The sequence below is a fragment of the Alligator mississippiensis genome, chromosome 5 (genome assembly GCF_030867095.1).
Source record: "Alligator mississippiensis isolate rAllMis1 chromosome 5, rAllMis1, whole genome shotgun sequence".
Classification (NCBI taxonomy): Eukaryota; Metazoa; Chordata; order Crocodylia; family Alligatoridae; genus Alligator; species Alligator mississippiensis.
Genome location: NC_081828.1, coordinates 187,952,482 through 188,529,197, shown reverse-complemented (window position 1 = coordinate 188,529,197; position 576,716 = coordinate 187,952,482). Strand labels below are relative to the sequence as shown.

The 576,716-nt window shown below is 44.3% G+C and overlaps 1 protein-coding gene across 1 annotated transcript; it reads right to left on the bottom strand.

Annotated features, from left to right (window-relative positions):
* Positions 1-115,945: 115,945 nt before the first annotated feature.
* On the bottom strand, positions 115,946-501,511 carry GPR158 (G protein-coupled receptor 158). Its single transcript, XM_014608949.3, has 11 exons — positions 500,573-501,511; positions 481,008-481,113; positions 336,926-337,028; positions 311,786-312,003; positions 273,539-273,607; positions 234,680-234,789; positions 173,555-173,793; positions 132,257-132,395; positions 128,151-128,256; positions 122,207-122,353; positions 115,946-121,459 (listed from the first exon to the last, which is right to left on the bottom strand). Exons 1-11 carry the CDS (start codon positions 501,406-501,408, stop codon positions 119,993-119,995), a joined length of 3,540 nt encoding a protein of 1,179 aa, XP_014464435.2. The 5' UTR covers positions 501,409-501,511; the 3' UTR covers positions 115,946-119,992.
* Between the last annotated feature and the right edge of the window lie 75,205 nt (positions 501,512-576,716).

Here is a 576,716-nt window from a genome sequence, read left to right as displayed (position 1 = left end):
TTCCTTCCTCCCTTTTTTGAAAATGGGAACCACATTGGCCCTTTTCCAGTCCTCTGGCACCACACCAGAGCACTACGAGTGCTTGTAAAGCTGTGCCAGGGGTCCTGCAATGACCTCTTCTAATTCCCTCAGCACTCTGGGGTGGAGGCCATCAGGACCAGCTGATTTAAATATGTCCAATCCCTCCAGAAGTTCCCTGACTAGATCCTCACTGACCCTAGACCTGGGTATGTCTCCCCTGGGGCCTACGGTGGTCCTGGGGGGGGGGGGGGTGACTCGGTCCCTGCTCAGAAAAATGGAGGCAATGAAATTGTTAAATAGGTTAGCTTTGTCATCTGGAGTGACGACCAGATTTCCTAGTGTGCTTTGCAGAGGCCCCACATTACCCGGTACCTTCTTTTTACCCCCTATGTATTTAAAGAAGGACTTCTTGTTGTCCTTGATCTGGGTAGCTAGTCCCAGTTCCATCTCCGCCTTGGCCGTCCTGACCGCCCCCCTACAGCCCCGAGCAGCCGAAGTATAGTCCTTCCTGGTGATGGCCACAGTGAATGACTCTCCACACTGAAAAATGTGGAGGGTGCTTTAACTAAAATGAGTTGAATGAGCTTTAGCCAAGGTGCCCCCACTGCCATTTTTCAGCGTGGGGATGCTGACACATGTGATGCTGGAGTCTGCTGGAATGCAGTAATTACCATGCTCCATGCTGTGTGTCAGAGCAGCCCCACTACAAACGTATAGGTGCCCTAAAGTTTTAGCTGGGTCCAAAGGCCCCCTCATATGATTTATAAAACTCTCATGAATGAAACCAAAACAAGATTGGCCAGTTTCTCCAAGAGACGATCATGGGACACCAGATCGAAGGCTTTTTTGAAGTCAAGATATATGACATCAATCTCTTCTCCCTTGTCCAGGTGATAGGTCACCTGGTCGTAGAAGGAAATGAGATTGGTCAAGCAAGACCTACCCACAACAAACCCATGCTGGCTATCCCTTAAGATGTTGGCGTCGGCCAGTCCATTAAGGATGGCCTCCTTAATAAACTTTTCTAAGATCTTCCCCGGGATAGAAGTCAGGCTGATGGGCCTATAGTTAGCCGGATCCACTTTCCTCCCTTTCTTGAAGATAGGCACCACGTTGGCCTTCTTCCAGTCTTCGGGCACTACACTAGAGCGCCAAGAGTTTTCAAAGATCTGCGCTAGAAGCTGGGCTATGATGCTCGCCAGCTCCTTGAGTACCCTGGGGTGAAGATTGTCAGGGCCGGCTGACTTGAAGGTATCCAGCTTCTCAAGATGTTCCTTCACAAAGTCAGCATTAATGGAGGACAGGGGATCACCCTCACCCGGACTTCCCGGCCCTGTAGCAGGCACGGGCGTCCCATGGGGCTGATGAAAGACCGACGCAAAGTACCTATTTAATAGGTTGGCTTTTTCCTGGGCGTCAATTGTCAGTTGCCCCATCTGGTTCAGCAGGGGTCCAACGTTGCCCCTGCTTTTCCTCTGGCTCCCCACATATCTGAAAAAGGACTTTTTATTGTCCTTGATGCTCAAAGCTAGCTGGAGTTCAGTTGCAGCCTTGGTTTTCCTGGTCTGCTCCCTACAGGACCGGACCAGTGCAGAATAATCCTCCTTGGAGGTGACTCCCATCCTCCATCCTTTGTAGGCCTTTCTTTTTAGCCTCAGGAGTTCTGCTAGGTCCCTGGAGAGCCAGGGGGGCTGCTGTGCCCTCTTGCTGCCTTTCCTCCGAGATGGAATAGACTTAGTTTGTGCATTGAGGATAGCTCCCTTGAGGAGCAACCACTCTTCTTGAACTCCCCTCTCCCTGTGGTCACAGTCCCTTAGGGCCTCACTGACAAGCCTCCTGAGCTTGTCAAAGTCGGCTTTCCTGAAGTCAAGGACTTGCGTGTTGCTGACTGACTTGCCAGCTTTTCGGCGGATGGTGAAGGTGATCAGCTCGTGGTCGCTGTCACCCAGCTTCCCATCGATCACTAGGTCGCCGACTGGGTCCTCCCCAGTAGCCAGCACTAGGTCGAGCAGCGCTTTGCCTCTCGTTGGCCCATAGACTTCTTGAGTCAGGTAGAGGTCATCCACGCACGAGAGGAAGCTCTGCGGCCGCTCAGATTTTGCTGAGCGATCCTCCCACGAGATGTCTGGGTAATTGAAGTCACCCATGACAACCATCTTAAGGGATAGCCAGCACGGGTTTGTTGCGGGTAGGTCTTGCTTGACCAATCTCATTTCCTTCTACGACCAGGTGACCTATCACCTGGACAAGGGAGATGAGATTGATGTCATATATCTTGACTTCAAAAAAGCCTTCGATCTGGTGTCCCATGATTGTCTCTTGGAGAAACTGGCCAATTGTCGCCTTGGGTCCCCCATGATCCACTGGCTGGAAAATTGGCTCCGGGGTCGGACCCAGAGGGTAGTAATTGATGGAAGTCACTCATCGTGGTGTCCTGTGACCAGTGGGGTCCCCCAGGGCTCTGTCCTTGGACCCATACTGTTCAACATCTTCATTAACGATGCGGACAATGGAGTCAGAAGCGGACTGGCCAAGTTCGCCGATGACACCAAACTTTGGGGCAAAGCATCCACACCAGAAGACAGGCGGATGATCCAGGCTGACCTGGACAGGCTCAGCAAGTGGGCGGATGAGAATCTGATGGTGTTCAACGCCGATAAATGCAAGGTTCTCCACCTTGGGAAAAAAAACCCGCAGCATCCTTATAGGCTCGGCAGTGCTATGTTGGTTAGCACTATGGAAGAAAGAGACTTGGGGGTCATCATTGACCACAAGATGAACATGAGCCTGCAGTGCGATGCTGCGGCTAGCAAAGCGACCAAAACGCTGGCTTGCATCCATAGATGCTTCTCAAGCAAATCCCGGGACGTCATTCTCCCCCTGTACTCGGCCTTAGTGAGGCCGCAGCTGGAGTACTGCGTCCAGTTTTGGGCTCCACATTTCAAAAAGGATGTGGAGAAGGTTGAGAGAGTCCAGAGAAGAGCCACGCGCATGATCAGAGGTCAGGGAAGCAGACCCTACGATGACAGGCTGAGAGCCCTGGGGCTCTTTAGCCTGGAAAAGCGCAGGCTCAGGGGTGATCTGATGGCCACCTACAAGTTTATCAGGGGTGACCACCAGTATCTGGGGGAACGTTTGTTCACCAGAGCGCCCCAAGGGATGACGAGGATGAATGGTCACAAACTGCTACAAGATCGTTTCAGGCTGGACATAAGGAAGAATTTCTTTACTGTCCGAGCCCCCAAGGTCTGGAACAGCCTGCCACCGGAGGTTGTTCAAGCGCCTTCATTGAACACCTTCAAGATGAAATTGGATGCTTATCTTGCTGGGATCCTATGACCCCAGCTGACGTCCTGCCCTTTGGGCGGGGGGCTGGACTCGATGATCTTCCGAGGTCCCTTCCAGCCCTAATGTCTATGAAATCTATGAAAGATTAACAGCATGCATATGTGTTTTCCCTGGAGCGAGTTTTAGCAAGGATAAGCCACCCTCATTATCATTCCATAAACAATTTCAGTATAGACACATTTAAAGAGATATCTATCTTCCCTCTTAGACAAAAGAGTAATGAGGTGACAGAAGGAGCTTTTTTTATTATATTGACCCATTCTCACACATGCTAAGTGTTATGCTGCATTATACTGCAATTACTGATAGTGGAATAGGACCTCTTTGTCTTGGGAAAACTCCCCCACTAAAGGCCAAGAATTTTGACATCATTTCTTTTTGTGAATTGGTTTCAGCTAAGATAAGAAATTCTCCCCCTGCCTTTAAGTTTATGCTTTCTAAAAATCCACTTCCACTAAACAAGACCAATGACTCGTGATAGTTGTATCTTCTGAATGGATTCATCCAGCGCTTGCCACAATAAGTTTTGTACCTAAAGCATTATCCAAAATTACAGCAGGTGCTTAGATCAAAACTTATTCCATGAAAAAAGTAAATGCAGAAAGGGGATAAGTAGTTCTGTTAAAAAGCTGTGAACAGGCAAATAAAAAGGCCTGTGTGCTAACATTCCATTTCAGGCAGCAACTATAAGGGCCAAATTCTGATTGCCTGTATACTTGGCTAACTTCACTGATGCAAATTAAGTTATACAAGTATCAGACCAATATAAGAAAGATCTGAATCAGACACCACAAGATAAAGTACAGACATTTGGAGTCCTTAGGTGGAGGCTTGATCTGGTTCAAAATGGCAACCCAATTTAAGGTAAGTTGGTTGAGGGAGGCAAACAGGCTGGGGGTGGGGGGAATTGGGGTCTGTCAGGGGATGGGGGACAGGTGCAACCTGCAGGGGGACATGGGGTAGTGGGGCGGGGGGAATGCATGACCCATTGGGAAGTAGGCATAACTGGTGGGGCAGAGAACGGTGATTGGGGGGGCAGGTGCGATCTGTAGGGGGTTGCTGGGGTCTGGGAGGGTCTGATGGGATCAGAGGGACTTTCTGCAGGAGGCTGCCAGCTGGGCTTTCCCAGCCCTGGGACTGTGCAGGGAACTGTATAGAAATTCCATGCACCAATTTAACTTACATTGAGTAAGTCTGATAAGTACATGAATCCATGTCTCTCAAACAGTTTTGCTGTTTTTAGGCTGGTCTGAGTGCATGGAACTTCAGTACAATTATGGGTTCAGGTTGATTTCCAATCACTGAGATCAAGTCTGAGTGTAAAGTCTGCACCCAGGGCAAACTGAGTTACGTCAGGTGGCATTTTGAACCCAATCTAAGCTCCTGCTAAAGTCCCTGAGTGTTAGTTCTTAGCCCAATTGTTTATCTTTAGCTTCCATGCCTTACAGCTGAGTTTTTAGTCACAAGATAGCTTCTGTCAAAGTGAAGAATGAAATAAAAGAGGGGGAAAACTTACCCTGAATAGCAAATAATGAAGAACAGTCTATAGTTAATCACAGCTTTCAACTCAGACTTTATAATTTAAACTTCACTAATTGTCTTCGTGATTCTGGCATTCATTTTTTCCTGCCCTACATGCTATCTTTGAACTAACAGTGTGACTTATCTTTGCAATTAAGCATTCTGTGTAGCAAATAATCTTCAGTTTGGTGCAAGTCGCTCAGCTGCTAAATCAAATAATATGTCACTAAACAAATTGGTTTCCTCCTGACTTCAAATGATAATGGTGACTTATGCAACTATACCTAAATTTATTTGGTACAATTTTCTAGTGCCTTTTGATACTAATTTCATAACTATAATAAGGTGCATTGGTTAAAAGGAAAAACAAATATAAAAAATAATGCCATCATCATGAAAAAATGAGTACCTTAACTTGAAAATATTCAATAAAGAGACAAGGTGAGTTCCTAGAATTCATGGAACGTGGATGCCTGCAGCAACGTGAATGTCTGCCATGGGATGTGGATGTCTGTGCATGTTCAGTGACCACTATAGCACTTGATCCTTGATTTTGAGCACACAGTCAAGGAGACAGCTTGTGCTCAAACACTATCATGTTACTTCTATTTATTTTGAAAAAAAAAATCTAATGATTCTCTTCCTGACACCACAACTTGCCTTCATATAACCAAAGGATGATCTGACAAAAAAGGAAATCTTACCACTTATAATATATAGTCCTTGTTTGAAATGAGACAACACAACAAACATTCAGTTCATCTCAACTGAAAAAAGAGAAAGATTAATAGAACTATATTTTGGACCTTACCAGTTACAGACAATTTGTACACTTACAAAACTGCCTCATTAATATTTGACACTATTCAGTATATTTCAACGCTGACCATCTTAAACCACAATGGGCATATCTACATGTTGCCCTATGGTTACACAGAAGCATACTATGTCACCATATGGCACACTACAATGGGTCTACATGTGATCGGCAGCTGTGTCACCGTAGTGGTGCACTCCCCTGGTATAGTGTGCCGCTACAGCAATGTCATGGCAAAATCTACCTGTACACCGTGTGCACAGCACAGTAACTGTCCATACTGTGCCATACTGTGCCGTGCTTTAGTACTTCCTTTTGGAAGTACTAAAGCAAAGCACCATAGCAATGTCGCCATACAGCAACATGTAGACACACCCAATGTAAAGCAAATTAAACAATGTGATAGGACAATAATTGAATGACACTTATAATAAAAAGGCCAATAATCAAGTGAAAGCAAAGAAACCCAGAGCAATGTCTCACTTTCAGTGGATAACAGGCCAGGTTGATGTCTGAGGCAAACCCTGCAGAAGAGCTGAGGTGGGGGGCACTTAGATTTTTAGAGTTGGGGGTGTGAGGGGCAGGGGCTGTGCGAGCAGGGTCGTGGGGCCTCAGGGCAGCAGTCTTACTGACATATCAACACCAGGAACTTCTAAACAGTCCCTGCTGCGCTGCTGGCACATTGCTGCTCTGTCCTCTCTGGCTCTGTTCTTCTAAAAGGAACAGCAGCCAGTCACTGTTTTGGAGTTCTCAGCATGGCAATGCTGCTGGAGCATGGACTCTGCAGGAGTGGGGAGGCAATTCTGCCCCCCCTCCTGTCTTGTTGCCCAGGGCAGATGCCTCTCTTGCTACCACTAACTCTGGATCAGCCTCTCTGCCCTGACACAAGAAAAGGATGATGATGTCCTTACATTTTCAGGTGTCACCAGATGTCCTTAAATCACCAGATGTAAGGATATCTGCTGATGTCCTTACATTTTCTATCCATTTGAGTTTCCACCAGGCATAATGGAGCTGAACTTTATACTGTCCCATCCATCCCCAACCTCCTCGTCTGAATCATGCCCTCTTTTCCCCTTACATCACAGGTGGCAGGATACCTGGTACAGAAATGAGCTCTCCCTCATTCAAACTTCTCTTTACTTCTCAGTGGTTGTGTCTACACAAGATGCTTTACTGTGCAGCAGGCTAATTTGCACAGTAAAGCATTACCATCTATATGTGTGTGGCAATTAGGGCACAGCAGACTATTTACCGTGCTGCTAGATAGTTCTATCAGATACAAGTGGTATCCAGCAACATAGTAAATTATTGCACTTAAATGCATGTGTAGACAGTGGCATCAGGATTAGTTTACTCTGGCTCAGTCAGTATATTCAGTCACATTAACTTAGTCACATGTGGACATGCACAGTTTGTGCCACTTAGGACCCTGTTACATATTACACAGTGAGCTGCTCAAATGGTGATCTGTGTTAGTACTTGGGGATTAATACTAGCTCAAGTTTGGAGCAGTCACACGTTTAGGCCAGCAAGGGCTAAAATCCCCTACCCCCAATTCTGGGTTTCCTCCTTACCCCCTGTCCCCTGGGGCTCCTCCAGTTATTTGTGGCTATCCTCACTGTCTCTCCTGGGGAAGTAGGCAAGGAAGGGTTAACGTATCTGTCTGGCCCCCACTGCTGTGGCTACCAGGCTGCTGCTGAGCCTGGCCCAGAGAGCAGCAGTGGTGATGAGGAGGTTGGTTAACCCTTCCTTGCCTGTTCCCCTTGGACAGACAGCCTGGGCAGGCACAAGTAAGCAGGGGGACAGTGATCAGGGACCTGGGGTGCTGGGGAGTGGGGGGAATAGTGGGCCTGATCCAGGTCAGCAGGGAGTCAACTTAGAGTGGCTAAATGTTAGTGTAACGTGAGGTAGGTAACACAGATCAAAGAAACCTAGGTTGGTGTGGTGTAACTTTAAGCCACCTACAGAGTGCTTAAAACTAGTTTCAGCTGTTAATGTGTGGACAATCCAGGAGTGTTTATGCACATGCCCTGGGAGTTGGTTGGGGGGGGGGGGTGCTTTAATTAGAGTGGCTCTGAGAGCTGTTGTAATTAAAGCACCAGGAGCATCATGTGTATCAACATTCCCATGCTGAAAAATAGCGCACTTTCACTAAAGTTCATTAAATGCTGATACACATGATGTTGGAGTCTGCTGGAGCACAGTAATTACCATGTATTTGGTTTACCATGTAATTACCATGAATAATGGAGTCTGCTCCGATGAGTAGCTTCACTGCACATGTATAGGCACCCTAGGTTAAGAGCTCCAGGAGCATACAGTGCAAAGTGAATTAGGAGAGACAAAGAACGTAGCATGGAAAACAGAAGTAGTCAGATGCCACAAGCAAATGGGTCACTGTAGTTAGATCTAACACTGGTAGATCAGGTCCAATGTTCTGACCGGCCACAGCTGGCCTGCTGTGGCTTTTACCACATGACTCTTTGAATGGTCAATGGCAGTACCATGTGTAATAGGATCCACAGGCTGGGAAAATTTAACAGTCTAGAGGCAAATGATTTAACTGGTTGGGACAACTCATGAAACAGATCTTAATTCTAGCCCTCTTACTTCTTCAAAGACCCAAGTGGCAAAACAGCATATAACGGCAGCCACTCTATATTTCTAAATGACATGAATTTGGCACAAGGATTCTAATAATATTTTTCACTTATATAACAATTCCTATCTGTACCTGTCAGGTTCGGTCCACCTGGTAAAGCAAACATGCCACACATGGAGGCTGCCTTCTAACCCGGAAACCATGTAGCTATCTCCACCTGGTGCCTTTAGTCAGCTAATTAGCACTGCTGAGCAACAGTACCAATCAGTTTCCACCCCAACATGAATTAGCCTGCCCATGATTCCTCATGAATACAGTTTTACTGTTTCTAGCTTAGGAGGCAGTCTGTACAGACCAGGGCAACTTGCTTAAGGGTACAGATGCTGGATATGGCAAGCTTACCATGTAGACATGGCCTCAAAGTGTTTTTCCAGAGAAAAATATTAAATTCCTCATGTTATTAGTGGGGAAAATTTTCAATCCAATAGCAAGTTCAGTTGTAGACTTGGTGCACTGCCTGCCCTCCTGACCAAACCAACTCAAATATAAACCACTTACAAACTGCAAGGAGCCACTTACTAACACAATTTCACGTTTCAATCAACCTAATGTTGAGTGTAACAAATAAGTCACTCAATCTGGCAACAACGCTCAAGGGAATAGCTTCTATGCTCCATATGCTCTTTAATCATTGTCATCATTCGGCTCATTTACTGTCTATGCCATAGTGTATGTTATTACCTGCAGCAGGCTTGCTGACCTGTAAATGAGAAGTCTGATGAGATGTCATACACTGGATTCTACAACAGGAAAATGATGACAATCAGACAGCAGTGGTCCTACACAGGAGGTGGAAATGGATTTTAAGACATATATTGAATGCACTACAGTAAACAAGGTGTGGTTTATTGAGAGCCTGCAGGGATTGCAGAGAGTATCAAGGCTTTTTTTTTAATATGTATTTTTTAAGACATCAACTTTATAGAATGATGTACATAGCTCATCCAAATAACCTCATATCCCATCACTGTTGCACTCATTGTCCTCTCCAGTTGTTTAAACAACTTGTCTTGATTTAGGCTGTAAGCTCTCTGGCCAGAAGCCAAACGCAGTCACTTGCTGTGCCAGTGTTGCCAAACCTAATCACTCAAAAGTTATGATCCAGGCTTCCCAAAAAGCAAGAGAATTCAAAGGAACCTTGGGACTTAAACCAAGTTCATTTTGGGTTCTTTTAATTTATTCCTTGAGTTTTAAGCCTTTAGGCTGAACTTAGACCACACTTTGAAGCACTTCTTTACAACTGCAATGGTTAGAAATAATTTTACTCTCAATAAAGGTGGACATTTTCACATATTCCCATGACTCCAGGAGCTGGGGTTTTATGAAACATACTGAACATCTTGTGACTTATAATAAGAATCATACGACAGGGCAACAGTGATGTGTGTTAGATTATATTGGGTGCATCTCCATGAGATGCTAACTGCCTAATAACACTGTGCAGTAGCATGCTGGGCAAAACCTGTGCTAATACACAACTGCGCAGTCGTATTAGGTTAGTGTCTGTAAAAACCTGTGTGCTGGCACTACTGTGCAGTGGCACTAGTTACTTTGTATTTATTTAGTATTTGGTTATGCAAGTACTGAACGTAATGTGCTGTAACTATGGTGCATTAATGAGCGTGTAGCTGTGCCCACTGTTATGCATATTTCAAAGAAAGGGATGTGTAAACTGCAGCCCACAAGAGGCTTGCAACCTCAGAAATTTACCTCTAATCCACAGTTGCCTCCCACCTTGTACGTAGAGTGTGCTAGCTAACAACAGGAACAAATTATGATACCTGCCCATGGAACCACAGCTACAACATCATGCACATGAGCCAAGTTGTGCTTGTTCACACATTTTGGGTAGGGAAAGGAATAAAGCTTCATCCTCGCCCCTGCTAACCTCCCTTGTTGAGGACAGAAGGAAGCAAGCCAGTTTGCAGCCCGGAAGGAGCTTCCACTGACTAAGGGGCAAAAGCTATTCCACCTGGTGTGTGCATGCTTTCTCCCTCCCTCCCTCCCTCTGAGACTAAGTCAACTGGAATTCCTCTCAGCACTCCCACTGCACCTTGGTGTCTCCTTACCCCAAATCCAGCTGCCCAGGGGTTCAAAGCTATGATCTGGCTTTTGCTAATAAGTTGAAAGATTCAGCTGTACCATCATCTCCTGCTGGGTACCTGCCCTAAAAGTGGAACTTGCTCAACCAGTGAGGAGACTCTAAATGCCTGAGTTTCAAATCCCAGAATAAGTATTTGGGGAGCATCTATTGCAAATGTTCAAATTTCAACTATGTCCTAATTCCAGTAAGAAAAGCTTAAGACTATGAACCCCAAACTTGAAGAAAAAGAGAGAAAAAAACCCCTATTTAATTCTTAAAATGTCATGATTTTAAAAGCAGTTTCAGTTTTGGGAGTTCTGACTCTTTGGTTTTAAAGGCAAGTGTTCAAACATAATGCATACATACTGCAAAAGGGACTCAAATGGTATTAAAATACTTTATTTTGAATGCCAATTTTGAGGTTGCTCATAATTAGTGAAGGTACCAGTCTACATACATCAACTCCATTATAAATATTTGTAATACGTTTTGCAACTTTAGGATATTAGAAAAAATATAAACTGACTGAAATTCCATTAAGTTTCAAGAAATTAATGAGCTATATTTAACACACAAATGAGACATCTGCTAGTGCTCAAATTTAGTGCAAAGTATACCAAAATTTGTCTATTCAGCAGACCTAAAAGTTGTGTACAGAGGAAGAGAAGAGTACCATATTTTGAATTGCTGAGTTTATTTTTAGCATCCCATCTTTACTTTTACTTTATTATGATCATCTGCTGCACTTCAGATAGATTTCTACAGATTGACAGTCTGTTAACCAGTAATGGACACAGTATTTGACATACTGTATGGACACAGTTTTTGAACCAAAGGTCCATAGCAGAATTCTAATGCTATCAATGCATTTTAACACCATATATTAAGAAAATAAGAAAAATAATTATGTTTCCACCATTATTGCAGTACCTACGTGCTTTTCAAGTGATCATTCTCACAGGCCCTGGCACCAAGGAAGGTAACATTACACTTTTTTTGAAGATGGATAATTCAGGTATAGACAGAAATGAAGTGACTTGCCTCAAGACAGCTTTTAGCAGAGTCATAACTAGAATGCACATCATGTGACTTGCCACCTGGTGCTGGAGCTAATAAAACTTTTGCTTTATATAAAGATACAGAAAATTCAATACTATTTTTACCCTGCCTATGAAACATTTGGAAGTAGATTTTAGCTGAGCCATTCTTAAGCCTCCATTTGGACAGATAAGTTATTAAATCTGTGTGGTCCTACCCTGTGAATAGTTCAGCACTAGAGCTGGTCAGAAGGTTTTCAGTAAAGATTCTTTTCTCTGGAATATATTGTTCTGAAGCTGCTGTGTTTCACGATGTCTGTATCTGCTTGGACAGTTTCCATCCAGATTTCTGAGGTCCAGGATTGTATAGTTCTGCAGGCAAGGCTATCAGAACAAAAGCACCTGATCTCGTCAAGTAGAAGACTGATATTTCAATGTACTATACTATATTTATTGGGGGAACCTCGGCTTGGATTTGAGTAAATACAGTAATTTAAACTTTCACAAAACCATTTGAAATGGTTTGTTTCTGGTATGAAAAACAAATTTTAAAACCTCTAAAGTTGTTGTGAAATGGAACGACTGTCCTGTGGTCAGCTCTATCCAGCAACTTATTGATGCACTCTTTTTTTATAGTCACTAACCAGGCAAAAAAGTTATGTAGCACAAAAAGCACCAGGTTGAAAACAGATGGAATCATTATACTGGATTATGGCCAACTGTTTTCTTCAAATGATTTTTGCTATATTCTCCAACAAGGACAAAAGAAAAATCAGCATAGCCCCATTTTGTCTTTGTTTATTTATACCACTTAACAACTTGGCTTTGTGTGCCCAAATTCTTATGGACTGGAACAGAAAAAGTAACCCAAACCCAAACCCAAACCAACAAATACCACCCCCATTTGCACTCATACCAGAATGTAGATTTCAAAAATATATACCAGTTTACAGAGAGGAAGTTTAGGACTAGCTAACTTTATACTGATCTAAAAGGCCTTTGATTTAGTTTATTAAGTCACAACACACACTTTAGGTTCAATTGAAAGACAGGTGACAGGCTGAAGAAGGAAGCTTCTGAATGCATTTTGCACTAAGAGACCTGGACCTACATCTCCAGCTGGTGTAAAACTGGTGTAAACCTAAGTAGTTCTCTCTCAAAAATGTTATATTGAGGATCAGATCTTAACCAGCTAATAATTTAGTTATACTGTGGAAAGCAAAGAGTAACTTGAATCAGTAATTAGAAATAACACTTGGAAATGACTTGCATTCCTACCTGTGGAATCATTTGTACGTAGAAAGTTTAGTGTAAAATACAATGGATAAGCAGGGCTGTGTCAGTGGCTGACTGATAGAAGAACACCAGATTTATGATCAAATAAAATTGCGGATAAATGTGCAAGAGCCCAGAATAAGTGCATAAACACACACACACACACACACACACACACACACACAGAGTCTCAGTGGGGACCAGTTTTTTTAGCTCCTCATATTAACACTTCATTCTTCAAGTGTCCCTCCAATCCCCTTCCTCTGCCTCATCTGTTGCTCTTCTTTCTGCTCCCTGCCCAATCTACTGCTCTGCTTACTGCCCTGTCCATTGCTATGCTGTCTGCCTGCTCCCTGAACTGCCATGTGCCACACACACAGGCTGCCTGTGCCACCTGTGGCAGCCATGTCACATTTTGGCCACCCCTGAGCTACATACTTTCATAAATCTCTAAAAGGTTTGTTATGCTGATCTATAGTCCCTTCAAAAAGAGAATGAAATTGAGAAAAACATTAAAAATACCACAAGATCTGTCATATATGGTTTCTCTACAGCTGTTTGATATAAGCCAAGAAGGAAATGCATAACACATTTGTACTATAAACTCTGAAAGAGATTCGTGCTTATAGCTGACACATTTTAAGATCTGGAATCAATTACAATGGATGTCCATGAGGATAAGCCGGGTGTTTAGAGCATCGGATTTATGATGGCATATCTCCACATGTCCTAGAATACATTTATTTGCACATTTTGAAGTTATATGAGAAAAAAACATTCTCAGGAGAAAAAGGGGAATGGGGCAAGGGAAGGGGAAAAAGAGAGTTGGTCTTCTAAATGCAAGCTACCTTATGCCATAGTCCCTTTGGATCCTCTGAGATGTAATGAAACTAGCCTTTTCCAAAACAGAGAAACTATTTAGTTTATAGCTAACAAAGAAAACACTTGGATGCCGGAGGAATGTATCACTAAATATTAGGAAAAAGTGGGTGTATTTGCAGATGTTGCTGCAAAATAAAAGGATTGTGCATCCCTTCATTTATCATGAAAGCGAGCATGTCAGTTTTGAGGACTCCTTCCCTACCTCATTAGCTCTGCACATCGCAGTACACAGCTTTCTAATGTGCAGTTTGCCAAGTTAAAGGACGTGGATCTTAAAGAGGAGAGTTCGCCTGTTATCTTGCAGTTGAGTTAGGTATAACATGCTAATCCTATTGCCTTTGCATTAAATGGCATCCCACCTTTGTCTTCTTTTTTGAAACAACTCCTCAGTAGACACATGAATTGCAGTTGTACCACATGAGTGCTAGTGCATTCCTGAGACCAGCCAAGGAGAAGACCTAGGCACATTATTTTATGATTGTCAGGCACCATCTGGAAATGGGTTAATATATATTGTACAGCATTAATGTTGCATAAAATGATATCCAAGCATTCAACGAAGCTATTAGAGATGTGACCTAGTTCATTCAACCTAATGAAGAAAACCTATGTCAGTCTTCCAGGGTTACTTTCCATATAAAAGGCAATCACTCTTTGGTTACTATTTTACAGTTCCAAACAAACAAAAAGTCTCAAGATACGCCTCCTCATCTATTGCCCTGGCTTTATGTAAAGACGTTACTCAATGTCCAGGAAATAAATCTGCAGCCATGTATTCATGCTGAACAGTAGTGTGCTTTGGAAAGTGATAGCGCGTTTTCTATTGTCACAACCCAAAGTTGTGGTTTTTTGTTTGTGTGCGCGCTTCGGCACTGCTAAATTATTTCCCGCCAATTTGTCGCTTTCTTTGCACGGTAGAGTTCTCTGCTGCTAGAGAGAACTCTGGTGTAACGGGGGATTTCCCGCCGGATTACAGCTTCTTTGCAGTGTGCATCTCTTTCTTGCATCGTAGTGATACACGCTGTAAAGAAGTTCCCGCCATTTGTATTAGGATTCGCGCCACGTTATTGGCCGATTGCTAATTTAGGCCCATGTGGCGGCTAGCGATTGGCTTGCTAGACGTACAAAAGGCTTGGGTAGTTTCCGCCCAAGTTGGAGGAGGGAGGACGAGAGAGATTCTGTGTGAAGATCTCTAAGCGCTGCGGACCCTTGTGGACCCGACACGCTTCCCCTAAGCAGGCAATAGAACCGAGCCTACGGAGCTTTAGCTTCTTGCCTCTCCCCGTTGCTGAGCGCAATCCTAGACATATCCCTTTCCTGTAACTTCGGACCCGCGGAGCCTAAGTAACTCCGGGGAAACTTTTCGAACCCAACTTAACTGGACCCGCGGAGCCTAGCAAACTCCGTGGGAGCAATCGATTTGTCAGAGTCCTCCAACGAGGGTTCAAGCGGGAGCTGTGCCTGGAAACCTGTCCAGCCTACACCAATACCATCTTTGGGTGTAAGTAAACAATCTTTTCAATCAACCATTATGCCTCCGTAACTAATTCTAACTCGCGTGCACTAAACCGCCCCGCGGTTCTCTCCAACCCCGCGTGCCTGGGCTGCTGGCCACAGCCCGTGTGCACCGAAGATGGGTCCGGTACAACCCCGGTTCACTCCCGACTCGCCCATGGCGGCCAGAATGGGATCAGAATCATCACCGCACATGGCGACGAGGGCGGGATCGGGGCCCGACCCACACATCTATCAGCTTAAAAGCTTGGGTCTAGACAGTCTCTGATACTATTTTTCATAGAATCAATTATTACAGATATCTCACACTTCTAGTGATCAGGTAAGGTTTGATTTTCTGAATAATTAGTAATCTAGTTGATATGAAAACACTACTAGATTTTTTCCAGTTCTTTTCAGTTTATGTCCTGCTTGAAATCAACCAAGGGATTTGCCATTGAATTCAATTAAAAAAGCTTTGGTCCCTCCTTATTTCCAGCAGCCTAGATTTGAAACCTATAATATAATGAGTTTTATATTGTGCCTCCATTGACAATGAAAAGTATAGTTTTCATATCTACCAAACTAATCTACTGGCTGAAAAAGAACATATAGTTAAGTGTAATGATGTAGAGAGCAAGAACACAGAATGCTGCTTAGGCAGAGAGGAAACTATATTCCTTGACTGAACTGTAAGAAAGGCAGTTATATTCACACAGCCACAGCTTCATGAAGTGGCATCTTTATAATCTTATGCACCGTACACTGGATTAGGCATCTCTGAAAACTGTCATTAATATATTTTTTCATGTTTCACCGATACTTGGAATTTTTGAATTATTATTACTAGAAAGCAGCTAGAATCCCCAAGCACCTTTCAATATATCATCTTGATTTTGGGGAAAATAAGTCACATGACGAATACATCACACAAGAATTGCAGCCAGATAGACCAGAGAATGTACAAGGACCATGGCTTTAGTAAAAGAAAAATACATATTGAAAGATCCTCAGATCCTTGAATCCATTCTTTAGTGTAGTTTATTGACACACCTAGCAACTGCTTTAGAAAATACTACGAGCACATCTACATACAGATTAAAACATAGCTGTGGTTTGTAGGGGTCAACCGGATGTTGATGCCCTGTAAGCAAATAAACCTTCCAAAAATTCCTCAAATCACTTTAGGATAAGGTGACCACTTATGGCCACTTTATATGTTAATGCCAAAGCCACTATGTTATCAAGACAAAGAAACAATCTCTCAGTTTGCTTTCATTCCTTTCAAAATTAACACTTTCAGGTCGAAAGCTGAGATGGCAGCTGGAAGTGCCATAAGAGCAATGGATATACAAGACTATTAGAAGAATAATACTTTCACCAGCAATCATCAGCTTTAAAATGTTTAATGGGATAGTTCACAATTATCATGTAATTGCATGGTGGATCCTTTGTTCCCATAAAATAGATGAACTATTCAGCACTTTTTTTTCTCCTGTAGATTTTTACTTGAGAGGCTAAACTATATAATCCGTTATATATCAGATAAACTGATGCACAGAGAGGCAACTTAACTCCCAGGACAAATCAGCAGCTAGGCTGGGAGTAGATCATAGATGTCCTGTCTGTTATTTTACACTCCTGTCAGTGACTCCTGTAGGCTAACCCAGATAAATGGGAGGCCAGACAAAGACCCTCAAATCTCTAGCCTCTTTATTATCTTTTCTTACCAGTGTAATAATCCCAATTACCTGTACAAATCCAAACTTTAACCCCTTTTGGTCTAAGGGCTCACATACACTTTCATCAAATGAACAACTTACCTCTTTCAGGTCTGTTTACCTCCATCCTGGTTCTCTCACTGTCTGCTTTCCAATAGCCTAGTGCAACCACACTCACCTCCAGGACATTACTTGTAAATACTACAGTGCTACATAGTTAATTAGTTTCATATGACTTAATAGGGGTGCATGTGTAGACACAAGAAGTTTATTGTGCAGCTAATTAGTCTACTCCGCAGTAAATGTCTTTTGTAGACACTGACTGAGAAGCAAGTTAAGGCAGGTAATATCCCACTTCTGTATAAGGCATTTAGTTATTAAGCATGATTCAGGCCATTGCACAAGGCAAAGTAGAAAGTTGTTGAATGACTTAGAGATGTAAAAGTGTATAACTTGCTTACCTTAACAGTAAAATATAATTCTGTCCTAAGTAATAAACATTGCATGGGTTAGGCTTAGCTGAGGGTTAAAGTGGTTAGGGAGAAGAAAGACAGAAAGAGAGAAAGGAGGCAAGTTGGATAAAATTTAAGCTTTGTGTAAAAAGGGAAAAAATACAAAAAAAACCCCAACAAAAAACAAAGAACAGAGGGAGGAGGGATTGTAGGAGTTGCATTCTTGATAATAGCTCACAATAATGCCAAAGGGTTTTGATTAGTGATAAGAAGAATCACTGGTAATTATCAGTAGTGGTAGGTTTTCAATATCCTTTATTAACAAAGGGACAATATTAGGCAAGATCATCAATAAAGTTAGATTACTTCAATAAATGTTGTGCTGTGATGTTTTTGAATAGAAACAGAAAGCTCCTTACCCTACCAAAGCTTCACCATAGAACACACAAATGCTTGAATGGGTCTGATTTAGAGGTGCATTGATACATCAGTCCAATATTGGATCGGTACCGATATAAAGAAAATTGTCTATATCAGATATCAGCCCAATAGGACCGATAATTTTGCTGATAAATGCTTGTGCAGCCACAGCACAACATGGAGCAGAGCTGGCAACATGGAGAGCTGCCTCCAGCTGGTAAGTCAGAAGGGGAGGGGGAGGGAAGGGGCGTGAGAGGGCAGATCAATACTCCCTGAGGTGAGGATGGGGCAGAGGATGGAGCAGCTGCATCCACCCCAAATTTTGCTGCATCTCCGCTCCCAGTCCCATACTGCCACCTGATGCAGGCCCGGACTGAACACCCTGCCTGCACCCAAGTGCCGGGAAAAGCCGAGCTGCACTGGGTAGCAGTGTGGGGCTGGGAGCAGAGCTGCAGTGAAATTTGGGATGGCTGCAGCCTCCTCCCAGTGCCGCTGGAGCCTGCTCTGAGCCCAGCGCCCAGTGAAAAAAGCCTAGCAGCTGCAGCCAGCTGTACAGTGTACAGAGCTGGGTGCACATGCCCCAGCCTGCCTTGGCAGGCCAAACTGTGCCCAGATTTGGTTTACCAAATGATGTTACTTGCCCAGGAAAGGGCAATTATTTGGGCTGGAGGGCCACTTAGGGAGCTTTTAGTGAGCTGTTGCGGGGGGAGGTGGGGTCTAGGGTGCTGACCTGGCATGCAACAGCTCACCCAAGCCCCCTAAGTGACCCTCTGGCTCAAATAATTACTCACACCTGGTCTATACCCATTAGCTATCTACATTGTATGCCCCTAAGCATGATCTCTCCACAGGCTATCCTGTCCACTTGTGGGTAGAAGGCTAACTCTGTCTCTGCTTACCTTCTGGGCCTTTTCTTTTTTCAGTGAATTTGCAACTTACCCCTGTACTACAGGCCTGCAGTAAGAAGGGCCACCAACAACTATCTCCAGTTCTCTATTCTTGATTTCTGGGCATTGTGTAACCCATTTCCTGTCTTTACAGTCTGTAACTAGAGATAAGCCTAGAAGGAGAAATAAGTGTTTCACAGACCATGCCCTAGGTAGGTTTGTCATACTCAAGAAATAAGAAACCCAAGGTAGATGACATAGGTCAACCCTAAGTATCAATGTGGACACACCTTCAGAAATGTTCTTTGTGGTTGGCTCTCTCTTCAAGAAACTCTGTCCTTAATTCTTTTCTTTTTCTATGGTATTGTACACGACACACCTTTTAATTTTTCTACCCTCTGCATGTCTCAGTAGCAAGTATTGTCTCTAGTTATGTGTAGCACTGCCCTCAATAGCAGGATGGTCAAATGAATTCAGAAGAAATGGCTGGGTTCCACAGAACTTCACAAGAGATCCACAATGGATGTCTCGTTAAAAACACAGTGAGATGTGAATGTGTTAAATCTGCATGTGTGAATGTTACTTTCTGTTGAATCTGCTGATGCCAATGTATGTAGACTTTTTCATTATGTTTACAATATATTCTGTCCCTGCCTGTTGCCAGTACTCTTTCCCACACTTGTAACTAGTGTAGCAGAAAGCCCCCTTTTCCTCTTGCCTGCATTTGCTCTCCCCTCTTTGGATATGTTTCTCTATTTCTACCTTTTCTTCCTTCCTCTCTCTTTCACTTTAAGATAAGGAATTGTGTTTTAAAATTTGTGTGTGTGCATTTTGTATCTCCCCTTGTATTTTGGTATTTTTATCAATTTGTGTGCCATGGCATTTGTAGCTTATATTTTATACTCCTCACCTTTCAACTAAATGTGTTTTAGTAAGTTATACATTCTAACAATGTTAACAAGGGCAGGAATCAAACTGTCCTTCTCTGTATCAGGCTGGCCCCTGAATGAGAGAGTGAATCGGTGATTGAATGTGTAATAAGGTAGCACACAGCAATTAACACCTGGGAAGCTGATGATCAACCAAGGAAAGAACTCAATAGAAGACAATGTAACAACCAAGAAATCTCTAAACGTCACTGATCAAGGGCTAGAAGCCCTGGCCTGAGTTAATCAACACCGGGGACCAGCTTTTGGGCTGAATATCTCCAGATCGGCCGCTCCCAGAGCCCTATTCTAAATTCATCAACGGACTCCCAAACCTGCACGTACATGCGGACAACCCCTGGGGCTGACAGATGCCGTCCAGTAGCCACTGAGGGGGAAGTCCCATGAGAGTAAATGACCCCTGGATTGGGCAAGCCTGAAAACTGGGGAGTCACCAAAGTGTGCTAAGGACAGATAAAAGGCAGTGAAAAGTGACCCTCAGTGGCGCCCCCTTGATCTCCAACTCGACCAGACCTGTCCAGCCAGAAGGACCAGCCGGCTACCCGCTTCTGGAAGATAACACCACGCTGAAAGAAGCCTCAACGACAGACTCCAGCACTTGTAGGATAGGTATACCTGACTCTGTAGCCTGCTTATGTGTGTGTGTGTGTGTGTGTGCATGTGTGCATGTGCATGTGTGTGGGGACCAGCCCCAAGGTTTATGATTACAGTGTTTCAATCCGCCTAATAAACTAGAATTTTAAGGATCCTGAGTTGGACATTTGTAGCCAACACTAGAGTCATTTATTTGTGAATCCCTTGGACGAACATAATACCCACCACTATAACTTCCCTTTGTTTTACTTTTTTTCATCATCATTCTTTCTCTGATTCTCCCTCTCTTCTCTAGATTTTTATCTTTTCTATTCTTCTTCTCTGCACTTCCTTCCCTGCAGGTATTTCTAATTCTCACCTTTTAAGGGCTTCATTCTGCTCATCATTTTATCTGGTGGTAGGATCCGCACTGAATTCGATCATACCAACCCATCAAAATTCCATCACAATATAACCCATGCCATGGTTATAAGGTTAATACCCATGTCACATGATTGGTTCAGTATCCACTGAGTACAGTGATAATTGTTACAAATTACAGTTGGGAGCTTTTGCTTGACTTCATCAAATATGAAATCCTTTGGGAAGAAATGGGAGTTACAAAAACTAGAACTGTTTTTTTCTCTAAGTAGCAAAGATATTTCAAAACAGATAATGAGAATTTCTGCCTTTCCTAACTTATCATCAGCCATTACTGCTTCCTCTTCACATCTCTGACATACAAAGTCAAATCACGCCAATCCACCATATCCAATTTTCCTCAAGTATAGCACTATCCATCTTCTCAGAGCTTTTGAGAAGTGGTTAGTCTTACCATATCTACCTACATGATAGAGGAAAGCTTTGGTGAAGAAAATGAGACTAAATTAATTGTTTCCCTGATATTGCAGTTCAGCTTGTTAGACATACAAGCCTTCAGTAGACATCACCCAGATTCTGGTCTTATTTACACCCAATGCAAATCTGGAATAGTTTCATTGTCTCTCCTGAAGATTTACCACAGTGAAACCAAAAACAGAATTTGGCTCAAAAATCTGTCTCAGCTGCCAGGAAGAGACATAGATTTTTGAGTCTCTATTCCTGTCTAGTTAATCTACTGGATTAACTAGACAGGAAAAGAGAACCATCCAATAACACTCAGACACTGGCATCTAAGGCCACATCCAGACACGTCTGCGGCACCACATACCACATGTTCAGTTGTTCTCAGTGCTGCAAGGGAGCAACACAGACAGGTTTTTTGACTCCTCAATATCCCGGGGTCAAAAAAAAACCTGCAGGAAAAAAAAAAGCAGAGCAGTGCACGTAGCGGCAGCGTGCACTGCCCAAAGGCAGAGCTACGTTTCACTGCTAGCGGGGTTCTGCACAGCAGGAGGGATGTGGCTGCAGCCCTGGGAGGCCCCAGAGCCCTAGGTAAGGCTGCTGGCCCCAGCCTCCCCTACCCCACCCGGGATAACTTGCTGCATGCCAGAGTGCACGTGGCATAGACGTTCCCCAAGGACAAGGTGTGCCACTACTAGTTCTCCCCAGGGAACCAAACATCCACACCACATGTGAACATGAACTCAAAGGCCAGCACTTGTAACAAATACCTTCTTTACTGTTGTTACCTCCAGTCTGGCATTTGTAGCCTAATGAATATACTTAGTAAGAAAACTGTAAGAGATGGATAAATAATGGAATGAAGCATTGTACCCACTGATGGGAGGAGGGTGGCTTTCCTGTGCTGGAACAACCAAGAAACTGAAAAAGCAACAATCAAATAGCAGCTGCGGTACAGCTCACTGCCTGGTAATGAGCTTGCTTTGGTAGGTTTTTTTTTTAACCTTCCGATTTTGTTTCTCTTAAGGCTTGTGTTGCCATCCACTGTTCAAATTCTGTCATTAAACCTGATGCTTGGACTGAAACTAGCTTGGTTTTTGTCTTTTTGGTTTTTTGCTTAGCCAGATTAGCAAATAAAACACATTGTGCTTTACTTGCACTCTGTTGTGTGCTTCGTGAGTATAATGATTTGTAAAAGACATAGGAACCCACAGTTCCCTTTGACTTCAGCGGGATGCACGGATGCTTAGCATCTCTGCAAATCCTGAGATTCCGGCACTAGCTGAAAAGTGGCACAATGTCTGAAACCACAGTTTTAGCTTCCCTGCCAATGAGGATGCAAAAAGATGCAAACAGGGCCCCTCCACCAATCAGCAACTGGGAGGCGCACAGGAGAACCTGCCAAATTAAAGGAGCTGTCGTACGGCACACACTGGCTGTGAATCGGGTAGGGCCTTAGTTAAGAGTTACAGCAGAGAGCTGCTCTTCTGTCTGTGCCCTTAGGGAAAACCTTTTTATCAGGTAATTCTTGGAAAAAGGGAAACAACTGTGCATATTTTTTAATGGAAACTAATCGACTTTGCACCCAGATGAGTCTGAGTCTCTCCTACCTTCTTTTCAGTTTTTGCTTTTTTATCTTGTTTTAGGGTTTACTCAATGAGAGTAAGGATTATGCCTTTATTTCATCTGTTAAGTACAGAAAAGCTATGATCTGCTTTTAGAGAAATATACCACTGAGAGACTGTAGAAAATTGGACAAGAAATATTCTTGTTGAAAACACCTATCTATTGATACACTTTAGGTGTTCCTAAAATGTCTGTCACTGTGGTTTTCTAACTGCAAGGAATCATCAACCCAGGTGACTTCCACATCAGAGACCTTTGCTTGTAGCTATTATTGTGGCCAACTAGGTACCAATGAATCAGTAGTGAACAACATGTTTCTGAAGAAAGGAAATGAGATTATAGGATTATAGTTGCGGCAGGGTTTAAGGTTGGTCACAAGAATGAAAAGAGCATAACATTAGCAGTCTCCTGATTTCCAGAGGCTGTGAATGTGTTGGGTGGGAAACTTATTATCACATGCCACCTTGTGGTTGCAGTCTAGAAGAACAGAACTATTTGAACTCTTTCAAGCATAGGGAAAACCTATCATGTGCCAGCCACTAAACAGAAGGAGCAGAAATACCAGAAGACAGCAGAAGCCAGTGAAGCACTGGAGGATGGGGATCCATTACTAGAAATAAGCTATTGAGTCCCCTAGACAGAGAATAAATGGAAAAAATAGGCTAAAAGTTCAGTCATGCTCAAAAGGGTCATTCATGTATTTGTGTGGCCAGGTATGATGCCCTAAGTAAGCACTGTTAATGTGTCCAGCCAAAGTTGTGTACAAACAAGAGGCTTGATGGATATTTTCCGTATGACAGGCAAAGCATATAAAAAAAAAAAAGAAATTCCACTATAATTTTCAAACTTCTCTAGATTCATCTCCATATCCACTGAGTCGTATGCAAGGGACAGGAAGCTGAAAAATCTCGTTTCCAGGACACTTTTTAAAATTTGAGTTGTATGAGAAATAAGACAGACACACTTCAGGGATAGTATGACAAAGATTTACCAGGTTTTAACTTTTCTAGGTGAGGTTCTGATTTGGCTTCAATTTTGTGTGATCCAGTGCTGTAAGTAGATTGATGCTTTGTGTGTCTATATTTGGGGCAATTGGGTGCATTCCAGAAGAAAAATAAAAAGTAGGTCTCAGTGTTAATTTTGAATAATCCATGGAAAAAAATTCAGGCATGAAAAGGAGATTTTATTAATATCTAGAGATGATTCCACCCTGTCTACTAATCAGCTTAAATACCACCATTCTAGGGCTAGTTTCTGTTCTGAATGCTGCATTAACTAGAAGAGGAAAGCACAGGATGCATTGAACTGATGCAGCTTCCTGGGGGCAACCCTCAGCGTACAGTAAAGATGCGTAGTGTACTTTCCCCAAGAGATCTTAGCCACCAAAGGATAGCCAGAGCCTGAGGGCAGCAGGCTGTGTGACTTAGGTGCCAGCTATACTATCACTGTATCTACTGGGAAATTCCTTCCACAAAGGAATCCTTAGCAAGAAATACAGTTTAGTCCCTTTGTGTCCTCAGAGCAAAAAAGGCCCAGATTGCAGAAGAGAATTTGCCACCTTGGCTGGTGTTACTTTCCCTCTGGAATGATGTACAATTCACGCTCAGAGCTGGGCAAGGGAAAAATATCCATTTCAAATCCTTCAGCTAGCATCTGATTCCTGCCATATGCTTCCAAAGTACAGGCCGTCTAGCTTAGTTTTCACCAACACTAGATTGATGAGGTAAGCTTAACAGAAGTACCTCACGCATCTCAGATATTATCATATGTATTTCAAGGGCTCAACACACTGAAGAACTAATTGCTTCCAGAAATATTATCAACTACCTTTATGGCAATCTTTTAACTGGTTGACAGCCATGTGCCTGTTAAAATCCAGAATTTTAAGACAGTTATTATATTTTAAGCTCATTCTTTTGCCATTTTCACCCAATCCTTCTGTGTATAGAAGTTAAAGTCACAGTGTGTGCATCCCTCTATGTGTCTCTGTGTGCAGGTTTTTATTTATTTGTGAAACATCTATTGGATATTTCCATTTTTCCCCATTAAAAACTCTGATGCAATCTTAACTATATCATTTGTACCACTCCTTTATAACAGTGTCCTCAGCAGTGAACTAAGGATTAAATCCAAAAGTTCCCAACTCCATTTTCATTCATTCTATTGAAGGCAGCATACATTAGTCTGATTAAGAACTGAAAAAATTCTGACTGCCAAATCATTCACTGCCTTCCATAGCAACACCCACGGAAGTGGCTGATAGGTTGGAGAACAGAGCTGGTTGGGAATTTCATGCCAAAATCAGTTTCCAAGTTACAGTTTCTAAAATTTTCTAATTTGCAGGATTAGTACATTTCATTTGGATTATTTCAGCCTGAATTGGAGTGTTTTTCCAAGTTAGTTTAATATTAAACCATGCTTCTGTGTTGTGGTGCATTGCCTCATGGGGGCTGTAGTTTAGACCCTTATTCTCTTGTGTGTAAGGCTCACTAGCAGAGTGCAATCTCCCATGATGCAATCTCCGGGATCCCATTTAGCTAGAACAGCAGGGAGCCATGCTCCTGAGTCGCGTGCAAAGAGAGTGGGCAGACAGGTGGCTTCGGGGTGCAGGCAGGGTGCAGGCAGGCTGGGGGGGGGAACTTCCCCTTGGAGGAAGGGGGGATGGCCATCGGGGGATCCCCTACAAACCCAGTAGCAGCAGCTGCTACTGGGGGATTGAGGCTTCCCCTGTGGGAGGGGAAGGACACTTCATGCTACAATAACGGTGAGTACACGGCAGTCTGCCAGGTCCCTGTCCCCATTGGTGCTGCCTGCCTGGGGCTCCTCTGAGGCCTCCATCCAGATGGAGCCCATGGGGGGGGTTAGGGCCACCCCCCCCATCTGTGGGGGCTGCCTGGCAGGGCCTCTGCAGCCTGGGGGGGGAGTGGGGAGCCAGAGCTCCCTTGCCTGTCCCACGTGTACCCACCTTTGGGCCTTTGAGGAGCAAATGAGGGAGCTCCAGGCCAAGGTCAGCAGGCTGTGGGGGATCAGGGATGCTGAGGATGAAATTGATGGGTACTTTTGTACTCTGCAGGGTCAGAAACCTAGTGGAGAAGCCCCCTGGGAGAGACCTGCCGCAGCGGTATGGCAGATGGTCACCTCCAGAGCCAGGGCTACTCGTGCTATAGTGTCAGCTCCCCAGGTATAGCTGGGGAACAGGTATGAGGCCCTGGCAGCCGTGGAGGAGGAGGTAGGAAAGGATGCCTCCAGAAGAGCTGATGACACTCCATGCACAGCTCCGACTGAGTGATGCCGGAACACCAAGAGGAAGAGACGCTGTGTCCTCATCATCGGCATTTCCATCCTGAGGGGAACGGAGGGCCCCATCTGTCACCCTGACCCCATGGCACGTGAGTTTGTTGCCTGCCTGGAGCTTGGTTTCCGGACATCATGGAGATGATTCCGGACCTCATTTGACCATCTGATCAATACTCCATGGTCTTCATCCATGTAGGAATGAATGACGTGGCCAGGGGCAAACTTGGACTGCATCATGAGAGACTACAAGGCTCTAGGGGCCAAGCTCAAGGAGATGGGGGCACAGGTGGTTTTCCTTTCTTTTCTTCCAGTAAGCAGATATGGACGGTGCCATGAGGCATGCATTGGTGAGGTCAACGAGCAGCTTTGGAGCTGGTGTTACCAGGTGGGCCTTGGATTTTTGGACCATGACCCACATTTCCGCACAGAGGGCATGCTCAGGTGGGATGGGCTTCATTTCTCCCCAAAAGGTAAGTGTGTTTTTTATTCCAGGCTGGCTGATCTCGTACAGCCGACTTTAAACTAGATTCGCCAGGGGACAAAGATGCAGAGGAACATGAGGACACTTCACCATCAAGCCAGAAGAATGCACACAGGTAGTACCCAGGTAAGTGACAGGGGCCAGGGCAGGCTTAAGAACAAGGGGGTGGCATGTGCACCTACAGGAGGCCTCAAATGCCTCTACACAAATGCTCGAAGCATGCAGAATAAGCAGGAGGAACTTGCCCTCCTGCTAGCTAGCAAAAACCCAGACCTAGTGGGGCTCATGGAAACCTGGTGGGATTCTACCCATGACTGGGCAGTGGACATTGAGTGCTACAGTCTGTACAGGTGACAGAGCAGGGAAAAAAAGGGGGTGGTGTAGCACTCTACATCAAAAAGCAATACAAATCCTTGATGATCAGGATGGGGTCAGAGGCAAACTGAGGCGCTCTGGGTAAGAATGCAAGAGGGTTGTGGGGAAAGGGACTTGATAGTGGGTGTCTACTACAGACCACCTCACCAGGGAGATGAGGTGGACCTGGAATTCTCAGGTCAGCTCACGGAGGCTGTAAAGTCAAGGGATGCAGTCATCATGGGTGACCTAAGCTACCCAGACATCTGCTGGGAGGAGCAGTCATGTAGGTTCCTAGCCAGGATCCAGGACCTCCACCTAACCCAGGAGGTGCATAGCCCCACCCGGGGAAATGCCTTGCTGGACTTGGTCCTTGCCCCAGGTGATGATCTGGTAAGGGGTCTGCCGGTACTCGACCACCTGGGTGACAGTGATCATCACCTACTGGAATTTACTATCCAACACAGGGTGGTGAAAGCAAGCAGTAAGGCAAAAGTCCTCAACTTCAGGAGGGCCGACTTCAATGAACTACGAAGATTAGTAGGAGAGGCACTGGGGCCTTTGAGCCTCAATGAGATTGGAGTCCAAGACAGGTGTTTGTTCCTCAAGGAGATGATCCTCTGAGCTCAAAGGGAATCAGTCCCAGTGTGCACCAAGGGGGGCAGGAGTGCTAACAAACCCCCATGGCTCAGCAAAGGCATCCAGGATGGCCTGAGTGCAAAAAAGGAAGCATACAAACAGTGGAAGCAAGGAGGATTACACCTCTGTTGCTCATGACTACAGGGAGGCTGTTAGGAAAGCCAAGGCAGAGATAGAGATAGGGCTAGCAACCAGAATTAGAGATAATAAAAAGTCCTTTTCAAATACATAGGGAGTAAGAAGAAAGCACCGGGTAATATGGGGCCCCTACAGGACAGGCTTGGCAATCTAGTGATTGTAGCAAATGAAAAAGCTGACCTCTTTAAGGAATTCTTTGCCTTCATATTCCTGAACAGGGACCGGGACATTTCCCCAACTAGGATTATGGAAGGACCCAGGGGAGGCACCGCCATGCCTAGGGTCAGGGATAACCTAGTTAAGAAACTTTTGGAGGGGCTGGACGTGTTTAAATCAGTAGGTCCAGATGCTCTTCACCTGAGGGTGCTGAGGGAATTGACAGGGATCATAGCAGGGCACGGCTGTATGAGCCCCCTGGCACGGCTGTATGAGCACTTGTGGGGCTATGGCCAGGTACCAGAGGATTGGAAAAGGGCCAATGTGGTCCCCATTTACAAGAAGGGGAGAAAGGAGGACCCCAGCAACTATAGGTCAGTCAGCCTTACCTCAGTCCTTGGGAAGACCTTTGACAAAATCATCAAAGACCACATCTGCAAGGGTCCAGCAGGGGAGCTAATGCTCAGGGGCAACCAACATGGGTTCATTGAGGACAGATCCTGCTTGACCAACTTGGTTTCCTTTCATGATCAGGTCACAAAGTCCCTGGACAAGGGCATTGAGGTGGATGTCATCTCTCTGGACTCACCGGGGGGGGGGGGGAGAGGCTCTGTTCCCCCATGCACCACCCAGGGTTACTAGGAATAACGGCCACAAATTGTTAGAGAGAAGGTTCAGTATGGACATCAGGAGACTTTACTTTACAGTTAGGGCTGCCAACCTCTGGAATGGACTCCCAAGGGAGGTGGTATTCTCTCCTACCTTGGGGGTCTTCAAGAGGAGGCAGATATTTGGCTTGGGTGTTATGACCCTGGCACTCATTCCTCCGGGGCAGGGGGTCAGACCTGATAATCTGTTTAGGCCTTCTGACCCTAAGCTCTATGAAACTATGTTGTATCACAGGCTGCCCTCTAGCCAGGTTTTATGGCACATCATGGGATTAATGACTGGATACCATGACAGCCTATCACTTGCTCCCTAGGAGACTGGACCATGGGAAAAATGGGGGCATCTGTTACCTATAGTGAGGCAACATGCCACAAAGGGAAAATGCAATTTAATGTTGAACTCAAAGCAAAGAGTTAAACAAAATGATTCATAGATGTTAGGGCTGGAAGGGACCTCGAAGATCATCAAGTCCAGCCCCCTGCCCCAGTGGCAGGAAGTCAGCTAGGGTCAAAGTATCCCAGCAAGATAAGTATCCAAACATTTCTTAAAAGAATCCAGAGTAGGTGTTTGCATCACTTCTGGAGGGAGTCTGTTCCAGGTCTTTGGGGCTTGGAAAGTAAAGAAATGTTTTCTTATGTCCAGCCTGAAATGGTCTTGGAGGAGTTTATAACTGTTGGTCCTTGTTTTACCTTGGGGTGCTCTGGTGAACAGATGTTCTCCCAGATCCTGATATACACCCCTCATGTACTTTTAGGCAGCTACCAGGTCCCCCCTGAGCTTGCACTTTTCCAGGCTGAAGAGTCCCATTGTTCTCAGCCTTTCTTCGTAAGGCCTATTCTCTTGTCCTCTGATCACGTGCATGGCTCTCCTCTGAACTCTCTCAAGATTCTTGATATCCTTCTTGAATTGAGGAGCCCAGAATTGGATGCAGTACTCCAACTGTGGCCTCACCAACGCCAAGTACAGCGGGAGGATGACATCCTGACATTTACTTGAGAAGTAGCTATGGATGCAAGCCAAAGTTTGGTTAGCTTTACCAGCTGCGACATCGCATTGGTGGCTCATGTTCATCTTGTGGTCAATCATGACCCCCAAGTCTCTTTCAGCAGTGGTGCTAGCAAGCATAGCACTACTGAGCCTATAAGCATGCTGCGGGTTTTTTTCCCCCAAGGTGGAGTACCTTACATTTATCGGTATTGAACATCATCATGTTTGCCCACTTACTAAGTTTATCCAAGTCAGCCTGGATCACTAGCCTGTCCTCAGGTGTGGACGCTATGCCCCAAAGTTTAGTGTCATCGGCGAACTTAGCCAGTATGCTTCTGACCCCAATGTCCATATCGTTGATAAAGATGTTAAAGAGAACCAGTCCAAGGACAGAGCCCTTTGGGGATGCCACTAGTCATGGAGCACCATATTGATTAGCTACCATTGACCACTACTCTCTGAGTCTGACCTTGGAGCCAATTTCCCAGTCATCAGACTGTGGTATAGTCGAGGCCACAGTTGGCCAATTTTTCCATAAGGATGTCATAGGACCCCAGATCAAAGGCTTTTTTAAAGTCCAGATATATGACATCAATCTCTTCTCCCTTGTCCAGGTGGTATGTCACCTGGTCATAGAAGGAGGCGAGATTGGTCAGGCAAGACCTTCCCGTGACAAACCCGTGCTGGTGATCCCTCAGGATGTCGCCCTCAGCCAGCTTATCCAGAAGGGTCTCTTTGATAATTTTCTCCAGAATCTTACTGGGGATTGAGGTCAAGCTAATTGGCCTGTAATTCCTGGGATCTACTTTCTGCCCTTTCTTGAAGATGAGTACCACATTGGCCTTCTTCCAGTCTTCAGGTACTTCACCTGAGCGCCATGAGTTTTCAAATATTTTTGCCAATGTTTGGGCCATGACACCTGCTAGTTCCCTGAGTACTCTAGGGTGTAATCTGTCAGGATCAGCTGACTCGAAGGTGTCCAGTTTCTCAAGGTGATCCTTTACTAGATCAACACCGATGCTGGGTATCAATACACCCTCACCTTGGCCGTCCCACATCTTGCTAGGCAGGGCGGTCCCATTGGACTGATGAAAGACCAATGCAAAGTACCCATTAAGTAGATTGGCCTTTTCCTGGGTGTCGGTTATCAGCTGTCCCGTTTGGTTCAGCAGGGGTCCAATGCTACCCTTGCTTTTTTTCCAACTCCCTACATATCTGAAAAAGGACCTTTTGTTGCCCTTGATATGTGAAGCCAAGCGGAGCTTGGATACAGCCTTGGATTTCCTGATCCTCTCCCTGCACGTACAGACCAGTGCTGAGACTAAGCATTTTGATTTCGGAATGCATAAATCTTTTATTTAGAACAGAAGATGTTGGATTTCCAATAGGACACATTTAGAATCTTTCATCCTGCAAAAAAAAAAAAAGCTTGCTATTTTACCTTTTCAACCTGATTTGGATGAAAGGATCAATTTAAGTATTGGATTCCATGTGGGACAAAGTCCACATTTCAGTAAACTCTACTAGTAAGTGTTGTAGGTGCAAGTTTCCCCTTGTGGACTTTCCGCACATCAGTCAGTTCTTTGTCCCAGTATCACCGATGTAAAAAAAAAAAAAAAAAATACTCACCTGCATGTTGGCTCTGGATTTCCAGCACTCTTCCCTGGCAGTGCGTGGTCATGGTGTGGCAAGTTGTTACTCCTGCAGCCAGGCCCAGGAGTCAGCCTTCCTCCATTCCTACCTCAGTCTAAACACAGCAAAACTTCCCCTGCCTCTCCTATCCAGGGCAAGGGCTTCACCAGTGTTTCAGTGTTGCCTTTTTTTTTCAGCTTCCCTCCCTCCTCAGCAGCATCTCTGGGGGAGCTTTTTAACTTCCTCCAGGGCCAGCCAATCATCCCCATCAGCAGAACATCCAGCCAGGTAGGCTATTACTCTAACTCTCTGCAGCTGGATTTCAACCTCTGAGCCATGCCCATTGTTACATGTGGGTATTACAAGAAACCCCAGAAGATGTAGGTTCCCTTCCTAAAAGGGGTTCTGCGGAAGAGATCCTATACCCAGTCATTGCATAATCTTTACTTTCCTGTTCTCTGTTTCAGGCTGCAGGGGGAATGAAAATGTCTATCCTGCATGTCCAAATTATGTCATACATCTTTTTACAGTAGCAGTGCATCAAGAGTAAACTATAGCTTCAGTGAGTTACATTACTGAAAATCAAGCCTTCACTTCACAGTACAATATGACACATTGTGAGATTAATTATTTAACATTCTAATTACAAAATGGAAACACACCTTTCATAATTCCACTCTCAGAAAGGAATGAGTGCACAATTAATTACAAGCAATGATAATTCAGATACTTAAAGATAATCTACCAATCAATCTGTACTGCAAAATTAATTTAATAATCCACAGATATGTAATTGAATCAAACATAAAGAAACTGTTCAAGAAGAATTAGTACAAGTAGTTAAACACTGAGATACCATAGCAGACCAATCATTTTTTGAGATCCCTGTCAAGACATAACATAACTTTAGCTGCACAAATGATATATCTTCTGTAGGTCCAATAGTAAATATCATGCTTTCTTCACTGATCCAAGATCTCCCAGCTCACCAAGAAAGGGCTATGCAGCCAGAAGAGAATATTGTGCTTTGTGAAGGACCAGCTAATCCAAGGTTGTGAGTAGAAATAACAGGTGATACTATACGAGTATTCCATGTAGATTTTCTGTGGAGACCTAATTTAAAGGATCTCCCTATTATAGCCTTCTTAGAAAGCTTTTTAAAATAATTTCTTAACACCCAAATCTGTTACATCTCATTTTCTTCTGCCCTGAAATCTCAATGCCTTCTAGACAAAGCCCCCATGTGATCTGATTCACACTCCTGACAGCTTACCCTAGCCCTCCTACAAGTTCCCTGCACTGCAAAATCCCCCAGTTGACAGAGCTCTTCCTTTTCTCTTGGACAGCAACCAAACTTGCTTTGCATCTTAGGTACTAGAATCCTCCCTTTCTTCCCAGATGGCCCTACCTCTTAGTTTCTAGTTCTTTTCTAGTCATCAAGATGCAAGAGACTTGAACTAGCCCTCTCCTAAGCACCTGCTCTGTCATAAAAATCACCTGGATATTGGGTCTATGGGAAAGTATAGGAAGATACTGGATTTGAAACAAAATGGCAAATCGGCCTGACGTTGATACCTGAAAATATCATGGAGCAGGTCTTCACAGAACCTATTTGGAAACACCTAGAGGATAACAAGTGATCATGAAGCGCCAGCATGAATTCATCAAGAGCAAGTCAAACCTAGTCAACTTGATTTCCTTCTGTAAGGTTACAGACTCTTTGGATAGGGGAGAACAATGTGGGTAATAAATCTCGACTTTAGCAAGGCTTTTTGATGGTGTCTCCCACATCATTCTCAGTAGCAAACTCAGGAATTAGACAAAACTACTATAAGGTGGATATAAAACTGGTATAATCAATGGCTCAATGTCTAGCTGGCTGGAGCTAGCAAGTAGAGTTCCCCAAGGGGCTATCCTGGATAAGTTAATAACTTGGATGGTGGAATTAAGTGCAAATTTAGCAAATTTGAAGATAACACCAAGTTTGGTGGAGTTGCAGACACTCTGAAGGGTAGGGCTAGGATCCAGAATGACCTGGACAGGCTGGAGAAATGGTCCAAAATTAGAGGAGCTTACACTTATTCACGTTGAATGTCTTGCTCTTGGGTAGGAATGTTTGCATACATAAATACAGACAGGGTAATGATTGCTTAGACTGTAGTACTGCAGAAAAGGGTTTATAGTGGATCATAAACTGAATGTGAGCCAACAAAGTCCACATTTATTTAGCTTTTGTTGCATAAAAAAAAAAGCCAACAGTGTAATGGGTTGTATAAACAGAAGTGTTTCTTGCAAATCAAGGGAAATGATTCTTCTGTTCAGAACTGTTGAGGTCTTACTTGGAGGACTGCATCCAGTTTTGTGCCCACACTTCAAAAAGGACACGGATAATTTTGAAAGAGTCCGGGGAGAGTCACAAAAATGATTAGGGGCCTGGGAAGCATGACTGTTGAGGAAAGGCTGAAAGAACTAGGATTATTTAGCCTGGAGAAGAGAAAACTGAGCAGGGAACTTGATCAGTCTTCAAATACCTGAAGGGCAATGTATCAGACCTGAGCCAGAGCGGCAGCCATGGTTCCCCCCAGGTGGCTGTGCTGCCCCTGCCTGGCTCTTTCTCCAAGATAGACCACCCCCCACCCTTGATTACTCGTCTGCCACACCTTGTTCTTATTAAGAATTAGATAAAGGAGGTTGCCCCCAGGACTTAGAGTGAGCCTCTGTCTATACAATCATCACTGGGTCCTTCCTGGACCCCTCTAGTCTCAGTTTAGCCCTCAAGCTCAATAGACCCTCCGAGCCTGTATGTGCCTCTGCTGGGGCATCTGTAGCTTTAAGGGCTCACTGTGTAGCTCTGTCCCTCCCTATACCATGCCCTATGCCTTGCAGGTATTCTCTCTCATTGGTATTTATGACTCTGGTCCCTTCTGGAGTCTTGGCTCCTCCTGGACAGTGACAATGTGTAGGGGGTGCACATGCACCCCCCCCGAGAGCACTGGTGCACCCCCTGCCAGGCCACACTCCCTACTTAGGCAATGGGTGGGGTGGGGGTAGGTGAGAGCACTGGTGCCCCTGATGCAAGCCCCGGCCCGAGTGTGGGAGCATCAGATGTAGTGCTGCAGCCACTTCTCAGTTGGCGAGTAGTTTTGCTGCGGGGAAACCCCCACCCCCCTGGGTCAGCTAGATTGGCCACAGGGGACCGCCCCCCATGGTTGCTGATTGGTTTCTGGGTGGCACTAAGGTGGCACCAGTCACCCATGCTCCTGGACCTGGCCCCACCTTGAGCCAGTTAATTTGGCTGTGGTCCCTCCTTGGCCTTTGACACCTCCTAAGCCCTGGCCCAACCCCCAGACCAGCTGTCAGACTCCTTTAATCTCTCACTCGGTCCCACTGTGGACTGTCAGACCCCTTTGGTTTCTCACCCAGCCATGCTCTGGGCCCCTGGATCTTTTTGGGCTCCAGCGCTCCCTGTTGAGTCCCACTGTCATCCCCTCTTGGACTACCAGTTTCTTAAACAGGGCTTGAGTCTGCCCTCTGCAGTGCTCAAGGCTAAACCCCAGTGCAACTTAATTAAGAGCACCTGTACCCTCTGGCAGGCACTCAAATCTTCTCCAGGCTTAACATACAACTAAGGCTACCTGCCTGTATAAAAAAAATACCCTTCTTTGCCCCAGGTACATTTCCCTTGTTCCCAGGTCTGCAGAGTTGGTTCCTCCTAGCTAGATCAAGAACCCTGCTGCCAAGAGCTCCTCATTTCTTGGCTTTCAGGGCTGGGATGTATGGTCAGGGCTGGGCTTATATAGCTCCAGCCCAGCCCTCTGATAGTCAGGTGACTCTCCGATCACTTCTCCCCCCGCCATGACCTGCAAGCTGCCTCTCAACCTGCTTGCCCTGTTAAAGGAGCAGGAGCACCCCAGTGCCCTGCTACAAAGCAATAATAAAGAGAACGGAGGTGGCCTATTATCTCTGGCTGTAGGCGACAGGACTAGGGGCCATGGCCTCAAATTGCAGCAGAGAAAGTTTAGGCTGGAGATTAGAAAAAACTTTCTGACTATGAAGATGGCCAAGCATTCAAACAGATTACCTAAAGAAATTGTGAAATCTTCATCCCTAGAATCTACAAAACAGGTTAGAAAGACATTTGCCTGGGATGGTTTATTCAGGGATGATCCTGCATTTAGTTCAGACGGCTGGACTAAATGACCTCAGGAGGTCCCTTCCAGCCCTGCTTCCCAATGGCAGCTCATTCCCTGGCTGCAGGCAGGCTCCACTGGAAAAAAAAAAAAGAAGGATTGGGCCCCTTGCCAGGACAGTGACAGAGCCCCTAAATTGAAACAGTGGATTTTTAATCATCACAATTAAAAACCCAGCAATTAAAAATCCACCATTTCAATTTAGGTAGAACTAAATCCCCATCACATGTGCATGTGGCCCTTATGGCTAGTGATAGAAGTTTGAATTAATAGATTTCATCAACATTAGGCTATAAGGGACCTTGTGAGATCAGGAAGTCAGCTGGGGTCAAATGATCCCAGCAAAATAAGCATCCAAGTGTTTCTTGAAAGTGTCCAGAGTAGGTGCTTTCACCACTATTACAGGCCCTGGGCACTCAGACAGTAAAGAAGTTTTTCCTTATGTCCAGCCTAAAACAGTCTTTGAGGAGTTTGTGACCATTGGGCCTTGTATTCCCTTGGGGTGCCCTGGTGAACAAACATTCTCCCAGTTCCTGATGCACACCCCTTATGTACTTATAGGCTACCACCAAGTCACCCCTGACCCTATGCTTTTCCAGGCTGAAGAGTCGCATGGCTCTCAGCCTCTCCTCATAAGGCCTGCTCTCTTGTCCTCTAATCATGTGCATGGCTCTTTTCTGGACTCTTTCAAGCTTCTCTGCATCCTTTCTGAATTGCGGAGCCCAGAATTGAATACTGTATTCCAGCTGCGGTGTCACCAAGGCTGAGTAAAGCGGGAGGATGACTTCCTGGGTCTTGCTTGAAATGCAGCATCTGGCAATGCCCCCACTCCTGTCACTGGAGTGGCAAGAGGTGGTGTTGGGGGAGGGGGTGCTGACAGGGGCAGGAGCCCCTGTCATGGTGTCCCAGGGAGCACAAGCCCCTTCCTGGTGGGGGGTGGGGTGGGCTGTGCTGTGGGCAGGAGCAGGACAGGCAGAACTGCCAAAACCTATGCGGGTTGAGCAGCATTGATGGGGCGGGGAGGGGTGGCTATGGGGCCCTAAATGGTGGCAGTCTTAGGGGTGGCAGTATTAGGGAGGGGTGGCTATAGGGGCCAAAACTCACCTCATCCCCTATAGCCACCCCTCCCAGTAGTGCCATTGCTGCCACTTGCCCATAGCAGACTGCGGCAGCCCTGCCTGCTCCACTCCCACCCACAGCACAGCCCCACCCCACCAGGAAGATGCTTGTGCTCCCTGGGACACCATGACAGGTTCCCCCCTTGTCTATCCAGTGGCAGGGATTGTGGCATGGCCAGATGCTGGCTGGCATGGCCCCGCCATCTGCCCACATCATCCAGGGCTGAGGCTAGGGCTGGGTGGTGGGACTGAGCCAGACTGGCCTGCAGGTGCTGCTAAGGGTGGGCATGGAGGGGCCGGGCCAGGGGGTTGGGCAAGGCCCTTCCCAGCCAGCTGCAGCTCAGGCTGGGGCCACAGGAGCTGTGCCCCTGGTTTGCTTCTGTCTCCCTATGCCCAGGCCAGGTTGGGCTGTCAGAGTCGCTGTGGTGGTCAGGGCTCTCCCCCTCCTCTTCCTCTGCAGCTGCAGGGTGGGGAGGGGGAGCCCTCAACCCTTTAGTGCCAGCCATGGTCTGGTGTCTGGCCATGCTTCTTCCACCACACCAAAAGCCTGGAAGTGGCTGCTTCTCCCCTCCACCTCCAGGCCCTCCCCAGCTGGGGTCTGTGCAGGCCAGGATGGGGGTTTAAATCTCACCCCAATCATACTCAGGCCTCCTGGGGCCTGACACCCCACACCAGTCAGATTCCCTCCAGCCTTCCAGCCACTGCAGAAGGGAAGAGAGGACTCGCTCTAGCACCCCCTAGCTTCTGGCCTGAGCCACTGCAGGCATGTGGCTGCATTTCTGGAATCAAAAGTAGATGTCTATTTACTTGCTTGCTGGTTTAATCTATAGAGGTTAGACTAACCTGCAAAGATTGAATCAATTCAGGCTTGGGTTTTATGAATGTCTGTACTTAGGTTACAGGCAGACAAGGTTCCTTGGGTGTGTATTCTGAGTATATTTCGTACACATTTTAACAATGCTACCAACATCCACATCAAGTGATAGGGATAACATGGACTACACTTATATAATAATTTTATACTTATGTGTGTATCAAGAAAGCAACAATGAGAATAACCCAGAGGAATTATACAAATGAACAGAAAGAAGCCCACACATCAGAACTGACTCTCAAAAGCCTGAAGGCACTTCCAGGAGACTAGTGCAATTGGCCAAAATGATGTGTCTAGGTGTATGGGAAGGTAAAGATAAAGAAACAGAAAAAGAAAGATTTTACCTATCATTGCTACACACTCTCTACTTCCTTTAAAGAAAGCCCCCCCCCCAGGACAAACCATTTTACATTTGCCAAAATCCTTCATTTAAACCCAGACAATCCCTGCAGGATTACCCTATTATTCCCATTGTTTTATGAAAATAACTCTTAAGAGGAAAAAATTGTTTGTTCTTTTTCTTTATGATGTAATTAAGGTAGCCTCAAAATAACTCCTTGGGTTTTTTCAAGTTTTTTTTTTCTGTTTTAAACAAAACGAATAAAACATTTTTCTCATTCCCAACTAGTTTAGTTTCACTAAACCTCTGGTTCTTCAGTTGACCATAGAAACTCCCAGGGCAGATAAGCCCTCTATTTTAACATGAAACAAGAAAAAAAAATTGGAATATCTCTTCAAATGACATAAAGAAACAAAAAAGGACAGAAGACAATTTCTCTCTTCCATAGATTTCCTATTTTTCTCTTCTGTAGATTTCCTTAAAATCTATCCCAACTTTGCAGCTAGTCCAATAAGATATCACCCACAAAAATCCTTGTGTCTCATATATTTCCTGGACCATCACAGCAACATAACTCCAGCACTACTTAAAAATCACTGACTTTTAAGAAATAATGAGAAAACAGACATATAAAACATACTGTACCTACTATTGTGAGAGACATTGTGTGACATAAATGGTTTGATTTTCAAGTATTAAGTATTTGTGGCTTCTGATGACGTAAAAAAAAGGAACAGCTTTCTCTGCTGTGTCAAAGTGGCACATGGTGACCAGTGATGTTCCCCAGAGCTCAGTACTTAGACCAGTACTCTTTAATATATTCATAAATTATCTGGATTTGGGTGTCAGAAGTGGACTGGCTAAATTCACAGATGACACCAAATTATAGAGAAGTGCAGTCACTCTAGAAGATAGGCTGGCAATTCAGACCAACCAGGACAGGCTCACAAGGTAGGCAGATCAAAGCCTGATGAGGCTGAACATGGATAAATACAAGGTGCTCCATCTCAAGAGAAAAAACCCACTTCATACTTATAGGCTTGGCCGTGCTACACTCACTAGCACCATGACCGAAAGAGACTTGGGGGTCATGACTGACCACAAGATGAACATGAGCCACCAATGCGATGCCACAGCCAGGAAAGCAAATAAAACACTGGTTTGCATCTACTGATGCATTTCAAGCAAGACCCAAGAAGTCATCCTTCTGCTTGACTCAGCCTTGGTGAGGCCACAGCTGGAGTACTGCATCTAGTTCTGGTCTCCACACTTTAGAAAGGATGTGGAGAAGCTTGAGAGAGTCCAGAGGAGAGCCATACACACAATTAGAGGTCAAGAGAGCAGACCTTAAGATGAGAAGCTAAGAGGCGTGGGACACTTCAGCCTAGAGAAGCAAAGGCTCAGGGGTGACTTGGTGGCAGCCTATAAGTATATAAGGGGTGTGCATCAGGAACTGGGAAATGCCTTTTCACCAAGGCATCCCACGGGAAAACAAGGTCTAACGGTCACAAACTGCTAGAAGACCATTTTAAAGTGGACATGAGGAAAAACTTCTTTATCGTCTGAGTCTCCAGAGTCTGGAATAGACTCCCCACAGAAGTGGAGCAAGCACCTACTCTGGATACCTTTAAGAAATGCTTGGATGCTTATCTTTCTGGGGTGATGTGACCCCCAGCTGACTTTTTGCCCCTGGGCAGGGGGCTGGACCCAATGATCTTGTGAGGTCCCTTCCAGCCCTAATGCCTATGAAGTCTATTACATTTTTGAAAGACAGGCTGCCCATGGGCCCTAGAGTGAGTCCGAGTCCATCTTCCTGCCAGCAGATCCCTCTCAGACTCTGCTACTTCCAAATCTAGATTTCACATCAAGTGGTCCCTCCTGGCCTGTACGTGCCCCCTCCAGGACATTTTTTTCTTATTCATAGATTGTAGAGTTGGAAGGGACCACAATGGATCATCGTGTCCGACCCCCTGCCCCTGGCAGGAAAGAGGACCGAGGTCAGACGACCCCAGCCAGGTGACTATCTAGCCTCCTCTTGAAGACCTCCAAGCTAGGTGATAGCACCACCTCTCTTGGAAGCCCATTCCAGATCCTGGCCACCCTTACTGTGAAAAATTTCTTCCTAATAGCTAACCTAAATCCACTCTTAACTAGTTTACACCTGTTATTCCTTGTCACTCTCTGGGGCGCCTTAGTAAACAGCGCTTCCCCTATTCCCCGTTGACCTCCCCTAATAAATTTATAGGCGGCCACAAGATCTCCCCTCAGCTGTCTCTTGTGAAGGCTGAAGAGATTCAGCTCTCTCAACCTCCCCCTGTAGGGTCTATCACGAAGGCCACTAATCATGCGAGTGGCCCTCCGCTGGACCCTCTTGAGATTCCCTGCGTCCCTCTTGAACTGTGCCCAGTTTTGGGCGCCACACTACTCCAACTGTGGCCTGACCAGTGCTGCATAGAGGGGGAGCATCACCTCCTTTGTTCTATTAGGCATGCACCTGCTAATGCACGGCAAGGTGCGATTGGCCTTGTTGATGGCCTCGTTACGCTGCTGGCTCATGTTCATCTTGGAGTCAATTATGACTCCAAGATCCCACTCTGCCTCCGAGCTGCTGAGAAGGACACTCCCTAACTTATAGGTGTGCTGGGGGTTCCTCCTTTCCAGGTGGAGTACCTTACATTTATCTTTATTAAATTGCATCTTATTTCTCTCTGCCCATTGATCCAACCTGTCCAGGTCAACCTGAATCTGCTCCCTGCCCTCCGGTGTACTAACTTTGCCCCATAACTTGGTATCATCAGTGAACTTGGAGAGGGTGCTCTCCATGCCCTCATCCAAATCGCTGATGAAGATATTGAATAATATCTTCTTATGGGCTACATGTGGTTTCCAACCTCCCCTGTAGCTACTTCATGCCTCACTGGTGTTACCAGTTACTCAGTTTAGCAGGTCCTTGGCCCCAGTCCAATATTATACCTATTCAGGCTTCTATGTACTCTGCCCTTCCAGGGCTGCTTGGCCCATCTCTCATCTCTGCCCCACCTGGGTGGCTGGACCCCTGGTCCTATGTCTGTTTCCCTCTCCCTCACTTTCTCTCACTAGACACCTGGCCCTGGTTCTCACCCTCTCGAGCTACCTTGTAGCTTATACCCTACCTCCAGAAGGCTCAAGCCTTATGTGCCTCTCTGGCACTCCTGGGACTTCCACCACCCCTAGTTAGTCCTAATCTGATCCACTGGTTTAACTATAACATAAGAATAAGACCTCTGACCACAAAAATTCTCAGTGGGTCTTAACCACCAACCAGCAGGTCCTCTGCTGAGTCACAGTACTTTTCCATACCCTGAGTCCTGCACCACTGCCAACTAGTTAGCAGCATTGTACCTGCCTGCCCAGGCTAGACCTGTTTGTCCACCTTTAAAAAAAAAAAAAAAAAAAGCGTGAGCCTAGCCCACCAAGTCACCCTTGGATAGGGAGGCCACAGGAAAAGGGGACAACAGAATTCATGGGACAAAGAATGAAAAAACAGGGATGGGAGTGCAAGTCAGAGATTCAAAACAAGCATGCCATGTGGGGGCATCGAGCAGAGCACACCAGACTGTGATTACTGGCTCCCAAATGAGTCCAAGGAAGCAGCAGACACTGCCCAGTGATGCTCTGCTCAGACACAGGAGTGAATCAAGGAGAGGAAAGTGGGCCTGCAGTCCCTGGGGACCCTCCCAACCAGAGCCTTCTTCCTGGTCAAGTACATGGTCAGCTTGGCCAGGGTCAGAAGGAGGTTGACCAGGAGATCCCAGGACTTGGTGGAGCCATGGATGGGAAGTGCATAAATAAAAAAGTGCAGGGAAAGTGCAGGGGCTGCGGGGGCTGCAGCCTGGTGCACTCTAGGTAGGCATGCTCCAGGGTCTCCCTCTTCCCACAAAAGGGGCAGCTGTTGGGGGCATCTGTAAAGCACACCAGATACATGCCCGTGGCAATGGCTCCGTGGAGGAGCCACCAGCTGCTCAGGGTAGAAGCAGTCTCTCTTAGAAACTCCTCTGCATCCCTCCTGCTCCGAAGTTCTTTCCTAGGCCATCTCCAGGCCATCTCTCTGCCTTCTTCCTGCCCTAGGTTTATATGCTTCCCCAAACCCTGCCCCTTTGTTCAGGTGACTTCCCTAACCACCTGCAAGTGTTTCTCAGGAGGGCTTGATGGCTGGTCTCCATGGCAGCTTGCAATTGCTGTTCTAGCAGGATTCTTGTTGCCCAAGCTGGGCTTTGTCCTGTTGTGCTATTTGCAGATTGGCTTGCTCTGCAACAAGCACTTCTAGCCTCTGGCTTCTACCTACCAGTTGTCTGGCTGACAGCTTGTGCTGTGTAGTGTTGCCTACATTGCTTGCAAGTGTTCCCTCTTTCCTTAATGTGCAGCTCTGTGCTCAGGCAGCAGTGTTTCTTTGCTGCTTTCCCTGTTGCAGGTACCTTCTCTCTCTCTGCTGCATGAGCTCTATCTGCAAGAGTTTTTCCCCTTAAAGTAACAGGAGCCCTAGGCTCCTTGTTATACCAATCTTATATATCAGTCCTTGAACAGAGATGGTCACAAACAGCACAAGGTAAATCTTAATCTTTTCTTTCAGGGAACACATCCCAAACTCAAAATCTCACATCCTGAGCAGTAAATATCCCTCTCCTCCCAAAATGACTCTTGTCAGAAGTATTAAAAGATAGGGCAAATTCCTTTGCTATTTGCTACAATGTTGTCAAATAGATTACATCAGAAAAATCAACAACACCAGACTATTTCCTTCCAAATCCAAAAGCTTTCATGTTTAATTACATGCCATAAGAAAAATAGTTTCAATACAGAAAATGTACCAATTTAACAAAATCAAATTTTAAGTTGATTTAGTAACATATATGCAAATCATATGTAGGGACTATCCTAAAATTCATCAGGAAACCAGTAATTTGTTCTGGCTGAAAAAGGTAAATTAAATCAGTACAATTACTATATATAAACTGGTTGCTTGAAATAGGAATAGATAGGTCTCTTAGGTCAGGTAGCCCATCCTTTTAACACAAACTGTATGTTGCTATGGTCATAGGGGCTTTACATACAGGACATTCTGGAATCTGTCCGGTTTAGTTTGAAATTAAGTTTTCTTCTTATACAGTCTCAAAGGATTTACTCTTGTAATACTTCCCCTGTCCTTCTTCAGCATCTACTATATTTAGCTCTGAAAACAGAGACGGAGGGAGGGAATGCCAAGGGGGAGGGAGAGGGGGCGGGGTTTCTTATCTGTTACAAGGACTTAAAAATGTCCCCAGCTGTTGCTCCCACAGTGTAGTGTAAAAATGATGTGTGCCCATGCCACCACACCCCCTCTGCATCCACCCCTGCTCCCCACACATTTACAGATTTAGGATAAGAGTTTTAAAAAATGCTTAAGCAAATGAGGCTCCTAAGTCCCATCTTCAAAATCATTTAGGTCTATGCTGCAGCCATGCCAGATCCAACTGTTGATCTTGGAAGGACTATAAAGTGCTTCCCCCTCACTCCTGCTCTGTGTGTGCCACTCCCAAAAATGAGGCAACTTATCCTCCTTAGAGCAGATCTGAACTTGCATCTGGAGCCATTCATAGGCCTCTCTCTTGGGTATATTGACTGGCACATGCCCATGGTGCCTCACTGCAAGGAGCTGGTGTGCTTAAAGAGGAAGCAAAACAGAGAAGTGTATTTCAAGACAGCACTTCTGAACACAGCATGGAGGTGATGTAGATATCCTTACAGAAGTCTACATTTCATTGAGTTTCCATGAGACTGGCTCCTAAGAGCATATCTGTACCCTTCCCTGCTGAGCCCAGAATCATCACTGAGGTTCAAGTCTTGCCTGCTTGCTCCCATTTGGCACACACCCGAATGCAGCAGTTGGGTAGTATAGACGGCTTAGAATAGTCCTGTGTACATGTTTCAGGGCTCCTCTGCCTCAGAAAGCCTGAGAGCAGTGCTAGGGCATGCCCACAGGACAGCTACTCTGTCTAATGGCTGGGTTTGGGTTGGCAAAGAGAAGGAACAAGTGGGCAGGGGTCAATTCCAGGTGCTGCTCTTCAGCCCAGAGGGAAGGCAGTATTGATATGCCTGTCATTTTAGACCATGGGACTTAGGTCTCTGAATTAGACAGATACTTTTGATATAACATGTTGTGATCTCTCTGTCTCATGACCATTGAAGGAGGTGAAGTGTCACAGACACATGAGAATACAACCGACTCTTCCCTTCCTCCCCACTTGTTACACTAGATATGTCCTTAATCATTGGTATGTAGGATCACTGTTACCAAGATGTTTTGCTAAGAACATAAGTAAGTGCCATACTAGGTCAGACCAATGGTCCCATCTAGTCCAGTATCCGGTCTCTGACAGTGGTAGGAACGGATGCTTTAGAGGGTGAGCATTGAACTAGTTATATCTTGAGTGATCTATTCATTACTGTCCCTGGCATCCACCAGTATTGGTTTGGAGATGTCAAAGGAAACATCTCCAGCTCTTCTGTTCAACAGCAATTGATAGATCTATCATCCATGAATTTGTCTAGTCCCTTTTTTGAACTGGCTATGTGGTCTGCCTCTACCAACTCCCGTGGCAATGAATTCCACAAGTTAATTATCTGTTCCATGAAACTGTTCTCTTATTAGTTTTAAACCTGTGTCCTACTATTTTCAATGGGTGCCCCCTAGTCCTAATATTCTGGTACTTGGTGAACAACCATTCCTTGCTTACTTTGTCCATACCCAGACCTCCATGATATTCCCCCTCAGCCATCTACTTTCCAAACTAAGAGTCTTATTCTTTTTAGTCTTTCCTGGTACAGCAACTGCTCATACCTGTGATCATTTTGGTTGCCCTTCTTTGTACTGTTTCTAATTCTACTACATCCTATTGGAGATGCCAATGTGGCATAAGTGTTACCAAATTTGCCCATTACGTTGGGGTGTGCTCATTTATTAGGGATAGTTTCTAGGGTCTTAGTGATTCTGTCAATGTGCTGCTTGTGTTACTATACGGAGCTGTATTTCTCCCTTCTGCAAGCCCTCACCCCCAGTGGAGCTATCTTGCAGGACTCAGTCTCAATGGGATTGGGTTCCTCCAGTCACCAAATAAGTCATACACACAAACACACACAAATTAACGTGACACGCCTGATCTGGCCGGGCTGATCAGCATGGACAGGCTGACACCCAGTTTGACTCAGACGTGCCCTTATGAACTGAATGCTGGCCCATGAGGGTGTCAGCTGGACACCCAGCCAGATTCAGAGGGATTCTGTTTACCTGTGTGCTTGTGTCTGACTGCATTTTATTGTTGCTCTTATGAACTGATTCTTGGCATATGAGGGTGTCAGCCTGTCCATGCTGATCAGCCCGGCCAGGTCAGGCGTGTCACGTTAACTTGTGTGTGTTTGTGTGTATGACTGATTTGGTGACTGGAGGAACCCAGTCCCATTGAGATTGAGTCCTGCAAGATAGCTCCACTGGGGGTGAGGGCTTGCAGAAGGGAGAAATACAGCTCCGTATAGTAACACAAGCAGCACATTGACAGAATCACCAAGACCCTAGAAACTATCCCTAATAAATGACCACACCCCAAAGTAATGGGCAAATTTGGTAACAAAATTGGTGGAGAAGGCTGGCAGCACGTGACCCTAATCACGTGGTAATTGTTGAGTAGTTGCTGCAGAGTGGTAAACTGAGGCACCGATCTGAAAGCTTTACTTTCCTTTTTCTTTTCCTTTTTTTTCTTTCTTATCAGACCCAGCTCCTTCAGCTAGGTCCCTCTCTCATAGAACCTCTTGTAACTTTTAAGTTAAGAACTGTGCTGGAATAACTTGAAGACCGTGCTGTAGAGTTAAGAGTTCATAGACATTAGGGCTGGAAGGGACCTCGGAAGATCATCGAGTCCAGCCCCCCGCCCAAAGGGCAGGACGTCAGCTGGGGTCATAGGATCCCAGCAAGATAAGCATCCAGTTTCATCTTGAAGGTGTTCAATGAAGGCGCTTGAACAACCTCCGGCGGCAGGCTGTTCCAGACCTTGGGGGCTCGGACAGTAAAGAAATTCTTCCTTATGTCCAGCCTGAAACGATCTTGTAGTAGTTTGTGACCATTTGTCCTCGTCATCCCTTGGGGCGCTCTGGTGAACAAACGTTCCCCTAGATACTGATGATCACCCCTGATAAACTTGTAGGTGGCCATCAGATCACCCCTGAGCCTGCGCTTTTCCAGGCTAAAGAGCCCCAGGGCTCTCGGCCTGTCATCGTAGGGTCTGCTTCCCTGACCTCTGATCATGCGCGTGGCTCTTCTCTGGACTCTCTCAAGCTTCTCCACATCCTTTTTGAATTGTGGAGCCCAAAACTGGACGCAGTACTCCAGCTGCGGCCTCACTAAGGCCGAGTACAGGGGGAGAATGACGTCCCGGGATTTGCTTGAGAAGCATCTATGGATGCAAGCCAGCGTTTTGGTCGCTTTACTAGCCGCAGCATCGCATTGCAGGCTCATGTTCATCTTGTGGTCAATGATGACCCCCAAGTCTCTTTCTTCCATAGTGCTAACCAACATAGCACTGCCGAGCCTATAAGGATGCTGCGGGTTTTTCTTCCCAAGGTGGAGAACCTTGCATTTATCGGCGTTGAACACCATCAGATTCTCATCCGCCCACTTGCTGAGCCTGTCCAGGTCAGCCTGGATCACCCGCCTGTCTTCTGGCGTGGATGCTTTGCCCCAAAGTTTGGTGTCATCGGCGAACTTGGCCAGTCCGCTTCTGACTCCAGTGTCCACATCGTTAATGAAGATGTTGAACAGTATGGGTCCAAGGACAGAGCCCTGGGGGACCCCACTGGTCACAGGACACCACGATGAGTGACTTCCATCAATTACTACCCTCTGGGTCCGACCCCGGAGCCAATTTTCCAGCCAGTGGATCATGGGGGACCCAAGGCAACAATTGGCCAGTTTCTCCAAGAGACGATCATGGGACACCAGATCGAAGGCTTTTTTGAAGTCAAGATATATGACATCAATCTCATCTCCCTTGTCCAGGTGATAGGTCACCTGGTCGTAGAAGGAAATGAGATTGGTCAAGCAAGACCTACCCGCAACAAACCCGTGCTGGCTATCCCTTAAGATGTTGGTGTCGGCCAGTCCATTAAGGATGGCCTCCTTAATAAACTTTTCTAAGATCTTCCCCGGGATAGAAGTCAGGCTGATGGGCCTATAGTTAGCCGGATCCACTTTCCTCCCTTTCTTGAAGATAGGCACCACATTGGCCTTCTTCCAGTCTTCGGGCACTACACCAGAGCGCCAAGAGTTTTCAAAGATCCGTGCTAGAGGCTGGGCTATGATGCTCACCAGCTCCTTCAGTACCCTGGGGTGAAGATTGTCAGGGCCGGCTGACTTGAAGGTATCCAGCTTCTCAAGATGTTCCTTCACAAAGTCAGCATTAATGGAGGGCAGGGGATCACCCTCACCTGGACTTCCCGGCCCTGTAGCAGGCACAGGCGTCCCATGGGGCTGATGAAAGACCGACGCAAAGTACCTATTTATAGGTTGGCTTTTTCCTGGGCGTCAGTTGTCAGTTGCCCCATCTGGTTCAGCAGGGGTCCAACGTTGCCCCTGCTTTTCCTCCGGCTCCCCACATATCTGAAAAAGGACTTTTTATTATCCTTGATGCTCAAAGCTAGCTGGAGTTCAGTTGCAGCCTTGGCTTTCCTGGTCTGCTCCCTACAGGACCGGACCAGTGCAGAATAATCCTCCTTGGAGGTGACTCCCATCCTCCATCCTTTGTAGGCCCTTCTTTTTAGCCTCAGGAGGTCTGCTAGGTCCCTGGAGAGCCAGGGGGGCTGCTGTGCCCTCTTGCTGCCTTTCCTCCGAGATGGAATAGACTTAGTTTGTGCATTGAGGATCGTTCCCTTGAGGAGCAACCACTCTTCTTGAACTCCCCTCTCCCTGCGGTCACAGTCCCTTAGGGCCTCACTGACAAGCCTCCTGAGCTTGTCAAAGTCGGCTTTCCTGAAGTCAAGGACTTGCGTGTTGCTGACCGACTTGCCAGCTTTTCGGCGGATGGTGAAGGTGATCAGCTCGTGGTCGCTGTCACCCAGCTTCTCATCGATCACTAGGTCGCCGACTAGGTCCTCCCCAGTAGCCAGCACCAGGTCGAGCAGCGCTTTGCCTCTCGTTGGCCCATAGACTTCTTGAGTCAGGTAGAGGTCATCCACGCACGAGAGGAAGCTCTGCGACCGCTCAGATTTTGCTGAGCGATCCTCCCACGAGATGTCTGGGTAATTGAAGTCACCCATGACAACCATGGTCCTGGAGCAAGCTGCCTCAGCCAGTTCCTGGGCAAACTCCTGGTCTAGCTCAGGGCTTTGGGTGGGAGGTCTGTAATAGACTCCCACCATTGTGTCCCCTGTGCCGTGTTCCCCACGGATTTTAACCCAGAGGGTCTCCAGCCGTCCACCCTGGTCGCCAATATCGGCTTGCAGGGACGCGTAGCTTTCCTTAACATAGAGAGCTACACCCCCGCCCCTTTTCTCTACACAATCCCTCCTGTACAGGGTATAGCCATCTATCCCCGTGGTCCAGTCATGGGTGGAGTCCCACCAGGTCTCCGTGATCCCTATGACATCGTAATTGTTTGCACTGAGCAGGAGGATGAGCTCCTCCTGCTTATTCCCCAAGCCCCTGGCATTTGTGTACAAAGTTGTACTTTAGAACTAGGATTGTGGAGTAATACTGTGGCAGTGTGGAATCTAAGTGACTGTGTAAAAGAGGCTTTTTGATAGTGATCATTAGTGTGATAAGGGAAATGGAGATGTCTGGTAAAACCCCTTTAGCTGCTCGTTTGAGGCAGGAGAAACCCTGCAGGTTAGAGAGATGGGTAATGAAGAAGGGAAAATGTCCCTGGGAAAAAGGGTGCTTCAAGGGTGAGAATCCTCTGAGGCAGGTTTGAGTTTTGAACAGTATTGCACCACTCTTAAGCCACGTAGTAGTGCAAAAGATGCAGCTGCTGCCTGGGCATTGTTTTATGCATGTTTGGAAATGATTGAGATGTTAAAGGAGAAGCAGGAATTGGAGCTTAAAAAAGAACAGTTACAGCAGCGTTTGAAAGATTGTGAATTAAACAGGTGTGATTTTGTAGCAGAAAAGCTTAAACTGGTAACTTTACTTAGAGATATGCAGGAAGACAGAGACAATGTAAGCAAGACTTTAGAGCTGTATAAGAAAGAATTGGCATACACAAAAGTGTTGTTAGAAGAAGCGAGAGCAGCATCCCGTTTCTTGGTAGAGGAGAATAAGGCAGCAAAGATAGCAGCAAGCCATCAGAAGTGTGAGGCAGAGATCAGTAAATTGCATGCCCAACTTAGTGTCCATAAGGGAGTGGTAGCAGCTGTAAGGTTGAGAGAGGATTGTGATTTTGAGTCCCCTGGGAAAATAAAGGTACTCCCTGATGCAGTCCTCAAAAGCCCATTCAATCCCAATTGGCCCTATGTGCATAATGTTGCCCCTGTTTCCACAAAGGAGGTTAAACGCCTAGTTGCAGGAGCTGATCATCCCACAACGGAGATAGTCACTGACATAGTCAGATGGTCTCCCAGTCAAGCCAAGGCTATTGCTGAGAGACTGGGGCCACTGAACAGAGACACTGCTATTGCATGGCGGGCTCGTGTTTGGCAAATGTACCCCTCTGCTGATGGCACAGACTTAACTCAAGTAGCTCAGTTATGTGCCTCTCCTTGTGATGCAGATGCTTTAGACATGGGCATAGGTTCTTGGGAGCGAACTGCTCCTGGACCCCGGGAATGGATGATAAGTGCTCTTAGAATATTACTGCCTACCTCTTCCCTTAAGAAATTGTATATAATGGAAAAGCAGAAGCCAGGAGAAGCCCCAGAATCTTACCTGATCCGAAAGAAAATGCTAGCAGCTCTCTCTGATTCACTGCCCCAGACAGAAGAGAATGGAGTTATCACTTTCCATTATCAGGGACTTGAATTGATACAAAGCACCTATGCAGGGTTAAATTCCCAGACGAAAATGACCATAGGGGTTGTGGATTTAGAACACATGACCTAGAATGAACTAGTAGCAAAAATCAAACAGGCAGGAGATTTGCTGCGAGAGACTGGTGTTTTAAAGAGACAAGCAGGCAAAAAGATTACATCAGAGCCTGTGCAGGCTATCACCTTTGCAAATAATGGTCCTCACTCTGCCAGTCGCCCTCCCAATTCTAATCCCCCTTTGCCTCACAACCTTGGGCAACGACAGCACAAAGAGACCCTTAGGAGAGTGATTTGGAAAGAGCTAGTGAATTTAGGGGAAGATATGGGAAAATATGATCACCAGCCCATTAGCGTCCTGATTAATGCTTTGTCTCAAGCCATGAGGAGAGCAGAGTTAATGCAGCGAGCACCTCCTCAGCCCACTGCCCCAGTACAGAGTGCATCCCATGTGCCTGCTCCCTGTCAGCGCCAGACCCCTGCCTCCTCTCCTGAGTGGAGGCTCCAGAGGGAGTCTGCTGATCAATAGGGGTGCCCGGTTCTCCTCGGGCCTCCCCAGCTGGTCGCAAGACTTCAGTGTGATGCATGGGGGAGACCCACTGTGAGGGCTACAGTGCGGAACCCAGGGATGTTAGCCCAATTGCTAGTGGATACTGGATCCTCGGTAAATATTCTAAGTCCCCAGTGGATCTCTAGAGGGAGACCCACCACGAAACAGGTTCAGCTCAGTGGATATGGGGGAGAAATTCAGGAAGCTCCTGTCTGGCAGGATGTTCCCTTGCAAATTGACAGATTGCAAGGAAAAGTAGAGAGCTGTGCTCATGAGGGAAATGAGAAGGGAATCCTAGGAGTTCCTTTCCTCCAGGCATTTCAGCTAACTGTAGATCTAGCTAATGGGGTGTTATGGAAGTTAAAAGGAGGACCTGCAGAAGTCTCTGCTGTGCATCGTTGTGCTGCCATAAAGGCACCTACTGCCACCCTAACCTGCACTAGTGATCCATGGGTACAGGAATTTCCCAGTGTGTGGACTAAACATAAGGCGGAGTGTGAAAAAAATAAATGCTGAAGTTTTGATTGAAGGAAAAGATCCCCCTCCTCAAAGACAGTATAAATACCCAGCTGCAGCAGAGGAAGGCATTAAAATGACTATTGATAGTCTCTTAGAACAAGGAGTGCTTGTGCCTATGCAAAGTATTTGCAATGCACCAGTATGGCCAGTCCTTAAAGCGGACAGGGTCACTTATAGAATGACAATAGACTTTCGTGCCTTAAATGCAGCCACCCCTGCCACTGCTCCTGTGGTAGCTAAATATAATGAGATCTTAGCAGCAGTAGCAGCTGGCTCCAAATGGTTCTCTGTAATCGATTTGGCTAATGCTTTCATGGCTATACCCCTCCACCCTTCAGTTGGTATAAGTTTGCTTTCACCTACAGGGGACAACAATATGCCTTCAGCCGAACTCCCCAAGGTTTCCATTCTTCTCCTAGTATTTGCCATGCCCATGTCACTAAAATGTGGAACCCTTTGAGCCCTAAGCACCACTCACATGTAATTTCATATGTGGATGACATTTTGATACACACCCCCACTGCAGAAATGAATGGAGAAATCACTAAGAAGGTGCTCCAAGGCCCAGCTCGCCCTCATTCTGCCCAAGCAGCTGAAGTAGAGGCAGTTAAAGCTGTCCTACCTTATGAATCTCGGGACACTTCTGTTGCTATTTATACTGACTCTGACTGGACAGCCAGAGCTATCACTGTGTGGCTCCCACTTTGGTTAGATAGAGAAATGGTAACTGCAGATGGGCGTCTCATTTCTCATTCAGACAAATGGAGACAAATTGCTAACCTGATCAAAGAAAGAACTGGGGACACCTGGGTGACTCACACAAAGGGGCACCAGAAAAATTACTCAGAAGAAGCACATTGGAACAATAAAGCTGATGCCTTAGCTAAAAATGCTGCTACTAGTAACCACACTGAAAATCAGGTTGAAATCCTGAATGAAAAAGGTAGAAAACATTGGAGGAAATGGTTTCATTCTTCACAGCTCAAAGAATGGAAGGGTAAACCACCTGACTGTCAAGGAATAGGGTAAACAGTCTTCTCTATCCTGCCGGCCACCCTTCTTGGCTAGCAGGAAGGAATGGCTTCGAGCCATTGGAAAATACGCATCGGATAGGCTTGTCAGTGCCTACCCCTATGTTGAGGCAGGAAAAGGCCAGAGAAGTGCTCAACTTGTTATGGCCACCCTCTTGTAGATTAATGTTCCACTTTTCCCCTGCAATGTTGATCGCAGCTTCTCCCAGTATATACGGGGGGAGTGTGAGAGTTTGTTTTTCTCTTTTCTGTCCCCTCACAGGTCTCCATACATGAATTATGACATTCCATAGCTGCACCAAAGCACTGCTGTGCATAGGTATCTGGAGTCTGATGTCCAGACTCTATTCTGAACCTGCGATGCCTCTGAAACTCTGGAAGTGTTTGCCAGTTGGAGCCCAGGAAATAAAATGCCTGTGTCATATGCATGGATTCTATGAAAGTGGAAGCAACCCCCTGGCCCTACAGCGTCGCTACCGGTTCTGTAAGCCATCATGGACTCAAGTGGAACCTGTACCATAAGTTATTAAATTGCACTGGTAGGAGCAGGAGTCTCCTTAATTGATGCTGCAAATATAGAAGTTCTTGCTAATAAACTGTCATATGCCACTGAAAATATGGGGAAAATGGGAAGTCCATTAACTGCATCTTTAAAAATGTTAAGCGAAGAACAGCAGTTAATAAGTAAGGTATTTCCTAGGTGGGTAAAACTCATAGAAGGGGATGAAAAGTTAATGATGTCTGGTGTACAGTCCCTCCAAAATAATGTATCATTGGCTTTAGCGTGTGAGCAAGCTCAGGCTCTCACCCAAAATGTCATCATGGGAATGATTCGGCAAGCCATGATGGGACAAATTCCCATGGAAGCAATCAACCTAATTCGGCCCCATGTAACGGAGGAAGAATTAGCCCTCCAGCCCTGGTGGAGATTAGTTAATGCTTCATACAATCACCACCAGCAAAGCTTGCAGTTATTCCTTATAACTGTGGCAGGCAAGGAAATTAGAACAATCCACCCAGTAGTCCCACTGGGATTACAAATTGATGATAGCTCAATAATGTACTCCAGGGATCATAACACTTGGGCCTGGCAGAAAGATAGTGCATGGAAAACAGTAAATGTAAAAGGGTGTAGGAGAAAAGAAGGTTTAGGTTACATCTGTGAAGACCAAGCATTGGAGGAGCATGATGAATGTTTTTTTCCACAACCTGGGAACAAGTCTCACTTTTCCTTCGATGTTATCCAAGAAAGGGAATCTGTTATTGTTTATGTGGGTAAAGCATGTGTGTGCATGAGAACAAGATGTGATATTGTATTAATTAATGGATATTGGATTCAACCTATGGTGCCTTATATTAATCGCTGTTTCTGTAATGTAACCACTATTGTTACTTGTGATCTTAAATTTACTGTACCTATATGGACCATACAACATTTGAATGCCTACCCTGAGCTCTACAAAGAGGTGTCCCCCATTTTACTAGGAATGGGTCTCATCACCATTAAGGAACTGTTAACTCATCCCTCCTTACAAGCTGAACTGCAAAGACTCAAAGCTTTGGGAGAGAATGGCAAACTCGAGATTCAACACCACAATCAGGAGATCTCTCAGCTAGCAGCTACAGTTAAAAATGCAGGCCATCACTCCTGGTGGGAGGTTTTGTTTGGGTGGAGCCCCAATGCAACAGGTCTTTTAAATGTCGTGCTTCACCCCATTGTAGTGATCATTAGTTTTCAAATTATACTAGTAATTAGTCTGATGCTACTAGTTTGCTGGATCCAGAGACTGATGCGACGATTGCAACGGATAGAAGGCCAGAACCAGTACCATGGAGCAAGAATGTGATGGGGATACTCACTCAACGCAAGCACCCCATCAACGGGGGGAATTGTTACGCCTCAGCTCTGTATTCTTGGGCAACCCTGGCACAGGATGCAGTCTGACTCACAAAGGACTCCCCCCCCTCCCTCCCCTCCTCTACCTAAACGAAACTGATTAAGATGCAGTGAGAGACGCACCTAAAACTCTCCAGATAAGGGTGATAAGAGTGAACAACTGCCCTCGGTCTCATTTGCATCTGAGATGGAACCAGATGACCATTCATTTACATGAGAGATGGGAAACAGAAAGCCTGAAGCAGAGACTGCAGTGAATTCTGGGACCAGAGAAGCAGGAGAGCACTGCATGATGGGGAATCTGTGCTTCCAATGTTAATCAACCCATGTTCACACACACCCAGCTCAGCATTTATCAGACCAGTTCTAATCTGGATTTGCTAAGGACTTTTCTCCCCCCAGACACACACACACAGCTCTAAGTTTAATAGGTATCTCGGGCCGTACATTCCCCGGTCCCACTATGGGAGGCCTATTTAAACTTGATTGACTAAAACTCGGTTGCCGGGTTAGGGAATGCTGAGGCAAGAGACTGAGTCCGAGGGGGTACGGGCAACATTTGAACAATGGTTAAGGGTTTATCACAGCATCCAGCCTGCTGGAGCCCTAATCCCAGGTGTTGTCATATCTTTCCCGAGACGACTGGTGGGAGTCCTCTCCACAAAAGGTTATGAGCACCCCAATAATTGCTTTAAGTCTGTTAAAAGACTATAGTAAAATCTGAAAAGTCATGCTAAGCTGAGGCTTGTGCACAACAAGTAAAAATCCAAAATCCTGATGCTGCAAGCTATCTATTGTTCCTGAAGAAACCAAGAGATATCCCATCAGGATATCTGCCATCCATAGGAATCTCAAGCTGGCTCCCAAGTATTTGGGTTACTCCCTTAAGTGTTTCCTGATTATCAATCAGTTTCCTGAGATGGTCCAAACCAGATAACCCCTTGTCAATAGAAAAGACAATGATTTTACACTACTGAGGGTGCTTCGAAGCAGCTGAACTGAGGGTATAAAAATCTGTAAGTGTGTGTGCTTAAAAAAGAAAAAAAGAAGAAAAAGAAAAAAAGAAGAAGAAGAAAACTCCTGTGCTGACACCATCCCCTGTCGTTCTTGGGACGCTGGAAGAACAGATCGTCTCTCTCTTCAAGGATTGTGCTACGGACTGTGCCTGTCAGCTTTGCAGCCTGGGTACCGTGGACTTGGTGAGATTCCCAGCGTTCTCTCTTCTTTCTAGGCATAAACTTCTGAACCTGAACTGTATCAGTTAAGCTTGAGCTAAGTTTCCCCAAATACTTAGTGAAACCAGGGTAGTATTGTCATTGTTTGTGTTTGTTTTTCTTTTGCATGTCTATTACTACTAGTACTATTATATATTTCATATGCTTAGCAATAAATAACTTTTATAGGCAAACTGGTAGTAATTGGGTATATTTTTCCTTCTCTGCTTCTTTTTCCTCCTGTGCTCTGCAGCAACGCTTCTTTTACCTATGCTAAAGATCCCTGTGAAGCCCAAATTATTGTGGGGTCTGCTCATCAAGAGGCCAAAGATTGGGATGTGCTGAGTTTGAAACACATAAGGGGATCAGCTTGTACAGGCTGATTGACCCAGTTTGACTCAGACGTGCCCTTATGAACTGAATGCTGGCCCATGAGGGTGTCAGCTGGACACCCAGCCGGATTCAGAGGGATTCTGTTTACCTGTGTGCTTGTGTCTGACTGCATTTTATTGTTGCTCTTATGAACTGATTCTTGGCATATGAGGGTGTCAGCCTGTCCATGCTGATCAGCCCGGCCAGGTCAGGCGTGTCACGTTAACTTGTGTGTGTATGACTGATTTGGTGACTGGAGGAACCCAGTCCCATTGAGACTGAGTCCTGCAAGATAGCTCCACTGGGGGTGAGGGCTTGCAGAAGGGAGAAATACAGCTCCGTATAGTAACACAAGCAGCACATTGACAGAATCACCAAGACCCTAGAAACTATCCCTAATAAATGACCACACCCCAAAGTAATGGGCAAATTTGGTAACATAAGACACTTAGAGACAAACGATATAATTATTTGTTTATACAGCAGAGCTCTACACACACATTTAAAGACAAATTCTGCTTACCATAGGGTGTAGTACATGTTATAATTAGCACATGCTAACTCTAAGGAGTATTAGGCTGTGTTGAAGTAGGATCTTCTATAAGCAGTTGTACATTAAGAGTTAATATTCTCTGCAGAGCTCAGGCCTGCTGCTAGAGGGCTGGTGAGCAGGGGCATGGCTAGGAGCTGCCAAGTCTGCCCTGTGCTTGCCAGTTCTCTAGCAGCAGTATAGGCTCCAGAACTGAGCTCCCACAGGCCCAAATCACCCCCTGCCAGCCCTGCTGCCCTCCACCAGTGAAGACAGAGCCCTTCTGCCTCCCACCAGCCCAAATCATGCCCTTGATCACTCTAGATCCCCACTCTGATGACCTCTTTCTCCATTCTCCCCTTGCTTCTGGCTTCCCACTCATCTGCAGGGAAGCTCCAGTACTGCTCCTGGGGCTGTGTGGGGTCTGGAGAAGCAGCAGTGGCCAAGTGGGTTCCCTCTCCCTGCCTGCTCCATGGCTCCCTGCAGCCTATGCAGCCCCCATGCACAAGGATCTAGCTTGTGCGCCCCTGCTTGATGCCACAGCTGCCCAAACTACCACCAGAACCTCCCCCCATGACTACCTGGCAGATCCCCATGGGGGAAGAGAGAAGGGATTGCAGGGGCAAGGAGCTGCTGGGCTGTTGTAGGGTCCAGCGGGGGTGGTGTGTATGTTATTCTGGCTTTTAGGAAGAAGCAGGAAGACTGTGTTCTCATTAAGCTTTTATTGTAACAACTAACCCCTTACCCAGAATGGTCAACTGACCCCTTCCTGTGGATGACATCACTGTTTAATAAGGGAGTTAACCCTTACTACTACATCCCCCTTTCTCAGGGGAAAATGACACACAGTTACAAAAGGCATCTAAACAAAGCAGAAACATTGGTAAGTTTATGCGTTTAGACCCGACTAATTCACAGATCTAATCTCTTTGGTGGAACTGATGCGCGTACAGATGTAGCATGGTAAACAGGTGGAATTTGGTAAAGATGTTCTTGATTCCTAAGGAGAAGACCACTAGGTGTCTCCACCCGGTATGAACAAGGGGTGTCTGCCCTAGCCTGGACGGTGCTTTGGACCCCTGGATCTGGGATCCAAACTTCATGCTGAGGGGAAAGAGCAGGTACATACCTTGAAGCATGCCTGGTGTCATAGGTCCGTCTCCGATGGTCCTTTATCTGTTCGTCTTTCTCACGAAATTCCTGTGGATTGACAAGTTTTGGAACCAAGTCATTGATCATACTTGGGAGGGTTGTATAGCATTGATGACTCATAAGCAACTCGGCTGGACTCCACCCATGCTCCAATGGTGTTGAACGGTAGATCAAGCATGCCTTATAGAGATCTTCATTCTTCTGGAGCAAATTCTTCACAGTTCGTACCACATGTTCTGCTTCTCCATTACTATGGGGGAAAATGTGGACTGCTGGTGACATGCTGAAAGTTTCAGCAGTTTGCACCACAGTATGACATGACTCCAGAAAATTTTGGCCCATTATCAGTTATTAAAACTGAAGGTATGCCATGGTGTGCAAATATACTCTTCAATGCCATTATAACTCTCTCTGTTGCAGTGCTCTGTAATTGCACCATCTCCAAGTAACAGGAATAATAATCAAACAGAATCCTTCCAGGTAAATAAATCAGCTCTCAACATCTGCCATGAATGATCTGCTAAATCAGTCGTGAGGTATGGCTCCACAGGACTGGTCAGTGTTGAACACAAACCTTACAACTGGCCACCCAGTTGTGTATGTCATCACAGATGGAGGGCCACCAAACAGTCTGCTGAGCCCTGGCTTTGTAATGCCTTGGTGAGCATCGTGAATCTTCTCTGGGATTTCCTGGCGTAGTGCTGAAGGTACCAGCACTCTGTTGTGGAACATGACTAAGTCTCTGACAACATGGAGATTGAGTCTATCGTGTTGGTACTTTGCTAGTTCACAGTCCTTAAATCTTACTTGAGGCCATACTTCCAAGCAGTATTCATTTATATATTGGCAAGAGGAATCAGCTTCTTGAGGTTCCTGAATTCTTGTTTGTAGTGAAGCAGATATGAGTATCCCATCCACAATAATGTCCATGTAAACCACAATATCTCACTCCTGGCAGAGTTCCTTTGGAGACAGTGGAGTCTGTAATGGTGCCCTAGAAAGAGTATCAGCTATTTGTAACTGTTTTCCTGGGATATGTACTGTAGAAATTGCTGGATTCTCAGTGGAAGTTCATCAAGAGGCTTGCCTCCTAAGAGATACACAAGTGGCTTGTGATCAGTTTGTAAAGTAAAAGTCAGGCCCATAAGGAAAGTTCTGAATCGTTCATCTGTCCATGGAACTGCTAGTGCTTCTTTTTCTATTTGTGCATATCGAGTTTCAGGTGGAGAAAGTGCTCCTGACACAAAAGCCATAGGGGCCCAGTGGCCCACTTCCTGACTTTGTTGTAACACTCCTCCAGTCCCATATGATGAAGCACCTACTGAAATACAAGTTTCTCATGTTGGATCATATTGGGCCAGTATCAGGGATGAACTGAGTATAGACTGATCTTATTGAAAGGTGACTGCTGTAGCAGTCCCCAGAGCCATATGTTCTTGTCACCTAAGAGGTGTCTTAAAGGCATTGTTATTGCTGCCAAGTTTGGCACAAAACAAGCCAAGTATGTGGCCATGCCTAAAAATCTGCTTAATTTGGGGACATCATTGGGTTCTGGGAACCCCTTGATGGCTACAACTTTTGATGGATCTGGCTGGATTCCATGTGGTGTAATCCAATGTCCCACAAACATGAGCTGTTAAGTAGCAAAGGTGCATTTTCCATTAAGTGTAACTCCAGCTTCTTGGATTTTTTCTGAGCACTGCATCATCCACTCTTGCATTATGTTATGCCTTGATAGTCCCAAAAAATCAAAATATCATCTGCATGGCAAAGAACACCGAGGCCATCCAATATCTGTGACATCTGAAACTGCAAGAATTCAGGAGCTGATGAGATTCCAAAAGGTAGCTGTTTAAACAGGTAGGGCCCAAATGGAGTAATAAAAGTTGTTAGTTTGGACGATTCAGTGGTTAGAGGAATGTGTCAGAACCCTACCTGAGCATGCAATTTTGTGAAAACTTTGGCTCCTGCAAGTTGAGTCACCGTGTGTTCCATGGAAGGAAGACTGTGTCTTTCTCTGCACACGTAATTGTTCAGCTGTGTGAGAGAGACACATATCCTGACCTTACTATTGGGTTTTGGCACAACCACCATCCCAGAACACCAAGGAGTAGGTTCTTCACTCTTTGTAATTACTCCCATTTCCTCCATGCATGTTAGCTCTTCTTTCACTTTGTCCATTAGTGGCAATGGTACCTGTCTTGGCGTAGTTAATGCATATGAAATGGCATCAGCTTTTAGGCGTATCTGTTATTCACCTGGCATTTTTCCCAGACCAAAAATGACCAATGGGTATTTGGTTCTGTAGTACTACTCGAAGGATTTCTGGCCCACCATTTCATCTAGTTCATGGACAAATTGCAGTGCCTTTGTATCTGGTAAGCCAAGAAAAGGCATAGCAAAATTACCAATCACGTAGGCTTCCTGGCCTATACATCTATTCAGTTGTTCACTGAGCCCTAGATGTAGCGCTAAGCTGCTACCAAGTCCCCTCTCAGCCTTATCTTTTTCAGGCTGAAGAGTCCCAGGTCCCTCAGCCTTTCCTCATATGGCTTGCTGTGCAGGTCTCTGATCATATGGGTAGCCCTTCTCTGGACTCTCTCAAGCTTTACCACTTCCTGGTTAAGGTGCAGAGCCCAGAAATGGATGCAGTACTCCAGCTGCGGTCTTACCAGTGCTGAATAGAGCCGAGTAGAGCAGGAAAATCACTTCTTTGCATATTGTTGGCCCTGCTGGCAACAGCATTGCACTGCCAGCTCATGTTCATACTGTGGTCAATTATTATCCCCAGGTCTGTGGTGGCAAGTGATGGGGGATCGTTAGTCCTGCTGCCTGATGTGACATGGGTGCTTGTGCAACTGCTGCCTCTCAAGTTTTGCCTGTCAGCAGCTAGGGGTGCAGGGCCCCAGAACCCTCCTGCACCGATCTCCTTAACAGCTGGCAGACATCTTGGCTGCAGCAGGGCCTAGCAGCCAGGCCTGCAGTGGTTTCCTTTCCCCCACTGCACCCCCCCACCCCAAGACAGACACAGTTGCACAAGCACCCATATCACGAGTTTTGCCTGTCAGCAGCTAGAGGTGCAGGCCCCCAGAACCCAGACTCCCCGTGCACCAATCTCCTTGACAGCTGGCAGGCTTTGTGGCCACAGCAGGGGCTAGAAGGCCTACAGCTGTCACCCTGCTGCGCCTTAACACACACAGGGTCACCCATGTCACGAGTTTTGCTCATCTGCAGCTTGAGGTGCAGTTTCCCCCAAACCCCTGCACCTCTCTCCTTGAAACTTGGCAGGCTTTGTGGCCTCAGCAAGAGCTACCACCCCTGCAGTTTTCACCCCACTGTTGCTCAACACATATATGTGACATAAGTTTTGCATTCAAGATTTGGGGTGCAGTTTCTCTGAACCCCCTGCACCCATCTTCTTGAATCTTGTTCAGCTTTATGCCCCCAGAAGGGGCTACCATTTCTGCAAGTTTAATTCAAATCAGGCCAGAAATGATAAAGTTATAGCCTGTTTTGTCCTTCCCCATTATATCCTATGGGTGAAACATCAAAACAGGGTCAAAACGGCAAAACGTTTTGACAGAACGGAACGCAACAGCCATTTCGACTTGAAACAAAAGTCAAAATAGAACACTGTTCCATTGAAATGTCGAAACGCTGGTTAAAACGGAATGCTTCCATTTCGCACAGCCCTATCCCATCCCTGTTTGGGCTGTAGTACAAATTGGGGATAGCTGAGACTGCTGCTCCTGTGTCTATTTTAAATGGTATTGGCTGTCCATTGAGCTCAAATTCTGTCTGTAACAGAAGGGCAGTCAGGGTCGCCGTGCTCTCCCCTGCCGCCTCCTTTACCGTGTCCAGCTGCCGACTAGCACCCTCCAATTCTCTTCTGCCACGCCTTTATCTTATATATATTTTATAGGGAGGCTGCCTTTTGTCTTCTGGTCCACAGTTCTCCTGTTATCTCTAAGGCTTCTATGGTAGTGAGTGTCCCTGTACCCTCTAGCCTTATGGCTATGCATGGGTCCAACCACCCCTGTACCACACCCCAAGCCTCGCAGATGTGATTGACGTTGTTCGGTCTCTCTCTCTCCATGGCCTCTCTGGCACTCGGGCTCTCCGCAGCCCAGTGTCTCTCTCTCTCTCCACGCCCTCTCTGGTGCTTGGGCTCTCTGCCCGCTCTCTGGGGCCTTCTCAGTAATGCTGCCCTCTCTCAGGGCCTTCTCATGCGCTGTCCCCCTTTTCTGGGGCTCGCCACACTGCTGCCCCCTTCTCTGGGGCTCTCCACGCCCACACTGGGGCTTCTCAACAACGCCCCCTTCTCTGGGGCTTCTCAACTGTCCCTCTCTGGGGCTGGGGTCTGTGCACCCCAAATGCTGTGCCCTCACTGGTGCTGGGGTCCCCACACTGCTGTGAGTCTGCTGTGAGGCCTCCTCCAGCCCCTCTTAGCCTCACCCAGACCACCGGTAACAAACAGTAACACAAACACAAGCCCCTGGGCTATAACACAAACACAAGCTGCCTGGCTATAATCACATTCAAGCCTACCAGGGGTTCTTCATCCCGCAGCAGTGTCAGACGTTGCTCCTGCCTCCAGCTTCTCCTCTCTTCCATGACCAAGAGCTCCTTCCTCCTTGGCTGCTGGTAAGGACTGGCCTCCTGCCTGTGATTTATATAGGAGCCAGGCCCTGCCCCTTCTTTCAGCTGGCTAGGCAGGTGTGGGTCATTAGTTCCCTCTAGTTGCCTCAGCAACCGGCACCTGAGGGGTTATCCCAGCTCTCCGAGTAGCAGGCACCTTAGTGCCCTGCTACACTGTCATCCAGACTCCTGAATCTGATGAAGACTCCATAACTTCATCTAAAAATACTGTGCAATCCTCTGCATCCTGTTCTGTGACTTCACAGACGCCGGTGGTGGAGCGACAAACTGACACACGATGACCTTTCTTTTTGCATCGCTGACATCTCTTCCATAGCAGAAGACTGAGCATGACTATGTCCTGGAGTTTGTCCACATCTGTGGCACTGGCCTCCTTTCCCACATGTTAGCTGCTGTGGGTGCTAGTGGGCCCACTGCCTGTGTTCATTGTGCCTGTCAGTTCTGTTTGTATTTGTTTCTAGTTTCTTTACACTGTGCATTGCATCCATATTAACTAAAGCCTGACAGGGCTGAGAATCACTCCTGATTTCTCTTTGCTGCTATTTAACTAGCTCTGATTGGTGAGCCTGTGTGATAGCCTTCTGGTGCATTAAATCAGGGTCCCACTATAATCTTTGTGAGAGGTCTGTATCCCGAAGCCCCACAACTAAGCTGTCCCTAATTAGGTCCTCCTTAAGCTCCCCATATTGGCAGGATTCAGCCATTGTATACAAAGGTGAGATGAATCTGTCTACAGGTTCTGAAGGCTCCTGTTTACAGATGTTGAATTTAGGTCGTTCATAAAACACATTTTTTTTTGCCCGGAAAATGATCAGTTAATGCTTCTATCACTGCAGCATATTGCTTTTTCTCTACCTCTGTAAGAGGCAGTGAAAGTAGAATTTCATCTGCCTGATCTCCCATAGAGTAGATAAGAGTACTCACTTAGTAAGCCTCCAACTGTTTGTCCAGGCCTAACACTTCCCTGAAGCAATTAAAACGACTGATCCATTGAGGCCACATTCCAGGGTATTGGAAATCAAACTGTTCTGGTGGTGCAACACTGAGTGTCTGCGTGGTTTCCGTAGCCAGCCTCAGCACTGTACTGGGCTCTGCTGCAGGTAGAGGCACCTGGCTCTGCTCTTTGCTGGATTCAGCTGCTGCTAAAGTCAGATCCATCAGTTGGGAATCACCTATTTGATTTCCTCTGGTGGCAGGATTCACCAACTCTTTCACCATGTGTTATTCTGGATTTTAGGAAGAAGCAGGAAGATTCTGTGTTCTCATTAAGCCTTTATTGTAACAACTAAACCCTCACCAAAAATGGTTGACTGACCCCTTCCTGTAGATGACATCACTCATTAGTAAGGGTGGCCCCTTTAGTAAGTAACCCTTATTACTATAGTGTGGGCTTGATTTGGGCATGCAGGATGCTGCTGGTCTCACCCACAGCTGCTGAGCAGCTCCCAATCTCCATTTCAATGACTTCCAGACAGCTCCCCGCCTACTTGCTTCCCCCCTTCCCTCTGTCCCCACTTCTCTCCTTCATGCTTTGCTACTCACCCCCTCCCCACTCACCTCCTGCCCAGATGGCCCCAACTTTCAGTTCAGGGCCTCTATGCTGAACACAGTACCTCCTTGGATGCTGGAAGACTGAAAAGTAGTCATTTTATCCCAGTGGAGCACCCAAAATTTAAGGTTACTCAAATTAGGTAGCAGCGTTCAAAGATAATCCTTGACCAAAATGACCTCACTTTAATGTGCCCAGAGGGCACTTAGCACTTGCTAACAAGCCTTAATGTGTGGATGCTTCCATTTTAAGTGCCCGTAATATGGCCTAACTATAATGTGTAACCTCATCTGTGCACTACTAGTCTCGCTGAACTCAAAAAGACTGCTTATGTGAGTAACTTGAGCAGGAGTTGGGGCTTGAACTGGAGTTTTGCCATTGACTTCTATGGACTTAATTGAGATCTTTGTTCCTGAGTATTTTATTTTTTACTTATCATTAGTCTTTGTGCTGTCAGGTTACATTTTTAGTCAGAAAACACAAACAGGACTATATAAGGTTTGATCGTCTTTGCCTTATAGGGCCTACTGGATAAGAACCTGCAATAGAAGCTCTACTGAGGTTTTTCCCCATTGAGTCACAAGGGATATTAGCTTTCATTACATTCTTATTGCTGCTGGGTGCTTTCTATTCTGTGCAATGTCGTAGTACCAGTAAATTGTTTTTTGTCCATGCAGTGTTTTGTGCTGTGCACTAGGGGATGCTAATGCACTGGATTTGAGTCAGCTTTTGCAGTTCAACTGATATTCCAAAATTAGTTATGATGCAATCATTTTCATTGCATATATTTCCATTCTACTGTTGTCTCCTTAAAACACATGCATATATCTATTTATAAACATCTTGTTCTAAGCAATGGCAGTTCTTATTGTGATTAGCCAACTTCAACTGAAAAGAGATGTGGTACATTAAAGTGGGAGGAAATACATACCACTTAGCATTCTCTAGTATGAATTGATTTGCCTTTTACCTCTTTTACATAGCACTTTTTGCTATTATGATATAAACTAGTATCATATAAGCCCCCTCCCAGGCTGTCCACATATTTTACCTAATGCTGCAGTGAGATTAAAACCCACAATACTGAAATTTTGACATCAGGGTTAATTACAAAAAAAGCAACGCATTTTGTTGCCACAGACCATAGCATTTGGATCTGACTCAGTTTCTTCCAAGAAGACCACATACCAGAAAAGTCCAGCTGGTATCATTCAGAGAGATGGATGCTCAATATCTCAGGGAGAGGGAAATCAATCTACTCTTAAGGGACCAGATGCAAAAAAGGACTTGGCATATACATTGCACTTTCAAAGAATGTAGGTACTTCAATGCACGTAAACAATTCACAAGCCCTCTTCCTCTCTGCCATGGCCTAAAGTTTTCTGGCAAAAATTGTCAGGGGCAGTGACAACCCATATTGGAAGTATTTTGTTCAGCCCCCACATGAATGGCTATTGAAGAACATGGTACCTATCATTTGCACCATAGCCTAATAGTTAAAGCACCTACCCCAGAAGTGGGATACCTAGGTTCTAGGCTCTCTTCAGTTTGAGGAAGGGTTTAAACCCACATCTTCCAGCTCTTATTAGCCCACACCCTAATCAACAGGCTATAGGCATAGCTAGGTTGAGGGTACTCTCCACCTTATCTGGTGAAGCTGGGTCATGAAGAAGAAAAGAACACAAAAGTCATGGACCCAGAACAAGAGCAAGTCTGTGGGAACCCAAATCTCTCAGACCAGGGCTGAGTGCATTCCCCTGGGAGTGTGAAGTTCTGGGATTTGTTTCCCTGGTTTCTGAGGTACAATTCCTTGGTGAACTGCAGTGTCTACAGTGAGCGCAGGGATGTTTGTAGTTAGTACTTCCTGTCCTTCCCAGTGCAAAGGAGAGTCTAGAACTCACTTCTTACTGGTGTGAGGCAGATGGTCCTTATGGTGATAAAAAGGAGATGCCAGGCCATATCCTCATCCATCCATAATGGCCGATTTGCCCTGCTCAGGTGACACACAGTGGCAGTCACTAACTAATCCAACTGGTGCACAAAACCTAGTTTTGGCAGTGTTGGATATTCCAAAGACTGACGATTGGGAAGAGTGAGGGAGGGTAAGATCAAGATAAGGGATGACATCTGCTGTTGCTTACAACCCTCAATATTAGTGAAGTGAGTGCTGTAACTGGAGGGAAAATCTTATTTTCTCAGCTCACCAGCACTGTTGGCTGACATTGTATGCTCCATTAGTATTTATTACATTTAGCACTTCAGTCTCAACCTTGCCTTTCTCATGTTCTCTTTTGGTAGCATATCTACATCTTTTCTTCCTTCCACGGACCTACACCCTTTCTCAGATGGTCTATTCTGTATAGTTCACATACTAGAATTGCAATATTTCCTTGACAAGTCTCATTTTGCTATTTTTCAGAAATGTCAACCCAAAGATGACTCCAAGGACAATAACATAGAAAACTAGCAACAGACTGAAATAGGATTTAGGGTTGCCACTCCTACTCAGATTACATCTTTCTCTAGGAATAACCCTCTTTTAAAACTATTGGGCTAATCTGAGGCCCTGAGTTATACATTTAAGTGCATTCTGGAGTTTACCTGTCTTTGCAGAAGACAACTTTGAATTGGAGCCAAAAAAGAGACCACCGAAGGGGCCAAGTTGAATGAAAGTGAGGGGTAAGGATTTTTGTGGGGTGATATCTTTTATTGGACTAATTGCATAGTGGGGAGGGAGCTAGACTTTTGCGTACAAAGTAACCCTTTTGGATTAAAGTTATATGCTGTTTCTGCCCTACACTGCTGAAAGGGTGCTGCTTCCAGAAGTAAGCCCTTATGTCAACCACTAACACTGCAAAAGTGCTATTGCAAAAGGAGCTGACTTAGCAGAGGAGCCCAGAGCACTAGCTTGCGCTGAAGTTGTTCTGAGAAAAAAAAAAAATCACAGAACGTTCAAGAAAGTTTCACGCTGAAAGAGACCTGAGAGCTGCTGGATAAGAGGAGTGAGAAAGGAAGGTTTGAACTGGCAGGTGCAAAAGATCCTTTTAAAAAGTCTATGAAACAGAGCAGGTCCCATGAAGAACTGAGAACTTCCTGGAACATCCAAGTACGAGATGGGAGGGCCTGGCTCCCTATAGGAAGTACAAAGTTTTTGTTTGCTCCCTCAAGAGTACTGTCCCTGTTAGGGATTTCAGGGAAATATGCAGAGGAGAGTGCCATCATTGGTAGTACTTGCCAGATGATCCCAGCTAACACACTCCAAAGATAGAAAGAAAACTAAACCAAAAACCTGTTTTTCATAGTGGGCACCTACACAAATGTCTGACACTTGCTCCAATGCACTCTAATTAGCACACATTGTAACAGACTTGATTGAATTTGCTGGTACATGCTAATTAGCATGCTCCTGCATCATTGGTGTCACATGTATTCAGTGTCCCCACTCCTCAGAATGGCAGCAAGGACACTTTAACTAAAGCTCGTTCAATGAAGCACAGGACACTGAATACACAAGATGAGCCTGAGAGTCACTCTAATTAAAGTGCCTCTTCTCTCCCTACTCCAGAGCACATGTAAAAGATACCCAGTGTCTTTACAAAACTTGGAGGAGTGGAACGGAGGAAAGTTTTATTCCAGCACCAATCTATGCTTCCTATTATCTTTCCATGACTTTAGTTACCCTAGTTATTTGTTCCACCTTATGGCTCGATAGATGATTCATGCCATAATACAAAAAAATCTGGCAGGTCAGCCAGAAGCACATAAGATGTTACCTGGAGTGGAAAAGCCACCTACTGATTCATTTGGTGAGTTGTGATGTCTGCAGTGAAGGAAAGCATGTTACTTGTTAATCCTCCCGTTCTTTTGAAATGCAAAGAAGCATTTCTAAAAGTCACTTCAAGTCTCTTAAAATTACTTTTTAAAATCAGCTATTGGTTTTAAGGCATGTTTGCTCTGAAATGCTTATGTTCTGAATAAATAGTACTGTTCTACTGGCTAACTGCCCAAGGAACAGAACTTCAGGTATTGAAATCAGTTTAGGTCACCAAAGGGCAGCCCAAGAGCCTGGTTTGTAGAGAAAGAGGTTCCTGAAACACCACCCAAGGAGGAAGAGGGCAGGAGGCCTGAAACGTAAGCCAAATAACTTTAAGGAGATCATGGAAGCAGCAGAGGTGCAATTAAGGTGTGCATGGTGCCGTGCCATGCAGCAACTCAGAGACATACAGGAGGTCCATCTTGTTTACTTGAGTGACCAATTCCAGGAGAATCTGAAGGAAAATTCATGAGGATTTGTACTCCTTTAAAATCTTGTCAGGTTTAGCTAACATTATCTCTATTAAGCTCTAATCACATATTTTTGGACACTGTTTGATGGAGCCATTTTTCTTGCTTCTGTAGGAGTGTGTGTTTTTTCTTTTTCTCTTAGTCTAGGTGTCTTAAGGTTGCCTGGTTACTCTGACTCAGAGTCTCTGTGAGATGTCTCTTGAAGGAGCAGTTACAACTTGGTAATTAGAGCAGCTTGATTTGCCATCTAAACGTAGCAATCCTAAGGAACAAATAACCATTTGAAGAGCAGAGGTGTTGAGCCCACAGTGAGAAAATTCTTCCAGTATGCGTTGTATTTCATCTTGATTTTTTGTTTGTTTTTAATAAGCATAGGTTGCTAAGAGTTTCTGAGGTGATAAGCAATAACAAAAGTCTTAGATATGTTCAATTTGTACCTTAGTATAATTTTGTTCATACAGTTGATGGATTGCTAATGTGATCAGAAAATGTTTTTTGTTGAAGAGTTTCCTCCCAGATTAGCACTGTAAAAAGCTTTCCATTCAACTGGCAATCTATTCATTTTAATAGTGATTTTTACCATCATTTACCAGTTTAGGCCTAATATTTAGGTATTAAAGCAAACTCACATAAATGTCAGTGTCCCCTCTGGGGTTCTCAAGTAGGTACTGTGTTTATGTGGACCTGGAAAATGTAGGAATGATTTTACTACAAAATATTATATTTCAAAGTAAAAGTGACTATTTTAACATTTGGTTCATAGGTGTTTTTATTGTTTGTATTTTGCTTAAAAGGAACAGACCCTTTAAGAACTAACAAGGGCTCTTGATTACAGAATGCTGGGCATGGGTAAAGCTATTTTGCCTGTATGTCCAGGGGGTAGAAGACTAGGTCTACATCAACTCCAAAAGGTCAAAATTCAATTTATACACTTACTTTTCAAAAATCATCCACAGCCTTGAAAGTGTAGCATATTTCTCTGCCTGACTTCCTTCAGCTGATAATAGATACCAAGTAAAGAGAAATAAGAAATAAGAAAGACTATTTTTTAAAATATACTTGAATTCTAAATTGAGCATATCCAACAAATTTTGTGGAGTTTGTTTAGGTACCAGGGCCAAGTTTTAGCTCTCTGGTATCATATATAGCAGGAATTAGGTAAAATCATGATATTACGAAATCTTCTTCATGCCCTTTGCCATCTTTGTGGCTTATTGGCATGCCATTGGTGTGGCACTGGTAAATTAGATAAATGTCAGTTTTTTTAAATGTTAGCCCTCAAAAGGATTAGACGAGTGGAAAGTTGCATAATATATTTTTATATGTTGTATTTATTTTGACCACAAATAGATGGACATAGATATTAGGGGTTTTTTTCACAATTAATGATCAAAGCCTTTCAGATCTTTCATGGGAAATAAATTGGGGTCAATCCTGTTCCCTCGTTTATGCTCACATAATGGAGTCCAGTGCAAACTGCATCAGTCCTGGAGCAAAAGGATTGCTATTCAGTATGCAGCATTTGGGTGAAATCTGAACATAAATACATAGCTTCAAGGGTTTATGTGTTTGGTTCTGAACTCCTTTGTGTAAGACAATCCATGTAATAGACCCATCTATTCAGTGGTATAGAGATTAGGGCTGAGTGAAACAGCACGATTTAGTTTTGACTTCTGTTTTGCCATTTCAAAGGGACATTGTTTTATTGTCATTTCATTTTGTTTTGAAGCACTGTTCCATTTCATTTTGTCGAAACTGTTTTGCTGTTTCAATGCATTTCAACGTTTTGTCCATAGGCTATCACGGGGAATCATGAAAATGCTTATAACTTTATCATTTCTTTCCTGATTTGGATGAAATTTGCAGGGATGGTAGCCCCTTCTGAGGTCATTAAGCCTAATATGTTTCAAGGAGATAGGTGCAGGGGTTCCTGGGAAACTGCACCTCAAACTGCTAAAAGCAAAACTTGTGTCAGTTTCCGGCAGCGGCATCCCACACCCAGATCTGGGGGCCCACACAGCCCATGCCCAGTGCAAGGAATACTGCTGCTGCCACTGGCCCCAGGTAGCGGTGGCAGCCTCCTGTTATCCTGCATGCTGATCTGAGGGCCCACACCCCTGGGAGGAGTCTGGCAGCCCTGGGAGGGCAGGTTGAGCTTCGTGGGACTGGCGGAGCCGCTTGGAGCACAGCCCTGGCTCTCCCCACCTCCTGACACTAGGCTGCACTCTGAGTGGCTCTGCCAGCCCCATGGAGCTCAGCCCAGTGGCGGGAGACTCCGCAGCCCCATGGACCTGATCCTGGTGGTGTGAAGTTGGGGGAGAGCCACTGGCCAGGGCTGCACTCCACATGTCTCTGCCACTGGCTCTCTGCTGGCCCCCACCACCAGGCTTAGCTCCATGGGGCTGCAGAGCCTCCAGCCCCTGGGCTGTGCTTACCAGGACTGTGGTCTGAGTGACTCCACCACTGACTGTCCCACCATGGGCTGAGCTCCATGGGGCTGGCAGAGCCGCTTGTAGCGCAGCCATGGCTCTGAGTGGAGCCCTGGAGAATACATCCCGGTGGCTGGGGGCTCCGCAGCCCCATGGAGCTGAGGCTGGTGGCTGGAGGTGATGGAGAGCCAGTGGCAGAGCCGCTCAGAACGCAGCCCTGGCTCTGAGTGCAGCCCTGGCCAGTGGTTCTCCCCACCTCCCACTGCCAGGCTCAGCTCCGTGGGGCTGGCAGAGCCACCCAGAGTGCAGCCTGGTGGTGGGAGGCGGCTCTTCCACTGGCTCTTCCTCTACCTCCTGCCACCAGGTTGAGCTCCATGGGGCTGGGAAGCCACTTGTAGCTCAGGCCTGGCTTTCCCCTGCCTCTTACCACTGGACTGCTTTGAAACTTGAGATGTTTTGAAATTTTCAAAATATTTTGAGTGCCTTCATATTGTTACAAAGCTGTTTTGAAGCCTTTTCTTTCCTTTCAATCTCACTGTTTCGAGCTCGAAATACGTCAAAACAGCTTTGAAATGGAACACCTGTCAAAATTTTGCACAGCCCTAATAGAGATGGGAAGAGGCATTAAGAGGTATACCACAGGGATCTAAGTTCAGTGTAGTCATATTTAGTAGCATCGTTAGTGATCTGGAGCAGCATGTTAATGAAATTCACAGCAAATGAGGGAGTTACAAACACCACTGATGGCAGAGAAATCACCTAGAGAGGCAAGAAATTGTCAGAAAATAAGATTCCACTGGGAAAAAATGCAAATTCCTACAGAAATTTCTTTCAAAATGTAACACATTAACAGTTACCGACCAGTGGTGTTGAAGATGCTGCTATTTTTACCTACTTTAAATATAGGCAATTAAATGATGATACTTAGCTCTTCTGTATCCCTTTCAATTGTGCTTGCTGCAGTATCTCTGAGGCCACGGTGTAATAAACTATTTTGCAGAGGTTGGCTATTCACTGGCCCAGGTCAGAAATTTCTCAGCTGAGTGGGAAAAAGCTGGGATAGCACAGCTGCATGCTAGCTGTAACCTAGATCTGCAGTTTAATCACTGCACATGTCTATCTGACTCCACGGGAAAGAGAAATGTGATGACTGCATAGAACTTTCTTCCCCAAAGGCCAGTGTGAAATTATAAGAGATGGAGGGAAAGGGAGGAAACCTTCCACAGGCATAATGAAAGCAAACAGAATTTCTTTGGAAAACTAGCTGCAATGGGATTTCTAGTTTAGTACAAATGATTATGAAATGAAGAATATGACTGGCCCTGGGCCACTGGGTTTTGCATACTGTTCTGAATCATGGAACATACCTTGTAATGACTTCCACAGTGCTATAAACAGTGAATGTGCTATGACATTATTACAACGGGTATATGACAGACCCTTAAATAAATTCCTGATGAAAACAGGCTGTGTGAATGTGTGACTATATGCAGGGCGTCGCTGTTCTTCAGTACTTCTAGTATCTGCCTCAGAGTTATTTTTGTAGAATAAGTCATTCTTTCTGTCAGCCCAAATAATGCTGCCTACACATAGTTTGAGGGCTTTATTTGTCTTGTACAGTTTGAGCCTTTAGGATCATGTTCTCAAAATTGTATCTGCAACCACGAGAGCTAGAAACTGTTCTTTATAATGAAAGCTAAGTTTTTCACACAATAACAAACTTGCTTCTGGAGTCAAGTTAAGAAATTTGAGAAATTGCTGGAAAAATCATAAGAACTGGCAACACTGAGCTTCTAGGAGGAGTCTCTGAAGAGGCTGGTAGGGAATAAAGTCTTCTTCCATCTATTGGACAGAGGTGTACACACAGAGGTGCTGTGAATGTATTACAGATCATAAATGGTAGTAGAAACTGTGCCTTGCCCATGAGCAAATACACTGGCTGTACTTCCATCCTATCCAACCTGTCCAGCCACAACTTTAGCTCCCATCTGTACTGCCAGATAGAGAAGTAACAAATTGTAGACCTTTGGCTTACCAACGTAGAGATGATACTTGAATGCCCTTCCATAGCCAGGTACTTTTGTTCCATTTATTAGCAGATCTTCATAATAGTAATCTTGACACTCTGTGGCAATTATTAAGGGAAGGTAAAAACATTCCATTCATTTTTTAAAAAATCTGCCTGAAAAGAGCATGTCAGGAGAAAAAATAGGATCTAGTGATGCATTTCTAGGCCAATGGCTATTCCAGATTTAAGGTGTCTGGACTACAGCTGTCTGTGAATTTATTCAGTTAATTTTATTATGGTTTGAAAACGTCAGTTCATTAAAACCAGTGCTTTCCGTGGAAATTTACCAATGCCAATGAGACTTTCATTTGAAAGGTTTCTGAGGTATAGGATGAAATTTGGCTAATATGAGAGAGAGAGAGACAGAAAGAGAGAGAGAGAGAATATGCCAGATGTTAAAAGTGTTCACCCAGCACATGAGAAATCTAAATTCAAGTGTGCATGATTTAGAAATTTGAACCCAAATCCCCCATAGTGCTCTAAACACCAAGTTATATGGCAAATTGATCTGTTTTTTGTTTACTTGTGTGTTTTTGTGAAAATTTTCTAAAGCTCTTGGTTTCATTTCAATGCCGTACAAGCTGTAAGGACAAGGACTTGAGCAGTCTTGATGAGCGCAGGCTTAACCAAGTACCTGAGCCTGTGGGGAATCCCAATCAGGGGCCAAGCCTGAGCCAAAGGGGTCTTGACCAGAGAGTCAGTCACAGTCCCAATCTGAAGCAATATCTGTGTCCATTGTCCAAGTCCAGATGCACAAGCAGGGATGATGTATTGGGGGCAGAAGCTCCTGCCAACTGTGAGGCGTTGAGCAGCTGGAGTCCAAATGAAGGGCCTGAGCTCATATGAGAGAGTTACTGCAGCCAATCAGCTCAGTGCTTGTAGCTGGTGCTGCTGAGAGGGCAATCACCTTCTAACATAAAGCCAAATGGTGAAGCCATGACATTTTTTGATGAAATGGAATTCTTGTTTTCCATCTAGCCAATTTGCACCCATTGACTGAATTTTTCTTTAAAATGTCAGAAATACACCTGATCCAAAAACATCACCTCGGTGTGACCTTCTTCCTGTCAGAACTTCTGACAGGAAGAAAAAAGGAATAGGCAAGTTTGGAAGGCTATTGCTAGAAAGGCAGAATCAAGGTTGCACAGATATTTTAACTGTACATTGCCTTATTTCAAATGTTTATATACCTTTTATTTTTCAAATTGAAGCTGAATATCCTGAGCTGATACTGACTTTTTGATAACTATTTTTCTGCTGGCAGGGTAGTGACTACTATAACAGTAAAAATATGCTCAGCTATACAGCGCACATACGAACCATAAAACAACTAAACCTTAGGGACCTCCTCTATTACTAGTGGGAATTTTGGAAAACTGTCTGATATAATTGTCTGGTATTAAATGCCACCAAGATGGATAGAAAAGGTTTGAATTGCATCTCATGTTAAAATGGATTACAAGTTGATGCAGTAGCTCACCTGAAAAGTTCTACATAATACATTGTTCTCATTGCTTCTTTTTTATCTGAGAGTGCTCCTAGTTGCTTTTTCACTTCTAGTTGCTTTGTCTGAAGGTCTACTTACAAAAAGAAGCAGTTTTTGCTTTAATGAGTCATTCTAGTAGATGTAGCAGAAAAACCTCCCAATGGCACAATATTCTGAGTCATACTTTTCCTGAGTTGCACTTCTTGAATATACATGGACTGATTGTCACTTTCCATGGTCAGTTAAAAGCTGGACCATGATCCAGCTAATATTCCATAACATGCATGTCTTGGTGAATTTGCACCTTAAAATGAAGATATAATATTTTCTTTATACCAGTAAATAAATGTGTGGCATAATTTTTGCTCTTATTTTGCTCTTAATTAACTGAATCTGTCAAGTTTTTTAATTGTAACAAGGGGGCTCTCTCGGGCCCAGTCTGTCATTGGCCCACTCACCTGTTTCTGGGCCAACTGCCTGACTCCTCTCCTGCCACACCTTGATGATACATAATTATGGTGTTAGTTAGGCAGGAGGCTGCCTATTCTTGCCCTGATGCCAGGGGGCACTATCTGCAGCTCTTCTCCTCCCCTACACCACAGCCCAAGCCTTGCAGATGGCATCCAGGTTAATATTACTCCCAGCCTGAGACTGGAGCAAACGGAGTCCAAACTTGGGCTCCATGCACACACACATCCATATCACCTCCCCTCTCACAGGAGGCCTCTTCCACTCCACCTCTCTCTCACTGGGGCCTCTGGCTTACCGCCCATTACTGGGCCACTCTCCACTGCCCTGCTCCTCCTTGAGCAACCCCTCTGGGCCATCAGGCTTCGCTACTCACATACCGGCCTCGCCGCACAATCCCTTCAGTTCCTGTGAGTTCCCCTACTCTGCAGGGTCTGGCATTGTGCCAAACCCTAGGCTAATTCCACCCCTCACTCCTCACCAGGCACAACTATATATACACTCCCACACACATACTGGGCTCCCAGCCCTCTGGTTTCCCCCGCCTCACTGGAGCTCCTCATCTCTGCCCCCTCACTGGGGCCACAGGGCTTCCCTCTTGGGTTGGGCTCAGGTGGCCATAGCCATGCCTGGCCCCATCTGAGTCTTCCACCCTCTTTGGGCTTAGGTGGCCATAGCTGCGCTTGGCCCCCCTTGTACCCACAGTGTTGTTGGGGCTAGGGGTTAAGGCAGCCGACCCACCTTTCACTGGGGTGGTAACTGGCCTGTTATTTCCTGGGGGCTCCCGCACCACTGGGAGCCCCATCAGGCCACCCACTCCTGGCAGGGTGCAGTTTTAGGTCATGCCCAGGACCAGGAGCCTCCAAACCATCCCCTATAGTTCCTGCCCTTACCTCCAGGATGTTGCATGCAGCCTTGCAGCCAGGTGATGTTTCTGCCTGGCCTGCCAGCAGTGAACTGCTTTCTTTTTATAGGCGGCCAGAGATCTAAAATGGCCACTGCAATCAAGCTGTTTGGCTCAGCCCTTAAAGTGGCAGGCACCAACAGTGCACTGCCGCATTACTCATTGTAGGGAAGATAGGTCAGAGATAAGCAGCTAAATAAGTGAGTTTTGAAAGTGAATAGAAACAGTGTGAGTTTCTATGGTGCATATGAACTGGGAAGTTACTTCATATATATTTGTAGCAAAACCCACAGTTTTTCTTTTCTTTTTTTAACTTAGAAATACATCCCCTCTCCTTCCCCAACCATTTCTGACTTTCTCTTTGCCCTCTCTATTCTTTATAAGTAATTGTGATGTCATAGTTAAGCTAAAACATAGGATAAGATCTTGTATTCCATTACTGTAACAAGCCCCTTTATATTGTCCATGTATCATTGTAAATAGTGCCCTGTTATTTTGGTATTGATTTTTATTGGTTTATATTGTATTCCTATTATGTTTGTATTGATTTTTACTGTTTTATATTGATATCGTATGATTTAGGCCTGTTTCTGTAAGTTAGTCAAAGTAATGCCAAGTCTCCATCTTGTCTTGTCAAGTCTCCATTTTGTGTCCTCTGTCCAGGTATACCCTATTGTAACTGTGTTGTAACTGTGACTCATACCTACCCCTCCTATATAAATTGGTTCCTGGATGAATGACAGTGTTTGAGACATAATGGTAGCAGGCCTAAAAATAGCTCTTACTGAATGACCAGACCATCACCCTAATGAAACCTACCACTGCCTTGCATTGACTCTCCCTGAAACAACAGACCTACTCCCACAACCAGAGACAAAACCCAACATTTCAAAGATAAAGACCCTCCAAGAAACCAGCAACATGGAAACAAAGGACAGAACAGATTCCAGCAACTACACCACTGTACTATACTGAACAATGAGGACACCTGGAACTGCATGTCCTCATCTAAGCAGGACTGGCCCTTGTCTGGGCGTGGCCTCCCCATTGGAGTCACATGTAGCCCATCCCTATAAAAGGGGTGGCAGAGTGTGACCTCCTTGGGATGCCCTCTCCATCCAAACCAGCACTACACCACACCACCTATCCACCCTGAGGGCCTGCCAGTGACCCCCCTCTGGACAACACCTTGCTGGAGAAGATCCCGACTGGCCATCGATGATCAACTCACAGCCTGGATAGGTAGCTATCCCCCGCATCTTCCCTCCAAACAAGGGATCTGAGCTCTGTTTCTATACCCCTTGACTTGAATCTCTTCACTAAGCCATTTCTCCCCTGCTACCATTGTGTGAGTGTGTGAGTGGAAGTGTGTGTGCAGGAACCAATAATTTGTAATCTGAATATTGTGTTACCCCTTTATCTGTCTAATAAAACTGTTATTTGGAACCCTGAGTTGGGTTTTGTCTTACTGTGGCCCTGAATCTGCTCTTAACTCTGATCCCTGCTCGTTTCTTGATCTTGGCTCTGCCCTCTCAGCTCTGCTCTTTGATCTTGCCATTGTCTCTCAGCTCTTGGCTTCTCTCAGCTCCAACCCCTGCTCCCAACCTGCTCCCTGCTCACCCTGCTCCCAGCTCCGCTCCCGGAATCTCTTTCTCTCTCTCTCCTAGACACCAAGCACCCCAAGCACCCCAAACATTAACACTCTGTAACCTGAATGGGTGATCACCTCCCTCTGTGTGTGTGTGTGTGTGTGTGTGTGTGTGTGTGAGAATTGGTAATTTTTGTATGTACATCATGTGTATGCACATTGCATATAATTTTGTGTCATGCCCTCCTGCCTAACAGCGTGGTATTGAGATCCCAAGCATTGATCTTGCTTGTCAAGTCAACATATTCAGTGACAAACTCTGTATATCTCTTCCATGTTGCCCTTGTATGAATATAAATAGAGGGCAGCATGAGACAAAGCACAGATCTATTTGTAGGAAAACAGAACAAAGGACTATCATAGTGTCCTCCTACTGGCAAAGTGGCATGTATGGGGAGCAGTAGCAGTCAAAATAGATACAGAAACAGAACTGTAAACAGCAGCCTGAGGAGTACGAGTGAAAAACAGGGAGAGACTGGATGGCAATGTAGTGTGGGAACAATATCATAGTGATGGGGTTAGGAATCAATACTTCATATATTCCTTAGTACCTCAACATTAAATTCACTGAATTGGTGTGTGCCTTGGTGTAAAAACTCAGCAAGCCATTTCTGAATATATCTGCCTTATTCACTAGAAGAACATGAAAAATAAAGACATTATAACTAACAAAAGAAAAATAAACCAAGATCACATCAAAGCCATCTCTGGGTGCAGTGGTAGAACATTTACAGTGTCATGCCATGGCTCTCAAGTTATTAGTTTGACTCCTGGTCCAGACTAATTTTCAGTGAATTTAATGTTGAGGTACTAAGGAATTGACTGGCAGGCGGCAGCAGCAGTAATTTTCTCTGGTGCTAGGTGCAGGCTGTGCCCAGTGTCAGTTCCAGGTGGTAGCAGCAGCGGCAACGGCAGCCTCCTCTCATCTGGCATGCAGATCCAGAGACCCGCACCCCCGGGAGGAGTCTGGCACAGCTCCACAGCCCTCCCTGGGGTGCAGGCCCCTCAATGTGTGTGTCAGATGAGAGGAGGCTGCTGCTGCTGGCATGGGTCAGGAGTTGTGTTTTGAACAGTTTGAGGTGCAGTTTCCCAGAAAGCTGTACATGTATCTCCTTGAAACTTGGCATGCTCCATGCCCTCAGAAGGGGCTACCATCCCTGCAATTGTAATCTAAATCTGGCAACAAATGACAACGTTTTAGACATTTTCATGATTCCCCATTATAGCCTATAGGCAAAACATCAAAACACATCGAAACAGCTAAACAGTTTTGACAAAACAGCAAAACAGTTTCGATGAAACAAAATGGGGCAGTGCTTTGAAACGAAACAAAACACTGTCCCTTCAAAATGGTGAAGCAGACATCAAAATGAAAGTGTTTTGCACAGCCTTACTAGATGGCCCGTACGTCTGACCCAGTATGATACTTCCTATGTTTTTATGACTCCACTCTAACTGTAATACAGCACAATATTCCAATTATTTGCAACTGTTGCAAGTGAACATGTGGCAAAGCCCTAAGGGAGTGAGGAGGAAGGGGTGGCAAATAACAGGCCTTTCTGTGACAAAGTCAGGGCAAGAGGTGCCACTGGCTTCCAGCTCCTAAACAGCATGTCCCATCACCAAATGTATAGAATAAGTCTGGGATCAGCACGTGCTGGGATCAGCATAGGCTGACTTCTCAGTCATCTTTGGTTCTTGACATTTGCCTTAGAGCAGGGCTGTCCAACTTCTAAGTGCCCAAGGCCTTGTGCCACTTGGGCTGCACCTGCAGGGTGCTGGAGACCCCAACAGTGGCTACATGGGAGCCTAGGAGCCACAAATGAATCTCTTGGGGGCCTCATGCAGCCCAGAGTCCTACCATAGAGTCCACCCTAGCACCTTAGCAAAGAGTTCCGCAGGTTGGAAATCATTGGGAGAAAGATGATAGGGAGAGAGTGAGGATCTGGCCAGGCTGTGATTTCAAGGAAGTAACAGATAGAGCAATAGAGAGGCCAGTGACTCACTGAAGGGGCTAAAAAGAAAAACCATTAAGTCATCAGGGATGGGAAACTAAGACGCAGAACAGAAAGACACTACCAAATCTATAGATACATAGCCAGCCATGTAAACTCTTTCACATGCAAACATGCACGCACACAGATATATCCTGATCTTTCAAATTCAGTGGAATAGCATTGAATAGTTCCACAGGTTGCGATACTCCTGCACTATTATATATAATCACAGATAATTCAATGACCTTAATATTCAAATCACTGTGCACATATATTTTATCATCTGATGCTGCTACAACATTACCACCATTCATTTTAGTAATTTAAGGTTTTTTTTCAATATTTAAAAACTATATTAGTTTCAGGTGATATTGCAAGCCACATATTATTGAAGTCATTTCAAGCTCCAAGCCACTTTATTTGACATCTTTTCAATTATATCCTTGTGCAATTTATAGAAAAGTTACTCATAAAACAGAATGAGTTATTCAGATGTACAGAGTTTTCAAGGTCACTATATTGTTAGAAATTTTTTTTTAACTGACACAGGCATTAGTCATAAAGCTGAGTAAGTCTAATGAATCAACCACTCAAATTTTATGTACAATCCTGTTTCATGCTTTCTGAAAAGTGGTCAATTATGTTAGAGTATGATTCAAGACCTATTGAAATCAATGGAAAGACTCCCAGTGGGCTTTGAATAAAGCCTTTAATATAGAAAAAAAAATTACCATAACCAAAGCATACAACAGAATGATAACTCAGGCAATGAAACACACATATTTATCATATAAGCATTCTTGAGAGCAGGACTTGAACCTCAGCCTCTCACACCGTAAATGAGTGCCATAGCAGCTATAGTCTAGTTTATACAAACTGGAACTGCTTCAACAAAAAGAGACAATCCTCCCAGAATGATTAGATGGCTAGAGAAGTCATCTGGTATGTAGGACTAAGGTTTGAGTCTTTAGCAATTTGAGACTCAAAGCTGGTCTCACTCATCCAAGTTCTAACCACAGGGCTCTCAGCTATTCTGATTTTTCTCTCTCTGTCTCATATTAATCAGGATTTCCATCCTGGTGCTGAGAACCCTTTGAGTATGAAAAGTGCACCAAAACAGGCACACTCCCTTGAAAAGTTTTGGTTTTAATGAATTCAAGGGAGGAAGAGAAAACACCAAGGAAGATGCAACCCATGACCATGATACTCAGTTCAAACAACTCATAAACAGGTGCTGAGACTTGAATACTTATCTGAGTGCAAACTGAAAGAGAAGAGAACTGATTTCCCCTATATCAGCCATATCTTGACTTCTTAGACAGGGACAGTCATTAAAGAAATGCTGAGACCAAGGTGTAAAGTCCAACAATTTGTAGGAATGGCTAGCTCTCTTTTTATATTCTCTACATACCTAGCTAAAAGCTTGTGAACCCTTTAAATATTAATATACAATGATAAAGCCTGGACTTGGTCAAAGAGTCAAGAATGTTTACTTAAACGAGTAAAGAAAATCCAAAAAGCACCAGTCTGAAAACATTACAATAGTGCTACAGTCCTAGAGAGCAGCTAGTACCAAATTCACAGGCAGGAAAAAACTTTTCCCTTAGGTCAGATTGATAAGGACTGAGGGGGTTTATGTCTTACCCTGTAGTATGCGGTCCTCTTTGCAGGAACCTCTGAGCCAATATTAATAATTTAGTCCTCTCTCATTAAAGTGTCTGGGCATTGGCGGTACCCTCATTTCCCCAGCTTTTACCCATGGCCTGCTGCAACTTGTTCTTGAAATTTCTGGTTTTGTGCCATATAATAGGACTCTGCAAAGCTTCCATCACTGATTCTATTTGGCGGAGATTCGGCCTGATTTGGTGGCCGAATCTCTGAATCTGAATCCAAAAAAGAGACCCTTATAATTTCTCCGAATCGAATCAGAACCCTCTGAATCGATTTGGAAAGATTCAGTGATTCAGACATAGACACAGCTTGAAATGTTTTTTCTACATACCTCGAGGTACCAGGTGGCTTGTGAATGCTGCGATGCTGGGGCAGATGGAGTGTCCCACAGGAGCACAGGGGGAGTGGGGTCCCCAGCGCGCTCAGCAGCAGGCCCAGAAGTGTACCAGAAGCACCTCCGGGTCCGCTGGAGAGCATGCTGGGGTTCCCTCCCCGCACCCCACTCTGGCTTGGCGACTGGTGAATCCCGGGTCTGGGGTGAGCACCTGGGGTCACCCTCCGGCTGATCGCCAAGCCAGGGGGGTATGGGGGTGCCCCCCCCCGCATGCTCCCCGGCAGACCCAAAAGTGGACCAGAAGTACTTTCGGGTTTGCCGCCAAGCATGCAGGGCCCCCACCCCGCTCCTGTGGGATTCTCCATCCATCCCACCATCGCAGCACTCTCGAGCTGCACCTGGTACCTTGAGGTATGTAAAAAAACATTTAAAGCTGTGTCTATAGATGAATCACTGATTCTCCAAAGCAGCATTAAATCTTCAGATTCGGATTCAGCCAGATTGAATCAGCACAGTGATCTGAATCAATTCATCGAATCACTGTCCCGGATTCAGGTGGAATCTGAATCTGAATCAAATATGGCCTGTTTCATACACCTACCATATAATTGTGTTTCAGGTTTGAAGTGCAAATTCTGGGAAACCATTTGGTTATCTGCCAACAGAGTGGACTGGATTTAGTGGCCCCTTCTAGTCCTGTATTCCTTCCATGCCTGGTAATGCTGGACCAGTCCCAAGAACAATGAGTCAGAACTGAGACTGCTCCCCATCAGGGGTAATTTGCTACAGTCCAGTAGAGGACCAGTGGATAGAATTTCAAGCTATGCAGGTATCTTGCAACAAGAAGTCATTGATCTGGCCCCACTATGTACAGCTGAGGAGGTCAGAGGCCAAGCATTAAATAAATACACGCTACAGTAGCAAAATGCTGTCAGATACTGGACATATGAGGTACCTACAGACTCAGTGCAGCAGTAGAGACAGAACCAAAGGTAACAGTGGAAAAGTGGGCACACTTGGATAGACAGGACTGAGGTTGACATAAGGAGGAAAATCATCTGGCTGAATGTGGGAGACTCAAAAGAAAGAATATCTACAGACTATGAAGAGAACTAACAGGATGCTACCTAATGGAATAAAGGGATGGAAAATGAATGGAAACAGATCCCTCATTAAGAAAAAAAATGAACAAGAATTGGGAAGATTAAAAAAACCCCCAGAATATTTGAAGGATTCTGAGGATTAACAGACTGTGAAAGCCATATCCTGAGGATGGGATATATGTTACAAACCAGTAGCCCCAGCCAGTCATTTTTCCATGACAAAATTATTTTCTGCAATGACAAGGTGACAGGATCTGTGGATAGGGGAAAGCAGTGGATGTGATGTACCTTGATTTTAGCAAGGCTTTTGTCACCATCTCCCATGGCATTCTCATTAGTAACCTAAGCAAATCAACTAGATGAAAGTACTGTAAGGTGGATACCTAACTTGGTGGCTAATCATGCCTAATGAGTAGTCATCAATAGCTGGATGTCTAGTTGGAGGTACAGAATGGGGTTTCCCAGGGGTCTGTCCTGGGGAAAATATTGTTTAATATCTTCATTAATGATTTTGAGGATAGGACTGACTGAAAGCTTAGCAAATTTGAAGATGACACTGAGTTGTGTGGAATTGCAAACATTCTGGATTCTGGAGGGCTGGGATACAGAATGACCTTGATAAGATGGAGAAACAGTCCAAACTCAAATGAAAATGAATAAGGACAAATGAAAAGTCCTGCATATAGGCCAACACAATCATATGTGCAATATAGATTGGGGACTGACTGGCTAGGCTGCAGTACTGCAGATAAGAACCTGGGGGCTACAATGAATATGCTGAATATGAACCAAGAGTGTGCTCTTGTTGCAAAAAAAAGCCGATAGCATACCAGGCGGTATTAATAGGAACGTCTCTTGTAAATCAAGGAAAGTGATTCTCCCTTGCTATTCATCACTGGTGAGGCCTCACCTGGACTACTGTGTTCAGTTTTGGACCCCTCACTTCAAGAAAGATGTGGAAAAGTTAGAAAAATCCCAATGGAGAGTGAGGAAATTTTTTTAGATGTCTGGGAAACATGACTAACATGGAAAGGCTGAAAGAAGTAGGATTATTTAGTCTGGAGAAAAGACTCGGGAGGCAGGGATGGGGGGGTGGGGATTTGATAAAGAATTCAAATACCTGAAGAGTTTTTACGAAGAAGAGAGAGAGACTATTCTCTGTGGTCACTGGGTACAGGACAAGGAACAACGGTTTTAAATTGCAGCAAGGGAATTTTAATTTGGATATGGAAGAACTTCATGATTACAGTGGTTAAGCACTGGAACAGGCTATCTTGAGAGGCTGTGGCACCTCCGTCTCTGGAAGTTTTTAAGAGCAGTTTAGGCAAACACTTGACTAGGATGGTTTTGTCAGTGAAGGCATAACTTGAAATTCTGGCACCCTGGGTGGGGTGGGGAGTGCTTACGTCCTAGCACAGGGGTCTCTACAGTTGTTGGGGTGGTGCGGGCTGCTCTGACTCAAGCTGTGCAAACTCCCTGAACACAGGCTGCTGAGGCAGCAGCATGGGCTCCATGGGGGCTGCCCTGTTGGTGCCCCTTCTGGGTTGGCACCCAGGGTTGGTACCCTGCTTGCTCACTCCATATTACTCTACTGAGTCAGAGGTGATCCTGCCTTCAGTAGGGTGTTGGACCAGAGGACTTCCTGAGGTCCATTCCAGACCTATTTCTCTATAACTCTGTGATCAAAAGCTTGTATAGAAGATACAGCAACAATAGCAACAATTTAAGAACTGTGAAAAAGAAAGATGTAGCAGTTTTCCTAAAATGTACAGGAAGAAACAGGTTGTGGGAGGGAAGAGTTGGCAAGAGATGCCAAAAAATACATCTGGGTACACATGGCTAGAATGTAAAATGCAGCAGAATACCTTAGTTTTTCAAACTTTTCATGTTGTTACCTAAGCTCTAACCTTGGATTCAAATGGAGCTTCCTTCATTTACTTAATGGAGTCAGCAACATATTTTGAGTTCCTAAGAAAAAAAATTCTACAGAAGATTTCACATATGTCTGATTATATCCAAACTTTTAAAAATATCTTAATAAGAAAGCTTAGCTACGAAGGTGAACAGAAAATGTTACTAGGCATGTTTTCATTTTACTATTAGTGTATCTTCCACACACTTTCTCTTGTTTGTTTCTTCCACCTATCATAACCCTAGAGGATAATCTCTAAAATGTGGGCATGGTAGTATATATTTGTTTGTATAGCATCTGGCACAATAATGTCCCAAACCTCAAATGGGCCTTTAGATTCTAAATGTAATGCAAATAAGCCATTATGCAATTACTCCTTAATCATAATTTTCAGAATCTCTTATCAAAATGGCTTGCCATACTTTCAGATATACTGTCTTCCCTAGCTACTGTGGGGGTGCAGCAAAGAGTTCAACATCTTCATCAGCGACTTGGACGAGGGGGTGAAAAGTACCTTGTTCAAATTCATGGATGACACCAAGATGTAGGGAGAAGTGGGCATGCTAGAAGAGAGGGACAGGCTACAACTAGATCTGGACAGGTTACAGAGGAGGGCAGATGAGAATAGGATGGGTTTCAATACTGACAAGTGCAAGGTACTGCACCTGAAGAGGAAGAACCAGCAGCATACCTACAGGCTGGGGAACTCCCTTCTTGTCAGCACAGAGGCAGAAAAAGATCTTGGAGTCACTATTGATTCCAAGATAAACATGGGCCGCCAATGTGAAGACACAGTCAGGAAGGCTAACCGCACTTTGTCATGCATCTACAGATGCATCATGAGCAGGTCCAAGGAGGTGATCCTCCCCCTCTATGTGACCTTGGTCAGGCCGCAGCTGGAGTACTGTGTCCAGTTCTGGGCGCCGCACTTCAGGAGGCATGTGGACAGCATTGAGATGGTCCAGAGGAGGGTCACTCATATGGTAAGGGGGCAGCAGGGCAGCCCTACGAGGAGAGGCTAAGGGACCTGAACCTGTTCAGCCTCCACAAGAGAAGGCTGGGAGGGGATCTGGTGGCCATCTATAAGCTTGCCAAAGGGGACCAACAGGCAATGGGAGAGTCCCTGTTCCCCTGAACACTACTGGGAGTAACAAGAAATAACAGCCATAAGTTGACGGAGAGTAGATTCAGGCTAGACAGCAGTAGGCACTACTTCACAGTCAGGGCGGCTAGGATCTGGAACCAACTTCCAAGCAAAGTGGCGCTTGCTCCTACCTTGGGGGGTCTTCAAAAGGAGGCTAGATAATCACCTAGCCGGGGTCGTTTGACCCCAGCATTGTTTCCTGCCCATGGCAGGGGGTTGGACTTGATGATCTGCTCAGGTCCCTTCCAACCCTATGAACTATAAAACTAAGACTTGAGAGTACTCTGTAATTCCTTGGGTTGTTGTGCTAGAATGCTCAGCCAATGGAGCAGTGCCTAGGAAAGAAAAGCTCTCAATCCGCTTGGGCTCTCTGCCTGGGTGCAGAACTTTTGGTACTAGCAAGTTAGGCAAAAGAATAGTCATTTACACTCTGGCCTTCACCTCCAATGCCCTCTAACCACCTCTAAGGTTCTCCTTAGCCTCTCCCATTTATGATGTTTCACTCATGATATAGACTCTAGCTAGGAGTGACAGGATGCATCTACGTGAGACACTTTACTGAGTAGTAGCACAGCTTACTGCACAGTAAGTTTCATAGTACCTTGGGTCAGGAGGGACCTGAACAGATCATCTAGCCTGACCCCTGCCACAGGCAGGAATGAATGCTGGGTTCACAAGTGTATGCATCTACATGTGCACAAGCTCACTGTGCAGTAAGTGACACTAATCGCGATCACTTACTGTGCAGTAATGCATGTGTAGACACCAATCAGGAGCAAGTTTGCTCCTGGTCAGTCCTGCCACTAGGGGGCTGGCCTGAGGATAGCCCCAGGGCACCAAGCTGGGAACTTCTTCTGCCCCACAGCTGGGTTGCCCCTATGGCAGCCCTTGCCTCAGACGCTTTAAAAGCCTTCAGGCATTTTGAGCCCTGGGGCACATATGCAGGGAGCCTGAGGGCACTCCAGGCCTATGTGTCTCCCTGGGCAGGCAGCAGCCTGTGCCAGCCTGCCTGCACCCGGGTACTGTGCAGCTGCCCAGGCCCACGCCATCCTGCTGCAGGGTGCCTAGAGCTCCCCCTGGTGGTAGCAGAGGCTCATTGCAGGGCCCCAGGAAGCAGGAGCAGCTTGTCATCATTAGCAGCAAATCTGCTTCCACTTCCCTACATGTCTCGATGCCCACCTGGCAGCATTTACTCACCAATAGTTTACTCATGAGTAAACTGCTCCCAGATCTAATGCACGCGTAGAAACACCCAGTGGGTAGCAATAGAAAGTGGCAGAGAAATTGATAAGGAGACTGTTAGAGATGCATTTAGGAGTCAGCTTCAAACACTGAGTTTGTTTTGGAAGGAGACCATGATGGTGACATTAAGCACACACAGATTTAATTCCAGTGATAGATTTTTTTATAACCATTTTGTTCCATTACTTGTAGTTTCTCTGAGCACACAGAGCTCGCTGTTTACCTAGCACAGACTTTCAGTTAGAGATTTAAAAGGAGCAGACTTTGATATATTTTGTTTGTATTCAGTCACCTCTGTGGAATCAAACAGAAATGAAAATTGCTAAAATTAAACAGATTTATGAAACTACACCTGACATAGCCACAGATGCAAATATCCAAGAGAATCCCAATGACATTTGGATGGTATTTGGAGTATATCAGTATATCTAAAGATTTTTTCCTTACTCATTATAGCTAAGTATAGACAATCAAAAAGTCCGAGATGGAATCAGTCAAATCTTCTCAGGTTTCTCTAAGCTGTGAAGAATAGTTTGGGAAGGAACAGAATACATGTTCTCCTATCAGTGGTGGCGGAGGAGACACAGGGATGTCTGCACTGGCAGGCTGGGGGCACTCCTGTATGCCTCCTGGTATGCTGGACACTGCCAAAGGCACCCAAACCCAGCCAATTGACAGCACACCTGAGTGGCTGCTGGGCACCTGCTGCTGTCAGCCTCAAGATGGGGAAGAGCCAGCAGAGAATCTCTCCCCAGCCCCATTCCCCAATCACTGTGGAGTGCACTGCGTGGGGCCTACTTCCCTTCTCTGATCTGTCCTGGATGGGATGAGGGACACAGCTGGGGGAAGGGAGAAGGCCCCTGTGGTACACCCCCCCCCCAATCAGTTCTGGCTGGGTGGGGTGCACAGCTGGGGTGGAGGCCTCTGCTCCCTCCAACCTCTTCCTCTGCACTGTCTGGCTGATAGATGGAGGCAGGGCACAGGGATGGGAAGCAGAGGCTTTGCTGCCTTGGCTCTGTGACAGCCGGAGGGCTAAAGGGCAGAGGCTAGCCTGCCTGCCCGCCCGGCAAGGCAGGGTTAGCGGGGAAGCTGTAATGCATCCTGGGATGCCAGGCGACTGCGACCTAACTTGAATCAGGAGGGGACCTGGCACAGAAGTTTGATAGACCAGTGTAACCTAAAGTGATTAAATATGATACTACATCCATCCAGGTCTATCTTAAACTGGGTTCAGATATTTTGAAACTGATCTATGTGCACTGAACTTCTGTTTTGTTACAGGTTTAGACTCGTTTCCAATCACTTACACTGGTTTATGTGTAATTTCTGTCCCTAGCCTATGTGTACAATGAAATGGCATTATGCAACGAACATATTGCAAAAACACTAAGGAAACATATTGTAAAAACACAAAAGGAAACCCCAGAGTCCCTTCTGAGGAAACCCAATTTAAAAATTAAAAGGGTATTTATTGCACGTATTTAAACTATATGGCAAGAGGTCAGGTTAACTTATGATTTGCATGGCTTTTATTTCCTTTGTTGAAAAACTTGAAAGCATAGTAGAGAATCAAGTGACACAAAAGAATCTATAGTAACCCAGCTTCAGCGCACTTCCAAATACCTTGTCACATATATACAATTCTCTTTGATTCAATGGGTGTGTCTAGACATGCTTTTACTTGCACCTAAACTTAATGCACATGTAACAAGCAGTAAGGTTATGATTACCTAAAGGGGGACTGTCTCATGAGGGGCACAGCTGGGCAGAAGCATGGGAAGGCTGCCCCTTTACAGACAACATGCTACAAAGTTGGGATGTTTGTCCCAAGGAAGGCACCACAGTGGGGCAGCTGGAGAAAGGGGGGAGAGGACCAATGGGGGGGGAGGGGTGCCCAGCCCCAGCCCCTCATTCTTTCCCCCTGCCCCACCGTTTGTTCCCCCCACACGTTCTCCCAATTCCCCGTGCACTCCCTCACCCCCCATGGAGATGAGGCCCTGGAGAGGAGCTGGAAACATCCCCCTGCTTGTCTCCAGCCTCCTGAGGCTGGAGATGAGCCAAGGAACATCTCCAGGTCCTCTCCAGGGACTTGTCTCCAGCCCCCTGCTTGTTCCCCTGCTCTTCCCTCATTTTCCCTGCTCTCCCTTGCTCTCCCCTCATTTTCTCTGCTTTCCTCAGCTCCCCAATTGCTTCCCCACCCAGCTCTGCCCCACTCTTGCACTGCCTGAGCTTACCAGCAGTGGCAGCAGCCATCGGGGCAGCTTGAAGCCTCATGGCAGGGCTCAGTCCTGGCTGCCTGGCACCCATACTGCCGCTGCCCCATTGTGTGGGTGCAGCCTGGCTCAGCAGAGTCCATGCAGTGCCACACACTATCTGGCAACTCCAGCTGTCACCCGGGCCAGTGCTGCTCAGCCCCTGTGGCCCCCAGGTGCCAGACAGTGCATGGCACTCTGCTGAGCTGGGCTGTGACCATGTAATATTCAGCATCAGCAGCGTGTGCCAGGCAGCCAGGGCCAATTCTGCTACCCTCCCACTACTGCCTGCTCTGTGTGGGGGGGGGGGGTCTGCCATGAGGCCCCAGTAGCCCCAATGCCCGCTGCTGCAGCAGCTGGTGAATGCTGGGACACTGGGGCTGGGTAGGGCAGTGATCAGGGGCTACGACTGAGTTGGGAAATGATGGAGGGGCTGGGGGAGTGAGTGGTGGCTGCATGGTGGGCAAGTAGTTCATGAAGGGAGGGGGCGATAGCCCAGTGGGGGGCATGTAGTCCCTTTTGAGGGGCTGTGGGTCCTGTTAGGGGTCTGTGACCCTGTGGGGGGAGCAGTCCATGAGCTGTGCAGGGGGGCTGTGCCCTGCAGGGGGGCAGGGACCCACCTCTCCTGAGCAGTACCCCCATATGCCATCCCCACACCCACAGTCCCCCCATACCCCACCTACAAACCCCACACCCCCAAGCCACCCCCACAAACCCCTGGCCCTGTGGGTGAGGAGTGAGGGGACTGGGATGAGGGGCAGGCTGTGGGTTGAGAGTGAGGGGCAAGGGCACGGGGAGGGCACTGGCATATCAGTGCTCCTCAGTGCTCTTAATCCTGGTGAGCAAAGCGGGTAGGGGTGGCTCTGATTTTTCTATGACAAAAAAGCCAAAAGTCAATGCCAAACTAAATAGATATTTAGAATTTATTTTATTATGATGAGGGAGGCACCAGTAGGCTTCCAAACTGCTTTAAAATTGTAAATATATTAATAAAACATTGCCCAACTGATTTGATCTCAGTATGCATAGTGGTCTTTGTTTTACTTGTGGAAGAACATGGATTTTGGGGTATTTTAAAGAGTGACTTTTGGATTTAATTATCAGGGATTTTGTAGTTTTTAAATAGGCAACACCAGAATTTCTGCTAGTTAGGTAAGTGGCAGGACCCAGGCAGAGAAACCTGTTCAGAACTGACACCCCGGACCCAGTTGGAGGTGGCTGGCCTCCTGGCCACTTGGGGCCAGGAGGACATGCTTTGACCATTCAAAACAGGCCACCACCCTGAGAACATCTTCTGGGCGATAGCGGCCCAGATGGCCAGGTGGTGGCACACATGGCAATAATGCCACACAAAGGCCAACTGGGCTGCCACAGCCCACTGGCAGCTGGCCTGGAGGTAAAGATGCCTCTAATGTCCATGCAGTCCTCATCCAGGTCTGGCAGGCATTCAGCCTTGGGGCCATATGCTGTCACAGATGGCAGCAAGTCACAGCCAGGCAGCAGCCCCCACTGCCAGACGGCTGCAGTGGGTAGAGGGTACAAAGAACACTCAGGACTGCTTCAGCAGCCCAACTGCCAGAAGGGTACCAACTGTCCAGCTGTCCTCAGGTACCAACTGCCTGGACCCCAGAAGCTTCTGTCTATTTGTGTTATCCAAATGCCGTGGGCCCAAGGCCCACCCAACTAAATAATGGACCCTACGGTGTGGGGCCAATGAATGAATAACACAACTAATTCCTTGGGAAAACTAAAGCAAACAGGATTGGAGTCATGCTGGGGTCAAAGGTTCAAAATATGAAAATAAGTGCTCCAGAGAGGGACATCGAGCAGAGCCTCCCAGGCCACACCCACCAATCCTCAAAGGCATCCAAGGAACCATTGGACACCGCCCACTGGTTCTCTGCCCAGAAACATGCATAGACAAGCGAGAGGAAAATGGCCCTGTAGTCTCTGGGCACCTTCCTGGCCAGACCCTCCTTCCTGGTCAAGTACAGGGCCCACTTAGCCAGGGCCAGAAGGAGGTTGACCAGGAGGTCCCAGGACTTGGTGGGGCTGTGGATGGAGTGACCAAAACCAAAAGGTGGGGGATGAATGAATGATTATTGTGAGTTGTGTTACTCATTCACTGCGTCGGTCTTTCATCAGTCCCATGGGACGCCCATGCCTGCTATGGGACAGGAAAGTCCAGGTGAGGGTGATCCCCTGCCCTCCATTAATGCTGACTTCATGAAGGAACATCTTGAGAAGCTGGATACCTTCAAGTCAGTCGGCCCTGACAATCTTCACCCCAGGGTACTCAAGGAGCTGGCGAGCCTCATAGCCCAGCCTCTAGCACGGATCTTTGAAAACTCATGGCGCTCTGGTGTAGTGCCTGAAGACTGGAAGAAGGCCAATGTGGTGCCTATCTTCAAGAAAGGGAGGAAAGTGGATCCGGCTAACTATAGGCCCATTAGTCTGACTTCTATCCTGGGGAAGATCTTAGAAAAGTTTATTAAAGAGGCCATCCTTAATGGACTGGCCGACGCCAACATCTTAAGGGATAGCCAGCACGGGTTTGTTGCGAGTAGGTCTTGCTTGACCAATCTCATTTCCTTCTACGACCAGGTGACCTATCACCTGGACAAGGGAGAAGAGATTGATGTCATATATCTTGACTTCAAAAAAGCCTTCGATCTGGTTTCCCATGATCGTCTCTTGGAGAAACTGGCCAATTGTCGCCTTGGGTCCTCCACGATCCACTGGCTGGAAAATTGGCTCCGTTGTCGGACCCAGAGGGTAGTAATTGTTGGAAGTCACTCATCATGGTGTCCTGTGACCAGTGGGGTCCCCCAAGGCTCTGTCCTTGGACCCATACTGTTCAACATCTTCATTAATGATGTAGACACTGGAGTCAGAAGAGGACTGGCCAAGTTTGCCGATGACACCAAACTTTGGGGCAAAGCATCCACACCAGAAGACAGGCGGGTGATCCAGGCTGACCTGGACAAGCTCAGCAAGTGGGTGGACGAGAATCTGATGGTGTTCAACGCCAATAAATGCAAGGTTCTCCACCTTGGGAAGAAAAACCCGCAGCATCCTTACAGGCTCGGCAGTGCTATGTTGGTTAGCACTATGGAAGAAAGAGACTTGGGGGTCATCATTGACCACAAGATGAACATGAGCCTGCAATGCGATGCTGCAGCTAGTAAAGTGACCAAAATGCTGGCTTGCATCCATAGATGCTTCTCAAGCAAATCCCAGGACGTCGTTCTCCCCTTGTACTCGGCCTTAGTGAGGCCGCAGCTGGAGTACTGCTTCCAGTTTTGGGCTCCACAATTCAAAAAGGATGTGGAGAAGCTTGAGAGAGTCCAGAGAAGAGCCACGCGCATGATCAGAGGTCAGGGAAGCAGACCCTACGATGACAGGCTGAGAGCCCTGGGGCTCTTTAGCCTGGAAAAGCGCAGGCTCAGGGGTGATCTGATGGCCATCTATAAGTTTATCAGGGATGACCACCAGTATCTGGGGGAATGTTTGTTCACCAGAGCGCCCCAAGGGATGACGACTAGGTCGAATGGTCATAAACTACTACAAGACCGTTTCAGGCTGGACATAAGGAAGAATTTCTTTAATGTCCGAGCCCCCAAGGCCTGGAACAGCCTGCCACCGGAGGTGGTTCAAGCGCCTTCATTAAACACCTTCAAGAGCAAACTGGATGCTTATCTTGCTGGGATCCTATGACCCCAGTTGACTTCCTGCCCTTTGGGCAGGGGGCTGGACTCGATGATCTTCTGAGGTCCCTTCCAGCCCTAATGTCTATGAAATCTATGAAATCTATGAAATTCAACATGAACCTCAGGAAGTTCTGGCAGCCTGGCACACTCGAGGGTCATGTGCGCCAGGGTCTCCCTCTGCCTGCAGAAGGGGCAGGAGACCGGGGTGTCCATGAAGCTCACCACATAGACGCCCATGGCAATGGCTCCATGGAGGAGCTGCCAGCTGAGATCTCCAGTGGCTCATGGGATGAAGGCCCAATAAGCTCCTGAGGGTGAGTAGCCCTGACTTGCTTGCCAAGGCAGCTTTTTATACTGCTGCAGCCAGCACAGGTGCTCACCCCAGGCTTTAGCTCCCCTTGGCTGCAGATCCAGGAGGAACCAGGCAGGGTTATTTTGCCCCAAGTGGCACAATTTTCTCCACACCAAAATGCATGTCTGGGCACATGTACTGAGGCAAAAAGGCCCATATTGAATTTGCACCACTTCTATTTGAGCTGCTGCAAGCGTACGTATCTGCATGTGTGGGCGCGCCCTATGAGTTAAACTGGTTTGATTATTTGTAATTGATATTGTATATAATTAAATCCTGTATATAGTTAACCCTGTTTGGAAGGCTTATCCTCTGTACAGGTAGACCCTCTTCTTGAGAAACCTGCTGCAGTCACTAGAAGGGTTGGGCAAGGTCACTGGCTACCGGGCACCCAACGATCCCACTATTCAGTGATGGCCATGGGCAGCTCCATGTGCCTGAGTTACACACATTTGTCTAATGCACATTAAGGCAATTTAGGAGTGTGTCTACACATGCACCCAGTAAGGTGCATTAACGTAGTGTGCAGACTGACTTGGAACTAAAGTTAGTTCCGAGTCAGTTGACATATACAGCATTAACGCACCTTAGTGTGTCTACATGTGCATTAAGGCACTTTAGCTATTCGTGCCTAAATTCGCTTTTGCAGGTATCAAATTTAGACATGGATAACCTAAAATTGCCATTTTTAAGGTGCATTAATGGTGCAAACATGTAGACCCACACCCTTAATGTACCTTACCGGTACGTGTAGATGCGACCAATATGTATTTAATTTCTGCCAGTTAGGATATTAGAGGCATTAAACCCAATTTAGTACAAACATTGAGGGGCAGCATTAATCTGTTGTAAGTACCATAGTCAGAATATGTGAGCACCTCTTTAATGGATTTATTCTTACAACTCCCTTACAAAGCAATATTGCCACCTCCACCCCACAAATGGGGAACTGAAGTTCAGCTTATGGGGCAGATTTTTAATAGGCAGTTAGGTCCCTAATGCTCCAATCAAAGGGAATGATGTGCCTACCTCCTAGAAGTTTATTTTAAATGTATTTAGATACCATATGCATTTTTAGTCAGTTAAATATGGTGAAAAAATCAGGCCCTCCCTGAGTGACCTGCTGGAAGTTACATTGGATACATATAGCCAGGTAAGGAATTGAACCTATGGACATGGACAGAATAGTTAAACTATTTACAGAATTATGGCACTTCATAGCTGATCCTTCTTAACTGTTTCATCTGTTCACTATACTCTGCTCTAAGTAGAAGGTAAAGGGTTGTCATGTTAAACCTGTTTTATTCAGGTTTAAAAATTATTTGGTAGTTTACCTCCAGTGTACTGGATCTGTGAAACTTGTGACAAGCTCTTGAATTGGGCTTGTCATCCATCCACAAGTGGATTCAGGCACCTGACTAGACCTCTTATGTGTACGCCATGGTCCAGAGAATTGATGGTTGCCTATCTACTGCTATAGGAGTGGACAGATGAAACCGTTACATTATTTAATGGTATGTTTGTCCACAGTTTCTGTTTCCTAAAACTAGGCTATTGTTTACTCACTGGACCATCTTTCAGTATTAAGGCATCAATTTCTATGGCTTGGGAACACCTGATCAGACTGCAGAGACATCCCTTACACTGTATCAAACCAAAAAAGAGTATCTGAGTAAATGCAAGTAAGAGCTTTACAACAAAGGTCAGCAACCTAGATAGGCTAGATAGTCACCTGGCTGGAGGCTAGATAGTCACCTGGCTGGGGTCATCTGACCTTGGTCCTCTTTCCTGCCAGGGGCAGGGGGTCAGACACGATGATCCATTGTGGTCCCTTCCGACTCTACAATCTATGAATCTATGAATCTATGAACCTTTAGGAGCGGCAGGCCAAAATAATGCTGCTCAGTCCATGGTGGTCAATACTTCTGACCCTGCTGCTGCTGCCATCACTCTTCCCCATTGCCCTGCTGCCTCCTCTGCAAATTCTCTATTTCTGTAGAAGCTCCCTGCTACCAAATTGCCACCAATATCTGGGCTTTGTGGATATTATAGGTTGCTAACCCCTGCTCTACAGTTTGGCCCTTTGAAATCACTAGAATTCCTCATCGAAAAAGGCACCAATTCAAATGAGCAAGGGATCCAAATTTCGCTCTACATGTTTAATTTATTTTTCAGCATAGGAGGAGGTTTCTTACTGGGAAGTGCTGTATTGTGATGGTAAGTGAATTTTTAAAAGGTAAAGCTGAGCAATGGGAGCAGATAAGGAATGCAGTGCCACTGTGTGCCCTCTGCTCGGTTTCAGAAAAGTAACTCCAGGGGAGCACAGAAAGAGAGCAGCAAGGAGGAAGATTTCCTGAGAGCTTTAGATTTCTGCATAATGCTGCCAGCCTCAGACTAAAGAAAAAGTGGAACCAAGCTTGAACAAGAGAGAAGAGAGCCACTACAACATTTTTATTGAAATGCCGAGCCTTTTGTAGTATTTGAATGTTAGCTAAGAGCAGTTGGTACCTGATGGGAATCGGCTGTAAGGCAGAGACAAAGGGATGAATGATATATCCTTGGATTCTGAAATACATACATTTCTTAAGAAGTTTTGGCTAAATGTATTACTGATAGTGAAGCTCTAGGTCCTGGTATGAATGTGAATTCATAGAGTCATTCCTAGAGTGACCAAAAGTCATTAACACAAGAACAGCTGTTCAGAAAGTGAATTTGTGATCTCTGTTAATATCCTGGGGAAATGGTACCAACACTACAGAAAACAGTGCTCACATTTTGGACAATATTAATGCTCTTCTTGTTGATCTTCATGGTGATTATTTCAAATCCAATGGATTATCAAATGTTGATTTACCAAGGCATAGATTCCCTCTCTTTTTTTCCTTAAATTTTTTTGGTATACACTCTGCAGATAAACAATGCAGTTGTGTTAATTTAAAAGCACGAAGATTCTGTTCTTTGTAATGCATTTAAATTGTACAGGTCTAAGTTTTTTGTAGCACAGTAAACAATTAACATAAGAGACCAGTGATCTAGTCTCTTTCTTGAAATTCAACAGATTGGGCACCAAACTTTGAAAATTCTAAATGCCTATTGTTTGTAATTTTCACAGTATTAATAATACACCCCGTACCTTAAGATATGATTGGTTGGTTCCTTGTATCAATGAGAGAAGAGAGACAAATTAGAGCTGGGAGACAAATAAAGGGAAGTGTGAACTCTAAGGCAAACAGTCTTTTAAAAAAGTCATTTTTGGTTGACAGTTGCTGTCGTGGTTAACCAGAATTCTACATTTCCTTTTACCTACTGATGTGAGATCTTAAACATAAATACACATATATGATAAGTCTGTGTGTGTGTGCATTCACACATGCAGTGACCTCATTGTCCACTGAAATGCTGTTCTGTCTAGGGCGGAATGCAGTTGTTTAACACTATAAATTAACACTGGAGATTAGGGTAAGAACTAAAGAATATATGATATCTAATAGAAATGTCAAGGGATTTAAGTAGGCAGAATTGGCAGTAATTGCCCAAAAAGCAATTTAAAGGACTTGAAATAGAACAAAATTCTACTGAAAGCATGTGTGCTTTGGAATGGCAAAAGAAATAAATGAAGTATTCATTGGTTATCCAGGTATGTCAGCATTTTTTATATTGTCATGTCGTGTTTATGGCTGGAAAAGATCAATAGTATCTGTTTCCATGATGTATGCTGAATTACACTGGACTCTCCCTGAAAATTGTTCCTGAGAATTCAACACTGAAAATTATAACAGATAAAGCATCTATCTGACTAAATCACCAAGGCAAATAACAACTGAACTTGTAGGTAAAATGTTTCACAGGAACATCATCACCCACATAGATAAAATGTTGGATATAGATTTAAAAAAAATCTCTTTTGCCATATATTTTGTCATAATCTATTTTTTAAATGTCTGTTTTAATGCAGATAATGGGTGATGAAATAGAAAGGTCAAGCATTGCACATTGACAATCTATAATTAATCATATACACTGAAAGTGAATGTAAGCTTAGATATTACTTAGAAAGTCATGAACATAGCATTTCACTAGCAGTTCATATTTATTTTATTTTGAAGGTCATTACAGCTGAATACACAAGTGTTAATTAAAGAGAGCAGAATACAAATTCGGCTGAGCTCATACGCAAATTTTCAAAATTGTATTTTTAAACAATACAATTTTTAACTCATTTTGAGCACTAACCCATAAACTACCCAATTCTTGCCTTTTCACTTGCTACTCATTTATACATATTTTGAATTCCATAAATGCTTACAATAAAGATGCTGAGTTACATACCAAAATATGATAGATAGGTACGTTACCACTACCTTAAAAGTATTATGGTAATAACATTACGATTAACAAAAAACACATACCAGTAAAGAGAAAAGCAAAAGTAAAAACTCATACCAGTAAGAAGAAAAGCAACCCACATTCATTGTTTATTTAAACATATTATTTGTATTTTCTATATTCTTTGTATGGAGGTGCCATACAATTTTGGCATAAATCTACTAATCTAGCAGAATCATCTAACAGGAATAGATCAGAAAGAATCACAGAATCATATAAAATTAGGGTTGGAAGGGACCTCAGGAGATCATCTAGTCCAAACTTCTGCTCAAAGCAGGACCATTCCCAACTGTATCAAACCAGCCAAAGCTTTGTCTAGCCAGGTCTTAAAAACCTCGAAGGATGGAGATTCCGCAACCTCTTTGTGTAGCCTGTTACAGTGCTTTAGTAGCCTCCTAGTGAGAAAGTTTTTCCTAATATCTAACCTAAACTTCCCTTGCTGCAACTTGAGACCATTGCTCCTTGTTCTGTCATCTGCCATCACTGAGAACAGTCCAGCTCCATCCTCTTTCAAACCTCCCTTCAGGTAATTGAAGGCTGCAATTAAATCCCCCCCACTCAGTCTTCTCTTCTGCAAACTAACTAAGCCCAGTTTCCTCAGCCTCTCCTCATAGATAGGGATGTACCCTACATGCAATCTCACATTTTTTGTGGAAACTGTGAAATAAGCGGTTTCTGCAAACCCCACAAAAATGGCAATCCCCCCAATATTGTCACAAAACCACCAAGAAAAAGAAAACTTGGAGCCAGGAGTCCTCAGGCCCAGCCTGACAACCCACCAGAGAAAGGGAAGGGAGCTGCTGGCTTGAAGGGGAGCAGCAAAGGTGGAGGCTAAAGAGGTGTAAAAGTCATAAACTGTTTATATATGTAGCCCACAAACACTTAGAAGAGATTGGGGATGCTGGGCAGCAATGGAGCGGGCCAACTGCTGGGAAAGATCAGACAGCATTTTATACCAAAACCAAATAAGTTCCCCATTGGGCATGACCTTGACAGGGAAGCATGCATGGGTCAAGCCAAACAGACTGAGACCCAGATATGGAGATGAACTGGTTTGACTTTCAGTAGAAGACATCAACTGATCTAGATTTATAATGATGGGCTTCATCCCATACTAATTTAGCTGGCTTTGCTTTAACTTTTAATTTGTTTCTAAAGATCATTGCCTATACTTTACTGAATCTAGTGATTCACAGCAGAAAAGCCTTAATCATAACATATGCTTTAGGATGGGGCTGGCCAACTTGCCTGGAGGCCAGATTCCGCCCACGAGGTTTTTTGCAGGTCAGACAACTCACCTTTGATGCTATAGCATCTCGCCGACCGGGGGGAGAGATCCCCCATGGCTGATCGTGAGACGGCTGATCATTGCAGCCAATCACTGCAGCCACTTCCAGAAGTGGATGTGGCTGCTTCTGGGAGAGGCTGCAGTCACTTCTGGGAGTGCAACGGTGCTCCATTTCCTGGCCAGCACTTGCAGTGGGGACACTGGCACTCCTGCCTGCCCCCCTGCCCATCACCTAGAGGAGTGAGCGTGGCTGGTCAGGGGGTGCACCAGCACTCTCAGGTGGTGTACATGCACCCCGTGCGCCCTCTACACTTCGCTGCTGGTGCTATGGGTCTGTCTGGAGTGTACACTACCAGCTGTGCTGAGGGTCAGCTCAGAGCCACTCATTTAACCCACAGGGCCTGATGAATTCTACAACCCTTGTATAGTAAAGGAATTTACAATGTTCAATTTTATGTGTAGCAAAGAAACATAAAACTGAGCATTGTAGCATGCTGCAGGATTGTCAGATAAACTAAGCTAAGAAATAAACTATATGTAACTCGAGTGTACTAGAGCGTGTACTCCCCTCTCCAATAGAAGGGGATGGTCAGCAGGGTGTACGTGCTGGAGATGGAAACTGCAGTTTGCTCACAGTTTCCCCTTCTCTGGTGTCTCTATAGAGGAAGACCAGGACACAGTAGCTTAAGTATATACATGGATTATTCAGGTGCAGAATAAAATGGGAAGGGATAAAGTAACTGAATAGATGATAAAGATAAATATTTACATATAATATATTCAAGTCAGCAAATAACAGAACTGGTAAATATGGCAGTCCCCAAGACCCATGAGAGAAACCTAGTCCATGGATCCCTAGAGGGTAAGTATGTCCCAGCAGTCGATGTGTAAGCACCCCAAAGTATAAAGCACAACAAACAGTCAAAAAACACTCAAAAATATGAGATGCAGCAAGCAATTAATAAACACTCCAAAATATATGGCAATCCTGAATACTCCCCTCTTCTAGAGGAGTCTCTTTCTCTAGCATAAACCCCCTGTGATGGGGCTATCCACCATGTCCCTCCCTGGTGGGAAACCTCTAGCCTAAGATCTCATGCTTCCCAGTGAGTAGGGGTCCAGCAAAGGTTCCTGATGTTTCATCCCCAGCTAGGCAAATGGGTCTTGTAGTGGGTGCTCTGTCTCAGTCCCATCATGGGGTGTGTGGCTCATTCACATGGCCGGATGGTTCAGCCTTCTCAGCAGGTTGTGGGCCTGGGCTGCCTTGTGTGTGCCCAGGGTTGGGGCTCCAGTACAGGCCCGCCACACAGCAGAGCCTGCACTGCCCACAGGCCCTTGCGCCCAGCAGTTGGGAATGGGGCCCAAACCTGCCCCTGTCCCCCTCAAGGGCCCTTGGCCCATCAATGACTTACCATGCAGCGGTATCTGCACCAGTGCCAGCCTCATGCTGGGGCTGGAGACCCAAGCTACCTTGAGTGGCTCCCAAGGTCCCGGTCCCAGTCCCTCTTGGACCCTCTGTGCAGCAACAACTGCAACGGCTCACCATGCTCGCTTGCAGCAAGGGGTTGGGAATGTGGCCATCTGCTGCTGCTGTCTGACGGCAGAGTCTTTGAGATCTTCAGGGCAACTGGAAATGCCCCCTGGGTAGCTCTTCCCTAGCTCTTCCTCAACCCCAGTTTCTTCTTTCTTCTCTGTTCCTTGTCATCTCCTCCGCATGCTATGCACGCAGCTCCTTATATACCCTTTTGGGGCTCTGCCCCAAGATTGAAGACTGGCCAATTGTGGGAAGGTGGAGCACAGTCTTCATATAGTTCCATCCTTTGCCTCACCCTGACATAGGGGTGGGGAGGACTCCTCCCGAGGCTCCTCCCCTGCTGATCTCTGGTTGGTGGGTTTGCCCCATCAATCACTTGGCAATTCTCTAAGCCCAAGGAACTGAGTGAAGATAGGCAAGCCCACCACATATAAATACTTCCTATTGTAGCCTTAGCACTGCACTAACTAATTTTATATTAAACTATCTCCTTTAGAAATTGGAGAAGCTAGCTAACTCCAGAGAACTTCAGCAGTATTTTCACAGTAAAAAGAAAAATGTTTGACAAATAGTGACATCCTTATAGGGCAGGGAATTGTACTTCATTGTAATACTGAACCAAATCAAATGCCAGCTTGAAATATATAGAGCTGGTCAAATGTTTTAATATTTTAAATTTTCAATAATTCTCATATTAGAATTTCAATTTTGGATTAAAATTACCATATATATTACATCAGTTTTCATTTGGTGTCAGATTCTACCAGTTATAAAACACATTAAAATGTCTGATCATCAAAAAAATTGTCTTGGTTTCAAAAAACTAAACTAAAATTGAAAAATTGTCATGATTTTTTTCATTTTTCCAAGCAATTCTAGAAGTGATCCTATCTTTCTTTATGTTGTCAGCATGCCAAATTCTGCTGTAGTAATCTGAAAAGATATAGTTACTTACCAGTATCTACAGTCATTTCAATTCTTCAAAAGGCAATGATCATATGTATTTTTCCCATTAGGTCTAGGTGTTCCCCATACTTGCAGATTGGATTTGGCCAGTAATGTTCATTGACGGTGCACACACATACATGTATACTGTGACTGCCATCGTATTCCCATACTAAAGACATAAAAAATGGTGCTGTCGCAAGCACTATTCACCTCTTTCTCTACAGAATCTGACATGTGAAGGACCCCCAAAGCAGAGGGGAGTGATGACAGGTCACATCTCAATGAACTTCTGTTACTATAGAAGTAAATAATACACTTCTAAAATCTTTGAATGATTGATTGCATGTGTGTGTGTAGGTATGTATGTGCACATATATATGTATATATAGATCTCTACCTGCCATTCTGAATGAGTCCCAAAAATGACCTGACTAAAAGGCATTAAAGACTTGGAGTTTCATTTAAGGACAGATTATGTAATATCTCTGGACTTAAAAAAAACTCCATTGGCTCTGTAAGGTGTCATTAGGGCATAGTGTTCAGTAAAGTTATGTCCGTACTGCTTATAGCTGCCACAGAGAGGTCTACAAAGTGAATACCCTAGAGAAATGGGCATTAATATCATTTAGAGAGGGGGTGACATGGGCAGCAGACCTGGGTGCTGCAAAAATTGTTGCGGTGGCAGCTGACCACGCTATCACCATCAGCACACTACCCCTTGTGTCATGACCAGGGATCCTGGTTTTCTGTTTCCCACAGAAAAAGAGAAAACCACAGGTTTCCCCTTTTTTCAGAGAAAATGCAGATTTCTCCTTTTAGCAGAGAAACCCATGGATTCTCTGCTTTTGCAAACAGCTCTGCAGGTTGGTTGAGCTCCAGCTTGCAAGAGCTGTTTGCAAACAGAGTGGGAAACCCCAGCCCTGCCCAGAGGGGGAAGAGCAGGGCCTGAAGCTCTCAGTCAGCCACAGCTCCACTCAGCTCAGCTCAGCTTCACTCTTCACTCCTGGAGCCTGAGGTAAGTGGGGCTTGCAGGGGGCCCCTCTAGCAGGGCTGGGGGGTTGCGGGTCATGGCTGGGGGGCCAGGAGCTATCCCTGCCCCCACCTGAGCAGGCAGAGCAGTGGGGAAGCCGGCTCCATGGTGCTTCTGCTGCAGCTGCCTGCTGTTGTGGGGCAGAGAGCTGCAGACTTGAGTCCCTGGCCCTATAGTTCTGGCATCTGGGGGCCGCCTCCAGAAGAGCCAGAGGTTAGGGGCTGTGGGTGGGAGCAAGAGGCATGAGTAGGGTGGGGGGCTGTTGTCGGGGCAGTGAGGGGCACCAGCAGGGTTGAGATGGCTTTGGGGGTGAGTGAGGGGCACCAGCAGGGCTAGGGGGGGCTGCAGGGGGCTTTTAATTTTAATAACAGATTTTGAGGGTTTTATCAGAGAATTTGTGATATTTTGTCAGAGAATTTGTGATATTTTTTATCAAAGAAAACCAATCCCTGGTCATGACTGCCCTGCTGTGCCTGTAAGAAATGGGATGGCTTTTCACTGTCTTAGTCGAAGACAAAAATAGTCTCAGATAGACTCAGAAAGGTTTTATTGACTGAAGATAAAAAGCTTAGGCCCCATACATATTGTAGGTGTATATCCAACATTTACTATGATTACAATGAGGTTTGGGGGAAAATGTTGGTATATGGGTAGTCTGATTAAAATGGAAATCTGGCTTTTTACTTATTAGGAACTTAAGAGTATGGCCTAAGACACCTGATCAGAATGGAAAATATTATATCTTAATGATTAAACTATTCAGACCTTCCAAAAAAGAAAACCCAAAAGCCCACCCATCTCTAACCACGAGTTCATTCACTATAGAGAGTACATGGTCTAAAACCACAGGAACGTCTCTTTTACCAGTCTGTAAGTGATGAGCCAAAAATCTTCTCGGATTAGCAGCATAATTTTGTTTAGTGGAATCTTTGTTAAAATATTCAATACATCACATGAATATGACCTTTCTATATTTGATATCTATCCAGAAATCTTGCTTTAAGTGTATAAACTCTGCTGTATAGATCAGGATGGAAGATGAATTCCATCCCTTCTCCCTCTCCCCCCCTGCAATAGTACCTCTAAAACTGGAGGAGTTAGTTTAGAAGCTTATCATTAAACTCTTTGAAAGTACTGTACTTAAAAAATCATATCAGGCAAACATGCTCAATTGCAGGTTGCCAATGAATATTACCCATGTGACCTTGATGCTTTTTGAGGTGAAACCATTTTAGATTGCAAATGAAAAAAAATGTCAGCAGCCCTCATTGATATTTCTTGTACAGAATGTAAGCAAGTTATTCTGTTCCCAATAAGAATAATCATAGAATCATAGAAAATGAGGGTTGAAAGGGACCTCAGGAGGTCATCTAGTCCTACCACCTACTCAAAGCAGGACCATCTCCAAACAGATCATCCCAGACAAGAATTTGTCTAGCCAGATCTTAAGAAATTCTAAGTGGGAGATTCTATAACCTCTCTAGGTAGCCTGTTCCTTTACTACTCTCCTAGGGAGAAAGGTTTGCCTAATATCTAACCTAAAATTTCCTTGCTGCAACATGAGGCCATTGCTTCTTGTTCTGGCATCTGCCACCACTGAGAACAGTCTAGCTCCATCCTCTTTGGAACCACCCTTCAGGTAGTTGTAGGATGCTATTAAATCCCCTCTCAGTCTTCTCTTCTCCAGACTAAATAAGCCCAGTTCCCACAGCCTCTCCTCATACGTCATGTGCCCCAGCCCTCCAACCATTTTTGTTGCCCTCTGCTAGATTTTCTCTAGTTTGTCCACATCCCTTCTGTAGTGGGTGGCCCAAAACTTGACATGGGACTCCAGATGTGGCCTCACCAGTGCCAAATAGAGGGAAATACACTTGGGTCTCTCTTTATGCGAGGGCTGTATTCCAAAAAAACCCTCAGATAAAGTGAATTCACATAAAGCAAATCCATTATTACATGGAATTAATAGGGATATGTACCAGCCTCACTCTACTGTCCCCCCCCCCCCCCCCAAACCATGACAAATTCAAATAGGAATCACAATAACTGCTGTGCAGAGAGGTTGGGAGCTCGGTGCTGCAAGCAGCGGCATGCATAGGGAGGTGTCGCCAGGGCAGTGCAGGTCAGGCTGGAGAGGCACCCAGGGGAGGGAAGCAGAGCAGCAGGGAACGCTGGCTGCTTGCCGTTCCTGGCTTTACCCTGCTTCTCTTCCTCAGTACCTATGCATCCCAGCAAGTGCAACCCAGCACAGTTGGGAACAGTGGGGCTGCACGGAGAGACTACAAACTCCCTGCGGCTGCACTGGGTCATGCCCGCTGGGCTGAGGAGGCACCCAGGGCAGGGAAGCAGGGAACAGTGGGGCCATGTTGAGAAGGTGCTCACCCCATGCTGTAAGCAGCAGCATGGCCAGCAGGCATGTCACCAAGGCAGTGAGGGTGGTGGTGTAGCTGCAGCCCCCTTTGGTTCCATTCCAACCCAAAGTTTAAAACCAAGTGCGTGGCAGTAGCAGCAGTATTTCTAGTCAGGCAGTGCTATGGGAGTCAATTGACTTCATGGATCATTATAATCTACTTGATCCCTTCCAAACGCTTCACTCTGGGTGTTAATGCCCCTCTCTTATTTTTAATGGTCTTGATGCTATCAAACTAGTCTTTGTTTTGTAATTCTGCTGTATGTTAGCAGCTCCTGAAGCTCCTATTTCACAGATTGTTTTTAACTCATTCCAATGAAGTTATATTTGTTTTTGCTTCAATTTTAAACTGAATAATGCAGTCCTAAGCCCCTGGAGTATTAGTACAGTTTCTAGTTTCTTCTCCACTTTTTAGCTGGATAAAAATGTGTTATTTTATATTTGATGATGCACCACACTATCTGCACCCCCACTTTTCAAAATTTTAGTACTTCCCATGCCGGAAGGCCTTCTCTCCCTGGCACAGAAGCATAAAGACATCCAACAATTTGAAGTGATTTATCTACCCACCTCATCAAATTCTGTAAGCTTTTCTGGTCATCCAGAGGAGAGATTATGGAAAAGATTACCTGGAAACAGAAGATGTGAATACTGCTGCTTAAATAGCATTATCTTCAGCTTGCTTCTCCTTCTCAGAAAATTTTAGGGTCTGCCTTAAGCATCATAGGGTCTGCCTTAGGTTGTAACATTCTCTATAGCTAAATAGCTTTCTCTCCAAGTTAATGAAGTTGAAGTTTGCCCACTGGGCACATCTACACATGCAGTTAATCACAGAAAGCATACTGAGCAGTAAACTTCTGTGAAGTTAGCTTTCAGTGAGAGCATGTCTACATGTGCACCTGTTGGGAGCAAATTTGCTCCCAATGGGAGCAGTTCAAAGCAGAGAAAGGCCTATCCATCTCTCCTGCCATATGGCAGCCAGGGGGAGCTATAAGCTTTCCCAGGTGCCAGGGAACACTGGGGTCAGGCCTGGGCTCCAGGGGGGCAAGGAGACAGCTGTTTCCCATCCTGGAGCCCCAGGGCTGGGTTGCGAAAGTGTTCATTTTCCTCTGCAGCTCTTTCCTAGCTTCCTGCCCCACCAGCTAATTGGGGCAGGGGCCTGGGGATATGTTCCCACCTCTGCAGCTCTTTCCTAGCCCCCTGCCTCAGGTGGCCAACTGGGGTAGGGGGCTGGGAAAGAGCTGCAGAGGCTGGGACTCTTTCCCAGCCCCCTGCCCCAGTTGACTGGTGGGGAAGCTGGCAGTGAGCTCCCAGCTAGGCAGGGATTCCCCACTCAGCCATGGGTGGCTGGGAGCTATCCCACCCAGGTGGGGGCTTGGTGCCAGCTGCCCCCCCCCCAAGGACAATTCCTGCCCAACCCCTGGCTGAGTGAGGAAAGACGAGCTCCCCTGTCCTGGCACTGCCCAACTCCCTGCTCCTGTGGGGAGCCAGGATCCTTGCAGTGCCAGGACAGGGTGGGGCAGAGATGGACCTGACCCTCACACTGATGGGCTCTTGTGGGGAGCCAGGAGCTGAGAAGCACCAGGACCGGGCTCCCTGCTGGTGTGGCTGACCAAGAGCAAATTTGTTCCTGGTCTGCATCTACATGAGCCCTACTGTGCAGTATCTACTGCTCAGTTAGTTTAGTACCTGTATTTACAGGTACAAACTAACTGCATAGTAGACTAATTTACTGTGCAGTAGTTTAAGCGCATAGTTACACAGTGATGCTTTACTGTGCAATAATTTACTGCGCAGTAAAGTATGTCATAGAAATAGCCACTGAGCTAGTAGAGATGGTGCCTTTAAATATCTTTATTTCAAAGACATGAGGTCTGGGAGGGCTGCAGAAACTTTTGTTCAGGTACACAAAGCTCACTGAATAAACTGCATCTAGACTTACATTCAGCTGAGAGTGATTACTGAGCACAATATGATACCAGGAGTTAATAGAGAGAAAGAAAAAAAAGATCTAATGAGGAGGAGCAGCAAATGGCTTCACTATAACTGAAACTGCTCTCTAGATAGGTAGAAAGTCACTAGAAGAGTTTAAACAGCACATCACTCTATATTTGCAAGTCATGAGTGCCAGCAAAAAGGTAAGCAACCATAAGGTGATTTGGTTACTGACAATAGCCAGTTGTGATGAACTCGATGTGTTTGAGAAAGTTTTTAGTAAACTCAGGAAGACAAAACTAACTCTAAGACTGTATTACAGGAATTTGAGAAGTATGGCACTCTGTGAGAAATGGAACATAAAGTAAATGTAGTTTTAAGTAGATGGAGCAAAAACAAGCCTAAACTATAGAAGAATGTCTACCTGGCCTATGCTTAAAAAAATCTCTCTCTTATTTTTGGTTGGAGAAACCAAATCCCAAAGAGGGACCAGATTGGAAAACTCAGAAAGAAGGGATGAAGACCCAGAATCAACCCTGGACAAAACCATTAGAAATTCCTAAGGCACAGAATTCACCCAGTGAAGAACAAAGCTTGTAGAAGGTGGATGTGTTTTGTCCCTTTAGACATGATGTAATATTCTGGATTTTTGTAAGAAAAGAGATCTGAGGCAGAAAGGCAGAGCACAAAGTCAGTGTCAAGCAGGAACAGCACAAGAAGCTGCTGCACACGCTGTGCCAATCAGCAAAACCAAGCAAATGCCCAGCATAAGGAGAAAGAAACCTGCAAGGAATGCAATGAATTACATCACTTCGCACAAGTGTGCACACACTGGCAGGGTATGCAGAGCACAGGACAGATGACAACAGCAGCTCCATTAGCTCAGAAGAATTCCTTCATATGAGCAATGGATAAGGTTGTAGCAGAGGACTGACCTGACAGCAACCGGGTCATTTATGAATTTTAATTAAGCCAATGTAGTACCAGAAAGAGAGTTTTCAGCACTCAAGAAAAGCTACAGATAGAGGATGTTAACAATCAAGCATAGAGAGCGTATCCCGCTAAAACAGAAGTGGCCAACCCCTGGCATGGGCATTACAAGTGACATGAGCTGCCACTCTGTCTGGCATGTGACAAATTGGGGATAAAGCAGGGAGCAAGTGATAGGGATGGGATGTGGAGCAGAGCGGGGTGGGAACAGAGTAGAAAATTTGACAGAGAGAAGGTTAGGGAGCAGATCATCACTTGGGGTTGGGGTGAGGCTTAACTTTTGGTGCTTCTGGACACAGCTTGTGGCAGGCCTGATAAAAAGGTTGGCTACCATGGAACTAAATGAACATGAGATATAGGGGTAAATAACAACCTAGAAAAGATATAATTTTCACCAAATAGGTCCACCTAGGTTGAGAAAGCCCTCAGCTTCATACGGTTAGGTGTGCCAACTTTTACAGCCAACAGCATACCAGGCTCACATTCAGGTCTAGTCAGTTCAGACTTCAGCCTAGATGACCAGCTACCCACTGTTTTGCATGTGGGTTGACTGGATGTGGCCTTCATCACAAGTCATGGTGAGAGTACATATTTCAATTAGCAGGTGCTAAATCTAACAAATGTCAGACTGTTAATGCTAGCATGTGCTGGACGTGTCTACATGTGATATTAATGCACCTGAATAAACGCTGGTGCAGTTTGCGCTGGAGTCAGCTGCTGCCAGCGGCAGTATCTTCACATGTTCCTGGAATGGTCCTGGGTGCACGTGAAGAAGCTGTGCCTGGGAGCAGTTGATCCAGAGCAAGAAGCCTGGTGGGGGGTCAGCCCCAGGCTCCAGGTCATGGTGTCGGCCAGCAGAGGAGCTAGCTGGGGCATGAGGGTGCTCCAGTCCAGGCTAGCCTCCAGGCAGCCCCTATACTGTAGTACCCACGTGACCCAGCCAGCCCTGGTCACAGTCTACACATACATTTGAGTGCACCTAAGTACTCCACTGTAGGTTAGTACTTGTCTAGGGCAGTACTATCCTACAGTGGAGTAAATTAGTTTCCTGCACCTTAATATAGGCACACATGTAGACTGTAACACTTGGAGACGTGTAGACTGTAACACTGTAACACTGTGGAGCTAATTAGTCTACAGTAAAGCACACATGTAGATGCTTCTGCTGTGGGCAGTCGCACATAAAGGGTTAATACCCTCTCTAACATGCATAGCTCAGACCCTCTGCTTAAGGGCTGATGAGCAGGGGCATGGCTAGGAGCTGCCAAGTCTGCTCCATGCCTGCCTCCCTCTCTGAGTCTCTAGCCACAGTATAGGCTGGAGGGAAGAGAGAAGGGGCTCCCTCCACACTGCTTAGATCTCTCCCCCATTCCCTGGTCATCCCTTCTGTCCCCTTAATCACATGTGCCTGGCCCCTGATAGGCTCCCTCCATCCTTGGATCATCCCCCTACCACCCTGATTATCCTCCAAATTCCCACTCCCGCCCCCCACCGATTCTCCCTCCACACTCCATCAGTCTCTTTCTCCACCACCAGATCACCCTCTGCCACCCCAGTCCCCCACACTGCCCAGATCACTGCCCTGTCACCCCTATCACCCCACAGCCCCACCAAATCACACCCTCCCATTGGACCCTCTACTCCCAGATCACTGCTTTGCTACACCAATTGGCCCAAGAGTGGCAGTGGCAGCAGCAGGGGAGGTTCCCCCTCTCTGCCTTCTCTCAGTTGCCCTACAGCCTGTGCCACATCTATATGCCTAGATCCAGCCCCAACCAGTGCTCATGGCTGCCAAGAAACTTCCTGTGGGGGGAAGGAGGATGGGGCGGAGAGGAGATGAGGACCTGCTGAGCAGCTCAGGACTCGGAGGGGATGACATGGACTTGATCTGGGTGTACAGGGAGCTGCTAGGAACACCTGTTGCCCACCCCAGCTCCCCACCTCATCCACAGGGAGCTGCTGGGCAGCTGCAGGGCCTGGTGGGGACAGTGTGGGTTTGATCTGGGGTGTGTGGAACTGACAAGGGCCACCCACCCTCATCCCATGATAGGCCTGCAGCTCCCTGCACACTCCCTCTCCTCTCCCCCTTCCTTTTTCTCCCTTCCACTCCTGGTCTCCTGCCCCACTTCACCCACCCCCTCCCCATTCAAATGCTGCCCAGCTGTCAGTCCAGGTATGTAAAGTCCTGGATTATAGTTAGTTCACCTGGGAGTGGTGCATCCTAGGATACTGGAGAACTGCAAGTTGCTGATTTTATCTTAGGTGAACTGTTACAAATTAACCTAACTTGAGCTGGGCAGAACAACTCAAACATAACCCTTGCCAGAAGTGGAGTAACTATAAGACATTTAGGCCACATCCACACAAGCGTGGATGTTTGCTTCCCCAGGGACAAAAACTGCTGCTACTTGTCCCCAGGGAATGACTGTGCCACATGTCCTCTGGTGCATGACTGGTCACCCCAGGTGGGTAGGGGAGACTGGGACCAACACTGTGCTGGCCCCAGAAGCCTTACCTGAGGTCCTGCTGCTTGGCGTGTGGCTCTGGCTAGCCAAGCTCTGGTAAAACCACTGCATGCACTGTTCTGCTTTTTTTTTTTTTGCATGGGTTTTTTGACCCCCACACCACTACCTTGCAGGGTGAAGAACACCTGAATGTACAGTGTGTGGCACTGCAGACGTGTCTGTAGTGCTACATAATGCATGGCTGCACTTGTCTGGTCCTGGCCCTAGAGAGCAGTTAGCACTTATTAGTGAGTCTTCATGTGGGATCATTCACATTTTAAATGCTTTTAAGGTAGTTTAATGGTAACTTGAAATCTTACCCTCAGACGTCACTCCCAAACTTGTGTCTGTAATACTATAATAAGATGCCCTAAGCACTCTGCCACTGCTCCTTGCAGGGACAAGAAAATATGCATGAGTGAGTTAAAAGTACAACAAGCCCTTGGTTTCATCAAGAGATTGCATGCAAAATAAATAAGGCAGCAAATTATTTGCGAATATCTTCTAGGAGATAGGGAAGCTCTTAAAGTACATGAAAGCATAAAAATACCCAACTGCCTCACAGTTCATGCCCCAAAGAAAGCTTCCCTCCCTCTAAAGCAAAGACTGGAAGTCAAGCTGAAGAGAACTGTAGAATAAGAAGAGCCAGTAGAGTGGGTCATTGGTCACTGTAGAGAAAAAAAATGGAACCCTTCATTTATGTATAAAACCAAAATAATTAAATAGATATGTAAAGGGGAACCTTTTCCATTACTTACAAATGGTGAGATATTGTGCGATATTTCAACTCATGCCAAATCCTTTTCTGAGCTGAATGTATTACCAGGCTTCTGGCAGTTGGCCTTATAAAAGCAGCACAAATTTGTGCACATTCAATACATGCTCTGGAAGATGCTGTTTCCACAAAATACTATTTGGGTTGTGTTTGGCACCTGGTGTGTTTCACTGGAAAATACAATATGTTTCTGATGGTATAAAGGGATTTAAAGTTTGCAAAGATGATGTTTGGATCTGTGGCAGAACAGCGCAAGGTGCTCCAGGCAGCTCTGGAAAGAGAAAGACCAGCTAGGAGAAGAGTAAGCAAACAAAAAAATACATCCCATGCTTCAGTTCTTTACTTATGGGGGACCAGTGAGAACTCAAACTGACTGTGACAATTTACTGGCATTGCCCACAAAGGTCTGGCAAATGACTCCTGGAAAGCAGAGATTATTTCCGTTATAGATATATAATACACAAAGCTATCATGACATACACACAAGACGTAGTATGATGGTTGCAGAGCATTTGATCCTTGCATGGTGAAACAAACTTCAGACCTAGACACCGAACAGGGCAATTAAGTAGAATTATCATGGGATGAGGTCCCCAGGGATGGCTGTGACACCCCTAGGTCTCTGTGACCATGCCAATCTTGCCCAACGGGCACCTTTTTCCTCTCCTGCCACGTCATATTATAGGGACTGCCCTTGAGTTTTTTTTTTTGTCTGGACACAGTCCTGCTGGACCCCGCTGAACCCCGTGGGTTCTTGGACCCCTGTTTGGGTCCCACTCAAAATGGATGCCTCATGGGACACCCTCAGCCTTATGGGCTAAATGCATGGCTCCAAAACCACCCCTTTACCATGCCCCAAGCCTAGCAGATGGAATTCAAACATTGTCTGTCCTGAGGCCTTGTTGCAGTTCAGCCTCTTGTCCTCACTGAGCTCTCCACAGCCCTGTTTCTGCACCCACACTGGTGCTGGGCTCTCCACAGCCCCTTGTCGCTGTGCCCTTCTCTGGCGCTGGGGTCCCCACACCATAGTGGGCCCCCAATGAGGCCTCCTTCCTCAATAGCCTCAGCCCAATCCACCGGTATAAACAGCAACTCAAATATGAGCCCCTGGGCTATAACATAATACAAGGGGTTCAGGGTGCACCCTGTCCCTTTAAAACAATCAAACTTCCCCCCAGCACTAAGTGCCTTCTAGGCCAGCATATTTGATGAGCTCTTGGAGCCTCTTAATCCCACCAGGAGTAGAACAGGCAATCAAGCCTCTCTGGGAGCTCCTTCCCCCTTGGCTGCTGATAGAGAACTAACCCCTAGTCCCAGCCCTGGGGTTTATTTATGCCCCAGGGTCCTGCCTCTTCTGGTCAGCTGGCCGGGTGCAGGTGCAGACTAATTTACTGGTTATCCTGTTGCCATAGTAACCTGCACCTTTGGGCTTCTGTCTGGCTCTTAGGTCCTTCTCTCTAGGCAGCTTCTGCTCTGAAAGGAGCAGGCACCTTAGTGCCCTGCAACAAGGATAAAAAGCCCTATTTGGCCTAAGAAGACATAATTTCAAAAGAGGTAATTAAGGTTATTAACTCAGGGTGAGCATATTATTAATTCCCATTGTCAGTTTAAAAGGAGAATAACTGAATTCTAGACGTGATTTTTTTCAAGAGAAGATGATGATCCTTAAGGTGTTACAGAAAACCATTACAAGAAAGAAATCTGAGGACCCCCCCCCTACATCCTTTGGTACATTTGTGCCATGATTCATATGTTAATCACAGTGTAAATAGGAAGGGCACTCCATGTGCACCCTTTTAAAGTATCACAAAATGGGAAACAAGCCATAAAAATATTCCATATGAAAGTGCACCAGGGGGGTTGAAAGCAATTTAGGGATTGAAATATCTGAGAGATGTGCTGTAGATATTCTTATAACTTTAAATAAACAGCAGCATTGAGAAATATATCAAGAGTTGTTGCAAATGTAAAATATAGAGGAAAATGTCAAGCCAGTTAGTGGCCCAGGAAAAAAGTGCTCCTTAAACAAAATAATCATAGCTAGGTTTCTGTTGACTAGAAAACAAAAATATGATGTCCTCATTCTTTAATACCATTCTCTCTCTTCCAGAATAAACTATAGTTAAATGGAGATTGTTCATGTCAAATTATTTTTGCTAGGCATGGTATATCTGACATAGCTATGTCTGACAACAGGCCAGAATTTAGTGGGTATGAATACACGCAGTTTGCATTGTCTGAGTTTCAGAAAAGGAACTGAGTGTCATGTTAACAAGCAGCTGTGAAATTAAAGGCTGATCCTGAATCAGTATTCTACAATTAGGAGACAGGCCCAAAAGCATATGGGTCATCACCTGGAGTTATTTTTTTACTAAAAAACCGAGAACTAGAATGCTGTGATACTAAGAACTGATGCCAGCAGAACTGGGGAGTAGAGGAGGGACAGACAGAAAAAGCTAACAACAAAAGCAATAGGATTTGGAACCCTGGACCTGTCACCACTTTATGAACATTGTGCAGATGCACATCTCTGAGGGAAGACCATGGTCACATAAAGCAGTAGTGTCACATCCGGTTATGCTGCAGGGTTGTGAAGTCCTTCATAGTTTCATAGTAGTTAGGGGTCAGAAGGGACCTAAATAGATCATCTAGTCTGACCCCCCGCCACTGGCAGGAGCACACGCTGGGATCACATGACCTCAGATAGGTGTTCATCTAACCATCTGGGTGTCTATCTAGGTCCTCATCCTAGACAGACACATATCGAGGCAAAATTGTTGATTCTTTCTCCAACTTCCAGAAGGGATAGTGAGACAGGGGCACTGAATTTGGCCTTTTGCCTGAGAAGGGCTTGGGTAACAGTCATGATGGATTAAGATAACTGAGCTCCAGGATACAGCCTGAGCTTTGTGACTTCTGTCAACAGTTGTACTTTAACTGGGGGATCAGCAAGCAGTGTTAATCAGACATGGTTAGTAAGTGAAGTTGGCAGTTTGGTTAAATTTTTGCAGCTGTGTGTTATATAAATGTTGCTTCTTAAGTGTTTTTGTTAAGTTCTGCCAGGAAAGAAGGAAGGAAGGTGTGGTAGTGGGAATTGTACTCTGATCACATTCTTGGTACCAGTCATGGAGAGTGAGCAGTACTGATTGTCTGGTGCCATGCTCTTTTGGATTGGGCTGTGTAGTATCTGCATACAGATCAGCATTGCAAAAAGAATTTTGAGCTCTTATGAAGAGCTCAATCTCAAATGCTTTCTCTCCAGGGAGCCCTCCCAGAATTCCTACAACTACCTGGCTTACTTGTTGGAATCTTGGACCTAACTGTACCTGAGTTCACAGCAGCAGTGCTGGACATTGGAGGGATTAGACAGACCCATGTCTGAAGTAGGCTGTGTGGAGAGATTGAGAGAGACATTTTAAGCTATTTTAAGTTTTACTTCTTTAAATTGTTTTTTTTATTTTTTGTTTTTGGGGTTTTTTTTTACAAAGGACTTACATGCAGAGCATTCACTGAGAGTAAAGAAACAAAAAAGACACCATGGAGGTATCTACATGAGATGCTTACTGTGGAGTTGCCTAATTAACTCGGTACTAAAGCATCACCATCTATACATGCGGAACTATTAGTTTTATGACACAATGCACGTGTAGACAGTGATAGGGCTGGCTAGGGCATGAACGCACTACAGTGAAGAGCCTGCCTGCTAGCTAGGCCCACACTGTAGCACCCTTGTGCCTCAGATCATCTGCATCATATTAAGCAGTGGGGAGAGCAACTCTGGGCTTGCAGGCTGATGCCCTGGGCTCCCAGCCAGCTGGGGCTATGCAGCCGCAGCTCAGTGTACTGCAGTCCTGAGCACACGTGTAAACACTGAACCTGGGAGCAATAAATTCCATCATGAATGATTGGTGCCTCCCGAATTCGGGGGCTCAGAAGCTGCCGACAGTGGTGGCCTTGTCAGGGGTGGTACTTGCCCCATCAGGGGTGGCACATGCACCCCCATACACCCCCTACCAGTCGCCTATGAATTCCATCATGAACTATACCAGAGTTTATTGCATCATGCTAATTGCACATATAGATGGGCTGCTTGTGTCCAACATTAATCAGGGACTGTTGCCTCATAAGACAGAAGTATTTTCAGCCAGGGGACTTTGGATGTGACCTCCTAAAGAACTGTTATTGGGGGAAAAAAAGCCAGTTGAGAATATATACAAAAGGAAGAAAGTATGAAAAACCTCCCAAAATTAGTTGACAGCTATTAGAAAGGGAGTGCCACTGGCCAATAAATTAACTAAACCTAATTAATTATACTAATGTGAACTCAAAGGACATGTCTATGATACCCAGGAAAAATGGGAAATGTCTCACCCCCTCCCATGCAAATTGTGCAGAAGCCAAGAATTTACAGAGTAGCCAATTTATAGATACACTGAGGCTCTCTGTCTTGGGCATACTTTTTGGCATGTTCCAAGCCACGTGCCTAATTTTTTTGGATTTTACACAACTGAGTGTTGTAAGATATGTAATACTGGACAAAATGTTAGAGGCTTTTAATTAAAAATGAACACTCATAACCTAGCATCATACAAATATATGCATAGCTGGCTTTGCTTAGATGGCTTTACTTTAGCCCCCGTGTGTCTGTCCTTATCTATTGTCTTCTCCTTCCTTTGTACAACACACTCTGGATAAGTTTGGTCTCTATTCCAAAGTTCCCATCATTATTACAAACACTAACCAATTACCTGTCAAGAATGATGTGGGGGGAGTGGGCAAAATAGAGCCCTGTGCCCCCCACATCTAGGCCCACTCGCCCCTTCCCTCCTGCGGTGCTTGGGGTCTGGGCCTGCTCCCCCACTCCCCACCGCAGCAGTCGGGGAAGGGGAGGACTGGGCCCAAGAGTGGGGAGAAGTTGGCCCACTGCAGCAGGGGTGGGTGGGAGCAGCAGGCCCGGGCCAGCCCAGCAGGGGGATGGGAGGAGCGGGCTTGGGGATGATGCGGGGGAGGTTGGGTGGGGGAGGAGCTGGCCTGGGCCCGAGAGGAGGAGGAGATCTGCTCCTTGCCTTCTCTCACTGCTGCTGCTTTGGGCCCACTGCTCCCCCCACCACCACTGCAGTGGGCCTGCTTCTTCCCCACTCGGGCTCGCTTATCCACAGTCCCCTGCATAGGCCCCGAGCCCACTTCTCCACTCCCTCCACCACCATCACCACTGCTGCCTCTGTAGCGTGCCTACTCCTCCCCCTCACTGCTGCTGCACTGGCCTGCATTGGCTCTGCAGGAGGCAATGACAGAAGGGGGAGGGGCAGGCTGAGGTCAGCTCCGGTAGCCTCACCCCCCGCGGTGTCCCGGCCCCGTTTCCCCCCACACTGCCACCACCACCACCACCTTAAAGGAGCAAGGGATGGGGGCGCAAAGCCAACTCTGGTGGCCTCACCCCCCATCATTGCCACCTGCAGGGAGCAGGGCAGGGGAGGCAGTGCTGCACCCCCCGTTCTGTCCGCTCTGTTGCCACTGCCTCCAGGGAGCAGGGCAGGGGGGGAAAGCCAGCTCTGTCCTCTGTGTTCCCACCATCATGGTGACGCTCCACCTCCTGTCTGAATGCTTAGTCGCACTCTGATTGGCTATTTCAGTCAGCCAATCAGAGTGTGAATAAAGCGTTGTGGACAGATAGGCAGACAGAGAGATAGATTAAGGTTTTTACAGTATTAGAATGAGGAAGGAGGTGGGATGTACTTAATGATAACATTTCCAGGTCCACCATGCTGGCAGTGAAGATAATCAATATCTAAATTTAGGGAGAAGAAAGTATAGAAACTAGACATATCAAGGCCACAGGTAGTAGGAAGAAAGTGGTGGCCTTTGGTCCCACATCAGCCTTTGCACCATGGTCATCAGCCTCAGGGCAAAGCCAAAGATACTGCTGGCTAAAATGCTGTTATTTAAGTCCATGGGGTGTGTGTGTACCAACAGCAGAATATAGATATGAATAAATGCTCAAGACAAATTAATATTCTATACAAAATCTGAGAATATTTGTGAACTTTAGTAAATTGGAAGACTCATTTATCATGTCATTTTACAAACTGGATAAAAAAGAAAACAATTTAGCTTGAAGCACTAACTGCTTCACAATATTACAGCATAAAAGGACCACAAACAGATTTCATATAAATGTGCTTTATTGCAGAGAAGGTACATTATTTACATGCTGTGACACATTACAACATAAATCTAGCAAGTATTTCATGGTGGATGCTGTAGGTTGCCAGATAATATTCTTATAAGAACCACATAATAAAGTGAATATACTTACAGCTTTATTTACTCTACAACTCTGAGTAGCTAAAATGTTAAAAGGCAGTGTTTTCTCAGGCCTGCCCGTCATCATATACATGCAAAAGCCTCAGGAGAGCAAATATAAAAGTATTGTTTGTTTTCAGACCTATAATGCCACCAAAGCTGATGATGGGTGATTAATTATTTATATTTTAAAGCATATAATTCTTGCATAAAATATACAAGTCTATTAGTATTGGTATAAATCTAATTATTTATAAAACATGGCTTAGAAACAAAGGAGAAATGCAACTTGCACATGCATTTGAAAAGGACAACCTAGCAAATGTTTGTGACCTTGGTGATTATCGTTCTTAACAGTTCTGCTAGAAAACACCTTAAATCTAGAGTTGCATTTCTTGTGGCTGAATAATGACAATGGAACTCCAGAAAAAGACTACTAAGCAATCTAGCTAATATATGCTGGTGGAGAAAAATCTATAGAACATAGAACATCATTTAGGAATAACTTAGTATGTCTTCCTTAAGCAATGTTTCTAGCAGTGTCATAGTGAAATATAACAGTTGAGTGAAGTTTGGCCCCTCTGTTTGCTAAAATACCAGTTAAACTCCAAACCCAATTTCAGTGGCTGAATGAACAAGGAAAATCATCCCTTAAGAAGTACACTGATTTTAAAATAGGTCTAAATTTCACCAGCTTTTTGGTATATGACAAGAACAATGCGGAAAACCATAGAACAACCCTGAAAATAGTGGACAATTTTTAAGTAGTGAGAGCAGCCTTCAGGATGAAAGAAAACAAACCAAAACTATAAATTATGCAGCAGATCCTGGGTTGGTATAAATCACTCCATAATTACGGTACAGTTATGTTGATTTACATTAGTTAAGGATCTGGCCTTATTTCTTTGTTTCTAATGATCTTCCTTCTCAAGTTATGTTCAAAGCAAAATAAAAGAAAAACAATCAGCAGATGGGGCAGTAGTGGCACAAATAGGGTCATGCACAAGGGACTTCATCCTACCCCTAACACAAAAGAAAGCACTGCTGTATGCATGGGGTATGGCTTGGTATGGAGGCCTACCTGCACATGGCTACCATGTAACAGAGGCAATCCACTCACTCCATTGTACAGGAATGCACAAAGGACAGCATGATGTTGGGATGGGTAAAGTCATGGCAGGGCACCACGCCTCCCCTGGGCATTTGATCTAAAAGGCACAGTGGGTGTGTACAGAGTATGTCCTCCACCAGTTCCCTGACACATCCCAGCTGCAAGCATGAGTATTGTCCATGGCAATGGGGCCACAGAGCCCTCTGGAGAAGGAACATGTCTAAGACTGGCCAGCCCATGATGTCCCCTTAATAAACTAGAGAAGGAACCTTAGCTGGAGTCCTCTCTTTACTATGCTGCAGAGTACAGCTATATCAGTGGATTAAATTGAAAAGACTGTGCACTACTCCACGGGGGCTCGGTATGTTCCTGCAGGGCTCCACATGCTTGGTGACATACAGAGTTCTATGCATTCTCAGAATGAAGCCCACATGCCTCCAAGGGAATCAGGGCTTGCACATGAGACCTCATACAAATCCCATTGAAGTCAATGGGAAAAGCCTTGCTGACTTCAGTGAGGTTTGCGTCAGGCCCTGGATAAAGTCTGTGGTCAGGGAAAAAGAACTATGTGCATACTCAGATTATTTTTTTCCTTCAAAAACAGGCACAGTCCTGGAGGCAGAGTCATGTATTTTCCTCTCCCCTTCCATATCTTGACCCAAGTGGACTCTCTGCCTGCCTCTCAGTCTGGAAAAAGGCAAGGAAATACTCTCCACATCCCAATTTGCCCAAGTCCTTCTTGTCATTAGAGTTTCTCTTAAAAACCCCCATCTTCTATGAGGCCCCAAGTCAGTTTATCAATATATATGTATGCGCATGTGTGCATTAAATAGGATATATTAAATAGGATATTTTATATCTATATATAAATATAGATATATATATATATAAATCTATGGATATATAATATCTATATTATATATAGATATATAAAGTATATATATAAATATTTAGATATAGATATATATCTATATAGATATTTGTTGTTTTATACATATCTATAGATAGATAGATATAGATAAAACAACAAGCCATTAAATTAGTCTTATGATTGTTTTTCCCAGTGAATTTCATCATCTCTTTTAAAAAAAACCCTTATGACTGGGTGTTCCTTTATTTTTGCATATTGCACAGCACCAATAAGAGTCAGCAATAAATGAAGTACCAATGGTACCTTAGTAGTGCTACACTTAGATGGACCTGGCCTACTGTCATTATTATTAGCCTTTGTCACCCTCTTCCGCCCTGATCCTGCCAAGGCCTCTTTTTCACATGTTTAACTTGGAATTAGCTGAAAGTCTCTTTGTCTTGAACAGGGTACAGACTAGTGTATAAAATTAAGCTCATGTGCAGGATAAAAACCTTAGTTATTACTGGGTATTAATTTTGTATAAAATATTAAATTTTATCTAACATTTACATATATACATCAGACAAACATTTCTAAGTGCTTTTGGGGTGGGATTAGATGCCCTTTTCCTTTTCTATCTTTTGATTGCATTTTGGGGGAAAAATATTCTTTTGGGGCTCCTTTTTTCTCTTTCTGATTTTGCACAGCTGGTTCATGGAAGTTTACCAGCAGGATAAACAACATACTGCAGCTCTAAACCAGCTAACCTGCAATATCTCCTAGAATTGTACAGTCGTGGTTCATACTCTTAAGTGTAGTCTTTATCATTCTTGTTTTTATGCTTTAGGAGAAAATTCTCAGTGTAAATTGCTGAGAAAGATGATGTGATGGATGATAAAAGCAGGAGCTCTGAAGCAATAATATGAAATTAGCTAGGTTTGTAACAAACAACAGATAAGTTGTCCTTGGACTTACCAGAATATGCAGCTAAGACGACGTGATCTCCACTAATAACAAAGTTTATGAGCATTAACAAAAAAGGACAAGATGAGTAACTTATCTGGTATAAAAACCCTGAATAATACAGTATCAAACGATAATTTTAAATAATAGAGAATAGAACAAAAATTCACAATATAAAATCACAGAAAAAGAAAACCAGGGTATTTTCTCATACAAGGTATGGCGGCTTTCATAGCCAGTGAAAGCTTACTGTAATTCTATAAATAAACAAGATCTACAGCAGGTATTTTAAGTTGCAATAACAATAGAGTATTTGCAGATTGCATAAATATGTTGTGTCACATAATATCAAAGTTATTTGCAAAAATTATACAATCTGGAATGCTTTAATATGAGACACAACAATGTACTTATACATTAATAAGAAAATGAGAGCAATCATTATATAAAATGTATTTTTTGGGATGCATTAAATTAGCAGTGCTATCAAGGTTAAATAAGTAAAGTGAAAAGTCGTCTTTTCGGTAAGCTGCTCATTGATCCCAAATTTTGCCATCAAGACTTTCTTCATGCCATACTCCTGTTGGATCTTTAGAGTCCCAAGGGCAAGTTGCAGGCAGTTGGGAGCCTTTAGGGATAATTCTGTTAACATCTGTGGTTTTTGCCTGTCATAGCCATTTTTTTTTCCTGTTTGTGAACGAGAAATGAATTGGTAAAGGCAGATTTCATTCATTTAGATTGTAAACTTCTTAGAGCAGGGTCCATGTTCTGGACACCACTCATCACATTGTTGGCACTCAGTAAATAAACAACAACAATATGAATAATTCACTTTGCCTATTCCCTACTATTTGTTGTGCTGCCCCCTTGGTTCAGTAATCTCCTTAGGAATTTTCAGATCCTTTTGGCCTACTTGCCCTCTCTCTTTCCTCCTTTCTGTAATCTTTCTTTCTGAAGTTGCTACTCTTGTCAGTCCAAAACCTCTTACTTTCGAGGTGTTGCTGTTTTATTTGCACTTAAAGCAGATGTGTTCGATAAAGCTACACTTCTTTCTGCATTTGGTAAATCTGGTGTGTCATACTCCCATGGACAGACTTCGGCTCGAGACGTTAAAGGCTGCTGTAAGTTACTGCTTGGTTTATAAGAGTCAGATGAAAGCATATTTCCCTCAGAGGAAGATGCATTTTTTTTCTGTTCTCCCAATTGACTGAGCTTTTCCTTTTCTACTGCTTGCACCATTGCTTTAGGGGGAAGTTCCTCAGATTCCCCTGCACAAGTATTTGCTGTGTATTTAACACTCTCACATTTAAAGCCAGGGACAACCTGAGACTTGGAATTCAAATGTTTTTTCTCATCTTCCAAAAACTGCTGCTCTTGTGTCTCCTGAGCACATGCTTCAGATTTCTCTGTGCTCTTCTGATTTGACTGCTGATATCCTTCAGCTGTCTTAAGCTTGTGATGAGATTTCCCCTTTGGCTGGGAAGGGTGACTTTTCTCTGGTTCAGAGGAAGCAATAGACACGTGTTTTTGAACTTTAGATTCAGAAGGCACAGGACCAGGCATTTGGTCATAGAGCTCCCAAGGACAAACCTCTGCAATGTCAAAATTGTCCTTATGCAGTGACTTAGCCAGGCCTGTATCAGAATTCGCAGACATCTGACTAACCTTTTGCTGTTTCATGATTCCAGATTTATGGGGTTTTTTTGCCTCCTCAGAGTGGGTAGAATTTTTCCGATGGGAATCTTTTTGCTCCCCTTTATCTGAGGCTGAGTGCTTTTTGCTGGCCTCCTTACCCTTCTGTTGAGATTTATGGGATTTGCTGTTTTCTTCCAGGCTTTGCATTTTACCAGTTAATCCCAAAGTCTTTTCCTTGGCACTAGCAATAACACTAAGAGATTTCTGTAACACAGACGTTCTTGGATGCAGAGGCTTCTTATCTGCACTTAAATTATGTGCACTTACAGATTTGCACACCAAAGGGACAGATTCAGTGGACACAGCTTCAACTTTTTCTGTTGCTTTTTTTGTTAATTTGTTTCCACTCAAAGAATCCAGCAGTGAGTTCTCTGTACTTATAACTTCTGCACTTTCTGTAGTTAAGCTATTAGGCTGTTCCATTTGATCTCTAACATGATCATAAGTGCTGTGGGACTTTTTTAATGAAAAGACTCTGTTTTTCAAAGACTCCTCTTTTGGCTTTACATAACTGGTGGAATCCTGGGGGTTTTTTCTCACTAAAGCAGCATTTTTTGCAGAACTGTGCTCCATAAGGTCTTTATCCTCCCTAGAGCACTGCCTGGTGACTGTCTCAGGGATTTCAGTAATTCGTCTCATTATTGAACGGCCCAAGCCCTTTTTTGAGCACCGCTTTTTCTGGAGATGTGGGTTATTAGCAATCATCTTTTTCCTTTTGTAGATTTCAAGTTGTGCATACAGTTTCTTCAACTCATCCTGCAAAACAAAAGCAAAACTAATACGTGCAACACAAATCAAGGCCAGTAACCAGGCTAGGTGACCTGCATTTAGATTAGAATGAACTGAACATTATATTGAATTATTTACTATGACTTTTCTAGCGTTCGCCATTTTTCCATGTACTTAATTACAATTTTGTTATTATAAAGGTAAATTCAGACCTACACCCACTGCATAGAATAGTTATCATTTAATATGGTCTCCTGGCATATAACATGCTAGGATTAATATGTAGTCATGATGTATTTTCACTATTCACCTGGCATGCAGTGGACAATTAGGCTGTATTTTGGATAGCATACACTCAAACCAATTCAATCAGAAGTACTCCTTTTATCCAATAAAGCAGGGATCTCATTTGAGCAGATTATTAGGTTTCATAAAGTTATATATTATATGATGGCAACAAATGACATATCACTGTGTCAGTGGTCATACTTCAAAACTGGCTAGAAGAGCCTCTGTTCCCAAAATGGGTCATGCCAGGGATATTTCAACCCATTCAATCTTGAGTGATTCTCTTAATAGCACACAACAAAACCCTGCCCATATTTGTGTATTTCCCTAAATGTATGTCACATGACTTGACACTACAGTCCTTGCTAGACACAAAACGGCTCATTTTGCTGTGTGTCTGCAGTAAAAAGAAATCAAACTGGTGTAGCTCAGAGTTTAGAAAAACACTTCTTAAGAACAAATTACTCTTAAAAGCATAGTAGTTACCCTGATGTCTTCAGGATCCAAACTATGTTCACTCCATGCTGAATTGATACTGCTGTTTAGGTAGGACCCAGATCGACCCATATCAAGTTCATCTTCATATGCCTCAGTAGCTATATCATCTCGAGGATTATTGCTTGCATGGGAAAACTGCAATACATATTCATAAAAGGGTGCTGCAGTTAACATATTGTTAAGTTTAATGTTAATGTTCTAAAGTATACAACTATTCTTCACACTCCATTTTACCCATCTGGCCTCAAATGGTCACAATCACCACATAAATGTTGTTAGAACAGAGAATATAGTATAGAATATTATTTTTATAGATTGGGTACTATTTTTAGTGGTTGGTTAGCCTGAAAAGGTTTAGAGGTTCATTTTAAAAAATCATTCCTAGCTTTCTATGCTTATCCAAATCTCTAGGATTAAACTAGGTGCAGGATTTCTAGTTCTTTCAGGGAGGCTGTGAATACCACAAAAATAACCTTTGCACAGAGTTTAATAATCTTGCATATTGTATCTCTCCCATTTTATGTCTTGACCAATAAAAGGAAGAGACAAGGGTGCAAACATGACTTATGAGGAAAGACTGAGGGAACTGGGCTTATTTAATCTAGAGAAGAGAAGACTGAGAGGGGATTTAATAGTAGGCTTCAACTACCTGAATGGGAGTCTGAAAGAGGATCGAGCTACACTGTTCTCAGTGGTGGCAGATGACAGAACAAGGAGCAACGGTTTCAAGTTGGAGCAAGTTTAGGTTAGATATTAGGAAAAAATTTCTCACTGGGTGGTAGTAAAACACTGGGACAGGTTACTCAGAGATGTGGTGGAATCTCCATCCTTGGAAGTTTTTAATACCCAACTAGACAAAGCCTTGGCTGGGATGATCTATTTGGGTATGGTCCTGCTTTGAGCAGGGGGTTGGACTTGATGATCTCCTGAGGTCCCTTCCAACCCCAGTTTTCGATGATTCTATGATTCTAAGCATTTGCGTGACCTGGCTCAGGTCTAGTGTAAGCCATCTAAACATGAGTTGGAATCCCATGTGTGCAAGTGTTGCCATTTGCTGGGAGGAGGTTCTTGCAGCCAAAGACAAGTAACTTGTGGGGAGCTGCTTGGCTTGGGGCTAGCCTGGTCAGGATCGGGGGAGTTAAAACAGCTCAGGCCCAGAACTGTGGTGAGTGGCTGGGCTTTCCCAGCCCCAGGGCTGTGCTGTGAACACATATAGGCATTCACATATAGGCCAAATTAACCCTTCCTAGACTGGATAAACCATTTGCTGTTCTATGGTTAGTTCACCTCTAAAAGCCATGGTGTGCAAGTGCTCACAGGGCTTAAGTCACCCTACAAATAGTGCCGAGGTGAACTGACTTTAGCTCAGGCATGCTATTGTTAGGGCAGCCTAAACCTATGAGGCACTTGCACACTGTGGCAGTTAGATCATCTTCACTTTGGTTACAACAATCTAAACATAATGCTTAACTCTGCACCACATTCAGGACCATTAGATATGAACTTCGCATGTGATAAGTGTGGAAGGGACTGTCATTCAAGAATTGGGCTCTACAGCCGCATTTGCAGATATGCAATGAGCTGATGCCTCATTTGACACAAATCTCAGATGCCTATGTTTATGTACCCAAGGTGTGCTCAATATGAAAAACAAGGAGAAAAATAGTTAGCCAATTCTACCTTAATCTTAACAAAGGTTCACTCCAAAGGGAGGAAAAAAGGTTTGAATCTGTTCCTTTTTTTATTCATACTGGTTCACTTGCCCCTATTAATATGAGCCAGAGAGTAGCTGTTATAAACTGGTACAGCCTCACTGACTCCATGTCTTTACATCACAGCATACGGGATTTGATCTGTATAATTATAGTCACATTTAATCTCTTGTTTGCTACAATTTGTCAAGATGCAAGGTGAAACCTCAGTGAAGAGGCACTCAGAAAATATACAGGAAAGGGAATTTTAATCTATGTATCTGAGATCTAGCTTGAGAAAGATTAATTTAAAAAAAACTTGGTGGAAAATGATGCTTTTAACATGCTTTAAAAAGCAAGTGGATAAGAAACAGAAAATATAAACTATTACTAAAAAAACCCAAATAAATCAGTAAAAATGACTGCAGGATATTCAAAGTTTGCATCACAATCTTGCATTGGTATGACTCATTATTTTAGGCATATTTGATAGATAAGAGCATGCACTGCTTTGAGACATCAGCAATAGTTATAAATAGCAGCAGGGTGAGCTGAGAATTATGTCAAACTAAAGTGTGAAGGTTTTTGTTTGATTTTTACTCTTAATATCCTCTTTGGTCCTTGTCCTTTGGACTATTATATAAGTAAAATTTTATGGGTCTTTACAACACCACCATTATGAAGTCAATGTTTTGATGGAATTTTCTGCACAAAGAATGCTATATTCTAATCACATCATCCAGAAATTCATTGTCACAAGAACACATCACACTGAAATGGTATTTATTTGATCCTTTGAAAATCCAGTGCTAATGGAACAAAATGCTATATAAATAAATTTGCTTTAAAGTCCACGTGCTTGTAAAAAATCCTTTCCAATATTAAGTCACTTTTCTCTACTGCTGAACACAGCAGGAAGAAAGACACGATTGGCAGAACCCTAAACAATGAGAAAAAATAATATACAGCAGAGGGCCCTGTATTACACCAATACGTATTTCAATTGTATTTAACAAAATATGAGAATGTGTGGTGGATGGAACTGCACACTACCCCTTTTTACAGAACAATTACAGTGTAATAGCAACTGACAGACTAAAGCAGCGGTGCTCAGCCTTTTCATCCAGCAGGCCGCATGGGCAGAGTCTGGTCCCTACAGAGGCCAGATCTGGCCAGTGGACCCAAACTGGCAAACAGGGCAGATGCAGTGGGGCCCTAACCGCCTTTGCAGAGGAGGGCCAAGAGGAAACCCAGCCCCAATCCAGCTGTGTGGGGTAAGGGGGCATAGTCTAGCCCCAACTTGGCCCCACGGGTTGATCTAGCCCCAAGGGGGTAGAAGGCATGACACGACCCTGCAGGAGGAAGTGGACATGGCCTGGCCCCAGCTGGGCTGGGTGGGAGGAAAGGGGGCATAGCACAGCCCTGTGGGTGGAGGAAGGAGGCATGGTCCAGCTCCAAACCAGCTGCATATGAGGGGGGTCCAACTCTGCAGGAGGAAAGTGGTGGTGCCCAGTCTCAACTTGGCCAGGGGGAAGGGAAGGAGGTGTTGTCTGGCCCCAACTTGGGTGGGTGGAGGGAAGCGGGTATGGTCCAGACCCATGATGGTGAATGGAGAAAGGTACATGAGCTGGCCCCGAACCAGCTGGACAGAGCAATGGGGGCATGGCCTGGCCCTGATCTGGCCGTGCTAGTGGAGAGTCATCTCCTGGCTGTAACCCACTCTGTAGGGCTTGGGAATTTGGCAGTAGGGAGGGGTGGGCAGGGGGTAGCTCCTACTGCTTCCCCACTGCCAAATTTCCTGACCTGTGGGGACCCCTGTGAACTGGATGCCAAGGCTTTGCAGGCTGGAGGTTGAGCACCCTGGACATGTTTTACCAGTGGGTTTCACAAAAATGGCAGGACTGAGAAATCTTGGGTACATTTCCAGGATCTGAAGGGGAGCATGCTTCTGCTCTGTTGCTGCCATCTTGTTTTTTTCCAAGTCCTGTCTCTTTCCTCCTGCACCCATTTTTTTATACTGTTGTCCCCCACTGACTCCTTGTCTCGGTCCAAGTCACCTTATCTAGCCTGTCCTCGTTGCTTCTTTTTGAGTTTTTTATACCAAACCTAGTCTCATTTCCTAGGCAGTCTTCCCATCACCCCATTTGCCCGTTCAAGCCTTCCTACACTCTTCATACCAATCTTCTGAACCAGTCAGTCCCAGCTATCCCTAGGTCCCCATTAACTCCTCACTTGGTCTCAACCTTCCCCCATCTTCCACATCTCCCATTTCTTGCCTTTTCTCTCCTCCAACCTGCATCTTGATTTTGTCCTTTCTCTGTTCAAGTCAAAGGGACCTGAACACTAGTAATGAGAATGCAAGGAAATCTTCCTGATCTCATTTCCTGTGTCTGATATCACAGCAGTCCTGAGACACTGGCCAGAAAAAGCCTTCCACAGTCCTGCAGCCCTGTGATACAGCACGTTCTGCCCAGACAGAATCTTTGATACATTTTGTTGCCAAACTCTAACTTGGCTTCCACTGACCAGGTATGAGCTCAGATTTTTCAAGTTCACATGTGGGAAATTTATAAGAAACTAAATATAGGGTCTGATAATGCTGAACAGCATTAAACTATATGTGTTTTTAAGAGATCAGTTTAAGCAACTCCATTCCTCACCACTATCTCACTTCTCACTATCTGGAGAAGACTGAAGTGGGCTTTGAAAATAAGCTTCAAATACCTGGAGGGCAATTATAGAGAGGATGGAGATTTTTTTTTTCATAATAGTTGAGGACAGGACTAGGAGCAATGGCTACAAGCTTAAGAAAGGGAAATTTATTTTGGAGATTGGGGAGAATTTTCTGACTGGTGGTCAAGCATTAAAACAGGTTATATAGAGAAACTGTAGAATCTCCATTTTGGGAAGTTTTAAAGAACGGGTTGGACAGACACTTTGCTGGGATACTTTAGTCAGGGATGATCCTGCCTTCAGGAGCTGCGCTAGATGACCTTGTGAGGTCCTTTCAACCCTACTTTCCTATGATCTTCCATTCTCCATTCTAAAAATCTAAGGCACTTTCTCCCCCCACCAACATAGTTACGCTAACTAGAAACAGCTAAACAAAGAATTTCTTTTGGATTGAGACAATACCAACCCGATTTCCATATGACATCACGGAACCGCAATATCTTTTATTTCAGTTTCACACATTCTGACTGTAGATACTACGCCTTCTTCCCAAACAGCATCTTACTATAAGCTATAGAGACTGCCATACCTTATACAGGCTGGATATCACAATATTCACCCTCCCAACATAGACCAAAATAAACAGATTTTATATAGGGCTCCCATATTATATTTACCATATTAAGTCTATGTAAACTAAATACTGTTTTGTGAATTGTCTTACTGTTATTCATCAAGCAAGTCCACTCTAAAATTAAACATTTCTAGAAGCAAAATAAATGAACAAACTAAGACCAAAAGACAACAATAAAGTTAAACCCTGAAGAATAATTCATTGGATATTTTCTAAGCCTCTTCTTAATTCAGACACATCTCATAGCAATACTTTTAAAACAGCTTATATCCTAAATCTTTAAAGTCAGCAAGAGTCTTCTGATTTACTAATATGAACACTGGCTTATGATTTTTACACTTAACATAAAAATATTGATTTCTCGAAGGCCAGAAATAGTTTAATGGTAGAATTACAGGAATTAAATTCAATTAAATTTATTAAGGATTTTGGCTAAAAGCCTTGTTCCTGAAAACAACATGACAAACATACAGCCATAATATAAATAAATATAAGCAAAAATACAGAAATACAAATATAATAATAAAATTAAGCCAATCATTATAAAAACATTATTCCTACTCCTAGAATTAACACAATCAAGTATAAATATAGTCTAAATGGTTAAAGTATAAATATAATGATAAATCAGATCATAAATCTATAAAAATATTGTACATAGGTCCATAATTGACACAGTAAAATCAAATATAGTGATACAATTTATCAATCATATCAACAGTAAAGGATGTTTAACTCTGATTGCTTCAATAGAAATTTGTTAGTTTCCCCAAATATTTTAACAAAAGAGGACTGAAAACAAATCTTTGTTACTGGACCAAAAACCTAATCCTCCTCCTCCAATAACCAATAACTTGGTAATTTAAGAAAGAACATGTGTGCACAATTATATATTTCTGTTGATTGGTAAGAAAAAATAACAACAACGGCATACCTTTGGAATCAGAAGCAGCCCAATGGTAACTGTTACAGTCAAGTGTGTATGTGCAAAAAACAGCATCAACATCCAATCAGACTGAAGTTTCGAGGCAAGAATAAATCTGAAAGTAGAATTTGGACAGCTGGCATTTCATCTGTCTTTTTCAATGCATTAAATTTAAGAATCTTAATATTCCTGGAGATCATTTTTATATAAAGATCAAATATGAATAAGTTTGGCTTGCATAACTTTGGTACAGACTAAAGGTTACACATGTATGATAACTCCAAAGGACCTGAGAAAAAAAATGCAAATCTTAAACGATGTAGCCCACCATTTAATCTGACTCTACTAAGCCACATCTCCAGCTGGTATAAACTGTCACAGCTTCTTTGACTTTAGTTAATCTGTAGCAGTTTACATAAAGTGAGGATTGGACCTCCAGTTTTAAGTTATTTAATTATCATATTTATTTATACCACTTACAGTGCATTTCATAAATATTGGATGTTCCTAAATTGCAGTTACAGGAAAGGTCTGACCAGTTATAACATAGGCTATAGTAAAAACAAAGAACTAAACTGAAACACATTTTAATGTGGAACAGAAATGACCTTGATTGCAGGAGCTCCCAGCTGAATACTACAGGGCTTAACACTGGTACAAACTTCAGTAATTTAATAATAATTTAATATTTTTCTTTGTTTCTTTAAGAGTGGTTTAATAAGCACTGAAGTTAAAGCTGGCTGAAGCATGGTTTATCTGCATTTGTGAGTTACCAAAGATTTTAATGGTAAGCAATGAAATGGATGAATAGATATGCCACTGGCTTGTAATTTGAAGGTTTAAAAAAAGTAGTACAAACAGAAATGGTATTGGCAAGCTCTTTAAAGTTAACTAGTATACACTGTCCGGGAACCATGTCCTTTTGTTAATGGTATTAGCCTGGCATGAAACCCTGTCTTACTTGTCATAATGATTTCAATGTAATTTGTTGTTTATTATACTGTAAGCATGCTGGTACAAGCACATGATACATTATTATAAATTCTTCTTACCTAAACAGATGTTTCCACACTTAAATTTTAGAAGGTTTTTTTTTCTAACACTTCAGTTGTCTTTTGGGCTGTCAAGAGGCATTAAGAATCACTACCTGTAGTCATCCTTTAGTTATATGCTAGTGCTGGTCCAAAAATCAGGAAAGTAAAAAACAACTGTTTATAGAATAAATATGTAGATCATGAGATATGGGGAACTATTTTTACACTGGCAGGAGTTGAAGCTAGATAAATTCTAGGCTTCTTTCAACTCATTTCTCTGATTTACACCACTTCCTTTCTCTCTCTGTGCTATATATATATACTCTATCAGAGCTAGCTCATCTAGTTAATAAAAGACAGGAGATCTCAATGGAATTGAATGTTCATTTAATGCCAGCTGCTCTGACCATTGTAAGGACTATTAAAAAGAAAAAATATTAAAAAGAAAAAAGCCTGGAAATCTACCAGACTTGAAAAGCAGAGCTGATCAGAAAGGAAATTAAATCAAATCTATTGAACAGAGAAGAATTCTATCCCCCCCAAACCGTTGTATTCGTTTTTCCAGAGAAGTTCTTGGGAATGGAGAGGAGGACATTCTGTACACAGTCCCCTGTCCCATGCAATTCTTCAACCCCCAGTTCCAGGATATCCTGCAATCCTGGGCTATATCTATACTACAAGGGCAGCGCTAATGTGGCTGAGCCCCCCCTGTGGATGCAATTCTGCTGGTGACAGTTGTTCCCATGCTACACCAGCTTTCCCAAAAGACACAAATTCTGTGGTAGATACTGCCTTCTGCCATCAGAGTTAAGTCCACCTGGGAGTTTTCCTGGTATGGCTGTGTTGGTTGTGGGGTGGGAACTTTTCACACTCTAACCCCACACAGCTATGCTATAAGAACATTGTAATGCAGAGGGGCCTTTCAAATCCCCACCCACACAATAACTAGCACCCTGATAGGTGGAGTCATGTCCTCCCTATGACACCAGACATGCTTCCAATTGTTAAAAAATAGACCATAAGAAAAATAACCATGGTGGCTAAGATTCACTGTGATTCTTGTAGGAAGAGAGAATACCATTCCATAGCCACAGAAATGTTAGAAATATATATCACAAATAAAACTTTGATATCTATTTTGGCAGCCAGGAGCTAAAAGAAGATTCCACATCTACGTGTTTGCAAAATATGGTCTTTTTTTTCTTTTTGCATGTATTTGTATTTTGGCAAGTGTGCCACAAATTAGGCTCACACTCTCCAGTCCCATCCTTTCTCCCTGCTCAGTTTGCTGCTCTGCTTCTTGCTCCCTGCTCTGTGCCCTTTCTGCTTCCATGCTGCTTTGCTGCCTGTCTCCTCCCTCATTTGCCATGTGCCACACACAGGCTGCCCATGACACTTGTGGTACACATTATATGTAAACCACCCCTGTATTAGGGAGACAAAAAAGAAGATTTAGTATGTGGACAGATTATGAGAGTAAAGGAGAAAGAGATGTTGAAGAAAACACTGAGGCTAGGTACAGGCATTCAAAAAGCCTGAGACAGAATCAATCTAAGTTACGCAGTTTTCTATAAGCAGCGTAGTTTAGATGGGTTGTAAACAGAACACGCATTCCACCCTTTGGTATGGGGGGGAACAAATCTTAGTCTGGGTTCTGCTATTTTTAAACCAGTCTGTGTGTGCCAAACTTCTGTTCTATTATGGGCACACCAGTTTCCAATGATTTATACTGGTAAAAGTGTAATGTCCGTACCTGGGCTCAGGCTGCAAGTTGGAATGGCAGAGCAGAATTCTCAGCAGAGACAGAGAAAATAAAAAGAGAGTTTAGAAGAGTGATCTTCAACCTTGACAGACTTGAGGCACTGTTTAATAGGCTTGAGGCAGCCCTCAGAAAACACCACCACTTAGTTTTGTCTCTTTTCTGACTACAGAAAAATAATAGATCAATTCTTCTGTTGCAAAAAACTCAAAGATCACAGCTGGTCAGAATGTTTTTGACACTATGGATTCCTGTTTGAAATCTTTGGTTTATTTTGCCAGTCATGTTTGCACATCTAACAGTGCTAACATTGTATGGCACCCCATGGCACCTGTGAAAAGAGTTCAAGGCACCCCAGAATTTTATGGCACTCTGGTTGAGAATCACTTGTTTAGAAGAAGGAAAGATGACAAGGTTTGTTTTTACTGTGTTTGGTTGGAGGAACCGGTAAATCATAAAGGAAAGTATCAGAAAGGCAGAGAGAGGGATGAGCTTGAGGCAGAAAGAAGGAGCCAGGGCACTGAGTGTAGATGTGAACATTGTCAGCAGAGATCTGGTGAGGAAAATTTGAGAGGAGTGGAGGTTGCCCAAAAGATACTGAATCTCGAGCATCATGTTAGGTTTACCTGGAGATTTTATTTTATTTTTTTGCAGTGAAAGTTTTGGAAACAAATCAAATGGATCATTTTCATGTAACTCTAGCAGAAACCCTTTGTTTGTTATTCTTATAATAAATTTACCACTATGGAATTCAAGGCTCAATATACTTCATAATGAATGTCTTTTCCATAAATATTGCTACAGTATCCTATAAATATTCACTATATTAGTAATAGTAGTAGTAGTGTTGATTTTTTATTTGCAACATATAAATCATTATGCTTCATGCACAAACTAATACAATTTTCTTAAACCCAGGATTTTAACTTGCCAGTCTTTTACACACCATGGTGAATTCACATAAATCAATATGCTTATCCGCATTTCTTAGCGATACAAACCAGTGTGCAGTGTGCAAATGAATCAAGACAGGCAGTTGTTCTAAGAAATCTACTGTATCACAGAGACTGATTTTTTAAATCTAATTGGCCAGTAACAAATCAATTACTATTCTGAAAAAATTAATTACATGACAAATAAGTTGACTGTACATATTTTCCAATGCTATGGGAACATTTTGATGTTTAATAACTGCTTATTTTGCAGATTCAAATATTTACGTGACCTTCTATTATGCATCCTATCCAATTTACCATTTTTAAATTGCATCATAAGAAACCTGAAAGATAAACAGTTAATTACTAGATCTACAGATCACTTGCCTAATTGTATGGAATATAGCAGAGATAATGAGCTCATTGTGAACTGCAACAGCCATATAACGTGGCTCATGAAATGCTGATGGGACTGTCCGCACTGCATAGCAGAGATAAACACCCCACAAGAGGAATAAAAATTCAGCTGTGAGAAGAACAAAAAGAAATAATTTGCCATTAGTTTATAAATGAAAAAGAAAGGAAATTTGAAGTTATATAGCATGTTCTGTATATGTGTGTATATACAAATATATACACTTACAGACAGCATGTATTCATAAATATATACATACACACATGTCTTAATATACTTTTAGGTGTGGAAACTGTACATATTTCAGACATTCTGTTTAAATTTTTACACAGTGTACAACTAGATCTATAATCTTTGTCTTCAAGGATGTCTATTTTTTTCAATATACAAATTCAAAGACAAGCCTCTAACAAATCCATATTCATTTCTCAAATGGTATCTTAGCAACTTGGAAATATTCGGAATATATTTTTATAGTTCTAGAAGCAGCTATAATTGCTACTACCATTTTAGGTATTTAATTTCAAAGGTTTATAACTGCGATATCAGTTCATTTTGGATTAAAACACATCCTCCACTCAGTTTAGCTAATTCTGTTTTGCCTCTGAATTAGAATATTATGAGTCTCTGTTGAGAGGCCTAATGATCTGGTAATTAGAACAAGTGACACATTTCTTCCTAATATGAAAGAAGTAGGTAATGAAAGAAACAAATTAAGGATGAGTAAAGACTCAGGGCCAGCTCATATCATTCCTGCTATAGCTGACTGAACTGAATCTTACCTTTAGAGCTTGGATTCCAGTGGACAGTTGTATTAGATTAATTTTGTTCTTAACACAATTACTTCACATTAGCCAAATATACCCCATATTTCAGGAACCCACCTCAGGAATGTAACCTGCCTTTTTCAGCCTCTTATCTACTATTCTTGGAGGCTTTTGAGAGAACAGACCTGGAAGTGGCCAACCCTATCTGGGCCATGCTCTTCAGTCATGTCCCAGGGCTTTCTCTGAGTTGTCAGTCAGTGTCAAGATATGACAATGCCTACACTGGATTGGGTTTGCTGAATGTTGTGATGAGTACCATGATACCCCTATATTTACCATTGCCCATTTCCTGTATATATGAAATTACTTTGCAAACCTCAGGTTAGAGATATATTAGAAATGTACTTTTATCACATTTCATCCTATCAAAAGCACCAGTTACAGGCTCTTTTATTTCCTCAGAAAACAGTGAGCACAATGACCTCAATAATTTTATTTTCAGTATTTCATGACATTTCACTGAAGGGTCATCTGATATTTTATCAGAGATTAAAAGTGCCAAGAGGTCCATAAACGTCTTGCTTCACCTTATAAATCTTGTTTTTCTCAAGACTCTCTCAGCATCAATACAACAGTATTACAAACAGCTCTGACTGAGCAGCTCCATGGGGAGAATGATAAAGGCAAATGGTTAATTTCTAGTCTTGTTAAGATTCTAAATGTTTGATCTGAAATAACTGAGTCTTACTGGTCAAACTGGTACAGCTGAGGTATTTGGATGAGACCTATTGGGGCAGTGTAATACAGTCCCATCTCCATTCGGGGAGCTCCAGTGCTTCTGAAGAGAAGGAAGGTCTTGGGACAGAAGTGCATGAAGCTGGAGAGGGTGAAAAAAACACACCCTAGCTGGGATCTCCTTTCCAGTGGAAGTCCCTGTATCTTCTTGCACTGAGGATATTTCTATGGGGGAAGGGGTGGCAGGGAACTCCAGTCAAAAGAAGGAAAAATGCTTTAGTAGTGGAAAATTATATTATTAGGAATACAGACAGTTTAGTATCTGCTGGGCAAGAGGACTGCATGATAGCAGATCTCATGAGACATACTGACCCATTTGTTAGGAGTGCTGGGAAGGAGCCAGAGGTGGTGATCCATGTTGGCACCAATGACAAAGTGCAGGAGAACATCTTGGAAGCTACATTTAGGCTGATAGGGAAGAGACTTAAGCCCTGGCCCCACTGGGAACATTTTCAGAAATATTTCTAGTACTGCACTCTAGTCCAGGGAGGCAGGCAGAGCTGCAGGGTTTCCAATGTGTGGATGAGGAGATGGTGTGGAGAGCAGGGGACTAGGTTTATTGGGAACTGGGAATCCTTTTGAGACAGGAAGAGCCTGTTAAGGTGGAGCTTGCCCCTCCTGTACAAAAATGATACCAAACTGCTGACGTAACATTAAAAAAAGGTGCAGACCAGCCTTTAAACTAAAAACTGAGGAAAAGTTGACAGGTGCAAAACAGCACATGGTCCAGACGGATGCTTCCATTAAGGGTGAAACAATAAACAGTCCAGATCCCCCCACAGAGGATGAGGAATAGGATGGAATGGCTCAAATTAAACAGGGAGGAGTAGCTAAAAAAAAGGGTACCCAGCTTAACAGGATGCCCCGAAGTAGAAACCTAGGCACAAATAAAAAATGCATTTAGGCAAATGCCAGAACTCTAAGAACCAAGATGGGGAAGCTAAAATACTTGGCATTAAATTAAAATCTTGATACAACAGGTATCTCAGAGACATGGTGGGAAAGAAAAAAAAATATCACTGTTCACCATAATACCAGGGTACAAACTATTAGGGGTATGAGAAATGGGCCATACTCAATTCAGATTCAGATTCAGCCCGAATTGGGGAAAGTGATACGATTTGTTGATTCAGATCACTGTCTCTGATTAGATTTGGCCAAATCTGAATCTGAAGATTCAATGATGATTTGGAGAATCAGTGATTTAGCCATAGACACAGCTTTAAATGTTTTTTCTACATACCTCGAGGTACCAGGCAGCTCGTGAACGCTGCAATGCTGGGGCGGATGGAGCATCCCACAGGAGCGTGAGGTGGGGGAGCCCTGTGTGCTCGGCGGTGAACCCAGAAGTGGACTGGACATGCTTCTAGTCCACTTGGGAGCCTGCTGCCGAGCACGCTGGGGAGCCCCCCATGCTCCACCGGATTCGAACGATCTTCCGCTGGCAGTGTTGATGGTACTTCTTCAGTGATTTGGGGTGTCTCCTGTATGTTGTCCATATCTCAGCTCCATACAGTAAGGTGGGGATCACAACTACTTGACAAACCATGAACTTGGTTTCAGATATGATATCATGATTTTTTAGCACCCATCTCCTCAGAGATCCAAAAGCTACACGTTGCACATTTGAGGTGATATTGGATTTCTTCATTGATGTTGGATGTCTTCTGAGAGAGATGGCTTCCCAGGTATGGGAAATACTCAGTGTTCTTCAGAATCTCACTGTGAATCTGAATTACCAGAGCTGGGGACTGCTCATTAAGAGCTTGTTGATAGAGAACCTTAGTGTGTTATTTAATATCTTCATCAGCGATTTGGATGAGGATGTGGAGAGCACCCTCTCCAAGTTTGCAGATGATACCAAGTTATGGGGCAAAGTTAATACACCGGAGGGCAGGGAGCAGATACAGGCCAATCTGGACAGGTTGGATCAATGGGCAGAACAAAATAGGATGAAATTCAACAAAGATAAATGTAAGGTATTCCACCTAGGAAGGAGGAATCCCCAGCACACCTAAAGGTTGGGGGATGACTTCCTCAGCAGCTCAGTGGCTGAGAGGGATCTTGGAGTCATAGTTGACTCCAAGATCAACATAAGCCAGCAGTGTAACGAAGCCATCAACAAGGCCAATTGCACCTTGTCATGCATTAACAGATGCATGACCAACAGATTGAGTGAGGTGATGCTCCCCCTCTATGCGGCATTGGTCAGGCCGCAGTTGGAATACTGCGTCCAGTTTTGGGTGCCGCACTTCAAGAGGGACACAGAGAATCTGGAGAGGGTTCAGAGGAGGTCCACTCGCATGACTAGTGGCCTCCGTGAAAGACCCTATGAGGGGAGGTTGTGGGATCTGGATCTTTTCAGCCTTCTCAAGAGATGTCTGAGAGGAGACCTTGTAGCCGCCTATAAGTTTATCAAGGGAGAACAACAGGGAATAGGTGATGCGCTATTTACCAGAGCACCCCTAGGAGTAATTAGGAATAATGGGTGCAACCTAGTGGAGAGTAGATTCAGGTTGGACATTAGGAAAACATTTTTTACAGTAAGGGTGGCCAGAATCTGAAATGGGCTTCCAAGAGAGCTGGTGCTATCACCTAACTTGGAAGTCTTCAAGAGGAGGCTTGACAGACACCTGGCTGGGGTCATCTGACTTCGGTCCTCTTTCCTGCCAGGGGCAGGGGGTAGGACACAATGATCCTTTGTGGTCCTTTCTGACTCTACAATCTATGAATCACTCTAAATGTTAAGGGTCAGTCCCATTCTAATGTACGCCTCAGTAAAGACAACTATGAATGCCTGAAGGTCTGCTTCCAAGTGATCACACACTACAGCATCATCAGCGTACCAGCTGAATGATTGAGGTTGGGGTAGTCTTGGTTTTGGCTTGGAATTAGCTGAGTTTAAACAGCTTATATCCATTTAGTAGTTTAGCTGCACTCTGGCTGCAAGTTTGTTGGTGGCCAAATGTAGCATCACAGTAAAGAATATAGAGAAGAGAGACAGAGCAATGATGCAACCTTGCTTAACTCCATCTTAACTTCAAAGGGATCTGTTATAGATCAATTACTGAGAACCACTGCTCACATACTGTCATGGAGCAGGAAAAGGATGGTGATGAATTTTGGTGGGCGACATCCGTACCTCAGAAGGATCCTCAACAGTGTTTCTCATTTGACAGCATCAAAGGTTTTTGTGAGGTCAAAGGCGGCAATGTAGAAAGGTTTATGTTGTTCCCGGCATTTTTCCTGCAGCGGCCTAGCTGTGACGATCACATCAGTTGTGCCTCTTGATGTCCTAAATCTACACTGAAATTCCATACTGAAGAGCATTTCAGCAAGTGGAAGGAGGTGGTTCAGGAGGGTTCTCACAAAGATGTTTCTTTTGGTGGACAGCAAGGTGATCCCTCTGTAATTTCCACAGTTGGGCTTGCCTCCTTTCTTGAAGACTGTCATGTTCATAGTGCTTTTGAGGTCATCTGGGATTTCCTCATCATTCCAAATTGTTCAGATGAGAACATGAAGCTGTGAAGTGAGCTTCTCTCTCCCCTGATTGAAGATTTTGGTGGGGATTGAATCAGCTCCACATGTCTTGTTGTTCTTCTGTTTGATGGCTTTTCTCACCTCTTTAAGGATTGGAGAAATTCCATGATCACTTCTGACAGGGTGCTGCAGGATGGAGTTGAGAACAATCTCATCAACAACAGAGTCTTGATTGAGAAGGTCTACAAAATGCTCTTCCCGACAGGCATTGATGGTTCCCCTTTCTTCAGTGCTTAGGCTTTGGTGGCATTGAAAAAACCATGCATATTGTGGATGTCAGAGAGGTGCTGAATGTCCCTTACCTTATCTTCCCATCATCTGTTCTTTATATTGTGGGTCCTCCTTTGGACCTCTGCCTTGGCTTGTTGGAGATTCAATTTCTTTTGCTTGAAGTTGATATCTTTCTGACTAGCACAAAAGGCCTTGATCTTGAAATTGATCATCTCTTGGATCTCCTGGTCGTTGTCATCAAACCAGTCTTGATGTTTCCTGGTAGGGACTCCAAGTATCTCTTTGCAGGTGCTGAGGGTAGTGGACTTGAAAGGCACCCTAAACATTGCTGACATTCTCCCACTTTTGTTGATTGAAAATTGCCAGTTTTTCATTGTGCCATCAAGGGTCCTTGAGTCCGTTGATGATGATCTTCTGGTGGCATAGCTGTACTGCTACCAAGCACATCCATAGGTAGTTCATAGAGGAATGACCTTCAGGGAAGATTAGCTGTGAATAAGTAGGGGTAGCTGATGAATAACCAGTTGTGGAACAAGCAGTAGCAGAACCACCAGTAGATAACTGATAAAAAGGTGATAGGACTCAAGGGCTAGTGACTTTAACTTCTGTGCCTGGCAAACTAGTAGAAATCATAATTTAAAAAAAATGATTATTCACCACATGGATGAACAGGACTTGGTGGGGAAAATCAGCATGACTTTTCTAACGGGAGGTCATGCCTCACCAAACTATTAGAGTTCTTTGAGGGTATCAACAAGTATGTGGATCAGGGTGAACCAGATTACATAGTTTATGAAAGAAATATCATAAAGTCAATAAGGACAAGTGCAAAGTCCTGCAGTTAAGATGGAACAATCCCATGCACTGGTACAGACTGTGAACCAACTGGCTAAGCAGCAGCCCTGCAGAAAAGGACCTGGTTACAGTGGACAATAAACAGAAGATGAGCCAACATTGTGCCCTTGTTGTGAAGAAGGGTAATGGCATAATATGCTGCATTAGTAGGAGTGTTGCCAGCAGATCAAGGGAAGTTTCCCTTTATTCAGCACTAGTGAGGCCACATCTGGAGTACTGTGTCCAGTTCTGAGCCTCCCACTACAGAAAGGATGTAGACAAATAGGAGAGAATCCAGCAGGAGATAATGAAACTAGTTAAAGGGCTGGGGAACGTGACTTATTAGGCAAGGCTGAGGGACCTCAGTTTATTTAGCAAGGAGAAGAGAAGACTAAGATGGGGATTTGGTAGCAGCTTTCAACTGCCTGAAGGGTGGTTCCAAAGAGGATGGAGCTAGACTGTTCTCAGTGGTAGTAGATTATAGAACAAAGAGCAATGGTCTCAAGTTGCAGCAAGGGAAGTTTAGGTTAGATATTAGGAAAAACCTAGGAGGGTAGTAAAGCACTGGAACAGGTTACCCAGAGAAGTTGTGAAATCTCCATCGTGGAGATTTTTAAGACCAGGCTTGACAAAGCTTTGGCTGGGATGATCTAGTTGGGGATGGTCCTGCTTTGAGCAGGGGGTTGGTTGGACTAGATGACCCCCTGAGGTCCCTTCCAACCCGAATTTTCTATGATTTTATGATTTCCAAAAAAGCCTTTGACAAATTCCCACATCAAAAGTTCTTAATGATATTGGGTTCTAATGGGATTAGAGGGTAATTCCACCTGTAGATCTGAAATCGGTTTAAGGATAGAAAACAAAGAGTGGATGTAAATGGTTTTCAGAATGGAAAGATGTAAACAGTGGGGTCCTCCATGGATCTGGGTTGGTAACACTCCTGTTTAATATATTAATGGAAAAGGGGACTCAGTAGTGATGTGGCCAAGTTTGCAGATGCCAAAAAATTATTCAGAGTGATAATGACCAAGGCTGACTGGGAAGAACTAAAGAAAGATCTCATAATATTGAGCAAATGGACAATAACATGGGAAATTAAATTTACTGGTGATAAGTATAAAGTGATGCACATGGGAGAAAATAACCCAAAATGTGTACATACACACAATGATGGTCTTTACAATAGCTGTTACCATATGGAAAAGAGATCTTGGAGTCATTTTTGACACTTCACTGAAAACATCAGATGTCATACAGGCAAGGGAGGCAGTAGTCATGGGGGACCTAAATCTCCCTGTCATTTGCTGGAAGGAACAGGCGGCCAAAACAAGCCGCTCATGGAGGTTCTTACACTGTGTGCAGGACCTCCACTTAACTCAGATGGTGTCCAGTCCCACCAGGGGTAGCGCCTTGCTAGACCTGGTCTTAGCAACAGGGGATGATCTCATGGGGGACCTGCAAGTACACAGTAACCTGGGTGATAGTGACCACCACTTGGTAGAGTTCACTATCCAGCGAAGGGTGAGAAAAATATCCAGTGATGCTAAAGTTTTAGACTTCAGAAGGGCCAACTTTAGTAAACTTAAAAACCTAGTTACTGAGGTGGCTGAACTCAAGAGCATCGAGCTAATGGGGGTCCAAGAGGGTTGGAAGTTTCTCAAGGAAGTGATCCTTGGGGCACAAAAAGAGTCTATCCTCTTATGCAAGAAAGGGGCTAAGGGGATAAAAAAGCCCCTTTGGCTGAACAGGGAGCTCTAGGAAAGACTGGGGGCAATGAAAGAGATCTAAAGGCAGTGGAAGCAGGGGGCAGCCACCAAGGAGGCATACACCACCCTGGTGCGCAATTGCAGGGAGTCAGGCAGGCCAAGGCTGGACTGGAGCTTAGGCTGGCTACAACAATTAAGGACAATAAAAAGTCTTTCAACAGATACATAGCGAGCAAAAGGAAAGTGCAGAGTAGTATAGGGCCCTTGAAGGACAAATCAGGTCAGTTGGTAGTTGACACTGAGCTCTTCAATGAGTTCTTGGCTTCACTATTCTTAATACTGACCAAGACAATTCCCCCACCTTGAGCATAGACAGATGTCCAAAGGGCCCCAGATCACCAAATATTAGTGCTCACTCAATTAAAGAGCACTTGGAAGGGCTGGATGGGTACAAGTCAACCAGCCTGGATGACCTCCATCCACAGGTGCTGAAGGAATTGGCCAGTGTCACTGCTGAGCTGCTGGCATGGCTGTTTGAACTCTCGTGGTGCTCTGGCCAGGTGCCTGAGGACTGGAAAAAAGCCAACGTGGTGCCCATTTTTAAGAAGGGGAGAAGGGATGAGCCGGGTAACTTTAGGTCAGTCAGTCTTACATATCTATCCCTGGGAAAATACTAGAAAAAAATATCAAAGAGCATATTTGTGAAAGCCCAGCAGGGAAAACAATACTAAAAGGAAACCAGCATGGGTTCGTCACAGGTAGATCCTGCCTGACAAACCTTATAGCCTTTTATGACCAGGTCACACACTGCCTTGACATAGGAGCTGAGGCCAGTGTCATCTACCTGGATTTTAGGAAGGCCTTCTACACAGTTTCACATCCTAGTCTCATAGGGAAGCTAACAGGCTGTGGAGTGGATGCCTACACAGTCAGGTGGGTAGCTAACTGGCTTAGGGACCGCACCCAGAGAGTGGTGGTGGACGCATCGTTCTTGGCCTGGAAGGAGGTGAGCAGTGGGGTCCTGAGGCTGTGATTGACAGGTACTTGGATTGGTGTTATCTAATATCTTCATCAACGATTTGGACGAGGGTGTGGAGAGCACCCTCTCCAAGTTCGCCGATTATACCAAGTTATGGGGCAAAGTTAGTACACTGGAGGGCAGGGAGCAGATACAGGCCGACGTGGACAGCTTAGATCAATGGGCAGAATGAAATAGGATGAAATTCAACAAAGATAAATTAAAGGTATTCCACCTAGGAAGGAGGAATCCCAAGCACACCTACAGGTTGGGGGATGTCCTCCTCAGCAGCTCAGAGGCTGAGAGAGATCTTGGGGTTATAGCTGACTCCAAGATGAACATGAGCCAGCAGTGTAAGGAGGCCATCAACAAAGCCAATCGCACCTTGTCATGTATTAGCAGATGCATGACCAACAGATTGAGGGAGGTGATGCTCCCCCTCTATGCAGCAATGGTCAGGCTGCAGTTGAAGTACTGTGTCCAGTTTTGGGTGCTGCACTTCAAGAGGGACACAAAGAATCTGGAGAGGGTTCGCATGATTAGTGGTCTCCGGGAAAGACCCTATGAGGACAGGTTGAGAGATCTGGATCTCTTCAGGCTTTACAAAACACAGCTGAGGAGTGACCTTGTAGCCACCTATAAGTTTATCAGGGGAGGACAGCAGGGAATTGGGGATGTGCTGTTAACCAGAATGCCCCAGGGAGTAACTAGGAATAAAGGGTGCAAACTAGTGGAGAGTAGATTTAGGTTAGACATTAGGAAGAAATTTTTTTACAGAAATGGTGGCCAGAGTCTGGAATGGGCTTCCAAAAGAGGTGGTGCTATCACCTAACTTGGTGGTCTTCAAGAGGAGGCTTGACAATCACCTGGCTGGGGTTATCTGACCTCAGCCCTCTTTCCCGCCAGGGGCAGGAGGTTGGACACGATTATCCATTGGGTCCCTTCCGACTCTATAATATATGAATGTACCTCTCTAATTTTACCTGAGCTGCTACATCCTCCTTCCGCCCCCACCCCAGCCTGTTCCTCACCCCCTGATGCCTCCATTTCCATTTTCACTGACTGGCGTTCTTGCCTGCATTGCATGCCAGCCTCTGGCTTCTTTACTATTCCTTCCATCCAGGAACAGCACACACACCAACTGCAGGTGCTTCCTCAGCCCGGCGAACGGTTTTTAAACCCGAAAGCTGGCATCCCAGATGACAAAGCTAAACTCACCTGGAGCCTCACAACTCCACTGCAGCCACCAAGCCTCAGGCCTGTCAAAGACGTGACGGGTTTGGGCTTTCACTAGCCAGGACTATGTTCGTGCATGTGGTGGCTGGAGGTCATGGTGCCTCCTACCCAGCTTTCACCAGGGAGATCCTTGGTCCTGGCATTTCCTGGGGCTGCCGTGCCACCAGCAGTCCCACCAGGCCTCCCTGATCCTGGCAGAGTGCAGTTAATGGTCATGCCCAGGACCTGGGACCTCCTCCTTCCCCATAGCCCCAGCCCATACCTCTATGTTCATCCTGGCATGGAAGCTCAGCAGGGACACGTCCTTCGTTTACTGGCTGGTGATGCAGTGAGCGCCCCCTCCAGCTCTGAGAGTGGGGCATTAAGTGGTTTAAAAAAATAAAATGGAAATAAGTACAGACAGAGGGAGGAGGGTAGCACTCACACCATCTGCAGGTAGAACTTGTGGATTCCCAGCAGTGGGAGGTTCACCTTGAGGAACGCCAGCTGCTCCACCAAACCAGGATCCAAGCAGGTGTCACTACATGCCCAGCAATGCTGAACCCCCTTTCACTTGAAATATTCATTGGTGGACAGGACAAATGTTCCCGGGCAACCATTGCCAGATCCAGTCACATCTGGCTGTAGCTTGCCCAGTTGGCCAAGGTGCCGCACAGCAGCAGCTCTACATCCTCGGTGAGATAGGCAGCCACCAAGGCCTGAGTGGTACCTGCCTGATGGTGGGGTCTGGTGCCTCTGGGCCCCACCATAGTAGCCATGCCCTTGGCCCACATTGGCAGTGCCTGTGGTGGAGGAGGAGATTGACTGGTGGATGGCATGCTAGCATGGGATAGTGGATTCCCCTTTTCCACATCCCCCCACCTCCACTGTTCTGCCTCCTTGACTCTCTTCACCATCACTTTTGTCCACTGATTCAGGCTTTGGCTGCTGCATATGGTGCCCTTCACCCTCCAGTCACACATGGCAGCCAGCATGTGGACAGTACCAAACCAAGACATTTCCTGATGCCTTCCTTTAGCTGCCTCACCAGTGCCTGCACGTCTGGTGACAGCAGGTTGCCCCAGCCAGGAACATTGATCCCCTGGAAGTTCTCCATTTAGCTCTGAAGTTCCCTCACTACAGGGATCACCTGGCTAAGGAGGGCATCACCAGTGCTGAGGGTCTTGGTGGCCTCAAGGAAGGGCTTGAGGACCACCAAGATCTGGGAGATGGTATCCCACTCGGCTCTGTTAAGGGGGCCACTGATCCCAATCTCCCTGAGCAAGGCCATCTCATGGATGGCCTTCTGGTGCTCCACCATCCTTTTGAGCTTCAGGTATGTGGAGTTTCACCAAGTCTCCACATCCTGCATGATTTTGTGCTGCAGGATGTTCAGCTCTGCTTGTTTGTCCCACAGCATCTTTGCCCCCCTTGATGCTCCAGTGGAAGTAACCTGCCACCTTCCTTCATTTGGAAATGAGCTTGCTGGTGGTGCTGGAGCTGTCACCAGCAATGCTGTCCCCCTCCCAAGACATCCCTGACTACAAGGTGGAACTTGTGTGCCACACAACAGATGCCAACAGATGCCACAGACCACCTTTACCATATTGGCCCTACTGTCGGTGACCATGAACCTGCAGGTGAGCTCGTCCTGCCCAACGAGCCATCCCTGCACCAAGCAGTTCATGGCCCCAATGATCTCTGTTGGCCAAGCAGTTCATAGCCCCCACAATCTCTGTTGTGGGACTCATCCATAACTTTGCCTTCAAGGAGAGCCCACTGATGGCCTGACTGGTCACACCAGTGTCTTGTGAGGGAGAGGTAGGTGTGATCTCCACCCTGGTTGCTCCTGATGTCCAAGGTAAAGTGTAAGGCCACCTGTGGACCTGCCTTGCACAGCTCCTCCCTCAAGTACTCCCTGTATGCCTCACAGGGAGGGCACCACCGTCCTGCTGAAGGTGGTGCATGCAGGCACTTATGATGGAGCCATGAGCACCACAAGCTGCCTGAACCCTGGCCACTCAACTAAGGAGAAGGGCTGGCCATCCACAACAAGCATCTTCCCAATGCTCTGGGTGATCTTGCTCACCCTTGCAATGCGCCCCTCCTTTCTGTCCACCTTTCCCCCACTGTTCCAGGGTCACTTGCCTCTGCTTGGGGAGACAGGGGCTTTGGAACAAGACGGGGACTTCCTTTTGGGCATGCTCCTGCTGGTTTCAGGCTGAGGAGGAGCTAGGGCAACGGGGTGGTGCCTACCAAGATATATCAGCGTCTCCATGGTGCTCATATGTTTTGTTCCCTTGCCTCGGTTGGTTTGAGCTCAGCAGTGCAGGCAGATAGTGTATATGGGATCCTCCACCAGCTCAAAATGATCCCATCCCACACTACCCACTCACTTCTGGAGTGCAGGTGCATGTGTGGATGCTGCAATTTCCCCCTCCTCAGTAGGCAGAGCCACAGCAACAGGTGGAGAGGGCTCAGCTGAGCCACTTGCCTCCGCAACCTCTACCTCAGCCTCCTCTGAAGTGCCTTCTGGGGAAGGAGACTTGGCTCTAAAGAAAACTTGAGATGTGTGGAGAACAAACTCAGATGATTCCCCCTCATTCCCCAGAATTTCCCTTGCTATGGCACTCAGATCCAGCTCCAGCTCCAGCTCTTCCTCTGGCACTGGAAGGTTCAACATGGGAAGTGAAATGGGGTGGAGGAGACTGTCATGTTGGTGCTGCCACTTGTTGTCAAGGTGCGTGTGTGTGTGGGGGGGAGGGTTATGGCTGGTGTTCTTGGAGGGGATGCAGATTCAGGCACAGGCAGTGGCACTGGCACTGCTCCTCTCTCCTTACTGCCTGTACTAGCAGAAGCCTTATGCCTGCTTGTTGTAGCAAAGAGGCTGCATCTCAGTTTGGGGTGGGGGGGGCGGGACTTACACCTCTCCCTCTACCCCTTCTTCCACCCCTCCCTGAAGGCTTGCCAGCTGCCTTTCCAGCATGCTTCATGATGTTTTTCATAGTGTCTTGTCTTTATAAAAAATATAAATGTATATATGTGTTTTCCAATATAAAATTCTATAATATGCTTGCAATATAATAAATAAAATAAAAATATAAAAATGTATATGTGTGTCTACCTATATAAATTCTATAGTATAATATGAAATATAATTATGAAATTGGAAAGAATAAATCAATTAATATAATAATAAAATCAAAGGGTCTAGAAAGAAAGCAAAAAGTATTGCAGAATCCCACTTGCTATGCTATCAAGTAGGAAATCAATGGTAGTAGTAGCCTTTGTTGTCTAACGCTCCTGAGCGAAGATAGCTCAGTAACTGACTCCAAGGCATAAGCAGGCCAGCTCAAACAATGGTGCCTTTTATGCTGTTTTTCCATCCCTGCCCCAGAGCACTGGGATTGTAAGGGAACTCAGGGAAGGATCAGTCACTGGCCAGCTGCACAGTCAGTGTCAAGGCAGTCCTTCCCCACTCTTCCCCCTCCCTCTCCTTACTTTCTGTTTCCCTACAGGCAAGCCCAGCTTCAGCTTTGAAACTTGAAACTTTCAAAATGTTTTGATTGCCCTTGTTTCATTTTGAGGCTGTTTCAAAGCCCTTTGTTTCATTTCACTTTCACTGTTTTGAGCTCGAAATGAGTCAAAATGGTGTTGAAACAAAACAGCGAAATTTCACACAGCCCTAGTAGAGAGGGGTCAGGGGCCCGGTGGCTAGAAGGGATGAACCAGAGCTAGTGTTTCAAAGCCAGCTCTGATATAGTGGGCCCAGGCTATATGGTCTAGCCAGATTAAACGGGCAGAGGCCATGGAGGTCGAAGCCCCAACAGAGGTAACAATGTTACAGTAACACCTGCAAGGCTTGGGGTATGATGTAGGGGAGGATTGGAGCCATGCAATTAACCCCTAAGGCTTGAGGTGCCCTGAAGTGGCACGGTTATAGAGTGAGGCCCAGTAGGGTGCTGGGGAACCCTGGGGAGGGGGTTAGTTGAACGGGAGCCACAGAGGCCCATAGGCAGTCTCTCATTTATTATTATTATATCAAAGCATGGCAGGCGAGAAGGGAAGGCACCATAAGGCCAGAGTGGGGCACAGTCTCGGAGCCACCAAGGGGCATCATGGCCACCCTTGGGACCCTGACGTGCTACAGTGGGCCACCACTAATCCAGCAGGCAACCAGAAGTTGGGAAACATGACCAGTGAAACAGCCTGCTGCAAAACTTGGGATCCCTGGACAATGATGGACAGCCCTAGGCAGTAGGAGCATGAGCAAGGGCTGTGCAAACCCAGCCCTTGCTTGTCCCACTGGTGCTCAATCCAAGACCCATGCCAGCTCACATCCTTGATCTGCACTACTGCCTGATCCCCCACCAGTGCTGCTGCCTGCCCCTGAATCTGCACTGCTGCCCATCTTCCCCTACCTGTGCTGCCACCTGCTCTGCTACTTATGCTGCTGCCTGATCCTCCACGTGCACTGCTACTGGCCCCTGGATCTGTGCTGCCACCCAATCTCCCACTTGCATTACCACTCACCCTCAGATCCACACTGCTGGTCCTGGACTCACCGCAGCTACTTCTGGCTCCATGGATCTGGCCCAAAAGGAGCTTTCATGGTAAGGATCTAGCCAGGGCCTGGGATGAGTTTGACATAATTCACCCCATAATTATGCACTACATTATTAGCTACCCTGCCAGTGAAGCTTGTTCCCTTAGTACCATCTAACTGCTGTTTTCTTCTTTTCTGCCTTCCAGCCTAATGTCACCTTTGATAATAAAGAACATTCACAGTACTGTAGGATGGGGTGGAGTCAATGCAAACAAAATCAGAACAATACATACATTCTGAACGCTACCTCTGAGCATCTTTTTTTCTTTTTTCTTCCACAACCAAACTAAGTGAGAGAACTCCAATCCCTTCTTGACAGAAGTGATACGTTACAAGAGCTATGTGAGCTTAGCACAAAAATGTCAGTAAGTGACTAAGTACAAAGAAAAGAAGACTTTAAAAAAAACAGTCTTTGAAGAAACATCTGGTAAAAAAAATATAACCAAGTTTTTCTCATTTTCATGAGTATAAACCCAGAGTAACTCCAAAGTTGGCATCATAGAGAATTTATATTTCAACGGATGTAAATGAGAAGAATTTAACCTCTCACAATATCTCAATGCAAAAAGCATGCTATGGCTCAATTTGAATAGGGTTGCCAGGGAATAAATAAAGGCAGAATTTGATTCTAAACCTAAAGAAATTCCAAGCTTTTCATCTTTCCTATTTGCAGGAAGCTTCACTCTTATTAAAGTGTAACTGTGACTTTCTATGCCAATAACATGGGAATTGAGAACAATCATATACTGCAGCATAGCTAACTTTTGCACTATTTAATATAAAATGTTTCTATAAATGCTTTACATTTAGAACAGAGGCAGCATTTATGACTATAAAAATAATTAGTATGACATCTGGTATACTGCACACACAGGAATAAACTTCAAGAATGCAAGGTAAAATAATATGGTGAATATACTATTTGAACCCAACATTGCAATATTTTAATTAGCAATAACAAACAAAACATTCTGCTTGATAAACAATTTATTACCAAAAGTACTAATTACACAGCTTAATATATCATGTAGCAGTTGTGCTTAAGGGGGAAAATCAGGTTTATATAATTAACTTCAGACTAACACTGCAACGTGTAATGAAAATCTGAAGATGTTAGAAAATGTTGCTGTTTCTATCTTTTTTTTTTCATGCACTGGGCTACACATTATACTTCTGAAAACAAGAAGGGGCCATTTTTATTAGGGCTATGCAAAGCTTCGGTTCGTGATTCGATTCAGAGAAGATTCAGCCTTTCAGAGATTCAGAGGACAGTCTTCATGGGGAAACAGAAACTTAGAAGAAGAAGGGGGAGCACGGGGGTGAGGGAGTGGGGGGGAAGCAGGGAGGGGGAAGAACTGACATCTCTAGCTGGCCAGTGAGTATAGATTGTCTCTGACTGCCCTTCCAATCACTGTCTGGGGGAGGGACATAGAAACATCATAAAAGCCTCTGTATTATCAATAATCAATCAGACCAGAGTCAACAAATCACACAGCACTCACAAACAAAAGAACTTGTCACTGACAGCCTGCCACGCATTCAGAACAAGACCAGATTGAAGAACACAACAGTAACTCAAATGCACCACATATATATCGATAGGTATTTATGAGAGCCTGGAAGGCACTCACCGAAGGCTTGTCCCTGACCAGGGACAGGAATCACTTCACGCTGTGACGTCCAGGCTACAACGGGAACTCCTGATCCGCACCAGCTGGCTTTACCTCCGTGCCAGGTGAAGTGGATTGGAGCCAATCCACAGTGCAGGCTATATCTGAAGGCCAGGGGCAGACTGAAGGGCGGAGGGATGCCGAGGGAGCAGAGCCGGAAAGCCAAGGAGCCAGAAGTTTGGGTGAGCCCTTGGTCTGACTAGGAGGAGGCAGAGACACCCTCATTGCAGGAGTGGAGAGGAGGGTAGCAGAAGCCAGCCAGTGGAAGGGGATCCAGGAAAGACCCCTGGGAACCGCGGAGGTGAGGGAATCCACTCAAACCGCTCACTGCGGCATTTTTTTTTTCTCTGTACCTTTTTTTCCCCTTTTGCTTTGATCTCTCCTGTGGATGTCCTTTGTCTGGTTGAAGAGTTCTGACCAAGGCCAGGCATCTGTTCAGGGAGTGAAGAGAAGCAGGTCCCTGGAGAGGCTTTGCAGCTGAGACGAGGGTAGGCAGAAACCCCGAGCAGTGAGGACCACGCTCTGTCCCCAGCTGATTGCTCCAGAGAGAATCCCCAGCTGTGGAAGCAGCACTTGCTGGTAATTAAGCCTACTGCGGTTTAGCTTTAAAGTCCCGGGGAAGAGACCAGGGCGGGAAGGTGGACCGTTGAAGATCCTGGGGGAACGGCCCCAGGCAACAGGGCACCAGACCTTGCAGATGCCCAGAACAAGAGGGCAAAGGTCAAAGGACTTTTGAAAAAAAAAAAAAAAAAGAAAAAAATATAATATATAAAATAAAAAAAAGAAAGTGGAATTGGAAAGTTGGCTCCAGGCTGGTCCTTCCATCATTTCAGGGTCCGGGCTTTGGGCACTGGGCAGCCCCTGCAATTGATCTAGGTGTGAGTTGGGCAGTTACCACCTCCCTTTTATGAATCTCCTATATCATCAAAGTCATGGCAGATGGGAAAAGAAAGGGCGCCAGATCTTGACCGTAGGGGCGCAGCCACCCTGAGGGGCCAGTGAATGTCAGCAGGATGTCAGAGTACACATCCTTACACGGTGACTGCCCGACACTATTAATAATCAATAATCAATCAGACCACTCAATAAATCACACAGCACTCATGAACAGAAGAACCTGCCACTGACAGCCTGTCGCACATTTAGATTCAGAACAAGACCAGATCGATGAAGAACACAACGCACACGCAACTTTTCCAGTACAGGAAACATTAATATGAAGCAAGCTGGAAAGGCAGGTGCCAGGTCTTCTGGCAGGGGAGGGAGTGGGGCTAGAGGGAGTAGGGGGAGACCTAGAGCTTCAAGTTCCCCCCCACAACATAGACGCATCCTTTTCCCAAGCAGCCATGAGGCTTTCTGCTGCCAGTGGAAGCAAGGAGGTGGGTGCAGTACCTGAGGTCCCTGCACCTGCAGCACCTCCCCTAACTCCAGAAATAGGAACCAGTAGCAGAATGACAGTCTCCTGCACCCCAATGTAATCTCCCAGCGTGAGCCTCCCATTGCCAGAGGAGGAGCTGGAGCTGGAACCAGGGGACCTGAGAGCCCTGGCTCAAGCAATTCTGGGCACTGAGGAGGAATCAGAGTTTGTGCTCCACAGCCCTCAAAGTTCCCCTAGACCCAGGTCTCCTTCTCCAGAAAGCAGCACCTTGGAGGAGGTTGAGGTTGTGGAGGCTCAGGCAAGTGGCTCAGCTGAGGGAGCTTCTCCTGTTGTTGTGCCTCAGCCTGCTGAGGAGGGTGACAATGCAGAATCCCCACCCTCAACCCAGAAGCAGGGGAGTAGTGTAGTGTGGGAGCATTTTGAGCTGGCAGATGATCCCAGATTTGCTATCTGCCAGCACTGCTGAAGGCACATCAGCCGGGGCAAGGAGATGAAACACTTCACCACCATGGTGATGTTGCTGCATCTCAGGAGGCAGCACCCCCTTGCCCTTCTTCCTCCTCAGCCTGGCACCAGTGGGAGCATGCCCAAAGGGAAGTCCCCCACTCACTCCAAAGCCTCCGTCCCCACAAAGCAGAGGCAAGCTACCCTAGAGCAGTGGGGGAAAAACACAGACAAAGTGGAGGTATGTTGCAAGGGCAAGCGAGATCACCTAGAGCATTGGGGAGATGCTTGCTGTGGATGGCCAGCCCTTCTTCTTAGTTGAGCAGCCAGGGTTCAGGTGGTTCATAGCGCTCATGACTCCATCATACCAAGTGCCCGCATGCACCACCTTCATCAGGACAGTGGTGCCCCACCTGTATGAGGCATGCAGGGACTACCTGAGGTAGCTTTACATTTCACCTTAGACATCTGGAGCAGCCAGGGTGGAGATCACACCTACCTCTCCCTCACAGGGCACTGGTGCAATCAGTTAGGCCATTGGTGGGCTGTCCTTCAAGCTGAGGTGATGGATGAGTCCCACATGGGAAGGGAGATCATAATGGCCATGAACTGCATGGTGCAGGGGTGGCTCGTTGGGCAGGCTGAGCTCACCCATGGGTTCAGGGTCACTGACAATGGGGCCAATATGGTCAAGGCTGTCTGTGATGCTAACTTTGTTGGCATCTGCTGTGTGGCACGCAGGCTGCACCTCATAGTCAGGGATGCCTTGGAGGGGGTCAGAGTTGCTGATGATGGCGCCGTCATCACTACTGTTATAAACCAGGTGATTTCAAAGTGCAGGAAGGTGGCGGGCTACTTCCACTGCAGCATCAAGGCGGGCAAGATGCTGCAGGAGAAACAGGCAGAGCTGAACATCCCTCAGCAAAAATCATGCAGGATGTGGAGACTCAGTGGAGTCAGAATTCCGCTGTCTAATCTATACTGAGTCCATAAGTCTCTGTACCGAGGAGGCTGATAAAGCAAAGTTCATAGGCCCGGCTGTGAAAAGTGGTTTGTAATCTGTTCCCTCTCAGGATCAGGCCTAAGAGACTGGAGGCAGAGTGGGGATTTTTTGTAAGGAATGTTCCCCCACAGTTAGATGGGTATTGTTGTCTTTGATAGATTCTGGTGTGCAGTTTGTGGGGGTACTGGAGATAGTTGGCAGGTTTTGTGTTATGAGCTGTAGGAAGTTGGCTTAAGTTCTGGTGATGAGGTTAGGTGCTTGTTTGAATGTACAAACCACTTTTCAAAGCTAGGCCTCTGAACTGCACTTCATCAGCCTCCTAGGTAGTAGGCGCAGAAACTCATGGACTCAATATACACAGTGGAATTCTGGCACACTGCAACCTGCCGGACACCTGAATCCCCAGGTACCTCTGCACTTTTACCTGCACTGCTACATCCCCCTTCCCCCCTCACCCCCCACCCCAGCCTGTCCCTCCCCCCCTGATGCCTCCATTTCCATTTTCACTGACTGGCTTTCTTGCCTGCATTGCATGCCAGGCCAGCCTCTGGCTTCTTTACTATTCCTTCCATCCAGGACCAGGAGACACACCAACTGTAGGTACTTCCTCAGCCTGACAAAGGGTTTTTCAACCTGAAAGCTGCCTAATATACATAAACATACAACCATAAAAACACAAGATAAGCCATCACACACCACGAGTAACATATATCCAACACAACATCTTTACTTCTTGCTGTCAATTCCTTTATAAAAAGAAAGGCTCTGTGACAGTTCAGGTTGGTGCTGAGCCACCTATGTTTTTTTTACCTGCTGCCATTTACAGTGGTGGACTGGACCGAGGTTGTAGGGGAGGAGGAGACCTCACTGGGGCACACTGCCATGTTGTGCAGAGGCCCTAGCACCAGGAAGGGTGCACTTGAACACACACACACACACACACACACACACACACACACTGAGGGTGCACCTAACAGACACACACTAGGTGCTCTTACTTGAGAGGAAAGAAGGGCCTGACAGTTCAGTGTGGCGACCTTAGATGCTGCTGGTGCTATTGGTGCTGAGCCAAGTACATTAGTTTTACCTGCTGCAGTTTACAGTGGTGGACCGGACCAAGGCTGTAGGGGAGGAGGAGACCTCACTGGGGGACACTGCCATGTTGTGCAGAGGCCCCAGTACCAGGAAGGGTTCATCTGAAAACACACACAGTTTCACCCACACATGTCACGAGTTTTGCCTGCCTGCGGCCAGAGACACAGGGCCCCAGACCCAGACTCATCCTGCACCTATCTCCTTGACACCTGGCAAGCTTCATGGCCACAGCAGGGCCTAGCAGGCCTGCAGTAGTTTTTTTCACCCCCCTGTGCCCTAAGAGAGACACAGTTGCACAAGCACCCATGTCACCGGTTTTGCCTGTCAGCAGCCAGAGGTGCAGGGCCCCAGAACCCAGAGTCCCCCTGTACCTATCTCCTTGACAGCTGTCAGGCTTTGTGGCTACAGCAGGGCCCAGCAGTTTTCACCTGCCTGTGCCTTACACACAGTGTCACCTATGTCACGAGTTTTGCTTGTCAGCAGCTCAAGGTGCAGTTTCCCGGAAACCCCTACACCGATCTCCTTGAAACATGGCAGGCTTTATACCCTCAGCAGAGGCTACCATCCCTGCAAGTTTCATCTGAATCAGCCAAAGAACAACAAAGTTATAGATATTTCATTGGTTCCCCATTATACTCTATAGACAAATCTCTGAATCTCTCCAAATCAGCTCTGAATTGAATTGGAAAAGCAATTCAAATCTCCAAATTGAATCAGTGGCATCCAGGTTGGCTGAATCTGAATTGAATAGTTCCCTATTCGCACAGGCCTAATTTTTATATCTTCATAGATTTCATAGATTTCATAGACATTAGGGCTGGAAGGGACTTCGGAAGATCATCGAGTCCAGCCCCCTGCCCAAAGGGCAGGAAGTCAGCTGGGGTCATAGGATCCCAGCAAGATGAGCATCCAGGTTGCTCTTGAAGGTGTTCAATGTGGGCGCTTGAACCACCTCCGGTGGCAGGCTGTTCCAGGCCTTGGGGGCTCGGACAGTAAAGAAATTCTTCCTTATGTCCAGCCTGAAACGGTCTTGTAGTAGTTTATGACCATTCGACCTAGTCGTCATCTCTTGGGGCGCTCTGGTGAACAAACGTTCCCCCAGATACTGGTGGTCACCCCTGATAAACTTATAGGTGGCCATCAGATCACCCCTGAGCCTGCGCTTTTCCAGGCTAAAGAGCCCCAGGGCTCTCAGCCTGTCATCGTAGGGTCTGCTTCCCTGACCTCTGATCATGCACGTGGCTCTTCTCTGGACTCTCTCAAGCTTCTCCACATCCTTTTTGAATTGTGGAGCCCAAAACTGGACGCAGTACTCCAGCTGCGGCCTCACTAAGGCCGAGTACAGGGGGAGAATGACGTCCCAGGATTTGCTTGAGAAGCATCTATGGATGCAAGCCAGCGTTTTGGTCGCTTTACTAGCCGCTGCATTGCATTGGAGGCTCATGTTCATCTTGCGGTCAATGATGACCCCGAAGTCTCTTTCTGCCATAGTGCTAGCCAACATAGCACTGCCGAGCCTATAAGGATGCTGCGGGTTTTTCTTCCCAGGGTGGAGAACCTTGCATTTATCGGCATTGAACGCCATCAGATTCTCGTCCACCCACTTGCTGAGCCTGTCCAGGTCAGCCTGGATCACCCGCCTGTCTTCTGGTGTGGATGCTTTGCCCCAAAGTTTGGTGTCACCAGCGAACTTAGCCAGTCCACTTCTGACTCCAGTGTCCACATCATTAATGAAGATGTTGAACAGTATGGATCCAAGGACAGAGCCTTGGGGGACACCACTGGTCACAGGACACCACGATGAGTGACTTCCAACAATTACTACCTTCTGGGTCCGACCCCGGAGCCAGTTTTCCAGCCAGTGGATCGTGGAGGACCCAAGGCGACAATTGGCCAGTTTCTCTAAGAGGTGATTATGGGAAACCAGGTCAAAGGCTTTTTTGAAGTCAAGATATATGGCATCAATCTCTTCTCCCATGTCCAGGTGATAGGTCACCTGGTCATAGAAGGAAATGAGATTGGTCAAGCAAGACCTACCTGCAACAAACCCGTGCTGGCTATCCCTTAAGATGTTGGCGTCGGCCAGTCTATTAAGGATGGCCTCTTTAATAAACTTTTCTAAGATCTTCCCCGGGATAGAAGTCAGGCTGATGGGCCTATAGTTAGCCGGATCCACTTTCCTCCCTTTCTTGAAGATAGGCACCACATTGGCCTTCTTCCAGTCTTCGGGCACTACACCAGAGCGCCAAGAGTTTTCAAAGATCCGTGCTAGAGGCTGGGCTATGATGCTCGCCAGCTCCTTGAGTACCCTGGGGTGAAGATTGTCAGGGCCGGCTGACTTGAAGGTATCCAGCTTCTCAAGATGTTCCTTCACAAAGTCAGCATCAATGGAGGGCAGGGGATCACCCTCACCCGGACTTCCCTGTCCCGTAGCGGGCATGGACATCCCATGGGGCTGATGAAAGACCGACGCAAAGTACCTATTTAATAGGTTGGCTTTTTCCTGGGCGTCAGTTGTCAGTTGCCCCATCTGGTTCAGCAGGGGTCCAACGTTGCCCCTGCTTTTCCTCCAGCTCCCCACACATCTGAAAAAGGACTTTTTATTGTCCTTGATGCTCAAAGCTAGTTGGAGTTCAGTTGCAGCCTTGGCTTTCCTGGTCTGCTCCCTACAGGACCGGACCAGTGCAGAATAATCCTCCTTGGAGGTGACTCCCATCCTCCATCCTTTGTAGGCCTTTCTTTTTAGCCTCAGGAGGCCTGCTAGGTCCCTGGAGAGCCAGGGGGGCTGCTGTGCCCTCTTGCTGCCTTTCCTCCAAGATGGAATAGACTTAGTTTGTGCATTGAGGATCGCTCCCTTGAGGAGCAACCACTCTTCTTGAACTCCCCTCTCTCCGTGGTCATGGTCCCTTAGGGCCTCACTGACAAGCCTCCTGAGCTTGTCAAAGTCGGCTTTCCTGAAGTCAAGGACTTCCATGTTGCTGACTGACTTGCCAGCTTTTCGGCGGATGGTGAAGGTGATCAGCTCGTGGTCGCTGTCACCCAGCTTCCCATCGATCACTAGGTCTCTGACTAGGTCATCCCCAGTAGCCAGCACCAGGTCAAGCAGCGCTTTGCCTCTCGTTGGCCCATAGACTTCTTGAGTCAAGTAGAGGTCATCCACGCATGAGAGGAAGCTTTGCGACTGCTCAGATTTTGCTGAGTGATCCTCCCACGAGATGTCCGGGTAATTGAAGTCACCCATGACAACCATGGTCCTGGAGCAAGCTGCCTCAGCCAGTTCCCGGGCAAACTCCTGGTCAAGCTCAGGACTTTGGGTGGGAGGTCTATAGTAGACTCCCACCATTGTGTCCCCTGTGCTGTGTTCCCCATGGAATATCTCTGTTATTTTAATTGATTATACAGATATAAATAAGTAATTGAGTATATTTTACATTAAGGATATGAAGCATAGTTTTAGGATGCTTAAATTAATTCAACAGGGGACTGTTCAACAGTTCCATTCCTGCCTTAATTACCATATAGTTAACGTAAGTGATCACAAAAACCACAGTTACAGAGGTATACATCCCAAGCTGAGATTAGCAGTGTTGACCAATTACAATGCCAACTAGTTTACAATTTACAAAATCTGAAATAAGGATTTATACCATATTTACTCGAAAATAAGATTAGCTTTTTTCCCCCTAATCAATGCGGGACAGAAAGCCCCTCATCTTACATTTGCATGCAAGGAAACTGCATTAGAAAGGAAACCACATTAAATACATTGCTCATATTTGAACTGCTGCTAAAAGCAGCACATGCTCAGTAATGAAAACCAAGTATAATGTTGATTAAAATCAGACAACACTGAACACGACTATAAAGTACATTGCTCATATGGGGCAGACACATTGATAGGAACTGTTTTGTGTGTGGCCCTTAAAGAAACAAAAAAACCCAACCCTCTTCCTCCCCCTCAACAAAATGGGTGGGTGTTCCCTCCACAAGGAACTGGAAGTGGGCCTGGAAGTACTGCAACACCAGACAAGCACCAGGAGGGCCAGAGCCAGCCCTGACACCCTCCCCTGGATGTCAAAAATGCTGATACATTTGACCTTAGCTAAAAAGGTTGAGATGCTGATGGGAACCTAGTAAAAGAACAGGTTAGTGTAATCCATCTGAATACTATATATAGCAGTGCCCACTAAGCACAGTCCCCCTCAGTTTCAACTCTGTTTTAAATCACAGTGAGCCACTACAGTGCAAACATTTGACTTCCTCTTCTCTCCTACAGCCTTGCTGTGCCTTTCTTTCCCATTTCCAATTATTCCTTTTCCTTCATCAGACTTAAATGTCTGGCAAACAAATTAAAGGTCTAGTCAGACACCTATCTCCAGAAACCTATCTCAGACACATTGCCGCAACTAAGAAATTATTTGTAAAGAGTAATATCACCAATATTCTACAAGAGACTTTTGGCAGCTGTAGCAATAATACTGTAAGTACATTACTGTAACTAAAAAATAATAAAAAGGTGAAAACTCTAATGGAAGCAGTGAGATATATTTTTACTTTTTAAATACTACACAACTGGAGGACAAAAGTAAAATTACCCAAATGGAAAAAAAGACAAATGATACAGGTTTCATTTCATTAGCCATAATATTAAACGCTGGCTATAATCTTAGTTGAATCATTCCCTGGCTTTGAAATTATTAAATAACAAAAATAAACAATAAAAATAGAGGCATGATCTATGAACGGAAAGTTATTACCCACAGAACAAGGAAGAAAATTTTACTATCGTTTTGCCCTTGGGCATATTATGACCTTATAAAAATCACTGTGGGGGCAAGAAAAGTTTTACTCCAGTCACTCACTCTTGTAGAAAGAGTTATGGGAGGGAAGCTACTATTGTTGCTGCATAAGAAGTAGTCTGTTATGTTTTGTAAGGACGTGCACCCCTCATTCACATAAGTCCTAGCTCCTGTTAATTACTGCTTATCCCTAAATGGAGTGCTTGTTCTGGATAAGTCTTTCCTCTGCTTTAATGGATCATACATGTTGAGACTGGCATTCATCACAAATTGAGAGGTCTGCCCCCAGTTAGTGGGAAGGCAAGAAGACTGCTATAGTTGGAGTACATGAGTACTGCAACTTATCAGCTTTCTTCTCATCTTGGGTTTAAGATTTCTGTGAAATATAATGCATGGAGAGACTAATGAACAATCAAGCTTCCTGATCATCCAAAGTAAAATCTACAGAAAATGAGACTGTACTTTTTCCAATATGAAAGATGTGTTCCTGGAGAAGGTAAACTACTGTTTTGGGGCCTGATTGTGTAAACCTCTCCTTATATTGAGCGTTATTTATTCACTGGAGGCTACTGGCATGAGTGTTAGTACAATTAAAGGATGCAGAAGAGGCCCTTAAAGAACATCATTGCAGAGCCACTGGCGGGAATATTCGAACGCTTGTGGCGCACGGGCCAAGTCCCGGAGGACCGGAAAAGGGCTAACGTGGTCCCCATTTTCAAAAAGGGGAGGAAGAAGGACCCGGGCAACTATAGGCCAGTCAGTCTCACCTCCATCCTTGGTAAAGTCTTTGAAAAAATTATCAAGGCTCACATTTGTGAGAGCCCGGCAGGGCAAATTATGCTGAGGGAAAACCAGCATGGGTATGTGGCGGGCAGATCGTGCCTGACCAATCTAGTCTCTTTCTATGACCAGGTTATGAAACGCCTGGACACAGGAGGAGGGGTGGATGTCGTATACTTAGACTTCAGGAAGGCCTTTGATACGGTATCCCACCCCATACTGGTGAACAAGTTAAGAGGCTGTGATGTGGATGACTACACAGTCCGGTGGGTGGCGAATTGGCTAGAGGGTCGCACCCAAAGAGTCGTGGTGGATGGGTCGGTCTCGACCTGGAAGGGTGTGGGCAGTGGGGTCCCGCAGGACTCGGTCCTTGGACCGATATTCTTTAATGTCTTCATCAGTGACTTGGACGAGGGAGTCAAATGTACTCTGTCCAAGTTTGCAGATGACACAAAGATATGGGGAGAAGTGGACACGCCGGAGGGCAGGGAACAGCTGCAGGCAAACCTGGATAGGTTGGACAAGTGGGCAGAAAACAACAGGATGCAGTTCAACAAGGAGAAATGCAAAGTGCTGCACCTAGGGAGGAAAAATGTCCAGCACACCTACAGCCTAGGGAATGACCTGCTGGGTGGCACAGAGGTGGAAAGGGATCTTGGAGTCCTAGTGGACTCCAAGATGAACATGAGCCGGCAGTGTGACGAAGCCATCAGAAAAGCCAATGGCACTTTATCGTGCATCAGCAGATGCATGACGAATAGGTCCAAGGAGGTGATACTTCCCCTCTATAGGGCGCTGGTCAGACCGCAGTTGGAGTACTGCATGCAATTCTGGGCGCCACACTTCAAGAAGGATGCGGATAACCTGGAGAGGGTCCAGAGAAGGGTAACTCGTATGGTCAAGGGCCTGCAGACCAAGCCCTACGAGGAGAGACTAGAGAAACTGGACCTTTTCAGCCTCCGCAAGAGAAGGTTGAGAGGTGACCTTGTGGCTGCCTATAAGTTCATCACGGGGGCACAGAAGGGAATTGGTGAGTATTTATTCACCAAGGCGCCCCCGGGGGTTACAAGAAACAATGGCCACAAGCTAGCAGAGAGCAGATTTAGATTGGACATTAGGAAGAACTTCTTCACAGTTCGAGTGGCCAAGGTCTGGAACGGGCTCCCAAGGGAGGTGGTGCTCTCCCCTACCCTGGGGGTCTTCAAGAGGAGGTTAGATGAGTATCTAGCTGGGGTCATCTAGACCCAGCACTCTTTCCTGCTTATGCAGGGGGTCAGACTCGATGATCTATTGAGGTCCCTTCCGACCCTAACATCTATGAATCTATGAATCTATGAATAAATCAAAAAAGTAGGTTTTGCAGAAGAAATGGGCTGTCAACCACATGTCAATCACACAGAAAAGAAAACATTAACTTTTTAAGTACAAGACAAGGATTCTCATAAAGTTTACAGAACCACAGTATAACTGTCCAAGTAGTAGGCTGTCAGGCTAGATGCGAGAAGAACTGTATTGAGACTGATGAGAGAGAGAATTAAGTGCTACTCTGAAGGAATGTGTGGGTGTATGTATAAATGGGAGGTAAGAGAGGAAATATAGTGCAACTTAAATATCCAATAAAAAGTAATGGATTCTTTTTTTAATGTTCTCTCCCACTGTTCATTATTCATATCTGTACAACATTTTATCCAGTCTTGGTGTTACCCAATTAACCTATTTATTTTTATCTTCCAATCCTTGGAAACAGTAGCTGTTTCTAATGGTATTTTATATCACACGGTCACAAAGTCATCTACATCATGATTTTGGTCCTTAGGAACACTTGGATCGAGCCAGTTCATTCCAGATGCAACTACTCTGTAACTTCAACTACACTATATGCAAATCTGGCGAGATTTTCTATTAACAAGGAATCTGTAAATGTCCTTTATGGTGATTTGCATGTGTTGTTGAGAAAGGACCATATTAAGTTTAAAACATTTGGACAAGGAACAACAAGCTGAATATAAGCCAGCAGTGTGCCCTCGTTGCCAAGAAGCCTAACAGCATATTGGGTTGCATTAGTAGGAGTGCTGCCAGCAGATCAAGGGAAGCAATTATTCCACTCTATACTATACTGGTAAGGCCACATCTGGAGTACTGTGGCCAGTTTTGGGCCCTCCACTACATAAAGGATGTGGAGAAGTTGGAGAGCATCCAGCAAAGAACAATGAAAATGGTTTGGGGGCTGGGGCACATGACTTCTGAGGAGAGGCTGAGGGAACTGAGTTTATTCAGTCTGCAGAAGAGAAGACTGAGGGGGGATTTGATAGCAACCTTTAACTACCTGAAGCGGGGTTCCAAGGAGGATAGAGCTGGACTGTTCTCAGTGGTGACAGATGACAGAACAAGGAGCAATGGTCTCAAGGTACAGCAAGGGAGGTTTAAATTGGATATTAGGAAAAACTTTCTTGTTAGGAGGGTGGTAAAACACTGGAACAGGTTACCTAGAGCAGAGGTTTCCAACCACTGGACCGCAGCCTGATACTGGGCCGTGAAGGGTTGGTTGGCTGCCAGGTTGTGGCATGAGTGCCCTGCTCAGACTCCCATCTGTCTGCCCAGGCGAGTGGCTTCTGCCACTGGTAGTCACACGTGGGGTTTGAGCTGGGAAGCAGGGCAGCCCCGGGAGGGAGGTAACTGGCTTCATGCACCCCATCCTGCTCCCATGCAGGTCCACAGTAGAAAAAAAGTTGGGAACCACTGACCTAGAGCAGTGGTGAAATCTCTATCCTTGGCAGTTTTAAGGCCCAGCTTGACAAAGCCCTGGCTGTAATCATCTAGTTGGGGATGGTCCTGCTTTGAGCAGGGGGTTTGACTAGATGACCTCCTGAGGTCTCTTCCAACCCTAATTTTCTATGATTCTATGTGGTGTGCACCTGCTCTATTCAATGGGTACATCCCCACCTGGTGTAATCAGACTCCTATGGCTCCTTTACTTAAGTTAGGCTGCCAGAATTTCTGTCCCCCCAGTATGTTTGCTGTTTCTTGCCTGACAGGGAGTTGTCTATTGGAGTTAATTATTGTATTCTTTTAATGCACAAGCTTCCTAATTACCTTTACATGAATTAACATGTTAATAATCTTCCCTCTTATTTTACCATTTGTAGGGAAAAAAGTTTCAACATTTACATTCACTTCTATATTCATTTACTTTATCTACAGTTCATGCCTGCTTTCCATATTTATGAGTAAATCTTTGTTCCATTCATGAAAAAGCATGGAGATGAGAAAAAGGAATGCTAAAATTTTGGCAGCCTAACTTAAGTAAAGGAGCCATAAGAGTCTGATGGTTTTAGGGTGTAGATGTTGCAATTCATTTTCTGAGGGCTGTAGATGTTGCAATGATTTTTTTATGAGAAAGATTAGAAGCAGTACATAAGTGGGGAGGGTGCGGGGGGGGGGGAGGGGTGCCACAGCTAGCCAGTCATGCGAGGCATATATAGCTTTAAGCAATTTTGGATCCAACATAATGGATCCTGGATCATTAGATTAAGTAGTATAACTACTCCATGCTGCCACCTTTACCCAGGGCAATAGGGCAGTATTGGTTTCTGTTGTTCCCATGACACCAGAACCAGAACCTCTTGATTTTTTTTTAAGTCAGTATGCACATGTGTTTGGAAAAAAGAAGATGAGTCATCCCTTTATATTGCCTTATATTACCACCCTAAATAATGCAGCAGCATTAAAGATAACGAGTATCTTTCAAATATAATGGGCACATGAAAATGTTTAAATTAAATGTCTTTAAAGCAGAGATGAGGCTAAAATTTTTTAACCGTAAGTAAATTTTCTATATGATTATGAGTAGGCTAGTTAGTAGGAGAGGCTTCAGAGCAGGCTTTTTTTAAAAGATAGCCTGGAGCCGCAATAGTTGGCCACTACTCCTAAATGTTCCTACCAATAACCTCTATTCTTTCTCTATTAAATCCTCCAAGTAAATTGTGAGTCTTTTAGGAGGTTTGAGCTAGTAACTCTAAGTTATAGTGTTTGTTGTCTACTTCAGCCCAATCCTCTGACATCTGAAGTTAAGAAAAGATATTTCTTTTTTCAGTGGTGTTATGTGTGATGGTTTATTTCAGTCACCATTAACCCTTGGTGTCTACCCCAAAAGCTTTCAAAAAAGAGAGCATGTACACTCATAAGAGTGTACATGAGTGCAGCAAAATGTTTAGGAGTTCAAAGCCATTGCTGGTGGTCATGACCTGTCTATTTGTGTCCTTCAACACCAAATCACCAGGGACAGATTAAGTTCCAAGCATCTTTTGCTGATTCTGCTGATCCCTGCATTTTGGATCATTGCATAGAACTGTGGAGGAAGGCAGGGGAAAAGAAAGGCAAGAAAGTTGGGATGATCAACTCTCTCACTTCCTGGAGCGAGAAGAAAATTTGGCTCCTCCCCCCCCCCCATTTAAAGTGCTAGCCCATCTTTGGTTAGAGAAGGAGAATGTTTGTAGATGAGAAGTGAGGGGAAAAAAATAAGAACCATATGACTGCTGGAGAGAGGTGGCAACAATATATGATGTGGAGCAACGAGCATATGAAACACTCTGCGAGAGTGTTGAATACAGTAGACACCTGTCCTATATAACTGAATTATGTCCCTATCTGGGCTACAGAGTTTCCATATAATGCTGGGCAAATCATCACTTAAGCCAAACTTTTCACAGATTGTCACTAATTATGCATTTACCAGTTGCTGGCTGTCCAGTAAGAGGTCCTTGGTTTGTATTGGTATTCACATCGACATGGTAAGTTAATAGGATCTTATAATACTACATAATGCAAAACACGGTGAAGAATTAGTGCTCAAAATACTCACCCCAAAGTTAGTTCACTCACTAATGTTGAACTCCATATGCCTCAATCCCCCATTTATAAAATGGGGACAACCCTAGCTCCCTGCCTTCACAGCATTCTGAAAATAAATTCATTTAGATTTGCGAAGCACTGAAATACTATCCCATGAGTTTTCTTTTTTCCCTGACTCAGTAGGGGAAGTGATAAGCTATTTCAGGTCTCCTTGCTTTATCCTTCTCCTCTATAGCTTCCTCAGGAGCAGGTGCTCTTGTCCTCCTGGGAAAGGCCTTCAGGTGGAACTAGCTCTGTGCTGGAGCATGGCTGAGGACAGCTCCCTTGGGTCATGCTCCACATTCATATGCATGCTTTCATGCTGGTGCTTACAATGGCCTTCTAAACACCCCCTCAAACATTTATCTGCACGCCAAAAATAAACAGACAAAAAATAAAGCAAAGCACAACATTAAAAGCATATAGGCAAGAATGCAACAACTCATCAGGCTGTTCCTATGTAATTTTTAAAAACAGCAAATTTAAGAAAATGGTGTCCTTTATAAATGTAAACAATCTAACATTGCCCAGTGGTGATTTGTTTGTAACATACCATACTACAATGTGTACCTAGCACCTGTTCCCCAGGGTGACCTGCCATAGACTTATCAGGCAATTATAAAGTGCAAACTATTTGCAAGAGAAGAACCCTTTCACTTACGCCTAGCTCATCTTTTCTTCCGACTACTGACACTGGTGACAGAATACAGCACAGCCTGACCATAGCTGTCATTTTATATCTGCATTTTATTTGCTCTATTAATTGTCTTTCTTTCATGCTCTGTTTACTAAAATTAACTTATCTATGAATCTGGAAAGCTGGCTGTTCTGTCCTAAATGGACTGTGTTCAAACTGACTACTGAGACCTAAGTGAATACAATTTTAAAATAAAGAAAAAAAAATCCCAAACAACCAAAGCCCCACATCCTAGATTGTTGTTCTCCTTGCCAGAACAGTCTCTTCCTGCTTTGTTGCACTCTATTTCCCACCTGGAGCACTACCCTATTTCACATTAGAACTTCCTTTTCATTGACTGAAAGGATTTTTGCATATTTCAAAGAACTATAATCCTCTTACTTGGCTTCTGATTTCCTAGTTCATTCTAAATTCCCCAGGTTTTATCTACCTTTCTTAACCAAGCTACACTTATCTATGTATCATTTTAATACACTAATTAATCATACACTGATATATGTGGCAAGCATTAATTCTAAAGGGCTAGCTCCTACCATTCTTATTCAGGCACAACATCCATTGAATTCAGATGGGAATAACATGCTGTGGGTGTGGGAGCAGGGGTAGGCATAGATGAGAGAAAGAGAGAGAGAGTGTATATGCAACATACTGTATATACTTGAATATAAGACAAGGTTTTTTCCCTCCAATCACCATGGGAAAAAGCCCCTCCTCTTATAATCATGTATAAGGAAATTTACCCTTAAACTGCTGTAAAAAGCAGTATGTTTTCACACTAATGGAAATCAACTATGAAGTCGATTAAATGCAGTCAACACTGAGAATGACTATAAAACCCATGGACTATATTAAGCAAACATACTGATGGGAACTTTTGTGTGCATGTGTGGCACCAGGCCTGGAGGTACTGCAATACTAGGCCAGCAGTCAGAGAGGCTGGAGCAAGCTCTGAGACCCTTCCCTGGTGCCAAAAATGCTGGTTGGAACCTTTTTTTGTGTATGTGTGTGTGGCCTCTAAAAAAGTGGGCAGATGTTTCCTCTGCAGGGAACTGGCACCAGGCCTAGAGGTACTGCAATATCAGGCTGGTACCAGGAGGGCCAAAGCCAGCCCTGACACCCCCGTCCCCCCTTCATGCCAAAAATGCTGCATTTAATCTTAGCCAAAGAGACCGAGATGCTGATGGGAATATACCACATTTGTTTTTGCAAAAATATTTATTTATATTATATCTATATATCACTTGACTAACAACCTGTCAAGTGACCACTGTGGTTCACTTGGCAGATCAAAACATACTTTGACTGTTAAACTACTGTAGTCTCATTACACAGTTTGCACTGCATACCTACACACAGATCACCATTCCAGTACTATCACTCATTGTTCACTCCCACACAGTCTGGCAGTTGTCACCAGGTTGAAAGTCCACAGGTGATATGATGTCTCTTGCCCTTACTGCCTCCTATATCTTGTGGTGGTTCACCATGGTTGCTAGGGTAGTGTCATGCAGCTTGTATTTCTCCTGGATGCTTTTCAGGACCTTGTAGAACCATGGGGACACCATGGCCCATGGGCTCCCATTGGCCATTGTATACACCTGCAAAATACTCTTCCCCTCCCACTGGGTACCCCTAGCAACTATGTGAAAACAGAGCCCTGGGACCATTACACCACCACTACAGAGAAAAATCCTAAAAAGGCTCTAGACAAAATAGAAAAGTATGGTTGGATGGAACCTTGAGGTCATTCTAGTCCAATGCCCTGCCTAAGGCAGGATCATCCTTATCCAAACCATCCCATACAAATCCATTGCCTAATTTCTTACCAAAACCCCACAGTCAACCTTGACACAACACAGTAAAGCCCAGAAACAGAGAAATGCCTGTTTCTGCTATGGGTATAGCTATGCCTAGATCATCCTTGACCAGTGGCTGTCCAAACTCTTGAACACCTTGAATGATGAAGAGTTCACACCTTCCCTAGGCAGTCTATTCCACTGACTGTTTTAACAGCAAAGAAGTGTTTCCTGATATTCATTTGAAATCTATTTTGCAGTAACTTCAAGCCATTAGTCCATGTCTTATTCTCTCCAGGAAGAGAGAAAAGTTGTTTTCCATCTTCTTCATGGCAGCCCTTCAGGAATTTGAAGACTGTTATCATGTCTTCTCTTAAGCACCTTTTCCACAAGCTGAACATGCCTATCTCCTTCAAACTCTCCTCATATGACTTGCATTTCAATCCCTTTACTGGGAAGTAAAACTGCATGCAATACTCTAGATGAAGCCTAACCAATGCCAAATAGAGAGGTACAATCACCCAAAGGCCAGTGACATAAAAAATCCTTAGCAAAGGGGTGCTCAACCTTTTGGCCTTGTGGGTTAGATGAGTAGTGCAGGGTTTGGGACCAACATGTTGGGACTGGGCCCTGGGGGCCCAGCACCACCCCCATGTACAGAGATTGGGTCCTGGGAGCCTGGAACTGCCTCCCCCCCCCCCCCCCCACACACACTGGGATGGGGCCCTGGCTCCTTGATACCACCCTCATCCAGTCCTGCATGCTGGGACTGGGTGCCTGATCCAGCATGCAGAGCCCAAGGCTCCCTATGGGTCTGGAAAGTTAGCAGCTGTGGAACGGTGCTACTGTTCCCCTGCTGCCAAATTTCTGGATCCATGGGGGACCCTGCCAGCCAAATGATCTCACACCATAAGTCAGATCTTGTCCACAATCTGTAGGTTGAGCACCCGTGGCTTAGGGGATGAAAAACACTGGAGCAGCACAAAAAGTAGTTTAGGAAAGGGGGAACATTCAGAGGGACAGAAAAAGGGAGGGCAGGAAGGGTGACCATCCCTGGCTGCCATTTGGTTGGCAACCACTGAGCACCAACTAGGGCAGGGGTAGGCAACAGTTTTTGGCTGGAGTGCTTAAAAAACCACAATGTCTACCTTGGAAGGTGCCAGAGTGCCAACATGCCTGAGCCCAGAGCAGCAGTTTGCAGCCTCCTGGCTGCAGCCAGCCCACAGAGCCCAGTATGCCTACAGCAGGGCTTGCAGCCTCCCAGCCACCTGCTGGGAGCAGCCTGGGCTCTGTGGCTGGCAGCAGCTGCTTAGAGCCCAGGCTGGCAGTGGTATGCCTAGCAAAATGGCCTTGTGTGCCATGCTCGGCACATGTGCTGGGGATTGCTGACCCCTGAATTGGGGGACAAGTTAATTTTAACCTGTCAATGTAAAATTGTCCAAGTTGGCCATCTGTTTCTGGGTAAACCTTTTTCAAATGTTTCTGCTGAAGAGTTCAACTATATTTGATAATAATACGGAAAAATGCATTGTTCTTCCCATGTTAAAAAGTCTTATAACTGCTTGGTTGAAAGAAATTCTAACATCCGCATGCTGAAGCATAGATTTGAAATTCTGACCAGCACATAGTCAAAAGAGACTTGCTACAGTTTGCATTTACATTCTCCAAAGATTTCATCTGCACTGAACATGCTCCAGGCCAGAACTTTTCATACAGTTGCTCTTCTTAGCTATGGAAGAACACTGTTATGTTGTCAGATGCTTTTTCTTCAACACATTTAGGGCCAGATCCTATTTCACTTTATGTGCCCACATAGCAGTTACCCATCTGGGTAAGTGCCATTTAGGGCACAGTTTGAGATTTAATTCTGGGTGCAGCATGAATGCACAAGTATCCACTTGCCAACTAAGCAGGCAGGAACAGTGCTGTGCACTTGCCCTGTATGGCGGATCAGTAGGGGGTGCTCCTGCACTGACAGATCCACCTCACTGTGCCCCGACCACCTACCAAGCTCTGAATGCCTCTCCTGGGGTGCCTCATGTCCGGCCACCCCCCTTCCTGGAGCACACCCACAAGCCCGGGGTAACCGCTGCCACCACCCAGGGGTCTGTATCCAGGTCCTTCCCCCCTAGGGTACACAGGCCTTGTAGACCTCAAGGGTGCTTGACCTACTGCAAGAACTTGGGGTGCTTCCTTTAGCCTGACGCACAAAAAGTAGCCTCCCTTAGTCAGTCAAACGAAGGGGACACAAAGGCATACCCGACTCCTCTCCCCGCAAGTTCACCACACTTGTAATAGTGGAGAGCTTTATTGGTTAAAGAGGGGAGTCTTGGGGAAGGGTACAGGATAGGGAAGTATCACACAATAATGTTTGTCTCAGGGCACCTTAGTGCCTACTCCTAAGAGAGGAGAAACTGCCAGGGAGAGAGCCCTGGCAGAACCAAGTGAGCACAGCTGTGGGTTGCTGGAGCAACTAAGTGGAGCCAGCTGCCTGTAGGGGGCAGGGCCTGGCCCTTATAAAGCCCAGGGCCGAAGCCAGGCTGGCAGTTCTCTGCCAGCAGCTGGAGAGGCAGGAGCTCCCTTGTCTGAGATATAGGAAGGAGCCTAAGTCGCAAGTACAGCTCATGATAGCCCTGGAGGCTTGAGCTATGATGATGAGTTATGGCCATGCGGCTTGCATTTGTGTTACAGCCTAGGGGCTTGTGGTTTTGCTTTGTGTTTGTATTATTACACCCGGAGGCTTGGGTGAGGCTGTAGGGGTTGGAGGAGGCCTCAATCACAGGGACCCCAGAGAGTGTGGGGTGCCCTAGCGCCAGGAGGGCGTGTTATTGTTCATAGCGCTGGGGAAGGCGCAGCTCGCACGCCAGTGTATGAGCAACTGGCGGCGAGGAGCGTGGCCAGTGGGTCGTGGGCGCAACCCGTAGGTTGCGGACGGGGACCTAGACCCTGGATTGCGTGTGGGGGAACATAGCCCCCTGTATAGCGCCAGGGAAGGCGCAGCTCGCACGCCACTGAGCGAGCAGCTGGCGGCGAGGAGCGCGGCCAGTGGGTCACGGGCGCAACCCGTAGGTTGCGGATGGGGACCGAGACCCCGGATTGCGTGTGGGGGAACATAGCCCCTGGCCCCAGGAAAGGGGCGGTCTTACTGAGTAGCCCAGTGCGGGCGTGGCGAGCCCCAGAAAGGGGGAACGCCATTGTGTATTATTGAGTAGCCCAGTGCGGCGCGGCGAGCCCCCAGAGAGGGGGAACGCCCTTGTGTATTATTGGGTAGCCTAGTGTGGGCGCACGGGCATAGCGAGCCCGGCCGCAGGCTAGTGCGGCAATCCCCCTCAGACCAAGGCAGGGCGCTGCGGTTGCCCCTGAGAAGACAGGGAGTAGCAGCACAGGGAGCCAGAGTCAGGGAGGGTAGCTGTACGGTTGGCCAGGGAAGGGCCGGGGCCCGCTAGAGAGTCCCTGAGCGGAACCACACCGGCAGGGCACGAGAGAGGGAGCCCAGAGTGGGCCACATTAGAGAGGAGGCCCAGGAAGCGGGCGTAAAGACCGAACAACGTCCATTACATCTGCGAGGCTTGGGGCGTGGTATCAGGGGAGGTAGGAGCCACGCATAGCCCATAAGGCTAGGGCGTTTGGGTAGCGCCCATTATACGGGGAGACCCACGAGGGGTCCAGGAGCTGACAGGCCCGAGGAAACACAAGGCAGCCTCCCTATTACATATATTCCATCAAGATGTGGCGGGCGAGAATGGAGGGTGCCCTCGGGCCGGAGTAGCGCGGTGAGAGGGCCTCAAGGAGATCACGGCCCTCCGTGAGGACCCCGCCGTGACAATGTTAGAGTAAACAGTGGGGCTAGGTAGCCTTTCACCATGCTTCTGCGTCACAGTAAGCAGGGATGACTGGTGCCTCCTGTGTTTGAGGGGGCAAAATTTGTAGGCAGGCCTGGGGGTGGGCCAAAAGTGCCATACGACCAGAAGCAACTGGCTTGGCAAACTGCAGATCATTGCATGGAGCCCTGCGGCTGGAATTTCCAGCCAGAACACAGATAAAGCTAGCTCCACCCACCAGGCAGGAGGGTGAGCCCAAACCTCAACCGTGGCTGCCACAGGCCTAGTAAACCCTAAAACTGTAGTTTGACAAAAACCTATGACACAAGTGTTAGGTACAAGGAGAAGAACCTTCTCATGTTTTAGATCAATAGCCTAGTTGGGGCACTTACACAGGAAATGGGAAACCCAGGATGGCTGCTCCACTTGGATATGAAGGGATCTTGAGTTCTAGTCTGAGCCATTGCTTCCAATGAGAAACTGATTTGTACATATGAAGTCTTCCTTGTAATTTTAACTGGGAAAAGTATTTTTCATTTGAAGCAGACCTCATGGGCAGCCAAGAGAAGGAGAATTGTAGAACCAGGAAAAAGAGAACACGCTAGAGAGTATATAGCTCAGTGAAATGGATGGGAAGAAAGGGTGCCTCTGGATTAGTGCTTGGACTACTTCTCCTAATGGGGCAGAAACTTCCCTAGTGCTATTGATCCATTTCATCCAGTGAAAAGTAAATGAAAAGTACAGTGGCTCAGCCTCATTCTGGGTATGGGATGAACTGTGCTCTGTGGGTGAATCAGCATTGTATAACAAAAGGAGCTGTTGTATTTAAGGCCAGCACATCATTTGTTGCAGAAGTTGAAAGGGAAGTAGTTAATGAGAAAATGAATTGCAAGAAAAAGGATGGTCTCATGAGCAGAGAGAGATAGTTAGTCGTGTTAGTCTAATATCAGGCAAAAGGCAGGATAGACACGATATCTGTGACATGAAGCTGCAACAGCATCTTAAACCTGCTGCTTACAAAAGCTTATGCTATCGATCTCTGATTTACTTAGTTTAGAAGGTGCAAATCTATCCTGCCTTCTGCTTCATGGTTGATGCCACCCTAGAAAACTGGATTTTCTCTCTGCTTTTTCATAGATCACTTAAATCACATTTATCTCTGGTGGTCATAATCTGTGTTTCCCTCATTTTCCGAGTACTCTGCATGGGTCATCTTGGGCCAGATTTATAGAAGTGTTGAGGACTGAAAACTATAGTTTATTTGGAGTCAAGCTGTAACTACAAAGAAGTCCATCATGAAACTACAATAGTGTATGGTATTTGTAAAATGTTCTTCATCTTTTCTTGAGTTTGTTTTACTGATATGGTATGTATATCAGTAACTCTTATGTACAGGTAATGTCAAGCTGTTTTCAGCCTTACCATGCTTATGTTTATATGAATCTTGGTATTTGACATAAATGTACTTGTATAAGTAATAATAGGGTCAGGATTGAATAATAGAATAATGATTTTCAGGTGTCACTCCCTAAACAATGAGTTTCAAACCTGGGAGAAGACCAAAGCCTAAATAGCTAGGAGGGTAAATCACCTAAAGTTAGCATCTGACAGGGTTATAGTCATAATTAGATAAGGAAAGACTTCTGCTCTGGTAAACAAATGCACCCTTGGAGGGGCAAGAAGTTATATGCATAGTTTGGGCTCCACAGCAATCCAATGGATGATGTATATGACTGGACAGATAAGAACCCATACTTCAGCTTTGCCATGAGACCAAGTCTTGGTCTTTCATTTGTTCCTGGGCATAGAGAATGACTTCAGGCCCTCAGCCAGTGGGCTGAATGAAATAGGCCAACAGGAGAATTTCCAGAAGGCCCTGACAAAAAGGTCAGAGGAAGTAGGTACTCGCTAACCTATTGACCTGATTAAAAACTGTATTCTTAAGTTTAAGATGCAGTTAGTGACCAGTTCTTATAGACCTCTTGCCAAGATATATTCAGTTGCTAGGAATTTCTCCTAAAATGTACCACTACACTTTGATCTCAAATTCCCTGAGAGCCCTTAGTTTCTACCTGCTTTATCCTAGGAATCTAATCTGCCATTTCAGGAACAGAGACAGGATGTGTTCAGGGTAGGAAATCTAATGCTCCTGGATGACTCTCTCTCTCAAGCCCTTGGATCTTTCTCTAAAAAAAGAAATTTCACAAATTACAGTGGGGTCACCACATATGTCAGCACGGTAAGTGTCACAACCTGTGACACTAAAGAGAACAAAGAGGAAACAGAGTCTAAGCTACACATAAGCCAATCACGGACACTCACCACTATCTAAGCTCATGGAAGATTAAGTTATACAATAATTTAAACAGAATTTGATTCATTGAATTTTAATTTTTCTCATCAGTGTATATCTGAGTGCAGGCATGGAGTCAGGAATTGAGAGGTGTAGTCTTGGTCTAAATATACATTACATATTGTCAAATGTAATGTAAACTTAAAATGTAAAACATTTACTGTACCTAAAGGGTTAGGATAGAACGCTTATTGTGGAAGGTACTCTATAAGCCCTATTTCTATAATCTACTAGGAAAAAGGCTTCAACTCATTATGATTTTACAGAAGAACCTGGTTAATTCTCCCTTTGCTAATCTGCAAACTTGACAGTTCTCTTTCCACTTTTTGACAAAGATTTGGCACTGGAGTGCAAATGTGAGGTGTCATATTACTAGGATTTTGTTTTATGAAGGCTGCTACAGAACCCTCACTGGCATTCTGTGAAACATTCCACTCAATTTAAATGGAAACTAGATATTTTTTATAATAGAATATGTTGTTTTCATGTGTTATGACTTGTAATCAAATATCTTCAATTATGTGTTTATTTACAAAATGAAATAATGAGTAGTCCAATGATACAACTGAGTGCAATAACTACACTATGTATTATATCTCCTGCCAGTGAGAGAGGAAACCTCCTGGTTTTAAAAATACATCCAATTTCAGATCATCACTGACAACAAAAATCTGTAATATATTCATTCTGCTACTTGTGATCCTGATTCACAGCTTACTGATCACATCTGTATAAACATATCTGCACATATACTGTGGCTTGAGTAGGGATGCAAAATTATAAGACATAGGATACTTCCACTGTCTAGTTTTCATTCAGGCTTGCTGAAGCTTGGAAACAAGGTACAAGAGGAATGGTTGACTCCTCCTGAACTACTCTATCTTACTCTGGACTACCTTCCTGTGTGCTTCTATGGCACCAAGCTTCAGCTTGCTTAGAGAAGCCACTCCTATAGCCAACAGCCTGCTTCAATCCACCTCTTCACTACTCCTGTGGAGCAACAAAAAGCACCTCTTCCTTGCCACTCAGTTGCAGAACTTTACTGATAGAGGGCTGACATGGAAAAGGGGGAAGAGTAAAGAGGTAGAGAGCTAGAATACCCATTAGAGCAAGTATAGATTTCTGCCCTCTGCATGTTGCAGCATTTGAATGATAAAACAGGTGTGAAAATATTAAGGGTTTCTAGACATTGGTAGGTAGCCCTATGTATTGATATCCAAGTCCTGGGTACTCTGTGCCTAGTGCCCATTATAACAACACAATGAAACTGTGATACCTTTCCCTTTCAACAAGTGCAATAAAACCAGATAAGTTGTCATTTCCTCAATAGTCTGTCTCAAACATTATCACATTCCTAATAAATAAATAAAACAGCAATTTTGACACATATCACTTGAATAAACATTTGCCTATGAGTGTGAAACTGCAATCCACTGGATTTAGAGGCAAACAAGTGTGATCTCTCCAGTTCTGGTGGAGTAGGAGCGGGGAAAAAATCCCCAAACACACACATATTTTCTCAGTTTACTAGCCATATTTTTAAAAGTGCATGATAGATGCAGCCTTTCTTCTTCTGAAGCTCTGATTTTCTTGAGCATCCAATCATGTCATTGTTTTAGTCAAGGTTACAAACCTTTGAAATAGACAATACTCAACATTCTGAATTGCGGTTTATCTTTCTCTTCATTTAAAATCATGTATGTCAACATTTTATTCCCATAGCTGCTTTTCAGGGGAGGTAATAAAGTCTGATTATGCTTTTAAGGGTTTTTTTTCCAATTAAATTAGTTTAATTTGAAAAAAATAAAGGATAAACCAGAAAGCCAACATACCAACAGCCATCATGTAATCCCAGCGGTCCATGAGGCACATATTGAAGATGAGATGGTCCGATGTTTGACCCTGGCCAATGAGTGAAATATTTCTCTCCAAGTTTTGACTGACTGCAGAAGTCCAGCCAATCAAGAACCAAAAGACTATCAGGAGAATTACAGCCAGCATCCTCATCACTCGGCCACCTGTCATGTATGGAATGCGTTGAGCAGTTCGGGACAGGAATACCTTCAAAACCCTGAAACAAAAAATAAAATAAAACAAAAAATAGGATCCAGGACTTAAAAGTGAGCACTAATTTTCTCACAGAGAAATTTGAGTCTCATTTTATTTCACTACATGAATATAGAAAACCATCAAATGTATTTGTGTTAACAGTATTCAAATTTTGATCTTTTAAATAATTTCATTCTTAAATAAATACATATTACTTTAAATATCTATTTCAAATAAATTGGTTACTGACCAGAGACCACCAGGCATCAATAATAGATAACATTATAAAAATATTTGTTATTGACACTCATTTACATGCTATGGTATCAGTCATTTTGTGTCTTCTGAATTTTAATGGAAGCTTGCTATTTTTGGAAAGGGGGACATCATTTCCACTAATCAGCAACAATAGGTCCAAGATTTTCATTTCCTTTTGATGTTGCTACACTGCTCCTCCCCAACTGTACCAAGTGCCAGAGTCAAAAATACTTAAATACACTTTTCATTGAGTACACTGCTTCCAAGAATATCCCAGTCCCTATGGAAGTAATCATGGTGGGGTTTGCTAGAGGAAGTGCCCAATTAAAAAGCTGCATATTTGGAGATCCAATGTTAAAGCCTCATATTTTTCTCACTCAGGGGATATCTATGCTAAACTACAGGAACACAATTAACTTTGCACAAGCCATCCCTATAAAAATAAGTCACTATACAGAGCAGGGTTTTCAACCTTTTTAGATACAAGGCACCCTTTGTTAGGCTCAAGATACCCCTCAGAAAATGCTAGCTCATAGTTTTCACCCATTTTTGATTATGGAAAAAAACCCTCAGAAAGTCCACAACAGGTCAGAATTGTTTTGAAATCACTGAGTTTATCTTGTGAATTGTGTTTACACACCCAAGAGTGGAAACGTTGTGTGGCATCCCACCCTGAAAGGATTGCAAGTCACCCCATAGTGTTGTGGCACTCTGGTTGCAAATCACTGGTATACAGTGCGGCATACAGTAATAACTGGTGGCACCAATTATGCAACACACAGCTTCTGATTGCTTGTACATAATATTACAACAGATTGATTTCCCCTCATCAGTTCTTAAAAGAAAAATTCTCCTAATCACTATTTTACCATCATTACCCTCAGAAGGAACACAGAATGCATGTTTACTCTCTGGAAACTATTCTTTAGTGCAGTATAAATTAATTCATTCTGTAGGGTTGTGGTAACCAACCAGTCAGTCTTGATCAACTGTTTGATCGCAGGGCCTCTGACAGTTGATCTCAGTCTGTCAGAGGCTCCACAATAAGAAGTGGCAGGATGCAAATGGCTGAGCCGAGCCACCATTCCTGCTGCCTGGGCTGAGCTGGGTGAGTGAGGTCAGAGCCCAGGTGGCTTGTTCGGGAGTGGGGTGGAGGCAGGATAGGGGCCAGGAGATGGCAGTTTCTGCGGTGCCAGAGTGATCTTCACCATAAAAAGGTTGGAGGGCACTGCTGTAGGGTCATTTTTGGTTATCTAGCACAATTTTTTAAAGTAATTTTTAAAATACAAATCTTCAGAAGATAGCAGAGAACAAAGCCATTTAATGACAGTTTATTTTCCAAGATAAATAAATATAAGCCTAATTCACTGACATACAAAGGTGTGGTGCTGCTGTGTGGGGCACATCAACATTTGGGACGCTAGGAATGGGATTTAGGGTGTGCTCTGCTACATGCAGACTGTCTAACTCGCCACAGGTAAAGCAAAAGAATCACAAAACTTCTTATAGATGCTAACTGAGATTTTCAAAGCTAACTAGCAAATCTGAAAATTAATTGTCAAATGAAATTGTGTTTCTAAATCCACTAATTAGCTCTGAAACTTTTCTGCATTGTAAATACAAAAAATCCTCTGTCTTGAGTCATATTTTAGTGATCCCTGATCTTACTCAGGCACATAAAGATTAACAGTTACATTTTCAGAGGAGAAGGTAGATATAACTGGAGCTACCTTTCAAACAAAGAATGGAATAGTGCTTTTGAAGGCAGAAGTACTGGAGCTTTTCCATATCCATAACAGTGAATCATCGTTTGACTATAAATACAACCTTCACAGTCTGCATTAAGTGAAGTCAGAGATCGGGGTAAGTTCAATATTACTCAGCTTTTTCCCTCCCAAAAGCTATACCATAGGGAGCCACAGTTCTTAAGCTTTCCTTGTTTGATAGGTGTTCTACAGATGGTAAGTGTTTTATGTTTGATGCAGGTTCCCAAAGACTTCAGACAGGCTAGATGTAGGCTAGATAAAAATTTTCTGACGGTACTTGCTGCAATTCCTAAAAAAATCAGCATGATCAAAGAATTATTGCCTTGCAAGGTGAATACCAGTGAGATCCTATGAGGGGAAGCAGATACATACTTTTCCTGCAAAACTGCAAGAACATGAAGGTTCTGCAACTATAGGCCAAATGTGAGAAAAATATGTTATTGTGAATTAGATGAAGTTTTTAGAATTATGGAAATCTTACCACAAACAATACAAGAAGGACTAGAAAAATGACTAGAAAAAATAGAATTTATTTATTTAGGTACTTTTACAAAGCCAGGTCTTGGAGTTAATACTGAAAGCCAATATGTAAATGTCTTCTGATTGTGATGAATCCAATACCAAGCTGGTAAGTGTTGACTATAAATGCTTTTCCAAGTGAATGTTCAACTAATTGATTTTTTTTTGTTCAGTTCAGTAATGGACTAAAAGAAAAAGAAAAAAAAACCATTCAGATTGAACCAAATTTAAATGTTTGATTTTTTTCTGACAAAAAAATAATACTTTGCTCACTATGAAAGGTATCTTGTAACCTGAAATGAAATGTTTTGTTATGTGTACTTCTAAGAAAAATAGGGCTAGATTTCTGTTAGAGGTGTTCTTTTACTCCCAAGCTCAGACATTGGAGAACATACTTCAGGAGGTTGGAGACAGATGTTCAGGTTCTTCCTCTGCCTGTCTTAGCCAGTGGGCCACAGGGTATTCTGGGTGGAGGTTTGTCATGGGATGGGGTCCCCAAGGATGGCCGTGTTACCCCTAGGGCCCCTCGACTGTGCCAATTTAGCCCAATGGGCACCCTCTATTCTCACCCACCACGTCTTGATGTGATTATAATAAATAGGGTTCCTAGACCCCTTGTGGGTCCATTCCAAAATGGATGTCTCGGAACACCCCCAGCCTTATGGGCTATATGCGTGGCTCCAAACCGCCCCTTTACAATGCCCCAAGCCTCGCAGATGGTATTCCCACAGAGTCCCACTGAGGCCTTGATTTCACCCGGCCTCGGGTTGTCACTGGGCTCTCCACAGCCCTGTCTCGCTTTGTGCCCACACCGGGGTCAGTTCACCCCCAAACACTGCACCCTCTCTGGCGCCAGGGCCCCTACACTGTAGTAGGCCCCCAATGAGGCTTCCTCCTTCCCCAATAGCCTCACTCAAACCACTAATTTTATAAACAGAAATCAAAAATGCAAGCCCCTTGGCTATAACATAACTCAAGCCGCACAGGGTGTGCTCTGTCCCTTAACATTACCAGAAGCTGAACTTGCAGTCAGGCCTCTTCTCTTTGCCTCCCCTAGGAGAGCTCCTTCCACCTTGGCTGCTGGCAGAGAACTGCCTTCCTGGCCCCAGCCCTGGGGTTTATATATGAGCCCGGCCCTGCCCCTTCTGGCTAGCTGACCACTGGCAGGTTGGGCCAACTATCTGATTCTGGCTACCCTGGTAACCAGCAGCTGGGGGGTCCCCACTGACTGCTAGGGCTCTCTCCCTAGCAGTTTCAACCCTTAAAGGAGCAGGACACCTTAGTGCCCTGCGACAAGGTTCTTAAGTCATTGCCCTGTTGACAAAGTTCTACTTTGTATTGTTAAACATTTATTGAACCAGAGACTGAAACCCAGCTGTGCCATCTCCCATGGAAGTGTCCTAACCAGGCTAGGTTTCCGTTCATGTGCTCTTTTCCAATAACTATTTAAATATTTTATACAAAATGGGGCAACAACAAATGGAGGGACATTGCTTACAGCATACTATATATATATAGGCTACGGAGAGTAAGCTGCTTTTTTCACTAGAAAGGTGGGAGACCTTCGATCAAATCCCTGTCCTGAATTTCAGGGCAGGATGCTCTCAAATCCATCCAGTTTGACCTGTTTCCATTTTGAATAAGTGTTTAAACAGTCCTTGAACAAGCGTAGAGAATGATTTTCTTACCTGACACTCTGCTGGGAGGTGAGACATCGGGGTTCATACCTGTTCTGCCCTGGTTTCTGCTGGCTGCCACCTCTGCACAGTATGCTTTCACCACCACCATGTAGGTGTTCCCAGTTCTATCACTACTGCCTGCTGGAAGAGCTAGAACTACTGCACAGATTAGGTACAGGGTGAGGATGCAGAGAGGGAAGGGGGACAGGAGGGTAAGGTTCCCTCTGCAGCTCTCTTCCAATGTCCCTCCCCCATACTTTATACAGCACTTGTGACTCATGTCGCACTCACCCACCCCTTCTTTTCACTTCTGCCTCCTCCAAGTGAATTTATAATTATTGATGCAAAATAAAACTGTGTCAACAGGAAAGACCGAGTACCCTTCCTGCCTTCCCCAGAATGCCTGTTAGCTTGGGGGTTAGGACACCGTTCTGGGAGATATGGGTTGAGATCCCATTGGGTGGAGATCAGAATTGAGCTGGGTCTTTCATATTTCGGGTAAGTGCTATGTCCATTCTTTTTTCCTTCTGACTGAAACTATTAGCTTCAACCAACATTTACAAATAGTTCTAGGGTGATCAAGATCGCATTTTCTAGCAACTTTACAATTTTAAAAGATCTCTCACTTCCAGTTATAAATTGTCTAGACAGAGCATTAAGATACACTGTGTACATGTTATGCTGGAAGAGTTAATAAATAGAGGGTCCTTAGAGTCCAGGACTGACTAGAATCCCCTCCCCCACACTCCCCCAGCCACACTGAACCTATTCTTTTCACTCCAGCTGATCTGAGACCCATACCAAGGCCTTGCAGCCCTTTAACTTCTCTGCCTTCACTTGCTGCATCTTGCAGCCTCATAGCACTGCTTCTCTGAGTAACAGGGGTTAGGGGGCCCTGTTACACAATGCATTCTTTGTCCTCATAGAATTTTTGTTGGGATCCATTCAAGTACTTTTTCTAGATTGACAAAACCATGTATAGCATTTTATTCTTTTCTTTGTATTTTTCTTGTAAGAATCTTTATGTGAATATAGGATCTATTGCACTTTTTCCTTTTCTAGCACTGACGTGACTATCAACGACTCTGGCTTCAAAAACCTTTTAATGTATTTTCAAGAAGTAGCTAAGTAAATTTACTTTCCTGCAGGACAAATAGCAGCAGCACATGGCAAAGGGACCCATGTGCAGTAGAGGAGGCTGGGGCCAGCACCTGTGCTGGCCTCAGAAGCCTTACCTGGGGTCCTGAGAGTCCCAGGGCAACAGCAGCACCAAGCCAGCTGCTCGGAGTTCAACCAGAAGCCAGAGTGTAGCTCTGACTGGCCAGGCTCTGGTTTCTGGTGGTGTACACTGATGCCACATGCATTACCCCACTTTTTATAGCAGGGTTTTTTTACACTGGGATCTCCCTATGTCAAACCCCAACCCCACCATGCTGTAAGTTAGCAGTGCAGCTCACGGGTGCACATGCACCACATGCTGTTTGTGGTGTCTCAAACAGCTTTGAGGTCCCGCACTCCTCACATTGTGGGGACATGCCCTTTGACTTTAAAGATGGGCAGTACTATACTTTGTTACTATTCATCTTGAATCTTTTCTTTCTGTACAATTTCCTGAATTAGAGGAGCCACTATTCACTTCCATCTTGTAATACAGAGGCAGGCAACCTTTTCCAGCTGTGGGCCAGAATGACCTACTGTGGGTCGGAGGCAGATGAGAGAGTGGGTGCTAAGACCCAAGTGGCACAAGGAGAGAAACCATAGCTGGTGATCATCTTTGTAGCAGGATGGGGAGAGTACCTGCAGCCAAAGTCCCCTGCTACTTCATAGTTGGTAGGGTCAGAAGGGACCTAATAAGATCATCAAGTCCGACCCCCTGCCGTGGCAGGAAAAAGTACTGGGGTCAAACAACCCCGGCAAGGTGTTCATCCAGCTTCCTCTTAAAGACCCCCAGGGTAGGAGCCAGCACCACTTCGCTTGGAAGTTGGTTCCAGATCCTAGCCGCCCTGACTGTGAAGTAGCGCCTCTAGTCAGAATCTACCCTCTGCCAGCTTGTGACCGTTATTTCTAGTCACTCCTGGTAGTGCTCGGGGGAACAGGGACTCCCCAATGCCTGCTGGTCCCCTCTGACTAGTTTGTAAATGACCACTAGATCCCCCCTCAGCCTTCTCTTGTGGAAGTTGAACAGGTTCAGGTCCCTTAGCCTCTCCTCATAGGGCCTACCCTGCTGCCCCCTGACCATGCGAGTGGCCCTCCTCTGGACCCTCTCAATGCTGTCCACATGCCTCCTGAAGTGCGGCGCCCAGAACTGGATGCAGTACTCCAACTGCAGCCTGACCACTGTCGCATAGAGGGGGAGGATCACCTCCTTGGACCTGCTCGAGATGCATCTGTGGATGCATGACAAGGTGTGGTTGGCCTTCCTGACCACGTCCCCACACTGCCAGCCCATGTTCATTTTGGCATCAATAATGACTCCAAGATCCTTCTCTGCCTCTGCACTGATGAGAAGGGAGTTCCCCAGCCTGTAGGTATGCTGCTGGTTCTTCCTCCCCAGGTGCAGCACCTTGCACTTGTCAGTGTTGAAACCCATCCTGTTTTCATCTGCCTACCCCTGTAACCTGTCTGGGTCCATTTGCAGCCTATTCCTCCCTTCTAGCGTGCCCACATCCCCCCACATCTTAGTGTCGTCAGCAAATTTGAACAGGGTGCTTTTTACCCCCTCGTCCAAGTCACTGATGAAGATGTTGAACAGTGCAGGTCCGAGGACCGAGCCCTGGGGGACCCCACTGCTCACATCCCTCCAGGTCAAAAATGACCCATCAACTACCACTCTCTGGGTGCGGCCCTCCAGCCAGTTAACGACCCATTTGACTGTCTAGGTGTCGACACCACAGTCCCCTAGTTTTTTAATGAGAATGGGGTGAGAGACAGTGTCTCTGAATGGCCCAAATGCCTCACTTCCACAGCTGGATACAAAGGTTACTGACCTCTGTCTTATTCCTTTAAAAACTTCCACTGGAAGGCCTTCTGGCATGGTTGCTTGCCCATTTTTCAAAATACTTTGTGTTCTCCTAATTTGATCTGCTTTACCTGCTGGAATTTCACGTTCATTTACAGATGGATCTAATAGCCCTAAAGGAAATTATTCATTCAGTAAATTCTTAGAAATGTCTCCCAGGCACAGAAGATTTGTTTTGGATCAGCTGTTAATCAACCATTCCCGACACTAACAACACTGAGGATGTCATTATCAAAGTCCTTAATTTTCACAAATCCATTTTAAAACATTTTATAAATCATTTTTAACCCTTACTACTGTTCAGTTTCTTGTATCAGTCATTCAGTGCTTTGAAACAGGAGTTGGTGTATATTTTGTGTAAATTAAACAGGATTACACCAAAGAGATACCTGACTTTTGGCACTACCTTCTCATACTAAAAGAAACAACTTGGCAGGAGCCTGAATATTAGCTAACCCACATGAACCAGAAGGGCAGCATTATAAGTAATCCTGACTTGGCATTAAAATATACAAAATGACCTACCTTAGCAGGGAGGTTTCCCTTCCATTTCCAATGTCTGTGATTATATGATGCTTCTGAATTATCCTGTCAACCAGCCCTGTTGAAGACTGATAATTTTATTCTGATATGAAAGCTATATTTACCCATATATCAAAAGATAAGAAAAGGGTCAAGAACATACAGGCTGTATTGCCTGAATTTCTTATGCAAGGCAAAATATCCCTGAGACATCCCTGGACAAAGACCGTGCATGGAATTAAAATCTCAGTTTCTCCATATCAGTGTCTTTCTTTTGGAGTCAGTGGACCTAGTACATCAGGTACACCTACACTGCAAAATGCAGTGATACCCAATTTAGCTCTGAACAAACTAGCTCAGGAACCAAAAGCAGTATAGCCACAGTGGCTCAGAGGGCTGTATGTTGCTATTAACCTTGTAAACAAGCAGGGTATATTCAGAGCTAGCTTGGACACTTCTGTCTGACAGTGGACATCTCTGCAGTGTTAATATTACTAAATATTTTTTCTTTCTTTTTTTAAAAAGTTTTTTTTTAAAGTCTTAACTATCAGAGGAAAGCAAGAAATATAAATCAAAACAATTTAAACCACTAAGCTCTGCTGTCCTTGACATCTTTGCCAATACTTTGCCTATAATACAACGTGAAAGAAAAGTAATACTCTTGTCTGGAGAAACCCAGTTCATCTCTCACTATGCACTGTACCTCACATCAGTTAAGTACTAAAAAACCCCCAAACTTTTCAAAAGCATTTTCAGATGGTCTACTATGTATATAATAAAAACCACAAGAATCAAGAAGAGACTAAGAATTTTTATAATATTCAAGTAGTGTGTCTGGCTTCAGCAGAATTGTTGGAGCAACAGCAGAAGTCGGAATGACAATTAAATCAGCAAAAATTTACATCAACCATTCCAGACAACAACAACTAACAAAAAACTTAGATGATTTCCCTGCATCTCTCATTTAGACTGTAAGCTCCTTCAGCAAGATGCCAGCATTAAAAAAAAGCAATTTGTGTAACCTGAAGAAAATGGTACACTGGAGATGACTGCATGTTTCAAAGAAACAGGCAAAGCCAAGTGGTACATGGAATAGATGCAGGGTATAGAAAATGTAAAAGATAATTGGGTCAAGAGTTTAATTTTGTCTGTCCGATTAGTTATACTCTCTCAGTACTATTATGTTGGACTGTAACAGGGTCCCATCCCAGGGGTGGCCATGATGTCCCTAGAGCCTCCTCAAACCTAGTCACCTCTACTTTCTTTTGGCAATCTCCCCTTCAACTCAACTGCCATGGCTTGATGTCATTATGCTTTTAGAAAAATGGAGACTGCCCCAGGGCTTCCCAAGTGAGATTCACACTCATGAACACAGGTGTCACTGCTCATCACTTTAAGGGCTAATTACATGGCCGCCTCACTCCCTTTTTGGCTATGCCCAAGCCTCATAGATGTTAACAATCCCTCACTCATCATTGGGTGTTAAGCCCCATTGTCAAATCTGGTCAATCTCACATCCATGGGCCTTTGGCCCCAGAGTCAACTTCAGTCAATAAGGGCCTCTTAACTTGGAACAGTCTCTGCCATAGTTGAGGCCTCTGGCCCTCATGCTTTTAACTGTTCTGGCCCCTCCTGGGGTCAGACCTCTGTACCTCAAACAAACTCAACCTGTTTTGGGCTCAGGCCTGCATCTTCTGCTCCTCCTGGGATCACACCTCCATCTCTAACTATACTTCCAACTCTTTCCCAATCCCTCCAGGGCCCAGGCCTCCATCCTCTGCCCCTTCTCGGCCCAGACCTCATTACTTCCAACATATTCTGCCCCTCCTGGGCTACATGTCCCCTGGCCCTACTTGTTATTGCCCCTCATGGGCTATGTGTTCCTGACCTTGCCTGTTCTCATCACTCTACAGCTGCGGTCTTGCTCCTTGGCCTTGGTCCCTATCCTTCGGGCCCTGGCTCCCCTGCTGGCCAGTTGATACCTCTACCATCCCTACAGTCCCAATCCCTAAAGCACCTGTCTTCCCTTCCCCAGCTTAGGTGTTAGTCAGGAGGTTTGCTGCAGCCCTTCTGCTCAGAAGCTCTTTCTAAGACTTTCAGGTCAAACTGCCTGTCCAGCTCAGGCCCAGGGCTTATATCCTGCAAACCCAGCTCCTTTTGAGTCATGTGGCTCCCTTGTTTGCTCACCTGTTCCTGCAATCTGCCTTCCCTTAAAGTAGCAGGAACTCCTCATATAAAAGAGCATCCTAACTAAAAACTTCAGACAATTTATAACCCAGAAAAAGGGAAAAAATGAAGCTAAGAAGTAGGATATACATTTAAATTCATGCTTAGTAAGTCTTTTGCAAGCACATACATTTAGAATATGGATACAGTCCTAGTCTATGCAGTATTTCAATTTCAGCTCATCCTCTAATTTCTTGATGGATTCATATTTTTTGTTTTAATTCTACAATAAGAATAGTTATTGCACTTTACCTGTAAATACATATTAATGTTTATTTTTTTTTGACTGAAAGGATTTTAGGAGATAATTTTTGTTTTTATAATATTAATATAGCATAACCATATAACATAATAGCTAAACACTTGGGCTAACATGAGCAATGTGTTACTGTAACCAGGTGAGTTCATATCAAGGGGTTAAGTGAAAATTTCAAAATGAGGCCTAATATTTTTTCTACTAAAATCAGTACCAAAACCTCTCTGATTTCAACAGGAGTAGAACTGGGTCCAGTAGAGTTTGGTTTAATAACATGGACACAGTTAATAAAATATTTAGTAAATCTCATCAGTCACCCACAATTATGTCTGGAAGAAGCAAACAGATTGCCTATTACCTTAAATTGAATCAATATGGCCTAGACTGTAATGTCTTTCCTTGCTGTATGCATGTTTTATGTTCTTCTTTAATCTGTGCTTTCATTCCAGTACAGCATTAAAGTGTAAAATGGGGCACATGAGAAACTGTTTTTCTCACTGAATACAGGTCAAAACATTTCCATGTCTGGTGTGGGTACTGAAGAGCACTACTGTAGTCTTATGACAGACCAGTTTAGATTTGTTTTTTCCCTTGTGTCTTCCTGTTCCCTACCTTACTGCTGCGCTGCATGCTTCTGTTCTGGTTGGCTGCTATCCTCTATTTCAGAGGAAACTGTGCTGTATAAGTGCTGGTTTTAAATATCTTTCGTTTGCTTATTATTATTACTATATTGCCATGATATCCTTTTATGAATGGATAAATGATAGCTCCTCATCTAGATTTGTCCATACTGGATTTGGGTCTATGGCATACTGACTACTTGAGGATTGAGGAGCATTAAGGATCAACACAGGACCTGCCCTCACATATACCTAAGCTTTAGTAATGAAGCCCTAGTCTGATTATCTACAAAATCCTTGTTTACTCTCCACTAATTATCTCTCCTAATAAACCACTTTTTGTGCTAATACCCTCAGCAATCCCACTGAGATCAACAAAACTATACAGAGCATCAGTGAATAATTTGGCGCTTTAATTCTAAAGTTATCTGATCACTCTGAGCTCTTACAACCATCATGGAAATTGTTAAAGAGGCTTGACAAACTGTTTCCAAAGCATTCCCAGCACCAAGAGTATAGTCTATCAACTTTGTACCTTTGAGGTGAAGTGGCATGATTACTTTGTCTGCTGCAGTAGCTAGAGCTGGCAATAACACAGGCCTGGCTGAAATTCCTTGAATTTTCAAAAACACCCTCTGTCAAGATAGCCTTTCTAGTGTCTCTGACTCACGTCCTTGAGTCATTACTATTAGATCAGTTCACATAACCATTTAAATAATTTGTCTGCAGCAGATATGTTTAAAGTGATTATTACTTGATTATATACTCTGCTTCCTAAAAATAAATTTGGTGTTTCAGCTCCTTGAACATCTTTTCCCATGAGGAACCCAATCTAGCCCTGCTCTTTTCTTCACTCAAATTTAAGGCGATTTATGGTGGAAACCTTATGTTCCTAAACCCTTGAGGATCTTGCTTCTAGTGCTTCACTGTGAAGATTATAAATCCTTGGCGCTGGCTAAGCTAATTATTTGTTTCTAAAAAACATCAGGTAATGATTATCTTTTCATAAATCTAAAGCCCTTCATTTCTTTACCCTTATCAAAGACTTTCAGAATAGCCTGTTCAAAAATCTCCAGGTTACTATTTATCAGGAAGCTTACGCTGTGAAAACAGATCTGAGGAATGCCTGCCTTGTAATCCTCTCTCACAATAGCTCAGATACATTTCCAATGCTTTCATTACAAAATAAGGTTCACTTGCAATTTATGGATTTGAACTCTCAACTCCAGAAAAACTGCAGGTTCCCAAAACCTGTGGAACAGCTCCCTTCAATTTTAGTTTGAGTTACACAAGTAGGCTTGACCTAGCTCTATGCTATTTTAGCTCTGTTATCCATTCATATTCTCTAGAGTTGAAAACTTGCACAGACAATTAATATAAACTTCCTTAGTTGAAGAGTAATAGGGTAGTTGGTCAAAAAGTCAATGTTAAAGTACATGCTTTAATTTTTAATATATTCACACAGTACATGGCAAGCATGATGTCACAGCTAAATCACAGCTCCAGGGCTGAGTTTCTTTTCCCTCAGTTGCCATTGACCTTCTACAAGACCTGTGGCAAATCATTTAAGCTCCTGTGCCTCAGCTTTCAGCGCTTTTAAACATGGATAATAATCATTTCCATAATTTCTACCTTAAATATCTACAAGAAAGGAATTCATAATATGTAACAATCAAGGAAAACTAAGATAATCCACCTCTGGATTTTCAATTGCATTCTCTCTTATTTGCGTGAATTGCTTTCATGCCTCAATCTAATAAAGTAAGTTATCACACTGAGATTTCATAGTTTCATAGTTGTAGGGTCAGAAAGGACCTGAGCTGATCATCAAGTCCAACCCCCTGCCATGGCAGGAGAGTACTGGCATCAAATGACCCCAGCAAGGTGTTCATCCAGCCTCCTCTTAAAGACCCCCAGGGTAAGAGCCAGCACCACTTCTCTTGGAAGTTGGTTCCAGATCCTAGCTGCCCTGACAGTGAAGTAGTACCTCCTGATGTCTAGCCTGAATCTACCCTCTGCCAGCTTGTGACTATTATTTCTTGTCACTCCTGGGAATCCTCGGGGGAACAGGGACTCCCCCAATGCCTGCTGGTCCCCTCTGACTAGTTTGTAAACAACCACTAGATCCCCCCTCAGCCTTCTCTTATGGAGGCTGAACAGGTTCAGGTCCCTTAGCCTCTCCTCATAGGACCTGCCCTGCTGCCCCCTGATCATGCAGGTGGCCCTCCTCTGGACCCTCTCCATGTTGTCCACATCTCTCCTGAAGTGCGGCACCCAGAACTGGATGCAGTACTCCAACTGGGGCCTGACCAGTGTCGCATAGAGGGAGGGGATCACTTCCTTGGACGTGCTTGAGATGCATCTGTGGATGCATGACAAGGTGTGGTTGGCCTTCCTGACCACATCCCCACACTGCCGGTCCACATTCATTTTGGCATCAATAATGATTCCAAGATCCTTTTCTGCCTCTGCACTGATGAGAAGGGAGTTCTCCAGCCTGTAGGTATGCTGCTGGTTCTTCCCCCCCAGGTGCAGCACCTTGCACTTGTCAGTGTTGATGCACTTGTCAGTGTTGAATTCAATGAGATCATATTGTTTATCATTTTATAACACTGTATTTTTAACCCCAAATTTGTTTAAAAATCATTCTTAAAAACCCCAAGAACCCCCAAGATGTTTAAATTCCTACATTCTTTTTTTTTTTTTTTTTGCTTTCTTGGTTTGGGAGTTTCAGAGTTCATTTTGATCACATTTTCAAACCTTTTTCTACAATCATGAGGACTAGAAATGTACTAAATAAATGAAAGCAGAGACATGCATTTGCATAATTCTCATGGCATTCTCATTAATGAGGTAAGGAAATACGGTCTGAATGAAACTGCTATAAGATGCATGCATGATGTATAACACAACTGGTTGGAAAATCTTGCTCAAAGAGTAGTCATTAAGAGTTCAAAAGTGGGGTTCCCTGAGGATCAGTCTGGGGTCATGTACAGTTCAACATCTTCATTAACGACTTGCAGGATAAAATTGAGTATACATGGTGTAAATGTGAGGAAGAAACCAAGCTGGTTAGGATAACAGGCACTTTACAGGAAAGGATTAGGAATCAAAAGTATCTTGCTAAATTGGAAAAATGATGTGAAATAAACAGGATGAGTTTCAGTAACTGCCAAATCCTGCATTTAGAAGAGAACAATCAAATGCATGAATACAAAATGATGAATGACAGGCTAATCTGGAGTACAACAGAAAAGGACCTAGGGGTTCCAATGGACTACAGGTTGAATATGAATCAACAGTGTAATAACACTGCAAAAAAGCCAATAACATATTTGGATGTATTCACGGACTTCACAGCATCTGAAAGTAGGCAGTTGCCAACCAAATGACCAAGTAGGTTGTCATCAATGAGAACTCATGCCTCACTAAATGATCAAGTATCTAGGGTGTCACCACCCTGCCCTGCCTTCAAATTAACATAGCTACCTATCTCTCTCTATAATGTTGAATAATAGTGGGTGCATCTACATGTGTGCTTTACTGTGGAGTAGACTAATTAGGTCCACAGTAAAGTGTCACTGTCTACGCGTGCGCCAGTATTAGGGTGCAGTAAACTGTTGGGGACAGTATTATCTTACAGCAGAGTAATTAATTGCACTGAAACGCACATGTAGATGGTGACCAGGGGTATAAATTGCACCTGGTCAGGCCTGCCACACAAGGCCTACTTTGCCTCAACTCAAATTGTTGCTTCCCAGGTACACATGTAGACACTGCAGCCAGAAGCAGCTTACTCCAGATTGAACTGCTCCAGAGTTCATTGTTTCAGATTAATTGCATGTATAGATGCACCCAGTAGAGAAAAACCTAATGCTGTTATCATAACAAAAACAATTAAGTTACTGGGTTTTCTAATGGAATAAGTTTCTTGAGTTACAGCAATTCATCATAAAATTTGAGCTAAAAATCACAATGTATTACAGTAGTGAGAGACAAAAAGAGAGCTGAAGTTTAAAGGACAACAGTGTTTTCTCCAATCTTCCTAAACCATAATAACTGATCCTTTTTATGCTCTCTAATCTCCCACATACCCATCAGTGTGATTTTCTCATCTTTTCTTCTTTTTGTTAGTATGTTTGTTGCAATCTAATTTTTAACATGCATTTGTTTTAAGGTGATGGTTTGAGGATTGGATTTTCACGAAAAGTGAGTGACCAAAATTCCAGCCAATTGGAGGTGAAAGTATTCAGCACTGTAAAAAAGCATCTCCTTTTGCATTTTTTAACATATTAACACAGTCAATATGTGAAAAATCTGCTCTCATGCTGGCACAACTTAAATGAAGTGACACTGAAATACAAATTTGGCTCAATGTTATTTGTAAAATTTTGTAGCCCAATTCTCCTATCACTTATATCAGCCATATGCCTAGGCAACTCCACTCACATCAGTAGTCACTCCTATATTACCCTGGTGAGAATGAAAGGAAAATCAGGCCCTTATTTCCATTTGCCAATACATTTAAAAAAAAATGAACTAAGACTAAAAGTAAATAGTCAGAAAAACAGGCCCAAATCTGCAATCCCTGTTCACCTAAATTCCCAGAGGAGCCAAAGAGTGTTTGAGCTGTGCCAAAGAAGAAAGAGACCTAGCATTTCATCTGTAGACATGCAGCCCCAGGAGAAGTCAATAATGTGGCACAAATGTAACTGTGCAGAATTTGTCCCATCACATTTAACTAAATCATTTGAAATCTGAGTGTCTGCAATCACATTAATTGGGTATAATTTTCCTTTGAGACTGACAAGACAGATTTTTGTCCACAATAGTCATGACCTGAAGTCAAGTGTTGTGACCACTCTTGCCTTTCCCAGATTGCTAACTGGCAGGAGGTCTAGGTTTAGAAGAGCTGATAAGAAGTGGCAGAAAATACACGTCTGAAAAAAATTTTTAAAATGCTTATGCTCAGATTTCAACCTTGCAATCAACTGCTTTAGAAACAGCAATGTCTTTGACCAGCTCTAGTTAAGAAAATGCTGTATCATCATCTAGTAATCCAGGCCTGCAAGAAGAAAAGCATATAAGAGCAAAGAGCATGCATGTGTACCTGAAAGCAGATATTTGTTTTTTTTCACTTTCAAATAACAGATTCTAATTTCAATCACGACAGAATTAATCAGAAGCAGCTCCACTGAAGTCATTAGAGTTCCACCAGCATCAGTACTCAAGAAAGTAACAGCATCAGTGAGGCTAACTTTTTTCTAAATTTTTAACTGGATAAAGTTTTTAGAAAGTTTTTAGAAAGTTTTTTTAATACTGATCTGAAAATATACATCTTGGGCTAAGTAACCCCTTAGATACAGAAAGAGTACTTCCTGCAATTTTTAGTTGGAAGAGGGATGAAAACCAATCAGAAGCCCTTGTGAATTAATGCTGACCTTGAAGGTAGTTCTTGCTTTACAGTGTCAAACCTGTTCAGCAAGTTGAGAGATGAATCACACACAGGCAAAACTGAGTGGTAACCCAACAGAAAGACCAGAGGGATCTGACATCCATGTAAACATCAGGGCCCTCAAAAGATACTGCATGATCTCCCAGATTACCCTGAAGCTGGCAGGAAGCATGGAAGTTTAGAGGTCTACACTATCTGAAGGAAACAAATCCTCTCTTCTTTATGTCAAAATGATACCTCAGGAACTCTGCAGAAGATTGTGGTACTAAGAAACTTTAGCCTCTCTACTGGTTTTCTTCCAGCAGAGGATGAGAGATCCTTTAATTTCTTTTACATTTTTTATTTCCCTTGTCTCAGAACTAACAGTCAACTATAAGGATTTATTATTTAAAGACCTCTACCTTCACTTGCTTTGACCATACATGTGGATTTTCCAGGAGGCACACATGCATAATCACAGCCTAATAGCATTTCATTCTCCCAAAATTCCAAGTTATTTATTCATGTTTCTCTCTAAGCATTCACTAGGAACACTGCAAAAAGAGGAAACTCTCTACAGTAAGAGAATATTAGAGTGGAAAAGAAGGGTTTAGATACTGCTCCAGATGTCCGAGGTGAAGTGTAAGGCTACCTGCAGACCTGCCTTGTGCAGCTCCTCCCTCAAGTAGTCCCTGCATGCCTCATACAGGTGGGGCACCACCATCCTGCTGAAGGTGGTGCATGCAGGCACTTGGTATAATGGAGCCATGAGCGCTATGAACCACCTGAACACCAGCTGCTCAACTAAGGAGAAGGGCTGGCCATCCACAGCAAGCATCTCCCCAATGCTCTAGGTGATCTCGCTTGCCCTTGCAACATGCCTCCACTTTGTCTGTGTTTTTCCCCCACTGCTCTAGGGTAGCTTGCCTCTCTGCTTTGTGGGGATGGAGGCTTTGGAGTGAGTGGGGGACTTCCCTTTGGGCATGCTCCCACTGGTGCCAGGCTGAGGAGGAAGAAGGGCAAGGGGGTGTTGCCTCCTCAGATGTGGCAACATCACCATGATGGTGAAGTGTTTCATCTCCTTGCCCCGGCTGATCTGCCTTAGGCAGTGCTGGCAGATAGCATAATTGGGATCATCTGCCACCTCAAAATGATGTCACACTACACTACTCCCCCGCTTCTGGGTTGAGGGTAGGGATCCTGCCTTATCCCCCTCCTCAGCAGGCTGAAGCACAACAACAGGAGGAGCTGACTCAGCTGAGCCACTTGCCTCCACAACCTTCTCTGAAGCGGCTTCCTGACAAGGAGACCTGTGTCTAGGGGAACTCTGAGGGGTGTGGAGCACAAACTCAGATTGCCCCTCGGTCCCCAGCATTTCTTTAGCTGGGATGCTCAGGTCCCCTGGTTCCAGATCCTGCTCCTCCTCTGGCAGTGTGAGGCTAATGCTGGGAGATGAAATTGGGGTGGAGAAGACTGTCATTCTGCTGCTGGTGCCCATTTCTGGAGTTAGGGGAGGTGGTGCAGGTGCACGGACAGGTACTGCTCCCACCTCCTTGCTTCCACTGGCAGCAAAAGACTCATGGCTGCCAGGAAAGAGGATGCATCGATGTTTGGGAGGGTGGGGACAGGGATTTGCAGCTCTAGCTCTCCCCCTAACCCCTCTAGTCCCTCTCTCTCCTCTGCCAGAATACCTGGCACCTGCCTTTCCAGCACACTTCATATTAATCTTCCCTGTGCTGTAAAATGGGTCTGTGTATGTAGCTAACTAATAATATATGTCTTCTTCTTCTCTGATGTATGACTGTGTCTAACTTCTTCTTATCTGTTGTGCTTACTGTTGTGTGTATAACTAAAATAATCTCTCTTCTTCTTCTATGACTGTCTGACTTGTGTGTTGTGTTAATAATCTGAATCTCTATTTGACTTCTTTTTCTGTGTTGTCTTTAAGTCTGTATGTAACTATAACTAACAATATTAATAACTATATATAATCTCTTCTTGCTCTTCTATGAATGTCTAACTTCTTCTGTGTTGTAAGAATATTTGACTTCTTCTATGATGTATGTGTGTGACTGTGTGTAATGTATGTGCTTCCCTGCACAGTGATGGATCACACTGCCAGGGAAAACACAGCTTTCTTTTTAAAAAGTGCTGGAAACAAAAAAACAAGGATGAATATAAATTGAAATAAATAGATTGGATAGGGATAAGTAGAGGGATTCTAGTTCGTAAACTATATCCAATTCTTTCCAAGAACAGAAAGTAGCAGGAGACTGACTAGGTAGGAAGTCAAGTCAGTTCAGTACCTTTCAGACGCTGTTGCTCAGGCAGAAACAGCTCAAAAAAGGCACAGAAAGCCTTCAGATAGAGGTTTTTATGCTGTTTCTACGTACCTCCCACACAGCACTGTGACTGGAAGGGGACTCAGGGAAAGATCATAGTCACTGGCCAGCTAGAGACATCAGTCTTTCCCCCTCTACTCCATCTACTCAGTTTCTGTTCCCCTGAAAGACTGCCTTCTGAATCTCTAAATCTTTTCTGAATTGATTTGGAGCTTCTGAATTGATTAAGAATTTTTTTTTTCTTCTGATTCAATTCGGATTCGGTGATTCAGCCTCTGAATGGGGCCAAATCTTCTCTGAATTGAATCGTGCACTGAAGCTTTGCATGCATGCACACGTGCAACTAGAAGATCTAAGTTAATTAAAATTAAATCCTGGTTAACGAAATTATGTCACAGATATAATGCAATAGCTCTCCTTGAGACTATTTTATGACTGCCTGATTTTAAATTGGAAGGAAATGGTTTGTGAAGAAGCTGTGGCTTGTAGCAACTTTGGGTTCTCTCTCAATTTTGTGACTCACTGCTCTGGGCTAGGTAATAATGCACTGCTGGGAAACTCATATAACCTAATAGGATTTTCTCCTGATGGTAACTAGCATTAAAGGTATACCAATTCTGAAATACCTATTCCTAATCTTTGTGTATGTTAGTGCAAGAATGTGCAGGTGCATTAGTTAGAAAAAGAAACTTAATGGAACCAGTAGTAAAGAGTCTGCCTCAAGCTTTTTCTTAGGATCTTAAATATTTCATAATTACTGTTATTTGACTGCTGTTCTGAATTCTTCTCTGTAATGCTGTGATTGTGTATGCAATGAAAACACAAACACAAGGTGGTACAGTGTGGAAATTCTTCACAGAAGGACCCAGTGAGGTACATTTTTCACTTTTGTTGGCAATATTTAAGTAGTACAGAACAAATACTACCATAAAACATGCTACAAATTAAATGTAGAGGGGAAATGACATTCATATTTCATAGGCAAAATAGAGAGCTTTTAAAAAATTCTGTCATTTTATTATTCTGCAGTAAATTGTTCAGGTAAAAATTCAACAGCAAAAAGGGAAACAATTGCACTTTTCATGATGCCTTCTAATGTGCTGGATGGATAAACGATGCATGACATGCAGAGTCTGAAGGAGTTCTGTCTGGTGTGCTAATGGTAAGGTCATTCTAGAAAACCAAGTAAGTGGGTACACTACAGCTGAGTAAACTCTTAATGAGTATGGGAAAAGGCCCAAGGACTAGATCCTTTTACATTTTTCAGAATGGGAAATTATTTTGTTCATACTCATTATTCTACCTGGTATAGCTATTTTCTTAGAAGTGTGCAATGAGACAATGATTTTATATTCAAAGGTTACTGCATCAGCACTGCTTCAGTGATGCATACCATGGCTTCTCCCTTTTGCTGTCTCTTGGCAAAGAGATAACACAGCCACCTTATTGCAGCCCTAGCTTTGTCAATAAGATGCACTGAAGTGGCCTGTACAGAGTCGGCGCAGTATGTGCACTGTAGTGATTGCTGGCATAGTAAGCAGGTGGTGCCATGAGTTTTCAAAGATAATGGCCAGAGGCTCTACAATCACATCAGCTCACTCCCTCAGCATCCTCAGATGCATTGCATCTGGCCCAATGGACTAATACACCTCCAGCTTTTCTAAAGAGTCCTTAATCTGTTTGTGGCCACCGGGCCTCGAATGCTCGGTCCCATGCCACCTTAGCTCGAGTCCTGGGTGGAATACACTTTGCAGGTTCCCACAAATTGTTGAGTTGGTGTTCCCTCCGCAGGTAGTGTTCCCCTATCTCTCCTGCCATGACTTTGAATGTACCTCAGTGGAGGGCTGACTATCCGGGGTCTGCTGCGGTGCGTGATCCACCCAACAGTCACCCATGGGGCTCTGCCACCCCTACACCCTGTCCTCACGCCACCTCGATGGATTGTTCTATCTTCATGACCATGAACCTCTTCTTACACCACTGGTGAGCCTCTTGAATTCCTTCCCGTCCTGAGTGTTTGTCCCTGAGGCTGATTTCCTTATTCCCTCTCAGGCCATCTATGCTTGGTGGTCCCGATCGTGGAAACTGTGTTCGACTAGGGCAAACTCTGCCTTAATACCTAGACCCAATATGAAATCCTATGGCCTTATACCCACTCATTTTTATCATTATAAGCTCTTCCTGACTCTCAACCCCTTCATCTCGGGGAAACACAAACAACAAACATAAAAGAAAAACACAAGTCAAAGCATCTAATGTACCACTAGGGACAAGGGTAATTCCCTCCCCTGTTCCTATGCGCCAGGGTAGCGAGTGCCGCATTCCCTATGGTCTATCTACACTCTGGCTATCATTCGGGTTTGTGTACATGTGGCCTCCTGATCATGGCCATCGCGTATCCCCTTTTTCTCTTCCTCAGTGGGTCTGGTGTTGCCCCGCTCCTTTCCCTTGTGGGACGTCCCAATTCAAGTGCCTTGCTGCCCCCTGGCATAAGGCTGGCTGTTTTTCTCCATTTGGGACCCGTGCCCTGTCTCTCCGTGACCCTTCCTGCAGCTCCTGGTGAGACTCTCCCGGTGGGGAGAATTCCTCCTCCTCCCTACTGCTCCCAATACTCCTACTTGTTGTGGTGAGGGTCTCTGCACGTCTTTCACTGCCTCTTCTGGTGCTGCTGTCCATGCCAGCTACAGGAGTTGCTCCCGACCCACCTCCGGATTTGACAGTCTGCTCCCCACCGCTGCTGCTGCTGTCAGCGTTCGGAGCCTCCTCTGATTCCTCCTCCACCACTTCTTCCTCCCTGTGGGAATCCTGGTTCGGGTCCGATGTCCCCACTCTCCCCAGATCCGCTTTCCACTTCTCCACTCCTCTTCCGCTGGCCATTTTATCGTTGCCGGCTGGCAATTGCCGGTGATGTCATCGGCTGGCCGTAACTAAATAAAGATGCGGCTAACGAGCTGCGCGGGCTTCTCCTCCTGCTCCCACTGTGTTGCAGCTCCTGCTGAAGGTAAGTAGATTTCCCATTTTTTAACTTCTATGTTTGTTTGTTTCTCCTTCTCCCATTCCTTATAACTCTTTTCTTGTTCAGGGACCATTACTTCATTCTCTCCCAGGACACTGTTCTTTCACCAGTGTTGACTTCTCACGTCCTCTCTAAACTGTAAAATCTTTAAATGCAAGTCACTCCAAAGTGTAATTATAATTTGATGTTGTTATACCATAATAATGGACTGGGTTCAAATATAAAACATAATTAATAAATAGTGCTAAGTTATTGAAACCAAAACTATCCTGATGTTAACAATTCTGGATAACTGACTGTTAGAGCTGGATTGCAATTAGTGATATGAACATGAAACCATTCAGTTTAATGGTTAAATGTACCATATAACATTAAGCAAGTCAGTACCATGGACAAGGAAGACAAAAGGAACTATTTGTCTTCCTTGTCCAGACAAAAGGACTATAGGACAAAAGTCACTATGAGCTAGATAAAAGACTACCACAAATCGTAATTACTTAGCAATCCAAAATTCTTGGGACATCTGCAGTGTTTTCAGTTTGGTTTTGTTTTTTTTATATCTTGGAAATAAAGATCTTTTGATCTATATTTGTCTACCTGACAAATCATGCTAACTTCATCAATGCTTCTGTAACAGAAATAAATGATAATAGACCTGAGACTCTCCAGTAACAGCAAGGCAAGATGCCATTTCTCAGATTGTATTTCAGGTACATCCAACCATAAGAAGTTAGAAAGTGGCTAAGTTGGAACCTTCAATGCCCTCTAGGAAGCAAGTTACAGAACTAGTATTCTTTTGTTGATTTAGAGCCACTGGCCATATCAGCGTGCCTTCCTTTCACCATCTCAAATTATGGGAATTCAAGATGCTTTGTCAGTCAACCCAGAAATCAAGGAGGTCATATAGGAAAATTTAGGAAATCTGGCTGTCACACCAGATGACAAGGCTACCTATTTAGCGATTTCTTTGCCTCCATTTTCTTGAGCAGGGACCAGATCACTCCATCCACCGGGGCCCCTCAGGTCCCAGGGGAGGCACACCCAGGCCTAGGGTCAGTGAGGATCTAGTCAGGGAACTTCTGGAGGGACTGAATGTATTTAAATCAGTTGGTTCTGATGACCTCCACCCCAGAGTGCTGAGGGAATTAGCAGAGGTGGAACCCCTGGCATGGCTTCACGAGCACTCGTGGTGCTCTGGTATGGTGCCAGAGGACTGGAAAAGGGCCAATGTAGTTCCCATTTTCGAAAAAGGGAGGAAGAAGGACCCAGGAAACTATAGGCCAGTTAGTCTTACCTCAATCCTGGGGAAGCTTTTTGAGAGAATTATCCTGGCGCATGTCCACGATGGGCCAGCAGGGGAGGTTATACTTAGGGGCAACCAACACAGGTTCATTAGAGGCAGGTCCTGTCAGACCAAGCTGGTGGCCTTCTATGACCAGGTCACAAAATCCTTAGACGCAGGGGTAGCAGTGGATGTAGTCTTTCTGGACTTCAGGAAGGCCTTCGACACTGTCTCTCACCTCATTCTCATTAAAAAACTAGGGGACTGTGGCACTGACACCTACACAGTCAAATGGTCACTAACTGGCTGGAGGACTGCACCCAGAGAGTGGTAGTAGACAGGTCATTTTCGACCAGGAGGGATTTGGGCAGTGGGGTCCCCCAGGGCTCGGTCCTTGGACCCGCGCTGTTCAACATCTTCATCAGTGACTTGGACGAGGGGGTAAAAAGCACCCCATTCAAATTTGCTGATGACACTAAGATGTGGGGGGGATGTGGGCACGCTAGAAGGGAGAAACAGGTTGCAATTGGACCTAGACAGGTTACAGGGGTGGGCAGATGAGACTAGGATGGGTTTCAACGCTGTCAAGTACAAGGTGCTGCACCTAGGGAGGAAGAACCAGCAGCATACCTACAGGCTGGGGAACTCCCTTCTTCTCAGTGCAGAGGCAGAAAAGGATCTTGGAATCATTATTGATGCCAAAATGAACATGGGCCGACAGTGTGGGGATGTAGTCAGGAAGGCCAACCACACCTTGTCATGCATCCACAGATGCATCTTGAGCAGGTCCAAGGAGGTGATCCTCCCCCTCTATGTGGCACTGGGCAGGCCACAGTTGGAGTACTGACTCTAGTTCTGGGTGCCACACTTCAGGAGGGATGTGGACAACATGGAAAGGGTCCAGAGGAGGGCCACCCACATGATCAGGGGGCAGCAGGGCAGGCCCTACAAGGAGAGGCTAAGGGACCTGAACCTGTTCAGCCTCCACAAGAGAAGGCTGACGGGGGATCTAGTGGCCATTTATAAACTAATCAGAGGGGACCAGCAGGCATTGGGGGAGTCCCTGTTCCCCTGAGCACTACCAGGAGTGACTAGAAATAACAGTCACAAGCTGACAGAGTGTAGATTCAGACTAGACATCAGGAGGTGCTACTTTACAGTCAGGGCGGCTAGGATCTGGAACCAACTTCCAAGCAAAGTGGTGCTGGCTCCTACCCTGGGGGTCTTTAAGAGGAGGTTAGACGAACACCTTGCTGGGGTCGTTTGACCCCACTACTCTTTCCTGCCATGGCAGGGGGTCGGACTTGATGATCTGGAAAATTGGCTCCGGGGTCGGACCCAGAGGGGAGTAATTGATGGAAGTCACTCATTGTGGTGTCCTGTGACCAGTGGGGTCCCCCAGGGCTCTGTCCTTGGACCCATACTGTTCAACATCTTCATTAACGATGTGGACACTGGAGTCAGAAGCGGACTGGCCAAGTTCGCCGATGACACCAAACTTTGGGGCAAAGCATCCACGCCAGAAGACAGGCGGGTGATCCAGGCTGACCTGGACAGGCTCAGCAAGTGGGCGGATGAGAATCTGATGGTGTTCAACGCCGATAAATGCAAGGTTCTCCACCTTGGGAAGAAAAACCCGCAGCATCCTTATAGGCTCGGCAGTGCTATGTTGGTTAGCACTATGGAAGAAAGAGACTTGGGGGGTCATCATTGACCACAAGATGAACATGAGCCTGCAATGCGATGCTGCGGCTAGTAAAGCGACCAAAACGCTGGCTTGCATCCATAGATGCTTCTCAAGCAAATCCCGGGACGTCATTCTCCCCCTGTACTCAGCCTTAGTGAGGCCGCAGCTGGAGTACTGCGTCCAGTTTTGGGCTCCACAATTCAAAAAGGATGTGGAGAAGCTTGAGAGAGTCCAGAGAAGAGCCACGCGCATGATCAGGGGTCAGGGAAGCAGACCCTACGATGACAGGCTGAGAGCCCTGGGGCTCTTTAGCCTGGAAAAGCGCAGGCTCAGGGGTGATCTGATGGCCACCTACAAGTTTATCAGGGGTGATCACCAGTATCTAGGGGAACGTTTGTTCACCAGAGCGCCCCAAGGGATGACGAGGACGAATGGTCACAAACTACTACAAGATCGTTTCAGGCTGGACATAAGGAAGAATTTCTTTACTGTCCGAGCCCCCAAGGTCTGGAACAGCCTGCCGCCGGAGGTTGTTCAAGCGCCTTCATTGAACACCTTCAAGATGAAACTGGATGCTTATCTTGCTGGGATCCTATGACCCCAGCTGACGTCCTGCCCTTTGGGCGGGGGGCTGGACTCGATGATCTTCCGAGGTCCCTTCCAGCCCTAATGTCTATGAAATCTATGAAATCTATGAAATCTGCCCAGGTCCCTTCTGACCCTACCGACTATGAAACTATGAAACTATATAGCACACAGTCCTCTTATTTAAAACTGCAAACAATGGTGGTTTAGACTTGCAAAGTAGGTGCCACTTCAGCAAAATCTCCAGGGTTATCATGTGAAAGTAGAAGGGATGTAAAGGGCTAGGTCTAAGGCTGAAGAGCCACTTTTGTTATTTTGGATGGGTAACCAAAACTCAGTAAGAGTTCAGATTGTGATTAGGATCTAGTTAAAAAAAACAAACTTCACATTACTAAAGACCTGGAATTCAACCTTGAAAACTAATTAGAATTCACAAAAAAGTCAGTCACCCAGTCCAGACTGAAACCTACAGAGGCCAGACATTCTCTGACAATGTGACTCAATAGAAAATAAAAAAATATTACTGCAAGAGACCTAAGGCAGAGACATGCAGAACTCAAAGCAGGAGGCCACAAAAACAGCAGCTGCATATGCTGTAGCAAACAACAGAAAGTCAAGACAATGTTCAACATTTGGAAAAAGATGCAACTGTATTGGTTAATGCCACTGTACAAAAGTTTGCCAGCACCAGCAGTGTGTGCAGAGAATGGAGAAAGAGAATGACATTGGCTCAGAGGAAAGGACAAGGTTGAAGCAGGAGATATATGGACTATACACCTGAAAGCAAACTGGACATTCATTAATATTCAAATTTGACACCGGGCTACAATCCAATAGAGTGAGAGAAACTGGTTGTTGGCAATCAGATAAAAGACACAATAAGAAGGCAAACAGGGGAAATTAAGGGCTTACAGGGTGAACAAATTCCTATTAAGGGAATAAGTGAACTGTATGTATGGGTAAAAAACAAATTGTAAAAGATACCACCTTTAATAGTATCAAGGGAAAAGTAGCAAGTATTGGTTAAACAGATTAAAAAAGCATGTCTAGACCTTGGTCTCATCCAGAAGATGCACTTGTTAGTGGGACAAGGGACCAAAACAGCTAAGAGAAAGTCTGAGGACATTTTCCAGGGGACAGAGAAGCTTCCAGAAGAGGACAGAGCTGAAAAAATTTGAATACCCCACAATTCCTGTCCCTAGAAAATTTCTTGCCTTAAGCAAACCTGAAATGGAGCTTAGCAGGCCTGCTGCCCTGGGAATCAAAGACTAAGTAGTAAAAACCAGTGGAGTGGGTGGACTCATTCCCCCTCAATGAACAAAAACCTCTTGCAATTAAATAAATACAATTTAAAGAAATAAGTGAAAGTAAGCATTTTCCATAGTAGAGAAATATTGGGGAATGTATCTTCTTGGCATTTCTTTGCAGACAAAGTTGTTAGGAAGGTAACTGCCCATGCCCGTTGCAGACCCACTGCTGACTAATTAGTCCAATTGCAGAGAGTCAAATCTTGCTGCAATGGTTATACATGTATGGCTGATTGCTGCTAGATGAAGGTGTATCCTTCCTCTTACTCCTCTTCTTTTTGATGCTGGTTCTACATTGATGTTCAAAGAAGGCTGTTGCCTTTCTGATTGGTAGCCGCCAGGCATCCCAATCTGCACCCTGTGCTTCCAACAGTTTGTGGTCAATACCACAGGCAGAAAAAGACCTCTTCAGAGTGTCCTTGAAGAGCTTGCGTGACGCCCCTGTCTTGTGTTTCTCCATCATCAGTTCCCCATACAGCAGGGCCTTTGGTAGGCGGTTGTCATTTATCTGGGCCAGCACAGCTGAGTCTGCAGGAGAATCACCTCAATACTGGTGGTATTGGCTCTTTGTAGTACCTCCACATTGGTGACATAATTCTGCCAGCGGATCTTGAGAATGATGCAGAGGCGGCACTGATGAAAGTGCTCAAGGAGGTATACATGGTGGCAATATAAGACCCATGACTCAGCACCATACAGTATGGTGGAGATAACAACAGCTCTGTACATCTTGACTTTGGTTGGTGCCTGTAGGTTGCGACTATTTCAGACTCACTTGTGGAGAGTCTGCCAAAGGCACGTTTAGGTTTTGAAAGTCTGTTGTCTTCCCAAAATGTCAAACTGGGAACTGCAAAACATTTGTATATAATAGAGATATTTAGAGTTTGTATAGATTATACTTTGAGTTGGAGGAACAAACCCATAGTAGAACAAAACTAGAAGCTCAGAGAAAGAATGAACAGGGTGACACCCTGCAGAAGGTAGGTAAGGCTATTAGTACAGCATGGCTGGGACAGTATAATTCTTATTCCTATTTATGAATGTAAGTAGAAGACAAGGTAATGTTTAAAGACAGGATCATGACAACTCCTAAGGCATTATAAAAATATGATGAAAAGGATACTAACATGATTGAAAAATCTAATGGTAAGTTCAGAGATGAATTATGTTGCCGTCAGATGAACACTGAAGTGGTCTTCAGGCAGCTGGAAAGGCTCAGAATTAAGCAACAGAGTTCATATTGCTGGTATAAGAAAAAAGGCCTCCTAAAGAAAAGCAGCATAAATTTGCTTACATGCCTTCAGGAAAAAAAAGAATATTAGGTTGTAAACAGATGTCTCATTTCTTCTGGGAGAAAGCTGTTTGTCCTGGGATCATACAGAAATGCAAGCCTATTGTCTCAGTTCAAGTGCCTATGAAGTACCTGAGATTAAATATGCTAACACTTTTTTCTGAGACACATGTTTTCTGTGTCTGTAAATTAATCACAATTCACTTAGGTTAACTGCCATGAATTCCAGAGAAAAGTCTATCACAGAAGGACAGCAATGCAGCTTGGAAGGGCCACATGTAAAAGGCTGAGTCACTCCTCTTTAATTCCAAATTTTCACTTAAATCAATCAGGACCACCGCAAATAAGACTTTGGTTTATAGCATTTTTGTCATTTCCCTAAGATAGCCATGCTAGAGGATACACAGGTGATTTCACATATCAATTCTTCTTTCTTTAGACATTTTATAAATGATACAGTAACGTCTGACAACAGTAGTTCAGTTGTAATTGTTAGGGTGACAATAATTTGAATATTAGGAAGCACTGAATCTGCAGCTGAATACAAAGGCTTTAACCTGTGGCCTAGCAGAGCTGCTGACCACAAGGCAGAATGATAGCTAAGCCAGCCATTTGCTTATGCTAAGTAACCATTTCATGTGTGTCAACCATTTTCTGAGGAAAAAGCAGCAAGTGAATCTGTGTGAACCAGCTACAGCAAGGAACGAGATAAGATACAAGGGCCCAAAAAAGGTGGAAGATGGTACAACCTAAGACAGAAAAACAGGCTGGAATGTGAAAAACAACACTGAATTGGTAACAGAATCCAAGATGAACATATGCAAAAAGGTGAATGGTGATTGGTGAAGAAGCCTCCAGAAGCTTCCAGGTTTTGGTCAAAGTCCGCCCATTGACCGAAGAAAAGGAGTCAAGTTCTTAGGAAAAGGAGCTCATAGCAAAAAGACACGTAAATGAGTAAAATGCATAGGCAATTCCATGCTAATGAAGCAAACAGTAAATGGAAATGGAGCTTGAGATGGGGGGAGAAACGGGTGTGTCCCAAGGGAGCTGGGGTGACAGAAGAACCCCAGGACGGTAAAGAGCCCCACTTACCTCCTGTAGAGCTGGAGGAGCTGGAGGAGGGGCGCGCGGCGAAAACGCCGGCACGGGTAATCAGCTGGGCATTTATACAGCTGTGGCAGAGCAGTGGGGGCGGAGAACACTCCCCGGGAGGTTTAAAAAGCAGCCCCAACGAGGCGACGGGGTGGCTGATGCGAGAAGACTGGAGGAGTGAGCCCTCATGCAGGGGGGAATCAGCTGCCGCACTCGGCAGCGGGGAAGACAGAGGCGGAGCTACGGAAGGCTCTGACAGAGCCGACTGCGCAACATTCAGCAGAGCCGGTGAAGCCGGTTGCGCAATACTCGCAGAAGCCGGCTGTGGAGCCGGCAGGAGTGCCGGCAGGGAGGCTAGAAGCGATAACGACACAGAAGTTGGCTGGGGACCCACCGACAGCACTAGCTGCAGGACCGGCTGGGAAACCCGCAGCATAGGCGGCTGTAGAGGTGGTGAGAAAGGCTGGGATATCGCCGACGGGACAAAGCCACAGTTGAGCCCGCAGCAGAGTCAGCAGCAGTGCCAGCACAGGGACTGGAAGAGAGGTAATATCAGGGCCAAGCCAATGGGCCCTCGTCGGGCGGGGTTAGCAGATGGACAGTGACTCGAATCGGGGCCGTATAGTGGACCCTCGCGACCCCAGCGGCTTGGAGAGAAGAAAGGGGATTTGACACCTCATCGGGTGAGCTGGCTGGACGGCGGGGCCCAAGCCCAGAAAGAGGACCGCACAACCTGGAGGCCAGAGGTCCCTTCGTGAATCTCCGGGCCCAATTAGAGTAGGAGACCTGGTTAATTTTGGTGGTGGCTTAGGCACACTTCGTCACAGGGTGATTAGGATAGAGTATTAGGAGCTGCTGTGAAAGGGCGGGGTTGACGGCCACAGCAGACTATACGTTGGGCCCGAAGACCTAGACGGTTGGCGGATTAGCTGTGGGCAAGAAAAGGGGAAGCCGAAGACACCAAGCAGACCTGAAGAGGGAGAGCCTAAGGTGGCGAGTGGCCGGGGTGTAGGGGAGGTCGGAGCCCTGAGAGTGCCTGCCAGGAGGCGTGACGGCCCTGGAGGATGCCCCAAGGGGGAACCTCCCACTGAGATACTATCACAAGTCGTGGCAGGCGAGTTAAGGGGTTCCCCTGACGTCAGCAGAGGTGACCTGTGGGGTCCACCTGTAAACCTTGGGCAGACACGACCTTTGGCCCGGGCGAAAGCTGCGCGGGAACGCCTATTAGAACGGAGGCGGGCACAGGGTGGAACCGGAGGTGGAACAAGGCTGGGTAAGTGTTAATGACTATAAACCAAAGTGTATAAATATGAGAAAAACCTATTGTTCATTGCAGGACCCCGTCTCTTATGGTGTGAGGCCCTTGTCCGAAGCTGTCTCCATTCTGAATAAAGTTGTTGAGAGCAATGTGTTCTGGTGTTTGCTCCCTGCTCTGTTCTGGCTAATGATCCACGGGCAATTGGATCCAGGATCCACGGACAATTGAACCATCGTCTCCCTAGTTGTTGGGCGCCGCATGGAGTCGGGGTCTAACAGTAACAGGCTCAAGCAGTCTTGTAATAAGGTAGTTCCCTTTATTCATTTGGTCATTTTGATGGAAAACAATATCAATATAATAATGTTCCTACCAGAAAAAAGTGGGAGATTAAGACTCTGGTCCATGCTTGGCATTATTGCATTACAAAATGGCACCTATGATGCAAAGATTCTCATCTGCTGACATTTATTCAATAGAAACCTGCAAACAAGAACACCTACATCAAGAGACTGATTCCAGTGTCACCAGGTACTTGAATATATAGAGACAGACAAGTATGGCAGAAAACAAAAATAAAATCTCAAAGCCAAAACTGGGTGAGTCTACGCAAGACACCGACTGTGCAGTGGCCAAATAATACTGTGCAGTAGTGCATCAAAGCACCAACAGTGGTAATACGCTACTATACAGCATAATTTGACTACTATGCAGTAGCATCACTTAAAAGGCACTCGCCTGTGCTACTGTGCAGTAACTCCAGCTACTGTGTATTTATTTAGTACTTGATTATACAAGAAACCAAGAAACAATGTTTTCAAATATCAGTAGAGTCAGAGACAGTACAGTCAGCTGAAGTTGACACTTGGAAACAATACATATGGAGGAACAGACCTTCTTAAATCTCAGAAGCAAAGGAGATAAAAGGCCCTGGGTTAACTGCTTTGGCCAATAATGTCTCAGGCAGGCAACACCTACAGCAGGTTGAAACATCAAGCACAAGAATGTGGTACAGCTTGGACTTCCAGACACCTGAAAATAGTAGTGCTGATATCTCAGGGGCATCTACAAGTCCATATGAAAGACAGAGACTAATGGAGCACTACTAGTTAATTTCATTTATAGATCATTTAAAATTATTTAAACAACTGAACTATACATACTGGCACAGCATTGACCAACACTAGATTACCACTACATAATAACAGTCACAGGAAAATGAGTTACTTTTATTCAGATAAAACCCAAAATTCTTCTAGAAGGGGAACCCCAGGAAGCACTTGTTAGAAATACATGTGTGCACACACACACAGAGCTATGGCTAATATCATAGTACTAAAAGTTTGCAAACTGATTTAACCATTTAAGAGATCAGATTTAATTTCATGATAAAAAGAAATGCAAGCAGGCATAAGTTATTTAAAAACACCACTGCAAGTCTGAAATTTCAATTCACAAAAATGTTTAATTTCCATTCTGCTCAACAGTGACATTGACAGCACTGCTGTTTCACAGATTCACAGAAATTAAGGACAGAAGGAAACATCTGGTCATCCTGACTGACCTTAGGTCATTAAATTATAAGAAGTTACTGCTGTTAACTTGTGTTTGTGTTTGTTCTAAAGCGTATCTTTCAAAAAGGCATCCTCCAGTCTTGATCTAAACACCAGGAAATAGAAAATCCATTTCTTCCCTCAACAGTTTGTTCCAATGGTTAATCATACTCATTAATGAAGAAAAAACATAATTCTAATATATCTAGCTTCATTTTCCAGTTTATGGTTCATTTGCCTTTCCCCACCATTTAAAAAAATCTTGTTAATATCTAGTAGTTCATTCCTGAAAGGGCATTTATGAACCATAATCAAGTCTTCCCTCAGTCTTCTTTTCACAAAGTGAACAAATTGAGTTTTTTAAATAGTTCATTATCAAAGTAATTTTTGTGGCCTCAAAAGACTCTGAGCCAAAACCAAGAACATCCTAACCTCAATCATCAAGCGCCAATACACTGATGATGCTGTAGTTTGTGCTCACTGAGCAGCAGATCTTCAGGTAATTGTTAATATCTTTACTGAAGCATATATGAAAATGGGACTGACACTTAACATTCAGAAGACTAAGGTCCTCCATCAATAAGCCCTTAATGAGCAGTCCCCAGCTCTGGTAATTCAGCTTCAAGGTGAGACTCCGGAGATGGTTGAGTATTTCGTGTACCTAAGAAGCTATCTCTTGCAAAAAGTGGACACCAACAAATAAATTCAATATTGCCTCATGTGCAAACGCAGCCTTCAGATTCCTGAAGAAACAGGTATTTAAAGATTGCAACATCAGGTCTGAAACCAAATTCATGTTTTATCAAGCAGTTGTGATCCCCAACTTAGTGTACAGAGCTGAGATGTAGACAATGTACAGGAGACGCCTCAAATCAGTGGAAAAGTAATATCAGTGCTGCCCCCGAAAGATCCGTTGAATCCAGTGGGGAGATAGATGCACCATAATTAGCATCCTCTCACAAGCAAACACCATGATCAGTGAAGTGACGATCATCCAACATAAACTCTACTGAGCTGGCCATGTCATTCAGATGTCTGACTCCTGAAGCAAGTTTTATTCTCCCAACAATGTTGACATCAGCTTGTGGCAGATTTTGCCCAGGACTACTCTAAGTGGAGGGAGAGTCTGCTGCAAGGATCTCAGTACTTTGAAACCTTACAACGGGAGACAGAAAAGCAGGAGCAGCAGAAACAGCGTGCCATGGACTAAATCAAGTCCACCCCACATGGAAACATGTGCCGAAGTTGCAGCAGAGTCTGTTGATCCCAGATTGTTCTCATCAGCCATCTTCAGACCCCCAGATAAGACAATCATGGAAGACAATTATCCTCAACTAGGAGGGACTGCCAAAGAAGGAATTTTTATCGTTCTTTTCTTTGCCTTCTCCAATTTTTCAACATCTTTTTAAAAATGTGAACCCCAAATTTGTTATCTGTATTTTTGCTATCAGCCTTATGAATGCCATAATTCAGTGGTAAGCACCTCCCCACCCTTACTCATAACTTCATTGTTCATACCTTAAAGAATTGCATTTGCTCTTTTTGCTGCATTATTGTACTGACAGTTTAACTGAATTGCGTGTCCACTAAGACTCTTAAATCCTTTTCAGAATTACCACTTTCCAGAATTCAGTCCTCCATTACTTAGGCATGGCTTGTATTCCTTGTCTCTGGCTGCTTAACTTTTCCAGATTACCAAGCAGTCAGAGACATTTTATGATTGTCCTGACCTTGATATTATTTAGCGCTCCATCAATCTTTGCATTACCTGCACATTTTATCAGCAATGATTTTAAATTTATTTCCAGAACACTGATGACAATGTAGAAGGAAATGCTGAATGGTGTCATGCCTGTTATCAGTTCCTGCAGAGACCTACTAAAAACACAGCCATTCAATCATGATCCCTCATTGACAATACTTTAAATCCCTCAGTCTTTCTTCTTGCTTAAATATGATTTTTGTAGGTATTTTCCAACACGCCTTAACATGCTTTGGCTTTTCTAATCAAGATACTATAAATTAATAGTAAAACACCAGGGATTTTCTTTATTTTGGAAATTTCTTATCAAACGTGATTTGTTATGACAGAAGTATGTGTAGTTTGTCTAAGTGAATTAAAAAAAATGTAGCCCATAGAACTGTAGAGAAGTATCTGTAATATTTTTGTATGAATGTGATATGCATGGATATTTCTAAGATCACAGAGCTCCAATAATATTATGCATTTTGCATATTGCTGGTTTGGTGGGTTTTTTGTGATAAAGATAATGTTTATTAGTCCCATTTCCACACTGAGCTCCATCAAGATTAATTCCACATTGAGTTCTTTCTAACAGTTGCGGTCCATTTTATTAGTTTATACGTAAAATGAGAGTAGATATTTTATTCAGAAATATGAAATAGTGCCTGCCATTCCACACTCTAGTTACGTCTATCTATTGATTCAGAATGGCACAAATACAAAAGAGCTAAATAGGATTTTAATGATGCAGATTTTATTGGGAAAACATAATAAAACAAAATATGATTCTGTTATTTAATAGAAAAGAACTACCAAAATGAAAAATTTATCCTAAAACTCCAGCACACAGAAGCACTACATAGGAGTTGATTAAACTCTCTTAGCAACAGCCTTATCCCAGTTTCTTTGTAGGCCAAAAATTATTTTGCAAGTAGCAGAAAAAGTGAAATATATTCAGTGAAGGAACTATGCCAAGAAATGACACACCTATGTGACTGCATAATTGTGCTGAAGCTACACTCAGTATCAAATCTCCTTTTTAGCCCATGCAAGTCAAGGCAACTGCCATAAATTATATTCTATGGTCAGCACAAGAATGTACAGTAATATGTTTAGTGCATGAGTAAAGCAATCATCCATGCAACATTTCTGTCCCAAATCGCAGGGCTGTGTCCTCGTACCCCCAAATAATCCTTGAAATGGGACTTTAGCTATAAATTTGGAAAAACAGTATTATATCAACCACTCCAAAATATTCCTGCTATATCAGCATATGCAACACAACCCTTTCTGCTACCACAGGAATGCAACCGTATGATTCCATTTTCGGTAAGTGGGCACAATATAGTTGTGCATAGTGATGCTGGGTTCAGGTTAATTAAATCTGCCTCTCAGCAAAGTTAAATGAATCCATCTGTAGTGCTACATTCAAGCAGCTCCATTAACTGCAACCAGAAGTGGTATAGATATTTCTGGCTCTGGATGTCTGAGGACTTTCTGGGATTGTATCATGCATTTTGGTCTCTGAGGCTAAGTACAGATAGTCAGAAAGCCTGAGGCTGAATCAATTCAATCTTTGCAGGTTAGTCTAAGCTGCATATATTGAACTGACAAGCAAGTGAACAGACATTCACTTTTGATTCTGTAAATGTAGCCACATGTTTGAAGTGGCTCAGGCCAGAAGCTGGGGTAGGGTGGGGAGTGGAGTGCTAGAGCATGCCTGCCTGCTTGGCTGGAATAGACAGCTTGAATCTGGAGGGGATCAGGGACAGAAGTTCATTAAACCGATTTAACCTAAATCAGTTAAGTCTAATGCTACAACCATCCAGGTTTATCTTAAACCAGTTTGGGCCATTTTGAAAGTGATTCACATGCACTGAACTCCTTTTGTGTCACGGATCTGAATCAGTTTCCAATCACTTATACAAGTGTGTGTGTGTAATTTCTGTCCCTAGCTCAAAAGTCAGACATTTTACATCTGAGCATAGGAGAGATGGAATAGAGTATTAATAGTTTCTGTCTCCTTACTTTAAATCAGAGGCAAGGCCAGAATAGGAAGGGCAGAAAGGAGGACTGACATTACCTTTATCCACTAAGCTCTTGGGCAGTGCCTGTCTGTTCTGTGCCTCTTGGACAAACAGAACAGTCTCGTCTCACTGTAGGGTGATCTGGTTCATTTGTTTTAACTGCCTCCTAAAAACTGTGGTCTGTTGACGTTTAAATTAGTGGAGAAAGATAGGGAAGAATGACTAGAGGAGCTCAGCAAGGATGCCATGCTGGCCTCTGTGTGAAGAGATTATTGGAATAATGCATAACTGGGTACAGTGAGTAACCTAAAATAATACATAGGCCATACAGAGTTCAGTGCTTGTCTTCTTTTCAGTCACTAGTAATAACAGTATTTTAACCATGTTTCTTTTAATATACTATAGGCACTTACTTCATTAAAAGCCTCTCAATGTACATCAAGCCTGAAATTTCAAAAACAAGCCAGGTTTTGCATTGAGCCTCCAGAGCACCAATAAGATCTCCAGAATGCCTCTGAGCTGTGCAATAGTCAGAGCTTGACTCAAAACCCAAACATTTAATTCCAGAATCCAGATAGTCAGATGTATGTAGTCTGTATGGAAAAAAATAATCATTTTTTGAAGGGAAAAAGCTCTGAATATAGGAGAACAGAGAACTCCAGGATCGGTTTTCTAGAGACTAGTCCTTATTCTCTTCAGGAACTGAAACTTTAGGCCTCTACTCCCAAGATACAAGAAACAGAAGGAAAAATTATTTAAAGGGCTGTCTGGCATGAATACAATGAAAAACGGAACTGACAGGACTCTGAATTTCAGAATGGTATAGGTAAAATGAAATCCTTCTGTGGTTGACCTTTCCTAGTGCAGTTAACAAGGTGTTACACTGGAAGAGATGCCTATAATGAGCTTTAGCAGACAATACACCACCAAAAACTCTTACACTTGGTCCAGTCAGTAACCCTGATACCTTTCCAAACACAAGAAAGAATCTTTTAAATTATCTATGTTCACAAGAGTACAAGTCAGTCACTAAAGCATTTGTTAATAATTCGTATAAACATGCACAGGATCTGACACTTCAGGCAAAATTCTCATTTGCTGCTAAGACACATACATGTCACACAGTTCTTACGTCATATAAGTTACTCCAAGACATTCTACCTTTTCACATGTTGCGGGTACTTATCCAGAACAGGGGAAACCTGGGGGAGCCGGGTTCTAGACCAGGGGCGGGCAATTATTTTACTGAGTTTTGGCAAGCCATCGAGGGCCGCATGACAGGCAGCCCAGGGCAGATAAATATTAATTTTCTAAATTTTTTAGGGGCCCTGTGGGTAGGATAGAATGGCCTGGTGGGCTGCATCCAGCCCCCGGGCCGCATTTTGCCCACCCCTGTTCTAGACTCACTTCCCCTTGGGGAAATTTTAACTCTGATTTCACACATCACAGGGCTAAATAGCAAGGCATACACTGGCAGGAATGAGAACACCTTCCTGCTGAAGCTAGCCATGAGGAAAAGCAGCCTGGGACACAGAATAAACAAAAGCGTGCCTGACTCCATGGCTCAGGGAAGTGGATGCTGTCCTAGTATATGGGGAGTGAGCCATTGCCTCCAATGTTGTTTGTGCAATTTGCATTACAGAGTCATTGTGAAAGTGGCACTGGGGACAGAGGACAGGTTTCTTCACATGGTGCTCAACCTGCTGGGAGTTACCAGAATAGATGCCTTCAATCGGCAATCTTCATTGCAGAACTTCTTTGTGTAGGAGAGACCTCCTTGAAAAGTGGACCCATAATCCCTAATGGAAAACACTCTGTGCCTATTTCTAGAGAGAGGAAAAGAAAGCCTGATGAATTGGTGATAGCATATCTCAATGTGTCCAATTTTCTTTCTAGAAAAAAACCCTACCCATACAATGCTCAACACTCTCCAGCCCTCTATCACAGAGGTTTTCAACCTTTTTTGATTCGGTCTACCCCTGGCGGCCAGTGGAGAAGTGGGGAGTCCCTCAGCAACCAGTCAATGGGGGTGGGGAAGGAGGGCGGCAAGTGATGAGTGGAGGTGGGGGCAGTGGCTGATCAACGATGCGCAGCGTGTGGTGGTGGTAGAAACACCGGCTGTGCATGGCACCAGTGAAAACAAGAGCACCAGCAGTGCTTCTACACGCTGCTTCCCCATGCCACTACTGCGTACCCACTGGAACCTTCCCAACTACCCACAGAGGTACGCACACCCCCGGCTGACAACCCCTGCTCTGTCACATTGCTTTATGGAACACTGTCTGAGTCTCTCCACTGTCAGCTTTCTCCTGGAATCACACTACTGCTGTGATACCTCTTACCACACATCCAGCTGACACAGAAGGGCAGAGAGGGGATTCTAAGGACTGGTGCCACAATTGCTTTCAGATCACCTTGGGCACTGCAGATGAAAGTCCCTTCCACTTGCACTGATAAATACCTGTGAGCCAAATCTTGGTCCTGTTACTAAAGAGCATAGTGCCATGACTTAAAGTGGTGTGACTCCAGATCTCCATCAGTCTATGTGATGTATTTGGCATGAAAAAGTGATGAAGTAACATTTCCTAATTAGCCTTGGCAACAGTAATCAGAACTCAGAAGTCCTTCCCTGCCTGAGCAACAACCAGATTTCTTGCTTGCTCTCCTTCTAGCTCCTTGGCCAGCTAAGGGATAGGGAAAACTGCTGGGACATGAGGTAGTTTCAAACCCCCTGAGGGTGTGGAGGAGGGCCTCAACTGAGGGGACGTGCTCTAGGTTATTGGAAAAGGAGAATTCTTATGGTGCTGTGCATGTAGATGCCTATCTGCTCAGGTAAGAAGTCCCACTAAGATACGTATGCCTTATGAGAACTGTGGTAGGGGGAGGATCATTACCATGGATTTAAAGTTCTCCATTGGAATGAATGGAGAGCCATGTTTCTCCCGCTTAACTGAGGCTCTGTCTCTGAAGGCATTTAAGATGCTTGTACACGTGACGGGAGTTTAGTTCCCTAAATTGAAATGGTGGCTTTTTAAATGTGATGATAAAAAAAATACTGTTTCAGTTTAGGGGCTTCCATCTCTGTTACAGAGAGTAAACTGATCCTTTTGTTTGTTTGTTTGCAGAGCCTGCCTACCTCTCCCACAGCCAAGGGGTGAGCTGCTGGCAGGCTGAGCAGACCCCAAGATGCAGGGGGCCCTGGTCCTTCCCTCTGCAGTGGCAGTGCCCACCGGGGCCGCTCAGGCAGGCTGCTAGCAGGCCAGGGGCTGCCCCAGTCAGGCTCAAGGAAGAGTTGGATTGAGCTGGGTGCTGCCTGTAAGCTGGGGCAGCCCCCAACCCAGTAGTAGCCCACCCAGGTGGTCCTGGGAGGCATCACTGATGTGGAGAGAAGGACCGGGGCCCCACACAGCTCAGGGCCTACCAGTAGTGCATCCTTTGGCTGCAGGCAGGCTCCACAAAAAAAAAGGATTGGGCCCCTCGCTGCTATTTTTTTTTCTGGTGGAGCCTGCTCACACAAGCTGCTGGAGGGCCAAGTGGCCCCTGATCTATGGGGGCCCCCAGTCCTTCTTCCCTCCATGGTGGCACTGCCCCCTGGGGCCACTCAGGTGGAGAGCTAGCAGGTTGGGGGCAGCCCCACCTCAGAGGCAAAACCCAATGATCCAACTCTTCCCTGAGCCTGCCGAGCCTTCCAGTGTCATATGCACCATCCCTGCTGCCTTCTTGCTGCCTGGGACTACCTGGGAACAGGCTGGCTTGTCCTTGGGACAGTGCAGAGAACCAGCAGGAGGGCAGATGGGTGTGCTGGTGGACGGAGAAGGCGGCGAGGATGGTGCACACACAATGCAGCAAGTCTTGGCAGGCTAGGGGAAGTTGCATGAATGGCACATGCCCCTGGTGACTGGGGGGGCACAACTGCGCTGGTGGATGTGGGAGTGCGACAGCAGCAGGAGGATGGCAGCGGTGAGTGGGGACCTCCCATCGACGACACTGGCACTGTTGGCAGCGGGGGGTGGTAGCAAGCATCAATCAGGGTCGGCGACCACCCACAGGCACTGCCGGCAGTGGCCAGCAGAGATTGCTGACTGCCTGCAGACGTCACCGGCAGTGTTGATGGCGGGGTGGTGAGTGGCAACCGCCCACAGGTGCCTTTTTGCAGGGGATGCACCACCATGCTCAGGGGGTGCACATGCAGCCATGTGCACTCCCTATGCATTGCCCCAGGGAAGATGGATTCAGTGGGTGCTGGCTCTGAGCTGGGGCAGCCCCCGGCCTGCTAGGTGCCTGCCCAGGAGGTCCTGAGGGGCGCTGCTACCACAGAAGAAAGCACTGGGTCCCTCTGCAGCTCAGGGGGTGCTCAGCCTCCTGGCAGCTCACGCGGGCAGGCTCACAAAAAAGCAGAGAGGGGCCTGATCCTTTTTTTTTTTTTTTTTGTGGAGGCTGCCTGTGGCCAGTGGGTGAGCTGTCAGTGGGCCCTGAGCTGTGGGGGGGGGGGCCCAGTCCTTCACTCCACAGCTGAAGCACCCCCCTAGGGAAGCCTGGGTGGATTGCTAGTGGGCCGGGGCCTGCCCCAGCTCAGAGGCAGTGCCCAGCCTGACCCAACTGTTCCTTGAGCCCAAACTGGGGTAGCCTATGGCCCTTTAGCAGCCCTCCCAGGCAGTTCTGGGGGGCGCTCCCATTGTGGAGGGAAGGACTGGACCCCCTCCCTGCACAGCTCAGGGGCCACTTGGCCTGCCAGTAGCTCCTGGCTGCAGGAGAGGTAGGCAGGCTTCGCACAGGGGAAAAAAAAATAGGATAAGGCCCCTTGCTGCTTCTGCCTTCAGTCCACCTCTCCCACAGCTGGAGGGTGAGCTGTCAGATTAAAAGGCTGCAACATTACAAGTAGCTATGTTGCAAACTAAACTACATGGGGATGTGGTTTAGTTCACAATGTAACCAACTCATTTACATCGCAAAAAAACCCCTGTATATGTAAAGCATGATGCAATTAGACTCCCAAAATGGGCAATTTTCATGATGTGTACAAGCACCCCTAAGTACTGTGCTTTGAAAGGAATGTGTGGTTCTGCAGGGAAAACAGAATGCACCTCTAGGGGCACATGGACTATATACTAGCTCCCCATTTCAAGTATAGGAGAACTATATATCTACACAGGTGAAGGAAAATGCCTCCCTGATCCTGGTCTCATAAGTTAGGACTCTGCTGCCAGCTATGCATTAGATATCCAGAGGCTGGAAAAGAATTTAGATCATTATGCATTACTTCACTGTTGGGACCAGTGCCCAGAGGTCTATATCTCTTTTTAAGCACTGCTAAAAGAAGAAAAAGCACTCTTGGAAAAAGAGATAACTTGTCCTGTGTACAGTAAGTTCTGCTTTTCTTCCCTTAATGTTGCAGATAATTTAACAATAAATGCAAAATTTAAAGTAAAGGGAGAGAGAGTCAACCCAGTTGGCCCTTGATGACTCTTTTCTTCTGTCTGCTCTGTGAGGCACAGTCCTTCCCATCTCTGGTCTTCCAATGTTTTCATGGCTGACTCTCAATCCACTCTGTATGTATCACCCCAAGAAAGTGACTGAAGTGTTCACAATGCAATGCATTTCTCCTTACATCTTGCTTCCTAATTCCTCCATATGTTTTTTCAATGATTCTACTGAATCTGATCCTTGAAATGACACTGCAATTTGTATCAAATGTTCTAAATAACCAATCAAATGTCCAAAAAAAATTAAATAAAGAAATATATAAAAAGGATCAGCAAACTGAGGAACAGCATGTACAACATAAGAAATAAAATATAAAACAAGAGCAGCCCAAAGCAAGATTCAGACAGTCTCTCTGACTTGGTCACTTAGCCATGTTGCCCCTTCTGCCAAGCAAGTAATACATTTTGGAGGTCTCACAAGTCAGTTTCCCAACCGCAATGCAAACTGGTAACCCTGGGTCAGTATTTTCTTACTGCTACATGTTTATCTACAATGGACAACGGGTTTTGTTTTTTGGAGCAAGGCATTCAGGCAATCCCATTCAGCTGTACCTCAGACCACCCCACTTTGCCCTGTCCCAAAGAAACAACTCTCTTCCATGAGCGAGTGAACAGGGACAGCAAACAAGGAAGTTTGAAAGCAGTTTGCTGGGAGCAAGAGGAGGAAGGAGAAGAGGAAGAATAGCTAGGCACTAGATCCTACTCATGAAAGGTAAGTGAACCAGGGCTGTCTGTGGGTTTGGTTTCCTGAGCATTTCTCTGGTTGGCTGTGTGTTTGGGAATGTGCTCTGAGCACCTCAAAGAGCTACTAGGTGGTGACTACTGCCTTTGCCTGATCGAAGCCCTAACAATGGGGCAGAGCCAGTCCAGGCCTAGAAGACTATAAAAGGAAACTCCCCAAGTGATCAGGGAATGAGTGAACAAGGATAGCAAACAGGAAAGTTTGCAAGCTGGTGAGTCAGTTTGACACCCCCTTCTTGGAAGGGGAGGCTTTAAGGTAAGTTCTTTCTTAAATTAAGAGCAACTAATCTACATATATTCAACATATGTAGCTAACACTCAGCAGTTAGACCAATACTTAAACCCCTTGTTAAACTAGAGTCCAGAGTGCAGGGTAGTTTGCTAGGGAGTTTGCTTAGAAACTCTTTTTCACGTCCCTTCACTGTAAGCTTGGTGACAGAAAGCAGGTTAGCAGGGAAAAGGGAACCTTTGGGGATTAAGGAACAGCAAACAAGCCATCTTACAGGGGAGGTTGCTAGGGAACATTTGCTTCAAGAGAGGGGCAGGAAGAGAGAGGCAGCAGACTAAGAGACCCAGATAAATGGTGAGAGGATATCACTGTGCTAGAGCCATTGCCACTGTCAACTCTTCCTTTGCTTGCACTTGTGAGATGTCTGTCCATATAGGACCTACCACTGTCGAGGCTTCCACCCAGGTCCTGCTTTGGTCCTGTGACCTCTCAGTGTCAGCCAGGTTGGGGAGTGCCTGAGATGTGAGTGGTTTCTCCTGTTGGTGTCCCTCAGGGAGCAGGCAAGAGGAGGAGGTGGTGAGTCTCTGATGCATTCTTAGCTATGAGGACTTCATCAATTTGATGTTGGAGGAGACCTCTAGGACTGCAGAAGAAAGATTTCCAGAGGCAGTGCTAGAAAAGAAAGAGGACACAGACTCCCATGAAGGCGGAAGCTGAAAGCTTGTGACCTCTGGCAGATATGGAGCCCTAGCAATAGAGGAGGAAGAGCACTTCCACTGGTAGAAGAGGCCAGGCCAGGTATCCCCAAGGTTGGGAGGTTGAGCCTACTGCCACCAAAAGGAAGTAATGGGTGGTGGTGGTTTGCAACTCCCTTCTGCAGGGCTCAGAGACATCTATCTGCCAGTCTGACGTGTCATCTCGGGAGGTCTACTGCTTGGATTACTGAGACTCATCTGGCCCTCTGACTACTACCCCATGCTGATCATCCATGTGGGCACCAGTGATACTGCGAGGGGTGACCCTGAGCTGATCAAAAATGACTACAAAGCTCTGGGTGCAAGGGTGAACAGCACAGAGGCTCAGGTGGTGTTCTCCTCCGTTCTTCTAGTCAAAGGGAAGGGCCCAGGCAGGAGTGGTGCATCCTGCAGATCAATGCATGACTGCACAGATGGTAATCACCAGCAGGGCTTTGGCTTCTTCAACCATAGCATATTGTTCCAAGAAAGACTACTAGGAAGTCATGGGGTCCACCTGACAAAGAGAAAGAACTTTTTTGCATACAGGCTCACTAACCTAGAGAGGGCTTTAACCTAGGTTTGCCAGGGGATGGAGACCAAAGCCCTGAGGTAAGTGGGGAACTGGGTGACTTGGAGAAAGGACATGGAGGAGGAGACAACAGGGAAGCATTCTCATCCTTCCTGAGAAAGTAAGACAACCAGCTAGTTACTCACTTGGGGAACTGATGGGCAGTATCACCTGGGAGGCCAGTCTGAGGGGGAAAGGAGTCCAGGAGAGTTGGCTGTACTTTAAAGAAACCTTACTGAGGGAGTAGGAACAAACCATCCTGATGCACAGAAAGACTGGCAAATATGGCAGAAGATCAGATTGGCTTAGCAGGGAATGCTTCAGTGACTCTTCAGTGAGCTAAAACACAAAAAGAAAGCTTACAAAAAGTGGAAACTTGGACAAACAACTGGGGAGGAGTTTAAAAATATTGCTCAGGCATGTAGGGATGAAAGCCAGAGGGCAACTGGAGTTGCAACTAACAAGAAACATGAAGGCTAGGGACAGACATTCAAAAAGTCGAAGCTTGAATTGATTCAATCTTTGCAAGTTAGTCTAATCTGCAGAGACTGAACTGATTTGCAAGCGGATGGACATTCACTTTTGATTCAGGAAATGCAGGCACATGTCTGCAGGGGCTCAGGCTAGAAGCTGGGGACACTAGAGCAAGCCCACAGTGCTGAGCTGAGGGAGGCTGTGACCAGGCCCTGGCAGGACGCCCTGATTAGGGAGAGGTTTAAATCCCAACCCTGGCTTGCACAGTCCCCAGCCAGGGTGTGCCTGGAGGGGGAGGGGGAAGCAGACTTCGCCAGGCTTACCCTTTCCCCTCCCACACTCACTGCTCAAGGGGCAGGAGTGTTGCCAGGGCCCAGCACCTGACTAGCACTCATAGGCAAAGCAGGGTTGGGTGAAGGTTGGACTGCTTATGCAGAGTGCATGCATCTGCTGATGATACTGAGCTTTTCAATCTCCTTCTCCCTGCTTCTTCATAATATCTGTAGCAAACTGACAGCACTCACAGGCCCCAAGCTTATAAACTAGGTCATTTCTCACACCTCTCTCTGTCCCTTCTTGAACACTGTCAGATTGTGCCTTTGAAGAAAGCCAACAGCCAGCCAGAAGCTTTTCGGAACACAAAGCTTATAAGTCCATCAAGAAAACAAAAACCAGCTTTTTCAAAGGCATTTATAAGGAACAACGGAGGGACATTACCAGCTGCCCAGCTGATTAATTCCAAATAGTCCTAAGCAGACACTGTTCTGTCTGCCTTGTTCCAGTGCAATTGGAGACACAGGCATAAACACCTCTCAGCATTAGGTAGCATGGGGGTGGCATGATTGTGATCAGATGCCAGCTGGGGTCTGTGTCCCTGGGGTTCACGCTGTGGGACAGAGGAGGTGTGTGTGTGTGGGGGGGGGGGGGTGTCTTTGCTTACGCAGTAAGTGGCAAGGGTGGGGTGGGCCAGGGGGAAACCAAGCAGATGTTGTTGTGCCTATAGTCTCTACCTCCTTCTCAGCCAGCTGGAGCTCTGGATAGGGAGGAAAGAGGCGGGGCCAGCCCTGCTCTCTGAAGCAGACAGCCCAAATGAGCCCAGGGCTGAAAAACATGCTGGGGGACTCTGATTTAACTTAAAACAGGAAGGGGTCTTGGACACAAGTTCCATAAACTGGTTTGGCCCAAATCAGTTAAGTCTGATACTACATTCAACTAGATTTATCTTAAACCAGTTTTGGCCTTTTTGAAATTGGTTTATGTGCACTGAACTTATGTTCTGTTACAGGTTTAAACCAGTTTCTGATCCTTAAACCGGTTTATGTGTAACTTCTGTTGCTAGCCCAAGGATAACAAGAAGGAGTTCTACAAGTATGTTAGCAACAAGAGGAAGGTCAGGGAAAGTATGGGTCCCTGTATGGAGGAGGCAACCTAGTGACAGATGATGCAGAAAAGGCTGAAGTACTCAATGCTTTTTTTACCTCTGTCTTCCCAGGCAAGGTCAGCTTCCAGACTACTGGACCTGGCATCACAGGTTGGGAAGGAAGGGAGCAGCTGACAGTTGCAAAATAACAAGGTAAGGGCTGTTTAGAAAAGCTGGAGATGTAAAAGTCCATGGGGCCAGACGCAATGCACCTGGGGGTGCTAAGGGAGTTGTCTGATATGACTGCATAGACACTGGCTATTTTTGAAAACTCATGATAATTGGGAGAGGGCCTGGACAATTGGAAATGGACAGATATAGCATCCATCTTGAAGAAAGGGAAGAAGGAAGATCCAGAGAACTATAGACTGGTCAGCCTCAACTCATTCCCTGGACAAATCATGGAGCAGGTCCTCAAGGAATCCATTGCTAAGCACTTGGAGAAGAAAAAGGTGATTAGGAACAATCAACATGGATTTACCAAGGGTAAGTCATGCCTGACCAACCTGACTGCCTTGTATGACAAGATGATTGGCTCTGTGGATATGGGGAGAGCAGTGGATGTGATAAACTTTGACTTTAACAAGGCTTTTGATAGTTTCCCACAACATTCTTGTAAGCAAGCTACAGAAGTACAGGATGGATGGATAGACTGCAAGGTGGACAAAAAACTAGCTGGGATTGTCATTGGGTTTTGCCTCTGAGGTGGGTTCTAAGAGTGGTAACCAATGGTTCAATGTCTAGTTGGCAGCCAGTATCAAGTAGAATGCCCCAGGGGTCAATCCTGGGGCTAGTTTTGTTCAATATTTTCATCAATATCCTAGAAGATGGGATGGAGTGCACTCTCAGTAAATTTGCAGATGACACCAAGCTGTGGGGAGTAGTAGATACAATGGAGGATAGGGCTAGGATTCAGAGAGACCTCAACAAATTGGAGGACTGGACCAAAAAAAAATAAATCTCATGAGGATCAGTAAGAACAAGTGCAAAGTCCTGCACTTAGAATAGAACTAACCCATGTACCAGTACAGGCTGGGGACTTACTAGCTGAGCAGCAGCTCTGAAGAAAAGGACCTGGGGGTTATAGTGGACAATAAGTTGAATATGAGCCAACAGTGTGCTCTTGTTGCGAAGAAGGCTAAGAGCATACTGGGCTGCATTAGTAGGAGTGTGGCCAGCAGATCGAGGGAAGTAATTCATAATGCCCCTCTATTTGGCACTGGTGAGGCTACATCTGGAGTATTGTGTCCAGTTTCGGGCCCTCCACTACAGAAAGGATAGGGACAAATTGTAGTGAGTCCAGGGGAGGGCAATGAAAATGGTTAGAATGTGGGGCACATGACTTATGAGAAGAGGCTGAGGGAACTGGGTTTATTTAGTCTGAAGAAGAGAAGACAGAGGGGATTTAATAGAAGCCTTCAACTACTTGAAGCGTGGTTACAAAGCACATGAAGTTAGACTGTTCTCAGTGGTGGCAGATGACAGAACAAGGAGCAAGGGTCTCAAGTTGCAGCAAGGGAAGCTTAGGTTAGACATCAGGAAAACTCTCATTAGGAGGGTAGTAAAGTACTGAAACAAGCTCCATCCTTAGAGGTTTTTAAGACCTGGGTAGACAAAACCTTGGCTGGTGGGTTGGCCTAGATGACTTCCTGAGATCTCTTCCAATCCCTATTTTGTATGATTCTGTGACTATCCAGGGACCCACAGACTTGCTGGGCAAAACTGCACACTTACAGCTTAACACAGAACATCTTCAAGTATTGTTCACTGGCTTAATGCAATTTAACCACACGCTCCTTATGTGTCCTAGCTCCAAGATTGTATAGCTGAACATCATATTTCCTTTAAGATAGTTGTTCTGAAACATAAAAAGTAACCTTCCTGAGGTTCTCCTGCATGACTAAGCATGAGTTTCTGAAGAGACTAAGTTTACTTTTTCACTGCAGAATTAACCTGGACTCTTATTTATGTTTTAGCATAAAGCCCATTCAATCCAGACAAAAAAACTTTCTGAATCAAGTTGCGAGGTACCTGAAGCTCAGGCTGATTTAACCAAATAGGTGTCTGGCTTAGAGCCTGGACTATAGTTTGACTTTGACTGCAACCTATTCAGCTTGCAGTGAGAATGCAGGGTGGAAGGAAACAAGGGGAGAAAAATCACTCAGGTGCTGACTTTCCTATAATGCCTTCCCACAGTTACCCATGAAGAACAGAAGTTGTCTGTCACAAGTGATGCCACAAAAAAACAACCTAGATTGCCTCAGCACAAGAATCATGAAATCATGAAGGCCCAGAAGAACATGATAAACATGGGAAAATAAGAGCACGGTAAGGTGTGGAGAGCACCTTACATGGCAGGTCGATATAAAGCCAGTGCTCTGACCTGGGTGCCAATCAACTTTTCAGTGAAAACATTCCCTCCATGAGTGCCCTGGGTGAGATGATAGAATCACCCTTATGACAACCCCCCAAAGTACTTTTCTGTGACTCAACAAGGTGACATCATTTTTTAAGTTCATTATAAAACATAACATTTCTGTCAAGCAGTCATCTGCATGCACTACCATTGTGTTTGTATACAAAAAATGGTATCCTCTTTTTTTATTTGTGAAAATGTCTTGTCCAGCTGACATCATTTTAGGCAACTTGTTTTACTAAGTTAACATTAAATTCCTACTTCAGCTCTAGGATATTACCTCTTCAGACAGTAGCACATTACACATCATGATACTAAGTACAGTAACTAGTGACAATGCATGTAATGAAACACTAGAATATCTCCTGATTCTGATATTATAGTTGGATGAAATACTAGGCAGTTTTCTTTTTTTCCAAACTTAAATCTCAGAGGTCTTTGTCCCACTTGCTGGGACTTAGGTCCAAACCCGAAAGCCACGTAAAAAACAGATTAATCTGAAACTTCATCAAAAACACAAAATCTCCTTGTCCTCTTGGACTGAATATCTGAATATGCAGCATTCCAAAGAGGTAAGCTGCCTTTCTCCCTAGGTGATTAGTCCTTTAAAGGGAGCTGCCTCCCAGATGATGTTGTGATTTCTTTATTATAAAGAGAAACAATCAGTCCTCACCCACAAAGAATACTGAGAGAAGACTGAAACAGCCTACAGGTTTATATAACTATTCAAGAACAGAGAAATAATAAACATTGCATTTTCTTAACCTAGCAATATCCATATCCCATAGCTGCAAAGCAAGATTGACAAACCACAAATGGCCCAGCAGTAGGGTTACAATAGGACAATGCAGCCAGATGTTAAAAAACAAAACAAAATGGCTCTTTACTTTAAACTCTGTGCACTCCTGATCTAAGCCCAGCGCATGCCCAGAACAGGCAATGCATTAGTTAGACCCAACTTGCCTCATGTCTGTATAGAAAAGACACTTTACTGGGGCTTTTTTTAGCACTTTTATCTAACAGCTGATTGAATCAGCTTTAAATAAAAACTGATCTAGGTGAAACTGCCCCACTCTGTGTGGTAGAAGTATACAGGTGGTCAGAGCTTGTGTGTTTTTCCACCACTTACATGCTGTGTTTGCATACACATGCTGAAAATTTCAGCTGATTCTTTTCCTCCCTGCATTTGAAAGGGGCTTGTCATTCTAAACATCAGTGGAGAGTCCAAAGACAGCACATGTGCGCCTAGAGCCACTTCTAACTCAACTCACATAACATGGAGAAAATAACAAAACTTAATGTCTTGCCATCCAACCATGAACTATCAAATCTCAGAAGTCATCAAAAACTCCTTGGGATAGATTGTCCCACAAACTGCACAGGGAAGGACTTTATCCTGTTCATCCCCTACCTCACTTTCCTCACGCAGAGATGGTCCATATAGCAATGCTCCATAGCTTCCACTGTGCCCAGGAAGTTTTTTCCTGGGGGACACACTTTCATGCCGTGGGTAAACCTTCATACTTCTATGATTACAAGCCTCGTATCCTCTCTCCCTTTTCCCAGGATCTCTCTCTATATTTTAAAGGCCCCTTAGCTCTTAATAGCGTACAATTGCAGCGTGTTCATAGCATATTGCAATAGATACCGAGGCATTAATCTGAGCCCGATTCTGGAGCTATGCTGAAGGTTGCTCCCCAGTGGATCAACTCTAAATGGGTACTTCGTTATTGCAGCTGGGGAGTCAATAGTAGCTGGACATCATTCCCTTGAATGCTGCTGGCTACTTTAACCATGAGACCCCTATGGGTTACAGGGTTGAGGAGGACTTTATCTTCCTAGATCATAAGAACCACAGGGAAAAGTTTTCACTCAGGCATCTTACCAAATTAAGCAACCCATTTACCTGTTCAACTGTTCCTGAACCACTGGTCTAAAACATGTGGTTTGGCAGACCCTATACCATTTTTCTACTTTGTTTCACAGGATTTTAGATATACATACACAGATACAAGGCATGGCGGGTTTCCTTCTCAGCCCCTCCTCCTCAAAACCTTTTTACCTCCCTTAGTCTTGTTGTCCTCCTCCTTCCCCTTCAGAAATCACCTCAAGCTCACTGTTTTTCATCCCAGCTGCCTTCTACCATGGCACTTTAAATGGTGGGACATATGTGAAATGCAAAATGCCCTTTGTTGCTTCTACTTAGATTCCAAAGCGTTTACAACCAGTAAAAATAAAAGAACAACTTAAACCACTAAAATCATTTTGGGATGCCTGAACCCCAAATTGTCACATTCCTCAGACCTATGTACTAAAGCTCTTTGCATCAAGTGGTAATTAGTCTTCTTCCCATAATCCAGAGAAAAATCCCCTCATGTCATTCTGAGTGTTAGAGATATGCAGTCAAAGTGCAAGAAAAAAGGAAGCAGGTGCTGATGTAAAGCCTCAAATTGTGGACGGTGGTGGAAAGTCATTACCCTTTCCACCTTCCTACAACTGCTCTTCCATCTTCAAGGGCATTTCTCAGTTCCAGTTCCCTTCTCCTTCACAGCAATCCAGGCCAATATTTTAAGTTTTCCTTCCCTCTATACTTTCTGCAGACCTTTTAAATAGGGAAAGGTCAGCCTGCCATTGCCACCCAGCCTCATCATTTTATTTTTACAAAGGTTGAGTCAGCCTTCAAGGCTTTCTCATAACTCTCTAGCCATAATGAGTGATTCTTTTTGTCCTCCGAAATAATGATCATAACTGAAATGTTGTCAGCAAAAGCTGTAACACAGGAAAAGGGAGCTCTATTAAAATTGGCCCAAAGCTAGTAATGTCTTGTTCCAAAGGGACTCTCTCCTTTTACCCATATCCTTCCTCCATGTAGTCACGCTAGAAAACCCCAGACAAAGAAAGATAACTTGGGATGCTCGGCAGGCACCCTTGAATTTCGAGAATCTCATCCCTGAATTTAGAAAACCTGGGTTTAAACCCATCACTATTCGACCTGTGGAACACAATTTATTCTTGAATACATAGTTTGAGGCCACTGACTCAATTTTGTATTTCTGTAGCACAGCCCATAAACAATTGTGTACCATACAACCTAGGCAGTACACAGGCTGTTCCCACAATCTTTTAGATCCGTTTTCATGAAGATCTACTAATGAATCTGAAATTAGTTTGCCCTTTACCATGGTGGACTGAGCTGGAGGGGTGCAAGTAGGTCTTAATCAGGCCAGCCTCAGAAGCAGCAGACAGGATGGAATTTTAGAGTCCCTATAGAGCAAGAGAGAAGGTTATTAGGTGTTCATGAACATCCTGTCTCTTACCAACTTGCCCCAAAAGATAAAAAGTAAATTTATTAAAGATTCCTTCAGCTTCCCTGTGTTCAATGCCTGGTGGAAAATCACAGTTAGTGATTGAGGAAGCTGGTTTGTAAATGTCAGCCCATGGCATGGTAGTTAGGGCACTTTGCTGGGAAGCAGAAGATATATGTTCAAACCTAGATTAAGGGTGGGGGTGAGATCCTAGGTGTCTCATTCCCTAGCCATATGCTAAAACCACTAAATTAGTGGTGCTCGGCTTATCTGGCTCTATGGGGTGGGTGAGTGGCATTGGGTCAATCTACAGGCTAGATCCCATACAGAGTTAATCCATGGGTGCAACCTCACATGCCAGACTGGCTCCACTTGCCAGATCTTGCCATAGACCAAACCTATGCACCTGAAAGGTCCAGCTCATGGAGCCAAGTCACCCAGGTTGCAGGGCTCCCTATGAGTCTAGAAATCTGACAGTAGGGGTATGGTGGCAGCACTAATTGCTATGGCTCTAGGAGATGTGACTCTCCCTCTCCCACTGCTTCCTCCCCAGCAAAATTTCTGGACTCATGAGGTGTGGGAAGATTAAATAGAGGTAAATTTGAACTTCAAAATTGTTGTTATGTTTTTTAGATGTTTATGGAAAGGATCCTTCATTAGAGTAGCAAAGTGCAAAAGGTGTTGGGTACTCTGGAATTAGCACTTTACCAGCAGTAATTCATGTACCCCACGCATTCAGTGTACAGTCAGGCAGAATTCTGAACCGTAACAAAACGGGCCATTTTACTGAACCTCATTCAGGTGCCAATTTATCTAGTCCAGCACCAAACATTCTCTAGTAAAGCAGCATGGCCATGAGTCTGCTCATGGTCAGTTCTAAGACTTGGGCAAAAGAAAGGTCACTACATAGTGAGTCTTACTTCCAGAATGGCTGTTGCCCAGCCTCTTCTATTTCTTTTTTCCTTTAATCTTTAAGACAAGATGATAGAAGTTCTAAAAATGATAATAAGAAAAAAACCTAGACATTAAACCTGCTTTAAAATAGCAACATCATCCAAGAACAGAGACAAGCTACTGTCACAGAAGTATATTGAAGAAAGCAACATTGGAAGCTCTTTTGACCCCAAAGGGTTACCTTTGAAATAATATTGCTTTTTCATCCGACAAAAATATTTTGAGGAATTTATCATTGAGAAAAGTATTATACTTCCCAATATTTAAGTCTCTAAATTTACTTCCTTTTCCTTTTTTTCCCCTTAAGGAATAGTGGAATGAAAAATTCAGTTCATTATTTTAAAATACACAGTAAAAAAGAAGAGATTATTAAAGGCTAGGATGATGCAGTTAAAAAGTGGCCATATGGATTGTTCAAAAACAGATGATGTTCTTTATTTTACTCATCTTTCCTACAATAGGCTATGCAGCTACATTAGGTGCTTTTATACAGAGCCTCTTACCTTCTCTGAAAGTACACCAGGAGCTAGGCAAGACTGAGGTGTGATCCATTCTAGAAATCCTTTAGACTTAGAGGGCTCCTATACACGTGCAGGAAGCTGCTCCAACATGCTGTAATTACAGAGCATCAGAGCAGACATCGAGTCTGCTGGAGCATGGTAATTACCATGCTATAGCAGACTCCAACGTCACATGCATCAGTGTCCCTGCACTGAAAAATGGTGGTGGGGCACTTTTAACTAAAGCTCATTGAACAACCTTTAATTTAAGCGTCCCACCACCGTTTTTCAGTGAGGGGATGCTGATACATGTGACGCTCTGGGTGCTTTTAATTAGCATAGCTTTCAGAGTTGCCCTAATTAAAGTGCCCCTCTCCCAGAGCATGTCTATAAACACTCAGAGTGATTCCTCATACTTCTATACTATCCAGCTACCATTCAGGAACTGCTGCAGTACAGAAGAAAAACCCCCACAAATCGCACACCGCTGGTTATGACATATCACCCCTCCCTTGAACCTGTACGGAAAATCCTCAAACAATTGCAACCCATACTAGACAGAGACCCTATTCTTAAAAAGATCTTCCCAGAGCCACCCATCCTAGCCTTCAAACAAGCACTGAACCTCACCAACCTCATCACCAGAAGCAAACTTCCTCAAGCCCAGAACACACCAAAAGGATCCAGATCGTGCCAGGACAAGAAATGCAAAACCTGCCAGCACATCTCCACCACCCCCACTATTACTACACCCCACAACAGAGCCATCAGCATCCCTGCATCTTACAGCTGCACCTCCAGAAATGTAATATACCTCATCCAGTGCACCAAATGCCCTGATGGAAAATACGTAGGAGAGACCAGACAACAACTGCGCACCAGAATGAATGCACACTGGAAATCTGTCAAAAACAGAAATACCCAATTACCGGTGGGAACACATTTCTCACAGGAGGGCCACTCTCTCTCCAATCTCTCAGTCCTGATCCTCAAAGGAAACCTACAAAACACTTCCCAGAGACGAGCCTATGAACTCAAACTCACTTCATCAACCTCCTGGATACTAAAAATCACGGACTAAATATAGACATTGGATTTATGACACATTATAACCTGCCTGACATCTGACTCCCCAGGTATCTCTCCACTTTCATCCCCCTTCTCTCTCTTCCCCCCCCACTCCAGCCCCCCAGTGTCTCTCTCACCCATTGACTCCTCAATCTACATTTTCACTGACTACCTGTCTTGTATGCATACCAGCCCAGCCTCTGGCTTCTTTACTTTTCATTCCATCCAGGAAGAGCACACACCAACTGCTGAAACTTCCTTAGACTGACGAAGGGTTTTTGAACCTGAAAGCTTGCTTAATAATTATTTTCCAATTATTTGGGTTGGTCTAATAAAAGATATCAGATTCACCCAAGGAACCTTGTCTGCCTATGTCCTTAGACCAATACGGCTACAACCTACACCCCTGTCTCTAAGTGGCCATTCTTGATCTCTTCAGTGATCAGATGCTACCATTAAATCAGAGCTATGTGTTGACATAGCTTTTGCAGCAGCCTATGTAGCTGCCAAATTCCTGTTGATATCATATCATCCTGAATTGTTATGATATAAAATATGCCTAAAATCCTAGGTGTATGCAGTTATTTATGTATATAGCATGAAACGTGCTTCCTACCACTCTTTGTGCTTCCTAAACCACATTACTACACATCAGAAAAAAGATGGTGAGAAGACTTCATTGGAGGGAAAAAAAAGGAGAATTGCTGGAATCTAAATCTAGGTTAAAATGCATGGAAAAAGCAGCTCTGAACTGCAACAATAATGAGTTCTAGAGGCAACCGGATAGTTCATTCCTCATTACTCTTTCAACCCTCAGCTTCTCTCCTGAGCTAGTCAGGCAAGGTGCCATGAAGTACAAAATATCTGAACTGCAAATCTAGAAAGGGGAATGATGCCTACCCAATTTTCAATCTTTTCTTCACTTCACATAAATACAAATTTCAATTTCCTTTTTATGATATTGCATCATCATTCTGTGTTATTGAGATCTCAAGGCTAGAGTCCAGGGCAAATGAAATCACAGCTGGATGTGCTAGCCCCCGTGTTGTACTTGGGGGGAGACACAGGATTGACCTCATTGTCAGTAAGCCTCAGGTTGGGTGATATGCATTCTTTCTTGCCCCTGATACTCAGATAGCCTCCTGGTTCCTATTAATTCTGATGCTTGGCTATTTTTTTGGGCTTGTGCTCCTGGTCTTTGGCTCACTTCCTGGAGTGAACCTCTGTACCTCCCAAGTCCTGCACTCTCATAGATGGTCCTGACCTTTGACTTACTCCTGATCCTAACCACTACACTGGACTGCCTATGTCTGGTACCCTGCTTGTTTGTCCAGCCACCATTACTGCTGCTTTATCTGGGCATGACACTAACATGGAACCCTCTCCAACAGACCCATAGATGTAACAAAAATTCCACTTTTGTATTCCACAGTCCATGTTCTCAGCTTTTGTATTCCAAAGTCAGTACTTCTGAGTTTTGTTTTCTAATATTCCAGCATTTGCATTTCTAGCATTATTAACATATTAATTGCAACATAAATAGCAACATGTCACACATTCACTAAATTTATAGTACTGTAAAGTGGCAAACCAGCCACAAAGATATGCCTCAAATTGCATAGTATTTGTGACAGGGTTTATATGGCACCATAAATTGAACATGTGACAGGTACTATTACCCCCGTGCCAACAATCAGCTAATTGTCAGCATTGGGTTCTGCCCAGCCCCTGGTCTGGAGTCTGGCTGGAAGCTGCCCTGGTTCCAATTCTGACAAGCTGAATGGGGCATAACATTTCTCAGACCTCCAATCATGTGACTGCCTGAACCTCTGTCAGCAGCCTAAATTTTGCAATCCAGTGTCTTGTGTTCCTGTGTTTCCTGTTCTGGTATTCCAGAGTCAAAGATTCTGAGTTTTGTGTTCCAGATTTCCCATCCAGAACATTATGCCAAGTCCAAGTCTGAGTTCCAGAATGAGTGCCTTTCAGAGTGTACCTGGTCTAGATCTAACTTCAAGTTCTGGTTTGAGTTTCTGTGTTTCAAGTTTCTGAGTTTAGCCTGGTCCAACGTGCTCAGATGGTGCTCAGGACAGGAAAATGGACTGGTGTTACATAGCTCTTCAGACTAGCACAGCCAATTTTCTTTAGCTGGAGGCAATGGAGTAACCATTGAATGAGCTAGCTTCCATAACTGTGCCATCTGACCCTACCACAGCCCCAGCCAGTAAGCTGAACTGCCAATGCTCTAGTCCACTTGTACATTCTTTTTAAGTAATGCTAAACCAGAAATAGAATAAGGATCTGGATCTTAACATTCCTAGGTTCTCGCTCTATATATCCAAGATAAAGTTAACTGCTCTTCCAAATAGAGAGTGGTAATTAGGGGAGGATGAAGACGGAGGGAGCCACAGAACACCGAACTGAGAGACACCCACAAGAACAGCCCAGTCAAGACAGGCAATGAGCACAAGAAGTACCCAGGTAAGAGACAGGGGCCTGGATAGTCCTGGGATTGCAGGGGGGGATGGGGACGGTGCATACAGCCTCAGGAAGCCTTAAACGCCTCTACACTAATGCTCGTAGTATGGGAGGAACTTGCCCTCCTGCTAACTAACACGAACCCAGACATAGTGGGGCTCACTGAAACTTGGTGGGATCCAACCCAAGACTGGGTGGTAAACATCAAGGGATATAGGCAGGATAGAACAAGGAGGAAAGGTGGGGGTGTGGTGCTCTATATCAAAGAGCAATACACATCCTCAGCAAACAGCACTGGGTCTGAGGTAGGGCAGACTGAGGTGCTCTGGGTCAGAATACAAGGGGGTCAGGGGGAAAGGGACTTAATGGTGGGAGTCTACTACAGGCCACCCAAACAGGGGGAAGAGCTGGACCGGGAATTCTCTGGTCAGCTCACAGAGGCAGTTAAGTCAAGGGACGTGGTCATCACTGGTGACCTAAACTATTCGGACATCTACTGGGAAGAGCAGTCAGCCAGGTCTCACCACTCACGTAGGTTCCTAGCCAAGTTACAGGACCTCCACCTAACCCAGGAGGTGCACAGTCCCACCAGGGGAAAAGCATTGTTGGACCTGGTCCTCGCCACAGGTGATGACCTGGCGAGGGGACTGTGGGTTCTTGACCACCTGGGCGATAGCGATCATCGCCTACTGGAGTTCACCATCCAGCACAGGGTGTCAAAGGCCTGCAGCAAAGCAGCAGCCCTGGACTTCAGGAGGGAGGATTTCAATCAAGTAAGGAGACTAGTCAGGGAGGCACTGAGGTCCCGGAGGGGAGGGGATTTGGGAGTCCAAGAAGAGTGGTCGTTCCTTAAGGAGACAATCCTCCAAGCCCAAACTGTGACAAACCCCACCCGGATCAAAGGGGGCAAGAGTGCTCAAAAGCCCCCATGGCTCACCAAAAGCATCCAGGAATGTCTCAAAACTAAAAAGGAGGCGTACACCCAATGGAAGAGAGGGGCCATCACCAAGGAGGATTATACCTCCATTGCTCGAGATTGTAGGGGGGGCTGTTAGGAAGGCTAAAGTGGATATGGGCCTGGGACTAGCAACCTGGATTGAGGATAACAAGAAGTCCTTTTTACATAGGGAGTAAAAAGGAAGGTACCGAGTAATATGGAGCCTCTGCAGAACACGCTTGGAAATCTGGTGGTTGCACCAGATGACAGAGCTAACCTCTTTAACAATTTCTTTGCTTCCATTTTTCTGAGCAGGGACAGGGACATCCCCTGCACTGGGATCCCAGACGGACCCAGGGGAGGCACAGTCAGGCCCAGGGTCAGTGAGGACCTAGTCAGGGAACTTCTGGTGGGACTAGACATGTTCAAATCAGCAGGTCCCGACAATCTCCACCCCAGAGTGCTGAGGGAATTGGCAGAGGTCATTGCAGGACCCCTGGCACAGCTTTACGAGCACTCGTGGTGCTCTGGCGAGGTACCAGAGGACTGGAAAAGGGCCAATGTGGTCCCCATTTTCAAAAAAGGGAGGAAAGTGGACCCAGGAAACTATAGGCCTGTTAGTCTTACCTCTGTTCTGGGGAAGCTCTTTGAGAAAATTATCCAGGAGCACATCTACAAGGGACCAGCAGGGGAGATTATGCTTAGGGGCAATCAACATGGGTTCATTAGAGGCAGGTCCTGTCAGACCAACCTGTTTGCCTTCTATGACCAGGTCACAAAATCCTTGGACGCAAGGGTTGTGGTGGACGTAGTCTTTCTGGACTTTAGGAAGGCCTTTGACACCGTCTCTCACCCCATTCTCATTAAAAAATTAGGCGACTGTGGTGTCGATGCCTACACAGTCAGATGGGTCATAAATTGGCTGGAGGGCCGCACTCAGAGAGTGGTGGTGGACAGGTCTTTTTTGACCTGGAGGGATATGAGCAGTGGGGTCCCCCAGGGCTCGGTCCTCGGGCCCGCACAATTCAACATCTTCATCAGCGACTTGGACGAGGGGGTGAAAAGCACCTTGTTCAAATTCACGAATGACACTAAGATGTGGGGAGAAGTGGGCATGCTGGAGGAGAGGGACAGGCTGCAACTAGATCTAGAGAGGTAACAGGGGTGGGTGGATGAGAACAGGATGGAATTCCATACTGACAAGTGCAAGGTACTGCACCTAGGGAGGAAGAACCAGCAGTATACCTACTGGCTGGGGAACTCCCTTTTAGTCAGCACAGAGGCTGAAAAGGATCTTGGTGTCATTATTGATTACAAGATGAACATGGACTGCCAATGTGGGGGTGCAGTCAGGAAGGCTAACTGCACCTTGTCATGCATCCACAGATGCATCATGAGCAGGTCCAAGGAGGTGATTCTCCCCCTCTGTGCGACACTGGTCAGGCCGCAGTTGGAGTACTATGTCCAGTTCCGCACTTCAGGGGGGGGCACTGCACTTCAGGGGGGATGTGAACAGCATCGAAAGGATCCAGAGGAGGGCCACTCACATGATCAGGGGGCAGCAGGGAAGGCCCTATGAGGAGAGGCTATGGGAGCTGAACCTGTTCAGTCTCCACAAGAGAAGGTTGAGAAGGAATCTGGTGGCCATCTATAAACTTGCCAAGGGAGACCAGCAGACAATAGGAGAGTCCCTGTTCCCCCTAGCACTACCGGGAGTAATCAGGAATAATGGCCATAAGTTGACTCAGAGTAGATTCAGGCTAGACATCAAGAGGTACTACTTCACAGTCAGGGCGGCTAGGATCGGGAATCAACTTCCAAGGGAAGCGGTGCTCACTCCTACCCTGGGAGTCTTCAAACGGAGGCTAGACAATTGCCTAGCCGGGGTTGTTTGACCCCAGCCTTCTTTCCTGCCCATGGCAGGGGGTCGGACTTGATGATCTACTTAGGTTCCTTCCGACCCTACTAACTATGAAACTATGAATTAGCCATATTAGTGTGAAGTCTGCCCTCTTCCAAATAAAACTACCAGTTCTACACATTTTTTATAGTTCTTCAATTATTTACCTTCACCCACTTGAACTTACTCTTTTGTAAGGAAGGCACTTTGAGCATGTTCTGATGAGTGCACATATGCATGGTTACACATTTCCCATGAGACAAATAGCAGCAGCATACCTGTGACCCAGGTGGGGTAGAGGAGACTGGGTCCAGTCTTAGGGGCCAGCAGCCTTACCTGGGGTGGTGGGGGTCTCCGGGGCAGCAGCAGTGCCGAGCCGGCTGCTTGAAGTTGGCCAGGCTCCTTCTCTGGTGGTGCATGCTGCTGCCACATTCACCATGCTGCTTCTTTTATTAGTTTTTTTTTTTTTTTGAGAACAAGATCAAACAATTAGCAGCAGGGTAAACAGGTGCACATATGCTGTGTGAAGTTAGCGGTGCCTCAAACTGCTTTGAGGTGCCGCAAACTGCATGTGCACACTTATCAGGACATGTGCCTTCAGTGTATCCACTATGGATTTTTGGTGCAATTCACTTCTAAGAGTTAATAAGATACATAATTTAACAAATAAGCAAACTGTATGCAATATATCAGGGGTACACAACCCCCAGTATGGGTGCCAGAGCATGGCATGTGGAGACATTTTGTTTGGCATGCACGCCCTGGAGCAGATGGCAGGGAAGGGGCTCGAGCTGTGCTTTCACAACAAGGATCAAGGTCCTCGTGGTTCCTGTGGCATCCCCCCATGGCATGCCAACATCTTACGAAGTCGAGGTTGCAGGTATTTTTCATACTGTGCCCAAAAATGCTACCAACCCCTACACTATACCAATGTATATAATTAATTGTCTACATATACAGAAATTGCAAGTAGTAATAATATTTCAATGAAGGAGCTAGGTTCTCATTGCAAGAGGTGAGGATTTCTTAAGGTGATATTTTATTGGACCAACTGCATGGTTAGGATATGGTTGGACAAGCTTTTGAATTCACATTCTGATGAAGAATGTCATGCATTCAGAAGTCTGTCTAACTCTATCCCCATTATTCAGTTTGTCCAATAAAAGGTACTGTCTTAAGAAATCCTTGCGCCTCACACAATTCCTGGACTGTGACAGCTATAGCATCACTAACACTACTATTCTAAAATATAACAGACCAACAATCCAGATAGTGTCAGTTTTATTCCAATCCAGTTCAAAGCATAATACTTGATCTCAATTATGTCATGCCAATGGACTGATGAGGCTAAAGTAAATATTGAGCACGGATATTTTACAATATAATTATCTCCATCAAAACTTTCTACACTCCAATGTATGATCTATTTTCATAAATGCATTTATGGGATGCATCAAGAAGTATTCTTTGGTTCATTTTCACTGTGAGATAAGGGACAAACCATTTTATCTAACATGCCCTCGAAAAGGCATTAATTTATGAGGAGAATGTAGAGGTGGAATTTGAGGTCAGGTCTCTTGGTATCGGCATCCTCAACTGAGCTCTTTGCCACTTCAGATGAATTTCCTCAACCGTAACAAAGAATTCCCTGCACATTTTACCTGCCAGCTGGAAGCTACATTTGCAGGAGTCCAGTCAATCTGCCATCAGTGCCTGAGAAAAGTATACCTGGCCTCATGAGGCACAAAAAAGCATAATATGCCTGTAAAACAAACTGTTTTAAGGCTTTCTAGAGAACACAACTCCATCTTATCTAAATATTTAAAATATTAAAAAAAAATCCTTTGCAGATGCCTAATATCAAAGGATATATTTCTCTCTCTGAGGACCTTATAAGGGACCTTTTCCCTTCTTCTTTCAAACCTCTGCATGTTTTTACCTTTTGGGAGCAACCCTGTGGCCATGAGTTGAGCCCTGTGTCATGCAGCCTATCAAACTAGTCATCAGCACCACTTCTTCCATTATTCACATTCATAATACATCTCCTCTTATTGGATAAGTTGTATAGAAACTCCCTGGGAATACTGAAGTGATATACAGTGTTATAAAAATATATGAAAGGGTGGTTGTTTTTAATAAATGCTTACAGCTTCTGATTCTGACTGCCCACACAGATTGCATGTCCTCCCACAGTGATGAAAATTAATAAAATGCAAAGTACCTGTGCAACTTGAGTGTCACAGTTCCATAAACAGTAGTAAAGCCCAGAAGACGAACCCATCTTAGGAGAATGCAGCGAAATATGCTTGGCTCAAAATACAAAATGACAACCTATGGAACAGAGGGAGAAAGAAAGTGAGCTTCAGAACCAGTTTTAACAAGGAAGTATTTCTTGATTCAAATGCAAAAAATGGATTTGTCCAAAATCAGAGACAGAATATTTTCCATTTACACCACTGTATGTTGAGATTTTACAGCAAAGTGACAAGATAATCTTATCAAATAATGGCACAGCTCTGAGCACCAACTCCCCTCTAAAGAGAGCTGGCAAAGGCCTTGTGACAGATTGCGAAGAAAAAGCACCTCTAACTGCAGCTTCTACTGACTTTTCTTAACCAAGAAAAAGTGTATAAAACAAGGAAAGAGAAGACTATAGACAAGAAGCAGTTTAATGGACTGGCCTGATACACAGAACCGAGTATATTTCCGCTATCTGATCAATTATATTTACGGAGCTAGATTCAAAGGGATTTAGGCATCTAAAATCCCTTTCCTTTTGGAATCTGATCCACTACATTAACTTTATTACACTTCAAAGCTATTCTTTGTGATAAACATGGAAAAAGCTGAACATCCCATTATTCCTCTTAAGCCCAACCTGTAGCACTGCTACACCCTGTCCTCAGGCTCAGGATCCTGGTGTCACATTTGTCTCCTTTCCCCTACACTCTTCCCTCACACACTGTAAGCTCTTACCAGACCTTACTTTGATTTCTCCTACAAGACTTCCACTCCAAACTAAATAGTATTCATCTTCATTTACTTCTGGGCTTCTTTTGTCTCAACTATAAGAAATTCCTTCCATTTAGCTTTCCTGAATAGCAGTTCATCTCATTCTGGTTCACATAGAAAGCTGCTATTGCATTCCTTTTCCTCTTTCCCTACTCTAGCTTCCTTGCCGATACTCTGTCAATTTCCTTATTAAGCTAAAGACGTTCTTCATTATTTTGAGACCACCAAACCACTTCTGCTGTTTAGCTACTCCTAAGCTTCCTTCCATGATATTTCCTTTTGTATCTTCCACCCACTTGTGTCTTTGAGCCATGCTGCATTTTATGCTTGGAATGTTCTCCCTTGGCTAAGTCTTCCTCCTACCCCATACCTTGGAAACCTTCTTTTATAACACCACTTCTCCATCACCCATAGAAGAGATGGGTAAATAAGACCTGTATCCCTATGAAACTGGGCTTTCAGTCTTTGGGCTGGTACCATGTGTATCTGAGTGTGAGAGGTGGAGGGTTGGAAGGTCAGTCCCAGCTCTGTCTCTCCTTGAACTCTCCTGCCACGACTTAGATAGAAAGAAGAAAAAAGACTGGGGTTCAGTGACGTTGTTTGAGCAAGTAATTACCAATGCCACCCAGGTGTTAAATTCTCACAAAGTTGTTTTATTGCCCAGCAGGGATCTTTTGAACAGCAATGGCCTCACTAATTATCTCAATAGTGAGGAAAGTCCGGGCTGCAGATAAGAAAACTTGGCGCCAGGTACTTCACTGATACATTGTAATTAATACCAGCTCCACCACTAATTGCCTTGTTAGGGAGGCACATTCCTTGCGTCTTTCTGTATGTGTTGTGCCAGGAGCAGCCCCAGCTGTTCCCTCGTCTTCCATCCCGACACCTATGGCACTGATGCATTCTCAACAAGTGGTGAGGGGTTAATACTTGCTTTCCCTGCCCGTGTCTCACACTCAGGAATCCCTGCCAAGCCACGTCATGGAGCCTCGGCTCTTCTCCCAGACTCAACAAAGCAGCTGTAATTCCCAGGTGAGCAACCAGCCTTGTGGCCGACCTGCCGCTGTCCGGAGTCCCTCGGTCTCAGTGTCCTCCTGGGTCCCAGGTCCAGCTGTTCTCTTCTCTGGGGTCTCAACTGCCCCATGTTCATTCTCCAGTGCCCGAAGCAAAAGGTGTTTGTTCTGTCACCCTATTTATGCCGGCCATGGCAGGCTAATCATCCCGCCCCTCCCCTAATGTGAACTCCCTTCATCTGACAGGGTGCATCCTCTGGTCAACCTAGCCTGAAACCCCCCATAGTAACAGGACTCCTGCCTGAGTCGCTGTTACACTGAGCTTCAAGGTTTGTGTGTGACCTTGCTTGCCCTAGAACAGGGCTAGTCAACGGTTTTTGGCCAGAGTGCCGAAAAAACCACAATGTGTACCTTGGAAGGTGCCAGAGTGCTGGCATGCCAGAGCCCACAGCAGCTGTTTGCAGCTGCTTAGAGCCCGGGCTGGCCTTGCGTGCCATGCTCAGCACACATGCCAGGGGTTGCTGAGCCTTGTCCTAGAAGCTCTTAGCATGTTGGGACAGAAAACTTTTATAAACTGTAAGGAAATAAAATTGGAAACTAATTATGAGAAAGGCTGCGCCTTCCTCTGTGTTTGCACAATAAAAACCACAAGGACAGAGTTCCATAAATATTAACAAACAACAAGTTACATAGATATACTTGGTTCAGAATTACTAAAAAGTAATAGGTCACTCTCAGCATAGAGGAAAAAATGCACTGAAACATCTAGGACCATTTGCTACTCAGTCCAGTGTACAGCTGGTGCATTCTGGCAGTGAAGGTATTATTGTGCCTACAGGCTGCCACATGATATTTTCTTAAGTAAATGCTTTTTTTTCTCTGTGAAAATTCTAGCTCAAGACATTGGCAGGAAGCCCAGAAATAAGTCCTTTGGGTAGCATAGATGAATTTAGGAACACTGGAAGTGAAGATGGCAGACGTGCCAATTTAGAGAGAAAGCAGGAAGAAGCTTCTGTTACACTGATTTTTTTTTAGCAGAATCAAGAAAAAAAACTCATATTTTTCTGAATCCAAACATAATGCAAATTTTCTTCTGCTTTTCTCACCATCAGTTGACCAAATATGTTTCAGGGAAGCAGTGATTCATGGACATTTGACAACAGTCACAGGGACAGAAGAGAGAAGCATGCAGCAATATCTTATGATATTTTTATCAGTGGCAATACAGCTCAGTAAAGCTCCTGCCAGTACTATTCAGCCCCACTACCAATACTGCCAGCAGGTGAAAAAAAGGCTTTGCATAGTCCTTCTGCTTCTTAAAAATAGTTCTTGTATGGGATGAGTAGGGATTTGTTGAACCGTGATAAAAATGGCACAGCACCAAACAGTGAAGACAAGTGGACCTTAAAATCTTTCCATCTTTAAAATCTTACCCAAACCAAGATTCGCTCATCTCAAGAATGCATACTCTTGACTTAGGTTCTAATATCCCAGGAGTAATACCACTCCCTGATAAGGTAATGACACTCTCTATGTTCTCCATGTAAAACAGGAAAAACGACAGCACTTTTTTTCTGGACTCCTCATTACCACCTTTGATAGCTACTTGAGGAGGCTGAGATTTTTTTTTTTGAGTAAACACTTCTTCATTGAAAAAGCCTGATAGAAAATGATGAATCCCGCATTTTAGAAAAAATCTGAAAAGGGATCAGAATTGTCAAAACATCCTGTTTTGATATTTTGAAGACTGAAGAAAAAATTATTTTTGAGTTGAATTTGTTTCCAAATTTAAGTTACTCTGAATCAATCAATCAATCAATCAATCAATCAATCAATCAATCAATCAATCAATCGGCACCATTGTTCTTTACAGATCATGGTGTATACGTTGATGAGTTCTTTGATGGCTGCTGAGTACACTGTGCCAGCTACAAAGTCCAGTTTTCAATGGCAGATACTAGAAATGCTGCAGATTTACACAGGAAATGGCACGTCTACACATGCAAGTAGCACATAGCAATAAATTCTGACAGTTCATGCCTGACTTTATTGCTCCCGGCCATAGCATTTACATGTGTACTTGGGACTGCAGCACATCGAGCTGGGGCAAAGCAACTCTGGCTGGCAGGGAGTTAGCCTACCAGCCCAGGGCTGCTCTGACCCAGCTCAAAATGCTGCAGAGGGACTGGCTGGGTCACAAGGTTGCTCCAGTGTGGGGCTAGCCAGCAGGCATCCTCTGCACCATAGCACCCTTGTGCTCCAGCCAGCCACTGGCTACACGTGTTTCACTGCACATAAGTACTCTGCTGTATGATAGATAGCACTTGTGTTGAGCAGTATTATCCTACAGCAGAGTTAATTAGTTTACTGTAGACTAATAGAGCTTCACATGTAGACAGTGACACTTTACTGCAGAGCTAATTAGTCATCTCCACACTAAAGCATTTCATGTAGATGCACCTAAAGTTAGTAGCACTAGTCCCTGTACTGAGAGCAGACAGAAGGAAAATACTGCCCTGATTCCGAGCTAGAAATGTTAAGAAGGAATCAAACATTGACATTTGATACTAAAGTTTCTTAGAACACTGAAATGTGCAGGACTGAAATCATTAGTGCCACAGCATTTTCTGAATAAGGGAAGAACAGCTTTCTCCGAGATGAAATCTAACACAGCAATTGTGTTGTTTTGAACTGACCTGTATGAGTAGCTCATGGTAGGATAAACTACATCTTGAGTAGCATGTCTGCAGAGCTGTGGAAGACAATATCACTTAAAACAGAGGTATGGCACAAGTTACTGTGTAATGCCAAAAGGTGAAGACTTTGCAGGTAGTGGGGCAGGTCCTAAGTTGATGAAAACTGCCCCAAGACCCCAGGTAAGGCAGCTGGGGCCAGCACAGTGCTGGCCCCAGGCTCTCCTACTGCCCCTGGGGTAACATGCTGTGCACCAATACACACGTGGAGCGGGCATTCCCAGGATACAAGTAATGGCGGCACAAGGTGCACCACATCTACTTGTCCCCAGGGAACCAAATGTCTGTGCTTACCTGGATGTGGCCACTAAGTTTCCAACAAGATGAGTTGTAGAGGTCAGACATGAAATGTAAATATTGTAGAGCTCAGGTATGAAATGTGTAAGGACCACTTGAAGTGTCAGAAAGACCCATGGGGGCAGGGAAAAGACAGAGCAGTACATGCACAGGTAGTGCGTCCTTGCAGCATGAAGAACACTGGACTGTGAGTCCCACAGGCTGCACGGCTGTGCTCATCTGGACACGCCCAGTGTGTCTTTGAACACTGTCCTCTCTTTTCTTTTATTGTGCTTATATACTTTTAAAGCACGTAAATATATTCCAGTACATGAAGACACTTGCCAGTTTTTCAATCTTGGGTCTGAGAAGGGTCTTCTAGCAACAGAGATGATGTTTGCCATGTTAGGTAAGACTCCCATGCAAACTCATCATAGTCTGGCACTATGATTTCTAGAAAAGGGTCCAACTTGTGTGTGGGAACAATGCCATCTTAGCAGATGGGCATGAATGCAAGCATTCCTGAGCTAATGTACAGCACGGGCATCACAAATCAGTATTAAGGACATGACCTGAAGCCCAGATTGTCTGTAGGAATATTAATGAATGTACAATTTGCTATATTTCTCAAACAATTAAAATACCTTAGAAGTAATAAGAATACCATATCTTTTCAGACTAATTACTGCCCCCACAAAAATTTCCTTCTTCCTCCCCTAGATACAAACATTTTTAAAGTCACCTGTATTTTAAAAATTAAAATAATTTAAAATGCCTGTAGTTATATGATACCATCTTATTCTTGTCATCACCTTAATCTTTTCACATCTCACAAATTAAACATTGTTGGGCTGGATCAGTATTTCAATAAAAGGACTCTACAGAACATGCGGTTGTCATAGAAAACCATACTAGTTATTCAATAAGATTTATTCTTGTCTTCAGTTTGGACCAGTGCCCCAGCATACAGTATTGGAGCCAGTCTGCTAGTGAAGGTAATGCCTTTCTGATGAGATGTAAAATTATTGTCTTAATAATTTGTGGTGATTGAAAATCCTTTGACACACTTCAGAAAAGTAAGCAGGTTAGCTCTGGTGGCCTGACCAAAGTCCATCTTGGACTTCTACCTACCTACCTACTTACCTACATCTTCCCCATAGTTTAAAAAAAATCTTTAGTTTGGCTGACACCCTATACAGCCAAGAGAGGGAGAAATGTGGAGCCAGAATGAGATGGTATGTGAATCAATGAAAAATAGAGGCCAATGGTTCTTGCATGGACCCTTGCTCCCACTGCTGCTGTAACTTTCAAGTTGTTCTCCATCTATTTTATCCAATAAATAGGAAATGAAAGAAGAAAAGGGTTGGAAAGTAGGTTATTAAATTCATAACCTGTGGTCTGGTGGTTATAGCACTATGCTGGGAAATTGGAGGGAATGCAGGTTAAAACCTGTTACCCTAAATGTTGGAATGGCCTTCCTCTTCCTGTTTGTCACCAGACCATAATTTCAGGCCTTATACATATATATATATATATATGAATGGCAGCACAGCCATTCATTTTGACTAACAGTAATAACACACACCCCCAGCTTTAACAGTCTGGAAATATCTCTCCACATCATAACAGTTCTCAGCTTCCAAACATGGCACACCCAACTGCTATTAACCAAACCTGGACCTCACTCTTGGAATTTTGGGCATTTAGAGAAGGGGTCATTTTGTAGCATACACATCCTCAGAAACAACAGGCCATAGTGTAACAAGCCATCAAGACAAGTGATGGATTTTCCATTACTTGATGTCTTCAGATTAAGACAGAACGGAAGATACGTTTTAGCTGACCACACAATACTAGGTACTAGCTGGCTGGGTAGCCCGTGATGCACAGGAGGTCAAACAAACTAATCTAATGATCCTCTCTGGCTTTAAATCTTTAAATTTAAGAGAGCACATGAATTTCAGAGAAGTTGCTGGATAATAAAATAATTCAGTGAAATGACAAAGCACAGGAAGGAGCAGCCTAATCTATAAACCCCAAACTGGGTACATATTTTCAGACAACATTGCTACGTTTCAAACAAATTCAGGCCAGCTTGCAAATTTTGATCAAAACCATGTGAATCTAATTTATAGCCTCCAAAAGCACAAGACCTGAGTGGCTTTAGCTGAGTTTTGCACTGAAATTTGGAGTGTCTGAACCTGAAATCCAAAGTGAAACAAGAGGGCTCAGAGAGTACTAATAAATAGCTCAATGTCTAGTTGGCAGCTGGTATCAAGTGGAGTGCCCCAGGCTTTGGTCCTGGTCCAGCTTTGGTCAAAGTCTTCATCAATGACTTGGAAGATGGCATAGAGTGGACCCTCAGCAAGTTTGCAGATGACTCCATGGGGGGAGTAGTAGATACACTGGAGGGTAGGGCTAAGATTCAGAGTGACCTGGATTAATTGGAGGATTTGGTCAAAAGGAATTGCTTGAGGTTCAACAAAGAAAAGTGCAAAATCCTGCACTTAGGACAGAACAATCCCATGCACTGGTACAGGCAAGGGGCTGACTGGCTAGGCAGCAGCTCTGCAGAAAAGGACCTGGGGGTTACAGTGGACAATAAGCTGAATATGAGCCAGCAGTGTGCCCTTGTTGCCAAGAAGGCTAATGGCATACCGGCATTAATAGGTGTGTAGCCAGTAGGTCGAGGGAAGTGATTAGTCTCTTCTATTCAACACTGGCGAGGCCACATCTGGAGTACTGTGTTCAGTTTTGGGCCCCTCACTACAGAAAGGATATCTACATATTGGATAGAGTCCAGCAAAGGGCAACAAAAATGGCAAAGGGTCATGACTTATGAGGACAGGCTGAGGGAAATGGGATTATTTAGTCTAGAGAAGAGAAGACTGAGGTGGGATTTAATAGCAGCCTTCAACTACCTAAAGTGGGTTTCAAAAGAGGAGGGAATTAGACTGTTCTCAGTGGTAGATGACAGAACATGGACAACGGTCTCAAGTTACAGGGAGGGAAGTTTAGGTTAGTTATTAGAAATAATTTTTTCACTTGGAGGGTAATAAAACACTAGAACAGGTTACTCAGAGAGGTGGTAGAATCTCCATCCTTGGAGGTTTTCAAGACCCAGCTAGACAAAGCTTTGCCCAAGGTGATCTAGTTGGGGATGGTCCTGTTCTGAACAGGACGTTTGACTAGATGACCTCCTGAAGTCCCTTCCAACCCTAATTTTCTATGATTCTATGAAGCAAACTAAAGCTGTTAAAATTTCTCAGTCTTCTGCAAATTAATAGACACAGAGGGAAAGATCTTAGATTGTGTATGTCTAGTTTGAAGTGTATCACTGCTTTAGAACAAAAGATTTGGAGTTCTACATGACATTTGATAAAACTAGCACACACCAGTTTTTAAACTAATTAGTACCATATCTATGGTACTGACATAGATATATAGGAGGTCTTGTAGTCAAACCATGCATTATTCTAAAGTATATGAGAGAATGAGTAGAGTGAATATAAGTGACCAAAAGATTTAAGAGTTCCTTGCCAAATGAAACAGTTTAATATGTGAAAGAACCTAATTCAAGTGTTGTTTACCAACATGTAAAAACTAAGAAAAAACAGCTCTCACTTTATAGACTATGGTTTAACGGTATGTCTACATCTGGCATAAAAAAAAAATAACTCACTGCCACAGCTCTGAACATGTTTTATGTAACCTACTACTCAGAGTGTATTTATGTCTCTTCCTGCCTGCAAACCACTGAGGATGAGTCTATTACAGCCTCCCGGCACAGGATTCTTCAGTTCAAGCAATCTCATGCTTAGGGGATATTTTTAATAGCATTCTTGAAATTGGGCTGTGTGTTCTTACTTGTATGGTAAGCAGCACCAGTTAAATTATGTCAGACAAAAGACAGATAAAATGGATCTATAGAAGATTAAGCCATGTATACTCCAAAAAGCTGTCACCTTTACCAAGAGACTGACTAAAGCTTTTCCAGTCTGAGATCATTTCTAGTGCTGTAAATGCATGATGTAAATACTTTACACTATTGTCCTTTGCACTTGATCATTCCTGTGTGCAGAACTGGCCTTTATACAGAATGCAAAGTTACTCATACTCTAAGGGCCTTGTGTCTGGAAGCAAACACAATAAGCACTTCTGGATGGGATGGCATGGCAATGCTGCAAGGCATAACTACACTTTGTAAGTGAGAAAACTTACATAGTAGGGTAACTAAGGGTGAGGGAGAAATTGGGGCACCAGTCCCAGAGCCACCTTTGTAGGGGGGTTAAAAAATAGCTGTCACTACAGTAGTGGCTGACTGCACCATGGCCACTGGCACTATGGCAACCAGCACCGCCTCGTGCACTGAAACTGTCCTGGGCATGGGGCTACCCTGCAATATCTCTGTTAATAAAAGAGTGCTCGTCCTGCATGCCTGCAGCAGAAGTAGATTGATTTCAAAGGCTCACGAGGCCATCCCTTTATATCTCCCTGGGCTCTCAGTTTTGAGTTTGCCATTAACAATTACTGTTAACAGAGTTTACCTTATGGTGGTTTCTTTTGTTGTTTAAACTTACATTATTATGTGTATGTATATAGGTAGGAAAAAACTGACTGCTACAATATTTCCGTCCAAGTTCTTGCATCACATCCAAGCATAGTACCTGTTATTGCTACCAGCTGTAATTCCCAGGCAAGAAATGCATATACAGGCTCCAATCTTGCAACCGAATCTATATCACAAATTTCTCTCTCTCCATAATATTGTACATTCAATTTAGGATTCCTCCTTGCTAATCAGCAAGCTTATTGCCCTGCTTCTTCCCTGATAGGCCACAGATTTCAGGTATGTTGTAGTTCCTACCTTATCACCTTGCCAGAGCTCTGCCCTTTGCTTCCTATTGCCATGCAGCTCACACCTAGGTAGTCACCTGCATTCTACAGCCCTTTCCTTCCCCTGGTTACTTATTCCCCTGCAACTGGCCCTGCACAGCTGCCTGCACTAAGGCTGCAACTCCAGCTGTGCTCATGTGGCACAGCCCAAAGCTGTATGCTGGAACACAGCACAGCACCCCATTACCACAGCATCCAGATAACCTGCAGCTCCCAGCCCCCTTTTCCCTGCACCCCCTCCTCCACCCCAAGTTCCCGGCACACAGCCAGGCCCAGGCCAGGCTGGTGCTGCACTGTGTTCCCACGTGCTACTTTGGACCACGTAGGTGTAGCTGGAGCAGCTGGCAGGGCTCCTGCCTGACCCAGACACTTGGGGCAGGGCAGAGGGTACAGGGAGAGCTGTGGGGAGCTCGTGTGTGTATGTGTGTGTGTGTGTGTGTGTGTGTATGTGTGTGTGTTCACACATGCCTGTGTGCGTGTATGCATGCACGTGTGTGGCTCTGAACAGCTCACCAAAACTCGTTAAGTGACCCTCCAGCCCAAATAATTGCTCATCCCTGCTCTATAGGCTTTCTCCTCCTCCTCTGAAAGAAAAGCTATCACCTATTTGTATATACATATGGTTTCCTTTGTAGCATGTTGTTTGATCCTATTTTTAATCCCAGTGCTTTACAATTAGCCCAAAAATATGTTCCTTTCAGAATGTCACAATAATTCAACCTATCAATACTGGCTTCTTTAGATTAACTTTAGGATAACTTTCCCTAACCTGCACGTTATGTGCTGATACTTAAGACTACTCAGCTCCTCCTATTAAGAACAGACATCAAATTACTGAAATTCAGTTTTTAGTCACAGCTTCAAAAATGGATTAGCAGGATTTTCCATTCTAAAACTTTGTCCCTTAAAGTTTGTCCCAGGCAGCAACTAAACCTACAAAGCACAACAGACCCTAACAGATCCTTTGTGTCTGAAATACTCTATATTAAAACTGACACTGATCCACTCCAAAGCTACATAGGTCATTTCAGAGACTCTTCTGCTAATACCTGAAATTCCACATTGGGAATACCTTCTGCCCCCTTACACTCCAAGCAACAAAACATAAATTCCCCTTCCTGAAATTTAAAATCAGTGCTCTTTGCCCTGTCTCCTGTGGCCAAAGAAAAAAAAAGTCTATTACCATCTTCTTTATAACCACCTTCCACATACTAGAAAAGTGTTATCAAATCTCCTCTCAGCCTTTTTTCTAGACTACATAATCTCAGCCATTCGAACCATTTCTTATAAACCTGTATTTATGCATATGAATGTTCCACCTTAAATGCATTACTGAATTTCATTCAGTTAATTTCAGACCATTTTCCCAGTTTAACAAATTCATTCTGAATCCTGAGCCTATGCTCCAAAGTGTCTGCCATTCCAGTTCGGTGTCGTTTGCAAAATTTGCCAACTGTGCACTCAATCCCAGCCCCCAACCCTCTGGGGAGCTCTACTCAGTATCAGCAAGTAATTGATGACTAATTTTTGAGTGTGATGATCTGAACAGTTAAGTATTCATCTGTAACTGATTACTGAGTGAGGGCGAATGCATGGCAGCAGGCTGCTGCGCTGGTAATTATATAATGGGAAGCCCCTACTAAGAAGGCTGTGGCCTGAGTGGGTGGAGCCAAGGGAGCTACAGGAGTTAACAGCATCATTACTTGCCGTCTATCACTGACATGCACCATCCAGGGGGCTTTATACCCAGATTTCAGCAATGGCTTCATCCCCGCTTACCCCATTCCCAAATTCCTGGCCCTTCTGAGTCCTGTGGGCCAGATGATAGAACTCCACAAGCTGAAAGTTTCAGTCCCTACTTTAGGGAGCTTTCTCCCGCCCTTTTTTACATGTACTTCCTCAATAGAAAATCATAACAAAGAACTGTTTTCTTCATGGTATCCTCAGTTTAAATTGATGGTGCTACTTTGCCACCATCTTTGCCATGCCACTTTAAAGGTTTGGGGATGAGAAAGGAAAGTGGGAACAGAACAAAATTTAAACAAAATCAAACCAATCCTCCACCCATCCATACTTCCATTCAAAACAGAATGCAGGAGCAGGAAGGGTTTTGTTGGAGAGAAAGAGTCACACATTAAACAGATTGTTCCTGTACAGGCTTTGTATGATTAAACAACCTCCTTCTGTTCCTCTTGGTATTTTTTCATCCTGTAGTTCAACATGAACTGCCTGAAACCACATGATAGAGTAGTCCCTCTTAAGCTATAAGAGCTTGCTGGTATCAATAGCATCAGAGAAAGAGGAAAAGGGAAAGCCTTAGTAGCAAAAGTAAGAAGCTTAGAGTGGCTATGTTGAACCTAAGCCAGCAGTAGGCTCTCCAGTAGGAGAGTAGGCTCTCTCACTCTATGCTATGGTTTAGCATAGAGCTGGACAGGAAACACATGCTCTGTATTATAAAACTTAAGATTAAAAAAAATTCCATCCACATTGACACCAGGATCCTTAGTGTCCTGATTGGCAAGCTACTGCTTATTTTGAGGCAAGTCTCCTGATGTCTTCTACTGGAGCTGTTCCACTTGGTATAAATAATGAAATATTTGCTGAGCTAGAAAGAGACAGCCAAAAGGTCAGGGTACTTGCCTGGGCTGTAAGAGACCCAAGTTCACGTCGCTGGCTCCATTTACTATTTCCATCATTTGTACAAAACAGAGCAGCTTCAACCGGATGGTTCAAGAGAGCTTCATAACACGTTAATAGACTGCTTAATGCATATAGTGCTCCATTTACCTGTGACAGACCTGAATCTAAGTCTTTCCTTGTGTCCAAATCAAACAAAGGGTGCCCCACATTCCCACCAAGGGAGTCCCACATTCAAGCCATATTTAACACTTTGGTGTCCCAGAATCAAGCTGTGTATCGTAACAATGCAGCTATTGGCTTCTATCATTAAAGTTGTTTTACTGTCATCATCAGAAGTGGTACTTTTTTTGTGAAAAGTTTTTATTTGGAGGAACCAGCATTTTCTGGCAAAAAACAATGGAAAACTCCCAACCAGGTCTACTTTGTCAAATCCAGAGTTGAAATATTTCAAAGCAAATTAGCAGGTTTTTTGGGTAGCTTTAGATTTTGATCCCTTTTAACTCTTCAAATATACAATCCTTCTCCAATGTTTCAAATATTTGAAAACATACATTTTTATCCTGAACTAATAGAGTATCCATTAGAACACAATGAAAGAACTACATAACTAGAGCCTGCAAAACACAGACTCTGTATGGTCTGATTCTTCCACTGAAGCCAATGGAAACCACTGTCTTTAATTGGATGCAATGGGCATACAGATTATATACAATTTATGATGCAACATTGGTTTTTCATTAGAAACTCTCCTTTATAGTGCTTGTTACTGCAGTAGTGTTGATGTTATTTTTCACTTTTCCCTGCCCTCTACTCCATTTTTCAGAATCTCACCTGAATTGAATGGAAACCCTATGCCTGTGGAATGCAAGTCAAATTCAGAACTGTAAATTTTTGAGTTAATAAAAAATTAGACAGAATTAGTTTCCAAGCCTTAATATCTTCTTTTTAATACAATTACTAGTGGACACTGATTGGGTGCTTAAATTGATCAGTATCTCTAGAACCTCATCATTCTTACTAAATACAAGTTGGAGAGAATACAGTGAAGAGTAACAAAAATGGTGAGGGGGCTGGGGCACATGACTTCTGAGGAAAGGCTGAGGAAACTGGGCTTATTTAGTTTGGAGAATAGAAGACAGAGAATATTTGATAGCAGCCTTTAATTACCTAATGGGGGTTCCAAGGGAATGGAGCTAGACTGTCCTCAGTGGTGCCAGATGACAGAACAAGGAACAATGGTCTCAAGTTGCAGCAAGGTAGGTTTAGGTCAGATATTAGGAAAAACTCTCTCACTAGGAGCGTGGTGAAGCACTGGAACAAGTTACCTAGAGAGGTGAAGGAATATCCATCCTTGGGAGGTTTTAAAGCCTGGCTTGACAAAGCCCTGGCTGGAATGATCTACAGGTTTCCCTCATTTTATGTGGGTTCTGTATGTGCAAATTCGCTCTTGTGCAATGACCCTTTTTATACCAAAAATTCGTTATATGCAAGGTAAATTCACCCTTATGCGATTGGTATGGTGGAAGCCCGCAGTCAGCTGCTTTGTGAGGTGCATTGTGGGAGTGACACACACCAAAATAGAGTCTCCTATGTGGATCTGTGCTCCTTGCTCGTTGTCTGCGCCACATGTTTCTGTAGTTGTCATCACCAGTATGATAGTGCCCTGTGCTTGTGTGTATGGTCTGCTGTTGGTGAATACCAAAATTGTCTTGTAAAAGTGGTAGAAATGGGTCTGGGGGTCAGTACAGTCAAAGTCTTGGAATGTATCCCTATTTGTTACATTATGAAGTGGGTTCCCTTTATGCGAATATGAGTTATGCGCTGTTTTCCAGGAACGCATGTACAGCACAAAGCGAGGGAAACCTGTAGTTGGGGATGGTCCTGCTTTGAGCAGGGGGTTGGACTAGATGACCTCCTGAGGTCCCTTCCAACCCTATTTTTTTATGATTCTATGATTTCAAGTACAATTGATAATTATCAACTATCAAGTCAAAAGCCATTTTTGAAGTGCAGTTATACTTAGAGGAGATAGGAGGCTAACTCCTCAAGCATTTTGGTGTTTGTATTTGAAGGTGGCTGCAGTCACAACAGATGTCCAATAAAAGTTTTTCTATGCTGCTGCTAGTTCTTCCCTTAGCATACAGTAGCTCCTGTTTAATGGATGGGGGAAGGGGGTAGGAAGTGACCGGAAGAGCTCAGGTGAGAAGAGCAGGTCAGGGAGTACCTGGAGAGGGCAGGGGAGTAAGTATGAATGTGAGTGTCCTGACTCCTGCAGGACTGAGGGACAAGGAGCTTCACTCCTGTCCTTGCTAACAGAAGACATTTTGATGCAATAAAAAGATAGGTTGCCACCTACACAAGGACATTCTTAGCTTCATGGAATATTTGGTCATTTTTAATGCAGTCAAATAATAGGTGGACAATTAACAGTTAATTGATATTATTTAACCAGTCAGTGGACCAACTTCCCAACCCTAATAAAAAGGTCTTTATGGAGAATCCAAGAATAAGTCTTCCTTTTTTCCATTAGAACTTGTAGAAGCATGGTGGACAGCAGGGTAAGTGCCACCTAGCCTTGTACAGGGTGGGGGGGGATAGAAGGAGGGCAAGACAGGCGGGGCCCAACACAGTCCTTAATGGGAAAGGAGCTTGACCTGACCCCCATGGAGAGGGAAGGAGGAGTGGCCAGGCCCACAGAGAAGGAGGGGGCTTTGTCCAGCCTTAAAAGTAGAAGGGGACATGGCCCCACCCTGCAGGGGGAAGGGATATGGCCAGGCCCCAACCCAGCCCTAAAGGGAGGGAAGGGGATGTGGCCTGGCTCCAATCCAGAAATGGGGGGAGCCTGGCCTGGGCTCACAGGGAAAGTGGGTGTAGCTTGGTTCCAACCGGCCACACAGGGTGTGGGGTCTGCTGATCTGGCAACTGGGGAAGGTGGACATATTAATGGCTACCATATTAATGGCTGCCAAATTTCCCAACCTGTGGGGAAACCCACAGACCAGATGTGATGGCTCCATGGGCCACATTTGGCCCAGGGGCCAGAGTATGATCACCACTGGTATCCGACATGAGAGAACCTAGATGCCTTTAACCCTACTGCTTTCCCTGCTCAGAAATATTTCACTAATTGTAAAAGCCCCCGAGTGCCTACAAAATCAAATCAAAGTCAAGAAACAGGCTAAAAACGAAAACAAAACACCTAGTTTACACTTTTCCCTATAACTTCCTGATATCTGACATTGAAAAAGGCCTTTATACTTTTAGAAAAAGGTATTTTGGGTGTTTTTTTTTTCAACATTTGCACTTTCTTGCACATCTATACAGTAAATTTACCTTGGTCCAAAAACTCTGTGTACTTTGTTATTGGAACTGTAACTACTAATTTGCACTCTCATTCACCCATGCTACTTATTTAACCTGAGTGCTCTCTAGGTCCAGTCATACTGGTTCTAGTTTAGGAGGCAGTTTATCTGCAGCAGTGCAGCATGCTTGAAGAAGCTTCTTGGGAGCACAGCAATTTTACTGCAAAGCCATGGCCTTTCTGGGGTCCCAGGATATGTCTATACTGCTACTCTGCCCCTATACACCTGAGCTCAAGCCCTAATCTATTTTTAATCTCCCTTCCACTTGTCTCCAGTGGGCATCCATCCCACCCCTGAAAGCTCACCTCATCCGAGCCTGAGGCCAAGCTGACATCTAACTTGCCAAATACAATGCATCCAGAACTCTCACTGGAGCTAATCCAGGAGGCAAAGGAAATGTGGTAGTGGCCCTTCTGCATTGCACTGCTCATAGTTAGAGTGCAAAACAGGAGACAAGTAGTGAGTGCGATTCCTAGAGGGGCTAAATTCAAGTCTCCTGTTCCCATCCACTTAAGTGGACTTAAGTACCTAAACATGATTCTATTCCTATTCAAGTTCCTGAAAATCCATTAATGCATCCACTTTGGTAACACTGTCATCTTCTCCTTAAGACCAAGTCACAAAAAAGGAACATGCAATAGGACAAGAGCAGGCAATTTATTTTGGGTGAAGGGCCACTTACAGGGTTTTGGCAAGCTGTCAAGGGCTGCATAGGTAGCCCCGCCCCTTGACAGATGCCCCGCCCCTAGTCACCAACCTGTGACTGGAAGTCCCACCCCCTTACCCCTGAACTTTGCCACCAGAAGTCCTTCCCTTTGCCCCCAGAAGTACTCCTTTCAGCAAGAGGTTTTGCCATCTCAAAACCAGAAAAATACCATATTATATTCTAAAAAGCGAATATCTACAGCATTCATTAAATTGGTTTCAAAAAATATTTTTGTCCGGATTTGTATGTGCTTGTGTAGTGTATATAGAGGTGATTGCACAATAGCTTAAAATTAAGTCTTACTCTTGTATATTGTAGGGAGTGGGTATAGGTTTGTGGGGGGCTGTGGATGTGTGGGTATGTGAGGTAAGAGAGCATGTGGATGTGTGTGTGGATATGTGGGGTGTAGGTGGGTATGGGGTTTGTGGGGGACTGGGTGCCTAGGGTGTATGATGGGAAGTGGGGGGTCTGCGTGTATGGCAGTGTGAGTGGAGTGTGGGTTACATATGTATGGTGTGGTGTGCGTATGGGACTCACCGTAAAAATACACATACACACTGTCCCTGCCCGCACGTGCACACGCACACTCCCTGCCTGTCTGCCCCTCCTCCCACCCCTCACACACAGTCCCTGCCTGCCCCCCACCACTGTCCCTGCTCTCTCTCACACTGTTCCTCCCTCCCTCCCTCCCTCCCTCTCTCTCATACTGGCACAGCCCAGTGCTACCCAGTCCCATGATGCTGCAGGCAGCCACATGGTGCTGGAGCAGGGCGGGGGCAGGAAGGGAGTGAAATGGCTGGGGGTGGCTGGGGCTGGGCTGTTCAGTCCTGCTGAGGCTTCCACTGGGTCCTACTGACAAGAGCCAGGGGCAGCTTTGACAGGCTGCTGGGGCAGATAAATATTAATTGTCTGAATTTTTTAGGGGTCCCACAGGCTGGATAGAATAGCCTGGCAGGCCAGATCCAGCCAGCGGGCCATATTTTGCCAACCCCTGCATAGGAGGACTCATTCACCTTTTGTATTAAATGACATGCCCAACAGAAGGAACAAAATCTGTCCCAAATTGCTTTTTATAATCATCAGTATGTTATAAAACACTTGCATTATGATTTTTAAAGATGCCAGGGGCTTGGGAAGTGAATACATGTTTTATAGATACAGATATAAATAACTAAGTAAATAGCCTAGCATGCAGATCCTTGCATTCTAATTATTTGCAGATTCCAAAGGAACATCATAAGCAGGGATTCTGGTTTTATCTGTTTAAAAATCCCAAATTCTCTGATTAAAAAATGGCAGATCCATTTTTTCAACAATTAAAATGAAACACCACTATATATACCAGGGGTAGGCAATTTTTTTTGGCCAGAATGCTGAAAAAAACACAGTGCCTACCTTGGAAGGTGCTGGAGTGCTAGCATGCCAGAAAAACAAAACGCGGCAGGGGGTACATGGCAGGATGCACTGCATATTAGTATAGTTAGTAATCATAAATGTTGACTTTTTATGGTAAATACCAGGTTTTGTAAAAATTGTAAACCTGGTGACAATAAATAAAACTTCTCATGCTACATTTGATCTTGTGTATTTGTTTTGTGTGGGTCCCCCCACAACAGCCCCCCGGCCCTGCTCGTGCCCCTTTCCCCCCACCCAAAGCCCTGCTCCCCAGCCCTGCCAGAGGGGGCCCCCAGCTGCCAGGGTTATGGGGCCAGGGACCCAGGTCTGCAGCTCCCTGTCTGCCCCCAGCAGAAGACAGTGGCTGCTGCAGCAGAAGCATGAGCCAGCTCCCCCACTGCTGCTGCCTGTTGTGTGCTGCGGGCTTGGGCAGTGGGTGGGGTCAGCTCTCCCGACAGCATGCACTCCCAGAGGGCAGGGGAGACCTGCACCCCACAGATCTGTGTGAGGGGCAGGGGCAGGGCAGGTGCGCATTGTGGGCTTGTGCTCCTCGCTGTGCTGCCCTCTCCAACCGCCTTTGCAGAGCAGTGTGTGGAACCCGGCACAGCAGCTAAGCGCATGAAAGCTGTGTGCTGCTCCAACCTCCCCGCTGCTCTGGCCACACTTCCCCTGCAGGTGGGGGCAACAGCGGGGGGCACAACAGTCTGCTGCTGCCCACATTGCCCCTGTGCAACCTTGCGCTGTTCTGCCCCTCACTGCTGCCCCTGCTGGCAGGGGAAGTGTGGCCAGGGCAGCGGGGAGCTTGAAGCAGCAGATAGATTTTGTGCACCTCCCTACTGTGCCCTGCCACACCAGGTTCCACACACTGATCTGCAGAGGCGATGGGGGGGGGGGGGGCAGCACAGTGGGGAGCGTCACTGGCACCTGCTGCCTCCCCAGAGCCTGGGGCTGGGAGGCACCAGCTGTTTGCAGCCTCCCAGCTGCAGCCGGTGCAGGCTCTGGGTAGCTGCTGCCAGCCATGGATCCCGGGCTGCTTGCAGCAGGGTTTGCATCCTCCCAACCACCTGCTCGGAGAAGCCCAGGCCCCATGGCTATCAACAGCTACCCAGAACCTGGGCAGGCTGCAGTCAGGAGGCTGCAAACAGCTGCTGCCTCCCCACCCCAGCTGTCTCACGGCCCCGGGGTCCAGGAAGGCAGCAGGTGCTGGCACTGCGCCGATTGGGGCTGGGGCAGGGAGGCAGCAGCTGTTTGCAGCCTCCCAGCTGCAGCCAGCCCAGGCTCTGGGGTAGCTGCTGCCAGCTATGGTGCCTGGACTGTTTGCAGCAGGGCTTGCAGCCTCCCAGCTGCCTGCTGAGAGCAGTCTGAGCTTCGTGTATGGAAGCAGCTTCCTAGAGCCCAGACTGGTGGTGGCATGCCAAGCAAAATGGCCACAAATGCCAGGCTCGGCACATGTGCCACAGGTTACTGACCCCTGAATTATATATGTATATAGGTTTAAGTTGTTTTATTGATATATTTTCAAATTTAAAGCAATTTGGAAGCCTACCAGTGCGCCTCAGTCATTATAATAAAGTAAATTCTAAATAACTACATATTTTGGCATTTGCTTTTGTTTTTTTATCATGGAAAAAATCAGAGATCCCTCTACCCTCTTCACTCACCAGGACACAGGTCCAACTGCCACTGCCCCCCCCCAGCTGCTTTGTGGTGCTGAGAATCCCTGATATGCTGATGTCCTGCCTTGCTGATGCTGTTGCCCCTCACTACCAAGCCCCAGCCCCCCCAGCCCTGCCATTGGCCCTCACTCCTGACCTTCAGCCCCCTGGCTTTGCTGATGCCCCTCACTCCTGAGCCACAGCCCCCTGCCCCCCTACCACAGGAGGCCTCCAACTGTCCCCCACCCTGCCTGGCCCTGCGCAGACTCACAGGACTCCAGCAGGGGGAGAGGGAGAAATTTGCCTCAGGGGCCATGGCAGGCCAGCATCTGGCCAAACCCTGCCCCTGCTGTGGCTAGAGAGCAGAGGAGAGGGGCCAGCCCACCTCATGGGAACAGAGAGCAGAGCTCCACCCAATCCAGAGAGCATGCCAGGATGCTGTGGGAGTCTGGTTTAACTTAAACCAGGAAGGGGTCTGGGCACTGGTGATGCGTAGGCGGTATATGAGGGTGCACATGCATCCCCTGCAAAAAGCACTGCCAACACTGCCAGCGGCGCCTGTGGGCGGTCGCCGCTTGCCACTGGCTGCTGCCAGTGGTGTCTGCAGGTGGTCGCCAGTCAGCAGTCTCCACCCTGCCCTCCTGACACTGCCGCAGCTGCCTGTGGAAGCTCGCTGTTCACCAGCACCATGCTCCCACCCCTGTTGCCTGTGGAAGGTCACCATGCACTCCCAACCTCTGGGGGCATGCAGCGTTCATGGGTCTGGAGCAGACATTGCATAACTGATTTGGGTCAAACCAGTTTAAGTCTGATATACTACATTCTACCAGGTTTATCTCAAACCAATTTTGACCATTTTCAAACTGGTTTATGGCACACTGAATGTCTGTTCTGTTGCAGGTTTAAACCAGTTTCTGATCACTTAAACTAGTTTATGTGTAATGTCTTTCCCCAGCCCTGGACTCCTTCCCCCAGGGCTGGCAGGCACCTGTCTCCTCTCCCCACCCCTATCCCCTCCACACACACACGCCTCACACAGACAGATGGTCCTTAAGCCCTGGCCCTCCAACTCCCACCCCAACATAGACTTACCTGTATCCAGCTGCTGAGACAACCCTCACCACCCTGCCTGGCTATATGCTGGGCATGTGTGTGTGTATGCATGCACATATACATGGCACCCACTGCCTCCAATCACTTTCCCCCGCTCCCCCCAGCCCCAAGCAGCCCCTTGTAGGCTGGAAGGCTGCCAGCCTGCAAAGAAATCCTGCGGTTTCCTGTGGGTTTCTCATTTAAGGGGGAAATCCATGATTTTCTCCTTTAAAAGGGGAAAATCTGTGTTTTTCCACAGCAAACAGAAAATCCAGATCCCTGATTCACGAGTAAAGATATCGGAGAAGTTGAACAGAGTTTCAAAGGAACACTTCAGTGATTCACTGTATTGGTGAGCTGTACTGTATTGGGAAAAGGGAGGTCAGAACAGAGAATTCACTCGAATGACCGAATATTCATCTGGAAAAGGTTGCATTAACTAAATATGTTATGGTACTTCTTTGGTGTACACTAAAATACAAATAATAAAAAATAAAACAGTTTTCACAATTTTGGCCCTGATCCGGCATCTGAAATTGTACAGGCATGGGTTCCATGCATGTGGAATGATCAGCCCATGCAGTCTTATAACCTAAAAGGTGGAGCTTAAAAGTGATCATTACAACATTTCAAATAATTGGCCATAGAAATCTGCAATAACTATAAAGAAAAACGAAAAGTCTGAACAAGATGTAATTGTAGAAAAAAAGCCAAAAGAAACTTCCATAACATGATTAACAGGGGTTTTTTTAGACCTGAATATAGACTGTATAAGTACTCCATATGCTGTGCAAGCTGGTGGTTTTATAGACTTATTTCCATCAAAGTGATAAAAACAGACTAGATCAAAACAACAAGGAGCTGTAGCAACAACATGTATTCATAAGAAAAAGCTAAACAGAGCACCGAGAAATTCCCTCTGCCATGTATTATACCTCTTCAAAAATGCGTTGTGTAATCAAAAATATTTTCCTGAACCAAATAATACAATGCACATGCATAAACAGGCAGGCACTCACTCACATAGAAAATGGAAGTTTTGTTCTCTGGAATGTTACATAATTTGGATAGGTCGACGTGAAATTGTCTAACCACATGGTGATGATAAGAAAGTAGGAAGGAAAGGGACATCCTGAGGTGATGATATTAACGATTATTGCATCATGTCACTGCAACACAAAATGATGGTAGAGGAATAATCATGCAGGTCTTCTGGGCTATCGCACCTCTTATCAACTGATTATTTAATCAAATTAGAGTGATGACGGTAACACTTGTGGGGTTTGGGACACAGTGGAGTATTGAAGCCACGCAATTAACCCCTAAGGTTTTACATTCCCAACAGGGCACAGTTGACCAGAGAGGCCCAGCCAGAGGCCTGGGCATAGTAGAGACTGGTATGGTGCCAAGGAACCCCAGTGGGGGTCCAGTTAGACTGGGGCCACACAAAAGCACATGGGCAGCCTCCCCATTACTATTATTATTCCATCAAGAAGTGACAGGGAAGAAGAAAAGGTGCCCTAGTGGCAGAGTATGGAGCCACCATGGGGCATCACAGCCACCTCTGGAACCCCAACGTGCTACACGCTGGCACTTGACAAATAGCACAAAAGATATTTCCTGAGATGCACAGTTTATTAAATAAGATGGGCAAGACACGTTGCAGTAGTTTAAACAATGACAAGCTAGGTTCACAAGTGGAACATGTGCCTAAGAATATCTCTAAATGGAGCAAGGCAGCACTGTCCAGAAGCAACCTGTGTTAGCTTCACACATTCCAGCTCCAGAACCAGGAGCAGTATAGTTGTATTCATGCAACACTGGATGCAGGCTTATTGTGGTAATGGAAACCCTGCCTAGAACCTCATCCTGGAGTCATTCCAGAAGCCATCCCTGCTTTTCCTATAAGCCCTCATCTGGGCTAATGTCCAGTATCTGTTTCTGGGAATGGTAAATCTAGGTGCACAACTTTCATTGGCAGCAGGGCAAATGGTTAGGCTCAAATGGGCAGAAGAATCCTAAAATATATCAATGGACACTAAGCTCCAGGTGCTTGGTGGAGGATTCTCTTTGGACAACAGTAGGAGCCACATAGCTGAGTTAGCAGGCACTGCGGGGCAGACGCAGAACCCTCCAGCTGTTGAGCCTCAGTTGTCTGCTGGGTAAAAGGTTGCAGTGTCCCAGAGTATGCACCCTGCTACTATGCACCTTAGGTTGCACATTAAATTATTTTGTGTGGACAATCTACTGGTACCAGCAGTTTCCACTCTCCCAATACTTCACTGTCATCAACTAACCCTTCACAAAATGACTCACAGCAAGTGTTTCCTAGGCGGTGCCAACAGACCTGAGAAGCTGGAATCCAATAGCCAACTATCTCCATATGAGCGGCCTAGGTGTGATAGTCACATGTTTCTCACTTGGCAATGGGAACATGAGACAAAATGACCGGGCAGCCCCATTTATTAGGGAGGACTCACCTGCCTCAATCCAAGGAGGCCCCTGTAAAAGTCAGGGTAAAAAAAGCTCTCTTCTCACTGACTCCTGGCTGGTTTCCCCATGATCAGCAGGATCTCCTTTTTAAGTGGGAGAAACAATCACAAAAACAGACAAAACCTGACAAACTGGATGCTGGGACATTTGTACACTACTTGACTTAAAGGAAAATTTAGCTCACAAAACTGCATTAGTAGTACACAGGCATCAAATAAATATTTCTATCTTATCCAAGACTAGACTAAACGACAGTGGTGTGCTTAGAGAAAAAAAATCACTTTCTACTGGTCAGGTTATAAGGAAGACCAAAATGCCACCAGCCTACATGGGGTAGGACTCGCAATAGAAAACTCCATCACTCCTTTCCATCACTGGTAAGACCCTTTGTAAGCTGTTGTTGAGAAGGCTTCATGTTATTGTAGATGATGTACTCCTGAATCCCATTGTGGTTTTTGAACATCATGCAGCACTGCTGCTGTGATATTTACCCTATACCAGTTATAGGACAAAGCTGCTGAACAACAAATAATCCTGTACGTTGCATTTGTCAACTTTAGTAAGGTGTTTGACTGGATGCTTTGTTCTCTGCTGTCTTCTTGCAAAGTTCAGCTGCCCAGACAAACTAATTGACCTCATCCACTGCTTCCATGACAACATGCAGGCCCGTGTGTCAGTGGATGCCAACTCATCTGATTCCTTTCTTGTAGCCCATGGAGTTAAATAGGGCTGTGTCCTTTCCCCTACATTATTTACTCTGTTTTGGCTGGAGTGCTAGAAGTTGCCACATGTACTGCCACTACTGGTGTCACCCTACAACATGCTTTGATGTCAGACTTCTAAACCTCTGCCGACTCAAGGCCAAAAGCAAATCCCAATGAAGTGAAGTAAAGGATCCCAACAAAGTGTATGCAGATGATTCAGCATTTCTGAGAAAGTTCTGCAACATTTATTGAATTCCTTTGCCCACGCTGCATCCCTTTTTGGCCTCAGTAGTAATGTAAAGATAACCAAAGCCCTGTACCAACCACCTCCCATCAGAAGACGATCACCCTCCATCACCATCAGAAATAAAATTAAATGGAAGCCAAATGCTTAAAGTCAGCTGCCTCAGCTTTCAGTCACCTACAAAAAAAGACTATGGACAAGATGGGGGGTTAAAGTGTCTACAAAATGCCAAATTTACAGAGCTGTGGGGCTCCCTTGTCTTCTACACTCATTAAAGACCTGCCCCCTTTATCGTCGCCATATAAAAAAAACTCAACTGCTTGCAAACACCACCACCTACACAGCATAATGGGTATTAAATGGTCTGACTAAATCACCAACAATAAAAGTAATATGACTGGCAGTCATGCCAAGCGTGGAAGCCATGCCAGCACAGAGGTAAATAACCTGGGTCAGCTACGTCATACATATAGACAACAAGCAACTGCCTAAGAGAGTTCTGCACAGTGAATTTGAAAAAGGCAGTAGGAAAGTTGGCCGCCCCAAACTTTGCTACAAGGACTGCATTAAGCAGCACATACAGTCTGCTGGCTGGACTTAACATCCTGAGTGGATACGGCCCATGATAGGCAAGCTTGGCACTCCTCTACAAAGGAAGCAGAATGAGCAACAGAATATCATTGTGCTGCCTTGGCCAACAGTAATTATAGCTCATGGCCATAAGGGCTGCAGTGTCTGCATGGGCCATGAGTGCTCTGAGCACCTGCTACTTGTTGTTGCTGCCACCGGCAGCAGGGGCTGTGCACTTTGGGGAGGAGTGTGTGTGTGGGGGGGGTTACCACACCCTCCCACCCTCTCTCACACCCATTCCCTGTCCCCCCCCCATTTCTTTGCTCTTTCATATTGTGTTATTCCAAGAAAGTCCTTCCTATTACTTCTAGTTGGCTTTCACTTATGCCATACGCAGAAGAAAACAACTCTCAGTCCCATGTCCTCATGATGAGGTCCAAGAAGAGGTCATATAAAAACAAAATACCATACAGAATTACCATTCCATAACAACAAGTGGCATCTTTGGGGTTTGTTTTTTGGTTTTCTTCCTGTTTGTCAGCTCAGTATCATCAACAGAACCAAAGTCCTGCTCATTCAAATCTCTGTAGCCTAACATTTGCTAAGTGTTCAGTCATGACTTACCATTTTTCCTACATCACCCAGGATCCCCATCTTGTCTCCCATCCAAGGACTAGCCAGGACTGAAATGACTGCTTAGCTTCCAAGATCAGATGAGAAAGGATACATTCAGTCCAGAATGACTCTAAGCATCTCCCTCACAATGCTCAATGCCACAATGCCCAGACTTCGGGGTTACATTTTCAAGCGCTCATACTTCCTATGTAGGAACTTAAATGAAGGTCTTAACACCAGCTCCTGGGTACAGAGTTGGCCATGGCTCACTGCCTTTAGAATAATCTTAGCAGAAAGGCCAAGAATATTTGGCCATGAAAAATGGGCAGCCCGTGGTCCTACAGGGATACAGTTTGCATCTGGGGGCTATGCAGAGGCCCTAGGCATTCATCTCCCTCTTACCATAGCCTACCTTTGGGGGTCTTTAAGAGAAGGCTGGATAGGCATCTGGCTGGGGTCATCTAACCCCAGTGCTCTTTGCTGCTTAGGCAAGGGTCAGACTCGATGATCTGTTGAGGTCCCTTCCAACCATAGCATCTATGAATCAATAGAAACTAAGCTGTGCTAGTTCTAGCACTACCTGTATATTCCTGGAAAATGATGCAAAAATTCTGAATCTGCAGAAAATATACTTCTTTAATCATATGCATGTTATCACTTTTTACGCTAGAAGTCTTTGGGATTTGTTATTGTCCTAAAATTAGCACATATGTCATGTCTGCACATTTCTTAATCTGTGCATATCAGGTTTTTATTCTCAATGTTATGGTCTTCTAAAGAGTCAATTTATTTTTAAAAAAAGCAATAGCTAAGTTTTATACTGACTTTAGGAGAAAGTATTACTACTGTCAGAGTTATATTTTTAGAGTACTCAGCTGATGAGGAAATACTAATTTAGGATCCTTTCTGCAAACAATCATAGATGGAAGTAAGCTTATTTAATCACAAAATCTGCAGTGGAGCATGACTGGGCACTAGGGACAATACCTGCACTGGCTTGTTGCAGTGAAACAAAGTTCTTTACTTTCTATATTGTCTAACATATCCACTCCAGTAAATTCCTGATTTAGTACCACTGTCTTGCTAGTAAAGACAATGAAGCTAAAATAAGCCTCAAGACCAATAAGAGGCAGCAAAATAACAGTTTATTTTTCTTTTAAGCAAATATTCCCCTTGGTAATAAGGTTACTGTATACCTTGAGCATTTGGATACTGCAGCTGTAGACTGAAGATCCATTTGGTTCCAAAACCAATGTTGTTGGGGCTGTTTCTGCTTTGTCTTGTCCAGCTTTGAACTGAAAGCAATCTACACTGGCCCTTCAGCCAGTGCCGTACCTAGACTCCTGGTGGCCCTGGGGAAACTTTTAGTATCAGGCTCCCCTTTGCAAGATGATAATTTTTTTGTTGCAAAAGTCTTTATCACTTCTGTGGTATCAATGTCTTTAAATAGTTTGTTCTCAGTTGATAACATTGCCAGTCCTGTATATGCGCAATATTAAATTTATTTTTGCAATTGTAATTATTTTTTCATTTTCGGGCCCCCTTTCTGTCCAGGCCCTGGGCAGCCACCCAATTTGCCCATGCCTGTGTCTGGGTCTGCCTTCAAATGACAGTAACTGCTAGTTTGATATTGGATCTCTGTACATTGTTGGTGAAGTTTCAACATATGATGGTCCTTCACAGAGAAACTATCAGGAGAATAAGCTTCCTTTCAAGTGAATACACACCCACCTGTGCGCATGCTTCTTAAATCATACCTTTCTTCTTACTGAAGGTCTCTCTGGTCATAACCCAAATGTGTGTAAGGCCTTATTCCACAACAGATACTATATGTGCAATGACACAAACTGTCTCAATATTAATAATTTAACAATAAAAGTAAAGGGCATTTGGAATAAAAGCCACTTGAATGATTCTGGGGATAAGGAGAAGTCCCAATTCATATAGTAAGTCATGAAAAGATAAGGAACAAGGCTTTTAGAGCTGTCTGGCCAGTTTATAGCACAAGCTCCAAACTTCCAGTGCTGTGGGAAGGAATTTCTGCAGCCTTAACAAACACTTCCCAAATTTTGACAGTGTTGAGAAACTATGCTGTCTTGAATTATGCAGTGAAAATATGTTATCTCAAGCTTTATCACTTGTTCTCATTCAAGAACCACTATATTCTAGTTTTATTTCTTCAAACATGTTCAAGAAAGTCACTATGTTTGGTAATCAGTGGTTTAGACTTACAAAATTATTTTGGCAATATCAGTACATGCAATACTAAATACATTGGGAAAAGGCAGAAACGTCTGCATTAGTTTGCATCAGTAAACATCAGCATGCAAATTATAAACAGCCAATGAACTCTATTAATTCATTTCTTCAATGAATATTTTGGGGCTGAATGCTCTGCTTAGTGCTATGATTAAAGGAGCAACAGTGGGCTAATCCTCTACTTCCAACATTCATGGTACACCTTTCCCAAGCTAATAACCAGTGATCCTGGTTTTCTCTGTTTAAAAATCACAAATTCTCCAATTAAAAACCCCCAAATCCATGTTTTTCCATTATTAAAATGAAACACCACTAATATATATATATATCTAAAAAATATATATACACTACACACACACACACACACACACACACACACACCAGGATCACTGGTTATATATATATTTGTTGAACACAATTTTTTATTGATATATTTACAATTTTAAAGCAATTTGGAAGCCTACCAGTGTTTCAATCACTACAATAAAATAAATTCTAAATACCTATAAATTGTGACCTTTGATTTGGGTTTTTTTTATCCTGGAAAATCATAGCTTCCCTTTTACTCACCAAGATGCAGGTCCAGCTGCGGCTGCCCCCCCCCCCCCCCCACTGCTTTGTGGCATTGAGTGAGCAGCCCTGATATGCCGGTGCCCTGCCTATGCCATTGCTCCTCACTTCTGACCTACAGACCCCCTGACACAGCTGATGAACCTCACTACCCACCCACAGTCCCCCCACCCACCCCCAGTCTTGCCAGTGCCCCTCACTCCCCACTCACAGCACCCTGGCCCTGCTGATGTCCCTGACTCCCACCCACAGACCTCCGCCCCCCAGCACAGCTGGAGCGGACTACCTGTTTCCAGGGTTACAAAGCCAGGGACCTGGGTCTGCAGCCCCCCGCCCACCCCCCAGCACTGCCCACCCCTGGTTGCCACATGTGGGAGGCAACAGCTCCCCCCCCACTACAGGTGACTGGCCAGAGTAGAGCCCATCGGGGGCAGGTGCAGGCTGCCCACTGCAGGCTCAGAATTCCTGCCCTGCTGCCCTTCCTGCTGGGGGCCTCTGCTACCCAGCATGGCAGGGCAAAGCGGGGCAGGGAAGCTCAATGCTGCCACTGTGAGCCCCATGCTACCATGGCAAGGTACCCCCTGCCTGCTTGGCAGCAGCAAGGGTGATGGCGCAGTGCCCCTCGCTATAAATCCATGCTGCCAACCCCCTGCTAATGGGCAGGCAGGGAGTGCCTTGCCATGGTAACAGGGGGCTTGCAGCAGTAGCACAAAGCTTCCCTGCCTTGCTCTGCCCTGCCATGCCAGGTTCCACCTGCTGGGCTGCAGAGGCCCCAGGGGAAGGGCAGCAGGGCAGGGAGCCTGAGCCTGCAAAGGGCAGCCCACTCCTGCCCCGTGCACAAATCTGGGAGGCATATGCCCCCCCATACACCCGAGGAGTGCACACAGTGGTGGGGAGCCAGCTCTTCCTCAGCCCTTGGATAAGCCACCAATGGCCCCAACCCTTTCCCCTTCCAGGCCCTGCAGCTGCACATTTCAACCCCAGGCCCCAAGCCCCATACACCACCCAAGCTGGGCAGCAGCCCCAGCCTCAGTCCTGCCCAGTTCCGTCTCTCCCTCGCTATGGGGGCCTCAATCCTCCCCTCCATCCCCCGCCACTGCCAGATGTACATGCATACATGCCTGACCGCTCTCCTCCCTCTCCCTGCAGCATGCTGCAGGCTGGAACTCTGCCAGCCTTCAAGGAGAAATCCACTATTTCCTGTGTTTTTCTCCTTTAAAAGGAAGGAATCCAGGTTTTCACCTTAAAATGAGAAAATCCAGTTTCACCGTGTGTTTCTGTTGTGAACAGAAAACCCGGATGCCTGCTAATAACATAGACAGGTCATTCTAGAGAAGAAAAGCCATTACCTCCTATTCCCTTCTCATAATAAGAACGTCAGGTCATGCTACTAATTAAAAGTCTATACACAGGGAGTTGAAAAGAAGGGCAACATAGCCCAGAAATAGGGCAGAGTATTTTTATGGCTACAGCATGGAACTAGAGATCCGGACATATGCACTGAATGTCTGACTTTTTTGCTGAAATGCTACATGAGCTTTAGCAAGTCACATGTCACTCAGTATATCTATTCCACCAGCCTGATGACAAGTGAAGTTACTGGAGCCCATGTAAGAAGAGTGCTAAAGGCATTTACTAGTGTTCCACCACTAGGATTCTGGTTGCTTTTAAAACTCCTCAATGCCCTTCCAAGAACTAGATAAAGTTACTGTGGAAGGTAGCATTCGCAAAACTGATATTACATACATTATGCGAAAAATTACATAATGATATTGCACAGTTTTAAAGATAATGTGAAGGGAAAGCAACTGTGCAAGTCAAAGCCAATTATTTTTAAAAGACCCCTGTTCTATTTTAGGCATCAAAGAAGTGACCATATTTGCAAGAGATAAATGTTTGGTTCCAAGTATCTTAAAATCTGGCTAGAGGTGTGGCAAACTGCTGGAAATCAGGTCCTGGCTGAGCACTAACAGAAACTGGCCCAGAAGTCTTTTGTGAATCTAATCCATCACCTACCCATTTGAGCTGAAATAGATAATACAATATGTCTTTCCTTTAACTCCTAGATCCTTCTCATCAGTGCTACCAAGCCAGATATCCCTTCCATTCTATATTTGTGTATTTAGATTCTTAACTGCACATAGAAAAGAAAAACCTCTTTGCTAAATCTGCATTTCTTGCCCTCCTGCCACACTGTCCCCAGAAGCCACAACACCCACAGTTTGTTTGAATTCAGGAACAGAGTTTGAAAGCAACTGAAGAGAATAGCTTGAGAGGGCTGAAGTACTGTTTTTTGGGTTTAAGGTGGATAGGAGTCCTGCAGCCCAAGCAAGGGCTTAGACAGGGAGCAAGAGCAACCTATATAGATGTTGAGCTAGAAACTCAGTGACCAGATGCTATGCAGACTCAGAAGCACCTAGGACTCAACTATTAAACTTGAAACTGGGTGCATCTACACAAGATGGTAACTGCGCAGCAGTGTGTCATAGCTCCAAGGCAGACAAGGTTCCTCGGGTGAATTTGATATATTTTATTAGACCAACCCAAATTGTTGGAGAATAGTTATTAAGCAAGCTTTCGGGTTCAAAAACGCTTTGTCAGGCTAAGGACGCTGCAGCAGTTGCTGCGTGCTCTTCCTGGATGGAATGAAAAGTAAAGACGCCAGGGGCTGGGCTGGGGAGTCAGTTGCCAGGCAGATTGTAATGTATCAAAAATCCAATGTCTATGTTTAGTCCATGATCTCTAGTATCCAGCAGGTTGATGAAATGGAGCTCATAGGCTCGTCTCTGGGATGTGTTGTGTAAGTTTCCCTTGAGGATCAGGACTGAGAGATTGGAGAGAGAGAGGCCCTCCTGTGAGAAATGTGTTCCCACCGGTAATTGGGTATTTCTGTCTTTGATAGATTTCCGGTGTGCATTCATTCTGGTGCGCAGATGTTGTTTGATCTCTCCTATGTATTTTCCATCAGGGCATTTGGTGCATTGGATGAGGTATATTACATTTCTGGAGGTGCAGCTGTAAGATCCTGGGATGCTGATGGCTCTGTTGTGGGGTGTAGTAATAGTGGGGGTGGTGGAGATGTGCTGGCAGGTTTTGCATTTCTTGTCCTGGCACGGTCTGGATCCTTTTGGTGTGTTCTGGGCTTGAGGAAGTTTGCTTCTGGTGATGAGGTTGGCGAGGTTCGGTGCTCGTTTGAAGGCTAGGATGGGTGGCTCTGGGAAGATCTTTTTAAGAATAGGGTCTCTTTTTAGTATGGGTTGCAGTTGTTTGAGGATTTTTCGTACAGGTTTGAGGGAGGGGTGATATGTCATAACCAGCGGTGTGCGATTTGTGGGGGGTTTTCTTCTGTACTTCAGCAGTTCTTCATGTGGTAGCTCAAACAGAGCTAATACACTACTGTGCAGTATTATTAGGCTACTGCTCACTAGTATCACTAAAAAGGCATTCACCAGTGCTACCGTGCAGTAACTTCAGTTACTGCATATTTATTTAATACTTCATTATACAAGTACTAAATTAAGTGTGCAGTAACTACTGTGCATTAATGAACATTTAGACACACAAAATGACTAGTATCCAAATTGAGCTAAGTTGTGACCTTGATAATGGTTTTGCACTCAGGTCCTACATGGCATAAATGCTTGAACAAACAAAGATAGGGATGACATAAAAGAAAATTATAAAGCAAGGAGGCCAACTTGAAATGAGGCAAAACTGGAACAGCAATTGAACATGGGAAGGATTGCAAAAAGCAAAGGACAAACACAAACAAAATAACCCGAAACTGGCAGGAGATAGCCAATACATAGTTCCTCCCACAGGCAGGAATTTTCATTGAATTACAAACTGATAGAGTAATATCCACCACTTCTGGCTGTAATCCCGAAGCACTTCTCTGGGATAAAAGGATGTATGTGGGGTTGTTCTAGGTTTATGAGTGGAACAAAGACATAAAGCAAAGGATAGAATCAGGGCTTTCCACATCCAATCCTAACAAAATCAGAAACCTACAACTAGCTCTCTCTTCTCTGTGCAAAAAGAATCAAAGCCAAAGAAATACAGGATATTAATTCAACTTGAATAAAATGAAGGGAAGAGAGACATTTGGGGCTGGCTGTGTACAGTATAGCAATGTACCAACAAGCAGCAAAATGTCTGATGAACAACTTTAACTTGCTTGGCAGCAAGTCTAAAAGTGCAAGTTGAGATGTTCACCCATTTTTAAGCTTTAAAATAGTCATCTACCACATAACAGAAAAATAACTATTCCCACTGTAGTCTTATGATTATGAAATAAAAAGTATCCTATTCCTGGGCATTTCCATCTCTTTCATGACTTTCCTCAATCTGTTATTACTTCCTTAAATTTATTCTGACTTACTGAGTTTAAAAACGTATATATTCTTGAACCTTTTAAAGGCAACAAAAATCCAAAATAGCAGAGAATAAATAAAGGATTTGACCAAGACAGCTGATGACTATGTAAATTTGATATGGGGAGCTGTTGCACATGTGTAAATTTTGCCCAATATGACAATCAGGCATACACACTCTACCCATTCTGTATGACAAAAAATGTGAATCAATGCCAGCTGGGTACAAATAATTCATTTCTTTTATGAATGATCAGGCCCAGGCCTGATATTTTTTATTTTATGTGCTTCCTCTCATTGACTAGCACAGACTTTGATACACTCTATATACAGTAGAATACAGTGGCATAACTAGGGCAGGGTGATCCGGGCAGCCTCCTTAGGCACTGACTTGGCAGGGGGAGGGGAGGGAGGCTGGAAAAAAATGGCAACCACCACAGCCACACCCAGTCACACCAGAATCAGCAACAAGAAGTCACTTCTGTTCCTGTGTGTGGAAGCTGCCCTGGGTTCACAGCCGCATCATTATGCTTCTTGTAGAATGTCACAAATTCCACCTCTAAAAAGGCAGTCTCTTCCTACTCACAGGTTTAACAACAGAGTTCTGCATACAGAACAGGCATCTCTGTTTCTGATAAGGATCCACTTTTATGCCTGAGAGCAAAAGATAATGAAGCCTGTGATGTGGTGTTCCAAAAAATCATGAATATTGATACTGGTTCATAGATTCATAGATTGTAAGGCTGGAAGGGACCTTGGAAAATCATCGGGTCCAGCCCACTGCACCAAGTAGGAAAGAGAACTGGGGGTCAGGTGACCCTAGCAAGGTGACTGTCTAGTCACCTTATAGGTTATAGGACTGTAGGAAAATAGGGCAGGAAGGAACCTCACAAGGTCATCTAGTCCAGCCCCTCCTCAAAACAGGATTATCCCTGATTAAACCATTCCAACCAAGTGTCTATCTAACCTTCTCTTGAAAATTTCCAAGGATGGAGGTTCCACAATTTCTCTGACCCTAACCCTAACTCTCCCCCCCGGACTCTAGCAATTTTTGTTGCTCTGTCTGTGCTGGACTCTTTCCAAAGTAATGCATCAACCCACATCCTCTTCACTTTACAGAAGCCTAGTTTCAAAACTGGTTCAAAAAGTATTTGTTCATCTAAGTTGTAGATCTCCATTACCATGGTATCTAAGCCCCTCTCTAAACATTTAAAAATAGAAACAGCAGTTTTTCCTTTGCTTTTTTTTGGTCTCAGGTATTAGGAGTAATAGCTTGATTAGCGATTAATTGTGTGAGAGTGAGAAAAAGCCTAACCAGAGAGAATGTGGGAGAATACAATCGATATAAAAAGAAATCTAGATATGTGTTTGCATTTGGATTCTGAACAACGTGAGTTATTAGAAGTGGTCATTCTCAGATCTTAAAAGAATGGCTTTTACAGTTCAGATAGGCTCTGGTCAAAGGTGTGTATGACAAGCCTCCCCAAGGGTGGATAGTAAAGCTGTCAGGGTTCATTTGTTTTTTCTCCCTCCAGCAGAACAATTTTCCATCAAAAATTCCAATTTGTTAAGACCTAATTTTTTGGTAGAAACTTTCTAATGCCTAGGTTGGAGTTTCTTGTGAAAACCAAAGAGGGAATCCCACACTGGATTAGCTAACAGCCAGGTGACTTGGTGGAGGAAACCTGGGCTTTGGAATACAGGTTCAAGCTCCTTTCTTACTGCCTGGGCACATCTACATGTGAATTAACACACTTTAGTTAATGCACATTAAATCTAGCACCTCCGGGCATTTATACACATGCTCCAGGAGGTGTGGGGAAGTGTTGTAATTAGTGGAGCTCCAAGAGCCGTGCTAATTAAAAGAGGCTGGAGCATCATGTGCATTAGTATCTCTGTGCCGAAAAATGGTGGTGGGGCACTTTGAACTAAAACTCATCAAACCAGCTTTCATGTAAAGTGCCCTGCCACCACTGTTCAGTGCAGGGATGCTGAAACACGTGATGCAGGACATTGCTAAAGCATGTTAATTTCCACATTCCAGCAGACTCAATTAATGGAGCCCGCTCCAGTGTGCTGGAATTCAGAAGGTTGGAGCAGCCTTCCTGCACACGTATTGGAGCTCTCTGTTGTGAGGTACTAGGAAAATGCACATTAGCCTGTCTTAATAGACATTAACTAAAGAGCACAATTTTAATATGCATTAGCTTATTTTAATGCACTCTAACTAAATAGCATGAGGCACCTATACACGAGCACCGAGGCTACTCCAACATGCTGGAATCCCAGTGCGTCAGAGCAGACTCGATTAATCAAGTCTGCTGGAGCGATGCAATTGCCACAATTCAGCAGTCTCCTGTATCTTGTGTATCAGCATCTTAGTGTTTAAAAATGGCGGCAAGTGCTCTGTATCTAAAGGTTGTTGAGCAAGCTTTAGTTCAAGTGCACCCACCACCATTTTTAAGTATAGGGACACTGATACACAACACACAGGGGTGCTTTAATTAGAGTGGCTTTCAGAGCCCCCACCCCTGAAGCACATGTAAAAGTGCCCATGGTTTTTAGTAATCCTTTAATGAGCATTAAAATAGGCTAATGCATTAAAGCACACATGTAGACATGCCTGCCCAGAGCAAAGACTTGAGCTTAGGTTTCCCACAATGCAGGCAACTACACCAACAACTAACAACTGCAACTAACTCTGGCCCAATTAATATTTAAGTAATACAATGTTGATCAGCTCCAATCAGAGAAACTGAGTGAAACTGTTAGTCTGATAGTTAGGGCAGTCACTTGAGATGACTGAGACCCAGGTTCAAATCCCAACTCCAAATCAGGCACAGCAGGAAATTAACCTGGGTCTCTACCTCATAGGTGACTATCTGAGCTATTTGGCTATTGCCTATTCTAGAATGGGGTGTGTGCTCGCTCTCTTTCATTATTTCATGAAAGTTTTTGAATGGTCTTATTGTTTAGAGAGGTAGTTATCTATGTTAGTCTGAAGTCAGGCAGAAGACTGGATAAATATGAACATTGTAGATTAAATAAGATTTTTATAGAGTACACGCTTTCATGAACTTGCGTTCACTTCATCTGATGCTAGGAAAGGACAGCATAGATCAGAGTGTAGTGCAGTGAGTGATTTGAATACAAAAGGAGGAAAAAGGAGGGAGAGAAAGTGGGGAGAGGGACAGCACTGGGAGAGGCAAACAAGCAAAGAACCCATAGGAACAAAAGGGCCACAAAAGCTAATTCAGATAACGGGATAAGAATCCACTGTCCTTGTTTAAACCACACTTAACACATTCCAGTTTGTGGATTCTTATTCTTGTGTCACATCAGAACAAAACCAAATGTTAAACAACTATGAAAACCACTTACATTTTTTTCATAAAACTGATTATTTTCCTGGCTCTTTTCTCTTCGATAGTTTCAGTGTTTTACTGTAACAAAGCCATCATAGGAGTGCCTGGTTACAGAGAGAGAGGCAAAGACCAGTCCTATAGAAACTTTGAACATCAGGATATAGGGATATTGAACTTGACCACAGCAAGCAGAACACCATGATGATGCATTCTTGGTGACCAAAGATGTGTTGCTATATTTTGTCCCAGCTGTAACAGACCAATTTTGAATGCTAGTAAAAAGTGAGAGAAATGTTTGACATCTTCCTGTTTTTTCCTTACACAAGCCTAGAGGCTGTGACTGCTTGGACCACAATGGCCAGATCCATCAACCTTCATGCAATTGCAGATGGAGAATATATTATGTTACCAAGGATATAAACATCTACTAACACTGAGCACCCAAACAGTGACCCCAAAGGCAGATAGCCTCATAAGACAAAAGTCTGTGGGAGAAGAAATTAGGTCAAGACCAAAAGCTAGAAAGAAACATGAAGAATCAGGGGCAGGCAAACTGGTAAGAAAGCAAAGCAAGAGTGGAACTAAGCTCTTTGGCATACCTCACATGGGGCCTCCTATATCCCCGCTCTCTATACACTGTGATCTTGCCCAATGCTTGGATTGGATGGCATGTTCCTTTTCCCTGAGTGATAGGAAACGCAATAATGTCTGTTTCTCTTTTCCTCTCCCCATCACTCTGACTGCATAAGAGCCATTTTGGCCCTTTGCTGAACACATAAACCATGATTATATTTTTGTTCCAAGCATGTCAAGCTCCTGTACATGTACAGGGAAATCCAACGTGTCAAAGCACACTCGATTAATTGAGTCATTTGAAGCACAGAAATAAACAAGCTCCAGCAGACTCTGGCATCGTGTATTAGTGTCCCCACACCAAAAAATGGCAGCAGAGCTCTTTAAACTAACGCTTGTTCAATGAGCTTTAATTCAAACTGCCCCACCACCTTTTTTCAGATATACTTTCACTTTTATATATATATTTTCACTGATATACATGCCACTTGGATGTTTTTAATTAAAAGCGCTCCCTAATTAAAGTGCCTCCCCCCCACAAGCACATGTAAAAATGCCCTATCTGGCTGGCCTTAACATGTCTCTCGCTAGTAGTTTCTCATGGGGACATCTAAAATTCACAAATATTGAAAAACATCTTAACAACCAAAATTAAAGATGAAATTTTAAATAAAAGTATCCTAGCAATTAACACATGTATTTTAACCCTATAATCTAAGAGTAACACAATTTGAACAATAATTTAGAAAAAACTCCAGGGAGAATGTATTTATTATGCCACTCATCACCCCTCTTTTTACATATTTGCAATGTTTTTGTGTTTGGCAAGGCATTTTGCTTTCCAACTTCTCATTAACTGGTTGGTGCTCTGTAGAGCAACAAAAGTATTGTGGTTACCAGGGAAACTATATTACAACAGTACCATGTTCAAACCAATCCATTATCCCATACCAGCCTCCATCTCTTCCTAAGCCTTCTCCTGTGCCCTCTTTGAATGAGTGAGATTACACATTACAATTAGACCATGTTAAGAGCACTTAAACCTGGAATGATGACACAGTAAGGCCCACTACCATGTGCTAAATGCCTTCTAAGCATCTTAAAGTTAAGCCACTTCAGGCAAAGATTATCTTTGAGCTGTGCTACCTAGCTGCAGTTAACTTCTGGGTATTCACCCGAGATAAAACCACCAATTTGTGGTCCTCCGGTATCCCAGGAGGTACTGTTCCTAGGTAGACTAACTATGATTCAAGATTCTATGGCCCTGGACTGACACCTGGGAACAGCCAAGCAGGTAGTGGGATGGGGTGAGTGAGGAGGGAGGAAGTGGATGGAATGGGTGGGCAGCTGTGGGGCTGCTCCCTCCTCTACCCCCCAAATGGCCCCCAGCCCCCTGAATTTCCCCCTCTATCCCCAGATCACTCCCCTGTCACAACAATCATCCCCTCAACCCCTGGATCACTGCGCTGATCAGCTCAAGAGTGAAGGAGGCACCCTTAGGGAGGGTTCCCCCTCCCTGCCTGCTCCTGGGGTCCTTGCAGACCATGCCAGCCCTGTGCATCCAGATTCAGCCCCTTCCAGGCCCCTCAACAGAAGGAGGGGCAAGAGAGATAGAGGTGGGGGAGAGGAAGAGGAGCTGCTAGGCAGCTGTGGGGCCTGAATCCAGGTGGCACAAGCTGCAGGGAGCCTGGAAACAGGCAATGAGTGGAATGCCCCTCACCCCCATCCCACTGCTGTGGCTGTTCTCAGGCTAACTGAGAGAGGCACCAGGGCAGAGATCAGGGGATGGAGTGGCCAACTGGAGGGTACGTGGGGAATTCAGAGGCTGATGAGGGGGCAGCAGAGCCATTTAAAAGGCTCCTTTGTCCAACTTTCAGTTTTGTATCATCTTGCAGAAGCTTAAGACTCTATATAAAAGTAAAACACCTTACTGCTTCCCCTTAAAAAAATTCCAGAAAACCCATTGCCAGTTAAAAGAACTATTTAGTATGAATTCTCCACTGCATTACTTTATATTGCTCTGTGCCCACTTATGATATAAAAATAACAACCACACATCTTCCCAAACACCAGTTATTCCAGATGTCAGTGGACAGTTTCAGAAACATTTAATAAATACTTGCTAACAATATACTTAAGTAGCTACCCAGCTTTGTAACAAACTCCACAGTAGCAATAGATATATTCAAGCTTAATTCAGTATTAATATTTTTCCCAATTGGAAACAAACAATAGACAGCCTCACAAATTTGATATTTATGTATTTTTAAACATCATTGCTTATATCAGTTGTAATGTGCAATCTTGCCATTTTTGCATTCCCCATACCTGGAAGGGAATTATCACAAATATTTTGTTTAAACATCTATATTGATAAAATGGCAAGTTGCTACAGTTATGTTAGTCTAACTAATATGTACAGTTTTGATATCTGTATTAGTCACACAAGCAATTGATGTTAGGTTTTAGAATTTTATCAGTAATACCCTTTTTCAAAATAGCATCTTAACTCACCGGAAAGTACAGAAGAAGTGATCCAAAAAGGATGGTTTCCAGAAGAACCAGGCCAGAAGCCCTTATGCTCTAGGGGGAAAAAAGATACAAGACATAAGAAAATACCAGAGATTCCCTATTTACGTTCTAAGTTCTTTATGGCAGAAATCTTCCTACTTGTCAGCACAGCGCTTAGCACAATAGTGTATGTCATGTTGGCATGTCCTATATACCTACATTAGTAATCCGTTATAATAGTTCAAGTTTCATAGATTTCAGCCCCAAGACATCATTCCTTCACTTTTTTTTTATGTCAATTACACAAAAAAACTTGTTTGGATGGCCTTTAATAATACCATAATAGGTAAGCTAATATGGAACATGGGAATTGTATATACAAGTTTAAGGGTAGAATTTTGTCTGTGATGATTGACTTTCTAGTCTTTCAATCATCTTCCCATGCATATTTAATACTTCTGTAATACACAAGTCTAACATTTTTCTAAATTAAATGTGGTGTTGTAGAAAGAAAGCATACAACAATATTTCCTGTCCAATTTTTTTTTTATGAGTGTACTGATCCAGACTTTTAAAGAGTTAAAATCTAACCAAATACCACATACCTTACCCTTTTCCACTATATCCTAATGACAACACATTGTCTTTCCATTATAATCTGGGAACTCCTTTAAGTAAAATAACAATTAATCAGTCCGTTCTCCCCTCTCTAAAACTTGTTTCAAAAAGTTAAGTGACCTATATATAGCATGTCTACAGCTTATATAATAAGATAAAATGTAGATACTGCATTTCTCTTCCTTCAATGATCAACCTTACTCTTAAGGTGTCATAATAAACCATTCTATAAGCCTAGTTGTTTCCTTTCAAATAGTGGTGTGGAAATAGGAAACAGTGGTGTAGAAATAGGAAGCATCTCCTCAGAGAAACAGAAAAGATGCAATGTCCAGTCTTTGAAAAAAACTTCTGGCTTACAACTAGAAAATTCTCATATAAACTCACGTAAATCTTCCCTATGGTTCTGACCAGGTAGCACCATGTGTATTATAAATATGCCATTCATCTTTTAAAAATCTATTTGAAAAGATTTAAAGAATGGAGGTGCTGGTATTCATTTCTTGGCCAAACTGCAAGAAGCTTTTATGATGAACTATCCACAGAGGTCACAATCTAACTGAAAATGTCTTTCATTTCCCCCCAAAGTAATTCAGTTGATAACTTTTACTAGTATCTGATGGTCTTCACTGGATAAATTTAAAGACTGGAAAATTCTCACTATGCTTTTGTATTGCGAGACCCAGTAACTTCTAATGACTTTTAACTGTGTGAAAAATCATTTCTGAAAACAATGGTTTTGGCTGCTGTGGTTACTCTAAGGCAGAGTCCTATGGTACCAGATACTATTAAAGCCTAATCTAGCTTCCTTCTTCCTACTCAGAAGATGAGTAAGTCTTTATTGTAGTGTCCTGTAGATTCTGGACATTGAAATGTATGGATGTGAGCATTAAATGAATCCCTTCCCAATGTCATAGGTCTAAAATACTCTCTCTTTGGAAGTAATGTTTTCTAATCACTTTCCCACATTTTAGGAATTCATATTGTATATGTGTTTATCAACTTAGCTGTTTTTGCATACAGTATCCGGGAACACTCAAATCAATGCATCTGGAAAATTTTAATTTTCATGATGGTTAAAATATAATGGTTTCAACAATTTAGATTATACCCATCATCTTTCATAATACTTTAAAATAAATTCACAGAGCAGTTGAATAGCATGCAGAGGTTGGCAGGGAAAGTTGGGGGGGAGATAGTATAGAGGCTCTTGGATCCCTAGGGATTAAAACAGTCTTGTTCTATTTCCCTGATTTCTGGTGGGAATACTTTATGCCTCCTAGTGTCAGAAAGAAATCTGCATTTCTTCCACTCTGGGGAATCATTAAATATCTCTGCTGAAATGGTGCAGCTGTCTTTAGGCATTGCTGCTTCCCCACAGACTGACGAGCCAAGCAACTTCTTTGGTTAAGGAAGCTTATCCTAAATGTTAAAATATTTCCATATTTTCCTCTGTAATGACTGTCAGAGTGTGACACTGCATTCATTACAGAGAGTTATAAAGCACATAATGAACGCGATTGGGATAAATTTAGCAGTTTTTGTAAGAGTTAATTGTGCCTCTTTGAAAACAGATTTATTTGAAAAAAATTAACCAAACAGTGGATAATAAACAACTAGTGCATTTTATTTATTTATTCTATCATAAGGATCTGGATAAATTCTCTCATGAGAGGCTGTTAAAAGGGAGCGTGGCAACAACAGGGCAAGAAGAAAAATGCTAAAAACTAGTTAATGGCTGAAAAGGAAATATTAGAAATAAATATGGTTAGTCCATAAGGTGGAAAGTGGTTAATCTTGAAATGTGCAATGGAACAGCATTAAGCCTTGGATTTGTAAAAAGCAGCACCTAGACTATGCAGTGAAGCTAGGGACAGACATTAAAAAATCTGGAGCCTGAATTGATTCAACCTTTGCAGATTAGTCTAACCTGCCTAGGTTGAACCAATTTGTAACAGGACAAATGTTCTCTCTGGACTGAGGAACTGCAAGCACATGGCTGCAGCAAGGTTCCCTCTAAGGTGCATGCGTGTGCGGCCACGCACAACTAAAAGTGTGGCTGTGCACAGCCTTTTCAAGGCCGCGCACCAGGAGAGGCTGGGGCGGGAGCCTAGTGCGGGCTCCACTGGCTCCAGGGAATTGCTGCACTCCCCCGCATCAGGGTCGGGGAGTGGAGCACTTCCCCAGAGCTGGCAGAGCCCATGCCAGTCCCCCGTCCCAGCCTCCATCCTTGCCTTGCCTCACCTCAGGGAGGAGCCGCTGCCTGCCCCAGTGAGGCTCTGCTGGCCCCAGGACAGTGCTCCACTTCCCCGCATTGCCCCAGGGAGCGAGGCGGCAAATGGCATCAGGGTTGGGGAGCAGAACAGTGTCCCGGAGCCGGCAGAGCCTCACTGGGGCAGGCAGCATCACCTCAGGGAGGAGCCACTGCAAGGCAGGGATGGAGGTTGGGGTGGGCTCCGCCAGCTCTGGGGAAGTGCTCCACTCCCCAACCCTGATGCAAGGGAGCAGAACACTTCCCCGGACCCAGTGGAGCCTGCACCAGGCTCCAGCTCCAGCTCTCGGTCCCTGGCCCCCGGCCCCAGCCTCCAGCCCCTGGTCCCTGGCCCCAGCCACCGGCCCTCAGCTCCAGCCCCTGGACCCCGACCCCAGCCTCTAGCCACCAGCCCCCAGCTCCAGCCCCTGGCTCCCAGCTCCAGCCTCTGGCCCCTGGCCCCCAGCCCCAGCCTCCAGCCCCTGGCCCCCAGCCCCAGCCTCCGGCCCCTGGCATCTGGCCCCAGCCCCCGGCCCCTGCCCCCCAGCCCCTTTCAGTAAGTGTACCACTCCAGACCAAGGCAGCACGCTCACAGACCGAGGCAGCACACTCATGGACCGCTGCTCCTTAGTGGGAACATTGGTTTGCAGTTGCTCAGGCCAGGCACCAGAGGGTGCTAGAGTGTGCCCTTGGCTGCAGAGAGGCTAGGCTAGGGGGGCATGGCCAGTCCGGGCTGAACTGGCTAGAGAGGGGTTCAATTCCCCCTTCTCGATCCCACTGGCAGGGACCTGACCCGGGTCTACCAGGCATTCCCCGCTTGCTGCTGCAGCAGTGGGGCCCCATGGCCCCTTAGGCAGAGAGGGGCAGGGAGGAGGGTTAGTCTCCCTTCTAACCCTACTGCCCACTGTCACCACCGTGCTCATTCCCTGCAGCAGAATAAGCCCTCTGCTGTCCCCTCTACTGGACACAGGAGGGAGGAGGAATAATCCCGATCCCTGCACCCCCACAGGGGCCCTGTCTGGCTGTGCCCCCACCCCATCACTGCAGTGGGCTGCGGCAGGGCCCTTGTTGGGGGCAACAGCCCCTGTCATAATTTCAGGGAGCATGAGCCACTTCCCAGTGGGAGTGCTGCACTGCGGGGTGGGCAGAGCTGCTTGGGGTCAGCCCCCTCCCGGCAGGAGGGGGCTTATTCTGCCAGATGCTGTCCTGATCACAGACCAAGAGGTGGCTGTGGCTGAGCCGGGCAGACCCAGATGTGGTGCCCCAGGGGCAGAGCAGGGAATAACCTGCTCCCTGCCCCACCAGAGGCCCTGCAGGCAGCATTTGGTCCCGTCCCTGCCTGACCACTGGAGCAGCAAGGGGTCTGCTACCGTGACAGGCAGCAGGAAGTAGCAATAAATTCCAGCACAGTTCATGTTGTAGTTCATTGCTCCCAGGTGAAGCATTTACATGTGCGCTCACAGCACACTGATGCAGGATGGAGCAGCCCCAGCTAGCAGGTGGCCCCAGGGGTCAGCCTGCCTCAGGGCTACTCTGCCTCTGCTCAACATGCTATGGAGGAGCTGGCTGAGGCACAGAGTCCTACAGTGCAGAGCTAGCCACAGGTAGCCCCTGCACTGTAGGACTCTCCTGCCCCAGGCAGCCCCAGTCACCGTCTACTTGTGTGTTTTGGCACACATAACTACTCCGCTGTAGGATAGTACTTGTCCTGGACAGTTCTATCTATAGTGGAGTTAATTTATTTACTGCACCTAATGCAGGCACATGTGTAGACAGTGACAGTTTACTGCAGAGCTAATTAGTCAGTTCTGCAGTAAAGTGCATGTGTAGATGTACCCAGTACTCCAACAAGTGTTTCTGTTCAAAAGTAAAAATATTCTCCCTCACACAATACAACGCACTCCCCATCACCTGCTGATGACATTGCACCCCAACTACAATGTTGACTTGTATTCATGTGGTGGGCATGCTGGTAGCAGTCCAGCTTGTCAGCTTGAAAGGGCTTTGAGCAATTGGTGGGACTTTCCCACCAATCAGGAGGAGATGGAGGAGAGGCTGCCTTGTTCCTGCCCGGGGCGAGGTGAAGAGCCTGGAGCACCACCCCCCCAGGGCCACAGGAACACAGCCAAGGCTCCAGAAGGGTCTGGGCCTTTGGGTTTTTTATAAAAGTTATATATATTCAAAGGGGGTTGTGCTATATATTTTATGAATGGGTGTCCTGTATTATATAGTTTATATTTTATGTTTTATGAGCGTAAGTTGAGAAAGTTTAAACTGAAGAGGCTGATATAATGAGGCGAAGCAGTACTAGAATATGTATGTTTTATATGTTTATACATTTACATTTAATGTTTAAGTAGATTTGGATCTGATAGAATGTAAAGCTGTAAGACAAGTATTAAAAATTAAATTTAATTCTTTAGTGAGATAGTTACCTGTATCCTGAGGAGAGATATAAGACCATGTAAATATTACCTATATTCTTGATAGTCTAAATGTTTTTTTCTTTATGTATATCTAGTGACACCCTTCTTGATACGTATTTATGGTTCACCTTTACTTACCTGTTTGTTATTTGTTCTAGAGTAGTTAACTCCCTGCGTAGAGTGGGAAGCCCTAGAGATGGAGTAATCCCCTAGTTGCTATTAATAGAATATAGTATTGTCTCACTATATAAGTGATTACATATTGTATATATGTTTAGTAACATTATTTTTCTGTAAATCTTATATTTGGTAATCAATTTGTATATAGTTAAGATGTAAAGTGTGGATCTGACCATCTATGGGGGAGGGGAAACTGCACATAGCCAGCAGTAAGGCTGTGCAAAACAGCACATTTCCATTTTGCCTTGAGTTTTGAGGTTTCGATGGAACAGCGTTTCGTATTGAATTTCATTTAGATTCAAAACAGCTGTTCTGTTTTGCTTCACTGAAACAGTGAGGCTGTTTTGATGTTTCGCTAGATCAGCTGGAGATGGAGTGTCAGCACAGCTGGCCTGATTTCCCATTCCCAGCGCTAAATCAGGCAGGGGATGGCAAGTCAGCTCAGCTGGGCTGAGTTTCCCAGCGGGCTGAGTTTCCCCAGTGGGCTGAGTTTCCCCATTGGGATGGTGACACTGAGGAGGGGCACTCAGACCAGCTGGACTGACTTGCCGTCCCCAGCCTGATTGTAGCACTGTGATCGAGATGTTTCGACTTCCAATACATTTCGACTAACCTCATTTTGTTTCAAGGCTGTTTCAAAGCCCTTTGTTATGTTTTGATTTTGCTGTTTTGACCTCAAAATGGGTCAAAACAGTGTTGAAACGGAACAGCTGGCGAAATTTTGCACAGCCCTAGCCAGCAGTTCTCCCACCACAGAGCACCTGCCCTGCCAACATCTCCCTTCAACTGGAGAAGGGGGTACACAACCAGGTATACCTGGGTTACATTCATACAGATTATGCTGGATTCTTGAAAATAAGACTTTTAGTTTAGTCGCCTAAGACAGTCTCTCTCTCTCACTAAATATATTATGTTCAATAAAGCCATAAATACAATCCTGAATGTAAATAACTAAACTACTGATTGCTAAAATGCCAGCATCATTCTAAGCATAAATGATGCAACCATTCAATGACTTGCCAAATTCAATCACTGTAGGATTGAGTGTTTTATCTGATTTATTTCTGTGATTTTGGCTGGAACATCACACACTACTATGATAACCTGCAGATGTTGCAGTCTGCTGCACTGCATTCTCTGACATAATTAATCATACTGACTTCATCTAAGAGAGTGCTCCATAAAAAGACACGCAGAAAAACATATACATCATTGATTCTGAATTTGCAAGAAATGCATCCCTTTTTAACTGTCCTTAAAAAAAAGTAGAGGACTAAAAGGGATGAGGGTGTCTTTTATGAATGCTGCAGTATAATTGTGTATGTACTCTGATCTCTGTGCATTCAAATTATGTTACCAAAATCTATATATATATATATATATATATATATATATAGTCAACGTTTCAAGATTGCTTTCAGCAGACACTTTTTCTATAATCTAATATAAACAGACAAAAACTGGGAACTAGATTTTTAGAAGCCTATTATGAAGTAATTAAATGGAATGCTTCCATCTTATTTTAATTAAAATGACTATAATTTTACATCTGGTAGTGTTAAAAGTTTGAAACAAACTGATAACATGTATGTTCCAGCACTAGAATGTTACTAAGTTTTTGAAAAATACAAACAATATTATAAGTTAGTTTATATTTCTAGAAAGTCTCCTATAAAAGAAACATGGGCAATTATTAGAGGACTGCTTACTGAGTTTTGGCAAGCTGTCGAGGGCCACATGGGTAGCCCCACCCCTTGACAGGGGCCCCCGGACACCATCTTGGGACTGGAAGTCCCGCCTTCTAACCCCTGACCTTTGCCACCAGTTTTGCCATCTCGGAATCAGAAAAATACCAAATTATATTAGAAAAAGTGAACATCTAAAACATTCATTAATTTGATTTCAATAAATATTTTTGCCCTGTTTTACATGCGTTTGTGTAGTGTACATAGAGGTGATTGCACAATAGCTTAAAATGAATTCTTACTCTTGTATGTTGTGGGGGGGTGACTTTAGGTTTGTGGGGGGCTGTGGGTGTGTGGGGTGAAGGAGCATGTGGGTGTGTATGGATACATGGGATGTGGGGGAGGGTGGCTGGGGCGTGTGAGGGGATGTGGATGCATGTGTATGGTGGGGTGTACATGTGGGATTTGCCCTACAAACATACACACACACATACACACACACACACTCTGCCCCTACCTGCGTGTGCGCACACCCCCCCCCCCATACCGACACAGCACCGTGCTCCCCAGTACAGCCATCCAGCTAGGAGCCACATGGTGCCGGAGCAGGGTGGGGGACCCCTAAATGTTTCAGGGGTCCTGCAGGCTGGATAGAATGGCCTGGTGGGCCAAATCCAGTCCATGGGCCCTATTTTGCCCACCCCTGCCTTAATTTGTTTTACAGCATATTGCTTCAGGACAAAGGAAACCTTAGACCTCTCTCCGATGACAATCGCAAGAACAATGTTACCACATAGAGTTAATTAATTCTGTAGCGTTGTATTGCATACCCAGTACAGTTTACTCGCATCTAATCATGTGAAGAGCCAGGAATCATAACTAAAACCAATATTCAATAATATAGCTACAATTCTTATATGGTCCATATTGTATCTCAGAACTTTTAAGTACTGCCCTACCTTAAAAGAGTGTTTTAAGGTGGGGAAGCACAATTAAGTCCCATTTCAAAGGTGGAAATCTAAACCAAAGAGAGACTGAGCGACTTTCCCAGAATCAGGAGTTTCCCACAAGACACATCTACATGAGACGCTTATTGCACATTAGCCTAATAACACTGCGCAGTAGCATGTCATGGCAAAAACAATGTTAATAGCCTACTGCACAGTGTTATTAGGCTAATGAACAGTAAGCATCAATAAATAACCTTGCACCAGCGCTACTGCACAGTAACTTTAGGTACAGAGCATTTAGTTAATAATTTATTAAGGAAGTACTAAACTAAATGCACGGTATCTAAGGCACATTAATGAACATGTAGATGTGCCCACAGAGTAGGAATTGAACTTGCATGTCCCAGAATATCACACAAACTACTGGATCATTTTTCCTGTTGAACACTGCCACAAGTTTATGACTGGGTGGCCAACCAGCTGGCTGTTACTAACAAAAGACAAAAAAGATTCAAAGTCTTAGCTAGATAGACCCCCATCATCATACCATAAAGCTTACATACCTCTCAGAGCTGGTATTCTACCAGCATGCATGTGATCAACTCTATAGTCTTATCACCCTTCCCTGTCCCTCCAAAATTGCTTTCTTGCACTGGATACCAATCCCTATAAAGATATCTATAAGGTCCAATTTTCTTGCACTGATCCACCACCTGCTACACTTGTGCACGTGAGAACTATGAAAACATATTCCTGATCTCAAAAGAAAATGGCCTTGCACAGTGTGGCAAGGTTGGTATCCCTGCTAGCCGCACCTAGCCCCCGCACCTGCCTCTGGGCATGCCGCCCACCTGTCTCTCCCACCATGCCTTGTTGGAATAATAATATGCTGTTAAATAAGGCGGGAGGCTGCCCATTACTGCACCTCCATATTTGGGGGTGTCCGCGGCTCCATACCTCCCCTATACATGGCCCAAGCCTTGCAGATGGCCTCCAGATGTTACAGTGCCCCTGGCCTACAGCCGGAGCATGCTTAGGCCACACTGTCAGGCCTCAGTCACACAGACAGTCATACTGCCCACCTCTCACTCAGGCCTCATTCACTCTACCCTCTCTCACAGGGTCTCTTTCATCCATTGACAACTTATTCTGCCTTGCTCCCTCTTGGAGCGGGCACCCTTTGGCTATAGGCTTAGCTAGTCCATTCCTTGGGTGGCAGACGTACCATCTGTTAGGCCTCTCCCGCGACCTCACTGGCGTAGTGGCCAGCCAATTACCCGACCACGTCTAAGCACACTTGGGCCCCTTTCAGGGAAACACTCAGGGTCTGTATGTGTACTGGGCCCTCAGCCCTCCAGTTCTTCTCCCCCTCTACTCAGGGCTCCACAACGCCCCCGCTACTCAGAGTCTCAGGGCTTCCCTCCTCAGGTGGGCTCTGGTGGCCATAACCATGCCTGACCCCTCTACCTCCATTGTCACCTGACCCACCCAATAGTGGGAGCTGGGGTTAAGGCACCCCAACCCGCTTTTCACCGAGGTGGTAACTGGCCTGGCATTTCCTGGGGGCTCCCGCACCACTGAGAGCCCCACCAGGCCACCCACTCCTGCCACGGTGCAATTTTAGGTCACACCCAGGACCAGGAGCCTCCTGACCATCCCCTACAGCTCCTCCCTTATCTGCAGTTGATATCAGCAGCCAGGCGATGTTATTGCCTGGCCTTCCAGCAGCAAAATGTCTTGTTTATATGGGCAGCCCTGAATCCAAAATGGCTGCCCTCATCACGCACCTTCCAGCTGCTGGCTTCAGGCCCTTAAAGTGGCAGGCACAAACAGTGCCCTGCCACACACAGCACATAAGAATCAAAACAGAATTATTGTTTTTGACTAAATATAGCCAGTGTTACCAGAAGATGCGGGCATCTCTTACATTAATGCATTATCTGGCCAAAAAAATGCAAAACAGAAACAAGCTGAAAATTCTGAAGAGTTCAAAAATAATTTTCTCTAATTATTTTCTATTTCTTGAAAAAAAATGATGTTTTAGAGTTTTATTTATTTGAATTTTCTAAAGTTGTGGATCTGGAAAAAACTGACAGATTAGATTTTTAAAAAATAAATGAAAAAAAGGGAAATGGACACATAGTTAAAAGCTTCGAAATTCAAAGAATGATTTTTTTTTGTTTCAATGAAAAATTGATGATTTCCAAAATAGCTTTTGAGGAAGTCTTATGTTTAATAAAAGGCTCATTTGCACTGAAAACATTCTGAGTAAAAAGCTTCACTCAGACCTACTATTTACCACTATAATAATCCTGACCTAAGATGAGGTAGGTTGTGCTAAGAAATAAAGCTGATTAGTTTTTGACAAGCACTCCGGTAGTTCACCTTTTTATTTGCACTGGGAGCTGCAACTGTAGTACCCAGTAGGAAAAAATACTTGAGTTAAAGCAGCATGTTTAGCCTGGAGATACTCTACTTATTAGTTGTACCACTGGGTCTGTTCTTTCACCAAAGTTTCAGTTCTCTACTGTATGGACATATTGTGACTGTAGGACTATGGATGTTTAAGAACCATGGGTATCCACAACTTATATGGGCTGTTACCAGCCTATTGTACACATGAACATACCCATACTTTATTCAAGGCCTTATGCCTTTAAAAACCCAAAACAAAATAATGATATCAACCAATCCAGGCCAGCTAAGTAACCTGAATAATTAAATGTGGTTTATAGCTTGCACAGAAAATCAGGGCATTTTAGGATAAAGCCCAACAGAATTTCTTTCTACTTCCATGTCTTTTCCCCCTCCTTATCAGTGGCTTGTTTTGTAACAACTCCCTTGTTTGTTGGCATTTATTTTGGACTTCTGGCTTATTTATTTCTCCAGTGAGATACTGTTTGCCTTATGTACTGTTTGTTCATTTACTGCTTTATCTATCTGCTTCATTTGCTTTCAGGGATCTATTTCTCTGTTTGCTTGTGTCAGCAAAACTGTCCTTTCTTGTTTTCTCTGTCTCCCATAATAGTAGCTCACACCTAAGTAATACTAACATGTTTTTTCTTCTCAACTTTTACACTTATCTTAATCAGTTCTCCTTTGTGTTTTCTCCTCTTTCTTTAGCATTTAAAAAACAATAATTTACTTATTTAAAAACAGCAAAAATTCTAAGATATTCAGTAAGGTGAAGAGCAAACACCACCAACAAGAGCAGGCAGTTAACAGCTTCAATCCAGGAGTATCCAGGTTAAGTTCTAAGGCTTCTGGTATCCAAGAGAGGGTTAGACTAGATAAGCTAAAGGTCCCTGGTAGCCTGAAACTCCGAGTGCCCTTCACTCACTCTGCCTTGGACTGTTCTGAAAGATTGACTGACATCTGCGTCAAGTTTGTAATGAGGATTGATGATCTAAAACAAAACAAAACATCTCAAACAAAGAACAAAATGTTGCTCTTGAGCAATTTTTCTTTTAGTGTTTACGTCCACCTATGAAATCTGGTCCAAAAACTCAAAACCCACAACACTGAAGAAGTCAGACACTCTCTAGGTCCTGCTGGAGCAACACCAGGAACTGCTGGTTGGAGGAAGCTGGGCTTTGCTTACCTTTTCCATAAGTCTAAAATAGGCCATTTTGACTCCAGGCAAGCACGTGACACTTTAAAAGTCACACACACACACCCTTCCCAAATGTTTGTATTGCATGCTTGAAGTCTTGTTAGTGCTGCAATATAACTAAATAAGCTGCACTATGGAAACCTAGGATATCTATTCCATGTGTAACCTCATGAAAACTGAGAAGATAAGAGGTAGTTAGTCTGAAGTAAGGCAGAAGCAAGATAGAGATTTGATTTATGGAACAACTAAATCAGAGATGCATAAGCTTTCAAGAGCCTGGACTTACTTTATCAGATGCTCATGGAAACTGTAAAGGACTCTGTTAGAATCTGTCTTCTTTATCTTCTACTAACCTCTCCATTTCCACTGGGGGATGAGCCACCCTATAAATAAGTTGACTAGCTAATTTATTATTCTATTTCAAAACAAATTTGCAAACTGAAACCCACTAAAAATGATAAATGGTGCTTTCTATGAGGGTGCTCTTTTAAATTGTTTTATTAATAGTATTTTAAAATATTCAAATAGGAGTTATTATATAGCAAAAACATGAAAAACCAGTAGAAAAGAAAATACATAATAAATCTGGTTCATTATTTCACAGCAATCACAGCTGTCTTCTTGGAACAATTCCCTTAAAGCAAGCTCTCATTTTCTCTTTATAACAGGAATACAAATATTGGTCTTATGTCATAAAAAAGCACCACCTTCAAGAGAGAGACTGTTTTTTAAAAATGTTTTGAAGTTCAGTATGGTAACTTGGTCTCTAGTCAAACAAAGGAAAGCACACTCTCAGCTCTAGAATTTGAACCCTGGCTCAGAGAATCAAAGTTGGCTTGACCACAGGCTGTCACACACAAAGGGGAATGGTAAATGACTGTGCGCTCAAATGATCCCCCTGTTAAATGGAATCTAATTTAACATCTTCATTGACAAAGAAAAAACAAAGTGCATTAGTGAAATTTATAGAAGACTCTAAGTTGACAGGTAGTCAAAAAACAATGCAAAGGCAACCAGGGTCAAGCTCCACAAGGAAGGTACATTTCTAATTCCCACTTGTTGAAATCAATGGGTGTTAGGGGCCTAGATAGGATTTACACACCTGCATACTTTTTTGACCTTGGGCTCAAGAGATTAGAAGTTAAGGCAAAAAAGAAAAATTAGATTTTTTGGAAAAGTCAGGCTTACACATTAAGTGGGGGAAAATAAAAAGACACGTTCAATTTTGGGAGACCTTTAAAACAATAATACAGAAAAAGCCCCTCAGGTTTGACTGTGAATAGCAAATTGGACATGCAGTTGCAATCTTGCGACAACAAAAAGTGACTGATACAGCTCTAGACTGAGGTATCGCACCAAAGGGACACAACACTCCTCCATTTGTTTGAATATATTAGAGAATGGACAGTTTAGGAAGACTGACTTTCAAGGAAAATAGTATTACATGCTGATAGACTAGCTATAGGAAAAATAAGTAAAGATGAAACAGCAGTCTTCAAATAATTAAAGGGTACTGCCATCAAGAAAAGTAAGGAAATGGCTGCTTTAAGAAAAGGAATAGAAATGAACGATCAAATAATAATCAGCTGGGTCATCTCAAGTCACTTGAGTTCTTTTGGGGTTTGGAAGGTCAATACTGAAAGTTGAATTTAACTCTGCATTATCATGCAGCCAAAGATCATCACAGAGTACAAATGTGGCATGTTCTGCATGTTCTCAGTAGCTTTGTTTGCTTGAGAGGCTATGAATAACTGCCTCTTGAAATGTTAACAACTTCTTTAAAGACCTCATTCTTACACGCTGATCAAATCTGATGATCACCAATGCAGAAATCAATGTGGTTAAATCTGAATAAAGATGGGTAGTTAGTCATGTTAGTCTGAAGTCAGGCAGAAGACGAGGTAGATTTGCACCAACTAAATCAGAGATGTATAGCATAAGCATAAGTGCGCACAGGCTCACTTCATCAGAATATAGGTCTGCTGTAATATAGGTCTGCTGTAATGTGAAAGAAGGAAAGGGCAGTTTGTTCTTCTGTGAATACTCTGATATAGAGAAGTAGATCAGAATCTGATGAACACCAATTCATCCATATGAGGTCAAATACCCTCAAGAAGAGTATGGTATAAAGGCTTTTTCAAAGTTTTTACCTCTCCCTAACTTATATCCCTCATCTTTCCCTACCAACCTAACTTCAATCATTTCAGCATCTGGCTTTGGTAAATAGTTTTCTATGAAGTTGTCTATCTTAGGACCTTGGAGTGTTAGGACATAGCACTGCATGTTTCTGGTGCCAGTGTAATGTAGAGCTGGGTGTCACCACAGATTTCATAGACATTAGGGCTGGAAGGGACCTCATGAGATCATTGGATCCAGCGCCCTGCCCAAAAGGCAGGAAGTCAGCTGGGGTCAGAACACACCAGCAAGATAAGCATCCAAATGCTTCTTGAACATATCCAGAGTAGGTGCTTGCACCACTTCTGGGGGGAGTCTATTCAAGACTCTGGAGACTCAGACAGTAAAGAAGTTTTTCCTAATGTCCAGTCTAAAACTGTCTTCCAGGAGTTTGTGACCATTAGACCTTGTCTGCCCTGGGGGTGCCCTGGTGAAAAGGCATTCTCCTAGTCCATGATCCACACCCTGATATACTTATAGGCTGCCACCAAGACTCCCCTGAGCCTACTCTTTTCCAAGGTGAAGAGTCCCATGCCTCTCAGCCTCTCCTCATAAGGCCTGCTCTTTTGACTTCTGATCATGTGCATGGCTCTCCTCTGGACCCTGTCAAGCTTCTCCACGTCCTTCCTAAAGTGTGGAGCCCAGAATTGGACACAGTACTCCGGCTGCAGCCTCACCAAGGCCAAATAAAGGGGGAGGATGACATCCTGGGTCTTGCTTGAGATGCATTGGTAGATGCAAGCCAAGGTTTTATTTGCTTTGCCGGCTGTGGCATCACATTGGTGGCTCATATTCTTGACCCCCAAGTCTCTTTCAGCTGTAGTGCTAGTGAGTGTAGCACTGCCTAGCCTATAGGTATGATGTGGGTTCTTTCTCCCGAGGTGCACCACCTTGCATTTCTCTATGTTGAAAGTCATCAGGTTTTAATTTGCCTACTTTGTGAGCCTGCCCAAGTTGGCTTGAATCCCCAGGCTATCCTTTAGTGTGACCACGCTTCCCTATAGTTTGGTGTCATCTGCAAACTTAGCCCGTCCGCTTCTGACACCTGAATCCAGGTAATTTATGAATATGTTAAAGAGTACTGGTCTGACTACTGAACTCTGAGGGACACCACTGGTCACCATGCACCATGTTGACTCAGTTCCACAGACTATCACTCTTTGGGTCCGACCACAGACCCAGTTCCCCAGCCATCAGAATATAAGGTTGTTGAGGCTGCAGTTTCCCAATTTTGTCATAAGGACATCATGAGAAACCAAATCAAAGGCTTTTTGAAATCCAAATAAATGACATCAGTCTCTTCTCCCCTGTCCAGGTGATGTGTCACCTGGTCATAGAATGAGATGAGGTTGGTCAGGCACAACCTACCCATAATGAAGCCATGTTGGCTGTCTCTCAGGATACTGCCTTCTGTTAGCCCAATGTTGATAGATTCTTTAATATTTTTTTCCATGATCTTTTCAGGGATTGAGGTCAAACGGATTGACCTGGATCTTCCTTCCTTCCTTTCTTGAAGATTGGCCCTCTTCCAATCATTGGCCCTCTTCCAATCTTCAGGTACCTCTTCTGATTGCCACCATGTATTTCTGATATTTCCTCTAGCACATAGAAATTGATCACAGCAGGAACAAATGACTCCTTATCAATCACCTCAGTTGAGGTCTGTGGAGACTGAGGAGTGAACACTTATTGTCATTCTTAGATGACATCCTCCCATTGGGATTTCACAACCCCCACCACCACAACTCAAAAGGTAGGGCATCACTCTTACATGATGGAATGTATCAATTATTGTGCCTTTGTCCTTGTAAAAAAAAAAAAAGACTATTTATTGGCTTTACAAGTATCATCTCTCTTTTATGTTCCACCTCAAAACTTGACTGGGAGGGGTCCAGGAGATTGCTACATTGTTGGTGAAGCTGGAAGGGTTTCAACATGATCAATTGTTTCAAGCAATGGCAAACTCAAAATGCTTTGAAGTGGGAAGTAGGCTTCTCTTCTAAGAGGAAATGCTTGTATGGACTCCATTTGCTATCAATTCTCTGCCATTAACCAAGATAGTAGAGGTCAGAGTCACAGATGATTGTCACAACAGGCCCTAGGGTTTGTTCAGAACTTTCCAATTCTGAATATGTTTAGCCCTAACACCTGAATAATCAACTTAGCTTATTAAAGTGTCTAATACATATTAAAGAATTAATAATATTACCTCACTGATTTTTAAAATTGCATTGTCCTACTCTCCAAACCAGACGCAAGGATGCACTGAGCTACTGCATACAATACATAAAATAGTCCTGTTTCTATATAAGGTTAGGTCTGCTGAAAATGTTAAGCCAAATTCTCCAGTCCACTAAGATATGGGTAGGGACTAATTAATGGTGGAAGTGGGGTGCTCTGTGACTCCTTTAATCTTGTAGGTTCCCCTGTACCGCCTCCCCTCCTCCCTCTGCTGATTGGTGGAGGGACCCCACTTGCAGCTCACTCCTGATAAGTGGGAGGGGGCAAAAACTATGGTTTTAATTATGGTGCTGTTTTTGCCTCTCACCACTGATTGGCTGCTGACTGCCAGGGAGGCAAAAACAGCAACACGTTTAAAGATGTGGTTTTAGTTTCCCTGCTGATCAGGAGGGAGTAGCACTTCCACTGTGAATTCAGTAGGTGCCTATATATAGGGTAACTGGTTCCTGCACCATCTGCCTATTCCCATCAATCCTGGAAACAAGAGGAGGGAATGTACTGGGCAGGATAAAGGTGCAAGGAAAGGCATGATTCAACCAAGTTCCCCTGCAACTGATTTGCAAATTGGAATAGGATTTATGAAGGAGTTTTCAGCAGCAGCTGAAATAGGTTGTTTGTACTCTTCTTTCTGCAGAACTAAGCAGAGCCTCAGGGGATGGCAAGCTGCTCTCTGCAGCCACCACTCTTCCATTACAGCTAGGGGCAATGCGTGTCAAGTTGATGTATTTGTCCTTCAAACTTTCATTTGTGTACTTTTTGATCTGCATCATCTACATTTTTAAACTTTCTCCTTCAAACAAATGCAAGTCAATTAAGTGCTTAGAAAAGGTAGGAGTAAACAGCACAGAGTTCCGCTCTTAAGTGTCCAATTACAAGTAATTACTATGCAAGCATCTTCACTAGCACCTCTCCATCTTATCTTCTACCTTTTCTCCCACTACCTGTGGCCTTATCTAAGCACTTTTACTGAATTAGTCTTTCTGATTTTAGTGAAGCAAAAATGTTAGTTTGGGATTTGCTCAGTGCTTGAGCTATTCATAACATCGAAAATTATGTCAGTAGGCTCCAAGATAAATAATCAATCACTGTCTCCACAGCTCAGAAGGCAGTAACCATGTCTGCTCTTTTCAAAATCTGAAGCAAAACACATTAGGAAAGGGAAAGCCCATATTCTCTCAAGGTAATAAGTAAATTCTACAATTAGTTGCACAGGAAAAATAAATATATATAACTAAGCTGCATCAGATAAAGCAGAACAAAAAGCTAAAGTGATGGATAAACAGGCTTGAAACATATCATGTTTCAATTCTCTGCTATCTGGGGCAATTCAGGAAATATAGTCACATTAATTAGCATTAAATTTCTGAATCTCAACATACAAATGCAAGCATTTTGCATTTCCAAGTATTTGCAGTGAGGAGGAAAAAGAAAGAAATGCAGAAAGGGCATTAAAATAATTCAATACGTAAACTGCCATAGTTTGTATCACTGGATTAACAACCAGAACTGAAAAGACATTGGCAACATTCCAACAAGCCAGTAGTTTTCTCTAGGGCCACATGTCACTGTGAGCTATACACAACATGGTACCATGGAAATCTAGTAGAGGGGAAAAAAAGGGTACACATACTTTTCTCACTTTTATTAAACAGCTCTGCCATTTGTGTCATAAGAAGGAATGACAGAAAAAGTGCACTGACTATAAGACAGTTCTCATTGCTGAAAAAACCCTACCTACCAACCTCAGCCTGTCCCTCACTCCCTGACACCTCTATTTCCATTTTCACTGACTGTCTTTCTTGCCTGCATTGCACGCTAGCCTCCAGCTTCTTTACTATTCCTTCCATCCAGGAACATCACACACACCAACTGCAGGTGCTTCCTCAGCCTGAGGAAGGGTTTTTCAACTCAAAACCTTGCTAAGATATATTTCTCTAACTATTCAGTTGGTCTACTAAAAGACACCAGATTGACCCAAAGAACCTTGTCTGCCAGTGCCATGTCCTTAAACCAACACCCCTAGCACCTGCCCCTGGTCAGCTGACCAGAAGGACACAGGGCCCTGGGCACATCTAAGCCCCAGTGATGGGGCTGGCAGGAAGAGTTCTCTGGCAGCTGCTGGAGAAGAAGCTTCTGGAGGAAAGGAAAGAAAGGCTCTGTGAGAGTTTGGCTGCCTGAGATGCTGCTAATGCTACTGTGCTGCTTACTTATTACTCGTTATTTAAAGCAGTGGACTGAGCTGAGGCTATAGGGAAGGAGGAGACCTCATTGGGGCACACTACCGAGTCATGTGGACACCGTAGCACCAGTGAGGGCACGCCTTAACACACACAGTCACAAGTTTTGCTTGTCAGCAGCTTAAGGTGATGTTTCCCAGAACCCCCTGCACCTAACTCCTTGACATTTGAGGGGCTACCCTCTCTGCTGTTTTCATTTGAATCAGGAAAGAAGTGGCAAAGTTACAGGCAGTTTCATGATTCCCCATTATAGGTTATGGCGAAACGCTGAAACAGCGTTGAAACAGCTAAACAGTTTCAGTTAAATGAAATGGAACAATCAGTGCTTCAAAATTAAATGAGACACTGTCCTGTCGAAATGGTGAAAAGGAAGTCGAAACAAAATGGTGCTCTTTCGCACAGCCCTAGTAAATAACTCCACCATAGAATAGTACTTGCTTTAGGCAGACTATCCTGTGGCAGAATTAATTAATTTACTCTGCCCTAATAGCACCACTCCTGTAGACAGCAACACTTTACTGTGGAGCTAATTAGGCAACTCTGCAGTAAGTGTCTTATGTAGATGCACCAAGTATGACTAAGTGGAAGGGCAGACATGGTTATTAGGAACTTCTGGGTTTCCCAAGTACTGGCAGGAACATCAACATACCCCAGTCAAAAACTCCCAGCCTACAGTCCAGGCCTTCCACCCTCCTGGGTGAGTGCTGTAAGGATATATAAGTACCAGGTAGTGATACCACCTTCTCTACCAACGGAATTTGAATAAAAGTACCTGTGGCTTAATGCTGTCAATGTACACTAGCTGGGCTTTTAGCATGTCTATCAGAGTGGGGCCCAGGTTCTGTTCCATGTAGTATCTGGATCCCTCTAGGGCTTAGGCAGGAGCCAAGTGCATAGCTGCTCAGAAGGGGGCAGTTTTAAGAATTCACACAAGGCAGAACTATAGGGGTGCCTGCAGACATGCCATGAGGCTTCTCTGATGCGCTGTAATTACGTGTTGGAGCAGACTTGATTAATCCAGCATTAATCAAGCAGACTTGATTAATTAACCCAGCAGACTTGATTAATCAAGTTGCTGGAGCATGCTAATTAGCATGCTCCAGCCAGCCTCTGCATCTTGTGTATCAGTATCCCTGTGTTTCAAAATGGTAGTGGGTGCACTTTAATACAAGCTCATTGAACCAGCTTTAGTTAAAGTGTGGGGATGCTGATAAATGAAACACTGCAGGCACTTCAGAGTGGCTCTCGGAGCCACACTAAAGTGCTGCTACCCCACCCCAAATGCCCATAGATGCCTGGAAATTTTTCAAGTTAAAAAGCAAGAGGCTCCGAATGAGTTGAAGCACCCCCAAGAGTTAAGTAGCTGCTGAGTAGGGTTTGCTGGGTTGCAATGCTGGATTTAGGATCCCGCCAATCCAAGCCCTGTTTCAGGATCTGACCCTTACTTTTTTTTTTGTCAACCAACTTAAAGCCAGAAAGCAGCTGTCTCATTCACTGTCTACCTAGATGATATCTATATCAACAGTTTATATTTACAGTACTTTTTAAAACAGTTTGCAAAATGTTCCATTTGGGATCCTTTCCGATGAAAGGAACTATATAAATAAACCTTATTGCTCGCTGCCTCTCGGTTCAGTTTCGTACCACACTGTGGTTAATTACTCTCTAAAATGTTTATTTGAAAGCATTTTCTAACAGATTAATGTTTGCATTTACATTCAGTTTAAAATCAAAGACCAGACTTTCAGAGGCATGCATATGTAATTATATGTAGACATGCAAGTTATATAGGCAAATTTGTCATGATTCCCTGGCATTTGGAAGTTTTTGCAGTTTTAAAACCAACAAATATAATCCTTGTATGTCTTTCATTTTTTTTTTTAAATAGGCAGAGGTCAATGTTTCTTCTGCTACTACCTATTTCTACATCCAAATAGAATATATTTCTTGCTTTTACTTTCTACTTGAAAAAAATGAAGAGAAAGCAAAGGGCAAGCAGCCATCAATCATAAACCAATCTCATTAAGAGAGAAAGTGCACAAGATGTCAGAAAACCAAGAAATCCCCGAACACTTTCTTCTTAAATTCACCTGCCCCTTGATCCTTTCTGTTATACAAGTAATGAAACCTGTCATGGTGTATTATGATGAAGATAAGTTGTTCCACATTTTGAAGCAGAAATTCTGGTTCCATACCAGCTCCACAACATCTGCAATATAAAGACCTAAAATACACTAGCTCAAGCAAAAACTCTGATAACGAAAATGCAATCTTGTAGCAAGAATTTCCATTCTAAAAAAGGGTCATCAATTGCACCTGCATATGATTCAAGACGAAAATTCATGAGCAATACTATTACAATTTCCATCTCTATATTTTATGAATGGAAAGAACCTCCTAAAAATATAATGAAGTCTCTCAAAAATCCATCTGCCCCCAATATTATTAGTATCTTCATGTGCAAACAGAAAACAATAGAAAAGATATTAGGACATAAAAGACAAAAGTCCACCACAATATTTAAAATATAATACATACCTGTAAAATTGATTTTAATCCACTTGCCTAATGTAGCACTTCAGATTTCAGCATCCAAGTACTAAGAACTAGCCGTGTTCTAAGGTTCCAGTTCCAGAAATATTTAAATTTGTATTTAAGTTCATCCCTAAGCAGGACAACATATGCTCAATTTTAAAAAGCTGCTTGTTCCATTATTTCAGCATGACTTAAGTATATGTATAAAGGATGTCCCTTCTTGAATTTGGCTTCAAAAAGGACAATATATATGTAGCACAGAATAAAAAGCAAAAAACAAACAACTAAAAATTATTATGAATTATCATCACTGTGATTGCACAGTGCTGGCTAAGAGTTAAGCACATTGGGCAGAGCTATGAATATTAAAATCTTTTATAAGAATCAGCAGTTTCAGAGATGCCAATACCACAGCACTGGACAACTAACAAGTATTGTTTATATTAAGTCTGGATATGTACATACCCAAGTGAGTGAACAGCTGTTTTTCATTCCTAAGGCTATGCACTTACATGGACGTTGATATATATGTCAATGTAACAAAAAAATATTCTTTGCTTGTTTTTTTGTTTTGCTTTGTTTTGGTTGGGGGGCAGGGGTTGGGTGCTGTTTTGGGTTGAGGGGGGTTGTTTTGTTTTGCTTTTTGTTTTGTAACATGTAGACTCTGAATTCTAAAACAATACCTCCCTTCTACGTGTACAGGTATAAACTCAGATTGGATGGCTGGTCCCTAGACATCAATCACATGGATTATGGGGGGGGAAAAAAATCAGGTGGAAAAAATTAGTCATATCAAGTGAGTTGGAAATTCAGTTTCTCACTTTTTCAGCCATAAACTATATTTAAGAACCTTATTTAATAATAAGATTATCAAAATAATGCATTCCTTATAAATGAATATTCCACGGGACTTCTCCTTTAGTGAGAAGCTAGTGACATACAAATGAAAAGCTAATGTTTTCCAGGACTAAAATGCAACCTTTACACCTGTAACCATTTTATCAGAAACAGATACCATAGAATAAACAAGTTTCTTGACTGAATACAAAAACCAAAATTCAATGACTGGGGACAGGTTCATTAGTAATGTTCTGCTAAATGACTTTACAAACAGCTTTAGAACTCCTGAATGGAATTTTAGCTTCGGCATACAACATGGGATCACTTATTACTGCAAGTAACCAAAGCTTACTGAGACAGTCTGTAGAAATTGTAAATCTATCATAGAGAATGAGACAGTTTATGATAAAAGAGAGCAAACAAACTAATTGCAATGCTCAATGGCTCAAAAAGAAAGGTGAGAATAAGATTAACATATATAGTGGGGAAGGAGAAGAAAAGATCAAGAGTCACTGCTGAGGTGACACTAATGGGCAAGTTCATTTTCTTCAACTTCCAATTTACTCAAAAATCCTCAGTTTGACTATTTCAGATTTAATTGTAATTGATTTGGTTCATGTTCTGTGTACAAGAGCTAAATGTCTTTAAAAAAACAGGGAAGTAATAATTTTTGAGCTTAGGTTAGGTTGGGAAACTCTGAACCTTCAAGTAGGACTCTATGGCCGGCCATGTCCAGATGTGCAGAGGCATGCATTAGCATTACCTGCATTAGCAAAAATTTGTATCACTACTTTGTGCCGCAGCACACATCCCTGCATTTTCACTTTGTTGAAGGACTCTGTGTACCACTTTTGGCTCTTGCCTAGCTCCTCCTGGCTCCCAGCATGCTGGAGCAGCCAGGGCACAAATGGAGGAGTAGATTCCTCTGGCTTGCAACCAGAGTTTCTACCTGGAGGACCAAGCCTCCATTTATTCTGGCACACGATATTGTAGCCTGTGCTGCTTTTTTCCAGGGTTTTTTTTTGCTACCAGTAGAAAATTTTGCCACATTTTAATATTCCACATATGCTGTTTGTGGAGCCACAAACTACACATGCCTGCATATGGGGACACAGCCTATAAGACTAACCCACCCATTATTAGAATGTTTAGAGCCCGGAAAATGCATTTCACTGAGAATAAAACCATAGGGGCTTTTTAAGAAAATACAGCTCTATGTCATGTTATCATTATACATTTGCATTATTTTATCACCTAAAAGCTCCAGTCACCCTAAACATAATACAAGCACAGAACAGCCAGTCCTTGCTTCAAGGAACTTATACTTTAAGCATAAGGTAAGAGGCAATGAAGGGATACAGACTGGCAAGGAGTACAAGGACAAGATAACATTATTCAGGGGCAATTTCTTGTCTTCCTGCCCATCAGCAGTTTATTCACAGTTAAGTATTTGTGAGTACTATGGCAAAGGAGAATTAAGGAGGAATTTGAAGTACAGCTTACTGGGTGATGATGGCGAACTCCCCCTAAACACAGGCATAGGCACAGAATAACAGGTTCACATTTGAAAATTTAACAGCTGGATGGTAGAGGCTAGTGCTGACCTGTCAGTATTGAATGGGAGATGTCAAGTAGTGAAGACAAATCATGAGAAAAATCATATAAGTCCTTGAAGATGAAAACAAACAGCTCATGTTGGTTGTGATATAGAAGAGGGAGTCAGGAAACAATATAGGAAGAGTGACACGGTCAAAATGCTGAGTTAAGAAAATGATCTCTGAAGCAGAATTCAGGGTGAACACGAATGGGCCAGAATTTGTCAAGGCCAGAACAAGGGATGTTGTAGCCATAAAGACAAGATAAAGAGGGTTTAGACATGGATTTTAGCTGTGGAAATTAATACAAAAGGCTGCATATTAGAGGTGTTGTGCAGTAAGAATCTCTAACATTTAGGCTCAGCCTGGAGGTGAGAACCTACACTGAGGTCTAGGTCTAAGGTGATGTCCAGGTTACAGAGGTGTAAGCACTAGTCAGAATGGTGGTCTGGCCCGCAATTCTGGAAGATCATGGCAAAGAGGAGTTGGTGGGACTGAGGGGCATTAAGGACTCATTTACATTGTGATGGCAACATGTCCCAGCTGGACCATTTTTACTCCCACTTCATTACTTTTATGTTTTAAATCCAGAAGCGTGCCAGTGAGACCATTCTTGGGAACCAATCTCTACCAACCTTAAGATGCTTGAGAGCAGCTGCTGGAGACAACTCCCAGAATTAGCCCACCAGCAATTTTAGGTTTGCATTGTGTGTGCACGAGTGAGTGGGAAGGAGGCCCTGGGGAGCAGCCTGGCTAGGACAAATCATCACTGCAGCATAGATGTGCTTTAAGAGTCTGTTTTAGGCACATAGACATCCATGAAGAGATGCCAGAGAAACAAGCTAAGAATTTAGCTTGGGGACAAGGGGATTGGTCTGAGGTACGGAGTTATCCACATAGAAATGGCAAGCTGAATTTATGTTAACCATTCCATATTGTACTAATCTGATGGAGAGACTGGTAATAAAATACTCTTTTGGTCTCAAATAGGGTTAAGGGAGAGAAGAGGTGGCAGGAGACATGTATTTTATTTGGAATATTCTGCACCTCTGTATACTCTACAGTGGGCATATCTACATGAGAAGCTTTACTGCACAGTAGAGAAATTGCTGCACAGTAAGCACCACCATTTACATGTCCAGACTTACTGTGCAACAAATGCAGGTAGCAAATTAACTGCCGAGCAGTTACTGCACAGCAAGGCACATGTAGATGGCTGGCCAGGAGAAAATTTGCTCCCAGTCAGCCAGGCAGCTGTGTACGACAAATTGTTCCCTGACCCCGGGAGCTGCCTACTGCTGGGGTGGGCTCTGCCCCCAGATCCTGGGTCAGGACAATGTCCTTCTGCCCTGGCAGCAGGGAGCTCTTGGCCCCAGCTCCATAACTGGAGCAGGGGCTGGGAGATTGCTCCCTGCCCCTGGGAGCTGCCTGCTGCTGGGGCAGGCTACGCCAGCAGAGCTCAGGCTGGAACAGCATCCCCCTGCCCTGGAAGCAGGAAGCTCCCTGCTGCTTGGGCAGGGGGACTTTGTCCCAGCCCAGGCTCTGGTAGTGCAGCCTGCCCTGGCAGCTCCCAGGTGCAAGGAGCAATCTCCCAGCCCCCACTCTGGTTGTGGAGTTGGGGCTGGGAACACTCTGCATGGGGAGAGTACCCCACCCAGCTTGGAGCTGTCTGAGGCCTGCCTGAGACTGGGACAGTTCCCGGCCAGCCCCAAGCTCCACAAGGAAGTCTGCATGTACAGCTTGGACCTGGCTAGAAACTACCCAAAATGGAACAGTTCCCAGCCAGCTCTGGGCTGCACGTACAGACTTCTCCGTGCAGCCCAGAGCTGGCCGGGAACTGTCCTGATCTGGGGCAGGTCCTAGCCATGTGCTCCAATTGGGTAATCAAGGTATGGGACTTGGAAAGAGCTACAGGGGAGGAGCAGGTCCCAGCTCTCAAACTCCAATCCACTGCTAGCTGCCCCACCAGTGGATTGGGGCAGGGGGCTGGGACCTGCCCCTCCCCCACAGCTGTTTTCAATTCCCCTGCCCCTGATAAGGTAGCTGGGGCCAGGAGCTCCTTGCTACTGGAGCAGGGGGACATTGTCCTGGCCCAGGCTGTGCCACCAGAGCCCACCCTGGCAGCAGGTGGCTCCCAGGGGCAGGAAGCAATCTCCCAGCCCCTGCCAGAAGACCATGGGTGACTGGTGCCTCCCAAGTCTGAGGGGGCACCAGTGGAGCACAACCAGGATGGGGGCTTCTCCCAGCAGTGGATCGCAGCATGTGCCCTCCTGCCCCCCGTATCCCAACTACGAGTCGCCTATGCAAAAGAAGGCAGCTGGCCCTGTGCTCCGTGCTCCCCCCTGGGTTAGCACCCTGGGGAGCCTGGAGCTCCCCCTGGCTGCTGCAGGGGGGCCAAGCAGTGTAGAAACAAGTTTCCACCCAAATACCTGCTCGTGTAGATGCCTGCCTGCCCAGGGTCAGTTTACTACACAGTAAGCTACTGCAGAATAAAACCATCCAGCATCATTTGCACATGTAGACATGCCCAGCATTCCCAATTCAGTTGAATATTTCAACTACAAGTTTTATAAAGCTGATAAAAAGTGAATTATCATATTCTAGGGGCATTTTATAGATCACAAAGTTGAATAATTGCAGAGGGAAAAAACATTGTTTTGCTTTGGTTTCATTATTTGAAGCATCTGATATCATACATATTTCTTTCTATTTTCTCTTCATATTTGTTTTCTTGCCCCTATATCACTCTAAGTTACCTCCTTCTGTCTACAGGAAACATTAAAAAAAATTGTAAACTTATTTTTCATTTTCAGAAGTGTTTATGCAGACAGACACAGAGAACAGAAACACTACATGGATACACAGACTGACACAGTGTTCCTACTGCACAGCAGACCCTAGCTACATCAGAGAACAAATGTTAATCTATGAATCCTCGTGACAGTAGCATTCCCTCTGGGCAATGCTGATCACAGAGCCAAGGATAAAGTGTTTTGTGTCAAGGAGATCTAGCTACATAACAATGTGCAAGAGGAGATCAGTAAATCAGAAGTCTGACCGTTTGCTCTAAATCTTCAGTATTCAAACTGCCTTCTCCTCCCCTATCATAATATTTATTATACAAACTAATAAACCAAAAACAAGCCCAAATAGAAATCTGACCCTATAAAAGTTAAAAGTGCCAGAGATTCCATAAAGAGTACTTAGGGACTATATTGTTGCAATTGATTTTACATGAAAGGTGCTCATATAGTATGGTGATGAGTAGTAGTACAAAGTTCTAGCATGATAAATAAATAATGTTGCTGCTATTTTGCTGATACAGTAGGAAGTCCCCTCATGGCAGATCCATAAATGTTCTTTCATAAATCCAAATGGAAATTCAGTTAAGTGCAGCTGCCCTGAATCCACTCAGCTTTACATTAAGAATCAATGAGAAAGGCTTATTAGAATCCATCTTGTACAGCTCTGTTCCCTAGTGGGAGCTCACACAACTCTTAGGGACCAAAGATAGTAAAGCACAGGCTACAAAACATTCTAGTAGTTTGCCCAATGTAGTTTTCATTTCTGAAAAGATAATGCTTTCAAGGTTGTTTCAGAAAAACACCAATGGTTTTCCATTTTAAAAGCTCTAATTATTAGAAAGTGTTGTCTGATATACAAGGTAAATGTCTTTATTATCTTTGTTTTGTATAATTTACAAAAATATCTAAATGATACTAATACGTTTATAACCAATCTGAAAGTTACAAGACTAGGGCACCACCTAGTCTGGCAGTTGGTAATTTTATAGCCAAAGGTCCTCTACTGAGATAGCCTTGCACTCAGATCTTTCAAGTTTGATTAGGCTCTATAAAGCATAGCATTCTTATAAAACTGCAGTGGGACAAGTGGTTAGTCACAGACTAAAGCACAGGTCGTGCTTTGGACATAAAACCAAAGATCTGGAACTGGTTTAGCAGTCAGTGCACAGTATGGAAGAGTGGAATTATGTGCTTTGATTAATGCTACATGATTAAGTCATCCTGTAAATAATGTCCAGAAGTGGGCCACCTCTACAGTCTTAGGGTTGCAGTATATGGTTCCTGATGTTGGGGAACAGGAACAAGGGCTGTCTGTACAGCAGTGGTAAAACCTCATCTCTCTAAATAGTCCTTTATGTAAACTGTATATAATAAAGAGCCATCTTCACCATACAGCTTTTCTTTAAAGTTACTATGTGGTACCAGGAGTGGAAGGCATAGTGTGCTGGGTGACCGAATGAGAGAGCTAACTCAAAATGGCTACTACCAATCCTGACAGACTGCACATAACCCCTACACATGACCCTTGAGCATCAAGGGGAATGCTAAATGGGCCTGTGTATAGGGGCTGATAAATTACTCAGAGAGAGAGAGAGAGAGAGAGAGAGAGAGAGAGAGAGCACGTGCAAACTTTTTAAACCTTAATTCTAAAAGAGTTAAAAACAAAAGTGTGTCCCCGCCCAGTGAAACATTTGTTAGTAACCATATGCATATCACCAATGATTGAAACCCCCTCCCAATAAAAAGCTCATTTAGGAGTACCCATCCATTTTTAGTGTGCTCCCTCCACAGCCCAGTGCAACACAAACTGGGCCCACATTCTGTTCCAACTCAAATGAGATGCATACCTGGACCAAGAAACAAAAGAGTCAGTCATAGGTGTTGTCAGAGCCAGCCTCTCCAAGCCAAGTCCTGTGATTCAAGAGAGACCAAGGATACAACACCTACTTCTTAAATGAGTGAAGTATGATATATCAGACATGGAGTTCCAACCTGGACACCATTAAGGATGGCAGATGCCCTCTCCAGACCATATGGAATAAACAACCGAGATTCTGATGATCTTGAACTACAAACATATGTGAACTTAGTAAATGCATCTCCAAGCATAGATGATGAACTAGTGACAGGAGAGCTAGAGATGAAGCACTATAAGAAGTGATACCAGCAATGTGAAGGGGCGGGGGGAGGAGAGGAAATCAACATTTCTCATTTGCACATTCTCAATACAAAAAAAAAAAAAAAAAAAGCAGCTTTCAGTGATGTTAGGAGTGTTCATGAAGAGAACATGGACTGTAGATCCCACAGTGATATGTAGTAAAATTTTGGAACAAATATATGAATGGCACCTGAGAATGATTAAATCAAAGAGTAGAGTTGTTTTGTGGCCATAGATAAATGTGATACTGAAGACATGAGGAGATGTGGATTGTTGTGAGAAGTACCAAGCTGCCTAGAATAAAAGAACAGTGATACTCCAGGACAAGACAACATAATCAGCTGATTATAGTAAACACCTATGCTAATTTTCCAGAAGGAGTGATACTTGAAGATAACAGCAGTAACAACTGGTCAAACTATAGTAACATTCAAACTATCTGCATGCCATGGAATTCTAAGAACTACAATCACTGACAATGGATCACAATTCATGAATAAAGAATCACTGGACTTGCCTAAAGCATCTGGCTTTCATCAAGAGATGTCTAAGCCCAGAAACCTTCAAGATAATAGATTAAGAGTGGAGTTTGCATTGTGGAAAAAGTAATATTCTTAGCCTTAGTTAAGAAACCCTATTCAAGAAAGCATTAGAAGCATTATAACATCTATAATCAGCACTAATGAACTACAGCAGGGGTGATCAACCCCTCACCTACAGATAAAATCTAGCCCCTAGCACCAAATCATTCGGACCCATCACGAATATGTGGGGAGCCCTGTAGTCCATGGACCTATGCACTAGTTCAAAAACACTGGGCAGTGTGGGTACCAATCCTGGTGAGTGAGGCAGGGTAGAAGTAGGGTGGGGATCCAGATCCCAAATCAAGGCCAGACAGAGATGGTATGGGACCCTGATTCCAGCATGTGGGGCCAGGCAGAGGTGGCACAGGGCTCCAGAACCCTGATCCCCATGCATGGGCCTGGTGCTGTGTCCCAAAGCCCTGATCCTGATCCATGGGGCTGGGCAGGGGAAGCATGGGACCGCCAGGGCCTATTCCAGGCAAGTAAAGGCAGGGTGAGGTCTGATCCTAGCATGCAGGGTTCAATCACACCAGGGGATCAGCCCCATGCCATTCATCTAATCCACAGGTCCAAAACATCGATCATTAAACTACAGAGTTGTTCTGCTGCAAATGTGGAAAATCATGTGCTGAAACCCTGTATAAAAGGATAAACACTGAGTTATTAGACATGAAACAATAACAAAAGGCAAAAAAGGAGTTTGTGATGGTGTGGATAAGAATGGGAAAGTACAAACAGATATAATATTGAAATATAGGAGCAAGACCAGCTAAAAACAGTTTTAAAAGAACAGATTCTGTGCAAATTTGGTAAGATGAACACTGGCCAGTAGGTGAAGTTTCACCAAGTGTTTTGTTTTGAAGCTGTTTCAATGCATTTTGAGCTCGAAACAGCGAAATCGAAACAAAACAAAAGCACTGAAACAACTCAAAATATTTTGAGAGTTTTATTTTAAAGCTTCGAAGCAGCCTGGTGGTTGGAGGCAGGGAAGAGCCAGGGCTGCGCTCCGAATGGCTCTGCAGCCCCATGTAGCTCAGCCTGGTGGGGACCACAGCCCTGGCTCTCCCTGCTTCCCAACTGTGCCTCCTTGCCAGCTCTGCCTGCCTCCCGCTACCGGGCTGCATTCTGATCAGCTTTGCTAGCCCCATGGAGCTCAGCTTGGCAGTGGGAGGCTGACAGAGCTGGCACTGCAATCTGAGTGGTTCCGCCAGCCCCACAGAGCACAGACTGGAGGTGGAAGGTGGAAAGAGCCAGTGCTGTGCTCTGTCTCCCGCCACTGGGCTGAGCTCTGTAGGGCTGGCAGAGCCGATTGGAGCACAGCTCAGCGAGGAGAGGTGGGCAGAGCCAAGGCTGCACTCTGCCTACCACCGCAAGGCTGAGTTCCATGGACCCCGATGCTGCGTGCGGGCTGCACACAGCGCTGGGCCCAGGCAGTACATAGCACTGGTCTGAGGCAGCAGCAGCAGCTTCCCCTCATCTGGCGCAGAGATTGGGGGAAATCGCACCCCCGGGAGGAGTCCGGCACAGCCCTGCAGCCCTCCCAGAGGTGTGGGCCCCCAGATCTGTGCCCCAGATGAGAGGAGGCTCAGGCTGCCTCTGCCACCTGGGACTGGTGCTGGGCACGGGCTGTGTCTGACACTGGACAAGATTGCTTGCTACTGCTGCAGCCTGAGTCTCCTCCCATTCGGGGTGCAGATCTGGAGGCCCACACCCCTGGGAGGGCTGCGGGGCTGTGCCGGACTCCTCCCAGGGGTGCAAGCCCCCAGATCTCTGCACTGGATGAAGGGAAGCTGCTGCTGCTGCTGCTGCCTCGTTTTGTTTCATCAGTGTCGATGAAACAAAACGAGACAATGCTTCAAAACAAAACTAAATGACAAAATGAAACACTGTCCCTTCAAAATGGTGAAATGGATGTCAACAAAATGATAGTGTTTCACACAGCCCTACTGGCCAGTTAAACACACAATAATCAAAGAGGATTAACTTTGTTTATACTCCAAGATCACAGACGAAGGCCAAATTTAAAAAAAAATCGTAGACATCTACTCAAAGTATTTGACAACTAGATCAATACAGATGGACTGAAAACAAAGAAAATTGCAAACAATAAGTTGATCCAGTTAGTGGCCATGAAACAGAACAGAACAGACAAGAACATGGATAAAGAGGATTTGCTATACAGGACAGTCATATTGCTGAAATGGCAGGAGAGACTGATTAAAACATGTTAGGCTGAGTTAAGCAAGTAAAGAGTTAAATTAGACTGAATTTGTAATTGTTTGTTAGTTTAATAGTATAGTTAGACATCTTAAAAAAAGGGGGAGAGGGACATATACTAATCCCTCTGCATGCAGGATGTATTTCTAGGAAGACTTACTGTAAACAGTGCCTAAAAAATATGGCACCTCTCAGCTAAGTACAGACAGTCAAAAAGCCCGAGGCTGAATCAATTCAGTCTTTGCGGGTTAGTTTAAACCTAAGAGATTAAACTGAGAAACACCTGAACAGACATTTACTTTTGATTCTGGAAATGCAGCAACATGCTTTCAGTGGCCAGAAGCCAGGGGATGCTAAAGCATGGCTCTCTGGCATGTAGCCAACACAGGCTGTGTGTTCGTTTTCTTTTCCTGCTGCCCTCAAGGTCTCTGGGATTTGCAGTTCAGAATCGCAAACGCAGAACTCTGTAAGGTTGCTCCTCACTTCCTCTTCCTGGTTTGGGGTGCCCCTGGGATTAATAGTCCACAGCCACAGCCAGCAGTCAGTTTAGCAGGGCAGGGCACCTCTGTACTTGGGGGAAGGTGGGTTTAACCCCCCTCCCTGGCCCCAGACTCCAGTCAAGGTTTTCCTGGCCTCTTGATATTGACTCTTAGGAGGAGCCCTCCTGCAAACCAAGAAATTACCATTACTCTGTGCAGAGACTGTAGTCTCATCCTGTTTCTGTACCCAATGGTGATTTGTGTGTTTGTTTTTAAGCAGAGCTAAGCAGTTTGCAATGTGCTCAACCCTCTACCTCCTATTGGGTTTGGGACCAGCAATTACATGGATGTGCAAGAGATAAGGATAGGATTACAGTGAATTATATTTAATGTGTTAATAAATCTTTGCAGGATTGGGGTCCTTACTTGCTATTTCCTCACTTCCAGTTACCTACTTGTGCAACTTAAAAAAGCAATGAACATTATAAAATGGTAGCAATACCAAGCCCTGGCCCTTATAGGAAAAAAAGGAATTCTTAGTGGTTTATAATGTTTGCCATTCTAGGGATTTCATAGACATTAGGGCTGGAAGGGACCTCGGAAGATCATCAAGTCCATCCCCCTGCCCCAGGGGCAGGAATTCAGCTGGGGTCACAGGATCCCAGCAAGATAAACATCCAATTTTCTCTTGAAGGCATTCAGAGTAAGTGCCTGAACCACTTCCAATCGCAGGCTATTCCAGACCTTGGGGGATCAGACCGTAAAGAAATTCTTCCTTATGTCCAGCCTGAAACAGTTTTGCAGGAGTTTATAACCGTTCAACCTTGTCATCCCTTGTGGAGGCTCTGGTGAACAATCATTCCCCCAGATCCTGGTGAACACCCCTGATAATCCTATAGGTGGCCATCAGATCGCCCCTTAGCCTGTACTTTTCCAGGCTGAAGAGTCCCATAGCTCTCAGCCTCCCATCGTAAGTTCTGTTTTCCTGACCTCTGATCATGTGCACGACTGTTCTCTGGACTCTCTCAAACTTCTCCACATCCTTTCTGAATTGTGGAGCCCAAAACTGGACGCAGTACTCTAGCTGCGGCCTCACCAAGGCCTAGTACAATGGGAGAATGACATCCTGGGATTTGCTTGAGAAGCATCTATGGATGCAAGCCAGTGTTTTTGCTCATTTTACTAGCAGCAGCATCACATTGAAGGCTCATGCTCATCTTGTGGTCAATCATGACCCCCAAGTCCCTTTCATCCATAGTGCTAGCCAGCATAGTACTGCCGAGCTTATAAAGATGCTCCAGGTTTTTCCTCCCAAGGTGGAGAACCTTGCATTTTTTGGCGTTAAACATCATCAGGTTCTCATCCGCCCATTTCCTGAGCCTGTCAAGGTCAGCCTAGATTGCCCTCCAGTCCTCAGGTGTGGATGCTTTACCCCAAAGTTTGGTATCATTGGCGAACTTGGCCAGTCCGCTTCTGACTCTAATGTCCACATCATTAATGATGTTGAACAATACAGGTTCAAGGACGGAGCCTTGAGGGATCCCACTGGTCACAGGGCACCATGACGAATGACTTCCGTCAACCACCACCCTCTGGGTTCGACCACAGAGCCAATTCCCCAGCCAGCAGATCGTGGTGGACCCAAGGCGGCAGTTGGCCAGTTTTGCCAAGAGGTGATCATGGGATACCAGACTGAAGGCTTTTTTGAAGTCAAGATATATAACATCAATCTCCTCTCCCTTGTCCAGGTGATAGGTCACCTGGTCATAAAAGGAAATAAGATTGGTCAAGCAAGACCTACCCGCAACAAACCCATGCTGGCTATCCCTCAGGATGTTGCCATCGGCCAGTCCATTGAGAATGGCCTCTTTGATGATTTTTTCCAAGATCTTCCCAAGATCTTCCCAAGATCTTCCAAGATCAGGCTGATGGGCCTGTAGTTTGCTGGATCCACTTTCCTCCCTTTCTTAAAGATAGGCACCACATTGGCCTTCTTCCAATCTTCAGGCACTTCACCAGAGTGCCAGGAGTTCTTGAAGATCCATGCCAGGGGCTGAGCTATGATGCTAGCCAGCTCCTTGAGTACCCTGGGGTGTAAATCATCAGGGCCAGCTGACTTGAAGGTGTCCAGGCTCTCAAGATGTTCTTTCACGAGGTGAGCATTGATGGAGGGCAAGGAATGTCCCTCACCTGGGCCTCCCTTTCCCATAATGGGCAGAGGTGTCCCATGGGATTGATGAAAGACTGATGCAAAGTACCCATTTAGTAGTGTCACAGAGCACTGAGGTGCCCTGCTCCCAGAGAGGGGAAACTGCTAGGGAAGAAGCCCTAGCAGGGAATAAAAAGCCCAGCTGTGGGTTGCCAGGGCAACCAGAGAAGGTCAGCTGACCAGAAGGGGCAGGGCCTGGCTCCCTTATAAACCCTAGGGGCTGGGGCCAGAGGCAGTTCCTTGCCAGCAACCATGGAGGAAAGAGTTCTCTCTCATGGAAGGGATGGAGTATTTCCCGATAGGCTTGAGCATTGTTATGGCCGGGCAGCTTCTATTTAAGTTCTAGCCGATGGGCTTGCATTTTGTGTTGCTGTTTATCACCGGTGGTTTGGGTGAGGCTATTAAGGGTTGGAGGAGGCCTCATAGGGGACTCAGCAGCATTTGGGGTAAATAGACCCCAGCCCCAGAGAGGGGCAGTTGAGAAGCCCCAGAGAAGGGGGCATTGCTGAGAAGCCCCAGTGCGGGCATGGTGAGCCCCGGAGAAGGGGGTAGCATTGCAGCGCACCCCAGAGAAGGGGGGTAGCATTGCGGTGAGCCCTGAAGGAGGGCAGCACTACTGAGGAGCCCCCAGAGAAGGGGGCGGCAGTTTTGAGGAGTGCCCTGAGAGGGGTGGAAGCCCCAGAGAAGGGGGCAGTTACTGAGAAGTCCCAGTGCAGGTGTGGGCCCAGCCTAGTGTGGGCGTGGTGAGCCCCAGGGAGGGGGCAGTTGCCGGGAAGCCCTAGGAAAGGGGGCATTATTGGGGAGCCCCAGAGAGGGGGTGGCGTGACTGAGTAGGCCCAGAGAGGACAAAAAAGGGCCAGATTGTAACTAGGATGGGACATAACATCTATTCCATTGGTGAGGTGTGGACTGCGGTGTAGGGGAGGAAACAGAGCCGCAGATAGCGCCTCCTGGCAGCGGGGCAGTACAAGGGCAGCCTCCCGCTAATTAACACCAATTAATCAATTAACAACTAGGCATAGCAGGCGAGTAGGTGGGCTGTTGCCCCAGGAACAGGTGTGCAGGCCATGTTTAGGTCAGCCCAGAATGGATACCTGTTACATGTAGGTTGGCTTTTTCTTGGGCGTCGGTCGTCAGTTGCCCCTTCTGGTTTAGCAGGGGTCCGATGTTGCCGTTGCTTTTCCTCTACCTCCCCACATATCTAAAAAAAGGACTTTTTATTATCCTTGATACTTGTAGCTAGTTGAAGTTCAGGCACAGCCCTGGCTTTCCTTGTTCTCTCCCTGCAGGTCCGGACCATTGAAGAATATTCCTCCTTGGAGGTGGATCCAGCCCTCTATCCTTTGTAGGTCTTTTTTTTTAGCCACAGGAGGTCCACTAGTTCCCTGAAGAGCCAAGGGGGCTGCTGTGCCCTTTTGCTGCCTTTCATCTGAGACGGAATAGCATTAGCTTGTGTATTCCTTAAGGAGTAGCCACTCTTCCTGAATTCCCCTCCTCCTGGGGTCATGGTCCCTTAGGGCCTCACTGACAAGTCTCCTGAGCTTGTCAAAGTCAGCTTTCCTGAAGTCGAGGACTTCTGTATTGCTGACTGTCTTGCCAGCTTTATGGCAGATGGTGAAGGTAATCAGCTCATGGTCGCTGTCACCCAGCTTCCCATCGATTGTCAGGTTGCCGATTAAGTCGTCCCTGGTTGGCAGTGCTAGGTCGAGCAGTGCTTTACATCTCGTTGGCCCATAGACTTCTTGTATCAGATAGAGCTCATCCACACATGAGAGGAAGCTTCGTGACCGCTTGGATTTAGCTGAGCACTGTTCCCACGAGATGTCTGGGTAGTTGAAGTCTCCCATGACAACCATGGACTGGGAACATGCAGCCTCAGCCAATTCCCTGGTGAACTCCTGGTCAAGCTCCTGATTTTGGGTGGGGGTTCTGTAATAGACTCCTACCATTGTGTCCCCTGTGCTGAGTTCCCCACAGAGTTTAACCCAGAGGGCCTCCAGGATCTTTGAGAATCAGAAAAAGCTTTCCCTCCAATACTCACCCACCTCAGTGGATATGATGAGTTTTACACCCCACCCTCAACATTAATATATTTTTGCTTTACTTACCGTTTGAGAAATCCCTTTACATTCTCAGAATCTAGATAATCCATGTTCCAGTAGCTTTTCTTTCATTTCCATGACTTTTCCCCCCCTTGGCAGAGAGCATATGGCTCACTACCAATTTTATTCTTTTCATTCCAATTTTCTGTTATTATCCAATATCTCCAGCAGTTTTCTTATGCAAATTATCATTGTTCGCAGTATGTTTGCCTTTCAGAGAGCTTCTCATTTCACATTAATCACACAAGATCTTTCTTCTTTTTTTAAAATCATGCTGTACCAACAAGATAAAAGGACATATAAAAGAATCCAAGACAAAATTCAATTGAGTGACATGAGAAGCAATGGGATACCATTTTTCATTTCTACTCATTGACAACATTAATCTAACGGAAATGCCTGTTAACCAATTCATTGCTATTTTTTTGGATAATGTTCATTTTAAGAAATTTATTTAGAGCAAAAAAACCCCATCTTCTAATCTAAAAAAAATTTTAATTAAATCTATTTACACCCAATGTGACAAAAATAGAACATTCAAAAGACAAAAGGTCTCTTATTGGGGAAAAAAAAGTCTTGTTTCATATCTGACTTCTATGGCATTCTCACTTGCCTAATTTGTAAAAAGGTAGCACACTGGGAAAAAAAATACAAAACAAAACTGAGCTTGTGACCTTTTCTGTTGGTTTATGAGATATTAGGACAAATGGAAAGGAATTTAAAAAGTGGGGAGGACAACAGATGCTGCTTTTTTTTCTTTCATATGAAATATTCCAATCCTGTTCAGCTCTTAACTTTTGAAAAACCTCCAATTTCTGCACTACTATAAATGCAATTTCACTGGTACCAGGATGAATGAAACCAGGTCCTGCCCCCTCCCCTCCGCAGCCAAAAAAAAGTCTACTAGACATACTGTAGTGACTGAAGTTATACTTTTGGGACACTCCTTTACTTAGAAGGCTACAGAAGTTGGGAATTGGGAGATGATCCCTCAATTAGGCTAGTGAGTTACAGAAAGGTAAATGATCTGCAGAGGTTACCAACTGCCCCACAAGTAAAGATTGTTTAGTTCTTCTTATTCACATATACCTGTTTATTGAACCCAGGGATCACTACACACATGTAATGCTATATTATAAAAACAACAACATACGTGTAGTTCATTCTCATCTGATCTGTACCATTTATATGAAAGGGTTACAATTCCCCTATCTTATTTGTCATCATGCTGTTTATTAAACTCAAACTTATTATGCATTTTAGAAATGAACAAAAAAAAATTTAGTTGGATGGGATACAATCCACCTTTGTTCACTCCCTTGCAGGCTTCATGACAGAGCTTAATCCATGAGGAATGCTTCTGTTAGTGATATTGTCTATTTAACACAACCGTTAAAAAAAACAAGCCCCTATAACATTACAGTAAAAGGGTTAACAGATAGCCAGAACAGACTTCTCATAATTAGACACTTTGTAAATTCAATAAAGGCTGTAATCTGAATCTACTTGTACAATTTTAGTAAAAGCAAGAACAGTCAGAGACTGAAGAAAGAAAAAAACATTTTACAACTGATGTTGCATTTCCAAACAGGGTATTAGGGTCTTGAAGATGGTAACATGTATTTCTAACACCAAAACTGTCAGATGAAGTAGACTCTGTGATCATCAGTGTAAAAAAGAAACCCAGTAAAATAAAACAAAAGCCACAATAGAAATGCTTTTCTATCTATGGAAAGTAGTTGAAACTATTTAAACAAAGTAACATACTGTATGCACACAAGTCTTTGAGAACTAAATTAGGGTACAGGAAAAATTCAACTCAAAATCCATTACACAAGGAACCAAATTAAAACTTCCTACAGATTTTGAAACATTGCTTTTTCAAGCAATTATCAGGCTTAAGGTGTCCCAAAAATATTTAAACCAAACATTCTTCCCAACATGCTGAAACAGATTAAGATAGTAGTATCTTCAAACTCTACTGCCTAAATTCATACTTAAATCCATATTAAAGTGTTTAGATAAGCGGCCTGATTTTCAGAAGTGCTGAGTACCTAACAGCTATTACTGACACCCACTGAGCACTGGATCAGCTGACTTCTGTGAGACCTGGTACATTCTCTGCACTTTTAAAAATAAGATCACTTATTCAAGTACTTAAATATGGATTTGATTGCCTACAGTAAAGCAACCGTGGCAGAATATATTGGCCTGTGTGGGGGGGAAAAATCCAAATAGAAAAAGCACTGCTTGGTTGAGAAGTTGATCATTCAACCTGGAGGCACCTTATTTAAGCACAAGTGTGTCTGTAAGAGAGTAGGAAGAAAGATTAAAGAAAACATCTCTGTGTTTACCTTTGCCTTGCGAAAATGGTATACTACCAGCATGCTTATGAAGTCCAGAAGCATACAGAATGTTTGGAATGAGATGATAGCAAGCCGTAAATACTTGTCCTCCTGTGCATAGCAGGGAGCATCATCTGTGCAGTAAGAACATCCTTCCCTGCAGGGTAGGCAGGTGTAGACTTCCTCAGACATCTTGCCTCCAGAAAAGTGATTATCTGTATCCTTTCCTGAAAGCATCCAAAGGGGGAGGGGAATATCTTTAATGGTATGGTACAGGCAGTTCAAACATATAGGAGCAAACACTTCTGCTGCTGACCTCCCTCCTAATTCTTGTTCTCTGCTCGTTAATTTACAGCACCACTAGCAGGGATTGTTCTTGCTTCACCCTGTTTTACCACATTCAGGAAACACAAACAATTTAGAAGCGAGGAGAAACTAAACGCCAAACATTTTCTGATTGTTTCTAAAATAGGCTCACAGAACGTTCTGGACAGTTTGAGAGGAACTGCGGAATGGGAGAATTTATCACAAAAATATATGAAAGGGGAAGGTATCTTATATTAAGGCATGAAAAACAGATACCATTAACTTCTTAACATCGCTGACTTAATTTCTGATGTGATTTTTTTTTATTGTCCCTTAATTCCATACAGATGCTATCTAGTGAGCTCATTAGCTCTAAATTGGATAAAATCCCTTTAAATTAAGTCATTCAGCACACTGCTGTATGATTACACAATTCTTTGCCCAAAGTGGAAATTGTTGGTGTGTTCAAGTTTTCCTTTACATACATAATGCAGGCAGAAAACCTTGAATATATGTTAACATTTTGTTATCCAAAAATCAGCAGTCTTTAACACCCTTCCACTTAGCCAGAAGCCAGCTGGGAGCTGCTGTTTAACAATATGAGAATGGCAGGTTGATCCTAACCCACAAACAGCTATTCACGATGCCTAGAACGGAAACATCTCATCTATAGACCAGTAACACATTTGTTGGCCAAGATTTGTATTTTTTCCTCTTTGGCACTCCTACAAGAAATGGTAAGGTTTCTAACAACTCATAGGAACATCAGCTTTTGATAATACAATTAGTATATAGCAGTAAAAGAAACTGATCCACTATACACCTGAGTGGCAAGGTGGGAAGTGCAGGAGTTGCACATTCTTTGATACAGAAATTTTAAGTAGCTGTAAGGAAAGATTTGGGGACTGTCTTAAGTCTCAAAGGAGTTTAGCATCAAAACTCTGGCTGTTAGCTATAGATAATCACCTGGAATGTCAGAGCCTAAGTAGTAAGTAGGGAAATGGGAAAGGAGAAAATAAATGGGAAAGATATCAAACAAAAAAGTAAACCAATTTGCTGAAAGTGCTTGATACTTTCCCCATAAGATTTAGGGACTTCAGGAAGCACACTTTGGAGAACTTAATATAAGCTAAAAGTGAATTTAAGTGTCAAAATAATGACACCTTTCCACTCTTTTCATAGTAGAGAATTGCGCTGGCATCTTTGATCAAAATTTTCATCCTCCAGCAATGTCTGTGGAATGCCTTGGGCCCATAGCTTGCTGTCCTTAACTCCAAAGGAAGCTGCATTTCAGTGGCACCACATATATATAGTTTTCTCTCTTTAGTTTGAATTTCTGAGATCACAAACTAACTATACCTTTAATTCTTTTCCTCGCTTTTTCCCCTAGTGTGTATCATGACCCAAAGGTCTGATTTTGTGTGTGCTTCGGCACTAGAATTATCCCATGGGATTACAGCTTCATTGCACGGTGGAGTTTTGCTGCACAGAGAACCCGCGTGCAAGGGAGAGAGTTCCCGCCACTTTGCAGCTGTCTTTGCAGGGTGCATTTTCTTTGCAACACAGAAAAGCACGGTGCAAAGAGTTCCCGCTCTTCGAATGCAAATTCGTGTCCCGCTATTGGCTAGTGCTAAATTATTCCCACGTGGCGGCTAGCGATTGGCCTGCTAGCCGTATAAGAGGCTTGAGCGGTTTCCGCCCAAGCCGAAGAGGACTCCACATCCATCTCGTGGGGACTCTGGGTACGCGGCAGGGTAATAGAAACCCTGTGTGGAACTCAAAGGAGTTTGGCGGCCTGATCCACCGCCCACCTCTTCCCGTCTTCGAGCGGTAACCTTTTATAAGACGTATCGACGAGTTTTGAGGCGTGCTTGTCCTGGACATCCGGAGTTCTGTCTGCGTGGAGCCTAGCAAACTCCACGTGATTGTTCGTGTTCTTTCTGTTTGTAACCGCAACTCAAGCAAGTTTTCAGCCTGCACCGCGACCATCTTGGTGTAAGTAAACAATCTTAAAATCAACCATTAAGCGTTTTGTGCCTAATTCTAGCTCGGCGCCCGCCCTCTCCGACCCGGCGTGCCCGGGCTGCCAGCCACAGCCCGCGTGCAGCGCGACCAGGGCCGCGGGTTCGCACCCGGCCCGCACATAGCGACGAGGATGGGATCAGGAGAGGGCTCGCTAGAGTTAGAATTAGTGGAGAACTGCCCTTGGAAAAGTGGGAGACGCAACGTAGCAAGTGCTGCGGAACTGGAGGCGCACATCGCGTACCACCAGGTGGGCGGAACGGGCAGGAGATGTATCCGTGGATGCCTTTCGCTAAAGGGAGAAGAGAGAGCTTCCGAAGTCGGAGCCCTAGAAGGGAAAGAAGTATATCTTCACCCTGCGGCGTTCGGGTGTATCATGAGCGACGAGCGGGTCCTGTACAGGCCCCTCGATGCTGTGTCCCTCGCCGAAGTCGACCCGGCGAGCGCGGTGAGCCCGACCCCCACCCGGGAATGTGTCCGTTGCTCGCGGTGTGCCCGGGATATGGGAGAGCCGATGCCGATCGGCTGGCTCTCCCCTTGCATGGTAATACCTAGACTGAGAGGTCGCGATCGTCCGTCCGAGCTCCGCAAAAACCCAGAGACGGAGGACCGCGCCGTAGATGAGAGAGTGGTCCTACGGTGTGACAAGGGGGGAGAATTAAATGCAACTTTTCAGACTATGACAGATCTAATGAATAAAACTTTAAGTTTGAAGACCCAGCTGCGTATGGCTGTTCGGGCGGTCAGAGAAGCAGCTGAGAGAGGAGATCTTAAACTGCCCCGACAAGATGCTGAAAGAAGACCGCGTGGAGGAGCCAGAAGAGAGGGATGGAGCTTCGGAGGAACCCGCGAGGGTTCGGCCGGTGACTCCGCCCAGTGACGTAACGCCGCTTCTGCCGACCACGCCCCTCTGCCGACGGGAGGGGGAGTCAAGCGGAGGAGTGCATCCGCCCCTCCCGCCTGAAACAGCAACAACCCCCACTGTAACGATAACTACAGCTCCAATAGAAACAGCAACAACAACGACTCGCGAAGAAACTGATCAGCCTGCAGCATCAAGCAGCCAAGTCATCAATCCGCAGAGTGCAGTTCACGCTACTACCTATTATGCTCGTTCCAGAGTTGAACTGCAAAATTTGTGTAGAGAATCCAGGATCCGACCTGAGGAAACTCTGGCTGTGTGGTTGGGATGTCTGGTCGTGGAGCTTGGGTCCAACCTCCTGGACCAGGAAGAGGCAAGCTTCTTGGTGAGACAAGCTTCATGGAGTAGGGGACATGTCACTGACATCGACATGGTGGTGTTCAGCGTCCACTGGCCTATTCCAATTCCAGCGCTTGTGGCAGGAGTGATCGAACAAAAGGCCCACGCATGGCACGACGGACGACCAGAGCACACCAGTGCAGAACAGCTTGTACTGGCCATCATAGGAGTTTCGTATTGCGCCTGGAACCCGAGAGCATGTACGCTGGGACTGACACAGCTCCAGCGAATGCGACCATGGCCTCACCATCACCTGCGAGACCCTGGAACTGTTCCAGTGACCCTCGACAGCATAGATAGATGTCTTAAGGTCTATGGGCAAAGAAACATTGTGGTTTTGAGAATTGTGCTTAACCCAATGGTCGACCATCCTGTGAGTAGTCTCCTTCATCAGTTGCCAAGACTGCGCGTCCTAATGGAGCCAAGACTGTCCAGTGATCGGGAATGTCAACGCCCAACTGAGGCTCAGAACACGAAACACCGCGAATCCGAACGTCCAGTATTACGCCAGAGAATGCAAGAGGAGCGATACATGTTTGGAGTCCTCCTGCAGCGTTCTGGACTTAATAAGTGGCAGCTTCAGATTTTGGGGGACGCGGGACAATGGCAGCTAGCCTACGAGTTAGGTTTTCATTATCTAGAAGAAGGTGACGATGACTCCTCGACGATTTCGTTGAGTTGCTGAGAGTGAAAAGAGAGAGAGAGAGCTGTCCAGTATAGAATCGTGTTTACATGTTTGTATATAATAGTGATAATAAGTTTGATCGACTGCATTATCGTGCTGTCCCGTGTGATTTTGTAAATAGTAGTGAAATAACCATTTTAAGAAAGTTCTTTTATAGATCCGGGATTCGGAGTGTGTGGTGGAAAGAGGCCCCGAGAGGGACAACATCACCGAAAGGAGCGAAGGCCTGACGCGCAATTCCACCATGACGCCCACTGAAGCCCTGATCATCCAGTTTTTTGTTACGAATGTGATTATGTGTATATGTGTGTGTGCCGGCTATTATTTGATTCAATCCCTTGAGGACGAACTTTTATTGTTAGCTAATTTCGTATTTGTTCGTTTAGTTTCACGAACCGTTGACAGAGCAACTAATAACCCGGATGATGGACATGTAGTATAATTCTATTGTGCCTTCAGCAAGGGGGGATCTCATGACCCAAAGGTCTGATTTTGTGTGTGCTTCGGCACTAGAATTATCCCCGTGGGATTACAGCTTCATTGCACGGTGGAGTTTTGCTGCACAGAGAACCCGCATGCAAGGGAGAGAGTTCCTGCCACTTTGCAGCTGTCTTTGCAGGGTGCATTTTCTTTGCAACACAGAAATGCACAGTGCAAAGAGTTCCCGCTCTTCGAATGCAAATTCGTGTCCCGCTATTGGCTAGTGCTAAATTATTCCCACGTGGCGGCTAGCGATTGGCCTGCTAGCCGTATAAGAGGCTTGAGCGGTTTCCGCCCAAGCCGAAGAGGACTCCACATCCATCTCGTGGGGACTCTGGGTACGCGGCAGGGTAATAGAAACCCTGTGTGGAACTCAGAGGAGTTTGGCAGCCTGATCCACTGCCCACCTCTTCCCGTCTTCGAGCGGTAACCTTTTATAAGACGTATCGACGAGTTTTGAGGCGCGCTTGTCCTGGACACCCGGAGTTCTGTCTGCGTGGAGCCTAGCAAACTCCACGTGATTGTTCGTGTTCTTTCTGTTTGTAACCGCAACTCAAGCAAGTTTTCAGCCTGCACCGCGACCATCTTGGTGTAAGTAAACAATCTTAAAATCAACCATTAAGCGTTTTGTGCCTAATTCTAGCTCGGCGCCCGCCCTCTCCGACCCAGCGTGCCTGGGCTGCCAGCCACAGCCCGCGTGCAGCGCGACCAGGGCCGCGGGTTCGCACCCGGCCCGCACAGTGTGAATATGTGCGTGTACATACATGTGTCATGAGGTAAAGGCTGTGGGAGGTAAGCAAACTGCATATATTATGCATCTGATGTAAAGGTTAAATTCTGAGGAAAGAGAATTAGCAAGCAGATAATGTTACCACAATATTCTGGCATTCCCAGTATTCCTTATACTTAATCCAAGGAACCCTTTCAGGTATCTTTTACCTTCTATGGTGACAGCCTAATAACAGTGTTTAGGAACTGATACAGGGATTCAGGATTTTCAATGGCCTACTTAAACAGAGGCCTTGATAACCCTTAATAAAAAAGCAGAGTTCTGCAGACATACTACCTGGTAGATATTGTTTGATGCAGCCAAGACTATAAGAGGGGATACAGAGAATAACCTGACAGAATATAAAATATCCAGCAGGGAGGGGACAAAATCTAGAAATAAACAAGCAAGAAAATGTTTAATCCCACCAGCTATCTAAAAGCTGTCCAAGAGAAACAAGAAATTATTACCACCACATGTAGCATTAGCTTTAGTTTTGTTCTGAAGTCCATTAATCTTTAAGACATTCTGAACCCGAGTTTCTCCACTTACACATATCCTACATTTAGTCTGCCTGCCACCATTCTGGGAGTTTTGCAAACATTAATCATTTCCCCGCTTCTAACCTTAAATCCTTATTTTCTTAAATTCAGATAGAACAAGAATAAGAGGCAAAAGCCTCCCACCCCACCTTCTATTGCTGTTACTGGCTTCCCATGCCTCCTCATAGTCCAATTGTAACTCTACTCAGGTTATAGTTTCTTCCATGAGTTTGCTTACCCTACATCTGACCACATATCCTTCTATTTCCTGGGTCCCTTTATTTTCTATAGCTGTGGGTCATCTTTTATTTGTTAAACATCATCTACATACAAATATTTCCCTCCTTCAGAGCGACTTAATAATTCTATAATCTCTTTAAAACTCACGTCTCTGGTTTACAAATGAGCTTTTCATTAAAGTATTATTAGTCACAATACAAAAAATAAAAATGTAGAATACAATATTTAACAAAGAAGAGAAAATACCTTTAAAAAATCTGAGAGAGAGAGAATCTACATTATCAATCCATGTAACAGGTTGTCACTCAGCTTTTTATTTTCCCTGAGGCAAACTTGTCCCCACAAGAAAACCAACATCCATAACAAAACAAACACATAACCTTTTATTGCTTGTTTAACTCAAACCTGCAGTCCTTCCTCAGACCTGGAGAGGGCTATCCCAGCTCTGTGCTGCCTCCTTGGCACTGCGGCCTTCCCTTCTTCCCCAGCTTCCTTTCCTGGGAGCTTTTAACTTCCTCTGACCAGACAATCATCCTTGTCAGCTGGCCCCATGCCCACGGGTGACTGGTGCCTCCCGAGTCTGGGGGGGCACCAGATCACCGACCGGAGGGGGGGAGCCCAGCACCGATCACCAAGCCAGTGGCGAAACTTCTGGTGGCACTTCCTGTATTGCAGCTGGAGCTTCCAGGGGGTACACGGCTGATCTCAGGGGGTGCACATGCTCCTGCGTACACCCTCTACGTTTTGCCAATACCCATGCCCTTGAGCAGGCAGGCTATTACTTATTAACCCCCTGCAGCTGGGCTCCCACCCCTGAGCCATGTACCAGGTTACACATCTCCCCTTCCCAGCATGGAAGTGGAGTCTGAGATGTACTCTTCCCTTTCCTCAATCCTCCACCCCTCCCCCACTCTCAGAAGAAGCCTACATTTGCATGTGTTGAACCAGGGCAGTGATATATCAAGAAATCAAAAGGCTGCTGAAATCAAAGGCTGAGACAGATACCACCTTATCTACTGGGGGTTGGCCTCCCACATGGTGTTAAGCCATATTAAAGGGGCATGGTCAGTTACTAAATGAAACTGAAGTAGCATCAGGCCACTTAATTGCAGGCACTTCTTTTCTTGATAGCATACTTCTGCTCTTGGGGAAGGAGTTTCCTACTGAGATACAGAATGGGGTATTCTCCATCCTCAGACTCTTGGGGGGAAAACCACACCCAGCCCTCTCTCTGAGGCCCTGGTCTGTAATATAAACTCTTTTGTTAGGTCTGGGCTGCTTAGGACTGGTGCACTGAATAGTAGCTGTTTTACTGCCTCAAATGCTGTCTCACATTTGGGCAACCACTAAATTCTTTGCAGTGCTCTGTTCCGTCAGTGCTGCTGTGATGACTGCCAATCATGAGATGAATAGCTGGCCAATCCCAGAAATTATTTTACCTGCTTCTTGGTTGTTGGCATCAGTGCTTCCACCCAGACCTATACTTTATCAACTAGCAGGCTGATTTTACTATTGCCCAATAAATATCCCAGATACCTAGTCTTGGTATACCTCAAGTGACACTTAGCCAAGTTAGCTGTCAGACCCACTGCTCGTATCACCTGTAACACTTCTTTCACCCACTGGAGTTGGTACACCCATGCATTGTTACCACATCATCCAGATAGGCAGCTGCATATACCCAATGAGGGTGTAGTATTTTGTCCATTAAAAATTAGAAGGTTGCCAAGGTTCTGTGTAAAACAAAAAGTAGTATTTTGAAGTGGTAGAACCCTCATGGTGTTGTAACAGCTGTAATTTCCCAAGATGCTGGATCCAAAGGAAATTGCCAGTATCCCTTAGTCAAGTCCAGGATGGTTATGTACTTTGCGTTACCTATTCCCTCCACTGCTTTATCTATTCTGGACATATGGTACATGTTACATTTTAAAACTTCACTGATTTTTGCGAAAGTCAATCTAAAGCCAGATGGTGTGGTTGGGTTTTGACATGAACACAACTGGGCTACTCTACTCACTGGCGCGTTCCTTTATTACTTCTAACTCCAACATCTTAACTTCTCATCTCACTGCTTCCCTCAGTCAGTCTAGGATTCTCAAGTGTCCCTTTTGAATTTTAAAGCCTGGCCTAAGGATAATTCAGTGTTCGATTAATGTATCTCAGCCCAGACACCTTTTTGAATTCTTCAGGAGGCTCTTTATTTCAGCTCGTTGAGTCTGATTCAGTTTCCTCTATCTGGGGGGGAATCTGGAAGCTCCAGGCCAACTTTCAGAAGACGTAAGAGACCAGACAGGCATCTCGGGCCTTCCAGGGTTTTAGCAAGTTAACATGTTATCTGTGAACCCCACCATTTGCCCACCAGGCGAACCTCATAATTTACTTGACCTACTCATCACAGTACCTCAAAAGGTCCTTGCCACTTCACCAATAACTTACTTTTAGAATAGGGGAGTAATAGGAGGACTCAATCCCCTGGCTGACAGACACAGAGCCAAGTGTTCTTATTATATTGCTGTTCTTGCTCTTGTTGGGCTGCTTCAGTATTTTTCTTTGTAAAGGCCCCCTTACCTTTCCCACAGTTTCAATACATACTTAATTACGTTCTGTGGTGCTGTCCCCTGGGCCTACCAGGACTCTAGCAGGTCTAGCACACCCCAGGGCTGCCTCCCATACAGTAACTCAAAGTTTGTAGACATCTGTGGAACCTCTTTATGGCCACCAAGAAGTAGGGTAATCATTTATCCCAATTTCATGACTCCTCTGATATAAATTTCTTCAACATCCCCTTCAGTGTTCAATTAAACCTTTAGACTAGGCCAGTGGTTTTCAAACTTTTTTTCATTTGTAGACCCTGCTAAAAAATTTTGAATGGACATGCAGACACCTTTAAATTCTGAGTGATTACCGGACCCCTTCAACATAGTCTGTGGATGTCCATGGACCACTGGAATAGTACATGATAAAAAATTTTGAATGGACATGCAGACACCTTTAAATTTTGAGTGATTACTGGACCCCTTCAACATAGTCTGTGGATGTCCATGGACCACTGGAATAGGCCATGCACGTGGAGACAGCACACTAACGTCCTTACTGAAATGGACCTTCAGCAGATCTCAGACTTCCTGTAATAACCAGGACACGAAGGCCATGCCCTGGTCCATTAAAAACTTTTTGAGAATGCCCACCCAGTAGAAAATCTATAGTAGCTCCATGGCCACTGTGCTGAAGATGAGTAGATCACCATCTTGGGGTAGCAAGTGGCACAGTTGATCAGGACCAAGATGAACCTTAATCCCCTTGAACTGGGCTCCAGGTGTCCCATCAAGTCCACCATGGCCCTGGCATATCAAAGGATATGCCAACCAGTGGGATAGGCACCAGTGGGGCCTTATGAGTGAGCCACAGTTGCAACCCGTTAACACTCAGAGCAGGATGTACAACAGTCTTTGATTTCCTGGTATCAAAAAAAACCAAAAAACTTGGGCCAAAAAACCTTGCCAGTTCTCTATCCTGGATCTTTTCCACTCCCAAATATCCCCCTAGGCCAAAAAAACCTTGCCAGTATTCTATCCTGGATTCCACTCCCAAATGTCCCTCTTCCCCCAGGGTACATCATGTGTCAGTTTCAAAACCTGGCCTTGGTATTGTTTTGGGACCGACATTTGGGACCACCATGCCCCTGGGACCTTGTCTTTGGCCTTTATCAGGAGGTTCCCCTGAAATTTGAAATGGGGTTCTTGGGCTGCTAATCTTGAATCCACTATGGCCCCACTGACCTGTCTCAACCAGCCATACAGAGGGGAAACTGCGAGACTGGTGTCAGCCTGGGTTTTATCCATTCTTCAGGACAACTGAATCAGTTTGGACATCAAGCCCCAATCTCACCCCATCACCATGGAGTAGGTTAGATGGCAGGTCACCACTGCTCTTATGTGCCCCTCTTGTCCCCTGGTGGTCATGGTCAGGTGGGCTATGGGATACAGTTGAGTATCCCCATGAGTAAAAGTGACACATGCACATTCCCCTACCGGGACTTCTGTTGGACTCACAAACCACTTACGTACAAATATTTGGCCAGAGCCTCAGTCTATGAGCCCTACCACAAGAACATCCCCAATTTTTACAAGGACCGTGTATCCCCTTAGGTCTGGGTCCTTCTGCCTTGCTTCCAAGACAAAAGCATGGGATCATCCACAGCCCATCTCTCATGGCAATCCTGATATCAGTGGCCTTTGTTCCCACATTGGAAGCACATCATCTGAACCTCCTTTCCTCTGCCTGGGCTGTGGGGATGCCCCAGGCAGTTTTCTTCCCTGAGGCCCCTGCTCAAGGGCTCTTCTCCTACTTGGGGCCTTGGAGGAGACAGAGGTAACATCCCTACTGGAAGCCTCCATAAAGACCCAGTCTGTTTGCTGTGGAACCCTGTCTTCCTCAGGCCAGTAGGCTGCCAGCTTTACCAGGGATCCCGGCAGTCTAACTCCACCCCCTTGAAATCCTCAACCCTATGTGCAGCTTCCTCCAGGATGGTTACCTGGTGGTAATACACACATCTCCAGGTTTTTACAGGAAGGATGGTGCATAATTGTTCTAAAGTTGCTAGCTCCATAGCTCCACAGCTGACCGGGAGTCTGGGATTAGCCATTGGGTCTTTTAGCTTCTGGGCCAGGGCCTGGGGCCATGCACCTGGGTTCTAAGCTGCCAACCAGAACTTGTAAAGCCCAACTAGTCCAGTATGGCTGCTTTGAGGGTCTCATAATCATGGTCTGAATCTCTTCCCAAGGCCTAGTAAATGCCCTTTGCCTCCTCCATCAACAGAGGAGTCACCCTCACCACCCACATGTCCTGTGGCCACTAATGTCTGTGCCACCCACTCAAAGGTGGCAAGAAAGGCCTCTGGATCATCTTCAAATCTCATCTTGGGTGAGGACTCCACCCTCTAGCCTCAGGTAACTTAGTGACTCATCAACATGGAGGGGGGTCCATCTCATAGCTAACTGCTGTTTTAGGAACTCCTGCTGCTGCTTTCTCTGAAACTGCTACAGTTGCTGCTGCTCTCTCTGGAATTGCTGTTGCTGGGCTTGGACTTGCTGAAACAGCTGCTGGTGTTGTTGCTACAGCCCCACCAGCCATTTTAGCAGGGTTCTGGTCTCCATAGCTGATATTGGGTTCTAAAATGCTAGCATTTTCTACCATGTGTAGCAGGTTGTCACTTAGCTTTTTATTTTCCCTGGGGCAAACTTGTCCTCAAGAAAAACATCATCCATAATGAAAAAGAACACATAAACAAGCAATAAAGGGTTAACTCAAACCTATGGTCCTTCCTCAGACCTGGAGAGGGCTATTCCAGGTCTGTGCTGTATTGTCAGCACAGCAGCTTTCCTTTACTCTGCCACCTTCCTTTTCTGGAAGCTTTTCACTTCCTCTGACCAGGCAATCATCTCTGCCAGATGGCTCCATGACTCTGAGCACTCATTAACCCCCTGCAGCTGGGCTCCCACACCTAAGCCATGTACCCAGTTACAATCCTATATAAGTACAGATTAAAATTCTGAGTGGCGCTAAGACTGAAACTCTTACAAGTTGTTCTTAAACTTTCAACCTTGAAAAATTATAAAAAGTACATTCTAATCCAGGTGATCAAACATTTACTTATCTATATCTTGTTTGAAAGGATCTTTATGTCTCTGCTTGTCACATGTTATAGGGATAACAGCTGATAAACAGTTGCATGTTACAGTAAATACCCTAAGGATAGAGCTTCGTAAGTCAACAGCAAACTTTATCTTAACCATGTTTCATGAAATGCTTCTAGCTGCCTTTCAAGAAAGGTCATCAATATGCACATAAAGCCCCACTAGCTATGACTGATTAGATGATGAATATTGTTTGACTTAGAAATTATTCTTCCTTAGAGTTAATCTGCAGTGGATACAGATTGGATCTACTTGATTTTTTTTTTTTTTTTGAAGTTTGATAAGAAGTTACCCACTACCAAATTTCCCCTCCAAAATATTGCTATTTTTCAGCACAGAGCCACTACCATATTCATTAGAAGTAACCTATTGTCATAGTGGTTACCGCACACCAGTTTGGTTGAGAAATGTTTAAATCCACCCATGATCCCCAAGACATATATCAAGAAGCACTCAAATGCATCTGTACTTCTTTCTGCATGTGTAAAGTTCCTCTTCTATCCACTGATAACTGTTATCCAACTAGAGTTAATGTAACATCCAGAGCAATTCAGCTGCATGACAGATGATTCAGTGCAGCAGTAGCAAGGAAGTACCTTCTTTTTGCCACACCTTGGGCTCTTTGGCAGTATGACTCCACCATCAGAGAAAAAAACCCATTTCTTCTCAAAACTGATGGTGGCACAGGATTGTCAAGAATACAGTGTAGCAAGTAGACAATAGCTAGGAGCCAAATTTTGCTCCATTTAAGTCAAACGGAGTCTTGCCATTGACATCGATGGTAACAGAATCAAACAGTGAGAGACTGTGCGCCTTAGGGATCAGAAATAAATAGAGACAAGGGACACAGAGGAGGAAGGTAAAGGGAAAAAGAATAAGGTGGGAGGAAAAAGGAAAGAAAATAGTTAAACTGAAGGGACAGGAGAAATCAATATCAATGACTAACTGAGAGAATGTTTGACTAATAAAAAGAAAAATAAGAAATCTAAAATGATAGAATAAGTACAGAAGTTTTGAAGAGATGAGAAATGTTTATCTTAGGAAGGAAAAAAATTAAAAGTTAAGGAGATTCAAAAAAAAAACCCCTTCAAGAATAAGAATAGCAAAATCTAGAAACTGAAAAGTATCAGGCAAAGGAATTGAGGTATAAAATGAAAATAAAAAGTAGACCTGAGGAACAAAAAGAAAGAGTATTTACTTGTATTGTTTGCTGCCAAAAGTTGTACTTAGAAATTATTTTCCCACACAACTATATTTATCTCACAACAAGTGTAGGTAGTTTTCTCTTTTGTACTCCTAATATAAAATTACATAAACTTTTACATTTTATATGATTGTGTACATTTAGTACTTAATTCCCAGTGCTGAACAGAAGACATGGCTACAGTTTCACTTTGTAAGACTTGAAACATATGGGGGTCAGGCTTGTTTGCTTCTTCAAAAATTCTTTTGGACTCAAACTCCTTCAAAGATAATCCCAAATCCACATGGAGTTCTTTGGCATAGCAGCTTGGATTAGGTGGTTTAAACTAGAGGTGGTTTTAACTATCAATTGTGGTGCCCTGGGCAGAGAGGGAGGTGAGAGACACTAGAGAGCAAGGGGGAGGGGTACTTCAAGACCCCAGCTGCTGATCCGTGGCATGGGCTCCCCACACTCTGGCTGATGCTGCAGGGTCTGGAGGGGGAAGATAGTGGGAGCTGCCATTCCCAGGGCTAGTGCCCCACTTGCACCCCACCTTAGTTATGCTGCTACCTTATAAGGATAAAAACAGACAACCAGCTTGATTCACATTTGAGCACTTTGTCTCACAGCAAACCCCACCTTATAGACTAAAAAGCCCATTGTCCCAAATTAAGTACTTGTGAATTATCTGAATTAGTACTTTGTCTCAGAATAATCACAGCTGATTCAACTTAACTTCCATTTAATCATCATGTACAACTGACTGCCTTGCGCCAGTTTTGGTCCAAATCATAAATGGAAACAGTATGTTTGGCATCAAGCCAGTTGTCTGTTTTAGCCTAACCCCTCCTTTAGAGAAGAACAAGTCAGCCCTTTTGAAAACATGGTCTCCCTAATTGTCACAAATCCATCTTTGAAACTATCACCCTAGTCTCAAGCCCTAATTCTTAGGCAAAAAAAAAATGATAAGTGACTAACAAGTTCCACTTTGAATGACATATGCCAAGACCTTAGATGCCTTAGAAACAGGCTTCAGGCCTTAAAATGGACTTCCCTTTGGAGCATCATGGCAACCTTCGTAGCAGCAAAGGATGACATCTTTCTGCCCCAGTGCTCATATGGCTTAGCCTCTCTGTGACTTCCAGACAATTGGAAATTGGGCAAATATAGTGTACATACTTAAGAAAGGAAAAAAAAGGAGGAAAAAAAGCGCCCCAGGGGGGAAACAAAGACTGTCATATTTAAGAAAGGAAAAAAAGGAAAGGAAAAAAAGGAGGATCAAGGGAACTACTGACCTGTCAGCTTCACCTCAGTCCATGGAAAAATCATGGAGCAGATCCATTTCTAAGAACTTGGAGGAGAAGAAGGGGATTAGGAACAGTCAGCATGGATTCACCAAGGGCAAGTCATACCTGACCAACTTGATTGCCTTCTATGATGAGATGACTGGCTCTGTGGATGTGGGGGGACCAGTGAATGTGGTATACCTTGACTTTAGCAAGGCTTTTGATAGTCTCCCACAACATTCTTGTAAGCAAGCTACAGAAGTACAGGATCCCCCCCACCCTCTACAGAAGGGATGGGGACAAACTGGAGAGAGTCCAGCGGAGAGCAACAAAAATGGTTAGGGAGCTGGGGCATGTGACTTATGAGGAGAGGATAAAGGAACTGGGCTTACTTAGTCTGGAGAAGAGAAGATTTAGAGTAGATTTAACAGCAGCCTTCAACTACCTGAAGGGTGGTTCCAAAGAGGATGAAGTTAGACTGTTCTCAGTGGTGGCAGATGACAGAACAAGGAGCAATGGTCTCAAGGTGCAGCAAGGGAAGTTTAGGTGAGATATTAGGAAAAACCTCTCTCACTAGGAGGGCAGTAAAACACTGGAACAGGCTGCCCAGAGATGTTGTAGAATCTCCATCCTTGGAGGTTTTTAAGACCCAGCTAGACAAAGCCTAGACAAAGGTCCTACAAAAGTGCTTCTTAAAAGTGTGTTTATGGAATACCTATGGTAAAACTTGCAGCAGCTGCAAAAAGCAAAATGCATCAATTCTGAATGAATTAAGTTTATGGGTACTATAAGCAAATTACAACAAGTATGTTTATTTCAAGGTCAGTGTTTTCAAATTTGCTCCTCACTTCCATATGTTCCAGGAGAACAAGATCTGACAGTAAGAAGGTGGGGAAAGGGCTTCAGGGAGAAGAAGTTGGGGAGAGGCAGTGGGTAAGGGGGCTACCTGACCCCCAGATTTATTCTCCCTGCTGTAGCAGTAGGAAGGAGACAAATTCAAGGCAAATTTCCAAAAATTGGATTCTACACCTTGAAAATTATAACAAATTATTGATGGGTTGTTTTGTATTCAGGGCCATCTTATTTTTGAGTATATACAGTATCTAAATGTAGTCCTAAACCTTTCAGATTTATCCTGAATTATACCTATGCAACTTTCCAGCATTCAGCATGATTTTTAATGAGAAACAACAGACCAACAATTTTTCCTTTTTTTACTGATGATCCAGGATTCCAGTTTGCCATTCACCATGTAAAAAAAGCTGTTCACCAGTTCACCATGGTAAAACTCTCACTTTAAGGAGAAAATCCCAGAAAAGAGAAAAACACAGGAAACAGTAGGTTTCCCCTTATTCATAGATTTAAAGATTGTTAGGGGCTGGATGGGACCTTGCAGGTCATTGGGTCCACCCTTCCTCCCGGCTCTAGGCAGGAAGACAACTAGGGTTAGGTGACTGCAACAAGGTGACTGTCTAGTCTCCTCTTGAAAATCTCCAGGGTAGGTGACTGCACCACCTCTGGAGGGAGTTTATTCCACAGTCTGGGCACTCTTGACTGTGAAAGAGTTCTTCCTGGTATTAAGCCTGAAGCAGCCTTCCAGGAGTTTGTATCCACTGTCAGATCTTACTTATCTTGGTCTTACCTGGGGGTGCCCTAGTGAACAGTTGTTCACCAAGATCCTGATGTACTCCTCTGATATAGCGGTAAGTCGCTACTAAGTCCCCTCTCAGCCTTCTCTTCTTTAGGCTAAAAAGGCCCAGGTCTCTCAGCCTTTCCTCGTACGGCTTGCCTTGCAAGTCTCTGATCATATAGGTGGCTCTTTTCTGGACCCTCTCAAGTTTTTCCATGTCCTTATTGAAGTGCAGTGCCCAGAACTGGATGCAGTACTCTAATTGCGGTCTCACCAAAGCTGAGTACAGCAGGAGTATCACTTCCTTAGTTTTACATGAGATGCATCAGTTGATGCATGCCAGCATGTTATTTGCCCTGCTGACCACCACCTCACACTTAAGGCTCATATGCATGTGATGGTCAATCGTTACCCCTTGGTCTCTTTCAGCCATGGTGTAAGTCAAGTTGTCACCACCGAGCCTGTATGTATTTTGAGGGTTGTTTGCCCCCAGATGGCACACCCTGCACTTGGAAGTGTTGAACTTCACCTGGTTCCAGTCTGCCAAACTCTCGAGCCTGTCCAGGTCCACCTGTATCTGCAACCTATCTTCTGACATGACCTCACTGCCCCATAACTTGGCGTCACCCATGAACTTGGCCAGTGAGCTTTTCACTCCCCCGTACAAATCATTGATAAAGGTGTTGAAAAACACCAGTCCAAGCACGAACCCCTGAGGGACACCAGTGGCCACTTCACACCAGGACAACACAGATCCATTCATGAGAAGTTCCAGCCTGCAAGGGGCTGGGGGGAGCAGGAAAAGGGCAGCCAGGCAGGAGTACCATGTGCACATTTACACATGCACATGGCCGGCAAGCATCCTGTAGGGCAGCTCACCACAGGTAAGTTTGGGGGGGAGGGGGGATTGAGGCCCCCATAGTGAGGGAAGGAGGGAGTTGGGCAGGGATGAGGCTGCTGGCCAGCTGGGGTCATGCGTAGGGCTTGGGGCCCAGAACTGGAATGGCAGCCACAGGGTCTGGGCAGAGAGCAGGACAGTGCCCCCCAGATTTGTGCACAGGGTGGGAGCGGGTATGGGTTTCCCACTGTGGGCTTGGACTCCCCGCCCTGCTGCCCTTTCCTGGGGCCTCTGCAACCCATCAGGTGGGACCCAATGGGCACGATGAGTGTCACTGCCATGAATCCTGCACCACCATGGTGTGGTGCCCCCTGCCCTCCCAGCAGCATAGTTGTTTGTGCCTATCACTGCTGCTGGGCAGGCAGGGGGAATCTTGCCATGGAAGTGTGGAGCTCCTAATGGTGGCATGACCCTCCCTGCCTGGCCCCATTCTGCTCTGCCATGCTGGGCAGGGAGCCCTGAGCCTGCAGCAGGCAGCCTGCATCCACCCTCCCCTCCAGCTCCACTCCGGCTGTGCCACTCATAGCGGAAGGCGGAGCTGAGCTCCATGCTTCTCTCTGCTGCAACAGCTGCCACCTCCCATGGGTGGCAGGCAGGGTTTGGGCACTGCTGTGGGGACAGAAGGCTGTGGACCTAGGTCCTTGGCCCCATAGCCTTGGCAGCTGGAGGCTCTCTCTGGCATGGCTGGAAGGGATGACAGGACTGTGAGAGGGGAGTGAGGAGCACCAACAGGGACAGGGGATGTGGGTGGGGAGTGAGAGGCACTAGCAGGACCAGGGGGCTTTGTCTTGAACACTGCAGCTAGCCTTTCAGATCACCTGCTGAGTTGGCCAGGGTAGCAGACAAACACTCTCTTAAACTGGGGAAACTTCAATACTCCTCAACCCCATTTTTAGAAAAACAACTTTCAGATTCCAACCAAAGAATTCACACCATGTGGGCCTATAACAGTTCCTTGTTGGAACACCATTACCTGAAGCACAACTTGTATGTACAGTTCAGCCAGTTCTGACACAGCACCATGTCCCAATGAGATCATGTATAAATTCTGCAGTCAAACTTCAGTTTTTCAGTGTAAAACGGTGCAAGACTGAACAATTTTAAAGCCACATATTGTTTAATCTCTTATCTCAGGTTCTCTGACCTCACTGCTTCTTTTTAAGTTTTATTTTCATGCTCTAGGGATATTTTTTCCACCTTTTACATTTCTATCCAGATTCATTGCTCTCATCATCAGACTTTCCCAAGCTGTATATACAAATAGATCTTCAGGTCAGACAGTTTCTGTCACAACTGCACTCAGTCTTCTGGAAATATGTGCCTGGAATTCATCTTAAAGCTAACATCTTTTAGATTTTCTAAGCACAGCCTATACTTCCTTTAGTGTGGCTGCATTTTTCATTACATATAGGGGACAGAACTCATTTCCCTTTTAACCAATGTCTTTTGTTTCAGTACTTGACAGCCTTTTCCTACTCCTAACTCTCACTTTCACACTTTTCAAGTTTGGCAGGATCTGTTCAGATTGCCAGACTAAGCTGATTCTTATAACAAGATCATTCCCAAACCCTAGCTCTGTCATGTTAGTTCACAGTGATCTAGGTTAACTCAAAGTATTCACAGAGAACTGAATTTACAGGCCTCAAGTTTCAGCATAGGCATAAGAGCTAAATCCTGTTTAACCTTTATGCACCTAAGTGCCACCTACATAGCCTTTGTACGTGCCACAGAATTGTGCTTTAAAGCAGATTAAATGCCCTTTTGCACCACTTTAATAACACTGCTGTTTGAACATTTGGCGGAGTATTCCGCTTTAATGGTGTTGCTGTTTGCACACTAGTGCTGTATTCCGCTTTAGATGACTTTGGTACGCAGCAAGATAAAACACCTCCAAGGTGTTTTAGTTTGCTACCTAACAAAGTGCAACAGTACAAGGGGCACTGCAAGCTGACACGCTTGGGGCCTGGCAGACCTCGTGCAACTCAGGGGCGGTGGGGCCCAGCAACAGCCTATACAAGCAGGCTCTACTGAATAAAAAAAAAATAGGGGCGAGCCTGATATTTTTTTTTTTCCCCTCCCTGGAGCTTCCCTGCCTACCTGAACTGTGCGGAGGCCTGCTGCTGCCCTCCACAGCTGCAGGGGGACTGGTGCTTCCCTCCATGGCTGTGCCACCCCCCAGGACTGCCCAGGCTGGGTGCCAGTGGGCAGGTGCCACCTGGGGGGCCCCCGCGCAGCTCTGGTACCACTCAGCCCACCAGCAGCTCGTCCCCCCCCCCCCACCCAAGAGTACCCTTGTGTAGACGCCATGGGGTTTAGTTCAGTTTAATTTTCCCTAAATTGAAGAAGTGTTTTTAAAAACCCACCATTTCAATTAAGGGAGAACTAAATCAAATGAAACCCCATGGTGTGTAGAAGCAGCCATAGATCTTAGATTCTATTTCTATCCCTGAAGTTGTGCTTTTTCTGTCTGAGAATGCATAAAGCTCCACTATAGCCAGATAGGCTCTGATGCAGAATAAAATTGCCTGGCTAGATGCATAACTGTACAAATTCCTGAAACGCTAGTCAGAGAAAAACTACAATTAGCAATCTTCCTACCTTTTAGCCTGAGGTAGGAGATTCATGGTCTAAGCCCCTTCACCCAGGGTGGGGGGTGTGAAGCTACTTTTCCATTTCCCAATAAATCCCCCAAACCATTATATCATGGCTTAAACAGAATGTGCTTCTATTTTTTTCTTGAAGCTGGCCCTCCCCTGGAAGCCCAAAATGGAAGACATATGGGATCAGGAGAAGAGCAATCTGCCAATGACTTTTCTGCACCATATATCGGATAAAATGTATATATAGCAGAAGGACAGCTTCTGTCATGTGGGAGCGGGAGTGGAGGTGGAGGCAGAGGTCAGAACCCGCTTCTTTCTAGGATAGTGCCCATCTCATTGAGCTGTGCTGACTTGCTCTCTTCCTGAAGCATCCCACTTCTTGGAACTTTGCCTAGTGGCTAAGTTCCCTAACCACTAGGCTGTGGGGCTGAAAGTTAGGAGAGCCCACTGCCTTCCCCTCTGCCTCCCATTTCTCCACTCTATTTCAAACAGTTACACTAGTACCTCATTCACCCACAGGTAAAAATAAAATCTGAAATCCATGTAAGAGCCAAAAAAATGTATACAGCTACACAAATGACACTTGTATTAAAACAAAATCAGATTTGGCCTGAACTGATCAATGTTACTGATAATTTGAGCGGCAACTTTTCCTTTTGTAGGTTTTGCTTATTTATATAAAAATCATGAACTACATTTTTAATGGACACATGAAGAGAATTAAATGTTGGCCTTCATCATGATTTATTCTGCACTGAGGAAACAACCAAGCATAACCCCTGAGCTACAAAAAGATTCAGAGAGAAAAATGGTTTCATAAAGCTGCATTTTACCTGCTCACTTCCCCAGTGGATTGAAATAATCTGATAATCACTGCTTGATCTGGCACTCAACATAAATGAATGGAACAGTGAAACAAAAATACTCATGCAAACTTAACAACCACCTTAACATATCTACCAATACATAAATGTGCACATATACATAGCCGGTCAGATATATCCTTGCTAATCCATTTCAGGAACAGTCCATTACAATTGCCCACAAACGGGCTGACATATCTAATACCACTAAAAAAAAAAGCAAATGGTAGGTCAAAGAAATAAATATTTGAAACTCATGTAATTCAATATAGAAATCAAAGCCCTACTTAACAATAGAAAAAGCACCTAATCTACTTACACTCCTGTAGTGCATGCCACTTTTGACTCAAGTAAGCATGCCATAGCCTTTGCCCACCAAAACAAACATGAAGCAAGAGCATAGATTTGACCCATCCATAGTGCACTTAGGAACATAGGACATGGGAATGAAAGGGACCTCCTGGGCCACTGAATCTGTCTCCTGCACTCACAGGCATACTGTGCATCAGTTACATATTCACGTGTTTTGTACCACTAGTGTTGGATCTACTTCAGCAGATTGACACATTTGTTCTCTAAAGTTTGCAAAAGGTAGGAAAACTCAGCCAGATGGCAGGATATTAAATAGCATAGGGCACTTACATGAATTATATTTTTTATGCAATTGGGCCCCTGAAAGCACTCTACAGTTGTGATGTTATACACATGCATAGCTGCAGAGTGCTTTTAAAATGGCCAATCACGAGAAAAATTAATCCTCCTGAAATGAGGTATTAGATGAAGGCGCTCTAAAGCAGAGTGCCTTAGGGAACTTGTGTTCCCTCCAGGATTAAGTTTTTGCACTTTGCAGGGCTGTCAGCAGGGGAGATAGGGAAAAGGAGTGGCATGGAGCTTCTGGCTGGGCCTAGACTGGCTGGAGCTGAAGGTGGGGGCAGGGTGGACCAGAGCCCCCTAGCCTCACACCCCTCCCCCTCGCCAGCTACCCAGCTGGGGTACTGGAGGGAGCCAAGCCAGGCCTTCAAGATGAGGGGGTCTCCCTTCCCCACCCCCCACCCGGGCTTCTTGACAGCAGCAGCAGCAGCTGCCTCCTTGGCTTGGCCTGCCTGGAGCTGAAGTGGGGGAGGGTTTGGAACAGAGCTTCCTAGCCCCACAGGCCCAGGCTGGCTCCCCCGAATACTTTAGCCAGGTTAGATGGGGGGGCCCACAAGGCAAGGGGGCTCTGTTCCACCCTGTCCCTCCCCCCCACCTCCAGCTCCAGCCAGGTCAAGCCCAGATGGCAGCTCCATGCTGCTTCTTCCCTATCTCCCTCCCTCCCACACTGACAGCCCCAGAGCTGGGGGTTGCTAGGCAGAGGGACAGTTCAGCAGCTTCCTTGGGGGCTGCTGGAGCACCCTCACCTCCTGGCCAGGGCTGGTGCAGGCAGGCTCAATCCTCCCTGACCCAATAGTTGAACATCTGCTGGGTTGGGGAGGGAGGTGCTCTAACTCATGGCACTTTGTATAAAGCACTAAGAGTTAAAGCAGGGCTCCTAAGCATCTTTAGGCATTCTTAGGTAACAAAGCTGACTCATTAAAGAAAAGGTTATGATGAACTACTGAGGGAGACATAAAGAGCTGTTAAATTTATCTACAGGTTTTGTCTTCTAGTAGCTTTAGGTAAATAAAAGCCAATGAGAAAGTCCAAATCACTACAAAGGGATTTCTTAGGCTACGTCTACACTATAAAGTTGTACGAGTTTAACCATACCAGAAGAGTTAGCAGTACCACCCCTTGTGGGGACTCTGTTATAATAGCCTAAAGGTGGTTTATATCAGTATAGCTTTGTTGTTCAGGAAGGGGAGCGTGCTATAGAAGTATGGCACCTTCATAAGTGGAGTTGTAACAGTATAACTGCTTTTCTAACCAAAGCATTATATCAGTACAAAATCTATGCAGAGAACAGTTAACGTGATGGACACTACTCAGTAATGAAATGAAGGCACTGCCTTGGCGATCACCATTTAAAGGCTTTTCTGAAAACACAGGGTCTGACCACTTTACATTCTGTAAACAGGGAATAGGCGTTGAGATAGCCTCACCTCAATACCTGGGAAGTTACTGGAGTATATCCTAAGGAAGGTCATTTGCAAGCATCTGGAGAAGCAAAGACTGATCATAAGCAACCATCATGGACTTATGAAAAACAAATCATGTCAAACAAAAATGATTTCCTTCTTTCACAAAGTAACTACTTGGGTGGATGATGGCAATGCTATGGATATAGTGTATCTGGACTTCAGAAAGACTTTTTACAAGGCCCCACAAGACATTCTCATAAACCAGGGGTTTTCAACCTTTTTAAGTAAGTGTACCCCCAGTGGCCCTCTTTTTAGTAAGTGTACCCCTGGGGGGTGGCACTCAGCCGGACGCTGAGCAAGGGGAGGAGGGTGGCGAGCAGGGGTGTGGCAAGCAGCAGCAGCACAGCATCTGTGGGGCCCTGCTCTCGCCCCGCCCTGGCCCTGCTCCTGTGAGGCAGTGGCACGGGGTGGCAGAGCTCCGTCCCTGCTTGCCCTGACGTATGCCCTGGGACCTTTCAAAGTACCCCCAAGTGTACGTGTACCCCTGGTTGACAACCCCTGTCATAAACAAATAGGAGAAATGTGGGCTAGATAAAACTACCATAAGATGGAAAGATAATGGCTCACTAGTCTCAAGCAAAGGGTAATTATTAGTGGGTCCATGTCAGAATGTCTGGAGGTTTTGAGTGGAGTCCCACAGGGTCTGTCCTGAGCCTGGTGCTGTTCAACATGTTTATTAACAGTTTGGATGCTAGCATAGAAAGCTTCTTGAGCAAGTTTGCAGATGACATGAAACCAGGAAGGATTGTGAATACATTCCAGTATGCCAGCACAAATCAGAAAGCTCTGGGCAGATTGGAAAGTTGGGCTAGAGCTAACAGGATTAAGTTCAATGCACACAAAAACAAGGTACTGCACCACAGGAGGAATATTCAAAAACGCAAATATAAAATGGGTGACACGTATCTGGATAGCAGCACTATCGAAAAGGACTTAGGAGTCTCAGTAAACCACAGCTTCCATATGAGTCTGTAGTGTGATTCAGCCACACAAAAGGTGAATGCAGTTTTGGGGCTCATCAATAGAAACGTTAGGTGCAAGACACAGGAGGTGACAGTGCCTTTCTACTCATTACTAGTTAGGCCTCATCTGGAATACTGTGTGCAGTTCTGGGCTCCACATTTTTAAAAGGATGTGGACATGGGTGACTGGTGCCACCTTACTCAGGGGGGGCACATGCTACCACAGTGACCAGGGCGGGGGTCCCCCCACAGCCGATCTCGCTCACTGGCTTCCAGAAGCGGCCACGGTTTTGGCTACAGCCAAGGCTGGGACTTTGACTGGGGTGTGGCAATCCCCCTGCTGGGACTAAAATCTGGAGGTGCCTGACTAGAGGGTCTTGCCCCTCCACTCAGGATCAAACCAACCTACATATTTGAGGTCAGGAAATAATTTTACTCCAGGGTCATATGAACTATGGGGCAGGGGGGTTGCCTTTCTCTGTAAGTGTGGCCCTCTAACCAGGATCTCTTGAGCATATATTAACAACATTTTATAGAAGCAGGACATTGGCTGCTCTCGTTCCTTTGCTTTGCCTGTAGCAGGTTAGGATATTAGATCTGTGTTGTGTCAGGGTTGATGGCAGTCTTATTTAGAATTTAAATTATGGTTCATATGGGATGGTTTGGATAGAGATGATCCTGCCTCAGGCAGGGGGTTGAACTAGATGACCTTTGGAGGTCCCTTCCAGCCCTACTTCTCTATGATTCTAAGTAGTCCTACTCCAATCTAGTGTAGACTTTATTTCAGTAAAAATCAGCTTATTCTGGGATAGCCATTTACCCAAGGCAAACAGGCCACTGGCACTGCCACCTGATAGTAAAGTGGTCTACCTACTGCAGATCTGTCCATTCCAGACCAAGCATGATTTATATGGGTGCTCAAAACCAATAAAAGTTATATGCCAATGTGTACATGTCACCTGTATAAGTCCTGAGTTCATGAATGGGTTAGCAGCTTTCCTGATGTTCAACAACTCTCTCCATTCTTGCCCCCTTCCTCCTCTCATAGTTGTGCCCTGTCTGAAGAAACTGGTGTAGGTACCATACATTCAAGTTGTACATTTTTAGAAACCCTGTAGGTCATAGGTTATCCACATTTCACTGATAGCAGTTTGTTCAGTCCTGACCCATCTCTAATTTCTCAATTCAGTATTATAGTCTGGATTCCCCTAGTCAACTGGCACAAAATTAGAACAATTAAAACATACAGACAGAGCCCAGAACATCTACTCAACATTAATAAAAGTAAAAATTACTGTATTTTATTTCTTCATCACTCCCGCTTAAATATGGATGCCAAAAAGCTTCAATTCCCCCATAGCAAGAATTCTTTCCATATTTTTCAATTTATTTACAAATCAAATATGCTTAAAGTAGGTGTGTTTTACAGATCCTCAAGAGTAACACAGATGACAAACCAAACGGCTACAACTTCTTAAGTGATTATATAATCTGAGAGTTGCAGACCATTGGGATTTTACTGTATAACACTGACTAGGATAAAAGGAGTCTTGCATTATTAATGCTCTGTTTTTTTAACTTTTTTTTCAGCTCACGCAAAGGCACTTACTCTGAAAGCTGTTCACTGAAAAGATGTTGGGATGATAGAATCCAGCCTTGCAAATGCATTTGTAGGCTCCAAGCACAAATCCAAGACCTTTAATTGGCATGCACTGTGAGAAAGAAAAAAAGGAAGGGAAAGAAAGTAATGCAGATGATCACACACCTATAGACAGAGATGCACAGTCAATTGTAAGGCAAAAAAAAAACTATATAAGGTACAACAAATAAGCCTTCTTGCAAGAATGTACCAACCTAATTTGACATTTTGTTTCTTTAGTGATTTTTTTCCCCAAGGTCATGTTTCAGCTATACATTTTCCCCTGCAGTTCAGATCTAGCAAACTGCAATAACATTTATAGCCCAGCTCATCCAATTGCTAAACAGAAGTGGTCAACTGGCAAATTTGATTTTCAGCACTTTGGAGTGTTGCTTCACACAGGTCGTCCTTCATTCACGGCAAGACCAAAGACAACGGTCAGGGGTAGGAACAAACATAGCCCTAACCTTCCATCAGTAAAAGAACAAATAGACAGAAGGGTCTTCACATCAGTGGACCAGAGGCGTGGAAGCCGACAGTACAAAATTCATACTTCTGCACACAAGATCCACACCTATTTGGAATGATGGGATAACAGCGTGAAGAAATTACCAAAGAAAACTGGCTAACTAAAAACATGAGCCTGTACCAAAGGGCTTTTCTTTACAGAAAAATACTTTGCCTAGCTACTTGTTCTCAAGCATCTATCTAGGAAGAAATAAAAAGTGAAATTAGTTATAAGTTTGCCTTTCACTCAGTTTGAATACCAAAATTATTAATGCAGCATTAATACTATTTTGAGACCCGTTTCATAACAGCAAGATACCTGGGTATGGCTGTAACACTTCCAGAGAACTCCTGAGAGCACTACCAAGAAGCACACTCCTGCCCATCCATTCCAAACACACCAAACCAGGAAATAAGCCAGTTAAGATAGCTTGAGGAAAGCCCCATCCATGGCTTCTGACATTCTCATCTCCATTATCCTTGAAAGCAGCAGCAAGTCGCCTCATTTCTGGGTTTGGCACATACAAAATAGGACCAGTTAGATGGGGAGGGAGGATGAGTATGCCATTGAGCAGCATAGATATCCTGTAGTCTCAAAGGCTAAATACAGACATTTGGGGATGTTAAATCAGGTGCAAAATGGCCACCCAATTTAAACTAACTTGTCCTGGTGCCAAACTTACATTTACAGACCCAGTCTCAGTGACCGGAAATCAATCTACATCTATAACTGTACAGAAGTTCCATGCACACAAACTGGTCTAAAATTGCAGCATCAGGTTTATGATAAACCTGGGTGGACATATTATAAAACTTACTTGACATGAGTCAGACTGGTGCATGGAACCTCTGTACACTTTCCCTATGCAACCCCAGGGCTGGGAAAACCCAGCCAACAGTTGCAGCCCTGGGGCTGTGTTTTTCAACCTCACCCCCACACTAAGCTATTTTTTGTGCCCCAGCCCCTTGCTCCTCCTGCCCTCCCTCCCTCCCTCCCTCTGCCATCCCACAAGCCACTCTGGGTGCAGCTGCTTGTATCAGCATTTGCTGCTGCCAGAGCTGAGCAAGTACGTATTGGTGCAGGGAGGGCCTGGAGGTATGTGGTGGGTAGGCTTGTCAGGGGTGGGTGTTGAGGGGGCTAAAAATAGTCCCTGGTTCCCCAAGCCACCCTGTGGGCCCTGCTAGCTCCTCCCACAGTCCCCACAAGTCTCCCTGATTGCATCAGACCCTCCTGGACCCCAGCAACACCCTGTATGTTATGTCTGCCCCACCCCACCCATGGATCACGTCTGCCCCATCCTCCAGCGGACTCCTGATTCCCCCCAGCCTGCTTGCTCCCCAGCCCTCCTATTAGCTCCCCCCAATCCCAACTTATCTGATATCAGGTGGCCATTTTGAATAATTTTAACCTCTCCTAATGCCCCCAAATGTCTGTACTTAGCCCTGAAGTCCAGATGCTATAAAGAAACTAGAGGGTTCCACAATAGCTCTCTTGGGATGAACAGGTTGAGCAAAAACTATTTACAGTTTTAGGCCTAGTCTGTACTTGAAGTTTTAATAGAATAACTGCGTCAGTAAGGGCCGTGACTTATTTACAAGTTGTACAGAGGAAGAACTGAGTGTTAATGCAGTTATACTGATATACGGCTCTTTACACTACTACAGCTTGCTATATTTTATCAAATCAGAATAGGTTATACCACTATGAGCAGTCTCCTAAAAGTAAATAGGAATGATAGGGATGGGTTTGCATACTTGCTACTTTAAATTATGCCCCCAAAATTAAAACAATAGATTTATTAGACTGTTCAAGGCCTTGACTACAACTGAAGATGCCTTTCTCCTCATTTCATCAGGTTTCCTTTTCTCTAGCATTTGTAACTTCATAATCCCATTAAACTGCCTTTTTCCCACACTCTTAGTTTGTTTTGATGGGCAGGAACCATCTCTTATTATATATGTTCATACAGTACCTAACACAATGGAGCCCTAATCTTTAAGATCCCTATGCATTGCTGTAATACAAACATGTAATAATGAAACAGCAAAAGAATATATTGAGACATTTTGGAAAACCATTTTGCTATTTATAAACACATAATAACATGGCATAGAATAGCAGGTAAAAGGGTTAGAAGAGTAAAATGGTTAGATGTCAGCTTGTATTCTCTAGGAAAGGCTTCTCAGACAGAGCTCCTGATGGTTCTTCTCTTCATTTTAATATGCTATATATTGCAAAAATAATATATTTTTTTCCATTTAAGATGGGGAAAAAATCCTGACTGCTGAATTTTGCAAGCATAGCAATGCTCCTAATTCCACAACTGTAGGGTATCCTCATGAATACATAATAGCAAAGAGTGATATGTTATCATGCACCTGTTCTGCATTAAAATATTTTCCTGATGACTTAAAACATTTCTCAGGGCAATAAGAATTAAATAATCTTATTATCATTATGTTGTTATGAAAGAGTCTAAATTACTACAATAAAAGAAAACTTAAATTGGATTATATTGCAGAAGCTTTATTTCACCTTAGATCTAGGTCATCACCATGATTACTTAGCTGCAATATTCAAAGAACCTAAATTCTACTCCTTGTATTCTGCATAATCCTTTTGAAAAGACAGGTATAACAGAGGGCAGATTAATGGTCTTTCATTTTTAAAAGCTAGAGTACTGAATCATTTTAGATAAAAAGTTACAATTTATATAATTCTACAATACTCAGAGACTACTTAGATTTCATGAAAACTCAATTATTTACCTTATGAATTTTCCAGTAAACAAGTTAAGTCCTACAACTTAGAGGAGGTCAAAAATGAGGGAAATACATCCTTTATAAAGAAGAAAGTATTCCTTATTCGAATGTGGAAATTTCAAAATTTGAAAAAAAAAGACCAGCTCTAGTGAAAAGTCTTGGGGAAAAGGTGGAGAAAAACTGAAGTAATGAAATATGTTTGGAATAACAATCACATTGTGCTAACCCAATCACATTGCGCCTAATCCTCCTGGGCTATTGCAGGAGTCTCAGGTGCTGTCACAACACAAAGGGCTAATAGGCTGCCCAATTGTAATAGCAGGTACTTGGGCAAGATACCGATATGATCACTCACATTTGCCAAACATACTTATTGGAACAAACAGCTACTTTTAATAGGTGGCTTTTTAACATGATGGGTGAGACTATAGATTCCATCTGGCACAAGAATCTCAGACAAACAGATTTTCAGCTCAACCTTCATTTTTACCTTGCTAAGACAAATTATCAATATGGAGGACCCATGCCATCAAATATTTTGAGCATGGTTAGGGTAAAGCCATGGCCTAGAAAGACAGCAAATGAAAATAAGAAAAGGAAGAAATAGCAAGAGGCAGAAACAATTTGACTAGCATTTTTGAAAAAGCTGTTTCAGAAGCTGTCCAAATCCTGCACAATTTAATGGGAGTTCCCAAGGCTTCAGTCCAGCAAACATGTAAGATGGAATAACCTTGTTGACTTGACTAGGGTCAGCAATACTCCACACAGATGTAGGAATCTGTCTGCACCGTTCTCTGCAAATTCAGAATACAAAGCCTAAGTCAGCAGTTCCCAAGATGCTTGAGGTTGCATCCTCAAGTGGGATTTTGGCTTAAAGTCCCACATAAATTCAATCATACAGGTCAGCCTTGGACTGAAAGTTGAGAGATGCTGCAAGTCCAGAAGTGGAGTTGCTACAGAAAAAAAGATTAAGAAGCACTGTTCTAAGAGATGCAGAGCCTTGTGCCGGCTCTGTGACAGGTGTGGACAACACCCTGAAAGCAACTCTGCACTTTTTTTTGTTTTAGAACTGAGCTCAGCTTTAAAAAATGCCAAACACTGTGCTTTCCTTCCCTTCTTCATGTACGCGTTCTGTTTCTGAAAAGATTCTGGAAAATGATTCCATTGCTACCTTACTGTGGATTTGATCCAAACAGAACTTGGCATTGCAAAGTTGAGTATGCAATATGCTCACACACACATGCACGCACAAAGAGCTAAAGCATGGAACTCACCTGGTTTAGGTTTTATTATATAATAAGAGCAAAGCATAGTGAAAAAAGCAGTTAAAATGGTTCATTTTGGTAAATCTATGTACCCCTTTTCAGTCTGGGTTCATCTTCCACAAATTGCTTAGAAAAGTAGATGACTGGCAGGAAAGTTTTTCAAATCTATATATTCATTACATTTTCCAAGACATTGGCACAAAGAAAATTTTGAACCCATACCTGTAGTATTTGCACTGGAAATCTGATTAAGAATTACAGGCAATGAATCTGAACACAGGAGAATGCTAAATGCCCAATACAATTAATCATGATAGTTCAGATTTCGAATACTCTGTTATCCACATACAGCTTCTCATGAACAAGCGACAGTCACTCAGAAATGATTGAACAAACTATTCTAGGTAACAACATTTCAAGTAAAACTCAAACAGTTCCAGGACCATTTACAAACAATCCCGAACAAACAAAGGTGCTGTCAAATTTACACATGTTAAATCTGGAAGGGTCTATTAGATTCTTTAGTATGTCATACTTCAGGACTATAGACCATAATATTTAATACAGTTGCCTCTGTACAGAAGGCCTATATACTCACGTTTGACTAACGTGTCTCCAGAAAGGTATCCAATGGAAGTTGAAGACTCTAAGGAGACAGAGAATTCACCACTTCTCTGGACTGTTTGTTTCATTGGTCAATTACCATCACTATTGAAAAACTGTATCTTATTTCCAATTTTAATTTGTCTGTTTTAACTCCCAGCCATTCGTTCTTGGGAATCCCCTTTTCAGTTTTCAAACAGATTTGGCAAAACGGTTTGCTAACTTTGATTACTTAATATTTGCTAATACAAACTACTGATCATCTGCGCTTCTAATAAAACACCCCAAACAAACCACTTATTTCAGAAATGTATTCCCTGGTTTGCAAGGTTTATGTTCTCAGCTTTATGCTGTTTATGCATTATGATGACTCACAAGTCTACCACATTAACCTATAAATTATACATTCATGCCCAAGAACAAGATATCCAACTGTATACTTGGAATCAGCTGCTCATGTTCCATTTACCCAATAAACCCAGAAAATACCATATTTAAATTATTTACAGTTAAATAAGCCTTGAATCAATGCAGTCACAATATCAAAACTTATAAAGAACAGCTAGATGTTTGGTTTAAATATTTTTAATTTGTACCATGGACATAGTTGGAATAAAAATCTAACAAGATGCTGGCCGAGAGAATTCACTCTTTGGGGCTAAATTCATACTTAATGTTTATGCTGTATACAACTCCCATGGAAATCTGAACCACATATATTCTGACAAAGTAATGTGGAAGCCCCACATCAGACATGACTAGTTAGAAATCAAATGTAGGTGATAAAATATTGCAAACGCACTAAGTTAATATTTAGTGGGTGCGTCTACATGTGCCTACTAAGGTGCAGAGATAACTTCCAGATGCACATATGCATGTACACCCGGAATCACCACATGTTGAGCTAGGGCAGCCCAGCCCTGGCTGGCAGAGGGTTCTGGAGGATCAGGCTGGCAGCCTGGGGCTGCTCCTCCCAGCAGAACATGCTGCAGAGGGGCTGCCTGGGAGCATGAGGGTGCTTCAGAGAGAGGCTAGCGGGCAGACAGCCCCTGCATTGAAGCGCCCTTGTGCCCAAGCCAGCTCCTCCAGCATTTACATGTATGCAGTTGCAGAGTTTATTGTAAATACAATTGCCACTCTGCTGTGGAGTAAATCGGTATACTCCAGCTGAATAGGGGTGTATGTGTAGACGCAATAACGTTTACTGTGTAGGTAATTAGTCAACCACACAAAAAGTCTCATATAGACTTGCCCTGTGTGTGCACAAGACAAGTGTTTCATCTATATCAAGGAAATGATGTGGGGAAAACAGTTAACAGGGTAACAGGATAAGACAAAGTATGTAGAGTACATTCCATATTTAATCTGAACAATCACTTTATTGCCAAATATTTGGCCTGTGGCATTTTGAAGTAGAGAGATTAAAAATAGTAATTCAACACTACAGCACTCTGACTAAAAAATGTAATCAGTCTGACTGGGTTTTCATCTAAACTGATGTTTTGTAAATGCTTCAAAACAAGAGAGGAACTGTCAAATTCTTTGTTAACATATGCATGGCATGATGAAACAGGTAGCTGTCTCTCTATAATAAGGTTAACTCCTTGCTTGAAAATTAAAATGAAAATGTAAGTCTAGATGAGTATTCATTTCTTAGCTCAGTTTGGGAGCAACAATTAAAGAATTCCTGGAATATCACAAGCTATGTTTACATTTAGGAAAGTTTAAGAGTCATTTTTTTTGCCTATGTTCTTAGACACTCCAAGACCTCCCGTCCAAACCTGGTATTTATCCATTTGTTTAAATATATTCAGTCATCAAATTAGAAAAGTAAGGGAAAGTCCATAGGGTGAAATAGACTCCGCCAGCTGATGGTCATTCTATCATTGATTATACTGGGACAGGATTTCACCCATATTTTCTTTCTTCTTCCCCAAGTACATCTCTTCATATGTAACACGTGTCCCCATATATGCATATAATAGCCTCATACATATATATGAGATCTAATGGATTTGCACAGGTGCATAGCAGGCCTGTGCAAAGCGGATAGTATTCACTTCGAATTCGTATTCAGCTGATTTGGGGGGCAGTGATTTGATTCAGTGATTCGAATTACTGTCCCAAATCGATTCGGCTGAATCTGATTCGGAGATTCAGCTGCTGCCGAATCAGCTGAATCACCGAATCACACAGACCCATCCCCTGACGCTCTCCCAGCCCGCAATGGCTGCCCCGCCTGACCCAACTCTTTGAAGAAAAAAAAAAGCTCCAGATCACCAGCTGCTGCCAGGCAGGGGTGAAGGGGGTGATCCCCGCTGCCACCCCCGCTGCCACATGCTGTATGGGGGGCTCTGTCATGAGCCCCCCAACCCCCACCTGCTCTCCAAGCCCCTCCCCATGGCTGCCCTTCCTGCTCCAGCTCCTGCTGCTTTAAGGGAAACCCCCCCCCCCCAAAATACCTGGACTCACTGATTCCTGCCCAGTGGAGGGTGATTCCTGCTGCCCCGCACTGCCCCATGCTATGTGGAGGGCTCTGCACGAGGTCCCTGAAGCCCCGAGGCTGTTGCAGGAGCTGGTGAGCTGGGGGTTTTTTGGTTGTTTTTTTTCTTAAAGGGCTGGAGCTGGGCAGGCGGGTCAGCCAGGGGGATGATGGGACAGTGGGCTGGGGTCAGGAGGCTCATGGCAGAGCCCTAAATACAGTATGGCAGTGGGGGGGCAGTGGGGATCACCCCCCTGCCCAGCAGCACCTGGTGAGTGGGGGATTGTTCTTTAAAGAGTTGAGAGCTGGGGTGGGTAGGGCAGCCATGGGGGGGCTGGGTGTGCGGGCAGGCGTTGTAGGGACTGGGAGAGCAGGCAGGGGATGGGGCCTGGCAGGGGTCCTCCCATGGTCCCCTCCTGCCTCCTCCAGCCTGCCCTCTTCCGCCCCCTACTTACCTGCTCCATGTCTGGCTCCAGCTCCCTGCTGCAGCGGGCAGGGACTGCCCGAATTGCTGAAGCTCTCCAAATCTTTTCTGAATCAATTCGGGGAGCTTCAAATTGATTCAGGCCTTTTTACTGGTCCCCTGATTCGATTCAGATTTGGGGATTCGGCCACCAAATTGGGCTGAATCTCCTCCAAATCGAATCAGCACCCGAAGCTTCGTGCAATCCTAGTGCATAGCAACTGGGGATCTGGCCCAATAAGGAAAAATGGCTGGTGTAAGAAAATTAAATATATTGCTACAGCTTAACAAGACCAAACAGTATTCACATTAAGCACCCCATAATTAGCATGGTAAGGGTGCTCCATAGCTTGGAAAAGAAAAATGCTTCTAATAGGCTTCAAGACTTTTTCTGTTTCACTTATATCACCAATGAAATTTTATTTGTAATTTTAAAATACTAATCTAAAACAGTGTTTCCGCAACAGCAATTTACCTATAATCATAACCATTTGTTTGAATACTAAGTGAGGCAAAGCATGCTGAAAGGTTTATTGTTTTACTTAGGCAAAGCTATGAGCCTGAAAAATGTTGCACCTCACATGAGCCCGTTTAAAACATCACCAAAAATTACAGACTTTTCTTTATATAATATTTTAATATCTTCATCAGGCTATAGCATATTAAACACAGATAGCAGTGAACTTGCTGGTTGTTCAGTTGATCAAATAATTATATCTTTGAATAACACACAAGTTATAATATGCAGTATTTTCTTAGTTTTAACAGTAAGTCAAAGCACTCACAACCCAGGGAATGAGATGAACAAGACATTTCCTCACTAGTTATTAGAATTCACTGGATACTTTTGACAGACCAAAAACAAAAAAGCTGCATCAAAACAGTTACAGTACTTTAGGAAGATGCCTAGTAAATGTAAGAAACTGAAGAGAGTTTAAGTTTTAATTAAATCACACTTCAGCTGAACAGAATCAGCGTGAGTTCACATGTAAGGAATCCATTATTTAAATGACATTCTTTCTGGTCTGATTGTTCTTGTATCTCCCAGTGTTGTGATGCTAAAAAGTTCATAAACTCATATTATTGAATCAATCAGAATCAGAATGCTAATATTAGCATCAATGAAATAAAAATAAGAAATTAATGGAGAGAATGGGAAAGAGAAAGATCTACAAAAGAAGAATTATCATGTACATGGTGCAAGTCTGAAGCACAGTTTGGTAAAACTACAGGTATATCACAATCTATGCTTTCATCAACTATTAAGGGTGCAGAGCTCTAGGTGTAAACATAAAAACCATATATCCCATAGTCTATTCCCTTGCAGAAGTGGTGAAAGTATAGCTTCCATCTTTTTAAATCTTGCTGCTATTGCAAGGTCACTCACAGGGAACTCCGCAGAGCAATGTTTGTGAGACTTTCCACTGCTGCTGAAAATATCTAAGCAGAATATAAACACACCTTGCCTTTTGAAAATAAAGTCTTCTTAAAGGAAAACATGATATGCCATGGATAATCTAAACATAATGTTGGAACATGTCTGTGTTTGCTTCAGATTAAATCTGCTATATAATACAAAAACAACTTAAAGTCTCAAAATACAGTATACAGCCATTGCAGGGAATCTGTTAACAGCCACCAGAGGGACTACTAATTTTCTAGCTATTATAACATGTGACCACATAATGCAGTATGATTAATTTGACTAAATGGTCTTGGGGACAGAATTCACTGGCTATTAGGGCAAATTATTAACACAGGTTGCGTTGTATCTGGAATGCAGTAATAACATTCAGAAGTAAATATTCTCCCCTCTGTAGGAGCACTCCCAACATTTTCCTAAGTTTTCCATTGAAGTGATGATGTGCCCTTTCCCCTCAAGGAAGCTTGGGAGTTTCAGTCACCTAACCTTGCAAACAGCATCCAAAGGCAGCATTCATGTGCCAATGGAATTCATGCAGAAGTCCATTGTCTCTGAACTTCAGCTTCTCCGATCAACTCCCAGCTATACTGGCATAGCAAAAAGGAAGGTTTGCTTGAAGATGGTTTGCACAGTTGAGGAGGAAGCCTTTGCAATGAGTTGGATAAACATTGCTAAACAGCTTGGATGGGGAGCAGAGTAGAGAAGAGGGAGAAAGTCTTGTGAACCTATTGCTAAGTCCCTTCCCTCAGCACAAACAGAAGTTCTGAGTGCTATTATGGTCTCTGTTTCCTATGAATTTGTACTCAAGCTTTTATAACACTGATCAAACAACAGAGAGACCAAACAACAACTGCGCACCAGAATGAATGCACACCGGAAATCTATCAGAGAGAAATACCCAATTACCGGTGGGGACACATTTCTCACAAGAAAACCACTCTCTTCAATCCTTCAGTCCTGATCCTCAAAGGAAACTTACACAACACTTCCCAGAGACAAGCCTATGAACTCCACTTCATCAACCTCCTGGATACTAAAATCATGAACTAAATATAGACATTAGATTTATGACACATTATAACCTCCCTGACATCTGACTCCCCAGGTACTTCTCCACTATTCATCCCCCTTCTCTCTCCCCCGCCCCGACCCAGCCAGTCTCTCACCCACTGACTCCTCAATCTACATCTTCACTGACAGCCTATCTTGTATGCATACCAGCCCAGCCTCTGGCTTCTTTACTTTTCATTCCATCCAGGAAGAGCCCACACCAACTGCTGATACTTCCTTAGCCTGACGAAGGGTTTTTGAACCCAAAAGTTTGCTTAATGTCCCAGAGATAGTGAGAAGCGGGACTGGGAAGCCCCGCCTGCAGGGCTCGGCACGGGAAGAAACACTAAAAGAAAGAAAGAAATGCAAAATAACCATTTACCTGCAGGAGGAGCAACACCAGAAGACCGAAGAGAAAAGCCTGCGTGGTTTACAAGCCATGACTTTATGCAATTAAGGCCGGCGGGTGATGTCATAAGGACGCACCAGCCGACAAGGATAAAAGCGGCCGCCAGCAGTAGGGAGGGGAGAGCCAGTGAGGCGGTGGAGGCTCTCTGTGTTGGCAATGGGCAGAACCAGCACGAACAGGGAGCGCCTGGACGTCGGACAGCTGGGGAAGCAGCGAGAGCTCCCCACACTGTGGGCACTGAGATTGAGCCCCGGAAAGGGTGAAATACTGGGGGTGACTTCCCCCTTGTGTCATTAAAGAAGTTCGTCAGGGAAAACGCCAAGTGGCAGCATGTCCAATTTGGTGAATGCAAAGAAGAGGTGGAAATAAACCTTGGGGAAGCAGAAGTCTTCCCACTTGACCGCCCCAGGTACCAGGTCGGGGAGCCGGGCTAGGGGCGGAAGGGAGAGCAGGACCCCATGGACCAGCGTCAGCGGAGAACTGCCAAGTTTGGGCAGGATGGCTGGGAAAGCCAACCGGTAGGATACCGGACAGGAAGACCCCTTTTGGATCCTTTTTTTTACTTTTCTTTATTTTATTTCTTTACCCCTGCTCGACAGGGGCACCCTTAGTCCCCAAGAAGAGAGCCAACTGGCTCAAAAGGGATCTCAGGCCCAGAGCTTGGGCCAGCTAATTATCCTTCCCCAAGGAAAAAAGGGGATACCACAGGGCACAAGGAACAGCCACACTGGAGCAGCAACCGTGTCAAAATCTGGCGCCCCACCGGAGGTTGGTGTGAGGCTGGGGTGCAGGGGAGGTAGATCCCCACAAACATCCCGCAAGCAAAGTGGTCATCCCTGAGGGGAGTTTCGAGGCTGAACCCCACACTGACATAACATTCAAAGACGTGGCAGGCGAGTTGAGGAAAGGCCAGTGGAACAACCGAAGCCCACCTTGGGGAACCCACGAAGCTAGAGAGCATACACCCTCTGCTGTCCAGGCCAAGGTGACCCATGAGTGGGCATTCAAAGCCAGGCAGGCGTGCTTAAAAATTGTTTTTCTGATTATTTAAGTTGGTCTAATAAAAGATATCAGATTCACCCAAAGAAACTTGTCTGCCTATAATACTGATCAGCACTTTACAAAGTACTTTGAAAACATGATTTTCACATAAACTTATCACTACTGACTTTGATATTAGTTCATTGATTTAATTTTTTTGCAATTCATGAAGCATTTTCACCATCTTCCAGTACAGTCAATACTACAGGTAGTTCTAATGCCACTGCACTGTTATAATTGAGTTTTGCCTGGATCATTTTCATATTTTGCTCAGAAGAACGTTATTCAAATAACTACAGTTCTTACAAGCCACTTCCGTCTACAATGCTAGCACCATCAAGTCACATCCTTTACTAATGTTTGATTTTAAAAACTTGCATAGGAGGTCAGTTCTAGGGTCTCATCAAGTGTATTACATAATTGAGGCAGTAAAAACTAATTCCACTTTAAATAAGGAATCCTTGTTCTTTGGGAAGGTAGTAAGAACAACAGAGCTGGGATTGCTATGATTAGCATAGTCTAGAACACTGATCCTAAGCCCAGTGGCTCATGAGCCACAAGTGGCCTGCAAAGGAAAACTGCTTGCAGCAACAGAACATGAAGTCATTAAAACTGAAGTGGGCAGGGAGAACAAGGTACAATGTTTTTTTCAGCACACAACTGGCTCGATATTGTTTCCCCTGAGACAGTGAAGGTTGGAAATCTCCGCTTTAGAACATATGAACTATGAACATTAAGATAACAGTACTGGAGATAATTTGCTAACCTATTTGGGGGAAATAACATCCTTCATCATTCAAAGACCAAATAACAGTCATTCATAGTCAAATGGTAATAGTGATGAATAACATAAAGAAAATCAAAATGTAAGAAAAAAGTGTCATTAAAAAAAAATAAAATATTGTTAAAAGCAATTTTATTCCCAAACCAGTAGCTCCTAGTATTTATCTATGCCTGTCCTTCATGGGTTTTTTTCTTATATTAATCAACCATAGTTATCTCTTAAATCTATACATTTTTAACCATCAAAACTTTGTACTTATATCCCTACTTGGGCACTGAAAGAAGCAGGCCATTTTCCACAGATGTCAAGTACTCATGCCCTCCACTGTCAGCAGAGCAAAGGTGAATAATAATTACCTCTATAGAAGGGAACTTCTACCTAGGAGTCCTATTTGAGCATTTCTTTATGAAACACATGTCAAGGGATATGAATAAAGAAAGGGGCTAGGAATGAGACCTCTCAATGAGTTTTTTCACGTTTTCATTATATTTTGCTGCATTCTATCCATTAGTACCATATCAGATGGGAAACTGCACCTGATCCAGAATCCATTGCCAGCACTGGCCCCAGCTGGCAGCAGCAACATGTTGTCATCCGGTGCGCAGAACTGGGGGCCCGTGCCCCCTGGGAGGGCTGCAGGGCTATGCCAGACTCCTCCCAGGGGGCATGGGCCCCCAGATCTGCATGCAGGATGACAGCAGGCTGCCTCTGCCAGCTGGGGCCAATGGTAGCACCAGTCTTCCTGGCATTCAGCGCAGGCTGCACCGAGCACCGGTCCCAGCCAGCAGCGGCAGCCTGCTATCATTCTGCGAATAGATCTGAGGGCCTGTGCCCCCTGAGAGGAGTCTGGCACAGCCCCACAGCCCCTCCAGATCTGTGTGCAGGGTTTCAGCAGGCTGCTGCTGACAGCATTCTGATCGCTTCCCCCAACTTTTCCCGGGGGGGGGGGTGCAGGCCCCCGAATCTGCATGCTGGGTTTCAGCAGGGTGCCACTGCAGTTTCAGCATCAGCCTGCTGAAACCTCTTCCTGCGCCCCCTGGGAAGAGGTGGGGGAAGCAATCAGAGAGCTTATTTCCACATATACTGTTAAAAAGTATAGTCATCACATTTTCTAAACCAAAGAACATAACATCTAGAAATGTTTCAAATTCAGGGCTCCCCTTCCAGTGGACCACTAGAATTACAATACTAACTAATACCAGAGAACTCCATTGAGCAATCCTGAATGACAAGGGTTCAAAGTGCTTTAAATTCAGTACCCAGGCTTGCCAAGCCAAGAAAATATTTATTACTGAATCTGGAAAGTTTTTTCCTGACATCCGAACATTTTTACTGACACATGTTTTACATATAGTAAATATAATTCTTCTGCCAGGTATTGCTCTCTGCCAAGCTCCAGTTAGAAGGGCTGGGTTCAAATTTAGGGGTTTAACACAAAGCATAGTGAAAAAAAAGTTTATCAGTAAAAACTTTTGAGTAAAAAAATATTTCTTGGGTTCATAAACCTGCTTAACTGCAACAATGATTTTACACCAAGCTGCCCCCAATCCAGAGGTCCCCTGCTCATCCCCATACCCTGATACACATGCACCATACTACTCCATCCCAGTTCACAGCCCCACCCACCCAGCCTCACTCCCCCTATCCCAGCATGGACTCCCCAAAGAAGCCTACCTGTGACCCATCAATATTACAGGATGGTAAGCAGCAGCAACAGCAGATGGTGGGGGGAGAGAGGGGGAGGGAGCTCCTACAAAGCCTTGAGAGGCTTCCTGCAGGGCACTGTGCTTCTTCTTGGACACCAGGTGGCATTTCAGTGTTATGTCTGTCCTTCAATCAAGCTCCTGTTGTCCAGCTTCTTTCTGGGAGGAAGCTTCACAAAACAACCAAAGCTTCATTGTTTTTACAGATTTTATGGACAGACATTTTTTCACCTGATTTTTTAGGATGCCTATGCATGTGTTGGCTAATGTTCTAACTAGAATGCTTCAGCGTGACCTCCATGTCACATGTATAAGCCCCCATGGGTTTAAAAATGGCTGCTGGGGTGCTTTATCTAAGCCTTGTTGAATGAGATTTTGATGAAGTATCCCACAGCCATTTTTTAACTTGTGAGGGCTTAATATACGTTAAAGTAAGGTGTTTTAATTAGAGTGGCTCACCAGGAACTGCTCTACTTAAGAAGCTCCCCCCACCCCCGAGCACGTGTATAGGCAGCCTTACTGACCAAATTTACAGACAGTATCCTTCCAATACCTTACCACCAAACCTGTCTTCCTGATCAGTGACTTTTGTGTTATGCAACTTAGAACCATGCCACATGTCACCTGCTGTATCAAGTGCTATACATCTTGAAGACAGCTAACAGCTTGCTGTATGCATGTGAACAAGGCAGTTAATATTCTAAGGCATACTGTGATGAATCTATAAAGTGAAGGTCATGTTCAATCTCCAAGCAGCAGGAGAAAAATATGAAAATGAACTACTACTTCAGAACTACTGAAATAAAAAACACTTTTAGCCCAAATCTATTCAATACTTCCTTCCCCTCAAGTCACTGATACGTAATTTCAATCAGGACTACATGCCACACTGATACACCAAGTCCAAAAAGAGTTTCTTACTATGCTGAATTTATTAAGCCCTCCTTCATAATTCAAACAGCAGATGGCAACACCACAGATATGTAAAAGATGAAGATGATTTCAGCTTGCACCGAGTAGTTGAAGCATCAGAAAAAATTCTCTCTTGTACCTGAAACACTGAAATACTTTATTCCTTTCTCCTCATGGCAGGGTAACCATTGAAAACATTATTTTAAAATCCTGTTAGTACAATTGGGAAGCCAGTTTTCTAGGGATCATTAAGAATGTCAGAAAATTCAATAAGTTGATCCATGGTGCAATTACTTTTTTCTCAAGTACTTGTAAGTTTACCACAGCAAAAAGATAACATTAAAACATGAGAGACAAAGTGGCCTCCAGGAAATCATAGGTACACATTACTCACATATTCTATCAAAAAACCTCCTTGGAAACAGGGACTCATGAATAACAAATAACATAGTATATTCACTGGAAAGAAAGGGAGCTAGCATTTTGTTGCTATTATTCAACAGCTGCCAGGAGCTGGTTCACAAAGAATGATGGACTGGAGCTTTTCTGACACTGTTAATATTAAAAAGGAAATTGTTTTCTATTATTAACTGCAGAAATGTACCTCTTGTTCTCTTCACTGTACATAGCTCTCAGAGTACACAGCAGTAGTGAAGCAGCATCTGGAAGTGACATGTTATACATATGCAAACTACAATTGACACAACAAGGTACTCTGTGGGGGCTAGCAATAACTTAAGAAAATATCAGGCATGCTCATCTGATGGAGCAAATCCATTTAATTGGAATTCACTACAGAGAAATAGGCCCAAAAGGCACTGACAAGGTTAAATTTTAAATGTGCCCAAAGGAGGAGAAAAGCAAAACTACAATATCTTACTTTTTCACTTATTTCAGGTCCTCTGGAAAAAGTGCAGGGCACAAAGGCTTTATCTTTTCCACTTAGGTAAAGCTGGAGAAACTCCACTAAAAACAGGGGAGGTAAAGCAGTGCAAATGAGAATAGAAAATGGCCTTAGACCCAATTTCTGAATCAATCGTATGACTAATAAAAGGAAAAGCAACATCAAGATTAAGAGAGAAGATGTTTGATAAATACCGTATTTTCACGCATCTACCCCGCCCACAGATATAAGCTGCACCCACATATAACCCGTGGAAAATTGTATTTTTGTAAATAAGTCCATGTATACGCTGCACCCATGTATTCCCCACAGCAGCATATACACAGGGAGGTGACGCAGCCCGGCCCGCCCCAGCAGCGGGGGCACAGCCCAGCCTGCCCAGGCCCAGCGGGGAGGCAGCGCAGCCCGCCCCGGCCCCCACGGCAGCAGCAGCGGCAGCACAGCCCGGCCTGCCCGGGCCCAGCGGGGATGCAGCGCAGCCTGCCCCGGCTCCCCACGGGGAAAAAAAGTCCACCGATAGCCCACACCCATCCATTTTTTTTGTAAAATCTCATATACCCCACGGGATATATGCGCGAAAATATGATAATTTTATTGCTAGTTAAGAGATTGCTTTATGCTTATACATAATGAAGTACCATACTGAATACCTCTATCTGGGTTAAAAGCTCTGCTAACGTGTGAACAATAATATTATATTTATAACATACGCTATTAAAATTAATTTAACTTTCAAAACTAAGGTCCACCTATCCTCCAAGCTACAGCTATATTGAAGAATATTACAGTATCAGAACACCAGAGGCAGCACACTGGAAAGCTAAAGCCTTCTGAAGCAACTAGTCAAAAAAGTATCTCAAGTGTCATACTAGGACTGATACAGACTATCCAAAGATCAGACTCCCTGGAGAGAAATTTCATTGAGTGCACTGGGAATGCAAAAGACCACTTTGGGGTACCACCTTCATCAAACAGATATTCTTCTAGATGCAGAAAACAATAAACATGAATGACTATCTATCTGGCTGATTTGATGGGGTTTTGCAATAGGGTATCCTTATTGAAGGTGACTGTGAACAAGAACAGAATTTATTCCTCAGATTCTTGGGTGACTGTAGCAGGGTAAGGTGGTGGGTGAAGGAGAATGCCCTGCTTCCCCCTCTCCCTTACCCATGATCCGGGAGTGAAACTTTCCTGGTATTATTTGTTAGGCCAAGAATTTTCACTTATCATTGCCCCCACACCCCTTAAATGGTTGCAGTCTAACAAATCACATAATGCCCAAATTATGCGATGGGCATTAGCTCTACAGCTGTTCTGCTTTATTTTTTCTCCCTGGTCTGTACTCTATCTTATAGTCACGGATTTATTTTCCTGTCAACATAAGCTCAAATGCCTCCCAAAAATCAAGGAAACCGAGGAGAGCTCTCTTGCCAAGAATATCCTAAAGATAAGTCAAAGAGGGATGCTCATGGCTTAAGAGGAGGGATGTGTAGCACGGCAAGGGGATGGGGAAAGGAGAATGCCCCGCTTGCCCCCCTCTCTCTTGCCCGTGGTCCAGCAAAAGGCCACAGTGGTTCTGGGCGAAGCAGCTGGAATGCTAAGCACAGTACTGCAAGAAATGCAGCCCAGGTGCTGCAGCCTGGAAGTCACCACAGGAAACAGTAGCTGCTGGAGAGAGAGGCCCTGGCTGGGAGTGCCCCACCCAGTACACTGAGCTCCAGGGAGCCTAGGGACTAGGATGAAAGGAGTCACAGCCCTGACTCACTCCAGATGGGTCCTCCTTCCACAGGGGGCACAAGCCACACCTGAGAGTTCAGTCCTGAAGCTGATTGCTGGATGCGCCAAGCACCAGAGTCAAAAGCATGCCGGAGCTGATGAGAGGTATCCTTGGATGCCAGATGAACACCCACATGCCAGAAGAGGGTGAGAAGCAGCCAGATTGCCCATGTTTCTTTATTTTCATAAAAGATGAACTGTTGGGGATTCCAGGCATGAGTTCTGGGAGATATTGTTAATATGCTCCCAGGCTGGCATGATGGTTGAAGGCTAATCAATGCAGTGACTGGAGCCCAGATTCAGTGAGACCACAGAACCACACAGAGGCCTGTGGTGGCAGTACAGGAGTGGAGGAGCTCCCAATCTGGACCCCATAAGGGTTGTGTGAAACAGCACTCAGGATCAGTATCTGATAATGGATATCCCTGATTCAGTGAGCAGCATCTCTCATCGAGACAGATATATATATAATTCCTTTCATCAAGTCATGGCAGGCGAGCGCCTCAGGTGGGAACAGTCCTCTCCAGAACAGGCAACAGGAGTGGAACTAGGCCAGAGGGTAGGCATTGTCACAGCGATACATTTGTTTTAGTTATATTTAGGTTTTAATTAATGTTTAAAAGACCGTTAAGTTTCATGTAAGGAATAATGGCCAAACGTTTGGGAAGAAATCCTGGCACAATAAACTCCATTCATAGACAAGTTAGTTTCAGAAAACCTGTACAGGAACCTGAAACATGGAAGTTATATTTTGCAAGCACTGAGTAGTTAGATTTGAAAGAAGGCAAAACACCATTTTATTAATAACATGGGCGCTGGGGTAGTATGGGCACTAAGGTATACAGTTGACAGGTCACAAGTTCAAGGCCATAGCAGAAGTGCTCAAGGCTTGGTCCTGTCAGATTCCAATGAATCTGTGAATTCTGCTAAATACGTTGTCACATGAGGACACAAAAAAGGATTAATGATATGCGCACTTAACTGGCTGTGTCTCTCATCTTATTTCCAATAGGGAAGCTCAAAAGTTTAATTCAGTTATTAGCATAGCCAGTTCTAAAAAAAATTCAACCAATTTGCAGTGTTACTTATGCACTAGTTATTTCTTTCTAACTTTAAACCTGGAGTAAGTTTTCATCACTTAACTTGAACAGAAATTCACCAGTAATCCAAACAGTGCAGACCCTCCCTCTGTCACTTAGAGACATTATTAAGAAGAAGCATCTCATACACTCACTAGAGTGAGAAGCATTTTGGTGAGTCTATATGTATATGATCACGTAACAGCAATTATATGCTGATTGACTATCTAAGCACTAGGAAAGAGCAGTATTTAAATATCTGCCCTGTTTAGTATTTATGCATGTATTTATGTAACAGTGTTGGCTACAAAGGACCAACTCACAGGATCATAATAAATTTTAATTTATTGTGAAGTTACCAATAAAACCTTAAATGCAAACTTTGAGTTATGAGGGGTACTGGTCACCTTAGCACACGCACACACACACACATGCACTGACTCATTCAAACCCATATCATTTAAACCCACGTAGTATGGTGTATACACTGCCATGTAGTATGGTGTAGCTGCTGTAGTGATTGTGAGAGCACTGGTGTCAGTATATCTACCTATTTGAGGCCCTGGAGTCTGCTGTTGATGGTCAGCTTCCTTCAAGGCAATGTTTTCTCCAGAAGGGGGTTGCTTGCTTGTCCTTCTGTCTCAGTAGGACAGGTGCTGGATAAGACATGCTTCACTGCCTTTTATACCTTTCTGGCAGACTTGTGTAATCCCCCAGCATCATTCTGGCTGCCTAATCTGGAGGTTGATGTTCAACATGGGTCTTGAGTAATGCCTGACAGCTGTTAGTCACAGGGGTCCTGCCTGACCATAGTGCAGTTTCAGGCGTCAGTTTGTGATTTAGATTAATTAACAATGGTATTGTTAAGGGTTGCAGGAATAGTCAACAGGGTGAGTGCTTAGTCCCAGGGATCAGTTCCTTGGCTTGATTGGCCTAAAATGGCTTGTAGAGTAGGGTTTTGTAATGTTAAGTTCCTCTGGTTAGGCTATTGTCATTTAATTACCTACTGATCATCATACATACTCACATTCACTCAAGGGGGGACCAGCCCAATATAGCAGATTTTATTACGTTACAATTACAATTTCAATGCAGTTTTTAACAATGGTCCAGGGTGTAACTTCATTCTACAAGGAGTACATTCCTTAAGGGTTTTGTATATAAAATACAAAATGCCATGTTAAAGATGAGACAGATGAAATATAAAAATGCACTGTGAGAAATATATAAAAATGCAATGTCAGGTAGTGAGGATCAAACACTGGGGACAGTAAGAGAATTAGGTTAGATGCAGTAGACTGATTTAGCATAAACATTAGACAGATATGGGAAGTTTGCTTTGGGAAATAGGTTTTAATCAAAAGGCGAATGTGTTCACCAAGATATATTTACAGCCATGTTTTTAATGTACCTTGTCTTGTCTATTACAGGCTTTGCTTTAAAGTGGATATTTTAGTTCTTTGTTTTCTTTAGTGACACTGAGCTTAATTGATATGTAGATGTAGTTTGTAGCTTTCTCCAACAGAAAGCCACTTTAGCTTTCTGGCTTGCTCTGAGCCTTACCACACCCATGAAATGAGTGTGTTAGGTCTCTGCCAATACTTCGAAGGAAAAAGAAATGCACAAAATGGGGGAGAGGGTTTGCAGGCAAGAAGGAGCTTCTGTTATTATATCAATGTCCAGAAGGAAAATGTACGAAGCGGGCCTTCTGCTACAACAGGTGAGCGGTCTACCGGACAGCCCAAACTGTATTTAAATTTTTGGAATAAACTCTAATATCCACTGCACCTATATGAAGCCAAAGTGACATCTGTGACTGTCTTAACCAATTTACAAAATCTTTAATATTCACAGATACACTGGCAATGATGCAAAGGAAACCTTGAGACCTTAAAGTTAATTAAATTCAAACTAAAGTAAATTTGGGAAATGTCTTTGAACACACACAGCATTTGGCTGCCTTACAGGTATTTAGAATCTACTGTAAATGCACAACTTCATTTCTCCAATGAACTTTTACATTCAGATGCACCACAGGTATGGCATACATTTTGGGCTATCTACTGAAAACACGTTATCCCTCTAGCTTTCATTTTTATTACACATCTGACAAACACTTGCATGATCCTATCTTTAGCATTTTCATCTTACAACACTTACCCTAAATTAAAAAAGGATTTAGCTTTCTTGAAACTCTGTATTAAATGGGAAAGCCCTAGGGAAGAGATGTATTCAACATAACTATCCCTCAAAGTAGTGGTACAGCTACGTGGCCTAAACAAGGGGTGTCAAAGATATGGTCTGCACCTGCATCTGGCCCATAGAGTTGCATCATCCAGCCTCTGGTGCTTGCCCTGGGCCTCAACTTGCCCCATACTACATGCAGCAGATGCTAGACCAGCCCTATGTGCAAGCCCCAGATTTATGCCACACACAGCACCCATCCTGGACCAGCTGGAGCAGGCACCATGTGTGGTTCACATCCCAGACCAGCCAAAACAGGGACTAGATCCAGCATAAATCTGGCTCACAGGGCTGGCCCCACACTACTCATCTCAGGCCAGATGAATTTGACATCCCTGGCCAAAACACCTCAAAATAAGAGTTGGTACCTATTATGTAGGACGAAGGAAAGACATAACTTGTGTAGATCCTTTTGAAATATTAACAACAGAACACATCCTTGATTAATTAATGTACTTAACTAGGTGCCTCATGTTAAATGCAAAAATCAGAGAGACTTTTCATATGCTTCAAAACTGCCTAGGTTTATTCAGGCCAAAGCACATGACATACCAGTTCACATGTGCTAGGACAACAGACAAAATATATACACACTATATATATTTCCAGCATCAAGGTACCATGCATACTTCTGATTTAGAAATACCTAAGTTAAAGATAAATAGCAGATACTTGTTTATTTCACCATTAGCAAGCAATTAATCAATTCAATAAATGAACACAGCCAAATATAAGAACCTGCAAGAAAAGTTAAAGAGGAGTTTGTGTAATTAGTATCCAAAATATTTTACAAAATTATGATTCAAACACATACTGTGACCCTTTCAAAAAACTGGACATTGTATAAGAAATAGAACTGGTCTCAAACCAGAATTCCCATTCACAGATACATTCTAACCTAATTATTTTTTAAGAAATAATTGAAATAAAGATTAGAAATGTTGAAATTTCCACTGGAATACAATTCTGAAATTTGATTTTTCCTTTATTGACTCAAAGGTTACATTATATTAGTTGCTACATTTTTACTATTAAAATAATATAGTCAAGATAATAACTGCTTGTCATAATGAAGGTATCATCTATACTAATTATTAATTATATAAATCATATCATTATTAAATTATATCATTGATATCATTTTTATTTTATTAATTGGTCATTTTTAGGCTGTTATTTTAATTGGTAAGTTTTGGCTTGTCCTAACTGGTCATTTGTGATTATTATTTTAACTGATAGTGCTATTTGGATTTACTAATCTCCATATAAAATGTTACTTCATAGTGTAGTTGGTATATTAAAATAAAATACCAAATAAAATGCAAAAATAGCATAGATAAGAATTATAGATAGGAAATAACATAAAATAAAATTGGAGGGGGAAAAAGCAGCTGGTGAGGAAGTTTGGCAGTTCCAAAGATTCAGCAGCTCATTAGCCAAAGGACATGGCAACCTGCCCACCAGTCAGGCACTGTGGCTGGCTGGCCAATCAGCCTGTTAGACAGAATTGACATGTTGCCTGCAAAAAATTTTCATTTAATCAAATGAGCACTTGCTAACAGAAAACCGGTCAAAATCATTCTGTTGGAACAACTCTTATTTTAGGTTTTGTAATATCAAATTAACAATAGAGGTTTAAAAAAAGTCCTCATTGAATCTCCCTGCCTCAACGGTGGTACTTGATATTTTTTCATTACAGTCATGAGTAGGGCAAGTCTTGAGTTTCTCTTGTAGTAAATGACTATGCTGAACCTCATAATACAGCTAAGGGAAAACATTTTTAGAGCACGCCAGCTCTCATTGGACGCTGATTAAAGCAGCCAGAAATACAGTGTGCATCGTGCTTCAATAAGGAAACTGCTTCAGGAAATAGCTATTTTCAGAACAACGGCATACTCAGTATTATACAGAGAAAACAACAAGTGTGGTCCTCACTTCATGAATTTGACTGTAAGGACATACATTAATTATACAAAACCAGAGGAGTACAATTCTAACCTTGTTTGCACTATTTTTAAACAAATCCAATACCAATGATTCCAACCCTCTTCCTTTATACCAACATAAATACCAGAATCACGCCTACTTTATTTTAGTTATTTTTAGTCCTCTGTAGGTACCTGATTTAATGTAAACTCCCCCTTGAACCAGAGATTCTTCAGTGGAACATGAAAAGACTACCTTAGAGAACAGTGGAGAAACAATTCTCTCCTACATTAGATAAAATGTTTATAAAATATTCACAAAGGCAACTTTTACATGCAATTTAAACTTGGACCCAATCCAGCAAGACCTCTGTGCATAAATCCCCATTGATTTCGGGGACTTGCATTTAGATAAATATCTAATCCAGCCTCAGAGAAATTATGGAATATGAAGTAGTCCAGCAACCTTTCTGATAGGCCTGTGCAAATAGGGATTTGGATTTGGATTTCTCCGATTTGAAGGACAGCAATTTGATTCAGAGATTCGGATCACTATCCTGAATCGATACAGCTAAATCAGCTTTGGAAGATTAGGTGCTGATTTAGAGAGATTCAGTAATTCAAAACCTCTTGGGAGAGCCACGGGAGAAGCCCCCATGGCTGCCCTACCTGGCCCCATCCCCTGCCCAGCCCTAGCCTCTTGGCACTTTAAAAAAAATAACATTTTCCCCCCTTACAGTCACCAACTGCAGGAGTAGCAATCAGGGCCTCTGGGCACTAGTGGCAGAGCCCCGCCCCAATGCAGCACAGGGCAGTGGGTGGCATCGGGGATCGCTCCCCCCTGCCTGGCACCTGCATGGCAGCTGCCCCATGGCGCAGGTGCAGTGCAGCTCAGCAGGGTGCTGTGCGCTGCCTGGGAGCTGGGGTCACTGGTGCTGAGCGCTGCTGGGCTCTGGCTGATACGTGGAGCTGCCCCAGCTCTCCGGCAAATCAAACTGGGAGCTGGGGAACTGAACCAGGTCCTGGAGAATCAAACAGGGAATTGGGGAATCAAACTGGGAACTAGGGAATCGATCCAATCCCCCAGCAAGCAGCAGCTGGGTAGAGCCCCCACTATCAGCACTGCCACGCCCTCATCCCGCACCCCACCGCCCCCTTCCCGAGTAATGTGCCCCCCTATCCCGGCTGGGCAGCTTGTCCCAGCCCCAGCCTCAATCCCTCTCTCCCCTACACCCCTTCCCTCCCCCAACCCCAAGACACTTACCAGCTGGAGGCAGCTGTCAGCTGCCTGTTTATAGCTGAATCTCCGGAGATTCGGCAAATCTTTCTCTGAAGCTTTTCCAAATCAATTCACATGCTTCAAATAGATTCAGAGATTTTACTTGGTCTCCCAATTCGATTCAGATTTGGAGATCCGGTCCCCGAATCAGGCCGAATCTCCTCTGAATCGAATCAGCTCCTGAAGTTTTGCACAGCCCTACTTTCTGATATTAAACTAGAGATGAATCCCAATGCTTTTCATCATTCTTTATAATACATAGACCACAAAGGTCCCAATACAGGTTGGGAAACCAATATGCAAGATATTATGTGAACACAAGAGATGACACAATCCCTGCCCTGCAGAGTTTGCAATCTAATAGCAAACAGGACACAAGATGGTATAGACCAGTAAGAGTGAAGATGAGAAGAACAAGAGTAAAAAAATGATGCTGTCAAACATCCTTCCTAATTCAAGATATATTAACCATGTCCTATTTATTTTTAACATACTTTTGCATTTATCTATTCCATTTTTCTGCATGGATAGAGCTTTGTATAAAATGACATTTTCTTTATAATTCTCTGAATTTTTCATGTATGAATTTTTAAACCTTTGCTTGTTTTAGTTTTACTAACTCATTTACTATCCAAATATTGCTATATTTTCAAGTTTAAACTAATACAATCACATCCCTTGTTATCCTATGTCTTTTAGGCATACTTCTCAAGGTCCCACCATGGTTATCACTTCGTGTAAGTCAAGTCCTCCTTACCAAAGTGAAAATATTCTCATATATGAAATGGCCATCCCACCATTTCCTATGATTGACTAGGACTGTCCAAATACTCATTTTATTTGGTATGTTTCAATCTGACCAAAATAGGGAAGAATCATCAGCTCCTTCGTTGCCTGTGGTGTGACATCTCTGGAGTGCCTGAAGCCTCCCAGAGGGAAAAAGTGTGTTTTAAAACAGCTACAGTGGGATCAAAAGAGCATTTCTCTCTCACACCAATGCTAAGAAAGGAGATGAAAACAAGTGGACATTATAATTCAGTGAAGAGCTTTCATAGATAGGACAGCTGGCCTGTTTGCCAGCTCTTTGAATAGAGAAGTGGCAGAGAGTCAGAAAACTCCATCATACCAGTATCATGGATGTTCATGCATGAATGTCTGAATGAGGGTTTGTCCAAGTGGCACTGAGACCGTCACCTTGAAATCTCAGAACAATCCTGTTTTGTGACTTGGGTGAGCTGGCTGGGTTGACCAGGAGCAATGAATTTATGTCCCCGGTCACTGGCTACACATGCATTTCACTACAGTTAATTTATCTGCCATCAGATAGTACCATTGAGGACAGTACTATCTTATGCCAGTATAAATTAGCTTACTGCAGCCTAATACCATCACACATGTAGATGGTGACACTTTACTCCACAGCTAATTAGTCTACTCCACAGTGAAGTACATGTATAGACATGGCCAGTAGTAGGTGCAATAAACTTCATGCTAATCTTGAAGTCAGTATACTACGGGTTCTTTGAGAGATTAAAGGTGGTGTATTAATGTATTTTGTTATTTACACTGCTAAGAGCTTTCCCTCTAGTCATCCTGCTCATCTCACTGAACACTTACACAAAGGATTTTCTGTACATAGTGTAAACAAATTATTAAGGTCAATACAGACTTGTACCTAAACATAAATATATATATGCTTTGGTAGAACTGAAGACAGCCTTTGATTATACAAAGGTCAGGCTCATACCATAACAAACCACTATATCCCAAGTGATTCTCATACTTACAGTAAATAGCTATTATGTGGCAGTAAATATCCCTCTCAAAGAAAACTATTCAACTTACAAAACTTCTGATGGGTCCACAAATATATCTTCCCCTCTCAGCAATGAAACTGCTGAGTTTGTTTTCAGTGTAACATCTTATCCCATTATAGTTGGGATCTGGGAGTTTCATTGATCTCAAGTAACATCCAAATCTTTTTTTTTTAATTAATATGCCTTCCATTGTGACACATATCCATCTTACTAGTTTATGCCATTTAACTGAATATTATACTTTCTATATGAGTTCTCTATAACAGTTTCAGTTCCTTCCTTCTGTTCAGTTTTACCCTGTCTTTATTTCCCTTTTGCACAACCAATTTTATCTTGGAGTGCCTTCAAGGTCTTCATTCCTGATCTCACTAAGATAACTTGAATCCCATTAGCAGTTTTTTTCAGTGCTTCATCACTATGTTTATTCAGCTTGAAAAGTCACCAGATGATATTCTCTGCCTTTCCTTGGTCTTCCTTTATTGAAGATTCCTTCAGTTCTTGCATTCATTAATGAGCATGGTTGTTCTATGTTTTTTAGGAACCCAAACTGACACTAGGATTTATCAACCATAACCTTCATTACATGACTGCATCCTGAAAAAAGCCCTTTCTTTTTAAGGAAACAATGTTATTCTTAAAGCATGTTACTTAAAATGCTCTGCTACTTATGGAAGACAATCATCTTTGACTCTGGGGGATTGCCAGTGATGATGATGGACTTCTGTACAGTTATTTTAAATGACAGTCTTTCATAATTACCTTATCTGTGGGTCTGAAGATGGCTGACAAGGCCAATCTGGGATTGACAGTTTCTACTGCAACTTGAGCATGTGTTTCTATGAAGGGTGGGTGGTTCTAGATTCTTGGCTCAGTCTACAACATACTTCTTTTTTTGCTCCTGCTTTTCCATTTCCTGTTACCATTGTGAGGTTTCAAAGTGCTGAGATCCTTTCAGCAGCCTTCCTCCATTTGGGGCATGCCTGAGTGATAGTCTCCCATCAGTTGATGTCAATGTTGCATTTTTTCAAGTTGGCCTTGAGGATGTCCTTGAAGCACTTTCTCTGCCCTTCTCTTGGGCATACACCTTGACAGAGCTGGGAAAATAAAACTTGCTTTGGGAGTCTAGAGTCAGAAATCCAGATGACCTGGCTGGCCCAATTAAGTGGATATAGGATGATTATTGCCTCAGTGCTTGTGGTAGTTGCTTGTGAGAGGACACATCTGTCTTCCCACTGGATCTGAAGGATCTTCAAGGATGTCAGCCTTCCATGAGAGATGGCTTCCGAGGCACAAGAAATATTTAAGGTTCTCCAGAATTCATAAATCTGAATTGCTGAAGCTGGGGACCACTCATTAAGAGCAGTTCATGGAGGACTGTAGTGTTCTGAATGTTAAGTGTCAGTCCCATTTTCTTGTATGCCTCACTAAAGACACTGAAGATTGCCTGAAGGTCTGCTGCCAAGTGTGTACATACTACAGTATCTTCAGTATACTGGAGTTCAATGATTGAGCCTAGGGTGGTCTTGGTTTTGGCTTACTCAGCTGAAGTTAAACAGCTTACCATCCATTTAGTAATTTAACTCTACTCTGAGTGGAGTATTGCGCTCTATGTCAATGAGCAATATACATCGACCCTCATCAAGACAGAATTGAAGGATGAGAAAGTAGAAGGATTGTGGGTTAGGTTACATGGGGGGCAAGGAGAAAGGGATTTGGTAGTAGGGGTCTGCTACAGACCCGCACACCAAGGGGAGGAACTAGATTCGGGGCTCCTGAGGCAGCTCTCAGAGACCATAAAAACTAAGGAGGTGGTAGTCATGGGGGACCTAAACTACCCAGACATCTGCTGGGAGATGCAGACAGCAAAGTCCCACCATTCACGCAGGTTCCTATCCTGTGTACAGGACCTCCACCTGACGCAGGAGGTACACAGTCCCACTAGGGGGAATGCCTTACTGGACCTAGTACTGGCAACTGGGGATGATATGGTAGGGGACCTACAGATCGGTGGTCATCTGGGGGACAGTGATCACCAAATAATAGAATTCTTCGTAAGACATTGAGTGGGTAAGGTAAGTAGTAGGGTGAAAGTGCTAGACTTTAGGAAAGCTGATTTCAATGAACTCAGGCAATTAGTCAAGGATGCACTGCAGAGTAGGAGTTTTGAAGAGATGGAAGCCCAGGAAGGGTGGCTGTGCCTTAAGGAAATGATCCTTCGGGCACAGAGGGAGACGATCCCGATGTGAGGAAAAAGAGGGAAAGGGGCCAGGAGGCTTCCTTGGCTGACCAGAGAAATCCAGGGCAGCCTACAGGCCAAAAGGGGGGCACATAAAAAGTGGAAACAGGGAGAGATTACCAAAGAGGAGTATACCTCCTCTGCTCGCGCTTGTAGGGAGGCAGTTAGACGGGCCAAAGCTACCATGGAGCTGAGGATGGCATCCCAAGTTAAAGATAACAAAAAATTGTTTTTTAGATATATAGGGAGTAAAAGGAAGGCCCAGGGAGGAAGAGGACCCCTACTAAATGGGCAGAAGCAATTGGTGACAGAGAGGGGGGACAAGGCTGAACTCCTCAACGAGTTCTTTGCCTCTGTGTTACTAAGCAAGGGGCAAGACAAAGCTCTCACTGGGATTGTAGAGAGGCAGCAGCAGGGTGCCAGACTGCCATGCGTGGACCCTGAAATGGTGTGGAATCACTTGGAGGAACTGGATGCCTTTAAGTCGGCAGGCCCGGATGAGCTCCATCCAAGGGTACTGAAGGCACTGGCTGACGTCATTGCACAGCCACTGGCGGGAATATTCAAACGCTCATGGCGCACGGGCCAAGTCCCGGAGGACTGGAAAAGGGCCAATGTGGTCCCCATTTTCAAGAATGGGAAGAAGGAGGACATGGGCAACTATAGGCCAGTCAGTCTCACCTCCATCCTAGGCAAAGTCTTTGAAAAAATTATCAAGGCCCACATTTGCAAGAGCCTGGCAGGACGAATTATAAACCAGCACGGGTTCGTAGCAGGCAGATCGTGCCTGACTAATCTAGTCTCTTTTTATGACCAGGTTACAAAACGCCTGGACGCAGGAGTAGGGGTTGATGTCGTATACTTAGACTTCAGGAAGGCCTTCGATACGGTATCACCCCATACTGGTGAACAAGTTAAGAGGCTGTGACTTGGATGACTACACAGTCCAGTGGGTGGCAAATTGGCTGGAGGGTCGCACCCAGAGAGTCATGGTGGATGGGTCGGTTTCGACCTGGAAGGGTATGGGCAGTGGGGTCCTGCAGGGCTCGGTCCTTGGACCGATACTCTTCAATGTCTTCATCAGCGACTTGGACGAGGGAGTGAAGTGTACTCTGTCCAAGTTTACGGATGACACAAAACTGTGGGGAGAAGTGGACACGCCAGAGTGGACAAGCAGACCTGGACAGGTTGGACAAATGGGCAGAAAACAACAGAATGCAATTCAACAAGGGGAAATGTAAAGTGCTGCACCTAAGGAGGAAAAATGTCCAGCATACCTACTGCCTAGGAAATGACCTGCTTGGTGGCACGAAAGTGGAAAGGGATCTTGGAGTCCTAGTGGACTCCAAGATGAACATGAGTCGGCAGTGTGACGAAGCCATCAGAAAAGCTAATGGCACTTTATCGTGCATCAGCAGATGCATGACCGATAGATCCAAGGAGGTGATACTTCCCCTCTATCGGGCGCTGGTCATACCGCAGTTGGAATACTGTGTGCAATTCTGGGCACCGCACTTCAAGAGAGATGTGGATAACCTGGACAGGGTCCAGAGAAGGGCCACTCATATGGTTAAGGGCTTGCAGGCCAAGCCCTACGAGGAGAGACTAGAGAACCTGGACCTTTTTAGCCTCCGCAAGAGAAGGTTGAGAGGCGACCTTGTGGCTGCCTATAAGTTCATCACAGGGGCACAGAAGGGAATTGGTGAGGTTTTATTCACCAAGGCTCCCCCAGGGGTTACAAGAAATAATGGCCACAAGCTAGCAATTAACTGATGTAGCTGTGTTTTATTATATCATTTCTTTAAGCCTGCTTTAAACTGATCTATATTTTTTTAAGATGGCATTGCAATCCCATAATTAAATGCCAGCTTTTGCCATACTTATTTCACATTGGGTGCATCTACATAAGATGCTAACTGTGCAATAGCCTAATAACATAGCATACATGCTAATGAGCCACTGCACAGTAGTAATAGGCTGCTGCGCAGTTAGTTTTTGTAAAAATCCATGCATCTGCACTATTGTGTGTTAGCACTAGTTACTGAGCATTGATTTAGTACTCGGTTATCCAAATACTAAATTTAATGCACAGTAACTACGGCACATTAACGAACGTGTGGATGTGCCTGCTGAGTGGCATCTTACAAGTACTTCCCCTGATCTCAGTGATGCTACTGAAGGAGTCAGGGATTACACAAGGCTATGAAAATACAGCCCTAATAAAATATGCAGCAGGAAGTAGTTATCCCAGTCTGCTCTATAGATGTCAAGCATTCCTCAGCTTTCTGAAGAACCATTTAGGTAAATATTTAGACCCATTTACATACCATTTAGACATTATCATTTTGTCACTTACATGATTTTTAAAACAAACATGTCACGGGGGAAACCCTACAGTGTAATTAACATTGGGTTGAATGACAACTGAAGGAAAGCACAAGTGTTTCCTTTCAAGCCTGAATCAAATGTATAGCCTACCTTAACTCTTACTTCACCTGGAAGACTCATGTCTATTTCCTCACTAGCCCACATCTTCCTTTCCAAATAATTTCACTGAGCATTTTAGTAGTGGCTAAGCTTAGAGATTTTTTACTTAGTAGTATACTCAAGACTATTATACTCTTGAATACAGCCAGACTCAAATAAGTTGCCTGATTACAGAACTTCCACACATCTAATGGACAAATAAAGAGAGAAGAAAGAAAGAGCACTGTAGTTTATCATAATATTTACTGAGGTAAATATTAAAAAAGAATAGCAGTTAAGTTCTATAAATTATAGAATTTCTCTGGGCTTGAAGACGGTCTGAATTATTTGACAGAAGTTTCACCTAAAATTATTTTAAATATTGTAATAAAAAGCACATAGAAAATCTGTCTACAATAAAAATGCACTTTTCAATATCTCACACTGCTTGGAAAACTGTAAGCAGAAACATTTGCCAATGCATTATTTTAAAATATAAGCAAAAATACTATTCTCTCAAGAAAATCACGTACTAAAACAGTTACTTGCAGGAAGGCCCTCACCTGCATTTCTGAATTCTGTGTAATGTGCTCTTAGCATCTGATAAAATATTAATGACAAAAATGTAGTTGTACAGCATCTGACCAAGGAAATGCCATTAGTGAATCATGATTTTTCTGCCAAAAATACTAAGCACAGCACAATTTTTCTTTATGCTCTATTTAGTGAGAAGCATAAGTTTGTAGCAAGTGCCCCAAAAGCATCATGGAGTCACACACAATAGGAAAACTGGCAGTTTACATGTCCTCTCCTCTTTTAAATAAGCCAATGTGAAATGGCCACAAAGTGTGCCTTCACATGATGAATACAGTAAAAGCCCTGTTATCTAGCATGAGTGGGGAATGTGGGGTGCCGGTAACCTAAAAATGCCAGTTACCTGAGGCACAGGGGTTTCTGGCCAGACACAGAGCAGAGGGTGGGAGAGGGTGGCAGCCACATTCAGAGCAGGGGGTGGGAGGTGGTGGTGGCCGCATGCAGACCGGTAGCAGTGGAGAGTGGTGGGTGGCAGCAGCAGCCACCACATGCAAGCTTTCCTCCCCCAACCTGGCATCCAGAAATGCCAGTTAGTAAAATGACAGATGACAGGGCTTTTACTGTACCATTTGCTACACACACTCCATGTGAAAACCCAGTAAGATGTTTAGTCATTCCATACTTGGGGAGCTGTACCAACCTAGACTGCCCATCTTCATATATCTCTAGCTTCTACCTTGCTGAGATTCCCTGCTGTGGTGGCGAGAAACCCCCACAGGCTTCGGAAACGCTGGGGGCAAACCCCAGTGTTCCCGAAAGAGAAAGGAGAGACACCCATGTCCCAGGGAACTCACCTTCGGAGTGGGTGGGGGTGGAGCAAGAGCTGTGCAAGCTAGCATTTCGCTTGCTCTTCAAGCGGCTGCTTCCTGGGTGTGGCAGCGGCAAGCTGATTATGGCAGCTGGAGCTGCCACGGCAGGGAAGTAACTTTTTTTACTTCACAGGGATGTCATGTGAATAAACGTATTACAGAGACATATGGTGACTAAACATTAGCCAAAAAGTGGCTCCACTAATTTGCCAAAAAAACATTATATTAGTTGACCTTCAATCCTTTGCAACTTTGGGTCAAATATGCTAAATAACTTCACATGAAATAAATTTTTCAGGCTGAAATCAAAGAAGAGTGAGAAGCGGTCAGGATGGCAGCAGTGCCTCCCTTGCACCGAACAGCCCACTGACTACAATATACACACTGGATATGGGGGACAAGTTCAAGTACACTTTTTGTTTGAGGGGATTTGACCCCATGTCTTCACTAGTCTAGAATAGTGTGCTAACTACTATGCTTCAAGGATATTCTAGGATCAGTTGCTCTCAATATGTCTGGATGATACATATTCCAATTTATATAAAGGTAGCTATGCATGTACTCAAACAAGTATTAGAAACTCAGGTGTTTCACTTCCTAGGTGACACCCTAATGACCAGACAAAAGCAAGCATGCTCAACTCCAGGCCCCTGGACCAGATCCTGTCCCCGGCACAGAGTCATTTGGCATGATGGGATCTCCACAGGTCTGAGAATTTGGCAATAGAGGAGCAGTAGCATTGGCCTCTTGCTACCAAATTTCCAAACTTGTCAGGAGCCCTGCAGGCCAGATAATGTAGACCTGCATGCTGGATCAGGCATGCAGGGTAGTACAGGGCCTGATCTGGGTACGCAGAGCCAGGTAGAGGCAGCACAGGGCCCAATCTGGCCTGTGGACTATAGCTTCAAATCCAAATCTCCCTCATCACAGGTGTGTGTCCTAAGTATTAGTTTAACAGGTAAAAAGGTGATGTCCCAATTCTATTTCTATTAATATTACCTAACTGCTTTGCTGTTGTTACATATGCTTGAAATGAAAGTGAAACACATTCAGCCAAAAATGAACATTTTGGCCAGAAACACAAAAGAAACAAAGAAATCACTTCAATTTGAATCAGACCAATTTTTACTTTTACTTTTTCAGTTCTATCTAAAAACTGAATTATTCACATAACTCTGAATTGTAAAGAAAACCATTGTCATGATCCTACAGTGCTTGGGGGAGGTGGAAGGTCCCATGGGAAGTCATGCAAGTTTTTTGGAGTTTGTTTTACTGACACAGTATGTGTAGTCCCTATGTATAGGTACTGCCAAGCTGCTTTTAGCCTTATTGTTACTGTATCTGCATGATCTATGGTATTTGATATATATGTAATTTTTTATATATCTTTATATTTTACCCAAAACTATTTAGTGGGGCATTGCTTAAGTGCTTCTTGCCTGTTCACACTTGGAAGAGGTAATAGCTGAGAAAGAGCATTTGACATGAGTTTGTTTACTCATTGCTCTTACCAGCATCTTCTGAGGCACATGAAACCCCTCCCCCCTACTTCCAGACAATGACAAATTTCCATTTTAAAAGAAGGGGCTGTAAGAATATCACTTGGCTCTTCAGGCTTTGTGGGAAGGGGTGGGGGGAAGAGAAGCATGGAGGGAGAGGGAAGGATATTTCTTGGAGTGGGGAAATTAATTGAGAAACAGTATCTATAGGAGACTGGATTAGGAATCTTCATGTCCAAAAGGATACAAATATTCCTCTGATCTTAATTAGATCAGGGAAAACCTTTAGTCTAGTAAACATGCATCCTTATGTGGGGGCTGGAAGTTATAAGCATAGTATGGGTTCCCCAAGAATCCAGTGGGTGATGTGTATAAATATAAGAAACCATACTTAAGCTTTGCCTTGAGAGCAAGTTTTGGTATTTAGTTTGTTCCCAGGCATAGGGAAACACTGAGGGCATTTATATATGTGCTGTGGGAGTGGGGGAGGGGGGCACTATAATTAGAGTGGCTCCGAGAGCCACTCAAAAGTGCCCAGAGCATCATGTGCACCAGGGTCCCTGTGCTGAAAAATAGCAGCGGGGGTAGTTTAACTGAAGTTCATTGAATGAGGTTTAATTAAAGCACCCCTGTCGCCATTTTTCAGCATGGAGACACTGCTACACATGATGCTGGAGTCTGTTGGAGTGCAGTAAATTCCACACTCCAGCAATCTTGATTAATCGAGTCTGCTCCAACACGCTGCAATTACAGCACATTGGAGCAGCCTCGCTGTACCCTGAGGACCTCAGCCACAGTACTAAGTAAAGCAGCCTATAGCAGAAACTGCAGGAGGGCCCTAGAAGGAAGGTCAGAGGCAAAAGCTGCTTTCTAACCAGTTGAAGTGAGCAGAAGCTGCATTTTTTGGCTATAAGATGCAGGTTAAAATCAGATATTTTCTGCTGTGCGTGTATTCTTGTATGTCTGTCTGCATCTGATCCCATGGTTACTCATTTCTTATGTTTACTCTTGTTTTTATAATGAACCTTTTTGTGAACTTTTTACTTGCTTATTTTCTATAGCAGGTGTGATTTCAGAGTATTTGACCACGTAAGCAGGCTCCTGTATGGGAGGATCCCTGAGGAAGGATCCATCATTTCTGAGTGCATGACCAGGCAATGGTTAATTCTTCTAGCTTGCAAAATGCCCTCTCCTAAGAACTGGCAAGACCTAATGAAGCAGGTAAAGCTGAGGTGCTGTAAGTCAGGGAGGTGAACTTCGCAGTCTCTCAGGAGAGGTAGAGACATTAAAAAAACCCGAGGCAGAGTTGATCCAATCTGCGTGGGTTTCTCTAAACGATGCAGATTAGATTGGGAGCAAACAGAACACATGTTCACCCTTCACTCTAGGCAGGGGGAGTGAGGGGGAGAGCACACAAATGGCTGCACTGGCTAAGGCAAGAAGCTGGGGGCAATCCCACAAATCTCCCAGTGTGCTGGAAACTGCCGAAGGCAGCCAGTGGGGGCCAACCCTGATTGGCTGTCAGGCACACTCCTTCAACCCCCTGCTGTCACCGTGGACCCTCCCCTGCACCCAGCCCTAGGCTTCCAGGAGAGCCCCGGCAGGGTCCATGATGGAACACTCCCCTGCTGCTGCCAGCCAGGCTGCTGGGCATGCCATGGAGACCCCCTCTGGGGTCTCCTGGAAGCCAAGGGCTGAGCACAGGGGAAGGTCTGCCACGACAGCAGAGAGTTGGCCTGACAGCCAATCAGGGGTGTCTCGCTCCCCAGAAGGAAGGATCAGACTCCTTTACATTCTCTTTCATTGCAAAGCAAGAGCAAAGGGTGCAGGGGGGTAAAGGTAATAATGAAAGAAAAGGAACTCCCTTCTCGTCAGTGCAGAGGCAGAAAAGGATCTTGGAATCATTATTGATGCCAAAATGAACATGGGCCGGCAGTGTGGGGATGTGGTCAGGAAGGCCAACCACACCTTGTCATGTATACACAGATGCATCACGAGCAGGTCCAAGGAGGTGATCCTCCCCCTCTATGCGGCACTGGTCAGGCCGCAGTTGGAGTACTGCATCCAGTTCCGGGCGCTGCACTTCAGGGGGGATGTGGACAACATAGAGAAGGTCCAGAGGAAGGCCACCCGCATGATCAGGGGCCAGCAGGGCAGGCCCTACAAGGAGAGGCTAAGGGACCTGAACCTGTTCAGCCTCCACAAGAGAAGGCTGAGAGAGGATCTAGTGGCCATTTACAAACTAGTCAGAGGGGACCAGCAGGCATTGAGGGAGTCCCTGTTCCCCTGAGCACTACCAGGAGTGACTAGAAATAACGGTCACAAGCTGGCAAAGGGTAGATTCAGACTAGACATCAGGAGACACTACTTCACTGTCAGGGCGGCTAGGATCCGGAACCAACTTCCAAGCAAAGTGGTGCTAGCTTCTACCCTGGGGGTCTTTAAGAGGATGTTAGACAAACACCTTGCTGGGGTTGTTTGACCCCAGTACTTTTTCCTGCCATGGCAGGGGGTCAGACTTGATTATCTGCTCAGGTCCCTTCTGACCCTACCAACTATGAAACTATGAAGGCACTCTCACTCCAGCTGCAAAGCACTGCAACTACCTCATGCGTTGCTCTCCATTACCCTCTCACCTTCTCTACACACCATCTCCCCACTCCCAAGAGAGACTGGGATGATACTGGGGCCTGGCTTGCTTCGTTCCACTGTGTTGTGGGAAGAGGAGGTAGAGGAGCTTTCTATTAGAAACACAAGCGGGGGTGGTTGTTACTGATTTGGGGTGGGACTCAGGGGCAGAGCCTTGGAGCAAGGGGGAGGAAATGCATACATGCACACACACCCACAGCCACACACAAACACACACACACACAGGGCCATGTGTAGCTGTCTGCTGCAGAGAGAAGCGTACTCCTTCTGTTGCCCCCCCCCCCCCGGCTCCCCGACCATCCCCGACCAAAGGGTAGAGACAAGGGCAAATGGGAGCAGGTGGCATTGCTGCTCGTCTTGATGCTCCTGAGCTCTTTCTGACTCTCTGCATGGCTAGTCTCTTCCTCATCTCCCTCCTGCACTTCCTCAAGGCCTCCCCCCAACCCCGTGCCCTTCCCCTAGGAGCTGGCTTCACATAGTTCCAACCTTGCTGGTGAATAGGCAACAGTGCTTCTGTCCCTGCTGCCTGGCACACACCTCCTAGGCACCCCAGCATGTCTTGCTGACTGCCACTGGTGCCAAGCTCTGAGGGGCCCAATGCTTCCTTCTATGGAGTGCTCCTGTCCCCATTGCCCAGCACAAGCTTCCCTCCCCTACCTCACCTCCCGCCTGCCTGCATCTGTGCTGGCTCAGGTCTGTGACAGTTCAGAGCAACTGAGCACCTAGCAAGTGCTAGCATATCTCCCTGTGAGGAGGGACTAGTGGGGAGGACCCACAAAGGCCCCTGGGATGCTGGCAGGTAGCAACCTGACATGAATCAAGAGAGGATCTGGTGCAGAAGTTCAATAGACTGGCCTAACCTAAAATGATTAAGTTTGCTATTACATCTATCCAGGTCTATCTTAGATGGGATTCCACCATTCTTAAACTGGTCTGTGTGCACTGAGCTTCTGTTCTGTTACAGGTTTAGACTAGCTCGTGGTCACTTATATTGGCTTATGTGTAATGTCTGTATCTGGCCTCAATCTGTTCTCAGAGGTCAAGGGGGAGGTTGGGGTTAAAGTTCACCCCTGAAGGTTTGAGAGCACCCCAGGACTGTACGTCTCAAAGACACCACTGGCTGCATCTGGAGCCAGGGACTGTCACAACCATATAAACACCTAAAATAATCCATTAGAGTGGTCATCTAAACTTCCCTTTATAATACAAATGCCTTCTTCTCACTAATAACTTTGCATTCACATAGAGCTTTTCATAGTGGCCAAGCAATCCTACAACCATTTGAAGGGATGGGAAAATGGGATCACAGACCTTAATTGATATATTCAGTGCTATACCATCAAGTTATTGGGAGACCCAAGGTTAAGCCATCAGCCTTTGATTCTATAATTCAAGAGATCACCCTGCCTCTCCAAGTAATATCACTTCATATCTGGGTAAGTTTCCTCACCAGATACTTTACAAATGATAGGCAAGTAACATTATCAACATTTTACAAATATGAAAGCAGATACATCAAGAAATTAAACCATTTAGGCTGTGTGTATATGAAACGAGAGGCATGTGTGCATGACACTTTAAAGCAAGCCTGATCCCTACCCCCCACCCCCCAAGCCTGCCTGTCTAAGCTGTGCGGGGGCCCGGTGCTTCCCGCTATGGCTGCGGTGCCACCTGGGTGGGGGTGCTGCTGCTGCAGAGGAAAACACCAACACCAGCAGCAGCTCCTTCGCGTCCCTCCCCCCCCCCCCCCCGGAATCGGTCCACCCGCTGGCAGCTCACCCTCCCCTCCCCCCCAAAGAGACAGGTAAGTCAGCACAGTGTGTGTGCATGACACGGGGGGGGGGGGGGGTTAATCAGCCCTAAATTGAAGTGGTGTTTTTTAAAACCTACCGGTTCAATTTAGGGCCCCCGTTTCATCTACACACACCCTAAGGCTGATGGACCTCATATAAAAAGGCAGGTTCAAGTGATTTAGGTTAAAATCATTGGGTCATATCTAGTCAGTGGCTATTTAGTATACAACACATCCTAAATTCGCAGTTTTCCACACCAAAACACTAAGAATCACACTTCTTCCCCACAGCTGCAGTCACCATGGAGGTACACTATAAGTTTTACCTTGGTTCATCTAAGAATGTAAGCACTGCAATATTTTATAGCACTCAAGGAGTGCTGGGTGCTTCACAGATGATAAACACAGTGCCCAACAGAGTTTATAATCCAAGTGTTAGACTTGATACAAGGAGTCCAAATGGAGCAAGTAAAGGCAAAGATTTTTACCTAGCTATGCAGTTATCAGACATGCTCTTCAGGGCCTTCGCAGCCAATGCTGGCTTATTTCTTGTGCTGTCTGACTCAGTTCTTTTCAGAACAGATCATCTTCAAGGCCCTGCTCTCTGCCTGCAAGCCTCTTCCTGCTGCTCATTTGCAGCTGCCTTTCTCCTTCCCTTGCTGCTTTCTTCCTGCTACTCCATTTAGTCCTTATAAAGCCCTAGTTAGGCTACTTGCTGAGATCTATCATCTTTTTAGCTTAGTGAACTAAAGGACATACAGACAGGATTACAGCACAAGCAAAAAATATCTTAGGTCAGTAAGCCTGGCAGCTTTAGTATGAGTTCATTCTGTTTTCTAGATAGATCTATTTCTTTTCTTCTTTTTCTTCTTCTTTTAAAAGAAAGTACCTATTTGTTGGTTGAATGGACACAGCCTATTTTTAAAAAATAAACTGACTTCCTGGAGTCCAGCATTTAATCTTTATGCTGTACATTATGGTTCTACCAAAACTGTTTGCATTACTAACTTTGCAATAATTTATGTGATTTAAGAGTTGGGGCAGGGGAAGGAGAGAGAACTAGTCACATTCAAGATGATTAAAAATGAGTCATGTCAGACTCGTGGAATACCATTAAAATTAACAGGTTTCTAGTGCACTAAGACAAGTGTTTTTCCCTATCTGGTGTCTCTGAGAAATGACCCAAGCAAATAGTTTTGCTTGTGAAGCTATAGAACTTAATTTAGTAAGAGAACTTGAGCAACTTTCTTCTATACTCAACCTTTCTTCCCTGATATCTGCCTTCCCCAGTTCCTATTTGGGAAAATCAGAATTACGGCGTGAAGCTACAAATTACAGCCTGTGGAAACCAGTGTTAAATAAATGATGCTTAATGCCAGGGGGGAAATTCAGAAAGCAGATTTTTTCCTCTTACTTTTTGCCAATGTAGGATTAGCTTATTAGAAAAGGAGTCATAAGCACTCTCACTAGAAGTTCTGCTTTTGTGAATTATTTTAGCCATGAAAGCCACATATAAATATTTGCCCTAATCAGTAATTTTGGCCTATTTTACATTATCAAAGTATTTTTGTTGTCCCTAGCTGATTTTCATTAGCATAAAAAAAAGAGAAGAGATTGGTATTTTTCTATAACTATTGTAGAAATATGGCTAAGAATATGATTATGAGCTGTTCCTGTTGCTTTTTAAAATATTGTGCAATACAAGTGCATTTCAGACATTCATCCCACAATAGCTCAAAATTAATTGTCACAGAGTTAATTGGTGTTATATCGATTTCTTTTATTGCATTAGTTTTATAGACTGTGCATTTATGTATTTGGTGCATAACATTTTTAAAGCATTTAAAATTTCAAGAGCTACAAAACACTTATGCCTATTTTTTTAAATCTAGAATAAATATGCACCTTCCATGAGTAAAAGGGAAGATTTTAAATTCATATTTCTCCTTTTTTATTTTTCTCCCCTTTCTCTTCCATAGATTTTTTTTTCAACTTTCCACTGAAGTAGTTAAAAATTAAATGCACTGGGGGCATTTTTACATGTGCTTTGGGACATGGCGCTGGGCACTTTAATTAGCAAGACAGGCCAATTAAAGGCACCCACACGTCACGTGTATCAGCATTCCTGCACTGAAAGATGGCAGCAGGGCACTATGAACTAAAGCTGATCGAATGTGTTTTAGTTCAAAGTTCCCTGCCACTGATGCACGTGACACAGAAGGCTGCCAGACCACGTCAATTTCCATGCTGCAACACACTAGATTTCCAGTGCACCGGAGCAGGCTCCCTGCACATCTGTAGGAGTCCTAGGAGAGCCAAGCGATTAATTACAACTTCAGTAGCAATAGTGATAAAAGCGAGTATAGTGAATATAAGACAGACCTAGTGCTTCACTGCTCTTGCCTTCTACATTTAATAGTCATAAATCCTAAATCGTCCTTTGAAATCAGAATCAGGTTGCTGATTCAGACAGCTCCAATTTCACCTGGGAGGTAATGAGATGAAATCATTCCACAAGGGAAGAGGAAAATATAGCAAGCTGACTATGCACCATTTAATTCTATGGCTCCCTAGTAAGAACCATCAGTGGCTTGGGTGCAGCTGCCAAGCGAAATGCTGTTTTGTATAAAACTTTATTATCCATTTGTGTGCTATTGCAATAGCAAATAGTTAACAAACCATGGAGGAACAAAACTATTCCATATTGAGTAACATGCATGCTTCCGTGTGCCTATGCACACCCCTACCAGTTGGAGGGGCTATTTTGGTTGTGTTTATGCCCTGTTTCTGGTTGCTGTTATGCACAAAGAGCATTGATTTAAGCCTTTTTGTTCTGAACAATAAGATGGTTGCCCTGTTCCTTATTGTTTGATCTCACTGGAACAAACAAAATACTGCACAAAAAAAAACTGGCAATGAGGATGGGATCTTAGTGAGCATGGTGCATCCTACGCTTCATCCTAAACTTCAAGTTGTCAAGAGCTGCAAGGGAGAAGGATATCCATGTCACCTGGGGAACCCAGTTGTGCGGTTTCTTTCCTACAGGGTTTTCAATGCAGGCTCCTCTCCACTATGACAACCTTGGGCTACATTGAAGAATTTTATATGGCCAGTTTACCACCCTGAGACTCCTAGATCAACCAGCTGACATTCTATCTGTAAGCAAATCACATTACTAACATGAACCAGAAATATGCAGTGCTACTGTCTCATAGGCTCACAGGCTTTTGACATTTTTTGCTCCCTCACATCATGACCAAAACCCATAACAAGTCATACTATGAAAACCTCGAACAACTGAAAAAGAACACTTTACACAGACTCCATCTGAAACAGTGAGATGGTTCTAATTCAACCGACACAGCTGCCACATGAAGGGACTGCAGCATACATAGCTGAGGTGCATCATCTACCCAAGAACTGTAATTTTTTTACCCGTCTTGAGTCTCTTCTTAGGGATTGACTCTTGTGGGTTTCAAAATGAAGCCCTACAATGCAGACTCCTCACAGAGTAAAACTTAACATTCTCCATTGCTCAAAAAGCTGCATTTCTCCATTCAAAGGAGATCCAACTGGAAAAATTACTTCAGTGGAGACTTACAAAGTGAAATCCAAAGGGTATTCTCCAAAAAATCACCATCACCACACAAGAAAAATAAATTCTTCTTCCCAGGAAGCTGCTGTAGATGTGGTGGGAGCCACAGATGTGACACATGCCTTTTCCTAGTTGCCAAATGCCATCATTGCAAGCAGAAGTGTTACAGTGAACATGTGTCTCATCAGAAGTTCAAGCCACCTGGAAAGAAATCAGACAAGCAAGGTACACCTTCAGCACTACAAATACATTGCTAATCTGAATGGAATTTCAACCCATGGTATGCTCACAAATATCCAACTACCAGGTCTGTGAAGTGTGGAAACACTGGCCAGAAAAAGATGGCTAATACTACAGTAATACTTCAAGGTTTTCTGTATGTAATGGAGGTAGACTTGGAATTCTCAGTTTGCCTTAATTTCAGAAGAGACATACAAATTGCTATGTCCTTACAAGCATGTGTCTTTTGTTCCATGCAAAGCAGGACTTGTTGACTAACTACAATACAAATGCAGTTAACTTTAAAGGAGACTGTTACATGAGTGTCCATTATGGGAAAGATAGAGGGGTCATCCACCATATAATTGTCAAAGGACAGAAAGCCTGCTTACTAGGTGAAGAATGGTTTGTGCCATTAGGCATCAAGTTAAAAGAAGTGCACAGCCTTGCAACAAACTCCGTTCAAGGTGTCCTAAAGGAATTCAGCACAATTTTCAAAGAACTAGGCCCATCAGTTTAATTTATATTGGATTCAATTGTGGCACCAATTTGAATGAAGCCTTGTCACGCTGCATTCAACCTCCATCCAAAGGCTGACCATCTTGTAAAATAAGGTGTTCTTGAAGCTAGAGGGCCAATGTTATACAAGGCTAAGATTCAGAATACAAAGACACTTTGCAAACATGTTCACCAGATGTGAGGTTGAGTTCTAGATGTATCATCTACATCATAGTGCCAGCAGGCCTGGTTCTTACAAATCCATCAACTGTTGTTCTAGACTCATCAGACCCTCCAAATGCTGAAGTGACTCAAGAAGAACTGAAAGCCTGCTTCCATTTCCAATTAGATGATTCCAACCCTGAACTGGGTTACCCAAGGTCACAAATGAGCCCAAATCCTTAAAGAACTTTGTTATCTAAGGGAGAGCAGTGTTATGTGCCAAGTGTTATGTATATGTGATATGCCCTCCTGCCCTTGGTGGCACTATTTTGTATTGTGCTTATCTCCTGTTGCTGCCTGCTGTTATACTTGAAAGCCTTCAGCTAAGCCTTTTTCCTTGTACAACGCAACTGGCTGCCCTGTTGCTTTCTGTCATTGGGACAAACAAACTCCTGCAATACACAAAAAAAAACAACATGTAAAAGAAATGTGATCAAATTTCTTCAGTGGTTTGGAGTCAAGAATGATACAAGATTGTGAGTTGGCACTTTTTTTGCACCAGAATCTATTTTTATTATGATTTATGAGGAGAGGCTCAGGGAACTCCCTTCTCATCAGCACAGAAGCAGAAAAGGATCTTGGAGTCATTATAGACTCCAAGATGAACACAGGCCTCCAATGTGGGTACGCAGTCAGGAAGGCTAACTGCACCTTGTCATGCATCCACAGATGCATCACGAGCAGGTCCAAGGAGGTGATCCTCCCCCTCTATTCGACATTGGTCAGGCCACAGTTGGAGTACTGCATCCAGTTCTGGGTGCTGCACTTCAGGAGGGATGTAGACAACATAGAGAGGGTCCAGAGGAAGGCCACTCACATGATCGGGGGCAGCAGGGCAGGCCCTACGAGGAGAGGCTAAGGGACCTGAACCTGTTCAGCCTCCACAAGAGAAGGCTGAGAGGGGATCTGGAGGCCAGCTATAAACTTGCCAAGGGGGACCAGCAGGCAATGGGAGAGTCCCTGTTCCCCCGAGCACTACCGGGAGTAACAAGGAATAACGGCCATAAGTTGACAGAGAGTAGATTCAGGCTAGATATCAGGAGGCGCTACTTCACAGTCAGGGCGGCTAGGATCTGGAACCAACTTCCAAAGGAAGTGGTGCTCACTCCTACCTGGGGGGGTCTTCAAAAGGAGGCTAGATAGACACCTTGCCGGGGTCGTTTGACCCCAGCATTCTTTCCTGCCAATGGCAGGGGGTCGGACTTAATGATCTGCTCAGGTCCCTTCTGACCCTACCAACTATGAAACTATATATTTTTTTCTGGAAACAGCATATGCAGCCCCATAGCTGTGCAGAGTAACTTACAGACAGAAAAGAGAATAAAGTCTTTATCCTGCAGAATCTTTAAGCTACAGCTAATTTTTAATAAAATGAAAGACAACATAAGTTAACATATAAAAAGATGCCCATTTTTGCTATTCTGGTTGCCTATGATAGTATTTTAAAATGTAGTAGTGAAAAAAAATCCAGTAGCAAACCCATTTTCCAGCAAAATCCTACCTATAGCTATCAACCTCAGCCAACTGTACCTTGCAGCAATCCTGAAATATCAGCATTACTGAATACTTTGGGCCGAAGTAGGAGCTTGTTCCATAGCTAAGGTTCTTTTACAAAGAAAGGTGAATGAGCCTCCTCTATGTCAAGGGGATCCAACATCAGTGCTGACCAGTCATGGAGATCCTTGATGATCTTTGAGACAGACAGGTCCCTATATATTCAGGGTTTTACAGAGCAAAAGCAGAGATCATAATAAAATGGTATTTTTTCCTGCAAAAATATTCTCCCATCAAATCTTCCACTCAGCATCACTGCATCTTTACATGGATTAATCTTCAACCAGCCAGCTAGCTATCATCCGTCCCAATCCACTCCAGATTGGTTAAGGCCTTGAACATCACTCATAGCTCCATATTTGAGCAATATGGAAAACATACTGAAGTCACTATGGGCCATGCCTCCTCACTTAACTATCCTAGTAACCTATATGCTTACCAAAATAGGAGAACAAGAGGGATGCTTATGGAATCCCCAAGGCAATACCCTTTTGGAGGAGAAGCAACTACCCCAGTTTTCTTAGGAATGCAGAGCAAGAAAAGAAAAAAGCCACTCACGTCTGTTCTAACACATTCGAGGTAAATCACTAGCAGTTTATAATCACTTACATCAAAAAGTTAACCACTTCATTTGTATGGACACTTCATTTTAAACCACTTTAAGGAGATCATTTGCTGATGCTAACAGCATGATTCATGTCTCTTATCTTAGTTTGTACCCAAGACCACTGATTCTCAACAAGGGCTCCATGGCACCTTGGGGTGACATGAGAACCTTTTAAAGGTGCCACGGGGTGCCTTGCAATGTTAGCACTGTTAGGTGTGCAAACACCTACATGTGATTAACAAGAGAAATCCAGAGATTTAAAATAGGAATCCATTCTGACCTAGTGTAATATTTCTGAGGTTTTTGCCAGAGAACTCCTCTATTATTATGAGAGAAAGCTAAAAGTTGACATTTTAGGAGGGATGCCTTGAGTCTAAAAAGGTAAAAAATCCTTTACCTATGCCAATGGTGCTCAAACTTCTAGCCACACAGGTCAAATGAATGGTGCTGGGCCAGTCTGTGAGCCAGATCTCACAGGCAGGGTCTGTTTGTGTGCCAGATCCAGCATGACATTGCCATATGAAATTAGTCAACTGGTGCGATCAGGCCTGCCAGTATGACTTTACAGACTGGATCTAAGTGCATGGCAAGTCTGTGCACTGACCCAACCCTGTACACCAGATTCAAACATGAAGTGACCCTGCATACTAGTGCAATCTGATGTATGGGGCTGGGTCATCCAGCCCACACTGCTCCCCACAGGTCCAGAAATTTGGTGTTTGGAAGCAGTGGCAACATAAATTGCCACAGCTCTGGAAGCTGCAGCAATTAATACTACCAATACTCTCCCACTGCCAAATTTCCAGATTTGTGGGGATCCCCACAGGCTAAATGACAGGGACCCATGGGCCACATTTGGCCCAGGGACCAGAAGTCAAGCACCACTGACCCAGGCTAATAGAGGAAGTGGCAACCAGGTGATGAGAGAGATCTCAACAGCACAACCTCTTCCATCATCTTACATAGAAAAGGAAGATGCTACCTCAACTGATAATTAACCAGATTAGGCATTAACTTCCTGAGCAAGGCTTTCACTACTGTCTCCTTATCAGATTTTGGTGCACTGAAATCCTAAAGCAGGCTTTAACAATCTCTACTAGCAGTGACCTGAGGGCTTCCCCCTGGCTTTAACCAGCTAAGAAGGGCAGAGATCCAAAAAGCCAGATTTTACAGTGAAGCTCCCCTGAAACATCTACTAATTCAGTGAGCTGCACTTTGTTAAATACAGGCAGAAAGGGCAGATCAATAGCCCCTTGACAATCTCTACAGCCCTGAGAAGAAGGGGCTTATCTTGAATGTGTATAATTTTAACTGAAAAATAATCTGATTATTAAGAATCTGTAATTAATCCTTACAGTGGGAGGCACTTGCATCACACATCAAATGGGTACTACCTGGATTAACCAAGCTGTCCACAATCTTAAATATGGCTGCTGATGCTGATTTTACAGGTGCAGAATACAGAAAACTGCTTATAGAAAAACTGATTTTCTAATCTTGTTTTCCTGGTGAATTTCATTTGTAATATTATACTATAACACATTTCAGTACAAGCAGTTAGAAGAGAATCTATTTTTCTCTTCAAGTCAAAGCCATAACCTTGCAGTTTTCTGCTGAGTCCAAGCATTTCAGCTGCATCTTCAATGGTCTGAACAGATTTTTAAGAGAGCTCCAGTACAGAGTTAGCTGGCAGCAAGAGCTTAAAGTATAGGGAGAGGATATATCTTGGTAAGAGCCCTTCAGTAAGACTCTAGAGCAGGGGTGGGCAAAATGCAGCCTGCCAGGCCATCCTATCCGGCCGTGGGGCCCCTAAAAAATTTAGAAAACTAATATCTATCTGTCCCTGGCTGCCTGTCATGCAGCCCTCGATGGCTTGCCAAAACTCATTAAGTGGCCCTCCGCCCAAAATATTTGCCCACCCCTGCTCTAGTGTGTGAAGAACTGTTAGAGGCCTTAGCTTCATAACTGTTGCCAGAATCCACTATAGAAAATTTAAATTAAATTAAATTTAAAAAAAGACAGTATAAGAAAGTGGAGGCTTTGCAGTATGCTTCTGTTCACCAATATCATGTTTCTAGTTAAAAAGAAACACCAGGGTCAGGGTAAATATTGGCTTTTGCTATTTTTATTTTGTAGACATGTATTTGCTTTGTGTGTAGTCATGTTTATTTCAAGTAGAGATATGGATATATTTGCATCTAGGCTCATCCCTCTATTCAAACTCACCATCTAAACCTTAGTGGGTTGAGGCATTCTAGTACAGTTTTTAATTTGCAGATATATTTCTTTACAATCGTAAAGAAACTTTTTTTCACTAGGAGTTATATTATTTTCACTTCATTTCTAAATTAAATTGAACTAAAAATATTATGCTGTGTTTTGACTCTCAGAGAATTTCTTTAAGAGGATTTAAATTTATACTCCCTCTACACTTACAGTAGTTCAAAAACCTTGTTCAAAACCTCTCACATCTAGGCACTGATGAAGTATTTATATTAGCAGCACTGTACGTCTTCATAAATAAGATATTATGCTATGTTTAACTATCTAGAAATATAAAGTAGCCAGTCCATAAATGTATAAATCATCTTTATCATTCATAAGATTGTTTTCAATATTAAAAAATTTGAATCAATTTTGAAACATTTTCTCACTGTATTATTTTCAATATACTGAAATAGTTTAATGCTAGCAGGATGAAAGCTGCAAAAAAGTTTCAGAGACAATATATTCACATTTTAGCCACATTTATTTTTTGCTGTTTTTACACCATTTTCATGTTTGTTTTCTACAAATATTTCAGTTACATAGTTTACCACCAATAGGAATACTGATGGAAACAATAAAAGCTGAATTAATAAATGTGATTATTAAATAGTGAATCCAGATTCTATTAAATTGAATGTGCTATAAACAAAGAAACTGAAACACACTGGGCACGTCTACACAAAGATGTTTAATGCACATTGGACTAATGCTACTGTGCATTAATTAGCATGGCTCGCAAAAAACGTGCTCTAATGAACAGTAGCTTTAGTCCAATGCACATTAAGCATCACACAAAAAGCATTCATCTGCGTTGATGCGCACTAGTGCCAATTACAGCACATTAGGTTTAGTACCTGTTATTGCAGGTACTAAACTTCATGTGCCATAATTTCGGTACGTTAATGAATGTGTAGATGCGCCAACTATGTGATACTTTAATCCAAAGATAACAAAGACAGCTAGAGAATATGGAATTATTGTTAATCAGGGCTATCTGGTATCTACAGACCAACAGTTACTAATCAACATTATTTAGCAAATCCTTCTGGATAATTCAAATTTGAAAAAAATCCCCTTCTACTTACGAAAAAATCTGAAGGAAAAAAAGACAGGAAAATTATCCAGTAAATATTTGATTATAAAATACTTGGCCATCTTTAACTATTAGAGAGAGAGAGAGGCAGGGGAGGGGAAGTTAGCTGTGTTAGTATGAAATCAGGTAGAAGGCAGAGTAAAATGGCACCTGTATATAAGGTCTATAAAGTGCCACTCTGTCCTGCCTTCTACTATATATACAGTAGCAGGAATAAGTGAAAATTATAAAACAGTATAATAAAGAGCTTAATTAAAGGACTACAAAAGTCCATGGAACAGCTCCTATTAATTTTAATGCTCTTTGGCTCAGGTCCAGTGTGAATAGCAAAAGAAAGATACTAAACTGTACAAAAGAAAATCGAATTCTGAGAAAATACAGCCATTACTCTTAAATCTTTACTATTTTTACCCTCTGTAAATAGCTGGCAGAAAGTTAAATAATTTCACCAGGTCACATTTGGATTGTTGATATATTCTTTATTATTTGTCACACATTTCTTTATACTCCACTGTATTATCATTATTCAAATTGAGAAAAATGTGCCTGTCTGAAGGCTATCTGTTTGAAGATTATCTTTCCCATAGCATGTGAGAATAATTTTAAATCTCTACCCACTTCTTTCACTACCAGGTGCATAAGGCAGAATTCATCAACCAATCATATCCTGGGCCAATTCCCTTCATTTTATCAAGTTGTTGATTTGTAAAGTTGCTGGTAAGGGTCCCCCTTGGCCAGGCTCTTTTTTTAGTCTTGGGTATATTTAAGGAGCCAATTAACCAGCATTCTCAAAATCTAACTGAAGTAAGCCCACCTTCCCACCTGTACTATTTGAACAGCTGCTGGTAGTGATATCCATTCCAAGATCTCGCTCTTTATTTTTTCTGACCACTATACTCCAGAAATTCAGAGCACACATCCACACTAGAATCTAGTTAATTTGCTTCGTTTCCAGGAACCAAGAACTACCATTGTCTTATCAAATCCATTTTGAACATCTTCCTTGTTCTGAAACACTGAGAACATCCAAAAGCAACACAAAGAAGACACCTCATCTCAGCAAAAGAACAAGATGCATCAGCTCCTCAAAGCCAAAGCTTGAAGGAGGATCCAGGAAATCAAAAATCAATGGTGGCAAGATAAACCCAAGGAGATTCAGCTTCATGCTGACAAACATGACATGCATATTTTTTTCCAGGCAATGAAAGCCATCTACATACCAACCTCCCATAGTCCTACTTTCCTGCAATCACAGGATGGTTCAATACTCCTCCGAAGCAACACATTTATCCAAGAGCACATCGAAGCACTCCTGGACCATGAGTCGACTGTGATAAATACCAACAATGAAGTTTGTTCCAAACACCCAGAAAGGTGTTCCAAACACCAGCCCTCCTATCCCAGAAGTAGTTTGGCGTACCATCAAGGAAACCAAGAACAACAAGCCTATTGGATCGGATGGCATACCTACTGAAATCTTCAAAGCTGGCAATGAGGAACTAATACTGGGACTCCATGAATTTTTTCTCTGAATTTGGAACAATGAGGAGATCTCTGGAGACCTGAGGAATGCCAACATCACGACTATCTGCAAGACAGGAGATAAGGCCGTATGTAGACTATCAAGGTATCATGCTCCTTTCAACGGCAGGGAAAATCCTCATTCACATCCTCCTGAGCCATCTTCTATCTCTTCCTGTGGAACTCTTCTGGAATCTCAGTGTGGTTTCAGACCAACCCATGGGACATTTAAACATGATCTTATTTTCCTGCCAGGTCCAAGAAGAGTGTTGGAAACATCAGGACCTCTACATGGCCTTCATTGACCTTACTAAGGCCTGTGATTCCATCAATTGCAAAACCTTGTGAAAAGTAGTAGCTAGACTGTGATGCCCCATAAAATGCATCAAGGTCCTAAGGCTTCTCCACAACCAGATGACTGCATCCATTCTTCGTGGCAGACTGGAGACAGATCCATTTGTCATTTGAACTAGGGTCAAGCAAGAATGTGTCATTGCCCCAATTCTGTTCTTCATTTTTTTGGCCATCATCCTAGTTCTCGTTAAGGACTGCCTCCCTTCCAGAATTATACTGAATATCAAACAGAGGGACGGCTTTTCAATTAAGGACATTTTCATTTAAGGACCAAAGCAGTCAAAAAAACCATCCTTGACCTTTAATATGCTAAAGACTGTGTCATCCTTGCACATACTGAGGAAAACCTCCAGACCACACTGGATCTCTTCTCAGATTCCTGCACAGCTTTGAGCCTGTCTCTCAACATCAAGAAGACCAAAATGCTCTATCAGCCTGTTTCAGGCCATAAATGTGACCCCTCTCTGCAAATTACCATTGAGGGAAAGACACTGGAGGTAGTCAAAAATTTCCCTTACCTCAATAGTCACCTCTCTTGGAGAATGAATTTTGATGAGAAGATCCACCATAGGATCCAGTGCTTCCTGGAGCTTCCTTTTGGGAATTCCTTTGGCATGTTTTTCTTGATAACAGTCTCTGGAAAGACACCAAGATCCATGTCTACAACAAAGTCATCATCCCCACTCTCCTCTACAAATGTGAAACGTGGATGACTAACTGTTGTCACCTCAAGATCCTGGAGCGGTATCACCAACAGTGCCTCCAGAAAATCTTCCACATACAATGGGAAGAATGCCGCACAAATGACAGCACTGAGTTGGTGATCCTCAAGTACCAACTTCATTGGGCTGGACATTGTGCACAGACACTTGACTCAAAAACATGTCCTTTACTCCCAGCTTAGTTGCAGACTGAGATCTCGTGGCAGCCAGAGGAAATGCTACAAGGATACACTGAAAACATTCCTCAAGAAAATGGACGCCGACATCAAGAGCTGATATCAAGGGCTGGGAATAGCTGGCTGCTAACTGACACCAGTGGCAGTGCAACCAACGCCAAGCAGCAGCCCACTCCAAGGTAAAGTGTCTTGCCCTCAAAGCAGAGAAGAGAAAGAGGAGGACAGAAAAGGAGAGAAGTCTTGGCCTATGGCCTACTCTCGCCTGTGGAAAGATCTGCAGCTTCTGCAGATGGATCTTTGTTTTAAGGACTGGATGCTTAAGTCACCTCAAGACCCATAAATTAGTTGTGATAGAGATCATCCTCGAATTGAGGGATTGCCACCAACAATGATGGCTCTTCTATTTTGTAGGTTACCTAGCATCGTTATAGTGTTGTAGACGTGATGTAAAGGAAAAGTAAGAAATAGATTTGTTTGGTAACATATTTTACTGGATCAATATTCGAGGTGGGAGAGGTGTGAGACAAGCTTTGGAGAACACAATGCCCCCCCTCAGGTCTAGAAGAAAAACAGGTACAGCCTCAGCTAAATCCCAGTTAAAACAATTCATTTTCATTATGTAAGCAGTCACTTACGAAGCAAAGTGGCAATAAACCTTTGGAGCAAAAATTTATCAGAAGCACTTGTACTTGCAAAGCAAATAAAAATACAGATAAAATAGATAAAACCTAATTATAATACTATATAACTATAAGACCATTCTACAAAGAAGACATCCATTATCACCATGGAGCAAAAGGGGGGTTAGCAGAGGAAACTGATAACTTGTGATTTATAAGTTATCATTGTCTATGTTAAGTCCATGGTTTTTTGTGTTCAGTAAAATTATAAATATTTGTTCCCAGGCATCTGGCTTGTTCCAAGTGTACTGCGTAGGCAAAAACTATGAGGTCAGAGATAAAAATGGTGGTTCTATGAAAAGTGTTCTCACACTGCTGATTAGGTGTTTCAATTTCAATCCTTTTTCACTTTTTCTGTGACTGTTCATTCTAGAGCATTATGGTTGTTTAGTTTCACACACAATTCCAGCAAGGGCATCAGTCACGTTGGATGAGAATTATCCTATTTTGTGATGGGAATGTAATGTATAGGATCTATAGATTCTGATGATTTTATTGTGAGGTCTGTTGATCATGATGACAGCAGAAATATGTTGGTAGGTTTTGCATATGCTGTTTAGGCAGCTTCTTTTTTCTTTAATGTTTGTTAATCAGCAGAGTTTGTTTCTAATGATGATTTGGGTGAGACTGAGGGAGCTTTCCTAGATTGCCTAAAGATGTTGTGGAATTTCAGTCATTGGGGACGTTTATAGACATGCGCTTGTCTGCTCTGATATACCAGCAGACTCAATTAATTTTCAATGTGTTGGAAATGCATGTCTGAGCTTCAGTAGAGTCTGTTGATCCCAGATAGGCCTCATCAGCCATCTTCAGATGCACAGATAAGACAATCATGGAAGGCAATCATCCTTGACTGTGAGGGACTGCTGAAGAAGAACAATTCCATCTAATGTAGAATAAGATTGTGCACACAGGAGTTACTGCACTGCAGCTAGCGCTAGCACAAGGTAATCCCTACCCATTTTTACCATTAGTTTGTCTCACCAGACTCTGCTTTTGGCTAGCTGATTATAAGATCTAATTGTTTAACACCACTAGGCCAGCAGTCCTTTGCCCATTTCATTTATCAGAATATTCCGATAACAAATATCAGCAGCAAAGTCTAGCTGTCCATAGAATTCCAGTTTCTATACCAGAGGTCTATCAAACTGTATAGACAATACCAAACAATGCATCCTTTTTAACTCTGGTTATAACTTCAAACCAGGCCATGAGTTTCTGGATGGAGATCACATTAAGCATCTCACCAAACATTCCAGGAGATCTGGTCATTTTACAAGGGAATCTTATATATCCAGTATTTTCTACAGATGCCCTTTTCTTATACCATCATAGGCTTTCTGAAAGTCAATACAATTTAAGATGAGTGATAGTTTTTTGCTTTGCTAAGTGATATTGTATAATGTTCCCATTTTGGTTTTAATCACACTGAATTATTCAGATTAAATAATTATAGCCTACAAATGTGCTAATTTCCCATGGAGCCATAACCCAAGGACCCATCTTCTGATATTTCAGCAGTTTGATACAACAATAAGATAAATTCCTCTTTGAAAAAGTTCACAGTATGTTCTTCCATACTAGCTGGTAACAAATTATAAGAAGTCAGTTCAATCACACAGTATGTAACATTGTATCAGCCATAATATTTAAGCTCTCAAAAGCTACATAACATATGTGGTATTTGGCAGCAAATAATTGAGGTAATCAAGGGTTAGGTCTTTCAACCTGTCATTTGTTATTTCTTAATATCTGTGGGGGGGAAGGGTGTTTGTTGGGGGCAGGGAAGCATTGATTGTTTTGTTTTGTTTTTTAAGTTTCTAGTTTTGGGAAACAGGTGTTGAGCATAGACTAACTAGGTAATGAAACTGTCTCCCAATAACTAATTGATACCACAGGAAGGAAACCTGATTGCCTCTTGAGGGAAAACAGAAACCTGTTACCTCTCCAGAGAATTGTTAGAATATAGCATATCACAGAATCATAGACCACAAGGTGATGAAGTTCAGAATCCTAAGGAAAGGGCAGAAGAAAAGCAACAGAGTGAAGACCCTGGACTTCAGAAAAGCCGACTTGGACTCACTCAGGGAAACAAGGGGCAATATCCCCTGGGAGGCCAGTCTGAGGAGGAGAGGAGTCCAGGAAAGTTGGCTGTATTTTAAAGAAACCTTGCTGAGAGCACAGGAACAACCCATCCCAACATGCAGAAAGACTAGAAAGTATTCCAGAAGACCAGCTTGGCTTAGCAGGGAACTCTTCAGCAAGCTAAAACACAAAAAGGAAGCTTTATAAGAAGTGGACACTTGGACAAACAACTAGGGAGGAGTATAAGAGTACTGCGCAGGGATGAAATAAGGAAGGCCAAAGCACAACTGGAGTTGTAGCTAGCAAGGAATGTGAACAGTTACTAGAAGTTTTTCTACAAGTGTATCAGCAACAAGAGGAGGATCAGGGAAAGTGTGGGTCCCCTGCTGAATGGGGGAGGCAACCTAGTGACAGAGGATGCAGAAAAAACTGAAGTACTCAATAACTTTTTCACTTCAGTCTTCACAGGCAGGGTCAGCTCCCAGACTACTGAGCCTAGCAGCACAGTTTGAGGAGGAGGTGAACAGACAACAGTGGCAAAAGAACAGATTAGGGACAATTTAGAAAAGCTGGATGTATACAAGTCCATGGGGCCATATGGGATGAACCCGAGGGTGCTGCAAAAGTTGGCCAATATGACTGCAGAGCTGCAGGCCATCATCTTTGAAAACTCATGGCGATCAGGAGAGGTTCCAGATGATTGGAAAAGAGCAAATGCAGTGTCTATCTTTAAAAAAGGGAAGTAGGAAAAGGGAGGGAACTACAGACTTGTCAGCCTCACCACAGTCCCTGGAAAAATCATGGAGCAGGTCCTCAAAGAATCCATTTCTAACCACTAGAAGAACGTGATTAGGAACACTCAGCATGGATTCATCAATGGCAAGTCATGCATGACCAATCTGATGATCTTCTATGATGAAATGACTGACTCTATGAATGCAGGGAGACCAGTGGATGTGATATACTTTGACTTTAGTTAGGCTTTTGATATGGAATCCCTCAGTATTCTCACAAGCAAACTGAGGAAGTACAAGTTGGAAGAACAGGCTGTAAGGTAGATAGAAAACTGACTGGATCATCAGGCTCAGAAGGTAGTAGTCAATAATTTAATGTCTAATTGGCAGCCAGTATCAAGCAGAGTGCCCCAGAGGCCACTCCTGGAGCCTGGAGTGTCCTGGGGCCATTTTTTTTTCATTTTCATCAGTAACCTGGAAGATGGGATAGAATATACCCTCAGCAAGTTTGCAAATGACACCAAGCTGGGGGGAATAGTAGATATGCTGCAGGGTAGGACTAGGATTCAGAGAGACCTAGACAAATCAGAGGATTGGGTCAAAAGAAATCTCATGAGGTTCAATAAGGAGAAGTGCAAAGTCCTCCATTTAGGATGAAATAATCCTATGCACTAGTAAAGCCTGGGGACTGACTGGCTAATGGCATACTGGCTGTGTTAGTAGAGTGTTGCCAGCAGATCAAGGAAAGTGATTATTCTCCTCTATTTGGCACTGGTGAGGCCACATCTGGAGTCCTGTGTCCAGGTTTGGGCCCCTCCACTACAGAAAGGATGGTGACAAATTCCAGCAAGTCTAGAGGAGGGCAACAAAAACAGTTAGAATGTGGGGCACATGACTTATGAGGACAGGATGAAGGAACTGGGCTTATTTAATCTGAAAAAGAGAATACTGAGAGGAGATTTAATAGACACCTTCAACTCATTTCCTTCTACGACCAGGTGACCTATCACCTGGACAAGGGAGAAGAGATTGATGTCATATATCTTGACTTCAAAAAAGCCTTCGATCTGGTTTCCCATGATGATCTCTTGGAGAAACTGGCCAATTGCCGCCTTGGGTTCTCCACAATCCACTGGCTGGAAAACTGGCCCCGTGGTCGGACCCAGAGGGTAGTAATTGATGGAAGTCACTCATCATGGTGTCCTGTGACCAGTGGGGTCCCCCAAGGCTCTGTCCTTGGACCCATACTGTTCAACATCTTCATTAACGATGTGGACACTGGAGTCAGAAGCAGACTGGCCAAGTTTGCCAATGACACCAAACTTTGGGGCAAAGCATCCACACCAGAAGACAGGCGGGTGATCCAGGCTGACCTGGACAGGCTCAGCAAGTGGGCGGACGAGAATATGATGGTGTTCAATGCCGATAAATGCAAGGTTCTCCACCCTGGGAAGAAAAACCCGCAGCATCCTTATAGGCTCGGCAGTGCTATGTTGGCTAGCACTATGGAAGAAAGAGACTTGGGGGTCATCACTGACCACAAGATGAACATGAGCCTGCAATACGATGCTGCAGCTAGAAAAGCGACCAAAACGGTGGCTTGCATCCATAGATGCTTCTCAAGCAAATCCTGGGACGTCATTCTCCCCTTGTACTCGGCCTTGGTGAGGCTGCAGCTGGAGTACTGCGTCCAGTTTTGGGCTCCACAATTCAAAAAGGATGTGGAGAAGCTTGAGAGAGTCCAGAGAAGAGCCATGCGCATGATCAGAGGTCAGGGAAGCAGACCCTACGATGACAGGCTGAGAGCCCTGGGGCTCTTTAGCCTGGAAAAGCGGAGGCTCAGGGGTGATCTGATGGCCACCTACAAGTTTATCAGGGGTGACCACCAGTATCTGGGGGAACGTTTGTTTACCAGAGCGCCCCAAGGGATGACGACTAGGTCGAATGGTCATAAACTACGACAAGACCGTTTCAGGCTGGACATAAGGAAGAATTTCTTTACTGTCCAAGCCCCCAAGGTCTGGAACAGCCTGCCAACGGAGGTGGTTCAAGCGCCTACATTGAACACCTTCAAGAGCAAACTGGATGCTTATCTTGCTGGGATCCTATGACCCCAGCTGACTTCCTGCCCTTTGGGCAGGGGGCTGGACTCAATGATCTTCCGAGGTCCCTTTCAGCCCTAATGTCTATGAAATCTATGAAACTACCTGAAGGGTGATTACAAAGCTGATAACTTTTCTCAGTGATGACAGAACAAGGAGCAAGAGTCTCAAGTTGCAGCAAGGGAAGTTTAGGTTAGATATTAGGAAAACCTCTCACACTAGGAGGGTAGTAAAGCACTGGGACAGGTTACCTGGAGAAGGTGTGGACTCTCCATCCTTGGAGATTTTTAAGAACCAACTAGACCAAAGCTATGGCTGGGTGATATAGTTGGGGATGGTCTTACTTTGAGCAGGGGTTTGGACTAGATGACCTCCTGAGGTCCCTTCCAACCCTAATCTTCTATGATTCTATGTCAGTGGCAAATATTGGGGAGGATGGAGCTGAGCTCATTCAGTTCTGCTAATGCACTCAAGAGAGGGACACACACACACGTGAAGTTGCTCTGGAGTAATCCCTATCAGCTGCTTTCAGGGTCAACCCCCATGATAACAGGCTCTGGGAATGAATCCAGAAGAGCATCGCTGGTGAATCTCTAGCCCTGGAATATATCAGCACTCATATGGGTAGGGCATGCTCAACCCGTTTCTCCCAGAACATGTCACTGGTACAGTCTAGACGAGCCCTGAATATGTTAGCTACCTTTCTGATGCATCAAAATTGGTGGAATCTTTTTTTTCTACCACCTTACCAACTCAGGTAAACACTACACATCTACTCTCTTCTAAAAGCCAATGACTCAATTATTGTGTTTCACAGATCACATCTCAGCTTAATCTAGAGCCATTTGCAGCAACTGACATTCCTTTAATTTATTCCTGAGCTCAACCCGAGACATTCTACAATGATTCATATGACATTTCAAAGCTAATGGTCAGGAGTCACAGACTGCTCTAAGGCATCCTACAATAAACCCCTCAGAAACCTACATACTTTTCCTTCATTGTCATCTCATTTACAGTACCATCAAGCCCAACAATTCAAAAATCCCAAGTTAGAACCCCCACATCACATGCTCTATAAGCCTATCACAATGATATTTAAAAACATATCTATGAACTTTTGTAACTCCCCTCCCCTGCCATTGCTAATGCATGCAAGTATTACAAGTTGAAAATTTAATTTAAATGCATACAACATGCATGCATGTGCACACACACACACACACATACATACATGCTCACATATGCAACCCTATTCTCCCCCTGACACACTCACACTCCTCTTCAGCATCTTTCTTTATAGATTCATAGATGTTAGGGTCGGAAGAGACCTCAATAGATCATCAAGTCTGACCCCCTGCATAGGCAGGAAAGAGTGCTGGGTCTAGATGACCCCAGCTAGATGCATATCCAACCTCCTCTTGAAGACCCCCCATGTTTAGTCCCAAACATTTCCCATCCAGATCCCAGTTTTGATCTACAGCATGTGTGATATTTTCAAATCATTCAGCAAGATGATTTTCAGGTTTTCAAATAATTTGCATTTTCTAATGTGTAGATGGTGATGCTTTACTGCACATTAGATTAGTCTAATTAGATTAGTTTTACTATTAGTTACAGATATCTGGAGATTAAAAATTATATTCTACAAATATGAGAGACATGGGTACTCTCACACTGAAGATTGGGTAAAATATCTCATTATAAAGACCTTGTTTTAAATTACCCAACTTCAAGCACCTTAGAGAAAATTTCAATGAGGAGCATCTTGCTCATATTGAATTAGCCAGACAGTTTCAACTAAAATGTTTCCAAGGCAAGGTGGCAGAAAAATATTGATTTCCAACTTTAAAAAATTCTGGAAGGTGTCTCTCTGAACAGCTCTAGCAACCTACTGACTTTGACTAGACACTTGAGATTTGGGAAGAGGCTGTGCTTGTGTAATACTTTTTTTCTGTCTCCATAAAAAAATACCCAAATTTGGCCAAATTACAAGCCTTAGAGAAAAAAAGAATTGCAATTCACAAACACCCATCAGAGGCCTCTTAAATTTTTAGCAGCTAAGATCTCTGAAAATTCCACCTTCAGTGAGCATGTTTTACCCTGGGGCATGCAACTGCAGGGGTAAACACCTGACTGAGAGCAGACAGCCTAGCTGGGTCCAAGCAGCAAGGAATAAGAAGATATCTATTTTGAATGCAGATGGAACAGAGAGCCAGATCTGGGGGCTGGGAGTAGCCAAACCCCAGATTTGCATTGCAGAGACAGAGGGAAAAAGAAAAAGAAACTGAGATAGGTAGATAGTTTGAGGGAGATACTGCAACTGGCTTGATGAGACTGCAGCTAAGAATTAGTAAGTTTAGAAATGTGGAAGAGATGTGACAAGGTGTGAGGATGCAAGAAAAGACCTGGAACAATTAGGCAAAGAGACTGGGGACAGACAGCTAACTCACTGAGCTTGCGTGAAGAGTTTAGAGAAAGACTGGGACTGAGTATCACTGAAAACTACAAAGGCCAGAGTGCACAAGACAAAGCCATCAGATGAAAACCCTAGAAAATGGTTTGACTGTCAAAGTGTGCTTTGATTTGCTAAGTGAACCACAAGGGCCACTTAGTGGAGTGCTAGAGATAAAGAGAGAGAGAGAGAGATCTTTAAATGTGTGTGTGTGTGTTTGTGTGTGTGTGTTTGTGTGCGTGCGCGCACATGGGTGCGCACGTGTATGTGTTGTTGTGCGTGTATAACCAAGAAATAAATATTAAAAAAAAAAAAACAAAGAGAGAGAGAGAACCTTAGAAAATAACTGAATGAGGAGACAGGGAGTAAGATGAGCTAGGTGAAAAGAATGGGACTGAAACAAGGAACCAGAGTGGGAAAATCCTGAGGTAGGTACAAGCATGCAGTGGCAGTCACCTCCATTTCCACTGCGAGCACAGATCCAGGGAGCTGGGGTGCACACAGCAGCAGGAGCCCCCATGCCCCTGGACGAGCCGCCTGGACTCCGATTGTCCCACCACCCCGCCTGGTCAGGGCCCCATTCACCCCAGCCCTGCCCCTGCCTCTACCCCACTCCCTCCCTCAATGTGGGGGCCTCAATCTTCTCCCCACCCCCCAGCCCCTTCCCCTTCACAGAACAGACAGACTGATACTTGCCTGCCATGCTGGGCAACCAGTGATCGACACACTGGACTGCGATCCTGGCTGCATGCGCACTCCTACCCCCCGCTGCAGCCACCCAGAGCCCGTGGCTGGGCTGCCTTGTGGCCCTACTCACTGTCCTGCATTTGGTGGGGGATGAACCCCATTAGCCCCAGCCTTCTACCACCTATGTGCAGAAGGCTGCTGAAGCACAGCAATTGCCATGCTCCAGCAGATTTGATTAATTGAATCTGTTCTGACACACTGGAATTCCAGCACATTGGAACAGACTCTGCATGCATTTATAGGAGCCGGAGGCACTAAATTTAATGTGCATTAGAAAAGGTGCATTAAGGTATGTGTAGCTGCACCTTGACAAATCAGCTAGTACAGCCAGCTAGTTGATCCCAGGCAGGATCAACTGTCCCCCCCTTACACCAAAATCAGTCCTGACAGATTTGTCTAATCTGTTCTTAAAGATTACTAACAGTGGGAATTACTTCCCTGGGTAATCTATTCCAGAGCTAACATAAAACTGTGCCCATTACATCACTCTCCCCTTCAGAGAATAGAATGGAACACAGGGTACTTGAGTCTCACCATTCCTCTTCTGTCAGTAGAGATCCACTGACAAAGCTCCCTATCACTTCTAGTGCTCAGACACAACAATAGTACACTGTCTTCCTTTATTAGTTACTGTGTTAGCTCCACTGGCAAAGTCCTGTGAGGTTGCTCTAAAGATTCTATCCTAGCTGATAACCCATGGAGGCGTCAATATGATGCCACACTACAAAACTGGTTTCCCTCCCCATCCCTCACTGCCTTTCAGAAGCATGGAAAATGATTCAAGCACAGACCTGCATTAAAAGAATATAACTGAAACTGCAAAGTTGAGCACTAAATTGCTATGACTTTTCCTATGCAACTTCAGTTCAGTCCCTTGTAGATCTGTTGTTTGCTACAGTCTTTAATTATATGCTCCCAGGGCTATTTTCATAGGACCGATAGGTGAAAAGAGATAAGTACAATTATACGTGGTGAAAACCTGCTGCCTTCCTTTCCTTTCCTACAACTGGTTATCCTTGCTTCATAGTGACCAGAACCCTCCACTTCTCTCTCATCTTTTAGAGGTTATGTAGGAGAAGAGATAATACTGTGGACATATCTTACTTCTCCTTTTGTATGACAGTTCTCTCAAACTCTCATAAAATATGCATGGTTTAAGCTTCATTGTGGCACTTATTATTGTCCCAGTTATTTTCATAAAAGTTGTGTGGCAGCCGATTTAAAGGGATACTGCCAAATAGTTTAAAGTCTCAAATATTGTATTAAATGCCTCAGAGAGAGAGAGAGAGAGAGAGAGAGAGAGAGAGACAGAAAGTGGTTTAACAAAAAACCCATTATATATATACAGATATGCATGCTTTAAATCAATATTTTAAAACTCTCTTAATCCAAAATAATTTGAGATTATTTATATTATCTTCCCATCACATTGTGAACACAAAAGCCAACCTTGTCTAGTGTGAAAGTACCAGACAATGAAATTGATCTGTTTATGTTCATTGTTCAATCAACCTGTGCAAGCACTAATTCACTCTTCAAAAATAAAAAAAGTGCAAATATATTGGATTTTTAACTCTCTCCTCAGTTTTTATAAAATTCACCCAAAAGATCCTAAATTCTAATTTTGTTATTGCCCTTCTGGATCACAAATGGGGAAAAAATTATACCTAGGGAAAATGCATGCCTCTCAAGTTGAGAAATTTTTCAGTTTCCATGACAAGAAATGAAAACCCAATCTTCTGCCTCCATAGGCAGAGGTAAGTAGATATCCTAGGAGGCAAGACATTCTGAGTGTTCAGTATTCCATTGATCCCAAAAGTTGGGGAACCAACACACCAAACCACAGGTGTCAAACTCACATGTGCTCCCAGGCTGGATCCAGAGCTGGAATTAGCAATGAGGTGAGCAATGGTGGTGGGGTCAAATGGTAATGGTAATGTTAGGATGAACAGCAGTACCAGCAGTTAACATAGCTGTTGCTCCTCCTCCTCCCTCCACCAACATATGTACCCATCTGGGCTCTGTAGCTGTGAATTTGGTGGCAGATCCTGCCCCACTTGCCCTGCCCTGAATTCCTGACCCCTCCATGAGCCCAGCAGGCTACGTATTTGACACCCCTGCCCTAACCCATGTTTCCTACCTTTTTAACTCCTGATTTTGCTGGGGTGGAAGGCAGATAGGAAACTTCTGGGATCAATGAAGCTAAGCTGGTGGAGATTCCCCATTGCTAGATAAGCTTGAGCCTGCAGACTGTGTAAGCTTTTCAGCAGTCTGCAACAATCTGTTTAATGTCCCAGTATCTTCTTCCAGCTAGTTCTACCCATGTATAAATCCCTGATCCTGAACAAGAAAGAAATGGAGCAGTGCAAGTCCCTGGTGCCGCCTCCCCTTTCTGTGCAGTTCAGGCCATCCTATTCTACTATAGTGTAAATAGACTACAAACTGTGCAGAAGGGCCAAAATTGCCAGACTGGGCTTTTTAATGAAACCTGGAATGATGTCTAAGGGTTACTTTTTTCTATGGTTGTTAGTGTTCTAGGCAGAAGGTAGGGCAGGGTGGCATCATGCAATAGCTTACTTTGTGAAATGCTATGAATGGATTTGGAAATAATATTCTATTTAATATCCCTGCTTGCATGAGATAATGGGATAAGACTCCAGAATCTCTGTTGAGATCATACTTAACACAGTTTAGTGGATTATTTCTTATTCTGCAGTTTCACATTCAAGTTGTTTTTTAAAGTTTGTCTAAGAACTGCTACTCTGTGGTCAGCAATGGCATGCCCAGGGTGGTTAAAGTGTTCTGCCATGGACTTTTCTGTCTTTCTGGAATCGATGTCAAATTGATGTTCATTTATTCTTTCATGTAGGGATTGCCCTGTCTGCTCAATGTAGACAGTAGAGAGGTACTGTAAGCAGGTGATGGATATAAGATGTTGGTAGAGGAGCAGGTGCAGAAACCTTGAATGTTATAATCTGTTTTGTTTGGTCAAGTGATGATGTGGTCTCTGTTGATGAGTAGACACAGCTGATATCTGGGTCTGGAGCAAAGCCTGGTGGCTTGGTTAGAATAGGAATTAGGTTGTCTGTTGCTGGAGAGTCCTGGTTTGAATTTATTAAATGGGTAGTTTAATAAAGAAAATACAGTGACTCACAGTTGAATTGGTCATTTTTTTCAATATAAAGATACAAATCGTGTCTTAATATTTTTTTTGCAGATTTTTAAAAATAACCCTTGTGGGAAACCCCTCTCTATAAATCACATACTTGGCTCGGCTGGACAATTTCAGTCCTTTCTTCCACAAAGGTACCTTCTTCCCATGCTTCTGAGTCATCCTGGCTGTGACTCACATAGCTTGCTTTCATGAAGATGAGTCATTCCAGATTTTCTGGCAGTAAGACTTTCCTACTGTCTATCACTACTTTATCTGCAGTGTATTGAGAAAATGTTCTGAGCCATATAGTTTTAAGGAGACAGCAGAGAGATCTAATAAGAGAAGGAAAAAATCTTTAGTGAGTGACAGTAAGCTTGATTTATCCTCTTGAGGGATGAGGGAGAGTGGAAGGTGGGAGATGATGATAATCATAAAATATAGATTGCTCTTGTTAACTTTAATTGATAATGACACATCTGACTGCCAAGGTCCGTGAGCAGCCAGGTCAAGATGGAACATCAAGAGTAGGGTCTCTACATGTTTAACTATGTGAAGAGGGAAATTCTGGGTAGGCTGAAAAGGCTGAAGTTCTGGAAACAAGTATTTCTTTTCCCTAATGGGTTAAATTCAAAAGAGAAAGTTGTGTGAGATAAGATAGTCTTGTATCATAATGTACCTCCTCAGCAGGGATATTAGCAGTTGTTATAAACAATAGCTCAGGACATTGGCCAGCTATAACATGACATAACTTTAAGAAAAAAACATTTACTCTTTCATGAGCTGAATCCTTGTTTGTACAAGGATTCCAAGAATAAATGATGGGAAATAGCTTGCTTTAGCCATTTCAAAGTAGGCAGGAGAGAGCACTATAGAAGATAATACAGGGAGTGAGTCTGTGTTGGTATGGGGTAGGACAATGGATCTCACCTTCTCCAAGTCTACTCTAATCCCCTTCCCTTGTTCAATCTGCTGCTCTGCTTTCTGTTTCCTGCCCTACCTGCCATTGTGCTGCCTGTGCCACTTGTGGCATGCCTAGTCTCACCAGTGAGTATAGCATGCCTCTTATCCCTAACATGCTGTGTCATTCTACCTCTCAGAAAATCCAAGAATGTGCTGCCTGCAGAGACTGCTGAAGTCAAGGACCAGATCCTACAACCTTTATTTCAATGATGTCTAAATTTGGGAGCATTAAGTCATTACCAAGAGTATATCCTCAAGAAATAGTCCATTTGAGAATAGTGAATCATAACTTGGGAAAAAACACGTCACCTACAGATATAAAGAAGGAAAATATAGGCGAATTGTGATGACCGTGGACAAAAGGATTAGAGCACAAGCTAGACTACAACAGTATATGACAGGCTTTGTTTATGTGGCATCCCATCATGCTGAAGGTCTTGTTGGGCAGGTTCAGAAAGGTTAAAATCAGGAAAGCCTCCTGAAGAGGAGATATGTGGGATTTATTGATTGAGTGTGGGCTGCATCTGCACAGTGGAAGCAGCTACCAGAACTAACTAGGAAAGCCTGATATATGGCTGGGAAGAATTAGGGAGGCTTGGGGTAGTGATAAATCATACATGCCAGCTTCTCATTTCCAGACAGGATAATAAAGCTGTAACAAACAAGTTAAAATTACGGTGCACCAAGATGTAGGGAATACCAGATTGTCGCAGGGCACCTCGGTACCCCTGCTCCTATAGAGGAGAAACTGCCAGGGAGCGAGTGAGTGCGCCCTGGCCTGACATGACGAGCCCAGCTGAGGCTGGCTCAGGTAATGAGCGCAGCTGCGGGTTGCCGGAGCAACCAAGCGGAGCCAGCTGCCTGTAGGGGGCAGGGCCTGGCCCTTATAAAGCCCAGGGCTGAGGCCAGGCTGGCAGTTCTCTGTCAGCAGCTGGAGAAGCAGGAGCTCCCTCGGCTGAGAGATGGGAAGGAGCCTAAATAGCAAGTACAGCTCATGATAGCCCTGGAGGCTTGAGCTATGATGATGAGTTATGGCCATGCGGCTTGCATTTGTGTTACAGCCTAGGGGCTTGTGGTTTTGCGTTGTGTTATTACACCCGGAGGTTTGGGTGAGGCTGTAGGGGTTGGAGGAGGCCTCAATTACTCGCACGCCAGTGCGTGAGCAACTGGCGGCGAGGAGCGCGGCCAGTGGGTCGCGGGCGCAACCCGTAAGTTGCAGACGGGGACCTAGACCCCGGATTGCGTGTGGGGGAACATAGACCCCGAAGGCGCAGCTCGCACACCCCTGCGCGAGCAGCTGGCGGCGAGGAGCGTGGCCAGTGGGTCGCGGACGCAACCCGTAGGTTGCGGACGGGGACCAAGACCCCGGATTGCGTGTGGGGGAACATAGCCCCCGGCCCCAGGAAAGGGGCGGTATTACTGAGGAGCCCAGTGTGGGCGCGGCGAGCCCCAGAGAGGGGGAACGCCCTTCAATGTTATTGAGTAGCCCCGCGTGGGCGCGGCGAGCCCCAGAAAGGGGGAATGCCATCATGCTTCGTTGAGTAGCCCAGTGTGGGCGCACGGGCATAGCGAGCCCGGCCGCGGGCCAGTGCAGCAATCCCCCCCTCAGACCAAGGCAGGGCGCTGCGGTTGCCCCTGAGAGGACGGGGAGTAGCAGCGCAGGGAGCCAGAGTCAGGGAGGGTGTCCGTGCGGTTGGCCCATACGACCGGAGGCCCGCTAGAAAATCCCGAAGCGGAACCACACCAGCAGGGGAGGCCCAGAGTGGGCTAGACGGGAGTCCCAGCAAGAGGCTGGGCACGAGACAGGGAGCCCAGAGTGGGCCACATTAGAAAGGAGGCCCGGGAAGCGGGCGTATAGACCGAACAACATCCTTTACATCTGCGAGGCTTGGGGCGTGGTATCAGGGGAGGTAGGAGCCACGCATAGCCCATAAGGCTAGGGCGCTTGGGTAGCGCCCATTATACGGGGAGACCCACGAAGGGTCCAGGAGCTGACAGGCCCGAGGTAACACAAGGCAACCTCCCTATTACATATATTCCATCAAGACGTGGCGGGAGAGAATGGAGGGTGCCCTCGGGCCGGAGTAGCGCGGTGAGAGGGCCTCAAGGAGATCATGGCCCTCTGCGAGGACCCCGCCGTGACACAGATATTACCTTAGGAAAACAGGTTGCCATATGTTTAGCATTCCACTTGATTAGTAAATACCTGACCAGGCAAGTCACCTATGTAATTTAATGTGTGCAGATAATGATGGACTGACTATACCCAGGTGCATATAAAAGGTGCATTATTTTGGAGGATTTTGGATCTGTTTACCACTACACTTAACCCCCGCTGTCAGGCAGCCTGAGAGTGAATACAGCTAATCTGGTTATATTTACTGTGTCTGCCTTCTCGAACCATGCTGCAGTAGGAGCTGCCAGCCCCTTGGAAGCAACACGTGTATGCTCCTGGCTAGTTCTTGTTGGTTGTAGTCATGTTGGTCTAAGGACAGACTCTCCCTATGCCTGAAGGATGGAGATTGTGCCTGAAAGATTGCAAAGAACAATTTTTCCAACAATTTAGTTGGTCTAATAAAAGATATCACATCTACCCAAAGAATCTCATCTGCCTGGCTAGTTCAGTTCTTGCACTTTCATTGTGGAGACTGCCTAGCAAGCTTTACTGTCGAGTGAGCAATCAGGGAGTCTTCAATATCTCTTGCACCTCACCTCAGCTTTAAAAGGTATTTCTGCAGGGGTTGCTAAAATCATATATTACATCAATAGCAAAAGTGGACTTTGCTATTCAGCAGTCTTCATTAATTCCTTTCTAAATTCATCTAAATTTAGGGCCTTTTATGCCCTGTCCTATGCAGGGCAGGTGATCGTCAGAGTAGGTGATCGTATCTTTCCCTTCTGACCAGAAAATGTGTGAATCACAGCTGAGAAAAGAATATCAAATCTTAGATGGCCTAGTTTCTTTGCATGAAGATGGACTATGATGGCTTGTCTTCACGTGAAGAAAAAAGGACTCTGCAGCTACAGAAGAACTTTAAATGAAGGCATCCAGTTTTGCTGGCAGAATTAGAGATCTGCCAGCAAAACCTTATACCGTAGATAAGAGGCCACATCCTGTTCCACTTACTAGGTGTGTCAGGAGCACTTATAGGTCTAATTTGTAAATTCCACCCTACTTAAGACCCTGAAAAACAATTAGCGCTTCCATTTTTCATAATGTATTTTCATATTAGCCTTAAGACCAAGACAGAGAAAGCAGCAAGGAGGAGAAGATCTCACACATTTGTATTGTTTTTTTTAGGATATGATATAATCATTCTTGCCTGTCTAAGTTCCAAGTTGCCTAATAGATATAAGATAAATGGTAGGGTGGCACCATAGGGCATGACCCCATGAGCAAAGGCATACCTTTCCCCAGACACAAATAACACAAGCACTTATTTGTGCTGCTGCTTCTTGTCCCTGGGCATGCCCCTGCACATGTGATCTGGTGCACAGCAAATTGACCTGGGTGAGGTAGGGGGTCCCTTACCTGGGATCCTGGGGGCCTCCTGGGGCTGCAGTAGCAGTAATCTGAGAGTGTGAAGCCTGGCCAGCAGCCAGAGCATGGCTTTGGCCAGCCAAGCTCCAGTTTCAGGCAGAAGTATGCTGCAGCCTTGTGCGCTGTGCTGCTTTTTTTTCCCATAGTTTTTTTTTTAGATATCAGGATTTCCCAGATGTCCAATTTTGCTGCCACACTGAAAATATGCAACGCAGCAAACAGATTAACATGTGCCACATATATTTTGCAGTGCCTCAAAAAGCTTTGAGGTGCCACAAACTGCACATTCCTGCTATAAAGACTAACTGGTTCAGAGAGGTACATTCCAGTTGAAATAGCATTTAAAGAAAATGGCATCATTGACATGTTCAAAATTGTTAATAAATTATCATATTTTTTCACATACACCATACCCCAAATTATAATATGCATCTTGTTTTTGAAAGGCAGAGTGAAGAAATATAGATCATCCTTTATAGTAACTAACTGAACAGCACCTGTTGTTCAGTTGTTACAGACCCCCACACCAAGGGGAAGAAATAGATGCGGGGCTCCTGAGGCAACTCTCGGAGACCATAAAAGCTAAAGAGGCGGTAGTCATGGGGGACCTAAACTACCCGGACATCTGCTGGGAGATGCAGACAGCAAGGTCCCATCGCTCACGCAGGTTTTTAACTTGTGTACAGGACCTCCACCTGACACAGGAGGTGTATGGTCCCACTAGGGGGAATGCCATACTGGATCTGGTATTGGCAACGGGAGATGACATGATAGGGGACCTCCAGATCGGTAGCTATCTGGGAGACAGTGATCACCTTATAATAAAATTTCAACATAAGACGGCGAGTGGGTAAGGTAACTAGTAGGGTGAAAGTGCTAGACTTTAGGAAAGCTGATCTCATTGCACTCAGGCGATTAGTCAAGGAAGCACTGCAGAGTAGGAGTTTTGATGGGATGGGTGCCCAAGAAGGGTGGCTGTGCCTAAAGGAAACGATCCTTTGGGCACAAAGCAAGACGATCCCCGAGCGAGGCAAAAGAGGGAAAGGGGACAGGAGGCTTCCATGGCTGACCAGAGAAATCCAGGGCAGCCTTAGGGCCAAAAGGGGAGCACATAAAAAGTGGAAACAGGGTGAGATCACTAAAGATGAATATACCTCCTCTGCTCGTGCTTGTAGGGAGGCAGTTAGGCGGGCCAAAGCTACCATGGAGCTGAGGATGGCAACCCAAGTAAAGGACAACAAGAAATTGGTTTTTAGATATATTGGGAGTAAAAGGAAGGCCCAGGGAGGAATAGGACCCCTGCTAAATGGGCAGAAGCAATTGGTGACAGATAGGGGGGGCCAAGGCTGAACTCCTCAATGAGTTCTTTGCCTCAGTGTTCCTAAGCGAGGGGCACGACAAGTCTCTCACTGGGGTTGTAGAGAGGCAGCAGCAAGGCGCCAGACTTCCATGCGTAGATCCTGAGGTGGTGCAGAGTCACTTGGAAGAACTGGATGCCTTTAAGTCGGCAGGCCCGGATGAGCTCCATCCGAGGGTGCTGAAGGCACTGGCCGACGTCATTGCAGAGCCACTGGCGGGAATATTTGAATGCTTGTGGCGCACGGGCCAAGTCCCGGAGGACTGGAAAAGGGCTAACGTGGTCCCCATTTTCAAAAAGGGGAGGAAGGAGGACCCGGGCAACTATAGGCCGGTCAGTCTCACCTCCATCCTTGGTAAAGTATTTGAAAAAATTACCAAGGCTCACATTTGTGAGAGCCCGGCAGGACAAATTATGCTGAGGGGAAACCAGCATGGGTTTGTGGCGGGCAGATCGTGCCTGACCAACCTAGTCTCTTTCTATGACCAGGTTACGAAACGCCTGGACACAGGAGGAGGGGTGGATGTCGTATACTTGGACTTCAGGAAGGCCTTCGATACGGTATCCCACCCCATACTGGTGAACAAATTAAGAGGCTGTGATGTGGATGACTGCACAGTCCGGTGGGTGGCGAATTGGCTAGAGGGTCGCACCCAAAGAGTCGTGGTAGATGGGTCGGTCTCAACCTGGAAGGGTGTGGGCAGTGGGGTCCCGCAGGGTTCGGTCCTTGGACCGATACTCTTTAATGTCTTCATCAGCGACTTGGACGTGGGAGTGAAATGTACTCTGTCCAAGTTTGCAGATGACACAAAGCTATGGGGAGAAGTGGACACACCGGAGGGCAGGGAACAGCTGCAGGCAGACCTGGATAGGTTGGACAAGTGGGCAGAAAACAACAGGATGCAGTTCAACAAGGAGAAATGCAAAGTGCTGCACCTAGGGAGGAAAAATGTCCAGCACACCTACAGCCTAGGGAATGACCTGCTGGGGGGCACAGAGGTGGAAAGGGATCTTGGAGTCCTAGTGGACTCTAAGATGAACATGAGCCGGCAGTGTGACGAAGCCATCAGAAAAGCCAATGGCACTTTATCGTGCATCAGCAGATGCATGACAAAAAGGTCCAGGGAGGTGATACTTCCCCTCTATAGGGCGTTGGTCAGACCGTAGTTGGAGTACTGCGTGCAATTCTGGGCGCCACACTTCAAGAAGGATGCGGATAACCTGGAGAGGGTCCAGAGAAGGGCAACTCGTATGGTCAAGGGCCTGCAGACCAAGCCCTACGAGGAGAGACTAGAGAAACTGGACCTTTTCAGCCTCCACAAGAGAAGGTTGAGAGGCAACCTTGTGGCTGCCTATAAGTTCATCACGGGGGCACAGAAGGGAATTGGTGAGGATTTATTCACCAAGGCGCCCCCGGGGGTTACAAGAAACAATGGCCACAAGCTAGTAGAGAACAGATTTAGACTGGACATTAGGAAGAACTTCTTCACAGTTCGAGTGGCCAAGGTCTGGAACGGGCTCCCAAGGGAGGTGGTGCTCTCCCCTACCCTGGGGGTCTTCAAGAGGAGGTTAGACGAGTATCTAGCTGGGGTCATCTAGACCCAGCACTCTTTCCTGCTTATGCAGGGGGTCGGACTTGATGATCTATTGAGGTCCCTTCCGACCCTAACATCTATGAATCTATGAGCAGCAGCTGAGAAAAGAGCTGAGCTCATTGTTCTGCTCCCTGTGGATTGCTGCAGATTTGGTTTCATTCAGTAAGTGGCAGAACCTGCTCTTACCATATTTGTCTTATATAATGCACACTACAATTTCCAGCAGCTGATTTATGGAGAAAAGGTATGTATTATGTATGAGAAGATATGGTAATTATAAACTCACTTAAAAACTTGCACTGAGCATAGACTTTGGAACAGAATTATTAAATTGTTTATCTTCACTGCACTTTTCACTTTTTTGCATAAATAAAAGAATAGGAATTGCATTGGCCTAAAACTCACTTTACTTAGATCTGCACAACTCCCACCAAAACCAACTTCCAGTCTAAGGTACCTCTGCAAATATTAGGGCCTAAAAGCTAGTGTGACCATACATCCTGGTTTGGCCAAGACAGTCCCAGATTTTGTAGGCCATCCCGGTGTTCCAGCCAGTTGGTGAAAATGGAAACAAAAGTCCCAGAGTGGCACCTCCCCCTCCCCACCTTATTGGCCAGGCCAGCTTCTCCTAAGCAGCAACTAGAGGCAAGGGGTGGGATGGGCTGAGATGAACGCTACTCCTCCTGCCTGAGGCAGGGATCAGCTGAGGTGGGGCAGGGATGGATGGGAGTTAAGAGCACTACAGTGAGTGTGGACTGCTTGTGAATGCATGCACATGTATGCAAGCGTATGTGAAGTCCTGGGAAAACTTGTATTTTGGCACCCTTTGGCGTCCTCCTGAGCAGTGGATGGAGGCAGGGGATGGGCTACGCTGGGCTGGGGGAGAGGTGGGGTGGGGGTATCTTGGATTTCCTTAAAAATGACATGGTTACCCTACTAATCTCTCACATACCATCAATTATAGAAACAACTATAGATCAATGAAATACTGCGATTCCTTTCTAAATCCAGGTGATTCAATTATCCATGTTACAAAGTGCTTCTTTCTTTCCCTTGCAAATGACAGAACAACTAAATAAACCTCATTCTTTATTCTTATAACCTCTTTTGCTCCCTGTTGCTCCCCCAATGCAGTTTTAGCAGCCAATAACTCCAAAATAGCTAAAAATAGAAAACAGCTCTTTTTATGATCCCAGAATAGCTGAGAAACTATTTCAAAGAGTATATAAAGCATTAATCTTCTACTGAAACAGTTTGCAATAAACTGAATGGTAAATGCATGCATTAGAAATGAAGGAGAAAAAAGGCAAGATCATAATCAGAATGTCATTAAAAAGGTTAATAACTTACAATATACAATGAATAAAACGTTTGGCAGAAAGGGACAAATAAAACAAAAAGGCTACTCATTTTTCCAAGCACTAGTTATAGACCAGTTGGACCACTTTTTAAGTCTTTTAAACAGTTGCTCTGTAAAGTATCTGTAATTCCAGCACATCAGAGCAGCCTCTCTGCATGTATATAGGTGCCCAAAGTGACCAGATTAAGCCTACTACAAATAGGCACAACTCAGCTGCAGTAAAATAAATTAAATCCATCTATATTTAAGCTTGACCCAAAGTCCATTACAATGAGCAAAACTAATTAAATATTATTTATTTGTTCTTCCTTTCTTTCCCTTTACAGATTCCCATAAGGATCTGATGAAAAAAAAAAAAACTTTGCTAGTAGCTTTTTAAAAGATCTATCTCTCTCTTTATATATCTAAGTTTTAGCATCAGGCTTGGTGATTGTTCTTAATTAAGAGCTGAAGGCTTTGCTGATTTTGTGTGTATATATTGCTGAAAACCACTGATAACCATCATATGATGAAGCACAGCTCTACTAAACAGTTCTGTCTGTTCCATTCTAAAGCCATGATGAAATCCAAATTGTTGTGAGAAATCACAAAGGATCTCAGGATAGGAAAGTGACAGTTACATCTTCCCTGGGACACACAGCAAATTAAACACATGGCAGTGACCACAGCAATATCTGCATTGTCTCTGAAGAACAATTTTAACATTCAATTCAGCTGGCCGCAAAGATTCTAAGAAGTCATATGATTTCTCTGACATTATCAGTAAGAGAAACCATTCCTAAAGAACGCCATGCAGGTCAAGTATATTGGTACCCTCAAGGCAAAACCTAACCGGGGCAAAGTCTTCAAAGTCACCTCAAAGTGAGATGCCAGCAATCACTTTAAGACCCATGGGAACCTAACATGCTCTGCATACTGGTGCTTTATCTACCAGGCCTGTCTCAACTGCCCCCTGCTCAATGGCACCATCCACTATGACAAGAGTTGCTGGAGATGTGGGTACACGAGTGAGACCCTGTCCCATAGTTTACGTGGCTGTAAACTCCAGGTGAGAGTGTAGCTATTTTGCCACAATGCCATCCAGAACTGGCTGGCGAAAGCCATCTCAGCTACAGTCAGGACAGTGGCTATGAACCGTGACATCCCATACTGCAACAGCTAGCTGCATCCATACATTATGGTAATGGAACAGGACAACAAAAAGTGCCTGGTGATTGATGTGACCATCCCATTCAAGAATCAGGCTTTCTCCAAAGCTCAAGAACAAAAGCTGACCATATACAGGCCGCAGGCTGACCCCTTGAGGGAGAAGGGGTATGATGGGATGATACAGGTATTGATCATTGGAGCACTTGAAGCATAGGACCCAAGCAACAAAAGTGTTCTGTGAACCTGCAGAGCACCCAGACACTACACAAAATTGATGAGGAACCTCATGGTATCTGATACCACCTAGTGTTCAAGGGACATTTAAGAGTTATGTTTTAAATAACATAAATGTATGTCAGTAAAAATGAGTGTCAGTAAAAAAAGTTTTGTTGTCACTGAAAGTTTTAAGGTTGTCAGTAAAGAAAAATTCTTGGGTTGGCAACCCTGAGGAACAGTCCACTGCCTTCAGAAAAACACAAGGGTTTACTTGGAAACAGAGCCCTCTTGCCTTCCTACATCAAAGGGCCAGGGACCACCTATGGCATGGGTGTTCAACCTCCAGCCCATGGGCCAAATGAGGTCCCAGATGGGAAACCTCTGATTTATCTGCTGGCCTTTAACACATGCAAGGCTCTGGAGGGACTCCCTAGCACTTGGCCTGAAGTATGGATGCTTTTAAGGGCCAAAGTAGGAAGCATTATGTTTTATCTTGAAATGTAACAAATTATGTCATTGCACCTAGGGTATTTGTAACCTTTCTCCTTCCAGCCAAAATCAAGCCACATATCTGGATGTTTATTGGTACTAGAGACAGATGAGCAGTCCTAGTCTTGGCATGCTTGGTACTTTAAGGGGGTTCTCGGTAGCATGACATTTGGCAGCTGCATTTATTACAGTGCAGCAAACAGGAAGGCCTTTGACTTGGTGTTTCATGAGGCTCTCAGAGTAAAACTAGGGGACTATAGGCTCAGCAATAGTGGGAACTGGTTGTGGGGTCAGACCCAGAGAGTACTAATAGATGGATCTGTGTTGACTTGGCGGAAGGTAACCAGTGCGGTCTCCCAGGGTTTGGTACTTGGACCGGTGCTTTTTAACATCCACATCAATGATCTGAATGTGGGGATGAAAAGCACAATGGCAAAATTCACCGATGACACTAAGGTGTGGGGAAGTGCAGCCACACCTCAGGGTAGGCTGACAATCCAGGCAGACCTAGACAGATTAGTTAGATGGGCAGAGAAGAACCAGATGCTGATCAACACTGAGAAGTGTAAAGTGCTCCATCTGAGAAGGAAGAATCTGCAACAAATTTACAGGCTCGGTGGTGCTACACTAGCTAGCACCATGTCCAAAAGGGACCTGTGGGTCACAACTGACCATATAATGAATATAAGCCACCAGTGTGATGCTACAGTCAGCAGAGCAAACAATATGCTGGCATGCATCAATCAATGCGTCTCAAGCAAAACTAAGGAAGTCACTCTCCCACTCAACTCAGCACTGGTGAGGCCACAGCTGGAGTACTGTGTTGAGTTCTGGTCACTGTATTTCAAAAAGAATGTGGAGAAGTTTGAGATCATCCAGAGAAGAGCCACTCGTATGATTAGAGGCCTGAAGAGCAGGCCATATGAGGAAAGGATGACAGATATAGGACTGATAACCTAGAAAAGAGAAGACTTACAGGAGATTTGGTGGCAGCTTACACATATATCAGGGGTGAACATCAGGGGCTAAGTGAACAACTATTCACCAAAGTGCCCCAGGGGAAAACTAGGAGCAATGGTCATAAACTCCTAGAAGACAGTTTCAGACTGGATATAAGGAAAAACTTCTTCATGGTTTGTGTGACCAGACTCTGGAATAGACTCCCAGCGGGGGTGGTGCAGGCACTAACCCTGGTGATCTTTAAAAGGAGGCTGAATACACACCTTGCTGGGGTTATATGACCCCTGAAGTCCTTCCTGCCCAGAGCAGGGGGGCTGGACCCCATGATCTTACAGGGTCCCTTCCAGCCCTAAACTTCTGTGAATCTGCAATCAGAAAGGCTCATGCTGAAGTAGCATCTATACTCCACTCCACCAATCCTCAAGGACCACTCCTAAAACACAAGAAAGAGAATAAAATGAACTGTTTCTCTGCTTCAAATATTCTAATGCTAGACTAGCACTAAAAAACTGCTCTGTGATTCTCTAGTTGCAGAAGCTGAGTGGTTCCTCCATCACCTCATCAAATCGGTATTTTCTTTGAGAAAATTATGACCTTCATCCAGGGGGGTATATAATTATATTACAATCTCCAGACTTTACTTTTATCCTAATTTAATGTTGAAATCTGAGCTATCTAATAAGTTCTCCAATCAGAAAAGTACTTAATGAGACTATTTAAGTATAGCTTTCTGTTAGATTTTTAAAAAATGTCTTAAGCAAATAACTGTGATTTAAAAAAAAAATAGAATGTTTTAATTCCTGGGGAAATGTTCAGAACCAATCAAATACATATATGCCCAAAGCCGCAGTTGGTAAAAATTGACATCGTTCCATTAACCTTCCGAGTAATAATACTTAGCTTTTGCATAATGCTTTTCATCAAAAGATCTCAAAGCATGTAATATAGCTACAGGAGTTTACAGGAACTGAGAATTGGGCTCCCAATTTTTAAACTAAGCCTATGGAAAAAGTTCTCTCACTTTAACAACATCAAGCAGACAGTTTTAAATTTAAGAGGTATTCCCAATTCTTGCTTTAGGAAAATTCTGAGTGACATGGTGTCTGCAAAAGCTTTCAATAGGCAGTGCCTCATATATCTTTACTTGAACTTGGTTAGGAACTGAAAATATTAAATTAGAAAAGATTTCCAATATGCTGAAAGAGGAAGGTAATTCAAACTGAAACAAATATTGTTAGAGATAAGAAGCCTCTCATCCCTCTTTTATACACCTAAACTTACTTACTCCTTCTCGCTGTCACAAAAGCATAACATTTCACTTATACAATCCTTATACAAAGATGAGCAATCATGGGTTTCAGGAGAAATCATCTTCCACTCATTGTGTTTTGCTGTTTTCAAACTAGCAGTAACTTAATGTGCTAAGATGTCCTAAAAAGCCTGACAGAAGTCAGAAAGGTGCTTTAAAAGACAGACTTCGGGTGAACTTCTGTCCTTGAGATATACAGCCAACCTACTATCATGTCCACCATTAGCAGCAAAAACACCTGATTAACCCTTCTTTAAAATACCCTACAAATATATATCAAAACCTCTTTTCAAACCTCTCTGGGCCCAGTCTAAACTAGATGTAGTAATGAGGGCCTAAATATTTCAAGTAATGGGCCAATCCTCAGCAGATGGAGTCATATCAATTTATGCCGATTGAGGATCTGCCCCAGAGTCTCAAACATGAGTCAGATTATCCACATCAACTTCATAGTCATGCTGCTATTTGGAAGATATTTTGCTAGGGAGCTCTATAGCTACAGTGAGCATAGCAACAATACCAGGAGAGTTACTGTGCCATGTCTCTGGAGATTATCAGAAAAAACACACATTTTGACCAGCAGTTCTACAGAACTATCAAAATCAGAAGGGATCAAGATAGACCAGCTTCCAGTAGCTATAGTATCTTAAGTGAGGACAATTATTCTGCTTCATTTTATTTCTTACTGAGCAACATTATACAGATGCACTCTATGGCAATAACCAGAGCTAGAGAACAGAGGTACAATTTCAAGAGATGGAAGAAAATCTAAACTATAGTGTTTAACTCTTGGTAGTAAACATACACCCATGGAAACTACACAAGATAACTGGAAAAGGTGTTCTTTTCTTCATTTGTTCTTATGCATATTTTGAGGCAGCACAGTTTGAAGCCAAATTCAAGATTAAACCAGTTATTTTAAAATCCAAAGCCAGGAGCCTCTGTAGTTTACAGGCTCTGAATCAGATACAGACTAGATAGGATGCATTACATACACAAAGAATAGGTAATGTATGCATTAAGATAAAATCTCTTAACTGTGGATGTAGCCATTTACAGTTACTCTGTAATAAAAAAAATCATGAAGTACAGTTAAGACACATCCACATGCAGAAGAAAATCAGGGATAGGGATAGAATTGACCTGTTGTCAGTAAGTTTCAACTTTTAAAAGCTGAGGAATTTTAAGATCTCCCACAATTTTTCTAGGGGGCTATAAACAGTTCAGATTCCACTTCTCTAATTTACAGAAGAACATTGTAGAAGAGCTCCTTAGCTGTTCAAATAGGACTGGTGAAACCACAAAACCTGAAGATGAATACAGGTACAAAGATAAATGCAAAAAGCAAGGGGAAGGTTTAAGCTTAGTTAGGTGGAAAAATATTGAGATGGAAACTCAACCTTAACTGAGCTAAGTCTCTGAGGACACAGTCTTGAGCAGGCTTCCACCTGGTCTCAAATGCTACCTTGTATTATAGGGCCCTTCAGTTTTCCCATGATGTTCATCTCCTTAAGGAAGGCTTCCTAACTAACAGGATGTCAGCATCACTATGGAAAGAGTAACTGTCTCAGGTGGTTAGAAGCAACTCAAGTAGGAACTTTGAAAAAAAAAATGAGAACAGGGGCATTGAGCTCTCTGCTGGGGCCAAGAGGGATAAATCAGGATTATGTACTTCCTAACCTGTGTTGGGCTGCTGGAAGGCAAGGCAGGGCATCCAGATATCTTTGCTAGAGATATCCGTATTTCACAATTCATGGAAGTTCACAAAGGCTAAATAAGAATATTGAAGATAATAATTGTTGCAACTTTCATCCATGCCAAGAAGACATTGGGCTCTACCCCAAATGACTCACCTGGGGAACAGGAAAAGTTACCCACAAGTGCTTACTATATGCAGACATTTTATCAGGTAAGGTATCAGTTAACATATGGAAGATAACATTCAGAAGGAAGAAGGCATTAAATGGGTTTTATAGTTTACCCACATTTAGAAGGGTATACAACATACACCACTAAGTACCTTTATACCCAGTTAGTATTAACCATGAGTTATATGACATATTGAGAGAATATACTCCTTAGTGAAATGCAAAACCAGCACATATTCCTAGAAGATGCTTTATGCATGCATTTGGCTTATGAATACCACAGACTTATCAATTCTGTACGCCTTACAGGGCCTGTGTTTGTGCAAGGGTGATCAATAAATATAATGTAGATATTGAAACCAAATACAGTAGTTGAGAGTACTGGAGAAGTCACCAGACTGCCAAATGATTCCAGAGTTTTTGGCTTCATCAGGCTATTAGTATAGGTAAAAAAAAAAATTAATTTAATCTTCACAGATGAACAATAGACAATGGTCTCCAAAGCAACAATACAAGTAGATAACGAATGGAACTGATCTCTAAAAGGCACAGACAGAAAAGCCGATCACCGCTGTAACTCATGGCTCATTACAGGAAGTGCCATGAGTTACAACAATCCCCGGAACCCAACAGAAGCTCATTGTTGTGTCTCGGGGATTGGGGAATACAGCTTGCGCTCTCCCCTAGCAATGCCCCTCAGATGAAGCGGGGGCTGGAGCTTGTTTGGGGGTTCCCCAACCAGTGCTGGAGGGTGTGGTAGGTAGATTGGAGGCCGCCCCCAACCTCGGGGGTGAGGGGGGAGGCTTCAACCCACCCATCCCAATCACCAGTACTGGCTGAAAAAACCCACAGACCGAATTGCTCCCTTTCCCCCCTCCCATTCTGAAAACTGCATCAGGGCTGGAAGGTGGAGCAGACACAAGTTACTGAAGCCGCTCCATATTGGAGCATCTTCATCTAAGCCCTCATGCAATGAAGGTTTAGATTGTCACAGGATTGGGCCCTTTTAAAGTGTTCTGCAGCCATGCACTACAGTTTGTTCATGCCTATAGAGTGCTTTCAGGGACCAGGTGGGAAATGTCACTTTTGTCTGCACCTTAAGACTAACTATAGACATTCAAAAAGCCAGAGACAGAATTGATCAAACCTATGTGGGTTTCTGTAAAGCATCTTAGTTTAGGATGGGAGGGAACAGAACAGAAGTTCACTGCTCAGTGTGGGGCGTGACACTGCCTGCACTCTCTGAGGTCAGCAGGATGGGGGAGCATAAGTATACCTCCCAGTGTTACCTGCAGCCTCCGTAGGCTGCCAGGGATTGCCGAGCACTGGAGTCAGTGACAAGGAGTAGACCAGGCTGGTCAGGCTGCTGATGAGGGGGGTAAGTAGGGAAGGGAAGAAGGGGAGAAGGGGAATTATCCATGACAGCGTGGCATATGTACACAGTGCGTCAGTTGCCACCCATGCAGAGATGGGGCACTCGCTTTATTCTTGCTTCAAAACAGAGGCCAAGAAACAAGGAAAGAGATGGGGAGCAGCCAGGTCCATGCTGGGGAGACAGATACCCCAGCATGGACCCAATACCCCAAGAAGCAACTCACATGAATCTGCTGCCCTAGACTCACACACAGGCACGGGCACAGGCACAGATCAGACCCACCATCCTGGCCCCTTGCACTGCAGTATGGAGAAGCATAGAGGCCAAGCACGATGAAAAGCCACCCCTCAACTGGGCTGAGCTGGGCAGCAGGGCTCAGCTCCCCGGCACTACAGGAGCAGGGCAGGCAGAAATCACTATGATGGAGGCAGGAGGGAGAAAATTAAAAAGAATGAAAAAGAAATGTAAAAAATAATGAAGCCCAGCATGACGCAGCCACCAGGAAATAAGACAGTGGTGGTGTCTCATAGAAACATTTCCTAGAAAAGTGTGGAATCAGAAAAAATAAATGCCTTAAACTTCGATCATTTGAGTTATAAGATGACATAAGCGCTTTGTGGAGAATTGCTGGCTCTGTATAGTAGAACAGATAAGGGAAAGTGTTTGTTCTTTGTAACTCCTCTGCAACTGCTTCACTCACCGCGGCCTTGAAGATAGCAAAAAGTATGTACAACTCTGATTTCCAGGTGCAAGAAGGAGGTTTGTGAACTAACCTCACCTCCCCCGTAAGTTCCCATCCTGATTACAGCAAAGAAGTAATGAAGTAATGTTTATAGCCGCTTTTCATGCTAATTTCACTATATGATCATGTGAGTTGTAAGCGACTGTTAAAAAGTATATAAGCCTCCTGATTTTGCTCTTGGGGGGAAACCCCTTCCAAGTACTTGGGAAATCCATATCACTTTGGAATCCCCCCTACAGCTGTAGTTTCTTTTGAATAAAAGCTTCTGCTGACCTGACCCAAAAGTATGCTGCGTGTGTTTCCACAACAAAAGTAAGGCTGGAAGGGACCTCAAGAGATCATCTAGTTCAACCAGGGAATCAGCCCAGGAACCTTGGTGTTATTAACACCCCACTCTAGTCAACTGAACTAAGCAGCCATCTCCAGCTAACTGTTGAAGCTAGCACCTTTACACCCCCAAAGAGCTTTAGAGAAAAGCAAAGAACCAAGAGAAGCAAAAAGAGGAAGGAGATTTGAAAAGATTATTTTTCTTTTTCCCTTGCACCCTCTCCCTATCTATCTCCCTAGCTCCTGTGCTCCCACTCAGCACTCTCTCTCTGTCACACACACACACACACACACACACACACACACACACACCTCTCTCCTCAATCCATCTCCTGATAGCTATCAGTTCCTCAGTAAATATCTTGTGTAGACACAGCCACTATACTATTCTATAAGTCCTGGCGGAGGAAGGAAGGGATAAAAGAAAAAAAACTTGATGGGTAGTCTCTCTCTCATGCATCACTACACTTGAGTGTTAATTTATGAAGCATATTTTAACTTAAAAATGGAGATAGGCCCAGAGTTTTTTAAGTTATTTCTATAATGGCATAACTGACATCACCTTTGATTTTTCAAACTAAAACAATTTGTAAATATAATCTATTTCTGTATAGTTAATATTTACCTTTTTTTAAGAGCTTCATAGGGTTTGATGAATGAAGCTAATCTGGTCAGTTTTACATTTTACTTCTTATACACTACCACACTTATATTTTCTGGGCTTGTAATAGTATAATGGTATGTTCAAAATACTATCTGCATTGATTTTTTTTTTAAACCTGAAAATATTAAGATCTGTTTTGTAAAGAAACATTAACATATTTTGTCAAAGTGCTATTTATATAACACCTAAAACAGGAAAACTGTTACTTAAAAAGCTCAAAGCTATAGACAAGTGTTGTCATACAGCTGCCTATAGATGTTGGATCCCTGATCTAACATGAAAAGTAGAATCATTAAACAAAATAGATAAGGTTTCATCTGAACCATAGGATGGCTACATTGGTTAAACAAATCAAATGTGGCAGCATGAGTCTTGTACCTGTTATACCAGATTCTGGTATCAATCACCTTGGTGCAAACCTGGAATAACTTCACTGATCTCAGGGGAGTTACTGCAGATTTAATTTCCAAGGGTGCTTATACACATGACAATCATCGCCATATACATGTGACAAAAATGTGTTTTGTATGGCTTAATAGCATCACACAATACATGTAGGTGAGGTATGGGGGTTTCAAATGAGTTTGCAATGTTGCAAGCTAACCCATATCCCAATGTAGTTTAGCTTGCAATGTTGCTACTTATAACGTTGCATCCCTTAATCTGACAGTTTGCCGCCCAGCCACGGGAGAGGCAGGCAATTTCTGCTGAAAAAAAGGATCAGGCTCCTCGCTACTTCTCCCTTCAGCAGGTGCCTGGCAGCCGCAGGCCCCTACTGAACGCAGAAGTGGAGAAGGGCTGGACCCTTTTTTTCTTTTCTGCAGAACCTTCCCCCCACCCCTCCCCAATGGCTGCAAACTGCCAGCAGGCCGAGCAGCCCCTGAGCTGTGGGGGGCCCTGGTCCTTCCCTCTGTGATGGCAGCACACCCCAAGGCCACCTAAGTGGGCTGCCAGTGGCCCAGGTGCTGCCCCAGCTCAGAGATAGCAACCAGCCAGATCCAACTCTTCTCTGAGCCCACCGAGGCTTCTAGTGCCCCATGCACAGTCCCTACCATCTTCCTGCCACCTCAGGAATGCGCTGGCTTGCCCCTGGGGTAGTGTGGGAAGGCAGCAGGAAGGCAGCTGGGTGTGCTGGCAGGTGGAGAAGGGGTCGGGTACAGAGCACAGGGTGCTGGAAGCCCAGGTAGGCTCAGGGAAGCTTAGGCTTGTGGGCTTCCAGTGCCCCATGCACTGTCTCTGCCCATGGGGAAGTTTGATTGGGTGCCTCCAAGCTGGGGCAGCACCAGGCCCATTAGCAGCCTGCCTGGGTATCCCTAGTGGGCTCTGCCACCACAAGGGGAAGACCAGGGCTCCCCACAGCTCAGGGGCTGCTCAGCTGGCCAGCAGCTTACCCCCCCCCCCCCCCCCAGCTATGGACAGGCTCTAAATCAAAAAAAAAAATAAAAAAATCTGGCCCTTTGCCATAATGTGATGGAAAAATTAAAATGGTTTAGTCCTCAGGGTTTTATTCTATGCCCCACCATTTCAATTTAGAGAGCATAGAATAAAACTTTGGTGCATTTGTACACATGGTTGCACTGTAGCGCTTGTATAAGCAGCAAAATACGTGTCAGTGCTGAGAAAATGGGGGTGGCACACTTCCGAACCAAAACACCTGAAAGGTGTTTTACTTCAAAAGCGTACCGCTGCCATTTTCTGCATGCTGACACTTATTTCACCGCTTACACAACTGCATGCGACACAGCGCACTGCACATCAGATTGTGTGCAGAGCAGACTCAATTAATCGAATCTGACCCACTAGATCTCTGGCACATCATGGGATGAAAAGGTATTTGTATAAATGCCCTTGGGAATTAAACCCCCATCAGGTGTACAAACGCCCCAACTCTGCAATCAGTCTGTGATCCCTGCATGCAGATTTCATTTCAGAATCAGAGCTTTTCCTCAGTTTCCTAATGAGAACAAACATGTTGGTGACTTGGTAATGCAGTTGCCAGAATACCTACTTAGGTAAGTCACAATTTTTTTTCCAAATCCAGGCAATAGGAAGGGAATGTGTTCCAAGATGGATATGCACCTGCTTCTGTCCCCACCTAATTAATGATTCCCTCAAAGGTATGGAGATACCAGACCTAGGTCCTTTTTTCAAGGTTACACCTTTTTTTTTTATATCTACTTTATTCTTAAGACTACCAAAAGCTATAATATATTCAATACCTAGAAGATCAAAAACTGCTATATATCAAAACCAGCATGACATCACATCTCAGTAACACACAGTATAATAGGGCATTTTGTATAATGATATTCATAGCATTATGTGGGGGATAGGAAGCCAACATACTTTGGCCTGTGCAAAGTTTATTAACAGCAATTCTAATACCGTTGGTATTTAAATTCTGCTCAGTTACTCGGGATTTTGGGTAGGTTTTGTTTCTCATGTGTAAAATAACAATTATGAATCACAATAATTAAGGGCTTGTGTTGAAAACAAACAAAAGAAAAAAGAAAAAAAAGAAAATATTACTTCAATGAAGACTTCTCCAGAATAGCAGAGAGAAAACTTTACTGGATTAAGTAGAGTTCATCCATTTTGCAAAAATACCTTTCTCCTGTGTTAGATGAAAATCCAGGTGCATCATATTCTGTTTTGCTGAGGATTTGAAATGTATCTATCAAAATTAATTACCAGAGCAACTGGCATTCATACTAGGAACTATTCCCCAGCAGGAACAACAAAACTATTCAGCCATAGTAAAAGGAAGACAAATTTAAAGTATTTAGACAAAAACAAAACAAAAAAAATATGATTTTGGTATCTATCTGAACTACTTTCACAGAAAACATACCCATTCATGCCACAAGATGAGGCACCTTCTATATGTGCAAGGATAGCTCACCAAGTACAAATTGTTACAATAGACATCAGATCTGTAAACAACAGAAACTTGGTGGAGAAGAAGGAGAAAGGTGAGAGAACAGCCTTCACATTATGGAGCTGTACTTCAAAACGTGACAAAGCGAATGGCAGATAAGCTAAGAAGAAGCCCTATTGCCTGAACAGGTCCATAATTAGGATGCTATAAATTCAAAGACAACCAGAGAAAAATTACTTAGAAGAAACAGCAGTTAGTCAAATTCTTAGGACAATACCAATGCTTTCCCTTTCATCTCTTAAAACTTAAAATTTTGTCATACATATAAACATACATTGTCAGATCAGCAACAATTCTTCATCCATATTTACTTATGGACCACATAAATGAGGCAGAACCATAGCACAGAATGAAGAGCAAGCAAAATTTCCATATAATCTACATTTGACTTAGTTTCATGTTTTGCTTTGCCATATAAGTATGTTTCTGATCATACGGATCAAGGAAGACAAGAAAGCACAAGTGTTTTACTTTCTAGCTCAGTGGGAGAAAGCCAGGAAGGCTTACGGCAGCAACTAAGATCAGGCCAGGAAAACAAAAAAGATTTAACATTGTTAGTATAGTTGACCCCAAATGCACGGTTTTGGACCACTGAACACTCACTTGAAGACCTGAAATTCATTAACTTGTGTATGGCCAATATTGGTCCCGTTATATTGGTCCACCATTTCCAGGATGTTGCACTGCTTTGGAAATGTAACACTACGGTAAGACAGTGAAAGAACACACGAAAAGGAAGTTTCTAAAGGCCAACAGTTTACTGTATGGCTAAATACTTTTAAGACAGTTTCCAAACAGACATGATTAGAAAGAGAGATAAATAACTTAAATTTCTCTATATACTGTATCTCTTTAGTTGACAAGTCAGAATAGACTATACTGATCTATTCACCAAATTAAATCTTTGACCTGAAAATGCTTGTCCAAGATGATAAAAGTTATCACACAAAAAAATTGCCCTTGAAATACTGTTTCGAATTCTCATGTCCACTTTTAATATATGTTGACAAATTGTAAAGAGTTCAGAAAGGAGCTGTAAGAATGACTTTAGGTCCAAAAATATTCCTTATGAGAGACTAAACAGCCTGACAAAAAGATTATGAGGTGGGTTCCATGTAAATACTTACATGGTAAGAGATGTCTGAGAGTAGATGGCTCCTTCATCTAACAGAAAAAGGCACAACAAGAACCTTTGATTAGATGCAAAAGTTAAACAAGTTAAGATTTGAGAAGTCACCACTTTTTCAGACAGGAAGAAGAATGAATTACAGGAATAACTTGGTATAGATTGTGACAGATTCTTAATCACTTGCAGTTTATTAAAACAGGACTGAGTATCATTCTAAAAATTATACCAAAGTTCAATCATAATGTATGGGATTGATGCACACATTGAGTGAGATTATTTAGCCTGCGGTATATAGGACATAAAACTGAAAGACCGTAGCTGCTCCTTCCAGCTTTAAGTCAATTAAAATATTCTGATTTTAGTTACATCACTGTAAGTGCACTGCCTTCAGTTAAATTATTCAAGGATTTCAAGGGTACAATTAGCATTAGGCTCTGGTCTACTGTCTCCTGAAATAAAACATCAAACACTAACAAACAGGCCTATCTGAACCAAACAAATACTATTTCAAATAATCCTTGTTCCTAATAGTACTGTAATAGTAATAATACTGTTAAATATTCCTTTGGAAGGCTTTTCCCTAATTAAAAACCATTCAATATTTCTCCAAAAGCTATTTACAAAAGCATGTGTTTAAGAGCAGAAAGATGTAAATTATATAATATTTTAATTGCTGTTGAGGCAACCTCACAGTTTAGAGGCTGGTTCAGATAAATAACTGACTTGGGATAAACTCTGGATAAACGTCTAAATATTACTGATATACAAGCCTAGGCCCTCTTGAGATTACCAGTTGTTGCTATTCTTAGCTGGGTAAGAAACAAACTAAAACACACTATGCACAGGTCTGACTTAATATTTTCACTTCTTAACTGAACAAAAGCCAGGAAATAAGAAGGCAAATTGAAAATATCAATATGGTGACCAAAGCTACTTTAAATTTCACAAAGAGCTCAGTTCATTCTATGTTTTGGGAGATCTGCGCAGCTTTCTTATCTGAAAACCTTGATCCATCTGCAAACATAAATATGAAGACAAAACTGAGTTAAACATGTCAATCACTTAGCAGTTGGCCCATAAAAGAATCTTAACAAACTCTAAAAATACAAACAAGCAAATATCGAGTCTAAGTATGAAGGCTGCCTATGTATACTTCACTATTAAGATTAGTTCTCAAATACTGCGCCCACTTCAGCTGTGAATATTTTATAAAGGAATGTTAGAAAACTAAAGTGGGTTCAAGACAAAGACACAATAATGATATGATGACTAGAAAATACAACATATTTTGCTTATCCCAAAAGGAGGTTAAAATTGATTTGCTTCATACCCAAGAGCCAAATGCAGCTTGGTCCCACAGACATCTATATTGTGGTGTTGGGCTACCTAAAGTGTAGGCAAGTTGCTCAGGAAGGCAATGCAATTTGACCAGATATAAGCACCTACAATCCCTGTACAGTTGTGAGAGATTTAGGCACTTCCAAAAAGCAATTCAGTGCCAGGTACTTGAAAAAGAACAGTAGTTCTGAACCTTGTTAAACTCAAGGTACCCCTCAGAAAATGCTACCTCTTAGTTTTCACTTGTTTTTTGACTACAGAAAAATACTAGAGCAATTCTGTAATGTGTTTAACACTATTCATTTATATTTGAATTCTCTGGGTTTATTTTGTAAATCATGTTAGCACATCTAACAGTTCCAACATTTTGTGGGACCCTGTGGCACCCTTAAAGTATCTCAAGACAACCCAGGGTGCCACAACACCCTGGTTGAGGATCACTGACACAGAGTAAGGAGAGAGTTAGGCACTTTCAAAGGGCAATTCAGAAATCCTGGGTTAGCTATAGGCAGTCAATAGGAAACACTTACACAAAAGAGCTTATGAACCCCAATTCCCATGCAATTCAGTATGTCTCATCACACTTTTTAGGGCACATTCCATTTGTAATGGTGCCCATTTCTACACCACAACGCTCATCCAGGAAGTGGCAAAAGGTGGTTCTAGTCCTTCTTCAACCTGAAGGACATTAGGCAGACTGCATACACCTCCCAGCACCAATGCAAACTGCAGTGGAGCTTAGGCAGCAATGAGGCACCTTGGTATTCCAATTGTCTTGTTTCATATCATGCAGAGAACCCCACCTATAGATATCTGAAGAACGCTACAGTCCCAAGTAAAGGCAATTAATGTTTTAGGTAATAAATGTGTTTCATGGCTGCCGGAGCAGATCCATTCTGAATAATTTTGAGGATTAGGAGTACAAATAACATCCAAATTCTATTTCGGTACCACTCAAACCAGTTTGAATCTGGGAAAAGTTGTCTGATAAAAGACTCTTTAAGATAGGATACAAAGTGTAAACCAGATTAAATGATTAAACACTGAAGCTAGACAATTAGAATTTGAAATGGAGTGTAATTCCTTAAGAGTGAGAGCAATCAATTAGCAGAATAATCAAACCATGGATCTAGTGAAATCTCAAAATGTTTAAACTAAGATTGGAAGTCTTTCCAAAGGATAAGGTATAATACAGACACTAGTCTTGATGCAGAAATTACTGAGTGAAACACTACAGTCAGTTTAGTTGGTCAAATAAAAGATATCATATCTACCCAAAGAATCTTGCCTGTTGACAGTCAGGTTAGGGATGTGCTGGTCACTTGTGGCTTAATGTAGGAACTAGAGCTGTGTAAAGCTTCAGTCCCTGACTCAATTTGGCAGAGATTTGGCCCAATTCAGTGGCTAAATCTCCAAATGCAAATAAAATCAGGAGACCCTTTAATCTCCCTGAATCAAATTGGAACACTCCAAATCGATTCAGAGACATTCGGCGATTTGGACATAGCCACAGCTTTAAATGTTTTTTCTACATACCTAAAGGTACCAGGCGGGTCATGAATGCTGTGATGCTGGGGCGGATGGAGTGTCCCACAGGAGTGCAGGGGCCTCCCCAGCACGCTAGGCAGCAGACCCAGAAGTGATCCAGAAACACGTCCAGTCCACTTCTGGGTCCATGCTGGGGGGGCCTCCCCACACCCCCCGGCTCAGCAACTGGTGCCTCCTGAGTCTGGGGAGGGGGGCACCCGGGGTCCCCCCATGGCCGAGCCTTCCAGTCCACATCCGGGTTCACCACCAAGCATGCAGGGGGCCCCCCCGCTCCACCCCCCCCCACTGCCCTGCTCCATCCGCCCCACCATCACAGCATTCACGAGCCAGGCCTAGTACCTCAAGGTATGTAGAAAAAACATTTAAAGCTGTGTCTATGGCCAAGTCATTGATTCTCTGAATCAGTACTGAATCTTCAGATTCGGATTCAGCTGAATCAAATCAGGGACAGTATTCCAAATCAACGAATTGAATCACTATCCCCGATTTGGGCCGAATCTGAGTCCGAATCAAATAGGGCCCATTTCACACACCCCTAGTACGAACATGTAGTACAGAATTGTGCTGTAATGGGATGGAACGCAATGGAAGGTTGAAGAAGTTTCTATGATTAGTAATATAGGATGGAAGAGACCTGCATCACCAAGTTTAGTCCTCCAATGCTGTATTTTCATTTTCTTTTAAAAATGTATTACAGTAAAAGCACCGGTAACCTGCACCTTACAAGCCAGCATGCTCAATTAACCAGCATGCCGGCTTGTAAAATAAAATGAAACTGGAAGTGCCCACCGTGGCACTTCTGATTTCTCTGAGCCCCCACGGCCCGAGGCAAAGTAGCCTGCACTGCCGAGCTCCCTCAGCCCAGGGGCATAACAGGCTGCGTGGGGCAGTGTGGGACCCACCTCTCTGTCCTACAGAACCCACAGGCCCTGCGAGAGGGGTGGTGATGCCACGGGAGGGCCAGCAATGCTGCAGGAGGGGCAGGGGGATGCCCCAGATGCGGCGGGAGAAGCAGAGGCCCGCGCCGCTCAATTAACCAGCATATTTTGTTATCCGGCATCCCCCGTTCCCAATAACAGAGCTTTTACTGTATTTAGATATGCAATTCCTACTTTCAGTTTATGTTTATTGCACCTTTAATATTTACGATCTCTCCTTCCATAAAAATAGACAATTCTAGTGAAAGATGAAGTGATTGCAGCACACTACAATGTAGACATATGTTACATAGTCACCTCAACTACAAAAGACTGTGTGTTCCTGTTTTCAGTAATTTAAAATAAAATAATTAGATTGAAAACAAGACTGTTCCCAGTGTAAAGAAGAATCACAGAGTCCTGTGACTAGCTTGTTTTATTAAAAAGATGTCTACCCTCTTTATCTTCAGAAAATAATAAGGCTAGTTGAACCTAGGAAGAGAGCTAGAATCAATTATCCTAGAAGATAAAGAATGATTCAGCACCACTATACATAAAAATATGAAACAAACAACCCTGGTTGCAAAACTGGGTTTTTTGTTTTGTTTTGGCATGGGTTGTTTTTTTTTTTTTGGGGGGGGGGTTGTTTTTACAAAGCTGAATGAAAAATGTGTCTTTATCTAGGGAAAAACAGCTACATAAGCCTACAGATCTTAAATCAGAACAAAATGTGAAATCAGGGTGCTGGATCTTATCTGTTTTAATCATTCACTAAACATTCTTCTTCTAGTTTTAAGCAAGGATTCTCTCAAGATTCAGCTAATCACTATGCCTAGCAGAAAGGATTCTCCAGACTAAAAAGAAACAAATTGTCATATATGCCATAAATCCACATGGGATACTGGGGAGTGGGAGCGGGGGTGGGGGGAGGGGAAAGGGAGGGAAAAATCAGCTAATCAGCTTGTAGAAGTATTTATCTTTAAAAGAATTAACCTTCTTTAACAGGAAATGTTACATGAAAGGTTTCAGAGTATATTACACTGGAGGTAGAAAGGAAATCCAGAAATCCAGATTTTAATATTGTTACTCTCGCTGAATATCACCCTAGTGCCAAAGCTGGCCCATTATCTCCAGTGAGGCTATTTGTGAATTAAGGGTCTACTAAGCCAGAGTAGGGATGGCAGAGTCTGCCCAAGGGAAAGTAATGGAAAAGGTCTGTGTTTTAATAAATATAGGTTCATCTTGCCTCTGAGAGAAGGGTTCTGATTGAACTTTAGAGAGACAGCTGAAAAAACCACAAAGGAAAGACAGATTTCCAGAATTCCACTGACCATGGAGAGGTAGTTATGCAGTACTTCACATCCACAAGAATATCCCCGCGTTCTAATTCTGGTCCATTACCGTATATTTGTATTGTGGCAGTACCTGGGTCAAGAGCATGGACCCAGGCTCTATTAAGAAAGAACAAGAATATTTGGAAAGAGGGCCAGGGAATGAGTATGTGATAAAACTATACCCATGGTACTCAATACAACTCATTTGTTTCCATGCTCTACCCAACCAGGAACACTTTTTGCCACACTTCCCCTTCCTTGGATCCTCTTATACTTTTTCTTGCTCTTTGCCTACAATCTCATCAGGCTCACTGGGAAATATATAGGTGGCCTTACCATTTTTGGTGTAAATTTATTACTTTTTACATTAAAAAAAAGCTTATCCTGTGTTGTTTGTCAAACTAAAAGAGGTTTCTAATGTTCAGTTTCTTGCATAAATGTTGAAACTTCACTTATATCACTAGAAACCAAATTATGCTGCCCTGAGTATCCTTCTCCTCAAAAACACATTATGCTTTCCAGGTCACTAGGCCATGGAGTAAGGTATTCAGAGTCTGTCATAGATGTATATCCAACCTCCTCTTGAAGACCCCCAGGGTAGGAGAGAGCACCACCTCCCTTGGGAGCCTGTTCCAGACCTTGGCCACTCTAACCGTGAAGAAGTTCTTCCTAATGTCCAGTCTAAATCTGCTCTCTGCTAGCTTGTGGCCATTATTTCTTTCTAAATCTGCTCTCTGCTAGCTTGTGGCCAATATTTCATTATTTCTTGTCATGTGATCAGGAGGCATGATTTCAGACTAAGCAGGCATGCATACCTTGGGCCCAGTTGCATTTGTACAGCCTACATTGAAGCCTGTGCATATGCAGTACTTCACGTCCACAAGATCTGCCATATGCCCTGCTACTGTTATGCAAGTTTGCCTCTCATGTAAGTATAACCAGAGATATCACATCCCTTGATTTCACCACTGGCTAACTCTGTCAGGATATGGCGTGCAGAATGCAGCCCTATGGAATAATCCTCTTTTCTATTAAGTTTCAACTATACTTTCCTCTGGAGAGAGGATTGGGCTATACCAGAAGGACAAACAAGCACATACCCCAAGAATACAATAACTTGGCCCAATTCTCATCTTTCATCCATTTGACACTGATGTAACTACATAGATTTCACTGGAGTTACTCCTGATTCAGATGTCACTTCAGGAAAGTCCTTAAGCATGTGCTCAACTTTAAGCCCATATCTCAATCTTACTAGTTACACCAGAACTTAAGATGGGCTTATCTCTTGTTCTGAATAAAGATGTTTTCCTGAACCAGATTTTTAAACTGGTATAAAAACAAAGTCAGGCCAATAGTATGCATTATGGCATGAAAGATATTCTAACTTTAGATTTAGCCGATCATTCTTCAGCTTGATTGTAATTTTATACAAAACAAAATATATTGTCCTTGCAGTTTAACAATTCTGAGTATGAGACTATGTCGTTATGATCCAATAATCCATGTCTGATGAAGTCAATGGGAATATTGTTAAGTTCACTAAGAGCAGTCCCTCATATTTCTTTTAGTGCATGTAGAGAAAACTTGGAATCCATCGTCATTTAACTTGTTTTGTGCTTGTGGACCCCATGCAGAATAATTCAGGCAAACCATCAAAGTCTTTACCAGAGTTTTGAAAAAAGTTGAGTACTCAGACCCAGCAGCCACCACAGAACCAAACTTTCAAAGTCTCGAGTAGAGGAGCCCCACTCCCAGAAGCAGCCTGCCTGGTTACTGTCATACTTCCCGACCTACTTTTCATGTCTTTGACAAACAGGACGCAAAAGCTAACACATGAGAATATAATTATGGAGACATTTCATAAATAAAAATCTGGTTCTTCGAGGAGTCAACTATAAATAAGGCAAGTCCCTGCCGTCTGTCTCAGAGTTATATCTGCATATTCCTTTGCTTACCTAACAATCCTGGCAGTGCCATATATTGATTTGTTGCCAACTATTAGAGAGACAAGGCATAAAAGTATTCGAGGACAGAAAGTTTTAACTGATATATCAATCATCGCTATTAGCATAAAAGTAGAAGTTATTTAAAATAATAAAAATGAATATTTCTACATGAAAACACAATTATTTTACAGACATGCTGTGATAACTTAAAGGTTGTTTTTTTAGTAGAGTCCTATTGTAGAAAGTGATTGGGGAAAAAGTGGCACTTTCTTACTCAGGGTATCTGTTTTGATAACTGTTTTCTGTAGTAAGAAAATAGAGATTTATGCTTCTTAATGCTACAGAACATATACAGTATTGGAAAAGAAAGTTAAATTATATTTCTCCTCGTGCATTTCCAGACATATGAGCTTAAGTCCAAGTCTAAATCTTAATTTTGCTCATAGGCATAGTTAGTAGCATCTATGCAAGACACCTAAGGTGTAAATAAGGAAAGGGTATGGCTTGAAGTACCTTTATACCTGGTGAGTGTGTGCAAAACAGCATAATCCTAGCTTGATTTTTAGAGTCCAGGTTGGGTTTGGAGCACTTAAAACTAAAAGAAAAATATTTATATAAAGAGCACACTGAATTACTAGAAGACTGTAAACATGGACTCCAAGATGAACATGAGCCAGCAGTGTGACGAAGCCATCAAAAAAGCCAATGGCACTTTATCGTGCATCAGCAGATGCATGACGAATAGGTCCAAGGAGGTGATACTTCCCCTCTATCAGGCGCTGGTCAGACCACAGTTGGAGTACTGCGTGCAATTCTGGGCGCCACACTTAAAGAAGGATGCGGATAACCTGGAGAGGGTCCAGAGAAGGGCCACTCGTATGGTTAAGGGCCTGCAGACCAAGCCCTACAAGGAGAGACTAGAGAAACTGGACCTTTTTAGCCTCCGCAAGAGAAGGTTGAGAGGCGACCTTGTGGCTGCCTATAAGTTCATCACGGGGGCACAGAAGGGAATTGGTGAGTATTTATTCACCAAGGCGCCCCTGGGGGTTACAAGAAATAATGGCCACAAGCTAGCAGAGAGCAGATTTAGATTGGACATTAGGAAGAACTTCTTCACAGTTAGAGTGGCCAAGGTCTGGAACAGGCTCCCAAGGGAGGTGGTGCTCTCCCCTACCCTGGGGGTCTTCAAGAGGAGGTTAGATGAGTATCTAGCTGGGGTCATCTAGACCCAGCACTCTTTCCTGCTTATGCAGGGGGTTGGACTCGATGATCTATTGAGGTCCCTTCCGACCCTAACATCTATGAATCTATGAATCTATGGAAAGAAGAATGAGGCAGAGGAATAATGATAGGTGTCCCTGAATCACAGTGCTTCCAAGGACTCATCTGAGAGTCATGCATGTTACACACCACTACTTATTCACAACTGAGTTAGGTAAAAAAACAAGTCCTGAAAACACAGAACTCCCTTTCATCTCCCACCAGTCCAAACCAGGAGGAATTCCATGGAAGTCAATGGAGTTACACTGGTGGAAAACCCAGGTGAGCAAAGGGGGAAATTAAGTCCAGAATTTTTAAGTCATTTTTCTCTCCATCAGGCATAACAAAAGAAGGGGGAAAAAGGAGATAAGGAGACAAACTTCGAGGAGAAAAAAAAACTCTGAGGAATAAGAAAGGAAAGGACAACAAGCAGTAGGAGGCAATACATACACTATTAAACAAAACTTCACCTTTGAAAAAAATAATCTCTAAATATTAATCTCTTTCTTCCCATCCACATATAAGACTATGTAAATAAAAAAGGCCTCATTTAACAAGTATAGCACTGAAACAACTCCCAAAAATGATGCCTATATGCATCAGGATTACATGATGCTAGAAGATCTCTAATCTTGAAAACAGGATTTGGTCATTTCATTCTATGCAAATTGGCATCTCTGATCATTCCACTACATTAAATGTCAAGAAAACGAAAAGTATTCTAAGAATGACTTCATTTTTATGGTCATTTTTTCAGTAGCCGAATCTCCAAATCTGAATTGAATCAGAGGACCCTTTAATCTCTCTGAATTTAATCAGAACCCTCCAAATCAATTCAGAGAGATTCGGAAAGATTCAGCGTTTCAGACATAGACACAGATTTAAATGTTTTTTCTACATACCTCTAGGTAGCAAGTGGCTCGTGAGTGCTGTGATGCTGGAGCGCATGAAGTGTCCCACAGGAGCTTGGGGGCTCTCCAGTGCTTGGCAGCAGACCCGGAAGTGGACCAGAAGCACTTAAGGTCCACTTCCGGGTCCACCAGAGAGCGTGCTGGGGGGCCTCCCCGTGCTCTCCCAGCTTGGCGACTGGTGCCTCCTGGGTCTGGAGGGGCACCCAGGGTCCCCCCATGGCTGATCGCCAAGCTGGGAGGATGCAGAGAGGTCCCCCTGCACACTCCCCGGCAGACCTGAAAGTACTTCCAGTCCATTTCCGGGTTTGCTGCTGAGCACACGGAGGGGTGCACTCCTGTCAAATGCTCCATCCACCCCACCATCGCAGCATTCATGAGCCGTACCTGGTACCTCAAGGTATGTAGAAAAAACATTTAAAGCTGTTTCTATGTCCGAATCGCTGATTCTCCGAATTAGCATTGAATCTTCATATTCGGATTTGGCCAAATCGAATCAGGGACAGCGATCTGAATCAATGAATTGAATCACTGTCCCCGATTTGGACTGAATCCAAATCTGAATCCAAATCGAAATAGGCCTGTTTTGCACACCCCTAGTGTCTGGCTGCCTACTGTTGCAAGTGATAGCCAGGTGCAATCAAATTACAATAGTAACTCAGCACTGTGTTCTGTTATTATAAAATCAGCTACTATGCTGGGTTAACAATATTTCTGCATACCTGAGAGTCAGATCCAGAAGCTAATTACTTTGTCTATGTAAGGAGCAAAGTACATGCCTGCTGTGCCCTCATATCAAAATACTTTCTCTTTATTCTACACAAGTTAGTAAGACTTGTACACACACAGAGGCTACCTTTTGAATTTATTGTGGGACTTGCAATGTTTGGTGTTTTTCTTTAAAGCTCAAGTTCCTAACTGTATGTGATTAGGCCCAATTAGAGCTAAATTGTGGTTTTGGGGGGTAGGGAGCTTCAGTTCAACCTGAAAAAAATTTGGGTTTTTGTTTCTAAAATGAGAAACAAAAAAAGAAAATTTCACAAAAAAAAAAGAAGTACGTGGTGTCATTTCCATTTCCAGCATTTTAAGAGAAGCAACAGAACCACTCACAAAAGATAAGACAGCAATGTTTTTTTAATCTAATTGTCCAGTAGGTACAGTGCTCACCAAGGATGTGGAAATATCTTCTGTCTGCCTGGAGGAATTTAAATGTAGGTCTCCACTGAGAGTGATCTAACTATCATGCTATCAGGTATTTTCCATGAGTGTTTTCTATAAGACACAGGATTTTTATACAGAAGTTCAGATTTTTCATAGACTTCTGACAGACATTTCTGAATCCACATCAATCCCTTCTCTGTAAGAAACATTCTGTCAAACTGCCCTCAGATTGTGTACCTCACATTTAATTCAATATTGCTTTCTTTAGGCAACTGTACAGTCATTTTGATTTTGGAAATTGTGTTTGTTGCTTGGTATTAAAATAATACTACTTCTTAAATCTCATGAATGATTAGTAACCAGGGAACAGTAGGGAAATAAAAATAGCAGACGTTTTTCTCCACTTTGCACTATAGTAATATAATTCAAGTTCAATATGATTTCAAATTAACACCATTTTACAGCTAAGTAATAGTAATGCCAAACAACAGCTTCCAAGCTAAAATTCATTTATGCACTAATTCAGATTTTGTAAACTCGCTTTTAATGTGTGTTAATTGCCAATTATGAACTTCACGATTTACAGCTGAACAGATCCCTTGTGTGATACTTTGCGGCAAAGAACAAACTGACATCAGATAAGGAGTTGGGAGATTCTAGTTTCTCAGATGCAGTAGTTAGAGTGCATTTTATCATTTGTACAAGGAGTCTTGCTGGCACTACAATATCCTGGAATATGAAAAACGAAACAAAATGCTCTGGTCCTTCAAAAGACCAGAGCACTAAAGGACTTAACCAAATCCCTTAAAGTCCTTGTTTCATCATTCATCTGAGCAGACACTTGTTCCGTGCCTTGTTTCCTTTTATGACAGAAATTCCATGCTCCTTAGGTATTTTTCATTTGGGTAAACTAACAAGTCATTAACCAATTGGTTCAGTTGTGAACCTGCCTCCTCTCTTCGGGATCTGGATCTATTGAGAAACAAGCATGATTGGGCAGAATGGGGACCTATCAAAAAAGGGTTTTTAATTTTACCACCAAAGATTTTTTGTTGTTAATGTACAAGATGAACCTTAGTTTAAAATTTCTAAAAGCACTTCTTCCAAGAAGTTCTTAACCAGTGCTCTGCTAAACAACAGTTCCTCACTTACCGGAAATAAAAGCAATTAAATTAATCATAACACATCCTTCTCAAGGTCTGTTTATTTGTTATTTAATAAAAGGGCTGTTTAGTTAATATCTTTAGCATGACTGCTGGAGCAATTAAATTCTGCAGGTGAGTCCTATTTATTTATTTTTCATTAGTTATTTGTCTTTGGTCCCAAAATCTCAGTTCTCTTCTCTTCATTTACTTCACGTCTGAAAGTACCATTTATTTTATCAGCTAATGTCTTTCCCAGTGCGGCTCAATTCTCAGTTTGCAAAAGAACAGACTAGTAAAGAAAGGATCCTGTCATTTCGGGAGTAAGTTGTGGTTTTGGAAGCAATAAAACATTAGGTTATGCATTCATCTGGTAATATGCACTTGGGGTACTGAGAAATAAGGCATCATTAAATACTTTCATTATACCTGAGAGGTGATTGTTCACTGACAAACACACACCAGGGAGTATGTTATTCCACTTATACAACAGCTAGTTTAATTTAATAACATGGCATTCATACACAGTGGGTGGCATGGAAGATGTCAGACAGATTTAGCTAGGTCATTAGAATATTTTTAATACAGAAATTTCAAGCTGAGGTTTTATTTATATGCATGCACACATGTGCACACACGTGTGCGCACGCACGTACACACACACGTGCACGCGCGCACACACACGTGCACACGCACGCACGCGCGCGCGCACACACACACACACACACACACACACACACACACACACACACACACTTAAAATCCATCCAGATTCAAGATTCAGAGCTATTGGGTCAGTTTTGGCTCAGCTCAGGGAGTCTTGTCAAAGCTAATACACAGAAAAGATTTCTTGTAAATTCCAGTCCAAATACATGCTTTGTTTCACCATCAGGTGTCTATATTTTCATATTCAACCTAAATTTCCCCACTTATTTTATCCCACTGCTTATACTTATCTTCATCACACAGTCATAAACAACCCCTTCTATGTTCTTGATAAATCAATGGATTAAGAAATAGAAAATTGTACTGCTAGAAAAAAGTACAATCTTTTTGGATATACCAAAATGAGCTGTCTCCATTTGATCGTATTGTTTTCTCTCCATCTTCCTTTTGATTATACACTACCTACTGTGATGACAAACTTTAACCTAATATACAGCATCTCTCAGCTGAGTTAAGTGGGACAGTGATCAGTGTGGTTAGGTACAGATGTTGCACCTGTCACACTTTAAATGCACAGAAAGCACTCTAAAGACATAACTGAACATATGTTCATGGCTCTTTAAAAATAGCAGAGTGCGGTCTAAGGTAAGCCTAGATGGATGAGGTATTAGACTAAAGTGCTTTCTGTTAGAGCACTTTATTGAACATCTGTGCCATCAAAGGTTAACTTAGAACACAATTGCTGCCATCCTAAACCATGTTGCACAGGGGTGCTCTAGCCTTGGGCAGAGCCCCTTTGCTCTGCCTGAGCACCAGACTGGCCCCGCCCCCTCAGCTGTGTAGAAGGTTTGCTCACTGACCCAAATCAGTGGCAGCCTCTAATCCAGGGGTGGGCAATTATTTTGGGCAGAGGGCTGCTTGCTGAATTTTGGCAAGCCATTGAGGGCTGCATGACAGGCAGCCCTGAGCAGTTTAATATTAATTTTCTAAATTTTTTAGGGGCCTCGCGGGCCAGATAGAATGGTTTGGTGGGCCGCATCTGCCTAATCCCAGCCAAATCCCAGCCCCACCTCCTCCCTCTGGCCAACTGTGAGTCACAGCCAGTCAGGGAGGAGAGGCAGGGAGCAGGGGAGGGTCTGTCTCTGCACAGCTGTCCCAGCCCCATGGCACAGCTGCCTCAGCCATGTGGCCTGTCCAGGGGATCTTCAGGGAAGGGGACTAGGGTCCCTCTCCCTGCAGCAGGCCTAGCCCCAAAGCACACTGCTGCCTGGCCAGGGGGCTACAGGGGAAGGGGTCTGGGCTTTTTGTTCCCAACCCTGCAGTGCACCACTGCCTGGCTGGGGCAGCTGCAGAGACACAACCCAGATTCTTTTCTGCCCATAGTCTCCTGGGCTGGCTGGGAGCTTCAGAGGAACGGGTTTGGGGGTCTCTCTGCCTGCAGCAGCTCTGACCCCACAGTGCATCACTGCCTGGCCAGGGGGACTTTGGGGGAAGGGCTCTGGACTCTCTACCCCCCAGCTGCTGCTGACAGTTGCCAGCTGGTGAGAAAATGGGAGAGGGGCCACTCCAGCAGCCTCCTGGGAGACATGCAGGAGCACCCCCAGTGGCCAGTGCAGGAAGGCTCGGAGTCCCCCTCACCAAACAGCAAACATCTGTTCAGTTCACTCATGCTCTAACTTATAGCACTTTAAGCAAAGCTTCCACCACAGGCCTTTTGAATATCTGTACTCAGGCTCAGTCTGCATCCTGGCTAATCTGCTGCAGAACCAAACTACACATTTTCCTAATACAGAACTTAAAGCAACTGCCCCATCTAGAAATTTCTCTGCAAGCCAAACAGAATACAGCTGGCCCTATTCAAAGATTTAAGGAAGTGTCTTAATTGCCGCCCACTATACCCCCCACACAGGGTCCCTTACATGTAAACCAGATCAACAAAATTCAGGACTGTTTGGATCTGAAGTGCTGGTTCAGGCCAGATGGACAAAGACATAGAAAAGAACTGTGATTCCTCAAGATAAAGGGTTCTATATATAAAATCTATAGTTTTAAGTAGCATGATTTAGGAAAAAAGACTTACTTTGATATCTATAATTGAAATTCATTTTGTTTTATAGACAATGTACTTACATTCTCCTTCAGATTGCTGCCATTCCACCCAATTTGGGGAAAAAGAGAAGGGGAGACAAATTTAAAGTGGTCTAATGGCCCTCTAAGGCTAAGTACAGACATTCAAAAAGCCCAAGCTTGAATTGATTCAATTTTTGTAGGTTAGTCTAACCCATGTAGACTGAACTAGCAAACGAGTGAATGGACACTCCCTTTTGATTCTGGAAATGCAGCCACATGCCTACAGTGGCTCAGGCCAGAAGCCCTGGTGAGGCGGACCCCAGCTGTGGTTTCCCAGGAGGAGAGGGGAGGGAGGGGGGAATAAACCCCTTCCCTGCCCCCTTTGCCTCAGGGGGCCATGCCGGCCAGCATCTAGACACTGCTGCTTGTGCAGGCCGGGACCGGTCAGAGGCCCTCAGGGGCGCGCAGAGGGCTGTGGCCAGCAGCCCTGGCACGCGGGTCGGGGAATGCAGGCCGGCGGACTAGAATTAGGCACGGACACGTAGCGGTTGATTAAAGATTATTTTACTTACACCGTAGATGGTCACGGTGCAGGCAGGAAAACTTGCTTGAGTTGCAGTTACAGATAGGAAAGAAGAGCGGACAAGAGTTCTAAACTTGCCAACTCTAGCCCAATCCAGCTGAAGGCTCTAAAACCGCGAGCCCATCGTGTCAACCGAAGAAAACAACTCGGAGAAGAGCTCTGGATACACTCGCACGATGTTTGCTAGACTCCGTGGAATCTGCGCGCAGGGAAGGGGTTTGTCGAGGGATCGCGCTCGGCGACGGGGAGAGGCCAGAGGTCGATCAGACCCCTATAGCCTTCTTAAGGTACACGCTGGGTCCGTCAGGCTCCGCAGTGCTTAGAGTTCTTCACGAAACGTGAAGTCCTCCTCCTCCAGATGGTTGTGGAGTCCTCCAACTTGGGCGGAAACCGCTCAAGCCTCTTATACGGCTAGCAAGCCAATCGCTAGCCGCCACGTGGGAATAATTTAGAACTGGCCAATAGTGGGACACAAATTTGCATGCGGGTGGCGGGAACTTCTTTGCACCGGGGTTTTCTCTTTGCAACTGAGAAATGCACCTTGCAAAGAAAGCTCCTGGTGGCGGGAAATAATTTAGCAGTGCCGAAGCGCGCACACACAAAATCACACCCTTGGGTTGTGACACTGCTGAAGCAGCAAGGTCAGGGGGACCCTGGCAGGGGTAGCAGCCCCTGTCATGGTGTCCTGGGGAGCGCAAGCCTCTTCCTGGTGGAGGGGCTGTGCTGTGGGTGAGAGCAGGTAGGGCACACCTGCTGCAGACTGCCACTCTAAAATTTGCCTTAACCCCCGTAGCCACCCCTCCCAGTGCCAGCATTGCTGCTCACCCCACAGTCTGCGCCAGCTCTGCCCACACTGCTCCCGCTCACAGTGCAGCCCCCTCACTGGGAAGAGGCTTGCACTCCTCAGGACACCATGACAGGGGCTGCTGCAGCCATCAGGGTACTCCTCCCCACTAGTCCAGCAGCAGAGGTGGGGGCATGGCCCCCCCAGAGGAAAGAGATAAGGGGGGGTTTATTTTCCCCTCCCTCCACTCTCCCCCCAGAGAACCCCAACTGGGGTCTACCTGGCCGGGGGTGAGTGGTAGAGGCGGCAGCCAGGACTGGCAGACTCTTGCTGCAGTTCCCTTGGTTGGAGAGGGGAGGGAAAGGGGAATAAACCCTCTCCCTGCTGCCCTTCACCTTAGGGAGCTATGCTGGGCTGGCATCTGCCACTCCCCCGCCCCTGTAGCTGGAGTGGCAAGGGGCCCTGACAGAGGCTGCTTCAACCCGGCCAGGCAGACCCTGGCTGGGGTCCCCAGTGGGGAGAGGGAAGAGAGCAGGGAATAAACCCCCTCCCTGCCTCCTTCACATCAGGGGGTCATGCCAAGCTGGTGTCTGGCCATGCCCCCACCCCTGCTCTGTTTAGAGAGCAGAGGGGCAGGGCCAGCCCTGCTCTCTGGAGCAGACATCACAGCCCCACCCAGAATTGCAAAACATCTGGGACACTGGGTGACTCTAGTTTAACTTAAACCAGAGAGGGATCTGGGACAGACGATGCATACACTGGTTTGACCTAAATCAGTTATGGTCTGATACTACATTCAGCCAGGTTTATTTCAAGCTGGTTTCCACCATTTTCAAACTGGTTTATGTGCACTGAACTTCTGTTCTGTTACAGGTTTAAATCAGTTTCTGATCACTTAAACCCGTTTATGTGTAACTTCTTTCCCTAGCCTATATGTGCAGGTAAAGGCATGATAGGACCTAATGTGGAATCCCTACAACTGAGCTCCCTGCCATGCCACTGGTAAGACAATCATAGCGGCTGTGATATGCCAGTCTCAGGTGTGTGTGAAACCCTGAGGCTGGGAAATCGCAGCCATGCCCCATGACTGCAGGTTGCTGCTAGGAGTTAAGTCCCTGCGGTTGGGGACTCCCAGCCCCAGCTGGGCAATGTACACATTTTCAAAGTGTAACTTTATAGCTGGCTGGAGCTTTTTATGGCGTGATGGGTACTTTGCACGTGTCACTAGTCTGAAGGTAATTGAGCAATTAACCAGTTAATTGTGCCATACCTGTAATATGTAGAGGGGCCTAACTGGTTAATCTGAGACTGGCCCTTCCCTTTCCATAAATCTTCTGCCATTCCATAGCATTTTCATCTCAGTTTGGACTTGGCCTTTTCTTTGAAAAATAACACTGAGAAATACTGAAGTTGGCTCTATGAGAGTTCATTATGTACTGTGGCACTAATTCTGCATCAGAGTTCCTTGGTTCCTTCCACACCCCAAAATGCCAACTGGCAAACTTGGCCCAGAATCTGAGAATCCAGCTGATTATTCCTTCTTGCACTGTATCACAAAGAGAAGTTCTGCAGGTGAAATCTTCCTCTGGGCTTGGACTCACATAACACACAGAATGGTTTAAATGCAATATAACACTTAAAAAGGCTTGTATGTCAGTCTGCTTCAACTGGTTTAAATCTGACTGGAAGGGTTCAAAAGTGTACCTATAAAATCCAGGACTATTCCGAACTTGTTTAATGTTAAGTGTAGACCCTAAACATTCTGTGACAGGTCTGATTGGTCCTTCAGGCATCCCACACCACATAGCTCCTCAGCCTACTGGCCCACTGTTGCAACTAGCCACCCTGGTACACAGCTGGAACTCTGCTGCCCCCGCCTCCCCCCTTTCTTTTTCTCCACTTTTGTTGGCTTTCTTTTAACAATGAGGTCCATTGAGTTGCTTGTTCAACCAAAGCCATCTTTCTAACAACCACTGTTGTCCTCACTCCCTCCTCGACTGCTGCCCTTCATCATGCCCTCTTAGGCTTTGGCAACAAAAAAGCATAGGTCCAAGATTCTCCCCTCCCTACCCTGCCTTCCACACATGCACGCAGTTCAGGCAAGCAAACTGCATACTAATCAGTCAATCAGTCTCCTCATATTTAAGAGAAGGGAAAGCAGAAAAATGAAAATACCCCCAGCCACAGGTTACCTACCCCCTGGGATCCCCAAAGCTTGGGTGCTAGTACTCCCTTCTACCCTCCCCTTTCACTTGTTCACTGGAAGGCATGCTGGGCTGGGTGCTCACTCCAACCTCCCTGTTGTCAAACCCACAGCCCTTTACACAACTGTGAACCAGTTCCCAAACAGTGACATTCTGGAATAGTTCAGTTTCCCTTGTTTACATCTGTACAACCCCAATGTATTCCACAGAATTGTGCATAGGCAACTAATTGTCTTCAATGGGGTTGCAGCTTTGTAAGTGACGGTAGTATCTAACTCTAATTGAGATATGGGAAAGGCAGGTAGGCTTTTAGAAGGCAAAAAATAACATTTTAAAGGCCTCTGAAATTCACCCCTTCATTCTAATTACTGAGCCAAATTTTATAGGCATTAGACTTCTAACTGTGCTCTGTGGCACTGAAAATTAATGAGTCTGAGAAAAGATGCAAGAGAAGAAACAGAATTAGCTTCCTCTCCTTTAGCTACATTAGCTCTGCAACATTAAGGTGTGCAGCGGGGCATACTTACACCACATTCTCTGCATGTTCTGGGAGGGACGCTCCCAGACATACCCCACCCACTCAGTCCAACACACTTAAACCGTATTCAGACATGGTACCACTCCAATATGCTGGGCAACAAGGTCTTAAGAGTGGCTTCACAGCAGTTTCCCTGCTCCACCTCTTGGATTGAGGCATGTGGGCCAGAGCAAGTGAGTAAGGTATGCTCAGGGGACTGACCTTCCACGATGTGCCAAGGACACGGTGTAGATATAACCTGCCTCATTAAAGCAAGAAGAAGAGTTGAACAGATCCAGGTTGCAAGTCTATTAAGCAAATCACTATACTTTTTATATCTCTTTCACCTTTCAGAGTAGATATGCCCTTTTTAAGCACTATTATACTGTTGTAAACACCCATTTCTATGCAACCTTTGAAAGTAATGGGTCTGTGCTACACAGTCAGAGTAACTAGCATTTGCTTAAGCCCCTGTTGTAGCTTTTATTTTGCTGAAATTCACTACAGAAAAATTTTAAAAATCTTAAATGCACATTACTCACATGGGGTGCTCAATTTGAAAACTTCTGTTCCTATCACAGGAACAAATGAATGGTTGTAGCAAAAGTGAAAGATCACTAATGGAATTATTGATAGTGTTCCAAGCTCATCAGTTATACAATATAGTCTACAGATGACATGAACCAGGACATGTCCATCGTCTGTTCAGAAAGACACCTGCATGATCCGAAGTGTCTCCTGAAAGACAGACAACTTCACTCAGTTGCACCTGTATCAACTCCAATAATTTGTGTTTGGTTGCCTTCTTGAAAGCCATCCCATCTTGATTTGAAGGCTTCAAGAGATGACAGATGAATCGCTTCTCTTGGTAGCTGAGTGTTGGCCGGATAAGGACCATACCAGGGCTCCACTAGCCCTGGTGGGTACTCTGAGACAATCAATTTTTATTTTTCCCAAGACCTTTGGGAGACATTATGCTTAAGATGCAATTAGGTTACTATTCATGCAGGTTACTAATCATGTAACCTGGCCACATGTTCAAGGAATTAATGGTGCCACAAAACAGGAAACCAGTCACAAAAATATTACCCAAAAAATGGGACTGTACTCAGCCCAGTTCAAACCCCAGTGCAGTCCCAGATCCAGCAGACAATCCAGCTGATTGTTGACCTCTGGGGACTCCAACCAGTCCTGATGCAGACCCAGTGAAATTAATTCCCTGAATATATGGCCAGGATGCTATTTAAGGTATGATTAACAGACTAATTATGTCTTAAGTGTAATGCTTGCCAGGGGCCTTAGCAAAACAAACCCAAACACAGTTACTCTATAAGGGGGTGAAACCAGAGAGGAGGAAGGGCCAACAGAAGACAGAAGAGAAATAGAGTAACATGTAAAACAAATGTAATGTTGTGCTTCAGGCATGTCTTAGATGTGCAAAAGAAGTTGACACACTTATCCTAGAACAGAAGAGGTAAACTTGAGAGCAACAGTAAGAATAGAGGCTCATTTAAAGTAGCACAGATTTACAGAGAATCTTTTTTAAAGGGGGAATTATGCAGGATTGATTGTTACTAGACTGTCATTACATGGTAACAAATAAGATACAGTAATTCTAGCAGTTAAAGAGCCCGATCTAGACCAAAGTTGCACTGTTCTAGATGCTGTGCAAACATAGGAATGTTAAAAGTATACATTTAAGAACACATTAAATGAAACACCGCTGAATTTGGGACAGGACTATCAGTGAAAAAAAGTCTTTGTGGATATTCAAAAGTAGCATTTGCAATCATCGGGGGAAAAAAAAAAATCAAGGAAACATGGCAGACAAGATGCATGGCAGACTCTTAAAAATGCTTTTTTATAGTAAATTGCAAAAAAAGACTAGAAATGAAAGGTACAGAAATGTGTTTCAAAGCTTGGAATGCATACTTGCTACAGATGGATATCACCTCAAGTATTTGGACCATATCCATAAAGCTATACTTTAAAAGAATATGCTGCTTGCACTGTAGGATAAAACTGAACAAGAAGATCAATGGAATCTATGAAGGTGATAAAGAAAAATTGATCTGCTGAATAGCGAGCTGATTAGCCATTGTTCAGAAAGAAGAGTACATTCCATTTGCTCTTTTTCTTCTGCAAAGATTTAAATTGCATCATTACAGAGGGTATTCTAAACTGGTATGAAATTATACCACAATGCACAATAGGAACTCTGAGGTTCATCATGACAGGTTGGCAGCTTCACTCATCTTGACAAAGATTATAGGATCCCTGCTTCTGCTACACAGGATTAAGAGAGGACTAGAAAAAATCAAAGGAAATTGGCTGTACCATCCCTCCTCCCAGCATTAAACAGTCATGCAGGACCATAAAACAGGAAAGGTACTCATGAGAAACTACAGCTATAGAAAAAGCATAAATGGTAATTTCGTAACCAAATAAGGGTAGGGATAAAATCCTGATCTCTTTGCAGCTGAAAACTGCAAGCATTTGAGAGTGATCAGGCTGAGAAGTTAAAAGGTGCCTGAAAAATCAATGAGGCCAGAAACTTAACAAGTCCGTCTGGTAGCCACTCTGGTTGACCAAGCAAAAAGAACAGGCTAAATACGAACCTGATTTTCAGCTCTATGGGAGTTGTAATGATTTGAAAAAAAATGTGAAAACTGCGTCACTCCCGAAGTATTGTCCTGGACCAGTAACAAAAGAAACACCCTGATCAGGACATTTACTAATAGCCAGCGGGATTAAAGCAAATATTCTGTTAAAATATATCAAATCTAATACTGTAAGAGGCTAAGTACAGAAAGTCAAAAAGCCCGAGGCAGAATTGACGCAATCTTCGCAAGTTTCTCTAAGGTGCATAGATTGAAGTGATAACAAAATTAACTTGTGTTCAAATTTTACTTGGGAAAGGCAGATGGAGGTTTGCACCAGCCCAGGCCAGAAGGCTGAAAGCACTTAAGCATGCCTTCCAACCTACCGGCCATAGCCAAACCCAACTCAGCCAAGAGGGGACCATCCCTGATTGGTTGCCCAGCACATGCCCCCAGCCCCTGCAGAAAGGGGGCAAGTAGCCCTTGTCCTGATGCCAGCCCCTTGAGCTAGGCACCAACCCATGGGGGTGGGGCATGCCTCAGGGGACTTCCCCTGCCCCAGAGTCACCCAGCCTGGGACTGCCCTGTCCCAGGAAGCCCCACCATGAAGGGAATCCCCCCACCTTGCCCCTACTCCCATGCAGAGCCAAGCTGCCTGGCTGCACAGGGGAAGGGCAGGGGGCTCCCCTGTGCCCCAAGCTCAGCTGTGTGGGAAGGCACCCCCCTGCCACCTGCAGCAGTGCAGGGAAGGGGGAGTTGGGTGTTCCCCTCTGCTCTCTCCACATCAGGGCAGACAAAGGGTTGGGGGCCAGGGCTGGAGCAGCAGGGCTCTGTTCCTGCACCTCCCCTCTTCCTCCTCTGCTGCCCTGCAGAGCTGACAGGTGCAGGCTGGGGAGCAGAGGCCCAGAAGTAGGGCCAGGTATGCTCTGGGCTGGAACAGCAGAACATGAACCATGTTCCAGTGTGCAGCCCTGTGAAGGGGAGTTTGTGGGGGGCCGCAAAGCCTGAGATGCTGGGGGACTATGAAATAACTTGAGTTAGGAAGGGAACTGGGACAAAAGTTCGAGAAACCAGTTTAACCTAAATCAGTTTAAGTCTGATTCTAAAATAACACTAAGAGATACCAAAGCTGGCTCTATGAGAGGCCATTATGTACTGTGACTCAAATTCTGCATCAGAATTCCTTGGTTCCTTCCACACCCCAAAATGCCAACTGGCAAACTTGGCCCAGAATCTGAGAATCCAGCTGATTATTCCTTCTTGCACTGTATCAAGAGAAGTTCTGCAGGTGAAATCTTCCTCTGGGCTTGGACTCATGTAACACACAGAATGGTTTAAATGCAATATAACACTTGAAGCAGACTGACAGAGAAGCCTTTTTAATTGGTTTAAATCTGACTGGAAGGGTTCAAAAGTGTACCTATAAAATTCAGGACTATTCTGAATTTGTTCAGTGTTAAGTATAGACACTAAACATTCTGTGACAGCTTCTGATCGGTCCTTTAGGCATCCCACACCACATAGGTCCTCAACCCACTGCCCCACTGTTGCAACTAGCCACTTTGGTACACAGCTAGAACTTTGCTTCCCCCCTCCCTCCTTTTTTTTTTTTTTCCCCCTCCACTTTTGTTGGCTTTCTTTTAACAACAAGGTCCATTGGGTTGCTTGTCCAGGTCTATCTTAAACTGGGTTTGGCCATTTTGAAACTGGTCTATGTGCATTGATTTTCTGTTACAGGTTTAAACTTTAAGCCAGTTGCTGGTCACTTATACCCGTGTATGTGTAATTTCTGTCTGTAGCCAGGGTGAGCACAACAGTGAACCAAGCCATCCTCTGTTTCAATGTCTATTTGGGCACAGATCCTGCAAATGGGCAGTTTGCAGGAGGATACTATACCCACACCGGGCACTTTTACATGTGCTCCAGGCGCAGAGCACTTCAATTAGAGCGGATTCAAGAACTACTCTAATTAAAGCACCACCACATCTCATGTATCATCAGAGCAGCCTCTGCACTCATATATAGGTGCCCATAGAGTCACAAAGGAGTTCCCTGAAGACACCGCAGTACATTCCATATTAGCACACATTTCATGATTATGAGCAATTTTGGGACAGGAACAGACTTTTCATTTGTATTTGTACAGTGCTGATCCCTTACAGTATGCCTATATAATGTTCTTAAGGAAGAATGCTCTCAAAATACCCCCCACCTATCTGCTCCAACTGACAAATGCCAAATCCATAAATGAGATAGTGAAGGCACTCCAAGGTTGTCTCCCCAAAGCCCCTCTTGAAATAACTGCCTCTGGCCTTCTCATCCCCAGATTTCCATATCAGGCATCACAGGAGGTCTGTAAACATACCCTTAATCATTACTGCAATGTAAAATCAGATATAAACATTTATTTTAGTAAAAAAAAAAAAGCTGTCAGGCTTTCCAAAATCATTAGTTTACCAATCCAGTATTTTTGGAAATTACAAATTATTCATTGCAATGCATTAAATTAATTTTATAACTATTCAAAACTACTGGCTTAAATTAGTTGCTGCCTAGCTATTGGTCATTTAATTTGGCCTTCTGGAACTTGTTTTTTCTTGTGATCTTTGTAAATAAAGTTTTTTAAAACCAGGTAGCAAACTATGCCATCACATCACTAGAACTTATTTTTCAACCCAAATGATCATGTTACCACTTAAAAAATCTCCCCAAAACAAAAGAATCCACAGGACAATACAGAAGCTTCAGATAATAGGTTTCATTTCTCTTGTACAAAAGCAACAAACATTATTCCCAAGTAAAACTTTCAGGACTGGGGTGAAGTGACTGAACTCGTGTTGCAGAAGCCTTTTACAATAGAGAAAGATTCAGCATCTTGAAGCACCAATGTTATATTTATTTTTTTACTTATTTCATTGATTACCAATTAAAGGATAATATTTTGGGAATGGGAAAAGAGTTAATAGAATGTTATGCATATGAACAAATGCTTAAATGAAGGTGTGGTGTTAGCCACACAAGTTTATTGTTATGGGAAAAAATATTTATCGTGCCACAATAGTTTAGATGCCACACCAGTGCGAATAAGACTTCCCTCTAACCTCACTTTAGGGGGCAGTTCAAAAACAAAACTCTTGACAGTGCTAAAAAAAAGAAATCTCTGTTCAACAGAATGACTTGTATAGGGTCAATGATGTCACTGGACAAAGCATTAAAGATTTTAAAATCACTTCAGAGAAAAAGAGAATATCGATTTTTTGCACTGTGATTAGTTTATTGATTATTAGAGCTGGTCAGAATGTTTTGACATTCCTCACCGTCCGCCCCCCCCGTGAAAGGTTTTTCCAATTAAGTTTTCTTTGAAATTTAAGTTTTTCCAAGACAAAGCAATTTTAACATTTCAAGACTGCTCTTTTTTTACTAATTGACATTTGGAAGTGTTTTGTTTTGACATTTCCACATTTTTTTTTTTTAACTTACAATTCTCCCCCAAAAATGGCTGTTTAGAGTTTCCACCCCATTTCAGGATGGAAGCAAGTGTCAAAACATGAGAATTTCACACATGATGGAAATTCTATTCCCAGTACAGCTCTGTCAGTGGTGCTGTAGCTCTAGCAATTTCTATATGTTGTGCTCTAAATTAAGTTCCTCTCTGTACAGAATGCTGATCTTTTTAATACATAGTACTATACTACACTGAATCAAAAATTTACAAATATCAGTTACAAACTCTCCCCTCTCTTAAAGCTTTACTCCAACGCACTCTCTCTAAAATTAAACAATAATTACTTCCTCCATACCTCAAACCAAGTAGATAAAATCTGAGAACTCATAATAGTGCCTCTTCTAATCGTATTTTAAAAATCTGGAAAGCAAATAACTAGATATAATCATAGTTATAAAATACAAAATTTTAAATCTTAGTATCCTAAATTTTTAGCCCTACTAGATCTCACCATTTTCTGACACTAAAGAAGAAAGATTTTTTTATCAAGTGTTGGACAAATTAACAGGGTGTCAGATTAAGTAGTTAAAGAACAGTATGGGATTAAAAAAATGTTTAACCCTAGGGCTGGGACAGACATTACACATAAACCAGTTTAAGTGATCAGAAACTGGTTTAAACCTGTAACAGAACAAAAGGTGAGCGCACATAAACCAGTTTCCTAATGGCTGAAACTGGTTTAAGAGAAACCTGGTTGAATGTAATATCATATTTAACTGATTTGGGTAAAACCAGTTTATGAAATTTCTGTCACAGACCCATTCTTGGTTCAAGTTAAATCACAGTCCCCCAGCATCCCAGCATGCTTTCCAGCCCTGGGCTGGGCTGTGCTGTGCTGTTTGCTCCAGAGAGCAGTGAGGGCTGGCTGACAAGGGGGTAGTGGGGCAAGCCCAGCTGGGGATTTAGCCTAGTACAGAGGGGTTGGGGGCTGGGACGAGGGAGGAGGAGGTAAACATCCCTTCCCCACTCAAACTTACTGCTGGCTGCGATTGTGGACTATAAATCCCAGAAGCACCTGGAAGCAGGAAGAGGAAGTGATGAGCAAACCTACAGTGTCCTGCTGCTGTAATTCTGGATTGCAAATCAGACACCTCAGGGACAGCAGGAAGAGGAAGTGAACACACAGCCAGAGAGCCATGGTCTAGCACCCCCCAGCTTTTGGCCTGAGCCACTGCAGGCATGTAGCTGCATGTCCTGAATCAAAGGTAAGTTTCTGTTCACTTCTCTATCAATTTAATCTGTGCAGTTTAGACTAACCTGCAAAGACTGAATCGATTCAGCCTCAGGCTTTTTGACAGTGTGTTCCTAGCATAGAAGTCATTCAAGATCAAACCAAACATATAAATAAATAATTAGAGTAGGAAGAGAAGGATTTATTTAAGCATATCCCTATATAACAATTGATGAATCTCAATTTGGTTACTATTTCAGCTCAGCTATCCAAGATATCCAAATGCTTATCTGAAATGTACCCACAGACAAAGCTGGGCTGGACATTTAAAAAAGGCAGACCCTCGTGACATTTGCAATAGATTTCTCTGCTTCTGTCACAGAGTTCCTTCCAGAGGGATGCTTGCTTAGAACTGCTGCAGCCTTTTCTGGTCTCTGAGAGTTCCCCTTGAAGCCAGATCAGGCTTGGCTTGGGGGAGCTAAGGGGGAACCTGAGCATCTACCCTCAGACTCCAGCCTTTCAGTCCCTCACCCTTCCTAGTTTTCCTAGGTTCTGACTCAAGGAGCAAGCACCCACTTCGCCTCCAGAGAGAGAGACTTCACCTCCTCTTGGCATGATCCAGTGCAAACCACAGTCCCAAGCAACATAGTAGACAATCTCTTCAGTAAAGGCATTTATTTGAGCAATCACCAGACAGCCAGATCGTCTCTGTTCCCTCCAAAGGGATTAAGCAGTCCCTCTGTCCTCAGTCCAGCTCACACAGCCCTGAACACCTTCAAAAATAGCCAGGTGTTCCTTTTAGAGAGTCTCTCCAGTTCTCTCCCAAAGCTTCTCCACTTCTTTCAGTCTCCAGAACCTTCTGACCCAGGACCTGCTACACTAGTTTTTCTTCTGCCTGCCTTTTGTCATATTTGTCTCCCCTTGACACTTCCTAGGTATTGCCATCTCAGCTCTGTTGATATCCCAGCATGGCTGTTCATAACTACTACTATTAAAAGTCTATCTCCTCTCTCCTGTAGCCAGCATTGGTACTTAGCCCCTCCTTCTCTGTGCACAGGCTAAGGAAGTAACCCTAGTCATACAAAATTATAATAAAAAATGTGAACACAGTTAACACAGAGACAGTACATTAAAATCCATAGTCCATCACAGTACGGTGATGTGCAAAAGTACGGTAATGTGCAAAAAGTAGATCATCAGGGTACCTGGAATTCTTGAAAAAAACACTTAAGATTACGAAGAGATGCAGCATCAACTATGTCTAAATTAAATTAGCTTGGCCATTCATAACATTAAAACAATGCACTAGGTAACAGTTTATCCCTTGGCTTCCTACCAGCATTTTTTTAAATTTTGGGGGGAAATAAAGCTATACAGAAAAAAAATAAAATAAAATAAAGTGAGTGCATGGGGTTACTAGTGCAGAAGCAAAGCAATTTCTCCAACCTGGGATAAAATTGAAACTCAGAGCCAAGAATGATAGCTTTTTAATGGTCTTCTCCAGTAAACTGTCAATGTATCCAAGTAAATATGACCTATAGAGAAGTGGACTTTGGCTCTGCTATAACTAAAACCCATTTCAACTCCACTTAACCCCAGAGTCATCCCCAGCACTTTTATAAAAAAATATGCTTTCCTCATCAGCTGTCATCCCAAGAAATAGTCAAATGATCACCACTACCTTATTACTATTCAAAATTTCACATGGACAACATTTCTTAGGGAAATTGCTTTTCATGTTCTTCCTCTTCACTAAAAGAAAAAGAAAATCTACCCTTAATGAGCAAGCTAGCTAATTACGGAGTAAAGTTCTTTAACTGATTGGAAGCTGGCATATGAATAAAACCAGAGAGAAAACAATGGCCATTATTCAACTCAGTAAGAAGTTAACAAGCAGTGCCCTAAATTTCCAAATTAGGATTGGTATTCAATATACTAAAGAACTTAAAGCCACAAGGTTATGAACACTGAGACAAGAAAAGATAACCTACAAGATACAGGTTGCAAGGGCATGTAAAGAATTTATGAGAAATCTAACACAGCTAGATGCATGGGTCATGTGACAGAGGTTAACACACAGGAATGGCAAATGCAAAGTAAACAAGGAAGGGGTGATATGAATTACTCATGCCCATTGCTGGGTTCTCAAATAACTCTTATGAGTACAGTCAGGAGTTACCTTCTATTCAAGAGAAACCAAACAACAACTGCGCACCAGAATGAACACACACTGAAAATCTATGAAAGACAAAAATATCCAGTTACCTGTGGGTGCCCACTTCTCACAAGACAATCACTCCCTCTCCAATCTCACAGTTCTAATGCTCAAGGGGAACTTAAAAAAAACCTTTCATAAAGGAGTCTACGAACTTCACTTCATAAATCTACTGGATACAAAAAACTCACGGACTTCATATAGACATTGAAGTTATGACACATTACAACCTGCCTGACTTCTAACACACCAGGTAACCTGCCTGTTAGCTAACCACTTGTTTTCCTTCACACTTCTCCTTTTCCTCCCCTCCTATATCTACCCTTTGTCTTCCAAACTTCCACTCATGTGCCTCTTCACAGACTTCCTGTTTACCTTGCAGGGTTGTTGGTTGTAGCTGTGTTGGTCTAAGGCAGCAGGTCCCCAGCCTGTTCTTGCTGTGACCTTAAATCAGGACCCCCGACCCAGAGCTGACCCTAGGGGGGTACGGGGCCTAGGGCAAATCAGCCCGCACGGGGCCCCCTTAACACTGCATGGGGCCCCGCAGCCAGAATATTTGGCTGGAAGAAACATAAAGAAGCCTTCACCCTGCAGGGCAGGAGGGACGGACAACAGCCGCCCTGCAGGAGGGGCCCTAGCTGTGCCACCCTGGGGCTCCAGGGGCCAACGCAACCATACTGCAGACCCCCCGCAATCTTAATTTGGGTCACACCCTGAGATTGGGAACCACTAGTCTAGGGATATAGGCAGACAAAGTTCTTTGAGTAGATATGATTGTTTGCCTTAGCTTATTTTCTAACTTAGAGATCTCGTAACATCAGCAGAGTCTTCCATTGCCTGAAGGGTGTTTGTGCCCCAAAACTTGCAAATAACCTTTCCCCAACTATTTAGTTGATCTAATGAAACATATCACATCTACCCAAAGAACCTTACCTTTCTATTCATGAAAAAGGGATGGAAGAAAACTGTTCATCTCCCAAAAATCTCCAAACAGAAATAATAATACTCAAAATCATAATGCTGAAAGATTCCTTATGTAAAGAGATACACATATACATCTGTATTCATGAAATCTATTAATTTAACTCTGTGCCTTGCTTTGATGCATGAGATTCAGGAACTAACTGCTGTCTTTGGTTTTCCATACAAGGTGATTTAACATCTTTTCAGACTCATTTTAATTCTCTATGAAGTAAAAAAGGTGCAATATAATTTCTCTTTAAGACTAAATTAGACTTGCCTCCTGTGCAGCTGTCACTCAGTGTAGGAAACTTGGAAAGCTGTTCCATTTTAAAACACGGGCCTTCTTAAAATGAAACGCGGACAAGCTCTTTCATATATATTCCTTATTGGTTTGTCATAAGGTCCCCCAACAATACATTACATACACAGTTTATGAACTCCATGCCTCTACAATAAAAAAAAAAGATTACCATCCAATATGGCAGGTGACATGAGCAGAATTTGTGTCTTTCCATTACCAACAAAACCCAATTTGCAATCTGCTGGCTGAGTAAGCAGACAACTAAATATGTGAATCAGGAATAGCAGTGTCATAACTCACAAAAACCGATGCCCTAATGTAATAGAAAGAATTGCAACAATAGTAGTTTTTTGCCTTTAGAGAATTCCATCAGCCAAAAGGTCTCAGAGCATTCCAATTTATTATACTTTTTAAAATATGTAAGACAAATTAGGTATACAGGAAGAACCACTGTAGAGAGTTTATGATAATAGCAAAAATGGTCATCATTTAGCCTTCAGTTTCCAAACATTGCTAGTTCCTTTTTTAAAAATGTAATATTAATCACTGAATTTAAAGTACAGTACAGTTGAATCACATTCTAATAAGCTTTCCCAAATATGTTTTAATATTTAGTTAAATGGGTGACATAACTTAGAACCATGTATCCTAAATTCTGATGTGCATCAAACACAGCATGGAAAGGAAGGAGGGTTCTAGAAGTTTCATAGTTTCATAGTTGGTAGGGTCAGAAGGGACCTGAGTAGATCATCAAGTCTGACCCCCTGCTATGGCAGCAAAGAGTACTGGGGTCAAATGACCCCGGCAAGGTGTTCATCTAGCCTCCTCTTAAAGACCCCCAGGGTAGCCTTGCACCACTTCTCTTGGAAGTTGGTTCCAGATCCTAGCTGCCCTGACAGTGAAGTCGCACCTCCTGATATCTAGTCTGAATCTACCCTCTGCCAGCTTGTGACTGTTATTTCTTGTCACTCCTGGTGGTGCTCGGGGGAACAGGAACTCTCCCAATGCCTGCTGGTCCCCCCTGACTAGTTTGTAAACGGCCACTAGATCCCCCCTCAGCCTTCTCTTTTGGAGGTTGAACAGGTTCAGGTCCCTTATCCTCTCCTCGTAGAGCCTGCCCTGCTGCCCCTTGATCATGTGAGTGGCCCTCCTCTGGACCCTCTCCATGTTGTCCACATCCCTCCTGAAGTGCGGCACCCAGAACTGGACGCAGTACTCCAACTGGGGCCTGACCAGTGTTGCATAGAGGGGGACAATCACCTCCTTGGACCTGCTTGAGCTGCATCTGTGGATGCATAACAAGGTATGGTTGGCCTTCTTGACTGTGTCCCCACACTGTTGGCCCATGTTCATTTTGGCGTCAATAATGACACCAAGATCCTTTTCTGCCTCTGCACTGATGAGAAGGGAGTTCCCCAGCCTGTAGGTGTGCTGCTAGTTCTTCCTCCTCAGGTGCAGCTCCTTGCACTTGCCAGTGTTGAAACCCATCCTGTTCTCATCCACACACCCTTGTAACCTGCCTAGGTCTGATTGCAGCCTATTCCTCCCTTCTAGCATGCCCATTTCTCCCCACATCATAGTGTCATCTGCAAATTTGAACAGGGTGCTTTTTACACCCCTGTCCAAGTCACTGATGGAGATGTTGAACAGTGCAGGCCCGAGGACCAAGCCCTGCAGAACCCCACTGCCCACATCCCTCCAGGTGGAATAAGACCCAACCACCACCACTCTCTGGGTGAGGCCCTCCAGCCAATTTGCAACCCATCTGACTGTGTAGGCATTGATATCACAGTCTCCTAGTTTTTTTAATGAGAATGGGGTGAGAGACAGTGTTGAAGGCCTTCCTAAAGTCCAGAAAGACTATGTCCACTGCTACACCTGCATCTAAGGATTTCAGTATAAAGTTAGGATGTCAGTATAAATTTTGGACCTAGATTCTAGTATCTGCTCTGCCACAGAAGTCTAAGACTATGGCTGAGTCATTTAATCCCTTTGCCCCTCGGGTCTACACACTGATACTCAGGAAGTTACTGGGATATATTATAAGGATGTCTATTTGCAAGCATTTGGATGAGGAAAGGCTGATCTCAAGCAGCCAGCATGGATTTACTATGAACAAGTCATGCCAAACAAACTTAATCTCCTTCTTCACCAAAGTTACTACTTGAGTTAGTGAAGGGAATGCAGTGGATATAGTGTATCTGAACTTCAGCAGGGCTTTGACAAAGTGCCACATGCCCTTCTCATAACCAAACTGGAAAAATGCGGGGTAGAGAAAACTACATGAAGTGGATAGACAACTGACTCAATGGCCACAAGCAAAGGATAATTATAAATGGAACCATTTCAGAAAGGCAGTAGATTTCAAGTGGAATCCCACAGGGCTCTGTCCTGGGCCCAGTGCTGTTCAACCTATTTATTAATGATTTGGATGCTGGAATTAAGTGTCGTGAGCAAGTTTGTGAACAACATGAAACTAGAAAGGATTGTGAATACACTGGAGGACAGAAGTATAGTTTAGAAGGATCTTGATAAATTGGAAAGCTGTGCTGGATCTTATAGGATGACATTTAATGCTGACAAATGCAAGGTGCTACACCTCAGGCTGCATCAATTAGGTGCAAGACATGAGAGATGATACTACCTCTATTATTTGACGCACAATAATCTAGATGAGACCTAATTACTGGTGTTTTGGAGTCCACATTTTAAAAACATGGAGAAGTTAGAGAGGGTCCAGAAGCAGGTAACACAAATGATAAAAGACTTGGAAGGCAAGCCATAGATTCACAGATGTTAGAGTCGGAAGGGACCTCAATAGATCATCGAGTCCAACCCCCTGCATAAGCAGGAAAGAGTGCTGGGTCTAGATGACCCCAGCTAGATACTCATCTAACCTCCTCTTGAAGACCCCCAGGATAGGGGAGAGCACCACCTCCCTTGGGAGCCCGTTCCAGACCTTGGCCACTCGAACTGTGAAGAAGTTCTTCCTAATGTCCAATCTAAATCAGCTCTCTGCTAGCTTGTGGCCATTATTTCTTGTAACCCCCAGGGGCGCCTTGGTGAATAAATACTCACCAATTCCCTTCTGTGCCCCCGTGATGAACTTATAGGCAGCCACAAGGTCGCCTCTCAACCTTCTCTTGCAGAGGCTGAAAAGGTCCAGTTTCTCTAGTCTCTCCTCGTAGGGCTTGGTCTGCAGGCCCTTAACCATACGAGTGGCCCTTCTCTGAGCCCTCTCCAGGTTATCCACATCCTTCTTTAAGTGTGGTGCCCAAAATTGCATGCAGTACTCCAACTGCTGTCTGACCAGCGCCTGATAGAGGGGAAGTATCACCTCCTTGGACCTATTCGTCATGCATCTGCTGATGCACGATAAAGTGCCACTGGCTTTTTTGATGGCTTCGTCACACTGCCAACTCACGTTCATCTTGGAGTCCACTAGGACTCCAAGATCCCTTTCCACTTCCGTGCCACCCAGCAGGTCATTTCCTAGGCTGTAGGTGTGCTGGACATTTTTCCTCCCTAGGTGCAGCACTTTGCATTTCTCCTTGTTGAACTGCATCCTGTTGTTTTCTGCCCACTTGTCCAACCTGTCCAGGTCTGCCTGCAGCTGTTCCCTGCCCTCCGGCGTGTCCACATCTCCCCATAGCTTTGTGTCATCTGCAAACTTGGACAGAGTACATTTCACTCCCTCATCCAAGTCACTGATGAAGACATTAAAGAGTATCGGTCCCAGCACCGAGCCCTGCGGGACCCCACTGCCCACACCCTTCCAGGTCGAAGCCGACCCATCCACCACGACTCTCTGGGTGCGACCCTCCAGCCAATTCGCCACCCACCGGACTGTGCAGTCATCCACATCACAGCCTCTTAACTTGTTCACCAGTATGGGGTGGGATACCGTATCGAAGGCCTTCCTGAAGTCTAAGTATACGACATCCACCCCTCCTCCTGTGTCCAGGTGTTTCGTAACCTGGTCATAAAAAGAGACTAGATTGGTCAGGCACGATCTGCCTGCCACAAACCCGTGCTGGTTTCCCCTCAGCATAATTTGTCCTGCCGGGCTCTCACAAATGTGAGCCTTGATAATTTTTTCAAAGACTTTGCCAAGGATGGAGGTGAGACTGACTGGCCTATAGTTGCCCGGGTCCTCCTTCCTCCCCTTTTTGAAAATGGGTACCACGTTGGCCCTTTTCCAGGCCTCCGGGACTTGGCCCATGCGCCACGAGCATTCGAATATTCCCGCCAGTGGCTCTGCAATGATGTCGGCCAGTGCCTTCAGCCCCCTCGGATGGAGCTCATCCGGGCCTGCCGACTTAAAGGCATCCAGTTCTTCCAAGTGACTCTGCACCATCTCAGGGTCCACGCATGGAAGTCTGGCGCCTTGCTGCTGCCTCTCTACAACCCCAGTGAGAGACTTGTCATGTCCCTCGCTTAGGAACACTGAGGCAAAGAACTCGTTGAGGAGTTCAGCCTTGTCCCCCCTGTCCGTCACCAATTGTTTCTGCCCATTTAGCAGGGGTCCTATTCCTCCCTGGGTCTTCCTTTTACTCCCTATATATCTAAAAAACAATTTCTTGTTGTCTTTTACTTGGGTTGCCATCCTCAGCTCCATGGTAGCTTTGGCCCATCTAACTGCCTACCTACAAGCACGAGCAGAGGAGGTATTTTCGTCTTTGGTGATCTCTCCCTGTTTCCACTTTTTATGTGCTCCCCTTTTGGCCCTTAGGCTGCCCTGGATTTCTGTGGTCAGCCAGGGAAGCCTCCTGGCCCCTTTCCCTCTTTTGCCTCGCTCGGGGATCGTCTTGCTTTGTGCCTGAAGGATCGTTTCCTTAAGGCACAGCCACCCTTCTTGGGCTCCCATCCCTTCAAAACTCCTACTCTGCAGTGTGTCCTTGACTAATCGCCTGAGTGCATTGAGATCAGCTTTCCTAAAGTCTAGCACTTTCACCCTTCTAGTTACCATATGAGGAAAGGTTGAAGGAAATTGGCATGTTCAGCATGCAGAAAAGGTGCTTCAGAGGAGAGACAATCGCATTCTTCAAATATCTGCTATAAAGAAGAGGGAAAACACCTCAGAAGGATATTCAAAAACACAAATATAAAATGGATGACACCTGGCTAGATGGCAGCATTATGGAAAAGGACTTGGGAATCTTGGTAGACCACAGATTCCATACAAGTCTTCAGTGTGATGCAGCCACACAAAAGGTGAATGAGATTTTGGGATGCATCAATAGAAGCATTAGATGCAAGACACAGGAAGCGATAGTGCCTCTCTACTCAACACTGGTTAGGCCTCATCTCATGTACTGCGTGCAGTTCTGGGCTTCACATTTTAAAGAGGACATGGACAAGTTATAGATAGTCTAGAGCAGGCTTGTCCAACATATGGCCCGCGGGCCGCCATGCAGCCTGCCAAGAATTTTATCTGGCCCGCGGTGGCGGCAGCACCGCCGCTGCAGAGCGGGGAGCCACAGCAGCAGCAGTACAGAGAACGGAGCCGCTGTCGCAGGGTGGCATGGAGCCGCGGCAGGGCCATGGCGGCAGCGGTGGCGCAGAGCCACCGTCAGAGAGCGTGGGGCAGCGGTGGCAGCACAGAGCCTCAGGGCGGCGGCAATGGCATGGAGCTGCGGTCACGGGGCGCGGGTGGCAGCGGCGCAAAGCTGCAGTGGCGGCGGCTAGGCAGCAGCAAAGCAGGCAGGGCAGGGCCGCGGTGAGGCAGGCAGGGCCGGCCCGCAGACCCCAGCCGGCAGCGAGGTGAGGGAGCTGCTTATCCCCGCGGGACCTGGGGGAGTGGCCCCACACAGGAGGGCAAGCAGTGGCCGCTGGCACTGCCGGCCCGCGCCTGCCTCCTCACCCGCCCACTTGAAGCCACTCTGCTGCCCTGCCCTGCCCTGCCCCACAGCAAGGCGGTTCCTGCTCATTCCCCTGGCCAGTCTCCCCCCGGGTGCTGCAGCTCTCCGGGCCCAGTCACCCACACGTGAGGTCCAGAGGGGGCTGCTTCTCATGTGCTGCTGGGGACGGAAGGAGTCCGACCGGGTCTGCACCGGCCAGCGGAAGTGGCGGCGGTGCTGTGTGCTGCTTGGGATGGGACGAGCCTGCACTGGTCAGTCCTGAGCGGCACATGGCTCCGCTGCCACTTCTGCTGGCCAGTGCAGACCTGGCCAGCATCCTCCCATCCCCAGCAGCACATAGGAAGGCGGCTTCAGCTGCATGCTGCTTTTCCTGGCCAGTGCTAACCTGGTTCTGCAAAGGTGGGTCCTGCAGCACCATTTCAACCCTGGGCATGGCACCAGCAGGCCGGGCGTACCCCAGGTTAACCCCGGCCTGGCCCCACAGCTTCTCCAACACCAGGTCAAGCTGGTTGTAGCCAAGTGGCTTCTGCAGCACCATGTCAACCCAGGCATGCATGCCATGTCAACCAGCACCATGTCAACCCCTGCAACTTCACTGATGTCAAAGGTCTGTTGGCATCACTTCCTGATATGATACCAATTCCTGTGATGTCTTTGAATATGGCTCGCTGGCCCACTGGGTGATAAAAAATTTGTGATCCGGCCCCACATTCAAAAAGGTTGGACACCCTTGGTCTAGAGGCAGGCAACAAAAAAGATAAAAGGCTTGGAGAGCAAGTCATATGAGGAGAAGCTGAAGGAGTCAGACACGTTCAGCTTGTGAAAAAGGTGCTTAAGAGGGAACATGATAGCAGTCTTCAAATACGTGAAGAGCTTCCCTAAAAAGAAGAGGGAAAGCACCTTTTCTCTCCTGCTTCAGAGCAGAACACAGACCAATAGCTTGAAGTTGCAGCAAAGTAGGTTTAAACTGGATATCAAGACAAACTTTCTCACTGCTAGAAGAGTGAAGCAATCTAATAGACTGCCTAGGGAAGTTGTGGAATCTTCATTATTGGAGGTGCTCAAGATGAGATTGGACAAGCATTAGTTGGGAATGGTCTAGGAGTAGCTATGTTTAGAAATACCCATAGTACAGCATAATGCTTCTGGGCTCTCTTATTGCCACATGGGGCTGAGAAGGAATTTTTCCCCCTCCCACTGCAAAACATATCAGAGTGAAGGGAGAGGTTTTGCCTTCTTCAGAAGCATTGGGAATTGGCTGCAGCCAAGGGTTCTGACTAGGGTATGCTAAGGATCTTGCTGGAACTTAAACCCAGAGAAAAGTTCCTGGCTAGAGATTGCCCCTCTGCTCAGGGTCAGACCAAATATCATATTTGGGGTTAGAGAGAAATTTTACCCCAGAGTCAGATTAGTACAGACTTGGGGAGTTCTTGCCTTCCTCTGCAGCAGGATAGTGGAAGCGGGTGGCCATCTTCCTTGGCGCTCTCAAGCATATTTTAACAAGTCTTGCAACAGCAGGACATTGGTCACTGTTTTCCCCCTGCTTTACCTGTGGCAGGTTAGGGTATTATACCTTGTGGTTGTGTAGGTTGACTGTAGTTTTAATACCATATTTGCTCAAATATAAGATGACCCTGATTATAAGATGAACCCCCAACAATTAGATTCTCTATATAGAAAGGTTTTTAATTTGTTTTAATTTTCATTGTATAGAATCTAATTATTTGAGGTTTGCCTTATACTTGTTCTCCCCCTCTCTCCCTGCTACAGGAGGGAAAATAAGTCTGTAATTGTTCGCTCTTACTGCTCCCCAAAAAGAAAAAAATAGGGCTGTTCTTTCCCTTACTTAGTTTGAAATCACTGCCATGACTCCCAGTAAAAGAGTGGGCCAGGACCTCCCGGAGTTCATGCCATGGTTCTACAAGGCAGCTGAGCGTACCTTCTTGGAAACACTGCCTTTACAGAATATTACTTTGAGGGGTGGCATCAGAACCTCAACTAGCATGGGTTAATGTTTTGATAAGAGGGAGTTAGCCATGCGAGTCTAAAGTCAGGCAGAAGGCAGGACAAAGTGACACCTCATAGACTAACATATTCAGAAATGCATAAGCTTTCATAGGCAATTGCCAACTAACATCTGTTTTGATGTTGTTCTTGACAGAGAAGCCTATGAAAGCTGTTGTGATAGATCTGAAAATAGCAGCATCAATAGAGAAAGTGGATTGGGGAGCCGAAAGAAAGGACTTTTAATAATATGACAATGGGAGTAATGCCATGACTGTAAATCACTCCAGAAAAAACACATTCTTGTGTATTTCAATTTCTGTTCTACTTGCAACATCATTCAAGCACCCACCCTCCCACACTCTTTCACTTAAGTTGCTGGGAAGGGAAAACAGTAAATAGAAGTTGACCCAGATGAACATATAAACCAAGTTAGAAATGCTATCAGGAATAAGGTAGTGGCTGAGGTAAGACTCTATCCTTTTGAGGGAAATAAAGTCAAGATTAACTTTCACTCTGAGTCAATTAAGGCTTTCTTCAAAAGGGAGACAGAGCTGTGGCTGAGCAGCCTTGCTCTTCTTTTTACTGAAAAGTTGTTTTGCAGAGCACCTTGTTTGCCACCAAAAGCCTCCACCATATTTTATATAATTGCATCTGGGGGAGTGCTAAGATTAGATCTGATTTGCTGTCATAAAGGGACTTTTTCCACAAACACAAATGTTGCAAGACTAAAAGTAGTCTCCAACATGTTCTGTGTATTTGCTGAATATGCCTTAGATACTCAGAACTGTGCAAGTAGCACTTTTTTGCAGTTGTGTCACTGATTTCTTTCCCCCGGTGGTTCTAAGAACTTTTAGTTAAATCTTCATTTATTAACTACTCTAAGCTGTTTTGTTTTTTCTTGTTTCTACCTTACCTCATCTGTTCAGCCCAAGACTTAAAACAGCATTTGATGCTTTTATAGTCTTTTACATATACTTGAAGATACACCCCTTGTCCCAGTTCAGTTATTACTACTCCCACACCTCATTATTCTAACGCCTCACTATTTGGAATTCTACAAGTATTACTACCAAATTAAAACTTAACCATAACCTTCAGTCTCTGTTCACCTTCATACTGTGTCACCAATTCATCCCATCCTTTTCATTTTTGTTTCAAAATAGAAAATGATAATAATAGAAAAATATCAGCAAATGAGGACATGAAAATTCTACTCAACATGACCCATTAGGATCTTATCATGTTGGATGCTCACCTCTTGTCCTGCTTCCACTTCCAGAAGAGAAGTAGTTCCCCAGGGGAATTTGAGTCAGTCCTTTCCCAGTTTGATAGTGACACTGAGGAATGTCCCACCTGATGAAGTTTGAAAGCATTTTTTTCCTTCCCTCCAGCTTAGTTTGTACTATGATTTTACTTTTCATCACCCCCATGCCCTAATTCCTGTTTGCTGCCTTAGGATGATCTAATTTTATCGAAAAAGTGCCTTGGGACATTGCACAGCATTCTGTGCTGCTAAATAAATACAGATTGTGCGTTGGGGTTTGGGGGTAAGGGAGGTTGGGGTTTTTTGGCTGTTCTACTTGACTCCATGTGGCTGTGTGTTTTTACACAATAAATACATACGTGCTTGGTCTATGTATTCTTGTACACATCACACAGCAACAAAGATTCAGCTTTTTTGTTTACTCTGATGCTTTTATTCTCCCTAGATATTTTTGCATTCTGTCATTTGTGGAATACTTTTCAAACCCAAAGGAATGACAGCTGTGCCTGCTTTCATTACAAGCTGCTGGCACTCTCATTAGGAGGGGGAGTAGTGTGGAATCCGTTGCAATTTTCAGACTGATTCTGCTTGCTGTAACTGTTAGATTGCTCTCAATGGACTGTGCTGAATGATTTCCTCAGACACTCCCACCCTCCCTTGGCCTCTGCTTTATCACTGCTATGTTGATAAGGATTCTAAAGCCATTACTAGAAGTGTCAGCAGCTGCCAGCATGGATGTGGAAGAAAGCCTAATGCATTAAAAGGAGAATCTCAAGGTTTAAAGAATATTTTAAGAATCCAGGTTTTCTTACTCCTGTACCTAGTTCATCTGAGTACCTTATGTTAGCTTAGTTTTGGTTTCTACAGTTGTGGAAAGATTATTTTTTTTTGTGCTCCTACTATTTTTCTGATTTACCTGTACTATTGCATACTCCATTCACTTCTCCCATCATCTTCCTGCCCTCCAGGAACCACCTCAGAATGTTCAGCCTGCCCTTTGCTATAAGCCTCTTCCCTGCGTGTTCTCCAAATGTCCCCAACAAAAACATAAACATCTCCTTACCATGAAAATCCTAAAAGTAACTGCTTACATGTTAAAACAACTGTCTTTCCCCAAGGCACTGAGGTTTTCTACCCAAACTTACTGCCAAGGACAATGAGGAAACCACAGACATTGTGGTCATAACTAAAAACAACATGCCCTTCAGCTTTAGGTTGTGTGTATATAGCAGTGATTCCCAAGGGGTGTGTTACAAGAGCAATGGAAGTGTGCCATGAGATCTCCTTGTGTGAAGAGGTAGATGTCCTCAGCCCCCATCTGGCACCCTGCACCTGCCCCAGCTACTCCAACAGTGCCTGTGGGTGCTCTTCTGGGGACTGGGATCACTGCTGCTGCACTTCCCCACCCCCCTGTAGCTCCTGTGCTGGCCCCCACTCAGGTTCCCCACAGCACATTCTGCAGCAAGCAAGTGAGCAGGCAGGTGGATGCACAGATGGAGCCCTGCTTTGTGGCCCAGACCATCCCCTCCACTACTCCCACACTCCTAGGTCTAGCAGAAGAGGCTGTGGGGGTCGCCACTGGCATGTGAAAGATCCCGAAGACCAGGACTAGGTACAAACAGTCAAAAAGTCTGAGGCTGAATCAATTCAGTTTTTGCAGGTTAGTCTAAATTATGTAGAGAGAACCAATAAGCAAGTAAACAGACATCTACTTTTGATTCCAGAAATGCAGCCACATGCCTGCAGTGGCCCAGGCCAGAAGCCAGAGGTCACCAAAGCACACCTCCCTGCCTGGCTGGAGCAGACAGCTTGGATCAAGGCTAGCCCATCCACCTTGTGAAAGGGAAAGGAGGGGTTTGCAGGGGAGTTGCAAAGCATCCTGAGATGCTGGGAGACTGAGAGTTAAACTTGAAACTTAAGGGGATCTGAGACAGAAATACAATAAATTGGTTTAATCTAAATCAGTTAAGTCTGATACTGCATCCAGGTTTATCTTTAACCAGTTTCAGCCATTTTGAAAATAGTTTATGAGCACTGAACTTCTGATGTGTTACAGATTTAAACCAGTTTCCAAACACTTTTACTGGTTTATGTTTAACTTCCAACCCTAGCCCAGGGATCAGGAGAGGGAAGACAGTGGAAAGAGCAGGGCACAGCAGGGTGAGGTCCTGCCCCTATCACCCTTAAGTGGCACCAGCTAAAGGCCCCCTCCATATATTTTCTCAATTTAGATCTGTCTCAGTGATTTGCAACTGGAGTGTTGTAAAATTCAGAAAAGTGATGGAAGAGGGCCTTGAGGCTAAAAAGGTTCAGAACCACTAGTATAGAGACTAATTCTTTGCTTAAAGAAAGATGCATTTCATGTCATGTCAGTACACTCTCAGCACTGGTATGATTTCCTCTGTCAGGGGAATGGAGTATGTTATATCTTGAAATATGTATCTTTTGGGTAAGAATGAAACATGCCACCAATTTTAGTCCAAGAAAAAAAAAGTGTGCTCCAGATACCAGAAGTTGGTGGCATACTTATATATAGCATATTTGTTCAAACACATGTATCTTCATGGAGGGAAAACTATAAACCCTAGTAACTCCAGAACTTACATTTCCTATGAAATATGAGAATATGTTTCTCATGTCAAACTATTCCATTTCATGCCACTTTGAGTGAATAAATGGTAAAAACTATGTATTCACTTCATGACTGGCCTCCAGAGTAAGTGTTTTTGGGGTTTTTTTAAAGCAGACTAATTTGCACGTGCAATCTGCTCCTGTTTCCTGAACTGCAAATATAGATCTGCACCTCCTCTAACAGGAAGTGCAAATTCAGCTATTTAGAAGTACATATCTCCAAACATGTACCATTTGAGGAAAGTATATTTCTCTTAATCAGTTTTAATATTTTATACTTATATAGTTTCACTGAAATTATGAAAGGAGATGACTACAAATGTCTAATGTACCTTATATATACTACTCACACTGGGTGTAGATATCATGCTGTCTCTAATGTGTCCTCTATAAAGAGAAACAGTACCAAGTATTTATTTGACTTATGTCACCCTTCCCAACAAAGGCTCAAGGCAACTTACAGTGAGAGAAAATAACTTAGAAAAGCAAGTAGAGTGCTAAAAAAAACCCCCAGAACTCTTCCGCTTACCCATCCTCCCCAGCAATATCCCAGCTGCCCCTTGCTTGCAAAATGCCTGTCCAAATAGAAAGATCTTACAGAACTTCCAGGAGATGTCCAGGAGAGGGGAAGGCAAAGGAGGAGAGAGTTCCAGAGCTGAGAAGTGACTGTCAAAAATGACCTCCAATGCATTTTTGCTATGCAAGTTTGGTACACTGATAGCATTTGCAGTAGGTTGCTCTCAGCTGAGCTAAGGAATCATGAAAGGAAAAGGCATAGGGCCCAGACTGGCTAGGGTCTTGTAGGTCAAACCCAGCACCTTGAAAGCTACTGAAAGACTTGAGTTAAGTGCTCCTGGTAACCAACTCCTGTCAGAAGGATGGGTGGCACATTCTGCATCAGCTGCATCTTCATAGTAGTCTTCAAGGGCAGGCCCACCTAAAGGGCATTGTGGTAGTCTAGCCTCAAGTTTATGAAGGCAAGGATGATGGTGGCCAGATCTGAATCTGAAGGAAAGGATTACAGCCTTCTTATTAGATGGAGTTAAAAAAGGCAATCCTAGCTACCACTGCCACCAGGTGCAGGGAGGAGCACCCAAAAGCTGCCAAACTTAATGACAAGGGGCAACTGAACCATAGTGCCAAGTGTCCCAATCCCCTCAGGTCATATGGGTGGCAGCACAGCACCATCACATCTGTCTTGTCTGGATTCAACCCACAAGGCACAGATCACTGGAGGAAAAAAAGTAAGTTGGACACCATCAGCATACTAAATGATCACCTGTCCAAACATCTCCACAAGCTTAACCAACGGCCTCATATAAAAGTTGAACAGTAGAGCGGAAATTAGATGGAACTCTGGGGGACCCCATAAGACAGGTCCTGAGAGGACATCAAACACTCATCTGTCACTACCCTTTGGGACCTCCTTCCTAAGAAAGAATGCACCCACTTAAGGAAATCCCATGAATATCCACCAGGGTGTGCAAATGCTTTATCAGCACTTGATAATTATATCAAAGACCTCTGAAAGATACAGTAAGATCAGCAGAGCAATTTCTTCTGTCAATCTCCAAGCATAAATTGTCAACCACAGTCTCCATGCTATAGCTAGGGTAGAAGCCAGGCTGACAAAGATCCAGGAATCTGATGACATTCACATGCACCTGGAGCCATCAGGTGATCAGTCAGGGCACTGACAGAAGTGACATTTGTCATGTGTTCAACCCCCTGAATGTGCTCTACAGCAGTGCCATGACACATGTATGGCTGAAGAGTGCTTTAAAAGTGGCCAATCATGTGACCAACCACCCCTCACCTAATGAGGCATTAGATGAAGGCACTACAAAGTAGAGCACTTAGGGAACTTCTAAGGTCAGTTTGTCAGTGTGTCTGTCTGCAGAAAGGGAGGGGGAGGGAGCTGCAGAATGGGTTTGCCCGACCTGAGCTGCAAGGAGAGAGAAGGTAGATTGGAGCCCGTCTGCCTTGCAGTCCCCTCCCCACAACCTCTCTCCTTTCAGCTCAGGTCTGCAAAGCTCCCTCCCCCTCCATTCTATGCAGTGCTTGTATAAAAATTATCTAAAAAATATATATTTTCAGATTAAAAAACCTCAGTTCGTGTTCACAATTCATGCCCACCAAATTGCTGATAAAGTGATTTCACATAATAATGGAAAAAGGAAAAATATTATTTTCTCTCACCTTTATATTACTCCTATTCCCAAAGATAGATGACACTTAAAGATGGAGGTTACGCTCCAGAGATATCATTTAAGCATCACGGGTCTCAAGAGGCCACATTGTTCTTGTCCCCATTTTCTTATTACTGATGAAAATATAGATAGCAACAGCATTTCTTATCCAGTTCATAGTTTATTGATAGGTAATATTATCAAGTTAACTGGCAGTAAAGTCAAACAGGAAATGTGAGCCGACAGTTTGGCATGTTAACAGTGAGTTGCCACTAGTAGATTGTTATGATGTGTGTTGTGAAAGGACTATTGCCAGCAATTTCATTATAGTATAATATTGGTTAACCAAAATCCCCTCTATTGAAAAAAAAAAACCTTAACTGGAAATGATACAACACTTTGCACTGCAAAATTCCCCACTTATTTGCAAAAATAGCTTAGTTGAACAAATACATTACATGTCTCATGTTAGAGACAATAAATAGTATTCTGCAACAGGGTAAGGTAAAACTTTACATTTTATCTTTGTTGCAGGCTGGCCGGTGGGCTCACCAGCAGCCCGCCTTGTTGGTTTGAGTCAATGGTGAGGGGCATTTCCCTTCCCCACCAATCGGGAGACAGCAGGGGGCAGACTTGCCCTGCCCTGACATGAAGGTGGGGTGAAGAAAAGGACTTGAGGGGGAACTAACCCCTCGGGCCTCCCCATTGGTCAATTTTTAGTCTGGGGGTGCAGCTTCTGGAAGGGATAAAAGCCCACATGCCCATCACACTGCCAGCTTCCACAAGAGGCAGTAAAGAAGGGCTTCAGAAGAGCTGGTGGAGCTGACCAGTGGGGCAGAGCAGTTCATCTGTCATACCCAGTTGTTCTTGCCGGTGTATATGTTTTAATAAGATTCACTGTCTCTGTAGATTTAAATCCACTTTTGGTAAACACTTTCCATTTATTACTAAGTCCGTAATTATCCTTTTCTTCATATTTTCATAGTTGGTAGGGTCGGAAGGGACCTGAGGAAATCATCTAGTCCAACCCTCTGCCGTGGCAGGAAAGAGTACTGGGGTCAAACGACCCCGGCCAGATGTTCGTCCAGCCTCCTTTTAAAGACCCCCAGGGTAGGAGCCAGCACCACTTCTTTTTGAAGTTGGTTCCAAGTCCTAGCCACCCTGACAGTGAAATAGCGCTTCCTAATGTCTAGCCTGAAACTACCCTCCGCTAGCTTGTGTCTATTGTTTCTTGTAACTCCCAGGATTGCTCAGGGGAACAGGGACTCTCCCAATGCCTGCTGGTCCCCCTTGACTAGTTTGTAGACTGCTACTAGATCCCCTCTCAGCCTTCTCTTTTGGAGGCTGAACAGGTTCAGGTCCCTCAGCCTCTCCTCGTAGGGCCTGCCCTGCTGACCCCTGATCATGCGGGAAGTTGGTCCAGATCCTAGCCACCCTGACTGTGAAGTAGCGCCTCCTGATATCTAGCCTGAATCTACTCTCCGTCAACTTATGGCCGTTATTCCTTGTTACTCCCAGAAGTGCTCAGGGGATCAGGGATCATATGACCGGTGTCACATATCTTGACTTCAAAAAAGCCTTCGATCTGGTTTCCCATGATCACCTCTTGGAGAAACTGGCCAATTGTCGCCTTGGGTCCTCCACAATCCACTGGCTGGAAAATTGGCTCCGGGGTCAGACCCAGAGGGTAGTAATTGATGGAAGTCACTCATCGTGGTGTCCTGTGACCATTGGGGTCCCCCAAGGCTCTGTCCTTGGACCCATACTGTTCAACATCTTCATTAATGATGTGGACACTGGAGTCAGAAGCGGACTGGCCAAGTTCGCCGATGACACCAAACTTTGGGGCAAAGCATCCACACCAGAAGACAGGCAGGTGATCCAGGCTGACCTGGACAAGCTCAGCAAGTGGGCAGATGAGAATCTGATGGTGTTCAATGCCGATAAATGCAAGGTTCTCCACCTTGGGAAGAAAAACCCGCAGCATCCTTATAGGCTCAGCAGTGCTGTGTTGGCTAGCACTATGGAAGAAAGAGACTTGGGGGTCATCATTGACCACAAGATGAACATGAGCCTGCAGTGCGATGCTGCGGCTAGTAAAGTGACCAAAATGCTGGCTTGCATCCATAGATGCTTCTCAAGCAAATCCCGGGACATCATTCTCCCCTTATACTCAGCCTTAGTGAGGCCGCAGCTGGAGTACTGCGTCCAGTTTTGGGCTCCACAATTCAAAAAGGATGTGGAGAAGCTTGAGAGAGTCCAGAGAAGAGCCACGCGCATGATCAGAGGTCAGGGAAGCAGACCCTACAATGAGAGGCTGCGAGCCCTGGGGCTCTTTAGCCTGGAAAAGCGCAGGCTCAGGGGTGATCTGATGGCCATCTATAAGTTTATCAGGGGTGACCACCAGTATCTGGGGGAACGTTTGTTCACCAGAGCGCCCCAAGGGATGACGACTAGGTCGAATGGTCATAAACTACTACAAGACCGTTTCAGGCTGGACATAAGGAAGAATTTCTTTACTGTCCGAGCCCCCAAGGTCTGGAACAGCCTGCCACCGGAGGTGGTTCAAACACCTACATTGAACACCTTCAAGAGCAAACTGGATGCTTATCTTGCTGGGATCCTATGACCCCAACTGACTTCCTGCCCTTTGGGCAGGGGGCTGGACTTGATGATCTTCCGAGGTCCCTTCCAGCCCTAATGTCTATGAATCTATGACTCTCTCATTTCCTGCTGGTCTCCCTTGGCCAGTTTATAGATGGCCACCAGATCCCCTCTCAGTCTTCTCTTGTGGAGGCTGAACAGGTTCAGGTCTCGTAGCCTCTCCTCGTAGGGCCTGCCCTGCTGCCTCCTGATCATGTGAATGGCCCTCCTCTGGACCCTCTCCATGTTGTCCACATCCCTCCTGAACCGTGGCACCCAGAACTGGACGCAGTACTCCAGCTGCGGCCTGACCAGTGTCGCACAGAGGGGGAGGATCACCTCCTTGGACCTGCTCGAGATGCATCTGTGGATGCATAACAAGATATGGTTGGCCTTCCTGACCGCATCCCCACACTGTCAGCCCATGTTCATTGTGGCATCAACGATGACTCCAAGATCCTTTTCTGTCTCAACACTGGCAAGAAGGGAGTTCCCCAGCCTGTAGGTGTGCCTCTGGTTCTTCCTCCCCAGGTGCATTACCCTGCACTTGTCGGTGTTGAACCCCACCCTGTTCTCTTCGGCCCACCCCTGTAACCTGTCTAGATCCACTTGCAGCCTGTTCCTTCCTACTAGTGTACCCACTTCACCCCACATCTTAGTGTCATCTGCGAACTTGAACAGGGTGCTTTCTACCCCCTAAAACAAGTCACTGATGAAGATGTTGAATAGTGTGGGCCTGAGGACCGAGCCCTGGGGAACACCACTGCCCACATCCCTCCAGGTCGAATAAGACCTATCCACCACCACCTTCTGGGTGCGGCCCTCCAGCCAGTTAGTGACCCATCTGACCGTGTAGGCATCAACACCACGGTCTCCTAGTTTCTTACTGAGAATGGGGTGAGAAACCATGTCAAAGGCCTTCCTGAAGTCCAGAAAGACTATATCCACTGTGACACCTGCATCCAAGGACTTGGTGACCTGGTCATAGAAGGCCACCAGGTTGGTTTGACAAGACGTGCCCCTAATGAACCCATGCTGGTTGTCCCTGAGCATAATCTCCCCGGACATGTGCCAGGATAATTCTTTCAAAAAGCATGGTGTTCAAGCACCATGTTCAAATGTTGTCCTAATACTATTGAGATCAAACCAATGGGCCTGCTATTACCTGGATCATTTTTTCCCTTCCCCTTCTTAAATATGTGCTGAATTAGCTCTCTTCCAGTCATTTGACACTACAACCAACTTGATAGTCTTATGAAAAACCTTTACTATGACCTGATTTCATATGTCAGTATTTCAAAATTCTGGGATGGAAATGATCTATTCCCCACTTCTAATTTGAACGCTCAGCTCTTTGAATTTTCCTTCCTCAGTCGGTGATTATCTCCATTTCTGTATGCTTATTCCCAGCACCCAGGCCATTTTGCCCAAACTTCACCTGCATTACTCATACTAAAAATTGAGGCAAAGTATTCATTTAGATTATCATTATTCTCTACCCCATCTTCCTTGCCCAGTAGCCCCACTTCATTATCTGTTTCTTTTAATATACTTTAAAAATCTAACTCAGCCTGCCTTTTCATAATTATCAATTTATCCAAACACTTATTTTCTTTGCTAATTGATCCTTTTTGATCCCCCCCGCATTTCATTTACCACCTATATTTATTTCTAATTATGTTTCCAAAGTGGCTATTCATCCAGTTAGGTCAGAAGTTCTTCCTGAAAAGTTCTTGTTCATGTTACAAGTTCAAGTTTCAGACAACTTTTGTACTTTTGACTTAAATCACAAGTATTCTCAGCCTCAATAAATTCTTTTAATTTCTCAAAAATTCCCTTTTTAAAATAGAGACTCTTTCTTACAGACCTATTCTTGCTTATTCTTCCATTTACACTGAATTAATTCATGGACAATTGATCCAAAATTATTTCTATAACCAGTTCTTCCATAATATCCTCATTAGTTACCAAAACCAAATCTAATGAAATACCACCACTCGCTGATTCACTGGTTTAAGTCAACAAATCTATTTGCAAATACAGCCTGAAATACCTGGGCCCTACCACTGTCACCAGTATTTATTCTCTGTTTTCCAATCTATATCTAGCAAGTCAGATTATAAGCATAACTAGCCAGTTGTGCACCTGGGGCAGTGACCATTCATGGTACAGCAACATGGCCACAGGTTTACTACTGAAGGAGTGGGGTCACACTCCTCCCCTCCTTTTTTTTTCCTTATATCACTGATACATGTCCAGCAACCATTCAAACGGCAATATTTTTGTGGCAGAAAAGGAGGTGACATTTCCCCTCTGCAGCAGCAAACCTTCAGCCTATGCTCCTATACTCTGCACCACAGCTGCTGCTCTGCTGGCCCCACTGCAGGAGCCACTGCAGGGCAGGTGCAGGGTGGGGAACAGAAGGGTGATCCAGCACCCCCACCCTCTTACACATGAGCAGACCCCACTACCCCAGTGCACTCATTTGCAATCCTTCTCTACAGAGATTTTGACTCAACTAGACTCTGTTTTATCCATGCTAAACTGAAAAGGAACGGAAAGACTATCCCAAGACCGTTAACTTCATTTCTGTCTTCTCTGAAGAGTATACACCCTTCAGTGCTGTGTTCCTATCATGACTGCTATTTCATCATGTCTCTCTTATTCCTATAAGATCCAGTTTTTCACTCTGAACTAACCTCCTTGTATTAGGATAAGATATTTCACTTGTTTTTTACTGATCCCACGTAGTTTCCTAGCCAAATTAAGTATGGCCTTTTCACTAACTGAATTGCCTACCAGTTCTCTTCAGTAGCACTTTTCTCCTTGCTGTTCAACATCCTGCCATCTGACATTCTTATATTCTTTGTTACATCTTCATTTATCTGGTATTTCTCTTCCTCTGCAATAAAACCAGGTGTGAAAATTACATAAGTCACTCCCAACCTTCTCCCTAATTCTTTTTAGTTTAAACTCTTATCAGTTGTGCTAGCCTTACTGTCAGAAAGCTGTGATCCCAGGTAGAATGCTTCCATCAAAAAAAACAGTCCTTTTTTGTGAATGTCTCTTAGTGGTGGAACATCCTAAAGCCCTCCTCAGAACACCAATCTTTGAACTATCTGTTGATTTTTCTTATCATCTGTAAGGACTGGAATAATTCCACTGAGGATCACTCAAGCCTCCACTGCTCTTGGGGCCTGAAATAATGGTCCCACTGATGTGTTCCAGCAAGAATCTGGAAATAGCAATTGTCCTAACATGAAGGACTACTTCTGGTTTCTTCGCTTCTCACTTCAGAATCCTTTATATTCTCATGCCTGCTTCTTGAATCTTTGACAGACAGAACACTCTTCTGTTAAATCTACTCTAGTGACTGACCTGCCATTTTTTCTTAATAAGGGATCCCTAAGTAAAAAACCCTGCCTCTTCCTGGGGTGATATGAATACCCAATCCTGCCATTTTATCCTTTCGTTCTCTCACATACAATTTATTTATCAGGGATGGCCAGCCTGTGGCACTGGTACTACAAGTAGTATGGGCAGCCTCTGTGTGTGGCACATGGCAGACCAGGGACAGGCAGGCAGCACAGCAACAGATGGGGCAGGAGGCAGAAAAGAAAGCAGTAAATTGGGCAGGGAGCACAGGGAAGGAAGCAGAAAGCAGATAAGCAGATTAGAGTGGGAGCCTAGGACTGGGAGCAGAAAGATGATCACCAAATCAGACAGGGAATGGGGAATCAGTGAAAGGGTGCAGGACCAATTTGTGGTAATCCTGCCAAAAACATTAACCCTATTGCTGTATATCTTAATTCCTGTGATATTACTAGTCCTAAAGGGCATTTATACACATACCTTTTTGTTCCCGAACACGCCGGCTATCTGCCATTTTGGAGCAGACTTGATTAATCAAATCTGCTCTGCATGGGAGTTGATGCACACTGCGCTGCACTGCTTGCAGTTGTATAAGTGGTGAAATGCAAGTCAGCACAGAGAAAATGGTAGCAGTGAGGTTTTGAACTAAAGCACTTCCACGATGTCTTAATTAAAAGGGCACCGCCACCATTTTCTTCATGTTGATGTGCATTTTGCAACTTCTACAACTGTAAGCATAGCAGCGATGGGCACTTTTCAAAGCACCCAGTGCTGCAGCACTTGCACATATAAAAATACCCAAATAGTCTTACTAAAGGTAATAGATTGCATGCAGTAACTAAAGAAATGGCACAAAAAGCAGGAGTGTGCTGTTACAACTCACTGATAACACAAAGGTAGAATGCACTGTTAATACAGAGGGGAATCGGGATATCATATAGAAAGGATGACCTTGACTGGAAATCCAACAGTATAAAATATAAAGAGCATACACTTGTGACTGAACAAAATCTTTCATCACAAGCTAGAAGCACATCAGTTTTATAAACGACTGGAAGAGAAGAACCTTGGTGCATCCATTTGTCACAGAGTAATTATAAACTAATCAAAGTGATTCAACTATTTTCATAAAAGGTATGGAGACATTAATGCCAATATACGAGGCACAGATCACATATGTTCAGAGCAAATGAATGCAAACTGGAACCACTGCAGAAAAGGGCTTCTAGAATGATCACAGGAATGAACAGCTTGTCTTATCTGGGGGGGGGAGGGGGGATAGAAAGAAGTGATGCTTTATTAGTCTAGCAAAATGAAGGTTAAGAGAATATTTGCTCTCTCCAGTTTTATCAGAGGTAAACTCTAAAGAGTGGGAAGAGCTAATTAACGCTAAAGGACAATATTGACACAAGAACACATTAGTATAAACTGGCTGTGAATAAGTTTTAGCTAGCAACTGGAAGGTTTCATTAGAACAGTGGAAGCCAACTTTGTGGCAGGCATGATACAGATTAGCCCTGCATCCTGCCCATGTGTCACTCTGATCACCTTCCCCAATCCAATCTGGTGTTCTGTTTTCTGGTCCCTGCCAGATCTGCTGCTCTGCTTCCTGTCCTACCAAATGCTGTACTGCCTTCTCCCTCCCCGATCTATAACAAGCCACACACACAGTAACCATCATGGGTGCACACACACAGAGCTGTCCCTAGGACTGTGCAGGGCCTGGGGCATATCAGCCTGTGTGGGGCCAGGGGAAAGAGGGGATGACGAGTGGCTGGACTGCAGAGCTAGCATCATGTGGCAGCCACAGCAGGGCCTGTATGGCACCATCTGAGGGGCCCCACAAAGAGCGGGGTCTGGGACAGCTGCCCCACTCACCCACCCCTAGGGATGGCCCTGTATACACACACACTAAGTGACTTAACTAAGTTGACTTAAGCCGCATTGGAGCATATACACATACAGCTCCTTTACATGGTGGCAGGCATCTTGTGAGCTAAGTCAACTTAACTAATGCGAATCAAGACTATACACCTCAGAGGTGTATTATCTTGTGCTGCATTTAAATGAACTCTGCTCCACATACATGTGTATACTCTGACAGTTAAGTCAACTTTAAAAAAGTTAAGGCAGTTTAACCGTCAAAAAGTTATTACTTGTATATGCACCCATGCCACTTGAGGCATCCAATGTGCAAGTTGGCCATCCCTACACTACAACAAGAAGGATCTAGAACAGCCTTCCCATTGCAATATCAGGGCAACAAAAAATAACCATTTTGAAGATAGAACTCAAGGAGTTTATGAATGAGATTAGATAATATGATACATGCAATAGCAGGGGATTGGCCTACTGATGACCCATGAAGTTCCTTTAATTTCTATGTTACCATTGGATCCTACCTTTTTATAAAAAGGGTTTCAGATGAACTCACCAGTTAGCCTTATTAAATTCTTTCCTAGTATTTCTTATTTGCTTTTCCTCCAAAAGGTCTCTGAATCCTCGGAAGGAAAATCTATCGGCTGCTTTCACAAAATTTTGCCTAAAGGTTTATCATTCATTGATGTACTCATTAACATCATTTAAAAATATATTTAGAAAAATGCACAACATGCACAAGACAGTGCAACCATAATAAAATGCACAAGTTAAATATTGCTGTGAGGGGAAAATATCTCAGAGAGCATCAAAAGAAGCCAATTAAAACCTCTCTTCTGGAATATAACAAGATAATGCTGCTAAAAAAAACACAGGAGCTTTCCTGTGTTGCAAGCACTATACAGAACAAGCAAAGAAACTGGATAACAATTAATTATTTGACTAAAAAGTATATGATCATTGTACTGTAATTTGACTTATTCAGATTCTTGTAAGTACTCCTTTGGAATCATTTGGGCCTGGAAGTTTTCTAGAAACTGGAGAGATAATAGTCAAATGAGGATAATAGAAATAGAAAACTTGGATCATTAATTTATTTATTAGATTTACACGCCTCCCTTCCCATCAGTGTAGCCAGAGCTTCTGTTCTTTCTATGTGGTCCAGAAGAGAAAGAGTGGGAAGGAAAGAAAAATGACCTCAAGCCACTGCAACCTGCTGGAGGCTGGAAATCACTGCTGTAGGCCATAATGGTCTGGTGATCCATGAGGCTATAAGTGGTCCAAGGATTACTCCAGGTCCCTTACAACCCTTTACAACTAAGGTTTAATAAGGGTGCCTGCTGGTTCACAAGAAGTTTGGAAGGCTTACAGTGGTCTCCTTGTCCAAAAGGTTTGGAGACTGTTGAGCAACAGTCAAATATTTTGCGGATATAGTTATATTAACTAGGATATGGGGTGTGTGTGCTTGTGTTTCCTGCCCACACGCACAAAATTTGCACAGCTATGCTGGCAAAATCCTGACATAGAAATCACTGTGATGACAGAGGAGTGCTTTTTGTCATTTAAGCTTAGTGTCATTTGGGATACTGGTCAATCTATGCCAACACAAAACTCATTTCTGCCAGGGTACTCTCAACTTCCATTAAGGGGGTCTTCTGGCAAAGCCTCTAATAGTACAGGCTTTGTAACATAAAAAAGTCAGAGGGGCATGCTGTCCTGTACCCCTTGTTAGCATGCCACCCTACCTCTCTCTCCTGGAAACTAAAGTAGCTGAAGCTCCTCTGAAGGACATACCACAGTTATTAATGGTTACTTATGGTAAGTCCATTATGTACTAGTTGCTGTCTAGGGGTAGCCCCTGCTCTAAGAACATGTAGAGGTTAAAGGAAAGACAGAATAAGCCATCCAAATCCTCTGTGCATTTGTGTCATCAATTGTGCATTTGATAGCCATCAACAGTAGCATAATGAAGGGGGTGTAACTGGAGCACAATGCCCAACTGCCAACCCAGGGAGTAAAGGGAGATGGAGGGGAATCAAAAGGGAGTGCAAAATTAACAGCAGCTGTACTGCCAGCCAGCTGCCACAATGCCTCTGGCAGTAAAGACAATGATACTTGATAAGCAGGTTGATATACCTGCTGCTATGCAGGCAAGATTTAACCCCTTAGGAGACCATCAGACCATCCAAACAAGTTCATAAGCAGGCCTTGGGGTCTGGCTTTGTCCTTAGGGAACCCCTCAGCCAGTCCTCATAACACAAAACAAAACTCCTTGGTCCAAACAAATGGATAAATGCATAAGATGCCTTTCTCCACGTGCCAGGTGAGGGCCCTTCAGCTCCGGCCCTTCCTAGAGGTAAGCTTCCTGCCCACAAACTGCTCCTTCTCCAACTCGAGCTGCTTGAGCTTTCTCTCCCCTTGGCCTTTTAACTGCCAGCTAATCACCTATAGCTGGGCCCCCACCCCAGGACTCACTGAGTCCCTTAAAAGGCCAGACTGCCCTGTTACACTGCCCTATGCTCTGTTGTTACTCCAGGTACTCAGGCATCCTATTGCACCTCTGGCCGTGACTTGATCACATCCTGTTTCTTTGTAGAATTTTTCAGTCACCCAATGAGGTTCCTTTAGTGACTCCTATAAGCCCAAAATCTTGTTTAATTCAACAATATTTGCATCTTCTTGTCACAACAACATATTAGAATGTGATGATGCCATGGCTTCAGGCCCAATCTTTCCTAACTTTCCCTCTTCCCACTAAAAATCTGGCTGCTCCATCTCAGTCCAGCCCCAGTACATACATAGACTTCTAGCGTATTCAATTCCTCTGTAGGCTTATATTCAATATTATATTCTTTCCTTTCCTTTTCTTTCCATTTCCCACCAATCTTCTGCTAATTTTTATTAGATTGCAAATACCTTTTCTCTGTAAAATTCTTAGTAACATCTTCAGAAGTTCACTAATTATTTATATAGTGGCCCCAAAAGCATGTGGCAACATAAAGAATAAAATTACAGAGTAACATTAACGTTGTATGTTTTATACCTGTGTCCTTTCTTTCCTTTCTCTCTCTGGTACTCCACTCATTTTGTTCCCTTATGGTTCCGTTTAGGGGGGATTCTGATTTAGATGGGTTCAGTCATTACTCCACAGATGACAGTTTTCCTCACCTGGCTCCTCAGCCAAGCACAAAGGGATTTCTTCTTGGTTTGCTGCCAGCTGCATTTGGCTGCCACACAACCCCAGAAATGGGCTCACGGGAGCATGATACATTTTCTTCCCTCCAGCCCATCCTGCTGCCCATCCAGAACGAGGCAGCATGGAAGAATTTAAAACCTTCTATCTTCCTAAACAAAAGGATATTTCCTGACTTCAAATCCTGTCTTTGTGCTGCTCCAAAGGGGAGAAGGTTTGCAGAGATTCTAGCCTGCTTTTCCTACAAAAGGGGCATGTCTACACATGCACTTAAGCGCAACTAAATTGAATGCGCATTAAGCAATTTTTGAGGGTATCTACACATGCAGAGATTTGGCACTAAAGTTAGTGCCAAGTCCCTGCAGCCCTGCCATGTGCCCCCCTAGTGGCTGGGCAGACCCGTAACTAAAGTTAGTGACGAGTCGCAGCTATACATGCATTAAAGTGCTTTAACTAATCACACCTGCATTTGCAGGTATCAAATTTAGTTGCGATGAGCCTAATTTCACCATTTTTAATGCATATTAAGGGTACACACATGTAGATGTACACCTGTAATGTGCATTACATTAGGCTAATGCACATTACCATATCTCGTATACACATTCCCTAAAAGGCTGGCTTTACACTGTGCGTCTTCTAAAGCTCCTCTACTGAGTTGCACTGCCTTTATTACAAGATACAGCACCCATGCAACATGCCTCAGTAAAATCTGAAGCAAATACAGATCAATATTCACAAAACAAATACTCAGAAATATTCACAAAACAAATACTCAGAACTACATAAGACATTCAGGGGTAGAGAAAAGTTGTCATAAATGAAAACAGCATGCTTTGCTCAGCCAAAAAGGCTTGAGTGAGAACTCTGCATTGAAATGTCCATGAACAAGAGATCAAGTACAGGACCATACGTCAGGAAATATATGTTCTTCTCCCTACTAAGACACAGAATCACTTTGCCTGAAAAACAAAATAGTCTTAAAATGCTCTGAACCTCATTTTCTCCTTCTCTAAAAACAGGGATGTCTGTTCTCTCACAGGGGTTGTGAAGTTAATGTCATTACTGATTATTTTATAGATATTTTGAATGGAAAATGTTATGGGTATGTAAAGGTGCATTTACTGTTGTGCGGCTACTTCATTCTCCTTCTCCCCATGGTAGAATCAGCATGAACAACCAACTCAGAGAAGAAAAAGGAAGTTTGGGGCCAGAAACCACTTCAAGCTCCACAGCAGTTGAGAGCCATCAGCCAAGAAAAGAACAGGGCCTCAGGCTGAAAAGCTCTCCTAAAATGAGGACCCAAGATAAGAGGGAAACCTTTGATTTGGGTATCATCTCCAGCAGTTGTGTGTGCCCCTCCCCACCACCAGTCCTGTCAATACTTCAAAGAAAATGGGAACTTGGAGCATCTATGCGTCTTTCGTCCTGTACACTTGGCTCCTCCTGACCTAGCACTGTATTAACAACCCACAGCTCTTTTGTAGCCCAGTAGAAGGATGTGGAGGCAGTACAGGACACCAGGGACTAGAGCTGCACATAAACTGCTCTGCAGGGATTCTTTTCTGCCCTTTTCTCAACAAAGCATGTGTGGAAAGCAGTGCATCCTGAAAGCTTTATGAGAAATGCCTCAAGGACTGAAAGTTGGACCTGGCACATGTTATGACTTCTATCTGCAAGTATTCATGCTCACATATGCAGCTTCCTTCATGTAGGTGATCCTAATGGTGTCAATAGGATTATTTTTGTGAGTTAAGTAATACAAGTGCATGTGTAGACTGTTTGTAATTTTGTACTACAGGCAGAAGAGCCATTGCCTTGGAATGGAGGTTTTAGTTCCCTTCTGCAGCACAGGAATTCATTTATGAAAACTTATACAGTAATGAAAACAAGACCATTTAACTTTCTACCATAAAAAAGAAATCATCCATTATATCATCAAGCAAGCCAAGTGCTTCCCATTAGATGATTCCCTAAAAATATCACAAGTCAGTTCTGGCATTACAGCGATAGATTATGTTGGACTGAAAAGCAGCAGAGGTACTGTAGATAAGTATTATGCTGTAGGTTCCATTAATTCTCAAGGAATAAGACATGGAAACATGATGCAAATAGAATTAACAGGAATGCAAAAAAATCAAGAGTATCCAAGAGCTTTGCAAAGAAAAAGTCAGCTGACCACCTTATGTATAATATGAATCACAAATCCAGAGACTGCAGAACCTTTGACATAAAGTAGATGATATTCTGCCAGCAAATAAACAAAATAACATGCACAGATATTTGCCCCAACAATGCACAAGATGAATTCAAAGACCTCTGAGAATCCTTGTAATTGTTATAGGCTTAAGCATACTTCCACTGACTTCAGCTGGGACCCTATGAAACAGACACTCTATTGCATTACCAACTCACACCAGCAGTCTGTTTCAAACAACACAAAAGGAGACTTCCTAGCCTTCCTTTGCTAACAGATAAAAAGAAATGTGAAATTAAAATATTTTTGCAAATCAAAGGAAACTCCCTGTATTCTTTAACATTTTCCTTTATGGCCAATTTAATTCAGCACTTAATTTTCCCAAGTAATACACCACGTGCCACATATATTGCAATAAAATAGAAAGCACACAAGTATAGCAATTTTACTAAATGTCATATTCATGAGGAAGCTGCTTTTTCATAGCCAGAGTGTTTTTATTCAGGGAAATGAGAGTTTCCACTAGTAAAAACTACCTTATGTTTCCATGAAAATTTCCAAGTGTGAATAAGAAGCCATTTTGCTTGGGATTTTTTTGGTTTTATGGCAACCCACAAGGAGAGAAATCTCAGCCTATGGCCTATTCTCCCCTGCAGAAAGACTGGAAACTTGTGCAGACAGATCTGTGGCTCAAAGATTGAATTCTTAAGTCATCTGAAGACCTAGCAATGAGTCACAGTAGAGATCATGTTCAAATTGAGGAACTGCTGACACCAGTGACAATAGCAATCCACAGTAACTTTTTCCCTTACCAGTTTGTCAGCAGTAACAGTATTTTGTATGACAGTCTCCACAACATTCTTGCTACACCTCAAATTAAATTGGAAATTGTGATTATGGAAACACATCCAGCTTAGTTTGAATTTAACCTCATTTTCTAAAATGGATATGAAGCCTGGTCCAGAAATAGGTAAACAGAAAGACTTCCATGGATTGGCATGTGTCCTACTGGAAGTTGAAGACCAGTACCAACCCCCTTTCCCACTGCCTTTCTATTAAGGTCCCCCAGCAATATGTTTCCTTTCCTCTTTGTTGCTGGAAGAAACATAATTCAACATGTACTATCACCATCTCCCTCAAAATTTATGTTCATGGTGCAGAGACAGGGGAATTACGATTTGCCAAAAACACACTCAACCTCAGGATGGCCATCACATTTTTGAAAGGGGAAATCTATAAATGAGTAGAACCAGATGGAAATGGTTTTCTAATGACAAAATAAATTTCCCTTTCCAATTTAGAGCAACAAGGCAGACATCTTTGAGAAATAATAGTACAAAAATGGTTTTCTTTCAGTTTCATCCTTTTAAATCTGTTAGTTATTTTTACTATGACTAGCTTGACTTTTCATTTTGAAATTTCTTTTGAACTGAAAAAGCAGAATTTTGGTCAAAAATGTCAAAATGAAATATTTCGATCTTTTTTTGGAGCTACTCATCAAAAACAACTTTCCTGAAAATTATTTTGGCTTTCACAAATCATTATTTTACTACCAAAAATTAATAAATTCTCCAACAGGATCTATTGATGACAATGCCACCCTAAGTAGACAGTTGCCAGCTTCTATATACATTATCATAGTTCTTAAAAAGTTTTTTTAAGACATAATATGGGATTGAGGTGTCCAAGTTCCAGTAGTAAGTAAATGGGAATTGGACAATTAAATCCATTTTGTGACTTTGACAGTCTTTCCCTGTATAAATAATAACTCCCTGTCTCCATCCCCCTCTCTTCCATATCTAATGATCAGGTTCCATTTTCAAAGCTTTAGTGCATGCTTCTTGGCTGGCCAGTTTGGATTATCTGTGATGCAGCTATAAATTAAGTCAATGATAGGTGTCAAATTAAGCGTCAAATAAAAGCATTTAGTCAGTTCTGTCAAAGTGCTGGCATTACCATTTTAAAGCAAAAGGAAAAAAAAAAATCACAAAATCCAATTTTGCCCATTACTGCAAATGCACATTCCAAAGCAAGTCGTTTTGAATGCATACCATCAGCATTTCAACCGGTTTTATTACATAATCCAAAATTTTCCCCAGCCCAAAGCTAGAGACTCTCATTACAAAGCTATTTTAAGACTGTGCATAAAGGGATGCTTGTTGTTTGCCTCAGTAGTAGAACTTCATATAAATCATTTCACTGATAAATCTTCTTTGTCCCTAAAGCCAATGCCTCTACATAGTAAAGTTCAATTTTCTTATATTTTTGAGTCGATACTCCTGGTACTCATACATATCATAATATCTTGATGCATAGAGAAATCCTTTCAGGACAAATCACATGTAAGGACTACAGAAAACAAGACACTCACTACCAAATATTTTCTAGTGGAAAGATTACTTACTATTAAAGTTTAGCTCTGTTTTTAAATGCTCTTACCTCAGAATTGTTGAGATGGCATTTGTGGGTTCCTGAAAACCACCCTTCACTTGAACATTGGTCAATGTCCAGCTTCTGCAGGTTTATATCAACCTTAACAACACCTCTGAAACAAGAAAGCAGCAATTAGTACAGGAACTTTAGTTCTACCAGTTAACCCTTTATAACTGTTAGCTATCTACATGTGTACAATGCGAACCCAGCTTATACCTTAATGGAATTTGGGGCAAAAAAATTAAAATCTTCTAAAGAGAGACTTTGTTCAGAGCTCTAAATACATAAATAAGGCATTCACACTAGCCACTAAGGCTGTGGTTCTCAAACTTTTTAGTCCAAAAACACCCCTCAAAAATGCCAACTTTTAGTTTTCATTTGTTTCTTAACTACAGAAAAATACTAGAGCAGTTTTTCTATTGCAAAGAACCATTGGCAACGCGTAGGGGGTGCATGCGCACCCCCTGAGATTGGCGGTGCACCCCTTAAGATTGGCAACTGCCAATGCTGCTGATGGCGCCTGCAGGCAGTAACTGTTCGCCACCCACACCCCCTCACCACCAACACTGCTAGTGGCATCTGTAGGCAGTGGTGTCTGCAGGTAGTCACCAATTGCCGGTCAGCCCTCGCCACCCTCGCTGCCAACCCCGCCACAACCACCTACAGGAGCTTCCCGCTTGCCGCCACCACCCCCCCCCCCGCCACTGCGACCACCTGTGGGCAGTCGCCGTGCCCCCCCAGCCTTGGGAGGCATGCAACATTCATGCAAAGAACTAAAAAAAAATCACAAGTCAAAATGTTTTTAACTCTACAGATTCCTATCTAAAATATCTGGATTTATCTTGCGAATCAAGTTTGCGCACCTAACAGTGGTGATATTACATGGTACCTCTGAAAAGTTCTCAAGGCACCCCAGGATGCCATGGTTCCCTGGCTGAGAATCACTGTGCTAAGGCAATGACTGTGGCTTCCATGAGCGCGTCCAAATGAGTGCACATATGGTCTGTGGCATCACAGACCCATCTGCCACACCACAAACTCTATACACCATTCATGCAGGTTAATTTGAAGTGTTAATTTGCTGGAGATCCCAGTGTAAAAAAATCCTGCACCAGAAAAAAGCAGCACAACACACACAGTGGCAGTATGAAACCAGAGCCTGGTCAGCCAAAGCCGCACTCCGTCTGCTGGCCAGGCTCTGCACACCCAGATCAACGCTGGTGGAGCCCTGGCATGCCCCCAGAGCCCCAGGTAAGGCTGCTGGGGCCAGCCAGGTGCTAGCCTGAGCATCCTCTACCACATGCAGGTCAAGTTTCCACGTACCAGAGCACACGTGCAGGGGTGTTCCCCAGGGACAAGTAACAGCAGCAAAAACATGTGCTGCTGCTAGCTGTCCACAGGGTATGCATATTCCCACTTGTCTGGATGTGCCCTATGGGGCTAAAATGCACTGAAGTGAATTACTATGAGACCATAACCCAGAAAATACTCCTTAAATCTAAAAAAATCTGTGATAAGATGGGAAACATTCAGTAAGTTATATAGTCAAAAATTGGATGACTCTCAGCCCTTCAAGTTTTAAAATGAAGCTGCAAACTAAGCTAAATATCACTAATGGCCTGCAAGTCTAATTTTGAGAGCAACATACATTGGAGGCTAGCACCAATAGGATGTTTGCTGGAGAAGAGCTTTAGCTTCTGTGTAATACAAAAAGCAGTACATAAGTGTCAGCTCTACTGTTCTAAGCCTGGGTGATACTGATAACTTACTCTCTAGAAGACATCCACCTGACAAAGCAAGACTAAATCCTGCTCCTGACATCCATAGAAAAAAGTTCCTGCTAACTTCAGTTGCTGGATCAGTCTCCAAGACAGAAAGTAAGGAAGCCTTTTGGATTCTTTTACTTAACTTGCACACAATTTTTACTTTATTGTACACACAGCACCACAGCCCAATCCTTGTTTGGTCATTTGGGCAACATCTACAGAGTAAATGTACAGCCCACCCCAGCTGCCATCTCATGCACACTGCCTTTGCAAAGCCTTTGCTGCAGGTTGTTTGCACTGCTGAGTGACACTGCAAATTAGCCAACCCACAGAGCTGCACTAAGGCTATGTACAGACATTTGGGGAGGATAGGGGAAGGTTCGATCTTATTAAAAATGCCCACCTGATCTAACAGAGTTTGCCCAGATGCAGACCTTATCCTTAGACTGACCTAACTAGGAATCTAAGTGTGAACTGTATAGGAGTTCATGAAGCTGAGATCAATCAAAAAATGGCTGACCTGATCTAAGTTAAGTGTACCTCAGAGATAGTCTAACTTAGATCAGGGCCGGTGAGATCATCTAAGTGAACTTCTGTATAGTTCCCAGCACAGCCTTGGGTCTGGGGAAGGCCAACCGCTGGCTTCAGCCCTAGGGCTGCAGTTTTCCTACCTGACCCCCTGAGCCATTTAAGCCCCCTGGCCCATCCCCCAGATGAACACATCCCACCCCCTCTGCAGAACAGCCAGTGCCCTCTTCCCTAAGCCCACCAAATACCATATCCTGCAAGCCACTCCTGGTTCCAGATTGACTGGCATTTACTAATGCCAGAAGCCAATCAAAATAAGCCGGGGGAGTGGGGAAAGGGCAGGTGGGATAGATGGGAGTAGGTTTGCTGGGATGGGGGGATGGTTCACCTGGGGCTGAGAAGATCAGGGGCTAAAAACAACCCCTGGTTTAAGGATGGGGAGAAGCCCTCCCATCCCCCACCCTGGAAAGCAATCCTATTCCTGTATAGAGATACTCAATAAGGAGGTAACAGAATTGCTCCTACACAGTAACTGGGTAACTTTGTGAACTCTTTGGTCAGTGGGGACCAACTGTTTGGGACCCCCACACCATAAGCTCACCCGACCACACCAAAACCTCCCAACACCCCCACAGATCCCACTCCCCCCCACCACAAGCCCTCCAAGCCCTTTGCGGACCCTGCTTGCCCCATCAATCCCACCAAACCTTCCCAGTCCCCACCAACACCCTGCCCCACTAGCCACCACATCTCAACTTACCTTAGACTGGGTGGCCATTTTTACTCAATCTAACCTCCCCCTAACCTCCCTGAATGTTATGTTGTAGGTCAACATAAATTACAGAGGGCTCAAACATGCATATAGCTATCATGTTAGCTCACACAGTAGACAGCTGTTACTGTGCCTTGCCACTAGGTGATGGGGAACAGGTTAAAAGCCTGTTTGTTTTCAATAAACTGCTACATTGGGATGGTTGTGGATAGATGACATCTAAACCAGTATAATTTACAGAGATCCTCACATCTGTCTCCACCAACTTCACACACCCTTCAGAATACTGCTTTTGCCCACCTTTTGGCCCCAGTTAGCCTATACATACCAACAACTACATGCAGCCCAAGAAAAAGAAAACAGCGTTTCACAAAGCATTTATAGTTTAAGTAATTCTTGCTCTGAAATGTTTTATGCACATTGCACCACCACCCCCTTTATATTCTTTTGGAAGAGGGCAGCACCTAGACAATGGGAACCTCCAGTGAGAATTTCTCATTTTCTCCCACACATGGAAGAACCCAATCAAGGGGTTCTTTTCTGGCCAAAAGTCCTTTCCTATTCTCCACAGAGAGGGTGCTACCTGGGAACAGACAAACTCCTACCAACAATTTGGAGATTCACTCTAACCCAACCCCACAAGTAATCTGTGCTGTCCACCCCTAAATATTAGGGGTGTGCAAAGTGGGCCCTATTCGATTTGGATTTGGCCTGAATCAGGGACAGCAATTCAATCCATTGATTCAGATCAGTGTCCTTGATTCGATTTGGCCAAATCCAAATCTGAAGATTCAATGCTGATTCAGTGAATCAGCGATTTGGACATTGAAACAACTTTAAAAGTTTTTTCTACATGCCCTGAGGTAGCAGGCATGGCTCATGATTGCTGCGATGCTGGGGCGCATGCAGCATCCCACAGGAGTGTGGGGGAGCCCTCCATGTGCTCAGCCGTGAACCCAGAAGTGGACCGGAAATAGTTCTGGTCCACTTCTGGTTCTGCTGGGGAGGGCGCAGGAGGCTCCCCATGCCCTGCCTCTGGCTTGGTGATCAGCTGCAGGGTTCCCCCCCCACCCCAGACCCAGGAGGCACCACTCCCCGGCAGACTCGGAAGTGGACTGGAAGTGCTTCTGGTCCATTTCCGGGCCTACTGCTGAGCATGCTGGGGAGCCCCCCATGCTTCAATGGGACACACCATGCATCCCAGCATCACAGCATTCACGAGCCCCTGCTACCTAGAGGTATGTAGAAAAAACATTTAAAGCTGTGTCTATGTCCAAATTGCTGAATCTTTCCGAATCTCTCTGAATCTATTCAGAAGGTTCCAATTCATTTCAGAGAGATTAAACGGTCCTCTGATTCGATTTGGATTCGGAGATTCGGCCACCGAATCGGGACGAATCTCCACCAGATCAAATCAGGGACTGAAGCTTCACACAGCCCTACTAAATATGACCTAAAGCTCCCAATCCTGACTGCCCAGGCAAAGGTACTCTGTCTGTGTTCAACACCCCATCTTGTGCACAAAATGTGCAATAAGGCAATATACTCCTCCCTTAAACCAGGGATTTAAAACTCATCGGACCTCATGGGCCAGGTGAGTGTACCTGAGCTGGTGTGTGGGAAGGGCCAGGACTGCCCACCCAGCAGAGCACTCAGGCACCAGGTCCTGCCTGCATACTGCACGGACCATCCCCAGGTGCATGCACCACCCCCTGCAGGGTTCACACTGCCGATGGCACATGTGCTAGACCCAGCATTACAGGCAGCACAGGGAAGCAGTACAGGACACCACGTGCAGTCCATGCTCTGGACCCCTGTGATGCCTGCAATGTCAGATCCATCCTTCACGCAACAGACATCGTGCACCCCATGCCGTCCCCAGGGGCTGGCACGTGTGGCACATGGGCAGGATCCAGAATCATGGGCACTCTGCAGTGGGTCCATCCTGGTCCTATCCCCAGGGCATGTGACACAGGAAGCTGGCACAGGGTGCACACTCCATGTGGCACCCCACTGACCAGCCCTGCATGGGAGCTGCAGATTTAGCAGAGTGCCAATGGCACATGCACCCTGTGGCGGCCCCCTGTGCTCCGTGCAGTGCATACAGCATGCATCGGTCCTGGGGCTCGCTGTGCAAGTAGCCCCCAGGGCTAGCACCAAGTGCATGGGCTGGACCCAATGCTTCACATACCACCAGGTTTTGGGGCATGGGCTGCATCTGGTGTCTTGTAAACCCCCTGTGCTGCCCATAGTGTACATGGTGCCAGGTCCAGTGTGCCATCATATTCAGTGTATAAGGCCAGGCCTGGGGCCAGTTCAGCAACCCACAGGCAAGATCCAGCCCACAGGCCATATGTTTATACCCCTGCCTTAAATCAGCTGGCTCTAAAGCTCCAACACAACCCACTGCATAGCATCTTAGTGATCATAACACGTTACTAAATGTATCTAGGATCTATGGGGCCTGATTCTCTGTTTTCCTCTAGCTTCATTTACACTAGTATAACACAAGGGTAAAATGCTACTATTTTCACTTGATAGCATTTCAGTTCTCTTTACAGTGATATAAATGATTACACTAGGTACAGGGCAATATAGAAGCAGATCGCTGGTGTCTAGGAAATTGAGTGGGATGCTTCTAGTACATACTAAATAGATCAGAAAGCACTCTCTGAACAATCAGTCTCATGTGCCAAGAACCTAAAAGCTTTCATCATCAAAAATTTCTCCTACAATATTAGAAAACTCCTTCCAACTGAAAGCAGACCAATTCAATTCCCAGTTCATCATACCATACTATAAACAGCTCAAATGCAGTGGTATGAAGAAAGCCAAAAATGTTCAAAGTGCAGCTGCACATCTAGAAAGAAAGAGAGAGTTTCTTTCCTTTTTTCCTAAAACAGTTCCTATGGAATCAATTAGCATCAGGGAGATAAACACTCATGTTCAGAGACTGTGCAGCCACTATTACTGCCTGACTGCCTTGCTGCTGTTTGGATTTAATTATTAAAAATTGCATTAGAAACTTTGTACAGACTACTTTGTACATAAAATTATGGCAAATGTCATAGTAGACATTCAAACAGGTGAATTCAGAGATTTGTTTTCAGTCAACAAATCTATGTACATCCTCAATTAATCCACTTTTAAAAAGAAAACAACATATTATGCTACAGTACCTCAGCCAAAGATGTTATAAGAAATCCAGGCCTTTACAAAGTTGTATTTCTACTGCTAAATAAAGAGAGATCCTTACTATAGATTGCCTGCCTAGCACCTACAGCCATAATTTCTATCCACTGCCGAGTACCAGATCCAAGAAACACATGATGCCATCAGCTATGTGCTCTATAGGAAGGCCCAGGGTGGAATAGGACCCCTACTAAATGGGCAGAAGCAATTGGTGATGGACAGGGGGGACAAGGCTGAACTCCTCAACGAGTTCTTTGCCTCTGTGTTCCTAAGAGAGGGGCAGGACAAGGCTCTCACTGGGATTGTAGAGAGGCAGCAGCAGGACGCCAGACTACCAAGCGTAGACCCCGAGATGGTGCAGGGTCACTTGGAGGAACTGGATGCCTTTAAGTCGGCAGGCCCGGATGAGCTCCATCCGAGGGTACTGAAGGCACTGGCTGACGTCATTGTGCAACAACTGGTGGTAATATTTGAGCAGTCATGGCACATGGGCCAGGTCCCAGAGGCCTGGAAAAGGGCCAATGTGGTCCCCATTTTCAAGAAGGGGAGGAAGGAGGACCCAGGCAACTATAGGCCAGTCAGTCTCACCTCCATCCTAGGCAAAGTCTTTGAAAAAATTATCAAGGCTCACATTTGCGAGAGCCCGGCAGGAAAAATTATGCTGAGGGGAAACCAGCACAGGTTTGTAGCAGGTAGATCATGCCTGACTAATCTAGTCTCTTTTTATGACCAGGTTACAAAACGCCTGGATGCAGGAGTAGGGGTTGATGTCGTATACTTAGACTTCAGGAAGGTCTTCGATACGGTATCCCACCCCATACTGGTAATCAAGTTAAGAGGCTGTGACTTGGATGACTACACAGTCCAGTGGGTGACAAATTGGCTAGAGGGTCACACCCAGAGAGTCGTAGTGGATGGGTCGGTATCGACCTGGAAGGGTGTGGGCAGTGGGGTCCCGCAGGGCTCGGTCCTTGGACCGATACTCTTCAATATCTTCATCAGCAACTTGGACGAGGGAGTGAAATGTACTCTGTCCAAGTTTGCAGATGACACAAAACTGTGGGGAGAAGTGGACACGCCGGAGGGCAGGGAACAACTACAAGCAGACCTGGACAGGTTGGACATATGGGGCAGAAAACAACAGAATGCAATTCAACAAGGAGAAATGCAAAGTGCTGCAACTAGGGAGGAAAAATGTCCAGCATACCTACTGCCTAGGAAATGACCTGCTTGGCAGCACGGACGCGGAAAGGGATCTTGGAGTCCTAGTGGACTCCAAGATGAACATGAGTCGGCAGTGTAACGAAGCCATCGGAAAAGCTAATGGCACTTTATCGTGCATCAGCAGATGCATGACAAACAGATCCGAGGAGGTGATACTTCCCCTCTATTGGGCGCTGGTCAGACCGCAGTTGGAATACTGCGTGCAGTTTTGGGCGCCGCACTTCAAGAGGGATGTGGATAACCTGGAGAGGGTCCAGAGAAGGGCCACTCGTATGGTTACGGGCTTGCAGGCCAAGCCCTATGAGGAGAGACTGGGGCACCTGGACCTCTTCAGCCTCCGCAAGAGAATGTTGAGAGGCGACCTTGTGGCTGCCTATAAGTTCATCACGGGAGCACAGAAGGGAATTGGTGAGGTTTTATTCACCAAGGCGCCCCCGGGGGTTACAGGAAATAATGGCCACAAGCTAGCAGAGAGCAGATTTAGACTAGACATTAGGAAGAACTTCTTCACAGTTAGAGTGGCCAAGGTCTGGAATGGGCTCCCAAGGGAGGTGGTGCTCTCCCCTACCCTGGGGGTCTTCAAGATGAGGTTAGATAACCATCTAGCTGGGGTCATCTGAACCCAGCACTCTTTCCTGCCTATGCAGGGGGTCGGACTCGATGATCTATCGAGGTCCCTTCCAACCCTAGCATCTATGAATCTATGAATTGAACCTGTTAATTTCAGGCTAGGAACCAGAATGCTTAAAAACTGTGTAGTAAAAAACCTTACGTATTTATTACATCATCAACAAACAATTACTCTCAAACAATTAAAACCATTTGCCTGTTATTTTATTCATAGTATATCAACAGCAATTTCATCTATTCAGAGCCACTTGACAAACACTGAATCACTTTTGCTGAGCTATGTAAAAGTGGGAAATATTATCATCCCCATTTTAAAGGCAGTACTGAGTCAAAAATGTATTAAATTATTAAGATTTCACAGGGCACTAGTCACACAACTATGATTACATCTTGGGAACTCCTTGCTTGATCCATTAGACCACAGGTGGCCAACCTACAGCACATATGCTACAGGTGGCATGGACAGCTTGTTTGTGTGGTACGCAGCAAACTGGGGAGCAGACATGCAACTTGGTGGCAGACAGATTAGGGAACAGAAAGAAGAGCAGTAGATCAGGCAGGGGAGAGAGATTGAAGTGGCACTCAAGAATGGTGGGGGTTAATTTGTGGTATGCCAGCTGAAAAATTTGGCTCCCGCTGTATTAGACAATTCTACATCTTGGCAAGAATACAGTATATACCAGAAAGAACAGTGATAATAAAACCTGCAGAGTCATTTATTCCTTTGAATCATGTGTGGCCAAATTCAGATTTGGTGTGAGCAAATGAAACTCCACTCTGGTCAAGTTATGCTTACTCATTTTAGGCCACAGTTTAACCTTTAATATCTAATTCATACATCTCTGAAACAGAACTGAATGGGCAACAGACTGGGTCTCTGCTAGGTCCATTTTTTAACAATTTGAAATGCTAAAACTGCTGGAAGTATCATTCTTCTCATGTTCAACTATAAATGAAAATCAAGCCCTGACATTTTAAAATGTACACACATTTAACTTGCATCTTTGCATGTGCAATTCCATATTTATCTTGTGAATTAAATTCCAGTGTTTGTTGATCTCCTTATTTTAATATTATTAAATTGTCCAGCTCTTCATGCCCCAAATGATTAAGGTTTGAGCAACAAAAAAAAAAGTTAGCATACCACATGCATTTAATATTGTATATGTAAGCCATATGTGTGGATTAAGTTTCCTTAGCAGGATTTACTCCCCGACCTTATTAAGACTTAAAAGAACTTTCAAGCCTCTGATCATGTGCCTTTAACAACAAGCTGTCTGGCTACACAAAGTTATTCATTATGTTCAACTGACTCCTAACTTGATCAAAAGCGAATCCCATCCCTCCAGAACACCTGGGAGCTCTGTGATATTTTTCTTCATCATTTTGAATGCAAAAGTCAGTGGGTTTGCAGCATGGCTAGTTCTGCTACGTATTGGTTTCAGTGTAGTTGCAAGTAAGCAAAGCAAGTGAATAAACTTGCAGGACTAGGGCCAAATCTGCTTCCCCAGCACATCTTATAAACTAGACCCTTTTGAAAGCTTTTCAAAAGCCTTAGCTTAGTACTTTGGCTCTTGCAAAGAGATGAGTTTACCTGGTGAAAATCAGTGCTGATTCATTCCTATTACAGCTGCCGCAGCCTCAGCTGGGAGACTATATAGAAGCCTTAGGGAAGCAGGCCATTACTTCCTGTTGCAGAAGAGATTTTTTCCCTTGTGTGGTCTGGTTTTAATTGGTGGAAGGAGAAACACCCCCAACATATTTTCTCTGAAAGAGGCAAGGTGAAAATAAAGTGAACTAAGCACTTGCTAGCACTGTTATGAGTGGCAGAATAATTACAAAGCCTTCTCCTTTGTCTGCAGTAGTAGGCTGCATTGTGTAATGAGCAGGCTGTTGTAGAAATCCTATAATGATCAAGAGATATAAAAGGATGGAAAAGCAGCCAGGGGAAAAAAAAAGCAGCCTGAAGCTAGAACAACAGTACATAGGACCCAGAACAATTAGGGACTGCAAATGCAGAGCAAGAATTTGAATATGCATTTGGGTGCATTTTAGACTAGGGAATTTGTAACTAATGCAGTCTACACCATACAGCACAGAAGAGTAAAGTATCTTTCTAAGTGCTCTGCAATAAGGCATTGAACAGTAGAAAACATTTCCAGCCTTTCCATACCAGGGCTGGTTGAAAACCCCAAAGCTGTATCCTTGAAACATTTCAAATGAAATGTTTTTGTTCAAAATTCCCCATAGAAAACACTTTTTATCTCAACAAGAACATATAAATGAAGATTAAAATTGTCCTTTCAAGATGGTTTTCAAAATTAAAACTTTTCATTTTTTGGTGTGGAAAACTGTCGAAAAAAATCCAACTCTTTCCGCAGGGGATTTTGACACTGTCAAAACTCCTTGTGGCATTAACTTCAGGCAAGGTTTTTATTAGTTTTGTTCCACACACCAGTCTTCAGTCCACACTCCTGAAATGTCCCAAGAGTCATGAGGTGACCCACCCGTTTTTACCTTTTCTTTCCCAGACCCCTGTGCATTGCCGTAGTTTAGAATAAGCAAGAAGCAGATCTGGCTTGTGCCAGGGAGACAGAAGAGATTAATTCTTAAGACTGAAGAGGAGGGGGGAAAAATAAATAATGGTTCTTCCTAACAGAAGTAAGAAATCATCTCACCATCAATATAGGCTGCAATCCAGAAATAAAACTAACCACTCTCTTTTGGAGACTTAGACAGTTTCTGAAGGTGAAGAGCATCACTTTGAACTGTGCATCCTCTTCACTATGTTCTACTAAACCTCAGAAGCTTGTGAAGATTCTATCAATTTCATTTTAATTCAATAGTTCCATTAACCACTATTATAGCCCCTATTACTGGCTATCCTTCTCCATAAATATAGCTTCTTTAATCTACTTGAGATATGTAAAATAATATCAGAATAAATTTATTGTAAAGTGTGTGTGTGTGGCATTTACAGAATACATTATGGCTCAGTGTGTTAAAAGAGATTTACAGCATCCATTTAGGACAACCTGCCATTTGCAGCACATCCATCACAGATGTATGCTACACCATATGATATAAGTATCCTGATATGTAAATGATGACATATTTCTGTAATGCAGTTGGGATTAATACAGTAGTTAGTACAGACTGGTTAACCACCTACATGTTTAGTTATTTTTGATTCAGTATTCAGAAAAGGGAACATATGGAAGAAGACATCCTAGTACGTATAGAGATCAACTACTTCTAAACATTATATTTATTGAACTATGAATAATTTTTGCTTTGCTGTCTGGGTGTAAGTGTTCAAGACAAGTGTGAACAGCACAATAGGAAAACTAAACTTGTCGGCATAACATCAGTCTGATTTTTAGCCAACTGAGAGCCCTGCTTAGCCGAACGCAAGCCACAGTGATAAGTTAATAATAATATTAATGGTAATTATAGACCATCTGGAAAGCAAGTGTATTTTATCCATTGAAAGCTAATCTTCTTATGACTATAAATATTTGTCTTGTATCCTTGTTTTACAATGTTGACACAAAAAATAGTACTTTGAGTTTCATGTTTAACATTTTGGATTTTCAGAGATGAGAAATTATTAGTTACAATTATGTATAATGGGTAATTGTTGAAGAATGATGTCATCAAGGATTTTCCATCAGATCAGAAGGTTTGATTTAAGAGGCTTTTATGTCTGTCTTAATTTTCAGTACCACTGTTTGTTGGCATTCTGTCTGCTTCGAAATCTGTGCCAAAAATTGATTTAAGCTTGTTTTCCCAGCCTACTAGCTATCTTGATAGTTTCAGTAGTTATAATATTTCATTGTAATAATGTGTTGTAAAAAAAACAGATATCTGAAGGATTTTTTTTTACATTAGTGCACATTATAAACTGAAAGTGCAGGTTCCCTTTTTCTCATACTGCTTATAAGCAGAGCCACACAGTATGATTTGCCGAAGACTTAAACAGTGACAAACATTATACTTCTGTCTCCAAGATCTAGAGAGTCTTTTTTGGCAACGAGGGCAGGGCTCAGTTGAGCAAGAATGCAGAGGCTGTCTTCTGCTTCTGTATATTTATTTTTGGACAGGTAAGTGTTACAGACAAATAGGATGAAGGGATGCCAAACACATGACTAAGAAGCAAGTTCTTCTAATCGTGTAATCGGTTCTGCTTATAGTCTACCCATATAAGCTAACAATTCTATTAGTGAAGAGGATGTAGGGATAGAGAATCAGCAAGATCTCCAGGAATTTAGAGAGAGATAAGCATATGAAGAGAAGATAACCTTTAACAATATACATGATGTGGACAACTTGACCAAATTATATCCTTTCTTTGTAAAGATTTCAGCAGTGATATATATACATGACATATATACACTATACATGAAAAATCCTCCTCTCCTTTCCATAGAAGGCAAGCAGCATGGCCTAGGTTTTCAAGAGTGAGTAGTGATTTTGAGCATCCTGATTTGGAGATGTCCAATCAGAAATTAAAGAATCTTGAATTTCTATGGGTCGATGTTAACAGCTTCTGAGAATCTGGTTTTGTCAAGGTATCCTAGTGAGGCATCCAAAATATATATTACCATTTACTTTTTTAAAAGCCGTAATGTAGAACTGAAGACTTCCCGAGAGACTTTCAAGCCTAAGTATCATTCAGAGTTAAAGACTTTAGGGGGCTTTATGTCCCTAAATCACCCAGCCATTTTTTGAACATTAACCTTTATCTGTATATGTATGTGTCCACTTGGAGCTATAGATGGCTCTAGGGACTTATTCTGTACATAGAAAAGAACTGGATTTTGATCTGTTCCTCTCTACAATTCAGCTTTCACTAATAGCAGAGATACATATTTTTCTAAGGCCTTAGTAGTAGAATTGCTGCTGTTTTTCAGCATGCATTTTCATAAGAGTACCAGCTTTCACTAAAAATAACTGTAATCAGAGTACAGGGTATAGCAATGTGGGCACATAAATTAGGATTCACCTGCAGAGGAAATCCCTGGGGCCATTTGAAAAAGTATTACAAAATGTGGAGTAGTTAGATCTGAAGCCTCTGTTGTCAATGAGATTATTTAGGATTCTCACCTGCCTTCAGATATATGGTATGCATTGCTGCATATCTGTGGATGTCTCTGTAATTTCATCAAAAGAGCTACTTAAATAGTTTTTCTTGCTTAAATTACTACTTGGCTGAATTCCATCATCAAGGACAGCCCTTCATGTGGGGGCTTCTGCATCTGCAACCTGACATTGTGGGCAAAATAAATAAAAATCATGGGGCAGAGGTTTGATTTTCATAGACCTTCAGAAAATTACTTCCAGACTTCCCCTCCACAGGACACAAATCCCCCCCTCCCCCCATAGGGGTAGTAGGAGTTTACCCACAGAAGAAGTTTCCTCTAGTCTTCTGTGCTCTATTCTAAATCAAAATAACCGCCAAAAATGGTAGCATGTAATTGTATCCTGTTCCCTCAGAAACACCACTGTTTGTTGTGCTTCCAGCAGTGAATCAAGCAGTATTTTTCATATATAGATTTATATATTATTGTTATTGCTACTGTTCCCTTGCCTCTATTTTTATCCATACTCTGTGACATCTTAAACAATATGAACCATCCATTATTGAATAGCTAGAGGAAAAATAATACATTGTGGACACTGCCCTAAGCAGAAAAGAACAGGTCTCTACCATCTCTTTTCATGACCAGGAAGCCAAAACTTTTGAAAGTTTCACAGAAATAAATGGCCCTTTTCTCATCTTCAGAGTTGATTCTAAACCTACCCAAGCCTTCCCCCTCCCCATCTTCAGATAGGCACTGGTATCCTTGTGTAAGGAAATGGTAATGCCACCACTTCACAGAATTTTCAGAAGGTATACAAGAATATAATAAGCCATAACCTTTATCCTAATGGAGTGATCTTTCTTTCACAATTTGAAATAGGAGAAAGAGGATTAAAGATGTCAGGGAATTAGAAATTAGAAAACTAGTTTGTGTGTGGAAAATAATTTAAGGAAGGATTTAAAACACATTTATAAGTGGAAATTAATAGTCTAGAGACTGTCTTTCATGTTTTCAGAACTTATTTAAACCCACTTTTGAAGCTGTTGTGCTAACATATTTTCTCCTGTGTTATATTTAAGAAGCTACAGTAAAATATATCCTGGGGAATTACACACTGTGCATGTTCCTTTATTTTCTTTAGCCATACACCCTCCACTGAACACCTTACTATATAGGCCAAGACAGGCCATGCCCAACTCCCACTGATCAGTTAATGGTGATCCCATGAATTCCACTGTCTTTGTAGAGGGAATGACTGGGTTTGACTATGCAGCAAAAATGCTCGATGGACCAAGGGATATCTTTCTAATAATCAGTGATAAGGATGGTATGCCAGGAAGACAGACAACAAAAATAAAAATGATAATACCTGGTGCAGCCAAATTTGAGAGTGAGGTTTCTGTAAATGCTCCAGAACACAGCATCATTCAAGCTAATTTGTCAGCTTGCTGAGAATGGTCATACATTGCCAAATAACCATCACTCATATGCACTCTCCCAACAGTTCTATTTAAAAGGAAGCTTGGAAATACATACTTAACTCAAAGAGAGAGTAACCCAGGCCCTGAAAATATTCAGGCCTGCTGTAAAAAACCTCCCATGAGTAACAGATATGACCATTTCTAATAATGGCAGTGTATCAAGGTTTGTACTCAAGAAACTATAGAAAACCAAAAAGGGAGCCATTAGTACAGTCGAGTCAGGGAAGTATTAATGCCACTGTACAAGGCATGACCTCATCCAGAGTAATTCTCATCACCATGTTCAAGAAAGTTAAACTCAAACTGAAATAGCTGCAGAATTGGCTGCTACGAAATGTAGGGCCTGGAATTTGCGAGGAGACTAAGAGTTTGACTTATTCAGTTTAGGAAAACACAGACTAAGAGGGGATGTGATTGACATCTATAAATGTAGGGATATAGGGGGTGAGGGAGTAAACACCAGGGGTGGGGGAATGAGCTATTTAGGCGAAATCACAGCTATCCAACTTCTAAGTAGCCAGGGGCCATAGACCACACAAGCAGGGGCAGCACTAGTGAGAGCCAGAGTCATGGGTACCCTGAACTGCACACTGGACAGCACCTCCCTGATGTACCATGTGCCTGCACACCCCCTTCCTCCCACTTCAACACATGTCCGCACAGCGTGAGCCTCACCCTCAGATCTCTACCCATACCACCCTACCCTCTGGGGCAGGAGCAGGAAGTGGAAGCCAGAGGAGGGAGAGGGAGCCCAAAGGCTCTGACTGCTGTTCATAGACAGAGGGAGAAACATTTTGAGGGGGCGGGGGAGGGACTGAGCACATGCGTGCATTTACCCTGCTTTAGCAGATAAGTCTGTGGGGGAAGGGGCAGGGGGAGAGGGAAGATTGAGGCCCCGCCCTGCACAGCCAGGGCAGGGCACAGGACAGATCCATGAGCGGCTCATTCGGAGGGCATCCGGCACAGGCAGAGGGCGGCAGCTCCCGCCACTGCACGCACCTTGGGAGGCATGGGGAGCATGTGCCCCCAGGTCTGCGCAGGGCAGGGCAGGGCAGACTGAAGCTGTGGCTGCAGCCCACCCCTACCAGGAAGAGCCTGGTGCCACCCTGGCCCCCGCCTGCAGCAAGTCACAGCCCACCCTGCCCCGCTGGACCCACGCCCCCAATGAGCCGTTCGCAGCTCAGTCCCACGCCCCACCAGTTGTGCAGTGCCTGCCCCAGCCCCACTCATTTCCCACCCCTGATGCAGCCGCCAGAAGCCTGTGGTTGTGCTGCTTTGCAGCCCTACCGCTGTCCCGTGTTTGGGGAGCTAAGCCCCATTAGCCCTCCCCCCCCCCCTTCCACTGCCTATGCCAGGCAGCCAGAGTGATGGGGACAGTGGTGGCCAAGAAGGAACCTGGGGCTGCAGCTTAACCTTTTGTGAGCCCCATGTGGCCTATGGACCATTAGTTGGACAGCCCTGAGGTAAAGGATAAATGGCACAAGAACAATTGAGTATATGCTGGCCATGAATAAATTTAGGTTAGGAGTTAGAAGAAGTCCCTAAACATTAAAGGAGTGAGATTCTTTACCAGCTTTTCAAATGGGTTACAGGAAAAATACTTAACTACTTTAAAGATAGAGTTTGATAAATTTATGAAAGCAATTCAATCATATGGTGCCTCCAATAGCAAGGATGAGGATTACATCACCCCTGAGGTCCTTTTCAGTACTACCTCATAATATTGCACCAGACAGCAGTGCTTTGCCAAGGCTGTGAATAACTGTTCTTATTAACCTAGCACTCAGTTGAAGCAGCATATCAGACCAGTGGAACACAAAGCTTCTAGACCTCTCTGTACCACTGAAGGTACTCCCATGCCTACATATAACAGAGGTTTGGAAATCAGATGGAAAAGATTATACAAGGCTCATTAAAATGCAAACCTTATGACCATACCACCACCGTGGGCAGGTCTACCCCACAATTCCTATTAGTCAGACCTTGTAAGGAAGGGACTAGGGACAGTAAATTTCATCTAGGATGCATTTTGCCTACATAAAAGTGCCCTCTTTGCTATGAACTGCAGGGTTTCCTAAATAGTAAAATAATCCCATGTCATTGCCACTGTGTAATAAGCAATCCCTTTTTAAACTTTAACAGCAAAAGTAAAAGCTAAAATATGGTGTTTTTTTCTAAGGAAATAAGAGATCAAGTTATTACAGAACCACTTAGTCAATGGCAATCTTAAAAATGCAGGGAAAGGATCATGCTCTACTGGCTTCATCTTAATATTGACCAGTATTAAGACAATTATTGAATCAAGTGTTCCCAAATTTTTCTTGGCCCTCACCTCAGACAGTTGGGCTGCCTATTTTTTAGGAAAAAGCTCTTTAGCACAGACATTGAGGTGTTTTCATTAGAAGCCTTGCCCTGTGCAACTCATTCTTCTTTATGGAAGAATGTTTTGCTTATATTTCACGAATGTCATTGAGAAGATGTCTGTCTCCAAACAGTGACAACTCCTGGACACAAATAGCAATGGTCACATACCATTGCTATCTGAGTGGCAATGCTCCTGTGAGGGGCAAACTCTGTTTTCTATTCCTCCTATGTAGATCTAAATCAATCTGTTGACTTTTATAAAAGTACTCAGTGAGTGTAATTGAAAGCAAAGTTTAGCCCAACGTTTTAACATAGGATGGTATCCCTCTCCTTCTGCCATGTGCTTGCATATGAATGCATATGCAACTAACACAAGCAAAGGGGCTGGCTTTTAACCCTAAAAAAAAAGTTTTTAAACCTAAAAAAACTTTTTAACCCTAAAAAACTGCCACACCTCCATCAAGAAAACTCTCTCCCAATATAGTATACTATGCAGCCAATGTCATAACAAAAAATGAGCAAGGAAGAGAGTATATGAAATTTTAGGAGACATTTTAGAGTAAACATGCACCAAATAATTGCTTTGCTCTCATACTAGAAAATTAAGTGGAAGGAGCATGTGAACTGAAGCAGTAGTGTCCTTAATTAGTTATTCCTAGAGACATTTTGTTGGGAAGAATCAATGTCACTTTTTTAAAGAAAGAGCTTAGCATGTCCCCCTTTTCACATATAGGCTTTAAATAAAAATTAAAAAAATTAAACCAACTTATGTCAATGACAGATGGCAAGGGGAAATAAAAAACCTATTTTGAGAAGCACCTTATGGCAATTAATACTAATACATATTATAATGATTACATCAGCTTTTTCACTTTGCTCAATAATATAATTTTAATTGACTTATTTTTGTAAAATAAATTGTAGTTTCTGCTGCCTAAATTTGAATGTAAGAATTCTAAAAATAAATGTTACCATATCTAATTTGAGTAATTAGAAAATAAGAAAGCTAGGCATTACTTACTAGACATTCCTACATAGCTAAGAAGCTATACCTATTTTTCCAACATGCTGTAGAATGCTTTTGTAGCTTTATTTTAAAATTGCAAGATTTTTACACATATCTTTCCTCAAATTGGGAACAGCTATAAATTGAACATTTGGCCTTGACAGTATAAATATACTCCTCCTCACCCCCCTCTTTATATGAAACATTACAGAAACCAGTTTTCTAAGAAAGATTCAATGTAACTTGTGTTTCACTTGTCTTTTCCAAAATAGTGAAATATTTACCTTTAATTTTAACCTTTCCACACAATAAAACGAGCACGGACCATTCCAAGATCTTTTTGGTGAAAAAAAAAATAACAACCCCAAAATATATTTGCATGTCAGAGTTGCAATGGACTTTGCATTTAGTTAATTAAGGTTATGCCAACATGCTAGGCAGAAGATTTATAAAGAGAAGGCACTAGGAAAGCCACAGGTGTGCAGGAAGTTCTTTGTGCCACTGCCAGGATGACCTCTGCTGGTCAACTGCACGCTTTCTTCTCCACAGAAAGACCACCACCCACTTCAAAGAAATGCAATCTTGCAGTTCCTCTGGGAAACTCAAAGGAACTGCAAAATGCAGCAAGCACTACCCAGCTACAAAAGTTCCTTGTCCAAAACCTGAAGTTTCTGTGGTCTCTGTCCGTAGAATCTATTCTACAGACTTGATTCAAGCAAATCTCCTGCTGATGTCAAAGTGTCAAGATTTCAGTCTCTGAGCTGTGCTCTGGCTCTGAATACCCCTCAGAGCTCAGTGGCTAACTAGACAGCAGTAGGAGAGTAGATGGCAATTCCTTGAATACCCCACAAATCAGGATGTGCTTGGAAATAACAAGGCCACTGATATTTTTAAAGTGAAGAATATGCATAAATGTAATGGCCTGCCAGCATTTAAGGCTCTAAGTGCACACACTGCACTGTCTTGGGACTACAAGCCAGGCAGGTTTATTTACCTGTAAGCGCACTGTCCAAGTCTGAGCACACCACCAAGAAGATGCATTTGGGAGACTATAAATTGCAGTCTGCAGGATAAAAATAATGTGTTCTGGCTGGTTAGATTTATGGCTGGGATTGTGCCAGTTTTAATTATACACTGGAGTAACTAATAACACATCAGCAAACATTTAACTACCAAGTCTGCATTCCTCCCGCAGTTAGAAATAACTACAACTGGCAGCTTCTCCTGGCTTCTCCACACAGACACAGCCCCTGCATTCTGCCCTGGAATAGACCTCCCCGCTCAAAGAGGTGATTTTACAAAACCCGGTAGTTCGTAGACTGTAAAATACCAAGGAACAGCGGCACCCTGGCACATGCCAAGGCAAGGCTTGGCCAAGAGGCTACTACCTCTGAAGGCAAGCTCAAGTCGCTGGGGGCTCAGACCAGGTAGCTAGTCCAGAACCGACTGAGGCGCCCTGCACAAGCGGGTGGTTTCCAGCACCCCTGTGCCTAGTAAGGGAGCAGGGGAGAGACCTTTGCCTACCTGAACTCGGGAAGCAGGTTTGGCTGCAGCCCATAGAAAGCTGCGGAGAGAGTCACCAGCCAGGTGGGTTTGTAATTCCCATTCTCACACTCCAGGTACGGGGAGGACCACCTGACGTGGCTCCTGTCCGCCGCGGGGCTGTCCCGCCGCCTCCAGCCGCTCTCCAAAGTTTTGGGGCCCGGGCCGAGCGCCTTCCTGTGCGGGTGCGGCTGTGGCTGCGGGTGCGGGTGCGGGTGCGGCTTCCACTTGCGGCGCAGGCCGTGGAACCACTCGGTGTCCAGCGAGGCGTTGTGCAGGCGGTGCGCGCCGGCCGGCAGGTCCTGCAGCAGGATGCGGCTCTCATGCCGGCTGGCCTGCAGCACGACCCGCGGCGCGGACGACAGGGGCTCCAGGCCCAGCGTGATGGCGGCCCGCGAGATGCGGGGGTCCCCCTCCAGCAGGCTGCGGATCAGGGCGCGGTACCACTCCGCGTCGTCCCGCCAGCTCTGCTCGCGGGACCGGTTGCTCTGCAGGATGGCGCTGAGGAAGTTGGCGGTGCGGGTGAGCGTGTCCAGGGCGCCGTGCAGGGCCGGGTGCGAGCCGGGCCGGGACCGGCCGCCCGGGCTGGCCAGCTCGTAGCGCGCCGAGCAGTTGGCCCGCCGCAGCTCGCGGGCGTCCCCGCTGTACAGGAACGAGGCCACGTCCCGCGGCACCTCCTCGCCCAGCGCCGCGCTCTCCGCCGCCTTGCCCCGGCCGCCCGCCGCCTTGCCCCGGCCGCCCGGCTCCGCGCACAGCCCCGGCTGGGCCAGCAGCAGCGGCGGCAGCAGCAGCAGCAGCAGCAGCAGGGGCCGAGCCATGTCCAAGCCCCTTCCCGGGCGGAGCGGGACCACGTCGGGCAGTCACCTGTGGCGATGCTCGTGCCGCGGGGACTGCGCACCCGGCTCGGGGCGGTCACATCCCGCCGCCCGCCCGCCCGCCCGCCCGCGGGAGCCGCCGCCGCCGCCGCTCCCGGGAGCCGCTGACGTGTGCGCCCCCCCAGCCCCCGCGCCGCCGCCGCCGCCGCCGCGGGGCTCAGCGAGGGCTCGGCCGCCCCGCCCCGCCCCGCCCCGCGCCCAGGTGCTCTCCCGCCTCCGGGCCCGGGCTGGCCGCGCCCGCTGTCAATCACCGGCAGCCGCGGAGCCGGCGGGGGAGGCGCTGTCCAGTGCTGGAGGAGGCCTGCCCCGGGCGCAGCCGAGCGGCTCTCCAGCCCGCGGAGAAAGAAGAAATAAATCCCCGCACTAAGGAACTTACTGGGGATCATCTGAGATGAGGATAATAGAGACATCTGCTGGCTGGGCTCGACAGGCAGCGCCCGGCCGCGCGCGGGGAGCGGGCGCGGGAGCGGCAGCAGGCTTCCCGCACGCCCGCCCGGCCGGGGAAGCTCGGGGGCGGTCGGACTCCAGGCGGCGGCAGCCGAGGCGCGGGGGAGAAGGGAGCCAGGGGCCAGGACACGTGGAAACGCCGACCTGCCAAACCGCGGGCAGAGACTGCAGCCCGTGGGAGGCAACAGGGCCACAGGAGCGCCTGCTCTTCTAGCCCTAGGCTGCTACCGCTCCAGCCTCCAGGACAGAACTGAACCCACGACCTTCCCTTCAGTTGACACGTGTGTGTGTGTGTGTGTGTGTGTGTGTGTGTCTCTCTCTTCAGGGGTTCCTGCCTCTCAGATACTGATTGCCATGCTCCTTTCATCTCCATTTTCTTCAACCGACTTTATGCCTGTTTCAGTGCTGCCCCTTGAGCTTGAAATGCCCTCCCAAAATCTATTGCTTAAGTCATCACCCTCGCTGCATTCAACTTTCCCCTAAGGCCATGTTTCTGGATCCCTGTGTGCAAACTCTCTATATATTTACACTGTAATTTAAGAAAAAAAACAACAACTCAATGCATTTGTTTGCTTGCTTGTTCGCTTGCCTAACCTGAATAGTTATATGGGCATATTTTTGTAGCCTGCTTCCTTCCTGGACTGTTCTTTCCCCAATATGTTAGTCTCTACTTGTCTATTAATTCCACAGTATCAGTTCTGAGTGCATCCTCCAAAAATAAGTCCTGTAATCAAAGTCAAGACCGATTCATAGTCTGTGGACAGCTGACAGAGCATATAACTTTCCTCCTTCTTTCCAGTTGCTAAATTTCCATAAAAGACAAGTAAAATGAATTACAAGCTTTATTAAAATGATTTTGTCATATAAGCTACCTCTGTGATTTCAAGGAATAAAGACTTACTGCAGCCAAGTAGTTAAACCTGCCTAGCTGAGCACTGAAGTCAACAGAAGTAACTTACATATTTAGAGTTTTATTACTGGATCAGGGTTAAGGAATGAAGCTGTCTGAAAAGCTGAGCTGTTCCAAGACACAATCTCTAAACTAAAATGCATTTCTTTCTGGTTGGAGCCAAGCCTCAGTTCTGTAATAATAGGAGAGTTGCTAAAATGGAGGAGCGCACTCTGCCTGTCTCACACACACACGTTCTATAATAAAGGGATGGATGGCATTACCATCACACAAAGTATTATAGGATCTAATTTTGAATCAAAGATAAAATATCATTAATCATTATCATCATCATTACCTGCTCTTAAAGCAAACCCCATATGAGTGTTATAAACTCCAGTTAAAGAAAGAGTAATACTAATACAGTTAAATGTAAATTAACTTTGTAGCCCATTTTCCCATGTAATGTAATACATCAAATATTTGCTTAATATTCATCTTTATTCTGAATTAGCATTCATGTTGTTGATAGAAGAGAGAAAATGATAATTATTTTTAAAATTTTCCTTGCAGCATGCCATGTCAATACACATTAATAGCGTTGGTTAAGAATAATTCACTTGTAATTAGCTTTCCCTTCTGTGGGTATATCATAAGCAATCATTTAGAAATTAAATATTTTGAGGAAGTCAGAAATCATGGTCTTTACAGTTTTACACAACATGGAGTACCACACGTCAAAAGTTTATGTCAGTCAATACCTGTATGTGCACTTAGCCCAGAGTGCTAGTGGGAAATAGGCTTGTTCTGATGGGTAAATGCTAAGGCTGGGCTTAGGTGTCATGCCTCAAACCATATACGGAATCAAGTTCTTGATAAGCTGTCAAGGCAACATAAGTAAAATAATATTTAAGCGCAGTAGAATGCCATATAAGCAATTGTAGCATAATGGGAAATCACCTCTGTAACTATTTTCTGACGTGCACATATCTAAACCCTGACTAGCCTTGCTAAGGGGCCCTTCTCCATTCTGTCAGCAGCCATGCTAGCCACCTTGTTTTTCATCTCTCTGATCTCACTTCTTAACCTCTTTTGTAGTCCTCCTGTGACTTCCTTTGACCTAGCTCTCCAGAACCCATTGCCCATCCCTTTTTTCCTTCCCTTTAGGGCCCTTTGCGCCTGAAGAAACTCCTGCTAATGAGGCACAAATGTGCCAGGGGTGAGATTCCAAACTGGGTAGGCCTGGACAGAGGACAGCAAGAAACAAATGACTATATAGCTCTGCTATTTCACTGGCTTATTCTAAGTTTTGTAGTTTCTGTGTTACTGCATAGAAGATGGAGGGTAGATAAGTTAGCTGGGAGCTATTCTCAGAGGATGGTGTCATATCTGTCCGTGTACTAGATAAAACAACACCACAGAGAACTGAAAAACCCTATCACTATCCTCTACGACTGGCTTCAGAACTTAGGCCTACTCCCAGAATGGTTCTCATACACGTCAAAGATAGGAAGAATTCAAAATAAGACAGAGGTTAAGCCATTACAAAGATACAATTTCCTGTTGTCTGAAAGTAATGGTCCATCAGACACCAATGGCCTATCATTCAGACTACTCTTTAGACTGACCAGCACATTGCCAGAGCAACAGGAGACAAATGAAGGTGCATTTAACAAATAATGAAAGCTAATCTTGGAACGTCTTGGATTGACCCAAACAGGAGGCTTCCATGTGATATTGCTATGAATTTAAAGCCACATAGTATTCACCTTTGATTATCTTTTATTATGTTAGCTTCACCAGTACACTAAAGGAGCACAAGGCTGTCACAACATTGCACACAGTTAAATTGGGCCCTAACGCCCCCAAAGCAGCAAAAAGCAATTCAATTTGTAATTGAATTATTGGCATATTGTTGGTTGGGCAACTGGTGCAATTTGAAAATGGACAGAGAGAACTATTCTGAAAGCAAAGAATCATAGAAAATTAGGGTTGGAATGGATGCCAGAAAGCCATCTAGTCCAAACCCTTGCTTGAAGTAGGACCATCCCCAACTATATCATCCTGGCCAAGGCTTTATTTGGATCTTAAAAATCTCCAAGGTTGGAGATTCCACAACCTTCCTGGGTAACCTGTTCCAGTGCTTTAGTACCCTCCTTGTGAGAAAGGTTTTCCTAATATCTAACCTACACTTCCCTTGCTGCAACTTGAGACCACGGCTCCTTGTTCTGTCATCTGCCACCACTGAGAACAGTCTAGCACTATCCTCTTTGGAACCCCCCTTCAGGTATTTGAAGGCTGCTATTAAATCCCCCCTCACTCTTTTTTTCTCCAAATCAAATTAGCCCAGTTCCCTCAGCCTCTCCTCATATATCATGTGCCCCAGCCCCCTAAACATTTCCATTGCCCTGTTGGGGGTTAATTATCAATTTAGTGCCAGAAGACTGGAAAAGGGCCAATGTGGTCCCCATTTTCAAAAAAAGGAAGGAGGACCCAGGAAATTATAGGCCTATTAGCCTTACCTTGGTCCTGGAGAAGATCTTTGAGAAAATTAGTCAGTGCACATCTGCAAGGGGCAAGCAGGGGAATGTATGCTTAGGGGCAACCAACAAGGTTTCATTAGAGGCAGGTCCTGTCAGACCAACCTGGTGGCCTTCTATAACCAGGTCACAAAATCCTTGGATGCAGATGTCATGGTGGACATAGTCTTTCTGGACTTTAGGAAGGCCTTCAACACTGTCTCTCACCCCATTCTGATTTAAAAATCAGGAGATTGTGGTGTCAATGCCTACATAGTCAAATGGGTGGCCAATTGGCTGGAAGGCCACACCCAGAGAGTGGTGGTGGACTGGTCATTTTCGACCTGGAGGGATGCGGGCAGTGGAGTCCCCCAGGGCTCAGTTCCCGGGCCCGCACTGTTCAACAGCTACTTGGACGAGGGGGTGAAAAGCACCTTGTTCAAATTCACGGATGACACTAAGATGTGGGGAGAAGTGGGCACGCTAGAAGGGAGGGACAGGCTGCAATTGGATCTGGACAGGTTACAGGGGTGGGCGGATGAGACTAAGATGGGATTCAACACTGACAAGTGCAGGGTACTGCACCTAGGGAGAAAGAACCAGCAGCATACCTACAGGCTGAGGAACTCCCTTCTCATCAGCACAGAGGCAGAAAAGGATCTTGGAGTCATTATAGACCCCAAGATGAACATGGGCTGCCAATGTGGGGACTCAGTCAGGAAGGCTAACTGCACCTTGTCATGCATCCACAGATGCATCACGAGCAGGTCCAAGGAGGTGATCCTCCCCCTCTATGCGACATTGGTCAGGCCACAGTTGGAGTGCTGCTTCCAGTTCTGGGCACCGCACTTCAGTAGAGATGTGGACAGCATTGAGAGGGTCCAGAGGAGGGCCACTCACGTGATCAGGGGGCAGCAGGGCATGCCCTACGAGGAGAGACTATGAGACCTGAACCTGTTCAGCCTCCACAAGAGAAGGCTGGGAGGGGATCTGTTGGCCATCTATAAACTGGCCAAGGGAGACCAGCAGGCAATGGGAGAGTCCCTGTTCCCCTGAGCACTTCTGGGTGTAACAAGGAATAACGGCCATAAGTTGACAGAGAGTAGATTCAGGCTAGATATCAGGAGGCACTACTTCACAGTCAGGGTGGCTAGGATCTGGAACCAACTTCCAAGGGAAGTAAGTGGTGCTAGCTCCTACCCTGGGGGTCTTCAAAAGGAGGCTAGACACCTAGCTGGGGTCATTTGACCCCAGCACTCTTTCCTGCCCATGGCAGGGGGTCAGACTTGATGATCTGCTCAGGTCCCTTCTGACCCTACCAACTATGAAACTATGAAACTATTAGTCTTTAATTATCTGACCCCGCCCAACCAGCGGCTAGCTCCACCAATTAACCCTCGGAGAGGTGGGGTGGTTCTTTGCCCATAGTGTATCTAATCACCACTTTTATTAAATAAATAACTAAGAGAATTCATAACAGTACACAAACAAGATGGTTTATTATAACACTGACAAGAACAGGTCAGTATACAATTACACAAGAATACACTTAGTCTAATTATCTATCAAATCCTAAGTACAGCAACTAAAATACAAGGACCAAACCTTATTATAACGGACAGGGGAACTTTGTTCAGTTCGGCTCCGGTCGTTGGAATGGAGACAACAGCACCTCAGACAACAGCTTCTAATCTTCTTCAGACACCCGCCGAGAAGAAGAAGAACCTTAAAACCCAGAGGGGAATGGGGTAATGCTTACCAAACAGAGCAGAGGGCCGCTACTTTGTGTGAAAGACACACCCAGAGGGAAAAGCCCAGGGAGCCAACCCTTCCTGCTCTGGTGGCAGACAGAAGATCTCTCATGGCGACCGGGCCCAGTACCAGGAATCTCCGCAGTCCACACAGTTAACCAGCCACTCAGTCTCTCCATCTTTCTCTCTCTCTCTCTCTCTCTCTCTCTCTCTCTCCTTTCTGTCCACAAGTATCCTGACTTCTTTCCCTCTCGCAGTCCCACCTCAGTTCAGCCACACACACACCCCCTACACACCAAGCTCAGATGCTCCCAGCCCCACACACCCAGACACGCACAGTTTCTGTCAATCAAGAGCCCTTTATAGGGGTAGTGCACCTGGCACGCCAGGGCTCTGCACACGGCATGTGAGTGTGCACACAGCATTCTATTCTGGGGTCTCTTGAGGGTGGGTCAGATAAAGGTTATGTGTTGACCTACTTAACATAAACTAAATGAGCCAAGCCCCGATTTCCACCATTACAGCCTTTCATTGGACCCTCTCCAATTTGTCCACATCCTTTCTGTAGTGAGGGGACCAAAACTGGATGCAATACTTCAGATGTGGCCTCACCAGTGCTGAATAGTGGGGAATAATCACTTCCCTTGATCTGCTGGCAATGCTCCTACTAATGCAGCCCAGTATGTTGTTAGCTGTTGGCTCATATTCACCTTATTGTCCACTGCAACCCCTAGGTTTTCTAATGCAGAGCTGCTGTTTAGCCAGTGAGTGCCCAGCCTGTACTGGTGCTGGGGATTGTTCTGTCCTAAGTTCAGGACTTCACCCTTGTCCTTATTGAACCCCATGAGTAGGAGGCTACCTAATTTGTGGGGCTGTCCCCTGATTTCATGGGCAGGCTATGGGCCCAGGCAACCATTTTGTGGGTGGAGCAAGGTGCCCCCCCCACCTCTGATTGGTTGAGGGGTCCTGGTGGCCCCACTTCTCATCACTACTTGTCTGTGGGGGCCATGCCCTTCAGCGTGATTGGCTGCAAGAGTTGTCAGTCATGAAACTCCGCCCCCACCACCAATTGGTGGAGAGGGGCAGGGCCACAAGTCAGGCAGCCCTTAGAGTGGGCAGGCTCTCCCCCCCCCCCCCCGCCCCAACCGCAGGCCCTAACAAGACACCACAGCGCTCAGTAATTTATTTTTTCCCCATGGATTTTGCAGATTCCATGGGCATTGCTCAGATTTCACAGGCAATGCCAGATTTTGTGAATTCAGTAGGTCCCTTCTCATGAGATTTCTTAAGGTCCAATTCTCTAATACATCAAGGTCTCTCTAAATCTTAGCCCTACCCTCCAACATATCTATGACTCCCCACAGCTTGGTATCATCTGCAAACTTGCTGAGGATGAAATCCATCCCATCTTCCAGGTCATTGAAGAAGATATTGAACAAAACAGCCCCAAGACCAACCACTGGGGCACTCCACTTGATACCAGCTGCCAACTAGGCATTGAACCACTGATTACTACCCTTTGAGCCTGATGATCCGTCCAGTTTTCTATCCACCTTACAGTCCACTTATCTAACCTGTACTTAGCTTGATTGCAAGAATGTTGTGGGAGACTGTAACAAAAGCCTTACCAAAGTCAAGGTATATCATGTCCAGTGCTCTCCCTGAATTCAGAGCCATTCATTTCATCATAGAAGACAATCAGATTGGTCAGGCATGACTTGCCCTTAGTGAATCCATGCTGACTGTTCCTAATTACCTTCTTCTCCTCCAAGTGCTTAGAAAAGAATTCTTGGGGAACTGTTTCATGATTTTTCCAGGGAGTGAAGTGAGGCTGACCAGTCTTTAGTTCCCCAGATTCTTCTTCTTCCCTTTCTCCATGATAAGCACTGTAGCTGCCCTTTTCCAATCATCCAGGATATCTCCCAATCACCATGAGTTTTCAAAGGTAATGGCCAGAAGCTCTGCAGTCACAGCAGTCAACTCCCTCAGCACCCTAGGGTACATCACATCCAGCCCCATGGACTTTTACACATCCAACTTTTCTAAAAAGTCTCTAACTTGTTCTTTCACCAGTGTCATCTGCTCACCTGCTCCCCAAACTATGCTGCCAGGTGCAGTAGTCTGGAAGCTGACCTTGCCTGTGAAGATTGAGGTAAAAAAGATATTGAGGTATTGAGGTAAAAAGGCCTTTTCTGCATCATCTGTCACTAGGCTGCCTCCCCCCTACATTAAGGGAGCCACACTTTCTCTGGTCCTCTTCTTGTTGCTGACATGTATGTAGAAACCCTTCTTGTTACCCTTCACATCCCTTGCTAGTTGCAACTTCAATTATACTTTGCCCTTCCTGATTTCATCCCTGAATGTCTGAGCAATACTCTTATACTCCTCCCTAGGCATTTGTCCAAGTTTCCACTTCTTGTAAGTTTACTTTTTGTGTGTTAGTTCACTGAAAAGTTCCTGCTAAGCCAAACTGGTATTCTGCCATACTTGCTAGTCTTCTTGTGCATCATAATGGTTTGTTCTTGTGCCCTCAGTAAGGTTTCTTTAAAGTACAGCCAGCTGTCCTGGATGTCTTTCCCACTCAGACTGGCCTCCCAAGGGGATCCTGCCCATCAGTTACCTGACTGAGTCAAAGTCTGCTCTTCTGAAGTCCAGGGTTCTTAGAAAAAGGTACCATGTGTATTAATGGCCGCCATGCATTCTTGCCTTAGATATCTCAGCAGGGTCATCTCAGTGTGCATGTGGCAAATCATCTACCAAAAATAAATCTTGGTATATGGTAAACATACCACTAAGTTATTAAACCCAACAAATTTATTGCATGAGAAGTTCCTGTAGAAGAAATATTACAACTGATTGAGTTACATCTGATGTTGCAAAGGCCTGTTTAGGAGTTACCTGAGCTGTTAACCGAAGTTTTTCTCTAGTTCATATAAAAATATCAGAGGTACAGTCATTAATAACATAAGAAAAAACGACTTCCTTCAAATATAGTTCACAGAAATTCAGTTTATAATTTCAACTATATGGTAAATTCAAAAAGTCTGAATTATGCCATTGTTAGGACCATTTCAGATGAACAAAAGATTGACACAGAGGCTAAATTTCTTTAAAGACCAGGTTTTAATTAATGTTTACTTCTAAACTAAGGGACATACTTAGAAAACGTGCTCTGTGTTCAAAGAATAAGTGCTGTAATTTTGAGGATGACAAGCTGTATTGTTCTTGAAAAGCAAAGAGGCCAAATCCTTGTGTTAAGAGTAAAATAGGTCTCAGCTATGAAGTTATGGCCAGCATCTTCACAATTAAATACAGGAATAGTTTCACTCAACAAAATAGTTGGAATGGATTTATTCCAGAAAAAAAAATCATGCCAACTACTTACGTATAACAGACTTCATCCACACATTATTAGAACCTTGCCCAGAAAATATTAGCAGCAAGGTGAAGTATTTACTACCTTAGTTACTCCTATAGAATTAAGTAGACTAATTATGATACAAAGCTGTACATTTGGAAGTACTTGAATGCTTGAATCCTATGACCTTATTTTGAATAATGGCTTCTATGGACTATATATTGCATAAAAGCAATTCTCTGCAAATTCTCTGCATATGTCATCAAAACAAGCTATATATGTAACTATGCAGTATTCATCCCCTTAAAAATATATATTCATTATACTCAAGTACACATGAAATTTAAAGCGGTGGGCTTTTTAATAAAAAGTTTATTGAATTTTTCCACTAGTAACATCAAGCAAAACCACCATTCTAAAGATTTCAAAAAGCAGAAATATCAAATATCCAAAATACAGGGTCAGCAAAAGATATTACTATATTTACTTGAATCTAAGACAACCCTGAATTTAAGATTATCCCCCTCCCCAATAATTAGATTCAATACACGGAGAATGTATAAATTTGTTATAATTTTCCATGTATAGAATCTAATTATTGGAAGGTCATCTTTAATTAATCCCTCCAACCTCTGCAGTGGGGCAGGCAGTGGGGAGTCAGGTGGTGTAGTGGGGTCAAACACCTGTCTGCATGAAGCAAGGGTAAGAGGAGGGTGGAGAGAGGCAGGTGGAGAGAGGCAGAGGCTGCAGGCAGGGAAATGGAGAGAAGAGGCTGAAGAGGGGAGACAGTAAGGTACAGAGGCAGCAGGGGTAGGGGGAACAGGCAGCAGCTGCAGCTATGGTCCAGTCCCAAGGAGAGGCTAAAGCCCAAGCCCCTAAAGCTGCCTGCCCCCTACCACCCTTGTACTTGATTTTAAGACAAGAGCATTTTTACCCATGTTAAATGGGGGGGGGGGGGAAGCTTGTCTTAGAATCAAGTGAATATGGTACTCAGTGTCTGAGGATAAGAGCTTCAAAAACATATCTGGCAAGCATATTTCACATACAGTGAAAAGTTTAAACACACTGGGTTATGAAAACCCTTCAGGATCTGGTTGTTCTTGAGGAATACAGGGAAAGTGCAAATTCAGCCACAGCAAATAACTCACAGGCCAGCAGTAATACACAAATGGCAAATATATTTTGGAATCAACCCAAAGAACAAACAATAACAGTGCACATTACATATAAGATAGCAAATAATACTTCCATCAAACTAGATTTTTTAAAGTTGTTATCCCCCTTTGTTTAGAATCATAGAAATGTAGAGGGTTGAAAGGGACCTTGAGAGGTCTTCTTCTCGTGTCTCTACACCACATTTGACCATTTTGTTATACTTGTTTGTGTTCATTTATTGTACTTTGCAAGTTCTTTCATTGTACATGTGCCTTTAAGCAGCGTGATACTGCAGCAGGTGTTGCACAGTCTGAGGCTCTGTGAAGCAGTCACAGGTGATTAAACCAATGGTATAGCCCCACTTCTTCATTAGTTTCTTGGAGCATCTGACTCCAACATGTAGGTGCTTGAGACATTGCTGCCCTTGCCATGGTTCATTAGCCCCTGGTGGTAAAAACTCGGCCATTGGAATGCCCATTTTTTTGCCGTCAAGTATTTTTTTCACCCTGGGTCTGGCTCTCAGCTTCTCTTCTGCCAATTATGCATGCCTTATATTAGATGCATACATGCTATGCACCTGGACCCCATTCTGAGTGATAGCTGCTGATGCATCACAGAATGTCTGAAGCTTACCAGCCTAAACAGTGTGTACCTGCTGGCTGGCATTGCTTCACCTCACATCAGAAGAGCAGTGGCCATATGAATCTATGAATCTATGAATCTATGGCCAGCAGGATAGAATTATTGAGACTAATTGAAGATGTGAGACACCCGCTGTAAAACCATCCAGTAGCATACAAATGTCTGATGTCACACAGGAGCGTCCTCACCAGCACCCAACCTCTCAATGACACCTTGAGAGGTTATATACACTCAGGCAGGGCCAAGTATATCTAGACCAGGGGTGCTCAACCCCAAGTCCATGGGCCACATCTGGCCTACAGGGCTTCCCATGGGTCCACAAATTTGGTAGCAGGAGAGCGCTGGCAACTAATTGTTGTTCTCCTGTCAAATTTCTGGACCCAGTGGGGAGCCCCATGGCCCAGACATCATGTGTGCTAGACTGAAGGCATGGGGCTGAGCAGGGGAAGGAAGGGGGCATGGGGCCCAACCTGGCCTATGGACTGGCTAAATTTCATTTATCTGGTCCTCAGGGACAAAAGATTGAGCGCAATTGGCCTAGATTATATCTGGCAAAAGTTTAACCTGTTTAAAAAACCAAAACAACTCCAATTAAATAGAATCCAGTTTCCCTAGGTAGCTGTTCCAGGAGTTCTTCCTAATATCTAACCAGACATACTTTGCTAAAATTAAGCTGCGGTTTTTTTTGTCCTTCCCCAGTGGCCAGGATGAGTAATTGATCTCCATTCCCTTGGTAACAACATTTCAGACATTGGAAGACTGTCACCATGCCCTCTTCAGTCTTCTCTTTTCTTAACTAACTAAGCTCACTTCCTTCAACTTTTTCTCACAGGTCATGCTTCCTAAACTTCTCACAATTCTTGTTGCTTTCCTCTGGACTCTAAATCTGGACTATGCTGTTCCTTCATTGAAGAAACCTACCCACTCCTGGACAACTTTGAGGATTTCGTATGTGGTATAACAATCACTTTTGAGGTCCCTAATTGTGTCCAAACTGCAGAGACTGCCATGTCATTTCTAAAGCAGTGTCATAGATGAGTATCCAGCTACAGTACTCACTTTTGCCATCAGTACTCACTGTGGCCATGAGCACAGAATGAAACTAGACAGTTCAGAGGCAGTTTCAGACACAGCAACCCTGCTATGGGTAATGTTATTCATGCTGCTGTAGTAGTCAGGGAGCTTCTCTGACTTAATAGATCTAGACCTAAAGCTTACTGGATCCAAGTTAGTATTAGGACATCCCTTTGGCAATCAATTGACATTGATACTTCTCCACTACTCTCTGGATCCATTAAATTCAAGACCATCCCTCTTGAAATCACTTTCTAGACCCACAGCAAGTTCCTACAATTTAGCTTGATTCACTAAATTTATTTTTCCATTGTACCTGGAATCTCTTGGTTTGCCCTTGGATGCAATGATTCCCAGTAAGTAACCAGTTTAGTTCAGATCACTGCTGTCAAAACTGTACACTGAAGTCAGGTGCCATTGCAGGGGAGTCTCTTACTCCATGCTCCGTAATGTGCCAGAGACCTCAAAGATTGCTCTGACCAGTTGTCCCAGGACTCCTTAAGTCAGAGAGGGCACATCTACATGTGCAATTAATGCTATAAAGACTTAGTGCACAGTAAAATACTGTGCAACATCTACATGTGTTCCCTGTTGGGACCAAATCTGCTTCCAAAGGGAGCACCCCAGTACAGGGCTACTCCTACCCTGCTCTACCCCCTGCAGCAGCCAAGGGGAGCTTCAGGCTCCCTCAGGGTGCTAGCCTCGAGGCTGGAAGGGAGCAAGGGGCCAGTCCCCATGCTCACAGGGCCAGAAGAGAACTGCCAGCTGCAATGGCAGCTGTTTCCTTGCTCCATACACATCAGGAGGGGTCCTGATGTGCACAGGGCCAGAAGACAGATGCTGCTGCAGAGCTCTCTCAGCCCCAGGCACATGGGGACCAGCCCCAGGCCCAACAGGGCTTCCTTGTGCAACCCAGCGCTGGCCAAGAGCTGTCTCTTTTGGGGCAGCTCCCAGATAGTCCCAGGCTGCTTGGGGAAATCCCTGTACAACCCAGAGCTAGCTGGGAGCTGCCCCCAAAGGAGGACAGTTCCCAGCCAGCCCTGGGCTTTGTGGGGAAGCAGGAGCTCCCAAGACCCAGCACTGCTCACCTGCTCCCAGCTCCTGTGGGAAGCTGGGAGTTGGGCAGCACCAGGGCTGGGCAAGGCAGAGAGCTACCCCATTCAGGCACTGCTCAGATCCCAGCTTCTGGGGGGAGCTGGGAGCTGAGAAGTGCCAGGACTGGGGGAGTTCCTTGTCCCCTGTGATCCCCTAATGTTGGGGCTGACCAAGAGCAAATTTGCTCTTCGTCAGCATCTACACATATGCTACTGCACAGTATCTACTGCACACTTAGTTTACTACCTGTATTTACAGGTAGAAGTTAACTGCACAGTAGACTGATTTACTGCACAGTAAATAGTGCATACATGTAGACGTTGATGCTTTACTGCACAGTAGTTTAGCCTACTGTTGGAGAAACTGATGATCTCTCCATATCTACCTACTTTACTCCTTTCTATTGTCCTTTTATCCATAAACAGCTACTATTTGATTTTCAAGAGGTCACTTAAATAATCTGTCCAATAACAATAAGAAACACAGTCAGAAGCATGGTACATAACCAGCCCATCTTTATAAATGAACTGTTGTAGCACATGCCCTCATCGGCTTTTTTAAATTACCAAAAACAGTTAGCAGATGTATGTCAAATATATGTCAGCAGTAGGACATTTAGAATTATGCAGTGCTAACTACATGTCTGGATTCACTGTTTTCCTACACAATGATTCATCCTGTGACTAAGATTTATTTTCTTCAATAATTTAAAATAATTCTGCATTTGATAGAGCAGATGCTCATTTGATAGAGCTCCACACATCTCCATTGAAGTCAATGAAACTACTGATTCACACCAGGTTTATAGGTGGAAAGCCATATTCATCCCTAAAGTAACTCCATTGGCTTTAAAATTCCTAGGGAAAAAACTTCCAAAAACTACATCCTGTTTAACCCTGTCCTGAAAAAACTACAGATGTCAACTCCTGAAAATGAACTTCAAATAGCAGAAATCATTTAAAATAATTAAGAACTAATTCAAACTTTCAAAATAGATTCTGTTTGAAATTCTTGTTTTATGTCGTACTGTTACATTATGATTAGCCAAGTAAAAACTCCAACTTTAAATACACCATCCCCCCACTTACACACTATATATTATACGTAAGTAGTAATGGCAGAGCTACTGATCATGAACCTTGAAGTCTGAGGCAGATGGTGCTACCTAGCTGAGCAAATGCTCAGAATAAAGCACTGCATTTGAGATGCCACCTTTGCATTTTCCTTTTCAGTTTTCAGAGTGAAATACCATGCACGCTCTCCAGCACTGACTACTGCTGTAAAGCCCAACTTAATGAAATTAAAACCAAAAAAGAACTGTAGTAAATAATCTTCATGTCCTGTTCACTACTGAATGAGAGAGAAGCCCTGATGCCAATACAAGGAAGGAAGGAATAGCAGCTAAGGAAATAGGAAACGTGACTTCCTGATAACAAGAAAAGCAGAGGCTAACCCAAGCCATGTGTCATTCAGACAAAATTCCGGAGAGCAGGGGCAGGGTCAGCCCACAATTTTTGGAGGCCCCCTGTGAGATATATTTTGGGGGCCCCCTGACCTGAAGAAGCTGGCAGCGGCAGGGGGAGGGAGGGGTGGGAGCAAGTGGCCAGATGTGAAGCTGGTGGTGGCAACACAGAGTGGCAGAGTGTTCGTGGCCGCAGAAGGCCCCTTGGCTGCGGAGTCCCCTGAGGCCACAGGTTTCGCAGGACACGATGGGCCGACCCTGACCAGGGGAGATGTGCTAAAAGGGTTCAGCATGGCAGAAGCTATAAAATCAGTCAGCTAGAGCTTCAGGTTGGACATGCATAGTCTGCGGCAGCATTGATGTTTTTTCTTTAAAAAATGTTTGGAATGAACACCAGGGTATTTGGGAGTTTCTAAATTGATAACCCTAAAAACAGAAGTCTTCAAGACAAGTCTTCATAGACAACAGCAATGCAGCCACCTAGCCATTTTTTTCACCCATAGCAGGGTGAGATCTCCTTTAGAGGTGAGAGTTTAGTTTGTCTCAAAGACCCTTTTGGTCCCGAGGGAATGGATACAGTTTAAGAATCCAGCTAGACCGATTATATTAATTAGATTTCCTGGAGAATGTGGGACTTTCTGCTGAAATTGGCAGCATAAGAACAATCAAGCACTCCAACAAAACTCTCATTAAAGCAAATGTGAATTTGAGAGTGGATGATAAGGATTTCTGTTAAATCAACAGCACTTGAATCTTCACATTTGACTTTACAGATGTCTTGATCATCTGCTCTCAGAGCAGTGTTTACTCTTGGGAGAAAGAGTTCATTGCTTAGCGATTCTGTCAACCGTTAGCTCCCAAGAATATTGGAAGTGAATGCTAATGAGTGATATGGTATCCAGGTTGTAATGAGTGATATGGGCATGCATTAAGGAAGGATTTTACCATTATCATCAAAGAAAATTATTTAAGAAGAATATTTTAATTTGCCATTTCCAGAAAGAGTGATGATTTCCTTTGAGGAGAAAATAGTAGTAGTTTATTTACAGCTTTAGCTAAAACAATACAGTAAAATTGGCAATAAAATTATAATAATAAAATGATATAAATTATAGTTTGATGAAAAAGAATCTATTATGTAGGAAAAGGAGGAAGATAATTCTGCAAGTAGACACCAGTTACTAACTGCCATTTTCTCTCATGCCATTAAAGTCCTCCTAGTATATTATAGACAATTGTCAATTTTTGTACTGTCACTTGCAATTCTTGTACAAAAATAATTCAAATGTAGAACGAATACAAATGCTTGCAGATTATATGTTAAAATTATAGCTTCCAAACAGTTTTGCATATGTCCAATTTCTGTTTATGATTGTATGGTACATGTCAACATTTTGTTTTATTTCAGGCAGTCCATAATTTAGGATATCCAAAAGTATAAAAATCCACATAATATATGCAGTATCCAGAAGTAATTCTCAGCTGTGAAGAAGCCATAAACTCTGAGCAAGGGCAAAACGTAACTGTACTGCCCCCAAACACCAGTGCCAAAAAATGGTCCTGCTTCCCACCTGACTCCAGACAAGATGTAAATGGCACTAGCTGTTAAACTGCCATGGATTATTTCCCCTGCTACGTTAGCTCATCTCTTCCAGATGTCAAGTTGCAGGGATGGAGCCAATATTCCCATGCATTGCCCTGTACAAGATGGAAAGAAATGGTTCTGTGGCTACATCCCTCTAAAAAGTGCATATAAACACTCCCTTGGCTTCTTTGAGGTGCTACAGTCCCTTCAGCAGCTGATGTCTGCCCCAAATATAATTTATGTTTTGGCAGTACAGCTGCTGAGTGGACCCAGAGAGAGTTCCTGGAAGTGTACAGACCCATCCAATCAGGAGTCTTGACTTTTAGGAGTGATTCCCTTTTAACAACCTAAAACAAATTTGTTACCTTCCTTTCCTTCATATATATATATGTACACACACACAAACTTTCTCATAATTAATTCCAAACAGATTTCTATAAAAAATCACCATATTCTGATATTTGCAACAAATCAAATTTATATAGAAGTTGGAAGCAAGCCTTCATTGTGTGTGTGCGCACATGTGCATGCCCATGCAAACATATCAGTAATGACTTCTTTGCAGTTGGTTTTCTGATCTGGCTCACACTGGTTAACTGCGACAATAAATTGCAGAAATAATTACTCTTAATAGACAGATTTTTAACAGATGTGAGAAGAGAAGGGAAAAGATTATGTTAAGAGATCTTCAGTGTCTATGATGTTCTGTAACAAACAGAGAAGAACAAAATTCTAGTGACCATTTTGATGACTAAACAAGTGAGCACAGGGTGAGCAAATGAGAAACAATAGCAGAAATCAAACCCAAGAGACTCAGTAATTTTTTCCCTCTTCCAGACATTCCACTTGAATGTATGTAATTTTATTTTAAGGGAAAATGTTGTACTTGGGGGGGCGGGGGGGTAATAGTTATTTTAATTAAATATGCTTAATTAGTTTGCAAAGAAACAGTTCTCTGCAAAATTTGAATGTGCTGCTTTGTGAGTTCATTCTTTCCCTACAGCTAAAATCAACTTTAATAGCTTTCCTAACTCCAGCAAAACCTTAATATAACTCCAGTATTTCATTCTCAGTAAAGGTGCTTTAGAACAACTACAATAAATGAGGGTTGAAAAAAGAAGGTAAGCTGTCTTTAGGGCTCCATTACTCCAAAAATGGGAAAACAAAGGAGGCATGCCCTCCCAGGTTGCAAACTACTGGAGCTAATACAAACAACAAGGATGAACTACAAGAAAAAAAATGCTGCTTGCAACTGGCTCAGGTCCTAGCACTTGGGTGATTTAAGGCAGCAGGAGTCTCCTTTCTATAGTTCTGTCTGAACGAAATATTTCTGCTTGTCAATTTATTATGCCTTGAAGGTGAAATTTGCTTCACCTGAACAAAACCAGAATCATTTTGTTCTCTGTGGGCAAAGCATGGATCTGCCCATCACAACGGGAGGGCAGGCCACAAAGCTTCCCACAACTGCTATTCTTGCCTTTGGGCTGAAGTAACTGCCAAGCCTTCTCTGTGCTCATTTTTAAGGACTTGGCTCCTCCTGTTGGCATCCCAGTTGACTTTTTTAAGCAGAGATTCTTACTACACTGAAAAACTGGTCACACTCCAGCTTCCTCCTGCCCCTCACTAGAGGATGGTCAGGGAAGGTGAGGCTAGCTCAATACTCAGCAGGAGCATCTACATGTGCTCCTGACTGCACATTTGGTACTGCACAGTCATTTAGTACTTGCTAAAGTACTAGTAGCTGCTAGTACTATACAATCCCGGCAGTGTACAGTTATTTTTAGATGCTACATCACCATAGTGACGAGCTACGGAGACGTAGCTTTGGCATCACGGTTTGTGCCCACCGACGCTACATCACCATAGGTCATTGCTACGGTGATGTAGCATCTCGTGTAGATGCACCTAGCAGCAGTCAGAAGCTGGGCAGAGGTCACAAACTGGAGGTCAACTGTTGGGGTTGCCACATCCAGGGGAGAGGGCAAAATGCAGCTTCAATATAGCAGGCCAAAGTCAGGTTTATAAAATCTATAATGAAAACATCAAGCTAAGGGGTCATGAGGCCTAAAGGTAGAAAACAATCCAAGGGCACAAGCCAAAAGACAGGAGGCTGGAAGTAGGAACCAGAGGGACAGCTATCTTGTTAAGATGGAACACAGATACTTAACCCTGCCAAGGCCTTAAAACAAGCGAGGCACTGTTTGGGCTCTCCACATCAAGGAGAGTTTCATAAGTAGAAATGACTAGTCGCTTCCCTTACACGTGCCTATTCTGTGTGCTACTATGTCTCTCTCTAGTGGTATTTGGACCACAGAAAAAGTTTGATGAGCCTGATGTTGCCTTGGTTACTAGAACCAATACTTTTAGGTCAGGCAGTAGAGGCTCATGTCTTTAAACCAGATGCTCAAGGTTCAATCCTACTGCTGACAGCTCTACCCAGAGGCACAAGAACAAAATCTATTAGCCAAAGCTGTAGATGGCCCATCAGCCTTGGTGTCCTGTCCACCACTGGAGAAGGACAGAACACCATAGTGAGCAGGTGTGGATTACACATGAAAGAAATCTGTGGGCAGTGCAGAAGGTGAAGCTCCTACATCAGGGCTGTCAGACTTATCAGGCCCTATGTCCAGATGTACGGCATTAGGCCAGTCCTCAGGCTAGGTCAGACCTCGGGACCACCCCTGCCTGCTGGAGCCAGCATGTGGGGATAATTTGGGGTCAGGCACTGTGAGCAGCATATGCCCCAAACCAACTCCAAGTGTAGCAGCAACATACACCTGGACCAGCCCCAAGTGCTGCCAGCAATGTGCATCCTGAACCAGTCCTAAGTGCACCCAACAGCATGTGCCCAGGACTGTCCCAGTGCGCAGGATGCTCCCTGGATCTGCCTGAGTGCAGCTGGCAGCATTCAACCTAGACTGGCCCCATGTGCAACTAGCAGTATGCACCCATGACCAGCTCAGAGTGCAGCAGCAGCATTAGCCTTAGCCCAGCCCAGAGTGAAGTTGGCAATGAATGTCCTGGACTGACCATCTACCATGTGCATCCCCCATGCAGCACACAGGGCCTGTCCAGCCAAATGCAGTTTACAGATTCAATCTGAGACCCATAGACAGCACTGTGGGCTGGATGATAGGCCTCCATGGGCCAGAACCAGCCAGCAAGCCCTATCTTTGACACCCCTGTCCTATGAAACCCATATTTGTTCTGTGTAAAAATCCCCAAAATCTTCACTGGTGACCTCAGTTTGCCCATCAAAAGTGAAAAAGTAAATTAGCACTAAAAAATGTTTAACTCTTTAGTCTGAGTTCCAGACACCTCTGATCCTGGTTTGCTATAACTTCTCAGCCTACTTCTCTCACAAAGAAACATAGGGTTGGGATGGATCTCAAAAATCAGCTTGTCCAACCCCCTGCACAGATGCAGGATTTGCTATTCCTAAACCACCCCAGATAGATGTCTGTCCAGCCTCTTCTTGAAAACCTCCAAAGAAAGAGATTCCACAACAACCATAGGCATTTTGTTCCATTGTTCTGCTATTCCCACAACTAGGAAGTTTCTTCTGAGATATAACTGAATTCTGCACACAATACATGAACTAAGACATACTCAGCACCAGTAGAGTGGTACAATCACCTTCAAAGTTTTGCGTTTCTGATGCTAATGCATCCCCAAATTGAATTTGTTGGGGTTTTTTGCCACTATATTGCATTGCTGACTCATGTTTAATTTGCAATCCACTAGACACCCAGGTCTTCCTTCAGTGCTGTTGCCCAATTTTTACCTTATTATTTCCCATTCTGGTTTTATGCAGTTGGCTTTTCTTCCCTAGATGTCGTCCCTTGGATTCCTACCTCTCTCATTTGTATCCTTCACTGAGGTTTGGCTCCTTTCTCACTCCATTATCATCCTGCTCTAATGCACCTTCTCTCTACTTGTCCCATTCCACCCCTCATTTTCCTAATGCTGAATTAAAATTTCCTTCCTTACAGAACTCCCTGGTTCATTGAACTGAGACATTTTGGCTGCAAAATTATGACGACTCCAAGATCCAGGTGCAGTTCTGGAGCCCTGCAGTCCAGGATCACTTAAATCCCAGCTTTTGGTTTGGCCTGTAATAATATCTGGCTCTTAGACAGCAGCTTTGCTTGCATATATCAAAAAGTTTTTTGGTTTTTTGTTTTGTAAAAAGGTAAGCACTGTTACACTTTTATTACAGCAGCAGAACTAAAGCCCAGATTGGAAAAAAAGCAGCTTGCCCAGTATCATCTATCAGGCAGGGAACAGCCTGAGACCTGGTCTCACTGGAACACATTGCTTACAGATACAATATTACCACCAGTTGTGAATTCCATGTCTAACCTCAAAATCAAATGCTTGCTGGAAACACGCTCGTCCTCAGATAGTTATTCTTATATGTGCGTGCATGTGTGCTTGCGCATGCATATACACACACTCAAGACAGTTGTTCTTATCTATGTACACACACACACACACACACATACACTCAGATATTCTTGTCTAGGCATGCACACACACACACACAGAGTTATTCTTATCTGTGTACATGCACATACTTAGACATTCTTATCTGCATATACACACACTCAGACAGTTATTCCTATCCTTGTATGTGCACGCAATGAGACAGGCATTCTTATCTGTGTACACATTCACATGCACATACACACACTCAGTTATTCGTATCTGTGTACACACACATGCACACACACACTACTCTATTGACACATTCATTCCCAACCACAACCCATTTACCCAGCTCAACTTCTAACAGATTCCATTATTCAAGTATCACAGTGGGTCTTTACAGGCATGAGTGGAAGGCAATGTGAAGAACGTCATTTCATAGATTCATAGATTCACAGATGTAGGATCGAAGGGGACCTGAGCAGATCATCAAGTCCGATGCCCTGCCCTGGGCAGGAATGAATACTGGGCTCATATGACCCCCACTAAATTAAGCTCATATGACCCCAGCTAGGTAGTTATCAAACCTCCTTTTAAAGACCCCGAAGCTGGTTCCAGATCCAGGCCACCCTGACTGTGAAGTAGTGCCTCCTGCTGTCTAGCCTAAACCTACTCTCAATCAACTTGTGGCCGTTATTCCTTGTTACTCCAGGAGGCGCTCGGGGGAACAGGGTCTCACCCATTCCCCTCTGGTCCCCCCTGGTGACTTTATAGATAGCCACTAGATCCCCTCTCAGCCTTCTCTTATGAAGGCTGAACAGGTCCAGGTCCCATAGCCTCTCCTCGTAGGGCCTCCCCTGCTGCCCCCTGACCATGCGAGTGGCCATCCTGTGGACCCTCTCCATGTTGTCCACATCCCTCCTGAAATGTGGTGCCCAGAACTGGACATAGTACTCCAGCTGAGGCCTGACCAGTGTCACATAGAGGGGGAGGATCACCTCCTTGGACCTGCCCATGATGCATCTGTGGATACATGACAAGGTGCGGTTAGCCTTGCTGACCACATCCTCACATTGGTGGCCCATGTTCATTTTAGAATCAATAATGACTCCAAGATCTCTTTCTGCCATTGTGCTTTCAAGAAGGGAGTTTCCCAGCCTGTAGGCATGCTGCTGGTTCTTCCTGAACAAGTGCAGTACCCTGCACTTGTCAGTATTGAATCCCATCCTATTCACATTTGCACACCCCTGTAACCTGTCCAGGTCCAATTGTACCCGGTCCCTCCCTTCTAGCATGCCCATCTCACCCCAAATCTTGGTGTCATCAGCAAATCTGAACAGGGAGCTTTTCACCCCTTCGTCCAAGTCGCTGATAAAGAAATTGAGCAGTATGGACCCAAGGACTGAGCCCTGGGGGACTCCACTGCCCACCTCCCTCTAGGTTGAATATGACCCATCCACCACCACTCTCTGGGTGCGGCGTCCTTGCCAATTTGCAACCCGTCTGACTGTAGGCATCAATGCCACAGTCACCTAGCTTTTTAATGAGAATGGGGTGGGAGACAGTGTTAAAGGCCTTCCTGAAGTCCAGAAAGACTACATCTACCACGACACCTGCATCCAATGATTTTGTGACCTAATAGTAGAAGGCTATCAGGTTGGTCTGACAGGAACTGCCCTTAATAAACCCATGCTGGTTGCCCTTGAGCATCTTCCCCCCTGCTGGTCTCTCCCAGATATGCTCCTGGATAATTGTTTCAAAGAGCTTCCCCAGGACCGAAGTAGGACTAACAGGCCTATAGTTGCCTGGGTCCTCTCTCCTCCCTTTTTTGAAAATGGGGACCACATTGGCCTTCTTCCAGTCTTCTGGCACCTGGCCAGCACACCACAAGTGCTCGTAAAGCCATGCCAGGGGCCCCATGATGACCCCTGCCAATTCCCTCAGCACCCTAGGGTGGAGAGCATCTGGACTTGCTGATTTGAACATGTCCAGCCCCTCCAGAAGTTCCCTGACTTGGTCCTTCCTTACCCTAGGCCTTGGGTCACACAACTGGACAGGAGGACAGGAAGAACTGGACAGAAGAGTTTTGCTACCTTAACAGTTTTCCTGGGGCCAGTGCTGGGAGGTATAGTACAGACTGGTGCTGGGGAACCACAGTTCATTGTTTTGAGTCACAGGATCCAACAATCACACCACATCTTCTGGTGCTTTAGTCCCATTCCGCACCCACTGAGCTCCTTTTGGATGCAAGTATCGGCCTTTTCTATCATACACCTGCATGGCAGCTTGAACTGCTGCCCACTGCATTGCTGACATTCACCTACACTAGACCAATATTTTCAATTAATGCTTTTTGGAAAGAGCCCAAAACTCTACATTTAGCAGATTGGAATTATTCCAAATCTATGTTCACTCCCTGCTACACCATGAATATGTACTATGAATATATTTTACGCAATTTTGCATCCTCCTGTTAGCAAAATGATTACCTTTGTTTTGGCAGGGATGCAAGTACTCTGGACCTATCTAAGCAATATTTTACTACATGATACCACCAGGCAGTTTACTAGCCAATTGCTTGGCCCTGCTTTTAACCGGGTTTTGTATGTTCCCCCAGTGATGGAATCTGGGGAACACAAACTACAGTCAAACAAGTGACTCACCCTTCAATTCTGTTTCGTATTGTCTTGGGTTTCCACTAGATCTTTATTCCTCTCCTCATTCTTTGAGTGAGCTTAGCCATTTGACAGTTTCAGCAAACCAGGGATGGATCTTCCTCCCTTTCCCTAACTTCTTCTCTTTTCTCTGGTTTCCATCTCCAGCCATCTCTCAGCCATCATTGATGTCCTCTCTTCCTTTGTCCTCCGTTCATATTTCATACCTTTGACTTATAGATTCATAGATGTTAGGGTCAGAAGGGACCTCAATAGATCATTGAGTCCGACCACCTGCATAGGCAGGAAAGAGTGCTGGGTCTAGATGACTAGTCTCTAGTCTCTCCTCATAGGGCTTGGTCTGCAAGCCCTTAACCATAAGAGTGGCCCTTCTCTGGACCCTCTCCAGGTTATCCGCATCCCTTCTGATGGCTTCATCACACTGCCGACTCATGTTCATCTTGGAGTCCACTAGGACTCCAAGATCCCTTTCCACTTCCATGCCACCAAGCAGGTCATTCCCTAGGCTGTAGATGTGCTGGACATTTTTCCTCCCTAGGTGCAGCACTTTGCATTTCTCCTTGTTGAACTGCATTCTGTTGTTTTCTGCCCATATGTCCAACCTGGCCAGGTCTGCTTGCAGCTGTTCCCTGCCCTCCAGCATGTCCACTTCTCCCCATAGCTTTGTGTCATCTGCAAACTTGGACAGAGTACATTTCACTCCCTCGTCCAAGTTGCTGATGAAGACATTAAAGAATATCAGTCCAAGGACCGAGCCCTGTGGGACCCCACTGCCCACACCCTTCCAGGTCAAAACCGACCCATCCACCACGACTCTCTGGGTGTGACCCTCCAGCCAATTCGCCACCCACTGGACTGTGTAGTCATCCAAGTCACAGCCTCTTAACTTGTTCACCAGTATGGGGTGGGATACCATATCGAAGGCCTTCCTGAAGTCTAAGTATACGACATCCACCCCTCCTCCTGTGTCCAGGTGTTTCGTAACCTGGTCATAAAAAGAGACTAGATTAGTCAGGCATGATCTGCCTGCTATGAACCCGTGCTGGTTTCCCCTCAGCATAATTTGTCCTGCCGGGCTCTCGCATATGTGAGCCTTGATAATTTTTTCAAAGACTTTGCCAAGGATGGAGGTGAGACTGACTGGCCTATAGTTGCCCGGGTCCTCCTTCCTCCCCTTCTTGAAAATGGGGACCACATTGGCCCTTTTCCAGTCCTCCAGGACTTTGCCCGTGCGCCACGAACGTTCAAATATTCCCACCAGTGGCTCTGCAATGATGTTGGCCAGTGCCTTCAGCCCCTTCAGATGGAGCTCATCCGGGCCTGCCGACTTAAAGGCATCCAGTTCTTCCAAGTGACTCTGTACCATCTCAGGGTCTACACATGGAAGTCTGGCGCCTTGCTGCTGCCTCTCTACAACCCCAGTGAGAGACTTGTCTTGCCCCTCTCTTAGGAACACTGAGGGAAAGAACTCGTTGAGGAGTTCAGCCTTGTCCCCCCTGTCCATCACCAATTGTTTCTGCCCATTTAGCAGGGGTCCTATTCCTCCCTGGGCCTTCCTTTTACTCCCTATATATCTAAAGAACAGTTTCTTGTTGTCCTTTACTTGGGATGCCATCCTCAGCTCCACGGTAGCTTTGGCCCGTCTAACTGCCTCCCTACAAGCGCGAGCAGAGGAGGTATATTCATCTTTGGTGATCTCTCCCTGTTTCCACTTTTTATGTGCTCCCCTTTTGGCCCTTAGGCTGCCCTGGATTTCTCTGGTCAGCCAAGGAAGACTCCTGGCCCCTTTCCCTCTTTTTCCTCACATCGGGATCGTCTCGCTTTGTGCCCGAAGGATCGTTTCCTTAAGACTTCTAGGCTTGAAAGTCTTCCTTGTCTTGTCATCCAAAAATTCAGTTACCATCACATCCTTCAATAAATTTCAGAGCCCTCCCAACTTTGCTATTGTCATTTTCTGTTCTTTTTATCATTATTTTTTTTCAACACATGCTTCTCAATATTGGATGGTAAAATATAGTAGCAGAGGTTTAAAATCTCATTGCTTTTTCCTGTTTCTTGTCTTTTTCTTTCAACCCTCTTCCTTTTAGAATATAAAATTATAGAGAAATGATTGTCATCTCCCACACCTTTAAAATTCACCAGCACCCCGTCATTCCCTTTGCAGCTTTACAGGCTCTTGTTCTGTCACAGGAGGCCGCCCTTAATCTTCCCTGGAACTATTCATCTCTGCAGAACACCTGTTGTCTTTCCTGCCACTGCTTCTCATTTTACATCTGGTCTGCATTTGCATAGTCTAGTCTTCAGGTGGATTTCCTCTGGTGCCTTTTATAACCTCCCTTGCATCATTTTTAATCTTGTCTGCTTTTTCTTTCCTGGTGCTGCTGCTTCTGCATTCCTTTTTATTCTGATGATAGAAAGGATCCGTTAGTTCATACCATTTCATATGAAATTTTCTTTTCACATCAAAGAGTGTCAAATTGCAAACCTTGTTAAAATAAGTGCACAGCTTTCTAGGTCCTGGTGAGTTATAATACTGAAAAAGATACATGTCCCAAGGTTTCTTCTTTCCTGTATTCACTGACAATCAATCTTTTCCAACCCCTGAGGTGAGTATGGTGCTGACTCTGTGTGCGTGTGACTTTCTCCCTGCACAGATCATTCTTTGTCAGTTCCTTTCTTTGTTACTTCCTGCCTTTTCCTTCCCCCAATTTGGGGGTCTTATGGGGACTTTCTCCTCACATTTTCCCTTTTTCCAGGGAGCTAATTTAAGCCTAGACCAGGTCTACTTTTTCTTTAAATATTTTAGCCAGTAAAGAGATTTTGCCAAACAGAAGCACTTTAAACTCTGCTGACCAAAGTGATAGCTAAAGCCAGCGTGGGTTGCTGCTTCTCGCAATATATAAATGTTCCAGCATGTAAAACAAAACAAGTGAAGAACATTCACATTTTGTTATAAAATTTTTAATTTCCTGAATTTTGGGGATTTTGTAAAAAGATAATAAAAACTTAAGGAAAATGGTAAACACACCACAACTGAATGAGGCAGCACTGTTAATGGAACAGCATTGTAGAAGCTAGATCAATACTGATGTACACTCAGAACCCACTTGTACACAAAAAACTAACAAGCTGCAGTTTAGCGTGTTAGGTTTTTACAAAGGTTTCTAACTATCAGAATTACATGCACAAATTTTATGAATATTTATTAATTGTTCTCCATTCTTACCCCCACTATGTTTTAAGATTCTATCATTTCATAGATTCATAGATTGTAAGCCTGGAAGGGACCTTGGAAGATCATCAAGTCCAGCACCCTGCACCAGGCAGGAAAGACCACTGGGGTCAGGTAACCCCAGCAAGGTGACTGTCCAGTCTCCTCTTGAAGATCTCCAGGGTTGGTTATTGTACCACCTCTGGAGGAAGCTTATTCCACAGTCTGGACACCCTGACAGTGAAGAAGTTTTTCCTAATGTTGAGTCTGAAATGGTCTTCCAGGAGTTATGGCCATTACTCCTGGTTTTCCCCAAGGGTGCCCTGGTGAACAGTTGTTCACCGAGCCCTTGATGTGTTCCCCTAACGTAGTGGTAAGCTGCTACCAAGTCCTCTCTCAGCCTTCTCTTTTTCAGGCTGAAGAGTCTCAGGCCCCTCAGTCTTTCCTTGTATGGCTTGCTGATCATATGGGTGACCCTTCTCTGGACTCTCAAGCTTTACCACATCCTTGTTAAAGTACTGGTGCCCAGAACTGGATGCAGTACTCCAGCTGCAGCCTCATTAATGCCGAGTAGAGTGGAAGAATCACTTCCTTGGTTTTGCTGGAGATGCATCGATTGATGCATGCCAGAGTATTATTTGCCATAGTGACTACAGCGTCACATTGCTAGTTCATATTCATACTGTGGTCTATTATTACCTCCAGGTCACTTTCATTCATGGTGCTGGTCAGTTTGGTGCCACCAAGCTTATAGGTGTGTAGGGGGCATTTGTCCCCAGCTGGAGCATTTTACATTTCTCGATGTTGAACTTTATCTGGTTCCAATCCACCAAACTTGCCAGCCTGTCTAGATCCACCTGTATCTGTAGCCTATTTTCAAGCATGACCACACTTCCTCATAACTTGGTGTCATCCGTGAACTTAGCCAGTGAGCTCTTCACCCCCACATCTAGGTCATTGATTAAGATGTTGTAAAGTACTGGACCAAGCACTGACCCCTGTGGGATGCCACTGACCACTTCTTTCCAGGATGACACAGATCCATTCATTAGGACTCTCTGAGTCCTACCCCACATCCAGTTTCCCACCCACATGACTGTCTCGGAGTTAAGCCCACAATCCTCCAATTTTCTCATGAGGACATCATGGAATACCAGATCAAAGGCTTTTTGGAAGTCAAGGAATACGATGTCAGCCTCTTTTCTCTTGTCCAGGTGGTGAGTAACCTGGGCATAAAGGGAGATTGGTAAGACAAGACCTGCCCACGACAAAGCCACGCTGACTGCCATTCAGAATCCGACCTTCTGCAAGCTTATCTATGCAGATAGACTCCTTGATGAATTTTTCCAGGATTTTCCCTGAGATAAAAGTTAGGTTAATTGGCCTATAGTTACCCGGGTCCTCCCTCCTCCTCTTCTTGTAGATGGGAAATACACTGTGTCCTCCTAGACCTCTCCAGAGTGACCCAACCCAGCCCCTGCTCCTGCTTGTGCCCCGCTCCTTCCCTTACCACCAGGGATCTGGTTCACAAACTTCCAGCCCTGCAGGCTGGGTGAGTTGTACGGGGCTGGTCCACAGATCAGACCCCATGGGGAGTCAATATGTGAAGTCAGTCTGTGGGTGTGATCCAGCACATTGGTTTGACCCCACATACTGCATGCCCAGGTCTGGCTGTGCACTGATGCGATCTGGCACACAGGGCGACTTTCTCCAATCCCCAGGGCTCACCACAGGTCCAAAAATCTGATAGCAGGGAAGCAGCAATTAACACTGCCACTGCTTCTCCACCACCAAATTTCCAGACATCTGTGGAGCCCCATGAGCCAGACCTGGCCATCAAGCTGCAGGTTGAGCACTCCTGGTCTAATCAATCCCCTAAAAAACCTCTTTTAGCAGCACCCTTTCCTTTGTCTTTTTCTCTTCTATATAAAATCTTTTCTTTCTCCCAGTCCTTTCCTAGCATATGATGAAATAGGCTGTCTCCAGTAAAAACTCATGCCTCTGAAGCGGTTAGTCACTAAAGTGCCACCCTGTCCTGCCTTCGGCCTATGACTAGGTGAATCCTTCCCCTGCACTAAATGAACCTGCACATGTACAATTTACATATCGTAGCAGCACAAGCATAAATGTTTCATAACATATAAAAGGTGTTACAAATGACCTTTATTAATACCATAACATAGGTTCACTTCACAATTCTGTCATTTGTGGTACTTGACAGATGGTAATTTTATATCATAATGGTGACTTCTAATGGATAATATTAGAGTATTCAATTTATATACATAGCTTTAAAATCTTTAATATGCTCATGAGGAACATGTATATCCTCCCATTGGACTGACAGTGACTTTAATTTCACTGTCAGTTCCTGCAGCCTTACAGATTTAAGCATTCAGTGTCCTATTCCACTTTCACTTGTTGCTTTCCTCCTTTTCTGCCTTTATTTTATTGGCATCAAAGATATAATAAAAGACCTCTAGAATAGCCTTGATTGAGCACGAGGTACATGTTATGCATTTATTGGAATACATTAGTGTGCAGTATTTGATCTTGTGTATTTTTAATATGGGTTTTCTAGAGATATATGGGAGAGTTAAAACACAGTATTCAATGGCTTACTTGTTTAAACAACAGAGGTATATAAAGCCTCCTACCTTCAGTGACCTTTAAGAATACACAACACAAACTCTGAAAGGTAAAACCAAGGTGGAAGATAAAATTGTTAAGGAAAAGTAATATCCAGAATCCCTGATGCAATATCTGTAAGATAAGATTTTAGAGCTTTTTTTTTTTATTGGGCCCTTTACATTTATCATGTTGCCAAAGTATTTATTTTTTCTTTAAATAATTTACATGCGGCCTGATTTTCTCTCACTTCAGCTAGGTTTTTCCAAATGTTCAGTGGGAATTTTCCTCAGGACAGCACTATCACCAACACTGGGTTGCTGGGATTCCTTGTAACACTTGTTCCACAGCTCCTTGAAATGTGGTAGGAGTTCACACTCTTTGAAGGGGCAACCTGGGAAACTCAAATGGTCTCATGACCAGGGATCCTGGTTTTCTCTGATGAAAAAAAAATCACAAATTCTCTGACAAAACCCCCCAAATCTGTTATTAAAATTAAAAGCCCCCTGCAATACCCCCAACCCTGCTGCTGCCCCTCACTGCCCCCAAGCCCCCCCCAAGACTGCTAGTGCCCCTCATTTCCCTCAAAGCCACCCCCCAGTACTTCTGATGACCTTCACTGTCTCCAACCCCCCCCAATACTGCTGGTGACCCTCACTGCCCCCCAACAGCCCCCCTGCCAAACTCATGCCTCTTGCCCCACACCCACAGCCCTTGCCACCCATCCCTGCTGGAGGGCAGCCCCAGCTGTCAGGGCTATGGGGCCAGGGCCCCAAGTCTGCAGCTCCCTGCCCCCAACAGAAGGCAGCTGCAACAGAAGCAGCATGGAGCCAGCTGAAACCCGCTTGGGCAGGGCTGGGACCAGCTCCTGGCTCCCCCCCAGCCCTGCTGGTGCCCACCCTAGCCATGAGCTGCAACCAACCAGCCCTGCCAGAGGGGCCCCCAGCCCGCTGCTAGCCCCACTGACTTCAGGCTCCAGGATTAGAGTGAGGCTGAACTAAGCCAAGCGGAGCAGTGGCTGAGTGAGAGTCGCAGGCCCTCCCCTCCCCCTCCCCCTCCCCCTCCCCCTCCCTCTCCCCCTCTGGCAGGGCTGGGGGTTTTCCACCCTGTTTGCAAGCAGCTTTTGCAGGCTGGAGCTCAACCAACCTGCAGAGCTCTTTCCAAAAGCAGGGAATCCACAGGTTTCTCTGCTAAAAGGAGAAATCCGCATTTTCTCTGATAAAAAGGGGAGATCCATGGTTTTCTCCATTTTTCCATCAGAAATGGAAAACCCAGATTCCTGCTTATGAGTATTCACTCTGAGAAGTGTATAAAACAGAGTGCTAACATCCAGTTGTAAACTAACATGAGCTAAGCCTGCCTATGTGAGATAGTTATACTGATAGTCTTTTACAGGTGTGACAGGATCAGGACCCAGAGGTGGCCATGATGTCCCCTGGTGGCCATTCAATGCCTGTCCCCATTCTGGCTCCCCAGGGTACCCTCCCTTTCTGCCTCACTTGCTATACCATGTTAGCCTTAGGCCTCCCAGCATTGGCTTAGTGCAGGGGTAGGCAACATTTTTTGGCCAGAGTGCCAAAAAAACCACAATGTCTACCTTGGAAGGTGCCAGAGTGCCAACATGCCAAAGCCCAGAGCAGCTGTTTGCAGCCTCCCAGCTGCAGCTGGCCCACGGAGCCCAGTCTGCCCTCAGCAGGGCTTGCAGCCTCCCAGCCACCTGCTGGGAGCAGCCCGGGCTCTGTGACTGGCAGCAGCTGCTCAGAGCCCAGGCTGATAGTGGCATGCTGAGCAAAATAGCCTTGTGTGCTGTGCTTGGCATGTGTGCCAGGGGTTGCTGACCCCTGGCCTAGTGCATTACATCCGCCTCAGCCCTTTGGATCCCTGACCCCAAGCTAGGTTCTCTTTTACTGAGTGCCCTACCAGGCACCCCTCCATACCTCTCCCATAACCACAACTTGGTTCTCCTTTCCATCTATGCCAGCTAGAGCTCCCCCAGGTACTAGAGCTGCTTGGCTTCCCTTCTGTTGCCACCCAGGCCAACAGGATTTCTACTCTCAGCAAGAGTCAGATCCCAAATGAGCTCTCTGGGTGAGGAGACAGGCTTTTAGTGGGCTGGGCTCCACCTCCTTGAGTCATATGATCTTTTCCTTGGCCAGGAGTGCTTAATTAGCCCAGTACCACACCTGCTCTCTGGTGTTATAGCTTAACCAACTGAGCTGCAACCACTGCTCTCTCCACCCTGCCCTTCACTCCTAGGGGTTTTCCCTGGCTACTTGTTTTTCTGCAGCTGGCTTCTGCCCAGCTGCCTATATAACTGTAGCCCCCCAATTCTGGTTTCCTGTCTCTTAAGTTGCAGAGGTTAGGGACTCCTGCTATGCATGCCATGAATTTTTACAGGACTAACCATCATTTTTAACTCATCACAAATCTTAAATACCCATTTTTCATGACAATACATAGAACCATGCTCCCCATTCACTTTGCTACTTGACTCACAACTGCTTCATGTTCTAACTCCTCTAGTTCTAACTCTAGTTCAGTTTTGCTCTGAAGGCACATGGCATTGAATTAATCTTTTAAGAACCTGGATGACCTTCCAGTGCTCCAGTGGTTCAAATGTTCTTTCATTTATCCAAACCGCTCATTAGTATGAGCATGCTTTCCTGGAATTTGATAAGCCATTTTTATAGTGAAGACTTCTATGCTGAGATACTTTATGTCATGCCAATTCATCATGGAGCTGTCCCTTCTCAGAAAAGATTGTTCTGCTCTGCCAGCCAGGATTGACATGTGAAGCTACAGTCTCAACCAGAGATATTTCTTTTTTGGTTTATGGCTCCTAAATGGTCTTTCTTTCCTCATGTAACTAAGGAAAGTTACCTGAGGAAACCATTTCCTCAGTTACCTGAGGAAAAGACCATTTAGGTCTTTTGTCCAGTTCCATTTTCTGAGTGTTTTCAAATCAGTGCTGTCCAACTGGCAGCCTGCAGGACATGCACAACCTATGAGGGGTTAGTTAATTTGCAACCCATGGGCTCCTAGCCAAGCACCACTCCCCCATCACTCTGGCTGCAGCAACAGCCAGGTTCTGGGTCCTCCTCCCTCTTCTGGCTTCCTGTTCCTGTCCCAATGGCTGCAGCACAGCCTGCAATGCCAGGGGTCCCCATGTCTAGGGAGAAGAGGGTGAGGGCCAGGATGCAGACCGCATGGCAGGGGAGGATGTAGGGGATGCCTGAGCAGCATGCAGCCTTGGGGCTCATGCATTTTGCAGGTGTGGCCTATTCAGTGAGCAGTCCCCAGCTGCTTAGAAGTTACACAGCCCTATACTAAAGAGATCAGCTTTCCTGCAGTTTATTTACAACGCTTGTATATAGACTGGCTACATTTACATAGTCAATTGACTCACTGGTAGCACTAATTTGGTTATTAAGTAAAACACTTTTTCCCTGAACTATTTCTTCTGAGACTTTTCTTAAGGCTTCACTAATACAGCAAGACGTGTAACTTAGACATATTTAAGATCAAACATTTCTAAAAGGTTTCATGATTCACACCATATACCCCAACATTTTCTCCAGATTCACAAAACTGAGTGACTCTATTTCTGCTATATATGCTCCTGTGGGTCCTGCTGTTTCTGCCTACAGAACCGGAAAAGTTCTGCTATGACAAGAGCTTTTAGAGACCAGCGCCTTTGTAAAATAGCTATCATCACTTCAGAACTATTCTTTCAGCTTCACTAGGACTGTGAGTATGTGTGTAACCAGCCGTGAATTTTACATCCCTTAAGGAATAAGTGGGATGATACCTTTTTTGTTTCCTGTTATAATATTAGTGTCAAGAAATTACTACAGTCTTTTGATATGTGATTCCCAGGATACATCATAAGGATCTATGTATCAGGTGAGTTCAGCTAGCATGACCAGGCCTGGAAATATCTTTAGATACGATTAAAACAAGGTTTCACAAAACTGTTTCCCTGATGAAGGAAAGTGTAATGTAATTGATCCTGCTTGTGATAACAGCTGGCTTTGAATCTTACACTTTATGTGCTAACAGAACAGTCCTCTACTATTATAACTAGAAGACAAAGGGCATCAAAGATATTTAGGCTCCTAACTCCTTTTGACTGAGGTTAGGCACTTAAATATCAATGGTGCCTATGCTCTCTATTTAGTACCAGAATTAAGCCACAGCCATACAGTAAACTTACAATGTCCAACAACAGTTTCTTTTAACACACTGCAGTGCTTGACCTGGGCAACTTTCTAAACTGTAAGCAAATGAAGCCACATTCATGGTATCCCACAGCCGGGCTAATTAGCACTGGGCATGACAGAGCTCATTAACCTGCTCCCATGCTAATTAGCCCACCTCTGGTATTACATAGACATGACTAAACTGCTTATGATTCAGGAGGCAGTCTGCACAGTGCACTACAGCATGGATGAGGACATCACAAGCAAAACATGAACTTGACTCATAAAACTCATTATCAGGAGAGGGCCAGGGCCCAGAACTTCCTACCATGTTTGCATTAACACGAACCAACTATCCAGAAATTCCATTATCATAATCCTTTTGTGGTATCTTCAGGCTTTTGTGATGAGAGGATGAAGTGTGAGGCCAGTATGAACATACATATCCAACCTTATTAATGGAAGGTGCAATAAACTGTACATTGGAAAATTTTGGTACTTGCTATAACTATAGAAACCCCAGTAGGGGGAGCCATATCACTTATTCCAATACTTTATGTATTATTCCAATATCTTACAAAATTAACATCCTTAATATCACTAACAGACCTGACTTTCAAAGAAACCAGTTTTCCTCCTTACATAGTAGATGAATATCAGCAGATGAACATTTATTCTTAAAGAAATACATGATAAATTTTACTAAGTTGTTCTTACTGTTAAAGCAGCAAGGAAACTGGCAGAAAATCCATACATTGTTGTTGCTAGAAATTATGTGAATTTCTAGTAGTACCATGACCATCTCCAACAGAAGTCCCAGAAATGCCAATTTTAACCAAAATCTTTAATTTCAGCAGACTGGCTGGTTAGTATGTTTGATAAACAGTGATGGGTTCTTTCACCCAAAGGTGGCAGGTTTTGTACTAGTTATATGAAATGAGCCAATGGTTTCATTTCAAATCTTAGGGCTCTGCACACTTGCAAATTCACCAAAACAATTAGTCCAGAAGGGTTATATGGGTATGTATCCTTTTGGAGACAAACTCATTTCCAAGTTAATGATTCCAGGTGAGGATGAAGAAATGGAGAAAAAAGGAAAAGAGAGTGTGAAGGAATTAGGTATGCAGAGCAAAAATAAAGGGATGAGATGAAGAAGGTAGAGCTGTTGGAGAAAATGAAGGGGAGAAGTTCTAGAATTATGAAGGAGAAAACTGGAGGGAAGTAAAGGAAACAGTGATATAAACCATAACCAGGGGAAGGTTTGCCAAAGTATTTTTATTAGGATAAGTGCAAAGATCAACTCTGGTGCTATTGAAAGAGGAACATATAATCATTTGAACTGAAACACTTTCGTGTGAAAATTCTTACCTATCCTAAAATGCTACTGCTGGCCTAATTGTGTCTGCAAAATCAGTGATGATGTCCTCCCAGCACTCACCAGCTAAACGTTCAACCACATTTTAAAACACCTAACACAAAGTGAAAAGAATCCGCACATAGGTTCTGTCGCATCATCTGTTAAGTGAGGCCACACAGACTTTCTGAAGGCTGCCAGCTGGCTGGACGCTCCTCACTTTTCAAATAAACAGTCAACATGTTTTCAGTAAATTCTGAATGTTTAAAACTGCTGCTTTCTCCTGTCTCCATGTCTCACTTCCAGCACAACAGGAACAATAGGATGAGAGTTCTCTTTTTCTCAGCCATATTACATTTTCCCAGTAGGATAAACTTTCACTTCAGAAGAAGATTATTCACTCATAAAGCAGACTGCTCAACTGAATATTCATTATGATTGAGCTATTGTATGATCTGTTCAAGGAGTCATTGTATTTTCTGTTAAAGGAGTCTTCAGCTCTTTATGTGAGACTGAAGAAATAAGGTCCATTTAAAGATTTCTCTTTTCAGCATATACCTTAACCTCAGAGAGCAAATCTTATCCCAAAGTACTTTAAAAGTCTGAGGAAATACAAACAACTACCCTTTCCATCTTTATCTTAGGATATAATAAAGCTGCCCCTCACCTTGGTGTCTGTGCACTTTGCCCAAGTAAAATCCAAGGCCATAAAGCAGCCCTAGGTAGAGTTCCAAGTGTCTCTGACTTCTCCTCCTTCTCCATATGTGGAGACATTCAATGATTCAATTATTTTGACCTCTGGATGTGCAGTAGCGTAACCAACAGAATTTGTCCCAAGTCTTTGCGTAATGTACAACTTAGGCCTCCTTTAAAAAACACTGCAGGAAAACGTTCCTATTTGAAAGTAATTAAATTGAAATTATAAGTGGTCATACTCAGTCTTCTCATCAGTTTCATCTTGTGTTACTTCTCCCTAAAGAATGCTTCAGACTAATTAGTCAGATTGCTATGTCTTCTCTGCAGAGCCTGTCCTTTCATCATACGTGCTGGTACAGTGCAGTAGCATAACAATGGGTAGTTGAGCAGGGCATAAACCCTGGGCGCTGCGTAAGCTGGCAGGGAGGGGTACAAGAATGGACGTGGAGGTGTCTGGTCCTCCTGTCCCCTGTCCCCTGACCTGAGACCCTCCACCCTGCACCCTGCACCTTCCTTGCAGCAGCTCCCCTGTACAACATGAGGTCCCAGGTCCCCTGAGCCCCACCCCAGCCATGGCTCCCTCAGCCATGCAAACCATACCTCTCTGCCCCACCACACTCCACCCCCTGGGGCAGAGGCAGGAAGCAGGAACTGGAGGAGGGAGTGGGGAAGCCTGGGTACTACAGTGACAGCAACAGAAGAGTGATGCAGGGAGTGGTACCCTTGAGGGTTGTATCCAGCCCATGGGCTTACGGTTGGACAATTCTGCTTGAAAGCATCTGCTATTTGCCAGTCTCAGAGAGAGAATACTAGGCTAGATGGACCTTTGTGCCAACTCAGTACAGCAATTCTTGCATTCTTACATTTGTAGTAATTTCATAGAACCCCAAAAGAGAATTCTGCATCTATTGGGGAGTTTTACTTGTAACATTCTGCAGTAGTGGGGTGTGGCAGGATAACGCCCAATTCACCGCAGCACCGGCATCCAGGTGGCCAGTCCATGGGCAAGTTGGCTGGCACCAGACGAAGCCTGCCAGTTGGTTCTGAGCCTGCAGCCTTCAGGCATAAAAGGAGCCCGGGAGCCAAGCCAAGGGGGAGAGACAATGGAGCACTGGTAGCAGAGCTGGAAGCTTTCCCCATGGCCAGAAAGGAGCCGGCATGTCTCTGCAGATGGAGCATGCCTGGAGAGGCAGTGCCTGCCCGTCCTGCCGCTGAAGCATCCAGGGAGGAGCCAGACATGCAGCAAACTGCCAACAGGAAGCCAGAGACTCTTTCCAAGTCACAGCACCCTGGAAAGTCCAAGAATGCCCAGATTGCCCAGCCAGCACTGGGAAACAATCCAGGCAGCAACTTGAGAGTGGCAGCTGACAGGCCAAGGAGCCCAGACCCAACACCACTCGGCAGCACCTGCAACAACCCCTACAGGAGCTCACAGGTCAGCTGGGACTGGGAGAGGTCAGCCTAGTGGGCACTGCTGGGACCTGCAAAGGGGAGGGCTCTGCCTGGAAACCCCCCAATCTGACTCATCTCAACTGAACATCTGTGGAACCAAAGCTTTCTGGCGAGTTGGCAAAGCCATGAGCATCATGCATGCATGGAAAAATGCTCCACGGGATACTGTAGTATGTGGCCAGGTAGTAGCTGGCCTAAGGTGCTGACTGAACACTGGGGCACCCAGGACATGAGACCATGTGGGGATAGGGTGCAACCCACCTCAAGAAGTCCCATGCGCTGAAGGGAAGTGCTGGACACAGTGGGCATCATTACCCTGCCCACCACGTCATTCAAGCTGTTTTTGTTAAAGTATTTTTCTGTTACTATTCTGTTAGTCTACGAGGCTATAGCCATACCCCTGCAAGTGGCCACAAGACCAAGCCTCAACACAGGAGGAAATGGCACTATCATCACACCAGGACACCATTGAGGCTGATCCATAACACCTGACTGAAGGAGGAGACCCACAGAAGAAGTGCCAGCAGAGCTGCCTGGGGTCCTAGGGAGACCACCAGGTAAAACTCCTCCAGATAAAACTCCATGCAACAGGTCATGGCGGGTGAGTAGACCCTGGTGTGGCATAATCAAAAAGGCAGGGTATGCTATCAGTGGTGCAGCATCACATGGGGCTTCATTAAAAAAACGTTCAAAGAAATTGTCTGATCCTATAAGCACTTAGACAGACCATCCCATCATTTCAGTGGCTTTTCTCATAGAAGTAAAGTTACACATGTGCGTAAGTATTTATAGTATAAGGTCCAAAATAAATCCCAGGAATTGTTTTACATCACTCAATAAAGTTTGCTTATTTTATTCTTTGATGGTACAAATTCTTTTTTTTTAAATCTTAGATTCTAGAGAGGTTAGATCAAAAACACACTGACATTTGACTGATTTTAATATTCTTTGGCTTACATCATAGAGAACTTTCATTTCCCATGGGAGTTGCCATTAAGAAAGTTTCTGACATACCCTTTAACACCTCCAAAGATGTAGCGTAAGAAAATCTCTACGTATACCACTTCCTTCACATGCATAGAGAAATAACAGTAGTAAGAATTTCCAGTGGGAAAATATCAAAGATCCATCAGAATTAATTTTCTGGCAATACCAATACTGCCCTGCCCTGCCATATGAATAGGAAGGAAGTGCTATTGGAATGACTATTTCCATTGTAAGAAATGCTTCAAATGCTAGAGCACTCCTTCTGACCATGAAAGTTCATCCTCAAATAACTATTAAAGAGAGACCAGGAAATTGCCAACCAAAACAATAAAACAAGTTCTTATAATAGCATTAAAGAAAGGAGGAAAACAATTTAGTCAAGGAAATTCCGAGTGAAGGTGGTCACTGCATCAGACCATGGCATGACAAATATAAGATATATATATATATATATATACACTGATAAATAATAAAGGATAGATTTACTGGAGCACATTCCATACCACTCATATCCTGTATCATTACTTCCTGTCATTAATTACACTATCTACATCAAAATAATATCAATCAGCCAATTGAAAGCACAAGTTAATGAGCTAAATTTCAGACTCCCAGGTCAAGTTCCTTTTCCTTCATTTGTCTTCATTAGCAGCATCTCTCAAGGCTTTCCAAAAATAGAAGACATTGAATTAGCCAAAGAGCTGTTGAAATTCTGTTTCAAGGATGCTCAGAAATGAAATACCAGGGTTATCAGGGCACTTTTGAGATCAATTCTGAGATGCTATTTTTGTTAAATAATGTAACAAAAATGTACCTTCCCGTAGCTAGTTATTTTTATCGTTTATCTTAAGGATTTCAGGTTAATTTACTGCATTTACCCTGAAGCAAACCAGAGTGTTTTACAAAAATACTAACTGATCTATAAGCTTTGGGCTATCATACAATTTCTTCCACAGACTTTGGGCTATAATATAATTTCATTCCTGGGTAGTGAAATGAAAACAGTTCCATACAGGTACATCTTCTATGTTCCAGGCTGCTTCCAAAAGTGAAGGGTATAACATGGTCTTATGTTATAAAGTGTTGTGTTATATATCACTAAAAGGAATTCACATGTGGGACAAATCTGACAGTTATTTAACAGCTCACTGCTATACACACACACACACACACACGCACATACACACACACACTCACCAGTTTAGAGTAGAAAATGAAGAACATCAGCACATCCAGTTGTAACTGCCAGAGGATATAAGGGTAGGTAATCAACCAGTAGAAGATTGCCAGAACAACAGCATGTTTTTTGTCATTCTCACACAAAGTACTACAACAAGACCTTTAATGACCACAAGCAGCAAGGACATCTGACTTACCTCTTCTGTGAATGAAATGGTTTCTTCTGGAGAACACTAATAACAGGAATTTACAACAGAACAAATTGCTATTGATCAGAAATCAGTTAATTCCTTTGAACTGAATTTAGGATTTTACTCCTAAGTATAAAGAAACTTTGAAAGATTCTTGTACAAATGATTAAACTCGCCATTTAGTATGACGGCTGCTATACTTACTGCAAGTGGAAAGGCATTGTGAAAGCATTTGAGTACTTGGATATTAAGATATATGACAGAGAGGGGGTTTCTTACACTGTTTCTTCTTTGAGATCCATACAAATCCATTTGTTCCCACTGGCATGAGACAAAAATTATAATCTTTACTGTATGTATTCAACCAAGTGATTTATAAAAGAATTTTCAGTGGATGTTCTTTGTGTGCTTGCTGGGACCTTGGGCATTTAGATATGAAGGGGCTCAGCTGTGGACCAAATGTGATCTTTGAGCACAGGCTCTTTTCATTTGTCACCCAAGCTCCACAGGTATTCAGACCTCACCTGGAGCAGAGACCTTTAAATTCCAACAATCACAAGATTTTGAATCCTAAGGAGTCAAGGTAATTTTCTTATTTCTGTCCACCTAGTTTACCTGGTTCTAAGTCTCCATTTCTCTTCTACCCTATTCAAGGCAGGGAAGTGCCTGCAATGTAAGCAATGCCTCATGGTAGTGTCCCTCAGGGAGCAGGCAAGAGAGCTACAAGAGGAGATGCTGAGGCTCCAAAGCATCCTCTGCCAAAAGGAGTTCATCAATTTAATGCTGGAGGAGACCTCCAAGACTATGGAGGTAGGACTGCCAAAGGCAATGGTAGAGAAGGGAGAGGACATGGACTACAAGGAAGGTGGAAGCTGGAAGTTTGTGACCTCTGGCAGCAAGCAGAAATCCTCATCTCCACCTGCAGCAGTTTGTCTGGAGAACAGATATGAAGCCCTAGCAACAGAGGGAGAGAAGCATGTTCCATTGATGGAGAAGGACTAGCCAGGTCTCCCCAAGGTGGGAAAGATCAAGACTACCACCACCAAGAAGCAGCGATGGGTTGTGGTGGTTGGAGAATTCCTTCTCCTGTGTGGGACACAGGCATCCATCTGCCAGACTGATCTGTTGTCTCAGGAGGTCTGGTGCTTGCCCAGGGCCCAGATCTAAGATGTCACAAAGGGATTACTAAGACTCATCCAGCCCTCTGACCCCATGCTGCTTATACATGTGGGTATCCATGATACTACCAGGGGTGACCCTGAGAAGATCAAAAGTGGCTACAGCGCTCTGGGTGCAAGGGTGAAGGAGGTATTATCAACCCTTCCAGTCAAGGGAAAGGGCCCAGGCAGGAGCCAGAGCATCCTGCAGATCAATGCATGGCTGTACAAGTGATTTCACTCTCAGGGCTTTGGCTTCTTTGACCATGGGATGATGTTCAAAGAAGAAGGATTGCTAGGAAGAGATGGTATTCACCTGGAAGAACATCTTCACACACAGGCTCACTAACCTAGTGAGGAGGGCTTTAAACTAGGTTCACAGGGTGATGGAGACCAAAGCCCTGAGGCAACTGGGGAAGTGGGTGACCTGTGGCTAGTTACCTCAGGTGCCTGTACACAAATGCACAGAGCCTCAGAAACAAGCAGAAAGAATTGGATGTCCTTCCACAGTCACAGAATTAAGATGTAATTGAAATAATAGAGACTTGGTGGGGTAGCTCACTTGACTGGAGCACTGTCATGGATAAGTATGAACTGTTCAAGAAGGACAGGCAGGGGAGAAGAGAAGCAGGAATTCCACTGTATGTAAAAGAGCTGTATGATAGCTCAGATCTCCAGTATGAAATTGGAAATGGGCCTGTTGAAAGTCACTGGGTCAGAGGGAAGAGCAACAAGGGTGAAGTTGTGGTGTGGGTCTTTTATAGACCACCAGACGAAATACATGTGGTGGATGAGGCTTTCTTCAAATAGATAGCAAAAGTTTCCTGATCACAGGCCCTGGTTCTCATGGGGGACTTCAGTCACCGTGACATCTGCTGGGTGGGCAATATAACAGTGTGCAGGCAATCCAGGAAGTTTTTGGAGAGTGTTGGGGACAACTTTCTGGTGCAAGTGCTGCAGCAACCAACTGGGACTGTGCTCTCCTTGACCTGCTCACAAACAGGGATGAATCAGTGGGGAATGTAGTAGTGGATAGCAACTTGGGCAGCAGTGACCATGAGATGATTGAGTTCAGAATCCTCAGGAAAGGAAGGAAGGAGAGCACTGGAGTAAGAATCCTGGACTTCAGAAAACCAGACTTCAACACACTCAGGGAACTCATGGGCAGGATCCCTTGGGAAGCCAGTCTGAAAGGAGAGGAGTCCAGGAGAGCTGGCTGTACTTTAAAGAAACCTTGCTGAGGGCACAGGAAGAAACCATCCTGATGTGCTGCAAGACTAGTAAGTATGGCAGAAGACCAACTTGTCTTAGCATGGAACTCTTCAGTAAGCTAAATTACAAAAGGGGAGCTTATAAGAAGTGGAAACTTTGACAAACAACTAGGGAAGAGTATAAAAGTATTGTTCAGCATACAGGGATAAAGTCAGGAAGGCCAAAGCACAATTGGAGTTGCAGCTAGGAAGGGACGGGAAAGGTAGCAAGAAGGGTTTCTGCAAGTATATCAGTAACAAGAGGAGGATCAGGGAAAGTGTGGGTCCCTTACTGAATGGAGTAAGCAACCTAGTGACAGGGGATGCAGAAAAGGCTGAAGTGCTCGATGACTTTTTCACCTCAGTCTTCACAGGCAAGGTCACCTTCCAGACTACTGCACCTAGCAGCACAGTTTGGGAAGAAGGTGACCAGCCAATTGCAGCAAAAGAACAGCTTAGGGTTTATTTAGAAAAGCTGGACATATACAAGTCCATGGGCCCAGATGGGATGCACCCAAGGGTGCTGAGGGAGTTGGCCAATATGACTGCAGAGCCACTGGCCATCATATTTGAAAACTCATAGCAATTGAGAGAGGTCCCAGGTGATTGGAGAAGGGCAACTATAGTGCCCATATTTAAGAAAGGGAAAAAGGAGGATCCAGGGAACTACAGACTGGTCAGCCTCACCTCAGTCCCCGGACAAATCATGGAGCAGGTCCTCAAGGAATCCATTTCTAAGCGCTTGGAGGAGAAGAAGGTGATTAGGACAGTCAACATGGATTTACCAACGGTATGTCATACCTGACCAACATGATTGACTTCTGTGAAGAGATAACTGGCTTTGTGGATGCAGAGACCAGTGGATGTGGCATACCTTGACTTTAGCAATGCTTTTGATATGGTCTCCCACAACATTCTCACAGGCAAGCTAAGGAAGTACAGGTTGGACGAATGAACTGTAAGGTGGATAGGAAACTGGCTGGATCATCTGGCTCAGAGGGTAGTAGTCAATGACTTGATATCTAGTTGGCAGCTGGTATCAAGTGAAGTGCTTCAGGGCTCAGTCCTGGGGCCAGTTTTGTTCAATATCTTCATCAATGACCTGAAAGATGGCATAGAGTGCACCTTCAGCAAGTTTGCAGATGACACCAAGCTGGGGGGAGTAGTAGCTACACTGGAGGGTACAGTTAAGATTCAGAGAAACCTAGACAAATTGGAGGATAGGACCAAAAGAAACTCATGAGGTTCTGTAAGGACAAGTTCAAAGTCCTGCACTTAAGATGGAACAATCCCAAGCACCAGTACAGGCTGGGGGCTGACTGGCTCGGCAGCAGCTCTGCAGAAAAGGACCTTGGGGTTACAGTGGACGGTAAGATGAATAGGAGCCGACAGTGTGCCATGAAGGCTAATGGCAGACTAGGCTGAATTAGTAGAAGTGTTGCCAGTAGATCAATGAAAGTGATTATATCCCTCTATTCAGCACTGGGGAGGCCACACCTGGAGTACTTTCTGCAGTTTTGGATCCTCCACTACAGAAGGGATGTGGACAAATTGGAGAGAGTCCAGTGGAGTGCAACAAAAATGATTAGGGGGCTGGAGCACATGACTTATGAGGAGAGGTTGAGGGAACTGGGCTTATTTAGTCTGCAGATGAGAAGACTTGGGGAGTGGGGATTTGATAGCCACCTTTAACTACTTTAAGAGGGGTTTGAAAGAGAATGGAGCTAGACTGCTCTCAGTGGTGGCAGATGACAGAACAAGGAACAATGGTCTCAAGTTGCAGCATGGTAAGTTTGGGTTAGATATTAGGAACGACTTTGATAACATTATTTTATCCAGGGTCAACAGGCATATATTAGCACTGTAGAATTCTTGCCTTGATTTCTACAGTTATTTGATTTGTTTGTCCTCAGTGATTATTGGTCCTAAATCTTTAAATTTCTCAACCCTTTTTGGCAAGTCAAGTCCAAAGTATGAGATAGTGCCACTCTAATGATCAGCCACCACCTTCATCTAGTGTCACCAGACACCGTCACTAAGAAATAACAGTACTGAATTTGGAGCACCTACCTACACCAAATTATTGAGCCAGTAATGACCCCTGACTCCAGCTCCCTACCAGTGCCACTCTAGCAACTCCTTTAAACTCGGTGCTCACAGATCTCCTACCAGCTCCATCAGGGCAAGGATTGGTTTATTTTTCTGTTTATACAATGCCCCAAAAAAGTCAACCAACCTCTCTCCTTTCCAATACTACCATAGAATAAATATTTATTACTAGTAATATATCATTTCTGTTTCCAGACTTGCTGCCTCCAGTTGCTTCACACTAGCCTCTTTTATGCCCGTTCACGTATTTTTACTACTCTTGGTGCCACTGCTGCCCTCTTTGCAGTCACTGTTCTGTGGAATGGCCTCCCTCTGTCTCTGCTTCATTGATTTTCCATTTCCTCTCAAACCTCCCCTTTCCTGCTTATCCTAAATGATTCTCTTGCTTACTCTAAATCATTCTCTCCCCCTGCCAGGTACTCTCTCTAGTACTGCACTGTTTGACTGAAAAACCCTCTTGGGCCATTTTTTGAAAGATGCTATACAAAATATAGAGTATTGCTGTTCACTGCAAGGATACTGCCAACTTCATTCTCATGACTTTCAGAAGAGCTGGTAATTGAAAACATGAGCTGATTTAAACTCTTCACAAGATTAGCTGATTAATAGAGACAACAGTAACACTGATAGGCAGGAACCAATGCTTCATGAATATTCAGGAGGCCCAACTTATTACAGTAAATGTCTTTAATAATTTACACCACGTCTTTCATTAAGAAAGGAAATGCCAAATTCCTGGCTACTGGACTAACAGTTTTCAATCCAACATCATTATACAACATGAGTTTTGCTTCCTGGTGCACTATAGAAAGAAACCAAAAGCACTCTACAGGAGGACTTTACACCTTTTATTACAAGGGGGACTTCCTGTACATGATCTACTTTAAGATAAATGTCTATGCGCACACTCCTATGCTCTGAGAAATGTAAGCTACACAGTAGTCACATTTCTTTCAATGAAGGTTACATCTTTTTCAGATTAACTCTCATCTGCCACAGAATAAGGGCATGCACATGGACAATTACCAGGAACCAGATGATACACTGTAAATCCCTGCCTGCTTTTACTCCATAGTAAATTATTTGTCCAGACCTAAAGCCTCCAGAGAGGTGCAAAGCAGCTTTAGCAGACCAAGGAAACAGGCCCAGTGAATCTGAAAATTATTTTTTCTTCTCTCCTCCCAAAAATGCTCTCCCTTCCTGCTCCATCACACTGACAACTTCCCTGTTCCCCCTATTATCCTGGCTTACAGCTTCAGTGGGTGCATCTGCATGAGATGCTTTACTGAGCAGTAGTGTAATTTACTGCACAGTAAGTGTGCACATCTATATATACACATGCTTACTGTGCAGTAAAAAATCACTACTTGCAAGTAAATTTGCTACCTGAAAATGCAAGTACCAAATTTACTCGTGAGTAGTTACTGCACAATAACGCACATGTAGACGCTAACCGGGAGCAAATTTGCTCCTGGTCACACCTGCCACAAGGGGGCCAGCCTAAGGCTAGTCCCAGAGCTCTGAGGCTGGGAGTCTTTTCTGCCCCAGGGCTGGGCCAGCTCTATGCTGACCCCAGCCCCAGGCCCTTAAAAGCCTGCAGGCACAGTGAGCCCTGGGGCACATGCAGGCAGCCTAAGGCCACACCAGGCCACTATGTCCCTCTGCACAGGCCCCAGGCCAGCTATGCCAACCTGCCTACATCCCAGCACCGCTGCCTGGCACCTCACTGCCACACAGCTACTAGGCCCACACTATCTAGTCCTGTAGGATGCTGCAAGCTCCTGCTAGGCCTGTGAGCACCCAGGCCTGGCTGCAGGCAGCTCCTGGCCACCAGGTCCAGCTGCAGTTCACCACAGCCAACCCCCAGCACTTTGCCTGGAGCCTGCAGGTGCTGCAGGGCAGCACTTTGCCATGCAGCTCCCAGTCCCATGCTGTGCCCCTGCACTGTGTGCTTCAGGTAGCTGCCCAGGCCCAGCAGCACAGGGACAGCCACACAGAGGCCTGTAGAGCCAGCATGGGAACCCCAATGGCTTTGCCATCACCCACACCACCTACCACCACCCAGGGCCCCAACTGATCACAGAAGGAGACCGGCAGGCCCAGAACTGTATGCTGGCCCTGCTGGGCCTGGAACTGGGCATTGGCTGCCAGAGGGGAAGCCACCCACCCCAAGAGACCAGCAGCTGCCATCACCCCTGGGCAAGCCCCCTGCCTGCCAGGCTCACTGCAGCATGTGCCCCCACAGTGGAATGGGCAGAGGCTGTGGTACTTGTTGCCTGTCCTCAGTCTGTACCCCAGCCTGTACCCCACATCCACCCACCCCTGGAGGGCACCCACAAAAACCACCCAATTGTTGTAAACAGTTTGTGTGGGGATGAGGGTATTTTATTGTTGGTGGGTGAGGTGGGTGGTGGAGGGGCTCTGTTGTTGGAGAGACAGTGGAATTGGTTTGTTGGGGAGGGAAAGGGGCTCTGTTTGATGTGAGGGAAATATAAACTGTTGTTCTGAGACATGTCTGCAGTGAACGTGGTGCTCAGGTGGATGGGGTATGGGGGGACTGTGGGCAGCTGTCCAGGTGGACTACAGCAGAATGTGCAGGAGAAGGTGATTAGCCAGCACCTCTTGCACCTGGTGCCCTGGCCCTCACTGAAGGGCGGACAGCTTGCCCAAGGCCTCAGTGGTGGGCGGGGGGTGGGGGTACCGCTGTTGCTGTTGCCACAACTCTTGCTCCTACTGTCAGGTGTCGTCTGCCTGCTGCACCTCCTACATCAGCCAGGGCAGCAGCGGGTAAGCGGCATCCCCGATGGGGGTGGGGAGGGGGCAGGACAACCATGGTGCCCAACTGGAGGTTTGGCACCCCTGGCACAAAGCACCTGCTCTGCACCAGGGCTGACAGGGCAGAGTTCCAGCCAGCGGTCACATTGGTGAAGGCATTGCGGTGGTCAACAATGCCCTGGGGCACAACAGAGTGAAAGCCCCTCCAGCTGTAATAGGGGTGATCAGCATGGGGTGGCCAGTTGACAGGGATGTGGGTCCCACCTAGGACCCTGATGCACTGGGAGAAGCCCAGGGCATGGACTCCTGCCACCCCTGCCAGGGGCACTCAGAGCATGGTGTGCCCCAGCAAGTCCTGGAGGGCACTGCACACTCCTCCAAGACAGCATCCCCAGCAGTGGTTTTCTCCACACCAAGAAGATGGGCCACATAGTGGAGGCTGGCAGGCATGGCCAGCTTCAACAGGGCAATGACCAGCTGGATGTCTATGGGGGGGGCTGCCACATGGCAGTTTCCTTCTGCTCCAGGTGTGGGTGGAGCTGCTCCAGGAGATCCTGGAAGATGTCCCAAGTCATCTTGAACACCTCCAGCCACTGCTCATCATCCCAGGTCTGCTGGACAATGTGCAACCACCAGTCCTGGCTGGCCCAGTGGTCCCAAAGGTGGCAGGGCTGGAGGTCCAGAAGGGCAAGGGCAGCCCTGGTGGTGGCATCCAACAGCCCATCATTTGAGCCCCTGCTGGGGTATGGCCAGCAGGATGGGGTCTAGGCTGCTGCGAGGCAGTGGTGACCCTGGGATGGTACGATGCAGCCATGGGCCAGCCAGCTAGGGCCCAGATAGCCATGGGCCAGCCACCAGTTAACACATTGAACCAGCAGGGCCAGTGGGGTTTCCAGCAGGAGCCCAAGGCACTGGGCATCACAGCTAGGGGCAAGGGCTAGCCATGCTGCAGGGAGGCAGAGGCGGTGATAAGACAGCTGCCACATGGCTCTCCTGTATTGTGCATGCCGCTTCTCAATGGAAGTGGCTGGCCAGGGAGCAGGGAGTAGAGCTGGCTTTTCATGATGGTTGCCATCTGCTGGCAGTGGTGGCCAGAGGTTCAAGCTCCTCCTGGTGGCAGCAGGGGCCTATTGCAACATCACAGGAAGTAGGAGCAGTTTACTTCTAGGAGCAGCAAACCTGCTTTCATATCCCTACATGTGACACGCCTGCCTGAGAGAGCTCACTCATGAGTAGTTTACTCACAAATAAACTGATCCCAGATTAAATGCATGTGTAGATGCACCCAGTGTCAACTACTCTTCTCTCTTTCTCAGCCTACATAGGGACATATTAAAATTTGTCTTGAGAATGCCCAATCATAGTTGTGCTTTTTTTTGTTTTCTGCACAGCACACACAACTGATTGTGTTGATCGGGCCCTTGCCATAACACAGCACATTTTGTCACAGTGTAGCCTGCCTCACAAAAACTATGAGAACATTTTGTCTGTTGGAAATTATGATAGCTAAAAGTGAGAAGTCCCATATTATAGATGCGTAATGGTATAGTTCTGCACTGTTTTACCTAAAGAGAAGATGATAAGCTACAGATGACTTGAAATGAGAGCACAATGTATTTTGCATAAACACTACCATAGATCCTGATGCATTATTTAGAGTTTCTTATACTGACGGGCAGATCCCAGCTAGCATGGTTCACCACCTATCCAAATTACATTCAGGTAGTTTGGCATATTTCTATATACAGGAAAAACTAATTGGATTCATTATACCAGCATTTGCATACATTAGTATCACAAGCCGTTCAGTGTAGAATCATTATTATATAACTGCCCTCATTTTCAACAGGCTGTCAGTCAACCACCTACAGGCTTGGCAGAAAGCATTTAGTTGGCAGAGAGACAATTCCAACCTACTTTCGACTGTCATTTATTTGACAAACAGTATTGTATCAGCTAGGTGCCTTCTCTCTCCATCACCATGAAGACAAGCATCTGTTCTATCATTAAAGAGGGAAATCTCTTGAAAAATGTATATACACATGCTAAAATGTATTATTTCAGCAACTTATAAACGAAACTATATTTTGGGCAAAATGAGAATGTATTTCCTATGAGGCCTTTCATGCTGTTTTCCAGATCATAAAAAAGGGGCTAGAGTTATCATCAGGAATTGCTCTTTACTATTTTATGCACACCTTTAACAAAAAAACCTTCAGGAAAACTTTCTAATCTAATACCATCAAATAATCTCCATTCTTATGATTAATCAGGAGAATGAACTCCCTATTGAAACTGATTAGCCTGAGTGTTTATACTGAGTGATGGGAGATTTGATGGGGTTTGAAATAAATATTTGATGCTACTTATTAACTTTAAAAAGATTTGAATGCATTGTTTTACTTTCACTGGTGAACAAATACACAGGATGACACCTAGCAACCTGAAGTAAATATCAGCATCTGACAATGATATCATGCTTCTTCTCTGCCCATTATGAGGTAATTTCAGTTGATGGCAGAATAAATACAGAGTATTTCTTAAAACTTGTAAATAAAAAATTGATACTTTTTGACAGATACTTTACCCAGAGTGCTTTGGAAAACAAGGATATGTTAGATTTAAAAGTTACTTTGGTTTGTTTTATCAAGGACTTGTGTGTTGTATTACATGCCCTATACATGCATTTATGACCATAACACAAAATGTTACCAGCCCCTTGGCTATGCTCTGTCAGTACACTGCTCTGTTGAGGGTGTGACAGAGGTAGCAGACAAGAAGCAAAAGCTGTTAGTGCCTGAGTAAAAAATATGGATACTGAAAATAAAGGAGCAGCTGTTCACCCTATGAAAATACCCATTGCTTTGCGGGTTTTTTTTCTGCAAGCAGGCACTTCACTAGTCATTAAAGAATAGGAATTCTAAAAGAGGCTGGTAAGTGACAGTCACTAAACTGTATGCCTTATGAGACCATGGCCTCTTTCCAAGAAGTCATGGCAAAGTATATTTGTGACAATCTCTGTGATAAGTGCAAAGCAGCCCTTGTTTTCCATATCATTATGGATAAAACCTGTGATGGGGAAATGATGGAAAAGGTAGTGAGATACTGTCAAATATCTGTCAAAGCAAAAGCCAAATGTCATTTCCTAGACAATGTTGCTGTATTAAACATGCATTGCAATACAGCGCATTATGCAAAGCAGGCACAAGATGGATAGTTTGATATAAATTCAGTTACCTTGGGCAGGCTGCTAGTTTGTCAGTAGGGTGAGTATTCTGCTAATTGATAGGAAAGTTCCCATGAAGATACCTGAACGCCATAGCCCAAATGCAGAATTTCCCTTAATTGTAGGACCTAGCAGTAACACTGTAGTATAGACTACAGAACATCTCCCTGAGGAGACGTTTAGGGAAAAGCCTGTTTGCTCTCCCTTCAAATGCAGCAAAATTGAAAAGCGGCTATAGGTGATTTGCTCTTCCAAGTAAGGTCATTTCTTTTGCATTCTTTGCTTTGTGCTACCCTAAAATCAATCTCAGCATTAGATTGTTATTTACATTCTTATGTGATCCTGCCTTGAGCAGGGGGGCTGGAATAGATGCCCTCTATAGGTCCCTTCCAGCCCTATGATCTTATGAACACCTTCAGTTCAGAAGACTCTCAAAGCATTTGCTAAGTCCTACAGAGAATGCCTTTCAACCACCATTGAAGTCCAGTCACCAATGGAATGTCATACAATAATAGGCTAGGACAAGACGGGATGAACCTTTGAATAAAACTGCAAGACAAGTACTTCACTGGGCAAAATACAGTCACCCAAACTGGACTTTGGCGACAACATTCTTCAAAACGTTCTGTGGGATTTTCCATGACCATATGCAAGCAGAGTCATGCTACTGTCACCCAGAGGCAAATATAATGCAAACAGTATGCATGATGCTGCTTCAGAACCCGCTCAGAAGGACAAGTAGGTGAGTCACAGGGGAAAAAGCAGTTCTTGTAAAATATTTAATATTTTGCAAAATTATTCCAATAGGTTGTTCAGCCAATGCAAGTGCTATTTATTTAATAAGCTCTCTTATTTGGGAAACTAGTGTGAAGAAATGTGTGTCGAAAAAGTTATTTGAAAAATATCACAAGATTCCTCATGGTCCTGTACAAGTTTTTAAAATGTAAGATGAAAGGCAAAGGAAGGCATGGCAAAGATAACTGGGAAAATATAGGTTTTAGTCATTTTCAAAAATAGGGTGTGTTTTTTAAAATAAAGATCTGAATTTGTTCTTTGGTTCTAAACTAAAGCTGGGACTTCAGCTTTAACAAAGAACAATGCTACAAGTTGGTTTTGGTAGAAGTGGTTGGGTTTTATGCCTAGGACACCCAGCTTTTCCCTGTCAGAGCTCTTAGAGCATGACACATACAGAGATAAAGCAGCCATCTCCTACCTTTGAGATGAGCATGATAAATAATTCACTCAGTGGGTGCCTTTTTTTTTTTGGAATTGCCATGTCAAAAGATTTATAATTACCCAAGTCTGACTGAGGCAGGGAATATTTTCTCTGGATTAGTGACCACCTGGGAGAGCTGGTAGCTCAGGTAATTAATAGAAGTCAACTCCCAAAGCAAAGCCCTTGGCTGTGGTCATTATTGCTATGTGATCATTAATCTGAATTGTACTGCTGCTGCCCTGGGCATATCCACAAAGTACACAGAGTGCAGCCACCAATGAAAATGTCTATTTCCCTTTTGGGCATGGCCTGTTTGAAAGGGAGAATATGAGGATTACCGAGTCTTCAAATTAGTCTATTGGGAAAAACAATTCTATCACAAAGATTTTACTAAAAGGTAAAACTGCTTCTTACAGGACTAAATTAGAAGCAATCCAGGCTCACTGTGCCATGCAATAAAGCCAGCCAGGGCAAGCCTGCTTCAACAGAAGGAAGAAACAGAGATGTTCACCTGAGGGCTCACAGTCTAGAATCCTTTAGTTGAGATGAATGAAGTGTCTTTTTAATGTCTGGTACTGATCTTGCTCCAAATGTATGGCACGCACAGTAGAATATCAGGGCACTTTAACCCCTTGCTGTTTTTGACTGTTATTTCCAGGTACTTCTGATAATGCAGGGAAGGTAATGTCCAGGTGCCTAGAGAAATCCCAGCAGCAAAGGTTAGGAGTTGTGGATCTGGTTGTTAGGAGAAACACACTCCTTTTTGTATCACTCCTGAGAGCTTTAGCCACAAGTCATTTTCAATAAATAAGTTATTTCTGAGACAAAAAAGAGCAGAGGAAAAGAAAGTTATGAGTAACTGTGAAGCTGTTGCATAGACTTTAAGGAGACAGAAGCACTGCCATATCTGTACACTTTCTCTTTATCAACATCCAGATGTACTCACTGCATGAGTAGTGATATACCTTACACCAGTGGTTCTCAAGCTTTTTAGACTCAAGGCAGCCCTCATCAGACTCAAGGCACCCCTCCATAACTTCTGTGAATTGAGCAGCATCCCATTTCATTCATTTATTTATTATTGGGCTTACCTCCTTGCAGAGGGGGCAGGCAGTAGGGGCAGAGGAATAGATAGGCAGTGAGAGCCTGAGCCTGCTTATCTGCTTATCTGATCATGCCTGAAACCTAAGCCTGCCTTTATCCGCTTATCTCCTCACATTTCACTTATCTCCTCACACTTCCTGGGGTACCTTTCAAAGGACTCAGGTTGAGAATCACTGCCCTACACAGACTATTCCAGGGGCGTGAAAAGAAAAGTGACACAACTACAGAAGTTATCCTGCAGACCTTCGTCTGGAAGAAGTCTACTGACTCCACAAGGAGTTTTGGTCTGAAGATGGCAGTTAGTATTCCAGTGTTGACACTTGCCATTTAATATAATTTCTATTAACTGTATTTCCTTTGCTTAAGTGTGCAGTTCTGTGACAACACTAACTACAGCAACAGAGTAAACACTGGCAATTCAGCAACAGCCACTGTAAGGACCATAGCATCAAGCATAGCTGATGCTGTGAGAAAAGAATATTTTAATATTTCTAAAACTTGTGGGAATAACAGATACAATTGTTACAGCCTCTGCTTAAGCAGCTGACAAGCCAGGCTACCTGTTGAAACACCACACAATCATACTTTAGATATATCTATGAACTCTTCAACTTTCTTTGTGAAAGACTGTATAGGGTTAGACCAGTTTCTTATTTTTAAAGTGTAATTAAATAAGCAAATAAGAATTATATATAAGAATTACACCATATTGCTCAAAATCCATATGCTTGTGTTTCTCTCACATACTTTAGCTTATTTTTCTGCAAAACAAAGTCCAACTGCTTGTACAAAGTGTATTTGCAGAGCCAATACAGCAAAAGAAGCAGCACACCATGTCCTACTCTGTTGTGTATGTTGTCAGTACAGCTGTGTGCCAGTTTCTGACTGCAGGATTGTTATTACCAATATGGAATCAACTGCAAAAAGAAGACATTGGATTTTCAAATCTCAGCTTAAGTTTGCAGGACTTATAACTGGAAAGACATCTTTTATTCTGTAAACTGAGCCAATAAGAGATGATATTCATTTGGAGAGAAAAAAAACACCAAACCTCACAATGTTCTTATCTGACTACAGCCATACTTTAAAACATTGCCTGGTTTGGAGAGCAATAGAAGGCTCATGGGGTTGCTGTTGAAACACAGGGCCTCTTCCATCAGTAAGACAGATGTCTGTGCAACCGCCTTTATATGAAGAGCTGGTGACCTCAGTCCACAAAGAGGGGCAGCCAGTATGCATATTGCAAAAAGTCATCAGACTTGGCACCTTGCTTTGCAGAGTGAGACCATGACTGATTGGACCCAGCCCCCACCAGGCGACAGTTGTCTCCTTGCTCTGTGTTCCCTGCCAAGCTCTGGGCTAGCACCCAGGGGGAGCCTAAAGTTCCCCCGGGCTCCTGCATGGGGCCGGTGGAGGGCCAGCAGGGGCAGGAGCAGACTTCTGCCATGAGCAGCAAATCTGATCCCATTTCCTCACGTGTAGACACCTGCCCCGGATGGATTTACTTTAGAGTAAATTACCCTGGAGCATTTGCACATGTAGGCGTGCTCAATGGTGATTTGAAGATTCAAGAGCAGGTTGGACAGACACCTAGCTGGGATGGTTTAGCCAGGGACAAGCCTGCCTTGACCAGGAGCCTGTATTAGATGATATTGTGTGGTCCCTTTCAGCCCTGCATTCCTATGATCCTAAGGTCATACTGGTCCAAGAAAGGCAAATGCAGCATACAGCATCCTTTACTGAAACACATTGGTGCTCCTGAATTTGTGTGATCCCTAAGCAGCTCAAGAGTTAACTTGTTCTTTGTTCATGTGCTGTAAAGCTCCCTAAATTTACCCAAGCACATTCTTTAAATTCCTTTCCTCCAGCACATTGTTTCAAAGCCCATAAATAGCTCCTCTTCAAACACAATGCTGAAAGCTGAAAGTAATAAAAGAGAAGCAAAACCATTTCATCGTTAAAGTTCTTATTGTATTTATGCAGGCCAAAAGCATCAGTGGTCTATTCTGAGCTCAAATAAAAAGGAAAGTATTTAAGAAATGCAATTTCATTCTGGAGACTCCTGTAAAAAGGGGGAATTTTCCTCTAGTCATCAAAAATACTCAAGTACCAGAGGGAAGGATATGAAAATGGCAAGGCTGAGCTGGCTATTAGCAGTTCTAGACATTTTTATAAAGTAATGTTTGTAGTTAATAGCCATGTATCAAACTCTGATCCTAAAGTTAGAGCTTCAGGTGCTCAGCTGGCATATCTACACATGCATTCACACACTTTAGTTAATGTGCTTTAAATCTAGTACCTCCATTGTGAGGTACTAGGAAAATTCACATTAGCCTACCTAAGAGCACATTTAACTAAAGAGCATGGTTGTTAAGGGACACTTAATGCACATTAGCCTATTTTAATGTGCATTAACTAAAGAGCACAGTGGGCACATCTATATATTCACTAATGTGCTTTTGCTACTGCACATTAAGTTTAATACCTCTGGGCACCTACACATGAGCACTGAGGCTGCTCTGATGTGCTGGAACTCCAGTGCATCAGAGTAGACTTGATTAATCAAGTCTGCAACTGTCATGCTCCAGCAGCCTCCTGAGTCTCGTGAATCAGCATCCCCATGCTTTAAAATGACAGCAGGGGCACTTGAACTAAAGCTCATTGCACAAGCTTTAATTCAAGCCCCCCCCCCCCCCCCCCCCCCCCCATTTTGAAGCATGGGGATGCTAATACAGGAGATGAAGCAGCATTATAATTAGAGCCACTCTTGGAGCAGCTATAATACGAGGTACTACATAAAGGTACATTAGGCTGCCCTAAGGCGCAGTAGCAAAAGTTAACACCTTTTTACTGATGCTTAATGTGCAGTAGACTAATTCCACTGTTCATTAGCACATTAGCACTGTTTTTGATGTGACACTTTAATGTGCAGTAGAATAGGCTACTGCACTTTAAAGAGCATGTGTAGACATGCCCAGTTTTTAGTGATGTTTAAATGCCCATTAAAATAAGCTAAGGATTATTAAAACACATGTGTAGATGCACCCAGTGTCTCTGAAACTCTGGCAGATTTTATGCAGGTTTTCCAAGGGTGGATACTCCATGCTTTTACAAAGCAGGCTCCAATAAGGCATTGACAAATAGAAGCATCTAAAATTGCTAGCTACGATTGAAAACATTGGGTTTTCCTTCTTTAATGTGCCTTTTTACTAGCCTTACATTGGTCTATAATAACTGTGTTGGACATATGGAGATAAGACTGACTCCCCTGGGAGCAAAGGTATGAGTTGAATATTATTATTTGTATAAACATCAAATTAATAATGATCCGACATCCAGTTAATTCAGTGATGGTTGACCTAAGAAACTCACCAGCTCCATTACAGCTTAAACACTTTCAAGCGTGAGGGAGGACTAAGATGACAGTTAGGATAAACCTCTACTTAGAATTTCCTATTTTGACTACACCCTTCCAATAAGCTTCTTCAGGTACTAACTTCCAAATACAATTCAATATCTAGATATAGGGAATCAAATGGCTACAAAGAAGCTTGGTTTTCATCAAGACCTCTTCCTTTTATCTTCATTTACCGTAGGTCCCTTTCTCCATATAGATTTTATGATATGTATCAGAACACAAGTAAGGCATGGTCTTTGCACTCCTATTATATGATATCATGTCAAACAATATTTTTGAAAACCTGCACAGTTAACTACTGTTAACCATACTTATTTGAACTAGGCTGTAATTTAGGGACTGGGCTACAGGGCAAAATATTTGTTGTCAACTCACTTCTAGAAGCCAGAAATGTTTGGCAAGTAATATGACCTTTCTTTAATAGTGAATTTAACTCTTTCATGTCTATTTTTCAATTTTATTCATATATTATATCCATCTTATAAGGAATTTAGATCATGATCTAGTGAAGCACTTAAAAATACACTTCATTTTAAGCATGTAAGTAAACCCATTGAAGTCAATGGGATTACTCAGTTGATTAGATTTATGCACTTGCTTTTTTGTTTTATTAGATTAGTCTTAAGGAGAAGCCCACTTCCCTTTTATGAATGTTGGTTATAAGAGGCTTTAACATGGTGGTCTGTCCCTTTAAAGAAGAATGGTCAGTCCTGTTAAGAAGGCCCAGCTGTGGGGTATTTGGGCAAGGAGGGAGTGTAAAAGCTCCCAGAAGAGAAAGCAAGAGGGAGGAGGAAGCAGTCTGTGAAGCAAGCTTACTGCAGAGGAGCCAGAGTAGGAAGGGACTTTCCTCCTAGTGTCTGGGAGAAGACAGGGATTTTGTTTTGTTTTGTTTGTGTGTTTAAAGACTGAACTTTGCTTTGGACAATTGGCTTGGACACCCCTCAAGGATCAAATCTTCCTGCCAAAAGCCAGCAATCAAACTGACTGGCTTACAAAGGTTTTGGCATCTCCTTCACACTAGAGTGGACACAGAGCCTGAAGACATATTTTACTCATACTGGTGATGTCTGCTGAGACTGTTAAATTACTTATGAGGTTGAGACTATCATAGGCAGAAGAGACATAACAACAACTCATAATAATTATACTAGATATCCCTCATGATGTCCCAGCAAATGTATCTTCTCTGAGGAAATAAGTGCAAAAGAGTGGAAAATATTCACCTTCAAACTGCTTTCACTCATGTAACTTTCCTATTTTGACAAAAAAAGATTGAAGTCTGTAATTGTTCAAATAACTCTTTGGCCACATCCAGACATGCAGGGACATGCGGTTGCAGCAGCAAAAACAGTAGCGGCACAAATTTATGCTACTACTTTGTGCATCAGTGCATGCCCCTGCACATGCACTTTGTTGAAGGACACTTTGTCCTGCTGTGGGCAAATTGCCTTTGCCCAGCTCTTCCCAGCTCCCAGCATGCTGAAACAGCAGAAACAAATATGGAGCAGTAAAGACACTCTGGCTGGCAGTCAGAGAGTCTCACTGGAAGACCAAGCCTCCATTTGCTCTGGTGCAAGCTATTTTCACATGCTTTGCACCACTTTTTTTCCTGGTGCTTTTTTTGCTACTGGGAAACCCTGGTAACAAATTGTGCCCCTGCACTGCAAATGTGGGCACATTTTAATATTCCATGCTGTCAAAGAGCACTAAGATGTGCCTGCTCCTTTAAGGGCAGAAACAGCCTAGCCAGGGAGCCTTGCAGGCTAGGCAGAGCTCCACAGCTGCAGGTTGCCTGAGCAACAGGCTAATGCGGTAGTTAGCCAGTACCTGCAGGTGGTCAGGTGACTGGAAGGAGGCAGAGCCCTGGAAACATATAAGTTCAGGGCTGGGGCTGGCAGGATTCACTTTCTATAGAGACTGCCAGGGGGAAGAGCCCCTGCCCAAGAGAGCTACCTAGAGACATTTGGGTGCCTGCTTTGCTGCCTCCAAGTGCAGTAAGGCTCCAGGAGCCCACAAGGTACCCAGGGCTAGGAGACATACTGTCCTAGGGGTGGAAGTCTGCCTTCTTAAAGGGGCAGAGTGTGGTACGGTGTTCTGTTACAGTTTAGGGGCTTATGTTTGTGTTGCTGTTTGTACTGGAGTTTTGGGATGGGTCTGTAAGGGGAGGTACGGAGGCCCCATTAGTGACCAGGGGGGCATGCAATTCCCTTGAGCCCTGCTAGGGGCAGGGGCAGGGCTCAAGCAGTTAGAGAGCCCGCAGCTGACAGAGGGCCAGAGGGCCGGTCGCCACAAAAGATGTGGTCAGACAGGGGACAGAGGGCCTGGTGCCAGAAGGGCAGGTCAGACAGGGGCGACTACAGAAGTGGGCAGACGAGAATAGGAAGGGGTTCAACGTAGACAAATGCAGGGTGCTCTTGGGAGAAGGAATCCCCAGCATACATACAGGCTGGGGAGTTCCCCTCTTGAAAGCACAGAGGCAGAAAGGGATCTTAGAGTCATTATTGACTCCAAGATGAACATGAGCCGCCAATGCCAGACCGCAGCCAGCGAGGCCAGCCATACCTTGTCATGCATCCAAAGGTGCATCTCAAGCCGGTCCAGAGAGGTGATACTCCCCCTCTATGCAACTTTGGTCAGACCGCAGTTGGAGTACTGCGTCCAGTACTGGGCGCCGCACTTCAAAAGGGATGTGGCCAGCCTGGAGAGGGTTCAGAGGAGGACCACCCGCTTGGTGAGAGGGCAGCAGGACAGGCCCTATGAGGAGAAACTGAGGGACCTGAACCTGTTCAGCCTCAACAAGAGGAGACTGAGGGGGACCTGGTGGCTGCCTACAAGCTCATCAGGGGAGATCAACAGCAAATAGGAAGAGCCCTTTTCTCCCCAGCACCAACTGGGGTGACAAGGAACAATGGTCATAAGCTGATGGAGAATAGGTTTAGGTTAGAGATCAGAAGGCAATATTTTACAGTTAGGGTGGCCAAAATCTGGCCCAGGGAAGTGGTCCTCGCCCCTACTTTGGACAAATTCAAGAGGAGGTTGGATGATCAGCTGTCTGGGGTCTGTGGCAGGGGGTCAGGCTAGATGATCTGTTCAGGTCCCTCCTGACCATAGCTACTACGAAACTATGAGGGTCCCACAGACAGGGGCCTGGTGACTGGGAGACACCGATTGGAGCTAGTGCCTCAGTCAGGTCTGACACAGTGGGCCCAGGCTAGGTGGTCTAGCTAGATAAAATGGGCAGCAGCCAAGGAGGCCAAGCCTTGACACAGAAAAATATTTTCATGACATCTGAGAGGCATGGGGCATGGTGTAAGGGAGGTTTTGGAGCTACACAATTAGCCCATAAGGCTCAAGGTGCCCTGTGTAGCACAGCACTGAAGTGAGGTCTGGTGAAGGGCCTAAGGACCAGTGAGGTTCAGCAGATCAGGGCCATGCAAAGGCATGTGGGCAGCCTCCTGATTAATTATTTTACCATCAAGATGTGGCAGGAAAGACAAGAGGGCACCCGCAGGGTGGAGCTAGCGTGGTTGTGGATCATCACGGCTAACCCTGGGGACCCCAACCTGTGACACATGCATGTGGTTTGTGGTGCCACAAACTGCACTTACCGGCATGTCTGGATGCAGCCTTCATGTATATTAAATGTTATGACAGGGTGCCATCCACTAGAGGGAGCATAAAGCCCCCTCCATAGAGTTAAACTTGTAACTACAGCTTCAAAACATAGGGTTCATTATATCCTGATGTGTGAACAGGATTAATCATTTGAAGCAGATTTTTTCCCAGGTATCCAAGAGTTAAATGACATCTCAGTGCTTCAAGAAATGTTACAGAAACTAGCTTGCAGTATGAGAAACTCTAGAATTCATGTAAATACAATTCAGGCATCCATACAGGTGATTCTACTACCTCTATTTCATAGAAAAGATACCTCCTTGAACCACCAAGACAGGTCTGCTTCTTGGACAATATTTATCACAAGTCACCAGCATGAAGCAACCCAAGCAGAGCTTTTACGACCCAAAAAAGGGAAAACTCCTTTTACAAACCAAAAAGGGGGAGAGGGGAAAAAAGGCTTCATGATTGGCCTAAGACAGGAGTGCTCAACCTCCGGCCCGTGGGACAAATGTGACCCAGAGAGCCATTGCATCTGGCCTGCAGGGTTCCCCATGGGACAGAAAATTTGGTGGCAGGGGAGCAGTGGCCATTAATAGTCACTCTCCCCCTGGCAAGTTGCCAAACCCCAAGTTTCCACATACCTAGTTGCACCTGGGCCATGCCCCCCTCCCCCACAATTGGATTGGGGGTGAGCTTTGCCCCCCCCCACAGGGCCAGTTTGGGGGTGGGCCATGCCCCTTCCCCCAAGGGGCCATGACATTCCCCCTCTTCTTGCAGAGCTGGGTCATGTGCCCCCCCTCCCCCACAGAGCTAGGTTGGGGCTAGGCCACACCCCCTTTCTCCTGCAGGCCAAGCCATACCACCCTATCCCCATGGAGCCAAACCACTTGCCCACCTCCCACAGGGCCAGGTTGAGGCCAGGTTATATTCCCTTCCCCACCCCCATGAGCCAAGCCAGGCCCCCTTTCCCCACAGGAATGGTCCACACCCGCCCCCCCCATGAGGACAGGCCACGCTCCCTTCCTCTCTGGGGCCAGATTGTGCCCACTGCACCAGCCCAAGTGCCAGATCAGGACCACCAGCAGGATTCAGCCTGTGGATGGAAAGGGCACTGCCCATATGGCCCACCAGAGAAAAAGGTTGAGCACCTCTCTTATAAGACAGTGGGATCTAACCTTTTTGGTATGCATGCCACAAATTAGCCTCACCTCTTCCCTTAATGCCACTCTGACCTTTTCTCTACCTGATCTGTTGCTCCACTTTCCACTTCCTGCCCTATTGGTTGCTGTCCCCTTCCTGATCTGCTGTGCACAGGTTGGCCACCTCTGGTCTAGGAATTCACTACATTATAGTTCATCTATTGTATCTGATAAGTACTGTTTTGTTGTTGTGAAAGGTGACTGTACAGCCTAAAGAAACAAATCAATGTTATTGATGGTTTTTTATTGATTCAAACGGATAACTTTTTGAGGGACTGACCCAAATTTATAGCTCATTCTGCCTCTTGTCTCTCTCTATCTTGTGTTCTTTGGTGAAATCCATTCACATGAACCAGACAATGGTTTGTACACTGGGCCTAAAGAAACAGATTTCATTATAAAAAATCACATTGAAAAAACAGAGAAATTGGCTTTCCTGGGGTAGATTGTAAAAGGATAGGATCCCATCCTCAGAAATACAAGCAACTGCCATAGATGTCAGAAGCAGATTGAGCACTTTGGGCACAGACAGAAGTTACACTTGTCACGTGATTGGCCCCTGAAAGCACTGTACAGCCATGTCGTGACACACAGGCACAGCTGCAGAGTGCTTTTGAAGTGGCCAATCATGTAACAAGTTAACCTGCATCCAATTAGGGATCAGACAAAGGCACTCCACTTTGGAGCACCTTAGGGAATTTGTATTCGCTAGGGTTTATTTGTGGCATGATCAGAGCTGGGCTGCATCAGGAAGGGGGAGGCGGGTGTGCGCAGCACAGCTGTCTGCAGGAAGGTGGGGAGCAGGGGATGGGGAGAGAGCTGCTGACTGTGGTTTGCATGGCCTGAACTGGAGTGGGACAGGTGGATTAGAGCCCCCCCTCCAAATTCCCCTTCCAGCTCAGGCTGGGCAAACCCCTCCTCCCTCCCTTCCTGCAGACAGTCCCAGCTGGGATAGGGGAGAGGCAGCTCCTAGAGCAGAGTGCCTGCCTGCAGAGCAAGGGAAATAAGACTGGCAACTCCTAGACTAGTTCAGAAAAGCGAATCCCCTGCAGGCTAATGTAGAAATGATGGGTGAAAAGAGAAATGCTTTGCACTAGTGATATTAATAGCTCATTTGTAAATTTGTGTCCAAATCTATGCACATCAAAAGCTAAGCTTGGGGACTGAGAGGCAGAGGTATTTCAACAAAACATTAGTATCAATTAACTAAATGTAACTGTGATGAATGAGCTGCAAAGGGAAATTGAAGCAGATAATATCTGCAAAGCCATTAAATTCATAAATTCAGGGAAGATGTTTAAACTCAGAAAGCTTCCCAATAGCATTGCACAGTGTTCTAAAGCAGGGTCAACATGGGAAGATGGGAACCCACTGAGACAAAAACTCCTGAGAGCACTGAAGCAAAGCCAGCTGCATTCTACAAAGCAGTCTACAGCAAGCACTCTGCCAGGAGCTGGGAAAGATCAGTGCTAAGAAACTTTGACTATTCAAAACAATGAGGAAAGTGTCACACCTGGATGAAAACGGAAGTGACATCATTCCCAGTCTTTTTAAAGAGACACTGATCTAATTATTAGATTATACAAGGCATCTAGGACTAAGCCGTGGATCCTTGTTAGGGCTGTCTAAGATAACCGTAAGAGAAATCTCTCTCATTGACTCTGATGGGTTTAAAATTCCCCATGGTCTTTGTTGGAGTAGAGCCAAAGAAAACAAACAAAAAAGACAAATACTGTTTTTCTTAACTTATCTTAAGCATTAGCAGTACCTATGGCAGATGTGACCTCTTCAGACATACATTAGGTAATTAAATCAGCACTGTCACTTTAAGAGACTATTGCCTAATATCTTCTGAAAGGCTCCTTGGCTGGAATGAAGTAAAAAGTGATATGAGCTGGAAAGTTCTGCTGCTGTTAAGAGAAATACTGAAGAACTAGAAAGTGCAGCAAAGGCAGAGTGAGCAAAATGATCACCAGGTAACAGGGGTCCTCACAGCACTCAGCTGCCTTTTTTAAAATACTTGCAATGTGTTCTCATCATCCCAAAATAAATGAGTCAGATGCTTCCCCCAGGAGTCATTACATCCTCAATAGAAGAACCACAGGGGTCCAACAGATGGTACTGGGTATGTCATACTCTCTGGAAAATACAGAATGAAAAAAAAAGATGTGCCACAGAAAACAGCTGATCTCTTAATAAAAGAATTATTCCAGCTGAAATCACAGCAGGCCTAAAGGAGCCATTGGACCTAATATGATGCCAGTGGGAACACTTTCCTTGCTCTCCTATATAAATATATATAAATATATTCTGCTTTAGAATTAAATGAAATATTATACAGCAGCAAATGGATCAACTTGGCAAGAATCACAAAACATTACTGAGCACATCTTGAGGATGAAAGAGCAATGCATAGGTTATTTCCTGAGTTCACTATATTGCAAACCACATGAGCCCTCAGGAAAACTACCATTCCAGCCACTGAGCTATTGTAATGACATACCATTGTGAGCTAGGCACCCTTGTAAGATTAATTTCACCATCAAGCTGTGGAACAGTTGAATGTCATTTTGCCTACTCTGTTATTGTCATGGTTTGTTAAAAGGTCTTAATTTCTCACTGCAGTGAAGTCTGATCATTTTCATTATTTTTAACCAGCTTTTCATGATGCTGTGTCTTCCAAGAAACCCAACACATTTATCAGACTGCAGGTCTATGCACCATATGGTGCACATTTTCAGCTAACAAAATACCTGTTAAACTGTGTAATGACTCTCTTGTCAATGGGTATAAAACTTCATTGTTATTCATGGGTTTTTGGTTGTAGCTGTGTTGGTCTAAGGACATAGGCAAGCAAAGTTCTTTGGGTAGATATGATATCTTTTATTAGACCAACTGAGTAGTTGGAACAACACTCTTTAAAAGTTTTTGGCCACAAGTACCCTTCTTCAGGCATAGGGAGACTCTGCTGTTGTTCCTATCCCTGAAGAAGGGTACTTGTGGCCAAAAGCTTTTAAAGAACTTTGTTCCAACTACTCAGCTGGTCTAATAAAAGATATCACATCTACTCAAAGAACCTTGCCTTGTTATTCATGGACTTTCAAAATAGTTCTCCAGCATTCCTAAACCAATGCTAAGGGTTTGACCACTACAGGATCCACCTGAGCACTGGAGAGATACAGTACCTTATATAAATGCACCTACGCTACCAGGAATAAGATGAGGGGTGGGATCACTTTAGGTAATTCAACATTAAAAAGGGAGATGTGTAAGTATTTTCCCCTAACAAACTTGTAAACAGTGGTGTGCTTTTATTTAGCTAGGGAACAGTTATATGAAGCAGTATGTAATAGATCTTTTAAAGATTATCTTTTTGCCTTTCCTAGGCAGCTTCAAAGCCTTTTTCAGTGTTTCATACATAAGTGGCTCCTCTTAATTCTTCATTTTGAAAATGGAAATCACATAATCTTACCCAGGTAGAACATTTCTGTTATCTATTCATACATTTTGAAGTAAACAAGATTTTCCACTTAATGGAAAGTCATCTCCTGTGTTTCTCGTTTAAGAAAGTATCTGTTGTCCCAGGGGCAGACATGAATAATTGCTTGGTTACATCTAGTACTGTGCTTTGTTTTTCACCCTGAGTCTATTCCCTGTGCAGTGGCTAATTAACTGCTGCCAACAGGAAAAAAGCAGATTCCCTGTGTGGTTTGACCATTTTTATTCCTAACTGATGGGCCTTATTTTCACGTGCTCCATTCTCATACCAGTTAACGTTCCATTCCACGTCCTCGTTTAACAAGACATTGGCCAGCCACTTAGTCCCTCTAAACCAGTGGTTCACAGCCTTTTTTGTCCCAGGACCCACTTGTAAACTTCAATGGCCAGTACCAACCCAGTGCCCCTCACTCCAACCCACTGTCCCGTGTCCCCCAGGGCCCAGCTCCCCAGTGTGTGGGGCAAGAGGTGGGTGTGTGGGGCATGGGGGGCCCCAAGCAGCCCTTTGCAGGCTAGAACTCTGCCAGCCTGCAAGGGAAAAGCTACTGTTTTCCACACTTTTCTCCTTTAAAGGAGAATCCATTTTGTTGATCCATTTTTCAAGTCTATTCGTGACCCTTTCATATATTCTTGCTACCCACTTTTGGGTCACAACCCACGGGCTGAGAAACACTGCTCTAAACCATAATACAATTTAGTCTTATCTATTTTATTGCAGTGTCCAGGGCAAAATAAATACCTCAAACTCCATTGAACAAGGCTGACATCTGCCAACCAGATGAAGGCATGCCACTTTCATCAGCAAGCTATAACGGGCCTGTCAGGCATTTACTAAGAACCTAATTAGTCTGGTTAGTACACTTACAGTGAGAAATCAAGGGAGGGATCAAAATAGGAACAGAATTCCATGTTTTCTTACTTAAGATATTATCATGTTTTGGCCATTGAGCTGTGTGAAAACTGGTCCCTAATGTTTTGGTGGTGGTTTAGGACATTTAGTTTTGGACAGAAGCTCAGATCTGACCTTTCCAACCCAGATGCATTTCTGCTAAAGCAGCCTCAGTACGACAGGTCCCCACACAAATGAATTAACCAGGGGAATGAGTATATTCTGAGTGAACACTAGCTTCCCTGAAACTTAGAGTCTGTCTCCAATAAATCTGGGGGGGAATTGTTTAGATGACAAACTGCAGCAAAGTCCTATTAAGTCTTTTCCAGACTCTATTTCTGTGATCCAGAGCTAAGTTCTACTCACCATTAAGTTAATGGAAATATTCAGATGAGTACACTGAAAAAAATATTGGCCTTCATAAGTACCATTTTCAGCTCTGCACTCCAGCAAAATCTGCATCTAACCTTATATGCAGGCCTCTGCAAACCTATAAGCAAGCTTATATATGAGCTCTTCATAGTCCTGATTCAAAGCCCATGAAAGTCAACAGAATTCTTTCCAATGGTTCTGGATCAGATCCCAGGATTACCAGAAAATGTTCAGCAATAATCTTCTGGTAGAAGCAGAGAAGCAGTAGCAATTTTACAGGTGTCTGACTAAAGCTGATTTTCTACCTGAACTTTCTGATTTATTGGAAAAGTCTTGACTGACAATCACAGACTTCCTGCTGTCTGGGAAAATGAGTTGAAATGAACAGTTTTGATTACATTGCTCAGGCCAGCAGAACAAGTATCATATCTGCATTTTGAAATGGCTTCTGGATCCAGTTGCAGCAGAACATTATGCCATTTGAAACATGACAGATATCAGACATATTAGAGGAAAGTAGATGCAGGGGATTCTTAAGGAAGCAGAGTCAGGTAAGGAAACAGAAACATGCATGCAAAGAAAAGCAAGAGAGACAGATGAAAAGTGCCTTGAAAACAATATTACAACTAAGTGAAAACTGTTAGCAGTCCCTAGAATGAAAACTGCCCACCACTTTGCAGTATTAGCTTAGTTTTCAGTTACTGAAAACTTCCAAGAACTTAAACCATTCTAGCTGAAATTTTCATGAAATCAGCACCTGCCTGATCCAACTCTTCCCTGAGCCTACATGGGGAGCAGCACCTGGTGGGCTTCCAGAGTGCAGGCTTGGGGAAGAGTTGGATTGGCAGGTGCTGCCTGCAATCTGTGGCAGCACCCACGCAGCTAGCACTCTGCCCAGGTGGCACTGCTGCTGCATAGGGAAGGATCAGGCCCTCCTGCAGCTCAGGGGCTGCACAGCCTGGCAGTAGCTCAGGTGAGCAGGCTCCACTGAGAGAGAAGGGTGGGGGGGGGAAGCAGGTAGGGGCCTGATCCTTTTTTATTTTTCTGCCCCCCACAAAGCCTGCCCACCTCTCCCATGGCCAGGGGGCAAGCTGCCAGCAGGCCCTGAGCTGTGAGGGGCCCCAAACTTCCCTTCACAGTGGCAGCGACCTTATGCAGCACCTGCCCATTAGCACCCCACCCAGGTAGCCCCAGGAGTCACTGCTACCGCAGGGGGAAGGACTGGTGTCCTCCCACAGCTCGGGGGCCACTTGGCCTGCTGGCAGCTACCCCCTAAGCCTTATTGTGGATTTCATAAGGCTCTCCAATGATGGGATCCATCATTGGGTTTCTGCTTCATTATGCATGGCATTATGCAACAGCTGGAGTGAAGAAGTTTTAAAGCAATGTCTTCTTTATATTTAACTGTGCATGTCACCATTTGTTTGGGTAGCTACCTTTTAGTGTATTTGTAAGGATAAGGATAAAGGATAAAGTTTGGGGTGGGGAAACAGAATTATCCTCAAGTTGAAGAAAATGTAGTTTATTTCCAATCTTCATTCTGTAATAGTACATATCTGCTCCCACTGAACTCAATGTGGGGTTTGTTAATGACTATAAAATGAACAGACTCCAATTCTGGACCTAGTACTCACACACCTATTTTTATCTATAGATCTCAAAGGATTTTCCAAGATGGGTAAGTATTATTAGCTCCATCTTATAGACAGAGGGCCTGAGGTCAAACTGGCAGAGCAAGTAGTCTCAATGTTCCCTAGCATGCCTTAATTTTAAAGTTAGAGCTCCATTTCATTACTTAGATTTTTTTTCCCTGTGGTATGATTAAAGTGGAGTTAGATATTGCAATTTTTTAATGACAGTATAAATGAAACTGCAAAGAATCCACATTCTTCTTTTTCTAAATCTATATGGTATTATTCATGCTTCAAAACTGGAAAAAAAAATGGTATAAAATATAAATATGGTATTATTCATGCTTCAAAACTGGAAAAAAAGACTTGACTGGGCTTCAAGGCATATTTTATGTAAGGGATTTTATTTCCAATAGATAATTTATCACCTTTATTATAGACTAAGGAAGTTCAGTATTTTTAGCAATCATTTTGTAAATGCAAATTACAAACAGCCTTTTGTTAAAAGCAGCTTGGCTATCAACTCCTGAGACATCTGCTATAGTGTCCTATTTGAAATGTATAAAAATCCATCCCATTTATAGCTAATCTCAAAGCCATCTCTGTCATTTTTAGATTTGCAGAAGACTTGAGAAATTGCCATAGAATCTCCCCCTATCTCTCCAGAATACAACAACATTTGGGCAAGTGTACAGAGCACATTCAGAGCTGCCTCTGCCAAGACAGCAGCTGAGATATTATTAGCCTCTTTCCCCAGGGCCTCTGTACTCTTAGATTGAATGTAGCCATCCTGATCCTCCTGTCCTGCAGCACTCTCAGATTCCCCCTTGGAGGCTGTGTGCAAGACAGCACTCTCGAGGCTGTTAGAATCAGTGTGGCACTGCAGTGTTCAAGTTTATACATTGATCTGACTTCCTGCAGCATAACAGTACTTGGATCCCCCCATCCAGATAGTCAGAATGCAGTTTATCCCACTCCGTTGGAAAAGGCCTGAGAATTGTATATTTACATTGCCACTTACATGTCTATCATGGGATGCAAACTATCCCCAAAGCCAGCATTCCATACTGAAAACCTTTAACTTTGACTGTGTCCAGACAATGCTATTTATTTTGATGGCAATGAGAGAAAGTCAAAGCTGGCTTGGGTTTCCTGCTGTAATACCTATACTTCAGAAATCATTTAGAGTCTAATGAACTTCTTGTAGTCAGCTTGTAAAAACTAGAGCTATTGGTAAACAATAGCTGGTACTGGCCCATTGTCCCTTTCATATCCTCCCTAAACAGAAGTGTTAGAAGATTATGCACAGCTAACTTTCACTGTATGGTACTGTTGCCCAAACGGCTAGTTTCGTTCCCCTGGAGGCTTGTCCAATCCACCCCAGGAGAGAGTCACACACACACGCACAGGCTGGGTCCATCTCAGATTTATTGTTTGCAAACAGTTCGACCCAGGAGCTGAGCTCAAATCAGAGTCGACAACTAGTCCGGCCTGGAATTACATTTTTATAGCTTACATTGAACATAGAGTTTTAACGTGTTAGATGTTTATTGGCAGCATTACCATTTCCTAATTGTTACATCTTATCTTGTAGGCTACACTTAACTTGTTATTGGTTAGTGTGACTTATCAGGGTTAGTGCATGCGCGCTCAAAAAGCAGAACTGCAGCGAAATCTTTTGTCGCATGCGCAGAGAAAAAGGGGAACTGCGGCAAAGTTAGTAAACTTTAGTAACCTCTTATCTTAGCGTAACCTTAGGGCATTGGGCAGGGATAACTTCAAGATGCAAGGCAAGCAGTAAGAACAGCAGACCACAGCTAAGTCGTTAGACCTTATGATCTTGCACAAGGGTCATAAGATGGTCATAAGACACTTCTATTATATAGTTGCTGCTCAAGCATTATTTCAAAATCATGGAGTCTAACCTATTTTTACTATAGTACTACCTGTATCCAACTAATATAATTCTGCAGTCACAGTTGTAGACAAGTACATAGAATATTCAGATTCAGAGGTGGGAAAGTATAACTAGTGGATGGAGCTCCAAATTTGTTACAAAGGGAGATCATTAATGCACAGTACTGTGAGACTCTTGTCTCCCGCTGCAGCTACTCTCCAAAATGTGGCTTCTGCCTATCTGTTTACTAAGTGCCAGATACTCGCTATGCAGTCTGTTGTGTAAAAGCTGTTTCAGCTTCAGACCATTCACAACATCAACAGATTTGCTTAGAGTGGATTGGGAGGCAGACAGAGAGAAAAGGAACTCACAATTTAACTATAGAGCCATGTTATTTCTGGCTGCCTTTATTTCACTTTCACACATGCAGATACACTTCTATGGTTTCCTCCAGTGATTTAATTAATCTCTTCCTAGGCTGGCAAGTTTGTTCACTGATGGATTTTCCCTTCATCCTGCCCAGATCTGTAACCACAGGTTTGGAGCCAACCATCTCTTCCCAATGTCATGCCTCACTGATACTCTGTAGTTAACATCCATGGGTCTGCACAGCATAAGCTGTAAAGGAAAGCCATCCAAAAAGAAACCTATAGTCCAAAACAAGGTAATTTCTGTCTCTGTCTGTAACAAACAGCCTTTCAACAGGGCTGCCTAAGTTCTTCCCAGATGAAAAAAATGGCTTCTTTTTATGGCTACCTTAGTTTCCTGCTTTGTATTCAATTATCAACCTAATGAGCCAACTTTCCATTTCTTTCATTACTTTGTACCACAGACTTTGTACTTTTATGTGAGGCTTTGCCAAAAGCTCTAAAAAAAAATCCATTGCATTCCCTTTGTTTACCGTAGCATTAAATATCTTCAAACAATTCTAATGCATTAGTGAATTGCACTCTTGTTGCCTTCCACCACTGGCTCCATGTTGATTTTTCCATCACTTGTTTATTCCTCTTTTCAGCTTAGAATAATTTGTGGAAATGTCTTAATTACTTAAGCTGAAAATCCTGATCTGTTATTTCCCCAAATGTTCCATTCTGGAATCATTAAGAATGGAATTTAAATATCAATAAGCAGTGCCATCATTCTTCCATGCCTTTGCAGTTACAGAGTAAAGCCACTAAGCGGCCCATGATGGTGCATTACAAAGCAATTACAGCAATCATGGTCCATTTCAAACTAATAAATAAAATGCCACTTTCTTTCTAAGTCCAAAGGGCAATTATAGAGAGGATGGAGCTGGCCTTTTCTCTGTGGCCTGGACCAGGAGCCTCAACTTGCAGTGGAGGAAAAATGAGGTTGGAGATTAGGAGGAACTTTCTGGCTACAAGAGTGGTCGAGCATTGAAACAGGCTACCTAGAGAAGTTGTGGAATTTTTATCTTTGGAAGTGTTCAAGAGCAGATTAGAAAGACACTTGGCTGGGATAGTTTAGCACCACTACAGAAATTTGCTATGGCTCCTAAGACTTGCTCTAGTCAAGTCAGACCCAATAAAAACATAGTAAAGGTTTTAGAGTATTTGTCTGACCTGTATTGCAAGTACAGGATTTACACACAGCAAATGGTAAAGTATAGGTGTGATCTCTGTTTTACAATGATAGCAGGTGTTGCAAAGCATCTATCTCCCCTGTGATTAAAGCCATTTTACAAACCTAGAAAGTAGAATCAAGAATCCATCCAAGACTGGAGCCAGAAAACCTAGTCCAGTGGCTATTAATCTTTTAGAGCCAAAGAGCTCCTCAGAAAATGCCAGTTCTTAGTTTTCACTTGTTGACTACAGAAAAATAATAGAGCAATTCTTCTGTTGCAAAGAACTCAAAGATCACAACAGGTCAGAATGTTGTTAACACCCTGGATTCCTATTTGAAATCTCTGGATGTATCTTGTGAATCATGTTTGCACATCTAACAGTGCTAACATTGCATAGCACCCTTGAAAGGATCTCAAGGAATCCCAGGTTGCCACAGTAACCCTGGTTGAGAACCAGTGACATCATCAAATACCGTGCTAGGAGTCAGAGGCCAGGAGCTTCAAGGGAACACCAAAAAAGGAGGACTAATTTGAAAAGAAACCCGATGGAAGGTTTCAAGGCAGGTGCTGTGAAACAAAGATGAGCCCGGAGCTGAGAGCCATGACTTGAAGTAAGCCCCCAGGCAGGATATAGAAGCCAAGACAGAGCAAGCATAGGTCTAGGCTTCTGAATGATTGAGCAGCTAATATTCTTCTGGGTGTCCTGCATGTAAGCCTTGAATAGGGTGGCCACCATGGAGGGCAGTCCAGTTGTCCTCTGTTGATACAAAACCCTATGCCTTTATGTCCTCTATTTTTCTCTTGAACAGACAAATAGAGGACATAAAGGCATTGGGTATTGTATCAATAGAGAACAGAGTAGCAGAAAACCGGAATGTCCTCTATGATGGCCACCCTAGCCTTGAAGCTCAGTTGCCTGCAGCTAATAAGGTAATTGGACACAGCTGGACCCAGTTAGGCATTAGGCATCCTGGGACCATAAGCTTAGTGTAGGCCTTTCCTCCTGTCAGCTGATTATCAATGTCATAACTCACTCCTGCAGTATGTGATAACTGGCAGGCTTACAGAAACTACATACTGGCCAACAAAGAGCTGCACAGGCTGGAAAGTCCTGGAGGCTATCATGGCTGAAGCGGTCCCATTTCTTGGGCAACAGAGATATTTTTGTTTTATTTTTTAAGTAAGAAATAATGTAGTAGGTTTTTGGTCTTCAAAATGAGCACCCGTCTTTTGATGCTAACATCAGTATTTCACGCTTTGCTGTCATGTTCCTCAAACACTGAAGCTGGGTCTCCTTCCTGCACTCAGCCTGGGGCACATGCACAGCCAGGAGGAGGGCTAATCATGGAGGCTAAGGACAGAAGTTACACATAGACGAGTTTAAGTAATTAGAAAATGGTTTAAACCTGTAATGGAGCATACGTTCGGTGCATATAAACCCGTTTCAAAATGGCCAAAACTGGTTTAAGATATAAGTTTGGTTGAATTAAGTATCAGACTTAACTGACTTGGGTCAAACCAGTTTATGGAACTTTTGCCCCAGACCCCTTCCTGGTTTAAGTTAAATCAGAGTCCCCCAGCATCCCAGCATGCTTTTCAGCCCTGGGCTGGGCTGAGCCATCTGCTCCAGAAAGCAGGGCTGGCTTACCCATCTCCTCTCTAGCCAGAGCTCCAGCTGGCTGAGAAGGAGGTGGAGAACTGCAGCATCTGCCAGGCTTCCCCCAGTCTCCCCCCCCCCCCCCCAACTCACTGTTCAAAAAGTGATCCCCCCCCCCGCCCCTCTCCCACAATAGGGACCACAGTGGCACAGACCCCAGCTGGCATCTGTTCGTGGTCTTGCCACCCCCATGCTAGCTAATGCTCAGAGGTGTCTATGTGTTTATGTGTCTGTCTCCAATTTCAGTGGAATGAAGACAGACAGAACAGTGTATACTTAGGGCTTTTTGGAGCTAATCATCAGGTCATCTGGGTAATGCCCCTCTGTTCTGCCTTAAAAATACTTTGCAAAAAGCTGTTTAAGAAGAGCTTGAAGTAATGAGAGAAATGCTTTGTTTTTTTGATGGGCTGATACGTTTTGTGTTCTGATAAGCTCCCTGCTAGCTGCTGACTTGCTGTCAGTGTTCAACAGGGCACACAGAGAGGTGTGAGAAATTACCTGGTTTGCAATGAATTGCAGTGCCTGCCAGTTTGCTGCAGACAGGCTGAAGAAGCAGAGAGAAGGAGATTGAAAAACTCAGTATCATCAGCAGGTGCACAATCAGTCATCCCTCCCTTCTCCCCCTGCCCTTTGCCTGAGAGTGCGAGCTAGGAGCCAGAGTCTGGGATCTGGCAACACTCCCTGCCCTTTGAGCAGCGAGCTGGGGGAAAGCAGCCCTCACCAGGCTTTTCTCCCTCCCCCTCCAGGCACACCCTTGGCTGGGGACTGTGCAGGCCAGGAAAGGGGTCTACGACAAGGAGTGAGAACCCTGAACGTAGAAACATCTAACCATGAGTCCATCAACAATACAGTTTCTTTCCTAAATTGTGTTATGATCTTACTGCATTATCTGATTGATTATAGCAGATGACATTGAATGTGTATGAAGAGACTTTGAGCTAATTATGGTGTAATACCTGGTTGGTGAAAGGACGAGCTAAAAGGGGAGGTATGAGCCCTGAGGAAACAGCCATTGATCTCACCTGAAGATCTCAACCTGTAAGAAGCCTTCCACTCTAAAAAAATTAAATTCAAGTCGTGGCGGGCAGGAGTGGAGGTGCAACAGACAGGCGCAGATGTTAAATTAAGTATTGGCTGTTAAACTAGGCTCCAGAGGGCAAGAACTACATTCCTGCACACCTAATTGCATGCCACCAAGTGAGCACCATGTACAAACGAGCAAAGGAACAAGAAGGAAAAGCAATGGGAAAGAAGTATAGAGAAAAATTGGGGAAAGAAAGGGTGGGGAGGGAGATGGAAAAAAAACCCAAACAGATAATGAGGGCGAGAGTAAGAAAAGAAATCTCCTACCTTTCTACTAAATGTAATAGAATTTAAATGAACAAGACATGATAATAAGTGCAACTGACTCACCCATTTCTCAAAACCAATGTAAAATTATTTAGCAACAGAGGGTATTATTGCTATGTTATCTCTACCAAGGTGCTAGTTCTAATCAATTACTTAAAAACAAGGAAAAAAAATCAATAAATTGAAGAAAAGTAAGCATTCAGCTAAACAACAAGCCAAGAATTATAAGCTTTGAGCAGCTTCTTACTTCCTTCTTAACATCAATTTATTCATTTCTATAACAGCACCAGGGTTTTTATAAACGTCAAGTTTTTAAACCAAGAAATGAGTGGAGCTGGGTGTTGTGTATTTTCTCTCTCATTTACATGTACTCAACAAACAAACATATGGACCTTTTTTCCTTAGTATTCCTAGTTGGGTCTCCTTTATTAATATATATGTACATTCTTTTTGTGGATGCCTGGACTAATGTTATGGTTACCAGAAGGGCATGCTGCATATTGGAAAACATGTATGCATAACAAATGTAATTAAAAGTATTTGGTTTTCTTCTGGAGGTGCAGAGCAAGGTATACATTAGCAAGTATTACAATGCAAGATGGAGGATTTAAAGTATTTACCAAATATGTAGCTGGTTTTCATGCCTCTGCAAAGCCTGCTTATCAATTAAGAACACTTCCTTACAGATCAGTTAAGAACACTTCCTCATATTTCTTTAATGCCTCCCTGAAAATTCATATAAAAACTTACGGCAATGGCTTTGTGCTTTGGGCTTGTATCTAAAGGTGCTAAGCAAATCTACAAAAGTGCTAAGAGCCACTGAAATCAACAGGAGTCATGGGTGTCTAGTATTTTCTAAGTCTGCAACTTTTGTTTATAAATATACAATTTAAAATAGCTTTAATATTTCTGTTATTTCCTTCTTTCCAAATCTTTATCATTTCTCTTCGCCACTCATTATCTGCATAAGTAGCAATCCCTATTTTTTGTTATTGAATAGGGTTTTTTTCTCTCTCTCTCACCATTTATTTTTATTTCCTTTTACTTTCTAAGAAATTGTCTTGTCCTCTCTCAGATCTTCCAACTCACTCACATTTTTGCTATGAGCTTTAAATATTGTTTCCTACTGCTTTGTTGAAATTGTCTATTAACGCTGATAATTTCTAGAGACTCCAATTTCACTGTTGTGAATGTGCAGCCATATTGTCATCACCAAACCTAATGATTTGTTTGTAAATACCAACTTTCTTTTTCATGGTAGATTTTAAGATAATGTTTAATTTCTGCTAGCTTCATCTCTTCCCCTAGAAATGTGGATGTTCCTGGGCCACTGTCTTTTAAAAACTTGTTAAAAATTATCTTAGTTTTAATACTAGGAGGATTAACCTGCAATCCATGGGGCGGCCAGCAGTACAGCACAGGTAAGCAATAAGGGGCCCTTTGGGAATCAGAGATGGGGGGCAGCAAAGGTGCCAGTCACAGGGCTCAAGTGCCTATATACTAATGCTAGGAGCATGGGGAGCAAGCAGGATGAACTAGCACTCCTTCTTGCAGAAAACACCTACGACTTAGTAGGGCTAACAGAAACCTGGTGGGATCCTTCCCACGACTGGGCGGTACATACTGAGGGTTATAAACTATACAGAAAGGACAGAGTGGGGAAGAAAGGGGGAGGGGTTGCACTCTATGTCAATGAGCAATATACATCAACCCTTATCAAGACGGAATCGAACAAGGAGAAAGTAGAAGGAATGTGGGTTAGGTTACATGGGGGTCAAGGAGAAAGGGATTTGGTGGTAGGGGTCTGCTACAGACCCCCACACCAAGGGGAAGAGCTAGATTTGGGGCTCCTGAGGCAGCTCTCGGAGACCATAAAAACTAGGGAGGCGGTAGTCATGGGAGACCTAAACTACCCAGACATCTGCTGGGAGATGCAGACAGCAAAGTCCCACCATTCACACAGGTTCCTATCCTGTGTACAGGACCTCCACCTGACACAGGAGGTACATGGTCCCACTAGGGGGAATGCCTTATTGGACCTGGTATTGGCAACGGGGGATGACATGATAGGGGACCTCCAGATCGGTGGTCACCCGGGGGACAGTGATCACCAAATAATAGAATTCATCATAAGACGTCGAGTGGGTAAGGTAACTAGTAGGATGAAAGTGCTAGACTTTAGGAAAGCTGATTTCAATGAACTCAGGCGATTAGTCAAGGACGCACTGCAGAGTAGGAGTTTTGAAGACATGGGAGCCCAGGAAGGGTGGCTGTGCCTTAAGGAAATGATCCTTCGGGCACAGAGGGAGACGATCCTGATGCA

Bases quoted from the DNA above. Each gene is read 5' to 3' on its own strand.
- GPR158 (XM_014608949.3), bottom strand. From the start codon at position 501,408: ATGGCTCGGCCCCTGCTGCTGCTGCTGCTGCTGCTGCCGCCGCTGCTG. The intron at 128,257-132,256 runs GCAAGTGATCTG...TTCTACTTTCAG, and splicing joins GCTATATTCCATACAATTAG to ATTTATTCTTGCCTCGAAAC. The intron at 121,460-122,206 runs GTAACTACTATG...TTTGTTTTGCAG, and splicing joins TGGATCCTGAAGACATCAGG to GATGAGTTGAAGAAACTGTA.